Here is a 441,344-nt window from a genome sequence, read left to right as displayed (position 1 = left end):
AGGTTTCAGTCCTATGAGTAGGCTAAATAAAGTAATACGAACCGCAAGAAACGAGAAAAATAAATAAACTAATTTTTTTTATTATGTTCATAAAAAATGGTATAACTATTAAAAATAAGCACACACGGTAAATTTAAAAAGTGATATTTAGTGAACAGGGCCATGTCAATACTATATATGAGCAAAGAAAATGGAATCCTCCACTACTCGAAACGTCTTGAAAACACTACTTTCAATTTGTAGCCACACAGTATGCTAAAAAGATCCCATTGATATTACAAATATCAGTGGGATCTCTTTACATCCTTTATTATGCATATTTTTAGAAACATTTTTAAAAATACGCACCGCATTTTGACCGGGCGCAAATTTACAAACGATCTGATGTTTTTTTTTTTTTTTTTCGGGGACATCAACGACTAAGGATACATTGCTCCGTGCATACCCCCTGTAAAAAAGTGTATTCCATGGTCGATTTTCTGTTTCTTGGGCGAAAAACCCGAGTTTCCGGGAGAACAAATCATGCTACCCTCTGCTGAGGGTAGCATGGTTTTTCGTCGGGCCCTGTTCAAGATTTACTTGAGGGGCCTTGTGCAAAATTTAAGTGTGGTGTGTTTTTTGTAAGTCTTTTTTTTTTTAATTTTTCAAATTTTGCAGTAATTAAGAGATAATTACATAATTTTATATTATACTGAACAAAAATTTTAAATATGAATAATATTTAATACATTAACCAACAATATTGTTTTGACCATGTGAACGCGAGGCCCTGTTCGACAGAACCAGTTGAACATGCTTGTGGCCGGCACTGCTGCAAACTAGACTATTTTGAAAGATTTTTGGAACTGCACAAACTATTTTGTGAATGCAAATAAAAGCGTTTGGAAACGGCCAAATATTTTTATGATTACGTATCTGTGTAATTTTTTTTTAAGACACCTTACTCTCCATCAAACAGTTCATGTAATCATCACGTGCTCAACAATGCGCCGCACAGTAGCGTTCATCGGTCCACGCTCAACAACTAGTCCATTTTCGCCATCACAGAGCGCACATCTAGTGATTTTGTCGTTCATTTAATTTATTCTTATTTTGCACTGAATCCTTTATCTTGAGCAATCCCAAGATGAGAGAATACCAGTCGGGCCATTCCTCCAGAGCATTAGCATTAGCATTAGCATTAGTAGAGGCACATGATGCAAGAAAGCAAGCTTATTCAGCATCAGCCAAAAAAAAAAAAAAAAAAAAAAACCCCACTCCCATTTCACCCCTCCGTTCGTTCGAAATACCTGTCCAGTTGAGCTTTAAATTTGTTTAGGCTATAAACTTCAACAACAAGTGATGGAAGTCGGTTCCACCAACCAACCACCCGCTGGCCAAAGGCAAATTTTCGCACATCTATCCGACATCCGTCCTTCCTCAATTTGAATTTATGCCCTCTGAGGTGATTATTCTGAGCAAGATGAAGAATCCCATTGGCATTGAGCATGCTCAAACCATTCAAAGCCTTATACACCTCTATCAGATCACCTCGCCGGTGCCTAGTCTCCAGACTCTGTAATTTGCAAAACTTAAGCCTTTCTTCGTAAGAGCAACCCTTTGTTCCATTCACTAATCTTGTTGCCCTTCTCTGTACCCGTTCCAGCAGCTCTACATCCTTCTTGAAATGAGGCCTCCGGACCTGTATACAGTACTCAAGATGTGGCCTAACCATTGCCTTATACAAGGGAATAATCACCTCCTTATCCCTGCTAGAAAAATTCCTGTATATCATTGACAAGACACCATGAGCTACTCTTGCACCTCGTCTGCACTGCTCAGAGAACTTCATATCTGCCTGCACAATTACCCCCAGGTCCTTTTCATTCTCCACCACTGTCAGTGTAGTACCCCAGAGTTGATACGTTGCTCTGGGGTTACTGTTTCCCATATGTAGTACTTTACATTTGTCAATGTTAAACTTCATTTGCCACCTCTCAGCCTATCTGTTCAACCTTTCCAGATCCTGTTGCAGCAGCATAGCGTCAGTGGTGTCCTTAACAACCCTGCCAACCTTTGTATCATCTGCAAACTTGGACATTAAACTTGATATCCCATCATCAATATCATTCATAAACACCGAAAACAACAACGGACCCAACACTGAACCCTGAGGAACTCCACTAATAACATTAGTCCACGTTGAGCAGTGTCCATTGATTACCACTCTCTGTCTTCTGCCACTCAACCATCCCCTTATCCATAGCAGCAATTTGCCTCCAATGCCACACTGCTCCAATTTGTGCAGCAGTCTTCCATGTGCAACAGTATCAAAAGCCTTTCTAAGATCCAAATATATAATATCAAAGTTATTCCCTGCATCCAGTTCTTTTGTGACTACATCATAGTATCCAATCAAATTGGTCAGGCAAGACCTGCCCTTAACAAAAACATGCTGCGTCTGAGCTATAACTGAATTCTTGTCTAGATGATCCTGCAGTGCTTCTTTAACCAGTGCCTCCATTAACTTACCTGGAACAGAAGTTAAACTAACAGGTCTATAATTACTTGTGTCAGCCTTTGATCCTCCTTTGTGAATTGGGGTTACATTTGCACATCTCCAGTCTATGGGTACCTCCCCTGAGTCCAAAGAGCAAGAGAGTTAAGAAATTAATTGAAGTAAGTTAGTATAATATAGTTAGTTGAGCAGAAGAAGATGGAGCAGAGAGGCACACTTTTGTACAGTTGCCAACGGTGCAGAAAAATATCTGGTTTAAGCGTTCTAATTCTCACTGACACGACCATACCAAGATATACTGCCCTGTCATTTTTATCCGGACACCTGTCTTTAGACAAAAAAGAGCTATCATTCATTGTGTCATTTAATATTTTGTACTGAAACCTTTTGCTTTTATGACGGCCTTCAATCTTCGCGGCATACTCTCAACCAGCTTTTTATAAATGTCAGGTGATAGGTTCCACCATTTCAATTTTAACGCAGCCAACAGTTCGCCGTGTTCTTTGAGCGATCTAGACGTGAACACACACACACGTCGATCCAATACATCCCAAAGATACTCTATAGGGTTCAGATCAGCACACTGGGCTGAGCCAAACCAACAAATGAGCCACATACCATGACATTGTTTCCACCAAACTTCATTGTTGGGAGGATACAATCAGGAAGAAACTGTTCCTCTGGCATTCGCCACACCCAGGAACGGCCATGAGACTGGTAGAGTACGAATCGCGACTCGTCTGTTCATAGGACTGTTTTCCACTGCTCTAAAGTCCAAGATTCGCGCTCCATGATACACCATGACAATCGGCGTCTAGCGTTTGTTGAGGTGATCAATTCTGTTGAACTGTTGAGGTAATTCTATTGAACGTGTCATCTTGCATGTCTACTTTTGCAAGTGCCTGTTCGTAGCCCAGTGCGCATATTTATAGCAGGTTCTATGACGTGTTGCATAGAACCGGTTTCCCCATCCATAGAGGGGTGTCCGGATATTAATGGTAGGGCAGTTTATATGCAAACGGGGCATTAAGGATAGATAGTCAACTTTCACAAAATGTTTGCAGCGTCTCACTTGACAATTTGGCAAAATGTTCATTTCTTTTGTATGTCTTAAGGGACGATCTTATATTTTGCGAATATGAATAAATTGCATCGAGTATTTTTGTAAGGAGGTAGTGATATTTCTGGAACAGCTGACTGACTGATGTGTTGGGAGCCAAAGATCGGCGAAGTACAATGCATTCTGTGTGTAGCTACTGCAAACCGCGCTGAGGCATTGACTGTGGCAGGCTACGGGGGCTACACTGTGAATTTCTCATTTGCGGGCCTCTCCTTATGCAAATTTCTGTGAACTAAGCTAAATGTAATAACACTTGTGTGCAGTTAGGTTACGGAAATTGGCTAAAATTATGAAACGAAAATAAACTGGAGTTGGCAAAAACGTGTAGCTATCTGTAGCTCACTGCACAAGAATTCACCTTGTAGCCACCGCAAACTGCGCTGCGGCAATGCCCGTAGTGTGCCCGCAATTTTTTAGTGCGCTGCGGTGGCTACAGTACTTAGTCGAAAGGTCTCCTATGGCAGTCTATTTACCTAGGTAACCGGTGGCAGTGCTGAAGTCGCTTTTCTACTACCATGGTAGTCTATGGGATTTGACTATCTATATTAATCTGGCAGTATAAACTATTTGTTCATTGTATTAAATTAGTTAAGCACGGCCCTGTAAACCCTTCAAAACATTCATTCGAAGGTACGACTGAAACTATAATGCTTGCACTATCAGCTATTTATATGAATGACAACCATTTGTAAAGACTGTACGTTTTATTTTTTTTATAAAAACAACAAAGAAAAAGTATTAAAATCAACAGTACTTCGTACTGCATGAGTCGAAAGGACAGAATATACTTGTTGAAAAAGAGATTAAATATCTGTAGATTGTAATTTTTGTGAAATAAACTGGTGTGAAAAACTTAAGGACCAACACAATTTCGAAAGGTTACAACCACAAAATCAAACGAAACAGCCTGTGGCTATTTACATAACTATGACCGTTCAGTAGAAAGCTGGTGCACATCCAAAAATTTAAAACGTGATGAGAGGGCTCACATAAACAGACAAAAGCATCAGTTCAGCAGTTAAGTGCAAATTACCGAATGGGGAGCAGGATTGTTACAGACGTTCGACTGGTTTCATAGAGTGTTACAGACGATCGATTGGTTTCATAGAATAGTAGTAGTAGTAATAGTGGCATGTGATGCAAGAAAGCAAGTGTATGAGCTTATGCAGCATCAGCCAAAAAAAAAAAATCACACCATTCCCTCCAAATGCCTGTCCAGTTCCTCCTTAAATTTATTCAACCTATCAACTTCCACAACGACAGATGGAAGTTTGTTCCAGCAATTAACCACCCGCTGGCTAAAGGCAAATTTCCGCAGATCTATTCTACATCTGTCCTTTCTTAATTTGAATTTATGCCCCCTAAGGTTCGTAATCTGAACAAGTGGTAGGATCCCATCAGAATTCAGCGTGCTCAACCCATTCATGGCCTGATAAACCTCAATCAGATCACCGCGCAGGTGCCTAGTCTCCAGCCACTGCAATTTGCAGAACTTAAGCCTCTTTTGGCAAGAGGATCCCTTCATTCCCCTCACCAATCTTGTTGCCCTTCTCTGTACACGCTCAAGTAAATCTACATCCTTCCTAAAATGAGGCCTCTAGACCTGTTCGCAGTACTCAAGGCGTGGTCTTACCATTGCCTTATTCACAGGGATAATCACCTCCTTTTCCCTGCTAGCAAAATTCCTATATATCATTGATAAAACCTCATGACCTGCTCTGGCAGCCTGTCTGCATTGCTCAGAAAACTTCATATCTGCCTGCACAATTACTCCCAGGTCTTTTCCATTTTCTACCACCTTAAGTGTAGTACCACACAGTTGGTACGTTTCTCTGGGGTTACTTCTACCCATATGCCCTTTGACCCTCCTTTGTGAATTGGGGTCTCACTTGAACATCTCCAGTCCATGGGTACTTCCCCTGAGTCCAAGGAAGCTCTCATAATTATGGCTAAGGGTTTGCTTACTTCCTTTGCTGCCTCCTTTAATATAACTGGATAGATCCCATCCATCCCAGGTGTCTTTCTTATGTTTATCTTCAACAATTTCTCCTCCACTTTCCTCTCAGTCATTGCAAAATCATCTAGCTCACTGCCAGAGTTTAATTCACCTCTGGCATTCCCCTCCCTGAATAACTCCTCATGTGTGAATGTATAGGCAAAATACTCATTTAGTTTGTTAGCTACCTGGGCAGGATCATCAACAGTTGAACCATCGATATCAAGTGGACCAATCTGATTCATCTCTTTCCTCCTAGAGTTTACATAATTAAAGAACTCTTTACTGTTTTTCTTTCCATCCTTTGCCAAAGATTTCTCTTAATCTGTCTTTGCTTGCCTAACCTCCTTTGTGATTTGACTGCAAACCAGCTTATATCTGTCATTGGCTTCCGAGTCACCTGTTAATTTATATGTATCCCATGCATTTTTTTTCTCTGCCACATGTCTAATTAGTTCATCTGACATCCATTTAGGCCTAAACCTGGAACACTATTTCTTAGTTGGTATGAAAAGCCTAGTAGCTTTCAACATTAATTCTTTGAATGCTTCCCATTTTGAATTTGCTGTTGGTAGCATCATTTGGTCCCACCGTGTACTGAGATACTGAGCTCTGCGCACCTGCGCTAACTGGGGTTATTCGCCCACTGGTTATCATTTTTATAATCTCAATTTTAATTTTTTATTAAAGTGTACCAGAAATGTAAATTAAATAAGTCATATTTTTTAATTGAAAAAAAAAAATTTCAATATTTTACGGGAGGGTGCAATTTTTCATTCTTCCTTCAATTACTAAAATAGCTCGGCACGGCCCTGCATGGGACAATACCCGATGACTTGTTCTGGCAGCCTGTCTGCACTGTTCTGAAACTATCATATCTGACTGCACAATTACTTCCAGGTCTTTTTCATTTTCTAAAACCCTAAGTATAGTACCACACATTTCTCTTGGGTTACTTCTACCTATATTCAGTACTTTGCATTTGTCAATGTTAAACTGCAGTTACCACTTCTAAACCCATCTGCCCAACAACTTTTCTAGATCCTGTTGCAGTAACACACTGCCATTACTGTCATTAACAACCCTGCCCACCTTTGTATCATCTGCAAATTTCGATATTAAGCCTGATATACCTTCATCAATATCATTGATAAATATATTAAACAACAGTGGGCCCAACACAGAACCCTGGGGGACTCCACTAATAACATTAATTCACGAAGAGCAGGGTCCATTGATTAGCATTCCCTGTCTTCTCCCACTCAACCACCATTTCATCCATTGTAGCAACTTGCCCTTAATACCATTCTGCTCCAATTTGTGCAGTAGTCTTCCATGCGCAACGGTGTCAAAAGTTTTCCTGAAATCCAAGTATATGACATCAAAATTATATTTTGCATCCAGTTCCTTTGTAACCACATCATAATATCCAATCAAATTTGTCAGACAAGACTTTCCCTTAACAAACCTATGCTCTGCCTGCATTATTACTGCAGCCTTGTCTAGATGGTCCTGCAATGCATCTTTATTCAGTGACTCCACTATTTTTTTTCCCGGAGCAGAAGTTAAACTAATTGGTCTGTAATTACTTGTGACACCCATAGATCCCTCTTTGTGAATTGATGTTTGTGAATTGAAAGGGTTTGCTAACTTTCTGTATTGTCTCCTTTAATATAACTGGATAGATCACATCCACCCTCGATGGCTTTCTTAGGTTTAACTTCAACAATTTCTCCTCCACTTTGCTCTCAGTATTTACGAAATCATTAAGCACCATGTTAGAGTTTGATAAATTTCTGACACTCTCCTACCTCAATAATTCCTAATGTTTGAATATAGATGCAAAATACTTATTCAGATTGTCAACTATCCGAGCAGGATCAACAACAATCGAACCATTGATATCAAGTTTCTTTAATTTCTATAACTAAAGAAGTTCTTGCTGATTTTCTTAGGATCCTTTGCCAAAGATTTCTTGTAATCTGCCTTCGCTTGCGTGATCTGATGTTCTTCGCTTCAAACTATGCATTAACAATCTTTGCCTTCTGATATTATAACTATATTGGACAGTGTATGGGCCACTTCTATAAATTTGTCGCAATATAGGGGCCACAGAATTATGCAAAATATTCTGGACAGTTCATTACATGCAGAATTCATGGTTTAGTGCCCTTAACTCATTCACTATTCTATCCAAAAGTGCCTCTAGCCTGACACCTCGTCTTCCAAACTTCACTGTTAGTAATCATAGTAGTAATGGAATCATGTAATGCAAGAAAGCAAACGTACGAGCTTATGTAGCATCAGCCAAAAAAAAAAAAAAAAAAAACAATTTCACACATCCATTCCCTCTAAAAATTGGTACAGTTCCTCCTTTAATTTATTTCAGGTATCAACTTCCACAACAGCAGATGGAAGGTTGTTCCACAATCAGATTGTGGCTACAATTTGCAGAACTTAAGTCTTTCTTGGTAGGAAAACCCTTTCGTTCTCCTCACCAATCTTGTTGTCCTTCTCTGTACACGCTCAAGCAACTCAACATCCTTCCTAAAATTAGGCCTCCAGACCTGTACGCAGTACTCAAGGCGCGGCCTGACCGTTTCCTTATACAAAGGGATAATCACTTCCTTTTCCTTACTAGCAAAATTCCTGTATATCATTGGCAATACCATATGACTTGCTCTGGCAACCTGTCGGCATTCTGGTAGTAAGTGTTAGGGTTACCTAACATAATAGTTTGTTTTTTTACGGTAAGTTATTACATATACCCATGTGTATTGTCTCTGTAAATTGGGTGTTTTCTCTTGTCGATTTGCTTGTTTTGCTGGATGAAAACCCCCAGTTTCTGAGGGAAAAAACCTTGCTATCTATCCTGAAACCGACTAACTCAGCAGCGGAGTGAAAAAAAAAAAAAAAAAGCCCATAAGAGTTCCTCGCGTCATCGACGGGATTCGAACCCGGGCCTTTTCCACTCGGTGTGGGGAAGACGGTGGTGTCGACACTACTGTGCTATCCGCGCAGACAATAAGTCAATAAGTATTCTACAAATTATTATATTAGGGTCACCCGTAAATGATTATATCTACCCATTTATTTATTTTTACTGTAAATTGCGTGTGTTCTCTAGTCGTTTTTTCTGTTTTGCTGAACCAAAAAAATCCAGTTTCTGGGGGGAAAAAACCTTGCTATCTATGCCTGAGACAGTAAGTGTTCTACAAGCATCTTCCAGGATGCAGAATTACTGTATCAAATTGGCAGTCGGGACAACATAGTCTCAGGTTGTAAGCCTTCTTCCATACGCGCACATGTCCATCACACTGAAAGAGTTGTGATGTATGTCACAACTCATAGGTTAGCTTGTGGCTGTACGTTGTCCTCTTGTGTAGCACAGTGGTTAAAATCATCATCTTCCTCCTGGATTCGAAACCCAAGACTTTTCCACATGGTTACAAAGAATTTTTTCCCCTACCGAGGTTAAAAAAACTTTTCTCCCTCTTCACCTTCCTCCAGAAAAGCGAACTTTTTCTCCGGAGAAAGAAGTAATTTTTTGTAAACTTTTAGTAACGATGGAAACCATGGCACATGCACGATTTACCGACAATATAAGATTGGAGTTTGAGCTACTTCCTCGGTTAACTTGAAACAGTTTTGTGTGTGGACTGATATTCTCTTGAGCAGGAATTCTCAAACTAGGCCACGAGGTACCTACAGGTTTTTTTTAAATTTTGCCTCAGGTTTTAAATTTAATTATTTTTAGTTTATTCCTAAATAAATTCAACGCTTTATTTTATACAGTGGTAATCTTCTACCATTGTTTTAAATGATAAAAATGTAATTATTAAAAGTAGTGATATATTTATTTTTTTTTTTCAACTGAAATGAATAATTTAACCCAAATGAAATTATGTTTTATTCGTTGGGGGGGGGGGAGAAATCGCGATATTTCAAAGTTCGAGTAGCCCTGCCCTATAGTCTGATAGCGAGATGAAATAAACTGCTGTCTCAAGGCGTTGCAGCTCCTGTCAGTCAGATATTTTTGTTGCCCCTCCCTGTTACGTGAAATGGTGTCAGTAGTACTGTACTCGTTTTGTAATCCCCACTGTAAGAGAAAAGGTTTCAATTAATACTGGCCCTCATACTACATTTGAGAGCTGCCATGGATGACACTGCTTCCGTCTCGACAAGGCCCTGTTGACTTGTGTAGATTTGGTATAATTTACATTAACTAGATAATGTATATATATTTTTTGTATACGTTATCTAAATAATTTAAATTATCCTAGACAATACTTTACAATTTAACCCCAGAGGCTCATCTGGTGAGTATGGGCTTGGCACACCCTGGGTCCTGAGCTGGATACCATCATTCTTTTCTTTTTCTCTTTCTTGGTGATTCCCTTCTATTTCGAACTCCCTCTCTCTCTTAGGTTAACTCAGAATATATATATATATATATATATATATATATATTTTTTTTTTTTTTGGCTAGTGCAACATAAGCCTCAGGTTTCCTTGCACCATATGGCTAATAATAATAAAAAATTACTTTGAGTTTTAGATTTTCTAATATTTATTATATATTTTTCATTTTGTCACTGTAAGTATCCATCATTTTTAAATTAAAAAATTGTATATGTTCTGTGTTGTACGATAATGTAGATAAATAAAATAAAAGTAGATTATTAAACTGACTATTTAACTGTTACAAATTAGCATATTTTTAATTTACCCCCCTTCCCCTACTTTTAAAAAGCATTTTGGCAACGCCCATGCATGCGAAAGAGTTACTGACATGGAAGACTGCGTGGTATCAAAACAAGGCCATACGTAAGATAACAGGACTGGATGTCTAACAATACACTTATTGTTAATATGGATGAAAGTTTCGCAATCGCTTTGCGCTTTGCGTAATACTTGTAATAAAAAAGTTGTCATTTTTTTTTTTGTCATAAGTGATTACGACAAATTACATCCAATTAAAATATTATATCAACAAATACAAATAGGCCTATTGTACAGTTAATTAAACCAATGTAGCGAATAATTACAATCAGCACTGGCTTGAAGTTTCATTTTGGTAAATGCAGAACTAGCATCAGGCAGGTGCAGCTGTACTGAGCCTTTCACTTTCAGCGGTTTTGCGCTTACATACGAATTCACTCGCAATCTGATTTACTTCCATTAATGTAATGCAAATCAGCACTTCTTGAGTGACAACAACGGTATATACCAACAGGTCAACCCCAGGGGCTCACATCTGGTGAGATTGGGCTTAGCACAACCAGGGTCCTTAGCTGGATATAATCTTTCTTTATTATTATTATTGTTAGCCATATGGTGCAAGGAAGCCTGAGGCTTATGCTGCACCAGCCAAAAAAAAAAAAAAAATTCCGAATTACCCAAAGAGAGAGAGAAAGAAGTATAAGGGAACCAAGAAAGAGAAGAATGATAATATCCAGTTCAGGACCTTGGGTGTGCCAAGCCATACTCACCAGATGTGAGCCCCTGGTGATTCCCTTCTACTTCTCTCTTTCTCTTAGGGTAATTCAGATTTTTTTTTTTTTTTTTCTAGTTGGATTAATATTAGCATTAATCGTGGCAAATGATGTAAGGGAGTGAATTTATACAGTCAGCAACAACAAAAAAAAAAAAAAAACTACCCACCTCACCTGTCCATCCGCTCTAAGAATTTGTCTAGTGTTGCATTAAATTTTGTCAACCTATCCATTTCTACAATACTAGATAAAATATGATTCCAACAATCAATAACTGGCTGAAAGCAAATATCCTTTTTCAGCTTAAGAGTTTCTGTCCTCTTACGTTCTTGTTGTAGGAGCTTCAGTGACTAAGGCTATATTGTTCCGTGTATATTGTATGTAAATTGCGTGTATTCCGAGACCGATTTTCTGTTTTGCTAGACGAAAAACCGAGTTTCCGGGAGAAAACCCATGCTACTATCGCCTGAGACCGACTAACTCAGCCATGTTGTGAAATGGCCCATAAAAATTTCTCCTGTCATCGACTGGACTCGAACTCAAACTTTTTCCACCCGATGTTGAGAAAACGGTAAAAGCTGTATCAGTGTTGTTTGCAATCAACACAAAGAACGATATGCATTGATATTCAATAGGTTTTTTAATTTTTTTGTCCAGTGAGTGCAAGTGCTAGGAACAAGGAATTGGAAGTAAAAATCCTTATTTATTATTATATAATGAATTTTGGTGTGACTTGATTTTCAGCTCTAGTATGAGGCACGATTTTCGTTTAAATTAAAATTAAAATAAAAAAAAAACACTATATTAACAGCCACAAAAACAACGCTACACTACCTCCAGGTTACGTGACAGTAGAGCGTACTCTATAAATTTATATAGATTATTTATATACTATTTATATATCAATAATTTATAAATGCATATAAATTTACTTTATGTATTATGTTCGTAATTTTTTAACATTAGGGAATGTCTGAATGAATCTGAAAATGCATATATGATGTGAACGACACGTTGGACAGGATAGTGAAAACTAATGCTAAATCTTTGCGGATGGACATTCTTGGTGTCTGTATTTGCTTAATATTTATTTAATATTTTTGGAAATTTTTATTTGTTTTGTTTTGCTGCTCTAGTCTGAGGCATGCTTTCAACTTTCGCGGTAGCACAATTCATGTAATCATCATCCTTCTTACACCGAGTAGAAATAACTCGAGTTCGAATCCTATTAATAACTCAAGCAGTTTTTATCGGCTCTTTTCACAACGTGGCTGAGTTGGTCAGTCGCAAGCGAGGTTGGTATTGATTTTTCCTCCTATAAACTCGTTTTTTTTTCGTCCAGCAAACAGACAAATCGATCTCAGAACACGCGGTTTACAGACATATCGTATGTGACGCAATTTTGTCGAAGTCGCTGATGAGCTTAAAACTACAAATAACAATAGCATGATTTCCATTTAGATTTAAACTAAAACAATGCTAAAAGAAAAGAAAGTACAATTAAGTTATAAATGACGTTCGTATTGTTATAAATTTAATGTTCATTATTTGTAACTCCTATGGAATTACAAAAAAGAATATTAAACAGATGCACCGATGACCCAAAACATTATGACCACCTACATTATATGACGTTGGTCCTTCACGTGCAGCCAGAACAGCTCGTATACGGCAACGCTTCAAGATTTCTAAATGTATCTTGTGGTATCTGGTACCAACACGTAACCAGCAGATCCTTTAACTCCTGTAAGGTCCGTGGTTGAGGCGCCGCAGATCAGAGTTGCTGTTCCAATACAAACCACAGATGCTCAACGGGATTGATGTCTGGGGAATTTGGAGGCCAGGGCAATACCTGGAAGCCTTCCTCATGTTCCGGGAACCAGTTTAAAACAATCCGGACGGTGTGGCATGGTGTATTATCCTGCTGAAAGACAGCACCGCCAGAGGGGAAAGACCGTTGCCATGAAAGAGTGTACCTGGTCAGCAATGATTTTTAGCTAAAGTGTAAAGTTTTTTCAGTATCTAACGGCACCAGGGGTTTCCCCCATTTCCGCGTTGCTTTCACTGTGGGTGTGCCAGTTCACTGGAAAGGCCAGAGATTTAAAAGTGTATGAATCTTGGAATGTGTGGTGTCATGTACCGTTGTTCTTCTGGCCATTCAGCTGCTGGACCCCATGCTGAGGCCCAACGTTGCTTGCCCCACTTTCGTCCCATGGAGGCAGACCAGGTATCTATCAGTTTAAGTTTACTCTGTCAGGTTCTGCCACTAATATCCTGAGATTTCAGTGGCTAGGACCTAAAAAAAAAAAAGTTCTGTTGTTCTTCTGACCATTTAGCCGTTGAGCCTCTAGTGGGACCCACTGTAGCCCACACTTTGCCATAAGGAGGCAGGTCAGGCACCCAATAGATTTTTTAAGTACTCTGGTAGGCTCTGCCACCTAGTTTCCGAAGAACCTATATTAAAATTAAAAAAAAAAAAGGATACATTGCGGTGAAATTACAGCCGAACTTGGGTATAGATTTAAGTGTAAGGGGTTAAATTTTGGGTTAATTCAATTAAGTTACTTTATGGGCATACTCGGTAAGCTAAGTTTGAGTAGGGAAGAAAGACTGAAGGCTGGAGAAAACAGATAGAGATAAGGGGACGATAGGGAAGGCGTCCCAGTAAAGATCAATGGCGACCGGACCCACCAGGAGAAGAGGGGGAAGCAAGGGAGGAGATGGATTTCCTTCTCCCCCCCCTCCCTACTAGGAGATGTGGATCTAAAGAAACCGGGTCAGGGCACTCGATTTAGATCGCCAAATGGCCGAAGGTCAGATTCAGGGTGTGGTTCCCAACACCCTGGCTGGGGCACTAGAAGGTCATTCCATATGTTGGTATTTCTCATGATTCAGTTGTATTTACAGTTTTTCAATTTGCTAGTTTGGTTTTAGTGGGGAATCTTGCACTGCTACTCGGCGCATTGTGGGTAGTCAGTTCTGGTCCATCAGACATGAGGCTGATTTAGGACATATCAGTCATCAGTGTGCCGTCGCCATAGGCATCCTCTTTGTTCATTGCCTTCTCTATTTAGTAGCGTCAAGTTTAGGGAAGTCATTTCTGGGTGTTCAGTCAGTAAGGATTTGTTGATAGGGGCACCACTCCTTTAAGTAGTTTCCTTGCTGCTCTTTTCTTGTTCATTTGGTGCGGGTGTCTACTACTTAAGATTTGTAGTATTTTGGTTTATTGTAGGGTTTAGGCGCATTAGCAACTTAGGCCATATTGCGCCATATACATTATATACACACACTGGGAGAAAAACCTGAGTTTCCTGGGACCGACTAAAAACCACGATACCCTTGCGTGAAACAACTAACTCAACTTGTGAAAAAAGTCCATAGAATTCCTCATGTCATCGACGGGATTCGAATTGGGATCTTTTCCTCTAGTGTGGAGAGGATAGTAATTCTACTAACTGTGCCACTTGTGAAGAATAGTCTCGCTATTGCTCATTGCTTACACATAGCAAATAGCCCACACACTTCTTGGCAAAGGATGGTTTTCTTATAGCAAAATTAATACTAGATTCTAGTCTTGAGAGATTTTTCTAGTTTATTTGCAATGAATAAGGTAGCTAGCTAATTTATTACAAAAACATTTACTTCGCTATTGTAAGATAAATTTGAAATTAAAGACGGATAGGCAGGCCTATGCCTGATTTAAATGTTATGGACAAGCAATATTGTACGGTTGAAGGCTTTTTTTATATTTTGTTATTAATAGATGAAATAATTTTTATTTCATTTCATATTTGGGTTACCAGAGAGAAAGAGAGAACAAACTCATCTACATATGCTTGATATGTCAGTATGTTCTCTGCTTGGTTTTCCTGCTTTTCTGGATGAAAACATCCTTGCTATCGTCGCCTGACAACAACTCAGCCAACGTCATTGTCAGGATTAGAACCTAGACATTTTCAGCGTAGTGTGGGGAAGGCAGTGCTTAAAACCACCTCGCTACCATCGCTCCTACAGGATTATATTCTAAAATGCCATATTATTGTAGGGTTTTAGTCGCCCAGCGAATTGCTTATACTTGCTTATATCTGTACGAGTCGAATTGCATGCAGGGCCGGCTAAAAAAACTTGGAACACCTTATAGGGAACTATATTCCCTTCGCCTGTGATTGAAGATGACTTTGGAGATTCCTCTAGTCATAGACAGGAATCAAATTTGGTGCGACAGGTGGTTTAGCGACTTGTCATTCCAAACGAGTTATGCAGGACTCCTAAATGCTCTAAGACTAGTCATATCCGTATTTTGTCTATCATTATTTTCAATAATGATATGGAACCTCGTCGCATTTTAGGCAAAAGCCCCAAGTTGCGTAGTGAGTTAACATACTTACAACAGTCTTCTCCTGTGGCGAAGAGTAACTTATTCGAGGTAGTGCAATATCATGGCAACTTGTTGTGAAGGTATTCACAATATGAAATATACATAATGATGCCAATCTTATAACTATTTAGTAGTTAGCTGCGAGCAGATCTGATGCATTTGCAATAATCTGTAAGCAAGATATTGAACCTTTGTGCTGCACTTCAAGCACTTTCGATTTATTTCCATTCTTTCTGTATATTCAGCACAATCCGAAACTTGCATATGCTATCGATTTACAATTATGAAAGATTTGGACTTGAGGATTTTTTCGGAAAATATATGAAAAATTTCCTGCTTTTCGCGCTTTTTATCGTTATAATTGCAAAATGGCAGAGTTTTTCCAATAAAAACGTGTTTATGATTATTAAAAACTTTATTTTAAAAATTAGCAACAACAACAACAAAGAACCTTTAGCATTTAGACGCAAATCTTTACTTCAATAATCTGCTTCTGTTTTTTTAAATTCTTTAGCTGGCTTAAAGCTTCACCATCGGCCTGTTTTGGCTTTCTAAAATGAAACAAAATCCTTTAAACATTTTTTTTGGAAGGAATTAAACACTTAAACATCCACACGTTGATAAATCTGAACTATGCGAATTTTTGGGCATCTCTCAAATGGTTGGGTTGGCAACGTGTGGCCTTGTGTATTACGATGGCGGATACAGCAGGGAGGCGATCAACCTTCTAAAGATAGAATAATTTGTAATAAATAGTGTCCTTTATGATATTAAATTCGAGCTTGATTTTGAGTTATTAACGACTACATGTACCATCATTATTATATCTTTTCCCCTAGAAGAATAGTCTTGATCCATTTCTGGTGTATTATTACAGAACACGATAATTCCATCTCTTAGTTGTCCCGCTTGTTTGTGTTCGATGCTGGGACTCAGGTTCCTCAAAATTTCAGCATACTGTTCCGAATTAACATTAGCATTAGTTTTCTTAAAGGAAAATCTAAAAGCAGAAGACAGATTATTTGATGCGGTCTTCTGCTTTTAGAGAAGACCGCATCAAATTTCCTGCGGAGATCTGGGTTCGATAGTTTTTCATCCTTTATGAAACTGCGAATGCTTCTACTGCCTTCAAGAAAGCTTAAGTTCTGATCAAAGTGATGATACCTAGGCCATATTTCTAATTTCTTGTGATTGTCGCCTTTGTCAAATAAAAATTGGATCACGGGACGGTTATCCATTTTGGAAGCACCATTTCTTTGAAATGCCATTCAAAAAATTAGACAGAATCGTAGAGGCGAAACGAAACGAAGCATGGCTTGTTTGAACTTACATATCGATATGTTGTTTCAACTTACGTATCGACTGATTCAGCCCCATTACTTCGTAAATGGGGCTGAATCAGTCGATTTTTTCCTTCCTTTTCCTTCAGCTCTAGGCCCCCGCATGATATCATATAGGGCCTCCTGAAGCTGAAGGCTCCATACACGATCCAACTTCCATAGGCCTAAGGATGTCGATCCACCTGGACCCCCCCCCTCGATCGACCCTCTGAGGTGTGCTCCTGAAATGATGCTCGATCCCTATAAACATCTTTTAATATATTACTTGAAGACAGAACAATGGTCTTCCCCAGGTTACTCCCGTGGAAAATAGCATACAAAATTGTAAGTATCCTATAAATCTGGATTATTTATAAATTAATTTAGTTTCTCTTTTCTTTCTTTTCCAATCTCTAATTTAAGTGGCAAAAATTAAGTAAAAGTACTCAATATATTTGAGCGATAATTATTGTACAGTAAATTTCGATTTCACGTATTTACATACGTAGCGCCACCAAACATCTGTATGTGGAAAACATATGCGACAGGAACTGTTCGACGAATTCGTTAGTTCGAGTGTCTGTGGCTAAAATGGACTCTTCTGTGGATCTAAAGATTATAATTTATTTGTTTGTTACATGGGTCTTTGCTGTCCAGCTTTATTGAAATCTAAATGTGATTGACATAATTAAAGGCAATGTTACTGGAATGTGTTCAGCTTTGACAAGTGAAGTGATTACATCTCCCGTTTCCACGGAAAAGCCAACTGTCTGTGCTTCAGCAAATGACAAAATGAGTTGGGGACTGGAACTCTGGGTAAGTCAGTTGACGTGTGTGTGCTCTTACTATACAGTTTGTTTAAAGAGATGTGTGTTTACAATAGTAAGCAGAGTCATGGTCCAGAAATTGCATAAATCTCCTAGAAATCTATTTCATATATATATATATACACACACACACACACACCACATCAGTACTGTGGATCCTTAGTAGAAAAGTATGTGGTAAGTAATGATTGTAAGAGGGTGCAAAGATTTCTCGATTATAAATCAGAGAGAAAAAAAAAAAAAAAAAGCCGGGGAAATATGTCTTTATATGTATTATTCTATCAACTTATTTGCATTTCACATGGGATAAACAATAAATGAAGAGCCAAAACATCAGGATCAGCATCAGCTTAGTTGTTTATCCATTCTTTATCTAGTATATGTTCGTGAGCACGACATGACACTGCTGTCATGTAATGTGCATGTGTTTTTTTCGCATATCTATTGTTAATTAGCTGTTTATTGTCGAATATTACTAATATTTATCAATATTTGCAAAATTTTGTTGTGAAAGCGTTTTTATTTTTATTGCCTTCTAATTGAGAAATGAACAAAGGAAGTATTACATCATTTGATTTTCGTGATTATGAAACAATGAACCGGGTTGATTACTGAGTTGCTTACACAGAAAATTCAACATATCACAGAAAATGTGATATGTTGAATCTGCAAGAACTTCAGAATAACAGAAAAATAAACAAAAAAATTTGATGTAAGGCATTGTAATTAGAAACTCTTTATATATTTATACTATAAATGTGCATATGGCTTTTGTAACGATTTATCTTTTTGTCGAATTTTTGATCTAAAGGGCATTGGATGGTTCAGATATATTTGAACCGACCTGTGAAATGTTAACGAGCATACCGAAGTTTAAAAAAAAAACAAAAAAAACTGCAGTATTTTGTTTTTTGCAAGTTTTTACTTTTAATGTCTTCAAAACAAGTATTACATCCTTTGATTTTTATACTTGTGAAACAGAAAAAGTAGTACGCAAATTGGCACCAAGACAATATTCTAGGCCTTGAGGAAATGAAACGTGAAGAAAAAAACAAACTTAACTTATTAGATCCAAAACGGTGTAATAATTAGGATGTATGTAATTAAGTTGATTTATTTTTCTTAATTTTCAAAAAAAAATTAAGTGACAGGATGGCCAAAATATTGCCAGAAACAGTAGGAAGAAAAATTCTCTTAAGAATCAACATGGTACTTACTATAGGTGTATGCTTAGTATTCACTTTAAACACAAATGTTTACTGATGGCATGCAAAGTCATGAACTACAGTTTGCATAAATCCCTATTATTTTAATTGTTATTATATAGTGTAATGTAATCCTAAATAAAAAAAATTCCTCATTCATTTCACAATATATGTGGTCTTGGTACTATTCTCAGTAATGGCCATTTTGCTTAGAATCTGCCAAGTCTGACTTATTTTTTTTTCAAAGAAAGATTCAATTATTTGTTCTATGATTATTTACTCTATGAGTTAATTATTTGCTCTATGATTATTTACTCTGAGCTAATTATTTGCTCTATGATTATTTACCCTGAGCTAATTATTTGCTCTATGATTCCTCTATGATTATTTACTCTATGAGCTAATTATTTGCTCTATGATTCCTTTTGCATTAAAGGTGGTAAGTGTGCATGTCTGCTTTGATATTCTCTTTCAATGACTTCCTAATTTGGAATTCCTCTTTTTGAATTTCTTTGATTTAGAATCTCTCATCCTCATTCTGCCGAAATCATCTATTGCCTCTATTGTTCTCCAAGCTAATCACCTAGAAATTTCTGACTTCCTCTCTTTGGGTCCGTTGTTGTTTTCGGTGTTTATGAATGATATTGATGATGGGATATCAAGTTTAATGTCCAAGTTTGCAGATGATACAAAGGTTGGCAGGGTTGTTAAGGACACCACTGATGCTATGCTGCTGCAACAGGATCTGGAAAGGTTGAACAGATGGGCTGAGAGGTGGCAAATGAAGTTTAACATTGACAAATGTAAAGTACTACATATGGGAAACAGTAACCCCAGAGCAACGTATCAACTCTGCGGTACTACACTGACAGTGGTGGAGAATGAAAAGGACCTGGGGGTAATTGTGCAGGCAGATATGAAGTTCTCTGAGCAGTGCAGACGAGCTGCAAGAGTAGCTCATGGTGTCTTGTCAATGATATACAGGAATTTTTCTAGCAGGGATAAGGAGGTGATTATTCCCTTGTATAAGGGAATTGTTAGGCCACATCTTGAGTACTGTATACAGGTCTGGAGGCCTCATTTCAAGAAGGATGTAGAGCTGCTGGAACGGGTACAGAGAAGGGCAACAAGATTAGTGAATGGAACAAAGGGTTGCTCTTACGAAGAAAGGCTTAAGTTTTGCAAATTACATTCTGGAGACTAGGCACCGGCGAGGTGATCTGATAGAGGTGTATAAGGCTTTGAATGGTTTGAGCATGCTCAATGCCAATGGGATTCTTCATCTTACTCAGAATAATCAGCTCAGAGGGCATAAATTCAAATTGAGGAAGGACGGATGTCGGATAGATGTGCGGAAATTTGCCTTTGGCCAGCGGGTGGTTGGTTGGTGGAACCGACGTCCATCACTTGTTGTTGAAATTGATAGCCTAAACAAATTTAAGGCTCAACTGGACAGGTATTTCGAGCGAACGGAGGGGTGAAATGGGAGTGGTGTGTTTTTTTTTTTTTTTTTTTTGGCTGATGCTGAATAAGCTTGCTTTCTTGCATCATATGCCTCTACTAATGCTAATGCTAAATTTTACTTTCTCCAGTCTAACTTTCCTAACAGTGAGCTAATTTTTCTTAGTGATTTTAACATTCACAACATTTTTAGTTTTATAGTTCCACAGACCCAGCTGGGTTGAGCTGCAGAGGCTTTTATGATTACTAATGACTTCTTACAGCTTGTTCATTACCTACCATATAATCCTAACCACACTCAACGATCTGCAATGTTAATAGTCTTCTATGCCGTTTAGGGTATAACTTAGTGATAGTCCTTTCTTCAATGGAGTGCCCCTGCCCTTTTTTTTGCCATTCTCAGCCTTGTATCAGCATTACAAGGATATAAAATGGGTTAATCCACATGATTTCTGTTCCTCTTTTCTTGGTTGGATTATTATTTTAAATTTTCAAATCCCAACGTTTGCTCAGATTGTGTTAGAAATTATTGTTGTAGGGATTTACTTAAACTCGACCTTTACTTACTCGACCTTTACTTAAACCATTTTTTTCTAACAAATTCACTAAGGCAGTGTAAGGTAAAAGTGTAGCATATCACAATTGTCTTATATCCAAATCTCCATCTTCATTTTCTGCTTACACTAAAGCTCACAACAATTGTAGGACAGTTATTAATCAATCCAAACTTCATTTTGAACAGGCTAAGAGCAGAAAACTTGCTTCTTGGCCAAATGGTAGTCATGCATTCTGATCTTTTCCCAAAGCTATTGGCCACAACTTCTGTCCATCTATGCTTTCACCCCTCTTACAGAAGAACCTGATGGTTCTTCTGTTACATCCTCAGCTAAAGATAGAGCTGATTTGATACTGTTTTTTTTCTAACTCTTTTATCAACATTCATATAAATTTGCCCACACCCAATACACTCCACTTACTGCCTCCCATGGTCTTCTATGAGAAGGATGTTAGAAGAATTCTGAAGTCTTGATGACAAGGAAGCTCCAGATCAAAACCTAAGCTTATGCGCTTGCCCTTTTGTATTTCCTTTTTACACTTTCTTATTTTTCATTAGGGTTTTTCCCTTCTGCTTGGAAATTTTTCTCATATTCAGTCAGTTCTTAAAAAGGGTGATGATCCCTTCCCTTCCAATTATTATCCCATTGCACTTACCTGTTCTTTCAATAATAATGGAGAAATCTACCCATTGCCTACTCTTAAACTATCTTGAAGCCTTCCATCTGATCAGTGGTGTCCAGATTCTGTCAGTGTTGATTCATTTGTGATATATTGGCTTATGTTGTTCATCTTGGAACAAATTGAATGGAAATGTTTCTAAGGTATTTATCATTACCAGTGGCAATTGATGCAAGAAAGCAAGCTTATACAGCATCAGCCAAAAAAACCTCACAAAATCTCCTATTTTAACTATGATTCTCTCTAATAGTTTATCTAGTTCTTCCTTTAATTTATTTAAACTATTAACTTCCACAACAGATGGAAGTTTGTTCCAGCAGTCAACCACCTGTTGGCTAAAGGCAAACTTCTGCACATCAATTCTGCAACTGGACTTCTTCAATTTGATTTTGTGCCTCCTCTTGTGTGGTCTGAGTAAGAGGAAGAATCCCATCAGCATTGAACTTCCTCAATCCATTCAAAGCCATAGACACCTCAATCAAATCACTTCACAGGTGCCTAGCTCCAGACACTGCAATTTGCAGAGAACTGAAGCCTTTCTTGGTAAGGCACCCCTCTGTTCCACTCACTAATCTTGTTGTCCTTCTCTGTACTCATTTCAGCAGCTCCACATCCTTCTAAAATGAGGCCTCCAGACCTGTATGCACTACCCAAGATGTGTCTTGACCATTGTCTTATACAGTGGGATAAACACCTCCTTATCCCTGCTTGCAAAGTTCCTGTATATCATTGACAAAACCCCATGAGCTGCCCTGGCAGCCTGTCTGCATTGCTCAGAGACTTCATATATGACTGCACAGTTACTCCCAGGACTTTTTTATTTTCCACTACCCTAAGTGTAGTACCACACAGTTTGTATGTTACTCTGGGGTTACTGCTAGCAGTGTAGCTTGCATTTATCAATGTTAAACTTCAATTGCCATTTCTCAGGCCATCTGCCTAAATTTTCTAGATCCTGTTCAGTAGCATACTGTCATTAACCACCCTGCCAACTTTGTATCATCTGCAAACTTGGACATTAGGCCTGATATGTTCATCAATATCATTGACAAATATAGAAAACAACGAGCTCAACACTGAACCATGGGGGTGGGGCCTCCACTAATAACATTAGTCCATGAAGAGCAATGTCCACTCTCTCTTCTCCCACTAAACCATCCCTTTATGAATAGCAGCAACTTGCCCTTAATGCCATACTGCTCCAATTTGCACAGTCTTTTATGTGCAACACTAACAAAAGCTTTCCTGAAATTCAAATATGTGATATCAGAATTATATTTTGCATCCAGTTCTTTTGTGACCATATAGTAACCAATCAAATTGGTCAAACAAGATTTCTCCTTAACAAATCCATGCTGTGTTTTTAGTATAATTGTATTCCTGTTCAGATTGTCTTGCATTACTTCTTTAACCAGTGGATCCATTATTTTCCCTGGAACAGATAAGCTGACAGGTCTGTAATTACTCATGTTACCTTTTGATCCCACTCTATGAATTGGGGATACATTTGTACATCTCCAGTCCATGGGGACCTCCCATTAATCCAAGGATGTTCTCATAATTTTGGCTAAGGGTTTGCTTACTTCCTCCCTTAATATAACTGGATAGATTCCATCCACCCTCAGGTGACTTTCTCTTCCACTTTCCTCTCTGTTATTACAAAATCATTTAATTCCCTGTTAGTGTGATAAACTTGTGGCATCCCAATTTCCTAGAGAAATCCTCATATGTGAATTGACAAAATACTCATTCAGTGTGTCAGCAACCTGAGCAGGATTGTGAACCGTCGAACCATCAATATCAAGAAACCAATCTGATTCATCCCCTACCTTCTAGAGTTAAAGAAGGCTTTAATGTTTTTCCTTCCATCCTTTCCAAAGATTTCTCATAATCTGTCTTTGCTTGCCTAACCTCTTCTGTGACTTGATTACACACTAGTTTATATCTACTATATTCTTCTGTGTTGCCTGATAATTTCTATGCATTCCATGCACTTTTCTTCTCTACCACAAGTTTCATCAGTTCATCTGACATTTCATCATATCAGAGATATTTGGTCTTTCATGCGAGCATCCATATTATGGATTACTGACTTTTTTTGCAATAGGATATCCAGTTTTCTCTGTGACCGCTCAATTCAGTTAATGGTAGATGACTCTATCTTCTAATTTATCTACTAATGCTGATTTTACTCAAAGTGATATGGGCTATGTTGAGGCAGTGCTAGGAAAATTGAGAGTTTGGTCAGGGATAGTCTGATTAATAGTTAATGGCAGTCATGAGCAGAAGTGAAATTTATTCTTGTAGTGGGATAGGTAGCAGCCTGAAAAGCAGTTTGTGTGGGGCGGATTACATGGTCTGCTGGGGGGGGGGGGGATCCAGACTGGGACACAAATATATGGGCTATGTTAGGGTTACTAAGAGGCACACAACCATCAAAACTACCAGACCCTAGGGACTTAAATTGCCGACTAATGCCAACCAACTGATAGAATACGATCCTTGTCCTGTTGGATGTGTTATATTTAGCGACTGAAAGACTTCACCCATTTTTTTTTTTTTTTTTCTGCCTGTACTCTTCCCTGGCTCCAAGACCACCCCTGGAGCCTGAGCAGCAATAGCACCCTACTACTATCCTTTCTTCTCTGTCTAGTGCAGAATATGGTACCCTCATGCAGGATGGAAACAACTTTTTTTTTTTTTTTTTTTTCCACACTCTGTTGCTAGAACCCTGGTCATCACTTCTGGGGTGTGGGATAAAAAAAAAATATATATATATATATATTATTTTTTTTTTACTTCAAAAATTATTTATTTATTTTATTTTTTTCTTTCATACTCTGCTCTGGGCTGGAGCTCCCTAAGCCAGGCCAGCAAACCCCCACCTCTCTCTCTCTCTCTCTCTCTCTCTCTCTCTCTCTCTCTCTCTTTTTTTTCCTCTAATATTTATCCTGGATTGGGGCTTCCCTGAGCTGGGGGAGCCCTCTTCCTCTCTTCTCCTTCCCCCTTCTTCACTTTGCACTTATTTTCTTTTCCTCCCTGGGGAACAAGTTTCCCAGGGAGGAGGGTAAGCAGATAGTAGGAAAAGCCTTGCCTTCCTGCAGCTGGAAGTAGTTGTCCAGGTGATCACTGCTTTTAGGTAGCCAAAAGGCCACAACACTACACTACAGAACACACATGCAAACTCATAGACAAAGACAAATTTTTTCGGGTTCGAGCCCGTCACCACCAAATACGGAGAATGCGGAAAGGTCAGGGAATGACCACCGCATATTCTCGGAGCAATATGGCCTTAGTTGCTAATGCTCCTAAAAACCAAACAAACAAACAAACAAATTTTTTCTGTTCTATGACTATCTCCCATGCGGGATGAAAAACTTTTTTTTCCTCTCTCTCTTACCATCCTCTTACACTGTCCCGTTCAACCGGCATGGGACTCCGGTCCTGTGTGGGATGAACACTTTTTTTTTTTTTACTACATGACATACACTGGCCTTACCTTGACAGAGTCTATAAAAACTGAACAGAGCAATCAGGCGGAGATGAATTTTTGTTCTAGGAGCCACCCATACAAAAACACAAATACAGTTATACATTAGTGCTAGTAGCATAGCTAATAAATCTGAAGTATTGGTTAAGTCACTGAATGTAGACATTATGCAGATATCAGAAACATGCCACTTAGATATGGGATGCAGAATTCAAATACAGTTCTCTCTCCTGTTTTTTCATCTTGTATATTAATGATTTTCTTATTCTATGCATAGCATATTATGTTCCACCTTCCCTTTTGAGAAACCTTTTCCAAAACAAACAGCTTCAACTTTTCAAATATCCACCACCAGTTCTGTAAATCCAACCACAAAGAAATTTTCAGTTGAGGTGAAGAATTGAGGTTAAGTTTACTTAACTTAACTTCAATCCTTCTAGTCCCCAGCAGCTTTCACTCCCTCTTACGGCAGCAAGAGGATCAGAGTGGAAGCAGAGGGTGCTAAGAATCTCTGGGTACGACCAGGCTGCCATGCACGGAAACTGAACTTGGCCTGTTACAACGTAAGATTGCTCATCGGTGAAGACAGGATATTAGAGCTGGAAAAGGAACTAGAAAATGTGAATTGGAATATCATCGGTTTGGCTGAAACAAGAAGAAGAAATTAATCACTTATAAGTTTATCAAGTGGAAATCTGCTATACACCAATGGAAACAGTGAAAGGAGTGAAGGTAGAGTTGGGTTTCTGGTCCATAAAGATTTTAAAAACAACATTTTGGAATTCAAAAGTACATCACCAAGGGTGTCAGGACTAATACTCAAGATTTCTAAGAGGTACAAGCTAAAGATTATAATGATTTATGCACCAACATCGAGCCATGATGATGAAGAGGTTGAAGAAATGTACACCGAAATTGAGAGTCTTCTAGATGAGCAGAAAACCCACTACACTATTATTATGGGGGACTTCAATGCCAAGATTGGAAAAAGGCAAAACAGCGCAGAAAGAGGAACTATAGGAAATTTTGGAATTGGTGAAAGAAATAAAAGAGGTGAAAGACTTGTGGAATTTGCAGAATCTCAAGAACTGTCAGTAATGAACACTTTTTTCAAGAAAAGGGTGAACAGAAAGTGGACATGGAAGAGTCCAAATGGATTAACAACTAATGAAATCGACTTCATCCTCACTAACAGAAGATATATTGTGAATGATGTTACTGCCTGAATAAGGTAAATGTTGGAAGTGATCACAGAATGGTAAGATGTACACTTGATATAGATGTAGGAAAGGAAAGGAAAAAACTGACTTGAGTAAATAATACAAAGGTCTTTGAGATAACAGGGGAGGAGAAAAAGCAGTACGTACTGGAACTTAAGAACCAGTTTGAGATTCTGCAGACTGCTCAGGACCAAGATATCGATGAGGAAATTACAACTTTCTGAAAGTGATAAAGCCCAAGAAACCTATAGGGAAAAAAAAATCCAAAGAAGAAAAAATTAGTCAAGAAACACTTGTCATGATGAACCGAAGACGACAAATGAAGAGCAAGAAAAACACTGACAGGGAGAAAATTGAGTATACTGAGTTATGCAAAGCCATTAGAAAGAGACTCAGAGAGGACATAAGAAGATTTAACACAAGAAAAGTAGAACAAGCATTAAGGGAAAACAAAGGATTTAAATCAGCAGCCATGAGCAGTAATACAGAAAGACAAATGATACTGAAACTGAAGAATAGCGGTGGTGTACTTATAAACAGCAGAGAAGGCATAATTCAAATAGCAGAAGACTACTATAGAGAATTATACAAGGAGCGAGAGAATGACGCCAGCAGTGGGGAAGATGGATTGCAAAGTAGCTACACATACGACATACCCGATATTCTTCCTGATGAGGTAGAACATGCATTGAAGAAAATGAAGAATCAGAAAGCCCCGGGGGGAAGATGAAGTTACTGTAGAGTTGTTAAAATTGGGAGCAAGAGACATAACACAAAAACTGGCAAGGCTCTTCACAAACTGCATTAGAAAAGGTGTGACGCCTAAGCAGTGGAATAATGCAATCATAGTTTTGCTGCATAAGAAAGGAGATAAATCAGAAATTGGAAATTTTAGACCAATTAGCTTGTTATCCCACATCTACAAGTTGTTCACAAGGGTCATTACTAACAGATTAGAAAGAATACTTGACGAGAATCAACCGAAAGAGCAAGCTGGCTTTAGAACAGGATTCTCAACTATGGATCACCTTCATGTAATATCACAGCTAATGGAGAAAGCAAATGAATATAAAACACCATTATGCCTGGCATTTGTGGATTATGAAAAGGCATTTGACTCCATACAGCATAAGGCAATGTTTCGGGCACTGGAAAGACAAGGCATAGATACCTCGCATATTATGATTTTGAAGAAAATATATGAGAGTGCTACCTCCTTTATTAGACTAGACAAAGACAGTAGGAAATTTAAAATTGAGAAAGGAGTTTGACAAGAAGACACAATATCTCCGAAGCGGTTTACTGCTGCCCTTGAGTAAGCTTTCAGAAGATTAGACTGGTTGCAGAAAGGAGTCAATGTGAACGGAGAGTACCTAAACCATTTACGATTTGCAGATGACATTGTGGTCATAAGCCACGATCCCAAAGAATTAGAGGAAAATCTTAATCAGTTATACACAGTTAGTAAGGATTTTGGACTTAAGATGAATATGGCTAAAACAAAAGTAATGATGAACAAGTATGTCACAAAAAGGGAAATAATGATTGAAAGAGCAGTAATTGAAAAGGTGGAGTCATATACTTATCTGGGACAAGTTATTAGCTGTAATAATGATAAATGGCTGGAAGTTAAGAGAAGAATAAATTTTGGATGGATAGCATTGAGGAAATATAGTCACATACTGAAGAGCAATATCCCAGTTTGTCTGAAACGTAAAATAATGAACCAATGTATACTCCCCACCATGACTTATGGAAGTGAAACTTGGGCACTCACCAAAAGAATGGAATAGAAGCTGAGAACTACACAGCGAAGAATGGAACGAATTATATTGGGAATCAGACTGTTAGATAAGAAGAGAAACACATGGATTAGGCAGCAAACTCAAGTAAAGGAATTCTTATCAAAACTAAAGAACTAAAATGGTCTTGGGCAGGACACATAGCTCGAAGACATGATGACAGATGGACTAAGAAAATAACAGAATGGTACCCAAGAGGAGCTATAAGAAAACCTGGAAGACAAAGGCGGAGATGGACAGATGAAATTCATGAGTTTTTGGGTAGTAAATGGATGGCCAGTGCTCAAAACAGAAGGAAGTGGAAAGTTGCTGGAGAGGCCTTCATCCTGCAGTGGATTGAAAATGGCTGATGATGATGATGATCTCCACAAAATTTCTGCACTTTGTTTCTGTTGTCATGTTTTTCTCTAAGTATATCCGTGAGCACTGTTTTCAAATTGGCATCTGTAATCCCCCCCTTTCCAAACCAGTCCGAATACATGCTTTAGCTAGTTAGCATCTATCCCATGCCTAACTGCGAACTCAGAACTAGAACTAGCTTTTCCTCTTTTCATCCCCTCTACTTAAGTACTCTGGAATATTATTCTTTCCTCCACATGTATTTCCTGAAAATTACAATTAAGAAATCCATCTAATGTCAACAGATATCCTTCTTTTTAGCCTTCAACCTGTTATCAGCTGTGAATATTATAGATTCTAATACCATTCATGTTTGGGGTTTTAAGAATATAAAAAAAAAAAAAAAATGACATTAAGCACTTATATCAGTTTTATCAATAATATATTATGAACTATTTCAATTTTAACCTATTTTCATCTTGCATATCATTACTTGCATTATGCATCCTTAATACATTTATCTGCAAAAAAGTAAAAAATAATAAAAAATAAAATATAATTTATCTGCAAAAAATAAAATAAAAACTATCCTGAATATTTTAATGACTAGTAGAAAAATGTAGTGTGTTTCTAGAAAGAATATCAAATTTCTTTAAAAAAAATATTTAATGAAAATGTTGTGAGTGGAACAATTTTTGAAAATATAAGTTACTGATGGCATTCTAGAACACTATTTTAGCAATAAATAGACTCATACACCAACCATGAAAATATAAGTATTTTACTGTAACTAAAATATTTACAAATAAAATAAAATAAATATTTACAAAAACTTCTATTATATTAAACTAAATTATGTACATTGTAAAAAACATTAAAACTACGATGAAATCCTTGCGATAAAATACACTAAAATAAACCAGATTAAAAGCGATATAAATGATAAAAATCTGGAGCTTTCGGAAGCATCGACTTCCTTCCTCAGCAGTAACAAAACTTCCTGCAGCACGTCCTTATATAACAGGCTCACGGTACTTATACACGTGATTCAGTCGGTGCATGGTCTGAACTGGAAGCGGAAACAGCTCGGGAACATGTCAAGCAGAACCGTTCATCCGTACTTAGGATGATAGTTTCAAACAGAGGATGCATATGCATACCTCTGTCTCTATTCATAATATTGTGGTCGGATGAACAGATTCGTAGGCTCTCGAGCCATTTACGATTCCAGAACCCATGCGCTCGATCCACAATAACCGCATCCTCTGGGGAGATTTGATGCTGCTTCTCCCAAAAATGTTCGGCCACAGCAGACTTATTGTAATCAGCGGTTTTTATAGCATTTGCATGTTCCCCCCAGACGATCTTTGAGCCGTCGTTTTGTCTCTCCCACATAACATTCCCCACAATCTGGGCATTTTATCCTGTATACTACTCCACTACTCAGGTCCTTTGCTATTGGGTCTTTTACCTGAGACAACACTGTGTGCAACCTCCGCCCGGGAAGCTGCACACAGCATGTTTTATAACCCCGCAAAACTCTAGCAAGATGCTCAGTAAGGCCCGGATAGTAAGGAATGTATGCGGTAGCCACAGGAACAAACGGTTCCTGACAGTTGGACTCTATTCCTCTACTAAATCTGTCTATGATCCTCTGGGGGTATCTGCATTTTCTACTAGACAGATTTAGTAGAGGAATAGAGTCCAGCCGTCAGGAACCGTTTGTTCCTGTGGCTACCGCATACATTCCTTACTATCCAGGCCTTCCTGAGCATCTTGCTAGAATTTTGCGAGGTTATAAAACACGCTGTGTGCACATTCCCGGGCAGAGGTTGCACACACAGGTAAAAGACCCAATAGCAAAGGACCTCAGTAGTGGAGTAGTATACAGGATAAAATGCCCGGATTGTGGGGAATGTTATGTGGTCGAGACAAAACGACGGCTTGTCTGGGGGAACATGCAAATGCTATAAAAACCTCTGATTACAATAAGTCTGCTGTGGCCAAACATTTTTGGGAGAAGCAGCACCAAATCTCCCCAGAGGATGCGGTTATTGTGGATCGAGCGCATTGGGTTCTGGAACTGTAAATGGCTCGAGTGCCTACGAATCTGTTCATCCGACCACAATATTATGAATAGGGACAGAGGTATACGTATGCATCTTCTGTTTGAAACTATCATCCTAAGTACGGATGAACGGTTTTGCTTGACACATTCCTGAGCTGTTTTTGCTTTCAGTTCAGACCATGCGCCGACTGAACCATGTGTATAAGTACCGTGAGCCTGTTATATAAGGACGTGCTGCAGGACGTTTTGTTACTGCTGAGGAAGGAAGCCGATGCTTCCGAAAGCTCCAGATTTTTATTGTTTTTATCACTTTTAATCCAGTGTATTTTATCACAAGGATTTCATCATAGTTTTAATGTTTTTTACAATGTACATAATTTAATTTAATATAATAGCAGTTTTTGTAAATATTTATTTTATTTTGTTTGTAAATATTTTAGTTACAGTAAAATACTTATATTTTCATGGTTGGTGTATGAGTCTATTTATTGCTAAAATATGAATTTGCCCAACCTCAGAGGCCTTTTTCAGGATATTCTAGAACACTTTTACCCAGTCTGTCTGTTCTTTCTTTCTTATTCTGTACTTGCTATAATCAGTAGTAGTAGTAATAGAGTAGTGGCATGTGATGCAAGAAAGCAAGTGTATGAGCTTATGCAGCATTAGCCAAAAAAAAAAAAAAAAATCACACCATTCCCTCCAAATGCCTGTCCAGTTCCTCCTTAAATTTATTCAACCTATCAACTTCCACAACGACAGATGGAAGTTTGTTCCAGCAATTAACCACCCGCTGGCTAAAGGCAAATTTCCGAACATCTATTCTACATCTGTCTTTCCTCAATTTGAATTTATGCCCCCTTAGGTTCGTAATCTGAACAAGTGGAAGGATGCCATCAGAATTCAGCATGCTCAACCCATTCAAGGCCTCATACACCTCAATCAGATCACTGCGCAGGTGCCTAGTCTCCAGCCACTGCAATTTGCAGAACTTAAGCCTCTCTTGGTAAGAGGATCCCTTCATTCCCCTCACCAATCTTGTTGCCCTTCTCTGTACACGCTCAAGCAAATCTACATCCTTCCTAAAATGAGGCCTCCAGACCTGTATGCAGTACTCAAGGCACGGCCTGACCATTGCCTTATACAGAGGGACAATCACCTCCTTTTCCCTGCTAGCAAAATTCCTATATATCATTGACAAAACCCCATGACCTGCCCTGGCAGCCTGTCTGTATTGCTCAGAAAAATTATCTGTAATTCTTTTAAGAAATTAGACAGATTTTACTCTACTAAAGTTGAATGTTTAGATTTCCACGTGTTAAACATCTCTATTCCCATTAATTTTCATATTTTTACCCATAATACATATTGATACTAACCATTTATTTCTGCCTTAATCTTTTATCTTTATTTTTATTTTCACTTTTTATCTTTGCATGCCATCTTTACTAATACCATTTGTTTTCATTTTTTTAATAATTTATTTAATTTAATCTAATAATTTAATCAGTTATTTTATATTAGCTTATCTTCTTTACCCTTGTTTCCTATCACTATTATATATACTTTGGCCTATGCCTCTATATATGAGAGAGAGAGAGAGGTGGAATTTATTAGATTCACTAAGCTGTATTGATCAAAAATCAGATTTCTTAGTCAATCTCAAATCTAACTGTATTAAAATTAGATTTTCCTATGTTGAATGGATATAGCACTGCACTTAATTTTAATACAGTACTTCAAAAATTGCAGCTCAGTGGTAAAAACAGAATGGCTAAAGGAGGGAGAAAAACAACAAACAGCTCAAAGTCACTCACTGTACTATGGCAGTAAAGATGTAGTGAGTGACTTTGAGCTGCATGTTTTTCTGCTTTCTATAGTTAGTAACTTGGATCTGTTATTAAAACTTAATTTTTTATATTTGACACCAAATCAGTATACAGACTAGCTCTGGTTTAGGGACAAAATCAGTTCTAATATAGTGTATTTAATATAAAGATGTAATAAGTGTATCATAGAACAGTATCATTCAAATAATCATATCAAGTGAGAATGAATGTTTTTTTTTTTTTTTTTTTTTTTTTAATAAGCATAATGTCCTAATGCCTTGTCTGTGTTTCTATAAATGCATGTTGCTATTTTAATAGTATTAAGGTTAATGCAGTGCTAGGTTGATTGATGGTGAGGGTGGAGAAATGGGGTAGCTAATTGCAGTATCTGATCTGGGGCATCTATTGCTGTACAAGATGAGATAAAAACTAAGATCAAGCTTTTAAAGATATGGTGTAAAAAAACTAGTTATGTTAAAGCACTGTTTTCCTTTACTCTTTCTTTCAGTTATATAATTTTGAGTGCATTTGTCTTCACTCTAGTAATTAAATATTTTACTAAAACTAATGCAGCCTACAAATCTGTACTCTGCGACATGGTATTGACATAGTACTAAATAATCCAGTTATCACTGTATGTTGACAAATATTTAGCCTCTAGGAACCACACAGTAAAGCAATATAGGCTAAATATTTGTGTCAACACAGTGATAATTTGCTGATGCTGTTGAGGCAGGGTTAGGAAAATTGATAGTTTGGTCGGGGATAGTCTGACTAATAGTTAATGGCAGGTCACAAGCAGAGGTAAAATTGATTCTTGTAGTGGGATAGGTAGCAGCCTGGAAAGCAGTGTGCGTGCCGAGATTACAAGGGCTGCTAGGGGGGGGGATCCAGATTGGGACAGACAAATATATGGGCTTTGTTGCGGTTACTAAGAACACACACACACACACACACACACACACACACACACACACACACACACACACACACACACACACACACACACACACACACTTATACATCAGTGCTAGTAGTATCGGTTAAGTCCTAAATGGAGACATTATATGGATATCAGAAACATGCCTCTTAGACATATGGGGTGCAGAATTTGAATACAGTGAATACATCGTGTAAAGGACATACATGACCGTTGGGGGTTGTGCTCTTGGTTAAGAAGCACATTGAATCTAAGGCAGTTTAGCTAGTTTATTTGGTTGTCCATGTAATTGTTAGGTCTGCTTGGTGTGAAAAAATAAAAATGAGAGGTGGAGTGTGTTATGGGCAAAATTACCATGATGAGTTTAATGAACATCTATACAGACAAATGGAATGGGCCAGTAAATCAGAATGTCATTTCATGGGGATTTTAACTTTCCAGATATTGACTGGAACTTGTGGATTTGTCACTTACACTATATCAGAACATTTCTGGATTAATAAATCCAGTAGGATGACTGTGTCTACACCAGAGAGGCAGAGAAAGCAATACTCTTGATCTGAATATTAGGTGTCTCTTCATGCATTCAGAATCTTTGGATAAAGAAACTACTAGACAGCAGTATGCATTGATGTGGGATTTATTTAAAGATATACACTAATCTTAATGGTTAAAGGGAAAAAATATTGCTTTTGAAAAGATGTTAAAGAAAAAATGCCTAAGACCACCACAGTGGTCTAAGATATTTTTAAAATTCTTTTAAGTTGGATGGGTCAATGACTAAAAATTCTAAGTGGAAAGTATTCAGGGAAGTAATCTTTGAAGCTACTGAGCTTTTTATGCCAACCTAAGAGAGATTATTCAAGGTTTAGATCAAAATGGATATCAGATGAACTGATGAGACTAGTTTCAGAGAGAAGTGCATGGGATGAATATAAATTATCAGGTGCCAGAGAAAGTTACATAAGTGTAAACTAGTCAGCAGGCAAGCTAAGGTAGATGAAGAGAAGTCTTTGGCAAAGATCTAATGTCAAAGTTTGATGATGATACATAGTAGACAAGATTATTGACAGTATCTGGTATGCTACTCCAAGAGGACCTGCATAAATTAGGAAGATGAGCTGAAAAATGGCAACCGAGAGTTAATATCGACAAATGCAGGGTACTGCATTTGTGTATACATAATCTCAGACTTAAATACTAATAGACTGGGTCTCACACTCAAGGTAGTGGTACACGAAAAAACCTAGGGATAATTGTAGGTCAGTGCAACATGAAGTTCTTTAAGCAGTGCAGACAGGTTTCAAGGATAGTTCATTGGGTACTGTAAGTAATATACAGGAATTTTACAACCAGGGATAAGGAAGTAATTATCTTGTTGTATAAGGCAATGGTTTGGTGGCTGCATCTTGAGTACTGCATACAGGTTTGGAAGCCTCATTTTAGGAACGATATGGGCCTGTTCAAATGGATGCAAAGAAGAGCAATAAGATTAGGTAGGGGACACAAAAGGGCACTGTTATCGAGAAAGACAAGTTCTGTAAATTGCACTGTCTGGAAACTAGGCACTTGCAAAGAGACTCAAATGATTGAAGTGAATTGAGTAAACTAAATGCTGATGACATCTTCACTCTTTCTCAGATGACATAAGGGGACTTGAATTTAAATTGAAAAATGTGAAAAAACTTACTTTCTGCCATGGAACAAATTGACTGTAGCAACAAACTTGCATATGTTATTGTGGGAATGGGGTAATGTAAATAAATTCAATAAAGTATTAGACAGTTTATTAGAGGGGATGTATAAATGATATGTGTAAGTTTTGCTTTGTGTATAACCTTTGCTTCCTTGCACCTTCTGTTATTATGAATACTAATACTACTACATTAATTATTTCACTACTATTAATAATGAGTTTATGAAAGAGCACCCTCAGTTATGCATAGATCAGGGATGTCAAACTGAGAGGTGCATGTGGGCCATATAAACTGTTTACTGGAGTCAGTAGGCTACATAAACTTTTCTTGGGGGGGGGGGGGGTGCTGTGTGCACACTACTGCAGTGTGCACACAGCACACCAGGTAGAAATGAGAGAAAATATGTTCACTATTTACCAGTGCAGTATTTCTTTTATTATATTGATTAGTTTAATAACAATGTTAGCATGTGAAAGTTGGGATGTGATAGTAGTATGACAGATAAAAGCTTGGAAAGCCACCTTAAACTGAGATCTGATATGCTGCCTGTAGTCTGCAAGTTTGACATAGACAATTTGATAGTAGTAGTGACAGATGATGCAAGACAAGCAAGCTTATACAGCATTAGCAAAAAAAAAAAAAAAAAAATTCCAACATCATCTGTCTGCAATTCTAATAATTTGGCTAGTTCTTCATATGATATTGTTTAGTGCAATTGCATCATTACTACATAGTTAAATTTTAAGACAAACCACCAAATTTTGTACATTGGGTACCATTATCTCATAAAAATTCTTCACGAGTTGCCTTCCTCTTATACTTTGAGTAAGCAATACTTCCCCATTAGAGAAGTCTACTGTTGCTACTATGTCTACTGCTACTATGTGGCCTCCATAGCTGTATACAGGTGACTTTTAATGTCACATTCTCAGAAGTGACTTTTAATGTACGACTTTGGTTTGTTTTAAAATTCAATTATATAGTAATGAAGCAGTTGTATTAAACAATATCACAGTTTGAATTTTGCATAGTTTGTGGCCTTTCTGCTATAAATTTATTCAAACTATCCACTTCCATGCACCAGATGGGTCGGCGCCTCCGTAGCCAGGTGGAAAGGAGCAGCAGTGCGTAGCACACGTTTCTTGATTAGACCGGGGTTCGAGCCCATCACCACCAAATACGGAGGATGTGGAAAGGTCAGGGAATGACCACCGCATATCCCGGAGCAATATGGCCTTAGTTGCTAATGCTCCTAAAAACCAAATAACAAACAAACAAACAGCACCAGATGGAAGTTTGTTCCAACAGTAAACTACCTGCTGGCTGAAAAAAAATTCCACACATCTTGCCTTTTATCTGTAACTATCCTTCCTCAGTTTAAATTTATGCCTCTCTCTCATGTATGGTTTGATGAAGAATGCCATTGGTATTCAGTTTACTCAACCGATTCAAAGCCTTAAAAATGTCAATCAGATCTCCTTGCACATGGCTAGTTTCAAGAGGTTGCAATTTGCAGAATTGAAGCCTTTCTTGGTAAGAGTATGGTTTGCTTCCTTCCCTCACCAATCTCATTGCTGTTCTCTGCACCTGTTCCAACAGATCTACATACTTGCTAAAATGTGGCCTCCATAGCTGTATGCAGTACTCAAGATACAGCCTAACCATTGTCTTGTACAGTGGGATAATTATCTCCTTATTCCTGCTGGCAAAATTTCTGTATATCATTGACAAAATCCCATGTGCTGCCCTAACAGTCTGTCTATCCTGTTCTGAGAACTTTGTCTAACTGCACAAATACTCCCAGGCAGACAAGTCATTTCTCATCCTATCTGCTTAATTTTTCTAGATCTTGTTGCAGTTGCTTACCCTAATTACTGTCATTAATTAACTATCCTACCAACCTTTGTATCATCTGCAAATTTAGACATTAAACCTGATATGACTTCATCTATAACATTCATAAATATAGAAAACAATGGGCTCAGCACTGAATCCTGGGGTTCAGTGCTGAGCCCATTGTTGTTTTAGTAACATTGCTCTTCTTGGACTAATGTCCATTAATAACTACTCAACCATTCCTTTACCCATAGCAGCAACTTGTCCTTAATGCCACACTTCTTTAATTTGTATAGCAGTCTTTTACGTTCAGTATAAAAAGATTTTCTGAAAACTTAGTATATGATGTCAAAATTATTTCTTATATCCAGTTTCTTTGTTACTGCATCATAGTATCCAATAAGATTGGTCAGATTACAGGGTGTTTCATAAGTCTCAGGACATTGAGCAAAATACACCTGACCCTGCTACATGTTACTACCACTATTTATTACAATAGTACAACAATATCACATGCTTTAGATATAAATTGTATCAGCATTATGTCTGCCATGGTCACAATGCAAGATAATTCTCCGTGTACGATGTGAAAACCAACTCAGTGTTCTGTGCGTTATTGTTGCAAATCTGTCCTGAATTTGTTGTTTCAGTTCATCAACAGATGCCATGCAACGTTCTGTAGCCCAACTTTGACATACCCCCCCCACAGGGCATTATCACAAGTGGTCAGATCAGCACTGCACACTGGTCACAGAAGTATTGGCAATGATTTGCAAATCCAGTGGTTAGGAAAAATTTGGTTGAGATAATTTCGAAATGCATGATGTGCAGATGCATCCTGCTGAAAATAAAATTTCATGGGCTATTCCATGTCTCTCAAGTGTTCTGGTATGAAGTAATTTCTCAGCACATTCAAATATGAATGCTGGTTGAATGACCCATCAAAAAGTAAGAGCCAATGAGGTGGTGGGCAGATAACACTGCTGAACTCATAACATGTGATGGATGGTGTTGCACTTCTTTCACATAATGTGGAAGAAGTGTAACACCAAAAGTAAACATTGCATGGAGATGAACTAATGAAACACATAATGAAACAGCACACCCATCACTAAACATGATATTTTAGGAATGGTATCAAAATGCTGCAGCAATCTGTCACAAGCCATCAATCTCCTTTTGTGATATTCATCTGATAATTCACAAATGACAGTTGGTTTATATGGTTTAATTTTAAAGTTATGTTTCATTGTGTAATATAATGATGTTTGCAAAACACCCAACATGCAGACTGTTTTGATAATGATATTTTTGGATGGTGCCGGGTCGGGTTTTCAAATCTCTCTTCAAAGTCTTCTTGCACCTGTTTTACTGTCTTGTTTGTGCATGTCCTCTCTTGGTACCACACTGCTGCCCTTTCTTCTATTGTAAATGGACAGGTATCTGTCATATTACCTGAAATGTAAACAGAAACACTAAAAAGCAAGCAAAAAGAAACAATAGATTACCATCAGAATTTGAATAGGTAGGAAAACAGATGATGACCTGAGAACCCCACAAATGCATGCTGTGACTGCCATATCACTTTTAGTCCCACATTATTTCTTTAATCAGCAGCTCCATTATTTTTCCCTGCAACAGAAATCAAGTATTTAGGTTTATAATTATTCAATTTGCCCTTTGATCACCCTTTTTGGATTGGGGATATATTTGCATCATTTACAGCCTCCTGCATAGGAACCTCCTCTAAATCCATGGGTATTCAGGAGAGCTCCTCTATGGACTGTTATCACAAAATTGTTTCGCTCCCTGTAATTTGTTATATTTCTAGCATCTCCATCCCAAAAAATTCTTCATCTGTGAACGTAGCTGCAAATTCAGGTTACAGTACTGACAAACTGTCAGTAACCTGAAATTCTAAGACCAGCTGCAGTATGGTTCTGTAAGGGACTAATGTATGGCAACATGCATGTCATATTGCAGTGGTAGAGCGTAATGAGTTAGTGGCATAGAGTTTTTTTTTTTTTTTTTTTGTAGTTGTGTAAAAAAGGTGGTTTTGTTAAGGTGGATGCAAATATTTTGTGTGAAGCTGCAAAAATGTCACCAGAAGATGAAGCTTATCTAGCATGGTTACAAATTGGATGAGTAGAGGATTGGTATTTGGGTGGTGGAGGCATTATGTGATAGTCATGTGGAGGTGAAAAAGCTATGATTTCTATGCCGACAGTAATGTTGAAAAACAGCCTTTGTATGTATTTCAGAAATGAATAGAATATTATAAGAAATGTATTACTCATACATATTTTGAAAAAGCAACTTTTCCTAGTACTCCAAACAGCTTCACTTCTGGATAACAAATAAAAGTTAAGAACTTTTCAGACATTTCTCATATATAAATGAAACTAAGTTTTGGATGTTCAGGCATTACTCAAGAAAGGAAAGTTAAATTGACACCAAATTTTAGGTACATGTTTTGTTGGTCTTTTTGGAGGTTTCAGTTCCAATTCCATAATCTCCCAGTTACTTGCTTCAGACATATTGTAGTAAAATTGGAAGAGCAGTTCCAGTCCTTTTCAAAATTTCATGGCTTATTTAGAATATTCTGCTGATCTCTATATGAAATTTGTTGTTGATAGTTTTTACTGTATCCTTCCTCCCCCAGATAAACACTTGAGTACAATATAAAAGTTTTAAACCACTGAGGTATGTTATTTGATAATTTAATGCACCTGAAATCTAACAATTGCTGCAATGATAGTATCAGGAAACACTAGAAAAACCTCACCTTGGCTCTCTAGCCAAGGTGAGATTCTTTCATTTTTATGTCAGGTCTGTTGAAAATAGACATCATGTTTATGACTGACTAATTTCTTGCAAATATTGATTAAAAATTAGATGGAATTTTCCAGCTACTGTACGTGTGATAATGAAATTCTTTTTCGCAGTGAGTGTTTTTTGCCAAAGCTGAACATGTAAATGATAATAAATCTCCCACCTTATGTGGGAAAAGATTATACAGATGGCTAGTGCTTATAATGGAATGCAATCAATAGCTAATTGTAATAAGTTGTATTTTCTTGTTTTTCTTCAACCTTTATATTTCAAGATAGCAATGTCTCATTTCTCCTGAGAAATTTAAATTATTTTTTAGAAATCCCCCTTTTCCCAGTTATCAAAACTTCCTCCTCCCTTGGGCAGTGTAAACAAAATGATTTTTTTGCCATTCAATTTTTGAAAGCTTGTGACCCTCTGCTATTAGAGGTTGGGTCAAAAGTCAAGAAACATGTTTTAGGTTTAATTGGAATATGCAGGGAATTCTTGTCCATAGAAATGAAATTGGTGTATTAGTGGCTGAGAAATGAAAAAATGTAATACTGAATTTTTGATCAAAATTATTTCATTTGAACAAGACTTTAAAAAGCACTAATAATATAGAAGTTGGTCAGGACTTTGAAATATCTTTGCTAAACTCAAATTTTTACTGAAACAGTTTAATTTTAACAGATTTTCTGCTATTATTAATATTCCTGTTATAACCTTTTTTTGACTCCCCTGTGAACAATTCTGGTAGTTCCTTCGATATTTATGCATTCACAGCTAGTGCAGCTTCAAGTATTTCATACATCTCTGTGAGCTGTGGTATTCTTAACCCATTTAGAGCCTCTACTATTTTATTTACACTGGATTTGCCAACTGTGTGTTGAAGTGGGTGATGCATGATTCATAAAAGCCTTATGTTTTGATCATAGTCTAAACATCTGAACCCAATCAGATTAATCTAAATAACTGCGGTATGTCTGCATAATGCATGACATTTATGTTTCATGAGTAATCTACATCCTGGTTATGACTGACAAGCAAATGTACACGGTAATCCTCTGTATTAAATCTGGACAAAAAAAAAGTTTTACACCCTGTCCAAAAGACATGAACACCTTTCTGAATTGCAGAAAATTGCAACTTGAAATATTCAAATATTTTGGCCTATAAAGATGATCAGCAGTTAGTCAGAAATTCATTTCAAATGCACATGCCAATTAAAGAGCACACAAAATAAGGTAACAGAGCTTCAGAGAGTAATGATAGTGGACAGCTCTGTGTGCTCAGAATCATGTGGAAAATGTTTGTTTTCTAAGAATTAAACATTGCCAAGTATGAATTGGCAGATACTGAGCCAGGAAATGATAAAATATGTATAAAATAATGACTGACAAGTACTTAAGTGCCTCGATGTCTGGTTACATCATGCTTAGAGCATGATGTAACCAGCTTAGAGCTGTGCTTCAAGTCATTGTCTTGTTGTAATATAAAATTTCTCCCATAAGTTGAAGTCCAGAGGATAGTTCATTATGTTCAAAAATGTATTTATAGCCTTCTTTTCTTAAAATTCCTTCAGTTCTGATGATGTCACTCACTCTAGGTAAAAAAAAAACAGAAGCAGTCTCATATCGTGATGGAACCACCACAGTGATTAACTGTATGCACTAAACATAAACTCATTTCACATGAACTCTATGCTTGGATCCAAAAATTTCAAATTTGGATTCATCAGCCCACAGTATGTTTTTCCACTCATGTTGATGGCTCTTAGCCCAAGCCAGCTGTTTATTTTAATTTTCCAGTTTTAATAAGGGTTTTTGGATCGCTTCACCACCATCAAGTCCTGCTTGTTTAAGACTAAATTTTGCAATGGATGTAGACATGGGAGCTTCTCTGTTCTCATTGAATTCAGCTCAATTTCTGGTGCAATAAGTCATCAATTGCATTTAGGAATCAGTGCTATGGTCTTATCTTGTGCATTGTTACGTGTTCATTCTGATTGCAAATTGTCCATTAAACTGCCAGTCTCCTGGAGGAATCATTGAATGGTAACTTTTACTCCTTTAAACTAAACTCCTAGTGTTTTGCCAGTGCTTCTGATGGAATATATTTCTTTATACAGTTATAATAGCTCTTATTTTTTCAATGCCCAGTTCCTTATTTCTTGCCATGTTTATCATGAAAGATGCAAAACTTACCAAACACTTTCTTAATGACAGATGTTTGATTTTATAAGTTGCAGCTCTTATTCAATTTATATTATTGTAAAACACTCCAGAATCATCCGAAATCTTCTATAATATTGAAACAATGTTGTAATATCATCTACAATGTTCCACCACATTCAGGAGTCTTCCACGCCTGTCTGGAATATTCTCGAATATGCTAGAAGTTTCTTAAATATTATTTTAAGATTTTTGATTTTACATAATAGGAAGTTATGTATAAAAATCAAATTGGAAATAAAATATAGGACCTATGTTAATAAAAACTGGCAAACAAGTTGGTCCTATTTTAATAAAAACTGGCAAACAAGTTGGTCCTATTTTAATAAAAACTTTGAAATTTAAGAAAAATTAAATGGAACCAAAAGTTGATTCCAAACTCTTAGCCACAAATATATGTGCATGTTAAGTGTAATGCCATCTTTTGTGTGGCATTTCCCTATTACTGTAGCTTTGATTTCAGATTTGGTATTGTGCACAGATGCGATGAAACTGTTTTTTGCCTTTGTTACTCTTAATGCATCTTCCTATAATGTTAAAATTAGTGCCAAATTCCAATAATTCTAGTTTAATGGCAAGGAAAACCTGTGTTTCCACATGTAGAGAGCTGAATGCAATTTTCATTGATCAGCTGCATCCTATAAGCCTTTCATGGCAAAAACAAATTTGTGCCATCAACAAAATCTGGACTGTGAATCAATTATAAATTGGTCCTTTTGGGAAATGCCTGCAGAACACCATTTCCTGGGTGTGTTGTTCACTTGTAAAGTTGGAAGGAGGTTGTGCCCTGGTTTGGGAGTGTTTCTCATGGTATGGACTAGGTGCACTGGTTGCATTGTATGGAACTATGAATGCCATATCCTACATTGATAATCGAGCACAAAAAATGTAGATTTTTTTGTGCCCTGCATTATGGTAATTTTATGCAAATGCCCTTAGATCTTCCAATATGATAATGTTCCATATCACAAAGCATGAATTATAATTATGTGATTTGAAAATAACTACAACAGAACATTGTAGTGGCTAGCAGAAAGTATGATCTCAACCAAATTGAACATCTTTGAGATAGACTGGGATGCAGAATTATTATTGGCAACATGATTCAAAGAAGCAAATTAGTATTAGTAGTGGCAAATGATGCAAGAAAGCAAGCAAAAAAAAAACAAAAAAAAACACACTTCTCCCATCCCTACTCTCCAGTTTGTCTAGTTCTTCCTTGAATTTATTCAAATCGTCCACTTCCACAACAGATGGAAGCCTGTTCCAACAATGATCAGCCACCCACTGGCTGAAGGCAAACTGCACATCTATCCTGCAACCATCCTTCCTCAACTTAAATTTATGCTCCTTGTGTGTAGTCTGAGCAAGAGAAATAATGCCATTCATGTTCAGTTTACTCAATCTATTCAAGGCCTTAAACACCTCAAACAGATTACCCTGCAGTTGCCTAGTCCACCAATTGGTTACCCTTCTGTGCATCTGTTCCAGCAGATCGACATCTTTCCTAAAGTGAGGCCTCCAGACCTGTATACCGTACTCAAGATATGGCCATGTACAAAGGGATAATCACTTCCTTATCCCTGCTAGCAGTTTCTGTATATCATTGACAGAACCCCATGAGCTGTTCTGGCAGCTTGTGTGCACTGCTCAGAGAATTTCATATCTGCTTGCAAAATTATCTCCTGGTCTTTTTCATTTTCCACTACCCTGAGTGTAGTACCTTACAGTTGATAAGTTACTCTGGGATTACTGCTACCCATATACAGTACCAAGCATTTGCCAATGTCAAACTTCAACTGGCATTTCTCAGCCCATTGACCCAATTATCCCAAATCTTGTTGCACTAGCTTACTCTGATTAATGTGGTAAACCACCCTGCCAACCTTTGTATCATCTGCAGACTTTGACATTAAGCCTGATATACCTCAATCATTATTAGCATTAATAAATATTGAAAACAACAATGGGTCCAGCACTGAACCCTGTGGGACTAATAACATTAGTTCACAAAGAGCAGTGTCTGTTTATAACCATTCTGTCTTCTTCCACTTAACCATTGCCGACTGGGCTAGCCGGGTGGGTAAAGTGCCTGCCTGGCAACCCAAAGGTCGCGGGTTTGAATCCTGCCTCAGGCTTGGATCAAAGTACTGAAAAAACCTTGGGAGGTGCATTATGGCCACAGAAGCCGATGTGCCAACAACTACCAAAAAAAAAAAAAAAAAACTTAACCATCTCTTTATCCATAGCAGTAACTTACCCTTAATGCCACATTTCTCCAGTTTATACCAGTAGTCTTTTATGTGCAATAGTATCAGAAGCCTTCCTGAAATCCAAGTATATAATATCAAATTATTTTTTGCATTCAGTTCCTTGCTCTCTGCATCACAATAATATATCAAATTGGAAGTATGTCAATTAGGACAAGGCCAGGGTAGTAATCTTCGTTAGTCAATTTGTAAATGTTTTAAATGAAAAGTGATGCTTGATACCTTCAACTTTCTGTCAGAAATTAATAGAAAGCCTTCCACAATGCTGGAATCAATTATTATGTCAAAGGTGCACTAGCATTAATTTTTTTGGTTAAATACATATTGTACACATATGAGGACTTTGCGATTTTTTGTATAGGTGGCTATTAGTAGACAACTGCAATAGCTTTTGTCAGACTTTTCCAGTACAAAATGATCCTTGAATGAACCCTCATACAACTTAATGTATTAATGTTCAGCATTAATGGTGTCTCTTCTCATCGAATAAATATTGATACATGATAACTTCAAGGTTTAATGTAGTTAAAGAAGATTACTGTACTGTCACTCTCCTTTATCCTTATTGGCACCTTCCCATCCCAAACGAATGTGGATGTCTAAGTAAGCTGCCTGCATGCCCAGTAAGGTGCGACAATCTCATGATTCCTTCATAATGCTATGAAGCGACCAGTTCTTTTAATTCCTCCCCCCCCCCCAACTAACCAGTTTCAGCTTTCTTGCTATCGATTTGATGCCCCTCTCATTTCCCTTGCTTTTGCAGCTCCCTTCTTCCGTTTCGTTCATTAACAACGAACTTCGAAATTGATTTAATATGTAAATAGCGTATTTCGCTAAGTTAACGCCGCTAAAATCTCAAGACCAACAAGAAGAAATATAAATAAATGATCTCGATCTCTTATTGATAATATAAATTAATCGGATTTTTTTTTTTTTTTTTTATATATATATATAATTTCGTTTTGTGAATTCTTGTCGATGATGTTTCATTTCATTTGAGTTAGCTGCAGTGGATTTGTAAACTTGAACTTGCATAACAAGATTTTGTGAACATTGTCTGCCTTGTGTAAAGTTATTCATCTCCTGGCGTGCCACATTTACGTTAACGTAGAAGTGGCCTGTAGAGCGTTAAATGGAGCCTCCAAAGGAGGACTGATGAAGCGTTTAGTCTTTGCTGTTATTAGCACGGATACAATTACAGTTCTCCAGAAACGTGCATTTTTAATTATGTAATTATTTATGGCATTATGTAATTTATCCAGTAAGAAGAGCAGTTAATGGGTGCAGTGCAATCAGTTGCTCTTTACAGATGTGGTTTATATTTAGGCTGATCTTACTCTGCTTGCGCACGGTAAACCATAAGGAAAAAGTTGGAATGTGACCAGACATCCGGATCGTACGAATTGCGAGAATAAGTAATATGACCTTGAATGAACCCAAAGTAATAACTGGCCGCAAGCTACGTGCTGACTCAGTTACTGAGCTAAGAGCGTTGTTCTGATAGCTTATGGTCCCTGATGTATTTTTATTTTGGTTTCCCATGATCGAATATGTTCGGCTGTGTTTAAGCCGGAAGTTTGAATATAATTTTCTATAGTTATTCATTTAAATCTTCCAACATATTATCGATTGATGTACCTTTAAAAATTCGGAAAACCTAAAATATTATCAATTAATGTACCTTATTTCTTCTTGATGACTTAATTTTTCTGTTATTTCGACCCATCTTAGTATGTTTAGTGTGTGGTTAAACTTTAGAAGAATAGGACGTTTGTTAGAACATTGTATCATAATATCACATAAAGCAGTGTTTTACACACACCCTGTTTTGGAATCATAATCACAGCATACGCATTTAAGATTCCTAATACATGCATCTGTTGTGGATTTATTCGAATGGAAAATGATCTGTTGATGACGTGTCGCTGGTAACCGCAATCAGATGCCAGACTGACTATGTCACACTGCTAGTAGACTTTCTCGAAATACTGTCACTGCCCTTTGTACATGCGCCTCGCTGCGCAAATTCACTGTCTGTGTCAAGAATATACTGTACCTCCGTGAGACAAGAGTGTTAGCTTATAATCAGAGGATGTCAACGAGAGTTGCCATTCAGGTCAGACTACGTTGTGTCACCAACGTGTCAGGACTTAAGGTTGTTCCCAGTGTGCCCCATGAAATGATGGGTGGCAGATATCAATATAGACAATAAATCGTTAAGGTTGTTTATCATTCCAGTAGTACTTAATTAAGGAAATGTACATTAATTTGAAGATGACCTTTATATTATTATTATTAGCCATATGGTGTGCAAGGAAGCCTGAGGCTTATGCTGCACCAGCCAAAAAAAAAAATAATAATAATAAAAATAATAATTCTGAATTACCCGGAGGGAGAGAGAAGTAAAAGGGAATCACCAAGAAAGAGAAGAATGATGATATCCAGCTCAGGACCCTGGGTGTGCCAAGCCCAAACTCACCAGATGTGAGCCCCTGGGTTATAAACAGCAATACAAGGTGCAAAATGTCACTTACGGTAGGAAGTGGTGGCAAATGTCATATTGGTGAACATTGAGCCATGTTTCTTGCACCTATGATGTGATTTGAGCAACAGTAGCAGGAGCTGAGGTCAGTGAACGTTAACGCGCAGGCCAAAAAAACATGTTAACTTCACGTAGGAACTATCACGATGATAGAGCTATGTGTTGGCGGTCACTGTCTTGCTGGAAAATAGCTTTTGAGATTGTATAGAAAGGGCAAAAATGTTGGTCGTAGAATGATTTCGTTAATGTGTTATCAATAACTACCAGAGGTGAATGGTACTTGTGATAGCTACCATACTATGATACCTGGCGTTGGCCCGTTACGTCGTTCTCTAATGCAAACTGGATCTCTGCCCCTGGCGTGTATCGAAAAAACGCATAAGACTTTTACTGAATCAGAAACAGAAACGTGATTCGTAACGACGACACAATACCATCCTTCCCCAAGCATCTCTCATCGTACACCATTACAGACGATGAGGCGTCAGGAATGCAGCCCACTTGTTGCAATCGGTTGCCAAATTGCCCGCCATCCTTGTCTGCAGACGCAGACAAGGAATATCTGTTTCCTGTCACTAGTTAGCGGATGCATCGATTCTCCCGTTCTGACATTCTTCTGATGCTACCAGAGTCCTGTCGAATGGTCCAAGTACCTTCCTGTATCCATTGTTACCCCTAGCATCTAACCTTTCGGGTATCACGATCAACACGAACGGCGATTTTCCATTTTGACCATCCAGTTTCTGACAACCCAGCGATTCGACCATTTGCAAAGTCCGTCATCTACATAACGTTACCTTAAACTTGTTAATGGCTTCGCGCACACTCAGATATTTATTTCCTTACCATTTTCTTTGCCTGCTAACAGGCAAGTTACTTAATGTTCTACTGCGACGATGAGCTTTTTTTTTTTTTTTTTATGAGAACCCCAAACACGAAAGGTATCAAAACCTATAGTACTTAGTACCGTGCATGGGTTCGTTTATGCCCATGTACATCACAGTTATTCATGTAAATTTTCAGGTAAATCTGCCATTTCATTTCAGCTCAGGAAAATTCATTATCGATCTATGTTAGCGCCAGTTTGAAGAAATAGGGAGATTAGTAATTATGGGGATGAAAAAAAAATAATAATTTTTAATTGATTGTTCATGTATTTTACCCGAACTAGTCAATCTCTGATTATATATAAAATATCTGCAAACCAGGATTGCGCATAAGATACCTATTTAATTTTAAAAGACAAAAAGACGTCTATCTTGAAATAAATATGAAACATTTCGTTATATATTTCAAACGGAATTTTATATCCTAATAATTCAAAGCAGTCTGAAGTTTAACTTCCCTCTGCTAAAAATGCAATGGTATGGACGCAGAAGAATAGAACTTTTTAAACCCATAGAAACTGTGTGTCAATTTTATCACCCGTCCTTGACTTACTTTAAGGAATTAAGTGAAGTGTATCTTCGGTTTTATGTGAATTGTAACAGGGACAGCCGAATTCCTTAAACGAAATTCGTTCGCAGAGTGTTCCAGTTGGTATTTGAAAACCAAATGAGAAATGTTCCGATGAAAAACAAGTTTGGGAGCGAAAGCAGGAATGTCTGTAGTGCTGGAAACAATCAGAAATGTGAAAAATTCGGCAATAGTTTATTCAGATAAATTATTCCGTTTTGTGATTTAATAAATATCATCGTTATGTTGTTTAGTGGAAGCCGCGGTGGCCTTAGTTCTATAAATGATGAATAAAGAAAGTATAAACACGGGTACAGAAAGCGCCCGTTTTTTGAAAACGGCATGAAGTCACGATGTGTGATATGGAAGGAAAGCGTAAGTGATATTTGAGATTGCGATGACTTTACTGAGTGGAAAATAGTTTTAAAGCAATGATCGTAAAGATAGGTTGAATAATAAATCTTATCTTCAGACCATATTGAAAATACGTGTGTAGTGGTGATTTAATGGGCGATAGTGGCGAGATTTATGTGTCATATATCTTGAAACAAGTTTCGTCTGAACCACATTTGGAAGATTTGCAGAAATTCAGTATTGCATTACCGTCAGATTAGTGAAAAGAAAGAAATAATACACTAAATAGCATATCCAGTAACATTTGCGGATATGGCGAAATATAAACTCTCTTCCCACTCAGCTTGGCTAAATTTAAAATATGGTGACCGGGTGCTAGCGATTGGTAATGAAGTACCAGGCACAAAATATTAGTTTAAAGAAGTCTTAGGGAGAGGGAAAAATATACAAAAAAAAAAAAAAAAACACGGGACAACGAAAACTTCTCCATGTTTAGGTAATATGCTCTCTAAAAATGAAGCAAAAATTTATAAAAGAGAGAAAATATGGTGTAATATATCATAAAATAATTAAGAAGAATTTCACGAAATCGGATATTTTATTGAGCCCCCCCCCCTCCTAATATTATTTTGATGTTATTTACATCCAAATGGTTTCGTCCATCTGACTAATAAAAATTGACAGGACGAGGTAGTATTCTAAACATATTTTAATGTAGTGTTAAAACTGTATTTCAGAAAAAGCATCCATTCCATAAATTTGAATTTAATAGTAATAGAAGCATGCGATGCAAGAAAGCAAACGTATGAGCTTGCTTTCTTTGTCTTTCTCCATGCTGAAATTGTAGCATCAGCCAAAAAAAAAAAAAAAAAACACGGGACAATGAAAACTTCTCCATGTTTAGGTAATATGCTCTCTAAAAATGAAGCAAAAATTTATAAAAGAGAGAAAATATGGTGTAATATATCATAAAATAATTAAGAAGAATTTCACGAAATCGGATATTTTATTGAGCTCCCCCCCTTCCTAATATTATTTTGATGTTATTTACATCCAAATGGTTTCGTCCATCTGACTAATAAACATTGACAGGACGAGGTAGTATTCTAAACATATTTTAATGTAGTGTTAAAACTGTATTTCAGAAAAAGCATCCATTCCATAAATTTGAATTTAACAGTAATAGAAGCATGCGATGCAAGAAAGCAAACGTATGAGCTTGCTTTCTTTGTCTTTCTCCATGCTGAAATTGTAGCATCAGCCAAAAAAAAAAAAAAAAAAAAAACTGACCAAACTGACTCGACAGTGCAATGTTGTGACATAATCACTGGGAAAGCAAAAATAAGAGTAGGAGAGTGTTATAAGCCTAATGACTCGAATCGGTACAACGCACAATTGTACAGAGAAATAGAGTGGGCTAGTAAATCAAAATGTCTTATAATGGGGGATTTTAACTTCCCAGATATTTACTGGAACTTGTGGATTTGTCACTCGCACACTAGCAAGATTTTTTTGTGGATTTATTGGAAGATTGTTTTCTGCAGCAACATGTTCGAGAAGCAACCAGAGAGGATAATACTCTTGATCTAGTTATCAGCAGTGATCATTCGTGTATTAAGAATTTGCAGATAAAGGAACCACTAGGTGGCAGTGATCACAGTGTACTGATGTGGGATTTACTTAAAGATATAATTACCATCAGGGGTAGTGGGAAGTGTGTTTGCTTCTGTAAAGGTGACTAGAGTGGTCTCAGACAGTTTTTAAATTCTGTTCAGTGGGACCAACTGATGTTACAACAGCAAATTCTAAGTTGGAAGCATTCAAGGAATTAATTGTGGAAGCTACTAGACTTTTCATACCTATTAAGAAATATTGTTCAAGGTTTAGGCCTAAATGATTGTCAAATGAACTAATGAGACTCGTGGTAGAGAAGAAAAATGCATGGGATGCATATAAATTATCAGGCGACACAGAAGCCGATGGCAGATATAAGCTAGTCTGTAAAAGTCACAAAGGAGATTGGGCAAGTGAAGGCAGATTACGAGAAATCTTTGGCAAAGGATTCTAAGAAAAATAGCAAGGATTTCTTTACTTATATAAACTCTAAAAGGAAGGGATGAATCGAATTGGTCCACTCAGATAGCAAACGAACTGAATGAGTATTTTGCATCTACATTCACCCATGGGGAGTTATTAAGGAAGGAAAATGCTATCAATTTTTAACAGGGTGCTTAATGATTTGTAATAATTGAGAGCAAAGTGGAGGAGAAATTGTTGAAGTTAAACATAAGAAAGGCACCTGGGGTGGATGGGATCTATCCAGTTATATTAAAGGAGGCGGCAAAGGAACTAAGCAAACCCTTAGCCATAATTATGAGAGCATTCTTGGACTCAGGGGAAGTCCACACGAACTGGAGATATGAAAATGTATCCCCAATTCACAAAGGGGAATCGAAGGGTGACACGAGTAATTACAGACCAGTTAGTTTAACTTTTGTTCCGGGTAAAATAACGGAGGCACTGGTTAAAGATGCATTGCAGGATTATCTAATGAAGGACATTTTCTGGACATTCACAAATGATTTTAAACATATCAAATATTCCTCATTAAATGGTATAATTTCTTCACTCTGAATTTGTAGTGTTTAAATTTTGCAAGAACATAAGGGAACAAATTTATCCTCAGTGCGTAATTTAAACAGTTTGATGCATGTAACTCAACCTCTGTTATGCAATTTTCGAAACATTTTATTTTTATAATTGCTTATTGAATATGCCAAGAAAATTATGCATAGCTTAGAATTGTTGTTATTTGGTTTTTAGGAGCAATAGCAACTAAGGCCATATTGCTCCGGGGATATGCGGTGGTCATTCCCTGACCTTTCCTCATCCTCCGTATTTGGTGGTCACAGGCTCGAACTCCGGTCTAATCAAGAAGCATGTGCTACGCACTGCTGCTCCTGCCCACCTGGCTACGGGGGCGCCAATAGCTTAGAAGTACGCTTTGTTTTAAAGGTGAATGAGAAAAATTTACAATAATTTTCAGCGGCTTTTCTTCCGCAAGTAAAAGTGCCTCCAAATTTTTAATACCCTTGCGATCGGTTGCTATAAACTTAATCAGAGTCTTCTAAAGAACAAAATTCAGAAAATTTCGACTAAGTTCGACAAACTAGTAATGAAAATAGTATCTCATCCTTGAACAAGATCAATGGCAATTGCAAAACGGATTGCTTGTCCACATGAAGTTCCTGCTTTTAGCTCAACAGAGGATGCTCTGCAAGACAGATGGACGGCTTCTAGATAGAAGAGAAATATATCCAGCTGCTATCCTTATTTTCTTAGAATCATCGCCACCAATTGCTTTTTTTTTTTTTTTTTCATTATGTTTATGGTGGGGAAAAAACCACTGGAAATTCGAATGCATTTTATAAAGTCGTTTTTCGTACACCTTGCGTGAGATCGAAAATGAATTCCTTCAAATGGAAATGATAAAATGCGCTATGTAAACTATTACGTTTAAAATTTGGAAATTCAGATATTTATGAATCCTGAAAGGAAATTTTCGGGACACTAGGACAAAACATTGACAACATATAGCAGGGTGACCCTTAATTGATTACAGGTTAGAGCACATTCGTAATTAATTATGGTGTCCGAATGCCAAGACAAATTTCGGCAGTATATAAGTTGATTTCTATTTTTTGCCTTAAATTCTTGCGTTATCATATAAGTTGACCCCTCCTCCCTTCTTTTACAGCCGTCCTTTACGTCTTGCTAAGTGGTTATTAAAGTACAGTCTGTATTAAAATCACATTAATAGCATCAAAAGAAGTAGGAATAGGCTGAATTCCAGCAGGGAAGGTCCCAGGTAGAAGGCTGAAGGGACCGTAGTCCCCTCCTTATGATCAGTTTACTTTTTTGTTTCAGCTATATCTGTTCATTTATGTACATTTGTGTTTACATTATTTTATTGCACAGTAAACTGTAAAGAAAGCGGTAAACATATATAATATCCCTTATGCAGAAGACAAACCCGGAGGTATAGGTGACTGCGTGTGATCGCCCATATTAATGTTGTATGGCAGAGGTGGACAACCAGTTTTAAATGGTGGGCCAAATAAAATGTCTGTGAGGTACTCGCGGCCAATCGTGGAAAGCTTTTTTTTTTTAGCTTAAAAAAGCTTTCCACGATTTTTATTAAAATGGTGTATAATGAAAATATTGTCATAAACAGTTTTATATTATTTATTATAATATTTATACATACTCGTACATATAATTAATTGGCCCACCATTTAAAACTGGTTGTCCACCTCTGGTTGTCCACACAATAAGAAAAACCAAAACAAACTGAAGATAAAATTACAATTATAATAACAAAATACAAATACTGTACAATTTCAGTAACAAAAATTGCAATATTTTATTTTTATAATATTTGATGAGAGATTTGATGCTGTTTTTTTTTTTTTTTTTTTTTATCAGTGGATCTATATTTGTCATAGTAGTGCGCAGAGTATTTTCTAAATTTACGTCAGAAATTCGAGACCTGTACTTGGATTTTATAAATATCATTTTTGAAAAAAAATTGTTCACATCTGTATGTGTTTCCAAATTATGACAGAATTTTCTTTGCATTATCCATCACCTGTCTAGTTCGCTTTAAACACTGCACTCCCAGAGAATTTCAGAAAGTGGTTTTACTGTAAAGGTTGAAAATCAACTTTTCAGAATTTCCCTGTATAGTTGGGTTATAATCACACAAATAGTTCCTTGTTAGCAGAGGTATAGCTATTCAAGTTAACGATTTCACACGCTTCCTCTTTTCGTCACCGTATCTCTTATTTCGTAGAGAGTACGTGCATCTTTGCATGAGATCTGATCTACTTCTGTTCGAATTGCACACTCGGAAAGTATACAATTCATTTATAACGTGTTCATTATGACGCTGACTCATCTTCCCTTTTATCTGAGCTGCACTTCCATGTTCCTCAATTCTCCGTCCGCCTAAATAATAGTATTCCGCATTGCAACACTGGCTTTCTGTACCACGATCCCATTATTTTAATACTTAGTTCAGCTAATCAATCTAACGTCGAAGTGCTCCCCTTCTCCATTTGCATCGAAGGTGACCAGAAAAAAATTTAAGAGAATTGTTACATATTAAATGTGTTGACAGTGATTGTTATCTTTTATCAATTTGAAGGTTTCATCACTTTGCTACTCCTTATCGTGTTTTTTTTTTCTCCTTTTCTTTTCTTTATTGACTGGTGTTACATTGTTTTGTCATGTTTATGTATATGATGTAATGGAATAAAGAAAATATGGATCTGCAACCTTCCGACAGTCTGAATAGTCCCAAATCGTCGAATATATATTTGTTTCACTTAATGTGCACCAATAAGCACTGATTTTATGCAGAGGAGACCTTTTCTGCTAGTCAACATTGATACAAATTTTACAGCTGCTTTATTATTATTATTATTATTATTTTTTTTTCAATGAAAAAGTTGCTTCCTGTTTTTTAGACTAAACAATTTATTTTTCGAATACCTTTTTAAATCCTCATTTTACCCCCGATTCGCGAGAAAAAATAAATACCTCCATCTTACTCAATGTCAAGAGTGCATGATAAATCAGAAAATCATCCTTTAATAAGCATTTGTGATGAAATTCCGCACTAGCAAGTTCTGTTGCATTTTTAAAATAATAAAAATAGTGCTATATGGGCGTATTGGAATTATATGGAGTTAGGAGGACTGTTCTGTCTCCTTTCATAGTTTTTTTTTTTTTCCTTTTTTTTTGCGACAAGCAGAATTTAAAGTGTTTGATTAATTAGTTAATGCAGTAGTCTTAATGGCCATAGCCGAATAAACTTTACTTTCGGAATTGCAGTGGAGAAAGATAATAGGAGGCTCAATGTCACTCACTCATCTTCCCACTCCATGTTAACGCTATAGAAGAGTAGCCATAGTGAGTGATATTGAGCCACTTGTTGTTTTTCCTCCCAACTGTAGTTGGAAAATTAACCTGAAGTAATATAATAAAAGTAGTCCAAAAGTCGTCTTAATGCTCACAGCCTGTGAGCATTAAGACTATTGCATTAACTAAGCTGTTTAAATCCTGCTGGCCAGGATATCCCAACTCCATAGAATTTCAGTATGGTCAAATAGTGTTAGTTGTTTTATAATTTTGAAAATGTAGCAGAAATTTCTAGCAAATGTTCCGATTTACACTGTCGTTGGGGAAGACGATATTATTTATACCCCATTAATCGGGATTCAGAGGGAATTTGAAAATAAATTTTTAACATTTTTAGACAACGAACGATGCAAAACGACCCAAAAAAAATACGGTTGATTAGACAGATTTTAATGTTAGAAATCGTAAAATTCTATCCGTAAACATTATACGGATTTTGATTCGTTATGGTGAAAATTCACGAGAAACAGCATAAAATGTCTCTCAGTAAAATCCCCTAAAATCAGAACTAAGTGATTTAACAGCGTTATAGTGAAATATCCTGTATATTATCCTACCAAAAAAAGCATTTGGACACCCTCTCCCATCAGTGTATTGAACGAGATGCATGCAAGGCAAGGAACAAGTTTGAAAATTTGTAGGCAGTAGCAGAATGAGTCGCGATATGGAACTTGGTAAGTTTCCAAAGGCTTAATAATCGGATACCACATCAGCAGTTTGTTTTTGCTTGCGACAACCTCGCAAAGCCAACCTTAGCTGATGTCGTAAAATGATGGAAGAGCAAGGGGTGATGCTAGTGTTCTCAAATGGTCAGGTAGGCAAAAAAAAAAAAAAAAAAAACACTGATAGGATCGCCAATTTCTGAAGAAAATAGTGAAAATGAACCGAACATCGTCCTTAAAAAGACTTGCACTGGAACTCCAGATGTTCACGGAATTGCCTGTTAATTGCATCTACGGTCCGTAGGAAGTTGCATGCCATGGAATTCCGTGACCAAGCTATTGCCCACCAGGCTCTCACCATACCAAATGGACGCCAGACGTGGTTTGCAGAGGCCTAATTTGCAGAGTTTGCAGAGGCCACAGAACAGTAGAAACATGTCCTCTGGAGCGTTACAATCTTCAGCTCAGTCGGTAAACTATGGAGTGCCTCAACCCCAGTGTATTGTGCCCACAACGAAGTTCGTAGGAGGCAGTGTAATAGTGTAGATCTGCTTCTCATTTTTCAGACTCGGGCCGTTGGTTATAGTGCCAAACGCCATCGATTGCGAGTCGTACGCTGATGTCTTGGACAATTCTGTGTTGCTTGCCTTCTGGCAGTTCTGTGAAAATGAATCCTCCATTTTCCAGTACAGTGATGCCCCATCACATGCAGAGAGCAGCGTAAAAATTATCTGAGCAAAAAAAAAAAAAAATCCAACAACGAGTCTGGCGAGTCCAGATTACAGACCTGAATCCGAACTCCTTTGGGATGATCTGAAATGCCGGATCAGGTCATGGTCAGTATGGCTTGAAGAGAACTAATATATATATATTTTTTTTTATTTATTTTTATTTTTAATGTCATGCTGACATGCAGTAACGGTTCGATTATGATTTTTATTATGGCGTGCAGAGCACAGTGAAACAGTAAATTTATCCTGAGTTCTTTAAGCAATAAAGGAAACAGGTCTGAAGTATTCTCTAAGTTCGAACAGGATTTGTGGAATTTTCTAGCTGTTGTTTAAGATTGTGCTAACTGAAAATGTATTCGCATTCATTGGAATACAGTATGTTGAATAGTGATCCACTACGCTACGCTACACTTTGCGAAGCGTGAGGTGTAAGTTCTAACAAGTGTTTTTTTTTTTTTTATTTAAAATAACGTTTATGGTGTGCACGACCACTCCTGTGACCGCTGAAGGTCAAACTGAAGATGATTGCATACTGTAATTGTATCTGTGGCCGCATCCACACCATCCGTTGATTGAGCGACATCTAAGGCGTCACGTACTACGTACATGTAACGAAATTTCATTGTCCTTTGAAAAACGCCATAAGGAGATACCAGGGCTGAGTTTTAAATTTTATTACCAAAAGGCATTTAGTTAAGAAACTTTAAGTGGAAAACCACTATTTTCCACTTAAAAAAAAAAAAAATTAGCGGTATTTATTTATTTTTAATCTAACCCACGAACATACAAAATGGTAGCAAGTCACCTCTGAAGCAAATGTAATCACTGCAGTATGCAAATGAACAAATTACGTAGATGCTAAAATGCGTTACTTTAAACTGCGACTTTTAAAACTGTGCTATTAATGCTATAAAAGTATGTAAGCCCATTGATTATAATCGTGCAGTCTTTCTTGATATTTTATTAGTGGACTTATTAATGAAATATTTCTTAAATCCACTGAAAGGGCAAAGAAAAATAGTCTGAAACATATTCTGTTACTTAAAATTATTAAAATTTACGTACACGTTAGTGCAATAGCATCATTTCTGTACGTAGCCAACTACTTATGTAGTTGGCTACGTACAGAACTTAAATGATGTATGGCATCATTTAAGTACTGTATATCTCATATTGTGAATAATACGTTCACAGCGAGTTACCATGATATGCACTACCTCGATAATAAGTAACACTTCACTATAGGAGAAGGCTATTGTTACTTATTCACGGCGGATACCACAACGGCACCGTTTCGGAGCTTATTGGCTCCTCATCGGTGGTTGTCATCATTGCAACTCATCCCTGGTGTTGCAGTGATGACAACCCAGTTGCGAAGTATAACTCCGCAATATGAGAGATGCCCGCTGCTGTATGGTAATTTAGATTACAACGTAATTTAGGCTAGAGCCTCAAGTTACGAAATCAGTTAACTTACGTATAAGTTAGTGCAATAGCAAGTTAGTGCCATGCTATTAAATCTGATGCGTTGAAGCTTTGGAAGATTTAGAGACTGGCATCAAAATTGGAGGAGTGAAGATAAACAACCTTCGTTATGCAGATGATACTAATTTGCAATTCATCTTAAAGAAACTGAGATGAGAGTATGTGAAGCAAGTAAGGAAAAGGATTGTTTCTGAATGTGTAAAACTGAAATTATGGTGATAATCTTGGTTCGAGTAAAGTGAAGGTTAATGGGCAAGATATCGATGAATTTGATTACTTAGGGTCAAGAAGAAATAAAAATAGTGACTGCTCAAACGATGTAAAGAGACGACATGCAATTGCTAAAAACGTTGGTCACTGATCAGACAAAATTATGGAGAGATCAAGATCTGTCCCTAAAGACGAAACTGGGAATCATTGATTCGTTAATTTTTCCAGTTGCCACTTATGGATGTGAAGAATGGAATCAAGAAAGATTTGACAGAAGAAAATTGAGGCATTTGAAATGTGGTGTTACAGGAGAATACTGCGTATTTCTTACTTGGATCGGAGAACAAATCAGTGGGTATTGAATAAAATTGGCAGGCCTAAAATTCGTCTTCGTAGCATCAACAAAAGAAAACTCAAGTTTTTTGGACATAGTAAGAAGGGAAAACCTTCTGTTGAAGAATATAATGGAAGAAAAAATCTAGGGAAAGCGGTGCAGAGGAAGACCTCTAACTAGGTGGAAGGATGTGATCAGTGAACTTCTGGTCATGACACTTGGCGATGCCGCTCGTAGAGCACATGATCAATGCAGTTGTAGGAATTTGTTGGTGGCCACAACAACTCAGGGAGCTATGTGACTGGAAGAACTCAGGGAGCTATGTGACTGGAAGAAGAAGCGATGCTGTTGCATTAACTTGTACATAAGTTAACTTCTTTCGGAACGTGAGGCTCTAGTCCTAATTACATTGTAATCTAAATTACCTTACACCATCAGGCATCTCTCATATTGTGGAGTTATACTTCGCAACTGGGTTGTCATCATTGCAACACCGTGGTACCTACCTGCCCACTTACCGATGAGGAGCCATTAAGTGGGTAGTATCCGTCGAGAACAAGTAACAATAGTCTTCCCCTGTGGTGAAGCGTTACTTATTAGAGGTAGTGCAATATCATGGTAACTCGTTGTGAAGGTATTCACAATATGAGATATACGAGTATTTAAATGATCCCAGTTCGTAACTATTTAAATAGTTGGCTACGTACAGAAGTGATGCTATTGACTTGTAAGTTAACTTCTTTCGTAACCCTAGACTTTAGCCCTAAATTACGTTGTAATGGGTCCTAATATTAAATTCAACGAAACAAAGTGTCTGTCTCTATATAGTGCTTTCCCGCATTATTAACATTCCCTTTAGAGACTTATCGGTAACACCTTTTCAAAAATCGATAACTAAATGAATAAAATAAAATAAACGTTTAGCAGACTATATTTGGAAGCCCACTGCGGGGGAACAGCGACCTAAACTAACAGGAAACGTAATAAATATACAAATATTATATTATGAATAGTATATGAAAGTAGTTTATGAAAATTGTCTAGTTTGTACCTTTTACGTTTACCTACCTGGTAATGGTGGAAATTAAATTTTTTTGTTTTTTTTTTGTTCAGAATATTTACCTGAAAACTATTTTAGTGTCACCATCTAATTATAGATTTTATATTATTATTTATCAGCCGTCTTTGATAGACTATATTTCTGCTCGCCCATGCTCTTCGACTATATCTGTCAATAGCTGTTGCCATACGAAACAAATGCTTGTTATACTATCAGCGCATTTAATATTTATTAATGCGCTTAATTATAAAAGAATTTTATTTTTTAACTGTGTTACGTATGAAAAACGTCTGTCTCGTGTAACAGGCCATGCGGCACATTTTAAAACAAACAGGATATGTTGGTCATCCTTGTGACAATTTGTTTTGGCGTTCTGTGATGTAGAGAGATACCGAGTGAAGTTTCTTTTAGGTGCTTTATAAGAAAAGGAAGTAGCCGATTATAAAGTTATCGACTCTGAGTAACTATAAATTAAACGTTAAATAAGTGCCTTACTTCTACATCTGTGACAAACGAAAATTGCTTTTGTTAGATTAAATATAGTTTTCTTTTGTCACTTTGAAGTTCTTTCACTTCAAAACGACCTTGGGTTAGTTTATTCATTCGGGATCGTATGCCTTTCATGCTTCCTGTTAGTTTAGGCAGCTACTTCCTCCGCATTAGTGCACTTCAAATGCATGTCTGTGAAGTCTTTCTAGACATATGATGATAAAATTACTTCAAGACGTGCCATTCTTATTTCTATAATTTAGGTCCGTGGCAATGACTGGCATATTACTCCAATTTGCACGAATTAGAGGATTTAATAAGAGTATTTAATTATTTATTAATCTTGATCTTGAAAAGAGCCTCTTTTTGTGTAGGTTGGGCAATAATATATGTAAGGCAATATATGTAATTGTACCACGTTCAGTGGGTGACATTGAAAGTGGTAGAATTAACTGCGACAAGCCGATGAAATACCCGTATGTATAAGAAACACTAGAATTGAAAAATAATCTTTTAAAAAATGAAACTCGAGGAAGTAGTCTTGAATACTTGAAGAACATCGAGGAGTGTACCATTTCGTTTATAATCGTTAGTTTTATTGTTATTAAAATGTTTTCGAATGAGCGCTCACGTAACTTTTTGGCCCATTTAACTTCTGGAATTCATTTTAAGACTCTAGACAAGATTAAGTAAGTTTCTGACATCAGCAGACTGTAACGTCTTCTGCCATGTATGGAGTTATTGAAACACGCAAGGGTCCTGTTTCTCCCCCCCCCTCCCCCAATCGGATGCACACAAATATTATGCCGCGTTCGTTCATTTTTGCTCAATGTTTACAGTCCCTTGGACACTGTAAAATATAATTTTTTTATATTGTATTTGTATAGAGTACATTATTAGTATTCGCAGTACATTATTAGTTTTTCTTTGTTCTGACTAAAATCTTTTGCTTAAGCGGCGTTGGTATATATTCTGCCCCACTCCTTTTTTTTTTTTTTTTCGTTATTGTTATACCCACCTCACTTCGGCAGTATGTAAGGTGAACGCCCATTTCAATTAGGAAATGTCACGGATGCCGACTGTTTCCGATTCTGATATCAAAAACTTCATATTAGCTTTTAGCTTATTATGCCTACTATCCACTGTTAGTAGCTATTGTAAAATTATTAACTAATCGGCCCAAACAAATAATGTACTGTACTTACGTCAAAAAATGACGTCACAGTTCACTAATCATGATGTCTTCTGAACCGTGTGGACTTTGATGCATGAGTTAGTTCGAAAGATACTAGTCACTTTTCATTTTTCGAAAGTGTTTTTATCCACTTTGTAAAAATGGAAAGTGGACTTTGATATCACTATGTTTGGCAGTTTTTTCACCAAATACCTTTTGTGTTTACACCCAATTTCAGCCCAGATTGAGAGTATATGCAAATCTGGTCTGAATTGGCCATTCGGTTGGGGATATTTTTATTTATTGAAATTTCCATATTGAAACAAGATGGCAGTTACTCAAAATTTGAGCACTGTTCACTTTATGGCTCTTGTGTGTGTACAGAAAGATCCAAGCAAAATTTTCAGTACATGTTGTTTGAGGGGTGGTGGCAGCTTTTCTTAACCATTTTAATAACACGGTCCACTTTTAAACTAATCAAGGTGTATGTATGCCTTGATTAGTTTAAAAGTGGGTCCTGTTCCACTTTTTTGGGGATAACTTCAGTTTCTTCGTGGCTTATCGGCTGAGAAATACCTCCCTGGACATCCTGAGGGCTATTCTTGCTTTTACAGTAGAAGCCGCTTTTGTGATTACTTCAGGACTCTTTTTTTTTTTTTTTTGGTAGTTGTTGGCGCATAGGCTTCTGTGGCCATAATGCACCTCCCAAGGTTTTTGCAGTACTTTGATCCAAGCCCGAGGCGGGAATCGAACCCGCGACCTTTGGGTTGCCAGGCAGGCACTTTACCCACCCGGTCGGCTCAGCCAGAGTGAAAACAGTAACCGATGGAACAAGAATGCAGCTATTCAGCGTTTTTTATTGATGCAGAACTGAAATATGTACATAAAAAGGTGGAAGTGGACAAAAAGAAAACATGAGAATCGAGCTAATTTAATCGCAGGGGCTCATATTTGTTGAGTATGGGCTTGGCACACCCAGGGTCTTGAGCTGGATATTATCATTCCTCTCTTTTCTTTCCTTTCTTGGTGATTCTCTCTCTCTCTCTCTCTCTCTCTCTCTCTCTCTCTCTCTCTCTCTCTCTCTCTCTCTCTCTCTCTCTCACAGAGTGCTCGGGAATTTTTATTTGTCTGGTGCAGCATAAGCCTTAGGCTTCCTTGCACCATATGGTTAATAATATGAAATTTTACTTTGATTATTCATATTTATTCGAGAAAGTCACCAATAAAAAAGAAACTTGTCATAATGTTTCTGTAAATCCATGCAAATCATTAACAACAGTGAAAAAATATTAAAATCAAGAAAATGTTAATGAAGAAGAAGAACTATACAGAAGGCACATTGCTGTACACAGCACCCTTCACGGCTACTAGCCAGTGGTTTACATAAAAGGAACAACACAACATAATAAACAAAGGTGAGGGGAAAAAAAAACCCAGCATTATGACTAAAAAAAAAGTTTGAACACTGGAGTGATGGATAGGCCCTCGGATTTGGTTTTAATGGCGCATCAGCAGCTAGGGCTATAGGCCCTCTGTAGCAGGTTCTAATGTCCTGTGATGTAGTCCTGAGAAGGAAGTCGATGGAGTAGGTTTTGCCTATATTTCTTATCGACTGCAAACAGATTTTGTAGAAGTCGTCGTCCAAGGAGTGTATGCACTGCAGCATTTGTGCGTGTAAGAACCAACGGATCTTACACGTGATGCTCTGCCTAAAACAGCCAGACTGGTATCAGTACAGAAACAATACAACAAAACAATAATTCACGGAGTAACGACACCAACAACCAATACGAACTCTAAGAAGCAAAATCAGTAACTAGCCACATAACATGTCGGACTTCAAGAACAAATTGGAATGTCACTTCCACTGCACTTGCATAACTGCGATAAAGCTAAAAGGTGATATCATAAACCGAAGAGCTGTTACAATGAATTGCTTTTTTTTTTTACCGTGTATTCATATTCGTCAGATCGGGACTTAATAAAAGTGATAACATTATCCGTGATTACAATAAGCGTCTTGCACTCTCTTTTTATAGCATTCTGAAAATATCGATGAACTGACCTAACGCGAAGATGCTCTGTCTTTCATTGATTTAGCAGATCTGACTGCCTCTCGTTTGCTTTTCATTTGTTGGGCCGATATCAAGCAGGGAGAGCAAGTTTTTTTCCCTGAGTTATTCCTTGTTTTTCATTCCGCACACCAGGCAGATCGGCTCGTGAACACTAGTATACACTAGTGCACACGCAATACACAATGGCCTAAATATGGTATAAGTCGCCGATGCTTCAAAAAATAAAGAAAAATAAAAAAAAAAGCACCTTTTGTGATATTGATATGTAAGAGCAAGTCTGCATTCCGTTACGATTGCATTTGGTGAAAATACCAATATCAGTACATGTATATAGGTTGTTCCAATTAAAAGGCTCCAAAGTCTGTCTCGCTTAATTTTAGATTTAGTCGATTTGTCGTCTGGAAATTTTTATTATTTGGGGTGCGATATTTGAATTTGTTGTTAAACGTGGATTAATTATTGCTGTTTTAGATTTTAAAATTTTTGAATGAAAATTTTACCTTATCAACTTATTTTTTTCTCAGTGGAAAAATTGTTCCCCGTCTTTGGTTCACTCTGAAATTGTAATCGCTGTACTTCTGAAATGAACGTAAACCAGTTTTTGTTTGAAGAAAAAACAAAACAGACACAACGATTGTATATGATGTTTTCTCTTCATTACAATCGCCTTTGGCAGTTTGTGTCGCATCTCCGCACGCTACGACTGTTGTGTTTTGTTATTATTTTTATTTATTTTTTTCTTCTTCAAATAAAATAGCCTAGGCTCTTTTCGGAAATACAGCGATGATGGTTTTAGACTAAACCGAAGGCGTGGAAAACTTTCCGACTAGGGAAATTAGCTGGAATTCTGCTTTTGGTTAGTTGCTTATTCCTGTTTACATAGCTACATTTTATTTATTTATTATTAACCTATAATATACACAACGGGCGTATGCCCAGTTAAAGTGTATAACAGAACAGAAAATACACGAAGATGCAAAGATTGTACATTAACATGTAAGTAAATAAAAGTGCATACTATTTAAACACAACTTTAACCAAACTGTCAACCAGCCAACTTGTTCCAGATAGTACTGTGAAACTGTTTCCTGTCCACAGCCATATCCATATCATATCATACTTGTTCACAAAAGCCGTAGTTCTTTTAAAGAACGAGTTCTTGGATATCTCTAACCTTGAGTTACTGATGTGGAATGTCGTCTTCTGTCTAGTAGCCACCGCTGGAACTTGAAGATCAATATGGCATAAAAGATCAGGCAGGTAGGTTGAACCAGTGAACATATGGTACAACGGTTTTAGATCGAGAACAGTTCGCCGAGTTTCCAAAGATTAAAGCTTGAAGTAAGAGCAGAGATTCGGGTAGAAAATTCGGTGGTAAAACATGGGATTACGTCTGGAAAGATAGTGGATGAATTTTATTTGTAGTGATTCAGTTTGCTGTATCAAATATGTATAGTGCATGTTCCATATAGGAGCAGCAAATTCTAGTATAGGGAGTACAGTTGCGTTGAATAAAAGAACTGAGGATCTTTGAATCTATGTCTGCTGTTCGCTGATGAGGCACGTTTTAATAGTGATGGCGACAACTCCATATGACGAGGCAGAAACTTCCATTTGCGAGTTCATGAGAATCAAAACTGAACAGCGGAAGTAACTTCCAAATTCGTTTTTCTGTAAACATATGATGTGATACCCTTGGCGACCAGCTCTTTGGACCTTGCATCTTCCTGCAACACCTGGCAGGTAACATCTATGCCACATTTTTCAAAATGAACTGCCGGCCCTCTTAGAGAGTGCTGATAGTTCATCTGCAAACAAATGAAAAATATGGTGTATGAGCGCAAGGAAGAAAGCGATTGAATTTGATATATATATATATATATATATATATTTTTTTTTTTTGTTTTGTTTTGTTTTTGTTTTATTTGTGAAAACCTTGGTTCCTGTTCATCGCAACTTCATACTCCGACTGCGATACATAAACGTGGCGGACACGTTGAACATGTTTCCATTGGAAGTAATTAATGTTTATAGTACTCTTAAATTTTGGGTTGTTAGTATTTTAAGTTCAGGACAGTAGCAGTAGTACTATATTTTACCGTCATTTCGGTATTTCATTATCAGTACAGTATGTACATTTTAGAATTAAAATAATATATATGTATTATTTATGCATTGGTTGTAGATCCCACTCGGAGGTCACTCACAGGTGTGGGAGAGTCTGTAAAGACCAAGAAAGTGAGGGAACAGCTGAAGCAGTATTGATTTGATGGGCTTAACATCTGACTTGACGGACGAAGAAAGGGAGGCTATAGACTCTTAGATGCTTTCCCTCTACCAAGCTGCTGTGGTTGAGGACATTGTGATACTTAAGTGCCTTACCTAGCACACCAGTCAAGGCGAGGTCATCCTCGTTTTCTAGTCGTAGCAAGGCCTTTCGATCAAAAGAGAAAGCGGAATTGAAGCCTAGTGTTCTGTTCTCCCCTCCCCCTCTCAAGAGGAGAGTGAGGACTAGAAGTAGATAAGCAGTTTTGTTCATACAAAAGACCACGGAAACATGTAGCATAGTGAAAAACAACGGCTTTGAAAAATTCACAGTCACGCACAAAGTTTTTTTTTTTTTTTTATTTTTTTTATGGTAACGGTAAAGTTCCTACAGCAGTAATGAACAATGTTTTAGAATTATGGGATATACTAGATAGACTGTCGCCAGAAATTTTTGTAGGAAAAAAACCAAAAAAAAAAAAAAAACAAAAGTTCTTTGCGATAGATTGGATATTAGAAGTGCGGAAGTTAGAAAGACAAGCGAAGAAGAGAAGGGGGGAAAAATCTTTCTTTTGTGAAAGAAAGGATTTTTCCCCAAGGGTGGAAAAGCGGTCCCTGTTAAAGATTATTTTTGAAGTGCTCTAAGCGGTTTCCAGTGACTCGGATTCAGGGCCGTACTTAAGAACAGGCATATGAGGCGCTAGCCTCGGGCCTCACCATAGAAGGGGGGACCTTCCATGGCCTCTGTAATTTCAATTTTTTAAAGCGATTTCTTTTTTTTAACGCCCTGATCTAAACTAGAACCCACTTGTATCTACTATGTAAACAGAGACAGATGAAATTTATTGAAAGTGTGAATGGCTCATTTCTGTGAAAGAACAGATTAATTTCCAGAATAAAGAAAAATCACTCTCCTAATTCAACAGTAGAGCACAGGTTGACTACGGCGTATTATCCACGTTGGGAATATGCCTCAATCTTTTCCACTGGCTATGAACACAAGAAAGCAGTTGACCAGCGCGACTACAGTATGTGGGAGTCGGTTGTAAATGTGTTACGGTCACGGTAAATTGTGGAATATCCCTACAGCAGCAGCAGCAGCAGCTCTATTGCCTAAAGGCCAGAGGTGCGAACAATGCGCGACACAGAGTTTAGTTATTATTATTATCAATTTATTTTTCTGTTGAGGAGAAGCCCCTGGGACAGCCATTGGCTAGAAGGGTGTGAGTTACATTCTAAGGTGTGAAGCGTACCCCCATGAGTAAAAGGTTATAAAGTCCCTGGGACGTTCACCATGAAAGGTTGATTACAAAATTTTGAAATACATGTGTAATTATGATTTTATATTAGAATACTGTATTTAGAATAACGAGAAGGTATAGTTAAAAGGGATCAAAATTAAATGCAGTTTTGTGCCGAGTGGCTGTGCACGAGACGATAGGAGTCGGCAAAGACTTGCAACCTGTAGGCGTTACAGAGCTTTTCCGGTTCAATTCTTAGTTCATTGAAGAGTTCTATCTTATTTGCTGACAAAAAAGCGACTTAGGCTGTCCAGGTTTTTTAAGTTGCTTTGAAGAGTCTTGTTTTAGTAATACTGGGAGCGTTTGTAATCTTCCTGTTAGTAGTTGGGCTAATGTGAAAATGTTTCTTCTATTAATTGTCTGTTTCCAGGGAGGAATACTGAGATTAGAAAGTAGGATGGCTGTAGAGATAGTAAATGGGTGGTTCGAGGTCCTATTCAGTCATCTGAAGAGCCAGTATTCAATACTTAGGAAAGCCTTCAGGTTGCTCGGTGGGGACAGAGGACAAAATCTGTGAAGCATGTAGTGGGATGGGAAGTATATATTTCAAGATATACTTTTTAACAAGATCTAGGTTTCTAATGCCGATTAACTCCTGTTTGGCAGCCCAGAGCGCTGCATATATTTTTGCTTTGATGTAACTCCTCTGACCGTTTGGTCGTCCCGGAGTATAAACAGAAAATTTATTTATTTATTTATAATCAGTGTCCGGAGAATATTAGTCCCTTATTCCATTTTAGGCCAAGGTGTATGTGCGAACTTCGAATCCGCTTACCAGCATAGAGATATTGTTCCTGCTCGTTTTCTATGTAGTTCAGTACTGTTCTTCATATTTCGCAGTATTACAACGTTTGTGTTTAAACAGATCGGTAAAAATCATTGTTGTTTTTTTTTCTGATTATATTTATATATGCAAGTTTTTTTTTTTTTGCTTTGTTTTTTCTTGGACTCTAGTATCTTTAAAAGGGGCCCCGCAAGAACTTAGCGCCTCGGGCCCCGAGAAGTGTAAGTACGGTCCTTCTCTGATTCATATCGTCTAATACTCTGTTACCAGTTATGGTTGAGGTGTATGAGCCTCTTTTTAGTCAAAGATTTATGTGCAGATATAGTGAAAGGAATTTGTTATTAGTTTGGCTTTTAAAGAAGGGAAATCTTCTGAAGACTTATTTATAGAATTATGAAATACGTGAAAGAGTGTCAGGGAAGATATGGTTTCGGATAGGGATTTCAAAGATCCATTTTGTTTTGTGTAAGGAATTCTGGAAAGAATTCGTCTAGCAGAGTGCTCAAGTAATATACAGTATGCTATTTTCAGGAGTCGCTTATTCAGTGAAGTCGCTACTGGTAATTTTTCTAGGACTGAAGTAGTATGATCCTCGCTTATTATATTCAAAAGGACATCATGACAGTTTATTCCACGTTCTGCCCCCTTTTAATGCAGTTATTTCCTCAACCCATTTCGAAAGTTGGAAGTATTTTCCTGATCCTGCAATTTCTGAAATTCATGGCTTCAAGGGTTGTTTCGGATTAGGGTCGACGCATTTAAGGCCAGGAGACGTTGGTGTATCTTGTTTATAAGTTAGGTATTCCTAGATCATTTTGCTTGTATATATACCTAAATCAAACCTTCAATTTTCTGTTACAGGCAGGGCTGACGCTAGGGGTTCGCAGGAGAGCACTTGACGCGGGCGCTGCTAGATTCACTACATATATACACTGGTGTTCAAAGAAAGTGCATCACCCCTTAAAATTGTAATTGTCCTCTGAATAACGTAAGTATATGGAAATATTTCTTACAGATTGCATCAGACAAGATTGACACGCGTAGGTGATGACGTAATATTGCATCAACTGTTACTTTCAGATATATACGCATGCTCTGCAAGAGTTGCATTCATTCCTTGCTTGTGTCAGGATGGCGAGTTACGTGCAGTTGACGCCACGAAAAAAAGAATGCTATTGTTGCTTTACGTGAGGAGGGATGTTCTTCCCGTCATATTGCTTATAGAGTGTCTTATAGTCAGTCGACAGTGAATAGATTTCTTTCCAAACTCAAGAATACTGATTCTGCTGATAAGAAAAAAGGAACCGGGCACAAACGAGTCTCTGCGCCAAAACAGGACCGCGGTTTGAAACGCTTATGCCTTAAAAACTGTAAAGCTTCTTCGTCTGAGCTGAAAAGAGAATGGGAAGAACATACAGGAGTGGTAGCAAGTGCAGTAACAGTCAGAAGACGCCTCTTCAAAAATGGACTAGTAGCCCGACGTCCTAAGAAGAAGCCCCTCCTCACACAAAAAATGAAAAAGGCCCGATTAATTTGGTGTAAGGAGCATGTCAAATGGACCCCCGAGCAGTTGATGTCAGTTATTTTCTCGGATGAGAAGAAATTCAACCTGCATGGCTCTGATGGGAGACAAACGATTCGCCGTAGACGTGGTGTAGAATACCATCCAGACTTTATGGTGTCTACAGTGAAATTCCTTAACCAGCCAGATGATATGGGGGTGCATTTCGTATCACGGAGTAGGTCACCTGCAGTTTATAAAAGGTTCCGTAAGTGCCAATGGATACCTGGCTATATTGGAAGGCAAATTGCTGCCAATCATTAGAGACCATTTCAACCTGCCAAGTAACTGCATCTTTCAGGACGACTCTGCTCCTTGTCATCGGGCGAAAAGTGTAAGTAGGCACTTCTGTAGTTACTTTAGCTTAATTTCTGCATTAGAGGTTCGACAGTAATGTGTTTCCATTTGTTACAGGTGAAAAAAATGGTTGGAAGAACGGTCCATTACAACTCTTAAGTGGCCAGGAAACAGCCCGGACCTGAATCCTATAGAGAACTGTTGGCATCGTGTGGAATCTGTAGTTGCCAGAAAGAAACCAAAGACCAGGAAGGTCTTTCGTGTTTGGAAACACAAACTATCAGTTGATTATCATCAGAAATTGATCTTGTCAATGCCTCGACGGTGTGCTGCTGTCATTAGGGCCAGAGGTGGTTCAACTAAATATTAGTTTGCACCTAGTGAACTTTTCATTCATTTTGTTTCCATTTAAAATGATAAACTTGAAGCAAACTGAGGGCTTTTGATAACATTTCAGCCATAATTGTCGTGTTTACCAAAACTGTTGTATAAAGGTGGCAAATGCTCAATTTGGAATTTTTTGAGAGCACCTGTCAAATATTATTTAGCTTTGCCTTAATTATTAATCTAAAATACTAAGAGCTGAAAATCTCCCTTTTCTTAATTATAATAATAAATATGAGTTACTTCAATATCCAAATAGGAGATCTTCTTTTTTCAATTTCCGGGATAAAATCATATAAATTAAAATTATATTAAATTAAAAACACCGAATTTAAATAAATAAATAACCTAAAATACCTCGATATGCTCATACTTCCCGTACGTGAACCCTCCAAGCACCGGAACCCAGACATCAGATAACCCACGTGCTAAAGAAGACTGTGCACATTTCCGTCAAAAATAAACCTTATTTTAAAATGCGTAATCTTCTATTATTAAAACCCAAATCTCCTTCGAAGGGACCAAACTTATGAATAAGAATAATAATACTGTATTACTATCCTTCTGGTGAAAACGTCTCGCAGACGAAAAGTTTGGTCCCTTCGAAGGAGATTTGGGTTTTAATAATAGAAGATTACGCATTTTAAAATAAGGTTTATTTTTGACGGAAATGTGCTCAGTCTTCTTTAGTACGTGGGTTATCTGATGTCTGGGGCTGGTTGATGTCGGCGTGTTCCGGTGCTTGGAGGGTTCACGTAAGGAAAGTGTGAGCATATCGAGGTATTTTAGATTATTTATTTATTTAATGTAATTTTAATTTATCTGATTTTATCCTGGAAATTGAAAAAAGATCTCCTATTTGGATATTGAGGTAACTCTCAGTAGCCGAGTGGTCAGGAGCGGCAGTGCAGTAGCACACGCTCTTTGAGTAGACCTGGGTTCAAGCCTCTGACTGCTGATACGGTCGATCTGCCAACCCGCACTGGACCAGCGTGGCAGATTATGGTCCATTTCCCTCAGCATGAATTGTTGAGGAGGCTTCCATCCTGCAGTGGATTGATAATGGCTGCACTTTACCTTTTATTAATAAATATCTTTTGTTTATATTTCTGTTTGTGAAGCTAGTCATTAATGTAACATACCATCGCGAAAAAGGGTTAGAAATATGAAATTCGTAGGTGATGCACTTTCTATGAATACCGGTGTATATATATGCGTTATGATACGATATGAATTAGGCGGCGTTACAGGGCCGCTGTCGCCAGGATTCTAGGTTATTATGGATCTTGACTAAACCGCCCTTGATAAATCTCCTCGCGACAGCGAGAGTTCTCTACCCTCTGACTTCTTTGAGATGTGAGATCAAGTGAGTCAGATGTTTGGTGGATTGCTTTTTAAAGGGACAATACTATTATTTCCTTGCAATCTTCTGTTATTCCTTTTTGCTACGTTTGCCCCAGGTCCTAATTTGTCATGGCTTCTGAATTTGTCCACAATAGTTCTTTGACCTCGTCCCCATTAGCTTCATCGAATGCAGCCCTTCTTCATCTTGGGATATTCATTAGAAGCTCAACGCTTTACCGCATGTAGTTCAATTTTTGAGTTAACTTTTCATGCTTTTTTTTTTTTTTTTTTTGTGCAGTGAAAATTAGGTTTCTTTGGTGTTTTTCACTCATATTGCGATGGCACTGAAACTTTAAAGCAGTTTACGAAGCTCATAAACATATAATGCACAGTATAATTTTCGTTGCAAGAAAAATTATGCATTAGAAAAAACTAAATGATGCTGCAGCTTGTGGAGTGGTGTTTATTCATATGCGAGCACAGTTACTTCAGTCAGGCGAGGTGCAAACGCACCAGTGGTATTTGATTCGGCCAGCTTTGATCTTAAGACATCGATGGCGTTGGAATAGTGGTGTTATTTGGATAGTAGTTTCCGACATTCGGCGTCCGAAATCAAGTCGTTATTTGGAAGGATTTTTCCCACCCGGAAGAGGAGGGATTATGTTTTGAGTTTGGCTTGGTGGAAAATGGGTGGGTTTTTCCCCCCCCCCCTTTTCCACCAAAATTTAGCAATAAACTTCGAGGCGGATCCAAGCATAGATTTGTGCCAGAACCAGTAAATTCATATTTGGATCCTGGCAGATTTCTCGAATTGATTGGGCTTGGTATCTTCGCCGATTCTGTTAATTAACAGTAAACTGAGACTAACGCTAATCGCTTTAATGGGATCAACAAATCAACCAAAATACTGTAATATAGTAAGCTCTTCCAAGCCTGTAGCCGCACAGTTCTTTATAAATGGATGTAAGCTTCATTTGTCTTAATTAAAATTCCATGGTGTAACCCTTTCAACTTCCATTAGATCAAGAAGCTGCAGCGCAAATTGGAGTGCAGAGGAGTAGTGGTTTCGCCCGGTGTATGGAAAGGGTTGCGACATACCATAATAAATCAAACACTCAAGTTATGTTAATTTAGGGAATTCTAGAATTGTCGATTTTTGTTTTGCTCAAAGGGGTTGCCAGAAAATAAAGGTTGAGAAACACTAGTTTAGATTAAGGGGACTTTTCTCTTCTCCACCTAATTTTTTGGTAGGCTACTGAGGAAGAATTTTTCCGTAGATTTTAAAAAAGTGGGTATTTGAACTGTTTAATCTATAACCTGCTTCAGTTGGATATTTGGAAACGTCTAAGTTGTGGTTTGTCTCCTTTCCGAAAATGTAAAGGAACTATCTGTTTATTTACTTGTGGACTAAAGCGATAGGTGCGGGGGGGGTTGCTTTTTTGGGAAATAGGAGCTGGTGATAAGTAACTCCCCTCTTCTCCCTTAATTTTCAGTAACCGTCATTCTTGAGTCCCGTCGATGACGTTAGGAATTGTTACTGGGCTTTTTCACAACGTGGTTGAGTTAGTCGATCTCAGGCGAGGGTTGTATGGTTCATCTCCCCAGAAACTCGAGTTTGTCTTCAAGAAAAAGAAAATCAAGTCAGAAGCAGAAGGGAATCATCAAGAAAGAGAAGGATGATGACATCCAGCTCAGGACCCTGGGAGTGCCAAGCCTATACTCACCAGATGTGAGCCCCGGGGGTTAGTAAATAACTCATGATTTATAAAAATAAAAAAGTAAAAAGCAACGATTTTCACGCACAAACCGACCCTTTCGGTTTCTTCGCATCGTCATATTGCCCATTCATTCCTCCAATCACTGTACTGCAGCAAAAAAAAAAAAAAAAAAAAAAAAGTGGAGGGTGGGGGTTAATTTCCTAAGATGTCTGTTGATTTGATTTTAATAAAATTTGGGAAGGCCCCACAAAATGTTGCAAAAGAGCCAAATATAAAATTTCATGAAAATCCATCCACAAAAGTCGAGTTCGTCCATATATGCATATGGACGAACAAAGAAGTAATAATTCCGGATTTTTATTGGATATGTATATTCATCCGATTTTAATGAAAAATCGGACGAATATACATATCTTTCTAAAAGAGCCAAATACAGTACATAAAAAATTTATGAAACCCATGCATTAGGAGTAAAGTTAATACACGCGGACGGACATGGTGAAGACAATAAGCCCTAAAAACTAATACATAAAATAAGAATGACTAAACTTGTGTAATCGGAAATATCAGTTTTTCGGCGAAAAATTACCGCACCTATCTCCAAACCAGCTTACGTAAATGATTTCACTACAGAAATTGTTCCTGGTTCTTTCTATCAGTAGTTTACAACACACCTATTACATCTGAATGTTACAAAAGCGTAATAAAACTGTTGCGTGTTTATTACCAGATGTCTATGTGATGAGAAAAAAGAAACAACATCCGTAGTTAACTTGCCAAATGGAGATGTTAGGATAATTAATGTGATGAATACGGTATTTTCCTAGCCATTTCAGCTAAGACAGCTATGGAGCCTCCCTATAACTATCGCATGATTGCAAAATAAATCAATATAAAAACCACAGACATGACCCGCAAAATCTCATTACTATCTTTCAAAACATTGATTTCTCGATCTTGTGCTTTGTAGTAATAGGTTAACGGTTAACCCATTAAATCTTTTAATGTATATTTACGATTAGTAAAAATACAGGGACCAACATTAGCTATACGAGGAATGAAAAGCTTGTGTCTCCAAGTTCGTAGGTCAGGTAAATGTAACTTGCCAGTAGGTCCACGAAATTTGATTTTTCATAGGGCGCAGTGTCCGATATGTATAGGTATGTTCAGGGTTTAACGGCTCCTGGGATTTCTCCCATCTCTGTGTATCGAGTAACAGTACCCTGTCAAAGCTAGAAATTTTAAAAGTGTATGGATCATGTGATATGTAGTGTGTTGTGCCCATTGTTCATACGGTATATTAGCCGCCGGGCCCCTGGTGGGACCCGACGTTACCATACCCAGCCACGGGGAGGCCGACCGGGTGTACCATTAAGACAAATCTACTCTGGCAGGTCCTGCCATCTACTTTCCTGAGATTTCAGTGGCTAGGACCTAAGAAGTAAAAGATGAACGCGGTCTATTCTGCCAATAACTTTAGAAATTTCTCTAGATGGGGTTATGCGCTGGAAATATCAAGCTTTGAGGCCTAATATGTCAGACAAGACTTTTGGTGTTAATTAAATTTGGACGTGTGGAGCAGACGCGGTGTGAAAGAAGGGTAGGGAGACTGAAGGGGGCATCGAAAAATCTTTCTGCCTGGGCGCGGAAATACGTTGGTCCGGGTCTGATAGGGCGTAATGCAAAAATCAAAACGAAAAATATGTGGCGTACATTATTTTTTGAAGATTGTTTAATTACCATTGTTTTCTGCTACCAAGATACTTGTAAGATATTGCCGTAGAAAATATATTTGAAACCGTTTTCCAAGATAGCTACTCAGTTCATGTTTTGCTCACTGCAATATCGATGTTTTTCTAGAAATAATGAAAAATGCAGATATGTATAACAGTAATCAGAACTGATTCCACTATCTGCCGCGATGGCGAATCTGTGTGGCCCGTCTTCCGAATCTGGCGGTTTTTGTTTATAATGTGGCCGGCTGGTTTAAAAACAGTAAAACAGATCGGAGAAACCCCTTAAGTTTCAAAGTACAGTAATTCACGTATCACTTAAAATTACATGGCCTACTGTGCGTTTCCTTAACCCGAGAACATTTAGTGACTAGTCACAATGAACAGATAGTGATTAGTCACCATCTTTTCGCATAGGTAGTGTGCTCTCACTTGGCCGTATTTCTTATCGAAATATGTCCACCTTTTTTTGTTTTGTCTGTTCATTATAAGCAACGTCACGTGATTATTTTTCTCTATAGGACATAAGCGCAACTTTACGTTCTGTGGAAAGTTAAAATATTATTGTGGGGGGGGGGTGCGGCGGCAAGTTTGTGACGTCATTTTTCCGGCTTTGTGTTCCTCTCTTCAACCTTTTGTTTTGGGGGGAGGTTACGTCCATATCTCATGCACAGCGACCCTGTTTCTTCAATCTTCGCGGTGAATTCCTTGATACTATTCTGAGTTTGAATTTCTGTTCAGATCGAAGAAATTTTTTCATCCTAATTGCAGTTAGCTGAGCTCAAGCAAAGATATAGTCCTCTCAGGAGAACACACTCGCAAGTGATTAGCGTTGTTCTGCAACGGAACGGTTCATTTCTCTAGTAGGTGGTTATGTTTTGAGGATGTGTGTTTTCCCACAAACATCTGTTCAAAATTATTTCTAATTTCGAAGAAGTTTAAACTGGATTGTAGGGAGTTTTCGTTTAATCAGTAAATTGTTAATACTGGAATAAGTTACTTTCGTGGGCTATCGGCCTACACCATCGACCAACGGAGGATGGTGTAGGCTTGATAGCTTGGAGAAAATCAGAGATCAGCTAGATCAAGCTCAAGTACCTACGTGATGAGGGTTGTTTATTTTATTTTATATTAATAAGATAATACTTTATTCTTACTTTTTTAAATTTATCTTTTTCTGCTTCTTTGAAATAGCCCTCTTTGATGTCATTAAAGTCTATTTGTTTCAAGAGTTCACTTTCGATACACATTGGAATCAAGCTACATTATGCGACCTTGCAACAGGGCTTAGAGGTCTTAGTTGTTTTATTATTATTTTTTTTTTATAATGTTCACTTTAGAAAATATTCTTTCCTGGTAGCAGTTAGCGGTATAAATTTGAGGTGAGTGAGTAAAGCAACTTCAGTAATCATGACTTTAAAAGTTGTTTCCTTCGCTGGTTATTTTCATTAAGACATTACTACTGATTAATACATTGCAATACTGCCATCGTGTTTCGGAACTTCTGACAGTCTCTTAGTTACATGCACAACTTCTCTCGATGATATGATCAGAATGTCCAGGAAAGAAAGGCAATATATTTGCTGCTTTGTCATATGACTGCCCCCACGCATTTGATATTTATATCAAGTTCTTTTTAAATAAGGTAATTAAAGGGCTCGTGAGTGCCTTCCCTCTGTGACTCTCTAAAAGTAGGAATCTTGCATACCTCTGTCTACCTGGCGTGCAGTACCTTAAAATGTGCAGTCAAATCACTACAGATAGAAAAATATTTAGCTTCTTTGATCTCTTTTCCATTATTACATAACAGTGTGTCGCCTATTATCAATGTCTTCTTAAGATTGTTGAAAATAAATACAAAAAGCCTTCTTCTGCCTTTGTTATCATAAGTGGTAATGTGTTTTAGAGTGCCTAAAAAACTTGCCATTCTGGTTGGAAGTTAGCAGTAATCGCATCACGAAATACCAATCCACGTTCTGCTAAAACTATCACTGCAAGGTTCTTTGGAGAACGTTGCGTTAACATTCCTGTTCTTTATGAAACTAAATTTGAAGCATAACTGCCAGTCCAGGTTCCGCCTTGTGCACAAATCAATATTGCATTTTTGCGACAGGAGCTTGTTTTCATATACAGAGAAATTACTAGTACAGTACATGCATTCTTCCGGTCACTGAAACCATTGTGGGCAAGCGTTGAATTCGAATTTGACTTGAACCGACAAATGAAGCAATATACATTACCAGTGACTTGTGAAATACAGTGGGCCACTCGCATAGAATTTCCTTTCCAGAAGAAAAGAGTCTGTGTAGTGACGAATACGAGTCGATGTATTTTCTGTGAGAAGTGCGTACTTATCGTCTTTGTTTTGACATTTACATGGACCTGTTTGAATCCAGTATTCATACATTTCTTCAGAAATATCTCTTCACAGTTCACTGCCATTTCTGAGCTTACATTTACTAGGATTGAAGACTCAACAATCACCTGAATCATAATAAGATGATAAATGAGTATCTTGTGACATGTCTCTAAGTTTTGCACTATGATTTTCAATTTCAACTTAATTTTTTATTTACTATCATTGAATCGATACAGTAAAAGTTGTTCTGCATGCTCTTCTTAGTTTATTTCTGATTTATGGTTAACATTTTTACTAAACCCCAAATCGAATAACATGTGACTGTTTCTTATAAAAGTGTACTGTAATCATAATACCAAATTAAACAAGCTATTGAGGGCTACTTTATTCTGAGCCATACTGTACTATCATTTTATCTTCTATTAGTGGAAAATACTCAGGGGCCTTTATAAATATGTGGGATCTAGATACAATATCCATACACGGGTCCCAAACAAAACCGTATATATAGACTCCTGCAGAGTCAGTACAGAGGAAAATTTTCATTGACGCATTTTTTCTTAGCTTCCTATAATCAGCGTGTTTTTAAGAAATGCGTTTGAATAACGTAAGGCGTTATTCTGACTCAATTCTTATAGCGTGATATTCCATAGCGCGTACTTTATTTTCTTATTTTATTTATCTATTTTCTTATAGCGCATACCTTATAGCGTAATATTCAATATTGTAAGTGTTGTCGTTGATTTAGCATAGTAGTTATTAATCCCTCCCCACCCCTTTAAGTAAACTTTAAAATACCACCGACAATTCTTAATTTTTGCTGAAAAGGAAAACTCATAAATTTACAAGGAAAAGCGAAAATTGAATTATTTATAGCAATTGTTTAAATGTCATACATGTAACTGCACGCAATGCCATTAAGTTAGTTGCTCAACAGAAAAGCTTTTTCTGTTGCTGTGTTTATCGGAGAGGTTCCAGTTTCTTTTCCCCATTCGCGTATGATCATGTCCCAGTAGTGATACCATCAACTTTTTTTTTTGTTTTATTTTTAATGAAACTCCAAACACGAAAAGTATTAGAATCTCTAGTACCGTACCTGGGTTTGAAGGTTGAGGAGACAGGAGATACTTGTTTGAGATTAGACTTGAATTTCTGAAGATTGTAATTTTCAGGAAATACATTTGAAGAAAGGTCGTCCCAAAAAGCTGAAGTTGAAGGGATGAATGAGGAAGAAGAAAAGCTAGTTCTGTGAGTTTGAAGTTGGAGAGTAAATGGACGTTGACTGGTTGCAGCACGTGTATGGACTGGTTTGGAAGACAGAGAGGGAATTACAAAAGCCAATTCACAATGGCTAGTGCCCATGGAAGTATCTGTAGAAGAAAGCATGCAGCAGAAACAGAACGTCTATGAGACAGAGTGAAGAGACTTTGTAAGAGATGGGTCATTAATTAACCTGACTGCCCTCTTTTGAATGGAACCTAGGAGCCTGAAAGAGGTTTTGGGGGAACCACCCAAGATGTGGAAACAATACTCCATGGTAGTGCGATTTGACAATTGTACATAGTGAGTATTTGCTTAGAAGAAAAGTAACGCCGAAAGAGGGAAAACCCAGTATTTTTGATGCACAATAAGCAATATTTGTGATGTACTGATGCCAAAAGATATTAGAAGTCAGGAAAATCCCCGATAGATATGCCATATTACCTAGAAATCTGAGCGTCATCAAAGATAGGCACAGTAGCAGTAATTGATATTGGAACCGGGACCACGTATATTTGTGAAATGAATAAGGAGGTTTTTGGAAAGTTTAGATGTTTTCGCAGTTAAGTTTGTTCTATTAGTTTGACTGTTCATGATGTATTCAGTAGTAAAGTAAAAGAAAGTGAGAATGTTATATAAAGTAATGAAATTTTAGAATATGGCCATACACAGAGCAAATATATACCTAGCTCCTTGACACGACGCGGTCTCGACAATGCCCCCCGCATACACACAACTCGGACTCTCTCCAATTACTGTATCAGAGTAGAGGTAGTGAGATTATACGCTAGCTGATCTGGATACCTCCTAGAGAGTTACCAATGGGTTCGTTCCGGTTGACTATCTATCTATCGGCCGGCCTTTGTTTAGAGGTATAGTTTCGAAATGTAAATTTGATGAAAGAAATGGTGATTTCCAGAACTTTGCTCAGGAGAATAAACCATGGGTTTTACTACTTGAAGCCTTCAGTATTGTAAGCAAAGTGGTGATATTGCACCAGTTGATGAGAGTCATCTACTGCTTAGCGTATTGTCTGGTAATACAGAGGGGCAGTATTCCTCTAAGCAGGGATCAAGGTGATCCCTGCTTATGTTGGTTTACCGGTGAAATACCACCACTTTGCTTATTGGAGGCTTGAAGTGGTGAAACCCATGTTTAGTCTCTAGAGCAAAGTTTCCGGCATCCCCCTCCCCCATACTTCTCCTTCAACCCATGCACGGTACTAAGTACTATAGGTTTTGATACCTTTCGTGTTGGGGTTTTCATAAAAAAAAAAAAAAAAAAAAAACTCGCACATGGGCAAGTCATGAAATGTGCATGTTAGCAAACCCAGGATTACTAACAGTTCCACCGTCGTGAAGGTGCAAACAGAGGATTTGGTTTTCGCAGAATGAACCGACTTCACTGAAATTCGATCTTCTTGATTCACGAATGTTACCTGAATGTTAATTCCATCAGCGTTTTCGACTGTCGGGTAGCAAACCCTAGCTTTTCATACCTGAGAGAATGCCTGTGGCGCCTCCGTAGCCAGGTGGGAAGGAGCAGCAGTGCGTAGCACACGCTTCTTGATTAGACCGGGGTTCGAGCCCGTCACCACCAAATACGGAGGATGCGGAAAGGTCAAGGGAATGACCACCGCATATTCCCGGAGCAATATGGCCTTAGTTGCTAATGCTCCTAAAATCCAAATAACAAACAAACAAACAGAATGCCTGTGACAAGCAAGGACCAAATGTGGCCTGGCAGTAAAATCTAATATAAAATTAAGGAACGTAGCTACATGTAAAAATATTGGGATTGATTAGAGCAAAGTTTGTAATAATTTCAGAAAAAAAAATTATGATTTTTTTTTAGAAGTTTTTATGTTTGATAACAGAGATCTGTCACCCCGAGGCCTGTCACAGAAATTCTCTCAGGTATGACAAGCTAGGGCTTGTTACTTAAGAGTGTAAAACCACTGATGGAACTGTTATTCAGGTCACACTTGAGTCGAGTGGACTCGAGTGTGACCTGAATGCGTATGTGAAATTAAACTAGCAGGTCTGTAATTACTCGTGTCACCCCTTGATCCCCCTTTGTGAATTGGGGATACCATCACCACTCCAGTCCACAGGAACTTTGCGTAAATAAGGCTCTTGCGTTAATAAGCAATAGGTAAAAATGTTAAAGTAGTGTAATAATTTTCTTATGAGTAAGCCAGTTATTCACATCGTTAAGTGTTAAGCTGCGTTATCTAGCTATACATAGTAATATAGCTACATAATGCCCCAAAGCCTTTGTATACAGTGTGCCTTGAAACTTTTGTTCTCATGACCATTGAAAGCTTGTGAGAAGTCTTGGCTAGACTTCTCACAAGGATAACAACTAAGATAGTTGTTATCCTTATATGTTGTAATGCTAGACCGATACTGAATTTGCCTTCCAGACACCTCTCCTGATGTTACCATAACTTTAAAATTAGTATTCTTGATGAGTTTAAGGTTCTGATCGCCTCAGCTTGCAGTTGGCCTGTCATCATCCTGCCAGTAGCCATTCGTCGCTTCGAATCGTCCAAACATTGCATTCTACAGAAGGTGAAAACATAATCGAATTAATTCTGTACCGTGTTCTGTTATTAATGCCTAAGTGGTACTGATGTAGTGCTCGCTTTTACAGCCTGCCTGTTTTTCACATTCCCAAGCTTGAAATCTTATTTTGATGTTTATACATTATATCGTATTAAATCACATCATAATGTCAAATTTGATATAAAAAATTATATATGTAAAATAATGTTTGTAACTTTTTTTTTTTTTTTTTTGGACAGTGGTGTAGTAAGGGTTTCGCATAACTGTAATGGATTAACTTAAAAAAGCGATTGTCAGAAATAAATGCGTGTGCAAAATAAAATTATTTTTTAAACAAATTGTGCAAGTGTAAATGCTAAGTGCACCTCGAAGCTTTTGGCTTCTGGTGGAGGTTTTCCAAAGTCCCACTTTGGAAAACCTCCAAAGTGGGACTTTGGAAAACTTTCAATCAAATTGCTCTGTAAGGAGCAATTTGATTGAAACTTGCTGTCGAGCCTTGGGCTACATGCTATAGGGTAGGTTAAACCAAGGAGGTGAGAATTAAGAGATGAAACGTCGCTTCAAAGTTGAACCCGACTGGCGAAAATCACTCTGGGTTTGCTGAAGTCAAAACATAGTTCTTCAGTATTATTTTATGCCCTGACTTCCAAAGAAACTTCCAGAAGTTATTTGTTACAGGTAAAATAGATTTCGGAAATGAGTGGTGGTAGTACATTAAACTTAATCGACTTTAGAATTATAAATTCAATAAAGAAAAAGTAGGAAATAATACACACATAGCAGCCTTTTCTGAATTGTAATATTCAATAGATTTACTCAAGTATTTTGAATTAGAATTAAACTACTTAATTTAGATTAATTTTTGTAATGAACTATTTTTTTTTATCACGCGGATAATTTGACCTAATTTATACTAAACTTGTTAAAAAGGTGACGTTGTGAGTTAGAGCTTAATGTGAGGGAGCATTATTCTTGATATAACTATTATTTGTACGATTATTTATATATATAGGATTAAAAAATTAGCATAGAGATGATTTTTAATTTAACGAGCTGTGTTTTTATAGTGTTAATAGATTTCATATTTGTGAAATCATGTTCTGAGGACACAGAACGCGATTCCAAAAAAAAAATAAAAAATAAATAACAAAAAACCGATTCCTCATTTCCTTAATTTCTTTAAGGCTGTGTATTGATTGTGACGGTTTGCTGTGTCTAACGTGGCTTGTTTCAAGCACCGATGAAGGAGTTTTATTCACACTATATTAATAATCCGAACCGAAAAATAGTTCCTAATGGGATCTTTAATTTTAAGCTAGCTGGGTTACTATGTTGGCGGCAAATGACGAGAAACGTATGTATATACATTTAACTTCTGTTATTTTAATGTTGAAGTTTCTAATTCTCGAATGCGACAGACCATATAGGAAATGACGTAGCCAGGGCCGGATTTCCCATTAGGCACTACGACAGTTTTAGGGCCTACGAAGGAAGGAAGGAAAAAAATAATGCAACTATAAAACTTCAACATTGTACTTGAAATTAAAAAAAAATCTACAATATCGTCAATATCTAGATTACTTGTAACATTTCTTAACATTACAAAAGTTTCTAGCTTCTCATTGTAGCAAAATCTTTAATAAAGTCCTCGAAGTCCATATGACGAGCAATATCGTTATCGATACATAGAAGTGCCAACGACAATTAGCGATCTTGGCTTATAGTTGAGCGTACACAGTTCTTGATCTGCTTAAATTTCGAAAATGAGTGCTCTCCTTCAGCATTCGATCCAATTATGGATAGATCAATTCTTAAAGCTATGTGTACGTTTGGGAAACTAGTAATCAGTTTATCTTTTATTTGTGCCTTTATTAATTTTGCCACAGACCTTTTGTCCTTGTATAGCGCCGGAAACAATAACAATTCATCAACGAAGTCTGCTTGTAAGTCGGAGGAGTAGGTGTTAAATGCTGTGGCTTTGGATCGAATTTCTTCTTTTAACATAAGATTTATCTATAAGAAAACTGAAGGTATCATGCATTGTACTGTATGCAGCACGTAGTTTTGTCATTTCTGTGATTAGTACGTCTACAATACGATAAAAAAAACCTTGAATTCAAAATGTATCTTTTGCACTTAGTTCTGCTGTACCAATTCGAATCTCTGGGTTTCATTAAACGGTTTCTTCCTTTTCCACTTTCGGTCTTCATATTGTCTGTAATCAGAATTTTGAACGAATTATTTTGCCATTTTTTCAAACTCATCAAATTTGTCTTCGTCTCGAACATCAATCAAGTAATCCAGAGGGGAATCATATAATTTCACAATTACGCATAACTGAATTCCATGTTCTTGAATTGCTTTATTCACTCTATCTATGTTTTTTAGATATTCCCAGATGACAGTCATTAATGCTATTTCTAACCTGTTCCATTTATTTATCAAAGCTTTTCCTTCATGAACCACTGTTGATATTTGTTCTTCACATTCTGAGACATCGAGTGCTGCACGAATTTTACTGTAATTTTTTTTTAATGATCTCGCAGCATCATAACATGATGACCATTTTGTGTCTGAGATTTTTGACCGAGATTATATTCTCCATCGTACTCAATTTAGACCATCTTTGTGGTGAAGCTTCAGAGAATGTGTAGAGCGACTGTAAAATGCCAAAAAAATTAACGTCTGCCAAATGCTTTCTGAAGATGTGGTCCCTACTAAATTAAGACTGTGTGAAGCACATGGAACCCATACTGCTATTTTGTTGACTTCCTTGAATCTGGCTTGGACTCCAGAATACATCCCACTAATATTAGCAGCGTTGTCATATGACTGAGATCTGCAATTTTCTATATCTATTCCATGTTTATTAAGAACAGATGCTACCTTGTCAAAAAGATATTTTGCATCATGCTTTTCAATGGGAACAAACATCAAGAAATGCTCATGTACTTCGCCATCTTTTGATACATAACGAGTAATGACCGACAACTGATCTGTGTGACATATCAGGAGTTGAATCTATGCTGATGCCGTAATATTTGGCTTCTTTAATTTCGGATGTGATGTGTATCAACACTTTTGACCCAATAAATTGATAAATTCTTCGTATGTGGTTGAAGACAGGCACGAAACATTTCCACTTCCTGGATTTCCATATTTTCTTATATGCTCTTTTAGAAAAGGATCAAACTCAGAAGATCAATACACCAATGGCAGTTTTCATTGTTAGGATTGTTGTGTTGCTCATTATCACCACGAAAAGCTATACCTCTTTCTGCCAAAAAAATTTTACTACGGCAACTACCCTTCTTAAAACTTCAGTCCAGTATTTAGTTGCTTTTTCCTTCTCGATTTGCAATTTTGTGTCAATCCAGATAGAATTTTGGAACTGCAACATATTAGATATAGAAGTGAAATTGTTCTTGATTTTTCATGCGTTGTGATTCTTGCATGTGCATTTTTTCAGTCGTTGAATCCAGTTTGAAATTGATTACATATTTTATTAGGTCCGTTTTTAAATAACATACACACATAACAATACGCTTTTCCAGTAGATTCTGAGAATATTAGCCAGTCTCTTTTAACAACCTCGCCATTTTCCTATAAAACGATTCTTTTCTTGCATATCTTACTTTTTCGCCAAATTTTTCAGACGTTGATTTCAAATTGCACTCTGAAGACGGCACACTTTGGGCAACGTAATGAATGAGATCAGCATTTATTTTCCATTTAGCTGGATCAGTGTTGAAATCTGATAGTGAAACAGTAACAGATGTTTTTTGGGTACTTATGTCATTCACAGGCTCTGATTCATCCTTATTTGCAATTACATCAGTTGTCAGGTCGACACTACGGAATCTGCTTGGTCTGATTCTAATTCTATATCAACTTGACCTTTATTTGTTCCTTCTTCAGTAGTCCTATGAATGCCATCACTGAAATCTTTAGATTGAGAAAGAGTAGGCTTATTGCAGGAGTGGTTTGGAACATTTATATATTTCGGCATTGAATTTTTAATTTCACCCAAATCTTTTTCTTCTTTATTTTTTCATAACCAGATTTGTGTTTACACGTATATCCGTCAGACATTTTAAATCACATCAAACAGTTAACACAATAAATTATTCTAGAATCAGAATATAAAAAAATTGAAATACAGCTAACAGTCTTCTTTTAAAATTCGCACTATTTAAAATGTCACACCACAAACTTATTCCACTATTTACTACCACTCTCTTTACGAATAACACACATGTACATATTTGTGAGTACAACTGTTTTGAACAGGAAAATGCATATTTAACTCTACAAAACATGTTAGTTTAGCAAGATAAGCATGAGACAAGTCATACACGTTCATGTGCTGATGATCTGCTCATACTTGCATTACATCAAAAGATCTAATTCGCAGTCAGTGTGTTAATACAGTATAACTTACTATAAGAAATATTTTACTCCTCTTTTTCCCACTTCTCAAAATAAAAGTGCCTAGGGTCTACAAACATTAAAATCCTGCCCTGGACGTAGCACATAGATTACCCATAGATTAAATTTCATAATTAACCACTCCTTTACCACTTGCTCAATACAGAGTTATTTATTAAGTTCTTTTGACCTAATTACATTAAACTTGTTACAAAGATGACGTTTCAGGATTCATACCGGGTTCCAGAGTGTGCCCAAATGTTATTCTTGTAGATAAAGCATGTCAACATGCGGGTCGCCAAAGGGGCTCACATCTGGTGAGTATAGGTATCACACTCAGGGTCCTGAGTTGGATATCATCATTCTTCTCTTTCTTGGTGATTCTCTCTCACTCTCTCAGGGTGGCTCAGGAATTTTTTTTTTGGCTGGTGCAGCATAAGCCTCAGGCTTCCTTGCACCATATAGCTAATAATAATAATAATGAAAGTAGTAGTACCATGTCATGTGCTTCCCGATGTGATCCAAATTCATACCCATTGAGTTGAAGAGCTGTTTAGGATTTTCTAATTTAGGATCAAGTGGGATTGCTACAGACCCAATCGTTAGTAAGAGTGATTAGTCTGTGCCCTCTTCATTCAAATTATTGTTCCAGTTGTCTTTAATTAATTGAAGAGGAGCGCTGCGTGATTATTCATCATATGAGAAATAATCAGTCACACTAATATATCACGTGATAAATTAAGTGTTTTTATTGAAATGTAGCAATTAAATTGAAAACACCTCGATACCAACACTTAAACAAATTTGGCGATATTTCGGGAATGTACTGTTTCCCATTATCAGGACTATAGAGATGTTAGAATAATAATTCAAGTTAGAAGTTACAGTAAATAACGTCTGTGTTACAACGAACAGATATCTAAAGTTAGTATTTGACTAAAGTTAGATAAAGATTTGGCATTTTTAGTTGTCATGCGAAGCAATGAATGAATTAAATTTCTAACTGCAGCGTAAAAACAAACTTATAACATAAATATATGATAACATAAAAGCTTTTCAAACAAAACTTCGGCTTTGGGAAATTCAATTAAAATAGTAACTTGGTTCATTTTAAAACTTGCAAATGGTTTAGTTTGCATTATTTACAGCGATACTGTATTATTTTTCGAATAAGGTTGGATCGTTGCGAAATGAGTTTGAAATTAGATTTCGCGCTTTGCGAAACATTTTCAATGTGCCATTTAATTTCGATGTGGGATAAAGATCTACAAATGGAGCTCATCGCGATTCTGTTCCAAGAGAAAAATTTAATGACGGTGGAGTTCCAAACTTTTGTTCCCAAAGATACACTGCTCGACAAAATTAACAGAACACGTAAAAAACTTGGTGTAACTCGTGCAGCTTGCGATGAAGCTGGACAAAATTTATTATGGCGGTGTACCATAGAATAAGGATGAAATGAAGAGACAGCGAGAAACTTCGGACAGGTAATAGGAACATTTATAGGGGTTGTATAATAATTACCAAAAAAAAAAAAAAAAAAAAAGGTCATATTACAGAGGTTGATACAAGATGCTCGAAAATATGGTCACATAATATCAGTACTGGGTATGATCCCCTCCAACGGCAAAACAGGCCTGATAGCAGTGAAATATGCTCGATATAAGTGTGTCTATAAGATTCTGTAGCAACAAATGCCATTATTCCACCAGCCCAGACGACTTCGCTCAGAAAGTGACCGAGGAGTCGGCTGTGGACGTGCAATGTGACGCCGCCCAAGGGTGTCCCACAAATGTTCGATCGGATTAAGTCTGGTGATCTGGCAAAGGTATAATGAGAGTGGAAGTAATCTACAAACCAGAAGAATATGACGAGAGTGTTTACATGCTGGTGGAAAGGGCAAGCAAGCGCGATTGTCTTATTATGGATGACTTCAATCTGCCCCATATTATTTGGAATAAGTGGGAAGGAAACTCACCTTGGGGAAACACTTTTGTAAATAAACTGGATTATTATTTGTACCAGAGATGTGAGATAATAGAGGTGAGGATATTCTTGACCTCATCATTACTTACGAATTAAATGACATCACAGGGCTTAAAATACAAGAATATAATTCCATATAATTCCTTATGTGCTGTGATGTAACAACTGAAAATTAAGCTACTCTATACTTATGATCTAATACAAGAATCATTGGCAGATAGCGATCATGCAGTCATCAGTTGGAAGGTGAAGAAATATGTTGAGGTAGTTAACAGGTAAAGGCACTGGTTTTAATTTCAGAAGAGGGGACTTTTAAGTTTTAGTGCTATATGGCATTTGTTAATTGACTGGATTGCAGAGTAAGGGCAAATACACTTGAATTAGAAATTCCTTTAAAGCAAAAATCAATCACAGAAGCCATGAACGCATACATACCATTGAGAAAATATTGCAGGAGGAGGATCCCGAAATGGATGAATGTAGAGCTGGCCAGGCAAATAAAGCAGAAAAAAAGAGCATGGGACAGTTACAGAGCGATGAATAGTACTGAAGCCTACAACAGCTACAAGTTGATTTGTAATAGCACCACGCATAAAGTTACAGAAGCCAAGGCTGTGTATGAGAAAGCACTGACCAAGAGAGCAAAGAATGGGGACAAGGAATTTTTCATGTATGTGAATGCAAGGAAGAAAAAAGCGAATCAGATCGGACCTTTGCGCACCGGGTGTGGCGAAGTCTTGGACAACCCAGCTGATGTTGCAAGTGGACAGGTATTTTAATTATCATTATTATTATTAATAGCCATGTGGTGCAAGGAAGCCCTGAGGCTTATGCTGCACCAGGAAAAAAAAAAATTCCCGAGTTACCCTAAGAGAGAGTCAAAAGTAGAAGGGAATTACCAAGAAAGAGAAGAATGATGATATCCAGCTCAGGGCCCTGGGTGTGTCAAGCCCATACTCGCCAGATGTGAGCCCCCGGGGTCATCTTATCTTTAATGAAGAAAGACCCTTCATGCTGAGAAGACGCTTTGCAAATGAGGCCGAGTCATATGAAATTAGTAATTTCGAAAGTACGGATGACTGTTTATTATAAAAACTTTGGAGCTTCAAGACAAGTAAGGCTCTTGGAGTTGATGGCATATACTCATTAATTTTGAGGGAGACTGCCAAGGAGTGTATTGAACCATTGAAGCTAACTATATGAGGGCATCTTTGGACTCGGGAGAGATTCCTGGATTGGATGAGTGCCAACGTATCACTAATATATAAAGGTGGTTCTGAGAGAGAGAGAGAGAAAGAAAGAAAGAAAAGCTGGTAACTATAGATTGGTTAGTGTGACTTTAGTGGCAGGGAAAATCTTAGACACAATGATTATGAGAGCAGTACATGGACATCTAGATAGATATGACATTCTGAATAACAGAAAACATGGTTTTGTTAAGAGAAAACCATGTTTAACTAACTTTGTAAGCTATTTTGACACAGTTACTCATGAGCTGGATGTAGGGCACAATTTTCACATAGTTTATTTGGATTTTAGCAAGGCATTTTACTCAGTCCCTCGTGAGAGGTTATTATATAAGACACGTTGGGATTACGGGAAAAATTCTAAGGATTGCTGGGTAACAGTAGGACAGAAATCAGAGGGTTGTGATTAATGAATATTCTTCAGACTGGTGTAAAGTCAGAAGTGGGGTCGTCCCCCAGGCATCGGTTTTTGGACCACTGCTGTTTCTGAATTTCATAAACGACATCGACGATGGGATAAAAGGCCTGATATCAAAATTTGCAGACTATGTAAAGATTGGTAGAGTAGTTAATGATGAGTACCAAGCAGCGCTCCTTCAAGATGAATTGAACAGGCTACAAGAATGGTCAGAAAAGTGACAGCTATGTTTTAATGCAGCAAAATGCAAGGTCACTTGGGGGAACAGCAAACCCAAAATAAATTATACACTTGGTGGGGTTGAATTAAAAAAGTAGAGGAAGAAAGGAATCTGGAAGTTATAATACTGGAAGATATGAAGTTTTTTTGAGCAGTGTAAACAGGCAGCCAGGAAAGCCCATGATGTTCTATCGAACATTATCCTGTAGATATATGTAGGTCATAGTCTCACTGTATAATGCAATTGTAAGACCACATTTGGAACACTGCGTTCAAGTATGGATATCCCATCTGGGAAAAAAAAAAAAAAAAGACATAGAGCTTCTTGAAAGGATTCAAAGACAGGCAACTCGCACGGTGATATCGGCAAATGGGCGACTGTATGAGGAAAGACTCCGATTATGTGGGCTACAGAGCTTGGCAACTAGGCACCTCAGAAGCGATCTGATTGAGGTTTATATGGCTCTGAGAGGGGATAGTAAAATGAACGAAGGCGGAATTTTCACTTATAGAGAATTCCAAAACTCGTGGGCATAAATTCAAATTACAGGGGAAGATATTTAGACTAGATTGCAGGAAGTTTTCTTTTAGCCAGCGAATCGTTGATCTCTGGAGCAGGTTGCGTTCACAGGTAGTTGAGGCTAACAGTTTGAATAAATTCAAAGGTCAACAACCTTTGTGTGGAGGGAAGCAAATAATTTGTGTTTTCTTATTTGCTCTTTTTTTTTTTTTTTCCAGCTAGTGCAGCAAAGACTCCGATTTCTGGCTTTCTTATACTGTATGGCCATTACTATCGTGCTGCCCACAGTAGTCGGATTTCTTCCCACTCTTATGTGCAGTGGCGTTGTTTTACATGAAAAGAAAATCTGGGCCAACCGTACCCCTAAAAAGTCGCACATAGGGTCGAGGATCTGTTTGTGGTACTCCTGTCAAAAACATGGAGAGGGGTACAGTGCCGTTGATCAATATTCCGTCCCACACGAGAACACCGCCTCCACCGTAAGTGTCTCTTTCTATGATGTTGGGGGGATGGTATCGCATTCCTTGTTGTCTCTAGAATCTGTCCTAGGGACTCATGAGAGTCCCTAGGACAGATTCTAGAGACAACTAAAACGGGACTCATGAGAGAACATAACTGAAGCCCATTTGACAGGGCTCCAATCCTGCCATGAACATGAACTGGTGCCATTTTGGAGTTAATGGGATACAGACCAGTGATTTATAATTCAAGTGCACTCTACGTTTCTTTGCGTAGAGTCCACTTGAATTAAGCTTTCTTGACATAGTCTGGTTGGAAATGTTTTCACCTGTGGCTGCAGCAACTTTAAGAGACAGTTGATGGTAGGACATTATAGGGTTCCGTCTTGCTGTTAGAGCCAGATAGCGGGCTGTTCTGGTTGACGTGCCCTCGGGCGACCTTGGCCAGTCCTCCTTGTAATGGTTACTGTCTCCTGAAACTGCTTCCATACTGCCAAGACGACACCGCGAGACACATTAAGCTAATGTGCCAACCTCCGCCTGCCCGTCTTCAAGTCGTCCAACGCCCCCGCCATCACAAAGAATCATCTCTAAATCACGATAACTAGGAATGAATAATTTTCATAATATGCCGCTCTGTAATGTGGTAGATCGATTTCTGTTGTTTATGGGAATTTGCATTCAAGGGTGCCTATTATATCAAACATTCACCTTCGGCGACACTGTTCACAATGTCACTTTTCATGATAAAACGTTATATTCTGTTAATTTTGTCGAGCAGTGTAGTTCGGTTTGCGGGTAAAATTATATGCCATGTTTGGCAGCGCATATTTATTCGACCCCCCCCCCCGGTTATGAAAAGAAACAATACATCGAAGAGATGATTGACAGATGCACACGTAATGAAAGTTGTATCTGCAGGAAATATTTCGCCTGACATCAGCAAGTTAAAAGTAGAAACAAAATGTACCAAGTTTCTGGGAAGAAAACTTATTAGTGATTTAAGTTTTTTAGAATGCAGTTAAATTTTTTTTGTTGAATTTTGTATTTATAAAAATAAACTCCCTTGTTAAATTTGGACCACGAATTGATTTTTTAATCCATTGATCGACATTAATGTATTGCTAATTTATACTTACATACATTATGCTTCAGTAAAACTACAAATATAGTTATAAAATAGCAATGTTTTTAAAAAAAAACAAAAAACAAACGCGACCTATCAATGCAGCTGGCATGCATTAGTGCAGGGGTTTCCAAACTTTTATACCTCACGCACCACTCATATAATATTTCATGCCCCTTCCAGAACAAGTATAGTCAACCAGATTTGATATAAAATTTAGCTGAGTGTACATACTTCTATAAATTAATATAGACTTCAATAAATTTAATTAAATTATGTTACCCAAGCAAAGAATTTAAAAAAACGGACAAAAGTGTGTACATATTTCATGAAAATAAGTGCTACATACAAAAACACGCCCCTTTTGGAGGGCCAAAAAAAAAACTGAGTGCCCTCGGGGGCTGTCCCACACTTTGTGAACCTGCACAATAGCGAGCTGGACAAACCAGCTGTTATCTCATATACTCGTGAGATAAACGACAGATGACAGTAGTATTTCGAGAGCTTGATAAGTACAATAGGTGTTAATACCTTTTGTGTTTGGGTTTTTTATTGAAAAAAAAAAAAAAAATCACCACTTTTGAAGTTCATTGTGCATTCATTCATCTTGGTGATTTAGAAGCAGTCTTTTGTTTAGAACCAAAACTTTGGTTCTAAACAAAACTGATTTTTGTCAGTGGCGTGCAGCTGATTTCTGTTAGTGGTGATTGGATTTTAACTGGTTTGCTGAGGGGAAAGTGTTTTCAGTGCGGACTACATAGACCATATGGGAACTGTAACTACATATTTTGATAACTCTTAACGCTTTTCTGATTTCTCAGTGGAAAAGTAAAGTAGAGGAGGGGAGTGATAAACAAAAGAGGAATGTTATTGTATAGACAAACGTGTACTGCCAACCAAATAGCTTGCCATTCCAGTTGCCCACAAGCCTTCAGGAAAGACACATGACACCTACCATAACCCCAGGGGCTCATATCTGGTGAATATGGGCATGGCACACCCAGGGTCCTGAGCTGGATATCATCATTCTTCTCTTGGTGATTTCCCCTTCTACTTCTAACTCTCTCTCTCAGGGTAATTCAGAATTTTTTTTATTTTGGCTGGTGCAGCATAAAAAAAAAACCCGTTTTGTTTACATACGTCATTTTGTTTATTTAACGTGAACCTAACATTATTCATGCGTACGAATTCCAAATCTTGATATTAAGATTGTGAATTAAAAACTTTAAAAATTACTTTGAAATTTATTCCCTTAGTGTTCAATTACTTTGGCCTGGTTGCTGTTGATTTGAATAATTTCTGACATTTGACTATTGTAATTTTGATAAATTACTTTAAAGTACCTTCGATTAGTATTCTCTTATTATTTATTTTTTAAAATATTCAGAACAAAACAAAACCGTTATGCCATATTGGGAACATGTTCCTGATAGGGCTACTGGCCACGAGGCCTTATATATATACATCAGGCACCCCTCTTTCTCTCTCTCTATTATCCCCCCCCCTTAGCATTTAGGAAAGGGTTTTAAAAACCAGTAAATAATAATTAGACCTTATTGGCAGTTACGGTATATTTGAAGACGAAACACTAAGATTGACGTAGTCGGATTTATGATTAAATAACTGGACATGAAGGATGTTGTAATAATCAAGCGGTAAGAAGGATGAGATGTTGGCAAGCCAACAAAAAAAAAAAGTTGACATCAAATTAGATGGAAGGTCACGGCGCAGATCAAGTACCACAGGCTTTACAATTACACCGGCTAAACTACATGTAAATTACATAAAGAGGCCATTCATAATTTATTTGACAGCAGAATTCAAGTACAGTACTCTGTTACGTAAGTCTAGAAGTTACCGCATATTGCTATGCATTGTTTTTTTTTTTTTTTTTTTTTTTTTTAGCGTAATGAGATTCATACCATATTAGTTATGAGACAATCCTTGCTTGGTGCATGCATTTCCTAAAGGCGTGGGGAATGGTGTGTGGAATAATAAACATCACTATATTAGGATCGTTTTCTGCTGGTAGTTGGCTTTGATGCAGACATTGTTAATTAAGGTTTAAAATAACTGTGAACTTATAAATTTTAAAACACTTGAACAACTGAAAAACATTACGTTTGCGAAGGTTTAAGAAAAAATATAACGCTTTTTAATATTACTGACCAGGACCGTTATTATGGTTATACGAGTATACACATGCGTGTAAATTTAAAAGTGCGCCCATTTATTTGTTTAAAAAAATATATTAGGAACATTAATTTTGCCGCTTGAGTATGGATCACGCAATCGCTACTACTTTGAACGGCCCCGTAATTGACACGGAAATACGATATTGTGGAACAAATTTCGAAGCAAAATTCCAAACTCAAGTTGCCCCTGCTTATTTTGCAAATCGTTCTCTGATGAAGAACTTACAATATTTTTGAATGGTTAACGTTAGGTAGCAAAGTAGAACTATTATTATTATTATTAGCCATATGGTGCAAGTTTATGCTGCACCAGCCAAAAAAAAAAAAAAAAAAAATCAAATCCCAAGTTACCTGGAGAGAGAGAGAGAGGTAGAAAGGAATCACCAAGAAAGAGAAGAATGATGATATCCAGCTCGGGACCCTGGGTACGCCAAGCCCGTACTCACCAGATGTGAGCCCCTGGAGATAAATTTTCCGATTAATGTGAATGGCTAGTTTTATTTGAATGTTTATCACTATGGTAAAACAATTTGAAGAATGTGAATGTATGGCAGGCGATCTGAAAAATGTTAAACTTTTATTGGGAGCAATATAATTTTCCTCGAATTAAGTAATAACAAGGTTATTGTTCTCCGGCTTTTTTTTTGGTGGCGGAGAATATGTGACCACTTTTGCATGATTTGCCAATAAATTAAGTGTGTTGAGAGGTGATTTTATTTGTTAAAGGACAAATAAAATCAGGTTAAGATAACATATTCCCAGGACAGCTTGGGAATATGTTATCTTAACCTGATTTCATGGTCATTTTTTTAAAGAAACATTTGGATGATTTGGAAGGTATCCGTAGGTGACTATGCTATTTGTAATTCGGTAATATGATTTCCATCCATTGCTCACTAATCATTGGATCAAATCCAATGTTATTCAGGGTTAACGAATGGGATTATGCATCTAAGTAATAGGCAAGTCTTGTGTCAGACTATCAGTGAACAGATATTGAAAAGATAAATTGCGAGTTAGCTTGACAAATTTCCTAACCTACACTAAAACTGACTAAAGCAGATATTTGGGCAGATTGAGAAGATAAAAGAAAAGCCACCTGTTTCACTACTGAAGCACTGCAGGAACATCTAGACAAGAATTCAGTTATAGCTCAGACGCAGCATGGTTTTGTTAAGGGCAGGTCTTGCCTGAACAATTTGATTGGATACTATGATGTAGTCACAAAAGAACTGGATGCAGGGAATAACTTTGATATTATATATTTGGATCTTAGAAAGGCTTTTGATACTGTTGCACATGGAAGACTGCTGCACAAATTGGAGCAGTGTGGCATTGGAGGCAAATTGCTGCTATGGATAAGGGGATGGTTGAGTGGCAGAAGACAGAGAGTGGTAATCAATGGACACTGCTCAACGTGGACTAATGTTATTAGTGGAGTTCCTCAAGGTTCAGTGTTGGGTCCGTTGTTGTTTTCGGTGTTTATGAATGATATTGATGATGGGATATCAAGTTTAATGTCCAAGTTTGCAGATGATACAAAGGTTGGCAGGGTCGTTAAGGACACTACTGACGCTATGCTGCTGCAACAGGATCTGGAAAGGTTGAACAGATGGGCTGAGAGGTGGCAAATGAAGTTTAACATTGACAAATGTAAAGTACTACATATGGGAAACAGTAACCCCAGAGCAACGTATCAACTCTGGGGTACTACACTGACAGTGGTGGAGAATGAAAAGGACCTGGGGGTAATTGTGCAGGCAGATATGAAGTTCTCTGAGCAGTGCAGACGAGGTGCAAGAGTAGCTCATGGTGTCTTGTCAATGATATACAGGAATTTTTCTAGCAGGGATAAGGAGGTGATTATTCCCTTGTATAAGGCAATGGTTAGGCCACATCTTGAGTACTGTATACAGGTCTGGAGGCCTCATTTCAAGAAGGATGTAGAGCTGCTGGAACGGGTACAGAGAAGGGCAACAAGATTAGTGAATGGAACAAAGGGTTGCTCTTACGAAGAAAGGCTTAAGTTTTGCAAATTACAGAGTCTGGAGACTAGGCACCGGCGAGGTGATCTGATAGAGGTGTATAAGGCTTTGAATGGTTTGAGCATGCTCAATGCCAATGGGATTCTTCATCTTGCTCAGAATAATCACCTCAGAGGGCATAAATTCAAATTGAGGAAGGACGGATGTCGGATAGATGTGCGGAAATTTGCCTTTGGCCAGCGGGTGGTTGGTTGGTGGAACCGACTTCCATCACTTGTTGTTGAAGTTGATAGCCTAAACAAATTTAAAGCTCAACTGGACAGGTATTTCGAACGAACGGAGGGGTGAAATGGGAGTGGAGTTTTTTTTTTTTTTTTTGGCTGATGCTGAATAAGCTTGCTTTCTTGCATCATATGCCTCTACTAATGCTAATGAATAATATATGCTCAGTAATCACAGAATTATGACCATCTACCTAATACCATGTTGGGCTACTGTTCCCATGGATAACAGCTGCTATTCACCTAGGCATTGACTCCAGTAGATATCTGAAGATGTCCATAGGGATCTGCAGTCATGTTGCTTGCAAGGCCTTGCACAGTGTTGGAATAGATGATGGTTGTGTGTCCATACACCTCACTTTCCATAGGTGTTCAATTGGATTGGGGTCAGGTGAATTTGGAAGCCAACCAAGATGGGTTATATCTTCACTGTGTTCCTCAAACCACTCATGCACAGTGCAGGCCCAATGACACCATGCATTATCATCTTGGAAGATCTCGTTTCTGTCTGGGAAAAAATGCAACATGGCAGGGTGCACATGATCTCCTAAGAGCTGTCCTAGGTCCACCAAGGGTCCTAGTTCTTGCCAGCAAAATGTGCTCCATATTAAGCAACCACTGTCACCTTCCTGGACAGTGGGCACCATGCACAGTGGGTTCATGTGCTCATGTTGCTTGTGCCACACAAAGGCATCAGTCGGCGTGTTGCACCAGCTATTTGGACTCATTCAACCAGCTCACTCATATCCGGTCCTCCAGTATCCAACCAGCATGTTGTCGATACCACAGCATTCACCGTTGATGATAATCAGTGGTGAGGAGAGGGTGTTTCTTGGGTTATCTGCTGTGGAACCCCATATATCTGAGTGTGCGATGTATTGTCATTTGGATTCTTACATTCCCCATATTGAATTGTGATGTCAACTGTCACACAGTGACTTTCCTTTGAGCCCGTACAACATGCTGCACTCTTCGCTCACCATGAACATCCACCTTGCATAATCCCTTTCATTCTGTTGGTGGGAGATGGTTTTACCCATCTGACACCATTCTTTGTACACCTTAAGGGCCCGTGGACACAGTTGCTCATGGACACCACAGGCCATGAGCAACTGACAAGACATCATGCCATTTTCGACATGGAAGCACCGAATGCATGAGCTCCCACAATCATCATGCCTTTTGAAACTATGTGATATCTTTACTATGTCCCATAACTGATACTTTATTGACTTTGCACAACCAGATGCAAATTACCACTGCTCTAGTGTAGGAAGCTGTGTGGTTTTTTATACTGGAAGTATATAAAAGTGTATATAAAAAGTATATAAAGTGTGTGAGTGTATATAAAAATGTATATGTTGAATAGAATAACAAGACAGTGGAAACAATAAGGCAAAAAAATGGAAAAGAGATGACAGAAGAATGGGGAAGTAATCTAGTGCAGTCAAAGGGTAAATGCTAAACATATGCACAGGATGGACAATAAAGTGAGAAAAATAAATGAGGGAGACAGTGATAGAAGGGATATAGAAGATAACAAAAAATATGTATAATAAGAGATATAAATAATTACAAAATTGATAAAATAATTACCAATATCAAAGGCCAGGATTGCAGAAAAATTTTTGTTTGCAATCATGGCCTTTGACAACTGATGAGAGGCCGATTTTGGTAAGTTAGCATTAGTTGAGGAATATGATTCAAGAAAGCAAGCCTATACAGCATTGGCCAAAAAAAAAAAAAAAAACCCCTTCCCATTTCGCCCATCCTGTCACTCCAAATGTTTGTCTAGTTCAGCCTTAAATTTATTTAAGCTATCAACTTCCACAACAACAGATGGAAGTCTGTTCCAGCAATCAACTACCCACTGGCTAAAGGCAAAAAAATAAGGATATGTGGCAACATCCTTATATATATTCTATAAAATATAAAATGTATATATAAACTCAGAGACAAGCCATACATGTATGTTATTTAGTGAAGTATTTTTTTTTAGCGAAAATATTATTATATCTTTTGGGTATGGGGATTATTCCTCCATGTCCTTTAAAAATCAGAGAGGTGAACAAACCTTTAATGTGGAAACATTTTTGAAATTATCAGTGCTGCCTTTTTTGAACAGTTACCTAACAACCTTATGGGATTAGGGTTAATTCCCATCTCCACACCCTTGTTTAAAAATCAGAATGTGACTGAATAGTTAATGTGCGTAATTTATAAAATAAAATAAATAAATTTTCTGTTTATACTCCAGGATGACCATACTGTCAGAGGAGTTCATAAGGTAAGAGAGAATACACAAGAAACAGCACTGTATTTTGCGGTCACGGCACTTTAACAGCACTGTATTTAGCGGTCAGCAGCCTGGAAAGCAAGGTAATGGGAATTTCCAGGACTTCTGGGAGTCATAGTGGAACAAGTAAATACATGGGCTGTGTTAGGTAACTAAGAGTAGAAACAGGTGCATGTATACTTGCATGTACACCAATGCTAGGAGTATAGTTAATAAATTCGATGAGCTTGAAGTGCTAGTCAAGACATCAAAGGCAGATATTGTTGGGATATCAGAGATATGGTGTCACACAGGCATAAGCAGTGCAGAACTGGAATTTGGGGAGTACAATGTGTACAGAAAGGATAGACAGGAAGGGAGGAGGGGGTTATGCTGTTAGTTAAGAAACACATAAAATCTAAGGAAGTGCATCCAATTGATGTGGGTGGACAATGCAATGTTGAGTCTGTTTGGTGTGACATAAGCACTGGGAAAGGAAAAATGAGAGTAGGTGTGTGTTATATAGGCTTTATGAGTATAATGAGCAATTGTGCAGAGAAATAGAGTGGGCCAGTAAATTAGAGTGTCTTATAATGGGGGATTTTAATTTCCCTGGTATTGACTGGAATTTGTGGGTTGGTCACTCACACACTAGCAAGGCTTTTGTGGATTTATTGGATGATTGTTTTCTACAGCAGCATGTTCGGGAGGCAACTAGAGGGAGTAATATTCTTGATCTGTTTATCAGTAGTGATTCTTCATGCATCAAGAATCTTCAGATAAGGAACCACTAGGTGGCAGTGATCACAGTGTGCTGAAGTGGGATTTACTCAAAGAGGTAACTACCATCAAGGGTAAAGGGAAGGGTTTTTGCTTTCATAAAGGTGACTATGGTGGTCTGAGACAGACAGTATTTATTGTCTCTGTGAGTATACGACATATGAAAAAAGTATTGCTGTACATAAAAAAATTCCTCACTTTGCAAAAGAGGTGGATCAAAGAATGAAGTGAGTAATTATAGACGAATAGAGAAAATACTGGAGTCTGGTTAAGGAAAAAAATGCAGGACCATCTAGAGAGGAATGCAGTTATATGGCAATAAATAACTGTGGGTTTTTTAAGTGGCAATCTTGTGACTAATCTGAATGTGTACTATAATATAGTAACAAAGTAAATGAATGCAAAAAATTATTTTAACATTATATACTTAGATTTCAGGAAAGCTTTTGATATTGGTCCACATAAATGACTGGTTTACAAATTGGAGCAGTGTGGCATTAGGAGCAAGTCACTGCTGTGGATAAAGGGATGGTTGAGTGGGAGAAAACAGAGAGTGTTAATCAGTGGGTGATACTTTGGTTGGACCATTGTCATTAGTGGAGTGAACTAGGTTGGACTCAGTGTTGGACCCATTGCTGTTTTTAATATTTAGTAATGATATTGTTCATTTCATATCGGCCTTAATGTCTGAGCCTATACTGTTTCAGATGATACAAAGGTGATTGGCAGAGCGGTTCATGATAGTAATCAGGGTATACTACTGCAAGAAGATCTGAAAAATTAGGCAGTTGGGTTGGGAAGTAACAACTGAAGTTTAACATTGACAAATGCAAGGTACTACATATAGGTATCAGTAACACCAAGAATAATATACCAAGCATGCTACCACACTCAAGGTAGTAGAGAATGGAAAAGACTGTGGTAACTGTGCAGTCAGATATGAAGTTCTCTGAGCATTGCAGACAGGCTGCTAGGACAGCTGATGGAGTTCATAAGGTAAGAGTACATTAATACATGGTAATTTTTCCAACAGGAACAAGGAGATGATTATCACGTTGTATAAGACAATGATTAGGATGCATCTTGCATAGTGCATACAGTTCTAGAAGCCCCATTTTAATAATTAGCATTAACACTAGTAGAGGCATATGATGCAAGAAAGCAAGCTTATACAGCATCAGCCAAAAAAAAAAAAAAAAAAACCCTACGACACCTCCCATATGCCCCCTCAGGTGTGTAATCTGAGCAAGAGCAAGAATTCCATCAGCATCAAGCATGCTTAAAACATTCAAGGCCTTATACACCTCAATCAGATCACTTTGCAAGTGTCTAGTCTCCAGATGCTGAAATTTGCAGAACTTAAGACTTTCTTGGTAAAGGCAACCCTTTGTTCCCTTCACCAATCTCATAGCCCTTCTCTCTACTTGGTCCATCAGCTCTACATCCTTCCTGAAATGAGGCCTCCAGACTTGTATGCAGTATTCAAGATGTGGCCCAGCCATTGCATTATACAATAGGATAATCACCTCCTTATCCCTGCTAGCAAAATTCCTCTGTATCATTGACAAGACCCCATGAGCTGCTCTGGCAGCCTGTGTGCACTGTTCAGAAAACTTCATATCTGACTGCACAATTACCCCAGGTCTCTTTCATTCTCCACTACCCTGAGTGTAGTACCACCCAGTTGGTACATTACTCTGTGGGTTACTGCTACCCATATGCAATAATTTGCATTTGCCAATGTTAAACTTCAGTTGCTACTTCTCAGCCCAGATGCCCAACTTTTCTAGGTTCTGTTGCAGTAGCCTACTGTCATTACTGTCATTTACAACCCTGCCAATCTTTGTATCATTTGCAAACTTGGACATCATTGATAAATATAGAAACAACAATGGGCCCGACACCAAACCCTGAGGGACTCCACTATTAACATTACTCCATGAAGAGTAGTGTCCATTGATTACCACTCTCTGCCTTCTCCCACTCAACCATCCCTTTATCCATAGCAGCAACTTGTCCTTGATGCCTTACTGCTCCAATTTGTACAGATACTGTTCCATGTGCAACAGTATCAGCTTTCCTGAAATCAAAGTATATGATATCAAAATTATTTTTTGCATCTAGTGTGACCACATCATAGTATCCCATCAGATTGGTCAGACAAGTCTTCCCCTTAACAAACCCATGCTGTGTCTGAATCCTAACTGCAGTCTTATCTAGATGATCCTGCAGTGCTCCTTCACCAGTGACTCCATTACTTTCCCTGGAAAAAGTTAAACTAACAGGTGTGTAATTATTCATGTCACCCTTGATCCCCCTTTATGAATTGTTGCACATCTCCAGTCCGTAGGGACCTCCCTTGAGTCCAACGATGCTCTCATAATTATGGCTAAGAGTTTGCTAACTTCTTTTACCACCTCCTTTAATATAACTGGACAAGTCCCATCCATCTCAGCTGCCTTTCTTATGTTATTGATCTGTTGGACTGAGTACAGTAATGAGCAACAAGATTAGTCAAGAATACAAAAAGGGTGCTCTTACTAAGAAAGACTTCATATGTATATTGCATCATCTGAAAACTAGGTATTTGTGGCACGATTTGATTGAGGTGTTTAAAGCTAAATGAGTTAAGACAATGCACAAGGGGCACAAATTGAGGAAGGACGATTGCAGGATAGTTATGGAGATAATTGCTTTCATCTAGTGGATATTTGATTGTTGGAACAAACTTCCATCTGGTGTTGTAGAAGTGGGTAATTTGAATAAATTTAAGGAAGAATTAAACAGATTATTAGAGGGGATGGGCAGGTGATGTGGGAAGTTTTTTTTTTTTTTTTTGGCTGATGCTGTGTAAGCTTGTTTCCTTGCATAATTTACCAATACTAATACTAAATATCTTGTCAAGTTTAGGCAGAACTTATGTTAGTGGTTTTATTTTAATTTTTTCAAACTTTTGCTTTATTAAAATTCTGCTGGTTGCAGAAAATTCATGGTAATCTCAGCATGCTTAAATGTCCTTCCATAGGTAATTTCTGAAATATTCTTTAAAATTAGTTAGTGCAATAGTGTGAAATGAGTTCTGGTGAGTGCCAGTCTAAGCTTTAGTCAATTAATACATGATTTCTTCTTGTACTATTCTTTGGAGGGCATATTTTTTAGTGATAGTTTTGATTTTTGAGTTTTTTCCCTGATTTTTTTTTTTTTTTTTTTTTAATCTGTTTCTCCCTACCTCCCCTTTAATTTCCAAATTTAGATGTCTAATTAAGGTTTAAATAGTTTAAACATTCAAATTCATTGTAAATAGTTAAAAAATGTTTTGAAAATACTATTCTGTGGGCACAGCACCAGCATGTTTCTGGTTTTATTAGATCAGAAGTCAGGAACTGCCAGTCCATGATCCTTTTTTTGTACAGAGTGTTTATATTTTGAATTGTTATACTTGGCTATGAATTCTGATAAAACCAAAAATACAAAAACTTAGAGAAAAAGTATAAGATGGAAAGTTATTAGTCATATGGTGCAAGGAAGCCTGAGGCTTATGCTGCACCAGCCAAAAAAAATTTCTGAATTACCCCGAGAGAGAGAGAATAAGAGGTAGAAGGGAAGGGAATCACCAAGAAAGAGAAGAATGGTGATATCCAGCTTAGGACCCTGGGTGTGCTAAGCCCATACTCACAAGATGTGAGCCCTTGGGGTTTGATAGCATTTGAACAAGTAACAAGATGGAAAGTTGATAGTATTTGATATACTTTAACCAGGCTGGTGATGGAGTGAAGCCATTTTTTTTTTTAAATCTGACATAATTATGGTGGAAATCAAATGTGGATAGCTGATGCCAAAAGATTCTTGATCCTGGATCAGATGATTGTTTTTTATATCCTGATATTTTGACTTAAATGAAATCCTAGCAGATTGTCGATGCATCTCCAGTGTATCACCAAGAGTGAAATGGACAGTTCTGTAAGCTTAATTAATCACTGTGGTAGGGAAAATTATGTAATCCATGATTAAGGATGCACCACCAGATTATCAGGACAAAAAATGGAATTATATAAGAAACACTTCATGCATGAAAAAGGACTGGATGCAAAGAATAAATAATTTTGACATAATATATTTAGATTTTAGTAAGGGCTTTGATATCATCTCAGATAAATGTCTATATACTATTGGTGGGGAGGAACTATGGTGTATAAGAGGTTGGTTAAGTGAAAGGATACAAAGGGCGATTTTAAATGGCTATTGCTATGCCCAGATCAGGGTCCTGAATGGAGTTCCATAGGATTTAGTTGTTTCAGATGTTTGCTAATAACATTGATGAAAGCATAACAGGCTGGATGTCAATGTTTGGGAATGATACAAAGGTTGGAAGGGTGATAAATGATAGTAACCAAGATATCTGCTGCTGCATCAAAGCCATTATAAATTATTCAGTTGGCCTGAAAAATGTCAAATACAGTATTGTTAAATTTAAGTTGTACATTTGGATAATAGTAATCCCAGATTTTATTATTACTTTGAATGCAACAAACTTAAGGCAGTTAATAGTGAAAGGAACTTGGGAGTAATTATGATATTAGACACAAAATTCTCCTGATAACTTTTATAAAATAGAAAAATGAAATTATATTTTAAAATAATTCATAGATATAAAACTCAGTTGAACAAGAATTCTGAATTAATTTCTTGCAGGGATCTTAAAACAAAAATTGACTGGTCCTACATTGTCACCCATTGTATGCTGTCTTTCTCCTGATCATTTTTTTATGAATATAGAATAATTAAATTATATATTAAAAAATATTAACTGATTTTATTTTTCAATTTAGGATCAGTATGATAATTTGGGTTCCCACACACAAAGAGGTATAGAGTTCCTAGAAAAATATGGACAGTTCATCAAAGACAGATGTTCTGTTGAATTTGAATATGCTACAAAATTAAGGTAATTTTTAATTCTGTGTAATCAAGAAAAAATGTTTTTATATAAAAAAATTTTGTTAATCAAATGTATATTATAAAGATTAAGCACATACAGGACAATTTAAATAGTTTTGCAGCTTTGTATGTCTAAGTTTTGTATATTTTGAACATATAACATAACAGGTACTGAATGAAAGCTGTGTTCTTTAAGTTTTTATTAATGAGAGAGAAAGAAAGAGACAAGATTTTGCTGGTAGTTGGTGCACATATATAATATAAACAATAAAATTCAGACTTTTAATGTAGCAAAATGAGTGCAGTCCATTTTTTTATTTGAACAGCAAGTCTGCAGTGCAAAGTTTTGCGTATGATAGGGAAGAACACAGGGAAGTCAAGAGGAATATGGACCCCAGTGCAAAGAGCATGATTCCCCCTAAACCCTCGATCTTTGTATGTGTTTGTGTAGATGCAGAGCTTAAAAAGTTGGGCATAGGAAAACAGTCCCTAGTATACACACTCCATTTATCACTGGCATAGAAGTTGTTCACTACGTGCCAAAAATTTTGAAGACTGTGTGTAAGCTAGATAACCACGTGAGAAGGGGGATACATAGGAAGTTTATTATTATTTATTTTTTTCCCAGTACACCAGAAGCCTAGGGTTTCCTTGCACCATACACTAATACTAATACCAAGTGAAATTTATTATTCGTATTAGTATGAAACTGCAAAGAGCATGATAATTTGTTTTGAAGCTGTAGTTGTAGAAAATTAACATATCAGGTGGATGTTAACTTTGAAGTAGTCCTGCCTGCCATGTGGTGAATTTTAAAAAAACAATTGTAACCTAAAACCATATAACTTGTAAATGCTATAAATCATCATCATATGATAACAAGAGGGAATCTTGTCATTTTGGCAATTTTTGTGTCAGCATTTTGGCACAGATAGATCATGAAAGTTTCATCAGCCATTTCATCATCAGTGACAAGTGTACTCTTCATTTGAATGGACTGACGAATAAAGAAATTATTAGAATCTGGGAAAGTGATAAACTACTTGCTTTGGTTGAGCTTATGTGCAACAGTCTAAGTTGAGTGTGTTTTGTGCACTATCATGTGATGGTTTATATTCCATTTTTCTTTGTGGAATAAACCATCCCTGGAGTTATGTTATGCATTTTGACATGTTAGAAAATTTTCTTCCATTAAAGATGACCCAGGTCATCATTCACAAATTAACAAGATGGTACAATCCACCATAATTTCTGTCTTCATGTCCCGTGAATCTCTGGATGCAGGATTTACAAATTAGGATTAGGTGGTCTTATTCTATGGTTAGCACAATTCCTGCACCTCACACACACACATACCATTGGATTTTTTTATTTCCTCTGGGGCTTTGTTAATGATCAAGTTTATCAGTCATGATTACCAGTAAATTGACATGAATTGAAGAACAGAATCAGATTTGCTACCAGCTGTGTAACATGTGATGTGTAAGAACAGGTGTGGCAGGATGTTGTGTTTTGTTGGGTCATGTACCACATGACAGGTATGGTCACAATGAGATGTTCAAGACCACAGCTTTCATTCCATGCTTGATATACTTTGTTAAATTCAAATTATGCAGTTGTAAAGTATACTTTCGAAATTACTTGTATTGTATGGGAGCATGACTACAAATAAGTAGGGGCTCACATCTGGTGAGTATGGGATTGGCACACCCAGGGTCCTGAGCTGGATATCATCATTCTTCTCTTTCTTGGTGATTCCCTTCTATTTCTGACTCTCTCTCTCTCTCTCTCTCTCTCTCTCAGGGGTAACTCAAATTTTTTTTTGGGCTGGTGCAGCAAAAGCCTCAGGCTTCCTTGAACCATATGGCTAATTATAATAATAATAATAAGTTACCACATTGTACAGGTGCCTCCGTAGCCAGGTAGGCAGGAGCAGCAGTGCATAGCACACACTTCTTGATTAAGCCGGGGTTTGACCCCATGACCACCAAATATGGAGGATGCGGAAAGGCCAGGGAATGACCACCACATATCCCCGGAGCAATATGGCCTTAGTTGCTAATGTTCCTAAAAACCAAATAACAAACAACCACGTTGTACAAGTTCAAAGTTATGCACACCATGTGTTTGAATCCATGTAATGATAAAAAATGCAGTAATATTTTTATAAGCTGTATCTTGTAAACTCTTCTGACCTTGTGTGACTATCCTGGATTATAAATTGAAAATTTATTTATTTATATATTTGTTCATGCAGCAAATTTCTGTTATAATATCGATCAGCAATCTAGTTGTGAATCACTGGCTACTTTTAATTGTTTGGTAATGCTTCTGTAATCGATTGTTTCTGAGTTTTGAGTTTTTCAATAACTAGTAAAAATGGTCACAGTTAACACCATCAGATCCAGAGATAATTATGTGAGTAACGTTTTCCTACATGATGCACTTTTTTACATACTTGTATTCAATTCACATTTTACAAATTTGGTTCGTTCCTCTTCATGCATATCTGTATTTGTGAAAACAGGCATCCATGATCTACCTTGTATTGATTCATGATTTTTTGTAAAAATAAATTTAAGTACTGTTGAATCTGATATTCTCTGTATATCAGATTCAACTGTATTATATATGATTATATTCAACTGTAAGTGTGATTCAGGATTAACTTTGAATCGCAAAGAAAATTACTTGTTACAAGGGTGGTTCAGTAAAGAATCGCCCTCGTCTACTTCCACATATTGCAGAATCATGATATTTTGCGTGTAGCATCATACACATCTCTGTACTAAAGGTATAAAATTTCAGCCCTGTGTCTTAATTTTTGTTTTTTTTTGTTTTTCTCTTTTAGAGCTGAACATGTGACGAAGTAGCATCATAGACAAAGTTGAAGCCAGAGCTGTAATCCGGTATCTGTTCTTGAAGGGAAAATCTCCTAATCCACGAGGAGATGACTGCTGTATATAAGGATGAAACCCCCATCCTGTGGCATTGTGAAGCACTGGCATAGACAGGTTTAAGTGTGGTAGGACATCGGTAGAATCTGAGCCCATTTCAGGTCGTCCCCATTCAGCCATTGATGACAGCACGATCAGAAAAGTGAAATCATTAATCATGGAAGATCGCCGGATATCTGTGTGTGAATTGTCCCAGGAGGTGAAGATTAGTGTGGACTCTGTTTAGACAGTCCTTCATGACCAACTCCCTTTACGAAAATTGAGTGCAAGATGGATTCCCCGATTTATTGACTGATTTCTAGAAGGTTAATCGACAACAGAAATCACAAGAGTTGTGAGCCCTGTGCCAAAAAAATGAGGAAGACTTTTTCTCTCATCTAATCACTCAGGATGAAAGTTGGATACACCATTTCAACCCTGAAAGTAAAAAGCAGTCCATGGAATGGCGACATCATGGTTCTTCCCCCCCCCCCACACACACACAAGAAGGCAAGGGTCCAAACGTCAGCAGGAAAGGTCTTGCTGACAGTGTTTTTGGATGGGAAAGGCGTAATAATGACTGATTACCTGCCAAAAGGTAGAACAATTACAGGTGCCTATTATGCCAACTTACTCGCAAAATTATGGGAGAAAATCAAAACATGTAGGCGTGGCATGCTGTCCAAAGGTCCCCGGTTCACACTTCTGAAATTGCAAAAACACAAGCGGCCACTCGTGCATATGAAATACTGCCCCATCCAGCCTACTGACTCAATCTTACACCATCGGACTTCTTGTTTCCTTCCCTCAAATCATTTCTTCAGGGGACCCACTTCCCCGATGACGAAACATTCATTTCTGCGACAGAGTCATGGTTCAAAGACCAATCTCACCACTTCTACAAAAACGGTATCTGTAGCCTCATCCATTGATGGGAAAAATGTGTAAATCTGCACAGTGGCTATGTAGAGAAGGACTAAAACCTGTGCCAAGAATCAATAGGCTAGCACTTCTGCAGTAGGTTAGGGCGATTTTTTTTATTGAACCACCCTCATATGTTTGCCACGTAAGATAATACTTCTGTAACCAACTTTTTGCAAGGAGCCTTGTGCAATGTTTCTTACTGCAGCAGGTTGGTATGTTAAGTATATGGTTGAGTGCAAGTAGCAGTTCCCCTTATTCACTAAGTAAAATTTAAAAAAAAAAATTAAAATAAAAATGAAATATGGAGTCTTGTGGTCAAGGGTGCAGAATCATCTTGGAGGTAAAATATCCTAAAAAATCACAACACAGCTTTATAAAGGGGAAATCTTGCTTGACCAATATGATAAACCATGCTGACATGGTCATATAGGAGTTAGTAAGAAATAATTTTAATATTATAAAATATAACTTCAGCAAAGAATTTAATGCAGTGTCACATGGAAGGTTGATGTATAAATAGAGCATATTGGGATTACATAAGATCCTGTGTTAGATTGTGGATGGCCAAAGAACAGGAGACAAGAGTTATTGTCAATGGCTACGCTTCGGATTGGTTCACAGTTATAAGTGGGCTCCCTCAAGGTTTACTGCTAGGGCCACTCTTGTTTCTACTTTTCTTTAATAGTATCAACGAGAGAATAAAGGGTATCTTGAAATTTGCATCTAATATGAAGGTTAGGAGGATAGCTAATGATACAAGTCAGGCTGATCTCCTTCAGAATGATTTGACAGGCTTCATAGATGACTACCAAATCACTAATTTTTTGGAAAAATGATAGTTGTTTTATTGCTGCCAAATTTGAGGTTCTACATTTGGAAAACAACAACTTGAGAATAACTTATTTACTGGGGGATAAAGTAGAAGGTTGTAAATAGAGGGTGTTGTGATAAGTCAGGCACTGTTTTGTTCACCTTCTTACACTTGTTATCACGAGCGTAAGAAGGTGAGCAAGACAGTGCATGGTGTCTAATCAGTGATTTATTGTACACTTGCAGAAGGCTACTGTTCTATTATACAAGTCAATGGTGAGATCACATTTGGGATGCTTTGTTTAGATCCTTAGGCCACAGACTCTCACATGTTGGAAAATACAGTACGGGTTACAGAGCTTGGAAACTAGCTACCTTGGGGATAACTTTACAGGCATATAAAGCCCTCAGACATTGGCAGCAAAATAAATGATAGTGAATAGTTTGGAATTAGTTTACTCAAGTAATTTGTATTTATTCCTTCTAGTTTTTGTGTCCTATTTAACAGATACAATCTGTTGTAGTAAACTAGTAGACTGGAACTAGGTAGGACATTTATGCTTTATCAGTCTGTTAGTAATATTTAGTATCTTGTTGCCAATAGTATTGGGAATGTGATACCAGAAGCAAAGCTTATATAGCATCAGCCAAAAAAAAAAAAAAAAACCTCTTAATTTCTCCATTCCTTCCAATAATTTGTCCAAACCTTCCTTAAATTTATTCAAACTACACACCTCCTCAGTATTAGCTGAAAGTTTATTCCAGCAGTGTTTACTCTTTGGCTGAATGCAAATTTACACACATCTATTCTGCAATGTTCCTTTTCCAATTTCAATTTATGCCTCCCTCTTGTGTGCTTCATCTGAGAAAAAGGGTAAAGATGCATTTAACCTCTATTTTATGTTAAATGCATTTAGCTTACTTAACCCCTTTTAAAACCTTATGCACTTCAAATGGGTCATCACGCAGATGCCTAGTTTTTAAAGACTAATTTACAAAACCCCAGTCTCTCCTGGTAAGAATATATTTTTTGTGCCCCCAAATAACTTTGTTGCTCCTCTTCTCTACACCCTTTCTTACGATCTGCATCCTTTCTAAAATGAGGTTTCCCAAACTGTAATGAAGTATTCCAGGTGTGGCCTAACCATATCTTTATACAATAAGATAATCACCCCTTTATCCCTACTGGAAAAGTTCCTGTATATGTCTGTCACTGACAGAATTCCATGGGCTCTTATAGCAGCTTGTTTGTGCTGCTCAGTGAATTTCATGTCGGACTGTACAGTTACCCTCATAATCCCACTAGTGAATTTGCTATTTCTCAAATGGTATGTTATTCTGGGAATACTGCTACCCAAAAGCAATACCTTGCATTTATGTTCTTGTTTATACTCCGGCATGACCACCAGGTCAGTGAAGTTTACAGTAAATCATAAAATCAAATATTAATCGTGTATAGCAGTCACAGGTTTGAACCCAGGTCCACTCAAAGAGCGTGTGCTACTGCACTCACGCTCCTGACCACTCGGCTACGTCATGACTGTTAAACCTGAATTGCCATTATTATGCCCATCTGAGGTTATCTGGCATCTCCCTGTTGAAGTAGAATGCTCTTATAACTGTCATTAACCACTGTACCCACCTTTGTATCAACAGCAGACTTAGATATCAAACTTGAAATATTTACTTCAGTATCGTTAATAAATATTAAAAACAGTAAAGACAACACCAACCCTTGTGGAACCACTGCTCATCACATTGCTCTATCAAGAGCAGTGACCTTTTATAACCACTCTTTGTCTCACACCACTTAATCATCCCTTTATTCATAGTAGTAACTTATCACTAATGCCACATTGCTCCATTTTATGCAACAGTCATGTGTATGGCACAATATTAAAGCCTTTATTAAAGTCTAAGTATATGATGACAGAATTTTTCTTTGTATACAGTTCCTTTTTAATAACTTTGTAGTAGCTAATGAACTTGGTGAGACGTGATCTCCTATTAACAAATCCAAGTTGCGACTGCCTTATATATCTACTCCTATCAAAATGATATTGTATTACTTCTTTAATCCATTATTTTCCCTAGAATAGTGATATTAAATTTACACATTTGTAGGTACCCACTTACACTTCTTTTACTTTGTGGCATAAAATTCATAAATCATAGTTGCTAATTTTTACCACTGGTCCTCAGAATGATATCATACAAGCTTTTATGGGATCATTTTAAAAGAAAACAAAGTTCTTTTATACCACAGAAATTTACAGAATTATTTTTTTTAACAGTGTTGATATATCTGTATATGATATTTATGTAATTTAATAAATAAATATACAAAATATTGCATGTGCACCATTGATTTTCTTAACAGCATAGTATTTGTCATAAGATGTTTTCAGAAAACTTAAAATAAATATATTAAATTTATTTTTTATTGTAAAATAGTACAAATATTGTTTGCTGAACAGAATTTATATTTGTATAATACATATGTTAATGTTTATATTTCAGTCTTATGTTTTCAAATAGTTATGCATACAAGTATGATTTCAAAAGTAACTTAGCAAATAAAAAAATTAAAAAAAAATGCAAAAAAAAAGCTCAAAAAAACTAAACACTTGTAATTACATTAAATTTAAGGTAATAACATTCTTTTTGCATAAATATTAATCAATATAAACAAATTGATCATATGTCCCAGCACTAAATAAACCAGGTTCTGTGGTTGACTTCTTTAAATTCATTAATATTTATAAAATTACTTTCATGTGTATTGTATTAAAATAATACATAACTTAATAATTATAATACCAACTCTTAACACTTGTCAGTACTCATTATAATTTGTCTCTCAATACAATTGGCTTTTCAAAAATATTTTATTGCCAGATTTAAAGATATGGGTTATTATTAATCAATAATTTATTGCAGAATTCTGCAGAGTTTTGTTTTGATCATTTATAATGTTTACACGTAATAATTAAGGTATTGCGCAAAAAATTAGTTATATTCATACAAACGATTAATTTAATATTACTGTGGTAAGCATATCATACCATTTGATTTTTCAAAAGTTGTTTCTTGCCTGTAGTTGAGCATTTTATTAGTCCATCACTTAATGTTAAGGAGTTTTTACTGTTTCCTTATTATTTGCAAAATGAATCTGCATATCCTTGATTATTCTGATAACTAGGGGCAGAGAGTGCATATCATTGAAATAGTGTCACAACTCTTTAGTTACTTAAAAAAAAGGGGGCCATTCTTTAACCCCCTCAATTACTGGAGGCTTTCTTGTCTCCACCTCTTAATTTTGGATACTCATCTGAAACAGTACCTAAGTTTTCTTCTACTCTCTTCTTGAAAAAATGTATAAATAATCTATAAAAAAATATTATCATAAACAGAGTATTAGCCATATACTGTAAGAAAGGAGGCTTTTGCTGCATTACCAAAAAATATAAAATAAGTAAAATAAATAAATAATAATAATAATAATAATAATAAATGCAATAATAATAAAGAATAAAAATAATAAATAAATAAAAAAACAATAAAAATATTAAAAAAATAAGAAATTACACTAATTATGTGATTCCCACCTTGTGGGAATTGTCCAAATATTGTCCAATTATCCAGTTGACCATTGAATTTCTCTAGGCTGTTAGCCTCAACTACCTATGGAGGTTCCAGTAATCAACAACATGCTGTCTAAAAGAAAACTTCCTACAATCCAGTCTAAACCTTGCCCCTGATAATTGAATTTATGGCCCCTACTTATGGAATCATTTATAATAGTGAGAATTTCACCTTCATTCATTTTACTGTTCCCTCTCAGGCCTTACAGATCTCAGTCAGGTGCCTGGTTACCCAGCTCTATGTCCTACGTAATAGAAGTCTTTTCTCATATAGTTGCTCTCTTTTAGATCTCACCATGTGAGTTACCTGCCTTTGGACTCTTTCAAGAAGCTCAGTGTTTTTTTTTTAAGTGAGGTCTCCATATCTCGACATAGTATTCTAAGTGTGGTCTTAAAATAGCCATACACAGAGGGGTTATGAATTCCCTATCTCTGAAGGCTATCATATGATGAATCATCAGTAGGACACCACAATCTTTCCTACCCTCAGAGAACTTCATATCTGCTTGTATCATAACCCCCATGTCTTTCTTCCTCTACTGTTAGTTATTTTGAGATTGCTATTTCCCAAGTGTAAAACCTTGCATTTTGCTACTTAAAGTGTAGCTGCTACTTTTCCAAACATCTCCAAAGCTAAGTCATCCTGAAGAAGCTGCAGTGGCACTGATCATTAGCTACTCTATCTATCTTGATATCATGCCCTCTATCCCCTTGTTGACAGTCTGAAAAAAAAAACTCCCTGCCATAAGATAGTTTTGACTTTTAAGAAGCTGTACTTCTCCTTGTAATTTTTAAGGATTGAAATGTTATTTTTGCAGATGAGATAAACTTATGTCTATAAAAGCAGGATCCTACGAAATCCACAATAAATGCCGAACACCAGACATTAAGTGACTGACCAGTGGACATATGACTAGTTCTTTGTGTATTGCAAATATTGTCTTTATCACCTCTGGTTAGGCAGCATCGTAGTGAAAGGGCAAGTATTACTATCACACTGAGATGAGTAATAAACATTCTATAAAGAAACAAGATTAGACTTATCCAGTTCATGGGATCATATGAGTATTAATAACATCAAACTTAATATACCAGTCTTCAAATTTCACAAATAAGTTCTATATGACTGACATTTCTTCAATAGTTAAACTGCAGAAATGGTCTCACTTGTGCTGACCCTTTGAATATGCCATAAGAAATGGTTTCTTATGCATGTGTTAATAAAGGCACAGAATATTTAAACTATTTTCTCTCCCCTTTCCATTGTTAAATTGGACTTCTGTGGGAGAAAAGTAAGTTTGCTGAATATACTACCACAGAGTCATAAAAACTAAGTTTCCTCATTAGGTTTCATCCAAGAATAGTTGGATGAACATACTCTGTAGACTTGATCTGACTGCAGATAACCATAATCTGTGGCTTTTGATATGAGCCAAATATTTACGAGATCTGAAAATTTTTTTTGTATGTAAAGTTGAAAAAGATAAATTGCTTTCTAGAAGAATTAAATTGTTTTAGATTTAAGTTTGTCATCAGTTATGTATATAATAAAATGCTTATTTTTGTGTGTGTTTTTAAGTTTATTTTCAAAAGCTAAATTCTTTCTCACTTATAGGAGGCTTGTAAAAAACTACCAGCCAAAGAAAAAAGAAGATGAAGATTATCAGTATGTATTTTCATTTGCTTTTTTTTTTTTTTTAACTAATAATAAATATATTCAAAATGAAGTAATTTTTTTATCTATCTGTTAAAACAGATAGATAAAATTACTTTTACCTTTAAAATTGCCTTTGTTAATTAGAAAGGCATATTTTTTAACTTTTTAATATTTTATTGATATTTGTGACAGTTCTGAGCATTTTTTTTTTTTTTAAATGGTTGCTAATTATCATTAAGAACCATTTTTCACACACTCCTTTACATAGGCTAATAGATTAACTAGAGCAGAATGTAGGGTTAAAAGTGATTATTGCCCTGCTTCCATTGGAGCATGAGTTAAAATTAGAAATGCCTTAACACCTGCTTTAAAAAGGTGTTAAGACGTTTCTGATTATCATCATGGTTGGGGCTGCTGGAGAAGTCCTTTCCCCTCATTACCTGTACAGTAAACCCCCGCTATTCGCGGGGGTTACGTTCCTGAGAAATGCCGCGAATACCGAAAACGCGAATACTGAGTTATGGCTCCCATAGTAATAAAGGGGTTCCGTTCCAAAGTATGAAATATATAAGAAAAACTAGTCTAAAATTTTGTCTATGTTGTATTATAGGTACCTTCATGATATGACTATGTACATAGTACATGGTGAAATGCAAGCATATGGCATCGAAATGAAAATAAGAAACAATTTAATATTAAATGTAATATTTATTAGAAATTTCAAACAAATCTTTCAAACTAGCGCCTTTGCTAGCTAAAAAACTTATCCCGGCAGTGCTATCACCAGTTTCACTAAAGTGTTCATAAAGGACTTTTGCCTTTTCACGAATGATGAGTGAACTTAACGGAATTTTATTTTGAGTTTCGTCTTCTATCCACAGATTTAAAGCTTTTCCATTTTTTCTAATTTAACATCACGAGTTACAGAGCAAATTTTTGAAGCAATTAGCACGTTTTCATGGACACTATGGTGGATTTTTTCTTCCGATTTCTTGATTGATTTTATAATGTTTTGCCACTGAGAAGACACTTTCACCATTAGAAATTTTGTCTAATAACTCAATTTTATTCGCCAATGTCATCACCTTTGATAATTTCACATTCACATTTCCCTTGTTATTCGTAGCCATATTTTTGTACGGGTTAGAAAGAACTTGTCCAAATAAAGTCACTTTCTTCCGTTAACACACTCGAAAAAGTCTGTTTTACACTGCAAAATGGTAGATTTATCACTTTTGTAAGCATATCAATTTATAAATTGATAAATTTATTCAATTTTAAAAGCATATAAATTAAAAACAAACGACGAAACCTTCCATGGCAAGCACATAACACATACCGAACAAGGATTAGCGAGAAACATCCACGCTCGCGATTTTGTCACCCCTCTCCCTCCACCCACTGAGTGCTGTTTTGACCGGGAAAGATAATTTTAGCCACGCCCATGTTTTTTTTATGGCGGAAAATGTTCACGGCGCTTTAAAATTCACATTTTTTTTAGGTTTCATTTTATGTTAAATCAGCAACCGCGAATAGCGGGGGTTTATTGTATTTGCTTAATAAATTTAGCTATTTCTTCTTCCAAAAATCTGAGAAGCTTTGAAGAGCTGCTAAATTCTCTTATAATTTTGGTTGTTTCAGCTGTGCATCTGTGATTTTGTTACTCATTTTAATCATTAATTTTTTTATTTATTTATTATTTTGTTATCTTGTCAATACATGATTGGATCTCAAGTGTAATTTGATCAAATTGGTTGAATTAATCATCAGCGTGTTATTACTGAAGTGTCATTTGCCTTAAGTATCTGGTGTCTAGTGCATTGCACCTCTTTTTTAAATTTCCATTTTTTCTCTTCTTCTGAATTTCTCTCTCAAGTTAGTGGCTGGGTTATCACTTACACTTGTGAAATCCAGTTGTTACAAATGAAACAGGAACAGATGTTAGACTATCAGTTCTCCAATGACAAATTTCATTATATGAGGCCTGTTTAGTCTGTCTAGTTTGTCTTATGTATTCATGCACCCATCAATTAGACACTGTTTTAAATTTTTTGTAAGTGATTTGAATCATTTTTTTTTAATACCAGAATGGATTGAGTAAACTGCTGTTGGCATTTAGCTTACTCAGTACAGGCACTCACCTAGTTTAGCAGCATTCATTAATTTTTAATGCATATAATGTAGCCCACAAACAAAAATGTTTTTATATCTTCATTACTAGTTAGCATTATATACACACTTATAGGAATATCAGATTTAAGAATTAATAAATTTTCTACAAAGGTAACACATGCACGTGCGAGCAGTGAATCCAGTGCCATTAAATAATAATTTGAATTTGTTCCCACCACATTATAAAATAGGAACACCACCATTTGTTTGTTTTTTTAATTCAAAGTTGGAGTATTTTAGAGTATTTTTATGCCCTAATTACAAAAATTTTACTAAATGTTTCCTCATGCATCATTTCTTTAAATAAAAAAGAAAATTCTCAATGATTCAGTTTGGGGTGTCAAGCTTGCAGCTATTGGTTATTATAACTGCTTGTTTGGATGGGGGGGGGGATGCACAGGCTAATAGATTAATTAGAGCAGAAAGCTGAGTTATGAAGGTTGAGAAGACGAAAGATATTTGTTGACATTAGACTTTAACTTTGTAGATTGTAATTTTCAGGAAATATATATGAAGGAGGGTTGTTCCAGAAAACAGAAATTGAATGAATAAATGAGGAAGAAGAAAAGTTGGTTCTGTGAGTTCAAAGTTGGACAGAAAAAGAATGTTGACTGGTGGCATGTGTTCGAACTGCTTTGGAAGAGGAAGCAGGAATTATAGAAGCCAATTCAGAACAACAGTGCCCGTGGAAGTATCTATAGAAAAGGCATCGAAATTGAGCTGTCTGTGATGAGTCAGTCAAAAGGTTTCATTACAAAATATCTGATATGGAAAAATGCTACTGGGCAAGGTGGAATCTAAATATACTGGCTAGTTGTTATTCCATATTTGTTACACTGTGCCTCCTACCCATTGATGAGATATTGAAATGGGTTTCGGTAGTGGCACACACTTTAAATAAAACAGCAATATATTTCTCCGTTGAACAGTGCATTTTATTTAAAGTAGTGCAATACCAAAGCAACTTGTGAAGTGCCTCCAATGCATTATATTAATGTGCTAAGTAGCAAACTTAGTTGCTCCAAACTATATACAAAATGAGCCTATATCCTTCATGTATAATGGCATTTTTAATTAAAATAAAACTTTATTCATAAAATTTATTTTATGTGAACCTTTAATTACCTTTCATTGTAAAATTATGGGTGATATAAAGTCAGAATTTTCAATCCCAAATTTAAATTCACAACATTCAAGTTTACTAGAATTGTTTAGGTGAATTTGAATTTAGACTATTCTTGTTAAGTGATAGCAATAAAAATATAGAGCTGAAGTGTAAGAAATGTAATCTTTAGAATTTTTTACACTTTATCTTGCACCTTAATCACATCAGAATTAGTTGTAAGATATGCAATTATTTCCATATATTGTTTACCATGAAATTTTTCTTACTTAAATGTTTACAAAATTTTAGAAAAAATGCAGAGTAATTTCCTTTACAGGTTTTCCTCTTGTAGATCTTTTGTTCAGATGATGAATGAAATTAATGATATGGCTGGACAACATGAACTTATTGGTGAAAACTTAACAGCTCAAGTCGTTAGAGAAATTAGTGTTTTAATAAAAGAATTAAAGGAAGAGAGGAAAAGGGTAAGGGTTTTATTTAGAGTAGGTTTCTTAAAGTCTAATGTATAGTATAATATTTACGGTATTTTTAAGAACATGCAGCTCACCTAAAATTGAAGAAGAAAATACAAGAAAAAATATTGTACTGAATCTCCTGCCTGGTGACTGTTCCAGCATGCAAAAAAAATCTTTTTTATTTTATTTATTTCAGGAATAAAAACAGAAATTCCATATGGTGCTCCTTTAGCAATTTTGGGATATGGTGTATCCCAAATTTGCTGGACTAAAATAAGTGGAATGGAATTTTCTGAACTATGAGAGGAATCATGGAATTGTCTGCACCATGATAAGTAAAATAGCCTCTTCTAGCTAATTATTTTCTGAACATAACTGGTCATGTGTGCCAAGCATTTAAATGACTAAGTGATAATTGTGTACAGAGCATTTTCTTTCCAGTTGATTGTTTTCATTGTTTTCTCTAACAGTTAACCCCTTCATTTAGTTCTCTGTCTTAAAAGCCCTAAGAAGAGAGCCCGGAAAAAGGAAAGTACAGGCGACCCCTGTATAACACGGAACTTCTACAACACGGTTTCCGGGGTTCGAGCCCGTGACCACCAAATACGGAGGGTGCGGAAAGGTCAGGGAATGACCACTGCATATCCACGGAGCGATATGGCCTTAGTTGCTAATGCTCCTAAAAAACAAATAACAAACAAACAACATGGTTTTGCTCTAACACGATTGATAAAGTGCAGCAATCCTTGCATAACACGGTATTTTTGAGCTTTTGTGCCGGGAAAAAACTCTGCTATTATGTTGGATGTAATTTTTGAACATTTCCATTATTTTTTTATGAATCCCCACTTTTGGCTCGCTAATAGTTATGCAAAAAAAAAAAAAATATTGGGAAATCCCCGAGTTAGGTTCTGTGCTATTGAACTAGTGGAAAAATCTAGATTTCAAAGTTTTATTGCCAGGCCATCCAAAAGATTTAAGTCATCCAAACGTTGAAGTAATGTTCCTACCACCTTTTAGCATTAGCAGAGGCATTTGATGCAAGAAAGCAAGCTTATGCAGCATCAGCCAAAAAAAAAAAAAAAAAAAAAGCCCACTTCCACTTCACCCCTCTGTTCGTTCAAAATACCTGTCCAGCTGAGCCTTAAACTTATTTAGGCTATCAACCTCCACCACAAGGGATGGAAGTCTGTTCCACCAACCAACCACCCGCTGGCTAAAGGCAAATTTCCGCACGTCTATCCTACATGTCTTTCCTCAATTTGAATTTATGCCCTCTCAGGTGATTTTTCTGAGCTAGAGGAAGAATCCCATCAGCATTGAGCATGCTTAAACCATTCAAGGCTTTATACACCTCTATCAGATCACCTCGCTGGTGCCTAGTCTCCAGACACTGTAATTTGCAAAACTTAAGCCTTTCTTCGTAAGAGCACCCCTTCATAAGAGCACCTAGTACAACTTCTTTAATTAGATCAAGACATTATATCTACCTTTGAAACTCATTACATTAGAACATCGTTACAATGGAATTTGGAAAAAATATAATTGATGGATGCATGGAAACATTTTTCATTTGTGGACTATGTCGGAATCAAGCTTTATCGCTCAAAAAAGTAAAACTGCCAACATTAAATGCATGTCGGAAAAATATTTGGCCAGAGTCAGTTCATTTAGGAAATATGGTTGAACTGACAGAAAATGAAATCCGTGTGATAGTAGTACTTGTTAAGTCAGTAGGAGGGGAAGATTTTGATGGTATGACTACTGAGGCCCTCTTGGGTAGCACAGTTGGTAGAATTGCCTTCATCTCCACACTGGGTGGAAAAGACCTAAGTTCAAATCCTGTTGATGATAGGAGGAATTTTTATGGGTCTTTTTTACAATGTGGCTGAGTTATTCAGTCTCAAACGAGGGTAGCATGGTTTTTTTCTCCCGGAAACTCGTGTTTTTCATCCAGAAAAATAGAAAATTGACCTCAGAACATGCAATTTGAATACACAGAGCAACATAGCCTTAGTTGCCAATGCTCCTAAAAAAAAAAAAAAGATATGATTACTGAAGATGTTCAAGAATTACTGGTAGAAAAAGAGGCTGACGAAGCGGATTTGGTGGAAATGGCATCTAAGGAAAATCAAATAAATTCAGAAGATGATAGCGCAAATGAAAATTCTGAACTTCAGAATTTTACGCTAAAACATGGAAAGGCATAAAGTTAGCCAAGCAATTAGAATCTTATTTTTGAATTCAGATTCTTCGACTGAAAGGAGCCCAAAGTTCTAAAGGGAGCTTCAAAAATGCTTAGTTCCATACGATGAAATTACAAAGCTCTATCAAGCAAAAGCAAACAAACCCAGATTAATGGTTTTTTAAAGAGAGCAGAAGATACACAAAATCTAGAATGGTGTATTTTTGTCAGTTTTATTAACATTTTGTTAACGAAATGGTGTATTTTTGTTAGCTCTTGGAACGTAACCCTCCTTTTGTACTCGTTCTTAGTCCTGTATAATACGGTTTTGCACCACACGAGATTTTATAAGAACTTAACTACCATGTTATATGAGGGTTACCCGTACCACTTTCTTTTATTTTAATTAGTTAAGGGACACTGCTCCTGCCTCCCTGTGGTAGGGCTGGTAACTTGAGTGGAAATATAATTGAAAAGGACCAAAAGGAGCCAAAATGGAAAACGAAACATATTTGACATTAGGACATTCAGGCTAGAAAACCGTAAACTAGTATGAAAATGAGCAAGACATTACTCAGTCTAGCATTTGAAAAAAGACATATCAACCTGAATATCTTACTTTCTCATCATACAATTCACTAACTAATCAGTCTGTGAGCAAACTTCCCCCCCCCCCCCATTTGTAGATAAAGGCGCCTCTGTAGCCAGGTGGGCAGGAGTGGCAGTGCGTAGCACACGCTTCTTGATTAGACCGGGGTTCGAGCCCGTGACCACCAAATACGGAGGATGCGGAAAGGTCAGGGAATGACCACCACATATTCCCGGAGCAATATGGCCTTAGTTGCTAATGCTCCTAAAAACCAAATAACAAACAAACAAACAAACATTTGTAGATACAATGATATACAGGACCAAGAAAAAACAAATGCCTATTTTAAAAGTGGTGCCATTTCATAGTGGTTGCAGTGAGAGGCACTGCAGTTTGTGTCATGGAGTAGAGTACACTAAAACATTTGGTAAAAGTGGAATGATAGTCTAATAAACATTGGTTTCAAAACAATTTTTTGATTGTTGTGAGTACCCAATATGAATTGCCACTTCAACATCAGAAGAAATTGCAGTGTTCCAAATTTAGAACAATAGCATTTGTATCAGTTAATTATGTTAGTCAAATGTAATTTTGTTATTCACCTTTGAACAAATCAGTGCAGAAGTTTGGTATATAAGTAATTCAAGCAGTTGCTCTTGATATTTTTAAGTTTTTGATCTTGTTTGGCATAATGGCCTTCTGAACAAAATCTTATTGACCTCTAGCTATGTTTTGCAGTTGGGTATCAAGTTTTCTCTCTGACTGCTCACTGGGTTCATAGTAAATGGCTATCTGTCTATTAATTTCTCCAGTAATAGTGTTTCCCCAAGGTTCAGTTCCTTTTCCTCTTGTATATTAATGACCTTCTGCTTACTTGAAATCTTATTCATGGTTTTGCTGATGATAGCACACTTCATTCTGCCTTTCAGTTTGAGAATCCTCACTCTGCACGAACAGCTTCAACCTCTTGAATATTCATCACCAATTCCTTAAATGCTGATCTCCAGGTAATTTTCCAATGGAGGCAAAAAAAAATTTAGTTAAGTCCAATCCTTCTAAAAACTCAAGGAATCATTTTAATTTCTCACTAAAAAGAGTCTACTGCTCCCATGCTCATCTTCAATGACACTCAGATTTCTAGATAAGATCACGTACCTCTATCAGGGATTAATGTGCCTTAGCATAAGCACATCACAAATGTTCTTTTTTTTTATAAACAACCACTCACTCTATACAAACTTCATATTTATCTTATCGTAGAATATTGTTTCCACATGTGCGGTAGCCTCCCCAAAACCTCTTTCTCAAACTTCTAGACTCTACTCAAAAGAGGGCAGCAGGTTAATTATTGACTGCTCTCTTACAAACTCTCTCCACTCTCTTTCTCATACATGTTCAGATTTTCTGAATTGGCAATCTGTAATTGCTCTGCTCTCTTCTAAACCATTCCAAACACATGTCACAACCAGTTTGTATCCATTTCACTTCCAACTCCAAACTCACAGAACCCACTTTTCCTCTTTTCATTTATCCTTTTTTACTTCTGTTTTCTGGAACAATTTCCTTCAATCAAATACTGGCCAAAAAATTAAAAACTTTATTCACTGTCTGGTAGGGCCACCTTTTTCTCAAATTACAGATTATAGACAACATGGCATATATTCTGCTAGGTGTGTGAGGGAACGTAGCTTCAGATTTGATCATTCTTCCATCAGGATATTTGCCAGTTGCTGTATTGTGGTCAGTAGAGAATTGCCAAGCTGAACTGTGCCTTCCAAAATATTCCAGACTTTCTCAAGTGGTTCATATCTGGCTAATTAGATGGCTGTGGTAAATGTTCTTTGAACCATACAGTGTATGGTTATGTTTGTTATAGCTGTGAAAGAATCTATTGCAATTCAAGTAAGAATGAAGACTTGCAGGGTAAAGATACAACAAAAAGGTATTTTTTGGAAGTAACACAACCTTTTATGGGTATGAGTGGACCCAGCTTATACCTACAAAACATACCCCAGCCATGATACCACTTTCAGCCACTTCCTTCTAAGGCGGTGTTTCCCAACATGGGTCCCATGCCCCCACATGGGGGAAATTTGATTGTTCAGGGGGGCAATTCAAAAATTGCTCGTCTAGAGTTTAAAACAACCGCCTACTATGATTTAACTTGTACAAAAGAAGAATTGTTGGTATCTCAATTTGAAATTAGCATTCATTAAATGTTGTACTTTCTATAGAGCCGCACTTGAAAGTTTGGAGTAATATCAACTACAGTTTTCTTGGAGAGTATTGCTTACTATGCCTAGTGAAGGAATAGTACGTACTGTATTGGATGATTGCTTATGGCATGCGCAATGCGCAAGCAAAGTGATTGTCTACTGTAGCCTACCGCAAACTCCGCATGTTATATGAAATAGGTAATTCCTTTCATACAAACGCTCGTTTGGGCGTCACGACTGTACATTTGGATAGGTTTGGTGATCTCAGATTAAAATAAAAAATTACTTTGTCTGCACACAGAATTATTATTAATGAAGAACCGTGATACACAATGGTATGTATTTGTCATATATGTATATTTCTGTGGTCTCAGTAAATAAGCAAATAAGTCCAAAAACTCGAATTTGCAGGAGAGGAAAAATAAACTTCACACTCTCATATAAACATGCATATATTCGAATATACAAATATTTATTACTCACGCTAAAACTACAATAACGAAGATATCTGCATGTCACATAATAGTAAATAATAAATACTTTATTATAGTGCACTTATCTCATTTTTGACAAATTAGACTTATCTGCTTGTTCACAGAGACCACAGATTTAATAGCCCGAATTCAGTAATTTGTGTGATTTATTCATTCAAAAAGCATACTAATAATTAATTTTGATATATTAAAATAAAATTAAATTAACTTTAATGCATAGTTTATTTTTAGTTTTTGATTTATCTTATATTTATTTCTTTCAGTTGCACAGTAAAATGAGTAGTGCAGGTAAAAAAAAAAGTTCGTAAGTATTCAGAGGAATACTTTAAATTTGGTTTCATACCCGCTGTCCACGATGATAGGTCACCTTTTTGTCTTTTATGCCAACAATGCTTGACCAACGAATCAATGAAGCGAGGTCGTCTTTGAGGCGCATTTGAAGGCGAAACATAATGCACACGTAAATTCAGATTTAAATTACTTTCAAACTTTAAAGAAGAATTTTGAAAAAAGAGCAACATTAAAGTCTGTTTATTGCTCATACTGTAACTGTCAATTGTACTCTTGAGGCTAGTTATGAAATTTCTTTACTCATTGCTAAATCTGGGAAAAATCATACCATAGGAGAGAATTTAATCAAACCATCAATATCAGCATTTCTTAAAACAGTTCTGGAAAAAGATGACAAAGATGTGAAAGCTATGCCACTCAGTAACAATACTGTTAGCAGAAGAATAGATGAAATGAGTGAAGATATTGAAATATAACTTGTTGGAAAGCTGAAAACAAGAAAATTCTCGGTGCAAATAGATGATTCAACTTTGAGAGACAGTGAAGCTGTACTGATAACTTATGTAAGATATATTGATAAAGGTAATTTTGCTGAAGAAATGTTATTCTGTAAATCATTAGAGAGCACCACTACCTCCAAAGATATATATAATAAGCTAAAAAATTACTTAGATGACAATAATATACCAATGAAAAATATAACATCTTGTGCTGCAGATGGTGCTCCTAATATGATGAGCAAGAAAAATGGCTGCTTAAAATTGATGAAAGATGAGAATCCAGAAATGCTTCTTGTGCATTGTGTTATTCATAGGGAAAACTTGGTAGCTAAAAATATTTCGCCTGTTCTTAATGAAGTACTAAAATCAGTTATAAAGTATGTCAATGCTATTAAAGCTAATGCCAAATTTGAGCGTCTCTTCAAGCTTTTTTGTGAAGAACAAAATGCAGACCATGTAAGACTTTTACTTCACACTGAAGTAAGGTGGCTCTCGAAAGGGAACTGCTTGAAAAGATTTATGGAACTATTTGGTACTATTAGTGACTTTTTAAGTGACAAACCTGAAATGAAGCATCTGTTAATGGTCGATGGTAAAGCATTTGTGAGTTATTTAGCCTATATCTTTGAAAAACTAAATATATTAAATAAACAACTTCAAGGAACAAATAAAACTCTCGTCGATGCAAAAGTGAAGATATTTGGTTTCATTACATTTATTGAATTATGTCAAAAATATATTTGTAACAAAAATTTTGAACAGTTTCATTGGCTGCAAAAATGTGAAGTGACTGATACCGCTGTACTTGTTATTGTCAATCATCTGAAAATTCTGTCTGCTGATTTAAAAGAAAGGTTTTCTGATTAAAAACAAATTGATTTGGATGATGCAACCAATGTTAGTGGATTTGTCTGATGTATCAATGCAGTACCAAGAAGAACTCTCAGAAATGCAAAATGATGAGTCAGTTAAAACTTTATTCAATATATAAGGAGCGATGGCATGGCTTTGTGATGAAACAGAAATTAAATACCCAAATTCAACCAACTTTGCAAGAGAGCTATTGTTACCTTTTCCATCTTCATATATTTAGCTGAATGTGGATTTAGTGCCATAAATGATTTGTTACTAAAGAAAAGAAATTGCCTGGATATCACAAAATGGGGAGACTTGAGACCGAAGCTGACTAAATTGGAGCCCAATATAAAATCTCTCTCATCAAGCACAAGGGTCTCACTAAATTTAGTGCACTCATCTAGAAGTGACTTCACATGGAATGTTGAAATTATTAAACAATTAAATAATAATTACTAAAAATTAAAATATTATAGAAAAATCTTTCATATAAATTATTTTGTACTTGAATTTTAGTTGTCTATTATATGTTTTGAAAATTTACTTACTGTTTTTTTCTTAATAATTTCCTAATGATTTCTTCCTAAAACCTAAGTCTTGTGTCCTGAACAAGTTGTAATTAGGCTTCATTTAGGGAATAATTCAGTTTTTGAATATAAAAAATATGTATATGTTACATAGGGGGCATCAGAATTTTAGAAAGACTTAGGTGGGGCATGGTAAAAAAAAAAGGTTAGGAAACACCGTTCTAAGGTATTTGTTGGAAGTAACACGGCCTTCTAATGGAATGAGTGGACCCAGTTTGTATCTATAGAATATATCCCATACCATGATACCACTTCCAGCCACATGATTGGTGGATACAAAACAGTCTGGACGCATAGTTTCCCATGGTTCATACTATGCTTTGTTCCTACCATTGGTGCAAAAAAGTGTAAACCAAGACTCATCTGATCACTTGATCTTTTTGCACTGTTCTGCTGTTCTTGGTGGCACTCCAAATGTTTCAATTTTTTACAGAAAGAAGTGGCCTTCATATAGGCACACAACTGCTAAATCCCTACTTTTCAACTCTTGCCACATAGTTCGGTTGCAACTGTGTTTTTTTTGCCTAAATTGAATTTTTCAGTCATTTGCTGCACACTGGACATTCTATTCTGATGCGCAATTCTCTTTAAATTCCTGCAGTCTCATTCTTGGAGTTCTGACTATCTGCCATGTTTCTTCCTTTTAGAGCTGCATTCTTTTGATACCAGTGATTTCCTTTGTTCTCTAAACATAGTAGCTCCTGCCAAGCGTGTTCCAACAATAACACCTTTCAGAAAATTGGAAAGACACCTGTCTTCCCCATGACTGGATCAACTAAGAAGCCCCTGGAAAGCATACAATATTTATCTGATGATACCAAGGAACTTATGATTATACCTTGTGATAAGTTACATTTACATATCATGTATATTGTAAAAGGTTTCTAATTTTTTGGCGATTGTATTTCCTGAAAATTAAAATCTTCAGAAATTCAAGCCTAATGGCAACAAGTATCACCTGCCTTCTCAACCTTTATTTCATTCACAGTTCTAAGTATTATAATTCTAATACCCTTTATGCTTTTAGTTTTCAGAATAAAAAAATTAAACCAGCTTAAGTCTTAGCTCCTTTCAAAGAAGATATAGTGAAGGGAAGTTGGAGTGGCAGAAACAGTTGTATTTGATAATAAAATTTATGATATTTTAATATATCATATATTCACAGTAGTCTTACATGTCATCTTTATCATTTTATGATTTCTCATTTATTACTCTGTACAGAATTGAATATTGTTCTGTTACTGATGAATTTCCAAGTATAATCTAATATATAAAACTTTGCATCATTAAAATTTAAATAACATTATTTTATTTTTGAATATTTACATTTTAGTCTTAATTTTATATGTATTTATTTTGTATTTATTGTGTAATTACATTTTATTTTGATCAGGTTTGTGATTTACTCTACAGTTAGCTGCTTTTATTTTCAGTTCAAAAATATAAATAAAATAATCTATTAAACGAAGTTTATATTCTTTATTATGTAAGAAACAGTTTTAAATTTATAAATAAAGACATTTGCTTATACTTCACTAGAAATTGAACTTCAAAACTGTATTTTTATAACTTCTTTATTATATCATATACACACTGATTATTGCCACTTAGCAATATAGAATTAAAGCATTTTGAAATTTCTGAATTGAAATTTCAACTGAGTATGCTATTCAGCCAAGATAGATCTTGTCATTCACCAGATTGGTTAAAATTTTAGGCTATTGCTGTGATGTTATTTCAGTTGAAATCTAATAGAAATCAATATTTAATTAGTTACAAAATTAATTTTTTATTACTGAAATGTACAGAGATAAATAATTCATTGCTTATTCTTCAATAAATTTTAATTTAGTCAAATATTAATTTATGTCAATTTCAGTGATGCAGAAAAAGTTTACTTCTTGCATCATTAGGCTGTATATTACTAAATACTAATTTTGTTACATTTAATACTAAGTTTGTAATACTAAATTTACAAATACTAAGTTTGTGTGCATTTTGTTATCTAATGTTTTTGTATTGATTAATTTTATTCTTGGTTTTGTAGCATTTACATGAAGGAGCAAGACTGCAGACTAATCTCCAGGCATCTTTAAACCAGCTAGATAAGGCTAGTATTTAAATCAGGTTAATGGTTATTTAAAGAAATAATGAAAGTTATTTTATAATAACTATTAAACATTGTCAAACGATTGACGTAGTTTCAATTAATTAAAATTGTTTACATAAAAAATATTCTGATGTGATACTTATCACTGGTGAATAGTAAATTTAATGAGTTTCAAGCTCTTTTGATATAATGGATTAGACTTTTTGAAAATTATCTTAAGGTCCCTTTTCATTTTTTATGGTCAACTTGTCAGATGTTTTTTAAAGGTGAATTGTATGTATTCAATTTTACTTACACAAAAATAACTAAATCATTCTATATTATGAAAAGTCACTCTTTTCTAGTGCAAGCCTTTTTGTAGTAGCTTACTTAGAAAAAAATAGAGGTTATTCATTTTTAAGTAGTCAGCTTTAGTAAGCCTATAGTCATTATATACTCTCAATTAACATCACTGCCTTTTGCTTCCACTTCAAGACTGATGTTGTTGAATATTTTGGAACAGCAATTGACTTTCTCTATAAGCAATACTCTCTATAAGGAGCTGATCCTTATAGAGAGTATAAGGAGCTGATCCTTATAGAGAGTATAAGGAGCTGATCCTTATACTCTGTATAAGGATCAGCTCCTTATAAGGAACGATTTTGCCTACTCCCAGCCAAAACATATATGTTTCAGTGTTAAATTAACTCTCTCTATAAGAACTTTCTCTGTTCACTATAAGGAACAGAGGGGTGACGCTGGGGCATCGGATTGTATTCTTATTAGCTATAAGAGTGCTAAATTTCTTGTGTGTTCACAGGAGTTGTTATCCGTTGTCCGGTCTGAAGGCCATTGCATCACTGCTCATACCTCCGTGTGGTCCGGGGTGGGCAGGCTGGGGGTGATTCCCCTAGCCTGGCTAAAGTGAGCAGCTGCGTAGTTGGGACACGGTACTTGTTATTCTAGTTGAAAGTTATAGTTTGAATTTATTCAAACCTCAAGAGGGAGTAAAATTTTTCTCTCTTGAGTTTTTTGGAGCATTTCCGTGCCCTTTCAATTTAGGCCTAGGTTGACGTGAGTCATCCTTGGGACCACCTTCCGTTTAACTTGGGAGGTGAAGCTTTTTAATTGCATTTGAGAACAGTTTTCTCGTGCATTTTAATATTTCATTTAAACTGAGTTGGGATCTGGCTCCTTGCTCGTTTACTGTTGTAAATATTGTAAATAGTTATTGGTTGTCGATTTTTCGACTTTCAATTTTAGTTGTATATATATTTATTGTGAGTTTATTTATACATTAAAATGTCTTCTTCCTCTTCTGAAGAAGTAAGTGAAGTGGAGCTGCTGGCAGCGTCGGGCAATGTGACTGAAGAAGAGAAGAATGAAATTGCTCAAAATGTCTTAGTGCAAGCGGGGGAGTTGGCTGAAATTGAAATATTTGCAGGCAAGACTCTACAAAGAACTCCGACTAAAGTAAGGTCTAATTCTTTACCGGTATCACAAGATCAAAAAGGGTCTAAAAAGAAAAAGAGAAAGCAAGGGGATGAATTTTCTGATGGTGATCATAGTGTTAAGGGAAGGAAGAAAAAGAAAAAGAAGGATGATACAAGTAAGATTAATGATGATGGTTTTGATTATGTTTTTAAAACAAGGGAAAGATTGAATTCCTTCCTGTGGGCTGCCGAAAGTAAAGTGCCGACAGCTGCAATTAGGATGATCATGGATATGTGGAACATTGTGGAGAAAAAGGCGCATGAAACATATGTAGAAAATGTTTTGCTAAAGGAAAAACTTAAAAAGAAAGATGATAAGAAGGACAAGGAAAGTTATGCTACTATAATAAAAAGTACAGAAGCTGTAATAAGTGCACCAAAAGTGATGATCATAAAAGCTTCTACTAATAAGCATAAAACTAGTGATGAAGTTAAAATGGAAGTTTTAAAAGAAGTGAGACCCTTGCTTTCTTCAGTTAAAGTGAGAAATATAAGACCTATTCGAGATAGAGGAGTAATAGTAGAGGCTGAAAGTGAAGAAGATATTGCTAAGTTAAAGGCTTGTACAAAAATTCAAGAGCTTGGTTTACATTATTCTATTCCTAAGCCTATATTACCTCGTGTTGTGATTTTTGATGTTGAAGAAGACATTGAGCGTGATGAATTGCTTGATCAGTTGTGGCAGAAGAATTTTAAGGACAATAAAGTAAGTGAGAAAAGGTTTAAGGATAGTGTTGAAGTTCTAACAGTTAACAAAAATAAAGTAACTCGTATGAATAACTGGATGATTCAATTAAAACCAGATATGTGGAAGGTTTTAAATGTGAAAAATAGGTTATTTATAAGGTGGACAGCATGTAAATTTAAGGAAGTATATTCTGTAACACAGTGCTTTAGGTGTATGAATTTTGGCCACGTGGCTAAATATTGTAAGAGAGAGGTGCTGTGTGGACACTGTGGTGAGTTAAATCATTCATATAAAGATTGTAAGAATAAAGCGAAGGAATCGAAATGTTATGCATGTAGTAGAAGGAACGTGCAGGCTGATCACACGGCTGTTGATAAAAAATGTCCTGAATATATAAAGGCTTTGGAGAACTACAAAAAGAAAATAAATTATGGGAATTGAGATTAAAATATTACAATTGAATGCACAGAGAGCGAAATCAGTTGCTGTGCAAATTAATAAAGTTATGGAACAGGAAAATATGTCCATTGCTTTGCTTCAGGAACCTTACTCTATAGGATTTCAAGTTAGATGTTATCCTCAACACTATAGAATTATTTCGGAAGGGAACAATCCTAAGGCAGCAATAATTATAAGGAATAGAGATATGGTTGTGACAAAAGTAATGTCTATGTGTAGTAATATGTATTTATGTTGTGAAATAATTTGTGATTGTGGTAGGTTTTATGTAGCGACCATATACTGTCCTCCTTCTGAGGAGATTGAACCTTATGTGTTGTATTTAGAAAAACTTTGTAGTATGTTTGGTTCCTGTGGTTTGGTGGTGGCTGTAGACTCCAATGCTAACTCCCCGTTATGGGGAGGAAGAAATTCGGATGATAGAGGTTTGATAATTGAAGAATGTTTAGCTAGAACAGGAATAGAGGTAGTGAATGTTGCAGGACATGGTCCAACTTATTCAGCAGTGTGTGGTCAGTCTTACATTGATTTTACTCTTGCTACATCAGCTATATTTAGGAAAATAAAGAAATGGAGTATTTTTGAAGATTACACCACGAGTGACCATAACAGCATCTCTTTCATAATTGAGGATAATGATATGAATAGAATGTATTATGATACAGGAAGGTATAATGTTAGAAATGTAAATTGGTCAGAATTTAATTTGGATTATAGAAACAAGGTAAGCCAATTGGATTGGTCTGGTTATACATCTAGGGAGTATGTGGAAAAATTTACTGAATTGTTACAAAAACTGTCCGCTAAGTATATGAAAATTAAGAAAAAAGTGAACCGTCCAGTGATTTGGTGGACTAACGAGTTAAGTGACATGAGAAAAGAACTTTTTAAGAAGAGACATTTATTTCAAAGGTTGAGAAGAAATGGTGATAGTGATTTGTATGATATTGTTAAAAGACAATATTGTAATTGTAGGCGTGATTATGCTCGAGCTGTCAGTAGCACTAAGATTGCTTCATGGAAGAAATTTGTGGGTGAGCAAGGATCCAGGGATCCCTGGAATTCTATTTTTAAAGTTATTAATAATAAAGCAAGTCTCTCAGAAATTACGTATACGATTGGGCATGGTAACGAGGAAACCCGGACTTGGGGAGAATCTGTGGATATGATTGTGGAAGGTCTTTTTCCTGAAGATAGTCAAAATTTGGATTTTACACAGTTGCAAATGTTAAATGGATGTGTGGATTATAATTCTAATGAAATTGAAGTGGAATTTTCTATTATTGAAGTTGAAGAAGCGGTGAACCGGGCAAAGAGTGGAAAATCACCGGGCCTGGATAAAATTGAAGTGGAAATTATGAAAAGAACATATAAGATATGTCCTATGATGTATGTAAATATGTATAATAAGTGTCTTGATGATGGAGTTTTCCCTGCATGTTGGAAGATTGCACATGTAAAATTGTTAATTAAAAGTGTAGATCGTTTGTTAAATGAAACCGGTGCTTATCATCCAATTGCCCTGTTATCTGTGTTAGCAAAAGTGTATGAATGCCTGATTATAAATAGATTAATGGTTAATTATGAAATCAGAGGTTTGATGTCTACAAACCAGTGTGGCTTTAAGAAGAATTTTTCAACAGAAGATGCTGCGCATGAATTGGTTAGATGTGTAGAGAGCAATGGGAATAGATATGTACTAGGTGTGTTTATCGATTTTAAGGGTGCATTCGACCGACTGTGGTGGAAAGGAGTAATGTATAGAATTAGGCAGACACAGTGTTCAAATAAGTTGTATGATGTATTTAAGAGTTACTTTTCTGATAGACAAATTGTAATTAAAACTAAGTATACTCAAATTGTTAAGGATATGTCTAGGGGATGTCCACAAGGTTCGGTGATTGGCCCCTTTGCCTGGAACATCGTCTTTGATGAATTTTTAAATGTGAATGTTCCTGGAGTTATAAAAATTGCATACGCAGATGACCTGGTCCTATTGATAGAAGGTAATGCGAGATCACAGATTGAAGATAGAGCAAGTGAAGTGCTTAATGATCTTGCATGCTGGACCAAGAAGTATAAGTTGGAAATTTCAAAAGAAAAAACGGTCCAGATGTTACTGAAAGGCCGGTTAAGCCAAAATCGTCACCCTGTCGTGAAGCTTCTGGGCGATGCCGTTCGATACGTAAAAGCAACTAAATATTTAGGCTTGAAAATTGAACAACGTTTATTTTTTACTGAACACGTTCGTTATTTAAAAGAAAAAATAAGTACTCTCTATGCTAAGCTCCGGAGGGTAATAAGAGTTGACTGGGGAATTAAAGGAAGAGCAGTAAATTTATTATACAAATGTCTTTTTATCCCTATAGTCACATATGCCTCTGGAGCTTGGGTACATAGGGTACCAATTAAGATAACTCAAAAATATCTATTGCAAGCTCAAAGATTTGCTTTGCTTGCGATTACTAGAGCGTGTCGAACGGTCTCGACAGAGGCTTTGCAGGTTATCTCTGGGAGAGTCCCTGCCCAGTATAATGTCCTTTTATCTGGATTATTATATTTCACAAAAAGAAATATAAGGAAAACATATTTTGGAATATCTTCATGTCCTGATGTAAATAAAATCTATACTAAATTTGATATTAAATTAGAAAAGATCAGGATAACTCAAGAAATAATGCAGATGTGGCAAATACAATGGGATAGTTCTGACAAGGGTCGTCAGACGTATCAGTTTCTACCTAAAGTAGATATAGTAAATAAAAGTAAAGTGTGGCTGCAATTTGGATTGCATGCCACCTTTTTATTGACTGGTCATGGGCTCTCTCTGAGATTATTTCAGCTTGGGTTGAGAGAGGATGGCTTATGTAGCTGCGGGCAAAATGAGACTTCAGAACATATAATGTTGCACTGTGTAAATTATACACAGTATAGAATGGAACTTAGTTTGTCCTTGGGAACTTTAGAGAAGGAGACCTTTCATATCATGTTCGCAGATAAAAGAATGTTTGCATATTTCAATAAATATGTGGAAAAGGTTTTCATTAAAAGAAGTATGCTAGATAGTAGAAGCCTGCCTCCCCGAGGAAGGGATGGTAACTCTCTTCATTAAGATCTATAGATATGTCAAAATAGATTTTTCTTACGAGAGGCTAAGTGGCACAACGATTTGGATTAATTGGATGTTTAAATTATGTTTTGTTGCGTTATCGTATTTTAGTTCATAAATTGAATTCTATAAGACTCTGAAACATTATTCCCTTTAAGACATTAACCATGGATGGGCTCAGGCCCAGGGAATGGAATGCTTAAAGGAGGTTTAAATGTATGTTCACTATAAGGAATGTATGTGTACGTATGTATATATCTCATTTTTTAAAGACTAAATGCACATGGCATAATATGATATGAGTTTAAATTAACTACATAATATTATAATATCGGTGTAGATGCATCATAGTTTACCCATAAATTTAACTACATACGTAGTGTAAAGGCATTGTTTAATTTGTCTCATATTGTGGCTACCTCACAATGTTGTTATTGTTGTTATTTGGTTTTTAGGAGCATTAGCAACTAAGGCCATATTGCTCCGGGGATATGCGGTGGTCATTCCCTGACCTTTCTGCATCCTCCGTATTTGGTGGTCATTGGCTTGAAACCTGGTCTAGCCAATGACCACCAAATCAGGTACGGTGATAATGCAAACATGCCATCACAGTTGGAAAGTTAATATTTGCATTATCAGGGTACCTGCCCACCCACCCACCGATGAGTAAGCCAGCAAGCTTTGAAATGCATCTTGGTGACGATGCCCACTGAGAATAAATAACAGTAGCCTCCTCTACTAGAGAGAAGTGTTATTTATTCGAAGTAGTGCAATACCTGGTATCTCGTTGTGAAGGTAGCCACAATATGAGATAAAATTAAACAATGCCTTTACGCTATGTATGTAGTTAAATTTATGGGTAAACTGTGGTGTATCTACACAAATATTATATAGTTAATTTAAACCCATGAGATATATACATACGTACTGCTTCTGTTGTCCTTATGGTGAGTGAATAGAGAAAGTTCTTATATGCGTCAGTTGATGGTTTTGGACTTTTTTTAAGAAATAGCACACTGTATTTTTTAAAATAAAGCTGTATTGTATGTTTATACATATTATATATGCAATAATAAAGCTATTCAATATATTCTTAAAAAATTTGTTTCTTTTGTTTGTTTATTGTCTTTGAAACAATATAATATATTCAGTTTTCAAAATAAACATTGTACTGGTATTCTAGACTAAGAAAAAACAAAAACATAGCAGTTCCCTTTATAAGGAACAATCTGAAGATCTCCCAGTGGTGTTCCTTATAGGGAGAGCTGACTGTATAAAATTGCCCATTTTACAGTCCACTTTTGTTAATGGTTATGTACTTTGTGCATCACTTAGTCAATTTTGAGTTCTTTACAGATGTTATTGCTTTGTTTTCTTATTCTTGAGAATAAATCCACTGTCTTGCATAGGAATTTCATATCCCCAGCTTCTATCTTAGGGTTATTGTTTCATATCTCATTTCTACTTCTTTTATCTTAGGGTTAATGGTTCATATTCCATTTCCATACAGCAGAGATGGCCTTGCCAGGGACTGACTTGATAATTTATGTAAAGAACTATTTAATGGAATTGTAGGAAAATAAATTTGCAGGTAGTTGAGGCTGACAGTTCGAATAAATTGAAAGGTCAACTGGATAGTTACCTGTGTGAGGAGGGAAGCACATAATTTGTATTTTCTTATCTACTTTTTTTCCCCTTGTAGTGCAGCAAAAGCCTGCAGCTTCCTTGCACTATATGGTGAATACTATTACTACATTCTTGTAACATATTCAATTTGAAGTTGCACTTTCACTCGGCACTTGGCTGCTTGTTTAGACTTGATACATTATTCACCATTTGACATTCAGTTGCTAATTGAGGTCACTTGCCATCTGATGAATGACTATTAAATCCTGAACCAGGAGTCACAGTGGTACCTTTGAGTTTTTAAATGATTAGCAAATTCACCTCTTTTTGGTACTGTTATTTAAAACAATATTAGTAATATAAGTCAATTTGTGGATAATGTTTTTTTTTTTTTTCCTAAATTGAGCATTAGTTAAAGACAAACAGAGCATATTGCAGTGTACTATTAGCATAATATGTCAATGCTTGCATTGAAATAAAATACCACATCTTTATTAATAAACTCCCTAAATTTAACAGATTCAAATTTGATTCAGAAAAAAGCTTTGTATCCATTTGTATCTATGACAAAGCAATAGATGATAGTTATTTCATCGGAATAACAAAGGTAATTTGCTATCAACTTTAAATTACAACCATTTGTCGATGATACTATTTTTCTACTTGTCAGGAAAGAAAAGTTGCAATCTTGTTGATCTAAATGAAATTATTTGTTTTGAAATTTTGGCATCAAATTCGTTGTCTTTTCTTTATTTTGATGTTGAGTTAGATTAGTTGATAGTTGTTTTAAATGATCAGTAACTAATTATAATTGTCTTTACTCCAGGTAAAGAAATCATACGAAAAAGCATTTAAGGAATCAGAAAAAGCTCAAGAAAATTACCAAAAAGCTGATGCCGATTTGAATTTATCTAGAGCTGAAGTTGAAAAGGTAAAATCACAGAAATGTCATCAGTTCTTTTAAATTCTCTGATGATATAATCAACTAAGATTTTAATTTGATATATTAGTAAAATAAGCAATGAACAGTTATTTCAATAGTATGATGATATAATGTGATTCATGCATATTGAATTTGCTTGACTATGATAACTACTGTTATTGACTGATTTCACCTTGCTGACTGATTATGTAACCATTCATGCATTTACTGACTCTTTATTCTTAAACTTCTCTTTTAATATTGTCATATTTAAAGAGGTTGTGCTTCTAGTTTGTCCTCTGTGGCAGTATAGTGGTTTTGCCACTTGTCACACATTTGGAAAGGTCTAATTAGATTTCTGTTACAACTGGAGGAATTTTAAAGTCCTCTTTAATAGAAGTTGTAGTTAGCCTGCCTCAGGCAGAGGGAGTAGGATTTTTCACATGAGTTATTCTGGGTTTTTCATCTTACAACATATGCAAATTAGCATTAGTAGAGGCATATGATGCAAGAAAGCAAGCTTATACAGCATCAGCCAAAAAAAAAAAAAAAAAAAAATAATAATAAATAAATAAAAAAGAATTTATTTAAGATATCAACTTCCACAACAACAGATGGAAGTTTTTTCCAGCAATCAACTTCTGGCTAAAGGCAAATTTTTGCACATCTGTTCTACAACTGTCTTTCCTCAGTTTGAATCTATGCCCCCCCCCCCTCAGGTTTTTAATCTGAGCAAGAGGAAGAATCCCATCAGCATTGAGCCTGCTCGATCCATTCAAGGCCTTATACACCTCAGTCAGATCATCTTGCAGGTGTCTAGTCTTCAGTAGCTGCAATTTGCAGAACTTAAGCCTTTCTTCATAAGAACAACCCTTTGTTCCATTCACTAATCTCGTTGTCCTTCTCTGTACTTGTTCCAGCAGCTCTGCATCCTTCCTAAAATAAGGTCTCCAGACCTGTATACAGTACTCAAGGTGTAGCCTGACCATTGCCTTATATAAAAAGGAATAATCACCTCCGTAACCCTGCTAGAAAAATTCCTGTATATCAATGACAAGACAGCATGAGCTAATCTTGCAGACTGTCTGCACTGCTCAGAAAACTTCATATCTGACTGCACAATTATCCCCAGACCCTTTTCATTCTCTGCCACCCTGAATGTAGGACCACACAGTTGATACATTTGCAATAATTTGCACTTGTCAGTGTTAAACTTCACCTCTTGCCCATCTGCTCAACTTTTTCAGTTTAGTCATATCTTGTTCCTGTTGCAGTAGCATAGTGTCATTAAAACCCTGCCAACCTTTGTATTGTCTGCAAACTTGGACATTACGCCTGATATACCTTCATCAATATCATTGATAAATATACAAAACAACAGTGGGCCCAACACCGAACCCTGGAGGACTCCACTAATAACAGTCCATGAAGAGCAGTGCCCATTGATTACTGCCCTTTGTCTTCTCCTGCTCAACCATCCCTTTATCCATAGCAGCAATTTGCCCTTAATGCCATACTGCTCCAATTTGTTCAGTAGTCTTCCATGTGCAACAGTATCAAAAGCTTTCCTAAAATCCAAGTATATGATTAGCATTAGTAAAGGCTCATGATGCAAGAAAGCAAGCTTATATATGATATCACATAATATGGTCTAAGTTGCTGATGTCCCTAAAACCCAATAAAAAATAGCAGCTTCTAGCTGTTTTACTTTTGTCTTTATCATTAACTGAGAATTCACTGTAGCTCTGTCAGTGAATTTACCCATCTTAGCCAGAGGGTACTTATAAATTGAGTTAGAATTTTCATTGCAGAAGACTGATGTATATATTTCTGATATGAATAGCACCTCCTCCTTGAACAAGATAGCTGACCGGGCTAGCTGGGTGGGTAAAGTGCCTTCCTGGCAACCCAAAGGTCGTGGATTCGAATCTTGCCTTGGGCTTGGATTAGAATAGAAAATGCAAACACCTTGGGAGGTGCAATATGGTCACAGAAGCCAATGCGCCAACAACTAACAAAAAAAAAAAAAAAAAAAAAATTGAACCAGATTCTCTGAAAAATTGAAAGGAAGCATCATCCTGGTAGAGTTGAACATAGAATATTTAGGGCTTCGCTCTGGCAGGAATTCCCCTGAGCATAACCTTCTACTACTGATAAGATTTGTGGGAGATTTAACATACCTGCTAACTCTTTCAGTTTAGCCAGAAGTTTTGGTTTGGTCAACTATTTAGTGGCCAACCTGTAGAAATAATTTAAAGGAACAATGGGCAAAATAGCTGGGCCACACACACAACCCACCTAGCTTTATAATGAGGCCTGCAATTTAATTTCAGGAACAAGAAAGAAAAAAAAAATATATATACAGGCACTCCCCGACTTACGTAAGGATTGCATTTCATGGAACTCTGTGTAAGTCAGTATTTCCCTAAAGACTTATGCAGCACTCGCAACCATGCTTGCTGAATTTGATTGAAACAAAAAAGAAATGTTCGATGAACGTGTAAATAGAATTATTTATTCAATTTTTTTTAATCTCATGCGCAGGAAAAATTGTAAAAGTGCGCAATTACAAAAATTTCAAAATTATATAATTACAAAAATAGGGAGGGGACAGGCATAACGTCAGCAAGTTTTACCTTTTGAATAATGTTGCCAGAATCAACGTCTCCAGCTGGTAATTTTTTTTTTTTTTTTTTTTATGAAAACCCCAAACACGAGAGGTATTAGAACCTATAGTACTTAGTACTGTGCTTGGGGTAGAGGTTGAGAAGATGAAAGAAGATATTTGTTGACATTAGACTTGAACTTCTGTAGACTGTAATTTTCAGGAAATACATATGAAGGAAGGTTGTTCCAGAAAACGGCAGTTGAATGAATAAATGAGGAAGATGAAAAGTTGGTTCTGTGGGTTTGAAGTTAGACGGTATATGGATGTTGGCTGGTGGCGGCACGTGTTCGGACTGTTTTGAAAGAGAGAGCAGGAATTATAGAAGCCAATTCAGAAGAACAGTGCCCATGGAAGTATCTGTAGAAGAGGCATGCAGCAGAAACAGTACGTCTATGAGAAAGCGAGTGGAGAGACTCTGTTAGAGAGGAGTCATTAATTAACCTAACTGCTCTCTTCTGAATGGAATCTAGTTGCCTGAGAGAGGTTTTGGGGGGACCACCCCAGATGTGGGAACAAAATTTCATGGTAGGGCGGATTTGCAATTTGTACAGAGTGAACAGTTGTTTCGAAGAAAAGTAACACCGAGAGCGAAAGAGAAAACCAAGTTTTTTAGATGCAGAGGAAGCAATATTTGTAATTTGCTTGTGCCAAGAGAGATTAAAAGTCAGGGTAATCCCCAAAAGAGAAATATCATTTTGCCTAGAAATTGGAGTGTCACCAAAGATAAGCATAGGAGCAGAAGAATCCTTTTTGCGAGATATAAGACAAGACTGAGTTTTAGAAGGATTGAAATCAACTAAGTTGTCTTTGCTCCACTGGAGGATTACATGGAGATTGGCATTTAAGGAATTGGTAGCGGATATTCAGGAAGTTGAAGCTGATTGAACAGGGCAAGGTTTCTCAAAATGGAAAGTGAATGCAATGTGCTATCATCGGCAAAACTATGGATAGGATTTCCAGTCAATGGAAGAAGGTCATTAATATACAAGAGGAAAAGAGTGGGAGAAAGAACTGAACCTTGGGGGATACCAGCATTAATGGATAAGTTAGAAGACAGAGAGCCATCTACCATCACCCTCAGTGAGCGATCAGAGAGAAAACTGGATAACCAATTACAAAAAACAGTTGGCAAACAATAAGATGGAAGCTCGTTTAGAAGACCTTTATGCCAAACACGAACGAAAGCCTTTGAGATGTCAAGAGCAACTGCTTGTGTTTCACTGAACTTTTCCATTGAATTTTTCCATATGGTAACATAAGCCAGAATATCACCAGTGGACCAACACTGACGGAATCCATACTGGCGATCGTTGATCAGACGGAAGTTTTCTGGATAGTTTAAGAGTTAGCGGTTAATTGATCTTTCCATCACTTTAGAAAGAGTAGAAGTAATTGCAATGGGACGATAATTGGATGGGAGGAATTTGTCACACTTTTTAGGAAGTGGCTGGATATGAGCAAATTTCCAACAGAAGGAAAAAACACCTTTGGAATAAGATAGTGAACAAAGGGAGCAAAGAACAGGAGTAAGTTCAGGAGCACAGATTTTGAGAACACATGGAGAAATACCATCAGGACCTGGAGCTTTCTTAGCATCAAGATTCGTCAAAATCCTTCTGACATCCTTTTGACGGAAGACCACGGGAGGCATTGCTTAGAGCGTGTTGGGAATGGTGGGAGGTGTTTTACCAAGATCATTAATACAGGAGTTGGAAGAAAAATGGGATGCTAGCAGGTCAGCTTTATCCTTGGCTGACGTGACAAATGAACCAACTGGTTTTGACAGAGGTGGGAGCAGAGATGGGCAAAAGTTGCGGCCAATAGCTTTGGCAAGAGACCAGAATGCTCGGCTACCATTAGGGCAAGAAGCAAGTTTTCTACTCTTAGCCTGTTCAAAATCTAGTTTGGACTGATTAATAACTGCTTTACAATTGTTGCGAGCTTTGGTGTAGGCAGAAAATGAAAATGAAGATTTGGAAACAAGCCAATTACGATATGCAATGTTCTTCTCTTGAACAGCCTTAGCACATTTATTGGAAAACCAAGGTCTGGATAAAGGACGAGATTTTAAAGTGGAGTGTGGAATAAAGGATTCCATTCCTACAAGAATAATTTCACTGACTCGATATAAGCAAACGTTGACATCATAAATTTTGAAACAGTAATCCGACCGAGGAAAAGAAGAAAAGAAATCTTGCAGGTAATCCCGTTTTGCATTCTTGTAATGCCAAACAATATGACGTTGGGAATAGCCATGAGATAAAGGCTCCATTGGAGAAGAGACAATCACCAAGTTGTGATCTGAGGTGCTTAAATGACCACTCACTTCGACCATGTACTTAGAAGGGTTGTTTGTGAGAAAAAGATCAAGCATGTTGGCTGTATGGTTCCAAGTGTGGTCTAACAATAGCTTTATATAATGGAATTATGACATCTTTATCTCTACTAGCAAATGTTCAGTAAATCATCAATAGGACACCATGGGCCTTCCTTGCAACCAGTCTACAATGCTCGGAGAACTTCACGTGTGACCTTACCAAAATACTCAAGTCCCTTTCCTCCACTGCTGGCTTTAGTTCAGCTTGGCCAAGTGTATAAGTTATTTTGGGGTTACTGTTCCCCAGGTGCAATACCTTACACTTTTGCTGGATTAAAGCATAGTTGCCATTTTTCTGATTGTTCCTGAAGAGTGTCTATATCACTCTGAAGAAGCTCTGCTTGCCGGTGATCATTAACTACTCTACCAATTATTACATCATCTGCAAATTTAGACATCACGCCCTCTATCCCTCCATCGATTTCATTTATGAAAATTAAAAACAACAGTAGTCCTAATAGTGATCCTTGGGGAACCCCACTTCTTACGTCAACCCAATTTGAGGAATAACCATTTATCACAACTCTCTGCCTCCTACACTGAAGCCATCCAGTTCTTCATCTAAGGATTTTCCCTGTGATTCGAATCTATTCCAGCTTATAAAGTAACCACTCATGTGGGACTGAGTCAAATGCCTTGCTGAAATCCAAATAAACAATGTCAAAATTATTCCGTAAGTCCAGCTCTTTAGTGACCCTGTCAAAATAGCTAACCAGATTAGTTAAACATGATTTTCCCTTTACAAAACCATGCTGGGTATCCTTCAGAATTCATTTCTATCTAAATGATCCTGAATTTCATCCTTGATCATTTCTCCATGATTTTCCAACTACTGAAATTAGACTAACTGGCCAGTAATTTCCCGCTTCACTCTTAGAACCGCCCTTATGTATTGGAGATACAGTGGCACTTTTCCAATCCAACGGAATCATTTCCAAGTCTAGTGATGCCCTCATAATTAGCCACAATGGTTGAATGCACTCACTTGCCACCTCCCTTAAGATTATAGGGTATATGCCATCAACCCCAGCAGCCTTACTGGCCTGTAGGATCGAAAGTTTTTTCATTAAATAAAAATGTGAAATTTCAGCATCATTAATAAATCTTTTTCAACTTCACTCCCATAATTTCTCATTGACGTAAAGGGTTTTTCTTCTGTAAATATCAATTCAAATTTCCTCATTATAACCATTACTCACTATATCAGTGATGAGTTAAATCTACCTCCTATTTTTCTTAATTCTTAATAACTTATAAAAAGATATTCAAAAAACAAAAGAAATATTAGAGAGAAAAAAATTAATAGTATTATATACCTACATATTATTTGTATTAATATGCTTGTATTTGGTTTTTAAATCGATCCAGCCAACCGTTGTTACATACAAAATCATCACATCCAAATTGTTTAGTAAATTTTTCCACTTGAGCCTTCAAGATTGGACCGTCTATTGAAAATCCAGCACTTGTTTGTGTAGTGAACCATTGAAGCAATGCTTCATCTACGTTTGTAACCTTGCACTTTCTAAATTTTTATTTTTTTTTCCTTTTTCGGTTATGTTCTTTTCCATTGCCAATATGTAAACATGTTTATTCTTCCACAATGTCGATACCGCTGATGAGGACAAAGAAAACTTTTTACACACTTCAATGTTTTTTTTGCACCACTTTCTAACTCATGAATAATTTCGACTCTTTCACGAATTGAGAGAGACTTTCTTTTGTTAGTAGACATGTTTCCGAAGGAAGGGTTCATTTCTAACTGATTTAACTTTAAAATGACAGTAAAGTGACCTGCATGCAAACAATCATCGCTTCCAAAATTCTTAGAAGTCCCGAAATAAATTTATGGTTCAGTGCATACAAGACAATCTGTAAACAAAGGACAAGGTTACATCATAAACCGGCCTCTAATCCGATGCAGGTGGTCATAAAAGCTAAGTCTTTCATTTTTGTCTATTCCAAGAATTGAGGTTTTTTTCGACTACCTGAGCAATTAAGAATGTTTACATGTTTGCATAGTTTGCCAAAATTTGTATGGTATATACGTGTAGTACGCTTGTTATAAACAGTGAGCAGTTGTATGGGAATACGCATAATTTAAAATCATTACGGCCATGATCTTGTTATTTCCTTGCTCGTTATAACCAAGTTCGACTGTATTTTAGAATGGTAAAAGTTATGAGTTAGTACTATGATTGCATTCTGTGATCAACTTTTTTAAGAGTTCACTGATAAAATTTGATTAACATAATAGCATTTGGTGCATGTTTGTGTATAAATTAATTCTCTTTTTTTTTTTTTTTTTTTTTATATAATCATCAGGCTAGGATTATTAGTACAATGAAAACTCAAGCTTGTGAAGAAAGTAAGACAGAATATGCCAATCAACTGCAAAAAACAAATGATGTTCAAAGACAGCACTATTCTGAACTAATGCCTCAAGTTTTTCAGGTATTATTTTTGAAGTATATTTACTTAATTGTTAATATATATCTGAGAAAACATTTAAAAATTAAAGTAAATATATCTTTAATTTAATGCACTTCTAATTTTTTTCCATTATAGTTACAAAGTAGTAATAAGTAAACTTTCATGTTCTATGTGTTGCTTCTGACTTATTTAAAGAAATTTATTATATAGATGTGCACAGATATAAAAATAAAAGGATCATAGTGCTTCCCTATTTGCTATAAAGTTAATTAAAAAAGTTAGATAACTAATTTTTTTTTTTTTTTTAAACAAAATATGCATATTTTACTTAGTTCCTTGATAACACCTCTGACTTTTTTTTATTAATCTCTATGAAGTTAACAGTTTTCCCAAAAGAAAAAAAAAGTTACTGATACAATTGGTTATTGTGATTGGTCCAATAACCAATTCTACCAGTTGTCTGCTCTTTTTATTTTAATAAAACTAGTTTGTGTATTCCCATTTATTTTTGAAATTTCTTTGTTATTTATGAAAACCTCATGCCTTACTGTTGGGTGGCTGCTTTGTTAGGTACCTACCCTTTCACAAAGTAGAGTACTCCTTCAGTAACAGCATCCTGTGTTCATAGCATGTGTGCTGATACACAGGAATTCTGTAGTGTGGAATGGGCAATATGAAAGATTTAAGTGACTTTGAACATGTCATGGTATTTAGAGCCAATGTGCTGGTATAAGTATTTCGAAAACCCGCAACCCTGCTGGGGTTTTTGCACACTTTGTTTCTGGTGTATGCGTATATGTCGCTAATAATATCTCCATGTGTGTGTGTGTGTGTGTGTGTGCACGCACGTCTTTACAAGCTGATTTGTATGATGTGCAGGCTGACCACCTCCCTCAAATGAAGATGGCTTTAGAAATTCCTCCAGTCGTCGATGGGAATCAAACCCAGACCTCTTCAAACAAGTGGCAGATAGCAATGTGTCATGCTGACTGACTGCTACAGAGGGCCATGTCTTGGATGTATCGAGATTGATCCAATAACCAGTTGTTCACATGGCACTTGTGTCGTTGAAAACAGTTCGTTGATGCGGGACCGATAGTTATGTTGGATAAAAGAAAGGCTATAGACAGTCAAATCATATAGCAACCCATTAAAACAGTGGTAACCAAAGAGACATTTCAGAATGCACAACTCATACCTTGTCATAGATGGAGTATCACAGCCATTGACTGAAATGGGTTCTACCCCTGTCAGAAAAAAAAAAAAAAAAAAAAAAAAACCCCAATAGAGTGGATTCAGGAACACCAGCACTGACCAGTGGAGAATTATAAAAATGTTGCCTGGTCTGACAAATCTTAGTTCCTAGTGTTTTTATGCTGATGGAGGACTGCAATATTGTGAAAACAGTGCAAATCCAGGGATTCATCATGCCAAATGTCAATCATACAGGCTTATGGTGGGAGTATAAAGATGTGGGTGGCATGCAGTGGAGTAACATTTGGATGCCTCAGTTTATCTGGAAATTGTTTCTGATCAAGGACATTTCCTATTTAACATGACTTACAAGTAGAGCACTATGCCTTAAACAACATTGTTTTGCTGATAAGGGTCGCTTTCTGAAAACTGAACAGATCTCCCCTGCTACTTCTTCCCCAAAGAAATAGCTTATACTATGAATCAGCATGCACCTGTTTCTGAGTGAATAGTGGCATTTGCACATGTGTTCTTTCTCATATTGTTAATGCTGATCTGTATGAGAATTTTTGAAATGTTGTTGAAATGAATGTTTACCACATTCATTTCAACAACATTCATTTCAACAAATGAATGTGGCTAGTGTCATTCCAATCCTTGTACACAAAATTTCCACATACTTGTCATTCTAAGCCTGTGCACTAAGTTTACATTGGCAGTTACAGTACAGATTACATGTAACTGCTGTATATACTGGCATTTAATCCTCACATCTGGAACTGGAGTGGTCTTCAATCACAAAAATAAGTTCAGTTATGATCAAAATCATTCAAAATCAGTCGTGAACAAAATCAATTGTAAACGTCGTGAATTCAAAGCAGTGATTGCAAAGTAAGATAAGAAAATGAAAAAAAAATATCTTTGGACTCTAAGATGATGCCAATTGTCAATTGTGCAAGTGCAGAAAAATGTGAAGAACAATTTTAAAATGTAGCATCACAGTAAGTGATATAAGAGTACATGTTATTGTCTAGAAACAATAACCTCTTATACATGTACATGTATAAGAAATTGTCTAGAAAAGGACAGATCATTGTCATTGTAAATCAAGCTTCAAAACTTAAATGGTATGTCTCTGTACTCATCAACAGCATCTAAACTGTTACAGTCTGAGAGATGAATGGACAATAAACTTTTGTGCTTATTAAAATGGCAACTACAACAAGTGGAGATTAATTAATTTGTTAAAGATAATAAGTTATTGTGTCAAACAGAAGTAATTATTAATGTGTATTGCAAACTTAAAGCTGCAAGCCATGCAAGTGAAGTCACTGAAAGTTTCTTTTGGAAGCTCAAGAAAATTAGAGCCTAAATTATAAGCATCATGTTAATTTCATCTCATCAAAGCCTCCATCACTTTAATGTTGTTCGTAAATGAACAACATTAAAGTGATAAAATACATGAAATAATAAAAATTATTAAAATTAGCAATTATTTATACATCACTGATATTGCTTAGACTTTAAAACTTGCATGCATCCTTTTTGCTTATGGAAATCCCAAACATGAAATGCATTAGAACCTTTAATGCTTACGAGGGGCAGTCAATAAGTATTTACAAAATCAATAAAAATAATTATTTTGTAAATACTTTGCCTAGAACTATTTCCATTAGGAATTTGAAACTTGGCTAGCAATTTAATCCTTCTCTATATAGCTGCCTTCTAGAGCTACAAGTTCCCCACCTGTGGATAAGCTCTTTTGGGCCTCTCGAATAGAACTCCTCACTTTGAGCAAAATACCAGGCTTCCACTTCATTAATTATCTCCTCATCAGTTTTTTGAAATCTGTGGGCATGTAATAATTTCTTCATTTTAGGAAAGAGGAAACAGTCTGAAAGTTAGAAGTTGTGAGAATGAAGTGTGTGCTACAGATTTTCAAAGCCAAAGCCACTACTGATTGCAAAATCCATTGTAAGAGCAGTCGTATGAGCAGGAGCATTGTTGGCTATGAGGCAGTCACCTTTGGATAGCTTTCCATGTCTCTTCAACTTGATAGTCTCTCTTAAATTTCCCAGGAGTTTTTTGTAGTACTTCTCAATGATGCTGTTTGCCTTTTGGGAGATGATCTGTAAGGATGATTCCTTTAGAGTCCCAGAAGACTGGCAACATGTTCTTGGTGGTACACATTTGAACCTTGGCTTTTTGGACAGTTGGTGAAGATGAATGTTTCCATCGTTTGCTCATCTGTTTTGTTTCTGGGTCATAGCGATGTTCCCAGCATTCATCCATCATAATTCTGTCAAAAAACAACATTAATTCTACAAAGCTCTAACAACTGTGAAAAACTCTACAAAGCTCCAACAACTGTGAAGAACTCTACAAAGCTCCAACAATTGTGCCAAACACTTTCTGGAGCTTTTGAGGTGGTGGCTGCCACCTTAGACATATGCATGAACTCATACATTATGGTGTAAACTGACTCAGCTAATGTTCACTTCATTCACTGTAAAATTTATGGTCACAGGTCATCTGTTTTCAGTGGCTAGCTGTTCCACTTTAGCCACAATTGCAGGGTCTATGGCTGAGATGGGCTTCCTTTTCTTAAATCATTGTGTACACTGCTTTGTCCACACCAATTCACTTTCATCTTCATATGAATTTGTTTCCTTACCTTTCAAATGAAGAAATTTTATAATGGATTGGACCTCAGCCTTCTCCAGCATACCACCTCTCAGGGTATTTATGACTAGTCATGAATACACTTGAGAGCTGGTATGCTGGAGAAGATTGAGAAGAAGTATAACCGATGGATCTATAAAAACAAATAAGTGTTATCATATGAGACTTGGTGGTATATGTGTACATAATATCAAATCCAAGTCAAATATTGCTCAACTTAGGGTAAATACTTATTGACCATCCTTTATAGTATCATACATAGATCAAAGGTTGAGTAGACAGAAGATAATCAGTGATGTTAGACTTGAATTTCTGTAGATTATAATTTTTGGGAAATACATGCAAAGGAAGTTTTTCCAAAGAACAGGAGTAGAAGGGATACATGTGAAAGTAGAAATAGTTCTGTAAGGTTGGAGTTACAGTGAATGGATGTTTACTGGTTGAAGTAGATGTTTGGGCTGGTTTGGAAGAGAGCAGTATAATTATAGATGCCAATTCAGAAGAACGTTGCCCAAGGAAATATCTTGGGCAACGTACACACACACACACACACACGTGTGTGTGTGTGTGTATGTGTTGAGATTTCGGGGCACCACTCCATATCTAGGAACAATATTTCACAGTAGGATGATTTGAAATTTGTACAATTAGTAGCTGTTTAGAAGAAAAATAATGTCTAGAGCTTAAAGAAAACCCAGTTTTTTTTTTTTAATGCATAAGCAGCAATATTGGTGATGTGCTTGTTGCTAAGAGAGATTAGAACTGAGGATAATTCTCAGTAGAGATATGTGATCTAGTGTAGAAATCTGAGTGCCATTGAAGATGAGCATATGAGCAGTACGCTTCTTTTTTTTTTTTTTTTTTTTTTTTTTGCAAAAAAAGTAAAATAACACTGGGTTTTAAAAGGATTGAAGTAAACAGAAAACAGTTGCCTGGAGATTGACATGTAATATTTGAGAGGGTGAAACTGTTTTTTTCTTCAAGATTTCTCAAATTGGAAAGTTGAATATAGTGCTTCATCATTTATACACCTGTGGGTAGGATTTCCAGTCAGTAGAAAAAGGTCATTGATATACAAGAGATAGAGAATGGAAGAGAGACAGAGAACTGAACCTTGTGGAACACCAGCATTAGTTGAGAAGTTAGAATACAAAGCTGTACACTGAGCAGTCAGAGAGAAAACTACCTACCTAATTCTTTGAAAATTTACTTTTCTAGTATAATTTTCCTAAGGTCGAAGTAATTGTACCTGGTGATTTTGATGTTCACAACTCTAGCTGGCTTCAGTTTTCTAGTTATGTGGACTCGCTTGGACGAGATGCTGAGGTTTTTGTGATTACTAATAACTTTACACAACTTATTTATTTATCTACCAGAAAATCTTAAAACCACACACTCAACACTCTTGATCTTTTCCTCACCAACAACTCCAGAGTACACAGATAATGTTAGTTGTCCTCTAGGTATCTTAGATTACAGCTTTGTGGTCTCTTCTGCAATAGTGCCTATCCTTCATGGCCATTCTCAGCCTTGTTTAACATTCTAAGAATACAAAATAGGTTGATGTGTGTGATTTCTATTTTTGTTTTCCTAGGTGTAAGGATTTTTTAAAACTTTTTGATCCTGTTATTTTCTCAAATCGTGTCCATGAAATTATTTATATAGGGACAAAGTTCGTTATTCCACCCTAAAATCTTGTCCTTCATCTAAACCTTGGTTTTCCAATAAATGTGCTAAGGTTGTTCAAGATAAGAATGTAGCATTTTACAGCTGGCTTGTATCAGATCTTGAGCTCCATTTCTGCCCATACTAAAGCTTGCAATAGTTGTAAAACAATTATTAATCAATCCAAACTTGATTTTGAAGAGAAAACTTTGCTTCTTGTTCACTCTGTATAATCTATATACAGAGTGATCAGAGAGTTGCTACCTATATTTAAAATGTTACTGTAGGAGCATAAAACACAGAATATTTATTAAAATTGTTTATTAGAGAATTTGAAGCATTTAAAATTCTACATTTGTTTTGTTTTTGTTTTTTATTTTAGGTAAGTAATTAAACACAGATATCTCAGAAAAGTATGAAGTACTGACAGCATCTGATAACATGTCAGCATGCCAACAACTGAATATCATTGGTATAGCAACGATTGATTGCAGCCAATGTGATGTATGTATGTAGAAACCAAGGAAGGAATGCAACAGTTAAGTTCTGAAACCATTAAATGTTGCCATGAATAACTAATAACAGTGAGATCCATAGCTGATAGGTGTGGTGGTAGACTGTACTTCCATCAGATGAGGGGCATTATGGCCTAAGCTGCCCTTGCAACGGCGCTTCCGTAGCCAGGTGGGCAGGAGCAGCAGTGCGTAGCACACACTTCTTGATTAGACCGGGGTTCGAGCCCTTTACCACCAAATACGGAGGATGCGGAAAGGTCAGGGAATGACCACCGCATATCCCCGGAGCAATATGGCCTTAGTTGCTAATGCTCCTAAAAACCAAATAACAAACAAAACAACAGCCCTTGCAGCATTAAGCCGAAAGGAGTAACATGTCAGATGAGAACACCAGTCTGATACAAGTTGCTTTTCACAAAGTCCTAAGAAATCCATTAGAGAATGTGTGCAGTAGACTGGGCTGACCTGTCAATCTGTACAGAAAATTTGAAACCGGTTGTTGGTTGTTGTGTTGGAGGATCAAAAAATAGCATTGAAATTGATTGCTCCAGTAGGAGGATTGCCTTAGTCTGGAAAACTCCCATGGCACACAGTTTGGAAACCACTGCTTTATTATAACACACAATAACCTTTTCAGTTATAGGAAACAATTTCTTTCACAATATAAACACACGTTAGCATATGTGCATAAAGTGTCTATCATCTTCACCATGTATATGCACCTGCATATAATAAATCCTAGTATGGATATTCATAAAAAAATTTTATTTGGCTCTTTTTAGAATAATTTTTTTGAGCCTTCCCAAATTTCATTAAAATTGGACAATTATTATTTATTTTTATGGCATATATATCACATAGGCTATCTGTATACCGTATATTACAGCTGAAGCACTGGATATTATGTTTGCTGTCATGCTCTGTAGCAGATGCATAGAAACAAAATGTTCTAAGTTCATGCATAGAAGTCATTGCTTTTTGCCTTTTTTATATAAATCATGAATGTACTATTTGCTAATATATTAACTTGTTCATTAACTTGTTTTTATTTGACTTTTATTTTATTTGTAATATTGTGTGTGTTACAGAATCTTCAGGATATGGATGAAAGGAGAATTGTCTGTATTCAGAATTTTATAAAACATACATCTGAAATTCATCATCAGGTTATTCCTATTTTAACAAAATGCTTGGATGGAATCATAAAAGTTGCAGACTCAATTGATCAGACACAGGTAATACTTCGCTTTCTTTTTTGGCTATGTTATTATTGTTTTAATAAAGTGAATCTACATTTTTATAAGTTAAATTATAATATTAAGGCTGTACAATAAAGAATGATCATAATTTTTCATAAAGGACCATAGTGCTTGCTGTTTCTAGTGGGCTGCAGAATTTAAGACTAAACCAAGCTGCATCACATAACAGCTGCATGTGCAGTTGACTCATGACAATGGCAATTTGTCAAGTTTATGCCTGTTCAGTTTTGCCTACGTAACAACGATTGCAGCCAATGTGATGTATGTATGTAGTAACCAAGAAAGGAATGCATGTGAGGAAGTGACATGTGAGGAACAGTATGCTGCTCTTAAATTTTGTTTCTCTCTCAAGAAAATATCAGCCGAAGTGTATGAAATGTTAAAAGAGGCTTAAGGCGAATCTGTGCTTCCATATAGCACAGTTTGGAGTTGGTTTGAATGTTTAAAGATGGGTGTGATTCAACCAATGCTGTCACCATAGAAACCATACACACTGCTTCTGGTAAATGTGAGAGAAGATTGTTGTATAATAGTAAGGCAACTGGCAGAGATGTTGAGAATATCAGAAGGGAGCACTCACAGTAGTCTCCATAACCATTTGCATACAACATGAGTTTTTGCATGCTGGGTTCCAAGACTACTCACATCTGAGCAACAGCAAGTTCGCGTGGAGCTGCAATGGATGGTTACTGAAAATGGCAAGGTTCTGCACTAGGTGATAATGGCGAATGAGACATGGCTTCATCATTTCAACCCAGTGAATAAGCAACAGAGCTCTGTTTGGAAGTTTACATTGTCGGCAACACCGAAAAAAGCAAAAGTTGTAGCTTTTGCGGAAGGTAATGGCCATCTCCGTTTTTGACATTCACGGTTAGTTTACCAGCATGTTGTACCATATCTTACGACTGTTATTGGGACCTAGCAGTAATAGTGACAAATGATTCAAGAAAGTAAGCTTAAACTTATATAGCATCAGCCACACACACACACACACACACACACACACACACACACACATCCTTACCTTCTTAGACCTGTTAGACTTTTTAGTTTGTTAGTAATTAATATATATATACACACACACACACACACACACACACACACACACACACACACACACACACACACACACACACACACACACACACACACACACACACACACACACACACACTCAGTAAATAAAGAAAGGTAGATTTCCTTTTATTTAAGCACAGAACCACTTGAAGTGAATCAGAGAGAAAAAGTCACTGGAAAAGAACTGAAAATTGATCGCTTGGAAAGAGCACTTTATATATTGCAGAGAAAATCGCTTGTCACTCGGGGCCTCGGTATGGTGATCATTTGTACACTTTATGCTGGAAGTGCTATATAGCAGCTGTGTCCTATAGCATATCAGGGAGAATTTAGTAACCTGCCTTCAAATCAGCCAGAGACTGAATAGATATGTCCTTGAGATATCTCTATAACTAAAGGTCATGTAGAGAAATCTGTAGATCAAGGTGGAAAAACCCAGAAAGCGATAGGTGTAAGTACAACAGAAGTACAAGGGCAAAAAACAGAGTAAAGAAAATTTATGGACAACAAATGGTTGGAGAGAACACTGGCTATCCAACTAAAAATCAGAGGACAGACCATAAGACAGAAGCTTGTTCAGAAAATATTTCTGCTAAGCACATTCAACTACTGCTTGGACATCTCCAAACTTTTATATATTAAATTTATCCAAAGGTGAGTAATATAAGTCAAGATATCACTGGTGGATCGAAATGGAATTAATATTGGCAATCACTGATCAGATAAAAGGTTTCAATAAGTAGTGTAAAAGTTGATAGCTGATGCATTTCCTCATTACCTTGGAAATAGTTGAGGTAAGTGCGATGGGACAATAATTTGTTACCCTTTTTAGAATTGGTTGAATGTAAGCAAATTTCCATCCAGAGAAGAAAAAAAAAACCTGTGGAATGAGACACTACAAAAAGGTGAAACAAAACAGGAGTAAGTTTTAGATTATAGGTTATAAAGAACAAGTGGAAAAATTACTATTAGGATCTGAAAACTTCTTGAGGACTTCTTCCAATGGCAGAACATTAGAAGGATACTAAGCTGCCTTAATCAGAGTTCTTCTAATGTCCTTCTGTCGATAAACAATGGGAAGTATTGAACGTAATGTGCTTAGTGTGGTAGGAGGAGAGTTACTAAAAACAACAGTATAAGAGTTAAAGGAAAAGTAAGATTCGAATGTCATCTTTAACGTCAGTGAATCTGCAACACAGCCATCAGAATGTAATAACAGAGATGGAAGGATGGATGAAGAGAAGATTTAGTCAACAGTTTTTTTTTTAATACTTAGTACCGTGCATGGGTTGGAGGTTGAGAAAGCAAAAGAAGATATTTGTTGACATTAGACTTGAAATTCTGTAGACTAATTTTCAGGAAATACATATGAAGGAAGGTTGTTCCAGAAAATGGCAGTTCAATGACTAAACGAGGAAGATGAAAAGCTGGTTCTGTGAGTTTGAAGTTGGACAATAAATGGATGTTGGCTGGTGGCGGCACATGTTCAGACTGTTTTGAAAGAGAGAGCGGGAATTAGAGAAGTCAATTCAGAAGAACAGTGCCCATGGAAGCATCTGTAGAAAAGGCATGCAGCAGAAACAGAACATCTATGAGACAGAGTGGAGAGACTCTGTCAGAGGTGGGCAAAAGTTGTGGCCAATAGCTTTGGCAAGAGACCAGAATGCTCGGCAACCATTAGAGCAAGAATCAAGTTTTTTACTCTTAGCCTGTTCAAAATCTAGTTTGGATTGATTAATAATTGCTTTACAGTTGTTGTAAACTTTGGTGTAAGCAGAAAATGAAACTGAAGAACTGGAAACAAGCCAATTACGATATGCAACGTTCTTCTCTTGAACAGCCTTAGCAGATTTATTGGAAAACCAAGGTTTAGATAAAGGACGAGATTTCAGAGGGGAGTGTGGAATAAAGGATTCCATTCCTACAAGAATAATTTCACTGACACGATCTGAGTGAGCGTTGATATCAGAAGTTTTGAAACAGTAATCCGTCCAAGGAAAAGAAGAAAAGTAATCTCACAAGTCATCCCATTTTGCATTCTTGTAATGCCAAACAACACGAAGTTGAGAATAGCCATGAGATAAAGGCTCCATTGGAGAAGAGACATTCGCCAATTGGCATCTGAGGTGCCTAAAGGACTACTCACTTTGTACTTAGAAGTGAGAAAAAAGATCAAGTTTGTTGGCTGCATGGTTAAGATTGTCCGGTATTCTGGTAGGTAAATGAACAATCTGTGCAAGGTCATTGGTAATTGCAAAAGCTTCAGCATCTCGACCAGCTGGGTCTGTGTGACATGAAAACGAAAGCCAGCTGGAGTTGTGAATATTAAAATCACCGAGGGAAATTATCTCACTGTTGGGAAAGTTGTACTGGAGAAAATCAAGTTGCAAAGAAAGGAAGTCAAAGAGTTCCAAGTGATTAGTGAGTTGGGAGAACAGTAGAGACAACAGATGAATTTGACAGAATGAAGTAGAGAGATTTTAAGCGAGAGAACATCGAAAATAGGAGATTCCAAATGAACCAAGTCAAGTCTCTGACAGGGAATAATGGAATGGATTTATGCACAAGTACCACCTTTGAGACGAAAGGAATCATACAGTGAATAATTTGGGCAACTGAGATGAGCAGTGGTTGAATCAGTCGATAACTGAGATTCTGTCAGAAAAAGTACATGGCGTTTGGTAGACTGTAAGTGGAAATGGACATCATTGATATTAGAACTGAGACCACGTATGTTTGTCACTGGTGGCACTGCTCCTGCCTCCACATGGTGGGACAAAGAAAGTCACTCTCCCAGGGCTAAAAGGAGAACAGTGGACTTAAGTAATTGTCTCCCTTTAGAGCCATCAAGCTCACGGACATATATCCAATGAAAATGACACTAACCAACCTAAAACCAAGGGCCACTCCAAGTGCCCATGCTAACCACAGTTCACCAGCAACAGCGCCTACAATGGGCATGCGAGCATCGAAACTGGACCTTGAGTGGTTTGAAGAAGGTTGTCTGGTCCGATGAATCCCGTTTCCTGTTGCACTATGTGGACGGCAGGGTACATGTGCATTGTTCACCTGGGGAAGTGATGGAGCCTGGATGCACCCTGGGATGAAAACAAGCCGGTTGCGGCGGTGTCATGCTTTGGGCAATGTTCTGCTGGGATACCCTGGGTCCAGTCATCCATGTGCCGCGCACTCTAATGTCTACCACCTACCTAAACATCAATGCTGACCAGGTACACCGTTTCATGGCAATGGTTTTCCCCTCTGGTGGGTGCCATCTTACAGCAGGATAATGTGCCATGCCACACCACCCGGATTGTTTGAGACTGGTTTGTGGAACATGAGGAAGACTTCCAGGTATTGCCCTGATCTCCAAATTCCCTAGACATCAGTCCCATTGAGCATCTATGGTTTGTGTTGGAACAGCAACTCTGATCTGCGGTGGACCTTACAGGAGTTAAAGGATCTGCTGGTTATGTGTTGGTACCAGATACCGCAAGACACATTTAGAAATCTTGTAGTGTCCGTGCCGCACCTGGTACAAGCTGTTTTGGCTGCACATGGAGGACCAACATCATATTGGATAGGTGGTCATAATGTTTTGGCTCATCAGTGTATTTCCTAAGCTGTCTTTGGCCACCATTTTTGCACAGAAGTTTTCAATTGCTTTCCTATATTTTTTTTTTCCCAATCGGAAATGGTTTGCTTTGCCACCCCTATATCGAGAGCAATCTTTTTTAAACTTTCCCTGTTATCAATGTGAAAAAGCAAGTTCAGTTTTTGTTCCATTGACACGGTAATGCTCTTTCTTTTTGTTGCCATCTTGTGTTAATCCAAAACCGCAAAAAAATAAATAAATAAAAACACACTGAAGAACTGAGGTATGGTGTACGTGTGGACAACGAATAGGCCAGTGCTTGAGATTAACCTACGATTGTCTCCGACCATACCATGTGGGTGTCCAGTTGGATTTCTGGAGGTCACAACCATAAAAACAATAAAAACAATTAGCAATCCCCTGTTTATTAGGCTTTTCTGTTAGTACAGTCTATTATAAGCGGATAGTAAACAGGATCGTATTGAATTTGTAATAATACTGACAGCTGGAATTCTGTAAGTTTTTATGTTATTATGGTGAAATGTGTTTCCCCTTTAATGAAATCTTCAGTCATATCAAGAACAAATAAATTTTCAGAATGTTCTCTTCATTCCTATTTTTTAAGTTTTGTAACTTGTTACTCTGTTCTCACTTGCACTTATCGTGTTAGTTGCAATTTGTGCTTGTGGTGTTCTTTGTTATTGATTGCTTATCTTTTTTACTGTTTTAAATTTTAAACCACCTCCCAAATGTCAGTGAACTGAAATTTTTTCGATAGTTAGAATTTTTCCCTGCCTGAAAATCCAGTCTGAATCATTGGGGTCTGGATTAACAGGGTTCTACTGTAGTTGGTTTTGGTAGCAGTCTTTTTGAATTTCACACGTATTTCACAAGTTGCAGGATCCAATTCAGATGTTGAATTTCATTGTAGATGTATTTGGAATTATTTGCACTAAAATGCTTGTAGAATCCTATCTCATTAGTTAGAGAATGTCAGCGACTTCAAAATATGTTTGTTTTTGAATAATTGAATATAAAATTAATGAGGATATACTATAATATTGTCGTCAGTATAATTCTTATATCAGTGACATTTTTTGGAATCTATCCAAGGTAAATAAGAGGATTCTTAGTGTACCTGGTAGTGATGTCTGCTGACCTGACAATGTGTTCTCCCTGTAATCTAATTTATATGCATATGAAATGTCATTAATGTTATAAATATTTTGATATTAAAGGAAAATAGTTTCAGTGAACCGTATCTACATATCACTTAAAATTATATTGTGCTTATTTGTTTAGGATTCTCAATTAGTTATTGAAAGGTACAAGTCTGGTTTTTCTCCACCTGAAGACCTACCCTTTGAAGATCTTAGTAGTATTAAAAATGGTGATTCAAGTGGAAATGTTCCACCTGTTCCCATTGTAAAAAATGAAACTGTGAAAGGCACATTTACATCTGGAAAAGTAAAGAAAAGGGGTGGTCTCTTTGGAATATTTGGTGCAAACAAGGTATGTACTATTTTAAATGTATATGTGCTTCTGAAATTCAGAAAAATATATATTTTTTTCATTTTCTTTCAATGTATTATTTAATGAGCAAATTTAAGATTATAATTTTACCTAAATATATATTTATATTTTATAAGTTGTACACAGTAATTTAATGATTATTATAACCATTTTAAAATGAGATTCTTAAAATGCTTGTTATAATGAATATGACTGGATAAAAATATACTTCATATTATTGTTTATGGTTAACTAGGCTCATCTGGGATTAGCTGATATGTATCTTTTGTTCAAAGGACATACACATAAATTTAGTTGTGCTTTAGAGACAATTTTTGATATTAGCAGTAACATGATGTTATTGTTATAAAACTAAGAAGAAAATAAAATTCAAGTCTGTGATGAAAACCTATACTCAGAAAAGATGCATTGCTTTCTACCAAGTGAAGTGTTCGTATTTATATTATAAGTTTTCCTGCGTATGTCTCCATTATTACTTTTTGAATATTTCTTCATTTAACAAGCATGCTTATTATGGTTATCCAGATTTCATTTGTGTGCAGAAATCAGCCTTTTTACAAGGACATTAGTGTTGTCACTCATTGACATTTCAGTGATTCAGACCCTATCTGAAGTTTCTACTGACAACTGGATCATCTAAAATTAAAATGAGAAAATAGAAATGCACTGCTTGGCTGATTTATCATTTTCATTTTTACTTTTTTTATTTTTATTATTATTTATTTTTTATTTTTTTTTATTTTTATTTATTTTTTAATTTTTTTTAAAAATTTTCTTGTGGTATGCCTTTTAAATCTTATATTAGAACCTATGATTAACAACATTTAGATCACTGGTATTTCAGATATTACCACTGCCTTCAAAAATACTTGCACAGTTACTTGACTCATTTTATACCATTGTTGAGATTCTTACAAAGGCAAATAAGGCTGTTATTTGTGGTCTGGAAAGCCATTCAGCTGTTGGGGGAAGTAGAGAAGTATTCTTCTAGTCATTGATAAGATTTATGCTCTATTTTTCATACCTAAAGAATGCCTCATACAGTCTTAATTGTAATATGTATATACTCCCTTATTCAGCTAATGTTAATATGACCAACACCATGTTTCAACTACCACAAACATTGTGGTAGTTGAAACATGCTGATGTACATGACATTGGCAGTCTCCTGTCATGTGTACCAGTATTTTTATGTATAGTGGGTTTCCTCTTCTATGACAATGTCTGGATAATTCAATTTTATTTAATGTATGCTTCTTGAAAGAGAAATAGCAGTCATGTAAGAAACTTTTATGATTTTTAACTCTTCAACTATCTTAATTAATCTTAATTTGACATCTTTAGCAGTCAAAAATTGAAAAATTGGCTTGTTTTTGAATATTGAATGTATTAAGGCTAATTTGTTAATTTTATCCCTATATACTTTCAAAGTCTTATACATAAATTGAAAAATCAGGTAATAATGTATAATTGTATTATTTCAATTTCTGTTTTGGATGATTTATGTGGACTATATTACAATATTAAGTTACTGTTAATAATGACAAGTCATTACTTAAATCTGAATTGGTGGTTGTATATTGTAAATATTTATAGCATAATTGTAGTTTTGTGCATATTTGAACCTCTGGAAAATGAAATATTAATTTGTTTATATATATTACTGTGAGAGCCAAAATATGGTAAATCCTAAGTTTTACCAAAGTGATTTGGTAAAAGTCTGAAATATTAAAAATATAACAAAATACGTTTAACTTGGCAGTAATACTATATATATTTATATAAAGTTTCAGTATAACAAAAAATATATATTTTTTTTGCTATAACGAAACATAGCACTATACACAAAACAAATACTAAACAGAATTGGCCAGCAAAGATGCTTCTACACTGAGATACAAATAAGTGAACCTTTAACTAACCAAAAGCAGGTATATAATATCCCATCAGAGCAAATTTCCAGGGGTTAAAAAGAGAGTTAACTACACCCAATATTTCCTAGTAGTTGTCCTTCCAAGTACTAACTGGGTCTAACACTACTTAACTTCAATGATCAGATAAGAATTGGTGCATTCAGACCAATATGATAGTTGACCACAAGATAGATTTGAGCTAATGCTATGGAGTCACCATGACAGAGATACTTACTTCTTTACTTATTTGCTCATCAGCGGTGAGTAGCAATATGCATCAAGTGTTTTCTCCTCTCAGAAGAGTAGAAAAATCTTCTATCCTTTTAATTGGATTTTATTAATATCACAGCATGGAGATATTTTTAGGACACATCTGTACTGCCTTAACATATTCACTGCCACCTAAATGTTAGAGAACTCATTCAGTGTACCATAATTTTCAGAACGTTGAAAAAAAAATTGACATTTTGGCATCCCTAGCATTCCAAAACTTTGTACATAATGGTTGAAAATTAAAAGTTTGAAAATTAGTTGCTAAAAGCGAATACTTACTTTTGTCTTAAGCCATAAATCAGAACAAATCTTAAAATTTTATAAAAAGTTTATTCATGTACTTAAACTAACATCAACACAAGCAAAAAAACAACAAATAAAACTATGTTCCAAGTCTATAAACAAATGCCGGGCATTACTGCAAATCATTCAGTCAGTGCCAATACTGAGTAGTTGTTAATTTTATGTGCCTTTATATTTATGGCACTCATTGGCTGACTGCTTAGAATGACCACTTATATGCGTTAATGTCACAGTACTTGGGTGCATTTTGAATGAAGATTGTGGCACATCACTCCTAGTGCTGCTTTATATATACACCAATGAGGCAAAACATTATGACCAGAAAGTCATGCAAATCGAAGCAACTGCAGGTAAACTACGGCGCATGCACGTAGGTTGGGACATGGTATAAAAAAACACCTGATACCGAGTTCTGTTAATCAATGTTACTCTTGTTATTCAGATGGGAAAGGCAGTGAACTTAAGCGAGTTTGACAAAGGCCAAATTGTAATGGCCAGACGACTGGGTCAGAGCATATCCGAAACGGCATGGCTGGTGGGATGGATAATGCACTATGCCACACTGCCCGGATTGTTCGAGACTGGTTCGCGGAACATGATGAAGACTTCCAGGTATTGCCCTGGCTTCCAAATTCCCCAGACATCAATCCCATTGAGCATCTGTGGTTTGTGTTGGAACAGCAACTCTGATCTGCTGGTTATGTGTTGGTACCAGATACCACAAGACATTTAGAAATCTTGTAGCATCCATGCCTCGCCGGGTACGAGCTGTTTTGGCTGCACGTGGAGGACCAACATCATATTAGGTAGGTGGTCATAATGTTTTGGCTCATCAGTGTATATGCGCTGATGCAGTGAACATGATAAACACTTCCATTTATACTTTTTCTTCTTCTGTTATAACACAAACTTTGTGAGTGGGCTTAAAAGTAAGCCTCTTATTCCATAACTTTTGAAGGAATAGGGATAAATCAAAACAGAAAAGTAGTTGTAGATTTAAACAAAAACAAAAAAAAAAGCTGTCGTTTTTTAATTTGATATATTATTTTTCTACATATACTCCACCCATCTTGATATAGTTCATCCAGTGCTTAATACGTTTTTGTGTTGTTCAAGTAAAATTCTTTCAGCTGAAATGCCAGCCATCTCTTCATTGCTGCTTTTAACTTCATCAGATTTGTATATGATTCCTCAAAATTGTTCTTTAAGCTTTTAAGTCCTTTGTGGCCAAGAAAAAAAAAATTGCTCTTTTGGGACTATAGTGAGGCTGCAGAACTACTTTAAGTGAGATTCATGCCATTGTTGCATGCCTTCAGTAGGGTTGCATGTTGCATTGAAGAAACATTCTGCATATATTGCCAGGCCTTATTAATTTGATAATTAGCTGATCTAAATGTACTGAACTGAATTCATTGTGGTTCCTTTTCCAAAAATTCAATTTAAATAACACCCATAGTCCCAAATCACTTTGTCTGACAAAACTTTGAGAGGAAAAAAAAAAAAGAGAGAAAAGAAAATTTGCTGTTGTCTCACAAACTTATTCATTTGATCTGATTATCACCACAGATAAGTTCATCTGCTCATTGTTTATGTGCTTCATCTGTCAAAAGTACTGTTTGTCCTCTTCAACCCTAATCATTAACAATGATTCTCTCAGCTTCACTTACTTTGACTTATAACACCAATTGATGAACATTGCTGACATCAACAGATTTATCCTTACACATAACTAGTAATTATTGACAAATTGCAAGAGATTTAACATTTTCACTAGTCAGAAACTAAATAACCACACTTTGTTTGAACCTGTATGTTCAAAGATGCTTTCATTTAAAACGGTGTAACTTGTAAAACAACTTTAATTGTCGTTTTACTAATTGAACTGAAACTATAAACTATAAATGCTGCTATGCACGTATTAAACCAGAAACTGTTTCCTACATGGAGAATCTAGTTTTAACTTGCTGTGCTGCCTATTGCCAAGGTTTGATTCGAGAGGCATTACTTTTAACCTCACGCTTGTGTAGTCAGTACAAATTATAACAGGTAATAATTCACTGATAATTGAGCATTGTAAAAAATGAATTTAGGTACTGCAGTTAGGTATAAGAGAACTACTTCTTAATCTGCATCATTTTTTAACATGGCAAGAACCTAATAGAAATATCACTGAGCACTTTTAGAATTAGCAGCACTATTACAGAATTAAATGCAAAATATAGGAATCAAAACCCTATATGTTTTTTATGTTTTTCATTCATCATTAGAAGAGAAATAAGGACAGGGCTAAGTCTTAATTAAGAATAACTAAACATAAAATAGAGCACAGATATTAACTGATAATGGGGAAGGAATGAGTTGCAGGAAGGAAAAATTGGACAACCACCATTCTGAGGCATGATATGGATTTAACTATCATCTCCTTAGCATTGGTTACCATGTGAAACAGTTGCTAAAGTGGCAAACTAACAGTAACTTTAGGTGAAAGTTACCCTCTACTACAGTGGGAATCTGTTAATTTAATCCATCTAAGAATATGGTATAATTAACTTCACTACCTTCGTATATGACAATATTCCTCTTTTGTTTTCTTAGTTATTGCTCTTCTGTAGGAAATGGAGACAAAATTCTTTGACATTATGTGGACATTTTTCCTCCAAGAGCATCAGGTCTAAACCCAATGGATTTTTGGTTGTGGGATTTTTAATGCATATTCTGTACACCAGAGTTCCAAATTTTGGAGTTGCAACCCCAGATTGGATCACAAACTGGTCTGTCTGAAGTTTATTTTATTTTCTTCTCCTGAGAGGTATGGCATTTGCTAATTGATCATGATTGTAAACACAGTTGAAATATCTGTATTATATTTAAGTCAAATGAATTGTGCTTTAAAATGAGAGGAGAAACAATTCAATAACAAATACATAAAGAATCATTGTTTAAATGAAGGCAGTTTTCTTGTTCAGCATTAGGTTGGAATATATAAGAAATTTTCCAGTTATACTATTCATTATAGCAACAGTACATTTTGCTATAATGCAGTTGTGTGAATTCTATATTGCTGGTTACTCACTGCCAGTATTGCCAGTGAATGTATCCTGAGAAATTCATTATATATTTTAGCCAAAATGCCAAACTGGGGAAAAACTACCTTATTTGCCACCTATTTGTGATACCCACTCAAATTTGCACTCAAAACAGATACCCTCCCCTTCCTTGTGTTGCAGAAAACTATTAATACTGGTCAGATTAATCATATCCTTATGGATTGTGCACTTATTACATTCAAGATAATAAGCATAATGTTTAAGTAATGAATATTTATGATAAAATATAATAACATTTATACTTTATAAAGGACTTAATAAATTTAAGTAACACAATATAAATTATGCTTATTATATTGACTATAGTCTGCTTTAAAGATGGTACTAATATTGGTAATTCTAAAAAAATCAATATTAATTTGGATTCTTGTTTCAGATTGCTTAACTTATGAATTGCTTGTTACACATATATAAGTTGTAGAGTAACTTTCTGAAGCAGTGGAAATCTAAATATTTATTTTACATTGGCTACACTAGAATAGGAAGTATGAAAAAAGTTAAAAGGTATTAACAGCACACATTGGCTGATATAATGCTTGGGATTCATTACTTTTGACTATGAGTAATTTATAGGTTTAAAATAACTTCATAAATATTTTTTTAATAGTTAAAAAAAGGGAATGGGTAGATTCTAGTTATTAATTTCATATGCATTAAGAATATATATGCTGACTGTTTCGATCAAATTGTGTATAAGTGTCTGTGACTAGTTGGGAGGACCATGAAAACACAGTTGGACTATCTTAAAAATACTCTATATTTATATACTTATGAATTCATAAATATATTATTTTCTTTTCTCTGCCTTGGAATTCTTTCACCATCAAAATATGATGTGGGCTGCTCTTAATAATGTTTAAGTAAGTATTGCAGTGAATAATATTTTTGGCTTATTCAAGCATTAAAATGAACATTGCTCTTCTGCATGGATATATATATATTTTTTTTTAATACTATGCACTTAAAATTAATCAAGTTTTAGTAGCATGCTTGCATGATTAAAAGCCATCACTATGCTTTGGGGTCTATTAACTAGAATATTCTTTGTCCTAAGAACTTATTATTATTGCTTTCAGAGTATTAAATACAAAACTGCTATTAACAACCAAGCTATCATGAAAATTTATTATTTTTATATTTCTGAAATCTCCATTCTCTCTCTAAAAGAGCTTACATTAAACAACAGGCACCAATTCACCAACTTTCTTACTCACTGCATCTTTCAGCAATTATAAATGTTGGATAGAGTTAAAATGTATGCACATTTCTAGCACATTATATAAATACATATAATTTAGCTAATATGAAATTTATTAAAGTTGTGCATTCTTTAATATAAAGTTATGATTAAAATTAAATAAAAATAGTACTTGAAAGTTAAAATGACCATTCTATATTTGAATATTGTTTATCATTTTATGTTAGCAAATGCTAAATAGTTCTGTGATTTCAGTAATTTTGTAATGTATCAGAATTCTGTTTCTACTTAGTTAATTAATAGTACAAGTTTGATGCAATTAAAGCTACTCAAATAAAACTGACTCTCTCTGGGTGTTTACTTCATAGTCTGTGCATTGCAATAAGAATAAACTAATTGACTTGATTGAGGTGTTTAAAGCTTTGAATGGACTGAGCAAGCTCAGTGTTGATGGGATTCTTCCTTTTACTTAGACCACACACATGAGAGGGCACAAATTCAAATTGGGGAAGGATGGTTGCAGAATAGATGTACGGAAGTTTGCCTTTAGCCAGCAGGTGGTTGATTGCTGGAACAAACTTCCATCCATTGTGAAAGTTGGTAGCCTAAATATAAATTCAAGGAAGAACTAGATAAACTGTTGGAGGGAATGAATGGGTGATGCTGTATAAGCTTGCTTACTTGCATCATTTGCTAATGCTAAGATAAGGATACCAGAAGAAATTTTTATAAATTAAAATAAAAAATATCTGGAAAGAAATTACCAAAGAAATGGGAAGTGAAACTTAGGAGTGAGACCTAATCTGAGAACAGTTCACTAAAGTAATCACTAACAAGTGAACTTCATCATTCTAAGAAACCCTGAACTGTAACCCCTGCCCAGGGATCTAATTAACCTTTTCATGAGTGAGTTGATAAGTAGTTGTGCCTAAGGAATGAATTTTGAAATTTTTTTTTGAAATTTCTAAAAATTATAAAAATGAAAAACTATGTACATAAATGCTTTTCAGATATTAATTTGTTCTTATTTCATCTTGGTTGCCCAATATTAGGGTGAAATTGTTTCAAAAATCAAATCAAAATTTAAAAAAACATCACAAAGAAATCACAAAATTATTTTAAAAAATCAAAAATTTCATAAAAAAACTCATTATTACTTCTTTTTGGTCCATATTCTACATCCGTTTTATATATCATTTGGTTTAATTTCATCAACTTCTTAATCAGAATTCTAAAGAATTTCAGCAAATTCAGATAATAATGGCTAACAGGTACAATCCCTTCCTGCAATTTTAAAATCTATTTATGTGTTGCTATCCATTATAAACTGTGATTACAATTACTTAGAGTCACAGATAAGAGATGTTAGCACTTGCATTTCTGCACATCTTTTCTTTAAGATTTATAACTTACTTTGAAACAACCTTGAAAAATGTGTGTGCATAATTATACACACATACATACCTCTCACGGTCCACGCAATGCCTGGTGCAGTTGAGTGGTCAGGAGTGGGAGCGCAATACCACACGCACTTTGAGTGGACTGGGATTCAAGCCCGTGACTACTAAATATGATTAATATTTGTACTGATGATTTATTGTAAACTCCACTGACCTGGTGGTCGTGTCAGAGTATAAACAAGAACATTTATACGTATGTGAGGTGTTTCCGAAAAGTAAGGTAACACATTTTTTTTTCTTAATAATGGTGAAGGGAATGAGGTGAAATGCAGTGGACAGATAGACCCATTAATAACGTTCAAAAAGACTGCCAGTGCAGTGTTGCGGTACTGTCGCCTCACAGCAAATTCTAGTTGCAAAATGATGGCTACCATGCAAGTGTGGTCCAAAACAGGTGTTCATGAAGTTTTTCGCTTTTTGCAAGCAAAAGGGTCTTCACCAAGTGACATTCACCATGAACTGGTTGCTATGTATGGCGAAAAGGTGATGACAAAGAAGCAGGTGTGTTTTTGGTACAATGAATTTAAAGCGGGCCATGTTGACATTGAAGATCGACATCGGGCAGGCAGGCAGGCCTTCATCGAGCAAGACAGAAGACAACATTCTGTGCATTAAGAGCATTGTTCTTGAAAACAGGCGAGTGAAACTGCGTGAAATTAACAAATAGTGAACATAAGTCAACTGTTCACGATATTCTTGGCTTTCGAAAGGTGTGCTGCCACTGGGTGCCCCGACAATTGTCAGAGGAGGACAAAGCAGAATGCACGAGGATGTATCTGGAGAACCTGTTGCAATACAGCGATGAAGGAGAGGATTTTCCCACTCGCATAGTAACAGCAGACGAAACGTGGGTTCATCACTTTACCCCAGAGAGCAAACAAGACTCCATGACCTGGAAACATCCAGGTCATGGAGATGTCATCCAGGTTTGCGCACAGGAGATGGAAACATCTCCTGTGCACAAAAAATTCAAAACTGTTCCCAGTGTCCAAAAAGTCATGGCCACAGTGTTCTGGGATCGCCACGGCATTCTGTTGGTGGATTTCTTGCCGAAGGGGGGAACAATCGATGCACAGCTTTACTGTGCAACGTTGAAAAAACTGAAAGCCAACATTCGACGCAAATGACCAGGACTCCTGGCAAGCAGAATGATTTTGTTGCATGACAACGCAACTCCACACACTACCCACACCACTTGTGAATGGTTGTGCCATAATCGTTGGGAAACTCTGTCACATCCGCTCTACAGCCCAGACTTAGCACCTTCAGACTTCCATTTGTTCGGCCCTCTGAAAAAACACCTTTCAGGAAAGCATTTAACCATGGATGAGGAAGTTCATCAGGCGGTGCAACATTGGTTACTGTGTGTGAGCACAGACTTCTTCAGTACTGGTATTGATAAACTGATCCATCATTGGGAAAAGTGCATCAATAAAACTGGAGACTGTGGAGAAGTAGTGCATGTCTACTTATTTCGTGGCGTGTAATTTCAACTTCATATTATTAAACATCATCAAGAGAAAAATCTGTTACCTTACTTTTCGGAAACCCCTCGTATATACTATGTACTTGCAGACTGGTTGAAAACAAAATTAATCTCCCACTTAGTCTATTAAACACTACGGGATATTATGAAGAGACCTAATGGATTAAGAAAATTATCCTGCTTATACAGGACAAATTTAATTGAAGAATGCCACAAATCATGGTTTGAGGAAGCAAAGCTTATATGGCACTACCAAAGACGAGAGGGAACATACTCCATAATTATTATGATCAATGACTGCTTATAATAATAATTTGTTCAAACATCTTTAAATTTATTCAGACTACCCATTTCCACAACATTAGATGAAGTTTAATCCATTACTTGCTGGCTAAATGCAAATTTTGGCCCATCTATTCTGTAAACAGCCCCTTTCATTTTAAATTCATGTCTCCTTTTGCGTGTGTGTCATCTCAAAAAGTGTAAAGACACCTTTCTTGGTCCCATCAGCATTTAGTTTGCTTTACTCTTTTGAAGCCTTATATTTCAATGCACCATGGAGATTCCTACTTTCCAGATACTGCAGTTTACAATACCGTCAATCATTCTTGGTAAAAATATTCTTTGGCACTCAACTAATTTTGTTGCTCTTCTCGGCACCCTTTCCAACAGATCTATGTCCTTTCTAAAATAAGATATCAAACTCATATTCAGTATTATAGTTGTGTCATAACCATTGCTTCATGTCACTTACCTATGGGATCACCTCTCCTACAACCTAACCATAGGATAATCTCATTTTTCCTACTAGCAAAATTCCTGTGTACCATTTACGGAACCTTATGAGTTATTCTAGCAGCATGATGCATTGCTCATAGAACTTTATGTCAGATGGCAATTACCCTGGGTCTTTTTCCTTGACTGCCTTGAGTTTGGTTCTACCCAAACATTATGTTATTCCAGGATTGTTGCTACCCAAATGTAGTAACTAACTTGACATTCATCAATGTTAAAATCCAGTTACCATTTTCTTGGTCTTGTTGAAATAACATACACTGATTACTATTATTATCCACCCTGCCCACATTTGTATCAACAAATTTAGACACCAAACTTGAAATTTCTACATCATTATTAAATACAAAAACAGTAAGGAGCCATCAGCTATCCCTGTTGTACCCCAGTTATCACATTAGTTCAGGAAGAGCAGTGGCCATTTATAACTACTCTGTCTCCTATATATAACCATCCCTTTATCCATAGGTGTAACTTGCTCTTAATGCTACTTTGCTTCAATTTATACAATTTCCTGTGAACAGGATCAAAAGCTCTGCTGAAATCTAATATAAAAATTATTCTTTGCATTCGGTTTCTTTTTAATAACTTCATAAGTAGCTAATCAGATTGGTCAGGCATGATCTCCCTTAGACAAATCTATGCTGTGATCATGTTATAGTTCCTCTCCTATCAAGAAATGTTAGGAGAGAATCTATACACTTCTTTAAATATTGGCTCCATTGTTTTCCTAGTTCAGAAGTCAGCTTATTGGTCTTTAACTATCTACCCCACTTGAAACTAACCTTGCAAATAGGAAGTAAATTTATATTATTTCTGACCTGTAGGAACTGTCCCCGAATCTAAGGATGCTCTCAGTATTATATCTACACATCTGACTACCTCATTTGGAATTTTTTTTAATATAGTTGGAGTGCTTCAAATAAAAGAAGAAAAAAAAAAAATTTTACATGGTATATGTACCTAAATAAACAAATAGTTTAATTAAATAATCACATTTAAACAATGTGAAAATAGTAGTGCAGGAACACCACCATATTTCATAATAATTAAGTAACTTTTGCTGTTATCATAACAAAAAATAATAAAATAAAGCAATGGCCCAATCAAATTAATTAAACGGAAAACCTGCCTGTACCCTGGGAAGTGTCCATCAGTCCTCTTGTAAGGTTCTCATGATGGTGCAATTTACGTTGCACAATAAGACTGAAGGAATCCAACACTAAGATAAAAAGCATACTCCCCATTAATAGATAAACTGAAATTATAAAATAATAAAAAAGAATAGGTGTGTCACTGGCATGATTTCTTCAGGTACACCCACACTTGTCATTACTCGAGAGGTCATGTTTCCATAGTGAACTTTACACACACATTCCTTCTAGTTCCTTCCCAGAAAAGAACTAGAAACAGTATCCTCCTATTGTTAAGCAAAGAACAATATATGTCAAATATATTGTTCTTCAATGTGAAACAAACAATATCGTACTATTAAGCAAAGAGTGCAAACCTTGCAGAAACAAAATTCACTTCCCTTAACAGTAGTTATTTCTTTGAATAAATCTCACATCAGTACTCTGATCACTACCACCTTGTGGTTCCTTTACTTGATTGTCAGTATAGTTCATTATAATTTTCACAATTATTTGTCCCATTAGCATTCATTAGCATTAGTAGAGTCATATGATGCAAGGAAGCAAACTTTATACAGCATCAGCCAAAAAAAAAAAAAATTTCCCGTTTCACCCACCCATTCACTCCAAAAGTTTGTCTAGTTCTGCCTTGAATTTATTTAAGCTGTCAACTTCTATAACGACAGATGGAAGCTTGTTCCAGCAATCACCCACCCACTGGCTAAAGACGAATTTTGCAACTTCTGTTCTACAACTGTCTTTCCTTAATTTGAATTTATGCCCCCCTCAGGTTTGAAATCTGAGCAAGAGGAAGAATCCCATTAGCATTGAGCTTGCTCAAACCATTCAAGGCCTTATACATTTACATAAAATCAGTAATTTTCATCTGTTTAGTTGATCAAATGCAACATTTTTCAGCATAGGCTCTCTACTTTTTTTTTTTTTTTTTTTTTGTTATATTTATATAACATTTGACTGTTTAGTCAGGTTCTTGTTCATTATAATGTAAAGCTCTCCGTTTTGGGCATTTTGGCTGCATTAGTAGAGAAAGTTTTGCCCTGGATTTCATTTAATCTTCACTTCTTCATAATTAGGTCCATCTGTTCTGCTTCCATCACAGTGTATGATTTTTGCATTATCCATAATTTCATTTTCCAGCAAAGTGTCTCCAGTGCATTGGAAAGCATTATTGAATCTGTTGTTGTGTCTTCTCAATATTTGGAACCTTCAGTTAATAAACTGTTCATCATTCATTATCTTCTAATAGTTCAGGATTTTCATTAATGTTGTCAACCTCATGCCACAAAAGTTTTCTCCAAGATTTAATAAATGTTGAACATAAAATTTTGTTCCATGTAGTGCAAGGAAGCCATAGGCTTTTGCTGTAGTGGCAAAAAAAAACCCAAGTAGATAAAGAAAACACCAATTATATGCATCCCTCCTCACACAGTTAAGTATCAAGTTTACCTTTGAATTTATTCAAACTGTCTGCCTCAACTACCTGTGTGGGCAACTTGTTCCAGCTATCAACAACTCGTTGGCTAAAAGAAAACTTCCTGCAATCCAATCTAAAACCTCATACCCTGTAATTTGAATTTATGACCACTAGTTCTGGAATTCTTTAGAACATAGTGTATAGTGTTATTTGTAATGTCGCTCCAGGAGTTTCCTCCAACTCCACATGAAGCAATGTGATGAATACAAAACTGTAATTGCCAGATTTATGTAGATTAGTGAGTGTTCATGGAGTGTTAGTGTGTGTTGTTCAACCTGCCTCGTAGCCCAGGGGCTTGTGTTTTCACACAGAAACCTAGTTTACAGTACCACAAGGAGGTGGGACAGGTAGCAGAGAGTATGAAGCACTGGCAGGGCAAACCCTTTGGTGGCCAAGGTTACAGACGGGGATAACCCAGTAACAAAAAGCAGTGTGTACCCTGTACGCACGAAAGATGTTTTATTTTATGTGAAAACATCCATGCATTTTAAAGCATTTATTTTTTTTCGACAGTTTCATGAATTTGAGGTTGCAATACGTTCAGTAGGTAATTTAGGTAGATAGGTAATTTAAGCTAAAATATGATATGTACACTTGAGATTGTAAAGAGTGTAAATGTCTTTGAAACACATCGTCAATTATAGTTCCATGATTAGTAGTCAATACATCACAAAGTCTTCAGGAAGTCCTTGAATATAATTTCATGATGTCAATGGTCCAGCTTCTTGATGAGAAAAGTGATGTTGATAAAAATCTTGAGAAGCAGATTTTATTAAACTGTGCATTTTTTTTCCCCTTTTTTTTTCTATTCTCTGTTTTTGAACTCTTTCTTTTGTCGACATGGGAGTCTTCTTCAGTGGCTTTGAAGCTTTTATTCTTGCATACTTTTCTTGATTTCTCACAGCTAGAGTTTAAACCACCTTCGAAATACTCTTATGGGTTGTTAACTGAAATTAGATTTGGTATTTTTACTATTCAGTAGTTAGCAAAATCCATTTGTAGACTAGTATGATGTCATAACCAAAAACTACTGCAAAAAGTGATTGTTTGTTGAAGTGATTGTTTTATTGTTGCTTTCTTGAATCAAAACCGTTTAAATTTTTGATTGGTTTGATCAAAACTTACTATTTATTTAGAATGTTGATGTTGATCAAAATCTTGAGAAGCAGATTTTATTTAATTCTGCATTTTTTTTTTTTTTTTTTTTGTTTTGTTTTCTATGTTTTTGAACTCATTCCTTTTCGACACGAGAGGCTTCTTCAGTGGCTTTGAAGCTTTTATTCTTGCATAATATTACTATTCACTGCTTACCCTACTGAATCAACATTAGTTATGAGTTAGCATTGTTAACACTATCTAGGAAGTGGTCATTTGCATAATTTAAAATCTAATAGCCACGTAAAAGGAAGTGACATCAATTGCATCATTTCTGTAAAAAATTTCATTACTAATCAATTGCGTCATTTCTGTAAAAAAATTCGTTACCAATCAATTGCATCATTTTTGTAAGAAAATTTCGTTACCAATTGGTTTTACTCCAGTGCCGCCATTTTTCACATCAAAGAAAAAAAAGGAAGGAAAGTGAAAGTTAGAAGGTAGTAGTGGGGAGATAGGCAGTGGGAGGGGATTAAACTGGTAGAGAGAAAGAGGCGGGAAGTAGTGAAGCACCCACCTGGTTGAAAGGGGGAACAGAAGGTGGAACCAGGTCAGGATGCCCATCCTGCTCTGAGGGTGGGAGGTGATAGTTGGCAGTGGGGTGATCCACCAGGCAAAAGGGGGAGGCTGCCACCTAGGTTAGGGGAGGGGGAGAGAGAACAAGCAACCTAGGCGGTAGGAGTGAAGAATAATAGAGAATGTGATCTCTGTGTTGGAGTGCCTGTATGGTGCTGTCCAACACTGACTAGTGTCAGCATCTCACACCACCCGAGCTAGGTAGCCACAGCATGGCGTCTTCTTGGATAGGCAGGGACCCTACTGGTCCACATGTCTACCAATCTTCCAGGTGGGGAACAATTTTTTCCACTCATAATTCTCATTCACTCTGCTCTTATTCTGATTTTACAATTTTTTCTTACATTTTATATCTGTTTTTTTTTTTTTTTGTTAGGTTATATAAATACAGTCGAACTTCCCTATAACGAATTTGATAAATCCAGCGAAAAAATTCATTATAAGAAATTTCGTTATACAGAGAATATCTTTTTTATTAGAAATTGTTATCTAATTAGAAAATGAAAACGAATCTACATTTATTTTTAATGTATTTTATTTCAAAAACATACTTATTTAAATCACATTTACACAGTTTTCGCCGGTAAGTATCACAAATTAAAAAAAATCTGTAATTTTCGTTGGCACAGTACAATGAAAAAATTGTCTGATTCTCAAAAAAAACCTCACATTTGTTCAGAGCATTAAAAATATTATCAGGAACATTTTCACAAAACTGTAGACCCATATGAACCGTTTAAAAGCGTTAATCATTTCTTCACGAGTTGGCTTTTCTACGGGTTGTTCTGATGCGTCTTCAGCATCATCATTAATTTCTTCGTGATCATGGCCGTGTCTAACACTGTTCAGCAGTATTTCATCTTCATTTGGATGTTCTGCTGTGATCTACATAAACATAACTATCCAGTGTTATTTCATTTTCGATGTTTCTGGACAATTCTAATAATGTCCAATAGTTTTTAAGTTGTGAAAGGGGCAGTTCATCTTGTTCGTCCAGTTGTTGTTCAACTTCCGTATTCAATGCAAATCCCACTTTCGAAAAACAATTTTGAATAGCGTATTCAGTAACATCGTTTGTCCAAACTTTTGCCAGTTCAGAGATGCAATCTCTAAGTTTAATTGTAACCTCCAAGTTACTATTTTCTGATAACGCATTGACAATCTTCATTATTATTCTCTTTCGATAATGAAATTTAAAATTTTTAATAATGCCTTGGTCCATTGGCGCAGTTTTGACGTTATGTTTAGTGGTAAAAACAACAACTTTGCACTTTTAAGTTTGGCAGGATGTGCCGGACAGTTGTCAGTTACCAACACAATTTTCCTTTTTAATTTTTTTTGTTATACGCTTGTCTAGTTTTTAATATCCATTCTTCAAAAATATCACTTGTCATCCATGCTTTTTTATTAAAAGTGTAGTCAACTTCCAAAGATTTTGTGCCTGTAAAACGTCTTGGGTTTTTTGATATTCCGATGACTAAAAGTCTTAATTTTTCACTTCCTGTCATATTTGCTCCAACTAGCACAGTGATTCTTTCTTTCTTTGCTTTGTTTTCCGCCAAAACATTTATCATCCTTAAAAGCAAGTGTTCTATTCGGTAAACATTTAAAATAATAAACCCATTTTGTCAGCATTAAAAACATCCTTACGCTCATATTCTTCCAAAATCTTCTTTAAGGTATTGTTCCTCCAACTGTTGCAATATTCTTCGCTTACATTAACACTTTCTCCACAAATAACTTTTTCCACAATTCTGTGACAATTCTTAAATTTATCTAGCCACCCAGTGCTTGCATTAAATTCTGTATTTGCACAGTCCCTTGGAATGAAATTCCAAGAGACTGTGCAAATTTCAGAGCTTGTTGCTTAATTATTAGGCCCGATATTGGTATATTCTTTTCACGTATCATTTGCACCAATTTTAGAACAGCTTTATCAACATCTTCGTATATACACTTAATTCGCTTCTTGTCTGCTCCTCCTTCAATTGCATTTAAAATTGATTCTTGATTTTTTAAAATCGTAGATAAAGTGCTTGCAGGTATGCCATATTTCTCTGCAACATCTTTTTTCTTAAAACCCTGGTCAATATCATAACAATCTTTGCTTTATCATTAATACTTAAACACTTTCTTTTCGACATTGTTTCTGCAATTGTAAAAATTACTGGACTGCAGCTCTTGCTGATACATACACCACAAACTTCGCTGCGCTGGCCATATAGTGAACTGTTAGTACTGCCTACTCAATGACGTTCGCTTGCCAATTCAACAGTATCACATGACCTTTCCTATCAATCACTTTGAAGAAATATACGACTTTGTGAATTTCTTTTATTCTGCTTTCATTCATATATACACGAAAGAAAATTTATGGTTAATGTATGCTGTATGTTACTTTTCAGAAAATAAAAAAATACAAGAGCATATAGCCTATTTGATTGATGACGAACGAAATAAAAAAAAAAAATTCATGAAAACCATCTATTGGGAGTCCAGTTAGATGAGAACGGACATATCATATAATGATTGACAGGAAGGTCAAGTGGTACAGTTGAGGTTAGAAGCGAATGTCACTCAGTAGGCGTTACTAAAAACCGACTATGGTAGCATTCTATGTATTGCCGCCGCAGCATGCTCAAGTTTACCGCAGCGAATTTCGTTTTCCCCTGAGCCAACATCAATTTACAAATCTACCCTATTTATTGTAAAGTTTACAACCACTTTTAAGAAAACCTATTGGGTTTAATAACTAACAAAAATGAAATAAAGACCCTCCTACGGGCGTCAATGGCCACAAGTGTTCACTAAAAGGATGATTATTTAATTCCAGATGCTAATGCACAATTTCGAAAGGAAGGAGGCAGTATATGTATATTTGGGTGGCTGTTTAGCAGAAAATGCTTTTACTAATTTTTTTAAAAATTCGTTATAGAGGGGTTAATTTTACATGTAATTTCGTTTCAAGGTGCAATGTTTTGCGAAAAAATTCGTTAAATAGAAGTTCGTAATAGAGAAGTTCCACTGTATACATATATATATATATATATATATATATATATGAGAGGTGCTACCCAAATGTTCCCATAATTTACATCTAGTATGGACTTGTGACACTAGGTAACACTGCATGCATCTTTTATGAATCAGTGTGCCATGTGGTGTTGGGCTGGATAGTCATTGAATATTTATGCACAGTTCTGTGGCAATGTGTTTTGCTTAGTTTGAGATTGTTGCAATGGCTGATGTGAGAGAGCAATGTGCTTACATCAAGTTTTGTTTCCTTCTTTACGATACAGCAGCAGAAACTCATGAGAAGTTGAAACAAGCTTTTGGTGACAATGCTTTAGGCCAGACACAGGCTTACTACTGGTTTAACCATTTTAAAAATGGTAAAATGTTGGTTGATGACGATGATTGCTGTGGGTGTCCATCATCGATCACTACCTTGGAAAATGTCACAAATGTTCGAGCAGTGAACTGTGAAGGCCGCAGGCAGGCCATCCACGACATTTGTGGCATTGTAGGACTATCGTATGGCACGTGTCAGTGGATTTTGTCAGACGAGTTGAACATGAGAAGGATTGCAGCCAAGTTCATGCTACGGTTACTGAGTGAAGACCAAAAGCAGCATCATATGGAAGTTAGCAGAGATCTTCAAGATCCTCAAGAACTGGGAGAGGCGCTGGGATCGGTGTTTATGTTCTCAAGGGGACTGCTTCGAAGGTGACTGTGGAAAATAAGACCCAGGGCGAGTTTAATTTATTTTATAAACACATTTCGGCAACTTTTGGGTAGCGCCTGATATATATGTATATTGTTCAAATTAAATCCAAATGAATCGAATATTAGACAGCAAAAATAAATGCAAAATTAAATGAAAATAAAAAAATAAGGATAGTAGAGCAGACATCAGTGGCAGAAAATATGCAGATTTTGTGTGTATTTAACTTTAATAAGATGTAAGGCCAAAATAAAATAAAATGTATGCCAGTAGCATGACAAACCAGTAGAGAAGATGAATTTAACATATAAAATGAAGAATAGGGTACTGTTGGAAAACATTCCTAAATAATTTAGAAAATCCACAGATTAAAAGAATTTAATTGCACCCCCTATGCTAAGTACCTGTTTTCGAATTACGTGAAATATCACTATATGTAAATGTATTCTACTAACAATACAGACAAATAAGTAAAAATAAAACTAAAAACAGTAGAACATACCATAATATTGAACAGAAAAGACTGACCATTATGCCACAACTCGTCAGTGGACCCTCAAGGCCATAATAGTCAGGAAACCACTGCATTTTGAATGCTAAACAAATCCATGCAACGACAGAAATCTGAACTCTTATTTTCTAAATTATTTAGGAATGTTTCTTCAACAATACCCTATTATGTTAAATTCATCTTTACTCTACTGGTTTGTGATGCTACTGTCATAAATTTATTTTATTTTGACTTTACATCTTGTTAAAGTTATATATATATATACCTTTTTTTTTTTCACACCAGGGGAAATGCAATGACATATAGTGTAACTTAATACACTGAAAGGACAGAATTCGTGGGATATCAAGTTCCTGGGCAATGTGACACTGTCACCTCTCTCTCGCTATTGGACGAACTCCCACTTGGCATGTATATAGGTACACTGCATTCATGTAGATGGTAATTCGATGTCAGTATGGATAATCGTCGTGAGTTAACCGACTTTGAAAGAGGGATGATAGTGGGTGTCCGATGCATGGGTCAGTCTATAGAGCAGAAATTGCACTATCCCCATTTGACAGTATCAAGAGTGTATCAGGACTACGCCATTTCGAATAACATCACATTGTGGACAGCGCTATGGACAGAGAAAGGTGGTGAATGAATATGGCCTTCGATGTCTACCTTGCATTGTTTCAGTCAACCAGAGCGACAGTGGCACAAATCACCATTGACTTCAATGAGGGAGGTGCCAGAAACGTCTCCACCAAGACCATCAGGCAATCATTAGCTGCAATAGGTTATGGGAGCTGCCAACTCACCAGAGTCCCATTGTTAACACTACAACACAGGACTCTACACCTCAACTGGGCGAAAGAACATCTGCACTGGACCTTGGATGACTGGAGATGGGTCTCCTGGCCCAATGAGTCCTGTTTCCAGTTATTTCAAGTGGATGGGAGTGTGCATATCTTGCGAAAACCGCACAAAGCTATCCATGTCAACAAGGAACTATTCGGGCAAGTGAACAGTTGATAATAGTCTGGGGCGTGTTCAACTGGCACACGTTGGAACTTCTGGTATGTCTATATGCATCTCTGAATGGTCCAGCTTTCGTGAATTAGTGGACTCAATGCCTTGCTGTGTGACAACCCTTATCCGTGCAAAAGGTGGGCCTACCCATTACTAGGTAGGTATCCCATGATTTCTGTCCATGCAGCATATACTAAAACCTAATAACTAATTTTAAGTAAAGATAGATTGAAAGAAATAAGACCAGGGGTTAGTAATTAGATTGAACATTATTTAGTTTGTTCTTTTGCACTCCCTTACACACACTCATTTATTCATCTCTTTCTTTCTGCACTGCACTTCCCTGGAAACCCTACTTACTGTTATTTTTCAAATAAAATGCAACCCCAGCTACTGCATATCTTGTAGGCCAGGGGAGAGTGCAGTGTGTGTGTGTTGGTGTTATTAGTATTGAGTTCAATTTGAGTTAGTATGTTTAAACTAAATAACTTATTATTAACTGTGTATTCATGCAGTCAATTACATTCATTCCTTCACTCACTCTCATTTACCATAACACTCATTCACTCTCTTGTGCTCCTTTACTGGGCCATTCTCTTTCACCAAAACTAGCATTTATTCTCTTTTACCACAATCCCTATTTCACCTTATTACTTTCATTCAGTGCCCACACTCTCATACAATTCATTCATTCTACATTGCATCCCCGTGCAATACTGTCAGTTCTAATCTCACGATGTCCATTTGCAGTCTGCAAAACCCCGTGTTCTTTTTCTGACAGAATCCCAGTTATCGGTTGATTCAACTAGTGCTCATCTCAGATGCCCAAATTATTCGCTATATGATTCCTTTTGCCTCAAAGGTGGTACTTGTGCATATGTCCGTTCCGATATTCCCTGTCAGAAACTTGGTAATTTGGATTCTCCTCTCTTCGATCTTCTCTGTCTTAAAATCTCTCTACCACATTGTGTCAAATTCATCTGTTGTCTCTACTGTTCTCCCAACTCCACTAATCACTTGGAGCTCTTTGACTTCCTCTCTTTGCAACTTGACTTTCTCCATTCCAACTTTCCTAACAGTGAGGTAATTTTCCTTGGTGATTTTAATGTTCACAACTCCAGCTGGCTTCCGTTTTCTAGTCACACCGCCCCAGCTGGTTGACATGCTGAGGGTCTTGTAATTACTAATGACCTTGCACAGATTGTTCATTTACCTATAAGAATACTGGACAATCCTAATCATACAGCCAATACTCTTGATCTGTTTCTCACAAACAACCCTTCTAAGTACACGGTCAAAGTGAGTGGTCCTTTAGGCACCTCAGATCACAACTTGATGATTGTCTCTTCTCCAATGGAACCTTTATCTCATGGCTATTCCCAACCTCATGTTGTTTGGCATTACAAGAATGCAAAATGGGATGCCCTGCGAGATTTCGTTTCTTCTTTTCCTTGGTCAGATTACTGTTTCAAAACTTCTGATGTCAACATTTGCTCAGATCGTATCAGTGAAATTATTCTTGTAGGAATGGAATCCTTTATTCCACACTCCACTTTAAAATCTCATCCTTTATCCTTGGTTTTCCAATAAATGTGCTAAGGATGTTCAAGAGAAGAATAGCCGAGTGGGTAAAGTACCTACCCGGCAACCCAAAGGTCGCGGGTTCGATTCCCGCCTCGGGCTTGGATCAAAGTACTGCAAAAACCTTGGGAGGTGCAATATGGCCACAGAAGCCGATGCGCCAACAACCACCAAATCAAAAAAAAAAAAAAAAAGAGAAGAATATTGCATATCGTAATTGGCTTGTTTCCAATTCTTCAGTTTCATTTTCTGCTTACACCAAAGCTCGCAACAATTGTAAAGCAGTTATTAATCAGTCCAAACTAGATTTTGAACAGGCTAAGAGTAGAAAACTTGCTTCTTGCCCTAATGGTAGCTGAGCATTCTGGTCTCTTGCCAGAGCTATTGGCTGCAGCCTTTGCCCATCTCTGCTCCCACCTCTGTCCAAACCAGGTGGTTCTGTTGTCACTTCGGCCAAGGATAAAGCTGACATGCTGGCATCCCATTTTTCTTCCAACTCATGTATTAATGATCTTGGTAAAACACCTCCCACCATTCCCAACACACTCCATTCAATGCCTCCTGTGGTCTTCCGTCAAAAGGATGTCAGAAGGATTTTGACTAATCTTGGTGCTACGAAAGCTCCAAGTCCTGATGGTATTTCTCCACTTGTTCTCAAAACTTGTGCCCCTGAACTTACTCCTATTCTTTGCCGCCTTTATTCACTTTTTTATTCCAAAGGTGTTTTTCCTTCTGCTTGGAAATTTGCTCATATCCAGCCAGTTCATGTCGTTGTTATGTTGTTATTTGGTTTTTAGGAGCATTAACAACTAAGGCCACATTGCTCCGGGAATATGCGGCGGTCATTCACTGACCTTTCCGCATCCTCCGTATTTGGTGGTGAATGGCTCGAACCCCGTTCTAATCAAGAAGCGTGGGCCACGCACTGGTGCTCTTTCCCATCTGGCTACGGAGGCACCAGCCAGCTCATAAAAAAGGTGACAAATCCCTCCCATCCAATTGCAATTACTTCTATTGTAATTTGTCCCATTGCAATTACTTCTACTCTTTCTAAAGTAATGGAAAAATCAATTAACCGCTAACTCTTAAACTACCCAGAAAACTTCCGTCTGATCAACGATCGCCAGTATGGATTCCATCAGTGTTGGTCCACTGGTGATATTCTGGCTTATGTTACCATATGGACAAATTCAATGTAAAAGTTCAGTGAAACACAAGCAGTTGCTCTTGATATCTCAAAGGCTTTCGTTCGTGTTTGGCATAAAGGTCTTCTAAACAAGCTTCCATCTTATTGTTTGCCAACTGTTTTTTGTAATTGGTTATCCAGTTTTCTCTCTGATCGCTCACTGAGGGTGATGGTAGATGGCTCTCTGTCTTCTAACTTATCCATTAATGCTGGTGTCCCCCAAGGTTCAGTTCTTCCCCCCACTCTTTTTTCCTCTTGTATATTAATGACCTTCTTCCATTGACTGGAAATCCTATCCATAGTTTTGCCGATGATAGCATGTTGCATTCCACTTTCCATTTTGAGAAACCCTGCCCAATCAGCTTCAACTTCTCGAAAATCTGCTACCAATTCCTTAAATGCTGATCTTCAGGTAATTCTCCAGTGGGGCAAAGACAACTTAGTTGATTTCAATCCTTCTAAAACTCAGTCTTGTCTTATATCTCGCAAAAAGGATTTTTCTGCTCCTATGCTTATCTTTAGTGACACTTCAATTTCTAGGCAAAATGATATATTTCTTTTGGGGATTACCCTAACTTCTAATCTCTCTTGGCACAAGCACATTACAAATATTGCTTCCTCTGCATCTGAAAAACTTGGTTTTCTCTTTTGCTCTCGGCTTTACTTTTCTTCCAAACAGCTGCTCAGTCTGTATAAATTGCAAATCCGCCCTGCAATGGAATATTGTTCCCACAACTGGGGTGGTGCCCCCAAAACCTCTCTCAGGCTTCTTGATTCCATTCAGAAGAGGGCAGTTAGGTTAATTAATGATTCATCTCTAACAGAGTCTCTCCACTCGCTTTCTCATAGATGTACTGTTTCTGCTGCATGCCTCTTCTACAGATACTTCCATGGGCACTGTTCTTCTGAATTGGCTTCTATAATTCCTGCTCTCTCTCTTTCAAAACAGTCCGAACATGTGCCGCCACCAGCCAACATCCATATACTGTCTAACTTCAAACCCACAGAACCAACTTTTCATCTTCCTCATTTATTCATTCAACTGCCGTTTTCTGGAACAACCTTCCTTCATATGTATTTCCTGAAAATTACAATCTACAGAATTTCAAGTCCAATGTCAACAAATATCTTCTTTTGTCTTCTCAACCTCCAACCCAAGCATGGTACTAAGTACTATAGGTTGTAATACCTCTCGTGTTTGGGATTCATATAAAAAAAAAAAAAATAAAAAAAATAAATACTGCTTCTGTTGTCCTTATGGTAAGTGAATAGAGAAAGTTCTTATATGCGTCAGTTGACAGTTTTGGACTTTTTTTAAGAAATAGCACACTGTATTTTTTAAAATAAAGCTGTATTGTATGTTTATACATATTATATATGCAATAATAAAGCTATTCAATATACTCTTAAAAAATTTGTTTCTTTTGTTTGTTTATTGTCTTTGATACAATATAATATATTCAGTTTTCAAAATAAACATTGTACTGGTATTCTAGACTAAGAAAAAACAAAAACATAGCAGTTCCCTTTATAAGGAACAATCTGAAGATCTCCCAGTGGCGTTCCTTATAGGGAGAGTTGACTGTATAAAATTGCCCATTTTACAGTCCACTTTACCTCTTGTGTATGGGGTTTCCATAAAAAAAAAAAAAAAAAACCCAGCCTACTGATATTATTCAGTCCAGTTGCATCCCTGGCTGCCTATGCATCCCCTTCCCCTTCATAATTACTTAGTAGGTGTGGGGACCCCCCAGTTCCCTACTCGGGGTAGGGCAATTCTGGGAGCCCCTGTCAGTCTGGGTGTATCTAATTAGGTTTTATTACAGGGTGCTGGATACAGCTATCCTGTCAGATTTATATGTCATCATCTAGGTGTGGTGGGAGACATGGGTACTTTAGCTATTGATTATTGCTTGGCTGTTGGGGGGGTGGCTGTATGGCATCTCTGCAGGTTACGTCTTATTTAAAATACTTTTTGTGTAAAATTAGTAAAAGCTTTGTAATTACTTTCCTCTATTATGAAAAGGTGTTCTTGTCCCCTTGAAAGGGAGCCAATTTCAGTTATTAACTGCATTCTTTGTATATCATAAATTATACATTCATGGAGAACGTGTGCCCAGTCTTCACTCTCACCACAGGTACAGTTTGGTTATCAGTCAGGCATAGCAAGAAAACAAATTCCAAAATCACCAACACTGACTTGTGGCCACTAGTGTCAGATCTCAAAGGATTAATATCAAATTCACATGAAGAAATCACAATTTAAAGCATAGGAAATATTGGTACTTACAAACACTGAATACAATTACTGTTAGATAGAGACAAAAGGAAACTGAACAACCTGATCTAGAAAAGGAAAAAGAATGAATGTGGGAACAAGATTAATTTCTAATCTGAAACCTAATGGTGCTGCATAAACTATGATGCTGATAAGTCACTCATAAGCTTTATAATCTTTATAACATTGTCAGATTTGTTAACATGAAGTATTTTTTAAATGAGGAGACACTCCCAGATGTTAGTAACAAATTTTTATTTTATTGAAATATACTGGAAGGTGTCAACCGTAGCCTGAAACTTTAGGCTATGGTTGACATTCTTTATAGAACTCTTCTTTGAAAAAATGGGAGTTGGGGAACTGATGATTTTTCAATAAAACAGTATAGGATATGGATGCCCATACATACGTGGGGGAAAGAAGTTCTACTTAACGCATTTGCCATCTTTTCAACACCATATGGAAAAAAGACTTGGGTTCTAGTGTTTGGCAAGTTTATGGAGGGTTGCTGGACAAAAAAAAAAAGCTCAGATTTTTCACCCAGCAGTCTGCCCAACATGAAAAGCTGTTTGGTGCACATAAACATCAAGCAGCAGTAAACATGTTAAATAATTGCATAGGGAGAATTTGAAGGGAAAAAATACTCCAATTGTAGCAAACAAAAACTAACAAACTAATGAAGTAGCTTCAGAAATATTGTTTGTTATTTGGTTTTTAGGAGCATTAGCAACTAAGGCCATATTGCTCCGGGATATGCAGTGGTCATCGCCTGACCTTTCCGCATCCTCCGTATTTGGTGGTGACGGGCTCGAACCCCGGTCTAATCAAGAAGCGTGTGCTACGCACTGCTGCTCCTTCCCACCTGGCTATGGAGGCGCCTTTCAGAAATATTACCTGTAAATAAGTAATGATAGGGCTTCTCTTCATTATATACTCACTAGATTGCATTGTTGATTTCAATTAAAATTATATTAAAATTATTTAATATAATTTTAATTGTTTATTCTATTGCCATGCCTTTCACTCAACACATTAATTAAGCTTTCTTTGCTGTACAGGGAAACTTTGCATATTGCAACTTCTACAACACATTCATTTTATGCGGTAACCTAACTTGTGTTGAACTTTCTGAATGATGATGTGAATGACTCTTATATGGAATTTTGTAATTGGGGGACCAAATTGAATTTTTTTTCCAAAATTATGCCCTCTTCCTCCCTCCCTCCCTCCTGACAACTAAAATTTCAGTTTTATATATTTAATTTGACTACTATATTAATTATACATACATTTTTATTGTGCTAGTTGTGCTAGAGTCTGTTTGATCCTCAAAATTTGAAAATGTTAGTGTGGGCATATATGACTATTCCTCATTGCAACCATTAAATCAGCTTCTACTTAGCGTTTGTATTTTAACAGAAGTGCTATTAACTTTATAAGAAATTATATTAACTTTATTTCTTGATATATAAAATGGATTTAATAATAAAAGTTAAAAGTTAGTAAAAAAAATAATAAAATAATGAATATATTAAATAATATGTAGTGAAATGTTTTTGTAAATTGCAATAAATATCAGTGCATGGTGAAAACAGTGAGAATTTCTTATCTGTGAAGTAAATGCTAGGAATTTTCACTCATCAAGTGAATTACACATTACCAAGATGTTTAATTTCATATTTTATTCAAATTGTTGATCATAGAAAACACAAGGCCATTTTTTTTTTGTGAAGAAAGATTTTATCATAAAAAATTTAAGTGTGTGGGGGAGGTTTGATTTATACAAGAACAGTGATATCATACTATTATTTAATCTTAAATTTAACTATTTTGCTATATAAAAATGATAGCATTATACAGTATTCATTTATTTACTATATTTGTAAACTATTACTTTCTTATTTAGCAAAAGTGATATTTTAGTGCATGTTTTTTCAATTTTAGAACGAAATCCTTTTTTTTTTCTATAGGTTTGATAATTTTTCAAACATAGATTCCTTCAATAATGCACACATTGTGGGAAGTTTTACTATATTTCAACACACCTTAACAAGAAACACTTGAAAACATTGCAGAATAAAAAATAATGTTTTAAAGTTTGGATTATTTGAAACTCATTCAAATGAAAATATGTAGTAGTAAATAAATTTTGTAAATGATAGCTTACTTATAACAAAAGTGTAAACCTTTCTAGTTAATTTAATTTCTGAGTTCCTCAACAAATAGGCAGCAATCATAATAAAGTGTAGTCAATAATTAAATATTTGAAAGTTATTATTGTTTGTTATTTAAGTTTTAACTCTCATGATAACCTCATTCTTCTGCATACATACAGTAGTTGAGGAGGCCCTCCTGTTTCAAGGTAATTTTCAAGACTATATCACAGCAATGTCATATGTGATTGTTTTAAAACATGTGCATGGCAGTAGTTTTTTGTTTTTTAATAAAATAATAAACAGAATTTAAAAATGCATATTGTTTTATTTTGAAAAGTAATATTTTGATAGTGTGTTAACTGAAGATATATTTTTTCATATACATGTATATGAAATACTAATGAAATGCATGCTATGAAAATGCCATGTGCTTTGCATTGTGTGAATTTGCTAGGTTTTATAGTTTAAGAGATTGCATTTTAAAATTAGTATTTTTTTTATGAATATTTCTTTTCTTTTGTTATTTTTGTACTTTCAGTATCAGTTTTGCATAAAAAAGAATCTTGATTGTTTTTTTATTCTCTAAAGTTTTTTTATATATATTTATATATGTATGGGTGGGCTTAAAAGTTTTTAGCCCAGTGTAGATAGCAAAGACCTTCATGAAAGACAATATTACCAATCTGTGCTGTGACTCTTCTTGTGTGTTCACAGACAATTTCAGGTTTGGAACTGTATTCTTCTCCTTTACAGAGGGCATTGAAGTGTGGAAGGTGAATGAAGGTGGTGACTGTTGAGAGAATCAAGCACCATGTGGTCATTGAGTATGAATGTCACTGAAAGAAACATTTCTTTCAGTGACATTCAAACACCTTGAATGTCACTGAAAAAAATTCATGAAGACATGCAGCAAACATTAGGGGGAACCTTGTCCTTTGCACGCCACAGTCAAAAACTGGGTTGCAGGATTTAAGCACAGATGAGACAGTGTTGAAGATACACCCACAGTGGGAATCCTCTTATCATGTTGACACCTGCAAATGTGAATGCTTCATGACCTGATCATGCAAGACCACAGAATAATATTGAAGCACATTGAGACAACATTCAGAATCTCCCATGAGCGAGCAAGCTCATGATATTGTGGTGAATGTTTTAGAAATTAAGTTTATTTGAGGTGGATCCCTAAAGCACTGAATGCAGATAAGAAATCCAGGAAAGAGTGGGATGTCATTAGATTGTGCAGCAATTTGAATCTAATGAAACTCAATTTTTGGGGTGCACCACTTCAACCCTGAAACATAAGAACAATCAAAACAGTGCAAGTATTCCCTCTTCTTCCCCTCCTAAAAAGTTTGAAGTGCAGAAGTCAGGACATCTATCTTCAGGGATGCAGAAGGAGTGAGCATGGTTGATTTCCTGGAACCAAGGGGCTGAGGTATTATTTTAAGCTACTGCAAGAAATTGAAGTTAGTGAAGCACAGGAAATTGGTCAGAGGAGTCATCTTGCATTGAGACAGTGCACTGGTGTGCACAGTGTTTGTGACTGTGGGTTTGAGCTATTACAGCATCCACTGTACTCATTGAATTTGGTTCCATCAGACTATATTTTATTTTCAAATCTCAGAAAGGATTTTAAAAGACAGCAATTTGGCGGCGATGGATGCGGTCAACAGCTGGTTTCAGTTAAAATCTGAATTTTATTTGAGTGGGTTACAAAAGCTAGTGAATCATGCCAGAAAGTGTGTTGACTTAATGGGGGACTACATTGAAAAATAAATGGGGTTTCACAACTTTCCTTCTATGAGAGGCTAGAAACTTTTCAACCTTCCCTTGTATGCTTATGTACAAAAGTTAATGTATAATAGTTTATTCACTATTCTTTGTAAAACAAACTGAAATTGTGTATATAATTCAAATAAATGCAAAACGTCATGCCAACATGCAGATAAGGGTGATTAAATAGAGCTGTTTGATCATGCATTATTCATTTTGATTATGCATCTATAGTAGACAGATATTAATAACATTCATTGACTTAGTGGCAATGATTACTATATGCATAATTCCTTATGGTAGAAAGCTAATAACAGGATGGAATTTGGTTACTCATGAACAGAGATGTTAAGCATCTTGAATATAGATCGAAATGTGATTATGGAAAGTGCTGTGAGAGAATATCCTGTGGGTTGCAACACCAGTAGGCAACTGATACCTGGCTCTGACTGCAGGATGATATAGGGAGATGACAGTACTGAACTCTTTTACATTTGTGGCTGTTTCAGAATGGAATGTCTTCTAATGAACAGTAGTATCCTATAGATGGTAGGATTCTGTTCATTAGAGGAATAGGTGGTAGAAGTCTGCATTCAAGGTGACTGACTCCTATCACAGAGAAAAGCATGTTAGACCCAAAAACACATAAAATTTGATATTCTTGGATGAATCCAGATTCAATCTACAGCGCAACTTTCAATGTGGTCTTATGGCTTGGACAGGCATAATGTGTTGTGTTAATGGAGTTGGGCATCTTCAAAAGTAATAGGACTTTTTTCAGAGGATCTTTCTGAAATGGTGGGACTGCCAAGGTTTCTAGACTTGAATCCTGTTGAGCATGTTATGGGATGTTTAGGAGGGACAAATTTTAATCTGCACCATGCAAGTTAAAATCATTCTTTGGAAGAGAGGACTATTACCAAACTCTTGAACAAAACTAAAAAAAAACATACCAAACTCGTTAAGTATGAGAGCACGTTATTGTTGATTGTTGGAGGTAATCATCCTAACTACACAGCCTCCTGTGAACATTTTCAGGTGTGAGCTTAATTTGTTTATTTTGGAAATAACCCCCCTCCCTCCCAATAAGTTTGTACTTCTGCTTTATATTGTAATGTATTTCCATACAATATTTTAATTGACATATCAATTATTCTGCAGCTGTTCAGTTTTATCATTTAGTACCTTAACTTTTATTCTCTAGTGTGTTTAATAATTAAATTTGAGATATATATATATATATATATATATATATATATATATATATATATATTTTTTTTTTTTTTTTTCAATTAAGACTAGTATACTGCTTTAAAAGTTTTGCTTTTTGTTGTCACATTGTTATTACTATTTGTTTACATTTTAACAATGCACTTGAACTAGAACTTTTGAACCTCCCTCAGAGGTTCAAAAGTTCTACAAATATTGAAGTATTGATCTATGTGGTCATCAAGAAAAAAAGCAGTTTTGAATGCCTATATTTTTTTATGTATTTTAGACCTATATTTTTTTATGTATTTTAGACCTATATTTTTTTATGTATTTTAGATGTTTAATTAATGACACCAAGCTCAACAACGCTTGGTGTCATTAATTAGACATAATATAGTGGCGTTTATTATTCAAGCAAAACATATGTGATTTCTCTGCATCCAAGACCATTCACAGATGTCAGTTGCAGTTTATAACTGTAACTAGTATTTATGTGGTCCCCATAGGTGCTCACCCATAGCAGCTGTGGTTTCACCTTTCATTTCTTCAGTGATATGTGGACATTGACCTTCAGAAATCCCCATGGGAAATAGCCACAGGGATTCAGTTCCAACAACTACAGTGGCCTGCACCATCCAGCCCCATATATTTTCCAGGACTATAGATTAGAGATGACCATATCATTAAATTGTTCCTTTGACACCCTGAGCTAATATGACATTGGCTTATCCCTTAAACCTTGCATGCTGAATTTTCAGGATAAAAAAGGCATCTCCATGATGGCATGTTCATTGCCATAGCTACTAAGGTGGAAGTGCACTTTGCTAGGTAACTTTGTGGAGAATAACTGTTGCATTGTTTTCCGGATATCGATGAAATAAATCACAAAAGGTGAATCACTTTCCTTTGTGAACATAAATTGGAGAGTGTTGCATTTTATGAAGAAACAGTTTTAAGCCTTGTCGAGAAGTGCTTCCTATACACATGCAACATTTTCAGCATCCTCGTGGATGTCTTTCTGCCAACAACTTGCTATCTATCACAGAACCAGACATTTCAAATTTCTTTACTAACTGCAAAACTGTTGATATTCCTGGACCTTTCCTGCTCAGTGTTAAAATGTAAATGCACTTTAAACTTATAATGCACTATAACAAAACTTCCAAGTTCATAAAACCTTTTCACACATAAAAGCGCACAGTTTTATAATGTACTCCCTCTTGCTTATGGAATTTTCCCACTGGTGCATCACTGACTATTAAAAAAATCTCCATGCCTTTGTATTTAATAACACCAAACTAGCCATTCCAGTCAGTACATCAAAAAATATAGGCATTCAAAACTGTTGCAGGTTTTCTTGCAACATAAATATTGAAATATATTTAAAATTGAATTTAACCTCTAAAAATCATTATAATTAACATTATGTGATTTGCAGATTAATTGCTGGTAATTTATTATGTAATAAAATGGCTTATACCCTTTGTCTCTCTTATGTAATATTATTATTTGAATTAAATTGATATATTAAGTACCTTTGCATATCGCCCTCACATGAGTTTGAAATTATTAACTGTAAGAAACTGACAAATTTTTTTCAAGATCAGCATTAACTCATTTGATTTAGTATTAATAGTGGCAAATGATGCAAGAAAGCAAGCTTATACAGCTTCAGCCAAAAAAAAAAAATCACCTATCCATCCCCTCCAGTAGGTTGTCTACTTCTTCCTTGAATTTATTCAAATTATCCACTTCTACAACAATGGATGGAAGCTTATTCCAGCAATCAACTATCTTTCCTCAATTTGAATTTATGCCCCCTCATATGCATAGTCTGAGCAAGAGGAAGATTCTCATCAGCACAAGCCATTCAAAGCTTTAAACACCTAAATCAGATCACCTCACGGGGGCCTTATCTTCAGATGCTGCAATTTGCAGAATCGAAGCCTTTCTTGGTAAGATCACTATTACCTTTGTTCCTCTCACCAGTCTTATTGCCCTTCTCTGTACCCATTACAGTAGCTCTATATCCTTCCTGAAAAGAAACCTGCAGACCTGTATACAGTACTCAAGATGTGGCCTAACCCTTGCCTTAAACAATAGGATAATTACCTCCTTATCCATGCTAACAAAATTCCTGTATATCATTGACAAAACCACCATGAGCTAGTCTGACAGCCTATCTGCACTCTCAGAGAACTTTATACCTGATTGCTCAATTACCCCCTAGATCCTTTTCATTTTCTACTACCCTGAGTGTAGTACCATACAGTTGGTACATTACTCTGGGATTACTCTTAGAGTAACCCTCTAAGATTATAGATAATGCAGATTACAGATAATCGCTTGGATAGCATTGCTAAAGATAGTTGATAAAAAAAATAACTTGGAAGTAATTATATAGTCTGATATGAAGTTTTCTGAACAGTGAGCTTATGGAGTTTTCTCAAGGATGTATAAGAACTTTACTAGTAGAAACAGAGAACGGCTTATTCTGTTATATAATGGCCTAACACAATTTAGTGGCCAACATAGGCGTGTAGTAGTGCATACATTACTAAATATAACCAAATACATCATCACTAAATACAATCAGTGATAATGATTCCATTATTATAAAAAGCAGTGGCAAAGGTAAAGAAAGCCAACACGAGAATGACGAGAAATGTCGGATAACTTACGCAGAAAATTAGTTTCCCCGATAAGGCACTGTAGTGCTGCTCACTCAGTAAACAGATGGTAAGTGTTATCGGTCTGGAGCAAAGTCGAGAATGATATATTGATTAACAGGTTGGCATGGCAAACGATGTGCTGATTGGTGTGCGAACACAACACACGATAACATGTGTTGTGTTACTCAGAAGCACTAATAACTTGCCCTAATGAACGCTTTCCATAATGGTGAAAAAAGGTCAGGTTACCTCCACTTGAATCCCATGGGAGCTTTGACCCCCTCCACTTCAGGAGGGGTAACCTAACATTTTTTCTTTAGAATCACAGTCATATTTAGAAATACATTCATAAAAAAATAAATTTTTTTATGACTGTATTTTTATTTTCTTTTTCTTTTTCAATAATATGTCCTAATGGTGAAAAAAGGTCAGGTTACCTCCACTTAAATCCAATGGGAGCTTGCACTCCTCCCGAAATGGAGGGGGTAACCTAACCTTTTTTCTTTAGAATCATGGGTGGACTAGCGTATAAATTGTTTATTAACAAAATATTAATTTTTTATTACTGTACTTTTATTTTTAAGATCAGGTTATGAAATATAACGAAAAATAAAGAAACCTTTCCTTTTTTCATAACCAAACCTAAATCAACAGTATAGTAAACACACTCATGAACTCCAAAAATCTGCTTTTAATAATGAGGAAAAAACATAACGAAGAACATAAAAATGAACAGAGCAAAACTTTTATTAATTTAGGTTTCATCAAAAAATCAAGAAACGTTTTATTTTCCTTACAAATTCCTTCCATCTTTAAAAGATTCATCGCTGCTATTACCTGTTTACCGCTCATCACAAAAATGTTATGCACCGTTCTTTACTCATAAATACACATTATAATGCCAACCAGTGACTACACAGTAGCTTGTCGTCTGTTGCGCCTACCACCAATCATTTCATCATTTGCCACGCCTACCTGTCAATCAATATATCCTACTCCAGACTGACAACGCATTTCGGCTCCAGACCGATAACACCCACCGTCCATTTACCAAGCGAGCAGCGCTAGAGTCTGGTGTCAGGAAATTAATTTTCTGCTTAAGTTATCTGATGTTTCTCATCATTCTCGTGTTGACTTTCTTTACCTTAGCCAAAGCAGTTATTAGGCCTTATGATGAATATTGCATACAGACTTGGAAACCTCATTTTAGAAAAGATGAGTCTGTTAGAAAGGATACAGAGAGGAATAACAAGATTGGTTAATGACACAAAATCATATTCTTATCAAGAGAGATTTGGAGACTATAAGTTACTTTGTTTGGAAACCAGGCCTCTGTAGGGTGATCTGATCAAGGCATTTAAGAGGTTGAGTAAACAAAACACTGAGGGAATTTTTACACTTATTCACATTGGCATGCAGAAAGGGGCATAAATTTACAGTTGGCAGCTCTGTAAATTGAATCAAAAAGACGAAGATTGACATATCTCTTAATAACAGTTTTTCTCCATCTTTTTGCAATAATGTGGTTTTCCTCAGTCATTTTCTCTTCACAAAAAATAATAAAACTTTGTTCATTTCAAAAATTTTAAAAAATTCTTTATTTCTGCTTATTTTTGTTAATGAATTAGTTGTTAGGTGTGGTAGTCTACATTGCAAAATAGGAATGCAGGTTAACAGCATTGTTCTCCCTTAGACTAAGACTGTTTCGTTATACTTATGCAATGGGAAAATAATTAATGTTTTTCAGTATGATGCCAGAGAAATGCACTGAAAAATTTCAGAAGATGTGTGTGTGTGTGTGTGTGTGTGTGTGTGTGTGTGTGTGTGTGTGTGTGTGTGTGTGTGTGTGTGTGTGTGTGAGAGTGAGATTTTTGATCTATATTTAGATGTGATTTTTCATTTTCAAGTGGTGGAAAATGTGATTAACCAGGCATTTGAACAAATAAGAATAAGGAAAAAAACATGCATAAAGAAATGCAAAAATGGATCTACCATTTCATAGTGATGATAATATTATAAGGGTTGAATGTTAATTGTGTTGTTTATCATAGAACATAATTATCTCTGAGTTGTGCTAATCAGGCAGGCATGTTTTCAGAAATGTTTCCTGATAGAGAAATTAGCAAAAAAAAAAAAAAAAAAAAGTGATTTATGGAAGAACAAAAACATCAGACATTGTTAGTAAAGCAAGTCATCACTTACTTTACTGTAGGGAAAGTAGGTAGGATGGCTCTGGTTTTTTTTTTTTTAATTATTGCTATAGGTGACAGTAATCAAAGTGATTCAAATTTCAATGATTCAACTGTATTCAATGACTTAATCAGTACTTGATGTAAATTCATTCACTCCAAAAGAGTGTCCAGTTGTTCCTTGAATTTATTTAAGTTATCATCTTCCTCAACAAAGATGAAAGATTGTTCCAGCAATCAACTGTTAATAAATATAGAAAATAACAATGGGCCCAATTCTGAACCCTGGGGTACACTCTACTTAACATTATTCCAAGGAGAGCAGTGCCTATTAATAACCATTCTCTGTCCTTCCCAATCAACCATCCCTTTATCCATAGTAAGTTATCCTTAATGCTGTTCTTTTCCAATTTGTATAGCAGTCTTTTATGTACAATGGTATTAAATATTTTCTAAAATCTAAGCATATGATGTCAGAATTATTTTTTGCATCCAGTTACTCTGTCATGGCATCCATTCTGTGACTCCAATATAACTGCATTCCTGGCTAAATGTCCTGCATTACTTCTTAAACCTATGACTCCATTATTTTCCATGGAACAGAAGTCAAGCTAACATGTCAGTAATTACTTATCTCCCTTTGATCCTCTTTGGGGGATATATTTGCACATCTGTCTCCATAGGGACCTCCCCTGAATTCAGAGATGCTCACATCTATTTTGCACTCTGTTGCTTAACTGTCTTAAAGCAACGGAAGTATGGGTGAGCCAGGAGTGAATAGTGTGTGGCCATTAGTGGATCTAGTGAAGGTTTTCCTTCCACCTCTGCACATTTAAGTTGGCTTAATAAAGAATTTTGTGAAAGCTATGGGTAAGATGAATTTGAGGGGATTTTATTACTTAAGTGAGAAATTTCCAAAGATCAGTGCTGTGAAAGTTAAGGAGGGAATCTTTGTGGGAGATCAGAAAGCTTTTGTAGGATGAAAGCTTTGAAAAATTCCTCAGTGTAATAGAAATAAAAGCATCAGATCTCAAATGGCTTTGTGGAAAATATTTTGGGCAAACTACAGGTCTCCTGCATACAAAGATGGAGTTCAGAAATGGCTTGAGGCATATGCAGAAATGTGATATTGTATGTTGCTGAAATTACATTTTTGCTTTCACATTTGGTCTTCTTTCCTGAAAACCTTAGCAATGTGAGTGATGAGCAGGGGGAACGATTCTATCAAGTTGATGGAAAATCACCACCAAGGTTTCTGGAATGAATGTAAGTTTCCAGACTATTGTAGGATGTTGTTAACAAGATTTCAGGCAAAATGCACCAAATGCTATTCTGCATTCCTGTTATTAAGGAAGTGTTCTGGACAACAGCAATTGTACATACCTTTTTTACAATAGTGTACTGTATTATTTTAGTTGTGTGTGTATGTGTGTGTCGGATTTAAGCTGTAAAAGTTATGAAAATGTAATTGAAACCAGTCATGTTTTGTAGTGAAATCATCTTTATTAACTTGTACTGATATTATCACTAGTCATATTACAAAACTTACATGTAGGAAAAAACAGAAAACATATTTGAAGTCAGCACCCAAAACTAGTTTATAAAAGTTTGTTTACTTCTTTGATTAAAAAATAAATAAATCTCATTTTGTTGACCAGTTTGGCTAAATGTTGGATTTTTAATGGAGAAATCAAAGAAAACACTTTTTCTGGAAGGTATAGATTGTGAGTTGCATCGTGGTAGACAATTTGGTTAAAGAGTGGTAAAGATTTGTTTTTGTAATGGGAGCTCTGTCAGATTCCTAAGCACTGGTGATAGTTTAACTTTCAGGCCACTTGGAGTGAATAGTGCTATTTCAGGGAGCAAACACCAAATTGTGGGGAAGATATCAAAGGGTATGGATTGCTATATTGAACTAGTGCTGATCAAACTATACTATTCCATGGGACAACTGTTTATCTGTGGTATCATGTACATTAAACTGTGACTGGGAAATAAATTTTAAATAGTTGAGTATGCACTGTGTCATTTGTTATTATGCCCAGAATTTTTAATTTGATTCCCTTTCATTTCATACCCAGAATTTTTAATTTGATTCCCTTTCATTTGACTCGTTCGTTTAATTACAAGGTTTCTGATATTTGAATTGAATTAATATATTAAGGTAGATATTGCAGTGAAACAAAAATCAGATATGTAAATTTAATCCTAATTGCAAAAATTTCCTTCAGCAATTTGGAACTTCATTTGTTATTTCTTTGTTTTACAGCATAATAATGATGAAACAAAGGAAGACTATAGTGATCTACCTCCAAATCAACGAAAAAAGAAACTGCAGCAGAAAATTGAGAATCTGACATTTCAAATACAACAAGAAACAGCTACAAGGTAGATTTAACCAAAACACGGGCTTTCTTTTAATATCACAGTATAGCCAACACACGTTCAGTTTCTTAAATTAATTTGCAAATATTTAGAAGCATAATTAACAGTGGACTTAATTTCAAAAAATTTATTTATTTTGGTAGGTTTTTTTTTGCCATGTGTATAAATACATATATGCCATTTATGAAACCTTCTGCCTGTTATAATTTTATAGGTGTTTATTTTTTAACTAATTTCAGTCAAGTTGGTTTTCAAATATCTTCAGTTTTTCCATCACAGACATACCAATGTTGAAATCATGATGAACAATATATTTTTGATTATATTTAAGGTGATACTCATACTTACTAGATAAATCCTTGTTTTAGTAAAATGCAGTAACTTTGAGATTGTCAGAATTGCTGCTTCATTCAGTTGGTTTTGGTGTGCATTTCTGCTCTGGGAATAAATAGTTTCTTCATATATGTAGTATCTATTGTAATTTCTAGATGTGACCATTGGTCAAGTTCAGAAATGACTTGCAACTCTTTTGATGGATGATATTTCATTCATTACTATAATAATGTGGGCCATGCAGTGCAAGGAAGCCAGAGGCTTTTGCTGTGTTTTTTTTTTTTTTTTTTTTTTTTTTTTCTGTTGCAACAAGTCTTGAGCTTCCTTGTACCCTAATATTAATACACCCAGAAAAAAGATAAAACTGCCTTCTATATTTCCCTTGTCCCATAGGTACTGATCCAGTTGATAAGTAACTGCTTACCACCCAAGGGAAAACTTTCTACAGTCAAGTCTCTAATGCTGTTTATAATGTTTATAATACTGTTTTTTACCTAGAGGCATCCAGTTTGTTTCCTCCTTTAAATTATTTCATGTTCTTCCATCTTCGGATTTAGACTAGTTTTGTATCCTTGGATTCTTAACTACACCACCATTGGGTCTAAAGTCATCCAGTTATTTGTTTCCTTTAAATTATTTCATGTTCTTCCGTCTTTGGATTTAGACTAGTTTTGTATCCTTGGACTTATTTCCTGTTCTTTCATCGTTGGATTTTTAACTACACCACCATTGGGTCTAAAGTCATCCAGTTATTTATATCCTTGGAATTATTTCATGTTCTTTCATCATCATTGGATTTAAACTAGTTCTGTATCCTTGGACTTATTTACTGTTCTTTCAACATTGGATTCTTACTATACCCTTTCACCTTTGCATTTGTACCTGAAACTACCTTTGGATTTAAGACACACTTATCAATTACAGTAATGATTACTGATATCACTTCAATATTGGTTTACTCCATTTTGGACTACAGATTATAATTATTATAATCTGAGATATTTCTCTATCTCAAAACTTAGCTATGTAAGTAATTACTCCCCTAATTGGTAATGTTTCGATTTATATGAGATTATACAACTTCAGTTGTCAGCTTAATATATTGTAGCCATATTACTTGGTCTACCGTCTATTAATTTTGATCTACTTATCACCACTTTGTTCAATACGTTTTATTTATCTATAAACTGTTATATGTTTATTTTTGTATATCCTGTGACTTTATTACAGTAAAGTCCTATTATTCCAACCACATTTCTTTTTTCCAATGCTAATCTTGTGTATCTCCATGCATTTATTTGTTCAAAATACGACAGTAAAGGTCATTATATAATGACCTTTATTGTAACTGCCTGATCCTTTAGTAAGGGAACCTGGTATAACTATAAGGGGTTAAAGGAAGGTATTTAATGGATAAATACAAGATTACAGTAACGAAGAAATATACAATAACAATTGTAGATAATTAATATAATTCATCCTATCTGATTTAGTGATAAATTGCAGACCATCTATACAGAACAGTTAAATTAAGAATAACCAATTACAACAAAAAATAAATAAATAGGAATATGCAGCTTACCATCCTGTTCAGTACTAAGTAAAAAGAATGAATTATTTGAGCACATGTTACCTATTATAAAACAAATAGCGACAACAGCGCTTTGTTTATTTATTTTTTTGTCGTAATTGGTTATTCTTAATTTAACTTTTTTGTATAGATGGTCTGCAATTTATTACTAAATCAGATAGGATGAATTATATTGATTATTATAAATATTCCTACAAATGTCAATTTATTTAAATATTCGTACATTTGGTAATAGTCATTTCTTTTATTTCCTTATTATTATCTACAATTGTTATTCCATATTTTTTCATTATTGTAATCTGTATTTGTCCATTAAATACCTTCTTTTAACCCCTTATAGTTATATCAGGATCCCTTACTAAAAGGTCAGGCAGTTATGCTCCCGTTATATCCTAAGTAGCATTATAAAAAGCTCTTTTCTTTGCTTTTCACTTTTTACTTTCTAACCCTAAATTTTATACCTATTTATCTATTAGAGTAATTCAAGGGAAATTGAAGTACTATCACTATACTTATTCTTACTTCCTTTCTCCTTATGTCGGCATAAGCTTTCTTTTGCACATGTATAAAATAAATAAAAAATCACTACAACTGAAATGAAAATTATGGTTGGCACTCTTTTTTTTCTGTATTATATTCTGTATATTTGTTTCAAAGCTAACTGTTATCTTGCCTGTTTGCTGTTAAATTCAAAGTTTAGCAAAAAAAAACACCTTTATGTTTATTATTTGGACCTAGTGAAACAGGCAGATAACAATTATAAACAGATAGCTTTGTTAATTATTGTTGGGATATATTGAATGGGGTTAGCCCTTGAAAAAGTTCCATTCAGTGTATCCGAATATCAATAATTAGCTACATAATCATTATTTTATTCTATTTTATACGTTTATATTATTGCTAATTATATATTTATTTCTAGGGTATAGCAGTATAGACCAGCACAAGCTATCTTAGTCTTTATAGGTTCTTTTGGCCTTATGGCCCGCAGAGTACTTTTATGCTTATGTTTTAATACACTTTGAGTACCTGTATAGTTCCAGCTATGCTCTTACTACAGTAATATATATATATATATGTGTGTGTGTGTGTGTATTTTTCTTTTTATTTTTTTATCCCATTTACTTTCTTGAATTTTCAAGCTGCTCATATGTCAGTTTGGGGAGGAGATATATCCAGCATTTACAGATACTGAATAGTGGTCAGTGCTATGATAACTGTCAGAAACTGTTCCTTCTATGAGAGGAAAGAAAGTTGGAAAATGTATTGAAAGATCAATTGCTGAACTTGATCAGGGTAGCAGCTCTGCATATGTAAGTGAGCACGGATGTTTAGTAACTGGAATGTATATGTGAGGGTACATAGCCTGTTCCAAATAGGAAGAAGCAATATGCTGAACAAATCATCAAGATCAGTGAGAGTAAAATCATGATTTGGTGAGTGATACTGAGAAACTATCGCTATTGCTAATACACCAGAACATGGGTTGAACTGCCCTCTAAAGATGTTAGTAATAGGACAGGTCTAGAGGGTGTTGCAGAGGTCACTAGTAGTGTTACTCCTTCATATGATATACTAACAGAGTTTCTATCTTTTCTGTACATGTGTTTAATTGCAGAGATAAGATATTCATTGATCACATTTGTTGCCTAAAAACAAAGAGCAACCAGTTTGTCTTCACCTAATAGGTGGTCATATGCATTATCGTGTGTGTGCACGTGTGCGTGCACATGTATTCTTTTCACTTAGCTGTTCTATCTGTCATGAGAGAAGCTTTTCTGCCTTCAACTTTTATGTTCTTTTTCTTCAATACTATTGGTCTGCAGATGTCCATATCATCCTCACTGTGAATTTCAAGAATTGCATCATCTTGATATAAGTTTTCATCTGTATTCAGTGACTTTTGCATACTTCAGAGGTTGCTGGTTCATTCTATTGCTTGTTGAATAGGATTTTTATCCAGAGTATTGTTAGCTGCATATTCACACCATGTGTAACATACTGCTGAGAAGAGATTGTTTTTTTGTTGGGATCAGTGATCTTACTACTCAGATATTGAAGTATTGAGGAACTGAGCAGTCAGTCTGAATTGCTATAGAACATAAGCTTTGAATTACTGGTACATATGTTGATGATTTAGCAAGCAGTTTGAACTGTTTCTTTGCCTCTTAATATGAGACTTAGTGCTAAATTCCATATTTGTTATTTATTTTTTTTTTTTCCCCTCTCATTTCCAGTGGATGCAGCCATTTGAAAAAGCTGTATGATTATTTTGGCAGTTTGCATTAGTGTGTTCTTTTGATTCACACAAGCACAGATCGCTACACCTATCAGGCTGTTTGTGAGTGACAAATGTTTTACATTTTAAACATGAATTAAATTAGGATGTAAGATTTGATTTGTACACAGCTTTTATAGTTTTCGGCAGATTTAGCAATTTGAATGTAAAGATAATTGCATGAGAAGTACCCCCTTCTTTTTGAATGACTGTTCTTTTAGCATTCTTTATGTTTTGATCTTTTAGTTGTAGAATTTTATTTCTGTGGGATCTGCTTGATGTATCTTGCTTGATACATTGAGTGGCACTCACTGTCCTATAGTTTCTGTAAAATTGGGATAACTTTTGTGAGAAAGTAGAAAGTAAACAAGTTTAGTAGTCTTTCTGCATGCCTGTGCCCAGTCATTTCCACTAGGAGATCCCCTGATTGTAATCTCCAGCCATTTTGGGAGGGCCAGCTACATTTTCAAGATATTTCTGAATTAGAAATGGGGATTTCTGATTAGATGCTGACAGATCATCTTCCTTTGCAGAAAATTCTAGAATCAAGACATTCCCATTTCTTCATTTAGAATTTGTGTATTTCTAATTCTAGAATTAGAAATGGGGATTTCTAACTAGATGCCAACAGATCATCTTCCCTATTAGAAAATTCTAGATAAAGAAATCCATAGATTGACTGTTTTGTTTTATCCATTTTTGCTCCTTTCAGCCCTGGTAGAGTGGATTTGTTTACCCTGTTTACCAACTGCATGACATGGAGGCAGGAGCAGTGCCACCAGGTGATAAAGTAGTTTTGACAGATTAGCAGGGTTACTGCTCAAATAAACAGAAATAACTCTAAAGGCAGTTTTCCTTTCAAGACCTTAGTGACTTTACCTGTAGGTTCTAGGTTCTTATATGTATCAGTAGGATTTTTTCAGGTCATTCATTCAGGTCATCTAGATAGAAATGAAAATCTTGTTTAACCAACCTGATTAGCTAATTTGACAGATACACTCACATGAACTGTATATCAGAATCAATTTTGACATTCTTTATTTGGATTTTAGCAAAACATTTGATTTAATTCTGCATTGAGAGGTTTCTGTAAAAAGTTGGAAGATGTTGGGATCATAGCAAAGATCTTTAGATGTATCACAGGGTTACTAGGAGGCTCAGGGTTGTGATTAATGCTTACTCTTCAAATTGGGCTAGCGTAAAGGGGCAGGGTACCCTAATCGGTACTTGAAATATTCATTTCTGATTTTTCTTAAATGACATTAACAAAGGGATGTGTGTGGTGTGTGATGTCAAAATTTTCAGATGATATCAAAGTCAGGAGTGCGGTGAATGATCAGTACCAAGCAACACTTCTTTGGTACAGCTTAGATTGGCTTCAAGGTTGATTAGAGAAGTAGCAGCTGTGCCATAATGCAACAAAGTGAAAGGTCTTATAGTTACCCCATGGTTTAATTTTCAGATGATATCAAAGTCAGGAGTGCAGTGAATGATCAGTACCAAGCAACACTTCTTTGGTGCAGCTTAGATTGGCTTCAAGGTTGATTAGAGAAGTAGCAGCTGTGCCATAATGCAACAAAGTGAAAGGTCTTATAGTTACCCCATGGTTTAATCCCAAAATAACTTATACAACTTGGTGGGGTTGAATTTAAAAAAAAAAGTAGATGAAGATAAGGATATAGGAGTTACAATTCAGATGGACGCGAAATTCTCTTTGCAGTGCAGGCAAGCAGCAAGGAGGGCTCATGGTCTACCATCAGATTTATTGAACATTTGCTTATACAGATAGAGAGGTATAATCGCACAAAGCAGGTGTAAGACCACACTTGAAATACTGTACAAATATAGAGACCACACTACAAAAAAATGTCAAACTCCTTGAAGGGATTCAAAGACATAACACACACATAGGAGGCCATTTTGCAAATCACACAGTGAGATTTGCAAAATGGCCTCCATATGTGGGTTACAGAACACGGCAACCTTAGAAGGACCTAATTGCTGAGGTCCCTCTAAGGTTCTGAGAGAAGAAAGTAAAGTGAATGAAGACAAAATTTTCACCCTTACGAATGATTCCAGAATTATAGAGGGAATTATAGTGGAAGAGGTTAGACTGGATTGTAGGAGGTTTTCTTTTAGACAGTGGGTTGTTAATTACTAGAATAAGTTGCATTCATGAGTGGTTGAGGCTGATAGCCTGGGGAAATTCTAAGATTAGCTGTATAGGTGCCTACATGGAGAAGGTATCACATGGGTAGTTTGTTTATTATTTTTTATTTTATTTTTTTGCTGTGCAGCAAAAGCCCAGAGTTTCCTTGTATCATATTGGTAATACTGATAGTAATAACAATGTTTTTACAGAAATGAGTTGGTTATCAGCAGTGTGAACTTTTTCTCTTTTGTATGAATATAAGGTAGATGCAAAGTTTTGTGCAGTTTTTAACACAGGTCTGTAAATCAAACCAAGGCAAGTAAATATCAAAGAAAGGTGTGTAATATATTTTTAAAAAAGCAATCCATGATCAAAGTTCAACTCTTGAACTTTTGCAAAGAAAACAAACTATTCATCAACACACTGTTCTACCACTGATCTCAACATAAATATACATGGACATCAGATGGAAATACAAAAAACTTCATCGACTACATTTTAATAAATAACAACTGTAAATCATTCATTCAAAACATTAAAACTCTTAGAAGTACAGATTTTGACACTGACCACAAACTGCTAGCAGCAACAATTAAATGGAAATTAAAAATATGAAGCCAAAGAACAATAGAGCAACATTAAATATATCATAATTTGAAGAAGACAAAATAAAGGAAATTTATGGGAAAACACTACAAGAAAAATTAAAAAATATAAACTATTCATCATCTGTAGAAAATATATGGGAGAAAACTAAACAAATGACTAAAGAGGCAGCTTTGAAACCATGAGAACTAAATTGGATTACAACAGAAATTTTAGACGTTATTAGACGAAATTTTAGAATTTTACTTCTTAGATTACAGCAGAAATTTTAGGCATATGGACGGAAAAAAGACAAATGAAAAACCTCCTAAACAAAGAAAATAGTCAAGAAAAAAGGGGAAAATATAAAATCCTAAAAAAACAAAATAGACAACCTATGTAAAGCTGCTAAAAGGAAATGGTTGGTAGATAAAGCAAAGCTGTGTAAAGAGGCAAATAACACCACGGCTCTAAAACAACTTACTGGGTTATAAAGGAACTCTCTAAAACATACATCCTGAAAACACTAACAATGAAAAATAAAAACAACATTAAAATTCAGGAGACATGCAAGAAATTAAAAAAATATGAAAGGAATATTACCAAACCCTGTTCAAAGGAGAAATAAAAAACACTTTTGTTTTAGATAATAGAAGAAATAAAGCATAGTACAAAAATGCAAAGAAGTTCAGAAAGCAAATTAGCCAAATGAAAAATGACAAGGCACCTGGAAATTATAATATCCAAACAGAACTATGGAAATTCGGAGGCGATACAATGTTAAACACCTCACACAATTCTTTAATCTAATTTTATTTACAGGTGATATACCAGAAGACTGGAGAAGTGGAATAATAGTACTTATACACAAAAAAGGAGATAAAGAAAATTGTCAGAATTATAGACCCATTACCCTTTTAAACCATATATATAAAATATTTATAAGGATCTTAAAAATAGGATACTTAAAATATATGAAGAAACAATAAGGGAAGAACAAGCAGGATTTAGAAAAGACAGATCAACAATAGACAAAATATTCACACTAAACATCATTGCAGAAAAATATTGGAATAAAAAGATACCTCTTTATCTATGTTTCATCGATTTCAAGCAGGCATTTGACTCTGTAAAGAAAGAAAATTTAATGAAGCAACTACAAAAAAACCCACTTGATCAAGAAATAATCATGTTTGTAAACAATTTATACAAAAATACAAGAGCAATAGTAAAATTCAACAACCTTAAAATAGAGAAATTTTAAATAGAGAAAAGAGTCATGCAGGGGGTGCCCTTTATCTCCATATCTATTTAATATCTACCTAGAAGAACTAATGAAATCAATTGAAGAAAAAGAAGCACAATAATAAATGAAAAAAATATAAATCATATAAAATAAAATATGTAGATAAAAGAACTACAGCAGTGCCACCTGCTTGTTCAGTGGTGACTAGAAATTCGGCATAAATTGCGTAAAATTATTAAATTGTGACATCACGAGGAAGCTTCATCACTGAATAAGAGCTACTCCATTTATATGGCTGCGGCAGGTTTAGTAGATCGGCAGCTTAAATCCCAAGCCCGGATAAATGGTGAGGGTTGACGCCAGGAAGGGCATCCGGTCGTAAAAACTATGCCAAAACCAATAGATGTGTTCCAGTTAAGAAGTTGATCCAACTAGAAGAGAAGAAGAGGATGTAAAGTGTGAATTGGGAACATTGAATGCCGACCCCATATAACTTGGGAAAAGGTGAAGACGAAGAAGAAGATTGTGATTTTCAAAGATCAACTAAAAGAAACGTTAACAAACATCAATAAAGCAAGCAACATTTTTTAATATAAATAAAACCAAAGTAATGCAAATTGGAAAAAACATAGAAGACATAAACATCCAAAATCAACAAATAGAACAAGAACAAAAATTTGTATATCTGGGCTCTCTAATAACCAGAAACCTAAATAATATTGACCAAATTAGTCATAGACTAAACAACGGATTGACAAACATGAACAAACTCAAAAACATATGGAACAGCAATAAAATCTCAAATAGTCTAAAAATTAAACTATATGAAACTGTCATCATGCCCACAACAACTTATGGATCAGAGACATGGAGAATAAATAAAAAAGAAAGGCAAAAAGTAATGGCATTTGAAATGAGATGTCTAAGGAAAATCAATAAAACGAATTGGAGAGAACATAAAACTAATGAAAAAGTAAGAAATTATTCTTGCAGGAATGGAATCCTTTATCCCACACTCCACTTTAAAATTTTGTCCTTTACCTAAACCGTGGTTTTCCAATAAATGTGCTAAGGCTCTGTTCAAGAGAAGAACTTGCATATCGTAATTGGTTTGTTTCTAATTCTTCAGTTTCATTTTCTGCCTACACCAAAGCTCGCAACAATTGTAAAGTAGTTATTAATCGGTCCAAACTAGAATTTGAACAGCTAAGAGTAGAAAACTTGCTTCTTGCCCTAATTGGTAGCCGAGCATTCTGGTCTCTTGCCAAAGCTATTGGCCACAACTTTTTCCCATCTCTGCTCCCACCTCTGTCCAAACCAGATGGTTCTGTTGTCACTTCGGCCAAGGATAAAGCTGACCTGCTAGCATCCCATTTTTCTTCCAACTTGTGTATTAATGATCTTGGTAAAACACCTCCCACCATTGCCAACACGCTCCATTCAATGCCTCCTGTGGTCTTCCGTCAAAAGGATGTCAGAAGGATTTTGACAAATCTTGATGCTAAGAAAGCTCCAGGTCCTGATGGTATTTCTGCACTTGTTCTCAAAACCTGTGCTCATGAACTTACTCCTATTCTTTGCCGCCTTTTTTCACTTTCTTATTCCAAAGGTGTTTTTCCTTCTGCTTGGAAATTTGCTCATATCCAGCCACTTCTTAAAAAGGGTGACAAATTCCTCCCATCCAATTATCGTCCCATTGCAATTACTTCTACTCTTTCTAAAGTAATGGAGAATTCAATTAACTGTGAACTCTTAAACTACTTAGAAACCTTCCATCTGATCAATGATCGCCAGTATGGATTCCATCAGTGTCAATCCACTGGTGATATTCTGGCTTATGCTACCCATTTATGGACTAATTCAATGGAAAAGTTTGGTGAAACTCATGCAGTTGCTCTTGACATCTCAAAGGCTTTCAATTCTGTTTGGCATAAAGGTCTTCTAAACAAGCTTCCATCTTATTGTTTGCCAACTGTTTTTAGTAATTGGTTATCCAGTTTTCTCTCTGATCGCTCACTGAGAGTGATGGTAGATGGCTCTCTGTCTTCTGACTTCTCCACTAATGCTGGTGTCCCCCAAGGTTCAGTTCTTTCCCTACCTCTTTTTCTCTTGTATATTAATGACCTTCTTCCATTGACTGGAAATCCTATCCATAGTTTTGCCGATGATTGCACATTGCATTCCACTTTCCATTTTGAGAAACTTTGCCCTGCTCAATCAGCTTCAACTTCTCGAAAATCTGCTACCAATTCCTTAAATGCCGATCTCCACGTAATCTTCCAGTGGGGCAAAGACAACTTAGTTGATTTCAATCCTTCTAAAACTCAGTCTTGTCTTATATCTCGCAAAAAGGATTTTTCTGCTCCTATGCTTATCTTTGGTGACACTCTGATTTCTCGGCAAAATGATATATCTGTTTTGGGGATTACCCTGACTTCTAATCTCTCTTGGCACAAGCACATTATAAATATTGCTTCCTCTACATCTAGAAAACTTGGTTGTCTCTTTCTGCGTTACTTTTCTTCCAAACAACTGTTCACTCTGTGCAATTTGCAAATCCCCCCCCTACCATGGAATATTGCTCCCACATCTGGGGTGGTGCCCCCAAAACCTCTCTTAGGCTTCTTGATTCCGTTCAGAAGAGGGCAGTTAGGTTAATTAAAGATTCATTTCTAACAGAGTCTCTCCACTTGCTGTCTCATAGATGTACTATTTCTGCTGCATGCCTCTTCTGCAGATATTTCCATGGGCACTGTTCTTCTGAATTGGCTTCTGTAATTCCCGCTCTCTCTTTCAAAACAGTCCGAACACGTGCCACCACCAGCTAACATCCATTTACTGTCCAACTTGAAACTCACAGAACCAACTTTTCATCTTCCTCATTTATTCATTCAGCTGCCGTTTTCTGGAACAACCTTCCTTCATACGTATTTCCTGAAAATTAAGGTCTACAGAAGTTCAAGTCAAATGTCAACATATATCTTCTTTTGTCTTCTCAACCTCCAACCCAAGCATGGTTCTAATACCTCTCGTGTTTGGGGTTTACATAAAAAAAAAAAAAAAAAAAACCTGTGCCAAACAGAAGAATAGAATGATGATGAATTAGCATTTATTGTTTTCCTTACATAAAACAAAAGTGGCCCAAAGATTTCAGATTTTTGTTTCGCACTAATTTTTATTTTTAATAAAGCTATCAATACATAATTTTCCTTGAAATTGTATTATCAGGTCAAGCTTACATCAAAGAAAGTTATAACATTCTTACATGAGTTTTGAAAAGCATTACTTAGTGAAATCAAATTTACCATGTCTTTACAATGTAACTTACCGCCAGTAAAACAGCATGAAATTAACACTGTGAAGTGCCTTTTTCATCCTCCTTATTATAACATAAGGATTTTCAAAAACAATCCACTATAAGTAGCATGCAATTTTTTACTTTTTGCATGCAGTATGAGATGGATACAAAGCTTTCTATTTGATAGTCTAGATGTTTCATATTTTGGTTGCAATAACGAATTTTCCTTGAAATTTTGTTACAAGATCAAATACACATTCAAGAATGTTTCCATAATGATGCTTTTTTTTCTTTTTTTTTTTTTATTCAAAATGGGTTTATGTTGATTTCTAACTAAACTAGTCAGTATATTTTCTTGAAGTTTTTTTTACCATTTCCAGTAATTTTCTGGGATAGATGGTAAAAAAAAATTCCCGGATAATTGATTTCTCAATTAATCCAAAAATACAGTTAATTCCCGACATACGTAAGATAAGAGGTACGTTCCAGGACTTCTTACATAATTCGAGTTTTACGTAACTCGGGAATGACTAATAAAATATTGCTACTATATCCCTGATATGCCAAAATTACAAAAACAAAATAATAGCCTCAGAAGAATGAAGAAAAATAGTTATATATTTTTAATTAGTTCAATTAAAATCCTTATCTGAGGACAGCGGTGAAGTAGCCAGAGTGGCACTAAAAAAAGAAAACATAAAAGGAAGAAAAAACGCACATTAGTTTACTGTAAAAACTGATATGTATTTCAATGTAACTTGCCACCAGTAAAACAGCATGAAATTAACACTGTGTGAACATTGCCAATCACTTCCCCACTTCTCGTCTTTCTCCTTTGTTGTGTTCACCATTGGCACTGACAAATCTGAATTCCTCGCAATACTTGTTAATGTTTGGCCATTTTCATACATTCTTATTATTTTAATTTTCTGATCCAATTCAATTGCTTTCCTTTTCTTGATAGATTTACTAGTAACACTGTCATTTATTCTCTTAGTTGGCACTATGATAACAGTCAAAATTAAATTTTCTGAAAAGAACTTCACAAGGTTATAGCAAAAAACTCACTATTATCATCCCACGTGAGCTCGCATTTCACTAAAGCACATTTCTGGAGGTCACTGCCATAAAACAATAAAAACAATTTGCACTTTCCTGGTTACTGGGTTTTCTATTAGTACAATTCATTATAAACAGGTAGTAAACTCAATCTTATTGCATTTGTGATAATACCAATAGCTGGATTTCTGTGGGTTTTTAAGTTATAGTGAAATGCGTGTCCCCATCACTGAAATCTTCAGTCATATAAAAGAAATATATAAATAACATTTTTTCAGCAACCTATGTAAAAAGTATGGTGATAGATAAAAAAAAAACGAAAAAACTTACCACGTACTATTTGCGTGTCCAATACGATGCTTCCTTTTATTTTTTACGATGTCGATTTTAAATTTAATAGCTTCCCTTTATTTTTACAGTTTCATGGTCACCAACATTAAAATGGCTCCTTAGAGATTTAGCGGATGCACTGTTTTCAAACTTTTGAATAATTTCAAGTTTTTGTTTAATTGAAAGCACATCTCTTGTGTTTGTCCATCACATTTGCGATTTCTAAACAAAAAAAAAAAAAAAAAAATTCTGACATCTCTGACATAAATAACAAAACAAAATTTGTCCTTTTGCACTGCAACTGAACATAACAATCGACGCAACACACTAAATCAAACTAAACATTTGATCTCTCTCTCTCTTTTTTTTTTTTTTTTTTCTTTGAGCAGCAGGTGTGAAGACAGCAGATAATATAATAGGTACTATAATGGTAATATAATGTGAAGATAATAGGTACCCTAATCTCCCAATGACGACTTATAACGCCAGTTCTTGTTGCTTAGTTATGACTTGCAAAACATCTGTTTATACAGTGGATTCCGGTTAATCGGGGCAGCCGTTTATTTGGCGCAAATCTTAAAAAAACAGAAACCAATCGAGAAAATAGCCAGGGTTTACTTCACTTAATTGGGGCAGGAGACCGCAGCACTGGAGATTACCCTACGATTGTCTCTGACGGTACCACATGGTTCAGTCGAAATTCTGGAGGTCACAATTGTAAAACAATAAAAACAATTAGCAGTCACCTGTTTATTGGGCTTTTCTGTTAGCGAAATCTATCATAAACGGACAGTAAACTCAATCTTACTGAATTTGCGGTAATACCAACAGCTGGAATTCTGTAGGTTATTATGGTGAAATGTGTTTACACTTCCATGAAATCTTCAATCATATAAAAAAATTAATTTTAAGATCTTCTCTTCATTCCTGTTTTTAAAGCTTTGTAACTTGTTACTCGGTTCTCACTTGCGCATATCGTTGTTACTTGCAATTTGTGTGTGCCGTGTTCTTTGTTATTGATTGCTTATCTTTTTACTGTTTTAAATTTTAACCCTCCACCCACAAATGTCAGTGAACAGAAATGTCAACTAGTTAGTATGTGCATATTACAGTACATATTAATTATTCCGATTATCACGTACATTCTCCCGATTTTCACGTATCATTTAATTTTTTAATTGGCAAGGTTATAAAGGGTAAATTTGTGCTTAATATATCTTTGCCTTTATAGCCTGTGGATAATGTTCCTCCTATTTTTGCTAATTAGAATCGCTGTTTAATAGAATTAAAATTCAATTCACAAATGTGATCACAATGACTGGCGCTTACTACACATCGTATAGTGAACAGTACTTTTCTATGGTGAGTTCATCTTAACATGATTTGATTGTACAGTGAACTAATTGTAAAGGGGAGGGACATTGTATTTTTAACTATTTACATGAAATTTCGGATAATTGGGGCAGCCACTTAATCGGGCCAAAATGCACTAGTCCCAATGTGTCCCAAATAACCGGAATGGACTGTACCTATTCTAGTTATTACTTGAATTTTATGATTTCTGGCTGTTTTTTTTTTTTTTTTTTTATTTTTTATTTGGAGTCTTGAAGTGTCCTGGTAAATCGAGTCTGCTGTACTTCTCAAAAAACATTTTATGACTAGCATGTTCTCCCCCCCCATAGTATTGAGGTTTATAGAAACCTCATTTGTTGCTTTGGATAAATCAGTTCTTCAATGAAATATAAAAAAAATCTCTTTGTTTGCAGCTAAAGAAAAGGTAACTATGATTAATGTGAAATAAACAAATGACGCAACAAACTGCTGTGTTTGAAACTGTGGAGGTCTCACATTGTGAAGAAACTCAAAACCTAGTTTTGTGCATTGTGCTGTAAATCAAGCCAAAAATAATTATGTTAAACCATGAGGGTGAGTCAAAATTATGTATACACACTTTACAATCCATAATTTGTGAATTAAATTACTGATTTGTTTTATTTCTTTTTTTTTTTTTTTTTTTTTTTCAGATTGGCTGTGAAACCCATAGACACAGTAAGTTCTGCTGAGAGAAAGGCGATTCTTAAGTGGTACTGGAAATTTAAAAATATATTAGAGATTTGCTTGTGTGGGAAAGACAATATGGGACGAGGATGCCTATTTTATAAATTCGAGCCACATGGAACTGTGCACAATATCAAAAGAAAGTAGTGGGAGGAAAAGGAAATCAAGAAATATCGAAAAAGTGAAAGCTGTCATGAATGCATTTGGACATTCAACAATCAAGTGTTATAAGAATCTTAAGGACATAATTTGAAGCATTTTAGACCTTGATTGTAGGTGATCAAGATCAAGCACAATTTTGTGGGTAATATAAAAATGGTGGAATTTTGTGAACAGTGGATAGATCACAAGGGGAATGCTTTTGAATGCTCTCCAAGTGTCTGGATCTCGGTCTCTTAGATTTTTTTTGCTTGGGGATAACTGAAAGATAAGGCATACACTCAAAAACATTGGAAGATCTGTGGATGGCAATACTTCAGGTGCATGCAGAATTTCAACCGATTTGTGCACTGTTGTATGTAAGAGTGTTGGAAAAAGATGTGCATAGCGAAGGAGAATATTTTGAACATCTTAAATGGGTTTTCTTTTAAATAGAAGCCAAGCACAGATTCAGATATTAAATTTAAATTTAATTCAGATATTAAATTTAAAAAAAAAAAGTATTTAAATTTATTATGAAATTTACAAATTATGGATTGTTGAAGTGATTCTGACTCACCCTGTATTTTACAGTGGCTATCTTTTTCAGCCAGAACTAAAAAAATGTGGCTTTACTGAAGGTAGGGCTGATTGGATTTTTATTTTCTTTTGATTTAGAGATGGGTTAATGAAAATGAAAGGAGCATATGAACAGAATCCAGCCCTTGGGGATCCACTGAGCGTAGAAGGACAGTTGGCAGAAAATGGCAACAAGCTAGAAAAACTACAAGCAGAAGTACAGAAATATCAGGTAAGCAGCTTGTGTCCAAGAAAAGGAAACCTAATTATCGTTTTCAAGTAATAAGCTTATTTTTTATTATACCTACTAAATTAATAACAATAATTAATTGAAGTATCAGCACCTTATACACTTGTTTATTGATATGATATACAAGTATATATGAAAGTTCCATTTCATATTGTGCCATTCCATCTGCACTGGGTGCCTCCGTAGCCAGGTGGGAAGGAGCAGCAGTGCGTAGCACACGCTTCTTGATTAGACCGGGGTTCGAGCCCGTCACCACCAAATACGGAGGATGCGGAAAGGTCAGGGAATGACCACCGCATATTCCTGGAGCAATATGGCCTTAGTTGCTAATGCTCCTAAAAGCCAAAATAACAACATAACAACCATCTGCACTGGACCAGCAGCAGCAGCCAGCTAATGATGATCACACCAGAACCCCCTTTTCCCATTTGTTGACTGTCCAGTTGCAGCATCCCTGGTACCATACAAAAATACAGTTGGCAATATGGAGTTAGCTGCAGAGGAAGTGTAAACTTCAGCATTTGCCATTGTATCCCACCCACACTAGGCCAGATCATTAACCAGCAGCTCCAGGCCTCTTCAAGACCTTTGGTCTCAAACAATCTGCATGACCAAGACAGGGGAGATATTGGCATGCACATTGCTTAAAATATCTGGTTATTTTACCTTCATTTTATAGTTCATACATTTGCAGTAACTACAGTATATCCTTGTCAACTTGAAGTTAAAGGGTCCAAAATATGTTTGCTTCAACTTAAATGCATTTGAACTATCTAAACAAAATAAATAAATAAATGTTAGTAAAATAATAATTTATGTTTTTTGGCTAATTGCCTTAAGTGTTGTTACTTTATTAAAATATCAAACTGCCAGTGTTTAATATTTAGACAGAACTCACTTCCATTTTGTTTGGTTTAATGCATTAAATAAAATGAAGTGGGAGAAAAGAAATGAAAGCTACTAGACTGAAACCCATTTCCCTAGAATGCTATTTCATTGACTTTATGCTTATGAATAAACTTTCTTTGCACTAACCATCTCACACTGTACAGACTGAATGCCCACCTGAGATCATTCAGAATCGGGATACAATCTTAAGCATTAAGGCAGTTTTTTTTTTTTTTTTTTTTTTTTATAAAAGCATAACCCTCCCCTCTATTGCTGTTTGTACATATCGTCCATTCTAAAGTGAAACTCATCAGCCCCTATACATCATAGTGGAACCAAGTTGCATTTAACCCTATTATATCAATGTCTGTAGACTTAACCAGTGGTGCCTCCGTAGCCAGGTGGGGAGGAGCAGCAGTGCATAGCACACGCTTCTTGATTAGACCAGGGTTCGAGCCTGTCACCACCAAATACAGAGGATGCGGAAAGGTCAGGGAATGACCACCGCATATCCCGGAGCAATATGGCCTTAGTTGCTAATGCTCCTAAAAACCAAATAACAAACAAACAAACCTAACCAGTAAATCAGATTCGTTCAATTGTTAATACCCTTAACATTGTATTTGGTTGTTATTCACTTCCTTGATACATACCTTATACAAAGTTTGATTAAAAAGTTTGGCAAATGTTGCAAAACATTAAATTTTATTCAATGACAAGTGTTTACATTGTTAATATTCTTCAATATAATTTCCTTCTATAAATCCATACTTGCTCCATTGTGCCTGCCATGGATCAAAACCTTTTTGAAGCTCGTTTGTTAATGCATTTAGTTGGTCCATTTTGTTTGATTAGATCCCTTGAATCAGTTAATAATTTTCCTGTAATGTCCTGTTTTAATTTTGAGACGAACCAAAGGTCACATGGTGCCAAGTTGGTGGAAAAGGTGACTATGGCATGGCAGGAATTTTTTTGTCAGCCAAAAATTGACAGATGGCAAGTGAAGTGAATAATCACCTCAGAGGGCATAAATTCAAATTGAGGAAGGACGGATGTCGGATAGATGTGCGGAAATTTGCCTTTGGCCAGCGGGTGGTTGGTTGGTGGAACCGACTTCCATCACTTGTTGTTGAAGTTGATAGCCTAAACAAATTTAAAGCTCAGCTGGACAGGTATTTCGAACGAACGGAGGGGTGAAATGGGAGAGGGTTTTTTTTTTTTTTTTTTTGGCTGATGCTGAATAAGCCTGCTTTCTTGCATCATATGCCTCTACTAATGCTAATGCTAATGCTAAGTGTGAAACAGTACATTTCTTCATTTTCAGTACACCTGTCAAATGAGAAAAACAAGTGTTTGCTCAAAGTAGTTTTTCAGTAGACTGACATGTTAAAAACAAGTTTTTAACATGTCAATTTTCATCTTGCAATTTTTTAGTGACTGCTATTGCATTCAAGAATTATAGGAGGATCATTCACCAGAATTTTAGATAAAACTATATAACTATTAAAAGATGATATTGTTAGCCTTTCATAAATTGGTTTTGATCTGTCCACCCATAGTTTTTTGTGCCACAGTTCACCCTTGAACTCTAGAAAAAATGCATTCCTGACTAGTATGCTATTAACTGGTCGAATATCTGTCTCTCAACTCTCCCTCTACCACTACCAGCAATTTTCCAGAAGTCTTAAAACTACCTTTGGTGACTTTAGCAAGGATCCTTGCACTTCTGCTGTTCATACGAAGTTTGGCTATACGGTTCCCTGACTGGTGCAATAAAAAGAACACAGAGGGAAGGAGCTCAAAAATTGTTTTATTTTTATTCAACATAATCACCACCTGATTGAATGCACCTTTTACACCATTCTAAAAGTTTCTGAAAAGCATCAGTGAAGGGATCCAAAGAGATGATGTGAAGTTCAGCGGATACTTTTTTTATCCCCTCAACATCTTAATCTCTTTCCTCTGAGGGCAGTTTTCATCTTGGGAAAGAAGTCTGCTGGTGCTAAATTGGGAGAGTAGGGTGAATGGTTGATCTGTACAATGCCATGTTTCATCAGAAATGTCTTCAAACAAGTGCAAAATGAGCAGGGCCATTGTCATCCAACAAGAACCATCTGCCTTTCTCTTGAAATCCCATCCTCACCCAGAAAATGTGCTTTAATAGTCTTTGAAGCACCAGTATGTAGACCACAGAATTGACTCGCTCCCCTTCAAATATAAATTTCTTGTGAATCACAAGTATGCCCTGTTTGTCAAAAAATGTGATCATCACTGTCTTGATCTTTGACTTCTGTAAATGAAACTTTTTTGGGCCTTGGTGATGATTTTGAAGTCCACTGTAGCATGCTCTGTCATTTCATCTCTGGGTTGTACTGAAACACCAAACACTCATCTCCAGTGACAATACAGTTGAGGAAATTAGGATTATCTTGACAAGCCTCTGGATGAAATCTTTGCATGACGGTTCTCTTTGTTGCTTCTGTTCATTCATGAAGTTGTGGCGCACAAATTTTGCACAACTTTCCTTTTTCTTAATTCTTCATGCAGAATCATCTCCTTATTCATATCCATTTCATGAGCCATCGCTCTGAGAGTCAAATGACGATCTCTTGGCACAATTTCTGAACTTTTGCAAATCTGTCTTCATTTTGAGAGGTTGTTGGACACCCACATCTGGGGTCATTGTGAACAGCTTCACATCTGTCTTTGAACTGCCTTATACCATTCAAACATGGTGGTACGACTTAAAGTTTCGTCATAAACAGTTTTTAACATTTCATACATTTCTGTTGCAGTTTTTTTCCAGTTTAAAGCAAAATTTGATATTCGTTTGTGACATGGAATCGCGAAAATTGTGACATGGAATTTTAATGCTAATAACAAAACTGGTTGTTACTTTCAACCTCTCAGTCTGCTGGACAGTCTCTTACCACCATTGGAGGAAGTTTGAACTACAAAATACCACTCCCATTTATTTTCAAGCTCCTTGTATATGTCACCAGTTGTATTTATATTAGTTAAATTCAGTTATATGCAAAGAGAATAAGAAACTAGAATCATAATTTCTAATGCAGCAATGAATAACCATTGAAAAATATATATCTGCATTATAAAATTCCTGCCCATGATGGGCGTTATTGCATTGAATTACAACCGACTTTGCCACATGATGGAGATTACTAAAAATTTGTTTGCCTCGTTATTCTACTATAGTTTATCCAACTTCTTTTGGTTCATTTATTTCATTTATATTTCTTTTATATCAAACAATTTATTTTATTTAATTATTAATCTTTAATTTTGTATGTTAACCTGTGTAAATCATGAATGTAAATGCAAATTCAGTTTCTCATAATACCCAAATTTGAACCAATTAATAAATTTACACCTAAGCGTAGTCTTCAGATTTCATTGCAAGTCCTCTAACTATCCTTTTTTTTTTTTATGTAAAATTCCTGGCCATATGGTAATTACTGTTGTGCATTGAAGTGGAGAAGATGGATTGCAAAGTAGCAACACATATGACATACCCGATATTCTTCCTGATGAGGTAGAACATGCATTGAAGAAAATGAAGAATCAGAAAGCCCTGGGGGAAGATGAAGTTACTGTAGAGTTGTTAAAATTGGGAGGAAGAGACATAACACAAAAACTGGCAAGGCTCTTCACAAAGTGCATTAGAAAAGGTGTGACGCCTAAGCAGTGGAATAATGCAATCATAGTTTTGCTGCATAAGAAAGGAGATAAATCAGAAATTGGAAATTATAGACCAATTAGCTTGTTATCCCACATCTACAAGTTGTTCACAAGGGTCATTACCAACAGATTAGAAAGAATACTTGATGAGAATCAACCGAAAGAGCAAGCTGGCTTTAGGACAGGATTCTCAACTATGGATCACCTTCACGTAATATCACAGCTAATGGAGAAAGCAAATGAATATAAAACACCATTATGCCTGGCATTTGTGGATTATGAAAAGGCATTTGACTCCATACAGCATAAGGCAATGTTTCGGGCACTGGAAAGACAAGGCATAGATACCCCACATATTATGATTTTGAAGAAAATATATGAGAGTGCTACCTCCTTTATTAGACTAGACAAAGACAGTAAGAAATTTAAAATTGAGAAAGGAGTTCGACAAGGAGACACACTATCTCCGAAGCTGTTTGCTGCTGCCCTTGAGGAAGCTTTCAGAAGATTAGACTGGTCGCAGAAAGGAGTCAATGTGAACGGAGAGTACCTAAACCATTTACGATTTGCAGATGACATTGTGGTCATAAGCCACGATCCCAAAGAATTAGAGGAAAATCTTAATCAGTTATGCACAGTTAGTAAGGATTTTGGACTAAAGATGAATATGGCTAAAACAAAAGTAATGATGAACATGTATGCCACAGAAAGGGATATAATGATTGAAGGAGCAGTAATTGAAAAGGTGGAGTCATATACTTATCTGGGACAAGTTATTAGCTGTAATAATGATAAATGGCTGGAAGTCAAGAGAAGAATAAATTTTGGATGGATAGCATTCAGGAAATATAGTCACATACTGAAGAGCAATATCCCAGTTTGTTTGAAACATAAAATAATGAACCAATGTATACTCCCCACCATGACTTATGGAAGTGAAACTTGGGCACTCACCAAAAGAATGGAATAGAAGCTGAGAACTACACAGCAAAGAATGGAACGAATTATATTGGGAATCAGACTGTTAGATAAGAAGAGGAAACACATGGATTAGGCAGCAAACTCAAGTAAAGGACATTCTTATCAAAACTAAAGAACTAAAATGGTCTTGGGCAGGACACATAGCTCGGAGACATGATGACAGATGCACTAAGAAAATAACAGAATGGTACCCAAGAGGAGCTAGAAGAAAACCTGGAAGACCAAGGTGGAGATGGATAGATGAAATTCATGAGTTTGTGGGTAGTAAATGGATGGCCAGTGCTCAAAACAGAAGGAACTGGAAAGTTGCTGGAGAGGCCTTCATTCTGCAGTGGATTAAAAATGGCTGATGATGATGATGATGATTGGATTACAACTTGTAATTCACAATCATGCAGTAAAGATTATTTATTTTAAATTATAATTGTGTTATATTCACCATGACAGATGAATGCTTCCTTATTGCAGAATTCACAAAAGTACAAGGCATTCCAGTTATCATCATGAGTTCTGAGTTTGAATCAAAGAACAATGACATTTTATTATTCTGAAATGCAATCAGATAAACATGATTAAAACTCCATCTTTCTATTTTTTATTGGACAAAAATATTTATGAATTCTTTATTTAATATGCAATTTCTCTTATACATGATTTTCAGAATTTCTTAGCAGAAGCTGAAGGCAGAGCTGGAACTCCAAATGCACAAATTAGAAGTAGAAATAGTGTCTCAGAAGATTCCTTATCAAGAAGTGCTTCAGAATCTAGCATGAATAATCCTAATAATAATAATAATAAAATTTCTGCACCTAGCACTCCTGTACCACATCATGGGTAAGCATTCTAAAGCTGCATCAAAAATTTTAGATTTATATGTATGCATGCATTATGCTGTGTTTCTTCTTAACTACAGTTTTTTCTGTGTATTATCATCTTTTCCCATAAACTACTTTAAAATTTTAGTCTTATAGATTATGCTGTATTTTAATATACCATAATTTATCTGTTAATATGCCAATTAAAAAAAAAAAAAGTTTCTGTAAACATATATCTCAGAAATCTATTTCCAAGATATTAAACATTAATCATAAATTATAAAACATAAAAATAAAGTGAAATAAACCACTAAAAGGAAAACATCTGCAGCAGCTGTTCAGAGTGACCTCCATTTTATTCAGTACAGCATTCTGGTATGTCTTATGTCCATACTTGTTTAGGAATGGTTTCAGCAGTTTCCAAAATACAGTTTCTCAGTTTGTCTTGTGTGTAATCTAAAGTAATCTAAAATTGTGAGGTCAAGTGATCGTGGTGGCCAATGCTGGGCTGTTCCACCTAATCTGTCAGTTATTGTTCTCCATATTTAAAAAAGAAACATGATGGGAATAGTAAGCTGGTGCAATGTTGTGCATAAGCCACATCCTCTGCTGATTTTCAAGTGCCAGTTGCTGTCTGCTAATAGTTCCTACAGAAAATGTAGGAATGCCATTCCTGAAAGCCTTGCTATTAAAAAATAAGAACCAGTAAGTTTGTTCTTCAAGAACACCACATCAGTCAAGGAAAAAGTAGGTTAATAATGAATGGTATGAACAGTCACGTGGGTTTTCTTCAGCCCATGAAGAAAACCCACGTAACTGGCAATTATGAGTTTATAATTATATTTTATTGAGTGTTCCAAGCATTGAGAATTCCATTTGTTGAAAAACATGATTCATCTGTAATAAGAACCTGGCCGAGGAATTGAGGAGTGCATATACATTTCAAAATGAGCTATCGACAAAAGTTTGTTTTTATTCGTATCTTGTGGCAACAGTTCTTGTACAGGCATACCGTAAAAAGGATACAATTGCTGTTAATGTAATATAATGTCCTCTATATGCTTGCAAATGAAACATTTACGAGGCAACCTTCTGGTACTTGTGGCATGAAGTATTGCTCTTCAGCGTATGCAGTTCATCAAAATCTTCCTCCACCAGCATTTACTCATTATGGCTTCAGCATACCTGTTTCACAGGATCAAATGTTTTACAGTTTGATACTCATTGAGTTGAAAATTTTTCAGTGTATCTGTGAACAGCAATTATGGAATTCTTATGAACCTTGCCATAAATTAAAATTATATCATTTGGCTCAGAAAAAGTAAATAGATTTGTAGTGTTTCCCATAATAACAGTTTAACAAATGCCATTCTGTTAATATTGAGGCAGTTGGGAGTTGACTTATGCTTGGGTTAATGCACACACACATCATTTATACTACCAAGGTAGTTTTAACACATCATTTTTATTATATCTCATATTGTGAATACCTTCACGAGTTGCCATGGTACTGCACTACCTCAAATAAGTAACACTTCACCTATGAAGAAGACTTTTTACTTTGGAGAAGACAATAGTCTTCTCCATAGGTGAAGCATTACTTATTCAAGGTAGTGCAATACCACAGAAACTCATTGTAAAGGTATTCACAATATGAATGCATTAAAACTACCTTGGTAGTATAAATGATGTGTGTGCATTAACCCATGCATAAGTAAACTCCTTCATACTCTGAGGCTTTAGCCAAAAAATGTCTTTTAGCATGAGGTAATTGTCACAGAACCTGAAATTCAAGTAACAGACATATTGGCACTGCTAGTATGTACTGTGTTACCTCAAATAAGTAACACTTCACCTATGGAGAAGACTGCTTACTGAAACGCAAGTAATTATTATAATTCTTGTAGTAAAACAACATTACAATTCTTGTAATAAAACTACACATGTTAGTGTGTTGATACATATGTTTTGTACTGTTTAAAGTTCATTTTATGGCATAAATTTGAACATAAAAATATTTTACCACTTTACACAGTGTGTAATTTATGATTAATGTTTTAATATCTTGGAAATGTTTCATAACTTCTAACATTTGTTCCATGCAATTTTGAACACTCTATATGTTGTTGTTTTTCTTTGGTAATCCCAAACACAAAAAGTAAGGACCTATAGTACTCTAATATATGTGCAGATTTAAGAAGGCAAAAGATACATTGTCTTTGTTGGCATTCGATGTGAATTTCTTGAAATTATAATTCTGGGGGAAATACAAAAGAAAGTTGTTTAAAAGAACAGAAATACTTTGAAATACTAAGGTAGAAGAAAAGTTAGGTTGGTGAGTTTGGATTTGAATTTGGAATGAATGTTGACACTTATGGATGCATGTGTTCAGACTGGTTTGGAAGTAAAAGATGGAAATACAGATGTTAATTCAGAAGAGCAGTGTCCATGTAAATATCTCAAAAAAGCATATAACAGAAACTTGATATCTACGTAGCAGGGAGTAGAATGCTTTTGTAAGTGAGGAATCATTAATTAACCTGACAGCCCTCTTTTGAAATAGTCTACAAGAAGTCTGGGTGGGGGTTGCTACCCTAAATTTGGGAACAGTATCCCACAGTATGATGGATTTGTAATTTTGACATGCGAAGAAAGCTAGGAGTCAGTTATCTCCAGTAAAAATATATGATCTTGTCTAGAAATTTTAGTGTTAATGATGAACATAGGAGCATCAGATTTTTTTTTGGAAGAAATAAGGCAAGAGTTATAGAAGGATTAAATTTAAGTTTTCTTTTCCTGTCTGGAAGAATTACCTGAAGTTCAGCAGTTAAGGACAGGTAGTATATATTTGTAGCTATTTACGTACGGTTTTTACAAAAAAATAGTGTGTTTTTTTTTTTTTTTTTTAAGATGTTTTGGATTGAATTTTACTGCTTCCTTCCTGTGATAGCCATTTCGTTAAAGCATCTTACAAAGAATGTCACTTTGAAGGCTCTCCTAGGATAACTCCAGGCTATGGAAAGATTAGTTGAAGACTTTTAAGGTCCCATGTCAAGCTACACTCCAGAGCAGGCAAGGCCAGATATGGTTTCTCCTTCTCTACTATATATTAGGGTGGAATGGGGGAAAAAAAAAAAACACGCACATCTCAAATTCAATTTCCAATAGTGTGGAAAAGTTTCCTTATCTATCCTCACCAGATCATTACTGAGTCATTCATGATTAGAACTTATTATGATAAATACAGAACATTTAAGGAAACCAACAGTGAAAGCACAACACTTAAAAAGCCAAAGTAAGGATTTTCAAAAAAATCAACAAAAGATCCTTGCAATATTTGTTTTTGCAAATGTTCTTATTTTTCTTTCGGTCACTGTAATAAGAATTGTAAAGTACCAAAGAGAGAATATGCAGGAGAAGATCAGGAGTGTTTTTCAGAGCAACACTTCTATTACTCATATCTTTCAAATGTTTTCAAAAATTTCTTATAAACATATGACTGACTTTGAAGATAGTTAATATAATAAGGCTCTGCCTCTGTTAGACTCGTTTCCATATTTTCAGCTTTTGAGGACATCTCTACCAAATCCTAAGAAAAGAAGAAAAAGGAAAGGTTAAAAATAAAAATTAAATATAGAAACAGACCCCTTTTCTGTGCAAAACAAAGTGGCAGTATGACTAAAACAAAATGGGATTATGACCCTGGTGAGAATAAAGCTCTGACTGAATCTGATGCCGACAATGATTTTGTTTTGTCCAACTGCTATGTGCAGAGAGCTGTGGAAACTGGTAGTTGACAGAGACCTTCAGCATCAAAAGGCAAAATAAACACATCTGAAATGAGGCTGCATTAACAGTATTTGCAGGAACTTGCAACAGGACAAGCTTGTCTGATAGATCAGCAGCTATAAAACTAGTGTATAGTTTGGCAAAATGTAGGAATGATACAAAAAAGAAATAGTTCAATAGTTGTAAAGTACTTTTTTTTTTTTTTTAATTGTGTGTAGCCAACTTATGGCAACTCCACTGTATATTATATAAAGATATTGTACTAGATTAAGGTCAATCAGGCAAAACATGTATAACACGGTACTTCTACAACCCAGTTTTGCTCTTAACACAATTGATAAATTTGCTGAAATCCTCGCACTACTTACATACTTGTAAAACATGGTTAGAGAATTGCAGAAACCTCGCATAACATGGAATTTTTGTTTTTTTTTTGGGGGGGGGGGGTTGTTTTTGTTTTTTCAATTTTTGTTTTTGGATGTAATTTTTCAACATTCCCATCCTTTTTATGTGAATCCCCACTGTTGTCTTGCTATTTGTTATACAAAAAATTTATTTGTAAATCCCTCTGGGATTTCCAGGGATCATAAAAAATTGTGACTTTGAAGCATGCAGTTCATTACCTTTCAGGTTTTTGTATTTTCGTTTTTATTTGATTGTTTATAAATTTTTCTGGGTATGTGTTACTAAACTTAGTTCTTAAGAACTGTATTGGAATAATTTCTTTGTTGTGAATTAAATTTCAGCCTTAAATTTTGCCCAAGGAAGGTAAAAAAGCACCACTCAAAGAAACTATTTCTCTAGAATCAGATACAAATTTAGAACATTACTGTTCTAAATACTGTTCAAAGTACTGTTCCTACCACCTAATACAACTTCTTTAATTCAGCCATTAGATCAAGGATTATCTACCTTTAAAACTCATTACATCAGAAAATCGTTACAATGGGTTTTAGAAAAAATTGAAATGTGTGGCCAGAGTCAGTTCATTCAGGAAATGTGGTCGAATTTGCAGAAAATGGAATTGGTGTGATAGCACAGCTTGCTAAGTCAGTGGGATGGGGGATTAGGTTTTGATGATATCACTACTGAAGACATTCAAGAATTACTGGTAGAAAAAGAGACTGGTGAAGTGGATTTGACGGAAATGGCATCTGAGGTAAACCAAATCAATTCAAAGGATGATAGTGCAGATGAAAATTCTGAAGTTCTAAATTTTACACTAAAAAGCATATGGGAAGGCATAAACTTAGCCAAGCAATTATAATCTTATATTTTGAATGCAGATCCTTCGACTGAAAGGAGCACAAAAGTTCAAACGGAAGCTTCAAAAATGCTTAGTTCCATACTATGAAATTTACAAAGACCTATCAAGCAAAAGCAAACATATCCAGATTACTGATTTTTTTAAGAGAGAGAGAGAGAGAAGAAGATACACGAAGCTGCAGAAGAAAGTTCAGAAGGTGAAGATATTCTGCAACAGAGAAAATGTTCTCATTCTCATTTGATTATTATGTTTAGCAGCAATGAAGTGGAAGAAAATTAAATGAATGTACATTATGTGACATATATGTATCGCAGTTTGTAAGACGTTTGTTCAGTTATTACTATTTTTAATAAAAATTAAGTTTCTGATAGTTATAAAAAATGGTGTTTTTTTTGTTAGTATTTCGAACATACCCCCCCCCCCTTTTGTACTGGTTCTTAGTCCCATATAACATGGTTTTTGCACTACACAAGATTTTATAGGAACCTAACTACCGTGTTATACGAGGGTTACTTGCAGTGGGATGTATGTACTATTGTCTGGCATTGGGTTACATAGTTCATTTGAGTCTCTTAGCCCAGATAGCTCCAGAGACAGCAATCGTTTCTGTTCTTGGCATATGCAACTGATCATCATAAACAATATAAATTACAAAGAAAGAGTTATATAAAGTAGAAGTATGTTCTCAATGCCTTTTCTTTGATGTCCAAAACAGTTGGGAGCTTCCAAATATTACAAAACAACAGTTATGGAGGAGCATTTGTCAATACAGCAGGCCCCCGTTATAACGTGGTTCGCTTTACGCTGATTCGCTATAACGCTGTTCTTATATTTTAACCCCGTATCTGATTATAACGCTGTCACAGATCACTATAACGCTCTTTTACAGATTGCATTTTTGGCATATTTAACGAAATCATTTCATTTAATGGAGTCGATAGCTTGAAAATGAATAGCAAAACAGCATTAAAACGTTTCCCACGCTCAGTGAAATTTTCTCGCACACTAATTTAATTGCAGTACAGTGACTTGTTACGTAGTTCCGAGATCAACATTTTAAAAAATGATCAAGTATATTGCTTGTAATATTTGCGTTATATGCATTTATCCAAAGTCATCATCTCTTAGTACAGTATTAGACATCGTGCGTAACGGACAGTTTACTTGAACATTGTATCATAATTAATGCAACCAACGCAGTTACATTTTCGAAGAGTTAATAATGGCCAATAAGAATGAAAAAGCAACAACGTCTGGGCGCAGTATGAAGACTATAAATGCAAGAAAAATACTACTGAATTTGAAAATTAAATTAGACGTTTTGAAGCGAATCGATCCTGTCAAAGACAAGCGGATGTGTGCCATAATTTAGGACTTGCAAGTTTAACTGTAAGAACAATTATAAAAAAAATAAAGAATTAATTTTAGCAGCAGGAAAGATAGCTGTTCCACTGCAAGCAACTAGGGCTAGGCCGGCTATTAGGATTGAAATGGAAAGACTTTAACTAATTTTATTGAAGATAATATCCAATGCAGAATTCAGTTAAGTTAAATATTATTAAAAAAAAGAGAGAGAGCCAATATGATGATCTGAAGAAAACTCACCTAAAAAAAAAAAAAAAAAAAATGTGGAACCACTTAAAACTAGTAAGGGCTGGTTGAACTAAATTTCAAATCTTCAAATCCAGGGAGAAGCCACAAGTGCAGATCACGGAGCTGAAACTTTCAAAAAAGAACTTGTTAAAATTATTAAAGAGGGTATTATGTGTTATACTTCTCAACAAGTTTTTAAAATAGATGAAGCGGGACGTTTGTGGAAACGAATGCATAAAAGAAGTTTCATATTGAAAGAAGAAAAAAAACATGCCAAGTTTCAAAGCGGCGAAGGATCGGTTGACTTTATTGTTGGGTGGTAACGCTGTGGGGGATTTAAAATTAATACCCGTTTTAGTTTATTTGGAAGAGAGCCAAAGTTCAACCCAAAATCGACACATTTTTCATGATTAAATTCATCAGTTAAATTAAATCAATTTAGATCAATTAAATTCATGATTTTAATTGGAATTTTAAGTTTAATTTTGATACGTAAGTAGTTGCCACATAATTATATACGTATGTAATGCAGAATATTTTATATGTACAAATATTTGAATATTAAATATTTTGACCGACATTTGTGCATCTTTTCACTACCGTTTATTATTGATTAGGAAATATCCTATGGCGCCGATTCAATTCACAAATACATATGTTACCTTATGGGAATGTGGCGCTCGCTTAGCGCGGATTCACTTAGTGCTCTGTTTTTCCGGAACGAATTAACAGCGTTGGGGGGGGGGTCACCTGTACTTGAAACTACATTGAAGTGCATATATTTTATGGTACACAACACCTGTGTTTGGCCCTGCTGAAGGTATCAAAACAAGTATTATAGAATATTTAATAAAAAAAAACAAAAAACAATATAAATACTAAAGAATAATAGCTAGATGCAGTGGGATTCTGGTGTATACTCGTAAAGGGGGGGAAGCGCAGTTAAGATTAATACAATTTAAAATACTGCCACTTGGATTTGATGCAGATGACTATGCAGAATTAATTGATTGGCAACATCACACTTTGACAGAGCCACCTTTAATAGTGACACTTTCAAACAGTGAATTAAAACATAATGAAATCAAAGGACATGCTAATGGTTAAAAAATTGCATAGTTTCCATGCCATACCCAAGTATTAAATTATCACTGAAACATTTGCTGCTTGCAAATAAAACTTAAGGCATTGATATGCGTGTATGCAAGGCAGCTTCAACCCCAAAAGTTGATGCCTTCGTTTGAATCAAAAGGTGAATGACATACCGCTTGGTAGACAAGACCTTAACTACTCACAAATTTGAGTGGGTGGGATAGGGGCATGGGTTGAACTTGCTTTCAAGTTGCTTTCACACTCCTTGAAAAAGTCCTATCTGGCAACTTTACTACACTATCAGAAAATCAAGTTTTAAAAAAAATTCACTCTTCCCTACTGTATATCCTTTGTGTTTTCTTTAAATCTATCTTGAAACTGCCTGTACAATTCCCCTGTGTATACCTAGGAGCAATTGCATTTCAACATTTAAACCAATCAATTCCCAGGGGTTGCTGACTGTATGTATAGAAGATTGGAAGTTCCTTTTAACTTAGTTGGTTTCTTATTCTGGTTGAAGGATTTTATGGTTTCTTGAATGGTATAGATAGATTTTTGGTTCGGGTTTTTGGGTGGGAAGGGGATTGATGATGTATGATTTTAGGCTTATAGTTTGTTGCGGGATAATAGAGGTTTTCTATAGGATTTCATGCTCTTGAAAATGAAAGAAGAAAGGCTCCAAGTTGTTAAGATTGGTTGAGCTTGCTTTTTTCCAAAAAAAAAATTTTTTTTACTTGAAATTCCAAAGCATTAGTGGGATATTTAGCCTTTTTTATATATTTAAGCTTTTCTCAACTCATTGGCTTTGCTAATATGGATAGAGTTGTCATCCTTCAAGCTTCTAAGAGCATCTTTCTCTCCTCCATTCTGAGGAGTTGCTTTGTTTTCTTGTTTCATTTGTTAATGATTTGCAGTATACCTAGTGAGATGTTTGCCTCTTGTTTTGGCATCTGCAGTTCTTTGTTACTGTTGTGCCAAGATTTACCAGCATATCAGGGATAGGCAATCATCTTTGTACATGAAAAAACCTGGAGCCTTTTGTGGACAACTATTTCTGTCTGACAGGATTGTTTGACGATGTTCTGGATCTTTTGGACAGGACCATCCATGATGACATCTTTTCATAGTACTAGGCTCTTCAATGCTAGTTATAGTCATGCATGGTTTGCTTAACATTTCATAGCCAGTGCAGAAGTTTTGGCATGTGCATTCATCTTATAGTGGTGGAGTTAAAGTAACCCTTTTAAGTTTCTCCACAGTATGCTTTTGATAGTTGATGTAGATTCTCTCTTTTTTTCCCCCTTTGAATCACGGTCTATTTAATATTAGTGGTTAATGATCTGCTCAGTTGATGAAAAACTGAATAGGTGGTTTGCATCTACATTCACATATGAGAAATATTCTTTGGGGAAAGGGATGCTAGAAATTTATCAAATTCTAACAGGGAGCTAAATGACTTTTAAAGGAAAGTAGAGAAGAAATTGTTGAAGCTAAATGTAAAAAAGACACCTGGGGTGGAAGGGATCTATCCAATTATATCAAGGGAAGCAGCAAAGAAAGTAATCAAACTCTTAGCCATAATTATGAAAGCATCTTTGGATTCGGGTGAAGTCTCTGTGGAATGGAAATATCCAAATGTATCCCCAGTTCACAAGGGGGATCAAAGGGTGATGGCCGACCGGGCTAGCCGAGTGGGTAAAGTACCTGCCCGGCAACCCAAAGGTCGCGGGTTCGATTCCCGCCTCGGGCTTGGATCAAAGTACTGCAAAAAACCTTGGGAGGTGCAATATGGCCACAGAAGCCGATGCACCAACAACTACCAAATCAAAAAAAAAAAAAAAAAAAAAAAAAAGGGTGATGAGTAATTACAGACCTCACAGTGAAATGTCATTTTTTAAAAGTAATTTATAACTTATGTGTTAGTCTTCAATGCATATATCAGAAGGTATTCAGAGTCTTAATTTTTTTCTGTTTTCTGAGTTAAATGACCTGCAAAGTACATATATATTTTTCATGTTATAATTTAAATAAGCAAGCAAGTACAAACTGTAATTCTTTTTATATCAGTAACTTGATCCCACCCACAACCATCACTTGAAAGGAAGACCCACATTAAAATCTACCACTAATGCAGTTCAGTGTACTTGAGAATTAATCTACATATTTTCTAATAGTTAGAAAATTTGTTTAATTCTCAAATAAAATGGTACAGAAAGAAAGCTTCAAACTATAACATTAGTTAGCACATTTACATCATTACTACTTAGTCGAATTTTTTTAGACAAACCAAATTTTGTCCCGTTGGCATCATTATTGTATCAATCTGACTGTGAAATCCTTCACAACGAATTGCCCTCCTTATACTTCAAATAAGTAACACTTCCCCATTAGAGAAGACTACTGCTACTTATTTTCCATTGATACCACCACCACCACTAGTGATGGTACTCAACTGCAAATGTTGCTCTAATGGGGAATCATATGCTTCATTCTGTTGTTATAATTCTGAAGCCACACATAGTCTGGTTTTTAAGTTATAGAATATGTATTAATGATGTAATATTTTAGTGTTGTTATCATTCATTGTAGTATAATAACAGTATAGTAATAACAAATTGTGACATTATTTTGTACATATAAGTATAAAATTTCAGACACTTTCAAATTTGAATTTGAAAGTGTCTGCAATTCTGCCCAGACACGATAGGAGGGAGTATATGATGAGAGCCTTGTCGATCAATTCGGCCCTGGAAAGATTGTGCAAGGCTCAAGGGGTAGAATTTTTTTCAGCTTGGACTGTACTTCTTAACAGGAGAGATTGCTTCTACAGGGATGGGATACACTTAAATAGAAAGGGTGCAAGAATATTTGCTGATGCTATCGAGGCAGTGTTAGGTGGGTCGGAAAACTGCTAGCTTGGGGGGAGACAAAGACCAATAGATTGACAGTAGCCACTGGCAGAGGTGAAAGAGATTCTTGCACTGCTTCTATTAGAATGAGCAGAAGCCTGAAAAACAAGATGCATGGTATTTCAGAGACTGCTGGGAGCCATTGCGGTACAAGTAAACACATGGGTTGTGTTAGGGTAGCTAAGAATAGAAACAGGTGCAGGTATACTTGCGTGTACACAAATGCTAGGAGTTTAGTAAATAAATTTGATGAATTTGAAGTATTGCTCAAAACATCGAAGGCAGATATTGTTGGGATATCAGAGACGTGGTGTCACACAGATATAAGGGATGCAGAACTGCAATTTGGGGAGTACAACGTCTACAGAAAGGATAGACAGGATAGGAAGGGAGGAGGGGTTATGTTATTAGTTAAGAAACACATAAAATCCAAGGAAGTGAAGCCAGTCGACATCGCTGGACATTGCAGTGTGGAGTCAGTTTGGTGTGACATAAACATTGGGAGATCAAAATTGAGAGTAGGAGTGTGCTATAGGCCTAATGACTCTGATGAGTATAATAAGGAACTGTACAGGGAAATAGAGTGGGCCAGTAAATCAGAGTGTCTTATAATGGGAGATTTTAATTTCCCAGATATTGATTGGAATTTGGGGGCTGGTTACTCACACACTAGCAGGACTTTTGTGGATTTATTGGATGATTGTTTTCTACATCAGCATGTTCGGGAGGCAACTAGAGGGAGTAATACTCTTGATTTGATTATCAGCAGTGATTCTTCATGCATTAAGAATCTGCAGATAAATGAACCACTAGGTGGCAGTGATCACAGTGTGCTGAAGTGGGATTTACTCAAAGAGGTAACTACCATTAGGGGTAAAGGGAAGGGTTATTGCTTCCGTAAAGGCGACTACGATGGACTGAGACAGTATTTAAATTCTATACAGTGGGACCAACTGATGATGTTACCAACAGCAAATTCAAAATGGGAAGCATTCAAAGAACTTATCTTGGAAGCTACTAGGCTTTACATACCAACTAAGAAATATTGTTCAAGGTTTAGGCCAAAATGGATGTCAGATGAACTAATGAGGCATATGGCAGAGAAGAAAAATGCATGGGATACATACAAATTAACACATGACACAGAAGCCTATGATAGATACAAGTTGATATGCAACCAAGTTACAAAGGAGGTTAGGCAGGCGAAGGCAGATTACAAGAAATCCTTGGCAAGGGATGCAAAGAAAAACAGCAAAGAGTTCTTTACTTATGTAAACTCTAGAAGGAAGGGGATGAATCAGATTGGTCCACTTGATATTGATGGGTCAAGTGTTGATGATCCTGCTCAGGTAGCTAACAAACTAAATGAATATTTTGCATCGACATTCACACATGAGGAGTTATTCAGCGAGGGGAATGCCAGAGGTGTATTCAACTCTAGCAGTAAGCTACAGAATCTTGAAATAACTGGGAGTAAAGTGGAGGAGAAACTGTTGAAGATAAACACAAGAAAGGCACCCGGGGTGGATGGGATCTATCCAGTTATATTAAAGGAGGCAGCAAAGGAAGTAAGCAAACCCTTAGCCTTAATTATGAGAGCTTCCTTGGACTCAGGGGAGGTACCCATAGACTGGAAATGTGCAAATGTGACCCCAATTCACAAAGGAGGATCAAAGGCTGACACAAGTAATTATAGACCTGTGAGCTTAACTTCTGTTCCAGGAAAATTAATGGAGGCACTGGTTAAAGAAGCACTGCAGGATCATTTAGACAAGAATTCAGTTATAGCTCAGACACAGCATGGGTTTGTTAAGGGGAAGTCTTGCCGGACCAACTTGATTGGATACTATGATGCAGTCACAAAAGAACTGGATGCAGGGAATAACTTTGATATTATATACTTGGATCTTAGAAAGGCTTTTGATACTGTTGCACATGGAAGACTGCTACACAAATTGGAGCAGTGTGACATTGGAGGCAAATTGCTGCTATGGATAAAGGGGTGGTTGAGGGGGAGAAGACAGAGAGTGGTAATCAATGGACACTGCTCATCGTGGACTGATGTTATTAGTGGAGTCCCTCAGGGCTCAGTGTTGGGTCCATTATTGTTTTCTGTATTTATAAATGATATTGATGATGGTATATCGGGCTTAATGTCCAAGTTTGCAGACGATACAAAGGTTGGCAGGGTTGTCAAGGACACTACTGACACTATGCTGCTGCAACAGGATCTGGAAAGGTTGAGCAGATGGGCTGAGAGGTGGCAAATGAAGTTTAACATTGATAAATGTAAAGTACTACACATGGGAAACAGCAACCCCAGAGCAACGTATCAACTCTGTGGTACTACACTGACAGTGGTAGAGAATGAAAGGGACTTGGGGGTGGTTGTGCAGGCAGATATGAAGTTCTCTGAGCAGTGCAGACGGGCTGCAAGAGTAGCTCATGGAGTATTGTCAATGATATACAGGAATTTTTCCAGCAGGGATAAGGAGGTGATTATTCCATTGTATAAGGCGATGGTCAGGCCACCCCTAGAGTACTGTATACAGGTCTGGAGACCTCATTTCAAGAAGGATGTAGAGCTGCTGGAACGAGTACAGAGAAGGGCAACAAGATTAGTGAATGGAACAAAGGGGTGCTCTTACGAAGAAAGGCTTAAGTTTTGCAAATTACAGTGTCTGGAGACTAGGCACCAGCGAGGTGATCTGATAGAGGTGTATAAAGCCTTGAATGGTTTAAGCATGCTCAATGCTGATGGGATTCTTCCTCTAGCTCAGAAAAATCACCCGAGAGGGCATAAATTCAAATTGAGGAAAGACAGATGTAGGATAGACGTGCGGAAATTTGCCTTTAGCCAGCAGGTGGTTGGTTGGTGGAACAGACTTCCATCCCTTGTGGTGGAGGTTGATAGCCTAAATAAGTTTAAGGCTCAGCTGGACAGGTATTTTGAACGAACAGAGGGGTGAAGTGGAAGTGGGTTTTTTTTTTTTTTTTTGGTTGATGCTGCATAAGCTTGCTTTCTTGCATCAAATGCCTCTACTAATGCTAATGCTAAAAAAATCACAACGAAATCAAAATCGGTATGAACATGCCAGATTAAATACAGTTTAAAAAATAATGGTTTTGCATTGGATACTTTGTCTTGTACTACAGTGTAGGCATGTGTAATCTCTCAGGGATTGGGCCTTCCCCCCCCCCCCCATTTCCAATCTTCCGTACAGTGAGATTGATGATAGAGTAGTTTAAATTTGTTAATGATTTGAAAGCAGGGGGATGATTAATGACCAGGACCATGCCATGCTCAGAACAACTGATCCAAGTTGTTCTGAAACAACGTGGATCAGTTGCAAATATGTTCTGGAAAATGTCTACATATAGAAACTTTAAAATAAGGTTCTGTATATAAGGTTTTAAACTTCTGGGACAGAAATCCAGGCATTACTTACAAACTCAGGGGACATAAATTAACATTGGATCAGGACAAAAAAAGACTTAGGGAATTATGTTAACTCTGATTAGATTTCCTATGAAGTGTAAACAAGTGGCTGAAAAGGCACGTGATGTCCTCCCTATGATATTTAGGGTGTCTCAAAAATATTGGTACAAACGTTTAGGGGAGGTAGGTAACATCTAAAGGAATGTGAATTGCATAGGAACCCATAACCGGAAACATCACCGTAAGTCTGTACACGGCGCTGTTCATCAGTTTGTGAGAGGGAAAATTTCTGGTTTACTCATTCAGGCAGTAGTCGCTACACGAAGAGCATGCATCGATATACAAACTGTGAGCTGGCAGACATGCACCTAGTGTATGGATTAGTAGAGGGCAATGAACGAGCTGCTCAACGAATTTATGGAGAACACTTCCCAGACATACATGTACCGGACCACCATTTGTTTGCGCATATGCATCAAAATTTGTGTGATTATGGGTCATTTAGAAGTAACAGGAGTAGTGCGGGCAGACCATGTTCGACGTGAACTCCTGCCATGGAAGAAAGTGTGTTGAATGCTGTCCAGAATAATCCTACTACCAGCACACGTGCCGTTGCCTCTGCCTTAGGAGTGCCTCGTTGCAGTGTACAGCGTGTCTGGCACGACGATTCCTTACACCCCTTTCATCTCCAAAGGGTTCAGTTACTGCTCCCCCAAGATCATCCTGCACATGTGGCTTTTGCGCAGTGGTTTCTCCAAGAAAGTGTTCAATACTTGAATTTTCCAGCCTATGTTTTGGTCACGGATGAGGCTTATTTCACTTGGGAAGGCTTATTCAATCAGCACAATGCTCATGTATGGGCTCACGACAACCCACACGATGTGCGCCCCCATGCGGCACAACATTGATTCGCAATAAATGTGGGCAGGTATGGTCGGTGACTGCTTAGTCAGCCCATACCTGTTACCATCCCGCATGAAGTCCGCTAAATATCGGATCTTTCTTGAACAAGTTCTACCAGGGTTACTTGATGATGTTCCAGCAAATGTGAGATGCAACATTTGGTTACAACATGACGGGGCGCCTGCCCATTATGGAAGGTGTGTTTGTGACCATTTGAACAGGCCTTTTGGGCGTCGATGGATTGGCTGTGGTGGACCCATTGCCTGGTCCCCCCCACGCTCACCTGATTTATCGAGCCTTGATTTCTTTCTGTGGGGCCCTCAAATCTATTGTGTATGAATCGCCTGTGGAGACGGAAATGGATCTCGTGGCGAGACTCATCTGCGCTGCTGCTACTGTCAAAGAAACTCCAGGGTGTGTTCAACCGTGTCTGCCAATCCATGCTGCATCGGTGTCACGCATGCATTGCGCGTCTCATGGTGGAACCTTCGAGCATCTGTTGTACCATCATGAAATGCATCCATCTCGTACTCTTGTTAATATTATGTCAAATGAATGTTTGCCACTAATTACTGTCTTGTGGTGTCATTTCTGCTTCTTGTGCCTCTGCTACTACACTTTCCCGTTACGTTTCCGGTTATGGGTTCCTATGCGATTCACATTCCTTTAGATGTTACCTACCTCCCCTAAACGTTTGTACCAATATTTTTGAGACACCCTGTATATGACATATATAAATATGAAGAAAGACATTGTTATTCCTCTGGATAAGGCAGTAGTGAGACTGCATTGGGGATATTGTATTCAAATCTGGAGACCATATCTAATAAAAGAACTAGTTTCTAGTGAAGGTTCAAAGGTAAACAGATTGGTAAGGGATGCTAATCACTATTCACATGTGAATGGCTTGGAAGGTACAAACTGCAAAACTTGACAACTAGACATCTTAAGTGGGGTGGGCACTAATTGATGTGTATAAGCCTTCAAAGGGGATTAATCAAAATAAAATCAGTCTTAATGAGTAATAACAGAAGACTGGATCTTATGAATTTTGCGAAGGCAAAAACAAAAGTAGAGTATCATTTTTTGGCAATGAGGAAATATGAATGACTTTTTTTTTTCCTCAGATGCAGAAGGGTCCTCATCCTTGGGTCATTTAAATATTATGTATAGCAATTTTTATTTTTCTAGTGTGTCTTGTTGCAAAATTTCCACAATTATTATTATCGATATTGAACATACTATATTGTGATACACTTGGAGACCATTCTTTCAGCAGGTTGTGAAAATAATGCCATTCCTTATTATTCTTCTACATGAAATAAACTTCAACTAGGAGACAGATTTTCATGCATTTTAATGAAACAAAAATAAAGAAACAGCATTATATTTCCTTGTTCTACCTTAATAATGAATGCTTTGTTGCACTATTTATTTATATTTTTTTTGTCTTGGCAAAGGGAAACTTTAATCCCTCCAGTGACAGTGAAGCACTCACTTTAGAAATGACATTAGCACATGATGCAAGAAAGCAAGCTTATAGCATCAGCCAAAAAAAAAAAAAAAAAAAAAACCCTTACTTTACCCATCCACTCACTCCAAATGTTTGTCAAGTTCTGCCTTGAATCTATTTAAGCTATCAACTTCTACAACGACAAATGGAAGTTTGTTTCAGCAATCAACCACCTGCTGGCTAAAGGCAAACTTCCGCACATCTATCCTACAACCATCTTTTCTCAATTTGAATTTATGCCCTCTCGGGCGATTATTCTGAGCAAGAGGAAGAATCCCATCAGCATTGAGCATGCTCAAACCATTCAAGGCTTTATACATCTCAATCAGATCACCTCGCAGGTGCCTAGTCTCCAGAGACTGTAATTTGCAAAACTTAAGCCTTTCTTCATAAGAGCAACCCTTTGTTCCATTCACTAATCTTGTTGCCCTTCTCTGTACTCGTTCCAACAGCTCTACATCCTTCTTAAAATGAGGCCTCCAGACCTGTATACAGTACTCAACATCATTACCATGAGTTGATTTAAAATAAATACTAATACTAAAATTGTTTTTAGTATTAGTATTAGCCCTGTGATACGGGGAACTCCAGGCTTTGGCTGCACCATTTCAAAAATTATAAATATAATAAAAATAAAATAAATAAACTGCCATTGTGTTCCCTCCTTACTTAGGCTGCTATCTAGCCAACCTTTGAATTTCACCAAGCTGTCAGTCTCAACCAACTTACAGATGTAATTTATTTCAGTAATTAACAACTTGCTAGATAAAAGAAAACTTCTTACAGTCCACTCTAAACCTTATTCTCCTTAATTTGCATTTATTGCCCCCTAGTTCTATAATCTCTCAGAGCCTCGTAGAAATTAATCAGGTCTAAGGTGGCTGATTATCAAGCTCTGTACTCCACAAATTCAGTCTTATGACACTGTTATTTTTTTATTTTCATAACCATTGAAACAGTCTTTGTGTCTCTCTTTTTATAATTTATGCTATGCATAGACTTTTAAATAGCAAATAAAATTTGATGTTGCTATACAGCTCCCCTCCCCCCTAAGAAGGCAAGGGTCCAAGTGTCAGCAGGAAAGGTCTTGCTGACTGTTTTGGGATGAGAAAGGCGTGATAATGACTGATTACCTGCTGAAAGGTAGAACAATTACAGGTGCCTATTATGCCAACTTACTCCAAAATTATGGGAGGAAATCAAAACATGTAGGCATGGCATGCTGTCCAAAGGGCCCTAGTTCACACTTCTGAAATTGCGACAACCACAAGTAGCCATTTGTGGATATGAACCACTTCTGCTATAATATGATACACGTGTTCCTAAAAATCTCCGCGTTATGGTATTTCACTGATTAAAAACAACAGGGCTTATGGGAAAAATAGGGATGGGGTAGAGCACTCAAAAAAAATGTTCAGTGTGGTAAGTAAAACACTAAAAAAAGTTAGAAACTCAATAAATTGCTAACACAGGCTTAAACATCTTAAATTTCTAATAAATAAATATTGCAGTAAATACAACACTGTAATATATACATACTTATTGAAATTTCTGTTCACAGACATTATTTTTTTATTGTAAAATTTAAAACAGTAAAAAAGATAAGCAATCAATAATGACGAACACGGCATGCACAAATTGCACAAGTGAGATATGCAGTAACAATTTTGCAGCACATTAAAATAGGAAGCTTAAAAATCAGGAATAAAGAGAAGATTCTGAAAATTTGTTTTTTTATATGATTGAAGATTTCATGGAAGGGGAAACACATTTCACCATAATAACGTAAAAACCAGAAATCCAGCCATCGGTATTATCACAAATGCAATAAGATCGAGTTTATTACCCATTTATAATTAGATTGCACTAACAGAAAAGCCCAATAAACCGAGAACTGCAAATTGTTTTTATTGTTTTATGGTAGTGACCTCCAGAAATGTACTCTGCTCACGCTATGACTCCTCACGAAATTTCTGTTTGAACTATAAAATGTGAGCTCCTGAAAACATGAGTCGGCCTACAATATCTTGTGAATACAGTGAATGACAACAGTGTGTCTCTGACCAATACAACTACGGTAAATGGGAAATATAGCTCTCACACATTTGATGTTTGACATTTTTAAAGCTTTGTAAACTTGTATGTATTGCTGCGAAGGTCGGTACATTCAGCTTGGTGCCAGGTTTTGCATTCACCTGGTGTTACTCACAGACAAAATTGTGCATGAGCCAATGCGAAAATCGTGTTATACTTGCATTGTTCCCTAATATATCAGTCACGTTGGAGTAAATTCATGTTGCGAAAATGCACATTATAGCAGAACTTACTGTACTTCTCAGTCAGTATGTTTTACTTACTACGCCATAATACATCATATCACATCATTGCTTTGTGCTTGAAACCACATAGTCAGTGGTGGATCTTAACAGAAAATGTACATTATCTCGAAAATGGTTCATTTGCAGTCCGATGTTCATTGGGACCTTTTTGCTTATTTTAGTTTGTACTTTTCACCTTTAAATTATTGACCACCATTTTTGAAACCCTCTGTATAAGGATGAAGCCCCATTCTATGACATTGTGAAGCACTGGCATAGACAGTTTAGGTGTGGTTGGACATCAGTAGAATCTGAGCCCATTCAGCCATTGATGACAGCACAATCAGAAAAGTGGAATTGTTAATCATGGAAGATCGCCGGATATCTGTGCGTGAATTGTCCCAGGAGGTGAAGATTAGTGGAAGCTCTGTTGAAACAGTCCTCCATGAACAACTCCATTTACGGAAATTAAGTGCAAGATGCAAGATCCCTGATTATTGACTGGTTTCCAGAAGGCTGATCGACAACAGAAATCACAAGAGTTGTTATCCCTATGCCAAAAAAATGAGGAAGACTTTTTCTTTCGTCTAATCATTCAGGATGAAAGTTGGATACGCCATTTTGACCCTGAAAGTAAAAAGCAGTCCATGGAATGGCGACATCATGGTTCCCCCCGCCCCAAGAAGGCAAGGGTCCAAGTTTCAGCAGGAAAGGTCTTGCTGACTGTTTTGGGATGAGAAAGGTGTGATAATGACTGATTACCTGCTGAAAGGTAGAACAATTACAGGTGCCTATTATGCCAACTTACTCACAAAATTATGGGAGGAAATCAAAACATGTAGGCATGGCATGCTGTCCAGAGGGTCCCAGTTCACACTTCTGAAATTGCGACAACACAAGCAGCCACTTGTGGATATGAGATACTGCCCCATCCAGCCTACTCACCTGATCTTGCACCATCGGACTTCTTGTTTCCTTCCCTCAAATCATTTGTTTTGGGGGGTGGGACCCACTTCCCTGACGACGAGACACTCATTTCTGCAACAGAGTCATGGTTTAAAGACCAACCTCACCACTTCTACAAAAACGGTATCCATTGATGGGGAAAATGTGTAAATCTGCACAGTGGCTATGTAGAGAAGGACTAAAACCTGTGCCAAGAATCAACAGGCTAGCACCTCTGCAGCTAGGTCAGGGCAATTCTTTATTGAACCACCCTCATATGTACCCACCTCACTCTTAAAACTGCCTTTATATACATTGGTACTTCTTCTGACTCCATTTCTGCACTCAGAAGAGGTTCCTTGGGATTGGAGAAAGAGGTTAAGGTGCCACCTCACCCACCAGAAAGTATGTAGTATTTTTGTAACATTTAGACATGTGTAGATTGAAACAATCCTCAATTTTAAACTCTTATAACACACTTATATTTTTTTTCTCAAAAATTATCAGAACTATATGGATTCTAAATACAAACCATTAGTTTCATTTTAATATCTGGTGGTTTTTTTTTTTTTATAAGCAATTTCTGCACTCCTTAACTCTAAAAGCAAATAGTGCAGCAGTAAACAAATATTTCTCATTAAATTTTTTGAAAACATTAGTAAAGAACAGTATAATCTTTGGGAATGTCTAATACCACATGCTTTTGTAAAGATGACCACAGTGGTCTTAGACTGTTTTTAAATTCTGTTCAGTGGAACCAGTTGATGATGTTACCATCAGCAAATTCTAAATGGGAGGCATTCAAGGAAATAATCACAGAAGCTACTAGGCTTTTCATACCAACTAAGATATACCGTTCTAGGCTTAGACCAAAATGCATGTCAGATGAGCTGAGACTCATTGTAGAGAAGAAAAATGCATGGGATACAAATTATCAGGTGATACAAAAGCCTATGGTAAATATAAACTAGTCTGTAATCAAGTCAAAAGGATGTTAGGCAAGCTAAGGCAGATTATGAGGAACTTTTGGCAAAAGATGCAAAGACTTCTTTTCTTATGTAAACAGTATAAGGCAGGGGGATGAATCATATAGATCCACTTGATATTGATGGTTCAACTGTCGATGGTCCTGCTCAGGTTGCCGACAAGCTGGATAAATATTTTGCATCAACATTCACACGTGGGGAATTCTTCAGGGGAGTGGATGCAGAGAGTTTATTAAACTCTACTACAGAGCTAAATGATTTTGTAATACTGAGAGGAAAATGGAAGAGAAATTGCTGAAGTAAAATTGCAAGAAAGGCACCTGAGGTGGATGGGATCTATCCAATTATGTTAAAGGAGGCAGCAAGGAAGCTAAGCAAACTCTTAGTCATAATTATGAGAGCATCCTTGGATTTATGGAAGTCCCCATAGACTGGAGATATGTGAATGTATCCCTAATTCACAAAGGGGATCAAAGAGTACACAGCTCTTTGTGGACTAATGTTATCAATGAGTCCCCCAGGATTTGATTCTGTGCCCATTGTTGTTTTCTGTATTTATTAATGATATCGATGAAGGTATATCAAGCTTAATGTGTAAGTTTTCAGATGATATGAACGTTGATAGGATGGTTAATGACAGTATGCTACTGCAACCAAGATCTAGAAAAATTACAGTTTGTGCTGAAAAATGGCAATTGAGGTTTAACATTGACAAATGCAAAGTACTGCTCGTAGGTAGCAGTAATCCCATTTTAACCTACCAACTGTGCGCTTATTGTCTAAGTTTGCAGTGGAGGCTTAATGTCTAAATTTGCAGATGATTTGCATGTTGGCAGGATGGTTAATGACAGTAATGATGGTATGCTACTGCAACAAGATCTAGAAAAATTAGGCAGTTTGAGCTGAAAAATGGCAATTGAGGTTTAACACTGACAATCGTAAAGTACTGCATGTGGGTAGCAGTAATCCCAGGTTAACCTACCAACTGTGCGATACTACACTTAGGATAGTGGAGCATGAAAAAGACTTGGGAATAATTGTACAGTCAGATATTAAATTCTCAGAGCAGTGCAGAAAGGTTGCCAGGACAGCAAATGGGGTTTTGTCAATAATATACAGGAATTTTGCTAGCAGGGATAAGAAGGTGATTATTCCATTTTATAAGGGAGTGGTCAGATAATGTTGTAACATCTTGAGTATTGCATACAGGTCTGGCAGTATTATTTTAGGAAGCAGAAGGGCAACGAGATTGGTGAAGGAAAAAATAAAGTGGTGCTCTTGCCAAGAAAATCTTCAGCTCCTCAGACTTCCAGGTCTGGACATTAGGCACCTGTACAGTGATCTGAATGTGTTTAAGGCCTTGAATGGTTAAGCAAGCTCAATGCTGATGGGATTCTTCCTCCTGCTCAGACTATGCACACACAAGGGGACATAAATTCAAATTGTGGAGGGAAGGGTGGTTGCAGTATAGATGTGTGGAAGTTTGCCTATAGCCAGTGGGTGGTTGACTGCTGGAACAAATTGCCATCTGATGTTGTGGAATAAATTCAAGGAAGAAGACAAACTGTTGGAAAGGATGGATGGGTAAAATGGGAAGGGTTTTTTTTTTTTTTTGGCTTATGCTGTATAAGCTTACTTTCTTGCATCACTTGCCATTACTAATACTAAATGTATGAAGTCTAAATGAACAGTCAAGTGATATTTGAAAGAAAAACTTACAATTGAAAATGCAACAAAAGGTCATTAAACCCGTAGTGATGTGTTGAATTGGCTCCAGTTGCAGCATTTCAGTAAAGGAAATTGAATATATTTTAGTACAGATGTTGAAATGAATTGATAGTGAATGCCTCAAAAATGATATTAGTAAGTTTAGGTCGACTTGTAGATAAGTGTCATTTCTAAAGTGAATCCAAGCCTGTTGTTGTTGTCATTGGATTAAGTAGTGCTTCCTCAAAGCAGCAATATATATATATATATATATATATATATAGACTAATTGTAAGTTATTTTTGTGATTATGTTTACAGTAGGAATCATATTCATATTTCCTTTGAATGCATGTTTTGCTGGATTATATAAAAAAAGTGCTTGAACTCCTAGGATATTTTACTTTAGATGTTATTTAACAGTATGACAAATTACATGCAATTATCCCTGACATTTTCTTAGTATTGTAATTTATATATTGATGTGCACATTCTAAAAATACAGTTCCTACCTGAAACCTAGTTCCTCCAACAGCCCAGAAAGTGGCATCGGAGCAAGTCATAATAGTATTCCTGATGTTGATGGAGACTTTGATCGTGGTGATCATGGAGAATTTGATATGGAGCCACTTCCAGTGCTAGGTACAGCACGTGCACTTTATCCATTTGATGGTGAGTCCTTGTTTTAATTCTATACCAGATATGCATACTACTTGAATACCTGTTAAACATAAACAAAATCACATTATTTTCAGACAACAAGCAAATAACATATCATAATGAATAACCATTAAAAAGCATGGCAATTTCAGGAGCAATAAGTAATTAAATTTTTTTTTTATTTCACAATGCAGTTTATTAAAGTTTTATAAAGACGTTTTACATTCAGAACAATCCTAAAAAATTAGTATACAGGTAGTTCCCGACTTTACAAGTTAATTCATTCCTAGCACGCACTCGCAAAGCGGGAATTTATTTCCCATAGACATAATGTTGAAAACGGGTTATATTCTCAACAATGAAATTAGTTAGTTAATTAGTTTATGTTTAAACAATGATTGCTTTTTCAAGGAAATGAAAACATAGCCTGTAAAATCAAGCAAATTATAATTTAAAGAAATTATTTATGACTTACAAATGTTAAAGTTTATTCTTCAACTAAATACACACTCGTTGATCACATTGTTGGGTCAGCACTCGTTGGTTTGTTGCACAAGGAGTTGTCTACTTTAGAAATGCTTCAAGAGGCATTTGTTTCCAAGATCTCTTTTCTTTATAAATTTCACAATAGCATGCATAAACATTTTTAATGGCACGCACAAATTGCAGCTAACTAACAAGATACACGCAAGCAAGATTGCAACCAACATGATTTGCGGGGAGTAACAAGTTTATGAAGCTTAAAAAAAAAAAAAAAAAAAAAAGAATGAAGAGAAGATTCTGAAAAGTTATTTATGTTTTTTATATGATTGAAGATTGCAGTGAAGAGGAAACACATTTCACCATAATAACATAATAACCCACACAATTCCAGCTATCAGTATTTTCAAAAATAACATCGAGTTTACAACCCATTTATAATTGACTGCACTAACACAAAAACCCAATAAACCAGAAACTGCAAATTATTTTTATTGTTTTGTGGTCATGACCTCCAGAAATGTGCTTTAGAAAAATATCACAAAGGCGTTCAAAACTGATTCTTATAACAGAATGTATGATGATGAAAGTCTAGTGCGTTTTAATGATTTGAATTGCAAATGCAAATGCATCATTTTAACATAGCTAGCTACCAAAGTAGTTAAATTAATTAATTAAATTGGCTATATCTCATATTGTGACTGCCTTCACAGTGAGTTGCCATGGTATTGTACTACCTCGAATAAATAACACTTCACCAGTGGAGAAGACTATTGTTATTTATTCTCAGCGGATACCACCACCCAGCCGGCACTGTTTCAAAGCCTGTTGGCTTCTCTTCGGTGGGTGGGTGGGCAGGTAGCCTGGTGTTGCCTGATTTGAATTGGTAACTAATACAATTTACATTATAAAAACGACCTTTCAGAGAGATAAATATCTTAGTTATATTAAAATCTCAACTTCTGCAGTCTTGGGATGAATAACTAAAAAACAATGTGTTATTGGGTTCACATTACGATATTTTTTCAATACATTGGGAAATTTATTACATATTACGGATTTATTACGGATTAATGTCATAAAGCAGGGTGCACTGTATTGTATAGCTACAAGCATGGTTTGAAATGTGGGATTTATGAACGTTTAACATTCGTTTTTTGCAATTAATGTTCATATTTTCAATTTTGGTGATATTTGAGAGAAGAAGAAAAAAAACTCGTAAACCCGGGAACTCATAGAGCAAATGGAGTTTTGAATTTACTCAAATTATTTTCCTTTCATATCCTGTTAATTTTGGGAGAAAAATTAACCAATAGCCATGATGCTAGATCAGAAAAATAAGGTGGGTGAGACACAGTGAGAATGCTTTTGTTAATCAAAAATTGTTTGACAGTGAGTAATAATGATATACATATTTTGTTATTTTCATTATGAGTCAAATAATAAAAAGAAGTATTCACTCAAAGAAGCTTTCCACTAGATTGCACATAACAAGTTTAAACTGGATACACACTCAAAAGATGGAATCATTAGTCCCACTCATAATCATTTAGCTACTGCTATGCATTCAAAAATTAAGATCATTTTATATAGTTAGGGAAGATCATTTTCCAAACTTTGATCAAACCTTGTATAGAGTGTTTCATTTAAAAGACACTGGGATCTGTCTCACTTATTTTTAGGTTTAGGCTATTTGGCAGGACATTTTTTTATCATATTTGGGTTGAAATTTTTGAATTTGTTGTTAAAATTGGGCTGAATTTTACCATTTAGGTATTATGATCTCTAAATTTTAAGTTTTGCCTAATTGACTGTTTTTTTCTCAATTGGTGGGTTGTTTCCCATCCTTAGTACATTCTAAAATAGTCTTGAGTGTACTTCTGAAATGAACATAAAACTGATTTTATTTTTTATTTGAAACAAAAAAGTGACATCTAATGTCCACTCCTCATTATGTGTATTTAGTTATAGAATATAGTTTGCTGTACAAAGGCAGTGTATGTGTTTCTACTGCTCCTACTACGACAATTTTTAAAAATTTCATTTCTTTTATTTTTTTTGCTAAAATATCCATGTCACCAATACTGTTTCAGAGAAGAAATAAAGATTAATGTTGATGTAATTGCAAAAATCTTTTCCTTAATGTAATTTGATAATTTTTTACATGTATGACTATATCATCCTTTAAAAAAATTACAATTATTGCACAAAAATTATTTGGACCTGAAAACTTCTACATAAAGTTGTTTATGAGCAAAAACACCAACTCTATTAATGTCTGACCCTGAATCTTCTTTCAAAGTAAATGGCAAGTTAGTTTCACTGGGAGGTAAATCAATTCTTGCGATTTAAAATCAGTTGGAAATCTTTTTTGTGATTTTGTTTCTCTCTCAATTTTACTGCTAAATAAAACCTGTTGCAAAAGGAATCTGGTCAAAAGCTTGTTTAGTCTTTGAGTTATTCAAGTTCAGAGAGTGTTCTGGACAGAGGGGGAGGGACATAAGCAAATTATTATATAGATTTTATTTTATTTATTTATTTTATTATTATTATTTATTATTATTATTTTTTTTTCATATAAAATTGGTTTTTACATTGCTTTCAGAAGTACACTATTGACACTTTTTGGGAATAAGCCAAGGATGGGGAACAACTTACCCATTGAGAAGAAAGCAGTTAATTAGACAATTTTAATTTAGAAGTCAAAATCTAAATAATTGTTATACCATTTTTAGTACCAATTCAAAAATTACATAATATGGGGAGGAAATTGTTTTACCTTCAAAAGAGGTTAGAGCAACTTATTACATTTGCCAGATGTTGAGGTATTATTGTGGTATAAAAAATAAATAAAGAAAAAAAAGTAAAATAAAATAAAAATGCATAGTTTCAACATCTTTGCAACAGACTTTACATCTGTCTGTTTAAAATTTCTTCCACTCACACTATAAGTATTTCAGAAACAGACTTAAGCAGTGAACAAAATTTCATGTTGGCATACTGCTTGGTCAGTATGTGTTACTGTTGCCACACATGAAACTAGAATATGTTATCACATCACATCACCACTTCAAGTGCTTGAACAGGGAATGTGACTTCAAGCCATCTGTCAACTGGCGCCTCCATAGCCAGGTGGGCAGGAGCAGCAGTGCATAGCACACGCTTCTTGATTAGACCGGGGTTCGAGCCCGTGATCATCAAATGCGGAGGATGCGGAAAGGTCAGGGAATAACCGCCGCATATCCCCGGAGCAATATGGCCTTAGTTGCTAATGCTCCTAAAAACAAAATAAGCAAACAAACAAACCTGTCAACTTTTAAATGTGTGAGAACCTGCATGCTATTTCCAGATAAGTGTGTCGAAAACATGGTGGTGGTGTGTTTCATGTTTTTACATCATTGGAAGATTTATTACACTTCCAGTGACTTGTTGAATGTATATTATATATATGTAGTTACTACTTGAAAATATTTAAATATCATTAGATAAAATTGTTTGGAATCTTTTTATCTTGGGTATTTTTATAGCAAATATTTATTTCAAATACTATTCTTAACCTGTTTCAAAGCTTGCCTATTGCCCTCGTAATTCAGGCACATTGCACATCAGGGTACATACCTATATTATTCCCCTATTTTTAAAACCAGCAAAAATAATTCAAAATAGTTTACTGCATTTTCAATCAATTCTGAAAGGTCCATTTTTTTTTTTTTTTTAAATTGGAAACATTTTTTAAACTATTTTTTAAATCAACCTATCCACTGGAGCACTTTAGGGCAGCAGTCCTTGCTTGTTCAAGTCCTGCATTGAATAAGACTCTCATGCATACTCCTCTCAACAATGATGGTATCATACCAGAAATAATTTCAACAAATGTAATATTTTTAATATTAATTAAAAAGTATTATGTTCATTGTGAATTAATTAAACATATGCAGAATGCATAAGGTGTGCTGCTTGCAGGCCTATGACTATCATTTTATTTTTTGACAGTATTTATGAATTTCTGACACAGTTAATAATGCACATTGAAAATAAAAACATTGGAACATAAAAAGTTGCAGGAGGCTCTTAATCCCCTGTAATTTTTTTATTTCAACTCAACAGCATCTGTAGCACTTTCTGGATGGCTGTGCCTGGCAATAGGTTAATTAAAAATTGGCAGATTAGCTTTATGTAATGTACAAAAATTACTGATATTACTAATACAGTGCAATCAAATTAATCTAAACTAATGCTGGGGGGGGGGGTGAATCAAATTTCCGAAATGTTCAGATTAGCAAGATTATAACATGAAATGTCATGTTTTTTACATAAATTATACATTTACATATGTATTTATTATTCACAACATATTACACAGTATAGTACTCACTTTTAATAAAGAATTCACAGATTTTTGTCTGTTTTACTTTTCCTTAGTCTCTCCTCTAAAGCATGTTCGTGGAGTTGATGTAAAAGCAGGATCTGGTGAGCTGGTATGTCAATTTCTGTAGCTCAATCAATACATGTGTTAAAACATAAAACATCATCTTCATGTTTTGCCAAATTCATTTGAGTGGCTCCTTGGTCTTCATCATTTTTGTTTTCTTCATCTTGTAAGATGCAATTTATGTTTTCATCATCAATTCACTGTACCTCCTCCCAGGTTATTTAATCTTCTTGACTCATTCAGTTTGTCATGTTAAAAACTTATATCATAGTTGTTGATATCTTCAAAACTTTTGCACTATATGTTACCACATGAACATGGAGAATTTTATGGTATTGTAATTTGATTGTCCTGAATGACATTTTCTCTATTAACTGTAATAGAGGTGTGCAGTTAGGTAAAAGAAGCATTTTTGCAGTGTGTTAGTCAGAAATTAGCAAGTTTTTTTCTGATATTTTCATTTCTTTTAGATGTCTTTTTACACATTGAAACCATTCAGCAAACAGTTCTGTCTGCTTTATATATCCAATATTTATTTTTTTGTGGCCTTTGTAGAGAAGAAGTTAGCAACTTTTGGTTTCTGTGATTGTCCTGTCATTAGTAAATATAAATTGTGACTACCAGGAGAATTTGCACAATCTTGAGCATCACTTGCTCTTTTCTGATTTTGCAACCTGTTGCAGAATCTTCATTTTTATGAATTCAAGTTTATTTTGGAGAAACCCCAAGATAATCTGTTCTTATCAGCATTGTGAACTTGTTCAGAACTCAAACCCAGTTGTCACCTTTTTTTTTTTTTTTTTTTTATAAATTAACATAAATTGAAAAGGTTCTACAGCAGTAGTGTCACTAGAAAGTCTTTCATGAAACGGATAAATACATAATTCCATAACACATTTTTTAAGTTATAAGTAAATAAATTTTGCCATCCTGTGTAAAATTTCCCCAGATATTGAAATGTTATGCGTTTGAAGGAACCAGGTATACTAAACAGCTTCCACTAATGGTTATTCATTCAGTTTAAACATTTTACACTTAATCGGTACTTAGTTGGTAGATGAGATAAATGAAAAAATTTCATCTTTTTTTATTTATTATATTTTTTTAAATAGTAGACTTACCATTGTATTCAGCTGCCAATTTGGTTCAAGCTTCTTGAGTTAAGTCACTTTAAAATGTCATGCTTCTCTGAGAGAGATGTTTTGTGCCTCCTCTTACTATTGCCATAGTTCTGGAGTGTTCACCCTTCTGTCACACTGAGAAGTTTTCTAAACAGCTGCACTGAAATTTTTCCTTTTTTTGAGAGCATGGGAAAACTTTCTGTACTGTTTAGCTTTCTGTAACAGTTAGTATAAACTTACATTGATTCATGGTATTCTAAGAAAATTCAAGCTCTCTGTTTAGTGTGAAAACTTATTTTACTTTTTTATGACAATATTTTTAACACAGTTAATGATGCGTTGCGAAAATAAAAACATTGAAACATAAGAAATTACAGAAGGATAAGAGCCTTTTGTATTATTTTATTTCAAATTAATGGCATATGTAGCACTTTTTGGATGGATATGTCTGGAAATTGATTAATTGAAAGCTGACAAATTAACTTTGTATACAAAATTTCTAATGCAGTGTGATCGACTTAATCTAAACTAATTAATGGCGGTGGGGGTCAAATTTCCAAAATGTTCAGATTGGCAATAAATAAATAAATATCGAAATATATACATTTCGATAACGTGAAATATATACACATTTTTTGTACGTAAGTTATGTTGTCTTTTTTATTTATTGGAAACTAATTATTTAAACTAAAATCTGGTTCAGATTACTATCATTGCACTATATAATAATATTACTGATTTAGATGTTGATATTTATGCTAAGTAATGAAGCACATAATTTTTAATTATAATACTTTAATTTAATTATAATACTTAAATTATAATTTTTAATACAAGCAGAATTTTTTAAGAAGCAAATTTAATGTAACACTGCATCCTGTGTATTTTGAATTATGAAGGTAATCCAAAAATGCATCCCATTTGGTATATTGTAAGTTGTAATAAAATTATTATTGTAAATGAAATTAAAATAGTGCCTTACATCTTAAATCTGGAAAGTGTCCTTCTCCTTCCTGAATGCAAGCACAAACTTTTTTTCACTACATTTGATGAGATCTGATGCTAGTTGAACAGTTGTGGTTTTTTTTATTTTTTTTTATTTTGATGTCATCTCAGCTTTTTATTCTCCCAGGATATTGAGTTGTTAGTATATACCACTCCTTTGAAGTAGCTCCAAAGGTAAAAAATATGAGGATTGCAGCAGCCCCATGTTTTTGGAAACAAAATTATCACCAGGAAAGTCTCAACACTTGAACATTGTTTTTGTTGGAAGTATGGCAGGTTCTATCATCTAGCTGAAACCACTGACATAACATAATATTTTATATTATGTCAATGTGAAAAATCAAAATACAGTAATTTTTGCTTTTTCAGGTTCTTTAAGTTTATGCATAAACATAGATATGATAAGACTGAAGGTGTAATTTTTGGTAGCTCTCTGTGCACCCAAATATAACAGTCATTTGTGATGCAAATTTTCTGAGCAGTTTCTTATATGATGACAATAATACAATGCCTGATATCTTTTCAAGAGTTTCATTATTTAACAAAAAAAAGCCTTGAGATTGATCATTTCTTATTATCAACATATCCAGTCTCGTGGAAATGAGCAAGAAATATTTCCTGAAAATCTGCATAGGTGTTGCATATAACCATGATTTAAAATAATGTTCAGTTGTAAAAACATTATGCTTGTAAAAATAACTTAGCATTAGTAGAGGCATATGATGCAAGAAAGCAAGCTTATGCAGCATCAGCCAAAAAAAAAAAAAAAAAACTTCCACTTCACCCCTCCATTCGTTTGAAATACCTGTTCAGCTGAGCCTTAAATTTATTTAGGCTATCAACTTCCACAACAAGGGATGGAAGTCTGTTCCACCAACCAACTAGCCGCTGGCTAAAGGCAAATTTCCACACATCTACCCTACATCTGTCTTTCCTCAATTTGAATTTATGCCCTCTCAGGTGATTATTCTGAGCAAGAGGCAGAATCCTGTCAGCATTGAGCATGCTCAAACCATTCAAGGCTTTATACACCTCTATCAGATCACCTCGCCGGTGCCTAGTTTCCAGACACTGTAATTTGCAAAACTTCAGCCTTTCTTCATAAGAGGAACCCTTTGTTCCATTCACTAATCTTGTTGCCCTTCTCTGTACTCATTCCAGCAGCTCTATATCGTTCTTGAAATGAGGCCTCCAGACCTGTACACAGTACTCAAGGTGTGGCCTGACCATTGCCTTATACAAGGGAATAATCACCTCCTTATCCCTGCTAGAAAAATTCCTGTATATCATTGATAAGACACCATGAGCTACTCTTGCAGCCCATCTTCACTGCTCAGAGAACTTCATATCTGCCTCCACAATTACCCCCAGATCCTTTTCATTCTCTACCACTGTCAGTGTAGTACCACAGAGTTGGTATGCTGCTCTGGGGTTGCTGTTTCCCATATGTAGTACTTTACATTTGTCAATGTTAAGCTTCATTTGCCACCTCTCAGTCCATCTGCTCAACCTTTCCAGATCCTGTTGCAGCAGCATAGCGTCAGTAGTGTCCTTAACGACCCTGCCAACCTTTGTATCATTTGCAAACTTCGACATTAAGCCTGATATACCTTCATCAATATCATTGATAAATATACAAAACAACAGTGGACCCAATACTGAACCCTGTGAGACTCCACTAATAACATTAGTTCACGAAGAGCAGCACCCATTGATTACCACCCTCTGTCTTCTCCCACTTAACCATCCTTTTATCCATTGTAGCAACTTACCCTTAATACCATTCTGCTCCGATTTGTACAATAGTCTTCCATGCGCAACAGTTTCAAAAACTTTCCTGAAATCCAAATATATGATATCAAAATTATTTTTTGCATCCAGTTCCTTTGTAACCACATCATAATATCCTATCAAATTTGTCAGACAAGACTTTCCCTTAACAAACCCATGCTGTGTCTGAATTATTGCTGCAGTCTTGTCTAGATGATCCAGCAATGCATCTTTAACTAGTGACTCCATTATTTTACCTGGAACAGAAGTTAAACTAACTGGTCTGTAATTACTCGTGTCACCCTTCGATCCCCCTTTGTGAGTTGGGGATACATTTGCACATCTCCAGTCCATGGGAACCTCCCCTGAGTCCAAGGATGCTCTCATAATTATGGCTAAGGGTTTGCTTAGTTGCTTTGCCGCCTCCTTTAATATAACTGGATAGATTGCATCCACCCCAGGTGCTTTTCTTATGTTTAACTTCAACAATTTCTCCCTCCATTTTGCTCCCAGTTATTACAAAATCATTAAGTACCTTGCTACAATTTGATAACCTTCTGCCTTTTTCAAACCTTAATAATTCCTCATGTGTGAATGTAGATGCAAATTACTCATTCAGTTTGTTTGCTATCTGAGCAGGATCATCAACAGTCGAACCATCGATGTCAAGTGGACAAATCAGATTCATCCCCTTCCTTTTAGAGTTTATATAAGTAAAGAAATCCTTGCTGTTTTTCTTAGCATCTTTTGCCAAGGATTTCTAGTAATCTGCCTTCGCCTGCCTAACCTCCTTTGTGACCTGATTACAGACCAGCTTATATCTGCCATGGGCTTCTGAGTCGCTTGATAATTTATATGTATCCCATGCATTTTTCTTCTCTGTTACAAGTCTCATTAGTTCATTTGATAACCATTTAGGCCTAAACCTTGACCAATATTTCTTAATAGGTATGAAACTTTTATAGCATCCACAATTAATCCCTTGAATGCTTCCCACTTAGAATTTACTGTTGGTAACATCATCAGTTGATCCCACTGTACAGAATTTAAAATCTTTCTGAGACCACTGTACTCACCTTTACGGAAGCAAAAACCCTTTCCTTTACCCCTGATTGTAATTAAATCTTTAAGTAAATCCCACATCAGTACACTGTGGTCACTGCCACCTTGTGGTTCCTTTATCTGCAAATTCTTAATACACGAATGATCACTGCTGATAACCAGATCAACAGTATTACTCTCTCTGGTTGCCTCTCGAACATGCTGCTGCAGAAAACAATCATCCAATAAATCCACAAAAGTCTGACTAGTGTATGAGTGACCAAAACACAAGTTCCAGTCAATATCTGGGAAGTTAAAATCCCCCATTATAAGACATTCTGATTTACTAGCCCACTCTATTTCTCTGTACAATTGTTCATTGTACTCATTCGAGTCATTAGGCCTATAACACACTCCTACTCTTATTTTTGCTTTTGCAGTGCACTTGCTGCACTTGTGAACAAAACACTGGGGATGACTAGTGGTGCTACTTTTGCAGAATCAAATTTCTTTTAACTTTTCAATGATAAAAAAAAAATTATCATTTGAGTTGCTTCCCTCAGTGCTTTTTTGGTTCCATCCTTGATGTATATGCAGCACATTTTTTTTTTTTTTTCTTTTTTTTTTTTTGAATCCTCTATTTGTGAAATTTGGTAGATATTCCATCTGACAGAACTGAGAATCACTGCTGTATCTGTATCACAGATGGTTTTGAAACATCATGCTAGATGTTTCACAGCAGTGCAGTAGATTGCCTATTATTAGCTTTGGCTTGTTTGTCTTTCTGCATATAACTGAACTGCTATATATTTAATTTTAGATTTTAGTTTATGGGGTAGCACAGTCTAAAAAAAATGCATTCAGATTTTAAATAAATTTTCTGGACTTCATTAAATGCAATACAGTCAAGCTCAGTTATAATGTCATTGAGGGGACCATGACATTCTTGACATTATAACTGTTAGCATTAGTAGAGGCATTTGATGCAAGAAAGCAAGCTTATGCAGCATCAGCCAAAAAAAAAAAAAAAACGCACTTCCACTTCACCCCTCTGTTCGTTCAAAATACCTGTCCAGCTGAGCCTTAAACTTATTTAGGCTATCAACCTCCACCACAAGGGATGGCAGTCTGTTCCACCAACCAACCACCCGCTTGCTAAAGGCAAATTTCCGCACGTCTATCCTACATCTGTCTTTCCTCAATTTGAATTTATGCCCTCTCAGGTGATTTTTCTGAGCTAGAGGAAGAATCCCATCAGCATTGAGCATGCTTAAACCATTCAAGGCTTTATACACCTCTATCAGATCACCTCGCTGGTGCCTAGTCTCCAGACACTGTAATTTGCAAAACTTAAGCCTTTCTTCGTAAGAGCACCCCTTTGTTCCATTCACTAATCTTGTTGCCCTTCTCTGTACTCGTTCCAGCAGCTCTACATCCTTCTTGAAATGAGGCTTCCAGACCTGTATACAGTACTCTAGGTGTGGCCTGACCATTGCCTTATACAATGGAATAATCACCTCCTTATCCCTGCTGGAAAAATTCCTGTATATCATTGACAATACTCCATGAGCTACTCTTGCAGTCCGTCTGCACTGCTCAGAGAACTTCATATCTGCCTGCACAATCACCCAAAGGTCGCGGGTTCGATTCCCGCCTCGGGCTTGGATCAAAGTACTGCAAAAACCTTGGGAGGTGCAATATGGCCACAGAAGCCGATGCGCCAACAACTACCAAATCAAATCAAATCAAATCAAGCACAATCACCCCCAAGTCCCTTTCATTCTCTACCACTGTCAGTGTAGTACCACAGAGTTGATACGTTGCTCTGGGGTTGCTTTTTCCCATGTGTAGTACTTTACATTTGTCAATGTTAAACTTCATTTGCCACCTCTCAGCCCATCTGCTCAACCTTTCCAGATCCTGTTGCAGCAGCATAGTGTCAGTAGTGTCCTTGACAACCCTGCCAACCTTTGTATCATCTGCAAACTTGGACATTAAGCTTGATATACCATCATCAATATCATTTATAAATACAGAAAACAATAATGGACCCAACACTGAGCCCTGAGGGACTCCACTAATAACATTAGTCCACGATGAGCAGTGTCCATTGATTACCACTCTCTGTCTTCTCCCCCTCAACCACCCCTTTATCCATAGCAGCAATTTGCCTCCAATGTCACACTGCTCCAATTTGTGCAGCAGTCTTCCATGTGCAACAGTATCAAAAGCCTTTCTAAGATCCAAGTATATAATATCAAAGTTATTCCCTGCATCCAGTTCTTTTGTGACTGCATCATAGTATCCAATCAAGTTGGTCAGGCAAGACTTCCCCTTAACAAAACCATGCTGTGTCTGAGCTATAACTGAAGTCTTGTCTAAATGATCCTGCAGTGCTTCTTTAACCAGTGCCTCCATTAATTTTCCTGGAACAGAAGTTAAGCTCACAGGTCTATAATTACTTGTGTCAGCCTTTGATCCTCCTTTGTGAATTGGGGTCACATTTGCACATTTCCAGTCTATGGGTACCTCCCCTGAGTCCAAGGAAGCTCTCATAATTATGGCTAATGGTTTGCTTACTTCCTTTGCTGCCTCCTTTAATATAACTGGATAGATCCCATCCACCCCGGGTGCCTTTCTTGTGTTTATCTTCAACAGTTTCTCCTCCACTTTACTCCCAGTTATTTCAAGATTCTGTAGCTTACTGCTAGAGTTGAATACACCTCTGGCATTCCCCTTGCTGAATAACTCCTCATGTGTGAATGTCGATGCAAAATATTCATTTAGTTTGTTAGCTACCTGAGCAGGATCATCAACAGTTGACCCATCAATATCAAGTGGACCAATCTGATTCATCCCCTTCCTTCTAGAGTTTACATAAGTAAAGAACTCTTTGCTGTTTTTCTTTGCATCCCTTGCCAAGGATTTCTCGTAATCTGCCTTCGCCTGCCTAACCTCCTTTGTAACTTGGTTGCATATCAACTTGTATCTATCATAGGCTTCTGTGTCATGTGTTAATTTGTAAGTATCCCATGCATTTTTCTTCTCTGCCATATGCCTCATTAGTTCATCTGACATCCATTTTGGCCTAAACCTTGAACAATATTTCTTAGTTGTTATGTAAAGCCTAGTAGCTTCCAAGATAAGTTCTTTGAATGCTTCCCATTTTGAATTTGCTGTTGGTAACATCATCAGTTGGTCCCACTGTATAGAATTTAAATACTGTCTCAGTCCATCGTAGTCGCGTTTACGGAAGCAATAACCCTTCCCTTTACCCCTAATGGTAGTTACCTCTTTGAGTAAATCCCACTTCAGCACACTGTGATCACTGCCACCTAGTGGTTCATTTATCTGCAGATTCTTAATGCATGAAGAATCACTGCTGATAATCAAATCAAGAGTATTACTCCCTCTAGTTGCCTTCCGAACATGCTGATGTAGAAAACAATCATCCAATAAATCCACAAAAGCCCTGCTAGTGTGTGAGTAACCACAGCATTCTATGTTTTTATCAGTGAGGTTATTTTCACTCCAGAAGAGAAGTTGCAGTGTAATGACATCTTGTTTTTACCAAAGGAAAAACATACTGGTGAAGCAGCTTCATAATCATTTGAAGAAAATTGTAATAATATATACGAAAAATTATATTTGCAAATTACTACTCTATCCTGAGAAGTGAGTTCATGAAATAATTTAATTAACAGACAAATTTACTAAGAATATTAATAAATGAGAGAGACAAATTGTTAACACTACCAAGGAAGCTACCTAAATGAATTGGCATTACCAATTGGCTATTGCATAGAAGAGTTCATGCCTAAATTTTTTTATAATGAATTCCTTAACAATAATTGCTTGCTGATCACAGGTTACTTGTGATTTTTGCATTACAGTTCATCTTTTACAATGATCCCAACTTTCTGCAATATAATAATATTATTTGTATGTGGGTTTATCATAAAAAAAGTGTGAGAGAGAGAGAGAAATAAATATATTTTAATCCCAACTAGTATCATAGTGATATGTAATATGTGATAGAGGAATCTGTATGCTAAATAAACCAAAAATGAGAAAAAATTTAAAATAATCACAGTGATAAAAATAATTGTTTTTAGTTTTATGTATAAAGGTGGTAATAATTTAGTAACCATCTTTAACATTGATAAGGCACCCGTCAATGCAATATTAAGTAATTAGCTTAATACTATCTGTTTCTCTGTACCCTATGCCAGTGTTGCCTAGATCTGATTATTAAAGCTTTGAATAACATATTTGATGAGTGTTGGAAATATATTAACCCCAGGGGCTCACATCTTATGAGTATGGGCTTGGCACACCCAGGGTCCTGAGCTGGATATCATCAATCTTCTCTTTTTTTGGTGATTCCCTCCTACTTCTCTCTCTCTCAGGGTACTTAAATATGAAATATAATATTTCTAAAAATAATTTTATTTAATTTTTTCATCTGATTTGACAGCAAATAACGCAATTTAAATTGTTACTGTTTAATTTAAATAGTATGTAATACTATTATAAGGTACACAGAAACATAGTATATAATATTAAGCTAATTACTTATTATTTATGCATTGATGGGTGTTGGTCTTGGATAAAGTGTCCATAATGTGTAAAGTAAAGATTAGCATTAGTTTCATAATTATTTTTAGTTTAGTAATTATTTCAAATCAAATATAGACTGTCATCAGGATCATCATGTTATTAGCTGTGGCTATTCTTGATGTACATGATATTAATAGCACTATAACTAAATTCAAATTTAAAATATTTGGTTATTTTTTTTTGTTATACATTGTATTTTAGATTAAATCATTCATAAAAATTTCTACATTTGTTTAAACACCCAGATATATTTTCAGGAGTATTTCTTCTGGAACTTATTATTAAAAAATGAGTTACTGAGAGAGAGAGAGAGAGAGAGAGAGAGAGAGAGAGAGAGAGAGAGAGAGAATCACCAAGAAAGAGAAGAATGATGATATCCAGCTCAGGACCCTGGGTGTGTGCCAAGCCCATACTCACCAGATGTGAGCCCCTGAGACCACTAGGACCTCAACACAGACTTTAAATTGCTGCCAACGTTTCATGTTTGGGAGGTTTGACATCTTCATTGCCCTCATTTTACTCCACCTTGTTTTCAGTATTGTCACTAGTTCTTTGAATACTGTCCAAATTATTGGAGTTTTTTAACATTTTATCAGACCCTTTGTTTGGAGTTCATTCATGTTAATTACCATTTTACCAAAACTTGCTTTTGCAAATACAATTCTTAATTATTGTTTCCATCAACTCTTGATTCCAAACTTTTGCTAACTCCGATCTGCACATCCACAAATCTATTACACAATCTGTAGGTTGGTTGGTTTCTATTCCCACTGTAATTTTTCTCATTCTTGGTGCATTTCGAAATTCTTGCTAATGCTTTGGTCCATTGACTGCAGTTTAATTTCAGTATTCAAAGGGAAGAAGTTAAGCTTCACACTGGTAAGTTTCAAATTTCTGATTGAGGGTGAGCAGAGCAGTGATTTTTCTGTTTTCTTTTTTCATCTTTCTATCTATATTTAAAATTCAGAAATTTCACCTGTTATCCAACTGTTTCTTCCCAGTGAGTACAATTTTCTTCAATTATACCTCCACTTTCACCAGAAATAACCTTTTCAAGTAAGCCATTGCACTTTTTTAAATTTATCCTGTCAAACAGAACTTATTTTGAATGTTTTATGTCCCAGAAATGATGCATACTCCATGGCCTTTTCTTTCATTAATGGTCCTGATATCATCATGTTTTTGTCTCTGTTGAACTTCACCCACTTAAACTGCTTCATCTACATTTTCATGTAGGCTTAGTTTCACATACTTCCAACTGGGCTTGGTTTCCTCAAACAGTTTGGGAATTGAAACAGTTTTCAAATTGTTGACACACCTAGCTGGGATACAAAATTTTAAAGCAATTTCTTTTTTTCTAACATGCCAGTGCACACTGTTAAGCATTTCCACTACACTCAAGAATTTCCCCTTAAACATTATAAGGTTACTTGCACAGCTGCTAAAACAAAACTCATTTAGGATCTGCTTGTACCTACCATGTAAACAGAATGGGTGAAATTTATTTAAAGGTGTGTCTGACTCATTTATCTGGAAGGCAATGTGCCATTATGCTTTCTGCAAAACAGTAGGTGACTACCTACAAGGAAAGCCAACTTCTCCTAATTGTCTAATAATAGGCAAAGACTCCTTCTCACAGTCCATTTCTTATATGGGGATTTTCCTTATTTTGTGAGAATTATTTTAAATGTAATTACCAAAGAAAATTCAAAAAAATTCACTAACCTAAAAAGATTTCATTAAACAGAGATCCAGCTGTGTGTGTATATATCTGAGTATACAGCAATTACTATTTGAAGTTCTACATCAGTGAATACTACATGAAAATGTTTCACATGTTCTAAAATGTATATTATATATATTGTTGTGTCTAAATAAGTTTAGAAAAAATTATTTAGAGACCAAAAAGTTGAAAGTTTGACATTATGTTAGAGGTATGCAATTTTGAAATTATATTGTAACTAACAAAAAATAAAATGGCAATTTGGAGATATTTTTAATTGACTTGATGGTATAGCTAAGTTTGACTAATTATTTGGTGATATTAGTAAGTAGGCATTGATAACATTTAAAATCTTTTTGGCATTTCATTTGGTTCCTTGATTTCCTGAGATATGTGAATAATGATCGAAGCTGGCTTTTTATGATATAATGCCAACCTTAAAAATGCCTCAGTCATTTGAATAATATGTGTGTAAGACACAGTATTCACCTAGAGGAAAAACTATAGATGCCATAGAGGGGAACTTTGCAACCATTGTTGTTTTTTTTTTTTTTTTTTTTAATTCTACATATAAGCTGTAATATAAGCTATTATACCACATTAACGAGTTTAAAATGAATTTAGCATTTGATTTTGAGATAAAGATTTCATAAAAAATAAAACTTTATGCAATATGCATAATGTTTTAATTTGTTCTAAGTATATGCTATATTTTTCTTTAATTAACTAGGCCCAGAATGAATTTAATAATTTATGACTTGAATCTAAATTAAGATAAACTAGAATGTGAAACTGTTCTTTTTAGCTCAAAGTGAAGGCTCTATACCAATGTATGAGAGTGAGGAGTTTGAAGTAGTCGAATTAGATCAAGGAGATGGTTGGACAAGAGTCAGGAGGAGTAATCTAGAGGAGGGCTTTGTGCCAACATCATACATTGAATGTTTCTTGTATAATAACTGTTAGATCGTAACAGTTTGTGAAATTTTGCCACCTGGGGTTCATTGTATTGGTGAGTAATTTGGTTTTGATAACAAACTTTTTATTACTTATAATGTTATTCTTGCTTGCAAATTAGCAGATTACAGATCAACTTGTAGCTGTTGTAGACTTTGGTACTTTTCATCACTCTTAGAGCACTTTAAGGGCTATAAGCCTCAGGTTGCAGAAGTTATTTAGTAGTTGGCCTTGTGCAGAAATGATGCATTTGCACTAACTTCATGTCAGTTTTCATCACTCTGTAACTTTCCCATGCTGTATGTTTCTGCTGTTTTAGACTGGCCAGCTCCATATTCATCCATCCCAACCTCGCGTTATATATTTCAATGGCATATATGCATTTATTGCTTCTGTGATTATTGCTTTGAAGGTATTCCACAATTCTAATGTTTTTGCCCTCCCTTTGCAGTCTGCCCATTTAATAGATTGCATGTAGCACCTTAAACTGCCACAGTCCCCCTTTTCTGAAATTAAAACCTGTGATTTATGCTTAACTACTGCAACAGCTTCCTTCATTTTCCAGCTATTGACTTCATGGTGACTACCTGCCAATGATTCCTGTACTTTAAGCCCTGTAATGTCACCTGATTCATCAGTAATGGTCATGTCCCTTTTATTTTCTCTAACGTGCTGGTACAAATAATAATCATTTAGTTTATTTAAAAATTTTGTTCCCCATGGCAAATTTCCTTCCCACTTATTCCAATCATTTAGGAGCAGATTAAAATCACCTGTAATAAGACATTCACAGTTGCTTTCCCATTCCATCTGCATGTAGAGACTCTCATCATACTTTTCACAACCCTCTGTTCTGTAGCTTACTTCTACTCTCATCATAGCTTTGCTTCCAGCTAATTCACACCATACAGAAGCTTTTTTCATGATCAAGCTGCTTTTGATAAGAGGCATAACCCCACCATCCCTACTATTTTCCCTATCTTTCCTAAATTCATTACACATACCTTAATGGAATTCATATCCCTTATTTCCAGATGGCAACATGTTTCTGTTGGCCGTATTATGCCATTATATTGTCCTATTATGTCACTAATATGGCATTAGTTGTCTTGTCAACCCATTTTGTTGACAAGATTCCTGATATCACTGTAGACATAGTTAAGACTTAGTATTTTTCTATAGTTTACTAACCTGACACATTCCTTGAAGTTATTTAGGCTTGTTTCCCCTACCTTTATCTTCTCATTCATTTGAAATCTTGCCAACATCGGCTGTTGCAGAAACTAACAAGAATTCTTGAGATGTGTGCAAGCATTGCTTTAACCTGTATCATCAAATAAATGCATGTCTGTATTACCCTTGTCCCCCTTAACTAGCAGTTTCCCTGAACCCTTAAGGTATTCTCAATGATACTGGCAATGACACCTTTGTTCAAATGAATACATCTCTATAAAATAAATTCCTTCTACCTACAAGTGCAGTCTATGCTGATAAAATCCCCACTCCCCAGAGCCTTGTGGGCTGCTTGAAATCTAGAGTTAATCCACAAGGCTTTCAGCATATAATCCTTTCTATCTTGCCTGGGCAGAATTATAGACATACATATTCTGACCTAGCTTGTGGCATTTTTTCATCATGGTGTATATTTATCCAGCAAATCATCAGACAGTGTTAGTTTCATATCATTAGTCCCCACATGAATAATGATGCTCTCCTCACCTCTTCCCCCTTAAAATCTAAATCTGTTGGTAAGATCATCAATTGTTGCTCCTAGCAAACACATCTTGGTTCTGGTCCCTCCTATCTTTATTACAGAAAATGTTACCCATTTCTCTGACAGTAGAATCTCCCAATAAAACTAATCTCCTTAAACCACAGCAGTATGCTCTTGGCTATTCTGTTCTGAGATTTTAATTGGGGGTGCATCACTTGGCAGGTCACAAGATACTTGAGTTCCTTAGGAGCTCCCAGTTACATTTGTTTTTAAGGCAAGCATCTGTTCCTTCAGTGACTGAAATTCTTCTAGTAATGCCCCAAGTTTTGAGATCTGTACACTCTTTACATCAGGTGCAAAGAATATAATTGTCAGTTGCACTTAGTTTATAGACCAACTTTTGAATACATGCCACAGGCTATACAAGCAAGAGCCTCATATCTTACACTGGAAATGCTTGCAAGTATTTCCATCCGGGTCATGATGTTCTTGGACTTTGTATTGAAAGTAGATCTTGTAACAAACATTATTTAGGTAAAATTTGAATTTAAGAATACTACCAAATTTAAATTTACAATATATCACAGAAATTAAATTTTTAAGAATATTTTATCCACTAGTGAAGTTAAAGTTAAGCTACCAAAGTTACCGGAAAAAATTTAAGCTAATTTTAAACAAAAATTTTGTTTACTGAACACCTGATATTAATCCCCTCCAATTGTTGCCAGAGCAAACTGAAATGTGCTCTCTTTGACTGCTTACAGCAGAATAATTATTGGAATGTTTGGATCTGATTTAATCAGTTTGTCCTTTTCTTACCAGTGAACTAATTAAATACTTCATGTAGTAAAGTGTCTTTATTAGCCTTTCGTACAAATGCATTTCAGTAATAAATTTTGTGGGTTTCTTCTGAATGTTAGTAAGCTTCTGGAAGACCAGTTTTCATCCTTCAGTCAGATATGCCTCATTTACACTTACTGAGATCAGTACACTGAAGAATATATCTAAATTTGTGATGCCTGAATTTATTTAAATCTGCCATTTCCCTTTTGGAAGTTCAGAATCATTAAAATTATTTGTATTCTGTTGAGACACTGGTTATTTTTTTAAGAATTATATAAATATGCATATTATATCTCTGACATTGTGAAGAGATAACATCTGTATACAAATTTTGTCTATGCTTTTAATCACTTATTGGAGAAATCATTGTGTGAGCTGATTATTTGGTGAAATTAAAAATTAATTCTGTCACCTATCAGATTTTGTTGCCATTTGAAATGTGGTTGACAATAACCAGAGACTCCATTTGTCTCTAGCCAGTTGCTGAAAGATCCTTTTTATATATTTAACTTATGGGTGTTAATGTGAAGTTTAAGTTTATGTACTTACGGATTTAGATCTGTTTGGAAGAAACCTACATTGTCATGCATCCATGTTATGATCCAGCCTAATTTTCAAAACAAGAAACCCTTTTATATAATAATTGAACATAAAACAAAGATACCTAATTTTTATTACAGAAGCAGCAGCTAGTTCTGAATCTTTCCGTTACCAGATTCTCTTTGCATAAATTGCAAGTAAATAACTATTCACTTACAAAATTACTGAAGTAAAATCTGTTTTTTTTTCTATATTTAGGAAGGTACAGGAAATTAGAGTGATCATCCTTTAACCAATAATGTGCAAACAGTTTTTTCAAAACAGCCTCTGTCAATCCAGTGTGACCACCACTGAATTAAAGAGGAGGTTATCAGATTACCCTCTGTATATCTTGCATTCAATGGTATACTGCTACTAAATTGGATGGACGAGGCTTCAAGAGCTAGTCGATCTTGGTGGATCTAGAAAGGTTAACTATTTACTTGCCCGGATACCCATGTGGATAGGCACACTGATCAAAAATAGATTTGCCCATATATGGGATGTGTGCCACGCATTTCAAAGTCTTGTTTTGTTTTGAACACAAAACAAATGAAGACAACATATAATAGAGTCATGATTTTCCATAAAACAATGTTTTTTTCTACAATCATAAATTGATTACTTTAGATTAGATGGCTCTATTTTCATCATTTCAAAATAATATCAACTCACACATAATACTATAATAGTATTAATATTATATATTAATACTATTACTATTAATACTGTAATACTATTAATATTACTATGTTAATAGTATTTTCCACAGACTTTTGCTGCACTGGCTAAAAAACAAACAACCAAGTAGATAAGAAAACACAAATTATATGCTTCCCTCCTAACATAGATTAGAATCCAGTTGACCTTTGAATTTATTCAAATTGTCAGCCTCAACTACCTGCGAGAGCAACTTTTTCCAGCTATTAATGACTCGCCAACTATACTGTCATTCCTACAATCCAATCTAAACCTCAAGCCTGTAATTTGAATTTATGACCCTTAGTTTTGGAATTCTTTAGAACATAGTGTATAGTGTTAATTGTAATACGGCTCCAGGATTTCCCCCTAACTCTGCAATTCTTTAGAACAGTGAGAATTCCACCTTCATTCATTTTACCAATCCCTCTCAGAGCCTTATAAACCTCAATCAGATCCTTATAACCTTCAGAGGTGCTGTGGTTGCCAAGCTCTGTAGCCTGCCTAATCAGAGGCCTTGCTCATACGGTTGGCCTTCTGCCGATCTCACCATTTGAGTTGCCCATCTTTGGATCCTTTCAAGAAGCCCGAAATCTTTTTTCAAATTACTTGAACACAGTATTCCATATGTGGTCTTACAATTGCCTTATACAATGGAATTATGACCTATCTCTAAAGGATAGCGTTCAATAAATCGTCGATAGGATACCATGGGCTTTCCTAGCTGCCTCTTTACACTGTTCAGAAAACTTCACATCGGCCCATATTGCACTCCCAGATCTCTTTCGTACTCCATTGTTTTTAATTCAACCTCACCAAGTGTATAATTTATTTGTGGGTTGCTATTCCCCAAGTTTAAGACCTTGCATTTAGCAGCATTAATACATAGCTGCTACTTCTTTGACCATCTTTGAAGTCTGTTCAAGTCATCCTGAAAGAGAGCTGCTTGGCACTGATCATTAACAACTCTGCCAATCCTTATGTTATCTGCAAATTTTGAAATTGCACCTTCTATCCCTTTGTAGGTGTCATTTATGGAAATGAGAAACAACAGTGATAACTGTGCCATGCTATCTTTTTCTGTTCTATTTGACCAGCCATTCATGGCGTCTGTGAGTTTTGCTTTAAAAGTATTCCATAATTCAAATGTATTCACAATCCACCCAGTTCACAGGTGTCATATAGCACCTTAAACTCTCAAAGTTCCATCTTTGGAAGTTAAAACCTGTGCCTTTACCTTTAACTACTGCAATGTCTTTCTTCATCTTCCAGCTGATGAGTGCATGATCACTTTCTGACAATGGTTCCTGTACTTTAAGCCTGTGATGTTATCTGAATCATTAGTAATGATGAGGTCAAGAATATTCTCTCCTGTACTTTCTCTAACATACTAGTACAAATAATCATCTAGTTTAAAAAAGTTTTTCCCCAAAATGAGTTTCCCTCCCACTTATTGCAATCAATCTGAGGCAGAATAAAGTCACCCTTTGTTAGTAATGATGAGGTAAAGAATATTCTCTCCTGTACTTTCTCTAACATGCTAGTACAAATAATAATCATCTAGTTTAAAAAAGTTTTTCCCCAAAATGAGTTTCTCACCCATAATAAGGCACTCACACTTGCTTGCCCACTCCATCTGCATGTAAAGACTCTTGTCATATTCTTCACAATCTTCTGGTCAGTCTGTAGATTACTCCCACTCATTATTCCTTTGCTTCCAACTAATTTACACCACATAATATTCTATGCTGGCAGACGTAACTTCAGACTCAGCAAAAGATCTTTTCATGCTCTGGCTGCTTTTGATAAGAAGCATGACCTTCCACCCCTTCTATCTTTCCTATGTGGAAGTCGGCGAACACCATTTTCCAGGTGACACTACATTTCTGTTAGCCCTATTATATCAGCACTAGTTGTCCTAACCAGGAGTTCAAATTCAGCCAGTTTATTGATAACAATCCTGACATTACTAGACATAGTTGAGACTAAGTAATCTTCTTCTATAGTTTACTACTCTGACACACCCCTTGAAATTATTTAGGTTTGTACCCCAAGCTATATCTTCCCTCTCATTCGAAACATTGCTATCCTCGGATGATCTTATCAACGTCAGCTGTTGTGGCAACAAACAAGAATTCATGAGGTGAGTGCAAGCATTACTTTGACCCATATCATCAGATAAATACAGATGTAAATTACCCTTCTCCCTCTTAACTAGCAGTTTCACTGAACCGTTAGGTTATCCTCAATGATACTGACAAAAATCCGTGCACCACCTTTGTTAAAATTAATACCATCTCTACAAAATAGTTTCCTACTCCTACAAATGCAGGTCAGGCTGATAAAGCCTTGCGATTCCCTCAAGTTGATCCACTAGACTTTCAGCATATAATCCCTCCTGTTGTATATGGACAGAATTGCAGACACATACATTCTGACCTAACTTGCAACATTTCTTCAGCATAGTCCTTAATTTCTCCAATTTAATATTGGTAGTTCCCATGTGAATAATAATTTTCTCTTTACCTCCCGTAAAATCTGACAATCTGTTGGTAACATCATCAGTTGTGACTCAAACCAGAAATGTCTGCAGGCATTTCCGTTTAAGTTCCGACGTCCCTGGACTTTGTATTCTAAGTGGATCTAGTGGCAATCATAATTTAAATAAAATTTGAACTTTACAAATATTACGAAATTTAAAATTACAATATGTTAGAGGATTTATTTTAATAAAATATTGCAGAAATTAAACTGTTAAGAAAATTTAAATAACTAAAAAAGTTAAATTTCAGCTACCATACAAAAGTTACAAAATTCCCCCCAAAATATCGATGACAGAGGCTGTCTGAATATTAAGCTGTAGCTTTTCAAATACTTTATAAATTTAAACTTACGATATACTATGAAATTTAAATTAACAGAGCATTGCAGAAATTATACTGCTGACAAAACTTTTAACCAGTAGTGAAATTAAATTTAGCTACCCAGTGAAAGTTACCAAGTTCCTACCAAAATATTGATAGCAAAGGCTATCTGAATATTAAGCTGTACATTTCCAAATACTTATCTAACTGCAAAAATAAACTAACCTACATGACTATAGGAATTCAAACTACAGCAGATTCTCAATTTACCAGGATCGGATTAACCGAAACACTTCACGACTCCAAATTAAAAAAAAACAAAATCAAAAATCATAAAATTTAAGTTATAAATAGAATAGGAAATAAACAGATGTTTCCAAGTCATGATTAGCAGATGAATGTACCTTAATAGGTATTTTAACCCCCTCAACCCCTGCTGTTTTCACACCCACCATTCAAAAATAAAAAAAGTAGAAAGAGAACAAATTTTTAGTTTGGTTTAGGACATCATGTGAATTGTTGTCACACCACAAAAGGACAAATTTTGTTTTATTTTTTCAGGGATGTCAATTTTTTTTTAACTCAAAAGAGGTGCTTTCGATTGAACAAAAACTTGAAATATTATTCAAAATTTTGAAAAGAGAGCATCCATTAAATCGTAAATGGACCATTATATTGGTGACTAAACCATACATATTGTAAAATATACACAGACTAAAAGGTTAACAGTGGCTGCAGGCAGAGGCAAAAGTGATTATTGCACTGCTGGGATTCGTAGTGGAACAAGCAAATACATGGGTTGTGTTAGGGTAACTAAGAGTAGAAACAGGTGCATATATATACACTTGCATGTATACCAATGCTAGGAGTACAGTTAATAAATTTGATGAGCTTGAAGTGCTAGTCAAGACATCAAAGGCAGATTTTGTTGGGATATCAGAGACATGGTGTCACACAGACATAAACAGTGCAGAATTGGAATTTGGGGAGAACAATGAGTACAGAAAGGGTAGACAGAACAGGACAGAAAGGGAGGAGGGATTATGCTGTTAGTTAAGAAACACACCAAATCTAAGGAAGTGCATCCAATTGATATTGGTGGACAAAATGCAATATTGAGTCTGTTTGGTGTGACATAAGCTCTGGGAGAGGAAAAATGAGAGTAGATTAAAATTAGCAGAGGCATATGATGCAAGAAAGCTAGCTTATTCAGCATCACCCAAAAAAAAAAAAAAAAACACCACTCCCACTTCACCCCTCCATTCATTTGAAATACATGTCCGGCTGAGCCTTAAATTTGTTTAGGCTATCAACTTCAACAACAAGTGATGGAAGTCTGTTCCACCAACCAACTACCCGCTGGCTAAAGGCAAATTTCCGCACATCTATCCTACATCTGTCTTTCCTCAATTTGAATTTATGCCCTCTCAGGTGATTATTCTGACCAAAAGGAAGAATCCCATCGGCATTGAGCATGCTCAAACCATTCATGGCCTTATACACCTCTATCAGATCACCTTGCCGGTGGCTAGTCTCCAGACTCTGTAATTTGCAAAACTTAAGCCTTTCTTCATAAGAGCAACCCTTTGTTCCATTCACTAATCTTGTTGCCCTTCTCTGTACTCATTCCAGCAGCTCTAAATCCTTCTTGAAATGAGACCTCCAGACCTGTATACAGTATTCAAGGTGTGGCCTGACCATTGCCTTATACAAAGGAATAATCACCTCCCTATCCCTGCTAGAAAAATTCTTGTATATCATTGACAATACATCATGAGCTACTCTTGCAGCTCAACTGCACTGCTCAGAGAACTTCATATCTGCCTGCACAATTACCCCCAGGTACTTTTCATTCTCTACCACTGTCGGTTTGGTACCGCAGAGTTGATACGTTGCTCTGGGGTTACTGTTTCCCATATGTAGTACTTTACATTTGTCAATGTTAAACTTCATTTGCCACCTCTCAGCCCATCTGCTCAACCTTTCCAGATCCTGTTGCAGCAGCATAGGAGCAGTTGAGTAGTGTCCATTGATTACCACTCTCTGTCTTCTGCCACTCAACCATCCCTTTATCCATAGCAGCAATTTGCCTCCAATGCCACACTGCTCCAACTTGTGCAGCAGTCTTCCATGCGCAACAGTATCAAAAGCCTTTCTACGATCCAAATATATAATATCAAAGTTATTCCCTGCATCCAGTTCTTTTGTGACTACATCATAGTATCCAATCAAATTGGTCAGGCAAGACCTTCCCCACATCTCCAGTCTATGGGTACCTCCCCTGAGTCCAAAGAAGCTCTCATAATTATGGCTAGGGGTTTGCTTACTTCCTTTGCTGCCTCCTTTAATATAAATGGATAGATCCCATCCACCCCGGGTGCCTTTTTTATGTTTATCCTCAACAATTTCTTCTCCACTTTCCTCTCAGTTATTGCAAAATCATCTAGCTCAATGCCAATGTTTACTTCACCTACGACATTCCCCTTCCTGAATAACTCCTCGTGTGTAAATGTAGATGCAAAATACTCATTTAGTTTGTTAGCCACCTGAGCAGGATCCTCAACTGTTGAACCATCAATATCCAGTGGACCAATCTGATTTATCCCTTTCCTTCTTGAGTTTAAAATAGGTAAAGAACTCTTTTCTGTTTTTCTTTGCATCCTTTGCCAAGGATTTCTCATAATCTGCCTTTGCCTGTCTAATCTCCTTTGTGACTTGGTTGCAGACCAGCTTATATCTATCAGAGGCTTCCATGTCACCCATTAATTTATATGTATCCCATGCATTTTTCTTCTCTGATACATGTCTCATTAGTTCATCTGACATCCATTTAGGCCTAAACCTTGAACAATATTTCTTAGTTGGTATGTAAAGCCTAGTAGCTTCCAAGATAAGTTCTTTGAATGCTTCCCATTTTGAATTTGCTGTTGGTAACATCATCAGTTGGTCCCACTGTATAGAATTTAAATACTGTCTCAGACCATCATAGTCGCCTTTACGAAAGCAAAAACCCTTCCTTTTACCCCTGATGGTAGTTACCTCTTTGAGTAAATCCCACTTCAGCACACTGTGATCACTGCCACCTAGTGGTTCCTTTATCTGCAGATCCTTAATGCATGAAGAATCACTACTGATAATCAGATCAAGAGTATTGCTCCCTCTAGTTGCCTCCCGAACATGCTGATGTAGAAAACAATCATCCAATAAATCCCCAAAAGCCTTGCTAGTGTGTGAGTGACCAACCTACAAGTTCCAGTCAATATCTGGGAAATTAAAATCCCCCATTATAAGACTCTCTGATTTACTGGCCCACTCTCTTTCCCTGTATAGTATCTTATTATACTCATCAGAGTCATTAGGCCTATAGCACACTCCTACTCTCAATTTTGATTTCCCTATGCTTATGTCACACCAAACTGACTCGACACTGCCCTGTCCATCGATGTCGACTGGCTTCACTTCCTTGCTTTTTATGTATTTCTTAACTAATAGCATAACCCCTCCTCCTCTCCTGTCCCGTCTATCCTTTCTATACACATTGTATTCCCCAAATTCCAGTTCTGCATTCCTTATATCTGTGTGACACCACATCTCTGATATCCCAACAATATCTGCCTTTGATGTTTTGAGCAATACCTCAAATTCATGAAATTTATGAAAAATTAATTAATTATTGAAAAAATTAATTTATCAAATATATTCATCAAAAATATACCTAAAACACAGATGTATGTTTTAGGTCTAATGAATCTGATGACTATCGTGAGCAGTTGTGCAGAGAAATAGTGGGCCAGTAAATCAGCATGTCTTATAATGGGGGATTTTAACTTTCCAGATATTGACCGGAACTTGTGGGTTGGTCACTCACTCACTTGACCACAAGACTTTTGTGGATTTATTAGATGACTGTTTTCTACAGCAACATGTTCGAGAGGCAATCAATGGGAGTAATACTATTGATCTGATCATCAGCAGTAATTATTCATGCATTAAGAATTTGCAGATAGAGGAACCACTGGGTGACAATGTTCACAATGTACTGATGTGGGAATTACTTAAAGATGTAACTACCACCAAGGCTAAAGGGAAGGACTTTTGCTTTCGTAAAGGTGACTACAGGGGTCTCAGACAGTTTTTAAATTCTGTACAGTGGGATCAACTGATGATGTTACCAATGTTGAATTCTAAATGGGAAGCCTTCAGGGACTTAACTTTGGATGCTACTAGGCTTTTCATTCCAACTAAGAAATGCTGTTCAGGGTTTAGAGTCTAATGGATGTCAGATGAATTAATGAGGCTCATGGTAGAGAAGAAAAATGTATGGGATGCATATAAAGTATCAGGTGACACAGATGCCTATGGCAATTATAAACTAGTCTGTAATCAAGTCAGAAAGGAGGTTAGGCGGGTGAAGGCAGATTACGAGAAATCTTTGGCAAAGGATGCAAAGAGTTCTTTACTTATGTAAACTGTAGAAGGAAAGGGATGAATCAGATTGGACCACTTAACATAGATGGGTTGACTATTCATGATCATGCTCAGGTAGCTGATAAACTCAGTGAGTATTTTGCATCTACATTCACACACGAGGAGTTATTCAATGAGGGGAGTGCCAGAAGTTTATCAAACTCTAACAGAGAACTAAGTGATTTTGTAATATCTAAGAGCAAAGTGGAGGAGAAATTGTTGAAGTTAAACATAAGGAAGGCACCTGGGGTGGACGTGATCTATCCATTTATATTAAATTAGGCAGCAAAAGAAGTAAGCAAACCCTTAGCCAATAATTATGAGAGCTTCCTTGGACTCAGGGGAGATCCCCATGGACTGGAAGTGTGCAAATGTATCACCAATTCACAAAGGCGGTTCAAAAGATGACACAACTAACTATAGACCTGTTAGTTTAACTTCTGTTCCGGGGAAAATAATGGAATCACTGGTTAAAGAAGCATTGCAGGATCATCTAGATAAGACACAGCATGGTTTTGTTAAAGGGAGGTCTTGTCTGACCAATTTGATCGGATACTATGATGTGGTCACAAAGGAACTGAATGCCAAAAATAATTTTGATACCATATACTTGGATTTGAGGAAAGCTTTTGATACTTTTACACATGGAAGACTGCTGTACAAATTGGAGAGGTATGGCATTAAGAGTAAATTGCTACAATGGATAAGTGGATGGTTGAGAGGGATGGTACAATGGATAAAGGGATGGATGAGTGTCACCTTTTTAACCCCCTTTGTGAATTGGTGATACATTTACACACCTCCAGTCCATGGGGACCTCTCCTCAGTCCAAGGAAGCTCTCATAATTATGGCTAAAGGTTTGCTTACTTCCTTCGCTGCCTCATTTAATATAACTGGATAGATCCCATCCACCCCAGGTGCCTTTTTTATGTTTAACTTCAACTGTTTAACTTCAACAATTTCTCCTCCACTTTGCTCTCACTTATTACAAAATCACTTAGCTCCCTGTTAGAAATTGATAAATCTCTGGCACTCCCCTCATTGAATAACTCCTCGTGTGTGAATGTAGATGCAAAATACTCATTGAGTTTATCAGCTACCCGAGCATGATCATCAATAGTCAACCCATCTGTGTTAAATAATCCAATCTGATTCATCCCTTTCCTTCTAGAGTTTACGTAAGGAAAGAACTTTTTTGTTTTTCTTTGCATCCCATGCATTTTTCTTCTCTGCCACGAGCCTCATTAATTTATCTGACATCCATTTAGGCCTAAACCTTGAACAGTATTTCTTAGTTGGAATGAATGTTATTAGTGTAGTTCCCCAGGGTTTGGTGTTGGGCCCATTGTTGTTTTGTATATTAATTATATTGATGAAAGTGTATCAGGTTTAATGTCCAAGTTTGCAGATTATACAAAGATTGGCAAAGTTGTTAACGACAGTAAAGACAATATGTTACTCCAACTGGATCTAGATAAGTTGGGCAAATGGGCTGAGAAGTGGCAACTGAAGTTTAACATTGACAAATGCAAAGTACTGCATATGGGTAGCAATTACCAGAGAAACCTACCAACTCTGTGGTACTACACTCAGGGAAGTGGAAAGTGAAAAAGACCTGGGGGTAATTGTGCAGTCAAATATGAAGTGCGCTGAGCAGTGTAGACTGGCTGCCAGGGCAGGTCATGGAGTCTTGTCAATGATATATAGGAATTTTGCTAACAGGAACAGGGAGGTGATTATCCCATTATACAAGGCAGTGGTCAGACCTAGGGTACTGTGTACAGGTCTGGAGGCCTCATTTTAGGAAGGATGTTGAGTTGTTAGAATGAGTACAAAGAAGGGCAACAAGATTGGTCAAGAGAGGGGTGCTCTTACCACGAAAGACTTAAGTGCTGCAAATTGCAGCACCTGGAGAGTAGGCTCCTGCGAGGTGATTTGATTGAGGTGCAAGGTCTTGAATGGGTTGAGCAAGCTGAATGCTATTGGGAATCTTCCTCTTGCTCAGATTAAGAACCTGCGGGGGATACTGATTCAAATTGAGGAGAGACAGTTGTAGAATAGATGTGCGGAAATTTGCCTTTAGCCAGCAGGTAGTTGATTGGCAGAACAGACTTCCATCTTTTGTTGTGGAAGTTTATAGCCTAAATAAATTTAAGGCTGTGCTGGACAGGCATTTGAAATGAATGGAGGGGTGAAATGGGTTTTTTTTTTTTTTGGCTGATGCTGCATAAGCTTGCTTTCTTGCATTGTATGCCTCTATTAATGCTAATATAAAGGGAAGCTGTTAGATTTTGCACGCACATCTGATAGCATTAAAGGCACGACTATCAGAAAAATGACGAAACAGTCTACATACGAGGACTTCGACAAGGCAATGGTGTTGTGGTTTAGGTAACAAACAGCAGAAGAGCCGAGGCAAAATATTTTTTTGATGAATTAAAATTGCAGGGTGATTTTACCACATCTGTCTATTTGCAAGTCGTAAATAAGCAACGAGAAGCAGTGTTATAAGTCATGATTTTGAGATGAATGTACCTTAATAGGTATATTCACACCCACCATTCAAAAAAAACCGTAAAAAGAGAAAAAATTTTTAGTTTGTTTTAGGGCGCCATGTCGATTGTTGTGTTCTGTCGCACCTCAAAAGGACAAATTTTGTTGTGGTTGGCTCCGGAGAGGCATGGCATTCGTCAGATTGCCATTCAAGGTGAAAAATTAAGTAGTGATGCACTGGCCACCCAAGAATTCACCAGTGAGTTTCAAAAATTTATTGAAACCAATGAACTTGTGCCGGAGTAAATTTACAATGCCAATGAAACAGGATTGTATTGAAAATGTCTGACTTGACATTCTGTAAAAACCGGACTGTACTGGATGCAATTTACAAAGTTTCAGCAGCGTGAAAATCAATAAAAATCATAACCTTGAAGAGGTCTTGGCATAAAATTGTACTGGGAAATCCTATGAAGGATTCCTAGGATTTGTAGAAAAATTGTGAAGATCTGGTACCAGAAATGTTACAAAATTTGCAACAAATTGGGAACAGGGATGTCGATGAACAATCAATTCATGATTGACTTAATTCTGACAAAGATTTAGCTGGCCATGAAGTACTAAATGATGAAGAAATTTTATAATATCATGTAACTTTATATCACTACTATCATGTAATTTTATATCACTACTACACCACTACTAAATGATGGTGAACCTGAAGAAGAGGAAGAAGATTTGATATTGTCACAATTTCAGCCACAGTGTTGCTTTAAATCATGCAGAAGTACTTGTTGGCTACTTGGAGCAGCAAAATGATAGTGTTCTGGCAGAAAACATGGTTTTAAGAAATATTAAATATTCGAAGCTCCAATCGTCAGAAAGTTGCAAAAGACAAAAAACAATCTTCCATACGTTCGTATTTTTCTAAGCGAATTGATTTGCACTTATTTCTCCTATTTTTCATAAAAGTAAAATATAAAATATTATGTTAAAAATAAAGCATTTTTTAAAGATATCAATAGACTTTTTAAGTTAAAACAAAACTTGTAAAAAATATTGAGAAAATTATTGTGCACCCTTGTCAGCAGCCTTTGGTGGCTGATGCAAGCATACATCATTACCTATAGGTATGTTTTTATACATATGCACACATTGTATTGGACACACAAGTAGTGCACGGTAAGTTTTTTTATCTATCGCCATATTTATTATTTATTAGTTACTTTGCTGAACATTTTTCGATATTTTTGGATTAACCAGGAAATCAGTTATCCAGGATTTTATTTTTACCATGTATCCCGGAAAATCGAGAGTCTACTGTATGTATTAACTACAATTTAGTATATTAAAATTTTAAAAATAAAACCTCAAAATTAATACAAAAGCTAACTTGCAATTAAGAGGTTCGGAAGTATGGGATGGCTTACGTTGGGATGGCTTTTGTCATTTTATTATTGCTAAATATAATAAGAATATGACTTGTTTTAGCTTTTTTTCACAATATCTACTTTTATATTACATCACTTTTTTTCTTTTGTTTTTTTTAAAGAAAACTAATGTACAGCAGACTCTCGATTTACCGGGATCAGATTAACCGGGACACTTCAAGACTCCAAATTAAAAAAAAAAAAAAAAAAAAAAATCGTAAAATTCAAGTAATAACTAGAATAGATATAAACAGATGCTTTGCAAGTTGTAAATAAGCGACAAGAAGCAGCTTTATAAGTCGTCATTGGGAGATTAATGTACCTATTATCTTGCAACCCCCGCTGTCTTCACACCCACCACTCGGGGAAAAAAAAAAAAAAAAAGACACCAAGTGTTTAGTTTGTTTTAGTGCGTCTCGTCGATTGTTGTGTTCGGTCGCACCACAAAAAGACAAATTTTGTTTCGTTATTTGTCAGGGATGTTAAAAATTTTTTTTTTTACAGTAAATATATATATATATATATCTGATAATTAAAATAAATATGATATCCAAAATAAAAACATCAGCCAGTAGTACGGCAATAATACAGAGCGAAACAAAACGCAAAATAATATAAAATAAACAAACAGGGAAGGGAAAATAGAGATAATAGGACAAAAAGGTAGTCGATAATCCCCTGTAAAATTTAGTCAATTAAGTCATTAAACCCAATTAATAAAAAATGTAAATTTAAAATAATGCCAATTATAAATAATTTAGCGGTACCCCCCTCGAAGGTACCAGTTCCAAAAAACGTGAAATATCACCAAAAAAGGGTTAAAGAAACTACCAAAAAACTAAAATATCAAAATGATAGACTGACCATCATGCCCCATATCGACAGAGGACCACGAGGCCAATAATGGTCATGGAATCGCTGCATTTCAATCGTCATACAAATCATCGCAAAGGCAGAAATATCGAAGAACCAAACACCTCCATTCTCTGATAGATCAACCGATGCAGAGGATTTGCATGGCGGTGGTCCTTATGCAGCGAAAAATAAACTATAGAACAGACAGCACTCTTGATCAGAGCCACACCACTGACATAATGCAAGCTTAACCAGCTTATATAATAGAAAGGAAAAGAATAGATGGCGGCACAGGCGCTGCTTATTTAGCATATCAACCCACTACTACCACTAATTTATATTATGTGAGATAACAGTTAGGCAAAAGTAATAAAAATAAATAAATATGGCTTATGTTTTTATTTTGGATATCATATTTATTTTAATTATCATATATAATTAGGCATCATGTGGAGGATGTGCATTTGCTGCCTCTAATGATAGCTACATAGCCATATTTATTTATTTTTATTACTTTTGCCTAACTGTTATCTCACATAATATATATATATATATATATTTTATTTATTTATTTATTTATTTTTTTTTTTGTTTAGAAATCGCAAAAATGATGGGTAAATGCAAAAGAGTTCCACTTTCGGTTAAGCAGAAACTTGAAATTATAAAAAAGGTTTGAAAATGGTGCATCCATTAAATCTTTAATGAAATATTATAATGTTGTTCACTAAACCATACGCAATATCATAAAAAATAAAAGGAAGCTATTAGATTATAGCTTCCTTTTACAGAAAGACAGAAAGACAAATGATACTGAAACTGAAGAATAGCAATGGTGTACTTATAAACAGCAGAGAAGGCATAATTCAAATAGCAGAAGACTACTATAGAGAATTATACAAGGAGCGAGGGAATGATACCAGCAGTGGGGAAGATGGATTGCAAAGTAGCAACACATACAACATACCCGATATTCTTACTGATGAGGTAGAACATGCATTGAAGAAAATGAGGAATCGGAAAGCCCCGGGGGAAGATGAAGTTACTGTAGAGTTGTTAAAATTGGGAGGAAGAGACATAACACAAAAACTGGCAAGGCTCTTCACAAAGTGCATTAGAAAAGGTGTGATGCCTAAGCAGTGGAATAATGCAATCATAGTTTTGCTGCATAAGAAAGGAGATAAATCAGAAATTGGAAATTATAGACCAATTAGCTTGTTATCCCATATCTACAAGTTGTTCACAAGGGTCATTACTAACAGATTAGAAAGAATACTTGATGAGAATCAACCGAAAGAGCAAGCTGGCTTTAGGACAGAATTCTCAACTATGGATCACCTTCACGTAATATCACAGCTAATGGAGAAAGCAAATGAATATAAAACACCATTATGCCTGGCATTTGTGGATTATGAAAAGGCATTTGACTCCATACAGCATAAGGCAACGTTTCGGGCACTGGAAAGACAAGGCATAGATACTCCATATATTATGATTTTGAAGAAAATATATGAGAGTGCTACATCCTTTATTAGACTAGACAAAGACAGTAGCAAATTTAAAATCGAGAAAGGAGTTCGACAAGGAGACACAATATCTCCGAAGCTGTTTACTGCTGCCCTTGAGGAAGCTTTCAGAAGATTAGACTGGTCGCAGAAAGGAGTCAATGTGAACGGAGAGTACCTAAACCATTTACGATTTGCAGATGACATTGTGGTCATAAGCCACGATCCCAAAGAATTAGAGGAAAATCTTAATCAGTTATGCACAGTTAGTAAGGATTTTGGACTAAAGATGAATATGGCTAAAACAAAAGTAATGATGAACAAGTATGCCACGGAAAGGGAAATAATGATTGAAGGAGCAGTAATTGAAAAGGTGGAGTCATATACTTATCTGGGACAAGTTATTAGCTGTAATAATGATAAATGGCTGGAAGTCAAGAGAAGAATAAATTTTGGATGGATAGCATTCAGGAAATATAGTCACATACTGAAGAGCAATATCCCAGTTTGTCTGAAACGTAAAATAATGAATCAATGTATACTCCCCACCATGACTTATGGAAGTGAAACTTGGGCACTCACCAAAAGAATGGAAGAGAAGCTAAGAACTACACAGCGAAGAATGGAACGAATTAAATTGGGAATTAGAATGTTAGATAAGAAGAGAAACACATGGATTAGGCAGCAAACTCAAGTAAAGGACATTCTTATCAAAACTAAAGAACTAAAATGGTCTTGGGCAGGACACATAGCTTGAAGACATGATGACAGATGGACTAAGAAAATAACAGAATGGTACCCAAGAGGAGCTAGAAGAAAACCTGGAAGACAAAGGCGGAGATGGATAGATGAAATTCATGAGTTTTTGAGTAGTAAATGGATGGCCAGTGCTCAAAACAGAAGGAACTGGAAAGTTGCTGGAGAGGCCTTCATCCTGCAGTGGATTGAAAATGGCTGATGATGATGATTAGATTTAAAATTTACATCGCCAAAAATAAAGGGAAGCATTGTGTTGGACACAAAAGTTGTACATGGTAAGTTTTTGTATCTATCACGATAATTTTTACGTAGGTTTCTGAACATTTTTCGATACAGTAAGTCTCCAACTTACAGAACTACGGATTTACATAAATTTTTTTTTCACTCAAATTTTTTTTTTTTTTTTTTTTTTTTTTTGTTGTTTAAAACAACAACAAAAAATAATAATAAGCAATCAATAATGATGATCACGGCAAACACAAATTGCAGAAGTGAGATCGGAGCAACAAGCAAAAAAATAGGAAAGACGAGAGGGTTCTTTCAATTTATTTATGGTTTTTTTTTTTTTTTATATGACTGAAGCTTTCCAGTGAAGGGGACACACATTTCACCATAATAACGTAAAAACCCACAGAATTCTAGCTATCGGTATTTTCACAAATGCAATAAGATCGAGTTTACTACTCGTTTATAATTAGATGCATGAACAGAACAGAAAAGCTAAATAACCCGGAAAGTGCAAATTGTTTTTATTGTTTTATGGCAGTGACCTCCAGAAATGTGATTTAGTAAATTGTGAGCTCTTGAGGGATGAAAATAGTGAGTTTTCACCTTAACTCTGTGAAGTTCTTTACAGAAAATTTCATTTTGACCATTTTGGTGCCTACTAAGAGAATAAGTTACAGCGGTACTAGTAAATCTATCAAGAAAAGGAAAGTGATCGATTTGGATCAGAAAATTAAAATAATAAGAACGTATGAAAATGGTCAAACATTAACAAGTATCGCGCTGAATTCAGATTTGTCAATAATAATATAGTAGCAATATGTTACTATCCATCCCGGAAAATCGAGAGTCTACTGTATAACAAAGATTCAGAAATCAAAATTTCTCTAGGTAATCAGGTCCTTCGTTTGTCAAAATGAAGCTGTGTTGACACCACAGCTTCATTTGGACTTATAAACAAAAGCTTTTCAAACTTGCTGAACCTATTGGAGTATCATTATCATCTTGTTTCAAGATGGCAGATCATATTTTGGGAAGGGTAGCCCTGTGTGTGGGGGTACACCATTACCCTTCCCCAAAGTATTGTAAATTTTGTTTGGAGACTCTAAACAAATGACTTATAAACAGGCAAGACTGAACTCAAATTGCAACCATCTTGTTTCAAAATGATGAAAAATAGTGATAAAATTATCCCCATCTCCACATCCAGATTGAACACCCCGGTGGATGGGGTAGGTATGTGTCTGATAAATTGGCAACTGGACTGTTACTGGAAAAGCAATACAATACTTGGTTTATGGCTTATAAACCATCAAAGTTTGGGAAGTAGATGGAAAAGACAACAGTTTTTGATCATATTCTTTTATAGGGAGCTCTCTCTCGCCAGGATCATATTCTGGGGAGAGAGAGCCTGAGTTGTATTAAGTTGATGCTCACTTCTTGAAATATGGCTATTTAAATTATTTATCATATGTACTAGCCAATTTTGTATGCCAGTTTGTGAAATATACCATTTGTTTCAGACATGGGAATCATGAAAGCATTTTAATGTAATCTGGTAGACTTTACATATTTCATGCTTGCTTACTAAACAAGGGCACGCAGTGTTGCTTATGACATGTCATTTATTCCAGGAATAATGGGATTTGCACACGTCAGCATTTCTTGTACAAATATGTTTGTTTGTTATTTTACTCTCTCATTTGTTACTCCAATGTCACACACACACACACACACACACACACAGAGAGAGAGAGAGAGAAGAATGCATATGTGTACTTTCTTACCCATATAAAAGAACTGGAAACATCACATGTTTATCCCATTGGTTAAGTGAGTATATTTATGTTCTATGTTTGAGATCCCTTTTTACAGTTGAACATGCATTTTCTAGATGCTTTCATCCAATGCTAAGTCAGTCATTCTTAGGCATTAGCAAAGGCACATGATGCAAGAAAGCAAGCTTATATAGCATCAGCCAAAAAACACACACCCTTCTCATTTCACCCATCCACTCGCTCCAGATGTTTGTCTAGTTCTGACTTGAATCTGTTTAAGCTATCAATTGTACAATGACAGATGGAAGTTTGTTCCAACAATCAACCACCTACTGGCTAAAGGCAAACTTCTGCACATCTATCCTACAAATGTCTTTCCTCAATTTGAATTTATGCTCTCTCAGGCAATTATTCTAAGCAAGAGGAAGAATCCCATCAGCATTGAGAGCATGCTCAAACCATTCAAGGCTTTATGCACCTCAATCAGAACACCTCGCACGTGCCTAATCTCCAGACACTGTAATTTGCAAAACTTAAGCCTTAAACTGCATTTAATTCAAAAAATTGCAATGTGAAATACCCGTAGCTATAATTCCTGGATGTGTGTCAACTTTTACAAAATAGGATTTTTTATATGTGCACACACGTGTGTGTGTGTGTGTGTGTGTGTGTGTGTGTGTGTGTGTGTGTGTGTGTGTGTGTGTGTGTGTGTGTGTGTGTGTGTGTGTGTGGTAACAAATAAGAGTGTACAACAGCAGTTGCAAATATTTATTTCATGTTTATTTATTTATATTTCTCTCTCTCCTCCCCTAAAGGTGCTGTTGAAGACATCCCTTACCATTTGCTCTCTTGCTATCCCTGCCCATTTCTCTGCTCCTATGTGTGCTAATACAATTAACCACAGGAAGATTGTTAGAACTGACTGGAGCAAAAGTAACAGGCTATTGCTGTCATAATGTATGCCATTCCATCTCAGTGAGTTGTTGAATCTATCAGGCCCAAAGTGCCTCATTAATGAGCCTGTGGGATCATTGTGATCATATGCAGTACTCTTTTTTTAGAGTGTGTCATACCATATACAGTATATATATCAGTGTACTTAGGATATGGCTGTTTAAATTATTTATCACATATGTGAGCCATTTTTGTATGCCAAATTGTGAAATATGTACATTTATTTCAGACGTGGGAATCATAATGAAAGGGCATTTTAACATAATTAAAGAGGCCATATATTCTTGCTTAGTTATTAATTGTGGAAAAAAATAAAAAAATGTGCAATGATGGTTGTATTGGTCTATATAAATGAAATTTCTGGGTATCGTTTTTTTTTTTTTTTTTCCCCTCTGTCTGTTCATACAATCAAATTTTATTTTACTCAACAGTATGTGTTGCAATATTGGCATTAAACTGAAAACTGGAAATTGTGAATGTTATTGTAAAGTTACTGAATGACTTGAAACCCTGTTTTTCAGTATAAAAGAAGTTTATTGTTAAATAATGTTAAGGGTCATTGTCATGTTGCAGATATTAATTTTATTGGATGTGTGTAGAAGTTCTTAAAACCATTAAATACTCATTAAAATTTTGTTGCATTTCTGGTTCACTCCCATGTACCATCCCTCATATTTTAAATCAAATTTTTTGTATAGCAGTGGTTTCCAAAGCTTATTTATGTAGTACCAGTTTTGATATGATGTTTATATCTTCATATATAGATATATGTCCACAAATTTAGGAAACAAAATTACCTTTGTGTAAAGTTAAAGTTTTTATATTATACCATTATTTTGAAATGATCAATTGGAAGACAGTGAAGGGAAGTGATTGTGGTCACAACCAATTATATTGTTGAATATCAATTATGAACTTCATTATTGTTCATGCAAAATTTTAATGCAGACATTGGTGTATAGTATAGTGAAAGTGTCTGTTTTGCCGACCATTTGCATTATGTGTAAGATATATTGTATTTGCATACATACATGTATACTAATCATTACTTATTTGATATGCTCTGATGTCAGAGCATCTTCATACATTTGCGAGCGTGTGTACATATACATGAAGTGTGTGTGGGTGTGCAGTCGATTCTTTTTTAATGTTTTGTTTGTTTTAGTAAATGATATCTCTACTCTTACATCAAAATTGTGAAATTTGTAACTTACAATTGGTCTCATTATAACTATCTCGTTCTCTCTCCTCTCCTTTCCTTCCTTCCTTCCTTTCTCCACCCCCCTCCCAGGTAATATTCACCAGTACCATGATGGTGCTACGCAGTATACTACTTAAGAAGGATCTTCTAATGCTAATTGCCTTGCAATGTACAGTTTTTATGTGAAATCTTGTCAGTTATTTGTATATAAATTCCAGTGAAACAGTCATCTAAGTTGATTCACTGAAAGCAGTTTTTTACTATGTAAAATTGTTGCAATAAAATGGCTTCAAGTAGTTTTCCTGTTTGAATAAAATTTTCTGAAAGTCATTCATCATAAAATATTAGCATTCTGTTAAAGCAATACAGTAAAACACACCCAAGATGTCTTTGAAGAGCAATGAAAACATTTTAAATTGATGTACAAAAAGGAGAAACTTAGTAATCTGTATATGGCAGAAAATGTGAATTCATGCCTCATTGTCTGTTAGTTTTCCATGGAGTTTTAGTTACTTTTTGATATTGCTCATTTTGCCATCCTGAAATGTAAAGGTATTTAATTTTTTTTTTGCAGGCACTCATACTTAAGCATCGGTATGTATTATTCAGTAAATTTTCTGGATGAAAACCTAACCTAGGAATAAAAACCAAGTGACCTTTACCTGAGACTAATTCTGCTACTTGTTGGAAAAATGCCTTGTCATTAAGAGATTTGAACTCAAGCATTTTCCATTTTATACCCGGTGTTAGAGGACATTATACCTACTGCCCTAACAACAAAGAAAGCATTTAAGTCATTAATTTGATAAGCTAAGGTCAGCATCATGATAGGGATATTGGCAAACATTTATTGTAAAATCAATAATACATGAATCTTAAAAAATTAGTGATTGCTATCTTTGGAAAGTTACTACATTTATTGCATGCTATACTCAAAATTTGGCTTTTTTGAAAGTGTATGCAATAGATGAAATAATGCATTTTTGGACACATTGATTTAGCAGCAAGGGGGGGGGGGTTTGCTTTCAAAAGTAATTTTAACAGAAAATAATGGCTGAGTTCATCAAGGTTGTATAGTGTTATCCTCTCCAGGAAACGGGTTTTTCGTCCAACTAAACAAAACTATCCATAGATTATAATATATGGATGGTACAATGATTACTGTACATGCAATTTAGATAATACGCCCAGTGATCACTGAATTGTGGCCACCATTCGCATGGATAACAGCTGCTATTTGCCTAGGCATTAACTTCACTAGATGTGCAAAGACATCCGTAGGGATCTGTAATCATGCTGCCTGCAAGACTTTCCACAGCGTCGGTGATGATGGTTGTGTGTCCATATGCCTCACTTCCTGTTCCAAAACATCCCACAGGTGTTCAATTGAATTGAGGTTGGGTGAATTTGGAGGTCAATCAAGATGGGGGGATGTCTTCACTGTTCCTCGACCCACTTGTGCATGTTGTCACCCCAATAACATGATACATTATTACCTTGGAAGATTTTATTTCTCCTTAAAAAATGCAACGTGTCGGGGTGGACGTGGTCTTCTAAGATCAGCCTGTGGACCTCACCAGTGAAACAGCCTATATGCACCAGGGTTTCTGTTGTCAGCAACACATACTCCATATTAAGCAACCACTGCCACATGCCTGGATAATGGACATCATGCACAATGGGTGCATGGAGTAGCATTGTTTATGCCACACGAAGGCATCTGTTGGCACGTTGCACTGGATTTTTGGACTCATCCGACCAGCACACTCCTTTCAAGTCCCAGTGTCCACCCAGCATGTTGATACCACAGCATTCACTGTTTGATGATCAGTGGTGAAGAGAGGGTATTTCTTGGGTTGTCTGTTGTGGAACTGCATACCTATAAATGTATGCAACATGCAGGTCATAGTAGTTTAAATTCCATTATTTTGGCCTTTCGCAAACTCCCCTTTGTGATTGTAGAACTAAAACAGTGGAACACATTTTCCAATGTGTATATACCATCCTAAGGAACCACTCCAACTCTTAACCAGAATTTACAGGATCCAGGATATATCTTACACTTATACAAAGCAAACAATATTGTGATGCCTTATCACAGTTTTCCAATTAGACATTTGAAAGAAAAACTAATATGCAAAGGAATTACCAAAACAAAAGTTATTGTATCTTACAGTGTTGTCCCCAAATGAGAAAGGAGTTCTCAACTCTTTCTAAATCCATAAGCCAAAATTACTTTACCTGACTGCATATTCTACTGGCTTGGATTTGGCTTCTAAACAGGCTTCAAGAATTTGTTCATTCATAATTCTACTACTAGACAACCAGTGGTGAGCTATAGTAGGCTCGCGAGAGCCCATTGTTATTATTTTTTTTTAATTTGCTAGCCCATTGTTGAGACGATCATTTATTTTACAAATGAAATCCTGAATGCAATTACTGAGTATCCAGAGCCAAAACTACGGTGGGGCAAGCAGGGCCCCATGTCCAGCATTTTAATGGCACAATTGATTGGTTATGTATTTTGAAATTGCTTCATTTTTGATTTAATTACAGTGGGACTCTATTTAATGAACTTCTTTATAGCGAATTTTTTTGAGTCCCCATGGTAATTACATTTAAAATATTTTCTGCTGAACAAAGAAAATTTCCATGTAATGAACGAATTGGGAGAGACAACTTTGTATGCATTGTTCTCACCTTTGGCCTAGAGGCAATTTGGGTAATTAGAAAGTGCGAATTAAGGATGAAAGGGATTATATTTCACAGTGTTAGTGGTGTCCATAAAACCTATGCAGTCATATATCGAGAAGTCGCGCTAGTCAATATGCTTTCCATAGCCAGTCAGAGGATTAAGAAGATTCTCGACACGGATTGTAGCCTGTGATCAACCTGTGTTGTGGTTCCGCCTTTACTCCAACAAACGGGCATATGCTTTTCGGAAAAGTGGGTGATCCACACATTTTAGTAAATTTCTCCTATGTTTACATGGTCACAGTAGCTGAATATCCGTGTGATTCCGACTTTTTTGCACTGTATTCAAAGAACTAGTGAGAGCAGCAATGTAGGGGGGAGATCGAGGCAACTAAGATATATATAAACTTTGCGAAGATGAAATGTTGCCAGATTTTGAAACTTTGTCGAGCCTTTCACTGTATAGAAAATGTTCTAAAATATAATGGCACACAGGCAATAATTAAAAAAAAAAAAAAAAACTATCACCAATCAACAAAAAACTAGTGCGAATTAAGGGTGATTGCTAAAGGACTTTATGTGGAAACTATAAAGATCAGTCATGTGTTCGGGCCACGATGAGCAGCTTGTAGCTTGCAGACGGCAGTTGTGGGTTGGAAGAATTATCCCACAAAGTGCAAACATTTTGAATCAGGAGTTGAGTTAAATATTCCGGATTATTAAATCGACTTTTAAATTTGGAATTTCTTGACCACTTAGCACTGATGATCGACATCCTGCAGGAGCTCTCTTACCTTTCAGAAGCTTTACAGGATCACTATGGTAAAAGCATATAAATTAATTATTAGAACTATCAATGCTATTGCTAATTTAAAAACATCTATGGTCATCATAAACATGATGACCATGAATGATATGACCATACATCTATGGTCATATCATTCATCTAAATGGAAAACCATTGCTTCAATTTGATCCCGATCATTACGTCAAATCATTCCTCTCTAATCATCACTCAGCTATTGAGCAAAGCAGAAGATCGACAACAAATATTAACAAAGAAGTAAATTGGCAATTTTTAGAATAAATTATTCTTGAATATTTGTGAAATAATTTTTTTTTTCATATAATCTGTGATTTTTTTGGGTGCTTTTTCTAGAAAGTTTGTTTTTTATGTAATATTTGTTTTCATATTGTGGAATTCTTTGTGATAGTTTGTTATTTGTGATATGGGAAATATTTCATGTTATTTTTTATTCGCAATATTAAATTTTTATCATGAAAAAAAATGTATCCATTATATTTTCCTAGTTGTTAAAAAAATACGAATAAAAAAGTTGCACGTGTGTAATGAGCACGCGCGGTAGTTGTTTATCCGAAACATTCTTCGCGTTTCTTTTAGGTATTTTGTTTTGTATATATCGATTACGAAATAAAAGTTTTTTTTTTTATTGTAAATACGATGTATTTTATTGATCATTCGCAGATTTTCATAATTTTTGGAAGACAAGATACAATGGATTTATGATAACTAAAGTAAGAGATGTATACTTGCGAGTGCAGCGTATCTAAATATCTGTAAAATAGTACCGATCTTGTAGTTGAAGCCACAAACGCAGCTCTTAGGGGCACCTAACAATGGAATGTAACGAAAATGCGAGACGAAAAAAAATTGTTGACAAATTTTTGTATTGTTGCAATCATACTGCAGTAGTTGATTCAGAAAGCATGATTGTGACGTCATACTATTCAAAAATTCTAAAAAGTTAGTACTCCAGACACTGTCGTATCCAGTTATCATTGTACGGCGGAGCATGACGACCAGATTTTTAAGTTTTTTGGGTTTTTTTTTTTTTAGATAGACGTAGGAACGTTTTACACATTCATTTATACGCATGGTTAAGGGGATAATAAGCTGCATCTGTCCGCCCCTGACTCGAGTTATCATACCGGTCACGAAAAATGCGTCACGCGCTCTAATCACACTACTAGTAGTGCGAGCATGGGAAGCACCTCGGGTGGAAGCCGCAGATGACGTCACTTCCGTGACCGATCAAATTTACTCAGTAGAAAGTCGGAAAAACTGCGAGCCCATTGTTAAAATATTCACAGCTCACCACTGTCTAATGGCACCAGGGGTTTCCTCCATCTCCGACTGCATCCGGAGTGCAATATCATCTCTGCACTGCACTCATAGTGCCGAGATGATATTGAGTGTCAGATTAAGCCAATGTACAACCTTCGTCTGCCTCAAGTCATCCAACGGCCCCTATCTCAAAGAGATGGTTAACGATGATAATTGCCATTCTGTCTACTGAAAATGTGGCTATCCCACTAAGCAAGACAAAAATCGCCAATGAAGTGATGTGGTCGCAACCCGTCTTTTTATAGTCATGAATAATTTGCATAATGTGTGGCTCTGTAAAAAGGAAGATCGTTTTGTAATGGTTGCTAAAAATTCGCATGCCAGGAAGTCTATAAGATCAAATATTCGCTTCGGCGATATTGTTCACAATAAAATATTCATGAAAAACATTTTGTTCTGTTAATTTATGTTAACAGTGTAGTAGGACTAATGGCAAATTATGCAAGAAAGTGCACAGATGTGGAACTCCACTGATGGAGCATTCCACAAAACACTATTTGATGTGGGAAAAAAGCAAGCTTATATAGCTTGCCAAAAAAAAAAAAAAAAAAATTATCCATCCTACTCCAAGAATTTGTCTGGTCTTCCCTTTAATTTATTCAATCCATCTAATTCCACAAGTACAGATGGAAGAGTGCTCCAACAATAAACCACCCACTGGCCGAAGGAAAACTTCTACACATCTATCCAGCAACCATTTCTCAACTCTCGTGTTTGTAGTCTCAGCAAGTGGAAGAATACCATTAATATTCAGCTTAGTCAATCCAATCAAGGCTTTAAATACCTCACTCAGATCTCCCTGCACATGCCTGGTCTCAAGATGCCTCAGTATGTAGAAATGAAGCGTTTTTGGGTAAGAGCACCATTTCGTTCCCTTCAGCAATCTGGATGCCCTTGTCTGCACCCCTGCCAGCAGATCTACAGCCTAAATTTAGTGAGGCTTCCAGACCTATATACAATACTCTAGATGCGGCCCAACCATGGCCTTATACAAAGAGATAACCTCATCCCTGCTAGCAAACGTTTCTGTATATCATTGATAAAGCACTGTGGGCTGTCCTGCAGTATGTATGCACTGCTCAGAGAATTTCATGTCTGACTGCACAATTACCCCATGTCTTTTTCATTCTCCACCTGCGTAATGGTTCCCAAAAAAAAGTTTGTGTGTGTGTTGTTCTGTTGCTAGTGTGAGGCCACCAGGTAGCAGCCAACACCTGCGCAGATGCTACCTGGTGCCCATCATGGATCAGCAATGGTATCATTGTAAATTATGCAGTGCACATTTTTGAGAACAATGAGCCGACAATCGATTCGAGCCTGTGCACCTTACAATTAAGATCATATTTATTTATTGGATTAATTTTCAATGTGAGGACAAAATATTCAGGTGAAAAGAAAACATGCACACATGAAAATAATGGATTTTTATCTAAAATGATTGAGAGAAAAATATTGAGAACTGATGCCTCAGAAGTGGGTGCAACAAACCATGGAAACCAGAGAAAAATATTCAATATTTTTCGAATACGGAAATTTTGTTTAATTTCATCAATGCTTGAAATATAAGGGACGGCGTAGGATAATGAACTTGTTCCGTTTCTTCGATGGGTTGTTGAAGAAAAAAAAAGAAGTAAAAGTGTGATTTCACCAGGTTGGATTCTGGTGACAAAGTACCATCTTCACCACCGTCTTCGACTTGGACAGTTGGTTAACAAACTTGTATGACGCCGAGTGACATCATTGTGTCGTCTTAACTTCTATTTCCTGCTAACCTCAGGCTGGTTCTGAGGCAGAGTCATCTGCTAGCACCACCTTACACTAGTCTGGGTTGATTTTTTTTTATTTTAATTTTTTATTATTATTTTTTTTATATTATTATTATTATTGTTTATTTTTTTATTAACTTATTTTTTCTGATTTTTTTTATTTGTTTTTTTTTTTCTCCATTTTATTAACTTGTTTTTATCTTTATTTTTTCCGAATTTTATTTTTTATTTATTTATATATATAGATATATATATATATATATATAAATATATATATATATTACAGAGTTCCTGACTCTGTAAGAGTCAGGAACTCTGTAATTCATCTGTAATGCTACTAATTCACTTCTCGTGCAACCGGAAACTGGACGGGCCACTCTAAACCATTCGTCTCTTCGTAGGATAAGGGCTTCAAAGAGTGGATGAATGAGACAGCCGTTATCCCTATTAAGACTGGAGCGGTCGGACGAATATATTCTTAAACTCTCCAGCCATTTCCGGTTCCAAAAGCCATATCCCTTATCCACGATCACGGCTTCTTTAGCAATAATGCCATGCCCAGTTTCCCAGGCATGTTCCGCTGCAGCTGAACCTCCGTAATTTGCAGTCTTAAGGGTTCTATTGTGTTCCCGCAGTCCCCACGATCAGGACACTCAATTTCATATATGACCCCACTAGTGTCAACACTACTGTGTGGACACTACTGTGTGCAGTCTCCGACCTGGCAGCTGCACACAGCGTATCTTACACGAACGTAAGATACGGGAAATGTGTTCGGATAGTAGGGGATGTATGCGGTGGAAACCAATGTAAAAGCATCTCTGCCACTTGTTCATACCTCTTAAACACCTCTCAATTGTGCTCTGGGGGTCACCGTACGTTACTAGGTCCGCTGTAACACGTTTAATCTCGATTCTCTCTTCAGACGAGGAGCAGTGAGACCCGACCTTTCAACCAATTCAACTATTCAACCAATCAAGTATTTCTATTTCGTGTCCTCTTTGTATCACCATGAACGTGTCATCAACGTATCTCTTCCATGCACGTAATGGGGGAGGATTAGAGCTCCCCAACATCCTATCTTCAAATTCTCCCAGGCTAAGTTAGCTATAATAACACTAATAGGTGAACCTGCTGGTACATAACCTTTTGGAATAACATAGTGGTACTAGATAAACATAAGCCAACACCTTCACAAATATCTTCACCACTTAGGGCTGTCCTATCTTTCAAAGTACCATCCCTACCAAAGTATTCCACACACAACCCAAGCAGTGTTCGACTGGTATATATGTGAACAAAGAAATGACATCCAAGAATGCCTCTTGACCTTCTCTTAATCTATTATATTTGTTCACTTGCCTTTGTCTATATTCATCCGAGATTCGATAGCTTTGGCCATCACTGTTCTGGATACCTGTGTCCAATGCGCTAGTTCTGAACATTCACTTAAACGCCTAGAACTTGTTTCTTTACCCCTCCTGGTATACATTAAATCTTTATGTAACTTACCAATCCAGATACCCACCACTTTTCTCTGGTATATCATGTTATGTACCAGCAGGATCGCGGAGTGGCCATGGGTTCACCTATTAGTGCAATTATAGCCAACTTAGCCATGGAAGAATTTGAAGTTAGGATTTTGGGGAGCTCTAGTCTTCCCCCATTACGTGCATGGAAGAGATACGTTCACAGTGATACAAAAAGGAGACGAAATAGAAATACTCGATTGGTTGAATAGCGGTTCGCCTTATATTTGGTTTACTTCGGAGGTTGAGCAAGGGGCCCTTCCATTCCTGGACGTATGTGTATACAGAGAAGGCCGACACTTGAAAACTAAGGTTTACAGAAAACCTATGTGTTTGGGCCAATACACACACTTTAAAACAACTCAGGCCAGTTGCCACAAAAGTAGTGTGGTTAAGGCCTTAATGGAAAGGGTGGGGTTCCACTGCTCCTCGTCTGAAGAGAGAGACGACGAGATTAAACGTGTAACAGCGGACCTAGCAATGTGCGGTTACCCCCAGAGCACCATCGAGAGATATTTAAGAGGTATGAACAACATTGGCAGTGATGCTTTGACACCGGTTTCCACCGCATACATCCCCTACTATCCGTGCATTTCGGAACCCATTTCCCGTATCTTACGTTCGTGTAAGATTTATTGTATTTTATTCTTGTTATACATTTATTTTATTTTATTTTGTTTTGTTTTAATATTTTAATGTACAGTACGCATACGATCAGTACGCATGTATTTTATTTTATCATAATAAAGACGTTTTACAGATTCGAGTCAGTGTTATTTAGTAGCATTGCAGATGAATAACTTATTTTTATCTTTATTTTTATTTTATTTACTTATTTTTATCTTTAATTTTATGAATTTTATTTTTATTTTATTTTATTTACTTATTTTTATCTTTAATTTTATGAATTTTATTTTATTTTATTTACTTATTTTTATCTAATTTTTCTGATTTCTATTAATTTATTGTTAAATTTAATTTTATTTGCTCATATTTTGAATGATTGCGATATTCAATACGTGACAGTCGAGGTTTCCTGCGGTTCGCGCTCAGTTGTGGCGTAGACGGGTATCAGGACGCACCACCCTGGTGCTTGTTGCTTCCTGATAGCAAAGTGGCCAGGAAACAAGTAAACAACATAACAAACACATGCACGGCACAAACATAGCATTCACACATATCTGGCCTTCCTGCAGAGTTTTTGTAACATCACAGTGTAACACGGTGGAGTTGAACTAGCCTTTGGGAGCCGCCTTACATAAGATGTCTACATGGTGACAAAGGACTGCAGAGTTATCAGGGTTCTTGCATTTGCTTCTTTGTGGATAATGGTTTTAAATATGTATTGAAAACCTCCACAGCCATTTCAGCCCTCTTATTATGCGTGGCCTGGTAATCCACTCTGATTTTGTACAAATGCAAAATAAAGGCAAGTATAGTTCCTGGGGTGGATGGCATATGCTCAGTGATTCTGAGGGAGGCTGCCAGGGACTGTACTGACTTATTGAAGTTAATTAAGAGGGTATATTTACATTCGGGAGAGGTTCCTTTGGATTGCGAAAGTGTCAACGTATCACAGGTATCATAAAGGCTGTTTCAAGTGTGAAGTTCATAACTACAGACTTGAAAACTGGATTGTAAAATAGGTAAATAAGATCGCATGCTTGTACCAACAATCTTAAAATTTCTCATGCTCTGGAATCTAAATGTGCTACCTTGGAAGTATCACATCATCTCTAGGAAGCTCGTGATCTTCGCCTAGCTTCTCTCTGGAAAATTAAGCTCGCCTGATATCCGGGATATCATTGCCAGACCGTCAGATAGTAATAAAATTCATGTCACTGCACTCCAATATAGATCAAAGCTGCGTACAATGACCTCCCTGGATAACATATTTCCATTTAATTCCATCGAAATATTTAATAGGTTATCTATTGACTTTCTTGGATACCCGCTTATCCTTCAAACCGCATTTAAACTACGTAAGAAGAAAAATAAGAAACTACACTGCCTTAATAAACACAATTGCCTGGAGAGACTGGGAACTGAAACAGAGGACTATGATGTTTTATTATAAAGCAGATTCTTACCAATCGCAACATACGCAGCTGGTGTCTGGTCAGAAAGGCCAGCACAGCTGTAAACCTAAGAATACTTGAATCCGTACATAGAATCATGCTACCCACTGCTACTCGCGCCTGCAGCACAGTGAGCACACACGCCCTGCAAGTTATCGCTGGAACCCTACCCTTGGATCTAGAGGTGGTGAGGAGAGGCATCCTCCACGAGCTTGCTAAAGGCAACGCTTGTACACAGCTTGACTTCAACGGAGATCCAGGAAATAACCGCATTGTGGAAAAAAGTAGACTCCAGACCCACTTGCTGTAGGCGGCGTCGCAGGCACGATGGGATGTCTCCATCAAAGGTCGGATAACAAAGAAGTTCTTTCCAAATGTAGATAGATTCCAACCTAAATTACCAATGTGGTACGCACCTGGTCTGTTTGTAACATACCTACTCACAGGACATGGTGCTCTAAACGCCAAACTAACAGCTCTGGGAATAATTGAAAATCCAAATTGTACTTGTGGCGATCCAGAAACTTGGTCGCACCTAATGTTTGACTGCTACCAAATACGACGATATCCGCTGCCAGCTGGTGAAAAGACTACAACATTCATTGAAGGATCAGGAGCAATTCATCCTGGACGATAAAGAACCATATATGGCATTCACTGAATTTGCACAGAAACTGTTTGACAGACGCCGAGCCACACTGGCACAATAAGTAAATAATAACACAACTGGAAACTAAATGGAGCGACAAATACAGAAAGACCCGCAGACCAAAATGGTAGAGAAGGAACAAGTAACAAAAGGCAACTAAGAATGGAACAAGCAACACAACGACAATATAAAATGGGACAAGCTACTGTTCCCATAACAAATTCCACACCTCCAACGAGAATAAAAGGACATTGTCTACAACTCTGTGACTGATGGGGGAAACCCCTAGTGCCGCATGACATCAATAAACCTTACACCTTATCCATTGACTTCAGAAGTTGTGCAAGGATAAAACTTAAGAGATCTGTCTCTCTCTAGCAGTTATGTATGCCCTGCTCAAACTCTAGGTGATCTCACTTCGGTGATGCTACATTATCTACTTATTGTTGTTTTTATATAATCAGATGCTGTTTTAGGCCATGTATTGTGTCAACTCATTTGAGTACTGTGTACATAGATTGTAAATAGTATGGCAATATTTATTCAATATTATCATGCCCGTGTCCTCTAACTGGATAGCTGTGAAGGGACATTTCTTAGGAATAAATTGATATTAATAATAATAATCTTGGCGTTCGCCTTCCTGTCATCGTTAAATTGTGTGATCATTCAGTGTGCATGCCCATATTTTATCAAAAGTCACAAATTCAGTTTCCGAAGAGCACGTTCTCCTTATTTACGAAAAAGGTATTAGGTGTACATCAATGTTGCTACGAACTGCGACACAATAATTAATTTACAATTTTATTTCTATTTTTCACTACACAGAGTTAAGAAAATGTGCAAAATTAACAAAACAAGGTCACTTCTCCTTTAGGGGCATCATTTCTTCCTTAATTATTGTCCTGTTGTCAAACCACAAAACTATTACAAACACAACTTTCATTCAAAATATATTTAAACATTGCAGGACAACTTTGTTAACATCTTTAAAATGGCATTCCTTCATAGATATCTTATTCAAAGTCCTATCCATAGGGCAGGACTTTGAATGAGATATCTATGAAGATATGTAGAGATGTATGAAGATTTTCCGTAGAGAGGACCCAATCATAGAGGAGCTTACCGAGGGCAGGACTACAAAAAGGGTTTTTCATTCAACTTCTTGCTTCTTGCATCATCGGAAAGAAAGAATCGCATGATCAACGTTCTCTCTCAGCCTTCAGACATCCATTCAGCTGCACCCGGGTGGTTTCCCCCCTTTGGAAGAATGAGTCCCAGAGCAATCGAGCCCACCGTCTGGCAACATCAAACGGGTCAGGGTCAATACCTGTTTTACTGGGACTGACCCACCTTCCCGTGGTGAGGACAAAATCACAGAATCCTCTCTCCAAGTGATTGTTTCTTCTTTGCAGCCAAATGACCAGAATATGCACACTTCTCACAAAAACATACCCAAGTCATATTTGTGACCATTTTAAAGGTTTTTGTGATGTTGTTAACAGCGACACGAGGTGGAGTTGAACACACGATCCAGGATCTTTAACTTGAATAGCCAGAGTGACAAACAGATTTCTAACTCAATAATTTTCAATTACTTGTCAGCATTTCTCATCGACAGAAATTAGAATTTTTGTCACACGTTCGCGACATCAGCAGTTAATGTTCAAAAACACTTAGACATAAGTATTTTACTCATACAAATGTAGCTATCATCTCCACAATAGCAGCGACTAATCTATCCTCCACTTTCCTACTTGTAGAAATGACCTACTTCATCTAGAAATATGCAATCATCAGCATTCAGCACTACGGCAATTAGCAGAATCAGTGAAATATATTTTCAGACTAGGATTTCCGTTGTGGAAATTGTCCTTTGCAATTGCAGTTCTATTCCCCATTGTCTCCACAGTAAATTGCATATAAGTTAAGTTCGTCATGGACATCAAGTAACACGTTCATTGAGGTATTCGCGATGGTAGCAAAGAATGTTCCCCACTCTGTGACGTACCTTTATTTTTAAGAGATATTCTGTAGACATCTCTACAATGGAAGAGACACTTCATTCTCTCGCTTTCCGTTTGTGGAAATTGTCCAATGCAGGTAGAAATGAGCACTCGCCTTCATTGAGTATCAGTGGCAACCAGTAGATTCGCGCATGAGCAGCAGCAGTTCTATTCCCTGTTCTCTGCACAGTAAATTCCATATAAGTTAAGTTCCTCATGAGCAGCAAAGTAACACGTTCATTGAGGTATTCGCGATGGTAGCAAAGAATGTTCCCCACTCTATGACGTACCTTTATTTTTAAGAGATATTCTGCAGGCAACTCCACAATGGAACCGACCCTTCATTCTCTAGGTTTCCGATTGTAGAAATTGTCCAATTCGGCTAGAAATAAGCACTCGCCTTAGTTCAGTATCGATGGCAACCAATAGATTTGCACATGGATTTCCATCAGCACAACAGCAATGATGTTCCCCTTTCATTCCACAGTGACAATATATCAAGTTGAAATGCAACATTAGGTGTCAGAGATTAGCATATAGGATTAATAAACATAAAAATGAAAATATAAATATACAATGTCCTACAATGTTCAATGTTCATTATGATGAAGAATTTTGATAGCAGATGTATAGCTCTGCTCGTAATGGTCAGAAACTTCTGAGTACGGAGGAAAGATGCTCCAGTGTATTAAAAGAATTTCGAGAAGGTGCTCTATGCCGAAATCCGGAATTTCACACTATTTGAAAATCTTCAAAATTCTATTAGAAATAAACCGTAGCCAGAATTTAGCTCCTGACTTTTTCTTCTTTTCCTTCATTCTAACGTTTTTAGCAAAGCCTTCTGCAGCTTTATACAATGTTCTTATGACTCGATGATCCTGAGATAATTCTTCTGAAAATGGGATGTTTTCATCATTATATCTGCAATGGAAATTACCACAATTAAATTGGATTGAATTTAATAAACAGAAGAAGAAAATGCATTAGTAATTAGCGGTAAATGTTTTACGCTCCAATGCTTCCTTTGTAAATAATTTTCTGTCTACAACTTCACATTCAAAACAAAGGATAGGAAAATGCAGTTTGCAATATCGTTCTAAGAGAAGCAGACCCTGTCTTCTCGAAACCTGGTTTACTGGACGTCTACACATGCGCAGCATTTTTTTTTTTTTTTTTTTTTTCTGAAAGGATTTGACCTCAAAGTCGTAAATCCTTAATTTATTCTGAAATCTTTATTAAGTAAGCTGCCTTCGGAATGGAACTCGCAGATAGCAACCCAGTAGACTTTAGTTGGCAGTGAAAATAAACGGAAAAGTACCACGGAGTTGTTCTTATTTGATTGTGCAATAAGTATAGCAGTTACAGTCAGTGAAATATTGCAGCTGTTAAAGCATAAGACTAACTACAAATGCGGCTCACCACCATCATTCGCTCCTGTCCTGCCATATAAAAACCGTACTAGACAGCAAGTGAGGAGTCATGACTCTCTTGACACCATCCGTTGCTGAGTACAAATTTGAAACTAGAGCAGACAAAGGTCTTTACCACAGCGCAGTGAAGTAATCCAGAAAGTTTTACGAAGATAAAGAAAGCTATGGATATTTAGTAGATATGCAATGGACTCCACGCTACTTTTAATCTATGTGAAATATTAATTAAAAGAGATTGGAAAGTGCCTTTCCTTTTTAATATTACCCTCTTTCGATTAAAATGTAACTTTTTTAAAAGTCTCTTCGCAATTATTTTCTGAAATTCATTTATAAAACTTCAAAGTAACCACTTTCATCAATACTTACCCAATCAAATGAGACAGATCGATGTCATCTCTATTCAGCTTTATAATTCTGAAGTGTGAATCGAGAGAAAGAACTTCATCATGGTCTTTGCTATATTCCCCGTTGTTAACTAAAATGTTTGCCATGACAGTTGTACTTTCTGTAATTCTAGGCTGAGCTCCATCGGAATCTTTGTTGTAACCAGAGGTTCCTGGAATTACTTCAAAAGCTATATCTCCAAAAATAGCTTCTTCAGATAACATTGCCTGATCCTGTTGAATAACGGAAATTTCCGTTTCAGTACCGTTTGTTCCCTCATTTTTCAATAAAATTAGTTTGTCCTCAGAAGGAGACTTACCCCTTACTTGAAGATCGGCAATCTGTACTTGTCTTTGTTCTTTCACAATTGTTCTACATATATATAGAACGAAAAGGGGCTCACATTTGGTGAATATGGGCTTGGCACACCCAGGGTCCTGAGCTGGATATCATTATTCTTCTCTTTCTTGGTGATTCCTTTCTACTTCTCTCTCTCTCTCTCTCTCTCTCTCAGGGTAACTAGGGCATCTTTTTTTGGCTAGGCTTTCTTGCACCATATGGCTAATAATAATAATAATAATAATAATAATATATATACTTTTTTTTTATAGTTATCATAAAGATTCCTTTTGAATCTTCTTATGCATCAACGGTGGCGACACTCTTTTTATGTTAATCCTTGATGTGTCATTTTAAGTGGCGCCCGTTTGCTGTTGGTCTGGCAGACTGTTGTCTGTGCAGTCGCCGGTTCATTTGATCAATGTTTTCGTTTGGTTATAATTGTGTCATGGCAAAATTATCTGTTATCTATGATTAAAGCTGTAATCAGACCACAATAAAGATAAAGAAGAGTTATGCAACCCCTGACTCTTGAAGAGTACGATTTGCCAGCATCTCTAAACATTGGTAAGTAATTCGAGTGATTTTTATAAGGTGTGTACGCTTATGTAAAAATGGAGTAGTAGTTTCTTGTGGATTTTTAAAGGGTGTGAATCTATAATAAGATCCTTTAAACTCTCTTAAAACTGTTGATTAACATAAGCTGATATAATTTTATGTAGTTCGTATTGGAGTGGGCGGGAATATAATTTACTGTCTACATGTTTCTGTCGCTTGCTTGATATTTTTACGTATAAACAATTTAAATAAATTTTAAAAAAAATGTTCATGTACTTTATAAACACAGTACAGTGAATATGTCTCATAGTTTTACTGAAGAATGGCAAAATTAAACCTTGACTTAAGCGGTTTAATTATAATGATAGGCGTTTTCAGATGCCTCTGAGCAGTAGCCCAGACGATTCCACCCTTCAAAAGAGGTATGTTGAGAATATGCCGGTAAATGTTGAGTAGCGAAATTGTTCCATCAAAGTCTTTTTTTTTTTTTTTTCTGTGTTGGGGGAGGACTCCCTAAAATACATCAATGTAGGGTTTGTGTGTGGAATATATGAACTGTTGTGCGTGTGTGTAAGAACTACAAAAGGAGATAAAACTCCATGACGCGTGAAATTTTATTTTCAGGTTTATTTATTTATTATTATTATTTTTTTTTTCAGAATTTTTTTTTATATTTTTAACTTTCAATTTCAGGCGAGTGTTCTACACTCCTACATAGAAAACTTGTTTGATAAAGTAGCTAACAAAACTTCGCTTTTAATTAAAATAAAGTGAATGTGATTTTTATGAAGCATTTTGGAAAGCAGTTTCACCAGGGCTCGCATCTGGTGAGTATGGGCTTGGCACACCCAGGGCCCTGAGCTGGATATCATCATTCTTCTCTTTCTTGGGGATTTCCTTCTCTCTCTCTCTCTCTCTCTCTCTCCTTCTTATTATTATTATTATCATCATTAGCTATATGGTGTAAGGAAGCCTGAAGCTTTTGCTACACCAGACAAAATAAAAAAAAAAAAAATTCCTGAGTTACCCAGAGAGAGAGAGAGAGAGAGAGAGAGAGAGTCTAAAGTAGAAGGGAATCACCAAGAAAGGAAAGAAAAGAAAAGAGAAGAATGATGATATCCAGCTCAGGATCCTGGGTGTGCCAAGCCAATACTCACCAGATATGAGTCCTTTGGAATTTTTTTTTTTTTTTTTTTGTTTTTTTGGCTGGTGCAGCAAAGGCCTCAGGCTTCCTTTCACCATATAGCTAATAATAATAATAATAAATTTCCAAATTCCACTTTGGTACCCCAATATAAAAAATTTTCAGAATGAATAATAGGAAAATAATTTTATTCAATGATTGTTGGTCATTCCATCACTATTTTTTGTAATAAATAACCAGTGGTATTTTATTTTATTTATATTAATTTATAAATAACCAGTATTTTATTTTACAGTAACTTTTGAATTAAGTTGTTATTTTATTAAACGATTATTAAGTGCATTTGTTCTATTTTGTAGAGATAATATTTTGTTGTATTAGATCAGGTACAATACTGTTAAGTATTGTACCTGATAAATTAAGCTGGATTCAATAAGCTGGAATTGAAAGTGATGTATTTATTTTGATTATTGCTAAAAGTGATTATAATATAAGAACTGTATTTGTACAAATTAAAATGAAATTGTCAATAGTGACAATATGATGCAAGGGAAGTAGAGTTTCTATAGCACCAGCCAAAAAAAAACAAAAAAAAACACTTCATTCCAGTATAATCAAACATTGACATATTAGCAGTCTAATGATAATAATAGGCCTATTTAGATGCTTGTGAAAAGTATTAATGCCTGATTAGGAAAATGCTTTTTATCTGCTCAGCTATCCGTTCAGAGAAGGATAAGATTAGTGATAAATTTTGTTATTAATTTTCTTTTATTTAGAACTGATTTCTAAGTAATGTTTCTGTTTCTAAATAAGTAGACCCTATTTTGAAACAGAAACAATGACATTTAGAAATGGAAATGCTACTTAAAGCCTTTTGTTTTTATTATTCCTAAATGAAAACAGTTAATCATTTACATGCTTCAGTTTAATATAATATGATGGTTGGCATTTGTAAATATAGAAAAAACCCTATGAGATCAGGAAATTTTAAAATATTTACACTGCGTACAATAATTAAAATCTGTAAAAAATATAAAGGAGTTAAAAGCCATAAGCTACAATGGCATTTAAAACTGCATGTACTAAAATTACAATAACATGTAAGTTGTGATACAGCTTTAAAAATGAATATTGGCTTCTTCAGTAATTGTTTTTTCATTTAGCAGCCTCTATAATTAAGAGATGTGGACATATAACCCCTGTTATCTTAATGAAATGGTTAATGTTCCTATCATTAACATTAACTGATAATAGATGTCTCTCCCACCCTCCCCATTCACTCATGTCTCTTATTGCCTCCAGCTGGCAGCAGCATTATTGATCTCTTTTCATATCCAGTAATGTTGGCAAGAATGTTGCCCTTCCTGCCATACATTTTAGTTCAATAGTGGCAGGCTGGACACCACCACCGCTGTAATTCATTAGGAAGGATTGATCATGAGGATCAGCTCTGCAGCTCCTCCTCCTGGTCTTCAATCCTAAATCCCTAGATTTTTACATTGGAAACTCCTAAAACTGGTGGAATTCAAGTGTTGCAACATCACAAACCTTGAAGGATGGGAAATCCTTCAAGAATTTGAACAACAAAGCAGAGATAGTCATTAGCAACTCAGATATCAGTGTAACTTTTATGTTATTTTCATTCCTACCTTATTTCAGGACAGAATATTTTATTATGCTTTCAAAGAAATATATCATGTTCCTTAGCAGTTGGCAACTGCAGCAATAGTCTCACGATTGATTTTTTTGATCCACTAATTATCACGCCTCCCCATTTCACCAAAAAAAAGAAACTTCAAAAAATTAGAATAGTGAAAAATATAAAAATTGTACACTAGAGGTAAACAGTTATATTGTACTTAGAAATGTAGGATGATGCTATCCAACGTTCCTTGCCTCTGCTAATTGAAGACAAGTTTTTCCTATAGCCTTAGTTGTTTCATATGAAACCAGCTCCCCTTCTTGAAAAAAAAAAAGTGTCTTAGTATTGCACACTTCAAATCAACAATGTATTTCATTGATAACCTTCACTGTTTTTTATTTTATCACATAAATCAGTCAGTACGTGTGCGCGCGTGCACACACACACACACACACACACACACACACATGCACGTCTCTTGTAAGGCAGCACCAAGGTTTCCCATTATATCCATCATGTGGTTTCTGTGATGATGGATTCTTCACAGAAACCACATGATAGATATTCAATTTTTCATTTTGGACAGCCATTCCCATGGGAACAGGACTTCTTGGAAGGAGAAGGGGAGAAAAAAAGTTTTATATAGCTATAAGAGAACTTAATAACATCTTAATAACTTAGGTTTAAGTACAACATAGATTAAGATTTAAATAATGCAAAAAAAATAAGTAAATTAAAGTGAAATATTTCTAACTAATCAATAATGCATACAAAATAAAATATAACCTGCTAACTACGTTTTTAGCTGGTCTACCAAAGCAGGATTACCAACTGTAACAGAAGCCCCACACTGCATATGCCAAAGGTGCAGGCATAGGCAGTGTTTTATTTCCCTTTCCATCACCCATACATCATAAAGGACTCCATGTAGATAACTGCTCTTCACATTTTTGATTGAGTTCAAGCCTAGAAATCTCTCTCTCTCTGTGGGGGTAGGTGGGTGGTAGTCACACATATAGGACTTGTAGTGCTGTGCAGTTTGCATGGTGAAGTAAGGTCCCTATGACTACTACGGCACCTCCGTAGCCAGGTGGGCAGGAGCAGCAGTGCGTAGCACATGCTTCTTGATTAGACCGGGGTTCGAGCCCGTGACCACCAAATACGGAGGATGCGGAAAGGTCAGGGAATGACCACCGCATATCCCCGGAGCAATATGGCCTTAGTTGCTAATGCTCCTAAAAACCAAATAACAAAACAACAACCCTATGACTACAGAATTGGAAGGAGTTGGGCAAAAGTCATTTTTAGTGCCAGTTATTCCACTAAATTAGTAATCATGTCCATTCAAATTTTTCAACAATTATGTGTATTCACTTAAAGTAAATCATTTTCTAGAACACCGATATTGACCTAGACCTTAAGCTATGACTGGAATGCATTACAAGAATTTTAGATCAAATTGCTTTCTGGTATACTTTACTTGCAAAGATTCAGATTACTAAACAGCAGCTCATTCAAGTTATTAATGTCCTATCTGCCACAACATTCAGGAGATGATGAAAAATCACAATTCGTGGTGAAAAGGCTCAACACTGATCAAACTATTAATGATCTGTGCATTTGTGCGCAGATACAAATTTTGACCCACTCACAAAAAACAACTTTCTTTTCAAGTTGACCAGTTCAGGCCCATTTCTTTTTTTTTAATTTTTTAAAGATTTTGGAAAAGGCCTTATTGCCAAACCAAATCAAACCAGTTTTCCCACAGAAGCCAGTCAGTATTCATTATGCAGTCTATAGAAAATCAGCCATCACAAACTTGGCAGTGCTCACTGTGTCAAGCCTTCAAGCATTGGGGGAAAAAGAATGGTCATCATTTCTCTGGATAACCATCTTTTTTATATGGAAGCGATCACTATATACACAGAAAAGCACCCTTTGGTTTCTTGATTTGTTGTTCTGAGAGAGGATGCTTTTAATACTCTACAGTAATCACACAATCACAGCAGGTGTTCTACAGGGAGAAATATTGTCAAACATTGTTGATAGCACATAATGGAGTCATATTTTGTGATATTTTCTTACTGCTTCTTTTGTTGGTTATTAGGAGTTTTATGGTGCATCAGCATCTAAGGCTATTGTGCTTCAAGTTGCTTCTTTGGTGACAGCTGTCTTTAAAGAAGTAGCATGAAAATACCACAATGTTGACTTCGTTATGTAAATATTTCCAATTTGGAAATAAACATTGTAGCAACATAGGTTTGAGTGCTTTATCTTCAAACAACACAGTTACCTTGATCCCTGCCACTCAAGGAATTGTTGATAGCAGTTATCACACCATTGATTTCATCCAGAGATGATATATAAGTTATTCTGATGACCTTATGTGGCTAGCAGAGAACATCCCCTCTGTAGTTCATTAATTAGTTTCTACATGTGTTCTCAACCTTCAAGAACCTTGAAGCTTACCTGTTCTTTATTCACCAAATTAATCTGTTAAAATCTTTATAAATGATCTTATTTTTAAAATTCAGCCGTGCAAAACTGAATCTCCTCCTTGGTGGAACTGGCATATTGAATATCCAGATGTACACTGACCTAGATGTGGTCTTTGTTGCCAAAAATTCCATTTAAATATGATAATTACAAGACCTTGGCTTAGGTAAGTTGCTAAGCGGTAATTACTTCATGTTCAGTATCCCTCTATCTGTACAAAATTCCTACTCACAATGATTTATCTGTATAGCTGAAATTTAGGTCTCTCTAGCTCCCTCAAACATCAAGGGAAATGTATGCTAGAGAATACTTGCTGTTGAAGTGAGTCAATGCAAACTCCATCTTGATCCCACAGATCTGCACTGAAATGGCACCTGTCTTGCCAATTTGGATGTTCTTCTTTGTTACCCTCTGTAACAGTTTAGTTGGCACAATATTTCATTATCTGCCACTCATTTAGAGAGGTCTGGTTTCAGTTCCATTGATGAATGGAGGAATTTTTAAAGTCCTCTTCAATCAAGGGTGTAGTTATCTTATCTCAGGTGAAGGGAACAAGTTTTCCTTCTGTGTTGATCTAGGTGTTTCAGCCTGTACAACATACATATCAGCTCATGAACACACATACTTCTCCTGGAAAATATATAAAATTGGTTATGAGCAACAAGCTCCATTGCTTTTAAAAATAATAAGCTGAATTTTTGTTCTTCTTTATTAATGAAAGGATGGGCATTCTTAGCCAAAATGTTAATATGGCATGTCTTGCAACCTAGCACCTGGGACTTGTGCTCAGGTTGGATCCCACCACCTTGACTCAGAACCTCTCCAGTGCTACTTTCTCTCACAAATAGGCTACTCCTCTCTGTTAGTTTTATTCTGAACCAGATGCACAAAACTTTCAGTAAAATAGATGCCACCTTTACAAGTTTGTGAAATTTAAAAAAAATACAAGAAGCATTAGCATTAGTAGAGGCATATGATGCAAGAAAGCAAGCTTATTCAGCATCAGCCAAAAAAAAAAAAAAAAAAAAAAAAACACCACTCCCATTTCACCCCTCTGTTCGCTCGAAATACCTGTCCAGTTGAGCCTTAAATTTGTTTAGGCTATCAACTTCAACAAGTGATGGAAGTTGGTTCCACCAACCAACCACCCGCTGGCCAAAGGCAAATTTCCGCACATCTATCCGACATCCGTCCTTCCTCAATTTGAATTTATGCCCTCTGAGCTGATTATTCTGAGCAAGATGAAGAATCCCATTGCCATTGAGCATGCTCAAACCATTCAAAGCCTTATACACCTCTATCAGATCACCTCGCCGGTGCCTAGTCTCCAGACTCTGTAATTTGCAAAACTTAAGCCTTTCTTCGTAAGAGCAACCCTTTGTTCCATTCGCTAATCTTGTTGCCCTTCTCTGTACCCATTCCAGCAGCTCTACATCCTTCTTGAAATGAGGCCTCCAGACCTGTATACAGTACTCAAGATGTGGCCTAACCATTGCCTTATACAAGGGAATAATCACCTCCTTATCCCTGCTAGAAAAATTCCTGTATATCATTGACAAGACACCATGAGCTACTCTTGCAGCTCGTCTGCACTGCTCAGAGAACTTCATATCTGCCTGCACAATTACCCCCAGGTCCTTTTCATTCTCCACCACTGTCAGTGTAGTACCACAGAGTTGATACGTTGCTCTGGGGTTACTGTTTCCCATATGTAGTACTTTACATTTGTCAATGTTAAACTTCATTTGCCACCTCTTAGCCCATCTGTTCAACCTTTCCAGATCCTGTTGCAGCAGCATAGCGTCAGTGGTGTCCTTAACAACCCTGCCAACCTTTGTATCATCTGCAAACTTGGACATTAAACTTGATATCCCATCATCAATATCATTCATAAACACCGAAAACAACAACGGACCCAACACTGAACCATGAGGAACTCCACTAATAACATTAGTCCACGTTGAGCAGTTCCATTGATTATCACTCTGTCTTCTGCCACTCAACCATCCCCTTATCCATAGCAGCAATTTGCCTCCAATGCCACACTGCTCCAATTTGTGCAGCAGTCTTCCATGTGCAACAGTATCAAAAGCCTTTCTAAGATCCAAATATATAATATCAAAGTTATTCCCTGCATCCAGTTCTTTTGTGACTACATCATAGTATCCAATCAAATTGGTCAGGCAAGACCTGCCCTTAACAAAACCATGCTGTGTCTGAGCTATAACTGAATTCTTGTCTAGATGATCCTGCAGTGCTTCTTTAACCAGTGCCTCCATTAATTTACCTGGAACAGAAGTTAAACTAACAGGTCTATAATTACTTGTGTCAGCCTTTGATCCTCCTTTGTGAATTGGGGTTACATTTGCACATCTCCAGTCTATGGGTACCTCCCCTGAGTCCAAAGAAGCTCTCATAATTATGGCTAGGGGTTTGCTTACTTCCTTTGCTGCCTCCTTTAATATAACTGGATAGATCCCATCCACCCCAGGTGCCTTTTTTATGTTTATCCTCAACAATCTCTCCTCCACTTTCCTCTCAGTTATTACAAAATCATCCAACTCACTGCCAATGTTTACTTTACCTACATCATTCTCCTTCCTAAATAACTCCTCATGCGTGAATGTAGATGCAAAGTACTCGTTTAGATTGTTAGCCACCTGAGCAGGATCCTCAACTGTTGAACCATCAATATCCAGTGGACCAATCTGATTCATCCCTTTCCTTCTTGAGTTTAAATAGGTAAAGAACTCTTTTCTGTTTTTCTTTGCATCCTTTGCCAAGGATTTTTCGTAGTCTGCCTTTGCCTGCCTAATCTCCTTTGTGACTTGGTTACAGACCAACTTATATCTATCATAGGCTTCCATGTCACCCATTAATTTGTATGTATCCCATGCATTTTTCTTCTCTGCCACATGTCTCATTAGTTCATCTGACAACCATTTAGGCCTAAACCTTGAACAATAATTCTTAGTTGGTATGTAAAGCCTGGTAGCCTCCAAGATTAGTTCCTTGAATGCTTCCCATTTTGAGTTTGCTGTTGGTAATATCATCAGTTGGTCCCACTGTATAGAATTTAAATACTGTCTCAGACCATCATAGTCGCCTTTACGAAAACAAAAACCCTTCCCTTTACCTCTGATGGTAGTTACCTCCTTGAGTAAATCCCACTTCAACACACTGTGATCACTGCCACCTAGTGGTTCATTTATCTGCAGATTCTTAATGCATGAAGAATCACTACTGATAATCAGATCAAGAGTATTGCTCCCTCTTGTTGCCTCACGAACATGCTGATGTAGAAAACAATCATCCAATAAATCCACAAAAGCCTTGCTAGTGTGCGAGTGACTAACCCACAAATTCCAGTCAATATCTGGGAAATTAAAATCCCCCATTATAAGACTCTCTGATTTACTGGCCCACTCTTTCCCTGTACAATATCTTATTATACTCATCAGAGTCATTAGGCCTATAGCACACTCCTACTCTCAATTTTGATTTCCCTATGCTTATGTCACACCAAACTGACTCGACACTGCCCTGTCCATCGATGTCGTCTGGCTTCACTTCCTTGGACTTTGTGTTTCTTAACTAATAGCATAACCCCTCCTCCCCTCCTGTCCTGTCTATCCTTTCTATACGCATTGTATTCCCCAAATTCCAGTTCCGCATTCCTTATATCTGTGTGACACCACGTCTCTGATATCCCAACAATATCAAAGCAGATACTTTATTCCTTGGAAGGAACCTCTCTTTCCCATAACTAACTTGACAAGGCTAAGCCCACCAACCTTCAGAGTGCAGACAATTCTAGGTATTGGTAGAATTGGCCTTGTCAAGTCCTGATTTAAATGGTTAACCCTTTCATAGTAATATTCCAACATCCTGCATCACCTTAATCTGCTACTATTCCGTTTTCCTTTTCTGGTGTCTGTTGTCATAAACCATGTGTCAATCCTTTAATGAGCCCCTGCAAGACTATTTAAACAATTGTCAGTGTGCGTGATTTATTTGTTATTCGGCTTTTTTTTTTTTTTTTTTGTATCAATTTCAAATTATAAACTTTCTGGCATTCCCTTGTTGTGAAAGGAATGTTAATAGTTTTATGTATTACATTAAAGATTATTTTTGAACCTCTTTGATCAAGAGAGTTATAATTTGGCAAATGTACGTAAAAGTCATAACTAGAATACCCATGGCAAATATTTTGTCAAACTGTTTTAGAGAAGAAAAGATTTAATATTGAAGTAATTACAAAAACCTTTTGCTTGGCTTCCTTCACTGATAGGGTGTCAGTGGTATGGACTTGGGTAAAAATGCAATTTAATAATTTTTTACATGTATGACTAAAAAATTAAAAAAAAAATTTTTAATTAAAAAAAATTAAAAATTATTGCACGAAAATTATCTAGACCTGGAAACTGCTACATAAAGTAGTAAAAATGCCAACTTTGTTGAAAGTCTCATCCTGAGATTTGTTGATTGCAATGACAAAAGCTAGAAATTGTTTCTAAATTATTTCTTAGAATTTGAAAATTGATAGGAAAATTTTTTGGATTTTTTTTTTTTCTTTTTTACTGCAAAATAAAACCTATTGCAAAAGAAATCAGGTCAAAAGCTTGTTTAGTCTTTGAGTTATTCAAGTTCAAAAAAGCATTCCAGACAGGGATAGAAGGACATAAGCAAATTATTATATAGATAGACCATATGAACTAGTGTGCCATAAGAGCTGCATTATGATTGAAGTATGTTACATTTGAGACTTAGTAAGAAATCCACATGTACAAAATGCTTAATTTATTAAATTCACTTTTAATTTTAAACTTCAAATTTAAACAAAGAGTGAAGTTCAAAACAATTGTTAACATAAAGTTATCTCAAAACTCAGTCAAAAAGATATGTATTAATAATTATCTGAGAAGAGTTTGCACCACTTAACCCCTCAGATGGGGAATGCCAGATTCAGTGCTCAAGGCTGCCTCCTTATCATGAGGTGGTAGAATCAATTGCTGTACAGAAATTAGCTCTTCTTTGGAAAACTTTCTTAATCAAAACACATAAATGAAGTTCTATCCAAGAACAAAGTTCCTAAATTATTAACAGTGACAGGATGTCTCCCCTCAAATCTAGCTCTTAGATTAAAATATTGATATAAGAGCTAGACTTGGCATACATGTAATATATGACCAGCATATATTGCATGTATTCTGGCCATAGTGGATATAATGTGTTTGTTGGGTGGTTATTGTTCTTTTCCATAATCCCCATTAAACACTCTGATGCTGAACAACTTTGCAAAACCAGTCAAGGTGTGAGTAGTGTAAGGTATGAGACTAGTTCATTGGTCATATTGTTTGACTGGTCACTTAGTTATCTGGAGGCATGATCACCAGAAAGTGGCCTCCCCAGCATATGTGGTGTATGGCATGGGGAGCTAGACCAGGTATGGTAGATAGAAATGCTTACTGGGCCACCAATGTTCTGGCCAGAACAATAGCAGAGGGGGGGGGGGTCCAGAAATGGAGTGAAAAATATAGAATAGTTAAGAGCAGGGAGGATAAGAAGGTATACCCCCAGGTAAGTGAGAAGTAAGAACACAAAGTGGGTATGGGAGCCTGTGGAAGGATGTAGCTCATGTGCTGCACCCTTCTATCTGAAACTTTATCTGTTTCTATGGCCCATACTGGGCCATAGAAACAGATAAAAATATGACAAAGTGAGAGTCGTGGTTTTCCACAAGGGCACACAGCTTGCAACAGTAATCCCATGCTGGGAGGACAATTTCCCAGGATCAGAAGTTTGCAGAGGTATCTACAGTGAGGCACAAGAGATGCACTCTGTCAGTAAGAAGAAAGAACAGTTTAAGATTGTACTGGGCCAGGAAGTAGCAAGGAAGTGAGTGTCTGGACCAAGAAGTAGCAAGGAAGTGAGTGCTTGCAGGGACATCAGCAGCAATAGGATACATCCCATGACAGATGGAAGTGAGAGGCTTTATCAGAACATCCTACCCAGGTGCAAGGAAGACCCGGATCAGTAGAAAAGTGACCAGGATTTCTGAAGATACTCCTGGGATGGAGAAAATCCCAGGAAAGGAGAGATGTCATCGGCAAACCCCACTTATATGCAGGGAGCATACAGGTGAGCAAAGTCAAATGCAGGAAAAGTACCTGCCTGCAAAATCCCACAGTGATGAGGGAGCATCACCATCAGCAAATCCCGCTTACGTGAAGGCTCCCGTATCAGCAGTGGAGGTTCTCATCTAAAAGAAAAGGAGTGTCACACCCAGAAAAGAGGGAAGTTTGCTAGACCATTATCACCACCATCGCGAAAGCTCAAGGTCATGGCAGGTCAAAGCAGCAGAGAAGGGATGGAGAAACTGAGTGGAAGGTTGAGGAGATGATGAGTTGAATTAGTAGCTTGAAGTGAACTGGTATCTCAGTGCAGTTGGTTGTTGCAGTGGTGGTGGTATCACATGAGTTGCTATCCTAGCGGCACCTCCGTAGCCAGGTGGACAGGAGCAGCAGTGCATAGCACACGCTTCTTGATTAGACTGGGGTTTGAGCCCGTGACCACCAAATATGGAGGATGCGGAAAGGTCAGGGAATGACCACCACATATCCCCGGAGCAATATGGCCTTAGTTGCTAATGCTCCTAAAAACCAAATAAACAAACAAACAGCTATCCTAGCTAGGCAAGGTGAAAGGCCTGACACCTGAATATGTTGATGGCATAGGTTGTAAAAGCATCGTAGCCCTTCCTGGTATCTTTGGGATGATGATCTGGTTTTAGTGAGGTGATATTCAGAAGGCACATGAGGTTTATTTCGAGGTCAGTGTAAATTTGGTACTCATGCATAACATGATGGTTCCAGTCTCCTTGCTTGCTGCAGTGACAAAAAAAAACAGTGTCCTGTATTCAATGGGCCCATAACTTTCTATTAAATGAGCCATGGCCTATGAGGAGGAAAGTAGCTTGAAAGTTTAGTGAACCAGATAGCAGTAGCATTATTCATGTACTGTGGGGGTGAATTTTCTTGTGACTTCACCATCTGGCTTGCCACCGGATTTGGAGTGCATCTCAGATCCATTTTTTCCTCCTCAGGGATATTGTTGTTTGTTTGCTTGCATGTGCCAAAGCAATCAGTCGATTGGTTAGATCTGACATAACAGATAAAGCCACGATAGGTGATGTGTAGGTCCTGGCAGGAGGGGCTTCCCTGTGAGTGCCTGAAGAGTGCTAAGGTAGGCCAGAGAAAGCTGGAGGAGAATGAGGCACTGTGTGCAGAGTGATTGGTTTGTAATTGATATTTTTTCTACATGTGAAATCAGAATATAGGCTTTCCATGATATTCCTGTCATCAGTTACTAAGCCCAGATTTTAAATTTGAATTTCAAGTTGTGGCCAGAGGCGGACTGGCCATAACTTTCCAGGAAAACCTCAGTGGGCCGGAGACTGATGGGGGCCGGTGTGAATTTGGACATAGGCTAGTATGAGGCCGCTACAAGTTTTTCCCGGTAAGAATTTTTAACCGTCTGCCTCTGGTTGTGGACAGCCAGTGGGGAAACAGCCATGCAAACTGAAGCCATGGTTTGATCTTATGATTGACTAAAGACACAAGAGGCAGGACAGAATAAGTATCGTATTTCCCCACGTATAAGACGCACCTTAATTTTGGGGCCCGAAATTTGAAAAAAAATATATTACATAAAGTTATTGAACTCAAGTTTTATTCATCATAAAATTCATACAACTCCTCATCACTGTCAAAACTCCCATCCATTAGCTTGTCCTCAAGTGATTGGCAATATATGAAGACAGTGATTCGTCATCTGTCTGATGACGAATCACTGTCTTCATATATTGCCTCATCCTCAGTTCCATCTATGGCATTTGAAATGCCACACTTCTTAAATGACTTGACAATGATCTCAATCTTGATATTATCCCAGGATCTTTTCACCCAGGTACAAACTTCTCCTGTAGTTGGTTTCTTCACTCTTCCTGCTGGTGTCAAATTGTCCCCAGAAGACTTCATCCATTGGTTCCATTCATCTCTCATGGCAGCTTTGAAGGGTTTGTTAATGCTGACATCGTGGTTGGAGCTGGAATGTCAAGCGTCTAGGTATGACGGCAAGTTTTGTTTTTTGCTCTGCAGCAATCTTTGTGTTTTTTGTTATGTGTGCCCTGAACTGATCAAGCACCAATAGGGCAGGTTTGCGTAAGAGCCCACCTGGTCTCCTGCTCCAAACTTTTTCAAACCAGATCTTCATCCCATCCTGATCCATCCAACCTTTGTCATAAACGTGGACAATCACTCCTCGAGGAATGTCTTCTTTTGGCATTGTTTTGCATTTGAAAATCAGCATAGGAGGCAGCTTGGTTCCGTCGGCACAACAAGCTAGAACAACTGTATAATGGCTCTTTTCATGTCCACTTGTCTTCACAGTTACAGTTTTCACCCCCTTCAGTTCTGTTACTTGGGACATCAAATGGAAGGGGGACTTCATCCATATTTGCAATCTGTCCCAACTCAAACTGATGTGTCTTCCGACATTGAATGACAAAACGATGAAATTCAAGGACCTTCTGCTCATAGCTTTCAGGCATCTTTTGGGCAACTCTGGTGCGTGTATGCATGCTTAGTCCATTCCGTTTCATGAACCTGAAGCACCAATTGTGTCCTCCTTTGAAATCAGTAACTTCTTTTTCATTAGCAATTCTTCTTGCCTCATGCTGAACCATCTTTATGGACACAGGAATTCCAATTGCCCTTTGCTCTTCAATTCCCTCTCTAAATCATGCAATTTTGCTGACTTGCCTCTCTATGGGTTTCTTCTTCCCGTAGCCAATCTCGGATTGTTTTCTCAGTTGGAGGAGGACCAAACTTACGTTCAGCAGCACAATTTCCATTCACTTTTGCAAACTGGACCACTTTCAACTTGAATTCAGCACTGTACAAAAAATGTTTTCTGAGCCATTTCTGGGCAGAACGTGGCAAAATGTAACCTAATATACCGGTAACAAGTGCGAAACAATGAGCGCAAAGACAACAAGCGGGAAATGCAAGTAAAAAAAATCTACAACCACTATATAAGACGCACCCAGTTTTTAAACCCCAAATTTTTAGAAAAAGGGTGTGTCTAATACATGGGGAAATACGGTATCTCTCCCATTGTCAGAAATGTTCTAGTGACGCTGCCATATTTGAATAATATCGTCATTCAGATGCCTCGATATGGATGATTTGGAGTTTCCTATTATCAATCTTTCTACTAGCATGATCAGACTCCCAAACTTCCATATGGAGATATCTTACTTTTCAAGATATGTTGATCCTGCCCTTAAAATAGTTCTGCAGGCATCAGTTATGCTCAGAAGGGGAAATCGTTGGACTAACAATATTAGTGACTCTAACACCAGAGGCATAGGTCAGAATAGCAGCAAACAAGGATTCATATAGGTAGATTTAAACTTCTGCCTTTTATTTTCCATTTGATATGACTAACCCATCTGAGCTTGCTGTACAGAGCCTTAATTTGTTTTTTAATATACATATAAGTTAAATAAAGAATATGCATTCTTCTAGGCACAACCACAGGTATGATAATGTATCTCAAAGAGGCACCTTCAGATCTAACAAGTGAAGGATAAATAATATGGAGCTTACCTTATAATAACATCTAGGCATTCTTATTTTCAGATATTGTTTTCTATATTTATTAATGATATTGATGAGGGTATATCAGGTTTAATGGCTAAGTTTTCAAATGATACAAAGGTTGGCAGCAGGGACAAGGAGGTGATTATCCCATTGAAGAAGGCAATGGTTAGGCCACATCTTTAGTACTGCATACAGTCTGCAGGCCCCATTTTAGGAAGAATGCAGATCTGCCGGAATGGGTGTGGAGAAAGGCAACAAGATCAGTGAAGGGAACGAAAGAGTGGTCTTACCAAGAAAGGCCTCAGTTCTGTAAATTGTGGCATCTGGAGACTAGATATCTGCAAGGTGATCTGATTGAGGTGTTTAAGGCTTTAAATGGATTGAGCAAGCTCATTGCTGATGGCATCCTTCCTCTTGCTCGGACTACACATGAGTGGTAGATGTGCAGAAGTTTGCCTTCAGCCAGTGGATGGTTGATTTTTGGAATAAAACTTTAATCTATTTTTATGAAAGTAGGTAGTTTGAATAAATTCAGGGACAGGAGATGTGGTTTGGGAGGTGGTTTTTTTTCCTCATTTTTTTTTTTTTCTTTGTCTGATGCTTTGTAAACTAGCTTTCTTACATCATTTTCCACTGCTAATACTATTATTAGCAACTGGAACGATTGAAGTACATTTGCATTTAAGTGAGCTGGTTAGCTAGTCGCACCCTGTGCTTCCACACATATGCAACTAGAGGTCATCTACTTATCATTACAGAACCCTATATTTCAGTAGTTTTATAGAACAAAGCAGAGATTCCACTTCTTTGGGTCAACTAAAACATAAAAGTAAAAAAATAAAAAGAGATTTGACAAGGAGAGCAACCTTTAGCCTCATAAAGGTTGGGGATGGGCCATCACACCCCCCACCATGAGGAGGTAGGTTAATACTATCTAAGCTGCCTGGCCCAGACCATGGGAAGGTAGAGCTTCTTCCAGGTTTGACCCATGGGAACAAAGCAAGAAAAAGAAAATTTGAGTCGCTGACCAGAACACTCACAAAAACCAACACTGATCAAACCTCGATGTCACCTGGGCCATGATTGAAATATAGTAAGACTCTGAATCTTCCATCTCTGAGATATAAAATGTAACAGTTTTTTGAAAGTATGGGCAAAGCCTAAATATTCAGGGATAATTCATATTATGTTATCAGCAAGCTTGGGTGAGGCAATAACATAATTTTTGCAGTCACATGATCAGAGACAAAATTTTAATTTTCTCTGTGTAAATTTGGGAAAGTATGCATTTTGACAACTAAATTTGTGTTGACTGAAGAACACAGAATAATTCACTGGGAGAAACCCAGTGAGATCAGCTAAATACAGCTGCAAATGAGGAAGACTTTAGAAATTCCTTCCTCTGGTTAATGATAGGAATTGAAGACCTCTCCAAATAAGTGGCAGATGATGTGTTGTGTTGACTAGGCTGTAATAGAGGGCAGTCTAGAAAATATGTTAAGCAGAAATTAGTATTTAGGAATTAATAATGGAACATAATGCATAAATCCAGCACCTGCAGTGCTTCTTTAAGTCTGGCTATTCTGTTTCCCCTCCTTGCACAGTTGACTACTCCCAGAAAAATATTTAAAGAAGTGCCAGATTTTTGAACTTCTGCTGAAGTTGATACTGAAAATACTGCTATCTGACGAGAGTGAGTATCAAAATTAGCTGTCATCTTTACTTTTTAATAACTTTTAATAGTTTTTAATTAATAAGTGGTATATATTGCTCCTTTGGGATGCTATTTATTTAAAAGTAATGAAGTATCAAGGAAACTTGAGTAAAAAAAAACATTTGTTCTCAATGAGCTATGAAACCATTTAATTTACTAGGCAGTTTATATTTTTACTGATCACCGAACACAAGGGGAAGACTAGTATGTCCTTGTACTTTTATTAAATTATAGCTTGTTTGTATGCTAATTTTAGTATAATTTTCAAGAAGATTTAACTGAGAAAGAAAGCATAGGGTATTATTTATGTCTATAAGAATATTTTCTTTATAATGACTCATCCAACATGCTTCCATAGTTTGCTAGAATTGTTTTTAATTTCTCTTTATGTATGTAAGTCTTTCTATTATACACTGAGCTTATTTACTCATTTTTATTTTGATTAAACATACAGATCTCAGTCATCAGCTTAAAAATTTTTACTGCATTTCTCATTATGAGTTTGCATAGTTGCAGAAGAATGTTTTTATCTCTACTTGTTATCCAGATAGTTTTAGTGTGATATGATAATGTTGATTAAAAAATATTTGTTCTATGTGACCATCTAAGTAAATAATATCATTTTGTGTTAAACCACAAGAATGCTATTTAGTTTTGGAAATTCTAAAATATGAGTATGTATGGAAACTTGCTTAACTACATTTTCAGTGCCACTTTACATTTCCTGTTATTATGAATGAAATGTCCTGTGAAATTTTATGTTTTTAAGCACATCTGTAGTTAATTTTTTTGAGTAAAACCTATTCCATTTCCAGAGTTGCTTTAGCAGTGAGTATACCTTTATGTTCTTTCTTGTGTAATTGTTTTTCAGTTAATCTAAAAGAAGAAGATCACAACCACAATATTAATATTCATCATGATTCATCAGCATTTTATCCTATGAAATATTTATCAGGAAATATTAGTACTCCATTAGCAAGAAAGCAACCTAGAGTTGATGATCTACCAGATTATGATATTCCTCTTGTAGTTGGGTCTATTTCAGGTAAACACAGTTACTTTTTGTCATTTTATTTTTTTAAATTTATTGAAAGTTTTCTAATATAAGCTTATTATATATATATATATATATATAAATAAGATTTTCATTTAATTATATTCAAATAACCTGATTTTCTTTGGAGGTTTGTGATTGTTTAATTTTTGTGGCATTCATTAAAAAAATATACTTTATACAGTTTGCTTGGGAAATATGAGTTGTCTTATTTGCATAGTTGAATGCATAACCATTCTCTGTTAGAAAACATCTTTAATTCACTACATTTAAGAATTGAAAGTTGCACATCATTTTCCTTTGTATTCAAAAAAAAGTTCTTAATTATGTAATGTTGCTACTTACTTTTGGGAAGTAAATTGCAGTTTTTTTTTTTTTTGTGCAATTTTCTACATGTTCAAATTATCAGATAAAATTTATGCCTCCAGCAGAAAACATATACCAGCTTCAACAATACATACGTAATAGTAGTAGTAGTAGCCACATAATAATGAAATATAAAATCTGAGGAAGAGAACATGGCCCACAGCAGAAATTGAAATCTTAGTTTAACCTGTAACCAAGTACCTAAGTGATTTTCTTTTCTACATGTGCACACCCACTAATGGGGTAAAAGGTTATCCCATTTGTAACCATAAAAATCAGCAAGAAATAAGAGGTATTTCTATTAAATAACAAGACTGTTACAATAAAATAAATATAATGAAATATTTCATATCTTACAAGTTATTCCCTTCAAAATAATTGCCTAGGGCTTGCACACAGTTTCCTGCATTTCTTCCACACAGAAACATTTCTGGAAGTCATCTTTGGTAAGCCCTTTTAACACTTCAGTCATTTTTTTCTGGATGTCTTCAATGGACGTTGTATATAGTGTTAATTGTAATATGGCTCTGGGGGGTTCCCTTAAGTACACTTTTCAGTTTAGGAAAGAGAAAAAGTCAAGAGGCTCGGTGTGGTGACTAGGGTGCATGATCACACATAAGGATTTCTTTGTTGACTAGAAACTGGCAAATAGAGCATATTGTGTGCATTGTCTTGATGAAGCATCCAACCATCTCTCCACAATTCTGGTCTGTTCCTTCAAATTTTTTCATGCAGCCTTGTCAGAACTTCAATGTAGCATGTTTTATTAACAGCCTGATTTGGTTGGATGCATTCAGCCATAATGATTCCTTTAATATCAAAGAAAACAACTAGCATGGTTTTCATTTTTTATTTTGATATTCTTTCCTTTTTTGATCTGTCATTTTTTTTTTTTTTTTACATCGATTGTCTTTTAGTTTCTGGGTTGTACTGGAACAGCCAGCTTTCATTACAGATAATTACAGTACTCAGAAGGTCTGGATCTTCAGTTTTTTTCAAAACATCTTCACAAACTTAGGTCTCATTCTTTGATCTTCATTCAAAATTTTTGGCATCATCTTGGCACGCACTTCTTTCATGCCTAAATTTGTCTGACTTTCTTTTATCCATATTGAATTCTGATGCAACCATTCTAATGGTTAAACAAAGATCACTAATCAATGCCTAGCCAAGGACTTCTAATCAATGTCCTTATCCTGTCCATATTTTCATCAGTTTTCATGGATACTGGACAGCCTAGTCATTCATAAACTTGACAACAACTCGTAACCTTCAGTTGGCATTTTCTTTGGTTTGTGTTAAAGATTTGAGGTTGATTTGTTGTTTGATTCTTATATCTGTCATTTTACCGGCAAACTGAAAAAACCAAGATAATGAAAACCTGTCTCACTGCAAAGCAGATGAACATGTTGGAATGTGACTTGGCTAGAGAAAGGTTCAGTCAACTGTTGTCCTTTGTTTTTTAGGTGGTGCTTGGTGTGTAATACCGACATGCCCAGTCTCGTTATTTAAGAGCCAAACCTCATAATTCAAAATTGTTCACTTTATTATGCAACCTTTTTTTTTTTTTTTTTTTCTGAACATAACTCTGATCCCATTATTCATATATTAAAAAATATATATATATATATTTTTAATTATTTTTTGAAAATAAAACAGCCCTTAGTTCTTTTGATGTGTCTTATACTCTTATTGGTTTATTATTATTTAACTCATTCTTCAAGAAAAAGCCCCAATGAAAATGGATGTAAAAGAGCTCTCTTGGAAATACTAATGAAATTGGCTTCATACTGACAAACAAAAAAACAATATTCACTGGCTGCTCAGTCTTGAACCATTTTAATGTTGGGAGGAGCCATCAGTTACTGAGAGCAAAATTCTGAAATGATTACAGGAGTTAATATGCTGTTATATTTTTGGTGCCATTGGTAAACCATCAGAGATAGTTGCACCATCTGGGAATATTTGATGCTTTCCAAAAATGTTGAAAAAACTTTGACAGACTTCTGATAATCTGCTGTCACTACAGCCTTCACATGTCCCACCTCCCCCAAACAGTTCTTTATTCTGTATTGATATTCAACAACATTACATCCCACACCACAATCCAGAATTTTATTTCATAGAACAGCCACTCTGTCTATTTACTGGCACTTACAATCTCTGTTCCAGAGTGTGCACACAGTGTGACTGATGTATATGAAGTATCCTAGAAATCTTCAACATTCCTATATACTAGAGGATGTAAGTTATCTCAGATGTTAATGTCAGAAATGGTGGGAGAGGAAACAATTCCTCTCCTTCTCTTGTTCTGACCTCCATTCTACTTCCTTTTGTGTTTATCCAGCACAGTATGTAGAGGAAAACAACATTTATGGAGAGTTGTCATAACTTTGATTGACATTACATTATTGACATGGAAGTAGGATAAAAAAAAATTATCATTATTTTATGGTTGTATGTTTTATATATAATTGGGTTTTATGGATGAAAGTTGCTTATTTATATATATTTAATTTTCTTTTAGGAATTGCTGCTTTAGTCATACTTATCTTAGTAACTGTCGTAGCATGGCATTGCTGTAAGATGAAGCTACGAAAAAAAGAAAAAGAATATTGTGAGTATTATTTCTCCAGTATTTATTAATATCTGGAATATGGGGTTTGTAGGATTCTTGTATACAGACATTAATTTTCTTGTATATCCAAAATCGTAAATTTTTAAATGTTTAAGGCTTAAAGCAGTACTATTTGTAGGCTTTATATAATTTGCATTTCTGTCAGTTCCCTTTTTTGTTATGTTGTTATTTGTACACGTTGAGTGAACATTGCTAGAAGCAAATTCAGTATTGCTCAAGACCAAAACCAGAAACGTATTGGTTGTTCTGATTTTCATTTAGTAACCATTTTATTATCTTCTTTTCCATCTTCCCTCCAAAAAAAAGAGTATACCTTAATTAAACAGGAAGAACAATAAACTTGTTATTAATTTAGGGTGTGGTATTTATAATAACTATTTCAGTGCAGTAAGACAGTAAGCACCGTCTCAGTGTAGGGAAAAAAAGTGAGCAGTATATTGTAATAATTGCCGTACATTCTGGTAATGCACATAAAATGCAGTTAATGTTGTGTTGGTTGGTGTTTATAGGCTATTATTTGGACAGCTTAATTTTTGTTAGACCAGTAAAGTTCTTTTTATCTAGCTAATATATATTTAGTGTGTGTGTGTGTGTGTGTGTGTGTGTGTGTGTGTGTGTGTGTGTGTGTGTGTGTGTGTGTGTGTGTGTAAATTAGTAAGCTTTTGAATTATCTATATTTTCATCTTAATTTTAATTTATTTTCATGTTTAATTAAAGTATAGTTTTAAGTCATATTGCTAACAATAGTTAAATGCTTCAGAGCATGTTGAAGCAATATTGCCTGCCTTCATTTTCAGATTAGTTTTAATTTCTTTTGGTTTCAGCTGTAGTAGGTACACATAGACTTTGGACTTGGAACATCATGGCCTTAGTTGTCCTTGTGCCATAAAAATCAAATCATCAAACACATAGACTTATAGGTAGAAAGACTGATTTTTAAAGGTCATAAATTTTATTTTTAAGTCTGTGATGTAACTTTCCTTTCAATAAAGTTTGTTCATATAGTTCAATGTTTTTTACATATCAGAAAAGCATGTGATATGGTATTTATGTAGTTTGAGTTTATTTTTGAATTAACATATATAGCACATTGATTCTATTTTCACTTTTGCACAAATTTTTCACTATAGTTTTAGAAGTTCACAGCAAATAAAACTTGAAAAGAGAAATGAAGAGGAAACACTTTTTGGCTAAGGTAAGCCAACACGAGAACCACTGGAAACTTTGGGAAACTTTTACCAGTCAAAAGTGTTTTCTGGTACCGTAGCTTCTCCCTGCATTCTTGGTAAACAGATGATGCATTTATCGGTAGTGGCAGTAGAAGTCGATAATGATGTTATTGGTTAGTTTTTTCTTATTATTAAAAACAGATTATCGGAGTTCATGAGTCAGATGAAATTTACTTATGGGTACACCCTCCAGACTGCCTCACTCTTAGGGTGCTTATCCCCATTTCCCGCTGTTTTTACCCGATACGAAAACGACTTCTACAGACGGTGCGTGTTACCTGTAGTTGCAGTAGAAGTTATTTTCCTATGGGGTTAAAACAGCGGGAAGGAGGGTTAAACACCCTTAGACTGAGGCAGTCTGTAGGGTGTACCTGTAAGTAAATTTCAGCTGCAAAGGCATTACACTCATGAACTCCAATAATCTTCTTTTAATAATGAGAAAAAACAAATTAATAAATAAATTAATTGGTCTGTAACTAAGTCACAAAGGAGGTTAGGCAGGCAAAGGCAGATTACAAGAAATCTTTGGCAAAGGATGCAAAGAAAAATAGCAAAGAATTATTTACTTATGTAAACTCTAGAAGGAAGGGGATGAATCAGATTGGTCCACTTGATATCAATGGTTCAACTGTTGATGATCCTGCTCAGATAGCTAACAAACTAAATGAATATTTTGCATCTACATTCATGTGTGAATGTAGATGTATTTTGCATCTACATTCACACATGAGGAGTTATTCAGGGAGGGGAATGCCAGAGGTCTATTAAACTCTGGCAGTAAGCTAGATAATCTTGTAATAACTGAGAGTAAAGTGGAGGAGAAATTGTTGAAGATAAACATAAGAAAGGCACCTCAGGTGGATGGAATCTATCCAGTTATATTAAGGGAAGCAGCAAAGGAAGTAAGCAAACCCTTAGCCATAATTATGAGAGCTTTCTAGGACTCAAGGGAGGTACCCATGGACTGGAAATGTGCAAAAGTGACCCCAATCCACAAAGGAGGATCAAAGGGAGACACAGGTAATTACAGACCTATTAGTTTAACTTCTGTTCAGGAAAATTAATGGAGGCACTGGTTAAAGAAGCATTGCAGGATCATCTAGATAAGACTTCAGTTATAGCTCGGACTCAGCATGGGTTTGTTAAGGGAAAGTCTTGTCTGACCGATTTGATTGGATACTATGATGTACTCACAAAGGAACTGGATGCAAAGAATAATTTTGATATCATATATTTGGATCTTAGAAAGGCTTTTCATACTATTGTGCATGGAAGACTGCTGCACAAATTGGAGCAGTGTGGCATTCGAGGCAAATTGCTGCTATGGATAAAGGGATGGTTGAGTGGGAGAAGACAGAGTGGTAATCAATGGACACTGCTCTTCGTGGGCTAATGTTATTAGTGGAGTCCCCCAGGGTTCAGGTTGGGTCATTTTCTGTATTCATTAATGATATTGATGATATTAAAAAAGTAAACTGCAGCCATTATCAACCCACTGCAGGATGGAAGCCTCCTCAACAATTCATGCTGAGGGAAATGGACCATAATCTGCCATGCTGGTCCAGTGCTGCTCGGCAGATCTACCGTATTTAGCAGTCAGGGGCTTGAACCCCGGTCTACTCAAAGAGCGTGTGCTACTGCACTCCCACTCCTCACCACTTGGCTACAGAAGCCTCTACACTGCTGCAACAGGATCTAGAAAAGTTGAGTAGATGGGCTGAGAGGTGGCAACTGAAGTTTAACAATGACAAATGTAAAGTACTGCAGAGTAACCCCAGAGTAACATATCAACTGTGTGGTACTACACTGACAGGTATGTTCATTTGTGTCAGACGGCACCTGGGATTTCTCCCATCTCTGCGTACTACACTGACAGTGGTAGAGAGTGAAAAGGACCTGGGGGTAATTGTGCAGGCAGATATGAAGTTTTCTGAGCAGTGCAGACGGTCTGCAAGAGTAGCTGGTGTCTTATCAATGATATACAGGAATTTTTTTTTCTAGCAAAAATAAGGAGGTGATTATCCCCTTGTATAAGGTAATGGTCAGGCCACACCTTGAGTACTGTATACAGGTCTGGAGGCTTCATTTTAAGAAGGATGGTGAGCTGTTGGAACGAGTACAGAGAAGGGCAACAAGATAAGTGAATTGAACAAAGGGTTCTTCTTATGAAGAAAGGCTGAAGTTTTGCAAATTACAGTGTCTGGAGACTAGGCACCTGCGAGGTGATCTGATTGAGGTGTATAAAGCCTTGAATGGTTTGAGCATGCTCAGTGCTGATGGGATTCATTCTCTTGCTCAGAATAATTGCCTGAGAGGGCATAAATTCAAATTGAGGAAAGACAGTTGTAGGATAGATGTGCGGAAGTTTGCTTTTAGCCAGCGGGTGGTTGATTGCTGGAACAAACTTCCATCTGTCGTTGTAGAAGTTGATAGCTTAAACAGATTCAAGGCAGAGCTAGACAAACATTTGAAGCGAGTGGATGGGTGAAATGAGAGGGGGGGGGAGTGTTCTTTTTTTTTTTTTTTTTTTTTTTTTGGTGATGCTATATAAGCTTGCTTTCTTGCATCATGTGCCCTTGCTAATGCTGACCAGAAAATTTAAATGTTGCCTAGGTACCATGTTTGGATAGCAGTAATGTAGAGCAGATTGTTCATTTACTTACCAGATTACCATAAAATCCTAACCACATAGCCAACACTCTTGATCTTTTTCTCACGAACAAACATTCTAAGTACACAGTCAAGGTGAGTGGTCCTCTAGGCACATCAGATCACAACTTGGTGAGTCTTCTCCAATGGAGCCTATCCCTCGTAGCCATTCTCAGCCTCATGTCGTTTGGCACTATGAGAATACAAAATGGGATGATTTATGAGATTTGTATTCTTCGTTTACTTGGCTGGGTTACTATTATAAATCTTTTGATATCAGTGTTTCTTAGATTGTGTCAGTGAAATAATTCTTGTAGTGATGAAATCCTTTATTCCACACTCCACCTTACAGGCTTATCCTTTATTTCCTTTGTTTTCCTATAAATGTGCTAAGGCACTTCATGATAAGAATAATTCATATTGGCTTTAATCCAAATCTCTCCCCATTCATTTTCTGCCTACACCAAAACTTGCAACAGTTGTAAAGCAATTATTAATTAGGACATTTTAGAATTTGAACAGGCTGAGTTGAAAACCTACCATTCCCATTACACTCCACTCAGTGCTCCTGTGGTCCTCCATCAAAAGGATGTCAGAAGAAATTTTGATGCACAGAAAGCTCCAAGTCCTGATGGTATTTCTCTACTTGTTCTCAAAACCTGTGCTTCTAAGCTAATTCCTGTTCTGTGTAATCTTGTGACACTTTATTCCAATGGTGTTTTTCCTCCTGCTTAGAAATTTGTTCATATCCAGCTAGTTCCTTAAAAGGATGACAAATTCCTCCCATCCAATTATCGTTCCATTGCATTTACCTCTGTGCAGAAGTGCTGAGGTAAATGCAATGGGGAAATCCATTAACCACCAAAATTAAGTGTAATGGGGAAATCCATCAACCACCAACTTCTAAACTATCATGAAACCTCAACCTTCCATCTAATCAGTGATTGTCAGTATAGATTCCGTTAGTGTCAATCCACTTGTGGTATATTGACTTACGTTACCCATCTATGGGCAAGTTCAGTGGAAAAGTTTGGTGAAACTTAAGCAGCTTCTCTTGACATTTCAAAGGCTTTTGATAGTGTTTGGCATAATGGTCTTCTAAATAAACTTCCACCTTATGATTTGTCAACTGTGTTCTGTAATTGGATCCAGTTTTCTCTCTGACCGCTCACTTCAGGTGACAGTAGATGGCTCTCTGTCTTCTAACTTCTCCACTAATGTTTTTGTTCCCCAAAGTTCCTCCTTGTATAGGAATGACTTTCTTCCATTGACTGGATATGCTATCCATAGTTTTGCTGATGATAGCACATTGCATTATACCTTCCAGTTTGAGAAACCTTGCCATGCATAAACAGCTTCATCTTCTCAGATATCCACTACCAATTCCTTAAATGCTGATCTGATAATTCTCTAGCGGGGCCAAGTTAACTAAGTTATTTCAATCCTTCTAAAACTCAGTCCTGTCTTATATCTTGCAAAAAGGATTCTTATGCTTATCTTCAATGACACTCAGATTTCTAGAGGTCACATATCTGTGTTAAGTATTACCTTGATTTCTAATCTCTTGGCATAAGCACATTACAAATGTTTCTTTCTCTGCATCTAAAAAAACTAGGTTTTCTCTTTTGCACTTAGTGTCACTGTTCTTCTAGACAGCTACCCACTCTGTACAAATCTGCCCTACTATGGAATAGCAGGAGAGATTTGAGATATTTGCCAATGTAATCTCTCTCTCTCTCTCTCTCTCTCTCTCTCTCTCTCTCTCTCTCTCTCTCTCAGGCTTCTAGATTCCATTCAAAAGAGGGCAGTTAGGTTAATTAATGGCCCATCTCTTACTAAGTCTCCATTCCTTATCTCAAAAGTTGTTCTGTCTCTACTGTGTGCCTTTTTTATAGATTTTTCCATGGTTACTTTTTCTTCTTAATTGGCTTCTATAATTATCCCTCACTCTTCCAAACCATTCAGAACATGTGCAACCGGTCAACATACATTTACTGTAACTTCAAACTCAACTTTTTCTGTTCTTCTTCCTCATTTATCCCTTCAACTTCAGTTTTCAGAAACAACCTCCCTTCATTTCCTGAAAATTACCATCTACAAAAATTCATGTCTAATATCAACAAGTATCTTCTTTCATCTTCTCAGCTTTCAACCCAAAAAAAAAAAAAAGAAAAAGTATTTACTTGTGGTGGACAGTGAAAAAAATTTTAGTTTAGTAATTGCTAATTACCTTATAGCTGTTTCAGCTGTTTTCCAAAATGGAAACTTTGTACAGAAACAGGATGTAAATGCAATTTCCTCTTGCCTGTTTTTTTTTTTTTTTTTTTTAATATATCCAGAAGAATTTAAAAAAAAACCAAAAAGAAAACCATTGTCTTGTAAATTTAAGGAATAGACAGAGCATTACATTATAAGCCTAAAAAAAATATATATATATATTCAGATAAGTGGTGTGGTTGGCTGTTTTGAACCTCAGTATAACCAAACTATGCAGGCAGGTTGCCTCAGTGCTGTTCCATTTTTACTAGTTTGTTTTCTTTACAGGAAGTTGAGTGGGGCAATATGGCAAATTACATAATGTAGTGGGGAATGATTTGGTAAGTTCCATAGAGCTCTCAGGTATTACACATAAACAGAAATAAAGTTAAAAAAAATTCCAACACAGTTCATCTCTGCATACAGTCACACTTGTTAAGATAGAATTGTTCAATTTAAGGATTGATAACAACTAGCCACAAGGGGTCTCTCTCTCTCTCTCTCTCTCTCTCTCTCTCTCTCTCTCTCTCTCTCTCTCTCTCTCACACACACACACACACAGCACTGGAGGTAGTCTGAGCTTGGATTTAAGGTAAGAATATATTATACTGGCTCTGATGCATGTTTGCTTAATTAATTTCCTTATACCAGCCAAGGAGCTCACGTCTGGTGAGTATGGGATTGGCACATCCAGGGTCCTGAGCTGGATATCATCATTCTTCTCTTTCTTGGTGATTCCTCACTCTCTGACACCACTCTCTCTCTGGGTAACTCGGATATTTTTTTTGGCTGATGCAGCATAAGCCTCAGGCTTCCTTGCACTATATTGCTAATAATAATAAAATAATATAACTGTGAACTGGTAAGCTGCTACCTGAGTCTGGAGTTGCATAATGCTTTCCAAAGATTCTGTCCTATTCATATTATGTAAGACAGAATGCTATATACATACATGAATTTTGAAAGCATTATGCAACTCCTGATCTGAATTTTCCCTATTTCAGTTTACTTCAGTTAACTGGAATAGGGAAAATAACCTAACAGATATGTATCAGAATTAATATAATGCATTCTTACTCTAAACCTAAGCTCAGACTTCCTCCAGTGCTGGAACCAAAATAAATTAAGCTAATTTGAAAATGAAGCCATGCAAAAAAAAAAGGATAATAAAGTTGAATGTGTAAATTACTGAATAATTTCAGAATCTCCTTAAGTGTACCAGGTAAAATATATGCTAGTGAAGAGCACTATTCTTAATTTATTACTTATTTGTATTACATTGAAATGTGGATTATTGCATTAATTCTGTACATCCACATATTAGGATAAATTTTAAAAATGCTGTAGAATCCTCAGTTTATAAAATTCACCTTTATTAGTCATATAGTGTTTCTGAAACCAGTACATTTTCATATGTTATTATGCTTTTATGATAGAAAAGGAGAATAAAAATAAAATTGCGTCTTATGTTGCTCTCTCTTTCTCATATATATAATTTGCATTATCTGAAGTTTTTTTCATTTTTTGTGTTTTCACTTCTATCTTAAACAGCTCTAAATAATTGTGAAGAAAATAAAATTGAAGATCATATCAGCCAAAAGTAAGTTAACCATTATTTTTATTTTTAATAATTATCATAGCTTTTATATTTTCATTTTTAATATTCAGAAAGGTTGATTCTTTGGGAGATGACTTCAGAGGACAGACCTGAACTGAAAATAACCGGCATGGATTTTTTAAATACCCAGCATAAGTTTTGACTCATGTTGTAAGAATAGGTTGCAAATGCTGTTCATTCTTCTCCCTTCATGTTGCAGAACTAGATCCACTTTTGGTTCTGTGGATAACAGATCTCTTAGAAAGTAAACAGGTTATAAGATTTGGAGATGATATTTGTCAAACCTGTGAAGTGTCACACTGGCAACCATGCACTGCAGTAAGTTCATACAGATGTACCTAATCAGTGTGTCCTGAACCATATTTTTTGTGGGAATTTAAGTATTTGAGGGAACAGTCTTAGTTGTGACCAGTTGTTCATACTGTAAATGCAGAAGGTAGTAAATTGTGTGCACAGCAATCCAAAGTACTCTAAAATGGCCTTCAGTGAGGTTGGAGTAAGACGCATCAGAAATTCTTTCTGACACTGGATCAAATTGTAAATGAAGCTGTAAAAAGTCAACTAAGATGGTCTGTCTCCTATGTCAAGTTAAAATTTGACACCAATATTGATAATTTTTAAAAAATAAAATAGTCCACCTATGCATATACAGTGGACCCCTGCTTTACAATATTAATTCATTCCAGAGACACCATTGTATCGTGAAAATATCGTAATGTGAACCCAATAACACACTGTTTTTTGATAATTCGTTCCAAGTCCTCGGAAGTTGAAATTTTTGCTATATAACTAAGCTATTATCTCTGTAAAAGGTGATTTTTATAACAGAAATTGTATTAGTTTTATATAGAATACTGAATACCATATTTTCCAGTGTATACAAACCTTTTATCTAACAATAACTCGTCCTAAAATTGTGGTGCATCTTATACACCTGAATAAACAGTAGAGCATGATACAAATTTAAAAAAAGAATAAAGATAAAAAATGCTGATGGTGCCACACATTTTTACTTATTCCCCCCAAAAATGTTGTTTAAAATGATAATTGATAATTATAAACATTAAAAAAACAAAAATCGTAATTTTCATTTAACTTACATTGGAAAAGCTGTGTCAACGGTGGTGTGGTGATGAAGCTGGAAGAGAATCTTTTACCATCAAGATATCAGGACAAACTTCAGGATCTGGTGTTCTTTCCGATCACTGCCTCTTGCTACTTATGGTATAAAAACTGTCCAAAGTGGTTTGCTTTTGTCACTTTCTCTGAAGGTTCTTGAAATAACTTAACACCTGATCTTCAAATTTGCAGGTCATCAATTCAGTGGTTTCAATATCTGGGTTTTATCTTACTGTCCTCTTCACAATATCCCACGCAGCAAACATGTCCTTAACTTCTTGAGCTGTTGCTACAGTCATCCTCCTCGTGTTCCTCATCTCCACTGTCATGCTCACCCATCTGCTCTAATTCCTGGAGTTCCTCTGTTGTCAACTCCCTTTCATGGTCCGCAATTAACTTCTCCACATCTGCTGCATCAATCTCTAGAGCCAAGGACTCACCAAGAGTGATAATTTCCTGCTCTATAACACCTTCAGCTTCAAATCCTTCAAAATCATGGATGACTAAAGGCCATAAGTTCTTCCAGGCTGCATTGACGGACCAAGCTGAAACTTCATTCCAAGAACTGACAATCATTTGTACACAGTCTAAGATGTTAAACTTGGTCTTCCAGAATTCTTTTAAGGTGATGGCTCTGTCTCCTGAAGTCTCTTCAGGGCACTTTGCAAGCATCTTCTTTGTGTAAATTTTTTTTAAGATTGCCAATCACTTGCTGATCCATCGGTTGAAGCAGAGGGGTGGTATTGGGTGGGAGAAATTTGACAGTAATGAAGTTAAATTTCTCCTCCAGAGATCGGGCAAGTTGGAGATCATGACCTGGAGCATTACCCACAATTAACAGTGCCTTTAAAGGAAGTTTGTTTTTTTCTAAGTAACCTTTGACTGAAGGACAAAACACTTCAAATATCCATTCATTGAAGAGGTGTCTTGTCACCCAGGCCTTCTTGTTACACCGCCAAAAGACACCCAAACTGCTTTTGATGACCTTTTGCTGTTTAAACACTCTGGGAGTTTCTTGTTGGTAAACCAACATTGGCTTAAGTTTAAAATCACCACAGGCATTGGACCCTAATAGCAGAGTAAGCCTATCCTTCATAGGCTTATGACCAGGCAACAAGGCCTCTTCTTTTGTGATGTACGTTCACCTAGGCATCCTTTTTCCAAAAGAGGCCTGTTTCATCAAACAGTAAATTTATGGAAAGTAAGCACAAAAAAAAATCACTTGAACTAAAGGATACGAAAACAAAACATATGCTCAACACGTTTACAAATGCTGCTATTGGCGGAGACAAAGGACCACATGGTCCGGTCGGAGACAATCGTAAGCCATTATAGAGCAAAATAAGTAGGCATCAGCGATCACTGGTTAGTAGAATCAGCTGCTCAAATCATTAAAATGCACTACACTTTCACCATTTATTGCTATGTTTTGTTATAAGAATGAATTTTGAATGCATTTGTGATATTTTTTTAAAGCATGTTTCTGGAGGTCACTACCATAAAACAATAAAAATAATTTGCACTTTCCAGTTTATTGGGCTTTTCTGTTAGCGCAAGCAATTATAAACAGGTAGTAAACTCGATCTTATTGAATTTGCGATAATACTGATAACTGTAATTCTGTGGAATTCATTTCACTATAATACCTTACAGTATTATAGTGAAATGTGTTTCCACTTCACTGAAATCATATATTAAACAAAAATAAATTTTCAGAATATTCTCTTCATTCCTATTTTTTAAGCTCCGTTTAATAGAATTAAAATTCAATTCGCAAACGTGATGACAATATCTCGCACTTACTACATATCGTATAGTGAAAGGTATTTTATTATGGAGAGTCTATTGTAAAGTGATTTTATCATATAGTGAACTATCGTAAAGTGGAGGTCCACTGTTATAAGGTACATGAAATGACTGGAAGAAATTTCAGAAGTGAAAAACTCCTAAATGCTAGTGAGAGAATATATGTCTCCTTTTAATAGCTTAGTTATCATAATATGGTAGGGAGCTATCATAACTTTTTCAAAATTTGATCATATTTTGAAATTTAGAGGAAGAATAAAGCCACCTAATTAAGTGGGAAATTGAAATTAGTTATGCATCATGTATAAAGAAGAAATGGACATACTTGGAAAAAGTAGAATAAGAAATTTGACCACTAATGCTCCATACAGTGACAATAGAAACAAATTTTTTGTAAGATTGATATATTTATTTTACTGACTTAAAGGCAAAATTAAAATTATATTCATTTCTATGTAAGGGATGAACTTTAAATTTGCAATTTTACTTATGGGTATATTTGTATATGAACATTCTGATATTGCGTTTTTCAAATTTGTGTATTATTTATTTTTGTGTATTTTGTTATTTGTATGTTTTGTGTTTGAAAATTTTTGAATCAGATACTGTCATAATTTCTTGATGTTGTGAATTTCAAATTAAGGGCAAACCTTTGTTAAATCAAAATATTAAGTGTATTTCTTTTTTTTTTTTTTTTTTGCTGGTTACTTGAGTTTTGAATTAACAAGATTTTACAATATTTAAATTTTTGCAGTTACCCTGTTTTACTACTGCTAAAATCTTAGTTCATAAGCATCATTCATTGTTTTATTAGGTGACATTAATATTTAATTATTTTCAGTGACTCAGTAGTGTTTTTGGGATTAAGGCCAAACCACCAGTTACTTAATACACAAGTAATTGTCACATCCTGTAGTAGTTTCCCTTCAATGCAACCATTTCACAATACTGGAGAGGTAGGATTTTTTTAAAAATTCATTTTGTGTTTATTACTGAAGTTAAATGTCTTTCATTTAAATAGTCATATCCTGCTCTCATATAATAACACACTATCCAGGCCTAAAGATGAATTTCAACATAAAAATCTGAAACATAATCAATTTTCCTAGTTATTAGGATTGTTCGGGTCTAATTATATCAATTTATTCTTTTGTATCTATTAAAAATATATCAAGAAACTGTCGGAACAATGCAAGTCTCTCAGCATGCTTAAAGATCAAAATTATGGCATACTTCCCTGATGTTGGGAGACTTGCTCAAGTTCAGTAGCAAAAGTCACATTAATTAGAAATATTATTAAAACTAATTAAATATTTTATACCAGTTAATTAATTAAATATTTTCTTACTCAGTAGTATACCTATATATACAGTAGGCCAAAGGTCAGCAACCTTTTTGAGTGAAGAGCCATTTTTGATCTAATTAAAAAAAAAAAGAGAGAGAAATCTGAAGAGCTGCACTTCAGCTCAAACCCAGGGGGGGGGGTAGTTTTTTAAAGAATAAAATAGAGTGGGAAGATTTTTTATTAAACAATATATATATTTTGAAATATTATTTATTAATAATATTTCTAATTAATGTGCCTTTTGCTACTGAACTTCTTGAGCAAGTCTCCCAACATCAGGGAAGTATGCCATACTCCCCTGATGATCTTTAAGCATGCTGCGAGACTTGCATTGTTCAGAGGGTTTCTTGATATAGTTCGGATTCGAAAATATTTGCCCACAGAAATTCTTCGAACCAAAAACTGAGAGAAGTCCAAAAGGAAATATTTTCAAATTTATATACGTGTCCGGTACTACACCACGCGTCGAACACAATTTGGTCTTACTTTTTCAACTCAAATCTGAATCCTCAATTTCAGCCTCTCCAAATCCTCAATTTCAGTTTTAAGGTATTTTAGTTTTGCACTCCACATGTCCTTTATTTTTAAGTCCTCTAACTCTATTTCAAACTTTGCTTCATGTGGGCTAAAAGTTAGAGCTGCAGTTACATGCTCAAAGAGCCGCAAGTTGCTGACCCCTGCCGTAGACTGTTGAAATAACGGCACCCCAAATAATGGAACATTCAAGCTAACGGCACATTGAGATTGGATGTTTGCATACAGGGCAGATGCCTTGCAGTGCCGGAAAAATAAAATGGCAAGTCACATGATTACTGTATTTGTTTACGTTTGCCATTTTGAAAGTGAATTCTGTACTGATATCATAGATTATACTGCTGTTTTAAATTTATTTTAAATTAAAAACCCCTCACTATGACTCCTAAAGTTAATAACCCTCTTACAGAGAAGAACAACATTAAAACTTAGTGACAAACTCTATATAATCAAATTTCTTATAGTAGGATCACCCAGAAAGTTAATTCATATACCCATGTGTATTGTGTCTGTAAATTGCTTGTGCTCTCTTGCCTGATTTGCTGCATGAAAAGCCTCAGTTTCTGTGGAAAAAACCTTGCTATCTACACCTGAGAATGACTAACTTGGCCACGGAGTGAAAAAAGCCCATAAAAGTTCCTTACGTCAACTTGATATAATAAAGAAAACAGAATGGGGCATAAGCAGAAGTGTATTAATTGCAGAATATAACATTGGATCATCAACATGTTTGTTTTTTTTATGTACAGTTAATAAAATTGTATTCTTAATCTATTTCTTATTTAGACTCATTATTCTGCATTAAATATATTAAAAATAACTTTCAAGATACCAGAAAAAATAAAATAATGGCACCTTGAATCCCCAAAGGTGCCGTTATTCTGAAAGTCTACTGTACATCTTCCAGTTTAATTGATGCACTAGTCAATATATTGAAGAGAGACACATGTATTCTCATGCTTTAAGTACAATCTATACAAATGTGTCCAGTCTAGATTGTATTGATTTTGTTCCATAATATGGTTTTTACAGAGACAGAGGTAAGCTTGTGGGGAAATATTGGATTATGAATGTATGCTCATTTGTTTGTTTTCATCATATCATTGGAAGGCAGCTTCCTTTCATTGTTGAACTATATACAGTTAGTCCCTGACTTATGTAAGCCCGAGTTAACTTTGGACTTATGTCAATTTTTTTTGGAAAAATCTTAGATACTTTCTGTATAATTTTTTAACAGTGAAGTTGAATGAAGGAACAATAAACAATAAGTTTTTATTTTAGTTCCCATACAAACTGTGTTAGATAATAACCTGCAGCATAACTAGAATCTAGTTAAATGACTAGAGTTAACATTTCATTTTCTGCTTTAAAAATTCTGAAGAAATATTAAACATGTTTGAGACAGATGAACTATGTTGAAGTATGTCAGAGAAAGCCCCATAACTTTCAAGCCATGTGGACTGTCCCATCGGCTATTTCTTTGGAGAATTGCTCTCTAGCCCTTTATCTCCACATCCTTTCCTTCCTTTCTTTCTGGATTGTAGAGTCAGTTCAGTTTTGTTTGAGAGGGAAGTGGAGCTTTTGTTTGCATTTTGTAATATTTGTTACACATCAGGTTATTGTAGTGAAGTTGAAACTCACGTTGTCCAACCATTTTCAACAATTTCGCGTCAAACTATTTTCTTGTAGTGCCTGCTTCATTTGCATATCATAAGCTGTGAAAGCATTTCCTGTAACTTAACCCTCTGAAGTTTTTTACAGAAAATTTCATTTTGACCATTACCATGGTGCTGCCTAAGAGAATAAGTGAAAGCGGTACTACTTCACTGCTGTTCCCAGATAGTTTTTAATTGTTATGGTATATAACTATTTTTCTTCATTCTTCTGAGATACTATGTGGTTTTTGTAATTTTGGCATATCAGGGATATAGTAGCAATATTTTATTAGTCATTCCTGAGTTACATAAAACTCGACTTACGTAAGAAGTCCTGGAACATATCTCTTACAGTATGTCGGAGACAGACTGTACTCATAAAACTAGTTTTTTTCTTCTTTATTCTTGATTAGACTGGGGGTTCGAGCCTGTGCCCACCAAATGTGTGGAGGATGCGGAAAGGTCAGGGAATGACCACCGCATATCCCCGGAGCAATATGGCCTTAGTTGCTAATGCTCCAAATAACAAAAAAACAAAACAACTCTTCTTTATTCATTCCATCTGCTACAGTTATGTAGAATAATTGTCTTTCCTGCATATCAGTGTAGAAATGCTTGGGCATTATACAAGCCATCAGCTAAATTCAGTATGTTAATGTTTTCCACTTCTCCATGACCTTTTTTCATGAAAAAGAATAAAAATAAAAAAACCTTGAACCCTCCTTTTTTGTGATCATGTGATTTTTATTCCAACAAAAATTATGTAAATCAATAAAATATCTTTTCATGCTTTTTAATATAGGGATATAGGAAGGGTTTGTGTCCCAGTTGCCAAGTTTAAAATTAGATTTTATGGAGATCTCTTTTTATGCAACTCTATATTCTTCAGACAGATTAATTTCAGTTTTTAGAAATAATTTGCTTTATGGAAATGACAAAATTTAATCAATTTTTCACTTTTTCATTGCTCGTATTCCAACCACATATGCTTTATTAATGTTCTTTTGACACTGGCAAATGAATTTGAATTTTGATCTCATAGCATAAATTAACATTCTATAATTTTAAATTTGTTAGAACTGTTATGCTGTCGTAATTATTGAGCTTCTAAAAATGTGTTAATAATAGATGAAAGAGTATTATTAATAAGAAATTTGTAAATTTTTCTTATAAAACTCTAGGAGAGAAAGAGGAGAAAAAGTTCCCGAGAAAGACCTCTAAGCTATCCAATATCTGGCAGTGACCAAAATGTCCCATCTACTATAGATTTTTATAAGGTTGAAACTGCATCAGTTTTGACTCTTCCTCAGATTTCTTTCAGTTTGGATGTTTCTAATGGTATAAGAGCAGGCCTAGAGGACTGTGCTGGCTACAATGGCAAGTCTGCTTTTAAAAAATATAAAAGAATTTTGTTTATAAACCAATTAAACATAATTGAAGTAACGATTATGCTTGTAGTCAGTTTCACAGTAAGCTTTATCTGAAAGACTGTGTTGCATTTATTTAATGAATTTATAACAATGTATATATGTGCTGTCAGTCAAAACATGACCACCTCCTTGTTTTAGCAATTAGCCCTTCCTCCTTGTCTGGTGGCACATGTTGCAGTGAGATCCAGTAAATGTGATACTGCAGGCTTGTGGCATGTGTTCCATATAAAGTACTTGAATGACATGGGCAAGGGACATGATCTGATGAACTTAAAAGAAAAAAAAAAAAGGGGGGGATGATTGTAGGGTACCAGTTGAAGTGGCATTATTATGGAAACTGAATCTTTCAGGCTGTTTGCAGAGTGCTCCCATACCTCATTAATGGTTGTGGTGAATGTAGGCTGACCTTGGATTTTAGCCATGGGAGATCAGCAATGTTTTCAAAACCGTAATCCATCAAACCTTCTGTGTGGACCTTTAGAGTATGTGCCTAGTAAAGATACCTATGCTTACGGCCACCCATCACTGATGACACCTAAAGTTTGCATCTGAATGGCAATATTAGCTGTTGTATAAAAAAAAATATGGAAGTCCTAACGTCTCAATTTTATTAGACAGTTGGACAGACAACTTGAGTAGTTGAGACCCGCTAATTAGACTGTTGATGATTTGCATTGGAGCATTTTTGCAAATTTGGAACATTTTTGATGACTGAAAAAAAAAAGTTGTCCTTTCCAATGAATTACATTTCTTGCTGTGCCATGTAGACAGTAGATGGAGGGGTATGGCAACAAACTCTGGAGAGGAATTATTCTGATGTCCTGGTCCAAGAGGAAACAGGCAAGTGGCAGTAGTGTTTTAGTACAGGGGATGTTTTCCTGGGACTGTCTTGGAGCCCTTCTACCCCTAATCCATTGTGATTGATTAGGTACTCTTTCATGGTGAATGTTTTCTCTGATAGAGGTGTGTTCCAGCAGGGTGTGCCCTGCCACATGGCCATTATCGTTCAAGAGTGATTTGTTGAACACGAAAGTGACTTCCACTGCTACTTTTGCTATCAAATTCTCTGGATATGAATTTCATAGAACATCTCTGGGATTATGTCGATTGACAGATCTAGTGTTTGAGTCCTGCACAGCAGATGACAGATCTATGGTATGCAATCCTAGTGATGTGGTACAACATACTTCCTGCAATGTGTGGGGATCTTATAGAATCCGTTCCTTGCCATTTGGTGGCGTTACTGGCAGCAAGAGGACATACCACTATTAGGTAGATGGCCATGTTTTGACTGGACAGTGTATGCATCTCTGTATACATGAAGTGTGTTTTGACATGTGATTTTTATTATATTTTGAATGTAATAATTATGGTTTAGAACGTGAGCATAGATTATATTGTGTGTATGTAGTGTAAGTACATACTGGCAAGTCTGCATTGTTTGAGTGAACACAAAACTGTCATAATTGTAGTTTATCTTTGAGTGGACATGTTCATATACAGTAGCTATAAAAACTGAAAAACTGTGAATTTTAATATTTATTCCAATCCACATCATTAATTATTTTTTAATTGGAAAAGTATAGGCATTAAAAATTGTTTTTAAAACTCTATTTTGAAGTAAAAATGGGCACTGCTCTATCACCCGCATGTTAGTTTTGCATAGAATTTTGGTTCCCTTAGATTTTGTACACTTTGTGACCCCAGAATTTGACCTTGAGGCAGTCAAGGAAATAATTTTTTTAATAAAATATAACAAGGTATATCAAAATTAAAACATAAAAGTATTAATTTTAAATTTTAATTAATAAAAGGAAAACTAATAACACTCAGAATTAAAAATGCTTTACTGCATGCATGTAAGCAAATGTAAGAAAATGCTTAAAATATTTTGCTGTTACCCAGCATATTAGCCATGAAAACTTGGAGTCATGTTCACACAGGCTGCTTCAACTTCTAACAAATCATTCATTTTACATATAATTGTGTAAATATTTGTATGTGTCAATATTCCACCAAACATTTTGCAAGTATTTTGAAAAAATATACGTAAAATTTTCCCAGTGATACAAAGAAATGATTGAAAAAAGTGTTCATCAGTTGAGAGCACATAAATGATGTAGAGGACCAGTTTGTGGCTAATGTAATGATTGAAACGCTTGAATTCTGCAATCTTGGCTGTATAAAATAACACATAAATAAAATTGGGATATTCAGTGATCAGGAATGTGTTTGCTTACTGGTTGTTGTTGTGTGGGGACTACAGCTGCTCAACTCAACCCCTTGCTGGATTTAAAGGTTATTGAAACACTATGTTCTTAATTGACCCACTATTGTACTCTCTAGCTTGAACAGATATAGCATTGCCTACCAAATTTAATTTTGTACTTTTTCCCAGGTATTTCCATTTCTTTTTTATACCTGGTGCGCAACTTCCATCCTTACTGCGTTAGGCAGACTTTTAGTTTTATCTTTCTCTAAATTCACCACTTCAGCTTGTGATAACTGTGAACTAATAGAAACATCTCACTGGCATTGGAAAACAGGCCTTGAGCTTTGGGTTGCATATCACAAAACTTTCTAGCAACAACTGACACTGACTTAAAATAAATAAATATTTACATAAAATACTAAAACAGAGAACTGAACATTATTTCGTTGAGCAGCACAATCTTGATCCCTGACGGGATGTTGAAATCATCGACTGCTTACATGATTACTGCCAGCACTCATGGCTTAGGCACTGCACATAGCTAGCAGCAGCAGTAGTAGTAGTACCATGAATTGCAATAGGGGGAGTGCACTTCCACCTCATTATGGAATCTGCTGTTTTGCACTGCTATGAGTGCTGTTGATCATCGCATATATGTAATTCTGCTCTGCTGACACCAGACTCATGATGCATGATCGTGCTCAGCTGACTTTTGCTGTTGTAACCACCAGCATATATATATATATACTGCAATACACCATTCACCAACTAATTGATGAAGATGCACTTTGTCTTGAAAGCTACTGTATGTATATTTTATTAGAATTATTCATATTTTATTGAATTTTAATGCTTTTATTTTATTTTATATTTTTTCTCCGTTTTATTATTTTATGTAGATGTTTAGTTATTTTAATAAAATTTATTTTAAGTCAGTTTGTCAGTCATTGCTAGAAAGTTTTGTGATCTCATTGGCATTTTGATGCCTTTCACTTTTGAATCTTCCAGTCATTCATTAGGCAGATTTTAAGTTTGAAATAGATGCATGCTGGTTGACTTTTTCAAGCTTTATTTCCTGTTTAGTCAGTGTTCAGCAAGAACTTTATATGTATCTTACTCCTGACCTCAATAAAAGACATTGTAGTAATATTTGATTATTATCTGTATTGCAACTCTTGTGAATTATAAAAAAAAAAATATTTATTGCCATGTTAAAATTTTGTAGTCTGAAAGCTTTCTGAGCCATGGTTGATTTTCTTAGCATTTTTATGAATGAAACAGCTTGTCTCCTGCATACAGGAGGTTACTGTCTTACCTGTCATATCTGAGTTATAATGCTAAAATGTGAAAACTCATGCTCTTCAAGATTTTAACGCAACTGTAACTAGACAAGGTAAAAATATTTTTTCTGTAAATCATAATCTAATGATTTATAAATACTATGCATTTCTCAGTTGTGAATCAAAAGTTTATGATGAAGAAATATTTTCCCATACATATAGTGATAGAATGGGAAGGAGCGTGCCAAAAATATTTTTCCTGTTTTTTTTTTTTTAAATATATTTAATGCATCATTTATTTACTGTCTACAATAATATATTATAGCAAATGAACAGTGCACTAATGTATACATTGTATAATAAGTGTACTATGCTATGCAATGATAAAAAAAGGGATACAACATTGATAAGATTCCTTTGTAAATTATTTGAGTTATCAGATTTATACATTTTTACTCCATTTATGTATTAATTATTGTATGTATATTTCACATTTCTTTTCTGAAATTTCCTTCTTGTTGGTCCTAATACAGTAGACTTTCAGAATAACAACACCTTCGGGGATTCAAGATGCCGTTATTTTGATTTTTCTTTATCTAGAAAGTTTTATTTTTAATATATTTAATGCAGAAATAACGAGGCTAAATAATAAGAAATACAGAGATTAAGAATGCAATTTTATTAACTGCACATAAAAAACAAACATGTTGATGATCCAGTGTTATATTCTACCATTAATTCACTCCTGCTTACACCCATTATATTTTCTTTTATTATATATCAAGTTTATCACTAAGCTTTAATGTTTTTATGTTTTTCTTCTCTGTATGAGGTTTATTAACTTTAGGAGCCATATTTATTTTAATTTAAAATAAATATAAAACAGCGGTATAATCTCTGATATCAATACAATATCGATATCAGTATAAATTGAAAAATAATTCATTTGCAAAATAGCAAACTTAAATACAGTAATCACATGACTTGCCACTTTCTTTTTTTGGCACTGCAAGACATTTGCGCTGTACTAAACATCCGATCTCAATGTGCCATTATTTCGACAGTCTACTGTACTGATATACCATATTTTTATAAAGAAAATATAAAAATACCATGGTAGCATGGAATTTTAAAAAAATATATAAATATATATATATATATATATATATATATATATATATACTGAAAGTATTTTATTCTCGTTCATTTTACTTTCAAAAGATTGTCTTGTGGAGTTGCTAGTTGAGTGAAAGTTTCTGACATTGAGCTTTAAATTTGTGAATTTGAAGTAAATTCCAAAAATTCCAATTCTTAAGGTTGAATGTCTGTAAAGTAGGAGATTACTATACTGATGAAGATTCTCCTGATAATAATACTGAGCATGTTAATTTTGGATTTTCTTCCTGCTAGAGCCTTTAATTCTGCATAGGTTTTCCTTGATTATTGAAAGATAACCAAGAGTGGTTCAAAACAAGATATTTGTTAATAATGAAAAATGTGGTGAAATGTTAATGCAAAGTTTTTGTTGTATTAAATACACAAAAGAAAGTTTTTCTTATCAAAAAAAATATCCTGATGATATCAATATTTTAGTCACATAATTGTTGATTTACATATAACAATGCCATGATAAAGGCAATTTTAACACATTTCTATCATATTTCTTTGAAATGAGATAATGCATATGGACTACTGATTATCAAGCTTATTTTGCCTCGCCTCTATGATAGTAAACTGTGAAAAAAAAATAATACCAAAGGAAGAATTAACTTTAGCAAGTTAGCATGAATTAATGATACACAGAAAGTTAAGGCACTGGTTAAGCATCAGTTAGTACCATAATAATGTAATACTATCAACCATCTTGATCAGAAAGTAATTCAAGTGGATCAGTGTCATCTTCATTCTTTCATTCCCATTGAAATTAAGTATTCATGGTGAACAGCTGGCATAAACTTCAAGAAATCCAATTTATTTATTTTTTTTGTGAGAAATGATAAGACTTTAGCTGCCATAAAGTTTGCTTTGATTACATGTTTAAGCCAGGTTGACTGAAAGGCATGTTTAGGGTTATTTTGTAGAGCAGCTGTGCGTGTGGTTCATTATCTCCATCTGCACTTTTTTTTCTTTTTTGTGACATTTCTGTAACTCTTTAGTTGACTTGAAGTCCTTTTTTGGTTCATTTCATTGATAATAAATTATTTAAAATACTTCCACATGGTTAACTGAGTATCTTGAAACAGATTCAGTATTGTCAAAAGCTGCATCATTAGGCAAGTAAGAATGTCCAGAAGTACAGAATTTGTGATCAGTTGTTGCACTTTTTGACTGGAAACAAGTTTCATCCATAAAACTTTTGATATTGTGATTTTGTCCAATATGGAATCATTGAAAGTGATTATGTGCTTCTTATTGGCAGAGTACATGCTTTATGTTTCATTACTTTATATGTACACTTGATATAGATGTAGGAAAGGAAAAAAACTGACTCGAGTAAATAATACAAAGGTCTTTGAGATAACAGAAGAGGAGAAAAAGCAGTATGTACTGGAATTTAAGAACAAGTTTGAGCTTCTGCAGACTGCTCAGGACCAAGATATTGACGAGGAATATTACAACTTTCTGAAAGTGATAAAGCCCAAGAAACCTATAGGGAAAAATAAATCCAAAGAAAAATTAGTCAATAAACACTTCTTATGATGAACCGAAGGCGAAAAATGAAGAGCAAGATAAACACTGACAAGGAAAAAATTGAGTATACTGAGTTATGCAAAGCCATTAGAGACTCAGAGAGGACATAAGAAGATTCAATGCAAGAAAAATAGAACAAGCATTAAGGGAAAACAAAGGATTTAAATCAGCAGCCATGAGCAGTAATACAGAAAGACAAATGATACTGAAACTGAAGAATAGCGATGGTGTACTTATAAACAGCAGAGAAGGCATAATTCAAATAGTAGAAGACTACTATAGAAAATTATACAAGGAGCGAGGAAATGATGCCAGCAGTGGAGTAGATGGATTGCAAATTAGCAACACATACGACATACCCGATATTCTTCCTGATGAGGAAGAACATGCATTGAAGAAAATGAAGAATCAGAAAGCCCCGGGGAAAGATGAAGTTACTGTAGAGTTGTTAAAATTGGGAGGAATTTTGGCAAGGCTCTTCACAGAGTGCATTAGAAAAGGTGTGACACCTAAGCAGTGGAATAATACAATCATAGTTTTGCTGCATAAAAAAGGAGATAAATCAGAAATTGGAAATTATAGACCAATTAGCTTGTTATCCCACATCTACAAGTTGTTCACAAGGGTCATTACTAACAGATTAGAAAGAATACTTGATGAGAATCAACCGAAAGAGCAAGCTGGCTTTAGGACAGGATTCTCAACTATGGATCACCTTCACGTAATATCACAGCTAATGGAGAAAGCAAATGAATAAAAAACACCATTATGCCTGGCATTTGTGGATTATGAAAAGGCATTTGACTCCATACAGCATAAGGCAATGTTTCGGGCACTGGAAAGACAAGGCATAGATACCCCACATATTATGATTTTGAAGAAAATATATGAGAATGCTACCTCCTTTATTAGACTAGACAAAGACAGTAGGAAATTTAAAATTGAGAAAGGAGTTCGACAAGGAGACACAATATCTCCGAAGCTGTTTACTGCTGCCCTTGAGGAAGCTTTCAGAAGATTAAACTGGTCGCAGAAAGGAGTCAATGTGAATGGACAGTACCTAAACCATTTACGATTTGCAGATGACATTGTGGTCATAAGCCACCATCCCAAAGAATTAGAGGAAAATCTTAATCAGTTATGCGCAGTTAGTAAAGATTTTGGACTAAAGATGAATATGGCTAAAACAAAAGTAATGATGAACAAGTATGCCACAGAAAGGGATATAATGATTGAAACAGCAGTAATTGAAAAGGTGGAGTCATATACTTATCTGGGACAAGTTATTAGCTGTAATAATGATAAATGGCTGGAAGTCAAGAGAAGAATAAATTTTGGATGGATAGCATTCAGGAAATATAGTCACATACTGAAGAGCAATATCCCAGTTTGTCTGAAACATAAAATAATGAACCAATGTATACTCCCCACCATGACTTATGGAAGTGAAACTTGAACACTCACCAAAAGAATGGAAGAGAAGCTGAGAACTACACAATGAAGAATGGAACGAATTATATTGGGAATCAGACTGTTAGATAAGAAGAGAAACACATGGATTAGGCAGCAAACTCAAGTAAAGGACATTCTTATGGAAACTAAAGAACTAAAATGGTCTTGGGCAGGACACATAGCTCGAAGACATGATGACAGATGGACTAAGAAAATAACAGAATGGTACCCAAGAGGAGCTAGAAGAAAATCTGAAAGACAAAGGCGGAGATGGATAGATGAAATTCATGAGTTTGTGGGTAGCAAATGGATGGCCAGTGCTCAAAACAGAAGGAAGTGGAAAGTTGCTGGAGAGGCCTTCATCCTGCAGTGAATTGAAAATGGCTGATGATGATGATGATGATGATGACTTTATATGAGGTAAATTTGACAGCCTTAACTTTGTGACCAAAGTTAAGGCTGTCAATATACCTCACTTAATGTAATGAAATCCTACTGGTCAAGCATTCCTCAGTTTGAGATGCTCTGCTTTAGGGTGGAGTATTATAATTTTGCATTTAAGACATGAGAAAATAAAATTATTATAATCTCCCTTAACAAGCTGAAAATAACAACCTTGTAAAGAGTTGTCCTTTATGAAAATGAGTAGTATATGGAATGTAAATTCCAGAGCCTGGGTTTAATCTAAACTAAAATTCATATGGGATTGTAAGACTTAAATTTCAAGAACTTATCCAGAATTTTACGTGAAAATTTGTGGAAACAAAAATTTTATTTAAGTGTACAAAAAGAATAATTACTACCATGGATAAGTTTTAAATCTTTATTCGAATTTTTCAAATCTTTACAAGTATTTTCATTCCTGTAAGTGAAATGTTATAATAACATACTTAACTAATATATTAAGTTTATTTTTCCCCATTTAAAAATTATAAGAATTAAGTTTAAAAAAATATGTATTTATTAAGTTTTTATTACTATACATTTATACAAATTATTTATTAAAAAGATTATATTCCACATATCTGACAGTTCTCTGTGAAATATTTTCAGGTTTTTATCAAGGTTTATGCTACAGTCTGCCAGACATTGAGTGCAAAGAAGAAAGTGAAGTGAAAAGTTCTCCAACTTTGAGTCAGCATAAACTGCGACCTATATCTGCAGGAAGTGACCTATATTCTCTCTTTGTAAGAATAATTTATATAATTTGCATATTTTATGATGTAGTATTGAAGCATAAATTGTTTTGAGCTTATCTATTGGGATGGCAGTTGCTGAGTTGTGTTTCTGTATACATAAGTTCTATTTTATGATATTTGGTTGCTAGTTTTATCTATCAGTGATATTTGCAGTCCTCCAAGACACTCCAAACTTATCACTCATTGGAGATCTGGGTTTGGATCTCATTGAAGACTGTAGGAATTTTTAAAGGACTACAACCCAAGATGGGTTGTAGCCAGCCGATTTCAAGTGGAGGAATAAGATTTTCTTCATGAGATTCCAGATTTCCCATCCCACATAGTATTGGTCCACGATGTGCCAAAAATTTCTAATAGCTTGTTCAAGCAATTTGGGGTTGAATTTTATTTCTACGTAACAAGAATTTTTCAAGATCTTTATCTTAAGGCTTAAGATAAAGATCTACCTGAACGTTAATGTGTGGTTGTTTGAAAATTGCATAGGCACTCTTTTTTTTTTTATATGTAGGAGAAAAGAAAACAGAAGCAATCCAAGAGGGAAATCTTTAGGTAATGAGACCAATTTGCTCAGAATTGTTCTAATTCAGCTTTTTTCAGTATGTCAGTGTACAAGTTTTACCTATTGTAAAAGAATAGCTACATCTTTCATATCACCAAGCAGATAGTAAAAAGTTTGGTATAGAATTCCTACCAGACTTGTTTCTCAAGGATCGCCGAAGTGGTCTGGCACTATCTTGTGAGAACCTTTTTTTGCTTGATTTCAGATCCATGTTGCTAATTAAAGTGTCAGTAAATGCCTTGCAGGAATTGCATGATATCACAAACACGGTTACCATGAGATTGACTTGTGTGAAGCAGAATCATTACCATAATAAAGAATGCATGACCAACTTTCTCAAATGTATTTGACTACTTCTTGTGTTAATGGTGGATATTAGAGAAAAGTCCTTGAGCACTGGGAAAGATTTCTTACCAGCTGAATAAATATATGAGAATTAAAATAAATAATACATATAGGTATGAATAAAACACTAAAAGGAAATTAAAAAGCAATAAAATACAAAACTGGATTAAAGCATTAAAATGCAAAATAAATTTTATTTTTGTCTATTGATTTTATTGAGTTGAGAGTGTTCGAGCGTAGAATTATGCGAAAAGTCTTTGGGCCCATACAAGATGTTGATGGATCCTGGAGGATCAGAATGAACCATGAACTTGACAAGCTTATTCAGGGTGCAGACATCATCATATTTGTGAAGAGCCAGAGACTTGCCTGATTGGGACATGTTGTGAGAATAGATGACAGCAGTACAACTAAGAGGATAATGAAATGGAAACCTACCGGTAGGAGGGCAAGAGGAAGACCGTGGAAAAGATGGATGGATGACATAGAAGAGGACTTAAAGATCATGAGAATAAGAAGTTGGAGAAGTTTGACTTCTGGGAGGGCTTACTGGTGGAACATCGTTGAGAAGGCTAAGACCCACCCTGGGTTATAATGCCAGAAGAAGATTGATTTTGTGTTTTAATACTATTATCTGATTTTATCAATGTTTATTGCTTTTAATTCCATTTTAGTGTTTTTATTAATACCTACATGTATCATTACTAAAGAGAGTATATAACTGTAAAGGAAAACAGGAATTGTGGTTATTATAGCTAAAGAAATAATAAGGGAGTGAGAGTTTGTCTGAAATTTCAGGAGTCATCCCATCCTCTGCTGTTGTAAGCAGCATCATCCTCCTGCAGTGGGGTAGTGCATTATCTTTTGGTATTGTCTTTCCCTTAGGGGTGTTGGCTATTCTTCCCACCAGCCAATGGAAGTGCTCCTGGCTATCTTGTAACCACCACATGACTGTAAACTTTTGCCAGTATGAACCTACGTACAGTAATATGATAGTAAGGGTGTTTGTGGCCGTCTCTCTCTTTCTTCTTCCCAACCCAGGAACTTCATCTCACAAATATAGAGTGAAATACATGCAATTTGTAAATATACCACACTGATGCCTCATGGTCTTAATTGTTTCAGTGTAAACTGAAAACAAAAATTAACAAAACCATGTGTAAGCAAACTAGATAGTAGGAGGAAAACTCTCTCTAGGTACCTATAATATTTAAATAAAGATTATAAGGAAATCAGTGCAGTGTTTTTCCGTGTTGGTAATTTTATGTGATGGTATTACAGTAATGGAGAGAGGTAAGTGGTTTACCTGTAAAGGTTTTAATTTTTTAAGTTTCAAGTTTGCTTTGAATGTTCCCAGTTTCAGTAGTTAAATAAGTTATGTAACTTCAAGGGAAAGTTTTAAGTTTTTTTCTTTTTAATATTATTATTGTTTAGCCCATTAACAGAAAACCTAAAATTGAATTGGATTTTGAAAGTTCATACATTATCTGTGCAGTGTTTAAACCTCATACAATGCGTAATTTTATATCATTCGGATCATACTTAAAACTCTTTGCATTGTTTCTAACATATAGCTACAGGATTATGAAACCTGCAGTCTTAAATAGCATTTTTGTATTGGTGTATATTAAGTATGATTAACAGTGAATTGCTGATTTTATTATTTTTTTCCCCAGGAAAGTTTCAGCAAGAAGAGAAAGAACCGAATGCATAATGACATTGCAGCTGCTATTGCCATGAGTAAAAGTCAAAGCAGTCTTTCTGATAAGCCATATATATACAGTGACAAGGATTGTTTAGTTGATAATGAAGTGGAAGTTGTGTATAATGAGCGTACGGCAGTTTAGAGTTCAACTATAAACGTGCCTTGTAAACTTTTTTTTATTGTGCAGTAATGTCAAGTTCTTTGTTATCAAGCACCATTTGTCTCTGCAAATACTGAATGGCATCCAAGCAGTGCAGCTAGAAGATGTGCACTTGACAGCTTGCTGATGGAATGTCAGCCTGTGCTGCATTTTAATTGCAATAGGAGTAATTAGATTTCTAGTCTTAAATGAGTTGTGCTGATTTGTTTTTAATTTTATGAATGAGTGTGATAACTCATTTATATGGCGGTTAAATTTTGTTAATTTCATTCAATTGTTGATTTGTTGCGTTATCTGTTGTACAGCGTTAGTAACAATGTTTTATAAAAATATTTTAAATAGTGCAAGCTGGTGTAGAAATACAGAATCTCATTATAATTAACAATGTCTTATGCAGAACATAAATAGACGTATTTTTCTGTATTTTGTGTAATGATATAAGATACAAGATATTTTTTCCCTTTTGACACTAGTGAATATGCAGATATGGATATGTTAACGAATGAGTTCTGCTTGTGAAAATTAAGCATGATGTACTAAAAATATCCTGCCAAAATGCAAGTTCCATCAAAATGGAATAAAATTTTTGAAGGCAAGGTAAAAAAAAAAAAAAAATATTCTTAAATGTGCGCTACTTCATTATATTGCAAGCTGCTGACTGGCTTGAACTACGCACATTGGTGGGGGGGGGGTATTTTCCCTTGCAAAGCATTGAGAAAGACCCAAAGTTTCTTTTCTTGAAATTCTACTTTTAAAATTGTAAGACACAGATTTTCATCCATATAGAGTGGTTATCCATTATGCTTCCTAAAGGTGATATCTAAAATCTCTTCATATTTAACTCTTTTTCTTTTCTTTCATGATTGATGTTTTTAAACTAAAAAATTAATAATTAAAAATAAAAATTAACTGCATTGAATGGACATCATCATTTCTCCTTAGAACTGATAATTCAAAACTTTGTTCTTAGTGAGGTAGAAAGGACTGGAAGAATGTAGTGAACAGGGCACATTTATTATCTGTGGATTTATGTTTGGTTAGTCTGTGGCTCCACATGATACCACGTGTAGATAGAGTTGCAGTACGGTAAGTTAATTGTAATGTTAGTCCAGGAAAACATAGAAAAAAACTAAGAAAAAAACAACAGAAAAAAACTAAGCTTGCCATATTAAAAAATCCACTTTGATTCCTAAAATCGGGCAATTTTTCATATTTTTGTTGATGTTACGTAAAGTTTTTGTTTATCTTAAAATACTGTGATTAAACTGGTTTTCTCAGGGATTATCATTTTGAGCTAAATAATTATTATTCACTTGTCAGATTATACTGTATTGTTCTGAGTATAAGTCATTTCATTTTTAGGATCAGTATTTAGAGGAAAAATTTTAATCTAACTTTTCTAAGGACACTTGAGCACTTTAAACTTAAGTAAAACTGTAAAGTTTTGGAATGTAGTCATAGCAAGACATTTTGAATGCTAGAAAACAGTGATTGAGAAGTTCAGGGACTGAAGTAATGTTTCGGATGTGATGAAACTTACAGGTTATTAGTATGTATAAAATAGAATTTTTTTTTTTTTAATATTTATGTACTTAATATATAAACATAATATATAAACAGAATATGTGCCAATACATAATTTTGAAATTTCTTATTTTTGTGTGTGTTGCACAAAATTTGAAATAAACTTGAAAATGAAATGAATTATACTAATATATATAATTATTTTTTAAAATAAAGTCCGCATGCACAGTTTGAAATTTCACACTTATTTTAAAATTTCATGTTTATTAATAAACAATAAGTAGAATTAGTTTTCATTTTTAAATTCAAGTTCTTCTAAAAAAAAAAAAAAAAAAAAAAATCATGAGAAGAGTATTGCAATCTAATAGAAAGTCAAAACATTAGAACAATCAGAATTTAAAAAAAAAAAAAAAAAAATCTTTTTCCAGAAATAAAATAAAGTTGAGCATCTGTCATGCCATGCAGTGCAAGTGTGCTTTTCTTATAATTAGAGGCATGAGCAATGCCAGGTTAAAATTTATTTAGTCACAATTATTTGACTTTAGAATAGCACATAACTGCTCATCATCAGCACATTACTACTTAATTTTCAGTATGTTATTGGAGTAAAATTCTCTTTTTAAGATAAATGATAACTGTTTTTATTAACATTCTTGTAAATAGAAATATATATTTTCATTAGCATGTTTAGTTAAGCCCCCTCTTTTTTTTTTTTTTTCTTTTTTAGTTTTGGTATATTCCACTGTGAAGTTCACATCCCGGTATTTTTATCCATTAGCTTTATATTTTATAAACACTCGAATATTTTGCTCTCAGTAACAGTATATAATATTTTTGTATGATATTCGCTACTACAAATGTCATTATTTCAGCAGGAATATTGTTGACATCAAGCAGACCTAAGGATCCTTCCAGATTTCACTGAATGTTAGCCACTTTGTATGGCATTTAAGAATGAACTGAAAGGGAATGACATTCAAGTTCAGGAGTTACTGTAATCACAAATAGTTCTTTTGCCTATTTCTGACATGATCAGATATTGTTTGACTAATATGTGTTCACAATGAATGCTCCCCCCCAGTATTATAGGCAGTCACATCGTGCCTGATATGGGGCATGATGTTTGGTTAGTTATCTTGAGAAATTTCTGCTTTGCTACTGATGCATCAGTTAACCATGTGGAAAAGGCCAGGTTTGAATTCAAATAGGATGGAAGGATTTCCATTCACAGTGTTCATGTTGAAGGCAGTGGGTGCAGTGCCCCAGAAACTCAGGTTTATCCATCCAACAGACAGACAATAATAATAAGACAAACTGATAACTTGTGTTGCTTCAGCAGCACAAAACAGTGAGAACCTTTTGAAATTTCTGTGCATGAAATCCCTGCTGAATGGGTGTGACTCAGTAGTAGAAAGAAATGTTCAGGGAAAACATTTTGCCAAATCTAAATTATGCCATAGGTAGTTAAGGTCTCATTCTTCATTGGATAATTATCTAAAAAGGTAGTCAGTAGTACAGGCGGGCCTCGATTAACGCAATTAATTCGTCCTGCGAGCACAAAACGGAAACGCGTTAATCGAATATCATAACCAATAGGAAAAATTATAATTGGTCCTTGACCTTCTGGAATGTCCATAAAGAATTTTAAAAATAACTTTTTAACTGTATATAATGTAAAAGATAATGAAAATAATTATGGAATTAAATGTTTATTGCATAAAACAGCAGTTCTTAAATTGTGCGCCACGGAATATTTTAAATTTTCGAGGGGAACACAGCGATACTCGACATCTGCCGGACACCGTGCGAACTACTAGCTCGAGGTAGTTCACAGTTTCAGCATTTCTTATTAAATTGTTTGGACCTAACTACTAAATGAAACTGTTAGGTATTTCTTTTGGTCTGGGTGCACCTTGAAAAAATTACTGAGACTTTAAAGGTGCCGTGAACCGAGAAACTTTGGGAACCTCTGACATAAAATACACAATGAAGAAATTACTGTTGCAGAAATATTTGAACAGTGGCAACTTTCTCTTTTCATCCATCAATTTCCGATAGCCGACAACAATCTTCTCTGGGCCCTGGCGAAATAAATATTGCAGAGAACATCAAACATTTTGTTTGAGGTTCTATGCAATAAGAAAGATTTCATCTAATTCTTTTACCCTTATTTCCTTCGCGGTAACATTTTCATCTGATTTGAATTTTTAAATGCAAGTCTGCATTGACTTTATTAGCAGGAGACAAACACTTCTTCTTCCGATGGTTGACGGAACACACCGAGGCGGGCAGCAGGCAAACGTTTGTTTATTGACCGTACGACTCGCGGTAAGCTTAACGTGTGATTCAAATCTTTTTCAACCATCGCATAAAAAAAAAAAAAAGATCGCGTTAACTGGAAATTTGCATCGTGTAAAGTGAAAAGTGGTATCATTTTTCAAATAGCGTTAACTGAATATCGCGTTATGCGAGGCCTAGCTGTACTTCAATACACAAATTTGCACTTCATCACTTATTCTTTTACTTGATACCCCAGACATACAAATCCTGTGCTAAATACAGTTATATAGCCCAAAATTAACAGAACATATAACATGCTTTCTACAAATTCCTAGGGATTTGCTTCTTATTTTTCAGTTCATCTGTTCTTTCCTTGATGCACTCATCATTCTGTAGTGTTTGGCTTTAATTTCTCAGTCTGCACTGATATTTCTCCAGTCCCCTCAAATGCAATGGCTGATTTCTTATTAATCCTTTATTAGGCATGTGAAAAGTGTAACAGTAGCATATGGTGGACTTTTTCCACTATTGTTATACATGGAATAAAGGCATGAAATAATTCAGAATTGTTCACTTTTACAATGACATCTTAATTTTCAATATTTTTATGAGAACGACTATGAAAAATCCATTTTTTATACCAAAAATTTATATTTTTAATTAATTTTTTAAAAGGAACCCCTACTGGCATTATCTTCACTGTCAGTGAGCAAAACTTGAAAGAAATAAAAAAAAAAAAAAAACCCACCTTACTGCAGACAATTCTGACACTAGTGAGCATATCCATTCGCTTTCTTCGGATCAAAAGATTATGATAGCATCTGTCTTTTATTGGACCTACAGATGCTGCTAATTTTAATTCTTGCTTTGGAAAAGAATTAATGATATACAGATCAAAAAGTCAAAATGGTGAAGGAACACTAAAATTCACGCTGATGTGTCACTTTAATATTTTTCTTTTCAAATTTAAGTTGCTATGGTGACATTTAGTAAAGACTAAAAAAACAGCCCTTGTGCCTAGCATAGTAATTACATTTCTTTCACAGTTCCTTGGGACAGGAGGAACTTAGGTGGGCTTTAGTCACATTTTGGCTCAGTTAGTGTTGGTCACAAGCATGAGTTGCATCCCCCCCATTTCTGGAAACTGGTATTGTAATCCAGCAAACAGACCATAGAATACAGGCAGTTTACATATACTTGAAGATCATTTCTTTCCCCTCCCCCTTTAATCGTCTCATAGTATACACAAATGAAATTAATTGACTTTTGTATTATGCTATGAGTAATATATGTTACACTTGAGTGCCAAAGGCAGTTGGAAGACATTATGCTGGAAATATCTATTTATAAAACTAAAACACTTATAATAACCAAATATAAAACCAGCAAGAGAATTAATTTTTAGGAACTGCAGGAAGTATTATAATCATAAGTTAGTGCAATTGCATCATGTCAAAACACAGTAAATTAACCAAAGTTATTATAGTGGAATCGTTTTGTTACATCTCATATTGCAAAATGCCTTCACAGTGAGTTGCCTATTCGGTGGTTACACTCCGAATAAGTAACACTTCCCTAAAGAGACTATTGTTACTTATTCTCGGTGGGTACATATCCCTATAGTATAACAACTGACAATCAGGTGGGAAAATAATTCCAAATATGAGAGATGCCAAATGCTGTTCAGTAGTTTGATAAATAATAGATATTCAGGGCCAAAGCCTCAGACTGCATTATTATAATTCATAATAACTTAATGTTAGTTAAACAAAATACAAAGGAATCAGTAAAATAAGTGAAGGCAAATTAAGAACAAATGAAATGTATTTTTAACAAAAACATTAATAATTTATAAATATGCATTATCATTTTTACTATTGGTGATAAATTGTAATCAAGAGTGCCAAATGATAATTGTCTGAAAAATGTGTATGTAACTTGTGGTGATATACTGTTCAGAAATTACTATTTATCTTCACAACATTCAAGGTTTTTGAGCTTATTATAATGAGATTCTGATGGCTGTTAATAGCTTTTCTATTTTAGGAAGTGATTATTTTTGCTGTTATATTTTGATATAGGTTTTATATTGTGTGCAAATATTTATTTGTTGAATAAATTTTAGAACTGAACATTCCACACCTCATACGTTCTATGCAGTGGATAAAAAAAAAGTCAAACTATAAAAGCTATTTTCTAATACAGAACACTGCTTAATATTTGTAACTTTTTTAAATACCAGGCTTATGAAATTGATTCTCTTCCTGAAGAGTATAGTATGTAACTGTGAATATCAGCTCTGATTTGTATACAGTGCAATTGTGTTCATTAAAATATCAGTTTTTTTTTATGCCTTCAAGATAGTGTATAGTTTTAAATAAGAAAGAATATCAGTTCACTCAATAAATACTTAATATACATCAAGTCAAACCATCCAAATTTGTAAAGACAACTTAGTAAATGGAAAAATGATGTAAGAAAGCAAGTTTATACAGCATTGGCCAAAAAAAAAAAAAGAAAAAGTTGCATGATTTTTAAATTTATTTAGACACCTACTTCCACAATACTAGAAGTTTGTTCCAACAGTAAAAATTTCAGCACAGCATATTCCACAACAACCATCCTTTTTAAATTTTGTGTGTGAGAGGTCCGAGAAAGAGGTAAAAATCAACATTTACTTTACTCCACCCTTTTAAAGCCTTAAACACTTTGATTCAATCTCCATGTAGATGCTGCAATTTACAGAACTGCAGTCTGTAACTTTAGGAATTTATCCTTTCTGGATTACAGATGACCATATTATAGTAACCCAAAAAATGGGGTTGGGGAAGAAAAAATTATTTCATTTCTCTACTGAAATTTATTGTATATCATATTGTAAAATGTATCCACATAAAAGTGATAACTATATTCTTTTTGTATTATTCAATACAATAAAAATTTCACCTTGAAAACAATATAAGCAATTGATAAACCAATACCACAAGTCTAACATGGTTACTTCACAGAAGGCCCACCACCAACTTTCTTTATAATCATCCAAATCTGTTGTATTTATATAAAAGTATTTTATTAGGGCATTAATTTCCCTAAACAGTGGTGGTGCTGCCTACTTGTAATTGGTGAGGATGGTAATTCTTTGTTTTCCAGAAGCTGAATGGCCAATATTTCACTAAACAGTTTGAATAACTGAGTTCATATTGCTGGATCTCACACCATTATGGACAACACTAAAACTGTCCCAAACGATACTTGGAGATTACAGATTATTTATAGAGTACTATACAGATATCCGCAGCAGATCTCCAAGGTGAACAGCCTCTAGTCGATAGAATAATGTACGTAAGGGAAGTCGGCAAGATCCATAACCTCGGGACAAGGATTGGCTCTGAGGACTGGGCCGGTCAGGCTGGGATCCGAAGCGGGTATGGCACTGCACCGGGACTGGGCGAAACTATCCAGTGATGGACTGGTTAAGCGGACCAGTGTCTGGGTCTTCTCATGGAATGTCTCAGCTGCGCGGCATGCCGGGTGGCTCGCCTGGCATGGCTGTTTCTACCAGCAACTAACAGCCAACTCAGAACTGGCACGGACCAGGGGAATCTGACTGTCTAATTAAAACAAAGCATTGCGATGGTGTTGACGCAATGTGATTTCTGCCCAGTGCTCTGAATGTCAAAGTGAAGAAATTCAATCAAGCGCAAGTAAACGGCAGGAGTAACTATGACTTTCTACAACCATCGTACATTAAAATCCTTTATCTGAGGCTTTAGATGGTTTCCTGGACAAATTGAATCAATACTTAAAATCCATACTATTGGGATCTGATGTTACAGTCAGGTGGAATTTAAACCAGGGTAGAAAGGATGCTTCAACAGACAAGGAATTGAGCAAGAGGGCTAAAAGAAAATGAGTATGCTAAAACACAACTCTACTAGAAAAATAGGAAGAGATGTGCTCAACAAATTCTAGATGACATATCCTGTGAAGATGTCAATATTTCTGTAAATTACTTTTTTCCCTTTTGGAAGAAACTGTTCAGTCCCGATGAAGCACCTCGTTGTGGCTCTGAAGCTTTGTTCATGATGAGATCCCTAACTGGGATACAGCTATCAGCTTATATTCTCCAATTACTTTACATGAAATAAAGGACAGTCTACGAAATATGAACACTTCACCAGGTCCAAATGCTCTTACATCAATGCAGCTGAGAAATATTCCAATTACAAGAGACTTGTTCCACATTTTGTTATACACAGACAAACTGCCTCCCTTGCTGTATGAGGCTATTACAATTTTTATACCTAAAGTGAAACACCCCAATAGTCCAAAAGAATTTAGACCTATTTCAATGTCATCTGTCGTTATTAGAACCTATCACAAGATTTTAGTCAAGAGGCTAAATAGTCTAATAACAATTGACGACAGACAAAAAGCATTTCTGCCTGTAGATGGGACAGCTGAGAGCATGCTTGCTTGGAGAATCACGCTCAAAGCTGAAAAATCTACATATAGCAACCATAGATCTGAAGGCCTTTGACACAGTCAACCATTTTGCACTAATTGAAGCTGCCTATTGTCATGGCCTCCCATTAACATTCGCCAAATACCTAGTTAACTTTTATGAAGGTGCATCAACCACTATGAGGTTTCTCGGCAGAAGCCAGCAGGTAGTTCCAACTGGAGGAGTAAGACGGGGGGATCCATTATCCCCCCTGCTATTTAACCTGGTAATTGATCTACTTCTCAAAAATCTTCCAAAGCATATCAGCTTTAGAATCGAGAATACTATTGTCAACGTTCTGGCTTTTGCTGATGACCTCGTTTTAGTTGCTTCTACCAAGGGAGGTCTAGGAATCATTATTTGATAATGTCAGGAGTTATCTATTGAAAAGGGGTCTAGAAATTAACGTGAACAAATCACGGACCTTGTCGATGATTGCTTCTGGGAAAGATAAGAAGATCAAATTTGAACCAACCAAATTTTTGATGGGGGATGAGATTCTTCCAGCAAAAACTTCTCAAGATCGATGGAACTACCTTGGTGTGGAGTTTTGTGTGAGAGGTAGAGGTTGATTTAGACAGTGAATTGAGCAGGCTGAAAAAAGCCCCACTAAAACCGCAGCAGAGATTGTTTTAAAAACGTTTTTAATTCCTCGATTTTATCACAGACTTATTTTAGGACGAATCACTGCTGGGAGGCTCAATTCACTGGACAAAGATTATACTAGCTATGAAAACATGGCTCAACCTCCCTAAGGATACACCAACTCCATACTTTTATGCCAGGATCCAAGATGGAGGTCTTGGTGTTCCATCTCTCTCTCTGCTGGAGCATCCCCATCTTGAAGAAGATTAGAATGGAGAAACCGAAATTATCCAAGTCTAATTTGGTTGCAAAACTTACTAGTAATATGATCTTTAAGAGAGAGTGCAATAAGGCCGGCAAATTATGTAAGGACGGTAACAGAGAAATTAAAAACAAATATGTCTCTGCAGAGATGGAAAACCCTCCTCCACAGTTCAGTGGGCTCTTCAGGATTCCTCCCTTGTCTCGGGCCAGCAGTGCTGGGTCGGAGATGGGACCAGATTCCTGTCTGGCCAAGAATATCTCGAGCTAGTCAGGCCCTGAATTAATGCTCTTCCTACCCTCACCAGAATATCAAGAGGTCGATCTTCGGATCAGAAATGTAGAGGAGGCTGCCTAGCAGCAGAATCTCTGGCCCACGTTTTGCTCCGGTGTCATCGGTCCCATGACAAGCGGGTAATACGACATGATGCTATTGTTAACATCGTCAACGATAGGCTGACCCAGAGAGGATGGAGGACTTGGGTCGAGCCTAGGTTCACTTCGGAGGGAATTAGAAAGCCGGATCGCATTTGCACTAAAGGAACCGAAACATATTAGATGCCTAGGTTGTTGGAGCGGGAGACTGGCTTGAGGCCTCTCTCAATCTTAAAAAGAAGAAATACAATTTAAACATGGATTTAAAACAGCAGATAGGCAACTATACACTGGTCTCCACGATCACCCTATCTTATAGGGGGATCTGGAGTCGGTCTTCAGCAGAACTTTTACTGACTCTTGGTTTAAATAAAAATGATATCAAAGTAATCTCTGTTAGGGCACTTCAGGGAACTTATGGTTGTTGGCAGATGTATAATAGAAGTACCTCTATGCACAAGAGGAGACAACCGGCTGCGGCCGTCTCCTCTTGTTTTCATGTACACAACATGACAAATCTGGAAAAAAAAAAAAAAAGCCAAATGCCTCGTCATCTAATTAGTGACTTGCATGAATAGATCAATGAGATACCCTCTATCCCTATCTACTGCCCCAGAGGCGACACGGGTATTAGGATTGTCTATAGATTAGTAAGTGCCTTGTGCGAGACAGGAGTTAGTCTTCCTAGAACTGAAAGTTTCCGTTGCTGCTCATACCTCCCAGTGGTCCGGGGCAGGTAGGTAAGGGGGTGACCCCTTACCTAGCTAAATTGAGCAGAGCGGTAGGCCTCCGTAGCCAAGTGGTCAGGAGCGGGAGTGCAGTAGCACACGCCCTTTGAGTAGATCGGGGTTCAAGCCCCTGACTGCTGAATACGGTTGATCTGCCAACCCACAATGGACCAGCGTGGCAAATTATGGTCCATTTCCTTCAGCATGAATTGTTGAGGAGGCTTCCATCCTGCAGTGGGTTGGTAATGGCTGCACTTTACCTTTTTATACAGATAACTGCTAACAAAAATAACTGATGGTAGTGGCAATTTAGGGTTCATTTTTTGTCAGGTAAGTTACAACTTAATTTTATTAACATTTCCACGTAATACTCATTTTGCAGATGTGTGAATTTTTGTCATTGTTTAAAAATTTGAGAGGCAGTAACTGTTTCATATTTGGTTTAACTGCAATGCTGCCAGGGCAGCATTTTGAAGCAGTTCATGTAATTAAAGCATAGAACTGCCATTTACACTTTATATTTCACAAAGAGAAAAACATTAGTTCTTCATATGTTTAGATCACAAACTCAAAAATTGACAAAATTCAGTAATCTAAAAGACAAATACCAGACTAGTTTTTCTTCAATAAAACCTAATCAAAGGGTGCAGAGAAGTTTTGATACCAATATTTTGAAATTACAATTATTACTCTGCATGAAAATAGTGGTTCCACCATTTTTGATTGTTTGGAGAGGTCTGGGTTTAAGTCCCATCAAAAAATGGGGGAATTTCTAAAGGTTTCTGGTTGGGGTTGTAGTTAGCTGATTTTGGAGAGGTGAGTTCCCCCATCAACATACAGTATGGCCCATGATGTTGATATACTAAAAAAAAAAAAAAAAAAAAAAAAAAAAAATAGGTTCCAGTTATTCTTTTGCAATTATCACTCTTAAGTAAACAGATGGTATGAGTGGCAAAAACACACCATTACCCAAATGGCTGTTTCAGTGCCTATTGGCATCTCATCACTAATAGTCCTGACAACCCAATAATGAAATATTTTTACAATGAAAGATGTTAAATGGTATCAAAAGTTTAAGATAAAATTCAAACCAATTTAGCGTATGCATAGTTACAGGCCAAAATATTAGAAACTTATTCAGTAGGGGCTACCTTTTGCCCAAATTACTGCCTGTACACGTCATGACATGGACCGCACTAGGTGTCTGAGGTAGTCTACCTTGAGATTTGACTATTATTCCATCAGGAGATCTGCTGTATATGGTTGGTAGAGAACTGTGAAGCAAAACTGCCCTTTTCAGCACATCCCAGATATTCTCAATTGGATTCAAATCTATAGAATTAAGCAGCTAGGCTAGATGTTGAAAATTTTGGGTACGTTCCTTAAACCAAGAATATATTCTGGTTTAAGGATCATATATATATATATATATATATATATTAAGGAACATATCCTATACCACTTCCAGCTCTTACCCTGACATTGGTGGGGAAAAAAGTGTAAATCAAGATTCCTCAGATAACATGATCTTTTTCAGCTGTCACTGGCGGTTGTGGCACCACTCAAATCGAATCAATTTTTTACATAATTTTTTATTCATAATAGCACACAACATCAGATTTTAACTCATGTCAGTTCAGTTGGAAATCAGTTTCTTTGCCTAAATTGAATTTTTCAGTCATTTGCTTCACACTGAACCTATTCTGATGAACAATTCACTTTAAATTCCTGTGGTCTCATTCTTGGAGTATTGACTTTCTGCTGCATTTCTTCCTTTTAGAGCTACATTCTCCTTTCATCTTCCACTCATTGTATGCTTTTGAGATGGTTGCTTTCGATACCAGTGGTTTCCTTTGTTTTCTCAATTGCGGGCTCTTGCTAAATGTGCTGCAAAAATAGCCTTTCTGTAAATCAAAAAATCACGTCTTGCTCATGACAGGATTGACTAAGAAGCCCCTGGAAATAACAGTATTTATATGTTGATGTCACTGCAAAAGGTTTCTAATATTTTGGCCAGTAAGTGTACTTCTACTTTGTAAACTGCTTTTTATTCGATGTATGGAATACCAAATTAATGTATGGTGACATGCTTTGAATATGAAATCAATGCATTTTATAGCAAACTTAGTTTGCTGTTTGTGTCAAATTAGACTAAAAAATAAGTCTTTTTTTTTTTTTTTTTTTTTTTTTGTCTTTTTCTGGAAATCATCTTTGAATAACAGATCTTGAAACATTTCATTGCAAAATTATTGAGTAAAATCATTTTTAATATCAGAAATAATTACTGTGCTATATCAGCACAAAGATTAACCACAAAAACTTAAACTATAATTTATGAATAACTTAACCTAAATAATAACGGATTTATACAATATCCATCATCAAAAAAGAGGTTATAAAAAAGTTTAAACAATTAATCAAATAACAAAGTACTCCAAGTAGTCTGGAGTCCAGTTTTTGTTATGGTGTATATATATCATAACAAAATAACAAAGCAGATGTAAAATGTGCATAAAATCAGTGTGGGTAAATGCAAAATTTCACACACACACACACACTCACTGGCTGCTGAATGTGCACATTATCTAACTCTAGCTGGTGACTGTGCATAATTTAATTATATTATCAACTAATGTAATGTTAATTGTAAAAATAATAAAATAGACAAAATTAAGTGAAATACTTCATTATGCAAAGGTTGACAGGAAGAATGATATGAATTACAGATGTCTGAAGACAAATAACATATTTTGTGTATAAAATGGCAGAAGTATCATGTTCTATTATCATTTACAGATAAACACTCAACAGGAACAGAATGTATGAGCTGAAAAGAAAACTTATCAGAATGCTCCTTTTGAATACATTTTGATCTGTTTGAATCTGTACTCCATATTAACAGAAGGCTCAGTTCCATAGAAAGGTGGAGTGGTAAAACTACTGCTACCTTTAGAAATGAATTCGCATTGCTAGGACACAAGTTTATTCTTGTATATAAGAATCATTTAAAATGCATCATCCATATTCCAAATGTGAGTAGGTAAAACAACGATAGAAGAAATTTTAAGTCCTAACTACTATTCTGTTTTTTAACAGAATAGTAGGACTTGAAACAGTGTTGTTTGATTTGAAAATAGACCTACACCTTTGAAAACACTGTTACCATAGCAAAAGTCAGTGACTGGGTGAGTCAATGAATATATTGAAAACATGTGGATGCACACAAATAATTTCTGATTCCTTGTAAAAATTAGCTTGACAGATTGAGATTTATACAGTGCCAGAGGAATTATACTTATCATGAAGGAATAAAACAAAGTCATTGTTTCTATGAAACTATTCCCCAAAAAACGCAAAAGTAAGGCTGTAAACATTGCTACCTCATGGCAATGAAACTATAAGATGCAGTAATAAACAAAGAAACAGATGTAACTGCAAAATAAGCATTATGAAAATGGAAATTACAGTGACCTGTCTGCATCGTACAAGTAGACAGAATCAGATTTAAAAATGAGAATGTACTGAAAGAGAACACATGTACTAATATTATTACCGGTTATTAGGTGGTTGTTTTTTTTTTTTCAGAAAAAAAACAAACTAAAGGTATAAAATAATTTTTTTTATAATTGGCTATTTAGAATCTAGCTGTTCTGAAAATTGATATCTTTAATACTACTTCATTAATGTGCACATTGGCCACAAAATGTGTGAAATTCTTTAACATTTTAATCACTTTCTCCAGCAGTGTAGATAAATGTTGCATTTACACCTACTCAATATATGTACTATTTCAAATAATCTAACTTTTTCAGTGTTTCTGGCACAAGAAACTAAATAAGAAATTTAAAGGTTAGATTACTGATATAAGTAACAAGATAGCAAAAGAAAAAAGTTAATAATTAATTATTTTATATGCTTGTCCCTGTTGATGAAGAAGTTCTCTTCCATCATTGTGTATGTTAACATCCAGTTCTGTCAAGCGATTATTGAGGGGTGTTATGTTTACATCTGGAACTGGTGTGGTTGTAGGTCGTAGTACAAAATCACCTAAAAAATGATTTAAAAAAAAAAAAAAAAACATTTATTAAATTACCAAACAATTACTTTATCCATTTATAAAGAACTTTAGAACATTTAGCATCTTATATACTATTAGCTGATGTCTGAAGCATTCTGTTGACTGACAAAAAGAAATCTGTAAATCAAAAGAAAGAGAAGAAAAGGCCATTAAACTTGAGAGAGTGAAATTTTTTTTTTGTTAGCAGTTTATGTTCATAAGGAAAAATAATTATCAATAACACAGGGAAAAAGTAAGAAACAAAAAATTTTAATATATTAGCAATAGTTTATTTTATTAGTTGCCATCTAGAAAGTTAACAGTGAGTTCATGAATAAATAGGATATTAAAAGTCTACATATTTTACTTGGGCTAAGTAATTAATTTCTTTACAATCTCATTTCAACATAGAAAAACTGATATTAATATTTTGTTGTATCAATCGTTTTAGATACACTGCTTTAGGTATAGTTTGTAATTCTAAAGATAAGTGAAATTTAGTGAATATTTACATAATTTATGGCCTACCACCTACATACAGTGGACCCCGCTTTATGATTGATTCATGTATGATCAAATCACTTTATGATGGACTCTCCATAATAAAATACTGTTCACTATATGATATGTTTATTAAGTGCTGCTCATTGTAAACACGTTTGCAAATTAAATTTTAATTCTTTTAAGCGGCTATTCTAATAAGTGAAAATAAGAGTAATATTGTCCACAGGGCTATAAAAGTAAAGATATAAAGCACAAATTTACACTTCATTACCTTACTAATTAACAAAGTTAAATGATATGTGAAAATCAGAAGAATATTTTCCATAGGTTAGCAAAATAAAATTACATTTACGCTTACAAAGATAGCTTAATTAATACTGTTATATATACATACTAACTAATTGATATTAGTTCACTGATATTTTTTGGGGTTGTAAAATTTAAAAAAAAAGTAAAAAGATAAGCAATCAATAACAAAGAATATGGCACGTACAAATTGCAACTAACATGATATGTGCAAGTGAGATATGAAGTAACAAGTTTACAAAGTTTTCTAAATTAGTAAATTAATAAGAGGAGTTTACCTCAATATAGTACGTGGAACACTTCCGTATGATACCCTCCAGAAATTAAAACGGAAAAAACGAAAAAATCGACAACTTACCGGTCCATTAAAGTAAAATATAAATAATTAAAGTAAAATATAAATAATTAAATAATCAATTTAACACAATTCAAAATCAATTCAAAACAATTAAAATTCAAATTAATGCAATTAAAAGAATAACGAAAATATTCAAAACGATCTTCCTTCCTGAAGCTGACAATGCTTTTCGACCGACTGTCGTGATCACAGGAATGAAAATCACCGAATCAGGCTAAACCTGCAACTTAAATAGTGATTATGTGTCTTCGCGCATGCGCGTAAAGGTCCACGCATCGGAGATCAAATATGGCCGCCGAACATTAACAGAATTCTCGTGTAATTTAATTTCAATGGTTTCTGCAATTAATAGTCGCGTATAATTACGTTGAACGTTAAGTATTTTGGCCTCGTTAAATAAAAAAGTATGTTTTTCGTTAATGGCATGAACGGCTAATTCTGACGCTGCTGAACGAGAAGCACGAACTGAGGCTTCGTGTTGACTTACACGAATATTAAGAGAAAACCGCGTCGAACTCTGATAAGACGAGTCGCAATCACCGCAAGAAATGTTGTATACTAGATCATTAATTTGTGTTGCGAACGCGGAAAGAACCGAGCGATTGTTCAGTATAGTGTGTAACTTCCGTATAGGCCTAGCTATAATTTTAAATTCGGTATCTTTAAAGAATCTGTTAAGCTGTTTGTGCCACTGTTCAACGTATGGGACAGAAATAAAGTATTTTTTGATATTACTATTGTTGATTGGTGCAGTATTTTGTATCCTATCCTTAGCTTGTACCCTAATTCGATTTATTGTGTTAATGGGATAACCCCTGTTCAAGAATCTGCTAGTTAATATTTGTATTTCTGAGTCCAAAGCAGAATCCGTCGTTGAATATTTATAGGCATTTAGAAATTGATTAAAGATAATCGATCTTTTGTAGGTGAACGGGTGGTAGCTATTATAATGTAGAAGCATACCGGTGTTTGTGGGTTTTCGATAGATGCTAAATTGTATTTTGTTCGAGTCCCGGGTAAGCGTGAAATTTAGAAAGTTTAATGATTTTGTATCCGTATCTTCCCTTTCCAATGTAAATTTGAGTCTAGAATGAATATTATTAAACGAATGTAAAATGTCTTGGATAGTACTACTATCGGTAATAACTAGAACATCGTCTAAATACCTCCCATAGTATGTGATACGGGGACGAAAAGGTGTCAAATGTATCTGCTCAATCGTTGAGAGATCTCTGACATTAAGCCACTCAGGCTCAAACCCATTGGTAATCCAAAAATTTGTTTGTACACCTTGTCTCGAAAGGTGATGTAGTTAGCCTCAACTAATAGTTTAATTAAGTGAAAAATTTCCTTAATAGGCAGCTTCGTATAATTAATCGGTGTCGAGTTTTTATTTTTATTTGCTTCTCTTGATTCCTAAAAAAAAATAGGAATCAAGAGAAGATTCTGAAAATTTGTTTTTTAAATATTTGAAGATTTCAGTGAAGGGGGAAACATTTCATCATAATAAAAACCCACTGAATTCCAGCTATCGGTATTATCACAAATGCAATAAGATTGAGTTTACTACCTGTTTATAATAAATTGCACTAACAGAAAGGCCCAATAAACCGGAAACTGCAAATTGTTTTATGGTAATGACCCCCAGAAATGTGCTTTAGAAAATTATCACAAAGGTGTTTGAAATTGATTCTTATAACCAAACATACGAATATGACTAAAACAAAAAGTAATGATGAACAAGTATGCCACAGAAAGGGAAATAATGATTGAAGGAGCAGTAATTGAAAAGGTGGAGTCATATACTTATTTGGGACAAGTCACTGGCTGTAATAATGATAAATGGCTGGCAGTCAAGAGAAGAATAAATTTTGGATGGATAGCATTCAGGAAATATAGTCACATACTGAGGAGCAATATCCCAATTTGTCTGAAACATAAAATAATGAACCAACGTACACTCCCCACCATGACATGGAAGTGAAACTTGGGCACTCACCAAAAGAATGGAAGAGAAGCTGAGAATGACACAGCAAAGAATGGAACAAATTATATCGGAAATCAGACTGTTAGATAAGAAAAGAAACATGGATTAGGCAGCAAACTCAAGTAAAGGACATTCTTATCAAAACTAAAGAACTAAAATGGTTCTTTGGGCAGGCCACATAGCTCGAAGCCATGATGACAGATGGACTAAGAAAATAACAGAATGGTACCCAATAGGAGCTAGAAGAAAACCTGGAAGACAGAGATGGACAGATGAAATTCATGAGTTTGTGGGTAGTAAATGGATGGCCATTGCACAAAACAGAAGGAACTGGAAAGTTACTGGAGAGGCCTTCATCATGCAGTGGATTGAAAATGGCTGATGATGATGAACCAAACAGCAATAAACAGTGAAAGTATAGTGCATTTTAATGATTAGGTAAGATGTGCAGGTGCCCATATCTCGACAACAGCCAACATGGTTAAGTGCTCTTATTCTTCTGTCTTATGCATCTACCGTGACTGACTCAACAGCAACGAAACAACCAGCCAAAGATCACACGTGGGACAGCCATGTGTAGTTGATGCCCGAGGTAAGCATCACGTGTGTCATTTCACAAAAGCACAATTACTCAGCTAACCACCCAGTACAACATAGGAACAGCAAGACCAATATCCACATGGACTATCTGCCAGACATAGCTTGTATAGGCTGTGGCAGTTAACAGCTGTCGTGGGTATCTATGCTCACTGGGTATCCAATGCAGATACACCCACTTCCAAATCTACCATTTTAATGGGTGTATCTGCATTTGGAGAAAGCAACATGAGGCCATGCATCTGGATGAACTGTTGGTGTTCAACAGGCTGGAGGCAGTGAAGCTATGGTTTCGGGAATGTTTCCGTGGCAAGACCTAGGTCCTCTGATCAATAATCAATGGCTCAATGGGAATACTTAACAAACTTAACCTTTCTATCATTGCTGACCAAGTATATCCCTTCACGATGACAGTGTGTCCAAACAATTCTGGCACTTATCAACAAGACCACATGGCATACCACAAGGTCTGTCAGGTTGCTAACTGGATTCAGGAACATGACAATGAATTCTCCTTCCTCCCTTAGCTGCCCAGCTTGCCCAATCCAACCCATTGAGGACTTACTGGAAAAGGGCATTTGATGCTACAACCATCCACCTGACAATGTGTGGTCATTGCTGGACACATTGTGTAATGTGTGACTAGCACTACCAGAGGACACGCTAAGACTTGTGTTGGCTGTATTATGGGCAAAAGGTGGCCCCACAAGGTATTAAACAGGTGTTACTAATGCAAAGCCAGTTAATGCATTCTTTCTTCAGTATATATTGCATCCACTAAACAAATTTCATGGGAATTCTTCTATTGGCAACTGCATTAGAAATTGCAAAACTGGTGTCAAACAGAAAATAACAGCACTTTGCACACTGAAAAAAAAAAGTTTGCATTACTCGCACAGAACTGTTTTTCAAAAATGATAATTGCTACAGCACCTTTCCCAGATGTCAAGTGCAAAAGTGCAGTGGCATAAGTGCTTGAGTGGGCTGTAATTCAAGCTTGCTAGATATATTTAATGATTGTATTCATTGTTGAAATGAATGACTGAATTCCTTTAACATACTGGTCATGCCAAAGTATAAGTTTTGGTCAAACATAGATGACTGCTCAAGTGTGAGATTGGAGCTGCCTTATAAACTCCCAAAAAAAAAACTACTGAATTTGGGAGTTTATAAAGAGTTTATGAAGCCTTTGCATCCATTGTTACCTTGCATGCTAAACAAAAAAAAGCATGTACTACACACAATGGATTGGTTTTTGAAAATGGTATTGTTACAAGCTGTTGCTTTGATGCATATTTTACTTAATAACAAAATTTAAAGGAAAATTTTCAATCGAAAGCTATATGATAAACTTTCAAAAACCAACATTAACATAAACCAAAATATTTTCCCCTTTATTTTCAAAATAAAGGGGAAAATGTCTTCATTCTCCTTTATTTTCAAAGGAGAATGATTAAATTAAATTCAGTTTAATTTTTTAACACAGCTCACTTCTTTTAAACAAACCTAACAAAATATCACGTATTTGTCTATTGTAAAGTCATCTTTTCCTCTTACCCACTGTCTTAAAAAGAAGACTGAGTACTTTTCCTCTTGGGCATGATTAAACAGTGAAAAGAATAAAATATTTCAACATGGTTCAACATTTCAAACAAGCAGCTGTTTGTTAGCTTTTGTTTCCCCGAAAAACAAAACCCAAACAGCTGCTTTCATTTTGTTGTCGGAAAATCAGAATCCATATGATCAGCATCACAATCATCAACCCTAGCAAATGCTTTCAGAAAATTATTTTAACCCCTTTATAACCAGTTTTTGTTTAAATTATATTTTTAAAAAGAAAATACTGTGTGTTATGTGTGCATTTTTTGACAGTCTAGTTGATAACACAGTAAATATTAAAATTTTAAAGGTTAAGAAAATTGGCTGGAAAAAAGTGCTTTACATAATTTTTCACTTCCCTCCCCAAAATTCCATTCACTAAGGAAAGGTGTTGAAGCTGATTAACTAAGGTTAATCTTGAAACCTGTTTAAAGTTCCCAGTATAAAAACTAGCAAATACTGAAAAAAAGAAGTCGATAATAAGGACAAGGAACTTCCATTAAATATGTATAGTAACTACAAAAATCAAAATATTTTCTTTCCTCATATAACCCTCAAAAAAATAAAATTTGTTTTCAAAAGCAATCCAGTGAGCAATTTTAGTTGTATAAGCAATGTTTTAAGTACAGCTGTTCCATACTCTTTTTCTCCCTATCCTTTCCTGCTCATTTATTAAGAAAAAAATAATTTAGATATATCTATACTCTTTAAAAGCATATTCAAAAAGACTTACCCTCCACTTCTCTAAATATACCAACTCTGTTTTGATCCTTAGAGAAGTCTGAAGGCTTATGAAATATTTCTGAAAGATTTCAAAAACATTAAAATTTGACTAATTTTAATAATAACTGACTAATGCATTTTTTAAAATGAACCTTTTAATAAAATTAAGTCTTTTACAAAGATTACATAACTGCATGTGACAAAGCCAGAGAGTGTTGCAATTCGAGGAAAGTGCATGGCAGTAATGCCAGCTTGCTATCAATAATGTAAGTGAGAGATGCCAGTCAACACATGCATATAATTAGGTTTAACTTCATGAATTATTTCCTAATTGTGTGATAATTAACAAATTTCAGGAATTTTCAGTGGAGAAATCAAAGAAAACATTTTCAAAAACAGCCTTTTAGGAGTTTCAGCTGCACGGATGAGTAGACGAAAAAAACAAATTTCTGAAATATTGTCTGGGATCTAATTGACTCTGTGCTCCTAACTCAGGGTTAGAAGGCACCTCCGTAGCCAGGTGGGCAGAAGCAGCAGTGCGTAGCACACGCTTCTTGATTAGACCGGGGTTCGAGCCTATGAGCCACCAAATACGGAGGATGCGGAAAGGTCAGGGAATGACCACCGCATTCCCTGATACCCAGAGCAATATGGCCTTAGTTGCTAATGCTCCTAAAAACCAAATAACAACATCAGGGTTAGAGGAGGGAGAATCAACTCACAGGTCAAAGAACCACCATTAAGCCAATGACCAGCAGTCACCACTGTTAATGTAGATAGGCTGCGTGCAGCATTAGAGAGAATTGTTGTCTAATAAATAAAAAAAAAAACAAAAAAACTTGAATAGCACAACTTCTTGTAGTACAGTTTGGGATATCATCTATCAGGAACTGCAGTTCCCTAATGTGTAAAGAAAGTGAGTTCCAAAAACGTTAGCAGTAAAAAAAGTGCAAATGGTGTTTTTTGGTACACAACAGTGGCAGAAGAGATTTTTCTGGAGCAAATTGTTACAACAGGCAAGATCTAGCTATCCTCTGTTAAATCAAAGTACAAATCCTGAATCCTCAGTGAACAAAAATTCAAACACTTGCTGGAAAAGTGATATACAGTGACTGATTTGTGGATGACTGGTCATTTTTCATCCTGTACACAATGTTCTGGAGAAGGAAAAAAATCTATGATAAATTTTGCAGAACATGCCACACTGTTAATGACCAAACACATTGACTTCCTCAAATTCCTGATGATAGAGTCGTCATCTTGCATGACCACATAAACTACACAATTCAGCAGATTAGTTGAAACAAATTGAAGGGAATACTCAGCATCCTCCCATGTACACAACCCTAATTCAGCACCTTCAGATTTCTGGTTAATCACTTTATGCAACACACTGTACAAAAACATTTCCATAACAATAACGAGGTTATATCAGCAGTGTTTTTTTTTTTTTTTGATTTGGTAGTTGTTGGCGCATCGGCTTCTGTGGCCATACTGCACCTCCCAAGGTTTTTGCAGTACTTTGATCCAAGCCCGAGGCGGGAATCGAACCCGCAACCTTTGGGTTGCCGGGCAGGTACTTTACCCACTCGGCTAGCCCGGTTGGCTTCAGCAGTGTGTTAGTGGTGTTACCGATGTTATAACTATATTACAGATGTATTTAAAAGTCTTTGCAACAGCAGTATTTCTAACACAATACAATATTTAAATATCAAGACAGCAGCTAACTGTTTATTGAGTTCTATAAAAAAAATTAACAGGTGATTAAGCGGACAGAAATTACGACACACACCCAATAATATTGTATTTCTCAATAAAAAATAAGCATCAGTACCTGATACATAACAATACTATGCACAATCTTTTATGTTATCTAGATCATAAGTATAGCATAGCTTAATTTTTAATCTCGTTTTAATTTTTAATACATGAATTTAATAAGACAACTATAGAATGGAATATGCATTTTCCTTTCTTAGGCAAAAATTTTAGCACATTTTAAAGCTCATAATTTTGTAAATTTTTAAAAATTCATAATTACAGTAAGTTATAAATGGCTACTAATCGGAATTTAAAAGTTTTATAACTACTATGTATCTGTTATAAGTTTCATCAACCCAAACGGATTATTATGAGGTGAGTGCTGAAAATTAAGCTGTTTGTTTGTTTGTTATTTGGTTTTTAGGAGCATTAGCAACTAAGGCCATATTGCTCCGAAAAATTGAACTACTCTATACTTATGATCTAGTTGTTACATCACAGCACATAAGGTTTGGTTTGGTTTTTTTTTTTTTTTTTTTTAGGAGCATTAGCAACTAAGGCCATTTTGCTCCGGGATATGCGGTGGTCATTCCCTGACCTTTCCACATCCTCCGTATTTGGTGGTGACAGGCTCGAACCCCGGTCTAATCAAGAAGCGTGTGCTACACACTGTTGCTCCTTCCCACCTGGCTACGGAGGCGCCCACACATAAGGAATCCTTAATATATCATCAGTCTTTTATGTTATATAACAGAATATTGATTTTACAAATATAAAAAAAAATTTGTATGATGACACAATACCTGACGCAGTATAACTGCATCTTTAAAAATGCAGTTACATGATGGAAGTGGATCACTTATAGTAAAAATCAAACTTATAATAAGAACCTGCATCCCCCACAGTCAGGCTAGGTGGAAACTGCAACCCTTGAAGACATCAAGAATAAAATTTCTCACTATTTTGTTGCCTTACAAAATAGTGAGAAAATTATCACCCATCAACAGTACTACAGAGGTCAAATTTTGCCACAACTTAGAAAATAACACAAACAATTGATATTTTCTTTGCCCATTTCAACAGAGTTTGATTTTTAAGAAGTTTTTTTCCTAAGACTTTCTAAGTTTTCAAATTCATTATACATGGTAATCGGTTAAATATTCTAGCAGTTATCCAAGGTCCAAAACTTTATTCCCATTCATTTCTGAATAGGAATAAAGTGTTGACTGCATTATATTATTTTTAGAGAAAGTCCATGCAAATAACAGTCATAATTTAAAGTGAAGTGAAAGCTATTTTCCTCCCACTTCTGACTTTCCTTTACATTTTATGTTTCTGAAAACTGTTATTAAATACAGTATTCGGAGATAATTAAGCTTTAGAAATGGCTCTCTTAAAACTTGTTTGTTATAAATTATGTTTTCTATATAAATGATAAGTAACTTAATACAGAACTTGTATTAAAATATTTATCAATTGCTTCTAGAAAACAAACTGAACTGGATTCACTTATTTGAATTTAAATGTAATAATTAATTATACAATTGCAACTAAAAGCTGTTGTGAACCTGTGATATCATTCAGATCAATGGTTCTCAATACTGAACTACAAAAATTTGGAAAAAGTCCAAAAGTAATGATTTAAATATGTTACCTTATTTTTCATAAGTTCATAAAATTATAGTATGTGGTATGTCAGAATGGCCTGGTGTGTGTGTGTGTGTGTGTGTGTGTGTGTGTGTGTGTGTGTGTGTGTGTGTGTGTGTGTGTGTGTGTGTGTGTTGCAGCAAAAAAAGGTCAAGATCCACCAATTTAGGTGATTTTGAAAATCATGTTTTACATATTATTTTAGCAATTTATTTACATTTTCCAAGTTTGGTTAGGTAAATATAATGTGATTTGTTTATCCACTGCTGTATGTTCAAAAATATGTTTTGAAGGGCAAAAACTGTGTGCTGGGAAGAGGCTATAATTCTGCCTACAACTAGTTTATTCATTTTCACTTGGTGAAGAAGCCTGAAATAAGTTTCTTCAATTATTATATCAGATACATAACAAAAAATAATTCAGAAGTTTATATATCATTAACATTAGTAGAGGCATATGATGCAAGAAAGCAAGCTTATATAGCAGCAGCCAAAAAAAAAAAAAACCCTTCCCATTTCACCCATCCATTCACTCCAATTTGTCTAGTTCTGCCTTGTACTTATTTAAGTTGTTGACCTCCACTACAACAGATGGAAGTTTGTTCCAACTATCAACCACCTGCTGGCTAAAAGCAAAAAACATTTATATCACCTACAAACTAAAACAAGTTTTAGTTTCTGTCCATTTAATTTTTTATAGATGTAAAGCATTTGTATATCTTAAATTTTAAAGTGAACTTCAAAAAATCCATTTTATATTCTCTAAAGCAACATTATTCAACCAGGAGTACATGGGAGCTCCCCACGGGGCACAAGCGATTAACAAGAAAAAAATATTATGGAACAATTGAAACGTATTTTTTACCTAACCAAATTCTGCAGTAATTAAACTATTGCCATTATTAAGCTAAGTGATGATTCATCACAATTGATGATTTATCCGATTTTTTACTTAAGCATGTTTTGTATTGTTGTATATACACTATTGCGATATAAGTGATGATTCTTCTGAAGTGCTTATTTTTATACCCCCATACATATATGGGGGTACAAAAATAAGAATGTGGTTCTTTGGGGGTACGCGAACAAAAACAGTTGAGAAACACTGCTGTAAAGGACCAAAAATTTAGGAATTTGTCTAAGGTAAAAACCTCAGACAGATTCCTTAAATCACCATTTGAGATATAGTGGCGGACAAAAAAACTGCAGCACCATAAAAAAAGTAACATTTGTAGTGAAACGTATAAGATGTTGTTTGATTACAGTCATTTTGTTTGTTGTAAAGAAAAGGTATTGCATCAGATAATGCTTCTATTGCACCAGGCAGTAATTGCAATTGCATCAGCCATTTCTATAAATATGGCATTGGAAGGGCATACACGCTCATTAGTATCCTGTTTTGCGGAGGTGTAAGCATGGTTCCATATGTTCAGTTGACACCAAGAAAAAAAAGTGTAGCTGTTGCTCTGTCCCAGGAAGGGCTTTTTATGCATGCTACCATTGATAAAATAGACTGTCAACAGTATCCCGTGTGCTAAAATTAAAGCATGAAACTGGTGATGTGAAGAAAAGACCTGGATCAAGTCGTAAGAGAGTAACTACACTTTTCCAAGATCGATATTTGAACCAACTATGCCTTTGTAATCACCATGCTAGTGCTCCTGATCTAAAACTGGACTTTGAGATGGCCTCTGGTGTTGTTAAACAAGTGCACGAACTATCCAAAGACAGCTTCTGGAATGTGGTCTGCATGCCTATCAGCCCAAGAAGAAGCCTTTGTTGACCCAACAAATGAGGAAGAAATGGCTTGCTTGGGCTAAAACATGTTTCATGGACAAAGAGCAATGGAACACCATCATCTTTTCTGACGAATCGAAATTCAACCTGCATGGCTCAGATGGGAAGCAATATGTCAGAAGACAAAAATTGCAGACATACCATCTTGACTGCATAACACTGACTGTAAAGTTCCCCACAGGTCAGATGGTCTGGGGATGCATAACAAGCAAAGGGGTGGGGTGAATTTAGTTTATTAATGGAACGGTGAATGCAGAAACCTACACTGCTATAATAATTTCCTGTTTATACTCCGGCACAACAACCAAGTCAGTAGAGTTTACAATAAATCGTCAATACAAATATTTATCGTATTTAGTAGTCAGGGGCTTGAACCCCGGTCCACTCAAGGAATGCGTGCTATGCACTCTCGCTCCTGATCACTCGGCTACGTCAGGCCTATCTTGGAGGAGTGCCTGAAACCCGTTATTAGGGATCACCACACAGACTTCCAAAATTGCATTTTTCAACAGGACTCAGCACTTTGCCACACAGCAAAATTGGCAAGTTTTATGCTATTTAGAGTTAATGATGAGTTTGTCTTCTTGTCTTACAAGGCTTAAAAGATACTTACACCAATGTTTTTCCTCGTTTTTCTCCCTTAAGGTGGGTGCAGTCATACCTCAGAAATGCTGGCATTATAGTGTTGGATGGGCCTGGCAACAGTCCACATTTGAAACCTATTGAAAATTACTGGTACATAATGTCGTTTAAAATTGCTCAGAAGAAGCCAACAAGTAAGATTCAGCTGCAGGAGAGCATTGTAAGGGAGTGGTACCATGAAATTGGGCAACCATATATCCAGAAGTTGATTAACTCTGTGCAAGATCATTGCAAGGCTGTAATCGTAGCTCGAGGAGGAACAACAAAATATGGAGGACTTATTTTTCTGATTTACAGTACATAATACTATTATGTTAACTTTTCATTTCAGTTTGTATATGTAAATGCAATAAAATGTGTTTGGTTGTGATGATTGCCATTTGCATGATTTCTCATATTTCCATTAATTATGCATTTTACCCTTGGGAAGATATTTATGGCAATTAGGTATATCAGATGGAGTCTTTTTATTGGATTTCATTCACAGAGATATATATCCCATCTAATAAATGCATTTCGAACATTTCTGCAACCCACAATGCAGCACAAAACACATTATTTTCAAAATTCACGTGTGATGCAGTTTTTTTGTCCGTCACTGTATAATTAAAAAGTGGATCAACTAAATCCATTTTAATGAATTTTTTAAATTTAACTGCATGAAATGGATCAATTTCAAATAAAAAAGATTATCAATGAATACAGAATACCATTTGCAAGTGATATTCCACAAGGAGCATCAAATCTCTGAGCATGTTTATCATTAGACATCTTTTCAAAGAAAGATGGAGATATAAATTTTCTTCTCAACGATTCATAAAGGGACTGCAGTCTTTGGTTTTGTCTAACACGTTCTACAAGTTTTTCCGATAACTCACTCACTCTTTTCTTTACAGTTTCCAGTTCTTTTTTGGTTGCTAAAAATATTTTGATAATTTTAAGTTTATTCTTATAAGTTATTACCAATATATTACAAAACAAATATATACATTTCAAACAGGTGTAATAATACAAGGAATAATTTATATTTAATTTCGAATGCTGTTTAACCTGCTATATGTGAAATCATATACAAGTATACCTCACTTAATGACAGTTAGTTTCCTCAAAATGAGTCATTAAGCAAAGTGTTATTAAGTGAATGGTAATTTTCCACAAACTGCCATGTTATAATGATAGATGCTTTCCTCAAATAAGTAGTAAAGTTTAATTATGATAGTTGTTAGAGCATAACGATGGCCTCTGTAGCCGAGTGGTCAGGAGCAGGAGTGCAGTAGCACATGGGTTCAAGACCGGGGTTCAAGCCCCTGACTGCTAAATACGGTCGATCTGCCAACCCACACTGAACCAGCATGGCAGATTATGGTCCATTTCCTTCAGCATGAATTGTTGAGGAGACTTCCATCCTGCTGTGGGTTAATAATGGCTGCAGTTTACTTTACTTTTACTGCAGTAATAAGGAGAGAAGTTGATGATCTATTTTTCACAATGTAGCAACCACCTATCTAAATGACAGCATAATAATAAGACAAACTTTGTGAATCATTGATTTATTTAACACAGAACCATCCCCATTAAGCCTATAACTGTGAAAAAAAGGAAAACCAGAATAAAAAATTTAATACTTTTGTGGCTTTTTTTTTTTTTTTTTTAATTAGTCTGTCACAGGCAATGAAGCTTCTTCCATTGTGGGTGGTTGAGGTCATTTAAAGTATGAGTGTACAGACACATACATACTGTTCTTCTCTTCATACAATGTCTGGTAACATTCATAAGCTTTTATTTGTCCCTGTTAGTTTTGCTGCTCCTTTGCTTGCCTTCATCTTTCTCAACAAAGACAGCCATTGCCTCTTAAATTAGTAAAGGCTTCTGACTTGTTCTTGATTGTTACTAATTTTTGAGAATGTAGTGATAGTTGTGTAGTGATAGTGATAGTGATAGTATTTCTTCACTTTGTCTTGCATTGTTTGATTTTTCTCAGCCTTCTCAACATTATCCAAGCCTGTCTTTTTGCAATCTCCACTGTTTCTTTAGTATATTCTTCACTGGCTCTGCCAATCCAAGGTAATTTTTTCTTGCCAATAGGCACCTTCTATATATACTAAATAACATTGTACTAATGTCAATGTGAAAGTGCCTATTGGTAAGAAAAAGTTTTGGGTATTTCTGCTTTTGGTTCCTAATAAATCATTTACAACTACAAAACAAATGGCGAGTCTAGTGTCTAATTTTTGACTCTAGAATTATTATTTGTAGTAATGAATAGTAATGAAATTATTACTATTTGTTTGTTTTATTAATCACAGAAATCCAGGAAATTTATATTGTACTTAAATTTTTATTAAAATCCAAGCAGAAATAATTAAGTGCATTACAAAAATGCTTTGAAATAGCATTACTATTTGTGTAAAGTTTTAAATTTAGAAAATAGAAACCAAAGAATAACTTATATATACCAGGTGGGATAGAACTGAAGGGTGCAAATGAGGAAAACGACTTGAATGTTTTGATATAGTTAGACAGAAAATGTAAGTAGGCAGCCAGGAAGGTGAAGGAATGGTAAATCACTGATAAAACAGCATTTTATCAATTACCGTGCCTTTGCGTTTAGGGGAAAAGGAGGTTATAGTTCTATTAATAAAAGTCAATGGTGAGAAGCATTTGGAAGACTGCATTTGAGTAATAGCATTGATTGAACTCACTGAAGAAATCCAAAGATGGGAAAACAAACTACATTAGACCTATCCAAAGTATCTCAGAAGGGATTTGACCTAGATGTTTGTTTGTTTGTTTGATTGAGTTTTATTGGCGCATCAGCAACTATGGCTATAATGCGCCAAACCCTTGTCATAAAAAGTAAATACCGACCTAGATGTACAAGGTGTAAGAGGGGAGAGAAAACTGAATGACAGTGAAATGGGATACAAAACCATGGGAACATAAATATATTCTAACAGAATATAAGGAAAACTAACAGACTAGACCTGAGGAAGATTGCATTTGGCCAACTTGTTGTTAACCACAAGGCAGTTTATTTGATGCAAATTCAACCTTGATTTACCTCCTGGATGATTGAGGTTGATAGTCTGGGGAAGTTTAAGGGGCAACTGGATAAGTATCTTCTGGAAGTGGGAAGAGTATGACAAAAGGGATATAATTTATATAGACTGTTTTTTTTTTTTTGCTTTGTTGATGTTGCAAAAGCCTAGCTTTCTTGCATCTTATGGCCTCTACTAATACTTCCTGTCTAACTATATCTAATACTAATTTTGGATACAACCAGACCATACTTTTTTTCAAACTCTACTCCTGCTTAATGTCTTGTCATGTTGATCTCTTCTTTTATAGTGTTTTGGACCTATTTTAAAAGGAGCTATTGAAGTGAAACCAATAAATGAATCATGTAAGCTCAGAACAAGTGAAAATAGCATACAGACCTTACATATGTAGAGTACCTTCTATCTACTAAATAATGCTTCAGTTTGGTGTTAAAACATTGCAATGATCATTTATTTTTAATCAGCTTGAGGGCTACTATTTGGTGGAATGCTTTTTTAATGTTTCTAGAAATAATTTTTAAGATCTCATTAAAACGAGATGAGAAAGTCACAAACCAAATACTGGCAGTAATTCTCAAGTGTCAATTTTAATTTAAATTATAGATCTAAGGCAAAAAAACAGAATGCTCTGAAAGTTGCTCCAGATATGTATTCTAACATTTACTGTCCAAGAAATTGTGATATAAAGGAATAAAACATTTTAAGTATAATGCATCATATATAGGGGGTCCAAAAAAAATGTATACACACTTTGATTGTTAATAACCTCTATGTTTATTTTCATAAATTCAATTTTAAAATTTTATAATGAAGAAAAAATGTGAGAAAAAATATGCATTAACGCAAGTGTTCAAATTGTCCTCCATTCTCATCCAGGCATTGTTGACATTGTCGAGAAACTGAATTGCATACATCACTTAAGATATCTCTTGATATTGCTGCACATCCTGCTTCAATAGCTTGCTGTAATTCAATAATTGTTGCTGGTTTTGTGGCATAAACTTTATCCTTGAGGTATCCCTATAAATAAAAATCCAATGGGGTTAGATCTGAGAATGCAGAGGGAACTCAATACTGCCTCTTCATCCAATCCATCTGTTTGGGAAAGTTTCATCCAGATAAGCCCTAACATCGCAATGAAACTGGGGAGGAGGTGCCCCATCGTGTTGAAAATAAAATTCATCATCATCCTCAAATAGCTTACGAATGTGTGGGATGACTGATTCCTGAAGCAAGTTGAGGCAAACAGCACCAGTAGCATCAAAAAAGAATGGTCCAATCAAACCCAAGAATGATAATCCACACCACACTGTAATGCCCGGAAAATTCAAATGTTTCTCAGTAACGTGTGGATTCTTGGTTGCCCAGTAAGAACAATTGTGGTGATTAATTGTACCATTCAACTTGAATGTTGTCTCATCACTCCAAATGATCTTATTGGAAAACAGAGCGTCCTCTACAGATTTTCTTTAAAACCACTCGGAAAATTCAACTCTACAATCAGGATCATCTTCATTCAGGGTTTGCACTAATCTTGGAATGTACCTTTTTCATTTTGCACACTTTAAAATGTTATGCACACTGGATTTGGGGATTGCAGTTTCACGAGAAGCTTGTCGGACAGATTTCCTTGGCGTTTGTCAGAAAAGTTCCAGCACCTCTTGTGCTGGAACTTTTTCTCATGGGGCTCGTAGATGTGCGAGGTTTTCCTGATCATTGCCTGTATACATTTTGCACAGTGCCATCCACTTAAAACTTATCACGAATACACAAAATTGTGAGACGCGTTGGTGGTTCAATGTGGTATTCACTCCTAAACTGCTTCTGGACTTCGTTGATATTTATTTTCCAGCACTGCAACATAAATTTCCACTGTTCAAATGTAAGTCTCGTCTTCTCCATTATTACCACCAACTTGCAACTAAAAAAGAAAAAAGGTTACTGAGTTATGGGCTGATAAAGTGTGTATACATTTTTTTGGACACCCTATATAATTTTTTTTTTTTTTTCAGATAAATAAAAATCATAATTAATTTTACATTTACATTAATTACAAATTCCAAAATTACTTACTTTCTAACTGCTGCTTTACAGCTAAACAGTTGTTAGAGAAAATTAAGATGGTATCATACATTCAAATATTAATATCAATATATTTAATTTTTATTCATGTTTGGAATAAGTTGAGCACACAGTTGGCATATACCTAATTAAATCAATGTGTTTTTATTTTAGGTGTAACTGAAAACTTTCTGAATCTGTGCTGGCTGCAAAGAATCACTTCTGAATCCTTGCAGCTAGCACAGTGGTTATAATTGCTGTCCTACCACACTGCAGAAAAGGCCTGGGTTTGAATCCTGTCTTGAAGGAGGAACCTTTATGGACTTTTTCGGTACATTCACAAATGAATAAAGCATCTTCGTCTTCACAACATCTATCAGTCTGTCCATCCACTATCCACATGAAACCCTGATTCCCACTGGATGGATTTTCATTAAATTTCATATTTTGCTCCTTTAGAAATATTTGTCAAGTCGCTGTAAATGTCATTAAAACTGTACAAAAAAAAGAGAAAAATCTGGCAATTATTAGTTTTTAAATTTTTTTTCATACCTATCACATTGGTTATCCATATACAGTGGAAGCACTGGATATGCTTGTGGTGGTGCATTGTGGAGGAATGAATGAGCAATATCACAGATGTATAAAAAAAAAAATAAAAAAAATTGCAGTTTAATAACTATTGCACATATTAAAATGTTGCTTGTTTTTGAAGAGCTTGTTTTTTGTTATCAGTTTACTAAATATATATAAATTATGAATTATTGCTATTTGTTAATCACAGAAGATCATGAAATATGTGTTGTGTTTTGATTTTTTAAAATTCTGGAACAAATAAATAAATTATATCAAAAAAATGTTGAGGGCATTTCACACTGTGAGGAAAGTGCTGCTACTTCTTTATTTTTTTAAACCACAGGAAATCTGAAATATGTAATGCATTTCAATTTTTATTAAAATCCCATGGAGGAAATAAGTGAAGTACATTATAGGGAGCTGAGTGAATAATATATTACATTGTGAGGTACATGCATTTAGAAAAATTATTTTTGTAATTATTAATTAATTGGTAAAAAGTTAATTGGGCATTTCTTTTTTCTATTGCTAAGCACAGAAAATCAAAAACCTCATTTCAAATAATTTAAGAAAAAAAAAAAACAAGCATGCCTGAAATGTAATGCAGTTCATACATTACCTAATTTATTATATACTGTGGCTGAGTGTTAGACTTAGTCAAGTATTTCATGGTTTATTTCTTCCAGAAACTTGAGTTTGGCCTGTTAAATAGGAAAACTCAAGTTTCAGGAAGAATTTTTTGTGATTTGACTCACTATCTGTGAGACTCTCAATCAGATTAATCAAAATATTTTAATACAAGCTTTGAATGTCCAATAAATTTCTGCCAAATTTGTGCCTTGTCTGCTAGCAGAAAACTGATTTCATGGCAGTTAAAAAGATCCGCAATCCTGCTAAAGTCAGAACAGTAATGAAACATGGATTTATGGCATGTTTCTGAAAAAAAAAAAAAAAAAAAAATTTTATAATGGAAGAATCTAACATCAATATATGCAAAGAAAGCTAGGCAATTTCATTCTAATGTAAAAAGTTTGCTGACTGTGTTTTTGATATTGATAAAATTGTGCATCATGAATTCATCCCACAGGGACACACCAAGAATCAGAATTTCAGAAATTCTGTGGTATCTAATACAGGATGTTTGAATAAAATTTGAGAGAAACAGCACACAATGAAGATTGGTTTCTACACTATGATAAAGTTCCTGTTTACTCTACTTTATGCAGAAATGATGACCAAAAACTGCATGATTGTTGAATTAATGACCCTTACCTGAGTGGAAATCTTCCAATCAGTTATCATAAAATGATCACTGGCAGATGCAGTTAGAAAAGTTAATGACTTCTGGATGTCAAAAACTAATAGAATCTGCATACGTGAGAACAAAAGATGAGTTTTAGTTACTTTTGCGGTATTTGAAGGACAATTATTTTTCATATCTTTTCATAAATAGCCAGTTGTCGACAGGCTGTACATATAATACATTAGTTAGCATTAGTAGAGGCATATGATGCAAGAAAGCAAGCTTATGCAGCATCAGCCAAAAAAAAGACCGCCCCCATTTCATCCCTCCATTCGTTCCAAATACCTGTCCAGCTCAGCTTTAAATTTATTTAGGCTATCAACTTCCACAACAACCAACAACCAACTGATGATGTTACCAACAGCAAATTCAAAATGGGAAGCATTCAAAGAACTTATCTTGGAAGCTACTAGGCTTTACATACCAACTAAGAAATATTGTTCAAGGTTTAGGCCAAAATGGATGTCAGATGAACTAATGAGGCATATGGCAGAGAAGAAAAATGCATGGGATACATACAAATTAACACATGACACAGAAGCCTATGATAGATACAAGTTGATATGCAACCAAGTTACAAAGGAGGTTAGGCAGGCGAAGGCAGATTACGAGAAATCCTTGGCAAGGGATGCAAAGAAAAACAGCAAAGAGTTCTTTACTTATGTAAACTCTAGAAGGAAGGGGATGAATTAGATTGGTCCACTTGATATTGATGGGTCAACTGTTGATGATCCTGCTCAGGTAGCTAACAAACTAAATGAATATTTTGCATCGACATTCACACATGAGGAGTTATTCAGCAAGGGGAATGCCAGAGGTGTATTCAACTCTAGCAGTAAGCTACAGAATCTTGAAATAACTGGGAGTAAAGTGGAGGAGAAACTGTTGAAGATAAACACAAGAAAGGCACCCGGGGTGGATGGGATCTATCCAGTTATATTAAAGGAGGCAGCAAAGGAAGTAAGCAAACCCTTAGCCATAATTATGAGAGCTTCCTTGGACTCAGAGGAGGTACACATAGACTGGAAATGTGCAAATGTGACCCCAATTCACAAAGGAGGATCAAAGGCTGACACAAGTAATTATAGACCTGTGAGCTTAACTTCTGTTCCAGGAAAATTAATGGAGGCACTGGTTAAAAAAGCACTGCAGGATCATTTAGACAAGACTTCAGTTATAGCTCAGACACAGCATGGTTTTGTTAAGGGGAAGTCTTGCCTGACCAACTTGATTGGATACTATGATGCAGTCACAAAAGAACTGGATGCAGGGAATAACTTTGATATTATATACTTGGATCTTAGAAAGGCTTTTGATACTGTTGCACATGGAAGACTGCTACACAAATTGGAGCAGTGTGACATTGGAGGCAAATTGCTGCTATGGATAAAGGGGTGGTTGAGGGGGAAAAGACAGAGAGTGGTAATCAATGGACACTGCTCATCGTGGACTGATGTTATTAGTGGAGTCCCTCAGGGCTCAGTGTTGGGTCCATTATTGTTTTCTGTATTTATAAATGATATTGATGATGGTATATCGGGCTTAATGTCCAAGTTTGCAGACGATACAAAGGTTGGCAGGGTTGTCAAGGACACTACTGACACTATGCTGCTGCAACAGGATCTGGAAAGGTTGAGCAGATGGGCTGAGAGGTGGCAAATGAAGTTTAACATTGACAAATGTAAAGTACTACACATGGGAAACAGCAACCCCAGAGCAACGTATCAACTCTGTGGTACAACACTGACAGTGGTAGAGAATGAAAGGGACTTGGGGGTGGTTGTGCAGGCAGATATGAAGTTCTCTGAGCAGTGCAGACGGGCTGCAAGAGTAGCTCATGGAGTATTGTCAATGATATACAGGAATTTTTCCAGCAGGGATAAGGAGGTGATTATTCCATTGTATAAGGCGATGGTCAGGCCACACCTAGAGTACTGTATACAGGTCTGGAGGCCTCATTTCAAGAAGGATGTAGAGCTGCTGGAACGAGTACAGAGAAGGGCAACAAGATTAGTGATTGGAACAAAGGGGTGCTCTTACGAAGAAAGGCTTAAGTTTTGCAAATTACAGTGTCTGGAGACTAGGCACCAGCGAGGTGATCTGATAGAGGTGTATAAAGCCTTGAATGGTTTAAGCATGCTCAATGCTGATGGGATTCTTCCTCTAGCTCAGAAAAATCACCTGAGAGGGCATAAATTCAAATTGAGGAAAGACAGATGTAGGATAGACATGCGGAAATTTGCCTTTAGCCAGCGGGTGGTTGGTTGGTGGAACAGACTTCCATCCCTTGTGGTGGAGGTTGATAGCCTAAATAAGTTTAAGGCTCAGCTGGACAGGTATTTTGAACGAACAGAGGGGTGAAGTGGAAGTGGTTTTTTTTTTGGCTGATGCTGCATAAGCTTGCTTTCTTGCATCAAATGCCTCTACTAATGCTAATGCTAATGCTAACAAAGGATGGAAGTCTTCCACCAACCAACTACCCGCTGGCTAAAGGCAAACTTCTGCACATCTATACTACATCTGTCTTTCCTCAATTTGAATTTATGCCCCCTCAGGTGATTATTGTGAGCAAGAGGAAGAATCCCATCAAAATTAATCATGCTCAAACCATTCAAGGCTTTATACACCTCAATCAGATCACCTCGCAGGTGCCTAGTCTCCAGACACTGTAATTTGCAAAATTCAAGCCTTTCTTCTTAAGAGCAACCCTTTGTTCCATTCACTAATCTTGTTGCCCTTCTCTGTACTCGTTCCAACAGCTCTACATCCTTCTTAAAATGAGGCCTCCAGACCTCTATACAGTACTCAAGGTGTGGCCTGACCATTGCCTTATACAAGAGGATAATCACCTACTTATCCCTGTTAGAAAAATTCTGTATATCATTGACAAGACACTATGAGCTACTCTTGCAGACCATCTGCACTGCTCAGAAAAATTCATATCTGCCTGCACAATTACTCTCAGGTCCTTTTCGTTCTCTACCACTGTCAGTGTAGTACCACAGAGTTGATACATCACTCTTGGGTTACTGCTTCCCATATGTAGTACTTTACATTTGTCAATGTTAAACTTCATTTGCCACATCTCAGCCCATCTGCTCAACTTTTCTAGATCCTGTTGCAGCAGCGTACTGTCATTAGTGTCCTTAACAACCCTGCCAACCTTCGTATCGTCTGCAAACTTGGATATTAAGCTTGATATACTATCATCAATATCATTTATAAATACAGAAAACAACAATGGACCCAACACTAAACCCTGAGGGACTCCACTAATAACATTAGTCCACGATGAGCAGTATCCACTGATTACCACTCTCTGTCTTCTCCCACTCAACCATCTCTTTATTCATAGCAGCAATTTGCCTCCAATGCCACACTGCTCCAATTTGTTCAGCAGCCTTCCATGTGCAACAGTATCAAAAGCTTTTCTAAGATCCAAATATATGATATCAAAGCATCCAGTTCCTTTGTGACAGCATCATAGAATCTAATCAAACTGGTCAGGCAAGACTTTCCCTTAACAAAACCATGCTGTGTCTGAGCTATAACTGAAGTCTCGTCTAGATGATCCAGCAGTGCTTCTTTAACCAGTGCCTCCATTAATTTTCCTGGAACAGAAGTTAAACTAACAGGTCTATAATTACTTGTGTTGCCCTCTGAGCCTCCTTTGTGAATTGGAGTCACATTTGCACATCTCCAGTCCATGGGTTCCTCCCCTGAGTCCAAAGAAGCTCTCATAATTATAGCTAAGGATTTGCTTACTTCCTTTGCTGCCTCCTTTAATATAACTGGATAGATCCCATCCACCCCGGGTGCCTTTTTTATGTTTATCTTCAACAATTTCTCCTCCTCTTTCCTCTCAGTTATTACAAAATCATCTAGCTCATTGCAAGAGTTTAACTCACCTCTGGCATTCCCCTCCCTGAATAACTCCTCATGGGTGAATGTAGATGCAAAATACTCATTTAGTTTGTTAGCCACCTGAGCAGGATCATCAACAGTTGAACCATCAATATGCAGTGGACCAATCTGATTCATCCCTTTCCTTCTAAAGTTTACATAGGTAAAGAACTCTTTATTGCTTTTCTTTGCATCCTTTGCCAAAGATTTCTCATAATCTGCTTTTGCCTGAGTAATCTCCTTTGTGACTTGGTTACAGACCAGCTTATATCTGTCATAGGCTTCCATGTCACCCATTAATTTATATGTATCCCATGCATTTTTCTTCTCTGCCATACCCCCAAGGGCTCACATCTGGTGAGTATGGACTTGGCACACCCAGGGTCCTGAGCTAGATATCATCATTCTTGTCTTTTTGGTGATTCCTTTCTACATCTCTCTCTCTCTCTCTCTCAGGGTAACAGGGAAATTTTTTTTTTTTTTTTTTTGGCCAGTGCAGCATAAGCCTCAGGCTTCCTTGCACCATATGGCTAATAATAATAATAATAATAATAAGAAGAAGAAGATTCATTAGTTCATCTGACATCCTTTTAGGCCTAAACCTTGAACGATATTTCTTAGTTGGTATGTAAAGCCTAGTAGCTTTCAAGATTAATTATTAGAATGCTTCCCATTTTGAATTTGCTGTTGGTAACATCATCAGTTGGTCCCACCGTATAGAATTTAAATACTGTCTCAGACCACTGCAGTTGCCTTTACGAAAGCAAAAACCCTTCCTTTTACCACTGATGGTAGTTACCTCTTTGAGTAAATCCCACTTCAGCGCACTGTGATCACTGCCACCTAGTGGTTCCTTTATCTGCAGATTCTTAATGTATGAAGAATCACTACTGATAATCAGATCAAGAGTATTACTCCTTCTAGTTGCCTCCCGAACATGCTGATGTAGAAAACAATCATCCAATAAATCCACAAAAGCCTTGCTAGTGTGTGAGCGAACCCACAAATTCCAGTCAATATCCGGGATATTAAAATCCCCCATTATAAGACTCTCTGATTTACTGGCCCACTCTATTTCCCTGTACAGTTTCTTATTATATACTCATCAGAGTCATTAGGCCTATAACACACTCCTACTCTCAATTTTGATCTCCCAATGCTTGTCACACCAAACTGACTTGCACTGTCCAGTGATGTCGACTGGCTTCACTTCCTTGGATTTTATGTGTTTCTTAACTAATAGCATAACCCCTCCTCCCTTCCTATCTTGTCTATCCTTCCTATATACATTGTACTCCAAACATTCCAGTCCTGCATTCCTTATATCTGTGTGACACCACGTCTCTGATATCCCAACAATATCTGCCTTTGATGTTTTGAGCAATACTCAAATTCATCAAATTTATTTACCAAACTCCTAGCATTGGTGTACATGCAAGTATACATGCACCTGTTCCTATTCTTAGCTACCCTAACACAACCCATGTGTTTACTTGTACTGCAATGACTCCCAGCAGTCTCTGAAATACCCTGCATCTTGTTTTCCAGGCTGCTGCTCATTCCAATAGAAGCAGTGCAAGAATCACTTTCACCTCTGCCAGTGGCTACTGTTAATCTATTAGTCCTTGTATCCCCCCCAAGCTAGCAGTTTTTCGACCCGCCTAACACTGCCTTGATAGCATCAGCAAATATTCTTGCACCCTTTCTATTTAAGTGTATCCCATCCCTGTAGAAGCAGTCTCTCCTGTTAACAAGTACAGACCAGGCTAAAAAAAATTCTACCCCTTGAGCCTTGCACAATCTTTCCAGGGCTGAATTGATCGACAAGGCTCTCATCATATACTCCCTCCTATCGTGTCTGGGCAGAATTGCAGACACTTTCAAATTCAACCCTAATTCACAGCTTTTTTTCAACAGTGACCTGTACTTGTTAAGTAATTCTGCCGGTCTCCTACTCGTAATATCATTAGTGCCAACGTGTACAACAATATCACCTTATGTGCCCTTATGCATTTGATAACAATTGATTAGAGGTTGTGCAGCCTTCTTTTTGTTGAAATAGTAGTCATGGAACGCTTTCATGTTGTTGCACAACATATTTGACTGCCATTTACTCAAAAATAATCCTTTCGAAATAATCATGCAAGGATTAAATTTTACCTGTTTTTAGTGAGAACAGAGTTAAAATGCCAAACTACAGTTAGTGAAGTAGCCTGATACAACAGGTTACTGAAGAACTAAAGATCAGAGTTACAAATAGTACAGAAAAATCAAACACAGCTAGGCTATTATTTGTAGAATGGCTACTAATCATTTGCATCTACTGATTGCAAAAACTAAAATGATCAGTTGCAAGTTAATGGAATGAGTGAATCACCAGTCAGTTGCTGCCCTATAAGTAGTTTGAGTAACTCACTCCCACTTCAGTAGAAGTGGAAGTAGAGTTTGAATGAATTTTTTCCTAAAGCTTTTATTGATTAAGTTCTAGAAATCTGAAATACATCCACCTCATAACAAATGTTTTTATGTGACATAAAACATTCCTAAGTGTCCAACCTTCTAAAACTCTGACTATATTTAACCAAGAATCACAAAATTAAATCAAGTTAATATAGTGCAACCTCCCTTAACAGACATCTCTTGTTGTGGACACTCAGGTTTGGGTCCAAGCCATGTATCAGAAATTACATGTTAAATAACCTCACCAAAATATAGGCTCTCCAGTATTGATGTGGACACTTTAATAGATAACCTTTTTGTATTTTTAACCTTCCTGGATAGGACTCTTAAATTCTATCAAGAGAATATATATGCCACAGTAGATTTAGATTCCTGCCAAATCAAGTTGGATTTAATGTTGCCAGGTGATCTCCTCACAAAGACTGGACAGCTGTTAGTTTCACATCTCTGCAATGTCCAGTTTCATTTATTTGCAACTTCATTTAACATATCTGCATCAACTGCTTCATGGCTGGTAACATATATGTACATTTTTATGTGTCAATAGGCATGCTATGAAGCGAGTGAAGGTCAAGACCATTAATAGTGGCACTAATTTAAACTTGTGATGGCTATAGATTACTCACAGATATATATATATTTTTTAACCCCAGTTAAAAAAAAAAACCCTGTTTGTTTTTTTGCAACAAGACAGTTTACACAAATTTAAATGATGATAGTTTGACCTATTGAGGGGGGGGGGACTTATTTCATTAAAAGAGTTCTGTGTGAGCATAAATGATGAATATAATTTGAGTGAACAATCTAATTATCCATAATGAAATAAAATTTAAAAGCAATTTATATTAATTTTTTTATGAAAAGTTAAATAATAATAACACATAATTATGTGTTATTTATTAAAAGATAATTAATTGAAACACAAATATGTACAATTATGATCAATGAAAAGCTCTGAAAGCAACCAGTTATGGCAAATTTCATTTTTCCAAATTATTGAAACTGGTTACTGACTTTTTCAAACGGAGCACCTCTGTATAATGGACCCTTTCTTGTAACCTAGTGATATCTGTTTCATTGTATTTTGAAAGTGCCATTAATATTTCAAATTACATATAATACAGTAGACTTTCAAAATAATAGCACCTTCAGAGATTCAAGGGGCTGTTATTTCGATGTTTCCATTATCTAGAAAGTTTTATTTTTAATACATTTAATTCAGAAATAATGAGGCTACATAAGAAATATAGAGATTAAGAATGCAATTTTATTAACTGCACATTAAAAACATAAACATGATGACCCAATGCTATATTCTGCCATTAATACACTCCTACTTATGCCCAGTTCTATTTTCTTTATTATATCAAGCTTAGTCTGTGGGAGTAGCAAAGTAGTATCATCACCATCCTCCCCACACCGGGTAGAAAAGGAAAGGTTCAAATCCCGTCAATGACACGAGGAACTTTTATGGGCTTTTTTTGCTCCGTGCTGAGTCAGTCAGTCTCAGGCATAAATGGCAAGGTTTACTCCCCCCAAGAAACTGCGATTTTTCGTCCAACAAAACAGGCAAACTGACCGGAGAACAGATGCAATTTACAGATACAATACACATGGGTATATGAATTAACTTTCCGGGTGATCCTAATGTAATAATTTGGATTATATCAAGTTTGTCACCAAGCTTTAATGTTGTTCTTCTTTTCTTCTCTGTATGAGGTTTATTAACTTTAGGAGCCACAGTGAGGAGTTTTTAATTTAAAATAAATGTAAAATAGCAGTATAATCCGTGATATCAGTACAGAATTCACTTTCAAAATGGCGAACATAAACAAATACAGTAATCATGTGACTTGCCATTTTCTTTTTTTCAGCACTGCAAGACATCTGCGCTATATGTAAACATTCGATCTCAATGTGCTGTTAGCTCAAATGTTCCGTTATTTGGGGTGCCATTATTTCAACAGTCTACTGTATATGTGATGATATGGTTTTTCCTACATCTGCCATGTATAAAAATAAAACAAGAGTTCTAGTAACTAACAGCATGGAAAAACTGTAATATATATATAGACACACAAATTCAAGGATACAACTGAGTTCAGCCCTAGATTTTTCAAGAACTTGTTCATAATAATGTTCTAACTGAGTTACCCTATCCTTTGCTTTGCTTGAAATAAATTCTTGATACATGATTTCTTGATAAACCTATTTAAAATTAAAATTCACATATACTGAACATAGTGCATTTCACAGTTATATGATTCTGGACAAGAAATATATAAGGGTGGATCAACTTTTGGAATTGTTGGTTTAAAATGCAGATTTTAATGAAATTAACTACTGTACCATCATGTAAGAAGATGTATCCTCATCATAAAATTCTACTGGTTACTAATGAAACCAACCTGCCACAGTCTCCTGGACATCATTCTTTTTAGGGCCGTTTTTTGCAAGAGCTGTGCAAGCTGTTCCTACTTAGCTTCTTACTTGTTTTCTGATTGACAGTGACTGCATAAGGTTTTGCTTGTGAAACAAGATAATACCATGCATTAACATACTTGGCTGTCTATCACAATCATTCCAGTGTTTTATCATAATGGCAAATTACAGCATGATTATGATGCAATTACAAAAATTATAGCTGGACATGTATCATAACATCACAAGGCAGCCAGTTTTTGAAAAGTGGTCATCTTCAGTCATTGAGATAATCACCACCACCACCTTCCCAGCAATGGGAACAGAATAAATTTTTATGAGTAGAAGATATTTGAGGTGGGGGTGCAGCTGATATCAAATGATTTTTAAAAAACATGGGAGGTATTCATTTGCATATGAAGAGGTCCCAAAATTTGTAGTTATGCAACTGGTGGAACCTCAGAGATCTACACAGTTTTCAGAAATATTCTAAATTTCACACAGGTAGAATGCTTTCAGTGCAAGTAAGATAAGGTAATGTAAGCAACAGCCATTATCAATTCACTGCATTATGGAACCCTCCTCAACAATTCATATTGAGGGAAATGGACCATAACCTGCCACACTGGTCCAGTACAGGTTGGCAGATCGACTGTATTTAGCAGTCAGGGGCTTGAAACCTGGTTACTTAAAGAGCGTGTGCTACTGCACTCCTGCACATATCTAAGATATAAGTAACCTGTGCAACATGCCACTGAAATATTATATTAGTCTCTGCATTATATTTTTCTGTTGTACTGTCTTGGGGATGCTGTATTCCTCCCATTATCCTGAAGATGTTGAATTTCCTCCTGTTAGCTTGAGGATGCTGTATATGTGTGACAGATACAGTCCTGTGACAGAAGAATTGAGCTTATGTTCATTTCATAAATGACATTTTATCCATAAGTCAAGCTAAAATTACTAATATCATTTTTTGGCTAGAGTAAAGAAAGGCAACACAATAACCACAGGAAGCTTACTGGACAAACTGGTTTGCCGCTACTACACTTTAGTGCTGCTTGCTCGGTAAACAGACAGTGGGTGTTATTGGTCTGGAGTAGAAGTCAAGAACAATATACTGATTGATAGGTAAGCGTGACAGACAATGTAGTGATTGGTGCATGAACACAGCAGATGATAACATCGGTTTAGACATTAGTTGGCATTATGATGTGTATTAATGAGTAAAGAATGGCGCATAATTAGTTTTGCAATGAATGGTATATAGGTAATAATAGCGATGAATCTTTTCGGTCTAAATTAATAAGACCGAAACTGTACTGTTTTAAAGTGCAATGATTATTTTAAACTAACTGAATCATGAACAGTCATGTGCAAAGTTCTGGTATTGTAAAAAATGTTCTGCATGAGTGTCTTTAAAAATAAACAAAAATCACAACAAAATAAAAATAAAGTAATAAAAAATTAATTTTTTGTTAATAAACAGTTTATCCACTAGTCCACCCAAGATTCTAAAGAAAAAAGGTCAGGTTACCCCTTTCACTTTGGGAGGAGTTCAAGCTCCCATGGGATTCAAGTGGGGGTAACCTGACCTTTTTTCCCCATTATGGCAAGCATTCATTAGGGTAAGTTATCATTGGGGCAAGTGACCATTAATACTTCTGAGATTAGGGCATATGAGACTAAACTGATGTTATCATCTGTTGTGTTCACACACCAATCACTAAATCGTCTGTCACACCAACATGGCAATCAACATATCATTCTTGACTTCTACACCAGACTGATAACACCCATCATCTGTTTACCAAGTGAGCAGCACTAAAGTGCAGTAGCGGCAAACCAGTTTGTCCGATAAGTTTCCTGAAGTTTGCCATGGTTTTAGTGTTGGCTTTCGTAATGCCCATTTTTCTTTTATGAATAACATCACCAAAAGAGGCAAATTCATTATTCATTAACACTAAGGCTATTACAGACTGTTTTGAGTACAACTGGATTTTCAATAGACAGCAGTTGGCTTCAGTCAGCAAACAGACCCAATACATTATTTCAGTGTTTGGGTCAAACAGTGAATAACATACTGGGTGTAAATAAGCAGCCAAAATGATATTAGTAATTTTAAGTTGATTTGAAGAATAAAAATATTACTTTTAAAATGAGCATAAGCCCAAGCAAGAAAAATAGCATTAGCATTAGCATTAGCATTAGTAGAGGCATTTGATGCAAGAAAGCAAGCTTATGCAGCATCAGCCAAAAAAAAAAAAAAAAGTAACATAAATAAATAAAAATAACCACTTCCACTTCACCCCTCTGTTCGTTCGAAATACCTGTCCAGCTGAGCCTTAAACTTATTTAGGCTATCAACTTCCACGACAAGGGATGGAAGTCTGTTCCACCCACCAACCACCCGCTGGCTAAAGGCAAATTTCCGCACATCTATCCTACATCTGTCTTTCCTCAATTTGAATTTATGCCCTCTCAGGTGATTTTTCTGAGCTAGAGGAAGAATCCCATCAGCATTGAGCATGCTCAAACCATTCAAGGCTTTGTACACCTCTATCAGATCACCCCGCTGGTGCCTAGTTTCCAGACACTGTAATTTGCAAAACTTAAGCCTTTCTTCGTAAGAGAACCCCTTTGTCCCATTCACCAATCTAGTTGCCCTTCTCTGTACTCGTTCCAGCAGCTCTACATCCTTCCTGAAATGAGGCCTCCAGGCCTGTATACAGTACTCTAGGTGTGGCCTGACCATTGCCTTATACAAGGGAATAATCACCTCCTTATCCCTGCTAGAAAAATTTCTATATATCATTGACAATACACCATGAGCTACTCTTGCAGCTCGTCTGCACTGCTCAGAGAACTTCATATCTGCCTGCACCACCACCCCCAGGTCCCTTTCATTCTCTACCACTGTCAGTGTAGTACCACAGAGTTGATACGTTGCTCTGGGGTTGCTGTTTCCCATATGTAGTACTTTACATTTGTCAATGTTAAACTTCATTTGCCACCTCGAAGCCCATCTGCTCAACCTTTCCAAATCCTGTTGCAGCAGCATAGTGTCAGTAGTGTCCTTGACAACCCTGCCAACCTTTGTATCGTCTGCAAACTTGGACATTAAGCCTGATATACCATCATCAATATCATTTATAAATACAGAAAACAATAAAGGCCCCAATACTGAACCCTGAGGGACTCCACTAATAACATTAGTCCACGATGAGCAGTGTCCATTGATTACCACTCTCTGTCTTCTCCCCCTCAACCACCCCTTTATCCATAGCAGCAACTTGCCTCCAATGCCACACTGCTCCAATTTGTGCAGCAGTCTTCCATGTGCAACAGTATCAAAAGCCTTTCTAAGATCCAAGTATATAATATCAAAGTTATTCCCTGCATCCAGTTCTTTTGTGACTGCATCATAGTATCCAATCAAATTGGTCAGGCAAGACTTCCCCTTAACAAAACCATGCTGTGTCCTAGCTATAACTGAAGTCTTGTCTAGATGATCCTGCAGTGCTTCTTTCACCAGTGCCTCCATTAATTTTCCGGGAACAGAAGTTAAACTCACAGGTCTATAATTACTTGTGTCAGCCTTTGATCCCCCTTTGTGAATTGGGGTCACATTTGCACATCTCCAGTCAATGGGTACCTCCCCTGAGTCCAAGGAAGCTCTCATAATTATGGCTAAGGGTTTGCTTACCTCCTTTGCTGCCTCCTTTAATATAACTGGATAGATCCCATCCACCCCAGGTGCCTTTCTTGTGTTTATCTTCAACAATTTCTCCTCCACTTTGCTCTCAGTTATTACAAGATTCTCTAGCTTACTGCTAGAGTTGAATACACCTCTGGCATTCCCCTCGCTGAATAACTCCTCATGTGTGAATGTCGATGCAAAATATTCATTTAGTTTGTTAGCTACCCGAGCAGGGTCATCAACAGTTGACCCATCGATCTCAAGTGGACCAATCTGATTCATCCCCTTCCTTCTAGAGTTTACATAAGTAAAGAACTCTTTGCTGTTTTTCTTCGCATCCCTTGCCAAGGATCTCTCGTAATCTGCCTTCGCCTGCCTAACCTCCTTTGTAACTTGGTTACAGATCAACTTGTATCTATCATAGGCATCCGTGTCACGTGTTAATTTGTATGTATCCCATGCATTTTTCTTCTCTGCCATATGCCTCATTAGTTCATCTGACAACCATTTAGGCCTAAACCTTGAACAATATTTCTTAGTTGGTATGTAAAGCCTAGTAGCTTCCACGATAAGTTCTTTGAATGCTTCCCATTTTGAATTTGCTGTTGGCAATATCATCAGTTGATCCCACTGTATAGAATTTAAATACTGTCTCAGTCCATTGTAGTCGCCTTTACGAAAGTAATACCCCTTCCCTTTACCCCTAATGGTAGTTACCTCTTTGAGTAACTCCCACTTCAGCACACTGTGATCACTGCCACCAAGTGGTTCATTTATCTGCAGATTCTGAATGCATGAAGAATCACTACTGATAATCAAATCAAGAGTATTACTCCCTCTAGTTGCCTCCCGAACATGCTGATGTAGAAAACAATCATCCAATAAATCCACAAAAGCCTTGCTACTGTGTGAGTGACCAGCCCCCAAATTCCAGTCAATATCTGGGAAATTAAAATCCCCCATTATAAGACTCTCTGATTTACTGGCCCACTCTATTTCTCCGAACAGTTTCTTATTATACTCATCAGAGTCATTAGGCCTATAGCACACTCCTACTCTCAATTTTGATCTCCCAATGCTTATGTCACACCAAACTGACTCGACACTGCACTGTCCAGCGATGTCGACTGGCTTCACTTCCTTGGATTTTATGTGTTTCTTAATTAATAGCATAACCCCTCCTCCCTTCCTATCCTGTCTATCCTTTCTGTACACATTGTACTCCCCAAATTCCAGTTCTGCATTTCTTATATCTGTGTGACACCACGTCTCTGAAATCCCCACAATATCTGCCTTTGATGTTTTGAGCAATACCTCAAATTCATCAAATTTATTTACTAAACTCCTAGCATTGGTGTACACACAAGTATACATGCACCTGTTCTTTTTCTTAGCTACCCTAACCTAATACAAGTAGAAGTGTTAATTATCTAATTATCTCAACTCCTGTGTTGAATTAAAAAACTCTCCCATTTCCTAATTTGCTGCCTCATACACAAAAATAATTTGTCTCAGTTCTGTATTAGGAAAATTTGCAAAAATTGGCAGTTAGCAGTCAAAATTTGAAAATTACGCTATGAAACCTGCAATCCAGAAATGCATGCACATTGAAGTTGGTAAAATAATTACCTGCACTGCATTCTAAGCCTTGTTATTTAAAAAAAAAAAAAATCCTGCTTACTTTACAGTTTGCAAAAGTTTATGCAATGTGCAATTTGACTGATAGCAGCTGGGCTGCTCCTAATCATAATTATGTTAGTTGTGATTCTTGATGCTACAAACAGTTCCCATGGTAATATGAAGGGCATTGAAAAGTTCATGGTCTGAGTATGAAGAGTTTATTTGAGGAGTCTGGTAACATGTTACTTTTCAACGTTTGAAGTCAATACACTTTTGCTACTGATGCTGCAATGCATTGATCCCAGCTGTGAATAGAGTTTCCTCTTGGGCCTCCAGAAATGCATCCACTGCAGCAGTGACAGCTCTGTCAATGGGAAAATGGATGCCAACCAGGTATGTTTTCAACTTGGGAAACAGGTGAAAGTCCAATGGTGCTAAATCTGGTGAATATGGAGAGTATGGTCCAAGGTTTCAAAGCCACACTCATGCAGTGCAACCATGGCAATGACATAGTTGTGAGCAAGGGCAGTGGAAAAAGACTCCTCTGCTGAGTTTTACCTCAGCATTTGTCTTTGACATTTTCATGCAAACTCCTCACAAGGTCTACATAATATGAACCAGTGGCTCTCTGGCCTTTCTAAAGGTAATCCCTAGCAATATTCCATCAGCATCCCAAGAAACATGCCATTACCTTGTGAGCAGAAGGAACTGACTTTGCTTTCTTTGGAGGTAGAGAACTGTGTTTCCACTGTTTAGACTCCTCCTCCTTTGTCCCTGACTGAAAGTGATGGACCCATATCTCATCCAGAGTCACAAATCTTGCAAGGAAATTTGTTAGATCTGCTTGAAAACTATTCAAATGTTCACTTGACTTAACTGTTGTGCATTTTTTAACTGCTGTCACAAGCTTTGGGGCCCATCGTGCTGATACCTTTTTCATAGGAAGAACCTCTGTTATTATGTGATACACATGTTCAGATGAGATGTCCAAGAAGCTGGCAATATGCTATACTGTCACTCATTGATCATGCACACTGTCAACTTCTGGAGTGATGAAAGTTGCAGGTCTTCCACAGTGTGGACTATCTTCCAGGCTCTCTTCCTCCCCCTCACTTAAATTCTGCTGCCCACTTCTCAACCATGAAATATGAAGGGGAATCCTTCTCCAATGTTATAATCATATCCTCATGAACTGCCTTTGCCATTACTCCTTTTATTTTTTTCCAAATATTGGACGACTGCACAGTGACTGATTTTGTCCATATTTCCTCATTCACACAAGTTGGTTGACTTCAGGACCTGTAATTTTTAAAAAATATATATTATTGAAACTACATGAAACTTAGTTGGTAACTATTTGAAATTTTATACAATAAGTACAGAAATTTTTAACATGGTACTACTACCTTTCATACTCAAGTCACGAATTTTTCACCCCTCCCCACACCCCATACATAAATGATAATACCAGTTAAGTAAAAGTAGGCAGTTAATAGAATGAATTTGCATTTTGTATTTACAGGAGATTTTACAATTACTGATGTTAAAAAATTAACTTGGCTCACTCAGAACTGCACAATAAATTACAATCAATGGTACCTGATTATTTTATGGAATGCTACACTGCTGAGCAAGTACATTGTCTTCTTTTAAGTGAAATTAGAAATAAAAATTTTATCTTATCTCCACTTAATACTTAACCTTATGTAACAGTTTTTTTTTTCCTTATATTAGGTAAGTTTTCAAAAATGGGCAGTTTATGTATTTGCATTTCATATGAATGAATAATTTTCCCATTGTCAATGGTAAATAAATCATCTTGGCTCATCATAGGACTACAAAGCAAACGGCAATCAGTAGCATTTGACTGTTTTTTCTGGAACTTTATCTGCCAAACAAGTGCTACATCTTCCTTTAACTGCAAATTATAAATAAAAACATTGTATCTTATTCTCCATTTAGCTCTAATCAGGTTATGAAAAATGTAAAGCATCAGTAAAATCAATTCAAGCTGAGAAGGTCAGCAAGATTAGCCAAAACACCAAGACAACTGCAATTAAAACTTTGGACTGCATTATACTATTTGCTACTTAGTCTCTATTGTAAACATTTTTCAGTGAGTTGTACTTTGTGTAGAATCACGAGTTAGGATTGAATTTGAAAGTGTCTGCAATCCTGCCCAGACAATAGGAGGGAGTACATGTTGAAGCCTTGTCAATCAATTCAGCCCTGGAGAGAATGTACAAGGCTCGTGGGGTAGAATTTTTTTCAGTGTGGTCTGTGCTTGTTAATAAGACAGACTGCTTTACAGGAGTGGAATATAGTTAAATAGAAAGGGTGCAAGAATATTTTCTGATGCTTTCAAGTGATAGCATCAGAAAACTGTTAGTTCAGGAGGACATATGAACTAATAGATTAACTGGAGCTGCATGCAGAAGTGAAAGTGATTCTTACACTACTTCTACTGGATCATATATCATCCTGAAAAAGCAAGGTGTCAGGGATTTCAAGCCCTGCTGTGGGTCACCAAAAAAACAAGTAAATACATGGGCTGTATTACAGTAACTAAGATTAAGAACACACGCATGTATACTTGCATGTACAATAATGCTAGGAGCATTGTAAATACATTTGATGAATTTGAAGTATTGATTTAGTCATCAAATGCATTTAGTCATCAAATTCATCATCACTTATTGTCACTCAGACAATAAGTGATAATGAATTTGAATATGGGAAGCCCAATGTATATAGGAAAGGAAGAAAGAACAGGAGAGGAAGGAATTATGCTCTTAGTTAAGAAGCATGTTAAATCTAAGGCAGTGCATCCAGTCAACATGGGTGGCTAGTGCAATGTTAAGTCAGTTTGGTGTGACATAACCACTGGGAAAATGAAAATGAGAGTAGGAGTGTGCTATAAGCCTAAAGACTGTGATGAGTATAGCAAGCAACTATGCAGATAGATAAGAGTGGGCCAGTAAATCGGAATGTCTTATAATGGGGAATTTTAACTTTTCAGACGTTGACTGGAATCTGTGGGTTGGTCACTCACACACCAGCAACTTTTGTGGATTTATTGATTATGACTGTTTTCTACAGTGGTGTGTTCAAGAGAAAGCAGTACGTATCATCTGGTTATCAACAGAGAGTCTTCATGCATTAAGAATCAGCAGGTAAAAGAACCACTGGGTGGCAGATCACAATGTACTGACGTTGATTTTACTTGAAGACATAATTACTGTTAAGGGTAAAGGGAAAGGCTTTTGCTTTCATAAGGGTGACTACAGCGGTCTCAGACTGTTTATAAATTCTATGCAGTGGGACCAAGTGATAATGTTACCGACAGTAAATTCTAGATAATGGGAACTATTTGAGAATCATAGAAGCAACTAGGTTTATCATACCAACTAAGAAATACTGTTCATGGCTTAGACCAAGATGGATATCAGATGAACTGATGAGACTTGTGGCAGAGAAGAAAAATGTGTGGGATGCATATAAATTATCATGTGATTGAGAAGCCCAAAGTAGATATAAACTAGTCAGTAATAAGGTCACAATGGAAGTTAGGCAGATTACAAGAAGTCTCTGTTAAACAATGCAGAGAACAGCAACAAAAACTTCTATGCTTATAGTAACAGTAGAAGGAAGGTGTTTGAATCACATTGGGACACTTCATGTCAATGGTTTAACTGTTGATGACCCTGCTCAGGTTGCTGAGAAACTAAATAGGTATTTTGTATCTATATTCAAACACGAGGAATTCTTTAGAAAGGGAGGTGACAGAAGTTTATCAAACTTTAGCGGGGAACTAAATGATTGTTGTTGTTGGATTTTAGGAGAATTGGCGACTAAGGCCATGTTGCTCTGGCTAAATGATTCTGCGATAATAGAAAGGAAAGTGGAAGAGTATTTAAGATAAACATAAAAAGGTGCAGGGATGGGACAAATCCAATTATATTAAGGGAGGCAGCAAAGGAGGTGAGCAAACCCTTAGCCATAATTACGAGATTATAGAGACATGCAAATGTATCACCATTTCACAAAGGGGCATCAAAAGGTGACATAAGTAATTACAGACCCACTGGCTTAATGTCTGTTCTGGGGAAAATAATGGAGTCACTGGTTAAAGAAGTAATGCAGGACCACCTAAATGGGAGTGCAATTATATTATAGTCACAGCATAGATTTGTTACAAAGTAACTGGATGCAAAAAAAATAATTTTGATGTACACTAGGATTTCAGGGATGCTTTTGATACTGTTGCACATAAATAGCTGCTGCCCAAACAGGGGCAATGTGGTATTAGGGGCAAGTTACTGCTCTGAATAAGGGGATGGTTGAATGGAAGAAAACGAGAGTGGTTATCAATAGCCACTGCTCTATGTGGACTAATGTTATTAGTTGAATTCACCAGGGTTCAGTGCTGGGCCCATTTTTGTTTTCAATGTTTTTAATGATATTGATGAAGGTAGATCAGGCTGAACGTCTAAATTTGCAAATGATACAAAGTTTGGCAGGGAGGTTAATAATAGTAATCAAGGTATGCTACTGCTTTTAATTGCACTGTTTTCTAGATCTTGTTAGATCTAGAAAAATTAGGCAAGTGGGGCTGAGAAATGCTGTACAGTTGAAATTTAATATTGACAAATGCAAGGTACTGCATATTAGTATTAGCAGTATAGCAGTAATCCCAAATTAACATACCAACTGTGTAATACTGTACTCAGGATAGTGGAAAATGAAAAAGACCTAGGGGTAATTGCAGTAGCGTAGCTATCCTTTTTTCGGGCCCGGAGGCAAAGAACATGTTCGGGCCCCTACTTAATTAATGAAAATTGCAAAAAGAGGAGACAGCCAAAGATGCCAGGCCCCTAAAGGGCCTGGGCCTAGAGGCAATTTCCTTGCCTGCCTACATGGTAGCTATGCCACAGGGTAATTGTGCAGTTAGATATGAAATTCTCTGGGAAGTGCAGACAGGCTGCCAGGAGAACTCATGTGGTTTTGTCAGTGATATACAGAAACTTTGCCAGCAGTGATAAGGAGGTGATTATCCCTTTGTACAAGTCAGTGGTTAGGCTACACCTTGTGTACTATATACAAGTCTAGAGGCCTCATTTTAGGAAGTATGTAGATCTGCTGGAGTGTGCAGAAAAGGGCAATGAGGCTGTTGAAAGGAATAAAAGGGTGCACTTACTAAGAAAGGCTTCAGTTCTGCAAATTGCAGCATCTGGAGACTAGTAACCTGCAAGATCTGATTGAGGTGTTTAAGGCCTTGAATTGATTGAATAAGCTCAATGTTGATGGCATTCTTCTTCTTCTGCTGAGACTACACACATGATTCAAATTGAGGTAGAATGGTTGCAGGATAGATGTGTGGAAGTTTGCCTTCAGCCAACAGGTGGTTGATTGTTGGAACAAACTTCCATCTGTTATTATGGAAATGGGTAATTTGAATGAATTCAAGAAAGAACTATACAAATTCCTGGAGGGAATATACAGGTGAAGCAATTTTTTTTTTTTTTTTTTTTGATGTTGCTCTATAAGCTTGCTTTCTTGCATCATTTGTCACTACTAATACTAAACACCAAAGGGGGGATAAAACATGTACTACCCCCTGTTGTTATACTGTTAATTCTGTAAACGTAACTTATCCAGTACAGAAAAATGTTATCCTTTTCATTTTATATCATCCATGTTAGTATTATGTCTATCAATAACCATACTGCTTGTATAAACTAACAGGTAAACACTAAAGACAGATCTTTATTTATCTTTCAGTAATCTCACTTTCCTTACATTTCATGTAATGTGAAAACAGTTTTTGTAATAATACCACTCATTCAATATATTTAAACATTATGTATATTTAATAACCTAATAAATATAAGACCTCACTTGGTAAGTCCAGAATGCAATAGCTCTAGTGCAAATCTCCAATACTATTTCCGGTTTTTGTCCAGCCAATATCATCTGTTTTGAAAATAGAGTATATTATTATATTATCTGGCAAAGGTTCACTAAATGTCTCTGGCAAATGCTTTATGAACTTGATTTTCTACTATGTGCTCACTGGTAGGAATCATATTAATCAATTGCTTCAACAGATCATCTTAATTGCTGGTACTGTACTGTGATAAGCAAAGTGATTTTCAATCAATCAGTGACTTAATTTTCATTCATAAAACATCTGATTGCATTGTACTAAATGGCACAATAACTGCAAATTAGAAATAAAATGTTTGTCTTATTCCTTGTTTAATCCCACTCTGGGATTAAACAAGGAATAAGACAAATCTATACTATCATCAATATATACATCATCAATATATACTATATATTGATGATCCATCTTATGAGCATCATCAATATATAGTATATATTGATGATGCTCATAAGCTGGATAAAGGAAGACTGCTCAGATTGCAAAGCTGAACATGAAGCAAAACAAAATAGTTTCATTAAAATATAAAAGATTTGTTCATTACAAGAATTAAAATAAAGGCAATTAGTTAATGTATTTATTTCAATAAACAATTAAATTACAGTGGGATGCCATGCACCCCATGTTACTGTTACATCAAGTTGTGTATAAGGGATAATGTTTAATCCCATGTTACTGTTTGTTTGTTTGTTTGTTATTTGGTTTTTTGGAGCATTAGCAACTAAGACCATATTGCTCCGGGGATATGCAGTGGTCACTCCCTGACCTTTCCACATCCTCCATATTTAGTGGTCATGGGCTCAAACCCCGGTCTAATCAAGAAGCGTGTGCTACACACTGCTGCTCCGGCCCACCCAGCTACAGAGGTGCCCCCATGTTACTGTTACACAACTTGATATAACAGTAACATGAGTACATGGCATCCTACTGTAATTTAACTGTTCATTGAAATAAATACATTAACTAATTGCCTTTATTTTAATTCTTGTAATGAACAAATCTTATATATTTTAATGAAACTATTTTGTTTTGCTTCATGTTCAGCTTTGCAATCTGAGCAGTCTTCCTTTATCCATCTTATGAGCACCATCAATATATACTATATTTTCCATTTTACTTCATTCAGTTTTAAAGATTTTTTTGATTGTGTCGACGTCCTTTTCCATACAACACAGATATAGAGACTAAGCCTTCAGACAGTACAACAGGCTTTCGCCACTTGTCGCTCATTTGGAGAGGTGTGGGTTCAAACTCTGTCAGAGATCTGAGGGGAAAAAACTCCCTGCCAAAGTTCCCCCACCCCAGAGCAGCTAATAATTCCTGTTAGTCTGCAGAACATGCAAATATATGACTGTACAGACATAATACATGACAAAGCTCACATCTAGTGCCCCAATATGGTACATGTGACTATATGGTTATGTTACTACACCAAACAAGAAGTGCTAAAAAAAAACAAGCCACCAGTCTCTACATCTTCCAACAATTTAATTATCTCTGTTCTTTTTTTCATATTTTATTTTCTAAATTGTTGCATTCATATTTCTCTGACAACAGTCACAAATTTGCCATATGCAATAATATTAAGGTTTCTATAATTGTACTGTTTTATTTTTGTGTGTGCGTGTGCATGTTTTTTTTCTTGCCTAATGCAGAGAAAGTCTGCTTCCTTGCATCATTTGGCCTTACCAATAAAACAGAGTTTCAACAGTTTAGATTGGGAAAATTTGCAAAAGCAGACAGTCAAAGGGAAATTTCTTATATACTACATTTTCTCATCATCAGATAGTTTAGCCATTTTCCTTAATCCAACACTACGGAATATCAAGTTATGATTTCTAATTTTAATACAATTTTCTAATTATGTTCATAGTACTAACAAATGGCAGGAGTCAATAAACAGTGGTGTAGCCAAAGGTTAATGCCATTTTCTCCCCATCTCTTTTTTTTTACTTGGCATGTGCGTGAGTGAGGGTGGTGGTGAGATTCATTCCCCTTGTAAAGTTTGGAATGCTATAATCCATAAAGTGATGGAATAAATTTCAAATCTAGAATATATTTCAACTCAATAAAATTGCAGTTAACAGCTATTTCATTTTGACATTGTATTTATTCCTATGTTCAGTATATGCATAAGAAATTTTAATTGTTCTTCCACTGGAAGAAGGGTTAATAGAGGAGAGTGTGCCCATGTCACCATTTTACTACTATTGCACTGGATATGGAGATGAGCAAACCAGTATTATGTCCATAGTTAACTAGTCAACACAAATTAGAATGCCTAGTTGCATTTCATCTACAAGAGGACTGTGATTTCTGATGTATACAATTTTTCACATATTATGATTCCACTAAAGATTGCCAGCTTACATCTTATAATTAATAAATAAAGATAATTTTAAAATTATCTTTTTGTTATTATTATTTTTAATTTTTTTGAAATTTCAACTGTTTCCCCCATTATAGAGAATACCGAGATTTTACTCCCAGAACTTTCCACTAGTTTTTACCACTGTATCACTGCCATCAAAATGATTGATTGGAAAATGATATTTGATGAGCACATATCAGAAAATCAAGTTTACAAAGAAACATTTGCCAGAGACATTTACTGAACCTTTTCCTATTACATTATTAGTACAATTATATTTTTCATGAATGATAAATTGCTGATTAGTAAGACACACACAAGTGAGATTTTGCTCTGCCTTTTGTTCATAATATTTTGTATAATGACTGCAACCATAATTCTGAAAATTTATAATCTGCCTCTACTTTTGCATATATGAATGCAAACTGTATAAAAGAAACATGCCATTTTTTATATAAAACTGCGTAACAAAAGGCTGTTTATGTTGATTTTTCTATGATACTTTCATTTTGGCACTAGTTTTGTTGTGTCAAGATAACTGAAAAGCATAATATCAAGTGAAGTAGAGTTTGCAATTAATGATATCAAGAACTGCACATTTTGACTGCTACTGATTTCTATGCTTGTTACATGGATAGTAGTATATCTAGGATACAGTAAGGGGGAGAGTAAATGAAGGAGTGGAATTAAATTGGGCTTGCTTATATGAATTTTTTTTTTAGAATAGAGCTATTTATAAATTACATAAAGCTAGAAGGGGAAGGAAAAGAGGTCAGATAAACTTTTATGATACATTATGGGTGAAATTAATTAAGTCATAGGAAAGGTCATAGGAATTATATAAGAGATTTTTCATTTAAAAAATAAATAACTTGATTTGGAGAATTTTGTTATTTAATAATGGGAATTGAGTAAAAGCTGCAGTTACAAAGTAAAAAAAAAAGTTAAAAAATCACGTTACATAATTTGTGAATAATCCCACTCATTTGAGGGGGAGAGAGTCTCAATGATCAGTTGCTGCATGGTCCACCAGAGATAATACAACACTTTGAATGCCACTATCACCTTTTTAATTTATTGGTTGCAACAAAGAAGTACTTGCTGGCCTGAAAACAAATTAAAAATATCAAAATTCCGTAATTCGGATTGACATAAATTGGAGCTTGTCAATATTCTAAAATGGTTTGAGGTTTTTAAAATCAATTAGAGGTACATGTAATTAATTTCTTATTAACTCAAAATTTGTACACTTTACCTGCATTTGATTTCAATCACAGTGAGACTCTGTTCCAAGTGTGTTCGACACTATATTTTGAGTGTGCATTCAACTTAGAGATAAATACCATCACCATGGTTCTGCTTAAGTTGCTAATGTCTTTTTTAGCAAAATGCTTTCATAAGATCATTTGAATACACAAAAGAAGAAAGATGAAAATTAAAACCAATGAAATCATAATGAAACCCACCCACCGGACTATAAGTATTCTAAAATCTTAAAAAATAAACTGACCAGGCATCAAAGCCTGCTACTTCAATAGAACTGGAAGAAAAAAATCCTCCTACCACACTTCACTCTTAGTTTAACAAGGAAATAGCAAGCTTCTTTAATGACTGACTGAAAGGCTTGACAAGCATTTCAATAAAGCAAAAATATATTACAAGGATACCTTTTTTAAAGGTATAACACTGCTGCAAGTTACATAGCTCAGTCAGATCGGCACACCACCAAGGCTTCAAACAAGGAGACAAATTGCAAATTTTGGACCAAGCTCTCAGTACAATCCAGCAATACAGACAAAACAATGTATCATCAAGAAGGAGAAATAATAACCATGAATAAAAGCTCAAACAGTAACAGAGCCAAATTCAACTGAATAAAAAACTCTTTAAAATGAGGCACTTTCTCGTTTTAGGCCAAGAATTTAAAATGAGAAACTGCCTCAGCCAAATAAAAATAGCTAAATTAAAAAGTAAAAGGTAATATTAAAGGTAACAAAGATAAAAGGTGATTAGAATTAATAATGATCTTTTTAATTCAAATATTGAAATACTCAGACCACTTGTGAAAAAAATAAAAAAGGTGAAGTGTGCTTTACTGGAGACATAAGACCACTAGATTTATTAAACAGTGGAAAGCTCTGTTGGCTATTAAAACCACAGTGAGTGAAAGAGTGCTTGTATTTATCATAACTTGTTTTATCAAGTATATGACCTAATACAAACACACAAAAGAGTGTGTGTGTGTGTGTGTGTGTGTGTGTGTGTGTGTGTGTGTGTGTGTGTGTGTGTGTGTGTGTGTGTGTGTGTGTGTGTGTGTGTGTGTGTGTGTGTGTGTGTGTGTCCATATAGACTAATTTTTCTCCTTATTTAAATATAACCTGGCATTTAAGCTCTTATTGCTATTATTATGGACACTGCTCATCGTGGACTAATGTTATTAGTGGAGTCCCTCAGGGTTCAGTGTTGGGTCCATTATTGTTTTTTGTATTTATAAATGATATTGATGATGGTATATCAAGCTTAATGTCCAAGTTTGCAGATGATACAAAGGTTGGAAGAGTTATCAAGGACACTACTGACACTATGCTGTTGCAACAGGATCTGGAAAGGTTGAGCAGATGGGCTGAGAGGTGGCAAATGAAGTTTAACTTTGACAAATGTAAAGTTTGTTATTTGTTATTTGGTTTTTTAGGAGCATTAGCAACTAAGGCCATATTGCTCCGGGATATGCGGTGGTCATTCTCTGACTTGTCTGCATCCTCCATATTTGGTGGTAACGGGCTCAAACCCCAGTCTAATCAAGAAGCGTGGGCTACGCACTGCTGCTCCTTCCCACCTGGCTACGGAGGCGCCTGACAAATGTAAAGTACTACATATGGGAAACAGCAACCCCAGAGCAGCTTATCAACTCTGTGGTACTACACTGACAGCGATATAGAATGAAAAGGACCTGAGGGTAATTGTGCAGGCAGATATGAAGTTCTCTGAGCAATCCATACGGGCTACAAGAGTAGCTCATGGTGTATTGTCAATGATATACAGGAATTTTTCTAGAAGGGATAAGGAGGTGATTATTCCCTTGTATAAGGCAATGGTCAGGCCACACCTAGAGTACTATCTAGGTCTGTATACTGTATACAGAGAAGGGCAACAAGATTAGTGAATGGAACAAAGGGGTGCTCTTACGAAGAAAGGCTTAAGTTTTGCAAATTACAGTGTCTGGAGACTAGGCACCAGCAAGGTGATCTGATAGAGGTGTATAAAGCCTTGAATGGTTTGAGCATGCTCAATGCTGATGGGATTCTTGCTCAGAATAATTACCTGAGAGGGCATAAATTCAAATTGAGGAAAGACAGATGTAGGATAGGCATGCGGAAATTTGCCTTTAGCCAGCGGGTGGTTGGTTGGTGGAACAGACTTCCATCCCTTGTCGTGGAAGTTGATAGCCTAAATAAGTTTAAGGCTCAGCTGGACAGGTATTTTGAACGAACAGAGGGGTGAAGTGGAAGTGGTTTTTTTTTTTTTTTTTTTTTTTTGGCTGATGCTGCATATGCTTGCTTTCTTGCATCATATGCCTCTACTAATGCTAATGCTAATTATTATATAACCTGGCTTATACGTACAGATTTATACTGCTCTGAAGGGTTCAAGTCAATTCTTATTATATCAAATTTGCCAGGAAGATGAGTATTACCTAAAAACAGAGAAACCATTATTTTTAATATATTCTGAAAATATCTGAAATCCATTTCAATTACCATATTATATTGACCAATTCAAATTCAAAAGGAATATTTATTATGCACACACAATATTTAGTGCACTACAAAGTCCATTAACCATCTAAAAAATATTATTTCTTCTTATAAGTAATAACAGTAATAGTATTCACCATATAGTGCAAGGAAGCCACGGGCTTTTGCTGCACTGGCCAGAAAAAAAAAAAAGTGGATAACAAAATACAAATTATTTGCTTCCCTCCTCACATAGGTAACTATCCAGTTGACCTCTGAATTTATTCAAACTGTCAGCCTCAACTACCTGTGAAGGCAACCAGTTCCAGCAATCAATGGTTCACTGGCTAAAAGAAAACTTCCTACAATCTAGTCTAAACCTCTTCCCCTGTAATTTGAATTTATGCCCCCTTGCACTATAGTCCACGAGGAGGATTCCAAGTTGGATGAATAATGAAGTTGACAGATTACTTGAGCAGGAAAAGATGACATGGAAAAGTTACAGAGCAATAAAAAGCACTGAAGCCTATAACAGCTACAAAGTGATCTGTAATAGTGCCACAGAAAAGGTTAGGCTGGCAAAGAAAGGAAAGAGGGGGAAATAAGGAATTCTTCACATATATAAATCAAAGAAGAGAAGGACAAACCAGATTGGACTCTTATGTAATGGAAGTGGGATAGTACTAGATACCCCAGCTGATGTTGCAAATGAACTCAACAGTTACTTTGCATTGATATTTACAGAAGAAAAACCCTTTATATCAAAGAGAAATTATGGGAGTGAAGTTGAAATATATCTAATTAATGATACTGAAATTTCACGTGATTATTTAATGAAAAATTTTTGAGCCTATAGCCCAGTAAGGCTCCTGGGGTTGATGGCATATAGCCCATAATAGTGGTTCCCAAAGTACTAAGATCTATGGACCCTTTCAAAAACCAAAAAAAAAAAAAAGTTTGTGGACCCCTATATATAACATATGCATATGTTATATTGTTATATACATGCATGTATATATATATATATATAAGGTCAACCACCGTTTCATGGACCCCCAGGGGTCCGCAGACCCCAGTTATGGAAACATTGGGCTATAATCTTAAGGGAGGTGGCAAATGAGTGCATTGAACCATTGAGGCTAATTATGAAAGCATCAGGACTCGGGAATGATTCCATTGGATTGGAAAAGTGCCAATGTATCTCCAATACATAAGAGTGGTTCTAAGAGTGAAGTGGGAAATTGCTGACTGGTCAGTCTAACTTCAGTAGCAGGAGAAAATCACAGAGGCAATGATCAAGGGTGGAATTCAGGATCATTTAGATAGAAATGGAATACTGAAAAGGATACTCAGCATGGTTTTGTAAAGGGAAAATCATGTTTAACAAATCTGGTTAGCTATTTTGAAGGGGTCATTCATGAACTAGATTTAGGGAATAATTCGACATTGTTTATTTGGATTTCAGCAAAGCATTTGACTCAGTCCCACATGAGCGGTTACTTTATAAGCTGCAACAGGTTAGAATCACAGGTAATCACAGGAATCCTTAGATGGATAGCAGGATGGCTTCAGGGCAGGAGGTGGAGGGTTGTGATAAATGGTTGTTCCTCAGATTGGGTTGACGTAAGAAATGGGGTTCCCCAAGGCTCAGTATTAGGACTACTGTTGTTTTTGATTTTTGTAAATGATATCAATGAAGGGATAGAGGGCATGATATCTAAATTTGCAGATGATGTAAAGATTGGTAGAGTAGTTAATGATCACCACCAAGCAGAGCTTCTTCAGAGTGACCTAGATAGCCTTCAGGGATGGTGAGAAAATGGCAGCTATGCTTTAATCCAGCAAAGTGTAAGGTATTACACCTAGGGAACATAACCCCAAAATAACATACACTTGGTGGAGTTGAACTAAAGCCAGTGGTGAAGGAAAAGAATTTGGGTGTTACAATACAGTCAGACATGAAGTTCTCCGAGCATTGTATACAGGTTGTAAGCAAGGCACATGGTGTCCTATCGATGATTTATCATACATATGCTAGTAGAGATAAGGATGTCATAATCTTATTATATAAGGCTATTGTTAGACCACACTTGGAATACTGTGTTCAAGTATGGAGACCACACCTAAAGAAACACATTGAGCTTCTTTAATGGGTGCAAAGGTGGGTAACTTGCTGGGTGAGATTGGCAAAAGGGTGGGCGTCCACATGAGGAAAGACTTCAAATATGTGGGTTGCAGAGCTTGGAAACTAGGCACCTTAGAGGATACTTGACTGAAGTGTTTAAGGGTCTGAGAGGCATAAGTAAAATGAATGAGAATGCAATTTTCACGGTTATAAATGATTCTGAAACTAGGAACCATAAATTCAAGTTGGGGGAGAGATGTTTAGACCAGATTGCAGGAAGTTTTATTTTAGCCAGCAAGTTGCTGGCTACATACCAGTTGGTGACGAGGCTACTAGAGACGGTCGTGTTCCAAGCCGCTAAGTGGATTTTTCTTATTTATTGATTTGAAATTATTGTTTTTCTAAAACTTTTGATTTAAATTTAGTAGTATAACATTATTTTGTGATTTTCTGATTAACTTGGTGTATTTATTCTTTACTCGGCCTTGTAATTGCATAAAAGTATCGGTAAAGGTTTCCACGTGTTTCAACTCCACTACCGTTCATAATTTTCCCGCCATTCTGATACGATAGTTGTATGCCATACTAGATAGAGTTAGTTGAACTTCGTTAGCAGTTAAATTGTACGTTTAAATAAATACATATAACGACTTAGATTACAAACGTAATATAATTAATTATATTTAACATAATTAATAACATAACATAATTAATTATAATTAATTAATAAATTAAAAGAATCATGACTCAGACCAGAGCAGCAAAGCAAAAGGCTCAAGCTAATGGAAGCGCTGTGGCTCAGAGCAGAACTGAGGGGGGCAGTTGTCCTCTGACTCACAGCCTTATAAAATGCACTGTTTGCTTGATGTTTGCAGAGCAATCGGGTACGGGACATGATACTGCCAAGGGGGATGTCCTTGTGTGTGCGCGATGCAAGGAGTGTATCGATATCAGGCAACAACTCGGCGTTCTTGTGGGCCTATATGAGAGCTTGAAGGACAGGGTGGATGCCCTCGAAGAAACTAAATTGAGGGTCCCATCAAGCTCTCAGCTGCCCACATCAACGCCAGAGCTTGCACTTGGGCATCGCGTGACACAGAGACAACCCCCAAGGCAGAATGCGCTGGTCCCGAAGGAACTAGTAGTTGTTGGTGACTCTATTGTCAGGGAAACGGGGAACATGCTTTGTAAAAAAGATAGGTGGAACAGGACCAGGGTATGTCTGCCAGGGGCAAAGGTTGATGACGTTGTAGAGCGAATATCATCTTTTAAGGGCACAAAAGGTGATATAGTTGTACACGTTGGCACTAATAATATTAAGAGTAGGAGACCGGCAGAATTACTTAACAAGTACAGGTCACTGTTGAACAAAAGCCAAGAATTAGGGTTGAATTTGAAAGTGTCTGCAATTCTGCCCAGACACGATAGGAGGGAGTATATGATGAGAGCCTTATCGATCAATTCGGCCCTGGAAAGATTGTGCAAGGCTCAAGGGGTAGAATTTTTTTCAGCCTGGACTGTACTTGTTAACAGGAGAGATTGCTTCTACAGGGATGGGATACACTTAAATAGAAAGGGTGCAAGAATATTTGCTGATGCTATCGAGGCAGTGTTAGGTGGGTCGGAAAACTGCTAGCGTGGGGGGGAGACAAAGACCAATAGATTGACAGTAGCCACTGGCAGAGGTGAAAGAGATTCTTGCACTGCTTCTATTAGAATGAGCAGAAGCCTGAAAAACAAGATGCATGGTATTTCAGAGACTGCTGGGAGCCACTGCAGTACAAGTAAACACATGGGTTGTGTTAGGGTAGCTAAGAATAGAAACAGGTGCAGGTATACTTGCGTGTACACCAATGCTAGGAGTTTAGTAAATAAATTTGATGAATTTGAGGTATTGCTCAAAACATCAAAGGCAGATATTGTTGGGATATCAGAGACGTGGTGTCACACAGATATAAGGGATGCAGAACTGCAATTTGGGGAGTACAACGTCTACAGAAAGGATAGACAGGATAGGAAGGGGGGAGGGGTTATGCTATTAGTTAAGAAACACATAAAAACCAAGGAAGTGAAGACAGTCGACATCGCTGGACAGTGCAGTGTTGAGTCAGTTTGGTGTGACATAAGCATTGGGAGATCAAAATTGAGAGTAGGAGTGTGCTATAGGCCTAATGACTCTGATGAGTATAATAAGGAACTGTATAGGGAAATAGAGTGGGCCAGTAAATCAGAGAGTCTTATAATGGGAGATTTTAATTTCCCAGATATTGACTGGAATTTGGGGGCTGGTTACTCACACACTAGCAGGGCTTTTGTGGATTTATTGGATGATTGTTTTCTACATCAGCATGTTCGGGAGGCAACTAGAGGGAGTAATACTCTTGATTTGATTATCAGCAGTGATTCTTCATGCATTAAGAATCTGCAGATAAATGAACCACTAGGTGGCAGTGATCACAGTGTGCTGAAGTGGGATTTACTCAAAGAGGTAACTACCATTAGGGGTAAAGGGAAGGGTTATTGCTTCCGTAAAGGCGACTACGATGGACTGAGACAGTATTTAAATTCTATACAGTGGGACCAACTGATGATGTTACCAACAGCAAATTCAAAATGGGAAGCATTCAAAGAACTTATCTTGGAAGCTACTAGGCTTTACATACCAACTAAGAAATATTGTTCAAGGTTTAGGCCAAAATGGATGTCAGATGAACTAATGAGGCATATGGCAAAGAAGAAAAATGCATGGGATACTTACAAATTAACACATGACACAGAAGCCTATGATAGATACAAGTTGATATGCAACCAAGTTACAAAGGAGGTTAGGCAGGCGAAGGCAGATTACGAGAAATCCTTGGCAAGGGATGCAAAGAAAAACAGCAAAGAGTTCTTTACTTATGTAAACTCTAGAAGGAAGGGGATGAATCAGATTGGTCCACTTGATATTGATGGGTCAACTGTTGATGATCCTGCTCAGGTAGCTAACAAACTAAATGAATATTTTGCATCGACATTCACACATGAGGAGTTATTCAGCAAGGGGAATGCCAGAGGTGTATTCAACTCTAGCAGTAAGCTACAGAATCTTGAAATAACTGGGAGTAAAGTGGAGGAGAAACTGTTGAAGATAAACACAAGAAAGGCACCCGGGGTGGATGGGATCTATCCAGTTATATTAAAGGAGGCAGCAAAGGAAGTAAGCAAACCCTTAGCCATAATTATGAGAGCTTCCTTGGACTCAGGGGAGGTACCCATAGACTGGAAATGTGCAAATGTGACCCCAATTCACAAAGGAGGATCAAAGGCTGACACAAGTAATTATAGACCTGTGAGCTTAACTTCTGTTCCAGGAAAATTAATGGAGGCACTGGTTAAAGAAGCACTGCAGGATCATTTAGACAAGACTTCAGTTATAGCTCAGACACAGCATGGTTTTGTTAAGGGGAAGTCTTGCCTGACCAACTTGATCGGATACTATGATGCAGTCACAAAAGAACTGGATGCAGGGAATAACTTTGATATTATATACTTGGATCTTAGAAAGGCTTTTGATACTGTTGCACATGGAAGACTGCTACACAAATTGGAGCAGTGTGACATTGGAGGCAAATTGCTGCTATGGATAAAGGGGTGGTTGAGGGGGAGAAGACAGAGAGTGGTAATCAATGGACACTGCTCATCGTGGACTAATGTTATTAGTGGAGTCCCTCAGGGCTCAGTGTTGGGTCCATTATTGTTTTCTGTATTTATAAATGATATTGATGATGGTATATCAAGCTTAATGTCCAAGTTTGCAGATGATACAAAGGTTGGCAGGGTTGTCAAGGACACTACTGACACTATGCTGCTGCAACAGGATCTGGAAAGGTTGAGCAGATGGGCTGAGAGGTGGCAAATGAAGTTTAACATTGACAAATGTAAAGTACTACACATGGGAAACAGCAATCCCAGAGCAACGTATCAACTCTGTGGTACTACACTGACAGTGGTAGAGAATGAAAGGGACTTGTGGGTGATTGTGCAGGCAGATATGAAGTTCTCTGAGCAGTGCAGACGGGCTGGAAGAGTAGCTCATTGAGTATTGTCAATGATATACAGGAATTTTTCCAGCATTGATAAGGAGGTGATTATTCCATTGTATAAGGCAATGGTCAGGCCACACCTAGAGTACTGTATACAGGTCTGGAGGCTTCATTTCAAGAAGGCTGTAGAGCTGCTGGAACGAGTACAGAGAAGGGCAACAAGATTAGTGAATGGAACAAAGGGGTGCTCTTACGAAGAAAGGCTTAAGTTTTGCAAATTACAGTGTCTGGAGACTAGGCACCAGCGAGGTGATCTGATAGAGGTGTATAAAGCCTTGAATGGTTTAAGCATGCTCAATGCTGATGGGATTCTTCCTCTAGCTCAGAAAAATCACCTGAGAGGGCATAAATTCAAATTGAGGAAAGACAGATGTAGGATAGACGTGCGGAAACTTGCCTTTAGCCAGCGGGTGGTTGGTTGGTGGAACAGACTGCCATCCCTTGTGGTGGAGGTTGATAGCCTAAATAAGTTTAAGGCTCAGCTGGACAGGTATTTTGAACGAACAGAGGGGTGAAGTGGAAGTGGTTTTTTTTTTTTTTTTTTGGCTGATGCTGCATAAGCTTGCTTTCTTGCATCAAATGCCTCTACTAATGCTAATGCTAATGCTAAAGTTATTAATTAAGGAATAAATTACCTACATGGGTGGTAGAGGCTGACAGTTTGGGAAAATTCAAAGGTCAGCTGGATAGTTACCTATGGAAGGACGAAAATGCATTGGTTGTCTATTTCCTTTTCTTTTATTAATTATTTATTTTTTAAAATTTTTTTCTTATTATTATTTTATCCTATTTTTTTGGCTGGTGCATCATAAGCCGTAGGCTTCCTTGCACCATGTGGCCACTGCTAATACTAATATATCTTCATCAATATCATTGATAAATACAGAAAACAACAATGGGCCCAACACTGAATCCCGGTGGCCTCCACTAATAACATTAGTCCATGAAGAGTAGCGTCTATTGATTACCATTCTTCGTGTCCACCCACTCAACCATCCCTTTATCCATAGCAACAACTTGCCTTTAATGCCATACTGCCCCAATTTGTACAGTGGTCTTCCATGTGCAACAGTATTAAAAGCTTTCCTGAAATTTGAAAATACTTCCTGAAATCCAAATATATGATATCAAAATTATTTTTTGCATCCAGTTCCTTTGTAACCACATCATAATATCCTATCAAATTTGTCAGACAAGATTTTCCCTTAACAAACCCATGCTGTGTCTGAATTATTGCTGCAGTCTTGTCTAGATGATCCTGCAATGCATCTTTAACCATTGACTCCATTATTTTACCCGGAACAGAAGTTAAACTAACTGGTCTGTAATTACTCGTGTCACCCCTTCAATCCCCCTTTGTGAATTGGGGATACATTTGCACATCTCCAGTCCGTGGGAACCTCCCCTGAGTCCAAGGATGCTCTCATAATTATGGCTAAGGGTTTGTTTAGTTGCTTTGCCGCCTCCTTTAATATAACTGGATAGATTCTATCCACCCCAGGTGCCTTTCTTATGTTTAACTTCAAAGATTTCTCCTCCACTTTGCTCTGTTATTACAAAATCATTTAGCTCCCTGTTAGAGTTTGATAAACTTCTGGCCTTCACTTCCCTACAGATTTCCTCATGTGTGAATGTAGATGCGAAATACTCATTCAGTCTGTCAGCTACCTGAGCAGGATGATCAACAGTCAAACCATCAATGTCAAATGGACCAATCTGATTCATTTCCTTCCTTCTAGAGTTTACATAAGCAAAGAAGTCTTTGCTGTTTTTCTTTGCATCCTTTGCCCAAGATTTCTTGTAATCTGTCTTCACTTGCCTAACCTCCTTTGTGACTTGATTACAGACTAGACTATACCTACCACAGGCTTCGGTGTCCCCTGATAAAATATATGCATCCCATGTATTTTTCTTCTCTGCCATGAGTCTCATTAGTTCATCTGACATCCATTTATGTCTAAACCTTGAACAGTATTTCTTAGTTTGTATGAAAAGCTTAATATCTTCGGAGATTAATTCCTTGAATGCTTCCCATTTAGAATTTGCTGTTGGTAACATCATCAGTTGGTCCCACTGTATAGAATTTAAAAACTGTGAGACCACCATAGTCACCTTTACAAAAGAAATTAGACCCATGGACTGAGAAATGGTAGTTGAATGTTAACATTCACAAATTTAAGCTATTACATATGGGTAGCAGTAATCTCATAGTAATGTACCAACTGTGTGGTACTCCACTCAGGGTAATAAAAAATGAAAAGGACCTGGCAGTAATTGTGCAGACAGATATGAAGTTCTCCGAACAGTGCAGACAGGCTGCCAGGACAGCTAATGGAGTTTTGTCAATGATATACAGGAACCTTGCTAGCAGGCAGGGATAAGGTGATTATCCATTTGTATAAGGCAAAAATTAGGCTATATTAAGTCTGGAGGCTTCATTTTAGGAACGATGTAAATCTGCTGAAACAGTGAAGAGAACGGCAATGAGACTGATGCAGGGAACGAAAAGGTGCTCTTGCTAAAAAAGGCTTCAGTTCTACAAATTGCCGAACTGATTGAGGAAGAGATGGATGTGCAAAAGTTTGGCTTCAGTTTGGCAAAAGTTGTAAGATGGATGTGCAAAAGTTTGGCTTCAGTTTGGCAAAAGTTGTAAGATGGATGTGCAAAAGTTTGGCTTCAGCCAGCAGGTGGCTGATTGCTGTGTCCTTCCATCTGTTGTTGTTTTGGGAGTAAGCAGTAGTTTGAATAAATTCAAGGAAGAACTAGATAAACTATTGGAGGAGATAGACAGGTGATGTGGGAAGGGTTTTTTTTTTTTTTTGCTGATACTCTATAAGCTTTCTTTCGTGCCACTAATAATACTAATCTTATCCTCACTAATGATCACAGAGAGCAGTGAATTCTCACACATTAGGATCTTCATATGTGCTATTTCTGATCCACACTTTGTTTCTTCCATCATTACTAGTGACATACTGTGGGTTTCCTGGCCCCTTGTTTCTGTCTGACTCAGAAACAAGGGGCCAGGATGATTGGGTCAGAAACACTGACCCAATCATCTCAATGGAAGACTCTAAGGCTTAAAATAGCAAGAAATCTTGATCAAATGTGGAGATCTTGCTTATCATATTTTTTGACTCAAAAGGGACTCATATTTATTATGAATTTGTCTCGCATGGTCAAACAGTTAACCAAAAATACTACAAAACAATTCCATGGCAATTGTGCAACACTCTTCGGAGAAAAACAGGTTTTTTTCTTTGTATCCCAAACTGAAAGCCCCCTTGAAAGGGTGCGGATTTGCAATGACTAAGGAAATTATTTGGATGACACAGGAACAGTCAGCAATTCCAAAAGAAGCATGTCAGGAATGCTTCTGTAAATTGCAGAAGTGTCAATATCTGTGTACACAGCATCAAGGAGACTACTTTGATAGAGATCCATCTGAACAACCAGTAAGTTTCTTCATTTCCTAAGTATTAGTTGTCTCCGAATTTTTTGATTACACCTTATAAGTTTTTAAGCTCAAGATCTGAAACATCCACATTTATGAGCTCATCAAGGAAGACATTCATTATAGGTGTGGAAATTATTCGTATACCAAACAATTATGCAATTCCTGCAAAAAATGCCAATCATGCAAAAAATTATACAACTATGCATGTTCCACTTACTTCACTGTTAAACAGAGAAACTTCAAATTATCTGAATGTCAATTAGCTTTACACATTTCAGCATTATCTATTACTTCATCATTTCCAGGGTTACCTTATTTAAAATTTTAATCTAGGAATAGGGAATTCAAAAATCCAGAAGAAAATTAGTTTTACACTTTGCACACACACTGAGATTGTTGTCTATATGAGATTTGATATCTTTAATTTAAATATCTTGAGTCACCCATACACAAATTTAAGAGAAAAAGTTAAACAGACAATTCTTTATTCAAACCTGTGATAGGGATCATTATTTTTGACACAGTCTCCTCCTCTTGAAAAGTACATCTTCCATTAAAAAACTAAACTAATGCCTAGAGCTGAATAAATTTTAAGCCATGTCATCTGCTAGTAAATCAATAATAACCATATTTTGGGACAAAAATGTGGTTATTTTATAGGGTTACATGAAGAAATTGACAACTATCAACAGTGCTTTGGACTGCATCATGCTTACAAGCTATCTGAAGCCTGTAATCCAGGGCAAATATTAACGGTCACTCACAAAATTGGCAGCATTCAGGGGGTCTACCATTTTTAGGGCTGCCACAATCCCTTATTCCTCTGCCTTAGTTCCAAGTGTCATCTTTTTTAATTGTTCAAAAAAGGCATTAGAAGAAAAGCAACTCCATGCCAATTACAAAGTCCAAAAAGGAGTGCATGAATGGCTCAGAAAGCAACTGAAGAATTCTTCTCAAATATTATCCAGCATTAATTTCATAACAAATGCATACTACATGAGGAGAAAACTGTGTTAACTTCTACTGCTTTCATTTGAACCATCTTTATAAGGGTGTTTCAAAAATGATGGTCAATAATTTAAAGGTGAAAAGTACAAACTAAAATAAACAAAAAAGTCCCAGTGAACATTGGGCCGCAAATGAACTGTGTTCGAGATAACGCACATTTTCTGTTAAGATCTGCCACTGACTATGGGAGCACTAGTTTAGCCAAAAAGCTGTGAATCCTTTGCTAATGGTGGGTTTATTAAACATAAGATAATACATTTTTAATTTTTGGTTTCAACACTACAGGATTTTACAGATGTTACAGGATGTTCTTTCTAATACCCATTCCTCAATGTCAGGTGTTATGCTTCTGGACCTACCTGCTCATACTCCATGTGTGAAGTGCCCATGTTCTCTAAGGCGTTGATGTACCCTGATGAATGTGCGGCTGTTGTGCTTCCTTCAGCAGGGCCGACCGGGCTAGCCGGGTGGGTAAAGTGCCTGCCTGGCAACCCAAAGGTCGCGGGTTCGAATCCCGCCTCGGGCTTGGATCAAAGTACTGCAAAAACCTTGTGAGGTGCATTATGGCCACAGAAGCCGATGCGCCAACAACTACCAAAAAAAAAAAAAAAAAAACCTTCAGCAGGGAAATGCGTCTTGGTACAAATGTGCAGCCTCGAGTGCACTGCCGTTGGCTTTACCCTACATGAAGTGCATGTCCGCATACTCTTTGTTGCTGTAACCTCTTTCCATGTTGACTATCCTTTGATGAGTACTAGTATGCTTGCTACATCTCAGAGCATTGAGAGAGAGAGGAAAGGGAGAGAATGAGCATAACCTAACCTAAACAAACATGTCAGTGGTGGATCCCAACTCTGTACAGTTCACCTTGTCAGTGGTGGATCCCAACTAGAAATGTGCAATATCTTGAAAACGATTCACTTAAGGACTCATGTTTACTAGGCTTTTTTTGCATATTGTAGTCTGTACAGTTCACCTTTAAATTATTGATCATCACTTTTGAAACACCCTATATATACACTGAGCAACCACTTTATAAGGTGATAACTACCTTTTTTCATGAAATGGAGTGCTCCTTCAGTAACAGCATCACATTTTTGTACCATGCAATATAAATCAAGTGGGCAAATACATAGGAATGCAAAATGGGAAAGACAAAAGATTTAGGAGACTTTTTTTGAACATGGCCCGGTAGTTGTTGTTGGTATTTGGCATAACGACACAAGGGCTACTGAGGCAAAATTGTGTCTGATCATAGTTTATTTAGTCGAAATATACCGGTGTAGATGTTAAATTAAATACTCCTATAGAGGCCAATACATTTTAAATAGATTATAAGTTCTTCTATGTTTGTATCATTTCCCAGGAAATTAGTTAAATCATGTGAGATGTTCAGCCTAGAGACCGACTGAAAAGCGTGTGGCTGTATGACTGAATATAAGAGACAACTAAAAAGAAAATGCCTAACCATAAGTTGACTACCACAAGATGAACACTGGGGTTCTCCTAGTAGCAGGAACAGATGGCTATGATGAGTGTGTCCAATTCTGAGTCTTGCCAGTACCACTTCATCTCATCTGTTTTGTCGAAAGCTTGAGAGCCACAGCTTTGGGCCTTGCTTTATCTGGTAAAGTTTATTGTTGGTGTTACTTTTCCAGATCTGTGACCAGTTGTCATAACTTGCTTTGCGAATAACAGGCTTATAATCAGTGTAAGGAACCTGAGGATATTCTGGGACAGCTGGTTGAGGATGTTTAGCTGTGAAGTCCACACTTTCATTTTCTGGAATGCCAGAATGGTCAGTGATCCAGCAAAAACCAATCGATCAGACATGCTGCAAGAAATTAGCTGAGAATGAATGTGTTTCAAGGTAGGATGAAAAGATGAGAAATTTTTCCTTACGGCAGAAACAGCACTGAGGGAGTCGTAAATTATGGTAGATAGAAAATGCGATAATTTTACTAAGTGCTAATTTGATGGCATATAATTCAGCTATGAAGATGCTGCAGGCTAATGATAGTGAAGCTGTAACCATAAGAGAAGGAAAAATTGCAGCAGCACCAACTGCACTGGCTGTTTTGGATCCATCAGTATAGATTTTACAGGCATGGGAGTTTAGAGTAGTGTGAACTAAGTGCAACTACCTGATATTAAAAGAAGGTACAGTATTCTTTCCCCAATCCAGAAAATGTGTAACATGAGAGGCAGAAACTATGTCTAAGGTGGAACAGGTGCAGTTGCATCCTGAAAAATATCACTTAAATTGATATTCCAACTCTGAGAAAGCTCTTTAATCCTGAGTGAAGCAGGTCTACTTTCATTTGGCTTGCTCTCATAGAAGAAATCCCACCGAGTATTATAAAAATACTTCCAACTGGGGTGCGATGGAAAATTCTGGATCTTAGTAGCATAGTGGAGCAGTGATGATTTCCTACAAAGATGTAATGGAGGATCATGTGCTTCGATATAAAGACTCTGGATTGGAGAAATCCTAAATGCATCCAACGCAGTTCTGAGAGCACTGTGCTGGATAACATTTAGACATTGTAAAGTAGTGCTCCTGGCAGAGTCATAGACTGGACAACAATAATCTAGCTGTGAACAGATTAAAGTTCTATAAAGATACAGTAGAGTATATCAATCAGTGCCCCATGACATAGCCAAGACTGATCACAGTATATCCAGATGCTTTAGACACATATTCCTTAAATGAGAGATGTGAGCTTGGAAGTTCAGCTCGCTGTCTAATATTGGTCCAAGAAATTTAATGGTACTAACAAGTGGGACTGGAATATTGTTTATTTGTAGTTCAGGATCGGGATGGAGAGCTCATTTTTTGTAAAAGGTGAGTGACAGTGCATTTCTTTTCTGTTTCCATGAAGTCCAGGATTGTATTTTGGTAATGGCAAGCTGGAGTTGCCGCTCGATGGTATTCATACTTTGAGACTGACAGAAAATGGTAAGGTCATCTGCATACATGTAAGTTTCAACAGTTTTTGGGATATCTCATGTTATGCTGCTAACTCGGATTGAAAATAGTGTTGGACTAAGTATCGATCCCTGCAGGACTCCTCCCTGAATGTGAGAAGCAGAGAGTGCGTTTTTATATTGGACCTGAAAAGAACGCAGTTGCAGAAAATTTTGAATTATTTTTCGCAAATGGCCCCTAAGCCCCAGATGATAAAGGTCCATAATAATCCCATGACGCCATGTAGTGTCAAATGCCTTTTCAAGATCTAGGGTGACCATGACTAGATGTTGTTTCATGACAAAGGCATTGTGAATATGAGATTTGTCTTTGATAAGCTCGTCCAGTGTTGATCTATTCTTCCGAAAGCCATACTGATGATCTGGAAGGAGATTCTGCAATTCCAGGATGTAAGTGAGCCTAGTATGAACCATCCTTTCAAAAATTTTACCCATGCAGCTCATAAGAGATATTGGCTTGTAATTTCAAACATGACTGATCTATTCCTGGTTTTGGTAAGGCAATAATGAAAGAATGATGCCAGGAAGAAGGACAGGCATTTTTGGAGAATATCCAATTATAAAAGATTAACACAGTACTCAAATTCTCTTCAAGTAAATGCTTTAGCATAACGTAATGAACTCCATCTGGGCCTGTGGCACTATTTGAAGATCTGTTTAACAATTCTTGAAGTTCTATTAATGTAAATGGTTGGTTGTACGGGAATGAGCAGTGCGTGAAAAAGTTGATTTTATATCGTTCTTCACCAGCTTTGATGTTCTGAAACGTGGACGTATAGGCGGCAGAATCAGAGATTGTAGCAAATGATTCTGCAAGTGTATTAGCAACTTCTTCAGCTGTAGAAAGGTCTTTCCCTTTCCAATGAAGTACTGGAGAGGGCAGACAAGTGAATTTCCCATTTAGTTCCTGTATTCTTTAATGTCTTTTGTGATTGTTGAAGCAAAAGCAATCCATGAGTCTCACTTCGCTTTCCGTCTAATTTGCCTTGCTTTTGCTTTAAGCCTTTTATAAGCAAGGAGGTTACTAGTGGTGGGATTCTTACTGAAATTATTCCAAGCTCAGTTTTTTTTCCTGTTTGGCAATGAAGCAATCTGTATTCCACCAGTGATTTCAGTGATTGCGATACGTCTTGGATTTTGGAATGTAGGTATTAGTGGCAGTCAGAATCTGTTGATCGGGATTTGAGTTACCTCTATTTCTAAGGAGCAAATAATCGGAAAGTGATCACTGTTAAAAGGATCGGTTAATACAGACCATGTCATGATTGGAAAGATCAATGGTGAGCAAATTGACAAGTCAATTTCAGAAGTAGATCCTGCAGGTAGGTGGATGTAGGTCGGCGATCGACGGTTTAATAAATTCAGATTATTATTATTTATAAATTCCTCAATCAACTTGCCTCTTCTGTCCATTGTAGCTGATACCCACAATGGATGGTGTCCATTAAAGTCACCGAAAAGACAAATTGGAGTTGGGAGTTGTGTAATGAGGTTGTCAAGTGCTGAATGGGGAAGTGGTAGAGATGGTGGAATATAAATGGAAACAATGGTAACCGAAATACCAACTGCAATCCGAGCTGCAATTGATTGTTTTTTGTATGCAGGGAATAAAGGGGGTTTGGTATCCATAGTGTCGTTGGCATGGAGTTCTAGGATAGGTTCTTCATAATTTGGGAGTGTATCCATTTCCATAGTGTTGGTGGGTGGTTCAGTTTCCTTACAGTCTTTAGTTTCAATTTTTCTGTGTCATTTGAGACCATCAGTTGGGATACTAATTGGGGTGTTGGCAGCATTGCTGGTTTTAGTTTTAGAGTTATCTTTTCCAGTGGTTGATAAAGTTGCTTTAACCCAATTAGCTAGCAAGATGTTGGGTGGTACTGATACATCTGTTTGAATTGCAGTTGTATGAAAACTTCGGGTGCGAGAGGCATAAGATGGACTAGGCATGGTCAACATTATTTGTCTGCGTGCCTCAGGATATGTGACTTTATGTTCTGCTTTGAATTTTTGGCTTTTCCTACCTGTCTTCCACATTTCACATGATTTAGAAAAGGCAGGGTGACTGCCTTTGCAGTTGGGGCAAATGGGAACTGCAGCTGAACAATCTGCTTGAATATGATCTTTTGAACTACAAATAGGACAGATGGCATCACCTCTGCATGCCTGCTATGAGTGGCCATATTTCTGGCATTTAAAACAGCAAAGGATTCGGGATGAATGGGCAAATTCGGCAGTTTAAATATCCAGCTTTTACTGAGGATGGCAAATCAGGAGTGCTAAAAGTTAAAATGATGGAACGAGTTGGAATGAGATTTCCATCTTTTTTTATCATACTTCTTTTAGTACTGATTACCTTTTGATGGCTAAGTTCTTGAACTAATTCCTCCTCAGACACTGCAATTAAGTCCCATTCTGTGATGACGCCTTTTGATAAATTTAAGGTATTGTGGGGAGTAACAGATACTGGCAACCCACCAAATGTCGTTGTCTTTAATAGCCACTCAGAATGTTTGGAGGTGGCTGCTTCAATCAGGAGATCTCCTGATTGTAGTTGCTTCACCATTTTTGGTGATCCTGCAATAGATTCCAGATTTTTTTGAATCATAATGGTGATAACTTGCCCACAGGCTGAGTGGACAGATGTGCATCACCAGAAAATTATGAATGTCTGGCCAGTGTTTTCATGATAGGATTCTTGTCTTGAGCATGAAGGCTCTAAGGGTGGAAAATTGTTAGAATCCATGATAGCTCCTTTTGGCCCTGGGGGTTTATCTTTACCACCCAGGTTACCAGCCCCGCCATGAGGAGGCAGGAGCAGTGCCATGAGGTGACCAAGCAGCTGAGTTAGTAAATTAATACTTATAGAAAAAAATAAACAGAAAGGTGGTTTCCCTTTCTGGGCCTCTGCCTACTTCTTGTAAAGTGAAAGTGCTACTCTGATATACAAATCAAATCAAGAAAATGGTTTTTGCAACAAAAAATAGAATATATTTGCTCAAATGCTCTTTGTAGAAAATGCTTTTCAAAACACACTAGAAATCACTTGGCCACAAAAAGCTTGGCACCCGGGGCCGGCCCGGTAGTTGGCACCAGTATGAATATGTTGGAAACTAAAAGCCTGCTGAGTTTCTTCATGTATGGCTCCGTCTTGGGTACTGAGATTGTTCCAATAACTGAATAACACCAGCCAGCTGGGTGTTATTTGGTTATTGGACCAATCTCAGTACTCATTAATCTCAAACTGGCTGCCCTTAATTAATTATTAATTAAGTTTGTACTTTTCAGTCCTGCAACTCAGGCCATGTTTTTTCAGTCCTGTATCTTTTTCAGTTTTTCAGTCCTGTGGCTCACAATAGGCCATCCTTTTTCCATGGCAACATACAGACTTGAACCAAAAACCTCCTTATTTGTGGCCACACCGTCTAAATACCACTGTACTATAGTCAGCCACAAAACTGAAGTAGCCAAAGTGAAGAAAACAGTGACCAACAAACTTTTAAATTAGCACATACCATACTAACTCATACCAAAATGGAATGAAATAATCAAGATCAATGTTTATGTTGAGATTATATAATTTTAACGAATATCAGTTGCCTTAGTACAAATAAATTAAAACCTGGCTGGATGTTCCTTGGCAAGAGAGAAACCAGAACATCCATGAAAATTTGGATAAATGGTAACCCAAAACATTTCAAGTGACTGTTAGGAATTTTTTTATTAATATCTCTCAAGTATTGTTCTGGCTCAGTAATATTTATGTATGAATTTACACCTAGATGGAGAACCTTATAGCAACCAACATGAAATCCTAACCTAGACCAGTAGCAAGCATTCAGAAAATAGCAATTTGAATGTGTTCCAACCAGTGAACTAATTAAAAATATATAATCAGGTGAAACAAAAAATGTGCATCTCATTAAGTAAGTACCTTAGAGAAAAAAAAATTTTAAATGTAGCAAAGCCATATTTCATACCCAAATGTTCAAACAATAACAAAAATATTTTTTAAATATTTGTGTAATATGAAAATTTTATAAACTGATAATCAGATGAAGAATACTTACATGCTGGACATATAAAAGCTTTCTCAAATTCTCTTAAACCATCTTCATTGCAAAATATATGTGAACAAAAAATTAAGGTTATCAGAAGATGAAATCACAAGTATATTTATTCAATTTAAACTTACAAGTCTCAAAAACTTTTGGAAGAGTTGAAAGATGTGGTCATCATATCATTAGACAGAATCTGATGATATGGGTCAAAGTAATGCTTGTACACACACCTCATGCATTCTTGTTATGAGGCCTCAGAAGAGACAGAGCCTTCTGATGATGGAATGATGTACAGAGGGCAGCAATATTTCAAATGAACAGCTAAAATGGGACATAAAATTCCTGGAAAAAGTATTGCTATAAGCAACTACATGGGAGGTGTTAGGGTCACTATAAACATAAAAAGGAAGATCCCCCCCCCTTCACATTGCCACACTAATGCTAGGAGTTAATAAATCTGATGACTCTCAGATGTTAGTTATATAAATAATGTAAACATCACAGAAACATGATGTCATTACAATTTACTGGATGCAAAATTTAAATATGGTAAATACAATGTATATTTGCCATATTCATTTTCAGGAGTGAGAGACCTTACAGAAAGGGAGGAAGGTAATGTTTTTAATCGCCAAGCACATACAGATTCAAGATAAGCATATCAAATAGATAACTATATTGAATCAGTATGATGTGACATATGCATTGGGAAACAAAGATGAGAGTAGGAGTGTTATAAAAAAATGACTGGGATGTTTATTGTGAATATCTTTACAGAAAACAGTAATGCAAATCAGAATGTTGCATTGTAGGAAGCTATGTATAAATATAGTGCAAGCGCATCAGAAATACATAGCTATATCTGAATAAATCAGAATATTAGTAAAAACGGCATCGTTTTAAGTTATATCTCATATTGTGAATACCATCATGAGTTGCCATGATATTGCACTACTTCGAATAAGTAATGCTTCACCTAAGGAGAAGACTAATTTACTTCAAACCATTCAAGGCTTTATACACCTCAATCAGATCACCTCGCAGATGCCTAGTCTCCAGACACTGTAATTTGCAAAATTTAAACTTCCGCACATCTATCCTACATCTGTCTTTCGTCAATTTGAATTTATGCCCTCTCAGGTGATTATTCTGAGCAAAAGGAAAAATCCCATCAGCACTGAGCATGCTCAAACCATTCAAGGCTTTATACACCTCAATCAGATCATCTCGCAGGTGCCTAGTCTCCAGACACTGTAATTTGCAAAATTTAAGCCTTTCTTCGTAAGAGCAACCCTTTGTTTCATTCACTAATCTTGTTGCTCTTCTATGTACTCGTTCCAACAGCTCTACATCCTTCTTAAAATGAGGCCTCCAGACCTGTATACAGTACTCAAGGTGTGGTCTGACCATTGCCTCATACAAGGGGATAATCACCTCCTTATCCCTGCTAGAAAAATTCCTGTATATCATTGACAAGACACCATGAGCTACTCTTGCAGCCCGTCTGCACTGCTCAGAAAACTTCATATCTGCCTGCACAATTACCCCCAGGTCCTTTTCGTTCTCTACCACTATCAGTGTAGTACCACGGAGTTGATACGTCACTCTGGGGTTACTGCTTCCCATACGTAGTACTTTACATTTGTTAATGTTAAACTTCATTTGCCACCTCTCAGCCCATCTGTTCAACTTTTCTAGATCCTGTTGCAGCAGCGCACTGTCATTAGTGTCCTTAACAACCCTGCCAACCTTCGTATCGTCTGCAAACTTGACATTAAGATTGATATACCATCATTAGTCCACAATGAGCAGTGTCCAATGATTACCACTCTCTGTCTTCTCCCACTAAACCATCCCTTTATCCATAGCAGCAATTTCCTTCCAATGCCACACTGCTCCAATTTGTTCACCAGTCTTCCATGTGCAACAGTATCAAAAGCCTTTCTAAGATCCAAATATATGATATCAAAGTTATTCCCTGCATCCAGTTCCTTTGTGACCACATCATAGTATCCAATCAAACTGGTCAGGCAAGACGTTCCCTTAACAAAACGATGCTATATCCAAGCTATAACTGAAGTCTTGTCTAGATGATCCTGCAGTGCTTCTTTAACCAATACCTCCATTAATTTTCCTGGAACAGAAGTTAAACTAACAGGTCTATAATTATTTGTGTCACCCTTTGATCCTCCTTTGTGAATTGGGGTCACATTTGCACATCTCCAGTCCATGGGTACCTCCCCTGAGTCCAAAGAAGCTCTCATAATTATGGCTAAGGGTTTGCTTACTTCCTTTGCTGCCTCCTTTAATATAACTGGATAGATCGCATCCATCTCGGGTGCTTTTTTATGTTTATCTTCAACAATTTCTCCTCCACTTTCCTCTCAGTTATTACCAAATCATCTAGTTCACTGCCAGATGACCTTTAATAAATGACATAAATGATCTTTATAGAATTATAAATAACTATTTAGCAACCTTTTTGTCACCAAAAGGAGAGTTACTTAGTACAAAGAAGCACGCTATCGGAAGTGCAATAAAAAATTGTTTTTTTTAATTTTAACATAGAAAAGTAAATGATAGATTTCAATCGGAATAGTTTTTCTTGATAAGAATTGAATAACACATAGCTAATGTGATTTTTAGCTCCATTAGCAACAGAAATAGAACAGGGGGGACACGAAAATTACTAACATTTTCCTGTCTGGCACCGCCATTTTTAATTTTAAAAATATTTTTAAATTATATTTTAAACCTACTCGTTGAGCTCTTTCCAATGGTGTATAATTAGCTATAGGTAGTTGACAACATTTTTGTCCCCCCATTTCTCAGACAAATTTTTGTCAACAATGATCAATATGGCCACATGTTTGCCCATGCAAAATTTCAAGTCAATAGGGTGAGTGGTTCCAGAGATACAATGTTGTGATGGACGGACAGACAGACAGAGAACCAAGTGACATTATAAGGGTCCTTCGTTAAACAATGGACCCTAAAAATAATAAGCAAAAATAAATAATATAAGTAAAAATAATTTCATGATAAAGTTTTTGTAGAATATTTCAAATTTTTATTAAGTTCTCATCTGACACACTACACCAACTTCTTTTCTTCCTCTTTGTATGTCTTTTGCTGAATGATGTTTTCAAAGCAGCAACGAATTAACATATTTGCTTGATTGAAGTGGGTCAGAGGTGGGCCACAATTTTAAGAAACAGTAGTGAAGAAACTGTTTTTGTCATCAACGAAGCTCTAGTTGGGCTGCCGATGAGATTCATTTGTGAAAATCCTCATTCACATTCACTCGATGAAATTGGTATCATACTCAGAGCGTTCATCAAATGCTCTTCAATTTTTCCAAAACCGTCTTTTCGATTAGGTATTCTCGAAATACACAAATTGTATCTCTTTCATTTCTGAAGCATAACTGACATGTTTAGAAGGTTTAATACTAATACCTTTGTTGCCCTCATTTTCCTTCTCTCGTCATCAATATTGTCACTAGTTCTTAAATTTGAATTTTTTCTTTTCTTTTCTTTTTTTGTTTTTTTTAATTGTCCAAAATGTCGTCATTCGGATATTCAGCTACTGTGACCATGTAAACAGAGAAAGGGAAAATTTACGAAAAAATGTGGGTAACGCACTTCTGCGAAACAACAAATTTGCCAGCGTAAAAGAAAATCACTCCCTCCTAATTCTCAAATGGGGCGCTTACAGTTGATCACAGAGGTGTCCAACTTATGGCCCCTGCGGAAAGTGAACTAAAACAGTATTTTAAATTTTGTTAATTATCAAAAAAATTTTCTCATTTAATGTTTTGTTTAGTGAATGTAATTGCGTATTGTACTTAATAAAATTTTTGAATATTTTAAATTTTAGGTATATCATTATTTTTATTTATTCACCTCAATATTCACTATATTAAGCAGTGATCATTTCAAGTTATAAATTTTCTAAAGTGAACATTTAAAGGCAAAAGTAAGGCATATTTTTTGAAAAACAAAAGAAAGTCATATTTTTATAATTTTAATAAACTCTAAAAAATAAATTAGTGACATAGATTTGTTACACATAAAAGTATTGGGAATTTGATTTTTTATATATAGCCTGAAAATAAAAAAGGGTAACGTGAAAACAGAAACTTCCTTTTATATGTAACAAGATATGGAAAATGTAACGACTAGTTTTTCTGAAATCACTCAGTGTGGCCCCTGAAAGAAATCTAACTTTGAATATGGCCCCTGTACAGGAAAATTTGGACACCACTGCAGTAGAAGGTGGGCCAGAGCCCATTGGGAATACCCCTTGATGTGCTCATTGTTGACTAGCGCAACTTCTCCGTATGTGGGACAGACGGTCGGATAGGTTTTACCAGGTACCACTAAGTTGTAGAATAGTAATCCCTTTAGCTCTCTTAATTCACGCAGCAGCACTAATTGCCTAAATTGCTTGAAGGCCAAAAGTGCGAACAGTACATACCCAGTTAAGTCTCTCCTAAGCAGTTCGTTATATGAAAATTTTCTTCGCTCAACAGAAACTATTTTAAATGCAACTTCCAAGGGGAATTTAAAAAAAATTTGCTATAAAAGGAGTTCATTAAACAGAGGTCTGACTGAGTAATTTAGAATTATAAAAATGGTTATAAAGTTTTATACAGAAAATACCTTAACAATAGACAGTGAAAAATGCAAATTTAGTTAAATAATTTTAAGCTTATTTGAGTAGTAGGTAAACGTAAAAAATTTACGAAATATTACACTGCTCCAAATGTCACATGTCACTGTTAATAAAGGTGCCAGTACACCGTACTGTTGCGCATCGTCCCAAAAAAAGCAGTAAGCATCCATCAAATATTAAGAAACTCATATAATGGAACTACTGGTGAGCAGTCATCACAATGTAGTGAAGTTGGATATATTTAACGAAGTAATTATTGTTGAGGGAAAGGGGAATGGATTTTGTTTTCCAAGGGGAGGATTACAGTGGTCTCAGTCATCATATAAGTCCTTTTTAGCAAGAACAATTAAGGTTCAGATTAATCCTAAAAGTATATTCCCCATGTTATGGAATGCTCTGTATGTAAAAACAGTGGATTCCGGTTATTTGGGCCACCGGTTAATCGGGGCAGCCGTTTATTTGGGACAAATCTTAAAAAAACAGAACCCAATCGAGAAAATAGCCAGGGTTTACTTCGCTTAATTGGGACAAAATGCCGTTTAATCGGGGCAAGAGACTGCAGCACTGGAGATTACCCCACGATTGTCTCCGACCGTACCACGTAGTTCGGTCGGATTTCTGGAGGTCACAACCATAAAACAATAAAAACAATTAGCAGTCACCTGTTTATTGGGCTTTTCTGTTAGTGCAATCTATCATAAACGGATAGTAAACTTAATCTTATTGAATTTGCGATAATACTGACAGCTGGAATTCTGTGGGTTATTATGGTAAAATGTGGAATCTTCAATCCTATAAAAAAAATAATTTTCAGAATCTTCTCTTCATTCCTATTTTCAAAGCTTTGTAATTCGTTACTCCGTTCTCGCTTGTGCGTATTGTGTTACTTGCAATTTGTGTGTGCCGTGTTTTTTGTTATTGATTACTTATCTTTTTACTGTTTTAAATTTTAACTCCCACCACAAATGTCAGTGAACAGAAATGCCAACTACTTTAGTTAGTATGTACATATTACAGTACGTATTAATTATTCCGATTATCATGTATATTCTCCCGAATTTCATGTATCATTTAATTTTTTAATTGGTAAGGTAATAAAGGGTAAATTTGTACTTAATATATCTTTACTTTTATAGCCTGTGGATAAATTTCTTCCTATTTTCGCTAATTAGAATCGCTGTTTAATAGAATTAAAATTCAATTCACAAACGTGATCACAATGACCGGCGCTTACTGCACATCGTATAGTGAACGGTACTTTACTATGGTGAGTTCGTCGTAATGTGATTTGATCGTACAATGAACTAATTGTAAAGGGGAGATACATTGTATTTTTAACTATTTACGTGAAACTTCGGATAATTGGGGCAGCCGCTTAATCGGGCCAAAATGCACTAGTCCTGATATGTCCCAAATAACCGAAATCGACTGTATAATGATTATTTCAGGAGCTGTAACAGTGCATTATTATTATTATTATTATTGTTGTTGCTCTTATATTATTTTTAACTGACTGGAGGATTCCACTCCGTGACGGGTACTGCTACCAAGTACACAGGGTGGTTGTAATGTCTGGTGTTACTGTCAGTCAAGGAAATCTCTGACTATCCTACAGTTGTTCAGGATTGCGACTTTCTGGAGCTGCTATGTAGAGTCTTGGGAACCATACCGGTGGTTGACGTGATGATTGGGATGGTTGATACTTCTTGCATATGCCACATCTCCTTGATCTCATGTCTCAGGTTCGTGTACTTCCTAATTTTTTCCTCATGGGTTTTCTGGACATTGCTAGTGTTCGGCACCGCTATGTCAATCAGGTATATAGCCTTTTCCACCTTGTCCACAAGGGTTATGTCCGGTCTGTTGTGTGGGATGGTCTTATCTGTTATTATGGCACGGTCCCAGTGCAGCTTGTGGGTTTGGGTCTCTAGTACTACCTGGAGTTCGTACTTGTAGTATGATACACTTTCTTTGGTCAACTGGTATTTCCTCGCTAGCTTCTGATGTATTATCCTGGCTACCTAGTCGTGTCTATGAGTGTACTCAGTCTGGGTGATCACCTTGCACTCCACGGGGATGTGTTGGATCATTTCTGAGGCCAGGTGGCATCATCGACATATGCCATCTGACATTCCGGGCTCCTTTGCGATGTATTTCCTATAGTTTCTGGTGTTGATTACCTGGTCTTGGATGGCCAGCATGAATCCTTCAGTCTCGGGGAAGAGCGTCCTGCTTGTGAGCCATGCATGGGAAGCAATGTTATCGATGTGATCTTGATGGAGGTCATTGTAGTGTCTGCCATTTAGTGTCTTCTTTGCCCATATTTCTAACTTCGTTTCTTGTACCGTCTAGGCGGGAGGGGGGTTTCCTTGCTTAGATTGAGTGGGGGTATACCACTTATCTATCTTCCTTATGGCCTGGTGGAGTGGTGCTGTGTTGTTCTCGAAGTAATTCTTCAGGTTAACTATCGCTGTTTTCTGTTGTTCTATCAGGTCTATCAGGCCCCTTCCTCTCTCTTTCCGAGGTATTGTTATTCTCTCCACTGCTGACTTCGGGTGGTGTTGGCGGCTCTTGATCATCACTGTCCTTGTCTTTTGCATGATATCTTCTAGCTCGGTGTTAGTCCAATCTATGACCCCGAATGTGTATGATAGTACTGGAGCTTCACAGGTGTTTATGGCTTTAACTGCATTCCCTCCATTCAATTTTGCTTTCAGCAGGCTTCTGAGTCTCTAATGATATTTTTCGGTCAGGCACTTCTTGATTTCCTTGTGTTCTAACTGCTCAGCCTGCATCATCCCTACGTATTTGTAGGTCTCTCCTTCTGTCATAGCATCGATCTCTTTACCAGTCAGCAGCTGGTAGTTTCGGCCAACTAATTTTCCCTGGTGCAGTGTGTGGGTCTTGCATTTTTCTAGACCAAATTCCATCCTAATGTCCTTGCTGAATTCATCAGTGATCCGGAGTAGTTGCTGGAGTTGCTTCTCGGTTGCTGCATAGAGCTTGATGTCATGTACATCAGGTAGGTGAGAGTGTACAGGTTCTTTCTTCCTTCTTTGAGGTTATATCCGTACTTGCAACTGTTGAGCATGTATATAGCGGTTTAAGTGCTAGACAGAACCATAGTGAGCTCAGAGCATCTCCCTGAAAGATTCCTCTTCTAATGGGGATTAGCCTGGTTGTGACATTCTCGACCTTAATGGTGGTACTCCATTTCGCCATTGTTGCTCCTAGGAAGTTTGTCACTATCAGATTGACCTTGTAGATCTTCAGGATCTCTATTAGCCATCTATGAGGTACAGAGTCGAAGGCCTTGCAGTAATCGATGTAGGCCATGTATAGGTTGTGGTGCTCCTTGAAGGCTTGCTCCATAACTGCGGCATCTACGGTTAATTGCTTCTTGCATCCTTTGCTCCTTCGCTTGCATCCTTTCTGCTGTTTGGCCATTATGTTCTGACTCTCTAAGTGGTCTGATATCTTCTTAGTTATGCAGCTGGTCGGGATCTTGTACATCGTTGGGAGGTATGTGATTGGTCTGTATTTCACCGGGTTTCTTGTATCTTCATCTTTAGGCTTCAGATATGTGAGAAACATATCTGAAGACAAACAATCCCAAAGTTTCTCACTGAAGGCTCCTTCAGTTCTGCTGAACTGCTCTGCTAGGTGCTTGTGTGTGCAGGTGAGCTTCTTGTACCAGTAGTTAATGTTATCAATTCCCGGGGTTCACCAGTTCTGGGTATTCCTGATTGACTGTTTTACTTCTTCTCGAATCTCCCACTCTCTCATCTTTTGTATGTCCTTTGTTTTCTTCCATTCTACTTCTATCCAGGCTGCTCCGCTGTTATGTCTTACTTCACTGCTCCAGATATTTCCCCAGAATTCTTCGTTGTCTTCTTCTCGGGTGGTCTGTTTCCTGCTTTCTCATCTTCACCCAGTTTCCTGTAGAAAACTCATCAAAAATTTGGTTGTTTATTTTCCTCTAGGAGCTCTATTTGTATCGGCGTAGTCTCTTGCTGAGTGCGAGGAGGTTCTGCTTCAGTGTGTCCAAGTATTCTCCTATTCTCTGATTTCTGGTCTCATGAGGATGCTCTTCACCTTTCCAATCAATTTCTTACTTCTATTACCCTGTTGGTACTGGGTCAACTGACCTATCTTGACTCTTAATTCTTTTATCTTCTGCTGAAGTCTTCTTTCCCAAGCTGGCGGTTCCTTCTGTTTTCGGTTCTTCTGCTGCTGGTCTCTCGTTTATTTTCCATTAATCCTGGTGGCTGCTATGGCAGCACAGTATACAGCTGTGTGGATAGCCTCCAGCATTGCACCATTGTTGTTGTGAACTTAATGTGGCATTATTTGCCGATTTAGGTGGTCTGTTACTCTCCACAGGATTTTATTTGGCCTCTGCTTAGGTATCACGTGGGTTCTTGTGGGGTCCATTCCTTCGAATTCTGTTAGGGCCTTCTTCCACTCGTCTTGTATTCTGGATAGCATGACTTCGTCTCTTTCCACTTCAGCTACTCTGGGTTGTATTTCTTCTTGTTGTTCCTCCTCTGGTTCCATGGTATGCTGTTTCTCCTCTGGTTCCATATTGACCATATTCTTTGTAGCAGATTGCTGACATCCTGCTTGATTTTTTCCAAGATAGCAGGAGCTATTAGGTTCTTCATGACGATGGTCCTTCTTTGGTCTGCTAATCACTGTTCGGTGACCTGAATATCCGGGTATCATTCCAACCACTTGGTATGTAGTCATGATCTGTACATTGTCATATCAGTCTCTAGCCTGGTTATTTCATAGTATGCTTGCATGATGTATGTATTCATTTCAATGCTCCACTTCATGCACTGGTGTTTTCTTCCTTCCTGGGTGGTCACTAGTGCAATTGCGCAGGAAACACTTCCAGTTGGTGGGGCTGGATGGTCTTGCACTTCTCTTGTGGTAGCCTTACTGGGGACAGCGCCACTTGCTCCACTGTCTTGCTCGGGAGACTGTCTCCAACTTGTTGAACTGACCCCTCTGCCTAAGGCCTGAACACAAGTGAATTTATCCTACGCCGCACTCAATGCAGTATGAATAATATTTATCTGCAACATCATCCATCTACGGAGGTGGATTTGTTTAGCTTTGGCTTATGTCCAGTGGTTTATTTATTTATTTAGTTCTCACGAGTGACACCAGATGGCACCACTATCTGCCTCAGCCGTCACTCTGACCTTGGGGAAGGTAAGTCCAATGGGGTAACTTTCGCAATGTTTTTTTTATTTTTTTTATTTAATATTATTATTATATCGGTCTCCCAGAGAGAGAGAGAGAGAGAGAGAGAGAGAGAGAGAGAGAGAGAGAGAGAGAGAGAGAGAGAGAGAGAGAGAAGTAGAAGGAAATCACCAAGAAAGAGATAAATGATGATATCCAGCTCAGGATCCAGGTGTGCCAAGCCCATATTCACCAGATGTGATCCACTGGGGGGATAAGCTTACAGCAAGTGTCCAGGTGTTTCACAAACAAGATTAGAAGAATAATAAGTAAATTTATATTAATACAAAATAATAAATTAATAAAAATGTAACAAAACATAAAATGGTATAATTCAATCTGCCAGTTTAGGAAACAAAGTTACACTATATTAAAATGAAATTTACAATTAAACTTCATTAAATATATTAAAAAATACTGTAATTTGGTTTTTCTGAAAACAATAGATCATTTTAATGCATGTGTTCACTATAAAGAAACTGACATTTTCGAAGGTTTAATGCATACAGTCGTTTCATGTTAAACTGTTATTTTTTTAAAACTATAGTAACATTGAAGGATTTTGTAGTGGAATCTCTTTAGATTTCTGATTTATGAAAGATCTAGGCCAAATAATTTTCTGACCATTTATATTATAATCTTGCTTGAAACTTTTCAGCCACAAGTCCTCTACAGCTGTGAGAATCTAGGCTGTTACCCACGTTGCTCATGCTCTTTGATGCCAATGATAAGACCATAAGGTGGGCAGTATACCAAAACGTTATTCAAAAAAGGCAGTATGTGACCATTAGTAATTTCAATTATATCACCATTACACTCTTGGATGATCCAGTTAGGATGATCCGTTTTGCAGTGAGCAACAGAGATTATGATAAAATATTTGGGTTTAAAAACAATTTTGACATTATATACCTACTTTAGTAAAACTTTGAAATGCACTCCAATGGGAAGTTACTGCATAAACTAGAAAAACTTGGGATTACAGGAAAGATACGTGGAAAAACTCCACTGCCTCCTTTCTCCACTTGGGTGGAGAAAGGTCAGTCCTCACAATGGACTTGCAACAGTAAGCAAAATCCTTCAGGGATCAGTGCTGAGACCTTTACTGTCTCTAATCTTCCTTAATGACATTGATGGTAAGTAGTGGGGGAACTTATTATCTGATGATCTGAAGGTTGGTGACAGTAATAAACGACCAGAATCAGATGTTACTTCCAAAGGATTTGGATCTTTTACAGATGTGGCCTTAAATATGGTAAATACAGTTTAATGGTTCTAAATATAATATCTTACATTTTGGGAACAGAAACCCAAGCATAATATCCCTCCACATAAGATAAGATAATGATGATGAGACTACACTTGGAATATTGTGTATGATTTGGAGGCTGCACCTAAAAAAAGATAGAAACTCTAGAGAGGGTTCAAAGCAGAGCAGCTAGATTGGTAAGACCTTCTAATGGACACCTAGGGGAGGTCCAATTTCCATCATATGACATTGAGCATATTCACCGTGATAAATAATAAAAGTATTAAATAGTTTGTAACTTATATATACACACATTTTTTTAAAGCAAGTTAATGTGTGCAGCACATTACATTTCTGGTGCATTAGCAAATAGTAATAATTCATGATTTATAACAAAAAAAAGAAAAAGCAAAATGCAACAACTTTTGTGTGAAAATCATAAACTACTGAATTCATTTCTGTGCATCTGCCACATTGCTCATTCATTTCTCCAATCAGCACATGGCAACAAACATAATATCTAGTGCCTCAGCTACAATACATATTTGGATAGCCTCTGTGGTATTACCATTTGAATGAGCCTTCATCCTAGTTGCCACCAGGGCTTCCACCCATATGAAACTAGTTCTCAGCTGTGACTTGCATCATAAATCTTTTTCAAAGGTTAGTAATGTTATATAAAAACTCAATAACAAAGTTAACCTAACACAAGTCAACACAATTAAATTCAAAATGACATTTAGACAGAATGCCAATTTGGCCTCATGACATGGACAGCATCTCCACTCCCACCACGAGACAGGTTGCCCTATCTAAGGAACAGGTCAGTGCAAAAATGCGTCTTTTTTTTCATCTATTTTACAAATCTGTCAAACAAATATTTTTCAAGACATAGGTCCATAACCATAGACCACATGAGGGCAAGCATCCCTCCCTCCAGCCTTGCTTGAAGGTCTGTATACAACAGACAGTCAAGCACAATGTGAAGGCCGGTCTTTGGCTCACCACAAGAACAAAGATCTGAGGTAGCGAGGCCCAACTGGAGCAACCTCAACCTCAAGCCATGTCCAGTCAGGACACAGCAGACAGCCAGTCCAAACTGGAGCCAAGGCCTTTGCTTTTTTTTTTTTTTGGTAGTTGTTGGCGCATAGGCTTCTGTGGCCATAAAATGCACCTACCAAGGTTTTTGCAGTACTTTGATCCAAGCCCGAGGTGGGAATCGAACCTGCGACCTTTGGGTTGAGCCTTTGCTGGTTCATGGTATGAATAGAGGGGGCAAAGGCATATAAATGATGTCTCTTCTTAGAATTGGTCCATTGGTTTTGCCATATAGCCTCCAATTCATCACTGATCCTCCCTCCATTCAGATGTTATATTAAAGGCTTCATCTGCCAGCCCAACTGGGCATGACCAGATGCCGAAGACCAGTCTTGGAATCCCTCTCATCAACAGTATCTTAGGTGGGCCTGTGCTAACTGCAGATCAGCTGGAAATTTGCCAGCTAATCACATAAACATCACTAGCAACTGTTCTACAGGCCCTAGTTATACCAAGAAGAGCAGGCCTCTGTGCGGAGAGAAGGATCCAAAGGACATGAGAGTTTTCAACCCTCCTTCCCTCCCCAAGCTCTAGCTGCATACATAAGCCACGTAAGCCTCTATGGTAAGCATAAAAAAGAGATATATTTGCAAGATTTATATTGATCCAATTTTAGTAAAATCTGGGAAAGTTCAACAAACTGTTCTAAAAGAGTCAAATATAAAATTTCATGAAAGTCCATCTATTGGTAGTTGAGATAATATATGCAGATGGAGGAACAAAAAAATAATAATTGCTGATTTTCTATTGGTCTGATTTTGATAAAATTTGGGATTGCTTGGTGAAACTTTCTAAAAGAACCACATATAAAATTTAATGAAAATCCATCCACTAGCAGTCAAATTATTACATGCAGACATGATGAAAACAATAAGAACTTTATTGCATATATTCTTATATGTTTATAATAATATACAATAATATTCACATTTGCTTCAATTCTCCGTCATTCTAAAATATTATTATTATTCTTATCTTAGCTATATGGTGCAAAGAACCCTGAGGTTTATGCTGCACCAGCTAAAAAAAAATTTCTGAGTTGCCCTAAGAGAGAGAGTCAGAAGTAGAAGGGAATCACCAAGAAAGAGAAGAATGATGATATACAGCTCAGGACCCTGGGTGTGCCAAGGCCATAAATCCAGAACCCAAACATGGCATGCTTAAATGTGTGGAATGAAAACTCTAATCATAGTAATCTTGCCATATCTAGTTTTGGCCATAATTATAACAAAATTTCAAAAATTACACTATGATGTAGTATACAACAGTAATACTATAATATATTGCACTACAATATTATTATACTAAAAAAATTTTGCTATTGATTACTGGAAATTAACACCTACTATTCTGATGTAACAAGAACCCTGCTTAAGTAACTATCAATTTTTTTTCCTCATTCACATTTATCACAGTTCATATTTTTATCCAATTTTGAACTTTACCTGCACTTTTCTGCAGTTTGGCCATTCTGTTTAGCTATCAGCACCTCCTTGTAGTCTATTCTAATTCTAGCAGAGCCCTGGACCCTCTCCTACTCAAAGGCAACACACAATAAGGTATACACTTAAATCAAAAATCATATATTGAGTTTTGGTGGAATTAAACTTCAAGTAGTTCTCAAAATTAGGAATCTAAGAAAATATGCTATAGACATCATACCTTAAGAAAGGAATGAGACCTATGATAAGTGCCGACCGGACTAGCCAGGTGGGTAAAGTGCCTGCCTGGCAACCCAAAGGTCAAAGGTTCGATTCCCGCCTCGGGTTTGGATCACAGTAAAATGCAAAAACTTTGGGAGGTGCAATATGGCCATAGAAGCTGATGCGCCAACAACTAACAAAAAAAAAAAAAAAAAAAAAAAAAAACACCATTGTCAGCACTGAAAGAGAAATTCTTTTGGATTCTTTATGTATCTAATTAATATGATGATAGATTTCTTACTGTTTCTTCCCCCCCCCACTCAATCTCTTGTTTATTACTCATATAACCTGCAAACAGGAATAGACAAGCAACAAAAGGTTTGTATGGGATATTACTAAATGTCCATATTACTAGTATGCCCTTTTTCAGTATTTTTAAAAAATTTCATTTGGAATCAACCTTAAATGGAACATGCCATATCCTTCAAACTACAAGTCTCCCACTAACAAATAGGAAATCTGAGGAACTTCTTAATTAAGTCAGCTAAAAGGATATGAGAACAGGAAGTGACCTGTAAAGAAAGAAACAAAAGATTATATCAATATGTATATATATAATATAGTTATGGCTGTTTTGAATTTAACTATAAAACATTCTAATAGTGATTCCTAATGCCATTAGCTATGTAATGTTAAAATTAAACATTATGCAATCAATGTATATATTTGATTACAAACGTGGAAAACTGCTTTTTGATTGTATATTTCAATTTCAATACGTGACTATTTAATTTCAATATTCAAAATATCACCAGCTAGTATTAAAGTGATATAAATGATAGTAATACTGCAATATGTTTAGCTATCAGGCAATGAGAGATCTTAGCATTAGTAGGGGAATATAATGCAAGAAAGCAAGCTTATATAGCATCAGCCAAAAAAAAAAAAAAAACACACCCTTCCCATTTCACCCATCCATTCACTCCAAATGTTTGTCTAGTTCTGAGTTGAACTTAAGTTGCTGACTTTCACTACGACAGATGGAAGTTTGTTCCAGCTATCAATCACCCGCTGGCTAAAGGCAAATTTCTGCACATCTATTCTACAATTGTCTTTCCTCCATTTAAATTTATGCCCCCTCAGGTAAGTAATCTGAGCAAGAGGAAGAATCCCATTAGCATTGAGCTTGCTCAATCCATTCAAGGCCTTATACACCTCAATTAGATCACCTCACAGGTGCCAAGTCTTTAGAAGCTGCAATTTGCAGAACTTCAGCCTTTCTCGGTAACACCACCTTTTGTTCCACTCACCAATCTAGTTGCCGTTCTCTGTATTCATTCCAGCAGCTCTACATCCTTTCTAAAATGAGGCTCCAAGACCTGTATACAGTACTCAAGGTGTGGACTGCCCATTGTCTTATATAAGGGGACAATTACCCCCTTATCCCTGTAGCAAAATTCCAATATATTATTGACAAGACACCATGAGCTACTCTTACAGCCTTTTTGCACTGTTCAGAAGACTTCATATCTGACTGCACAATTACCCTCAAATCCTTTTCATTCTCCACTACCCTGAGTGTAGCACCACCCAGTTTATACGGTACTCTGGGGTTATTGCTTCCCATATGCAGTACTTTATATTTGTCAATATTAAACTTCAGTTGCCACCTCTCAGCCCATCTGCTCAACTTTCCAGATCCTGTTGCAATAGCATACTATCATTACTGTCATTAACAATTATGCCAGCCATTGTATCATCTGCAAACTTCAACATTAAGCCTGATATACCTTCATCAATATCATATGATAAATATACAAAACAACAGTGGGCCTAACACCGACCCCCGGGGGACTCCACTAATAACATTAGTCAAAGAAGAGCAGTGTCCATTGATAACCACTCTCTGTCTTTTCCCACTCAACTATCCTTTTATCCATTGTGGCTACCTGCCCTTAATGCCATACTGCTCCAATTTGTACAGTAGTCTTCCATGTGCCACAGTATCAAAAGCTTTCCTAAAATCCAAGTATATGATATCGAAATTATTCTTTGCACCCAATTCCTTTGCCACCACATCATAGTAGCCAATCAAATTTGTCAGACAAGACTTCCCCTTAACAAACCCATGCTGTTTCTGAACTATAACTGCAGTCTTGTCTAGATTACCCTGTAATGCTTCTTTATATAGTGACTCCATTATTTTCCCTGGAGCAGAATTCAAACTTACAGGTCTGTAACTACTCATGTCACCGTTTGTGAATTGGAGACCCATTTTCCCATCTCCAGTCCATGGGGACCTCACCAGAGTCCAAGGAAGCTTTCATAATTCATAATTATGGCTAAGGGTTTTCTTACTTCCTTTGCTGCCTCCTTTAATATAACTGGATAGATCCCATCCATCCCAGGTGCCTTCCTTATGTTTAACTTCAAAAATTTCTCCTCCACTTTGCTCTCAGTTATTACAAAATCATGCAGTTCCCTGTCAGAGTTTGATAAACTTCTGGCATTCCACTCCTTGAGTAACTCCTCATGTATAGATGCAAAATACTCATTCAGTTTATCAGCTACCTGAGCAGGATCATCAATAGTCAAACCAGTTATGTTAAGCGGACCAATCTGATTCATCCCCCTTTCCTTCTAGAGTTTACATAAGTAAAGAAATGCTTGCTGTTTTTCTTTGTATCCTTTGCCAAAGATTTCTCGTAATCTGCCTTAGCTTGCCTAATCTCCTTTGTGACTTGATTACAGACTAGCGTATATCTGCCATAGGCTTCTGTGTCGTGATAACCTATATGCATCCTGTGCATTTTTTGTTTCTGCCACGATAAACTTCTGGCATTTAGGCCTACATGACAGGAGAGCCCTGTACAGAATCATCTGTTTGGAATGGAAGTCAACTTTGTCACAGCACACACACAGGCCTTCAGTGTGTAGGACACTGCATGATATAGGTTACCACACTCGTGTAGCCATCCACACACAACTAATCACCCCAACTAATACATGATGTTGTCTAGCTTGGTGTAAAGCTCACCATTCTGGGACCATACACCAATGGGACCTGTGCTTTGGAGTGACAAGTCATGGTACATGGTCTGCCAGTCAGATGGTCATGCCTCCATGTAGCAAATGCCTTGAGAAAGCTACTTACTAGACTGTCTTCCTGATAAATGAAGTTTGGCAGCAGCGTGACTGCCTGGGGCTGTTCTTCATCATTTGACTGGGGACCATGGTTGTTTTGGAGACAAAACCATGAATGCTGAGGGCTATCTAGATGTTGTGGACAATAATGTGCTATTATGTACATTGGGAAGGTCCATATCAGCAGGACAACTCTCTGGCCAGCCAAGAGCCCTGACCTCAATCCTATAGAGAACCTTTGGGATGAACTGTATAATCTGGTACATCTGAGGCGAGACCACCCAAAAACAGAGAGAGAGAGAGATGAACTGGTCTCCTCTTTGGAGGCCAAATGGCAAAAAATATCAGAAAAAACATTTACAAAAACTGGTGAAGATTGTTCCAAGAAATCTAGATGTTGTCATAAAGGCTAAAGGTTTCAGAATATGTTATTAGTTTTCCTGTAAATAAAAATTATTTGTAGATGTGACAATTATGTAACATCATTACATAGCATGAGATATTATGTAATGATGCACACAAGTTTGGTTGGTTTGCTATGCATATAAATGATGCTAATGCACTAATTTATATGACAGTAAACTCTTCTTGCAGCAGTCTGACGCTTTTTAGCTCTAAATCCTACACAGATTATTTGCAGATATAAAATGTCTGGATATTAATGGTAAGTCAGTATACTTCTTCACACACATACAATATAAAATAAATGAAAAATGCTGCTAGTGTGCTTGTGATGGTACAATGGCAGAACAAAGGCTGTGATTCAGGGGTCATATGTACTAATGTAATAGCTGTAGATGAAATATTGTGGGGAGTTCTAATGAAATCAACATCCTATCCCACTGGTTTTGAAAATCAGTATTGTATTTTTTTCTGAATACAGAAAAGAATATGAAACTGATAATCTATACTGACATTTCATAGGTATAATTTACAATATTAATATTAAAGGAAGGACAAAAACTTTTCAACAGTTTATTTCTTACATTTTGCATTCTTAACTACAGCACAGACATTATCAACATTTCCATAAGCCATTGCATTCTCTAATACCTTCAGTGCATCTTGGGCATATTTTAGAAGACAAGCAGTTTCATCACTTTCATCACCAATAACAAAACCAATTTTTTGGCAGTCAGCAGCTCCTCTGGTATTGGCACTGCTATAGTAGCAGCATCATCATCATCCACCTTAACAAACTGCTCAAGTTCTCCAAATGCTCCTACAAAGTTGCTAAAGTTGCTCTGCCAAATTTGCCAGACTATGACCAACATCCCTTAATGTTGGTCATGGTCTGGCAAATTCATTTTCCAGACCATGTTTTTCTAAAATATTCTCGACAAAGTCAATCTTTGTGGAGCAGTTGATTATTACATACAAGAAATAACAACATTATGAATTAGCATCCACTTTGGCTGCAAGCTGCCTGGGCTGGCAGGAGTGTAGATCACAGATGCATGCAAGTCTGGAGGAAGAGCCAAAAGTTCATTGAATACATTAACAGGCTGCAGTCTGTTAATGTATACTTTTAACCAAATGCACTTTTAACCAAATGCGATGAACAAGGAGAACGGTTACACTTTAATGGTCATTTTGATAAAGGTGCAACTGATGAGAGAGGAAGATAATGCATTAAAAAAAGATCCTTTTACAACCTCATGGAACTGATTCATTCATTTGAACAAATTTATCATAATGCAAAGTGAGTGCTTATTCTTATACATACTATTTACCTACATATTTATTGCAGGTCCTTCATTTCCAAAACATTGTTCAAAGTTTCTGGTGATTAAATAAAATATGGCCCCAGGGGCTCACCTCTGGTTAGTATGGGCTTGGCACACCTAGGGTCCTCAGCTGGATAACATCATTCTTATCTTTCTTGGTGATTCTGTTCTATTTCTCTTTCTCTCTTTCTCAGGGGTAACTCAGAAATTGTTTTTTTTTTTTTTTGGCTGGTGCAGCAAAAGCCTCAGGCTTCCTTGCACCATAAGGCTAATTTTAATAATAATAATAATAATTTTGTTAGGTGCTGCAATTTTTTTTTTTTTTTTTTTTGTTCACTACTACATAAATCTGCTTCATATAACTGATAACTCTTTCTCCACATGAGTTGGACAGCTAAATACATATTGACAACTGCATATTTTCAGTGTGCTATATCTGTGTCAAGTACATAAAAGTAACACATTAATTGCAGAAAATCTTACTGCTGAAATGCTGTATATTGGGGATATATCACTTTAAAAACAAAAGCTTGTAAATGAAAATAAAGATCATTAAAATAAAAGAAAGTATTAGAGAAGGGCTTCTTCCACTGAAGTTATCTGAACATTTCAAACAATGAACAAGTGTATGACTACATTGAATCTGCATTAATTTTTAATAAATACAATTTTTAAATAAATTTTTCAGAATATGCAAAGAATTGTTATACTTACCCATGCCTGTGACGATAGCCTTTTCCTACATTTTTTATAATTACAGATCAAGTCATTATCCATAGCACACCTATTAATCAAATAACTTTGTATGGCAGCATACAGTTAATAATTAACACATAAGTATTCATTAAGATTAAAAAGTAGGTATAACAATAAAATTTACTGGAAGAAGGAGAAATATTAGTAAAAGTGTAATTGGTGGGATGGACATTTGAATGTAAAAATATTCAACATCCTTGATGTGTTTGATTCTTTGTGGCCATCTTTGATTCCTGTGGCTAGGAATCAAAGTATGGAACAAATCATAACTATTCTGAGACAAGTAAGAATATGAGCTATAAAAATTAAAAATACATATAATGCCAAAAGTAACCAGACACACGTTTCAAAAAACCTCTTATTAATGGAATATTTAATAACATGCTCGCCTACCTCTAGCATTAATTACATATTCTGTAAGCAGACTGTAAACCAATTTTTAATAACAGAAAGGCAGTATTTTGGTCAGTTAAATTCTTTCAGTGGGACAAACTGATTGGCGCCTCCATAGCCAGGTGGGAAGGAGCAGCAGTGCGTAGCACATGCTTCTTGATTAGACCGGGGTTCGAGCCCGTCACCACCAAATACGGAAGATGCGGAAAGGTCAGGGAATGACCACCGCATATCCCGGAGTAATATGGCCTTAGTTGCTAATGCTCCTAAAAATCAAACAAACTGATTACATTGCCAACTACATTACCAGTGACAGACCTGTTAATTTAACTTCTGTTCCAGGGAAAATAATGGAGTCACTGGTTAAAGAAGCATTGCAGGATCATCTAGACAAGACTGCAGTAATAATTCAGACACAGCATGGGTTTGTTAAGGGAAAGTCTTATCTGACAAATTTGATTGGATACTATGATGTGGTTACAAAGGAACTGGATGCAAAAAATAATTTTGATATCATATACTTGGATTTTAGGAAAGCTTTTGATACTGTTGCACATGGAAGACTACTGTACAAACTGGGGCAGTATGGTATTAAGGGCAAATTGCTACAACGGATAACAGGGTGGTTGAGTGGGAGACGACAGAGAGTGGTAATCAATGAATGCTACTCTTCGTGGACTGTTATTGGTGGAATCCCCAAGGTTTGGTGTTGGGTCCGCTTTTGTTTTGTATATTTATCAATGATATTGATGAAGATATATCAGGCTTAATGTCCACGTATGCAGATGATACAAATGTTGGCAGGGTTGTTAATGACAGTAATGGCAGTGTGGTACTGCAACAGGATCTAGAAAAATTGGGCAGATGGGCTGAGACGTTGCAACTGAAGTTTAACCTTGACAAATGCAAAGTACTGTATATGGGTAGAAGTAACCCCAGAGAAACGTATCAGCTGTGTGGTACTACACTTAGAGTGGTAAAAAATGAAAAAGACCTGGGAATAATTGTGCAGTCAGATATGAAGTTTTCTGAGCAGTGCAGCCAGGCTGCCAGAGCAGGTTATGGGGTATTGCCAATAATATCCAGGAATTTCATTGACAAAAACCATAAAATTCCTGAAAAAAAAAAAAAACATAAAGAAATTGTAAGAATCTTCTCTTCTTTCCTATTTTTTTTTGCTTGTTACTCCGTATCTCACTTGTGCAATTTGTGCCTGCTGTGATCGTCGTTATTGATTGCTTATTTTATTTATTTATTATTTTTGTTTGTTTGAAATTTTACAATCCTAAAAAAAAAAAAAAAAAATTGAGTGAAAAAAAATTGAGTGAAAAAAAATTTACGTAAAACCGTAGTTGCGTAATTCGGGGACTTACTGTATCGAAAAATGTTCAGCAACCTACGTAAAAAATATGGCGATAGATAAAAAACGAAAAAATTTACAACGCACTACTCGCATGTCTAATACGATGCTTCCCTTTATTTTTTACGATGTCGATTTTAAGTCTAATTGCTTTCCTATATTTTTTTACGATGTAGATTTTAAATCTAATAGCTTCCCTTTATTTTTTACGATGTTGCGTATGGTTTGGTCACCAACATTATAATGGTTCCTTAGAGATTTAACAGATGCACCGTTTTCAAACTTTTGAATAATTTAAAGTTTTTGTCTGAAAACGCAACTCTTTTGCGTTTACCCATCATTTTCCAATTTCTAAACAAAAAAAAAATATATATAATAAAAAAAATTCTGACATCCCTAACATAAATAACGAAACAAAATTTGTCCTTTTGCGCTGCAACGGAACACAGCAATCGACGCGATGCACTAAAACAAACTAAACATTTGGTCTCTCTCTTTTTTTTTTTTTTTTCTTTTTCTTTTTCTTTTTTTTTTTTTTTTTTTTTTTTTTGAGCGGCGAGTGTGAAGACAGCGGGGATTGCAAGATAATGCCGCTTACGACTTGCAAAATATCTGTTTATACCTATTCTAGTTATTACTTGAATTTTTTGATTTCTGGTTTATTTTTTTCTTTTATTTGGAGTCTTGAAGTGTCCCGGTTAATCCGATCACGGTTAATCGAGAGTCTGCTGTAGATGCTTTTGCTTACCGGGTGAGTGTTAAATACCTAAAAAATTTAAAGTCTCTTTATTCGTAGTATATTGAAAAAAAAAAAAAAGAGAAAATACTGTATAACCATTTAGAGAATACTGGTGAAAAAAAAAGGTATATGGAAGGGATTTAATTTTATTTCCAGATTTAAAAAAACAAAGCAGAAAATTTTTTAAAAGTGGCATCTCTCAGTTACCATGCTAGCAGCAGAAGGCAAAAAATGTAAATAACAGTTCAATTTGTTAAATTCAAGCAAATAACAGTAAAGAAAGCCATAGCAAATGTT

The 441,344-nt window shown here is 36.2% G+C and overlaps 2 protein-coding genes across 8 annotated transcripts; both read left to right on the top strand.

The window, feature by feature from the left end:
• Nucleotides 1-17,359: 17,359 nt before the first annotated feature.
• On the top strand, nucleotides 17,360-277,454 carry LOC150087802 (formin-binding protein 1-like). 7 transcript variants are annotated; one of them, XM_090370426.1, is made up of 16 exons: nucleotides 17,360-17,621; nucleotides 102,941-103,056; nucleotides 112,979-113,029; nucleotides 116,635-116,782; nucleotides 126,538-126,600; nucleotides 134,781-134,885; nucleotides 142,247-142,375; nucleotides 149,499-149,645; nucleotides 155,644-155,853; nucleotides 183,401-183,424; nucleotides 193,337-193,455; nucleotides 209,199-209,331; nucleotides 215,576-215,748; nucleotides 238,725-238,861; nucleotides 255,847-256,050; nucleotides 277,020-277,454. In XM_090370426.1, exons 1-15 carry the CDS (start codon nucleotides 17,514-17,516, stop codon nucleotides 256,002-256,004), a joined length of 1,821 nt encoding a protein of 606 aa, XP_090226552.1. In that variant the 5' UTR covers nucleotides 17,360-17,513; the 3' UTR covers nucleotides 256,005-256,050; nucleotides 277,020-277,454. The 7 variants fall into 7 exon arrangements, with proteins under 7 accessions (XP_090226552.1, XP_090226550.1, XP_090226549.1 ...); XM_090370424.1 differs by having other exon boundaries at nucleotides 238,713-238,861; XM_090370423.1 differs by having other exon boundaries at nucleotides 238,695-238,861.
• Nucleotides 277,455-293,759: 16,305 nt separating this feature from the next.
• Nucleotides 293,760-342,148, top strand: LOC150087801 (uncharacterized). Its single transcript, XM_090370422.1, has 8 exons — nucleotides 293,760-293,947; nucleotides 311,474-311,647; nucleotides 314,550-314,639; nucleotides 322,346-322,394; nucleotides 326,179-326,293; nucleotides 330,053-330,248; nucleotides 338,990-339,123; nucleotides 341,716-342,148. Exons 1-8 carry the CDS (start codon nucleotides 293,896-293,898, stop codon nucleotides 341,884-341,886), a joined length of 981 nt encoding a protein of 326 aa, XP_090226548.1. The 5' UTR covers nucleotides 293,760-293,895; the 3' UTR covers nucleotides 341,887-342,148.
• Nucleotides 342,149-441,344: the final 99,196 nt, after the last annotated feature.

Source organism: Mastigoproctus giganteus, chromosome 3 (genome assembly GCF_048544385.1).
Source record: "Mastigoproctus giganteus isolate SK-2022 chromosome 3, ASM4854438v1, whole genome shotgun sequence".
Lineage (NCBI taxonomy): Eukaryota > Metazoa > Arthropoda > Arachnida > Uropygi > Thelyphonidae > Mastigoproctus > Mastigoproctus giganteus.
Note: the sequence above shows the minus strand (reverse complement) of the source record. Positions and strands in the feature narration are given on the sequence as shown.

Bases quoted from the DNA above. Each gene is read 5' to 3' on its own strand.
- LOC150087801 (XM_090370422.1), top strand. From the start codon at position 293,896: ATGCAACCCCTGACTCTTGAAGAGTACGATTTGCCAGCATCTCTAAAC. The intron at 293,948-311,473 runs GTAAGTAATTCG...ATTGTTTTTCAG, and splicing joins GCCAGCATCTCTAAACATTG to TTAATCTAAAAGAAGAAGAT. The intron at 311,648-314,549 runs GTAAACACAGTT...ATTTTCTTTTAG, and splicing joins TGTAGTTGGGTCTATTTCAG to GAATTGCTGCTTTAGTCATA.
- LOC150087802 (XM_090370423.1), top strand. From the start codon at position 17,514: ATGTGTTCAGCTTTGACAAGTGAAGTGATTACATCTCCCGTTTCCACG. The intron at 17,622-102,940 runs GTAAGTCAGTTG...TTTTCAATTTAG, and splicing joins GTTGGGGACTGGAACTCTGG to GATCAGTATGATAATTTGGG. The intron at 238,862-255,846 runs GTGAGTCCTTGT...TGTTCTTTTTAG, and splicing joins TGCACTTTATCCATTTGATG to CTCAAAGTGAAGGCTCTATA.